This window comes from Meles meles, chromosome 4, assembly GCF_922984935.1.
Source record: "Meles meles chromosome 4, mMelMel3.1 paternal haplotype, whole genome shotgun sequence".
NCBI lineage: Eukaryota > Metazoa > Chordata > Mammalia > Carnivora > Mustelidae > Meles > Meles meles.
In genome coordinates, this window is record NC_060069.1 from 94,321,120 (window position 1) to 94,876,462 (window position 555,343).

The following is a 555,343-nucleotide window of genomic DNA, read 5'->3' on the forward strand; positions in this document are numbered from 1 at the left end:
CAGGATGGGGCTCAATGTGTAACTTAGCTCCATACATATTTACTTGGTGATGGTTTGAATATAGTTATCTTACTCAATTTACTTTCCTGAGTTAGTTCTAAGAAACAAAACACAGATTTGTATTAAAGTTTATCAAAAGCAGTAGACATTCACTTTACGGAACCAATGCAGTAAGACATTACTTTCAAATGTCTAATTACAAAGCTAAATACTAAGACCTCTTACTCTTGGAATGCTCTTGTTAGTTGGATCTCTGTTAATGGTGAATTTGGTTTTTTGTTAAAATAGACTTGTTACAAATTTTATAAAATTTTAATCTCCTTTCTTGCCTTAGGAAAAAGAATCTGCAGGACACACCTGTATCTGCTTTGATGACCCGGGACTCTGCAGTATCTCCAGGGCAGGATCTGGAGCGTCAAGAGCTTGCTGAGGATAGAGAATGAGCAGGAGGGTGAGTAGTAGATGCACGAACCCACGACTCAAGCCTGAGAGGATGTCTTGCTTCTTACTTACTGTGCAGGATAGGGCTAACGCTGTCTTGTAGTTGAGGATTACTGCTGGCTGGGTTCCAGTTAACCAACTACTTTTTGACTGGTGTTTTTGCAACTCTTGGCTCCTGTACTCAAGAGATAAAACTTTTAAAATGATTTCAGCCAGGTTTGTCACCAATGGCACAAGTGAGATTTCCTTATGCACACATAGATCCTTTTTATCCTTTCTTAAAATTTCATTTTATTATTATTTTTATTTTTGTATTTTATTATTATTATTTTTTAGTAAGCCCAATGCCCAACATGGAGCTTGAACTCATGACCCTGCGATCAAGGGTCACATGCCCTACCAGATGAGCCAGCAACGTGCCTCCCTTTTTTTTTCCTTTAAATATAATCACCTCAGGATTTCTAATTGTGCCCAAAATATTTTTTTGCACCCTTAGAATTTTCACTTTGGTTGTGGATTTGAGAAGTGCTAATTCTATAGTAAGGTGCTGGCTGGGCAGCCACTTGAACTGACAGCTACCATTTGTTTAAATCAGCTGCCGAAGGCTGTATTTCTCCTTCAGGTCTTGAAATAGCCAAGTGTCTACTTCACAAGGTATGTGTGAAGAACTAAAGCGTACAAGGACAGGAAAGTCTACAAGATGAATACAGATGATGTTCAGTTTCATATATAATGCAGTTGCCAAAATTGCATGTTTGGGGGGTATTTGAAAAGTTGCTGTCAAATGTGTAACTGATACTTTGAGCAACCAAAACAAGAACCCATACATAACAGTGTTTCTGCTTACATGGCTCTGGTTCTCAAACGTGCCACACATTACAAGTATCCGGGGAGCTTTTGAAAATCTAGATGCCCGGGCTGCATCCCAGATCAATTAAAATACGGGGGTAGGAGTCAGACATTGGTATTTTTAAAAGATCCCTAGGTGATTCTAAAGTTCAGCAAGTTTGGGAACCAATGGCATGTGGAAAAATACATGTAAGCAGACTCAACTTATAGAACACCTTAATTCACAGATCTCATGAATGTTTCCATTTAAAATGCTTCAATATTGTAATGGTAAATATTTCAAAAATATGAAAAAGACACTCTCAGTAAATTAAAAATTATTCTGTAATTTAAAATACTGCCAAAATATTACAATCCACTCCTTTTTAGGGGGGGAGAATATGAGGAACATTTATTTCCAGCTTCCAAATCCTTTATAAGTACAGAAGCAGAAGAAATACTGAAAGATGAAGGGGAAAAGGATATAAACAAAGAAAAACTAAAATAGTTATTTACCAAGAATTGCAAATGCTCATTTTCTGGGTATACCACAACGTTCCATTCTCTATTCCTAGGACTTTGTGTAATTTTCAGGGGCATGATGGTGGAGGGCTCATGCTTTTAGTTTATCAAAATAAACCTGAGTGTTCCTTTTCCCAGGCCTCGTGAAAACTGAGACTTTACTCATCTTTATGAAAAAAGGGAGAAAGAAGAAAGAAGTGGGGGGAAAGAGAGAGAGAGAGAGAAAGAAGGAGAGAAGGAGAGGAGAGGAGAAGATAGGAGAGAAGAGGAAGGGAAGGAGAGAGGGGAGAGCAGGGGAGAGGTGGGAAGGGAGGGGGAGGGGAGGGGAGAAAAATGTGTCCTAGCAGTGAGCTCACCTGTCCTTTGAACTGTTCTGTGGTTGAAATGCCCCTCCTGACTGATCAGTCCTCATTAACAGATTTTCATGTGTTAGGAACATTCGGGGGGATTATGTCAGCTGAGATTCCTGCTGCCCATCTGGTGGAGAGAACAACTTACAATAACAAACACACACCAGACTTGGATGAATTACCATCCCCACAATCTGTAGGCCTGTTGGGGTCATTCAATTCTTCAAACAGTCCCGTTTCTATAATCTCTTCCTGCCATGCTATAGGGACAGCACCTGTTGCAAATCTTTGGAAGAACTTCTTATCTTTATCATCAAATTCGATTCCCCGAACCTCAGAGAAATCTTCAATTTCATCGATGTCTTTGGCATAAACTACTGAAGGGTCTGGCACAAATGGGGGCTCAACTAGGCCAGCTTCCAGGCGAGCAAAATTGATGGTTTTGAAGAAAGGGTGTTGCTTGGGATCATCAGACATTTCTCTGTGAAGAAAGGACATGGTCAGCCAGAGACACAGTAACAAACCAAAACAGGAAATAGTCTAACAATACAAAGTGTCTAGCATTCTTTTCCTGTAATACATTTCATTTTAATTGCAAAGACAATATAATAACAAAGAATAATGTGGAAAAATAATAACATTATAAATCACCCAAAATTCCATCTTACACAGGTAGTAGAATTTTTCACTGTTTGCAGATAACCTTCATATATAAATTTAATTTTTGGAGTCACACAGTTGATATGACTTATTCTTAGTGTTTTACTGAAATACAAGCAAAATTCAGTGGGGCCAGGACCTGCTTGCCTGCAACTTCCAGTCATTGCATTTTGCTCTACTCTTCAGGGTCACATAGAACAAGGAAACATGTCTATTCCCACACAACCCCACTCACACCCTAAAAAACAGCACCCATACCACCTTGGTCTTCACGTGACATGATTTTTACCTACCTCCCCCAACTGCCACAACATTGTTAAAGAATTTTTTAAAATCCATTAGTAATATTTAGTAGCATGAATGAACATACATTCAATGCTCAAGACTATGGTTATTTGTTATCAAGCCCTCCTTCCTTGTGCTAGATATTATGCCAGTATTTGCCTTAGAATAAGGCGGAAGAATGTATGTTCCCAATTGTGCAACCTCTTGTATTAGTTATCTATTGCTTATCTATTAGTTACATATGCTGTATAACAAACTGCTCCAATATTCAGCGGCTTAAAACAATAAACATTTATTATCTCAGCTTCTGTGGGTCAAGAATCTAGAAAAGGCTTAACTGGGTGCCTCTGGCTCAGGGTCTTTCATGAGGTGGTTCATCAGCGCTGTGGTCTCATCTGAAGGTTCAACTGGGACTAGGGGAGGAAATCTGCTTCCAAGCTCACTCACATGGTTATTGGCAGGTCTCCATTGCTCACCATGTGAGCCTCTCCACAAAGCTACCTTTTAACTTTACACCTGGCTTTTATTTGGTTAAGTGCCTGACTCTTGATTTGGCATAGGTCATGATCTTGGTGTTGTGGAACTGAACCCCACCTTGAGCTCTGCACTCAGCAGGGAGTTTGCTTGAGAGTCTCTCTTTCTCCCCCTCTCTCTGCCCCTCCCCCTGTATATTCTCTCTCTCTCTCTAAAATAAATTTTAAAATCTAAATAAATAAATAGATAAATAAAAACCAGAAATGTCTTTCCTTAGGGAAAAATCAATTTCTGTCATAAATCAACCTCATAAAAATTAATCACATTCATAGGTTTCCTTTTACTTTTATTTCAGTTATCAAAAAGCTTTTAGGAAAAGGATTGAGGATTTCTCCCATATACCCGCTTACAGATTCCCTACTATGTCAGATAATTACTACAGCGGACTCTATCTAACAGGTTCTAAACACAATAATGACATTACTAATAACAATAGTGAGAATAACTGACATTTATCCAGAACCTATTCAGCTAACATAAAATTAAGCTCTGTGCTTGGGGCGCCTGGGTGGCTCAGTGGTTTAAGCCTCTGCCTTCGGCTCAGGTCATGATCTCAGGGTCCTGGGATCGAGCCCCGTATCGGGCTCTCTGCTCAGTGGGGAGCCTGTTTCTCCCTCTCTCTGCCTGCCTCTCTGCCTACTTGTGACCTCTCTCTGTGTCAAATAAAATAAATAAAATATTTAAAAAAAAAAAATTAAGCTCTGTGCTTATGTTATCACATTTAACCATCACAACAATGCCTGTCTGTCTTTTCATTGTATTTTTAACCTCTTTTAACCTCTTCATTTGGTTCTGCATTCATAAATAGCTGTGCATCTGAAAAAGTCAAACATAGGTGAGTTTTTCAAAGGAAAATTGTCATCAAATATTATTATGAAAAAGAGAAATCCAGCTGTAGGCATCTGATGTCCAGTCATTCCCTAGGTTCAGGCCTAGTCCCTTCCAGAAAGGCTGATGCAGGACTCCTTGGACTTATCTCATTATGACCCAAGTGAAAAACAGGTACGGAGAACTGTATCATGAGATACTACAAGGTGCCTCTTTTTTTCCCAAAGCCACCAAGCCTCCATTGGTTGAAAGGAAGGAAAATGCAGGCTTGCCATCTACTCAAATCTACTGACCAGTGTCTGTGTGGTTTAGATCCTGTAGAGTTTGAGCCTTGAGGGAGGGTTACTGAGATAGCTTCAAAGCTTCAAAGACGGATTTTTCCTCTTAAATTAGGTTTCTTGAGGTATAATTTACAGCAACATTTCACCATTTTAAGGTATCAGATTTTGGTAGTGGGGAGGGTAGCAGATAAAATTTAAATGTGGCAGAACAAGGATAGAAGGGTGCCTGGGTGGCTCAGTCCTGACTTTGGCTCAGGTCACGATCCTAGGGTCCTGGGATCAAGACCCATGTTGGGCTCTCTGCTCAACAGGTGCCTGCTTCTCCCTCTCCTCCCTGCTCTCTCTATTTCTGTCTCTCTCTCTCTCTCTCCAATAAATAAATAAATAAAATCTTTTTTAAAAAAGAATTTAAATGTGGCAGAACAAGGATCAAGCTAGAATTCCATCTATGTAAATCAGGAATGAATCCCAAGACTCTGTGTCTCAAAGAAATCAAAGGAGCTGGAATGGGACCAGGTGCCATGAGGAAGGAGCTTGTCCCACCCTTGATGGCCACCAGCAGGCATGAACTCACCATCCCACAGGTCAAGAAAGCACCTCAAAGTCACTCTGAACAGCTTTAACTTGGTTAAACAAAGAGTGCCCAGGGGCTTAGTGGCCTTGAAAACTCGCCGAGCCAGTCATGACAGGATGTTCTCAAGGAACACCTCAAGCCACAGGCCCAGATGGCTTTGGTTCACCCATCAGGGATGGCCACTTCAGCCTTTTTGGAACTAGTCACAAAGGAAAGGGAACAATAGGCCACTAAAGGTTTTCCTTATGTTCATTAGCACCCTGACTAGATGACCCTGGCTAGATGGGCGGGGCAGGCCCATCCTTTGTGCCCTTTCTCAAGTGTCTGTGGTTGCTGATGGTAACAACAAAACACTAGGCCTTCCAACCCCTATTCCTTTTATTTAGTGTCTGGACCACTGAAGATCTGATCACTTTATCTTTTGCACTACTGACTCTCACCTCAGTTCTGTACTTAGAAATAGGATGGATGTTATTTTACTCTTGGATCTTGCCCAAGCAGCTTCATGCAGGGATCTTTTGGCCCATCCTTAGGCAATGCACTTTGGAAAAATAGGAGAGGCTATTGGCGGAGGCAACATCTTTTGCACTAGCCAACCCGGCAGCTACGGGAAGACTTCTGCTGCTGATTGGAGAAGGTTCTATTTCGGAACATTTATAGGAGCTCTTGTGTTACTGAACCTTACATAGAGATTACAATGGATTTTCTTATAACAGTCAGTAAAGAAAAGATACCACCTGACCATACATGAAGACCACTCTGTGGGGTTTGGTCTGCCAAGGACAGTGCATATTGGTGTAAGATGATGTTTTGGAGAAGCACTTAAGTCAGAGACTCGCATGGTTCGTTGATCTTTTCTGCTGCATTGACGGACCAGAAGAAAACATACAAAATACTTAAGTGGTCTTCAGCTTGAATTTTATTAGAAAACATTGTAAACCCTATCTACAGCCCTTGTGAGATGCTCAGAAAAGCTTTCAACCTCTTTTTTTTTTTAAGCTTTCAGCTTCTATGCAAAACATAATTAATTCACAGACCTACGAAGACAAAGGAGGAGCTCCTTTCAGTGATGTCTAAAGAAGGAAAAGGGTTTTAAAATTTATTTCAAATGTTTGTGAATGCAAGAGGGAGGGCCCCGCCTGACCTCTCTGCTGTGTAATGTGTTGTGTAGGCATTTGCTTGCCTTTGAAGGACAGCACTAAATTAATCAAACATCATCTCATTTGAATTGAGAAAAATCATAGAGAGTTGAAATGAAAATGTTGGAAGGTTTTCTTTTTCACCAAACAGCTGGTTTTTATATGCCTTTTCTCTAATGTTGTAAACAGTTTTATTCAAAACAGCCACAACAACAGATGCTTTATAAAAAGGTTTTGCTTGATGGAGCAGCTTCAGGCAACGATCCAGTGCTTTAAGGTGGCATTTTCCTGAAGAAGTTTGTCAATACTTCATTTTATATACCCAAAGTGTGTTTATAGAGTATCAAGATAGATTTCTCAATCAAACACACCAAGCAGGCGGTGCTCCCTTCAGGGAGGTCATCTGAAGAGACGGTTGGCTTTCTTTGCTGCCTCCACCACTGTTGGTATGCCCTTGTAGATCCCCTGCACTTGAGAATCCGGATGGTAGAGATAGTCTGGAGTCACCATCTCCGGTTGTCCCCTCTTCCTTGGGCACCAGGAAGACAACACTGGCCAGACCCTTCGACCTTGCACAGGGCAAACCTGTGAGTGTAAGTGAGGCAGGAGTGAGTCACTCCCAGGCTGAGGCAGTAGAAAGCTCCCCTAGCTTGTCTCTGCTCTCTTCTCTGAGAGCCACGGGTTCCAGCTGAGCTGTGAGATGGATGCAGCCTGGCTCTCTGAGTCTCTGCTCCAAGGGAGGTACCCGAAGGGAGTGCTGCTGCACCTGTAACTCACTTTGTGAGAGGGAGAAAAAAAAATCCCCTTTGTTTCAAGCCACGGAGACTTTGGGATTTGCCTGTGATAGTGACATGGCCTATTCTGACCACATGAATCCAACAACAAGGGAATCTACACAGAAAAATCAGTTCCACGGTCTCCTTCACATAAATGTAGAGTTTCTGTCAAATTTCAAAATACTCATTTGTTAGTTTGGTATCTGTCATGCTTTGGAAGGAATTACAAATGGATTTTGTTTTTCTTTTTTAAAAAAAGAGGTCAAGAATTAAAAGCTAACCTCCATACTCAAATATTTTGAGTATTCTAGAACAAGCAACCTTGTTCTAAAGCCTTCATTGACAGCTGCTTGGAAGACTGTTGGGCAATCTTGTTGGACAGCTGCTTGGAAGATCTGGTCTGGGGTGATAGTAAAAATCAGTCATATTACTTCATGTTGTACCTTTCATATTAGTATATATTTTTAAATTTTGAAAATTCAGTCTAAGAATTAAAGACATTCGAGCTCAAAGTTCAGTCATGATATTATCTGGTATCTCTCTTAGAACAAGTTAGTAATAATTGCTACCACTTATTGAATGAGTTATAACACACATTGTATCTAACTTTATATATGTTATAGCTAAACCTTAAAGTATCCCACTATATTAGTCAGTGTACTCTAGAGAAATAGAATGAGCAGGAAGTTGAAAAGGTGCAGAATGTACCACAGTAACATAAAAGTCATTTTGAAGGCATTTGTGTCAACAGGTACAGGTTCTGAACTCCCCTCATCTGCCTAGAAGCAGAGACTCCCCCCAAAACTCAACTCATCAATCTTCTCTCTGGGAGTTTCAGAGCCAGGAGAGGTTGACTCTTATCACCAGTGACAGAAGTCTGTACCACACCTAAACAGATATTGTCACAAAATTATCATATCTCCCATCTCTTCTCCGAAGGACCCATTTATCTCTCCTTAGTCATTTGTTCTTCCGTAAGTGCCCTTCCCCCCAGCAATTCTTTTTTTTTTTAAGATATTTTATTTATTTGACAGAGAGAGATATCACAAGTAGACAGAGAGGCAGGCAGAGAGAGAGGAAGGGAAGCAGGCCCCCTGCTGAGCAGAGAGCCCAGTGCGGGGCTCCATCCCAGGACCCTGAGATCATGACCTGAGCCGAAGGCAGAGGCTTTAACATACTGAGCCACCCAGGCGCCACCCCCCCCCCCCAGCAATTCTAAGAAATTATTTGTTTTCCTGCAAGTACCCTTCACCTCCTCCCCTTCCCCTATTAAGACGGTCTATAATTCTAACTGATGATCCCAGTCACATTTTTCTGTGAAAGGGTCCATATACTCTTGTATATGTGCATAAATAAAAACCTGTCCTTTCTTGTACTAATCTGTGTTTTGTCAGTTTAGTTTGCAGGCCTCCAAACGTAAGAAGGTAGAGAAATTTTTTCTCCCTGACGGTATGTGTGCACGTATATGAGAGAGACACAGAGAGAGGGAGAGAGAGTAAGAGAGATATTTATTTTAAGGAATTGGCTTACACAGTTGTGGAGGTTTGGCAAGTCCAAATGCTGCAAGATAAGCTATCAAGATGGAGACCAGGGGAAGAGTTGCAGTTCAACTCCAAAGATGGTTTGCCAACAGAATTCCCTCTTCTCTCAGGAAGTCAGTTGTTTTCTGTGAAGGCCTTCAGCTGACTGGATGAGACCCATCCACATTACAAAGAAAAATCTCCTTTACTCAAAGCCTACTCATTTATATATTAAGCTTATCTAAAAAATACCTGCACAGAAACATCTAGAATAATTGATCAAATATCTGAGTATGGTGGCCTAGTCAAATTGTCATAAAATTAATCATTACAGCCATAACCACCCCATTTGAATACATGAGGATATTGAGAGTCTGAGAAAATAATTCAATTGTTTCAGTTAAAATGACCTACAGAGCTGGGATGAGAGTCTATGTCTCTGAATCTAAAGCCCTTGGTTTTTTCCTCTGTATAACAGTCACCCACTGCCAAGGGCCTTTTTCCAAGTCAGCTTTCACTTATTTTGTTTATTCTAAAATTAATCTTGATCTTATTATTCCCTGTAAGCAATGATACTCGACCTTCTTTAAAACTAACATCAACTGGGGACGCCTGGGTGGCTCAGTGGGTAAAAGCCTCTGCCTTTGGCTTGGGTCATAAAATCTTTTTTATTTTTTTTTAAAGATTTTATTTATTTATTTGACAGACAGAGATCACAAGTAGGCAGAGAGGCAGGCAGAGAGAGAGAGAGAGAGGAGGAAGCAGGCTCCTTGCTGAGCAGAGAGCCCGATGCGGGGCTTGATCCCAGGACCCTGGGATCATGACCTGAGCTGAAGGCAGAGGCTTTAACCCGCTGAGCCACCCAGGCAATCTGGGTCATAAAATCTTTAAAACGAATCAAAACAAAACAAACTAACAACAACTGTAACTTAACATACCTGGCAATATTATATGTACTCACTAAATATCTGTTGACCAGTTGATATCTTAGAGAGACATTTATTTTTTTTTAAGATTTTATTTATTTATTTGACAGAGAGAGAGAGATCACAAATAGGCAGAGAGGCAGGCGGAGAGAGAGGGGAAGCAGGCTTCCCGCTGAGCAGAGAGCCCGATACAGGGCTCAATCCCAGGACCCTGAGCTATGACCCGAGCCGAAGGCAGAGGCTCAACCCACTGAGCCACCAAGGCGCCCCTTAGAGAGACATATAAAAGGAGCAGAATTGGGGCACCTGGGTGGTTCAGTCATTGGGCAGCTGCCTTTGGTTCAGGTCATGATCCCAGGGTCCTGGGATCAGGCCCTGCATCGGGCTGTCTGCTCCCTGCTCCCTGCTCAACAGGACACCTGCTTTCTCCCTCTCCCACTCCCTCTGCTTGTGTTCCCTCTCTCGCTGTTTCTTCCTGTCAAATAAATAAATAAGATCTTTGCAAAAATAAAAAAGGGGGGGGGCAGAATTTCCCAGAGCTCTAACTACCAGTACTGATGGGTTTTGTTTGTTTTAAATATTTTATTTATTTATTTAATAAATAAGAGAGAGCACAAGCTGGGTGAGAGAAAAAGGGAGAGGCAGATATCCCCATTGAGCAGGGAGGCAGATGTGGGGTGTGAGGCTTGATCCCAGGACCATGGAATCATGACCTGAGCCACAGGCAAATGCTTAACCAACTGAGCCACCCAGGAGCCCCAGTACTGATGGTTTTAAGTTTTAATTTTGTTCATTTTGAATCATTTACTCATGATTCAAAATTAAAGAGATAATAGGATTATAGAGTGAAAATCATTTGTATCCCTGTCACCTGCCCCTAATTTTTTTTTGTTAGAGACAACCAATCACATACATTCTTTGTATACTCTGCCCAAAATAATCTATGCAACTATTTGAATTATAGATTTCTTTTCGCTTCTCTTCTCTCCTTTCCTTTCTTTTCCTTCTCTTCTTTCTTTTTTTTAAATGTATGCTGTTTTGCACCTTTTTTACTTTAAAATATATCTTAGAGATCGTTTCACATCAAGTGCTCACAGTGTTTGAAAGTGTCAGAAATACTTAACCATATAATAGGCAAATAATAATAGGAAAATAATAATACTTAACCCCAAGACTTCATCACTAATCCCAAGTATTTTCCAAATTCCTGTGGACAGTGCTGACATTGCTAATCACCTCCATTACACAGTAGTTTACCTGCTTCCTAAACGTTGCTCTGGTTTCTTAGCCAAGAAGAGTCTGCAAATATCTTTTGCTTCCTCTGTGAAGTTATCGTGTTGGAATCTGACCTCTTCTTTCAGGGTTCTTTGCTTTAAATCCTCTTTACTGACTTTTTCCTTGTAATCTTTGAATGGTGTTCGTCCAGCAACCATTTCATAAATACTGCATCCCATTGCAAACCAGTCCACAGGATAGGAATAACTCACTTTTTCCATTAGGATTTCAGGAGCCATATAACCATTGGTTCCAGCCTGTAGCCCCCCAAACAAGAAAGAAAACAAAACAAATACACTAAGGTGAGTGTAACAGATGCTGCTGATTGCCTATCCAATACCCATTCTCCTTTTCTTTCTTTGTTAAGGGAATCTAAGTATTTGGGGTGGCAGTGTTTCTAATCTGTTCTAGTTTCTGCTTTCCTAGCATCCTCTGGGAGAGCTGGGTAGGCCATATCATCCATTCTGGCCAATAAGACATAAAGATGATTTAGCTGGGGTGCATTATAAAAGGGACAGATGAGGGGTGCCTGGGTGGTTCAGACAATTAACTCTTGATCTCAGCAGAGGTCTTCTCAGGGTTGTGAGTCCATGCTAGGCATGAGCCTACTAAGTAAATTAATTAATTAATTAATTAATTAATTAATTAAAGGGACAGATGAGGCTGCCCTTGAAATGGGGAAGTCACTTAGCCCTTCGCTTCATCATTAAGATAAAAAGTTCAAGTGGATGCCTCTATGATTCCCCTAAGCTCTCTCTGCCTCTGCCACAGACAATAGAAAGTTAGATGCATGGTTTTTTAAAGGTTGAACACTTTCTTGTTAATATTGAATGTTCATACATATATATAAATTTTTTTTAAAGATTTAACTTATTTATTTATTTGACAGAGAGATCACAAGTAGGCAGAGAGGCAGAGAGAGAGAGGAGGAAGCAAACTCCCCGCTAAGCAGAGAGCCCCATGCGGGGGCTCGATCCCAGAACCCTGGAATCATGAACTGAGCCTAAGGCAGAGGCTTTAACCCACTGAGTCACCCAGGCACCCTTGAATGTTCATATATTATCTGGTCTGTGATTCCTACTCTATTTGCTATATAATGATATTAATATCACACATCTCTCCCTGTCCCTGCATTGAAAAATTAGCACAGTCATTTTAATCTAAAAAGTTCCACACATGAAATTTCATTTAACATGCATGACTATATTTTGTAGGTCCATTTCTACTGGATGACACATGCCAAATGACCACTGAGTTAAAAAAATATGTATTTATACATTTAACTTAAAATTTACCACCTTAATAATTTTTAAATGTACAGTTCAAGAGTCTTACGTTCATTCACATTGTGCAACCATAATCACTTTCCATCTCCAGAACTCTTTTCATCTTGCAAAAATGAAAGTCTATACTCATTAAACAACAACTCCCCATTGTCTCCACTCCCTAGGCCCTGGCAACCACCATTCTACTTTCTGTCTCTACTGATCTGACTACTCTAGTAGTCTATTCCTCATGTATGTGGAATCATGCAGCTATTGTCTTTTTGTGAATGTGTTATTTTAATATTCATTAATTCAACACATTAAAAAATTTTATTTATTTATTTATTTGAGAGAGAACAAGAGTACATGTGTGCACAAGGGGTGGGGGAAGAGGAAGAGGGTGGGGGAGAAGGAAAGAATCTCTAGCAGACTCCAGGTCCAGCAGAGTCCCACATGGGGCTTGATCACACAACCCCGAGACCTGAGCCAAAACCAAGAGTTGGACACTTAACTGACTGAACTACCAGGTACCCCCAATAAATATTTAGTGAATATCTATAACATACCTTATAATTATAGAAGATACATATATGCATACACACACACACATACACACACACACACACACTGTTTTCCAAAAACTAACTTGTTTTTGGTTAAAGTATAATGTATAACCTCTGTAGCAATTAAAAATTCAAATAACACCAGGGGTACCTGGGTGTATCAGATGGTTAAGTGTGTGCCTTTGGCTCAGGTAATGATACTGGGGTGCTGTGATTGAACCCTATGGCAGGCTCCCTGCTCAGCAGGGAGTCTGCTTCTCCCTGTGCCCCTTACCCCCCCTCATGCTTTCTCTCTCTTGCCCTCTCTCTCTCTCTCTCAAATAAACAAAATCTTTAAAGAAAAATTCAAAGAACACCTTACATGACAATAAGCTTCTATTAGTACATAAAAATGATCATATAAATTATTGGCAGAGTTGTGAGAAACAGATGTGCTCTGTAAATTGACCAAGACTTTTAGGAGAGCAGTAAGATATTGAGTCATAGAAGATAATATATATATCAATTTTTCCCCTGCTTCAACCAGGTTGCTCCATCTTGGGAATATATACCTCCAAATAATGCCTCATACAAAAGAAAAAGGAATCCATATTGAGATGTTCATAGTTCCATTCATTATTCATAATGGTCACAAGCTAGAAACCTCCAAATGCCCATAATAGAGTCCATTTTTTAAAAAGATTTTATTTATTTATTTGACAGACAGAGATCACAAATAGGCAGAGAGGCAGGCAAAGAGAGAGAGGAGGAAGCAGGTTCCCTGCTGAGCAGAGAGCCCTATGTGGAATCATGACCTGGAATCATGACCCTGGAATCATGACCTGAGCTGAAGACAGAGACTTTAACCCACTGAGCCACCCAGGTGCTCCTAGTCTATTGTTAATACCAACTTTTTATATATAATGGATTTCACACAGTGATTACAAACATACATTCCAGGACATCAAAAAAGGTTGGAAACTGTTTTCTTTCAGTTCTTTATTAGGTGATTTTTTTTTCTAATTGCTTAAGTATATGTTTTTATATGCACTATATATATATAAAATGCCCTAGGAATATTAAATTTCATGGATAATTTCTACGTGGGTAACAACAATGAAAGGCATATATGACCCAAGCACTGACGAGAAGTAATTGGCCTGCTCTGGAAGTGACTGGGTCTGACAGGCCAAGCATGAGTCAGCATGGCACTGCTGTTTTCATAGAAGCTGATATGTAATTTGGGTGATCATATGTTCCGGTTTGCCTGGGACAGTCCCAGTTTACATCTGTTGTCCTGGCATCCTGTCTAGTTTTGCATTTGTCCAGACAGAAGTGTCCTGTAGGCTCCTGAGACCCAGGATACTCAACTTGTATCCAAACTAGAAAATCACCTAAGGGCCTCACACGGTGCATGCCCAACAAAACAGTTGTCAAATAAACAACAGTGAAGATGGTAACTAGATGTTTTCTACTCACTATCCAACCAATATTTATTGAGCCATGCCCTAGAGTGAGTTCTAGGGATACCAAGACACATGATACCTGGCTGTTGCCCTTCAGGTTTTACAGGCTGGTGGAGACAGGTCAAAAGGTTAATTCAATAGAGTATGGTAAATGGCATAATGGGAGTATAAAACAAGCAAAGGGAGGACTGTGTGTGTGTGTGTGTGTGTGTGTGTGTGTGTGTGTGTGTGCTGGGGATACTTCACTGAAGAGTGACAGCTGAGCTGAACCATGAGGGACAACCCTGTCCCCCAGAGAAGGCTAGGAAGCTAATGAGCACCTGCAAAAGATGGAGCCAGAAATAATGTAGGTGCTCAGGGAGCTCTAAGGAATTTGGCATTTCTGGAACACAAGATCTGTGGGATGCAATCGTGGGAGGAGGGGAGACTAGAGGAAGAGATGTGGATGAGACTGAGAAACACTGTATGCCAAAGTAGCAAAAATCCACTCCCAGTCTCCCTTTTCCCTCTACCAGAGAGGTCAGAAGGCTGAGCACTCCCTCTCTCAGCTTCCTTTGTACCTAAGGTGACCACATGATACGAGCTTTATTTGAGAGGTGTGCAAAGCAAAGGGGCTGAGGGTTGGGGAAGAAGAAATACATAAAAGTATTGGGGTAGAAATACATAAAAGTATTGGGGTAGAAATACATAAAAGATACAAGACAGATTAGTGGATCAATAGAGGGATGGATAGATGGAGAGACATGTGATAAAGTGAATCTAATAAAATATTAATTATTTACAATGAATACTGTTTGACTGTAAAAAGGAATGAAGTCCTGATGCATGCTACAACATGGATGAACCCTGAAAACCTAATTCTAAGTGAAAGAAGCCAAACACAAAAGGCCACATATTGTGTTTCCATTTATATATAATGTCCAAAATAGGCAATTCCATAGAGCCAGAAAGTGGATTAGTGGTTGCTTAGGGCTGGGACAGGGGGACTGGGAGTGACTGCTAAAGGGTAGAGGGTTTCTTTTTGGGGTGAAGAAAAAGTTCTAAAATTGTGATAATGTTTGCTTTGCTCTATGAATATACTAACACCCATTGAATGGTATACTTTAAATGGGTCAATTTTATGGTATTTAAATTATATCTCAATAAAGCTGTTCAAAATATTCGTGATAAACAGGTAAGTCATGGGTATACAGGTGCTTGCTGTGAAATTCTTTCAACTCTCCTGTATGTTTGAAAGTCTCTATAATAGAATGCAGAGGGAAGGGGGTGCCTGGGTGCCTCATTCTGTTAAACATCTGCCTTTGGTTCAAGTCATGATCCCGGGGTCCTGGGATCCAGCCCTGCCTTGTGGGCTCCCTACTCAGTGGGGAGTCTGCTTTTCCCTCTCCCTCTGCCCCCTCCCCCCGCTCATGCTCTCCAGCGCTCTCTCTCAAATAAATACATAAAATCTTAAAAAAAAAAAAAAAAAAAAGAATGCAGAGGTAAAGAGGAGTGAGGGAGGGGGATGCAAAGCCAAGCATTACCAGGTAGCTGCTGGTCCATCAGGTACAAGAGAATCTTCTAGAAGGGTCATAAAGAGGATCTGCAAGGGACAGTGAAGAAGGGGGAAATCCATCTGCCCAGCTCCCTCCCATCTCCTATTTCCATTAGTCAAGGATTACAAAGCTAACTTGTCTGTATTTCCAGGTATCGTCCAGAACCTCAGCACTTGTTAGAAACCAGGACTCATGTTGCACAGTGTGATAGTTCCTCCAATTCTAAAAGAAGAGGCATAATTCGGCCTACAAGAGGAGCCAACAGGGTGCTCTCCAGGAGAGGGAGAAGAGGCAGAGCGGGACTCTCAGAGGTGTGTGATGTTTGTGGCTCAGTACACCTCTGATGAAATTTCTCAATGATGTACTTCGGTGTGGGGGTTTTTTCACTTCTGATGCTGGGTACTGGCTGGCCACTCAATCCAGGATCTAATGGCTGTCAGAATCGAGAAACTTTCCCAAATTGTTTCTTTGATCATTTTCTCCCTTCCATTTTCTTTCCTTTCTGTTTTTGGAAATCCTGAACATATCTCCTGTGCTTCTTATCTTTTGCTTCTATTTTCCATCTCTTTGGTTTTTTTCTAGGATTTCCTCCCCTTGACCCCAGGAGACTTCCTCTATTTTTTCCCCAACTCTTCTATTTTTTTTTTTAAAGTATTTTATTATGGGAAATTTCAAACATATACAAAAGAGAGACTAGAATAATAAACCCAGTATATGCTACACTCAGCTTCATCAATTATTAACAAATGGTCAGTCTTGTTTCATGTGTGTCCCCTACCCCCTCCCATGGTCCAGTGGTACATCATATCATTTGTATTTCACTATGAGTCTCTAAAAGATAAGGCCACTTAAAAGCAAACAAACAAAACCAAAGCATTAATTCTTTAATGTTATCAAATATCTGGACATGTTCTCACTTCTCCAGTTGTCCTATAAAATTGTCCTCTAAATAGTTTGCTTAAATTTGGATCTAAATAAAGTTTACACAGTGTCATAGTATGTCTCTTAAATCTCTGCAAATATATAAGTTCCTCATCTGCTTCCCGAGTCTGCTGGAAGATTTTGTTGGAAAAGCTGGTTAAATTCTAGAGTGCCCCAGGTCAGATTTTGCTGACTGCATCCCTGTGGTGTCATTTAACATTTTCCTCTATTCTTTGTATTTCCTGTGACTTAGTGACTTACTGAAATTTCACTTCTGTAAGATATCATTAACATAGAATAATGTGTACAGGTTGTAGATGTTCAGTTCAATACATTTTGATAATTGAATAGACCCACATAAATACCACCCAAACAAGATATAGAATATTTCATCCACCCAGAAAGTTCCCTTGTGTCTCCTTCTAGTCTATTCTCCTCCCCACTTTCTAGGCAGCCACTTTCTCATTTCTGTCACTATAGGTTAGTTTTTTCTGTTCTTGGATTTCACGTAAATGGAATTTATGGTAGATACTCTTTTGTGTCTGATTTCTTTTTTAACATGATGTTTTTGAGATTTATCCACGTTCTTCTGCAAATTTATTTGTGAATTTTTTATTTCCAAGCGTCCCTTTCTTCTCTTAATGTTCCTTGTTTTCTGGTATCTGTTATTTTTTTTTTAAAGATTTTATTTATTTGGGAGAAAGAGACAGAATGAGAAAGAGCATGAGAAGGAGGAGGGTCAGAGGGAGAAGAAGACTCTCCGCTGAGCAGGAAGCCTGAAGCGGGACTCCATCTTAGGACTCCAGGATCACGACCTGAGCTGAAGGCAGTCGCTTAACCAACTGAGCCATCCAGGAGCCCCCCCTCCCCCACCAGTATCTTTTCTTGCTTCATGGATGCAGTATCTCCTCTTAAATCTCATAAAATATTAATTATACATTTTTAAAAAAATATTCCCTTCTACCCACTGCATTGTTCCTACTTTCTGTAAGCTTCTTTCTTCTCTTTGCTTTTGCATAGTCTTTCATTTTGGAGGGTTCCTTCAAATAACAAGTGATCTTTCACTACTCGCATTTAAGAATGTAACACCAAAAAGCTGACAAGAAGCTTGTCAACTAATGGGCTTCACTGTAGGGTGATCTTGCCAAGCCATTTCAGTGGGGACCCCACCTGTGACTATCCACAGACCTTTTATGTTAGGCTACTCCATTTTCCAGAGAGAGATAGAGATGCTCCAATACCCCACTTGAGAGGGGTTGGCCTGCTTGGTCTCATTCTGGGAGCTAAGGTGGGGAGGGGACTGAAGTCTACACGTTCTACAACTCTCAGCTGGACTATATGTTCCTGGGTCCAGCTTCTCTCTTGTTCAATCTCTTCTGCTGCGGGAGGAGAAGCAGGAAGAAAGACTACAAACAACATCCAACTGCAGTTCAGATGGTGGTAATTGGTAAATCCTACTTAGCAACACTGATTGTGAGCTTGCTCTGTGTGTGGCACCCCTGCATTGAGCAGATTTCAGAGGCGAGTGACTTCAGTGGTTAAAATAGTTAATTGGGGGGCACCTGGGTGGCTCAGCGGGTTAAAGCCTCTGCCTTCAGCTCAGGTCATGATCCCAGGGTCCTGGGATCGAGCCCCGCATCGGGCTCTCTGCTTGGCTGGGAGCCTGCTTCCTCCTCTCTCTCTCTCTCTGCCTGCCGCTCTGCCTACTTGTAGTCTCTATCTGTCAAATAAATAAATCTTAAAAAAAAAAAATAGTTAATTGGGACACCAGTTAAACATCAGTTGCTCAGTAGAAGATATAGGGTGAGCGTGGAGAATATGACTTGTCCTCAACAAAGGATGTGAGACACAGGCTAGGGGGAAAATTGGAAACAATAATGTAAAATACTTATTCAGTGCTTATCACATGCTAAATATTTTCTTAATGGCTTTATGTAAATATCTTGTTTCATCTTTTGATAACTATGAGATAGAAACTATTTTATCTCCCATTTTACAGATTAGAAAACTGAACTACAGAGGGTTTAAATCTTGCCCAAGGTCACCCACACAAAACTCACACACAGCTCTGTACTTTAAACCTCTACATTATACTGCCTCTACAGAAATAGGTGATGTGGCTTTTTCTTACCCTTCCAAGTTCCCTCCAGTATTTCTTTTCTCTCTTTAGAGTCCTCTCCTTTGAGCTCCCCATCTACCAGGGACCAAGACCTCATCTTGGTCCATTCCTGCTTAAGCTGCTTCTCTTCCCCTTTTCCCAGCATCCTTTGCCTGTATCTCTGCTAATAAGTTGCTAGAAGGAGGGAACCAGATCCTGAGCCATGCTCCAGGACCACCCTGCTCCCTCCCCAGAGAAATAAACGAAGAATCAGCCTGCCATCTTTACAGCACTACAGCCTCTTGGTGTAATGGAAGGAGCACAAGACAGCACGCAGGGTAGCTTTAGATCCATTCCAAATAATTCTGAGGACTAAATTGACCTCTTGGCCCTAAAGACAGAAAATGTCAGTGATGGAATTTTGAAGGGCACCACCTCTTTAAGGAGTGGAGGTATTTCACAGAGGAGAATGGAATTAGAGGCACACGCCAGATTCTAAGCACCCAAATTCCATCGCAGCCTCCAGCTGAAAAAATTAATTGCCTGCCCTTTATGCCATTTGTCTTCTGCATGTGAACTGCCTCCTCAGAGTGGGGTGGGAGGAGAGAACGGGCCAAGCAGCATGGGGCAGGGTCCAACCACGCTGACCTCTCACAGCTCAGTTTAACTCCTGCAGTTACAAAGGGCCTCCACACATCCCTCTCTGTGTCATCAAAACAGTCACTTTCAGCCCTTGTGGCCAGAACTGCCATTGCCAGAGCTAGAGGGATCACCCAAGTGTCAGCAGCAACAAAACTCCTAGGGGACGTTTCTGTATGTTTTTTTGTTTTGTTTCCTTCATTTTGTTTTACTTTTGTTTTATAGTGCCTTTTGATGGACCCACATGGTCAATACCTTGTCAGGCAAAACAAGGTATACCCAGCATTGCTGGGCATCAAGCATCAGACCTCACAGGGTTTAGGAAGCCAGTAATAACACCTCCTTCCATATTGCCCCCCAGGGGGCAGCAAGAAGTCCATCTGCTATAGTCACCGCATGTGTATTGCTTAGGCCCATCAGGACAACAGGACACCTACAGGTGTTGAAACTCTGAGGAGGGTGAGCACCCTAGTGTGGGATCAGGATCAGAGCCAGCCTGTCTGGACCGGTGCAGACACCCCTTACATTGCTCTTGCTCTTGGATGCTGGCTTCCACGGACCCTGCAGCTGTTGTCACTCTTACCCCTAGGCCTACGGGAGCCAAGTGGCAAGGCCAGGCTGGGCAGATTCTACCTTCTGAACAGTCCCAGTGTGACTCTGGGCAGCAATGGATTGTGACCTTGGCAGTGCCGAGAACAGCGAGGGGCCTTTCCATGGGACTGAGAGGGCACAATTCACCTCTTAATAGTTTTATATATCCATGAAAAAGTGTGTGTGTGAATGCATGCATGTGTATGTTGCAGGTCCTTCAAGGTCAAGGTCGCCAGTAAGCCTCCAGCTCCCACTGAATCTGAAAAGGTGGCACGCTTAATCATTAGAAGAAATGCCAGCATCATGCTCCTGGTGTGTCCAGGCTGAGCTGTACTTGATGACCGGGTGGGGAGAAAGATGCCGAAAAGGAAGCTCTCTGTGTTTGTCCGTGCGGCCCAGCAAACTGGCCAGAGGAGCAAGAGACTGCCCGCGGATGCCTCTTCCCCCGAGTTCATCACAAACCAGATCCACTGGACAGTACAATCCAAACAGAAGAGGGAATCAGAATGTACATCTTTTGTTTGCCGTGGCAGGAGAACTGTTGAGCAGAGGAAAAAAACAAGCTGAGCTTAGCGCTATCAGCTGTTTCCTGGGGCTCACTCCTTCCTTCCTCCGAGGGGGGCCTGGCCGCTTTGTTCTTGTTCCCAGCTGCTCCTCTGCGCCTTTAAGCGGTGGCCTTTGCAGACCTCAGAGGAATGCGGCCTGAGACCCCAGGGGATTTAGCTCCGAGGCTCCGCCTGCGTGCTCAGCCCCAGGCTGCAGCCTCCAGCCTCCAGAGTGCCTGCTTATGCTCCTTGTCTGCTTTCTGCCGGCCACTTCCTAGGTGCAGTGGTAGCCTTGCCCCACGTAGCTTCCTGCCCTTTCTGACACCCCTGGGAGGACATCCATTTCAGAGAGACCCTGCAGGGGATCCAAAAGAGAGATTTCTGCAATCCTGCTTTCCACAGCCACGCAGCCTGATGTCGTTCTGCTGTGGCTCAGATCCCAGCTCTACCAATTACTAGTTGGTCACCCCCAGCCAGTTACTCAACCTCTCTGAGCCTCACAGCTCTGGCCCATAGGGCCAGGATAAGGATTAAAGCAATAAAACATACTGAGTACCTCCCAAGAGCCTGGCATACAGCCCATCCTTAACAGGCATTAGAGACATGGTCACCAAGCCTGGGTTCCCGTTATCCCAGGCAGGACAGCTACACAAGAAGAAAACCTCCAAAGCCTCTAAGATTCCATCAGACTGAAAGGCAGAGCTGGCGCATGGGCAGAGATCAATAGTTGTGATTCTTCCACTGGTGTGTGGTCTTTGGTAGTTTCATGTTCCCTGGAGGCATATTTTCATGGTGTCCCTAAGATGGGAGGAAGCAGGGCAACCGAGAGTGCTTGGCAGCCTAGAGGGGAGTGGCACGCTCCCAGCCCCCTGTACCCTGAAGTGCCCTGGGACCTGCTGGCTCCCTGTGCCTCTTCCGAACAAAGGACAGGTGCAAAGGCCACCTGAGCAGCTACAGTACCAACAGGGAGAAACAGTACAACAAAAGGGCTTGTGACTGAGGGGTCTGGTCCTTGGCTTCCTGGAATAATCAGAGCAGTCATTCCTTGAGTGCCTACCATAGGGCTGACCCTCTGCTAGGCCTTGATCTGCCCTGTCTCTTAATCTTCTCGTCAAGCCTGAGGGGCAGGCAGTATTAACCAGGCTCACTGAAGAGGCGTGAGTTGCCTGGGGTCAAGTGCAGGGCTAAGGCATGTTGGTGTCAATTAAAGGAAGGCACTCTGCATGGCTTGGTGTGTAGAGCAGGGGTTGGCCCTCAGCCCTCAGTGTCCCTATGGCCAGGCGTCCCATGGGAGGGGTCAGCCTGTGCATCTGTGCCCAGCAGCCCCAGGAAGTGGCAGAACCAGGACTGGTACACACACTTCTTCCCTCTGGTTGGGCCTGCCGACCATCTTTCATCAGATGCACTTGATCTGGGTGGATGCTCTGAGCTTCTAATATGTGTCCATGTCAACAATAATAATGCAACTTTTTGGTCCATTATCCTATCATCCTGCAGGAGAGTCCCCAACTGCTGGCCCTGGAGACCTCCTGGCTCTCTCTCCTCGCTGCTGTAATTCGCTGGACAGTGCAGCGCCAGGGTCCCGCAGGTCCCAGGCCCTCTGCTTCACTCCCTCCTGTTTGCCTACTGTTCACTGTCATCCAACTCCCTCCTCTTGAGTGTCCTTCCAAGGCTGTTTTGTCATTTTCCTGCCCGAAAGCCTTCAGTGGCTCCCCAACACCCCAGGTGCTGAATTCGAATGCCCTTGTCAGACTTCTCTAGCCTCCTAGGGACATCTGCTATGCTCTCCAGCTGTCCCCTTTGTCACCCCCGTCCCACCCTGTGACTCCACATTCTAAGCAGCAACAGAGTCACTTGGTTCTGTGCCTGAGCCCCAAGCCTCTTGTTCCAGGCTTTTAGCTAGGCTGAATTTTTCAGCTGTGACAGGATGGACATTGTGGGTTGGAGTTCCTTGTGGTGGCAGCTGTGCTGGGCACTGTAAGATGCTGGCGGCAGCCCTGGCCTCTACCCACTAGATGCCAGTAGCATTTCTCGCATCAGGACAACCAAAACATCTGCAGAGATTGCCAGAAGTCCCCTGGGGGCCAGAACTGCCTTCGGTTGAGGACCACGACCTATGCCGGCCCCTCTGCCTACCTGACTTCCTCCTTACCTGCCTAGCTTCTGTCCGCCTTGTATGTCTCAACTTGGTTGTCATTTCCTCCAGGAAGCCTTTCCTGACCCCATGATCCTATGTCAGGCTGGGCGCCCCTGCTGTGCACCCAAGGTGGACAGCTTTGGTCACATGTATTTTCACTGCCCTTTCACTCGTCAGTCTCTTCCCTGTCCTGGGGACCTTCTGAAGGCAAGCACTTTTGCACCTAGTTCCCTGTACTTGGGGTCCAAGTCCGTACCTGCGACCCCTAATACATCACCCCTGACGCCCCTCTTTGCCTCGCACCTCTCTCACTCCCTCACCCATCACTGAGGCCTATCCATGCTGAGATCTTCTCCCAGTTCGTCCATTGCACTCTCTCTCCACCACCTCCTCTGTGGTCTCAGCTGCTGCCTTCTCTCACCTGGATTACAAACGACCATAATCCACTTGAGATCCCCTCTGACCTCTCACTTCAGACACATTTTTTCAGAACAGAGTTCTAAGCACTCTGCCCCCTTGGCGAAATCCTTTCAAAGACTTTCTGATGCTCAAGGGGCGCATGGGTGGCTCAGTAAGTTAAAGCCTCTGCCTTCCGCTCACGTCATGATCTCAGGGTCCTGGGATCCAGCCCCGCATGGGGCTCTCTGCTCAGCAGGGAGCCTGCTTCCTCCCTCTATCTCTGCCTGCCTCTCTGTCTTGTGATCTCTCTTCCTCTGTGTCAAATAAATAAATAAAATCTTTAAAAAAAAAAAAAAGAGGACTTTCTGATGCTCTTAAGCAAAAAACTAAAGTTCTTAACATGGCCTGTAATGCCAGGTTTGGGGTGGCCCCTGCCACCTCTCCAGCTTCACTGGATCCAAGTTTCCTTTTGCTTTGTGCTTTTCCTTTCTTGGCTTCCCTTCATTTCCCCTAAATGCAACAGGTACTCTGCACTGGCTCTCCCACCTGGAGTGGAGACTGTCGTGCTCTGCCCAGATCCCCTCTGCAGGTGTGACCTACATCACTACCAGACCAGCCTCTGTGCAGCTGAACAATGCCCTGTGCTCAGTAGCAGCCCTATGGGGCATTCGATGCTGTGTGGAGGCTATCTTGACACATTTTTAAATTTGGATCTTGTCAGTTAAGTCCAGTGAGACCCTGGAGCATGCCCCTGGGGCGTGGGGCCTGGCTTATACACAGTCCTATCTCCAGCCACATTTCAGCTTCCTAGCCTGGGCTCCTGGCTTTCTTCTCCACTGTCTCTGCTCAGCAACTGTTGTGACCTTCTGCCCCTCTTCCCCACCCCCTGGGGCCTGGACTCAGGTGCAGGGTTGGACTCAGGGTTGGGGTCAATACCTGCTTCCTTGGGCCCACCTGTTGGGTGGGGCCCAGATGCCTGTGAGGGTCTTCCCCTGCTCCTATCTCTCTAAGCCTATGGGCATGTGACATTGAATATCAAAAACCACCAGACTTTCAACAAGATTAAGCATGGAAGAAATGAGAGAGCTTTTGGTTGGTCTTTGAATGAGTGTCCCCCATTTGCAATTCAGGAGGTGCCTGGAAATTTATGTAGCTAGCCCTGGCTGGGACCACTAACTACTGATGGCAAACAGCTGCACCTTACCCTGGGACCGTTTTCTGTCCCAGGCAACTGCCTAGCCTAAGCTGCCCCCTGCTAGCAGCCAGCCAAGGTCACTGACTGGCCCATGGGGGCATACAAAAACCTAACCTCTGATCCCTATTTGGGACAACTCTGAAGGGCCAGCCCAACTCAACAGCTTGTTGAAGGATTGACTGAGGTCTTGGTTCTACTTCATTGTGGATCAGCTTCTCCCTCTGCCCAGTCCTGCCTTCCTCATGCATAGATCTCCCGAGAAGGTACCCTAATAAGTCTTCCACATGGAAATGTGTCTTCAAGTCCATTGCCAGGGAAGCTAGCCTAAGACACTGCTCCAAGGACTTTGCTGATATCCCTCTGATATCAAGTTAGGTTGTATTTCCCTTATGGTTAACTCTTGGATCCTCACAGATTAAATCAAATCCTCATTGAAGAGCTCCGTACCACATCTTTACAGCATTTATCATAATTGAAACTTTATATTCCTGCAAGTGATTATTATGCTCTATCTTCCCCACTAGACTAAGTTCCATGAGGGCAGAAAATCACATCCATTTTTTGCTCATCGTTCAATCCTCTAGGTTTAGAGCAGTCCTGGCATATGGGAAATGCTCACTGAATACATGGTGAATGAAGGAGAGAGTGAACGAATGACTGCCTTTTGAATGAAGAGATATTAAAAACAATCCTAAGGCTTTAAGGAATATTTTTGAATGCCCTTAATAGTAATAAATGCTTTGAGAATGGATTTGAAGTTTTGGTAGTGGTCAAAAATTACGAGGAACTAAATTTAGTTAATGATAGTGGTTATAGTTTTGGTGGAGACCATGTGTGACCAAGAAGTATAACCAGAATTCCACTCTTATAAGGCTCTTCCACTGCTTCTCAGAAGTGAATTCTCAAAGAGAAAGAATTTTGGAGTAGAGTCATAATGATCATGAGATATGTAGGTGTGAATTTTGATGAAACACATTCTGAGATCTTTTAAAAATCACTTCTTCAGTGTGTGTCTAGCATCATGTTCAGGACAATAGAAGCTTCAGAATAAATGTGATGCCCAATCTCTGTCACCCGTCGTCCCTCTGAATATGAGGAGTTCGTCAGAAGCTTCAGAGCAGGACAAGGTTACCAAACGTGTCACGAGCTTTGGGCTCACGGTTCTAACTCATTCCCGTTCCTGACAAAAGAACATGTTTTAAGGATTCATGTTCCATAAAATCTGAAGGTCACTGTTCTCCACTTACAATGAGGAATTTGAAAGTCCCAGCATGAACACCACCACCCAATGTTCCTATTATATTTTCCTGGAGTCGCTAAAAAATGATGTGAATTAGTTTTATTGTATGCATGTAGATGTCAGCTGAGAACAGGCAGGAGTGCTTATCACATTTATTAAAAGTGAACACAGACAGTGGCTGGGACTATGTTTATTTATCTTGTGCCTATGTGTGGGAGGCTGGCTCTGTGTCATTAGTCACATCGTTCCCTGTGTAGGTGGGGGTGCTCCTTTTTGAAGTCTTAACTCTGTCAGAAGTTCAACTGAACTTGTGGTTGGTTTTCATATCAGCCCAGCCTGAGGAAGATATGCTAATGTCATCACATTACATCACATCTGAGCTCTACTAACAGAAGGCCTTTTTTTTTTTTTAAGATTTTATTTATTTATTTATTTGACAGAGAGAGAGAGAGATCACAAGGAGGCACAGAGGCAGGCAGAGAGAGAGAGGAGGAAACAGGCTCCCCACTGAGCAGAGAGCCCGATGCGGGGCTCAATCCCAGGACCCTGGGATCATGACCTAAGCCGAAGGCAGAGGCTTTAACCCACTGAGTCACCCAGGCGCTCCCAGAAAGGCCTTTTATAGCATTAAAAACCATAGGCCATGTCCTGCTTTCTGTGTGAATTTAACAAGGTAGAGTCAAAACTTTAAGTGCCCTTGAATCTGATGTACCTGCGTTCGTATCACATATTAGCACTGTGACTTTGAGTGGGTAACTTAACCTCTCTGAGTCTCAATTTCTCCATCTGTAAAATGGAGCTAATAATATTCCTACCTCATAGAATCCTCTTATAAAGGATCTAGATCTCATCATCTCTTGATAAGGGGTCAGAAAACTTTCAAACCTTTCAAGTCATGGAGATAACAGTTATTAGGCATACCTACTCTTTTTTGCCTAGCTGACATCCATTTCTTATTCTTTTCCATCCTGATTTTCCTCTGGAGAACACATTCTTCTGCTGTCAGTCCCTGAGATGTAGATGGGACAGACTGGCTGTCTCCCTGGCTCCTGGAAACAGCAGTGATCTCAACCTGGCCAGTGGAACTGGTTGTGGTTCGGCATGTGACTTGAGGTGTCCACTGAGTGTCTTCCCTGGGAAATGTGAAAGACCTGTTTGTAAGGAAGTGTTTTCTTTCCATGGGGTTGCTCAGTTGTAACATATGTATGGAGACGTTGGTGGCCTTTATGTGGGAATCACCTGAGTGAGAGTGAGGCTAACATTGAGGACAGCAGAGCAGGGAAACAGAGCGAGAGATTCTCAGGGAATCCACAGCTCAGGCACCTAGATTAAGCCAAGCCATGAGCTTCTTAGGTATGAAAATCATTAATTTCATTTCTTAAGTAACTTCATTTTGTCCCATAAGAACCCTGATAGTCTAGCAAATCATAGTAATTTATTCCATATGTTAATCTTTTGAATTTACAAGTCTTTTCTTCCAAATAATTCAAAGACTATCTCATAGACATAAAAAACTTAGAGATGAAGGAGGCCTAGAGGCCTACCTTGGATGGCAGACAGTAAGTCTGTGACCCAGCTGGCATAGGGCCCCAGGTTTTCCACCCCCCAGCCAGCACGCTTAAGCATCCCTGCCTCTCCCTGCCTGTGTCTGCCTCCATCTTTCTCACACCTGAGCAGATGTGTCTTTCTTCTCTGAGGTGCCTTCTCCTTCTGTCACCACATTCAAGGAGTGGTTCTGTGCTTTCCTTATTCCTTCCACTGAGGAAGATGTGTTTTAAGAGAAGGAAGTCCAGTGTGGGTTTTTTTTTTTTTTTTTTTTTTTTCTTTTCTTTCTAGGTGTGGGTCTTGATGGAGCCTAGGCCAGGGGGCCTGAACTGTGGACATAGGACTGTTCAGAGCCCAAGGCCTTTCCTCAACCCCTATCACCTCATGTGTTCATCCTTCCAGTAGCTGCTTATGGGTCCCGCACCCCCAGCCTCTTTCTCCTTTATGTTATCTTACACAGTGTCCAAATCATCTTCCAAAACAATTACTCTGGTCATGCCACTTTCTTGTTGAAAAACTGTCAATGACTCCCTATTGCCTATAGAGTTATGTCCAAAGTGCTTTACCTAGTGTTCCCCAAAAGCCTGAAAAGGTCTGTGCCCCTCCAACACAACCAACTCCTACCTAGGGAAGAATTAGTCACTTGGAAGAATCAAGTCCATTCTGAGTTCTGTTGGAAAGGAAAACATTGTCCCTCTCACAATGTCCAGCATCTTGCCTCTTTTGATTAATTCTGATGCTATCATATAAAATCATTCCCCCAGCTACCTTCCTTTATTAGTTCACAGTTCTGTAGGTCAAAATTTGGGCACGGCATGGCAAGGTTCTTTGGTTAGGATCTTACAAGACCCAAGTTAAGATATCCACGGGGCTGCATTCTTACCTGGAGCTCAGGATTCTCTTCCAAATTCACATGGCTATGGCACATGGAAAGGGCCAAAATCCCAGAGATACTGATCTTGTCATCCTGCAGCTGCTCAACTGATGCCAGCATCACAAATCTCCCCAGAACTTGTTACATAAGGAAAATAAACCCCTGTCTGGTTTAATCCACTGCTCTTTGGGTTTTCTATGATATGCTACTGAAATCAACCCTTAATTGATACAGCTCCCATGACTATGCCATTCCTACCACTCATCGTATTTCTTTAACCTCTTCAAGGTTCTTCTTCCACACCCCCTGCACATTGATATTCCCCAGCTTCCATTCCTGTCCTCCTCCCTCATTGTTCCCCACATGACTCAGTGGTGCCTGAAGCTTCCCAAGTCACAATGACTTCAAATCCCAATAACTAGCCCAGATATTCCTCCATAGCACCGGACCAATAGGTCTAAATGCCCAGGGAACATCTCTATGCGCCTGTCTCATATACAACACAATCATCGCTGAATTTGCTAGCTTTTCCACAGTTCTACTATTCCTTCCACTGGAGTGAGATTCCCTCTTTGTTCCTCACTTACATACCCAGCTAGTCTTGATGTCCTAGCAGGTCTCTTTCCAATGACACCAATCTCCTCCCACATCTTCAATCCCACTATTTTCTACAGGCACCCACCACCTCTTCCTGGGCCATTGCTTTAGCCTCTTAACCAGGTCCTCTGCCTCCCACCTACACCCCAAACTGGTCTTTTAAAAATGCAAATCTACTCATGTCATTCCCCTTCTTAAAAGCCTTCAGTGGCTCCTGGACCCCCACACGAAAACACTCCAATGACTTTGCGTGATCCAAGCCCTACACATCTTATCAGCACCCCTTAGGTTACAGCCACATAAAATCACCCGCACTTTCCTGAATTTGCCATGATTTTTCTCACTTCCTTGCCTGGTTATCCTCCCTGCCTTATAATTTTTGGAAACTGTACAAAAACAAAGTGTCAAGTGAATATTTAAGAGCCTGACTTGGGCCCTTGTCTTCCTGAGCTTTTTCCCATCTATGCGCACAGAAGCTCGGTGGTAAAGACCTGCCAGAATCCCAGAGGGTTTGCATTGTTCACTTAACAGAATTGCTTAATTAATCAAAGAATTCATACCCTTTTAATCAAAGAATTCTCTGCATACTCCTTTGTACCAATTTGATCAAAATAAATATCAGTTGCCTTTGTCCTCTTCTATACATTCTCATTCAAAATTTTACCTTTATCCAAAGTACCATCCCTCTGCACTCAGTGGGAAAGGCGATGTTTACTTTAATGTACTAAATTAGGGGTTTCTTCTCTTTCTTCTTCTTTTTCTTCTCTTATTAAAGTTTACCTGCCAGGATCCTGGAATTTTAAGACCCAGCCCCTAAAATTTTCCTGAGGGAGAAACCAAGGTTCTGTTGACTCAGGATCATGGCACTGGGGCGGTGGTTATTAGTGGAACATACTAGACACCCGGTATGGATTCAGCTCTTTCCATCTCACTGTGAAAGCACAGACCATCTCCAGCTCACAAAGAAGGCTCCCTGTGCTTGCCAGGAGAAGAGAGCAAAGTATCCCCCAAATAGCTAGTTAAGCTAATCCTCTTACATCACTCCACTTGAGGCAAGATGACAACATAAGGGCTTTAGGAAGAAGGAAATTAGAAGAATTATGCTCAAGGCTCTATTTGCCTGAGGAACAGATCAGCCCTCTCCTCTTCTCTCAGACTCTGTGCCCCACCCTTGGGATGGAGGAGAGCCACTCACCCTCTGTGTGACGGGCTTGCCATCCTGGATCTGCACAGCCAGCCCCAGGTCAGACAGCCTGCAGTTGCCGAGGTCGTCCAGAAGCACATTCTCTGGCTTCATGTCCCGGTAGACAATGCCGAGGGAATGGAGGTGCAGGATTCCGCAGGTCATCTGGGCCGAGTAGAAGACCACCCTGCTCATGGCCAGGCCCCGTGTGCCCACATTATAGATGTGGAACTTGAGGTCCCCCCCGTTCATCAGGCTCATGACCAGGCAGAGATGGGACTTGCTCTCAAATGCATAGGCCAGAGAGACGATGAAAGGGCTGCTGACTTTTTCTAAGATTTCCTTTTCTAAAAGAGCCATTTTCTCACCACTTTTCTTCTTTAGCCGCTTCTTGTCCAGTTTCTTGCAAGCATACATCTTACCAGTGTTTTTCACCTGGACAGCACATACCTTAAGGGGAGAAAGAAAGGGACCAGATGAGGTAGAGGTAGAAAGCACTGGGAAGGAAAGGGAGTGAAGTTGATTTGGGGTGTGGAAGGGCAGAAATCAGGTGAGGTGAAAAGATGGCAGGCTTCTGAGAAAAGAGAAGCTGTACGTAATAGGGGTTCTTCAAGAAAGAGCTGAGACCCCCATGAGGTACCACTACACCTCCCACTAGGTGGGCCATAATGAAAAATAAGGGGAAACAGCAAGTGCCAGCAAGGGTGTGGAAAAACTGGAACTCTCATGCTTCGCCGGTGGGAACCTAAAATGTGGAAGATTTTGGTGGTTCCTCTGGAAGTTACACATGGAATTGCCACATGACCCAGCAATTCCATTCCTGGGCATAGATACAAGAGCAATGAAAACAGGTCTTCAAATACACGTACTTGAACGTTCGTAGCAGCGCTGTTCACAATAGCCAAAAGGTGGAAACAACCCAAGTGTCCATCAACAGATGAATGAATAAGTGAAACATAGTATATCCACACAACAGAATATTCAGCTATAAAAAGAAATGAAGTACTGATATACTTATGTCGTGAATGAACCTCTGGACACTATGCTTAGTGAAAGAAGCCAGACACAGAAGGTCATGTGTGGTGTGACTCCATTTACACAAAACATCAGAGTCGGCAAAACCATGGAGACAGAAGACAGACAGGGATTGCCAGTGGCAGTGGGAGGGGTTGGGGAGTAACTGCTAACTGGTACAGGAGTGATGAAAATGTCTTGGAACTCCGTAGAGGTGATGGTTACACAGCATTAGTATGAATGTACTAAATGCCATTGAATTGTATATTTTTAAATGGTAGGTGGTTAATTTTGTTATGTGAATTTTACCTCAAAACATGTCTTCCTCAGCCTCACCTTGCTAGCACAGATACTAGAAAATGTTTTTCTACTTAAAAAAAAAAAAGAAAGGGCTGATCACAGCAGTGGTATATAGCTGATTCTAGACTTTACTTCAAGATAAGTGTTTTCTCAGATATCTGAAGTTTTTCTCAAATTACATCCATTACCACAATTTAAAGGGAAAGGGAGAGGTCCCGCTGTCTGTGTGTTGCTATCATTCTCCAAAGTGACTGGGCACTTCAGTGTGCTTCTAGTGTAGACCCCCTGGCAAAGATTCTTGGCCAACTCCACATTTTGTTTCTTTCCTATGCCACTCTCATTTTATTTCCTGTGGTGACCAGAAAAAAGATGTGAGAGTGAGCTAGGAATTCTCCATAAGTGGCACTGAAATTAGCTGTAAGTAAGTTCCCTTAAGATTTTTTTTTAAATTAAAGGCAAAACAAACCCCTTTTATGTGGTGTACTTCACCTTCCAGTCTGGCCATTCTGAGACACTTACCTCCCCAAATCCACCTTTCCCCAGGACTCGGAACTCCTCAAAGTACTTTTCTGACACCGGCTGCATCTCAAAGACTTTCCACTGCAGAAACTTGTCATAGAAGGGGCTGGCCAGGAAATCCTGGAAGGGCTGGTCCTGCAAGAAGGCCATGACCTCGGCCTTGGCCTGTGCTACCAGGGCTATCTGCTCTTCCTCAGCGGAGCCTGCTTGGCACTTGGTAGCCAGCGCTGGGCTGAGGAAGGGGTGTGGGTGCCCTGGAGCAGGGGCAGCCCCACAAGTGGCCAGCAGCCCCTGTAGCATGCTGCCCTTGACAGGGCCCTCTTCAGCCAGCTCCCAGCTCTGCACCTCCTCCAGGAAGGCCACAGCTTCTTGGTACCGGGGCACAGTGGCTAGGAAGTCCCGAAAGAGGCGACGGCCAATGGGTTGCTGCTCACACAGGCTGTTGAAGTCCTGGGGCAGGGACTGGCGGAGCTGGGTGCAGCTCTGCGGCCCGGGCAGCGCCAGACTCCGGCGCCGCCGCCGCAGCTCCCTGCTGTCTCCGTCTGAAGTCTTCCGGGCTTGCAGGTAGGCCGTGTTGGCGATCAGGTTGTCCAGGCCCCCCATGTCCACCATGACTAAACACAGGGTATGCTCCGGGCACAAGAAAAGGAGGGCTGGAAGGCGGTGGTGGGGACCCAGTCAGGTCTGGGGGCCAGCTGACTGGTTTCCTTGCCAGGTTCAGTAGCTTCAGAGGATTTACAGCGAGAGCCCTCTAGTCTGTGGGTGGTACTGGTGGAGGGAAGGAGGTTTCTCTAGTAAGAAGCTTTGCTGGCTATGTATAGCTGGACAGGAAAGGGCACACCACAGGTCATGCTCCTGTCCCCGAGAGGAAAGCAGCCTGACACACCTGTGGGGGCTACTTGTTCTTCATGGGGCCTTTTCCAGACGCCTCTGCTCCCTGAATAGGCAGCTACCACTCTCCAAAGGAAAGGAGTCCCCATCAGGTGGTCTGCTGTTTGTTGCTTACAGCATTATTTTGTTAAGCTGTTTCTAATTTAATATGTCTCCTGCCAGGCTCAAGCTATGCAAATGCTTAGCAGCGCCAAGCCAAGTCAGGAAGAGGAACGGTGAGAGAAGCAGAAGAGGTTTTCTTCCTTGTCTAGCAGCCTGACTCAGAGCAGGTTCCAGAGGGAGGGACACTCTGAAAGTTTGAGTCCTGAGACGTGTTCCCAGAGGCCCTCGGGGACTCACGTTGTGGCCCTCGAGTGGGTGGTGGCTTTCCCACAGCCACTTGCATGCTGAACAGCCTGCAGCGATTGTCCAGTTATGGCTTTCCTCGTTCCCAGGAGCCTGAGACCTCAAGTACTAGGCTAAGAGAAGAGGGGGCGGTCATCTTGACCCGAAACATCCCATGAAGTGACATAAGCAGAAAGAGAACACCACTTCACCACCCGTGGTTGCAACCGTCCTGAGGGCACAGTCTACAGAGCAGAATCTGAATGTGAAGGAGCCTCCTGCGCTGAGAGGCTGAGCCGGGGCAGTGCGCTTTCAGGCGTGGCCCCTCCACATCTTTGCCAACACCCCCTCACGAAGCCAGGAAGCTTCCCTTCACAGAGATCACTCAGAGCCGCCCCAGACCACGACCTCACAAAGAACAGAAATTGGTTTAGACAGAGATCAGGCTAAGAACCTCTGCTCCAAAAATAACACATGTGTCCTACAGGGAAAGAGTACTCACGCTTTTTCTTCACAAAGCAAGGCTAAGGCAGCTTAAAAACAAAGTCATTCAGTATTATGCCAGAGTTTAAAAGGGAAAAAGAGAGAGAGAAAGGAGGAGGGGGAAAAAAAGCCGGTCAGCCTTTTTCCAAACAAACAACCTCTAGCACACACTCTTGTCAAAACATCGTCATGACCGCCTCCGTCTGCCTGTCAGAGCCTGCCCACCGTTCCCCAGAGAAGATACACGCTTGGCCTCACGCTACCAAGAATTATGTAATGACCTCGTGGGTGCCCTTTGGCTTTGCACTGCTGAGCTGTAAGCCATCACCCCTATGGTAGAGTTGGATCAGCCACACCAGGGACCACGGCTCAGAAGAGGCCACACCATCGGCTTTGAAGCTCACACAAGAAATGTTGGTGCTTTTTTTTGTTCTTGGGGCCACATTTCTGAGTAGTGAAAAATCACTCTGATTTCGCTCTTCAGGAGGAAATGCGTTTTCCTGTGGTTTTTATGAATACAATGGCAATTTAACAGGGCAGAAGTTTGAGAAAATGGTAGAACTGTCATGACATGAATATTTAACCTTATGGGGGGGGGGATACTTTTTACTGACGAACGTGCATGCTATGAACTGCTTGATTCCACTTGGACTAATACTTTCCTTTATCTCTAGTCATCACTTCACCTAGCACTGTCCAATAGAAATATGCAAAATCACACATGGAATTTCAGGTCTTCTAGTAGCCACAATAAAAAAGGTAAAGAAAAAAATGAGTGAAACTAACTTAAAAACCATTTCTTATTTAGCACAGTATATGCAAAGTATCATTTCAACATGTAATTGATATAAAAGTTGTTAATAAGATATTTTACATCCCTTTTTTATGTCCTGAGTTTTTAAAATATGTTTGTATTTGACACTTAACTACATATACATCTCAATTCAAATTATCCACATTTCAAATGCTCAGCAAATGCTCAGCTTAGCTCATATGTGGCCCATGGCTACCTTATTGGTCAGCACAAAATTAACCCTTTCTTACTTAGTTTTGTCATTAAGAGAAATTTTCTTAGGTTTATTTATTTTCTAATCAGTAATCCCACAGACCATCTGTGTAAAAAAAAAAACAAAACACCTTCACTCTCGTATTCACTAAAAGTTATCTGACTGATGAGAACACAATTTAGATAATATTTGAACACCAAGTTTAGAAATTATATAATAACTACATGTTGCCTACTGACAATTTAAAACAGAGTATCATTATTTTTAAGTTTTACCCACCTGCACACACAAAAAAGAGGTCTGTTTAAAATGGAACACTTTGGGTGCCTGGGTGGCTCAGTGGGTTAAGCTTCTGCCTTCAGCTCAGGTCATGATCCCAGGGTCCTGGGATGTAGGCCCACATGGGGCTCTCTGCTCAGCAGGGTACCTGCTTTCCCTTCTCTCTGCCTACTTGTGATATCTCTCTCTCTGTCAAATAAATACATTTTTAAAAAATCTTAAAAAATTAAAAAATAAAATGGAACACTTTGTATGATTACTAACAATTAGGGTCTAGGGCTTTTCCCACCTTGATGAAACAGTAACTCCAGATCCAGTTAAAGAACAGCACTGTATCCTTAGCTTGAGAAGCAGAGCCAAGGGCTGGGTACATTCAGGATACCCTGTGCCAGTGGGGAAAAATACCAGAAAACCTGAATTGGAGATGTGACCCAAAGGTTACAAGCATTAATTCCAGCCCCCCCTGGGAGAGCTGAATCTCAGCTCTAGGGAGGCCTAGCTGTGTGATCTTCAGCAAGTTACTTAACCTTTCTGAGCTTTGGTCTCATTGTCTGAAAACAGAAATAATCAGTGTTGATTCTTAAGTAGGTTCTTTAGAAAATTAAATGCCAAATCTATCATCAAGACTTAATAAAAAATTATGCTTTTCTGATATGCAGAGAGGAGGTAAGAGGGACCTAAGCAATGTGGAAGAAGGTGGACTTCTGTGTGAAATGCTCACCTGGCATAGAGCAGCCAACTCAGGGTTTCATGTGATCTTGGGAGGTTGTGGGGTCTGGTGCAGCTGGAAGACAGAGAGAATAGATGTGTTAAGTAAGCGATAGCACAACTTCTAACGATAAACTAGTCCAACGAAATGATTTACAACATTGTGCCATAAAAACAGAGAGTAAACTCTGTCATGTGGAAAGAGGAGATATTTCATTAAAAAAAAAACAAAAAACTTTTATGGTGGGGAAACCAAGAATGTATTTTACTATCTTTTATGACTAATTTTGTCATAATAAAGAAAAAACAATGCTCTTTACCCACGTCTTCCATTACATTTTGCAGCATGTGGTTGAAAGCATTACTTCTGATATGTATGTTCTTCTTCTTCTTCTTTTTTTTTTTTTAAGACTTTATTTATTTGACAGAGAGAGAGAGCCAGAGAGCACAAGTCGGGGAATGGCAGAGGGAGAGGAGAGAATCAGGCTCTGCTCTGATCATCAGGACCTGAGCTGAAGGCAGATGTTTAACCATCTGAGCCATGCAGGCATCCCTGATATGTATGTTCTTAAATTTTAAAGTGCTCTGCTGTCATATGACATTTGAAACTCAAAGAACATTAAAAAATTAGGTTAAATTAGTGATATGGTAGGCTTGGTTTGTTTCTCTACAGATTTTTAACATTGAAAATACATCCTACGATAAGGAAAATAGTGAAGCAAGGTGTCTAGAGAGAACATGGCCCTCTTTTACAATCCACAGTTTTCTGCATGGCTCAATAGCACATGTATTGGAGGATGGAGAATTATGAAATAATATAACTTGACATGATGTGATCTCAGAAACAAGATACTTTGTATATTGAATGTAAGTTCTGAAGCAGACTAATAGGTTAGCATTAGGATATCCAAAAAAGCCAGATTATTCTTCAACTTCTAACATAAATCTTTCCATAGAAAAGATTTTGCTTTTTTCTTTTAATAGAAGCCCTCTACTGGAAGGAAAAGCAAAAGGGTCTTTATCCTTCCAACAAGAGCTAAGCACACTTTATATTTGAATGATCTGAAGAAGTCAAGGATATCTTATTGGTTAAAATTTGTTGAATACTAAACAGAGAACAGAGGGAGTTAGTAAATTGTAGACTACTGTTTCACTTACTGTTACAGAATTTTCTCACAAAAAATTAGTTTTCAAGCACATTGTCTTTTCTGTTGAAATACTGAATAGTAAGACCAATGAGTAGTCCTGCTGGATTTTCTTCAGCAGAGTTCTAGAGACATCTGAAGTTTTCTCAGTGAAATTAGAAAGGAGTGATATACAAGGTATTTTCAGAGAACTAAGTATAAAAATCATATAGGAAATAAAAATCACTATTTTATCACTGCATTTTAAGAGATATTTTTTCTCTGGAAAATCTCAAACATACACATAGGTACAGAGAATAGTAAAATGAACTTTCCCATTCTCATCACCCAATTTTATTATTGGCATTATTAGCGTTTTGCCAACTTTCTTTCACTCTCATCTAACATCCTCTTGTTTTGTTTGTTTTTATTTTTATTTTTTTTTAAGAGAGAGAGCATGAGAGCGGGTGAGGGGCAGAAGGAGCAGGAAAGAGAGAATCTTTTTTTTTTTTTTTTAAGATTCTATTTATTTATTTGACACACAGAGAGAGATCACAAGTAGACAAGAGGCAGGCAGAGAAAAGGGGAGGCAGGCTCCCTGCTGACCAGAGAGCCTGATGGGGGTGGTGGGGTGGGAGTATGGGGACGTGGGTGGTGTGTGGGGGGGTGGAGTGAGTGCTCTCTTCAGAACCCAACTCTGGTAGCCCTCTGACCTTGGACTTCCAACCTCCAGAATTGTGAGAAAGTAAATTTCTGTTGTTTATAAGCCACCCAATCTATGGTAGTTTGTTATGGCAGCCGGAGCAGGCTAATACAGCAAGGGAAGATGGGAGGTGAGCCCCGGGGGGATGCAGATCAGAAAAGGGCAAAGTCAGAGAGAGTTATCTGTGAACAAATAGGCTGGTGATCAGCATAACGATCTTGCCATTATCACCCTTAACACAACTACCAATATTTTTAAATATAATCTATTATCCAGAAAAAAACCTGTATGTGTTAAGCCTTGACATGTAGGGGTTTATTACCCAAACCAGTTTAGCTTATCCTAAAATTGTTTATGACTTAGGTATGTTACTACTTCTCCCTGGCCAAAGGCTATCTGAAAACACCCACACATGTATTCATTCATTCATTCAGAACACGGAGTGAGCATCTGCTGTGTATCAGAGAGCACAACCAGGTCCTACAGGTGCAGTGATGGATGAGAGCCCAGCCATTTGCCTTCTTTCTTCTCTTCAACATGTCTTTATTGGGATCAACCATGTGCCTGGCATTGTGCTGGAGCTTTGGCCACAGTGGGGAGTCAAAGCAGATGTGGTCACTGCCTTCATGGAACTTGTCATCTAGTGAGGAAGACAACATTAAATGTGTGATTCTCCACGTGTGTCAAGTGATCCATCAGGGTTTATGTGATACCATGACCATGCAAAACAGGGGAATTGGCCAGCCAGTTCAGAGGGCACTGAATGTTGTTCTGAAGGAAAGGGAGGGAGGGGAGGAGCATTTCCAGAAGCAGGAGCAGCCCATTCAATGTCAAAGACCAGTGGAGTGCCATGAACGAGACTGTAGGGACAGCTAGGAATCAAACCATCCTTTTAAGGATTTGGTCTCTGTCCTAAGAGCAAGGGGAGGCCCTCAGTGTGTTTAGCCACATAACATGGTTTATATTTCTGTGGATTCTCATGATCAAGGATGTTTGAACTCACTCCTGTGTTGTGCTGCATATTCTGGGGGTGGGGTGTTGCCAGGGAGAGATTGTTAGTGTAGTCTTGGTTAACTGGTTAAATGTGCTATTTTAATAAAATATTGAAACTCAAACAGATTTAGCAGTTTGGAGATCACTGGGGAGCTGGGCAAGAGCAGTTTCAATGGTGTGGTATGATGAAACCTTTATTAGCCAGCTCAGTAGAGAATGGAAGGCGGTAAATTGGAGGCAGCCAGTATAAGCTACTCTGCTGAGGAATTTTGCTCAAGGGTATGATCACTGGAGTCAGTGGCCAAGGTAGGGAGGGAAAGATCAGATCGCTGGAGGAGAAGAGGTCAGGGAATTTAGAAACAAGGGTATAAAGCATCATCCATGTGAAGATTAAAATCACCAAGAATTACCCAAAGGGAAGTGATGGACAAACTGACAAAGACTGGGGCTAGCATTTTCAAAGAACAAAGGAGAGTGACTGGGGCCTGGGGAAGACTATGATGAGTGGTGGTCTAATGACCTGAGAGTCAGAGCTGGGAGGGAAGCAGCAACAGAAAGAAATGAAGGTATCTTGCACCCTGCCAGCTTCAGTAATATGAGGGAGCAGGAAGACTGCAGAAGAAGCAGGGTCTTCAAGGGAGGGACAGGTTTCTTAGAAAGTGATGGATGAAACCAAGAGCTAGTTCTTTGGAAAGATAAACAAAAATAGGTAAACCTTTAGCCAGACTTAACAAGAAAAAAAAAAAGGAGAGAGAGGACCCATACACACAAAATCAGAAATGAAACAGAAGGAACAGCTGACACCACAAAAATACAAAGGTATAAGAGGCTACTATAAGAAAGTATATGCTAACAAACTGGACAAGAAGAAGAAACAGATAAACTTCTAGGAACACACAATCTTCCAAACCTGAATCAGGAAGAAAGAAAATCAGAACAGACCAACCAGTAATAACAAAATTGAATCAGTAATCAAAAAGTGGTCAACAGGGGCTCCTGGGTGGCTCAGTGGGTTAAGCCGCTGCCTTCGGCTCAGGATCGATCTCAGGGTCCTGGGATCGAGTCCCGCATTGGGCTCTCTGCTCAACAGCGAGCCTGCTTCCCTCTCTCTCTCTCTGCCTGCCTCTCTGTCTACTTGTGATCTCTCTCTGTCAAATAAATAAATAAAATCTTAAAAAAAAAAAAAAAAGTGGTCAACAAACAAAAGTCCAGAGCCAGATGGATTCACAGGTGAATTCAACCAAATATAAAAGAAGAGTCCATGCCTTTTCTCCTCAAGCTATTCAAAAAAATACAAGAGGAAGGAAAACTCCCAAATACATTCTAGTGAGGTCAGCATCACCCTGATACCCAAACCAGACAAATACACTAAAAAAAGAAAAGAAAATTATAAGCCAATATCCCTGATGAACATAGATGCAAAAATCCTCAAAATAGTAGCAAACCTCGTTTAACAATATATTGAAAAGATCATGCACCACCATCAAGTGGAATTTATTCTGGAGATGCAAGTACAGTTCAATAGTCACAAATCAATCAATGTGATATACCACATTATCAAAATGAAGGATAAAAATCATATGATTATCTCAATAGATGCAAAAAAGCATTTGAAGAAATTCAACATCGGTTCATGATAAAAACTCTCAACAGACTGGGTTTAGAGGGAATGAACCTCAACATAATAAAAGCAATATAAGAAACACACAGCTACATCAATGGCGAGAAATTGAGAGCTTTTCTTTTAAGATTGGGAACAAGACAAAGATTCCACTCTCCATATTTTCATTCAGGATAATACGTAAGGCCCTAGCCACAGCAATCAGACCAAAAAACAAAAAACAAAACAAAATAAAAAAAGGAATAAAAGGCATCCATATTGGCATATTGGTAACAAAGAAGTTAAACTGTCACTATTTGTAGATAACATGATAATATACATAGAAAACCCTCAAGATGCCACAAAGCAACTATGAGAACTCATAAATGAATTCAGCAAAGTAGTAGGTCACAAGAGTAATACACAGAGATCGGTTGTGCTTCTACACACTAATAGTGAAGTAGCAGAAAGAGAAATTAAGAAAATACTTCAATTAACAATTGCACCAAAAAGGATGAAATACCTAGGAATAAACTTAACCAAGGAGGTGAAAGACTGGTTTTCTGAAAACTATAAAATTTTGGTAAAAGAAATTGAAGACAGTACAAATGAATGGAAATATGTACCATGCTCATAGGTTGGAAGAATTAATATTGCTAAAATGCCTATAACTACCCAAAGCAACCCATAGATTCAGTGCAGTCCCTATCAAAATACCAAAAGCATTTTTTTTTCCAAAAGCATTCTTCACAAACTAGAACAAATAATAGCAAAATCTATATGGAAACACAAAAGACCATGAATAGCTAAAGCAATCTTGAGAAAGAACAAAGCTTGGAGATATCACAATGCTGGATTTCAAGGTATACTACAAAGCTGCAATTATTAAAACAGTATAGTGTTGGCACAAAAACAGACACACAGATTAATGGAATGGAATAGAGACCCCAGAAATGACCCCATGATCATATGGCCAATTAATCCTTGACAAAGGAGGCAAGAAAATACAATTAGGGGGGTATCTGTGTGGCTCAGTGGGTTGAGTGTCTGACTTCAGCTCAGGTCATGATCTTGGGGTCCTGAGATTGAGCCCCACATTGGGCTCCATGCTCAGCAGGGAGTCTACTTGTCCCTTTCCTGCTGCCCCTCCCCCAGCTCATGCTCTCTGTCTCAAATAAATATATATAAAAAAATTTTTTTTAAGAATATATAATTAGGAAAAGACAGTCTCTTCAATAAATGGTACTGGGAAAACTGAACAGCTACATGCCAAAGAATGAAACTGAAGCACTTTCTTATGTCATCCACAAAAATGAACTCAAGATGGATTACAGACCTAAATGTGAGATCTGAAATCATAAAACTCCTAGAAAAAAACACAGGCAGTAATTTCTTTGACATCAGTCATAGCAACATTTTTCTAGATATCCCTTCTTGGCAAGGGAAGCAAAAGCAAAAATGAACTACTGGGATGACATAGACCCTTGATTTATCAAGGGGTCTGCCTATACTCACTCACAAGACTTCAGTTCCAGGCTTTCTGTCCTCAAAAAAATTAAAAACAGAATTACCTTATGACAATTCCACGACTGGGTATTTACCCAAGGAAAATGAAAACACTAACTCAAAAAGATACATTCACCCCTATGTTTATTGCAGCATTACTTACAATAGCCAAGAGAGGGAAACAACTAAAGTGTCCATCAATAGGCAAACGGATAAAGATGTGGTATTTATATACAGTAGAATATTACTCACCACAAAAAGGAATGAGATCTTGCCACTTGTGACAACATGGGTGGACATAGAGAGTATTACCTTAGGTGAAATAAGTCACATAGAGAAGGACAAATACTATGTGATTTCACTTGTATGTGAAATTTAAAAAATAGAATGAACAAATAAACAAAGAAACAAAAGGCAGAAACAAACTCTTATAAATATAAAGAACAAAAAAGTGGTGGCCGGAGGGGACTGGGGTAGAACATTGGGTAAAATGGGTGAAGGGGTGTGGCAGATACAGGCTTCCAATTATCAAATCAATAAATCATGGGGATAAAAGGTATGGAATAAGGAATATAGTCCATGATATCATTGTTTGGTGACAATGTTATGGAACCTGGACTGGATCCTGGCAGAAGAACCAAGCGACACTCAGAGACTTTGGAGGATCGGAGGTTTATTTAACAACAGTAGGCTCAGACAAGATTATTCTCCAAAGATCTGAGCCCTGAGCACAAGCAGGGAGGGGAATTTACACCCATCTACTTCCACATACTTGATACTTTTGGTGTGCGCAGGAAACAGGGTAGGAAAGAAGAACCTGGAAAGGCTTTGGGACAGGGACTGGAATTCCCTTGCTGGTTTGGTCAGCCATCTTAGAGTACAGTTTTCCTTATCAACAGATGTTAGCTACACTTGTGAGCAGCGTAATGTAGAGACTTGTCAAATAACTAGGCTGTACACCTGACACTGACGTCATACTGTGTGTCAACTACACGTCAATTGAAAAAAAAAGTGAAAGTTTCAAAGATGAGGATGGAGGAAATTTTGTGGGGTAACTACCAGAAGGCAGAGAGGAAGTTCAGAATTTGGGAGGAGTCGGAGAGGAGTGAATAAAAGGAGACATAAAGAACTACTTGGGGTTAGATTTGAGAGAATGTGAGGTGACCTGGAAAGTATGGGTTTCTTATGTTTTCAGACTTAGCGAGGAATGAAGGGCTGGATGAGATTGATGGTTCAGCAACTCGACAGTGGTGGCCAGGCCCTGCCAGTTGAGGCAGGGAGTGGTGCTGGTCTGGATGCTGGAGCTGAGCCTACTAGACCTTCCTGACCGCTGAGTTGTGAGAGTACTTGGGCACCCTCCCACCTGGTCTATGTTCATGAAGCTTGCAGAGGGGAGGTCTGAGCTGAGCTGGAAGGATCTGGAGCATTTTTGTGGTTAGATTCAGGTTTGAGGTTGCACCAGGATTTCAAGGGTAACTCCTTTTACTTTGCATCCACACAGGACCTAACAGCAGGGCTGCAGTGGAGGTGGGAGGGCTCCAGCATTCCCTAAGCTTTATCAAGAGGTCTGTGTGTACCCACTCACAAGACCTCAGTTCCAGACCATCTGTCCGACAGAAACCCAGCACTACAGCTCAGGGCTGTCAAGTGGTTTTGAAAGCAGAAGGTATGGAAATGACCCTAGTCTATATCTTTTATGCTTAAGTTCTAAGCCTATTGTTAGAAAAATTCCGAGTTGGTGTTGTTCAGTGAGGTGTTTAGAGTTCAGTGAGGAATTGCAGGGTACACTAAAATTTCCATCTCATGACTCATGGCAGCTCTAAGACTTTGTACGCGTAAAACCCTGAAAAATATTTTAGAAGAGATCTGGGATGAATAAAACATTTTTCCTTTTTAAAAAATACCTCTTCCATTACTGATTTCTTCTGCATTTTGATAAACTTCTTGAAAATGAAACACTTCTAATGAACTCCAAGCTTTCTCAGATTACCTCCACAGGGGACCAGAACAAGATCAGAAACACAATTATTTTGATTTGAGTGCTTTCTTGAGGAGTTGAACAGTAAGACAAATGGAACAACCATTAATGCATTTTCTTCTATTTTCCATTTAGTGGCAAATATGAAAGGGTGTTGGTGTGGTCTCAAATAATAATATCCACCTGTCTTTTAAAAATATATACAGGTTTATTTTAATATGTATTATTGAATGAGTTTAATTTAATTACTGAATGAAATTAATTATATGAATAAAATATACAGATCAATGAGTTTTGACAAATGTATGCACTCATGTAACCATCACCCAAATCAATATATGCAATACTTCCATGGCCACTGAAAGCTTTCTTGTGCTCTTTTCCAGTCAATATCCCCAGTGAGAGGCAATCATTCTGATTTCTTTTTTTTTTTTTTTTAAAGATTTTATTTACTGGGGCGCCTAGGTGGCTCAGTGGGTTAAAGCCTCTACCTTTGGCTCAGGTCATGATCCCAGGGTCCTGCATTAGGCTCTCTGCTCAGCAGGGAGCCTGCTTCCTTTCCTCTCTCTGCCTGCCTCTCTGCCTATTTGTGATCTCTGTCAAATAAATAAATAAAATCTTAAAAAAAAAAAGATTTTATTTACTTACTTATTTGTCAAAGAGAGAGAGAGAGAGTGAGAGCACAAGCAGGCAGAGCAGCAGGCAGAGGCAGAGAGAGAAGCAGGCTCCCCGCTGAGCAAGGAGCCTGATGGAGGACTGCATCCCAGGACGCTGGAATCACGACCTGAGCCTAAGGCAGCTGCTTAACCAACTGAACCACACAGGTGTCTCCACTCTGATTTCTGTAGATTAATTTTGCCTGTTCTTGAACTTCATATAAACAGAATCGTACAGCTAAGTACTCTTTTGTGTCTGGATTCTTTCGTTCCACATAATGTTTTGAGACTCATTCATGTTGTTGCATGTATCAGTAGTTTTTTTTTTTTTTTTTTTTTTTACAGCTGAGTGGCATTCCATTCTATGAATATACCACTATTCTTCTGTTGATGGACATTTGGGTTATTTCCAGTTTGTGCTATTATACATTAAAAAAATGCAGCTTTGAATATTCATCTACATCTTTTTTTTTAAAAAAGATTTTATTTGTTTGTTTGATGGATGGAGATCACAAGTAGGCAGAGAGGCAGGCAGAGAGAGAGAGGAGGAAGCAGGCTCCCCACTGAGCAGAGAGGGCCTGATGCAGGGCTTGATGCCCAGACCCTGAGACCATGACCTGAGCCAAAGGCAGAGGCCTAGCCCACTGAGCCACCCAGGCGCCCCTCAGCTACATCTTTTTGTAGATATAAATTTTCACTGCTCTTGGGCAAATACCTAGAAACAAAATTGCTGAGTCATAGGGTAGCGGTAAAGTTCGATTTTTACGGCACTGCCTTACTGTTTGGCTGTTCACATCAGCAATGCATGAGAGTTCCAGGTCCTCCACATCCTCACCCAGACTTGAGGTTAACAGTCTTTTTAACCTGAGCTATTCCAGGGGTGTGTAGAGGTATTTTGTTGTAATTTTAACTTGCATTTCTTTTTTTTTTATTTTGGACAGAGAGAGATTACAAGTAGGCAGAGAGGCAGGCAGAGAGAGAGGGGGAAGCAGCTCCCTGCTGAGCAGAGAGCCCGATGTGGGACTCGATCCCAGGACCCTGAGATCATGACCTGGGCCGAAGGCAGCGGCTTAACCCACTGAGCCACCCAGGCGCCCTTAACTTGCATTTCTGATGAGAAACTTTAGGCTAGGCTCCTTCTCATGTTCTAACTGCCTATTTGTAGGTCTTCTTTTGCGAAGTATCTTTTCAATTCCTTTGCCCATTATCCAGCGCTTTAAGCTTTTGTTGAGAATATGGCCTCATCGGGCAGTTTATCTGTTCATGGCTCACGTTCTTTAGGAGAGAAGCTATACTCTGTGCAGACACTGACGCAGCAATGGCAGAAATCAGATAAGCTGGCTAAAAGCATGAAATCTGGATCTTTCCAAACAGTTTAAATTTCCCAGGAAAATTGTAGAAGCAATCATTTTACCTGTAAAAACCTCCATGTGGTATTTCAGTTCTGTTTCAGAACACCAAGAACAATTACTCACTCACTTCAGCATAAAATTAGGGTTGGGGGAAATATCTAAAGGTAGTGTCACAGTCTATATAACATCATTTTTTTTCCTTATGGAGTTATATCTTAAAACATAATTTTATTCAAGGACTATCCAAATTTGTGTCACCATGAACATATGCTAAAAGCTCATTGAAAAGTTTTGCTTTGGGGCGCCTGGGTAGCTCAGTGGGTTAGGCCCCTGCCTTCGGCTCAGGTCATGATCTCAGGGTCCTGGGATCGAGCCCCGCATTGGGTTCTCTGCTCAGTGGAGAGCCTGCTTCCCCCTCCCCACTCTCTGCCTGCCTCTCTACCTACTTGTGATCTCTGTCAAATAAATAAAATCTTTGAAAAAAAAAAAAGAAAAGAAAATGACACAAAGATGTTGTTTCGGAGATAAAATGACCTGTAAGATCGTTTCCAATTCTAAGAGTTTATGACAAGGAAGTACATATAGCAGCAACTCTCCACATATTAATTGCTGAGTAAGTCATTAATACTAATGGTAAACAATAATATACGTTGACTAATTTAACGCATATTCTCAATCACTACTCCACTTTTCTTCCCTTATTGTAAGGCTGGAAAGCCAGGAGTGCTGGGGTGGCTCAGGTGGTTAAATGTCCAACTCTTGATTTTTTGGCTCAGGTCTAGGTCTCAGGGTTGTGAGATCAAGCTCTGTGCTGGGTGTGGAGCCTGTTTAAGATTCTCTCTCTCTCCCTCTCCCCCCACCTTCAAAAAATTAAAAAATAAAATAAAAGCTGGAAAGCCAAATACTTCACCTCTTATTTCTTTTGCATCTAGAAGTGGCTCTGGGACATAATTCTGGCTGATGAAGTATAGACTAAAGACACCAGTGAGGGCACCCTTTCCCAAGCAAAAGTCAGTCTCACTAAAGAAAAAAAAAAAAATTCTTGGGGCGCCTGGGTGGCTCAGTGGATTAAGCCGCTGCCTTCGGCTCAGGTCATGATCTCAGGGTCCTGGGATCGAGCCCGGCATCGGGCTCTCTGCTCCGCGGGGAGCCTGCTTCCTCCTCTCTCTCTGCCTGCCTCTCTGCCTACTTGTGATCTCTCTCTCTGTCAAATAAATAAATAAAATCTTAAAAAAAAAAAAAAAGAAAGAAAAAAAAATTCTTAAGCCCTTCATTTTTCCCCAAGAAGGTGAAAATGCAACTCGAAAATACAGTAGCCATCTCGGGACCATGAGGGAGAGGGTATGAGAACAAAGCTTCATGCTGAAAAAGTTGAGACCAGAAAGAAGACAGTATTGCTCCTGAGGGCATTACTTATCACTGTATTAACCCTAATCTTCCTGTCCCTAGACTTCTTGTATGAAACAATAAACCGCTATCTGATTAAGCTAGTATAGTCTGGTCTTCTGATACTGGCAGAAAAATGTACCTGCCAGCTGATCCACTACTATTTAAAAGAAGGTATCATACCAAACATGGAATTACCCCTTTGTCTTATGCACCAATCTTATGCACATCTTCCTTTTGAGCCCAGCTTTTTTTTTTTTTTTTTTTTGAGCCCAGCTTTTTTAAGGATGTAATTGGTTTTCCTAGAACTCCAAGTATTGAAACATAGTTATACTTTTATTTAGGCAGAAGGGGCTTAACATTTTTTACCATATTATCTACTCTAGGAACCAAATTTAAAAAAAAATAGATAAATCTAGTAATACCTGTTCCAATATTATTTTAGCATTTATGAAAACATATACCAGACATTTTAATTTTTTTTATCAATGATCTCTTCATATGTGTCTATTCTTTGAAAACAAAGGTAAAGTCCCCTTTCAGTGTATGAAATATATATATACTATCATATATGATAGTAGTATGCTAGAACACCATGAAATGGTATAGAACACAATGCAATGGCTTGGCCAATAGGTGAAAACATAAAACATACAGCTCTAAAATACAAGTGTAAATGAAGAGGTCTGGGTGTAGCCTTATAGAACTACAAACATATATGTGGACAAACTTCAGAAAAGTAATCTTGGAAGAAAATATGATCAAATAGGTATTCTTTTAATACAGTATAAACCAGTGGTGAAGAACATGGACTCTAGTTTCCTAGAATCCTACTTTCATAACCTTATTTCCTAGTTTTATAACCTTAGGCAGATGCCTTAGCTCAGGCTGCCATAACAAAATGCTATCAATTGGATGGCTTAGACAACAGAAATTTAGGGGTGCCTGGGTGACTGAGTCAGTTAAGCCACCAACTCTTGATTTCAGCTCAGGTCATGATGTCAGGGTCAGGATCATTCCCCACTTCAGGCTCCAGGCTCAGCAAGGAGTCTGCTGGAGATTCACTCTCTCCCTCACCCTCTGCCCCTCCCCTGCTCTCTCTTTGTCTAAAATAAATAAATAAATAAATAAATAAATCTTAAAAATGAAAAACAACAACAGAAATTTATTTTCTCACAGTTCTGGGAACTGGAAAGTCTGCAATCAAGATGTCAGCAAGGTCAGTGACTGCTAAGGGGGGTCCCCTTGGATTGCAGATGGCCACTTTCATGTTGAGTTCTCACATGGCCTCTTCTCAATGCATGCTTGGGGGCGGGAAGGAGTTTCTCCCATTTCTTATAAGCTACTGATCCTATTGCATTATGGCGCCACCGTTATTTCCATTTAACCTTAATTACCTCCTAAAGCCTTACCTCCAAATACAATCACAGTGAAGGTAAGGGCTTCAACATAGGAATTTGGGGAAGGCGACACAATTCAGTCCCTAGCAGCAGGTTACTCAGAAACTGCCTCTGTCTCTTCAGCTGTAAAAGGAGTTGATAACAGAAAGGGGGTTTTGTTAAGATTAAATGAGTTAATACATGTAAAGCTCTTACAGGATAATTTGGTACCTAGAAAGTGTTATGTAAGTTTTATTATCATTACTGACCATATTTCAGCAAGTTTCTAACAGGGAATTCTAACTTCTCAAAAATATTATTAAAGTGTATATAAATTACTGTTAATCAGGGTTTCTCAACCTCAGTGCTACTGACATATTTGACTTGATAATTCTTTATTGTTGGGGGCTGTCATGTGCACTATAGGAAGTTCAGCAGCAACCATGGCCCCTACCCAATAGATCCCAGCACTCCGATGAGCTGTGACAACCACTAATGTCTCCAGACATTGCCCAACGTCCCCTGCAGGGCAAAACCATTACCTGGTTGAGAACCACTGCTATAAATCTATCCAGGATACAAAAGCAGCTACATATTAAGTCATTTTAACAATATAAGAAATTCTTACAAAATGTAAAGTACAGGAAGCTTTGTCAACAATCCTTTTTTAAAATGGAAGTGTTTCAATATAATTTTGGATCTTTTTATTTAGGTTAATTTTTTATCCCTAAGTGTAGTGAATTGACCAGTTAAAAGTGTGTAAGTCTCTTCGTCAAGGATAAGACTTAATTAGTAAAATAAGGTTCATGTTCAACATTCCAGTTTCCAAAGATAATCTTTAAAAGAGAGGTGGAAGGTCACCTTAATTTGCTATAAGTGAGGCCTCCATGATTCCCAAATTCTGGTAGAACAGTCCTTAAAAAACAGATGATCTATACCAGCACTGTCCAACAGAACTTTCTTCCACGATGGAAATGTCTTATTCTAGGATGACCAGTATGGAAGCCACTCTCCGCATGTGACTATTGAGCCCCTGTAATGTGGCTAATGTGACTAAGGGACTGAATTTTAAATTTTAGTTAATTAAAATTAAAATTTAAATAGCCACACGTGGCTAGTGGCCACATTATTGGATAGCACAGACCTACACCCTTCAAGAAAAGAAATTACTTTGAATGTTATTTTCTTCCTTAGGAGGCTTTTTGGTTGGTGAGCAGGCCCCCTTCTCCCCCTGTCCTACATAGAAGGTTACAAGCAGGCAAATATGAGAGTATGTAACTGAAGAGAGATGGAACTCAAGGCAAGGTAGGTAGGTGAGGAAGCGGAAGTGATGTGAACAACTTCCTTCAGGGGGACACATAGCATTTCTCTCCCTAGAAATGCTATGGTGCACATACATACCACATATTGTTAAATAGTGTATAAGTGGGTTTTCATAATCCAGACAAGAGATGGTCCTTGTAATCATATACTGTATATGCTGCAAGTGAATGTGGTTTGTCTCTTAGAAGGTTCATTACATTACACTTTAAAAATCTGTTGTGAATCTAGTTACTATTCCCTAACAGATCCTGCAGTCTCTGAAGATAGGAAACCTACTTGTTTTCAAATTCTTTCTACCATTAAGGCAAAGCCTCATATATAGGAGGCAAGCAGTGAACACTAATTTTTTAAAAGATTTTATTTATTTTTCAGAGAGAGAGAGAGCGCGGGAGCGCGCATGGCACACACAAGCAGGGGGAGTGGCAGGCAGAGGGAGGGAGAAGCAGACTCCCTGCTGAGCAGTGAGCCATACAAGGACCCTGGGATTCCCAGGACCCTGGGATCATGACCTGAGCCAAAGGCAGACACTTAACCAACTGACCCACCCAGGTGCCCTGAATTTCTATTATAAATATATAATTTCTATAAAGGTAGAAAAAGAGCAGGAGTTAGTTTAGCAGAAGTTATTTACAAGGAAGGTCTAAAAATCACCACTCAAGAGTTAGATGACAATTGTATTATTCACATCACACAAAGCTTGTTCTATACTATGGATTTTTTGGATTTATAAAGCACCCCCCCCAGGTGGTCTGGCAAGAATTCTGATTATTTTATTACATACAATTTTGGTACAAATAATTTAGTTGGACTTCTTATATAAATCCTAATAAATTTAGTTAGTAGGTAGCTCCTTAAAAGCTAGGATAAGGGGCGCCTGGGTTGCTCAATGGGTTAAAGCCTCTGCCTTCGGCTTGGGTCATGATCTCAGAGTCCTGGGATCAGCCCCGCATTGGGCTCTCTGCTCAGCAGGGAGCCTGCTTCCTTCTCTCTCTGCCTGCTTCTCTGTCTGCTTGTGATCTCCGTCTGTCAAATAAAATAAAATAAAAAATAAAAGCTAGGATAAAATGCAAATGCCATAGAACATTTCATCTGCACTGAAATAGTTCCAAAAGCTTTTAACTGAGATTTTCATCTGGGAGGTTTTTGTCTAACTCTCCTCCCTGTTTGGTTTACACACACACACACACACACACACACACACACACACACACACACACGGGCACGCGCACACTTCTTTGAAAACAACTGTGCGAGAGCTCATTGTTGCTGATGGGAATGTGCTTTTCAGATATGTTGGGTGGTTTTTAAAAAGTTGAAAACCATTCTCCTAAAAACTCATGTTGGCAGTTGTGCACAGGCTGTGGGTATACACAAACGTCCCAATTCCTACAAAAATCATCGCTGAAAACAAAACACCTTTCTCAAGGCCATTCTTGAAGGCAGAGATCAGCAGGGGCAATACTGATCTATAATAATGGCTCATAGTGATTGAGGGCTTTCTATGTTTCAGGCACTGTTCCAGGTATTAACATGTATTAATTCATTTACTCTTCATAGCAACTCTACAAGGTAGATAATATGGTTGTTCCTATTTTAGTTGAGGAGATAGGGACAGAGAGGTTAAGAACTTGGTGCAGGGTCACACAGGTAATAAACCATAGAGTCTAGATTCCAAGCCAGGTTGAGTGACTTCTAAATTGCAGTCTTTCTACTATTCTGTACCACAGTTATACTCACTCAGGGAAAGCTTGCTTGCAGCCACCTTAGGAAAAGCAGGTTCTGTTTCCATCACTGACTCAGCTTTATTGAGTGCAGAGAGACAAGAGAAAGCAGCAGGCTGATTGTAAAACCTGCTGCTGCTCTGAAAGGCTGTGAAGATGAAAACTGAGAGCTTAAAAAGTAAATTTTCTAAGGTATGTGGGTTTCCCACAAAATCAAGTGGTCAAAAAATGTACCCCCATATACTTATCTGCAACAGCCTGTAAAATATTTCTACTAAGATGGAAAACCTAAAATTAAAGTGAGAGCTCAATATTTACAAAATCTTTTCTTAATATAAAATCTAGAAATCATGTTGACCCCATGACTAGAAAAAAATGTGACAGGCAAGTCATTAAAGGCCTCACTAATAACTCTTTACAAAAGCTCATGGTGCAACAAATAACCTGTGTTAAATTAACTTTTTCTTATAAAATTTTTATTGAGAACAGTTAAGAGTGCTTTATCCCATAACTAAAAATACATTATTTTTTTTAAGTGCCACTTCTATCAGAGAAGCTTTCAAAATTGACTAAAATGAAGTAACAGTAGTACTAACTGTTCTCAGCGTTTTACATGTGTATGAATTCACTTGGTCTTCAAGTCTCAAGCAATCTAGGGAGGAAGGTATTATTGTTACCCGCTGTAGAGGAGAAAGAGGTAAGTGACTTGCTCAAGGGCAGCCAAGTGGAAGTGCTGGGATGCAAATTCAAGTATCCTGGCTGTAGAGTCAGCGCTCAGCCACTAAATGTAATATCAAAATGCAGAGAAGATACTTTTCCTATAAGACATTATTTTGTTGAACAAAACCTACCCGTGGCAGAAACAGAATGACATAAAAGGGCAAAAGAGGAACTTAAAGTATATTTGTACTTTAATTCTAATTTTCCTTGTTAATTTTTCCTTTAAATATATATATATATATTTTTTTTATTTATTTTTTTAAAAATATATATCTTTAAACTGGGCTTACTCAACTAAACATGTAAATTTTCTAATTTTCTTTTTAGAGCATTACCCTGAAAAGCTAGCCCTTGGGAGTAACTTCAAAAAGCAAAAAAGCTTGGGTGGCTCAGTCGGTTAAGTGTCTGCCTTTGGCTCAAATCATGATCTCAGGATCCTGGGACTGAGTCCCACATCAGGCTTCCTGCTCAGTGGGGAGCCTGCTTCTCCCTCTGCCTGCTTCTCCCCCTGCTTGTGTGTTCTCTCTCTGACAAATAAATGAATAAAATAAAAAAAATTTTTAAAAAAGCAAAAAAGCATTTTTTAAAAATAGTTACCTTTCTTATCAGATGTCTACTAAACTTCTAAAGGAACACTTAAACTTTTTTCTTATCCTAAAGACTTCTACATTAGCTTCAATTAAATAAAACAATTTTGAGCTTATTCTTTAGGTCTAGAAGACTACCAAGTGAATATTCACTAACCATGTCATTGAAATGTCCAACCATGCAACTAAAATGTAAATCAAAGGATTGTACATTGTTTTGTTTGGAGCTTTACTAAGCATGATCCACCATTTGGGTGGGAAAGTTCTTACCATTGGTGGAAATGCTCCCATGTTCCGAAGTCACAAGAGTTTGTGTTACTGCCGTCTATAGGTAGTGATCACAAACACATATCCACACATGCATCAACCTACTTCTTTATGCCTTCTGGTGTGATTATGCCCAAGCATTTAGATACTGAAATGCAAATGATTATAAATTACTTTCCTTTTATTTCCATTTGATATTGCAATTAAGTTATCTTATATTACATATTTAGATATTACAATTAAGTTATTATACATATTTTAATTATATGTGGAGACATTTATGAATTGCACTTCAGGATAGTAATGGGAACATATTGTATAAGAAGTAATGGGTTTGATGGCGTAAGATTTACTGATCTGGATGTCAGCTGTAATAGACAAATGCCCCTTTGCCTAGATGGAAAATTAAAGAGCTAAAGATGACAAATGTATTTCCAATATACTAGTAAAATAAAATTCCACATCGTTTAATCAAATGGAAAGAAAAATCTGTTCAATGCTTAACTTTTGCCTTTTTTATTAATTAATTTTTATTAATTAAATGTGATAGTGTGTTCTTTCTGCTGAAACAATACATACTAAACATTCTGATGGCTCTGCGGAGAGCTGACATCATCCCAGGATGGGTCTGATCAGTGCTGCTCTGTCCTAGCCCCTCCTCCTCTTCTACCCTCAGATGCTGATGCCTAGTAGAAACAAAGCTTTGTTAGGCTGTAGGCCTGTGGTTATGCTGTGTGGAAAATCTACTTATTACCATCATCCTTCACATTTCATTTATATACTGTCATGCCGACTAAAATAATTGACATTCTCACTATTTCTCTCTTCAATGAAAAGCCAAATATTTGGTTCACATTTTATGAATACATCCTTTTAAAAACATCAAAACAAAAAGCTACTCAATTTGCTCACTGTACAATGATAAACATTTGAGAGGTCAAACCTATTTGTGTATTGTAATTAATTTTTAAAAACCTATTGTTATTTAACATGCATGTACTACATAACCAGGATTATGAAAAAATGAAAGGAAATTCATTTCTAATCAATACACAAATGTTTCAGTATATTTTACAAAATCAACATTAGGAAAATTATTACATTATATAAGACCTAGAAAAGCATCTTCAATAACAGAACTTGAAATAAGTTCTGTTAAGTTCTGAAAGGACACATGCACGCACACATACACGCCGCATAACACACACACACACACACACACACACCCGCAAACCAGAAGTGTAAATGTAATCTTAAAGAAAAATGGAAAAAAATTATTTGGAAGTGTCATTAATTTTTTTTTAAGATTTTATTTATTTGATAGACAGATATCACAACTAGGCAGAGAGGCAGGAGGAAGCAGGCTCCCCGCCGAGCAGAGAGCCCGATGCTGGGCTCGATCCCAGGACCCTGAGACCATGACCTGAGCGGAAGGCAGAGGCTTAACCCACTGAGCTACCCTGGTGCCCCTGGAAGTGTCATTAATTTATAAAAAAGAAAAACAATCTGAATAAACTACAAAGATGGGAGCAACACTCTTTCCAGCTGCTACTCTAAGCTGAAACAAGGTGCCCCTAAAAATCCAAAAGACAGATTTTGGTTGGAATCTGTTAACATGTTACTAGGTCAGTTCTCTTGACATTTCAGCTCTCTTGACTTTCAAATAAGGACATCAATAACTTATAATTCAAAAGTGTGTTATAAATGCAACACAGTCAAATCCATTTAAAAAACTTAAAAGTGAGGCATGATGTCTAAATTATGCACACTAAAGGGAATTAAATATAAAATAATTTATACAAACTCCTTCATAATCACAATTTTTACTCCCTTTATAGTAATTTATTTGTTAAATATAGTTCTATTGATCTTACTGTAAATGCCCAACTCCCATGTAACTATCACACTAGTCTTGTTAGATTAGGCATACTGTTTGAACATAGTTGTGCCTATACAATTTTTGTAAAGAATTAACTATAGGTATTAACTATATAGATATTAACTATATATTATATTTATATATAACATATTATATAATATAGTTATATAACTATATAATATAGATATTAACTATAGATATCTGATTTCTCAATGTCTACTACATAGTAAAGGATGTCACTCTTCCCCATTCTTTGGTTCACAGGGCTTTCCTCAAGCTTTCCACCCATTCATCCTTCCCATGTTATTTTCTTCTAGAAATAGATATTATATTTCAGTGGCTTTCTCATCAATTTCTACTCAGTCACTCCACTATCCAACTCTTTACTGTCCTGTCTACAAATATACGTTTTCTGATTGCTGCACTGGGGACACAACATTTTCCAGTTGTAGCTCAAATATCTTCTTATAAAACAAAATTATCCTTCAAGGAGATTACTTTTCTGATTCTTTTATATACCTGAACAATGAGAACAGTGAGTTTAATGATGAATACATATGTCATATTACACTTACACATCCATATACACACTTGCGGTTAAAGTAAGCCAAATCTAAGGGGAGCCTGCTTCTCTCTCTCTCTCTCTCTCTGCCTGCCTCTCTATCTACTTGTGATCTCTCTCTGTCGAATAAATAAATAAAATCTTTAAAAAAAAAAAAGTTAAACAAATTTGAATCGAAATATGCTTTGTATTTTGGGGAGTGGGGCATTTGAAATGGAATCTTATTTTCCCATCGTGAACCAATATATTTATAACTGTAATAACTGGCTTCTGTGGAGATTTTTTTTTTTTAATTTCAGTCATTGCAAAAAGACTGAATCCAGTTAAGAAAAATGAATACTTGTTTTTTTTCTATATACAGAGAAAATAGTATGCTGGACTGTCTCCTTGGCAAACTACTACTATGGAAATGTAAGGCTGATCACTAAGCTATCTGTATTGGTGCTCAGTCATCTGTGAGAGAGTAATTTCTGAGCTGCTTGACTAGTACACATCCTAAATCCACAGAACATGTGCCTAAAACAGAATGGTTAATGTCAATGTAAGTTTACTAGGAGGAAACAGCATGATTAGTGACTTCCTCAGAGGGGAAAAAGAAAAAGTAGTATACAATGCCAATTTTAAAAATGCATTCAAGTTTTACTCCCTAAATGTATTCCTCATTTGAGATGCAATGTAACATCTTATTCAGTGTTTATTTTCTTAGCGTATGTCTCAACAATTAACTTGAGGCCATGAACCTTTGAAACAATACCAATGGCAAGAATACACCTATCAGCTTCATTGTTTCTCTAAGCAATAGGGCCTATCACAAGGAAAACCAGTACTATCTATCCGTCTATCTTTACTTGTAGTACATTGTACTATATATTACATATAATTTACTACCAGTAAAATGACAAATCTGTACTAGAAGTATAAAACCTATATTCTATGTATACACTACACTATACTGCAAACATTTTATGTGCTACTTACTCTAAATATTCTAAAGAGGAATGCAAGAAAACACACTTAACAAATTTTGCCCATCTTTCACATCCAGTAAATTATATGTCTTTAGGTAATATTTTCTAATCTTTTTTTTTTTTTTTTTGAAGATTTTATTTAGTTATTTGACAGAGAGGGGACTTCCTGCTGAGCAGGGAGCCCAATGCCAGGCTCAATCCCAGGACCCTGGGATCATGACCTGAGCCAAAGGCAAATGCTTAATGACTGAGCCATCCAGGTGCCCCACATTTTCTAATCTTTTATGATGCAATACTGTGTTTCTCCAGGTTGACTGCCATTTTTGCTTTATTTTCATTCTTCTCTTTGTGTTGATTCTTCAATTGAAAATCCCTGAAGAAGTCAGAGTATGTAGAATGTATTGTGATATACGATTTGGGACAGAGGTAGTGGCTTGAAATAACTCCATCTCTATAGGGGAATTTTCCCACTTTGTCATTCCTCTAGGTCTTTACCTCCATATTTATCCTCAAATCTGCTCAATTCTAAGGTTTCAGCAGATGTTCAATAGAGACACATTTACCATATGTAAACTCATATAATAACTTCTATAAAGTCTTTGCTAGTAATACTTGCAGCTCTCAGTTTTCTGTAAGATATGATGTTAATCACATGGTTTTCTTAAAAGAAAAAAAACCCAACCCAAATAATTTTTTAAATTAATATGTTATGCATCAATTTAATGTTTATTTAGGTTTACCTAAGGCAAAAAGAAAATCCATTTTGAAGATCTGAAGTGTAATAAAAGATCATAGATTGAAAAGCAACCAGCTCGAACTTCATTCTAATGTTCAGTTTTGTGTATATTAATATGTTGGGAAAGAGATTCTGGCATGCATATTCTATGATTTCTGGAGACCTCAAAAGGAGATGTTGAGGGGCGCCTGGGTGGCTCAGTGGTTTAAGCCGCTGCCTTCGGCTCAGGTCATGATCTCAGGGTCCTGGGATCGAGTCCCACGTCGGGCTCTCTGCTCTGAAGGGAGCCTGCTTCCCTCTCACTCTCTCTGCCTGCCTCTCTACTTGTGATCTCTCTCTGTCAAAATAAATAAATAAAATCTTTAAAAGAAAAAAAAAAAAGGAGATGTTGAAAGTGGGATTAAACTTCGGGATTTAATCTATAATGTGTTTGGAGTATGTTGCTTAAACTGTTTTCCCTGTATTTCTTTATCCCCCATCCTTCCTTACACAAGTCATTACATAAATGGTGTTCTATCCAGAATAGTCTAAGAACCCTTCATTTCCACGGAATTGATGTTTTAATCTTTCCAAAAGGACTCATCACTACTCACTGATATAGATAAGTGATTAAATAAATGGAGAAAAGATAAATATCCTATGCTGAAGAATTCCAAATAATGGAATACTCTATCCTTGAGAAGTAGAAGCCTAATTCCCACTCCCTAAGCATTATCTTCACTTAGTGACATTCTCCCTAAGAATGCCATATGGAAAAAGGGAAAGAGTAACTCTATAGAAAGAAGCCTGATTTGGGGTGCCTGGGTATCTAAGTCAGATAAGCATCTGACTCTTGGTTTTAGCTCATCATCATCTCAGAGACCTGAGATTGAGCCCAGTGTTGGGCTTGGTGCTTAGCATCCAGTCTGCTGGAGATTATCTCCCTCTCCCTCTGCTCCTCCCCTGCTTGCATGCTCTCTAAAATATAATCAGGGTGCCTGGATGGTGCAGTTGCCTTCAGCTCAGATCAGGGTCTCCGGGTCCTGGGATTGAGCCCCGATTGTGCTCCCTGCTCAGTGGGGAGTCTGTTTCTCTCTCTCCCTCTTTTGCCTCTCCCCACCGTGTATAAGATTATAAAAAATCTTATAAAAAGATTCGGATTGACAAACTGCAGAAATGGATGATAAAGTTTTTAAGATTTCAGTTTTTATTTGAAAGATTTTATTTATTTATTTGACCCAGAAAGAGAGATCACAAGTAGGCAGAGAGGCAGGCAGAGAGAGAGAGGGGAAAGCAGGCTCCCCCGTGCGCCGAGAGCCCGATGTAGGGCTCGATCTCATGACATCGAGATCATGACCCAGGCAGAAAGCAGAGGCTTAACCCACTGAGCCACCCAGGTACCCCAAGACTTTAGTTTTTAAAATTCATAGCTGTGGCCTTTATTATGGAAAAATTCAAAATAAACTTGTGGCACATTATCTGTTGCCAAATAACCTCCATTAAATGTGAGTAAGTTTGGGGCGCCTGGGTGGCTCAGTGGGTTAAGCCGCTGCCTTCGGCTCAGGTCATGATCTCAGGGTCCTGGGATCGAGTCCCACATCGGGCTCTCTGCTTGGCGGGGAGCCTGCTTCCCTCTCTGCCTAGTTGTGATTTCTCTCTGTCAAATAAATAAATAAAATCTTTAAAAAAAAATGTGAATAAGTTTAATAAAATTTAAGTATATCCTCACACTTAATTTTTCCAGGTAATAAACTTTAAGTTTTCTTTTTTACCAAATAAGAGTATATGAATATTTTTTCAAATTAAGTAAAATCATTCAGTTAACATAATAGTTTATTAACATGAAGTTTAAGGTTGTATGTAAAATTGTAATAATGACAATTCAAATTAAATAAACAGAATAAACCATTTATTAAAACATCATGTAATAAAATAAACTTTTTGATCCAATGCTACAGTGGTAAACATTTTCCCCTCATTAACATTCCACCCAAAACACAGTTTAATTACAACATAATCTGACCAGAACTCGAAAATACTTCTGTATTTTCTGTATTTGTCCAATGACTAAACAGTGAGGTGAATGTAGATTTAGGTTTTCTTGATGAGCCCAAGACAGAGGATGATAGCTTGAAAGACAACTGAAATTGCATATGCCCAAAGGTTAAATTTTATTTACCCTGTTCACTGGTCCAAACTTAAAATTTTCATTATATCAAATAAAGAGTTCATGAATCACCACCTTCCAGCCAAAAATAAATATCAGGGACAAACTGAGGATAAGAGTTGGGTTTTAAACTGCACTTTATTTGTTACTATAACATTGTCTTTTTTTTTTTTTTAACTGATCGACTATAAGCATGCAACAAGTTCTCTTCCGAATGGAACTGCTTCCACAGCCCCTTGGATATCAGTAAGTAAATTATGAAGTCATTCAATTTGTAGCTCTCTCCTCCTTTAAAGCACTTCTAAGCAGTGTGTGTGACACATACCACAGAGGTAGGAAAGACCATCTTTAATAAATTATCTTCTTAATTGTAGAGAATTTCTGAAAATGAAACTAACAAAATGCTGAACTATGCCTCTGTTGAGTACCAAAACACCGCAGAGCCATCTCCTCCTACTTGAAGAATTAGTTCCCTGGAGTGTCCTGGCCTTTGTAGGGCACTTGATAACAAGATCCACCAGGGCTCCAAACAAATGCACTAAGAAAGCCTTCCACCACTCTCATTTGCCGATTCTTTGGACCACCCAATCCTGCTGGCAGAGAGGGCAGCGATTGTTCTGTTTCACCCACAGGGACATGCAGCAGTTGTGAAAGGAATGATTACATTCTCCCCAGACCACTGAAAGGGGAAAAAAAAAAGATTATTTGACATTACATATTTTAAGTTAAATTACTGAACTCAAATCATAGGTTATTTTATATTATGACGAATAATCATGGTTCATTATCTCGAATCAAGATGGCTAATTGGTCAACATTTTTTCTATCTATAAAGAAATAAAAACGTACCTGTGTAAATTACACTTAAGTGAGATGAGGCACTGTGATTAGGGGACTTTCCATCATTGTTTAGAATCTGTGGGTGATGTGGTGGCCCCCAGCCCCTACACAGCTCCACATGCTGTCTTCCTGAAGTTAGGAGATTAAAGAACTTGAGCCTTCCTTAGATCCCAGAACTTCTCAGTCATACACTGACCTGGAAACCTTTTGAGTTTTACTTTATTAAGAAACAGCCTCCTGACTTTGATTTACCAAGATAATGAGTTTTAAATGTTTTCAGTTCATAGTAGTCTATTATAAATAGATGCCATGCTTCGAAACATTAGTTGTACATCTATTGAGTTATTTTCCAAAAGTAGTGATGAACTGTGTTAAGTCATCCATAAGCAGTGCAATTCCTGATGTGACAAATACATTAACTTTTTCAAAGTGGGTGGCTGGAAAGAGAGATAGGTCTCTTTGTGGTCAAAGAAAGGTGGCCTGAATCTCACAATTTCTGTTAATATTTTTTTAAACCAAGGGATGTCACCCATAATCTGAATTACAGTCTCAAATGTGGGTTTTATTTGTCATTTCCTTAACCTACATCGTAACAGAACAATGAAAGAAATAGGAAAAAAAGAAAGAAAAAACGTGAAAAAAACCCTACATCTTCTTATGAAAATTAGCTATAGGGAGTAGGAAACAAGGGGAAATCATTCTAAGTGTTTCAGGATGAAAAAACAGGATTTAATAAATACCACATAAATCATTATTAAGATGCTGTATGTAAACCACGCAAACACAAAGTACAAAGTTAACCTTTCATCTTCAGAAAAGCTTTTATATATAGCAATCTAGAAGTGATGACCTCAAGATCTAGGACATAAAAACTTTTGAACTGCTTAAAACGTTTAGCCTAAGACAACTTTTGTAGTCCCAGACTATTAACAAGATTTAATAGATTTCCATATATAAACTACATTGGAAAAAATCTTGAGACTTAAAATTTTTTCTGTTAGTTGAAAAGTTAAATATATCATAAGAGTACTGAAAACGGAAGTGCTTTATCAGAATAAAACCCTACCAAATCTGACCTATAATACAGTTAAATTTAAGATGTTTTGGCAAATTACTTACTTCATAATTTTCTTAATAGAAAAGAATGATTTCTTTTTAGAATATGAAATATTTATTACATCCACATCTAGAATATGTAATCCATTCTTAATTACAGGAAATAAAAGGACTTGTAGATTAATTCCATTAAGGCCTTTAGAGACACAACACATTTTATATTAATAATGGATCACTGCTTTACAGTTTATTTTTGTGTATTGATAAAGTCAATCTTAATTGCAAATTCAAACATCCCCACTGAGAGAAAACCTTCAGATGGAAAAGCAAGAGAATGAAATTACAACATACCAACACAATCCTCTTGTTTGTTTTCAGCTTGACATCTAAGACAGGCATCTAAAAATAAACAAATAGCAATTCTCATTCTGATGCTCAGAATGCAATTTTTAAAACCCAGACACTTCAAAGTCAAATAAAAGCCCAAAGGGTTAGAGATGGAGATAAGAGACCCATATTATTAATTTCTCATCTGAACATAACTGTTTAAAGATGAATAAAGTACAAGGCACTCTACTTATTTACTTATGACCAGGAGCAATTTCACAAGGGTTATAGACCCTCTATTTTCACAAGCTCTGATGAAAAGATGTCCACAAGATGCATGCAATCACTACAGAAAAATATACCATACTCCATTATATATCAGAAGTTCATATAGACTCACTGGGCATCATCATGGGTCATGCCCAACCTTAAGGGCAGTTTATTTTCAAGATACCATTTTAGGTAAGCCATGCATATATATTGGTATTTGCTTATACACACATAAAGAAACTCCAGAAGAATACCAAGTAACTAGTTATAAAGTCTACCAAGAGGGGATGGTGGGAAGGAGTTTTCATTGTATATTTTCTTAAAATTCTGAATCATGTGACTATATGATCTATACAAAAATTAAAATATTAATTTTTAAAGAACCTCTTAAATACTATGTTGTCTCTTTTTTTTTATCTTTTTAAAGAAAATGCTCCTTTGGGGCTCCTGGGTGGCTCAGCTGGTTAAGTGTCTGCCTTTGGCTCAGGTCATGATCCCAGGGTCCTGAGACATCAGGCACCCTGCTCGATGGGGAGCTTCCTTTTCCCTCTCTACCACTTGTGCTCTCCTGCTCTCTCTCTCTCAAATAAATAAATCTTTAAAAAAGGGAAAGAAAAAAGGGCGCCTGGGATGGAGCCCTGCATTGGGCTCTCTGCTTGGTGGGGAGCCTGCTTCCCTTCCTCTCTCTCTGCCTACTTGTGATTTCTGTCTGTCATATAAATAAAAAATAAATTCTTAAAAAAAAAAAAAAGGAAAGAAAAGGCAAAGGCAAAGCAAAAGAAAAGAAATCCTCCTTTTACAAATATGTCTGAGTCTAAAGCATTTATCCAACAATGGCAAAGTATTTTAATAATTTATTTGGGAGTAAATTCTAGGAATGGGAACCTAAAGGGTATACTAGAAGTTTTCCAAATTCACTCTACTACTATTTGCTTCATGAAGGAGATAACATAAAATATTGGGACACCCCCCAAAATGGATTCATTAACTAGCTGGAAGAGGAGTCCAAGACGGGTAAAAGGAAATTCAAACCAACAGAAAAAAAAAATTAGTTTTTAACATAAATTGGAGAAAAAGAATTCTGTAAAAATAGATACACAGTGGAGTTGAAGCCTGCTCCTCTTCTTACACTGGATTATGCTCAGGCGTTTGTTTGCTCCTCTCTGCATGCTCTTACCCTAAAAAAACACACCACCCTGGCCTCTTCGATGTGGATTAAAAACAACCACTGCCTCCTGAGGCTTTCTTCAATCCCAAAATTACTGAGTATCTACTCTGTATAAGGAGTTATGTACTGGGGACACCAAAATGACTGAGTCTGGGTCCCTGGTCTCACCAGGAAATGGGGAGGTAGGAAGGCAAACAACTAAATATCATAAGGAGCATGATGTAAGGGTGAAGACATGGCTCTGTTTCTGTATAATCATAGAATTATAGTCTGTGACCCCAACTACCTCTTTCACAAATTAGGAAAACAAGACTCCAAAAGGTATGTCAAATGTGCAAGTTAACATGGCTCTTTAGAACTCAACAGAACTAGCAAACCTATTTTCCTCTTCTTCAACACTTGGGTCACTGCCATCTGCCCCTGTCAGAATGAAGGGAGAGGAGTGGAAACCAAAGAACAGAATGTTAACCACATCAGAACAGGCTGACAGGCAAATCTTGGATCAAGAAGTTACAATAAATTATTTAGGTGTAAGAAATGAATTTGAAATGTTAAGGAAATAGAATTAAGTGGACTCCTTTGCACAACTGAGAAATCTCTGGATTACAATTTTTTTTTTAAAAGATTTTATTTATTTGACAGATAGAGATTACAAGTAGGCAGAGAGGCAGGCAGAGAGAGAAAGGAGGAAGCAGGCTCCCTGCCGAGCAGAGAGCCCGATGCGGGACTTGATCCCACGACCCTGAGATCATGACCTGAGCCAAAGGCAGAGGCTTAACCCACTGAGCCACCCAGGCGCCCCTGGATTACAATTTTGATTGTGCTTTTAGACTCATTATCAAAACCCAACCTAAATCTAAAAATTCCTAAATTTTTAGATAAAATTAAAAAAAATTCTTTTCATGATATTCATAAGATCTAAAACAACATTTTTAAGGAGTGCAATAACAGTAACATCTTTCAGAATGATGCCGCTAGGGTAAGCTTGGGAAGTCTGAAAAACAAACTTCCTTCTGCAGTCACCTGACCACTAAATGGATTTTAACACCTCATAAACAAAATACAGAGGTTTAGTCCAGAATACTTTCCTGAACTCAAAGGACAGCCATTGTAAATCTGCAAAAATAATCCACGGTAGCAGAATACTGGCTATAATTAGAATGTTAATATTAATGTGAACCATTTATAGCCATACTTTGACTTACTCTAAATATCCCAGTAAAGTTTATTTGTTGCAAGATTTCAACCATTACTCTGAATTCTGTATTTCTACTTACAAATATAAAACTTTTCTTCGGGGAAAAATATAAAACACACTCTCTCGAACACTCTTCTTTTTAAACTAAAGAAAATTTTGAGGATAAAATATTTAGTAAAGCTTGTCTTGCAAAAGAATAAAAGATTAAATTGTCTGGGTAAGTTAACAATGCCACACAAACTGGAAATTATGACTGTAGTTTGAATAAGGGGTGGGGAAAGGAGGCTTTACTGCAGGCCAGTAAACTAGGTACTTTTAAGTCATAATTTGAAAATAAGTGGATCATGTCTGAAATCAAGTTCTTTCAAAAGTAAGAAATAAATATTTTAATCCCATTTTTGTAAATCCTCTTTGAAACAAGATTTATGAATAAAAAACAAAAGAGTGTACTAAGAGAGTGTAAACTGAGAATCTCTGGATTCTGGTAGGTTTAAATTTCATCCCTTGAGATAGTGATTGTGTTTATTTTCTCCAATTCTCTCATTTTTCAGAGCAAAACACAGAATCTTCAAACTACAGAACCTCAGTTTTTTTTTCCACCTACCCCAAGAAACACTAAAATACTTTTAGTATTTTAAATGCTTTATTTAAAAATATAACTTGCATTTAGATAGCATCTCTTTTTCAAGGTGGTCTGAGATCTTAAAACAGAGAGCATATAAAATATAACAGGATGAAGCTGCTCTGCCAGGTTTCACTTGGTCCAGTATTTTGATCGGAAATATCACAGAAAGAAGTTAAGAATATTTGTACAAGAGGGTTCTCCACAAAGGCCTGACACAGAGCAAGTCAGATCTTCTTCAGGAAATGGCATCCTACGATAGGGAGGGGCCAGAAGGAGATGAAGTTTTATGTTTCTGAATAAAGGGCTTACATTCTTCAATTCCTGCGAACCTTAAATACTCCTGAACCACACCGAGTCCCCGTCCAGGCAAGGGAGTGCCATCTGACCCATCCTGAGGCATGCAGATTTAAAGAGACTGCGGAACATCAGGAGCTAATCCAAAAATGAATCGGCTAGAACACTTTTCTTCCCTTCGCCTCTCAGGAGCGGACTGAAGGGTGTCGTTTTCGTGGAGGACGACTCCGGAGCACCACTTCGGTGTGTGACCACAATCATTAAAGTGCCCTCCTTATTCTGGGCCTTTACTCTGACCCCCTCTGCGGTGTGGTTTTAGAGACGGAGCGGGCCACACCAACCCGAGTGGTTTCTCCTAGCTGCCAACAAATGACCCAGTTTTACTTCCTTGGCCACACCCATCACCACCTGAAATTACCTTAATTCCTGGGCTCACAATCCGTTTCTCTCGCTACAAGACCAGCTCCCGGCGGCGGCAGCAGCCCTCAGGCCGGCTGCAACACTGTTAGCCCCTGCACCCCCGCCCCCACTCCAGCCGACCCGAGTCTCTCGGAGCCCTCTTCCCCCGTCCCCCACTCCAAGTCGGCCCCGCGGAGGCCGGAGCGGGGCCCCGGCCTCGCGTGCAGCGCTTACCCATCACCTGGACCCTGCAGATGGCGCACGTATCGCACTCCACGTCCCAGCTCCACATAGCCACGGCATTCCACTTTTTGAGAGAGAACATCTTGTCGCCTCCCGACTTTGAGCCTGCGCTCCCAGAGTGAGAGGACAGGGCGCAGGGTTCCTCACCGTCTTCCACGTCGGCCATGGCGGCGACGCGAAGCCGGCAGCGGAGACGTTAAGTCGCGGGAGGCGGGCGGCTATGGCGGCTCCGTGGGGCCGCCCGGCGGGCCACAGCGCCGCCTGCAGGCCACGGGCCACCGCGGCGCCTACAACGGGGCCGCTCCGATTGGCTGGCGCAGCCCAGTGACGTCATTTGACGCTAGCGCCAGGCCGCTTGTCCACCCTGCACGCTCCTGCTCTTTGGGGCAGCCCTGAGGGCTGAAGGGCTTTAGGACGATTCCGGTGTGAAGCGTGGACGCTTCGCTGCACAGTGTTCCTCTCCCGCACCCGGGAGCGCTCTACGCAGGCACCAGGTGTCCTGCTGTGCGCTTTCAGGAAACTTACCACTCTCTCAAATTATCCTGTTACTAAAACTGCTCCCCCCCCCCCCCGCCCAAACTCCATCAGAGCAGGGACCGTGTCTATGCAAGATCCCCTGTCCTCCGTATCTAGGAAAGGTCTGAACTCCCAAGGTCTTCTGAGAAACCTGGTTCAGTGGTTCTCAAACTGCACTCCGTTAAACTTAAAAACAAGAGGATCTTCAAAAGTCTTTATGTAAGATGTAGATGTTTGCTTTTTAAGAAATTTACCTTGAAAGAAAGATCTAAATTTTAAAAGTAACAGTAATAAACTCATTACAAGTTATTAGAGCGATGGTGCCGCATATAATGTAGCTTCTGGAAAACTCCCCTGTACACTCCTAAAGAGTGAGAAGAGGGAAATAGCTCCGAATGTTGGCATGCAAATAGTTCTGACCTGTTGGTCCCCTGAAAGGATGCCGAGAACTCGGGCGCATGCTCTGAGAACCTCTGATGTAGTTTAACCACCTCCTTTTATATGTACGAGTAACACCGCTATTGTGTGACGGTGACAATTATGAAACCTGGGTTCTTCTATTGCTGGCCTGGGGTCATGTTCTTCTGTTTTCTCAAGCAAAGCAGACAACATCTTCATTTTTAAACGATAAGAAAGTTGAGGCACGGAATGCCTAAGGAGATGACTGATTACCACCACCACCTAGTGGTGGACACCTGTAGTGTCGGGTTTGGGATTCCAAGCCTCCCATCTTTTCTTCCTGGGCCTCTCAGCCTCTCTTCGTGTCCTCACGCCAGGCCTGGTGCTGGATGGAGACTAACCAAACTCAAACAGTTGGGCAGAGGACAAGCATGCATACAAATGTAAAAATAGAAATATGGACACAGGGTCACATTTGGCTAGATGCTATGTGCGCTGCTTGTTGAGTGGAATATTCAGTGATGTGAGGGACAGAGATATCCCTGAGGACTGATGCCATGAGGTAAAGCCTCACGGAAGAGACTCCTCATGGGAGGCCCTCAAGCCCAGGATATGAGTGAAGAGAGCACACCTGTCCAAGCTGTCAGCCAGAGCAGAGCAGCTGTACTGGTGGCGGATGTCAATCTCACCGCACTAACTCGAAGAGCCAGATAAAATTCCTATGGACAACCCCAGATGAACATGTTCTGTTCATATTAAACGACCACACATCTGACTATAGAGATGGTTCTAAATGCGAGATATCTAATAAAGAAGGAAGGCCGGAACCAGACAATGAGAAAATGCACTTCAAGTTGGGAACTGGCCAGTTTGAAAGAGAAAAGGAGAGAAAGTCAGATGAAAGGATGAAAGCCTAGAGAATGCCTCTTTCTTGTCACACTTCAACATCTCTGAAACTGGACAGAACTTCCCCTACCTGCTCCAGCTGGATTGCTCTCTGCACTTAGAGAAAACTTACTCATCTTCGTTCTTTGCCAATATATATTCTAATACTTCCAGGAAATCACGGCACTTACTGTGTTTCTTCCACTCTTTTGGCACTGGGGCACATAGCAAGGAAAAAGTGCTGCTACTGATGTTTATTGAGTGATTTCAAGTTTTTTAAATTGACAGCTCATAAATTATAAAAATGTTAAAATAGTAAAATGTGTATGCAATAAAAAAAAGCAAGTGTTGTTAATACTCTCAGAAGTTTCTACATATATACAAACAGACACATTACAACCATTAAATTTTTTTTTAATCATTAAAAATTTTAAAAAAGATTTTACTTTTAAGTAATCTCTACACCCAAGGTGGGGCTCCAACTTACAACCCTGAGATTAAGAGTCACAGGCTCTACTGACTGAGCCAGTCAGATGCCCCTAAAAATTTTTAATTGTGATAAAATATACATAATGAATTTGCCACCATTTTCAGTGAAGAGTTCAGTAGTATTAAGTATATTTATGTTGTTTTTGTTTTGTTTTGTTTTAAAGTGGGCTCCACACTCAGCATGGAGTTTGGACTCCATGGGGCTTGGACTCATGACACTGAGATCAAGACTTGAGCTGAGATCAAGAGTCAGATGCCTAACTAAGACACCCAGGTACCCCAGGACATTTACATTGTTATGCAAACACTTTCCAGAACTATTCCATTTTCCAAAACCAAAACTATACTTTCTATCTCCCCTTCTTTCCCAGCAACCAGCACTCTTTGTTTCTGAGTTTGATTACCATAGGTACCTCATATAAGTAGAATCATTCAGTATTTGTCTTTTTGTAACTGTTTTATTTCACTTTAGCACAGTGCCTTGGAGTTTCATCTGTGCTGCAGCATGTGTCAGAATTTCCTTCCTTTTTAAGGCCAAATAATACTGCACTGTGTGGATAGACCACACTTTGCTTATCCGTTCATCTGTCAGTGGACATCAGGGTTGCTTGTACCTTTTGAATAGTGTGAATAATGTTGCTGTGAACTTGAGTATACAAATATCTCTTCATAATCTTGCTTTCACTTTTTTGGGGTATATACTCAGAAATGGGATTGCTGGCTCTTTTTTTTTTAAGATTTTGTTTATTATTTATTTGACAGAGATCACAAGTAGGCAGAGAGGCAGGCAGAGAGAGAGAAAGGAGGAAGCAGGCTCCCCACTGAGCGGAGAGCCCGATGTGGGGCTTGATCCCAGGCCCCTGGGATCATGACCAGAGCCAAAGGCAGAGGCTTTAACCCACTGAGCCACCCAGGCGCCCCTCTCTTATTTTTTTTTTTAAAGATTTTGTTTATTTATTTGACAGACAGAGATCACAAGAGGCAGAGAGGCAGGCAGAGAGTGAGAGAGAGGAGGAAGCAGGCTCCCCGCTGAGCAGAGAGCCCGGGACGGGGCTTGATCCCAGGACCCTGAGATCATGACCTGAGCCGAAGGCAGAGGCTTAACCCACTGAGCCACCCACGTGCCCCTCCAGTGAAAACTCTTATTATAGAACAAGCAAGATCTTTCTACACATGTCCAGTTGGCCATGGAAACAGCATCCATAAAGATATAGAGCATCCATATTCAGTTTTTACCCTGTGAAATAATGAACACAAAATTCATAAATTATAAAAAGAAAAAAGGAAGTTCAACTTCATACAATAGAGAGTGAACATATATAAAGCACTACTATCGAATAGATCCCGCACGTTTCATAAATAGTTCAGGTAAATTCACCATTTCAAATCCACAATAAGCTAACAGGTACCAGGATTGTGGGGGGAGAGGAGGATGGGAAAGTTGAAGAGAGGAGACAAGGTTTGCACCAACCTTTGAGGGAACTATGTTTTTTCCTACTACTTGTCCTTTGATACAATCATCCATTAGGGTGGACTGATGGTTTGGGATACTATTACCTAGAACCAAAATTCTCATGATTTTATCAAGTGCAAAATCTGCTGGGGGTGGCACCTACCCCAATTTAGTGCCCAGGGTCCATCCACACACTCCCCTGGTGGCTGTAACTCACAGACACAGACATCCAAGAGCATACCTTTTTCTTCTTTTTACTGGTAATCCTAGATTTCCTGCTATTTTTCCAAATAGATCTGAAGGTATCAGAAGACATTTGAGGAGTGACTGTAATTTTTAAGATTGGGAGTTTACCTGAGAGGGGAAGAACATAGTAGTAAATCAGTAGGATATCTCACAACTCCATTTGATGGATTAGGTCTTAGCTTCTGAGAGGGGCATTCTCCCACATTCTTATTAACTGGGCAACTTCCCTCTCACCTAATACCTTTTGCCTATATCTTATTGACGTGAGTGATCCATAGCAATTTATTTCTATAATAACTTCTCATTCCAGCCCTTTCTTTCCCATTCCTAAAGTCACATGTTTACCTGGATAATTGTAGTAGTCTTCCAACTGATCTTCATAGCTTCAGACTTCCCCGCCCCCAAATCCATCCTGCAATCTACTTCCAGATTAATCATCTGAAAGTGAAACTCTTATCTTGTCATTCATCACCTCTAATACTTTATTGACTCTTCATCTTCACTGGACCTTTCTTGGTTTTACTTGTCCAGCTTGCATTTATTTTAGCTTCTTTCTGGAACAGAATCTTGAGTTTACTTTGGGGTTCCACTCCCCTGTGCTCCAGGGGTGGATGGGCACATAACCCGGATCTGGAGAATTAGTGGATTTACTCCCCTTGACACAGCGATTGGTTAACAGGTGTGCATGTGACTCATGATGGTCCTGTGAAATCAGGAGAAAGGCTCTTTCTTGAGATTAAACCGGTACCATGTAAATTTATGGCCTGTGCTGCCCAAAATGCCACTAAGTGGGAAGAACCTGCCTGAGAATAAAGTCAGCACAAGCAGAACTTCCAGGAGAGGAAGGTAGGTAGTGTTACTTGAACCCCTAAATCCCGCTAGACCTGTAGCTAGAACCACCCCTGGACTTTTATGGATCAACAGTTTGGTGTGCATGTACTTAGATCAGTTTGTGTTGGTCTTGTAGCACTTGAAACCAAGATTTCTCATTGATTTCCTATACAATCCAGCAATATTGTGGTTTCTAGGAAATATATATTTGGATTATTCAGATTTCCCATATATATTTGGTCTTTGTCCAGGGTTCCTGGCTCCCACACCTTTGGAATTTCCTGACCAATAAGAGAAATGGGAGCATCTTTTGGTCTCTTAGGTGTGTGTGGGGGATGGGTAAAATAGGTGATGGGGTTAGAGTATACTTACCACGATGAGCACTGAGTAATGTACAGTTGAGGATAATATAACACTCCATGTTAATTCCACTGGATTTTTTTAAAAAAGAAAACTTAAATATAATATTTGGTCCCTTGTTCTCAGTTCCTTAAAACGCCTTAGAGCGGTAAAGGTGAAATGGGTGCCTTGTAACTCATAACAATCCCCTTTCCACCACACCTGAGTTTATGTTAATGAGGAGACTTTTGTGCAGCACCTAAGGATGGGGCTGGTTGCCAGGGGAACCAACCACAGAGGGAAAATTAGAGCTTTCTCTAACCCTGATTCTCCGGGGAGGGGAAAGGGGCCGGGGGTTGAATCAATCACTAATGGCTAATGATTTAATCAACCACGCCTAAGTAATAAAGCCTCCATAAAAATCTGAAGGACAGGATTCTAAGAGCTTCCAGGTTGAGAAACCAGAATGCTTCCACGTGCCACCATGCTGGGCTCCAAACTCCATGAGGACAGAACTGCTTTGTTCAAGATCTCACCCTCTGTATCTCTTCATCTGGCTATTGATTTGTAACCTTTATGATAACCCAGTAATCATGAATAAACTGGTTTCCTGGGTCATATTAGCCGCTCTAGCCAATTAATCAAACCCAAGGAGGGGCTCATGAGAACCTCAGCTTTATGGCCAGTCAGTCAGAAGCCCAGGTAACAATATGGACTTGCTATTGATGTCCAACGTGGTGGTGGTAGGGAGGGGACAGTCTTGTGGGACTGAGCCCTTAACCTGTGGAATCTGATGCTAAGCTCCCAGTAGGTAGGGTCAGAATGGAGTTGAACTGTGGGCCACCCAGCTAGTATTTGGGAATTGCTTGGTGGTGTGTGGGAAACCTACTCCCACACATCAAAATTGGGATCAGAATAATAAGAATCAAATACCTAGCATGCCATTCACAGAGCCCGTGTCAACCCATCCTTCTGTTATTTCCCATGGCACTTGCCCTTCTCCACCTTCTTGTTTCTCATCTAGCCAGATGGCCGGGTCCTACTTGCAGAGCCCCAGGGGCCCCAGGCTGTAGTTTCTGGGGGTCAGGATACACCAGGAAGAAGCCAGAAGCAGGAAGGTAAGTAGGAAAGATGGTGGAGAGGAAAAATAACCTTAAAAATAGTACTGCATGTACTATAAATAAGTATTTAAAAATAGTACTGCCTGACCCTCCAGAGGGTCATGAAACATGAAAATGGTTGTAAGGATGTGGGAAAAAAATCAGGCTGGGCACAGTAAAGGGTAGTGGAGGGTGAGATGGATGAAAACGGTTAAGGGACCTGGAAATATAAGACCATACAGCTCATAATTTCAGGACTTAGAAAGGGCCAGAAACTGTGTCACTGAGGACTTGGGTGGTACATATGTGCCTGGATGATAAGCGCTATTTGGATGTTTTCCTCCGGTGAGCAGTACTTACTGGTACTTGGTGTGATCATTCTAGTCCATGGGTCATTCCTGTGGGTCATCACAAAAAAAGGTGTGGTTGTGGGGGGAACATTGCTCTGACACTTCAGGGTGGGGCCGGGCCATAATAAAATTTAAGGCAATAGTCTCCCAGGGCTGTGCCTAGATTGAGAAGCACTCATGTTTCCTGGGTCTAATTTTGCTCAGTGTCTTCCGTGATTCCTTATAGAGCAGAAGGTTATACAGATGCAGGTCTGCTAGGTGACTTGAGGGGCATGTGGAATGTCTAATAAAGACCCTGGTGTCTCACTTGGGCCACTCTGGAGGGGTCACTGGCTTCAGAGGCCTTTGACCAGGTCTGGTGTAGACCAGCTGACCTATTGATCATAATCTAAAGGAGCTTCAGCCAAATACTTGTAGTTCCCTGACTAATATCTTTTCTGAACTTATTTTCTAACAGAGCTCAGATTTTTCTTAGGGTAGCAATGTGCCAAGCTAAAAATGAGGGATGGGTATGTGACGTACTTCTGACCAGCTGGAAATAAGCATAAGTGTGCTGGGGGATTTCTGAGACTTCCTCATACAGGTACCAGTACTTTCTCCTTGTCCCTTCCTTCCTTCTGGTCTGGAATGAAGACGGGAGGCTTACGGTGAAGCAGCCACCTACAGCTATGAGGATATAAACCATCTGCTAAGGCTGATGGTGGAGAAAGAGAAAGGCATGATGCTGGGACGGGTCTAGGCCGGCTCAGTCCTCCGCTAGCTGATGAAGCCACTATATCTGGTCCTGTTCCACGTAGCCAAATATCACCTCTAACTGAGGCAGAATTCAATAGCAAATAGGAAGAAATCGTAGTCAGGGAGAAAAACAAAGCTCAGAGTGGAAAAAAAGAAGACAGGTTCAAATGTAGAGGAAGACAGGAGTTTCAATAAGAAAACAAGGCCCAAAGTCTTGACCACTGGGACAGTCAGGAGGGAGATGCTCAGGCTGTGAGGAGTGCTGGGTGTTGGACACCACCTGACAGGGGGCCAGTAGTGCAGTATGGGGGCCAGCTGGAGGTCTCAGAGGAGTCATGCGACAGCCACACCCGCAAAAGACAGTCATATTCCCTAACACCATACTTCTGGTCATCTTTTTCACTTCTTTATGAAACTCTAGCCATTCGTAAACATTCTATAGAGTACGTGAGGCCTCCAACTCCTTAGTGGAAGCTAAGGTGACTTAAGATAGTTTTAGATATTGGGTTCCCTGGGTGGCTCAGTTGGTTAAGCATCTGCCTTCAGCTCTGGTCATGACCTCAGGGTCCTGGGATCGAGCCCCAAGTCAGGCTCTGCACTCAGTGGGGAGTCTGCTTGTCCCTCTGCCCCTACCCAACTAGTGTGCACGCTCTCTCTCTCTCTCTCAAATAAATAAAATCTTTTTAAAAAGAGATGGTTTTAGATATTAACATGGAATTATATAACAATAAATCACAGGGTAGAAAGTGATCCAGTTTTCAATTCTCTAAAAATATAAACAAAGTAATGCATACTTATAGCTAAAAAATTAAATAGGGTTAAAAAGTTTATAATGAAAAGTGACAGACCCTTGCCTTTTGCCTCAACACTCCCAGTCTTCTTCTCCAGAGACAACCACTTCTAACTCACTCTTCTGTTTTTCATGAGATTTACTGCCTTATTTCAAACAAAGTGTTTTATATTATTGGTATTTCCAGTAAAAATTTTATTTATTTATTTTTAAGACTTTATTTATTTATTTGACAGAGAGAGAGACAGTGACAGAAGGAACACAGGAAGGGGGATTGGGAGAGGGAGAAGCAGGCTTCCCGCAAAGCAGGGCTTGATCCCAGGACTCTGGGATCATGACCTGAGCTGAAGGCAGACAGTTAACAACTGAGCCACCCAGGAGCCCCTCCAGTAAAAATTTTATATATTGACTGCTATCACTTCCTCTCTCCAAACCTCCCAATAGTGATATTTCACAATTTTTAGTTAAATCAGCACTTGGTGTATTGACTCATATAGTCATATACATTTTGTTCACAGTGTTTCCCTTTCTTATATAACTTTTTTTAAAGATTATTTTAAAGTAATCTTTACACCCAGCTTGAATGTACAACCCCAGGATCAGGAGTCGCACACTGTACTGACTGAGCCAGCCAAGTGCCCCACTTAAATGACTTTCTTCTGAGTTAATAATTATCTTTTTCCTTTGCACTGTTTTCTGTGTACCTATTCTAAGAATTTCCCCCAATTTCTTTTCTTTGCCAGACACCCATATTTCTTGCAAAATACTTAAGTATGTCCAATACTCTATTCAGTTTTTATTGCAGTGTCCTTCCTTTCTGAAGTGTTCTATTTTCTGGCTCCAATTTGGACTCATTCTGATCCTCAACCATCATCTGGGATTCCCTTTCCACTTTTCTGTATTGGTTCTCCTGATTTCAGGATTCTCCATTCTTCATCTTTGTGGTTTACTCTTACTTTGCTCACATGTGTTCTCTGGGAGCTTCCTAGGAAACAGGAGGCACACAGTTTGAGTTCTTTTTTTTTTTTTTTTTTTAAGATTTTATTTTATTTGACACAGAGAGAGAGATCACAAGTAGGCAGAGAGGCAGGCAGAGAGAGAGGAGGAAGCAGGCTCCCTGCGCAGCAGAGAGCCCGACGCGGGGCTCGATCCCAGAACCCTGAGATCATGACCTGAGCCGAAGGCAGCAGCCTAATCCACTGAGCCACCCAGGCGCCCCTGGCATCCTGGTGTTTTACAGATGCATTATCTTCTGTTTCCCTGGAGAAGTTGTAACTAATTTCTTTTCTTTCTTTCTTTTTTTTTTTAATTTTCTGTATTGTCTCTGTATCTTCAGAGTTCTCTTTGTCTCTGTGTTTCAGGCTTGGTTTCCTATGTTGAAGACTTGTGTGAATTGTCTGGAGATTCTCAGGTTTCTGTTCACAGTGAATGGCTAACGGGAAGCTCCTCTGTCTGAGCAGGGCTTGCTTCCCTGCTGGGCTTCTTTGAATGAAGAGGGCATGGCCAGGGGTCAGCATCTGTTGTTCCTTTCTCTGGGGCTATTCAATTTATCAAAGAATACCCCAGAGGCACCTGGGTGGCTCAGTCAGTTAAGCATAACTCTTTTTTTTTTTTAATTTATTTATTTTCAGCGTAACAGTACTCATTGTTTTTGCACCACACCCAGTGCTCCATGCAATACGTGCCCTCTCTATTACCCTCCACCTGGTTCCCCAGCCTCCCACCCCCCACCCCTTCAAAACCCTCAGGTTGTTTTTCAGAGTCCATAGTCTCTCATGGTTCATGTCCCCTTCCAATTTCCCACAACTCCCTTCTCCTCTCCATCTCCCCTTGTCCTCCATGTTCTTTGTTATGCTCCACAAATAAGTGAAACCATATGATACTTGACTCTCTCTGCTTGACTTATTTCGCTCAGCATAATCTCTTCCAGTCCCGTCCATGTTGCTACAAAAGTTGGGTATTCATCCTTTCTGATGGAGGCATAATACTCCATGGTGTATATGTACCACATCTTCCTTATCCATTCATCCGTTGAAGGGCATCTTGGTTCTTTCCACAGTTTGGCGACCGTGGCCATTGCTGCAATAAACATTGGGGTACATTGGGGTACAGATGGCCCTTCTTTTCACTACATCTGTATCTTTGGGGTGAATACCCAGCAGTGCAATTGCAGGGTCATAGGGAAGCTCTATTCTTAATTTCTTCAGGAATCTCCACACTGTTCTCCAGAGTGGCTGCACCAACTTGCATTCCCACCAACAGTGTAAGAGGGTTCCCCTTTCTCCACAACCTCTCCAACACACGCTGTTTCCTCTCTTGCTAATTTTGGCCATTCTAACTGGTGTAAGGTGATATCTCAATGAGGTTTTAATTTGAATCTCCCTGCATCTGACTGTTGATTTTGGCTCAGGTCATGATCTCAGGGCTGTGAGATCAAGTCCTGTGTCGGGCTCCGTGCTGGGCATGGAGCTGGCTTGGGATTCTCTCTCCCTCTCCCTCTGCCTGCCCCTCTCCATGCCTGCTCTCTTGTGAATGCTTCTCTCAAAGTAAATCAATTAATAAATAAAAAGAACACCCCAGTCTTCTATATGGCTATGAGCCTCCAGAAGCAGGGCAGACAAAGGTGGCTCAGGCAATGGTAAAGGCTGAGTCCCAAGTGTTCAGTGTGTAGAATTTTCCCTAATCCTCCTCTTTTTAGCTTATTCCACCCTCAGTCTCCGCCATGCTGTGTGTCCTGGGTCTGCTGAAAGGCTCTGTTTAATTTTTCCAGAGACAACGCCCTAACTGGTCTTCCTTCTTTTACCCTCTCCTCAAATCTGTTTTCAGCTTAGACCTGGAGTAATCCTGTTAAGATGTGGGTCAGATCTGGTCACTCCTCTCAAAATTCTCCAATGCTTTTCCATTTCAATAAAGTTAAAAACCAAGGTCCTCATAATTGCCTAGAAAGGCCCCCTGCCCTCCATGCTTGCTTCTTGGAAATTTGTCCTACAACCCTCCCATTCTTTTTCACTCCACTCCAGCCATACTGACTTCCATGCTGGCTTTAGAACACACCAGCTGGGGCGCCTGGATGGCTCAGTGGGTTAAGCCTCTGCCTTTGGCTCAGGTCATGTTCTCAGGGTCCTGGGATCAAGCCCCGCATCGGGTTCTCTGCTCGGCAGGGAGCCTGCTTCCTCCTCTCTCTCTCTCTCTCTCTGCCTGCCTCTCTGCCTCCTTGTGATCTCTCTCTGCCTTCCTCTCTGCCTCCTTGTGATCTCTCTCTGTCAAATAAATAAATAAAATCTTTACCAAAAAAATAGAACACAGCAGCTGTGTTCTGCCATAAACGTTTGTACCTGCTGCTCTGCTTACCTGGACTGCTCTTTTCCCAGGTATCCACGCAGCTTGCTCCCGCACACCTTCCCGTCTTTAAACATTTCTTCTTGATACAGTCTTCTCTGGCTACCCCAACTAAACTCCCCATCCCCTGACATACATGCTTTATCTCCTTTTCTTGCTTTATTTTTTCCCTTAAGTATGATCCCCAAATGATCTACAATAATACATATTTCACTTCTCTATATAGTTGGTTTACCGTCTGTCATCCACTAGGAAGTCAGATCCATGAAAGCAGGGAGTCACTGCTCAACTCAAACAAGGCCTGGCATTTGTGGGGTGTCCCGATTGGGTGCTCTGGTTGGGCGGAGGCTGGCAATATGGATGGTGAAAGAATTCACCGAAGGTAGAATAAAAGAGATAAAAGTTTACTGAATACACAGCAAGGGGGTGGCAGACAGGACAGCAAAGGACTGTCTGCTATGAGGCGGTGGTGAGGGGCCACCATTACAGGGCAGAGTGAGGAGGCAAGGAACTACGGAATCGTCCCTTTACTTAAATTTTAGGACCTGTGCCTGTTTGTAATTGGTCAGTTTGGGCCTATGGCTATTTCAAGCCAGGTCATTTAATGAGCCTATTTGCATTTGGCTCAGTGATTGCTGTGAGCTCCCTTTGCCTTGTTCTAAAGCATTTAATAAATTAATGTTGAAATAAATAAAAATGGATAAATGAATTGATCCTGAAGTCTTCTGTTGGTTTTTTCTTTTAAATTAGTAAAAGAGCAATCTTATAAAATGTAAACAGCAGTTTTTTCCTCTGCTAAACTTTTTTTTTTTTTTTTAATTGGTAACAAGTGAGGTTGCTTGGTGCTTGGTTGGCTCGGTCAGTTAAGCGTCTGCCTTTGGCTGAGGTCATGATCTCAGGGTCCTGGGATCGAGCCCCTCACTGAGCTCCCCGCTCAGCAGAGAACCTGCTTCTCCCTCTCCACCACATTCGTGCCCTCTCTTGCTACCTCTGTCGCTATCTCTTTTTCTCTCAGATAAATAAAATCTTTAAAAAAAAAAAGTGAGGTTGCTGATGTTTCTGAGAAAGCTTTCATTATGTGTGTGTGTGTTCCATCATTGAAGGTAGTTCATGTTGGGGCCGGACAGGAAGGGAAACTCTTCAAGATGGCGGATAACCCAAAATGGCCGAGGTTCCCGTCATCACCTCCTCTTGGGACGCCAATGGATCAATGACCTGCTGACAGCTCCACGCAGACACCTACACCTCTCCTTTTGGACTTCCCCAACTGAACCCAATACCCCTCAAACCCCAGAAAAGGAAGTAACTCTGACTGGTCGGATTACAATCCTTCCTTTGCATAGAGGAAGTAACTCTGACTGGTCAGATTACAATCCTTCCTTTGCATATGAGCCGACCAATAGGAAATAGTTCTGCTTTTCAACTTTATGTAAACCCCTGCCACCTTGTCTTGCACGCGACTTCCCCGACTCACTGCCCTCTTTTGAGTAGTGGAACCTCACCCGAGGGTGCCCACAATAAAGATCTGTTCTCGGACCCTCACTTGTCTTGGCGGTCTCATTTCCATTTAGTTACCGAGAAACCTGACAGTTCATTAAGAATTCCTTGGTAGGGGCGCCTGGGTGGCTCAGTGGTTTAAGCCTCTGCCTTCGGCTCAGGTCATGATCTCAGGGTCCTGGGACTGAGCCCCGCATCGGGCTCTCTGCTCAATGGGGAGCCTGTTTCTCCCTCTCTCTCTGCCTTCCTCTCTGCCTACTTGTGACCTCCCTCTCTGTCAAATAAATAAATAAATAAAATATTTTAAAAAAATAATAATTCCTTGGTAGACAAATAAATGTCTTTGGGCTGTTAATTTGGATTTCATGAAAGAAGTAGAATCAGGATTAGAAATTAGCTTGTTAACTGGCAAATTATAAGAACACATAAGCAATCAAAAGAAGAACATTAGTTCTATAATCACTGATATTACTAATTGCTTTTAATGTTTAAAAGGATGCCATTAAGGTTAAATGGCAAGAGATTTCCCTGTAGAATCCAATCAGCTAACCCCATTTTGAGGAGTCTTTCTTGGTATTCAAACTAATGATCTTAAGTGCTCCATCAGAAACATGCCATAATTATTTTGGTTCAAAACGTGGATACACTCGAGCTACTCATGATATATACTACCATATTTGGGGGGAAATGCTTTCTTGAACTATACATTGTTTTTTAATGCTTTTTAAATGAGAAGCTGTATTTTCAGGTGGGTATTTCATAATCATCTTCCCCATTCACATAAATTGAACCATTTACTAAGCAAGCCCCAAATAAATACTTGATGAGAACCATTTTCCATCAAATCGGCTGAGACTGTCCATCATTAGCACTCACTACAGTAATGACCGAAGATTGCCTGCAGCCATTAATAAAGTCTTCTATTACAGGGTATGGTGAGAAAGTGACCACTGTGCTAAGGAAAACCAAATGAAATCACTAACCTGCTTTCAGCCTATTGAGCTTAAAGTCTAATTTAAATTCATTTTAGAATTGATCCATTCCATTTTAGAAATTATTCTAATATTATTATTAAATTTATATAATTTATTATTATAAAATATAATATTATTCTAATGGAATTCTAAAATTCCATTGTAGAATTAAATCCATTTAGAATTACTGTTCTAAATGGAATTTAGAATGGAACAGTAATTCCATTGCATTTGAATTCAACTCAAGTGGACTAGAAGTAGATGTTCTGTTTCTCCAAAATAAAGGGATAGTTCAAAAATCTTGGGATCGTTTGGTTGGCTGTGAAGAAAGGATGATGCAGTGGTTTTAGTTTAAAAATGGCAATACAGTAGATAGTAATGTTATAATTCTCTTTAAAACTGCCAGTATTAGGGAGCGCCTGGGTGGCTCAGTGGGTTGAGGCCTCTGCCTTCAGCTCAGGTCATGATCCCAGAGTCCTGGGATCGAGCCCCGCATCGGGCTCTCTGCTCTGTGGAGAGCCTGCTTCCTCCTCTCTCTCTGCCTGCCTCTCTGCCTACTTGTGATCTCTGTCTGTCAAATAAATAAATAAAATCTTAAAAATATATACTTTAAAAAAAAAAAAAAAACTGCCAGTATTAGAGGCGCCTGGGGGCTCAGTGGGTTAAAGCCTCTGCCTTCCGCTCAGGTCATGATCCCAGGGTCCTGGGATTGAGCTCTGCATCTGGCTCTCTGCTCAGCAGGGAGCCTGCCTTCCTCTCTCTCTGCCTGCCTCTCTGCCCACTTGTGATCTCTGTCTGTCAAATAAATAAAATCTTAAAAAAAAAAACAAAACTGCCAGTGTTAGAAAAAAAAATGCAATCTAAAACTATGCCATGTCTCTAAGGTCATTTTATAGGTCATTTTATCAAAGAAATGATAAAGACCAATCCAATGCTTTTACTACTTAATTCTCTCCATGTAACTTGCCTGATAATGACAAAATTTCTTCCCTGCCTTTTTAAAAATTCACATTCAATTAATTAACATATAATGTATTACTGGTTTCAAGGGTACGGGTCTGTGATTTATCAGTCTTATATAAGTCTCTCCCCCATTTGTTTATTTATTTATTATTTTATTTATTTATTTGACAGAGAGAGAGAGAGAGATCACAAGTAGGCAGAGAGAGGGGGAAGCAGGCTCCCTGCTGAGCAGAGAACCCAATGTGGGACTCCATCCCAAGACCCTGAAAGACCATGACCTCAGCCAAAGGCAGAGGCTCAACCTACTGAACCACCCAGGTGACCCTGAACTTTATTGGAAATGCCGCTTCCTCATCTTCTATCAGCAATAAGAACGGCTATTGTTAATTCTGGTCATGCGTATTAATGAAAGCAGGAGGGCAGGGTTAGCCCATGTTAAATAAATAACTCATTCCATATGTGATTCTCTCATTTTCAAAGGATTACATGGTCATGAGAGACCATTCATACTCTTCTGATGTCAATCACAATTAAGCAATCTTTGATGGTCCAGCAAGCGAGTCAGAATCTTGTAAGGATGTTGCTTGAAATTTTCCAATTGCTGTCTGGAAAAATATCTGCAGGTTGGGTTGTAGGGGAGAATAGAGAATAGGAGAGGGTCCCTCAGATAATATTGCTTACAGCAGCCCGCCCCAATCTGTGTTTTCTCTTTCCACAGCTCCTGTTACCCATGGTCAGGAAGCAGATGGTCTTCCTTCTGCGGAATCATCAGAAGGTCAGTAGTAGCATAACGCCATGGTGTCAATCCCCTCCCTTCATTTCCTCATGCAGGTTATTCATCATCACAAGAAGAAGAGTGAATACAGTGCAGTAAGGTATTTTGAGAGAGAGACCACATTCACCAATTTTTATTATAGTATACTGTCATAAGTATTCTAAATTACTATTTATTATTGTTAATCTCTTACTGTGCCCATTTATAAGTTAAACTCTCATAAGTATGCTTGTATAGGAAAAAAAAACAGTATATGTAGGGTTTGGTCCTATCTGCAGTTTCAGGCATCCACAGAGGATCTTGGAACATGTCCCCCATGCATAAGGGGAGACAACTGTGCTTAGGTCAAAGACAACCTATGACATCAGAAAAGCTCTTGAACTCTGTGCAAATCATGGAGCAAATGGACATAAGGGTAGGTGGCTTATGACAGTGCTCCTGGTCATCACATAGCTCAGGACAGTTATTTGATGAAAAAAGTAGAGCAAGCTGTGAGCAATATAGCATTTAGGGGTGAGTAGACGTGGAAGGGAACACAAACCACACTCTACCTGTCTTTCTGGCTCTCAGCGCTTCAAGTATGTCAGCAGCAGCCATCTCTCCCAGGACATTGTTTCTGAGGTCAATTTCCCTTAAGTGAGCAGAGTATGTGATCAGGCTGGCCAAAGAAAATGACAAATCAAAATGGCATTTTGCCAAGCACAGTTACTCAAAGAAACTCAGTCCACTTACTTTGGAGTCTGATCTCTTTTTTTAGGTCCTCAACACTCTCCTTGATGCCCCCTTCCAACGATGATACGCTGACCCAATTTGAAACTGAATGCAGGCTTTTCCAATTTAATCTCTCTAGTTTGGACACCTCTCTTAAGTCAATTGGTGGGATAAAGACTTTAAGTTGCCTTACGGCTTCCATTCATGTATTTATTCAGAAGATAGGGTGTGGTTTTGCGCAGGGCTTCCCAGTCTTTGTGGATTTTGCACACCAATAAAATGTCAAAAAGCTTGGGGGGACTGGCCTGACAACTTTTAGTACATCAAACAAATAACAGTTCTCACCTAACAACACTTAAAAGAACAAATATTTTTACACAAAATTAGAAAGGGCATAGTCTCAGAATAAAGGATGGCTTTTAAAACTAAGTAAGCTTAGTTTTATGAAAAACGAGCCCTCCATTTATCTTTTTTTTTCCTAATCTCTTTGAGGATTATTGAAAATTCCTTCATGCTTTAGCACCGGCCTGCTAACTGGTCTTAGAGAATCTCTGGCATCATGAGGAGACATGGAATCAGGGTGAAAGCCTGGGCTCCTGGTCAGCTTCTACCATCTGTCAACCTTGTAATCATGGGCAGGCCATGTGCCCTCTTGGGTCCCATCTTCCTCATCTGTAACATTGGGCCCCAAACTGGCTCTTTTACATATTTCATAAGGTTTGTGGTAAAAACAGAATGAAACAATTCCTATGAAAGTATCTTGCAAAATGCAGTACCAGTGATGTTATTATATTGAGTGCACACTTACTAAATGCATATGATCTACCATTGCAGAGATTAAAGGAATTTGACACATTGCCTCTGCTCTAAAAGAAATTATCATATGACTTTCAACAAAACAATTTTGAGTTTACCATGCACTGGGAATGTGAAATTTCATTAAGATCAGTAGTAAATACAAGGTCATTCTCCCTGTACACACTGTCTATTGATTCAGCAGCTAGCATTCAAGGGTGGGGCTCAATGGTTCTGCCAGACTCTCCCTCTCAAAGGTCTTGCTCCGGAGGAAATAGCCTATCTAATCAGAACTTGCCTAGTTCGGCTTCCGGAACCCTCTGCCTGTGTCCCATTCCTTCAGATAAGACGGGTGAGAGCAGGAATGCTTCAGGAGGAAGCAGGGGTTCTAGTAGGAGAAGGGAGAGTATTGAAGAACAACTTCCCAACTCAACAATTCTACATCTGATTTTGGAGGCCATGGATTTAATCACTAGACCACACAGTTTCGCATGAGCTAGGGTTTGATGGAGCATTCACTGTGCATCAGATGTGATCAGGGTCACCCACATGTATAAGCACTTGTGCCCAGCACCAAGGGGGCCTCCAAAGGTGTGAGTGGGGCTGAAATCTGCCATGCTCTGTTTGCCAAGTTCTGGGACCTGAAGCATAGACTAGAAAGGGTTACTTCCTCTGACTCAATGGCCAGAGGTGGTGCCTCTTTTAATTTGTCTAGTTAGAGGGACTCTTTTTCTAATTTGTATAAAGGTGCTAGTTGGAGCCCTCTGCACTGTATAAAGCATGTTACACACCTGATCTAATTTAACCCTATAACATTCTTTTGATTATTATCCCCATTTTTGTAAATGAGGAAACTGAGTTATAGGGAAGTTACTATAAAAATATATATAGGTTAAAAGGATAGAAACATATACACCATGCTAATATTAATCCAAAGAAAGTTCAAGTAGCTATATTAATATTCATCAAAGTATATTTCAGAGATGGGAATATTACCAGAGATAAGAGAAAAATATTACTGGCAATTTCATAATGATAATAAGGGTCAATTCTTCAAGTGATTTAATCTTAAATGTTTTACACCTAACAACAGATCTTAAAAATATGTGAAGTAGGAGTGCCTGGGTGGCTTAGTTCATTAAGCATCTGCCTTCAGCTCAGGTCATGGTCCCGGGGTCCTGGGATCCAGCCCTGTGTTGGTCCCGCTGCTCAGCAGGGACTCTGCTTCTTCTTCTCCCTCTCCCTCTGTGTCCACTTGCTCTCTCTCTCAAATAAATTAATGAAATCTTTTTAAAAAAAAGTAAATCACTTAAAAAAAAAAAATATATATATATACATACAGCAAGGGACACCCAGGTAGCTCAGTCGGTTGAGTATCTGATCTTGATTTTGGTTCAGGTCATGATCTAGGGGTCTTGGGATCGAACCCCATGTTGGGTTCCACACTCAGGGAGTCTGCTTGAGATTCTCTCTATCCCTCTTCCCCTTCCCCAACTCTCTGTCTAAAAAATAAATAAAATAAATCTTTTAAAAAAATACATGAAGCAAAACTGATTAAACTGCAAGGAGATACAAAGTCACAATTATCCCTCTTTCAATAATTGATAGAGCAAGTAAACAGAAAATTTGTAAAGATATAGAAAACCATAACAATGCTGCCAACCAACTGGACCTAACTGACATTTCTTAACATTCTATCCAAATATAGCAGAATATACATTTTTTTTAAAAGAGTTTATTTATTTATTTGACAGACAGAGATCACAAGTAGGCAGAGAGGCAGGCAGAGAGAGAGGAGGAAGCAGGCTCCCTGCGGAGTAGAGAGCCCGATGCGGGGCTCGATCCCAGGACCCTGAGATCATGACCTGAGCTGAAGGCAGCGGCTTAATCCACTGAGCCACCCAGGCGCCCCCAGAATATACATTCTTCAAGAGCACGTGGAACATTTACCAAGATAGATCATAATCTGGGCCATAAAGCAAGTATATTCTCTAATCACAGCATAATTTCATTAGCAATCAACCAGAGAAAAATATGTGAAAAATTTACAAATATGTGGAAACTAAACAGAACTCTTCTAAATAACCCATAGGTCAAAGAAATCAAAAGGGAAATTAGAAAATAGTTTGAATTGAATAACAATAAAAATAAAACATATCATGGGACACCTAGGCGACTCAGTAGGTTAAGCAGCTGTCTTCAGGTCATGATCCCAGGGTCCTGGGATCAAGTACTGAATCCAGCTCCTTGCTCAGCAGGGAGCCTGCTTCTCCCTCTGCCTGCTGCTACCCCTGCTTGTGCTCTCTCTCTCTGACAAATAAATAAATAAAATTTTTAAAAAAACATACGACATAACAAAATTTGCAGGATGCAATGAAAAAGTGCTTAGTGTTACTATAACCATTTACACTAGAAAAACAAAAAGTTAAAATCAATAACTTAAGCTTCTACCTTAATAAACTAGAGAGAGAAGAGCATATTAAACCCAAGGTAAACAGAATAAAGGGAACAATAAAAATAAGGGTATAAATCAATGAAATAGAAAAAATTAAAACATTAGAGGTAACCAAAAGCAAGTTCTTTGAGAGGATCAATAAAATTGATAAAATTCTAACATATTGATTGGGAAAAAGGAGAGAAAACAAATTATTAATATTAAGCACAAAAAAGGAGACATCACTACAGATCCTTCAGATAGAAAAAGGATGAGAAGGAAATATTATGAACAACTCTAAGACAATAAATTTGAAAACTTAGCCAAAATGAACAAATTGCTTGAAAGATATAAACTACCAAAGCTTAACACCCCCTCCCAAAATAACCAGAATAGACTTCTATCTATTAAAGAAAGTGAATTTGTAGTTAAAAAATCTTCCCATAAAGAAAACTCCAGATCCAGGTGTGTTCGCTGGTGAATTCTAACAAATATTTAAAGGTAAAATAATGCCAATTCTATGCAAGTTCTTTCATAAAATAGAAAAGGAGGGAACACTTCCTACCTCATTCTGTAAGGCCCAAATCACCTTGATCCCAATACATTACAAGAAAAGAAAAGTAGGGACAAATATCCCTGATGAACACAGATGTGAAAACCCTTAACAAAATGTTAGCAATATACTAAAAGGATAATACAGCAGCAACGTACTAAATCTAGCTATATAGAAAAAGGGTAACAAAATGAAGTTTATCAATAGAACTATTATAAAAATAGCAGCCAAGCTATCCAAGTTGGAAATTCCCAACTTTCTGAAACAAATATATTAGAAAAAGAATCTTTTTCTTCTAAAATAATAAATAGCCATTTATTAAGCTCTCAACTCTTGAATCTGAGCTATGTTCTGTTGCCCTTGATTGCCCTGAGGTGCTCTCAGTACTGATGTCTAAGATGGAAAACCTGGAGTCCTCTACAGAGTAAGCTTTCCTACAGAGCTGCAAATGCTTACTTGTGGTTTGGCCACAAGTAACCCACCCTGGGTGTGGGATTCAGGAGAGCTGGACAAAGAGATGTCCAAGGTTGCAGCATAAATATGGCAAGGAAACATTTTGTTTTCCAGCAGCTTTTGAGAAAACTCTGTCTTTCTGCCTAAGTAGCTTGAAACAACTTTGTGATAAAAAACTAAACAGTGTTGACTCTTGAGTGGACTGCCTTTCTTCCTTAGGTCGCATAGCTGACTTCATAGAAGAAAAATCTGGAGGTCATAACTCCTGCCTTTCCTCAGTTGCCAGCTTCATTAAATGGGGCTTCTAGTAAGGTCTTTGGAGTCCCTCTGTGGCTCAAGTACAACTGTGTGCCATGCCATTTTTATGATCTCAGGCCTTCCCTTAAGATCACGTACCAAGATCACAGTGGGTCACTGCTTCCCTCTCGAAGTTAAAAACCTCACTTGGCACTGTTATTAAATTGCAGTTAAGTCATTTTCCCTACGATTCAACCCAAGCACCTAGTTTCAGAAGGCAAACAAATAAAACCTCTTTTTTACTCACCATGTTAAAATTTGAGTGAATTCCAACAAGCCATTTTCTCCTTCTTTTCCTCTTCTGTCTATGCCATTATCTGCCAGATACAACTTCACTAACCAAGGACCAGCTTCAGTCAAATCTTTAATTTTTTTTTTGATTCCTATAAGAAAATAATAGTTTTTATTATTTTTAGACAATATCTCCCCCATTTACCACCACCTAAGTTAATTTTATTTTTTAAGATTGTGCTTCTTTGACTTATGTGAGTAGATGCATTTCGCAATAAAGTGAAGGAAATACATACAATTTAAGGAGTCCTTTTAAAAAATACTTTATTCTTTAGAATAGCAAGCCCCAAATTGCTTTGTATGAAAGGAAATCTCACTTAAGATTTCGATTGTTGCCTTTGCTTTGGCTAAAGAAGAAAACAAATGTCTTTAGAAATTTCCCGGTAGAAGATAAATGAGCTGTCCACCAAACCTGGGGAAGTGATAGTCCTTATCCAGGATTCAGCTCTTTGAAAGGGTCTGCGAAGTTGCCACATTTTTTGAGCTCTGGAAGGGCAAATTTGAAAGACAAAGAACGAGCTTGCCTTTGTAGACTTCCCTACGGAGGTCAGTGGTCCTGGAGTGTGACTCACCCCGTTGGTCTATTCAGCTTTCATATAGCTCAGTGTCAGTGCTGCAGCATGGCATATGTACACATTTCATTTATACCAGCTCAAGTTCAGGAGTTTGGCAAAGAAAAAGACAGGAAGGGGATGGAAAAGGAGAAACAACCATGGACATAAAGGCCAGCTCATCCACTCAGTAGGTGTGAGATGACAGATATGAATCTGGTCCCAAAGCCAGATGGCTTCCCAAAGGCCTCCAAGTATTCAAAGTTAAATGCTTTGTATGCAATATAACCCCCTAAACCCTAGCTGACAACTTCATCTGGGGTGTAACTGACAAACAATGATCTGTTCCAAAGCTGCCAAGAAATTGCACGGGACTTAGAAACCAAATCCCTAAATGTTTATTGTGTGGGCAGTTTAAGGGATTGTGAAGAATCACTGAGCTATATGCTAGTTTTGCCTAAATAGGCTGATTGAGAACCTAATCCCAAGGGGTGTACAGAACTCTTTTGTACTTGAATTCATTCAGCATTCAACAAGTCTGTCTGAGCTCTGTTCTATGCCAGGTACTGTCCTAGGTACTGGGAACCCAACAGGGAACAGAAGAAACAAAACTGCCCTTCTGAAGCAGACATGAAGTGAAAGCTAACTAGCGTGTAGGAAGAGCAAGGAAGAGAGAAGTCAATGGTAACTAATGGTATAAGTTTTCAAGTCATGGAAGAGAGCTCACTTTTTAGGGAAAGGTGATAAATCTAGACTTTGGGCTATTCTAGTTTTCCAGTTGTCTTTTTTTTTTTTTTTTTAAGTATGCTTTAAAAAGAGATTCAATTCGTGTCTTTAGTTACAAATCTAATCTGCTGGATGGTTGAATAAAATAGACAGGACTTATTTTCCCTTTTTTTTTTTAAAGATTATTTATTTGTTTGACAGAGAGAGAGAGAGAGAGAGAGAGAGAACACAAGCAGAGGGAGCAGAAGAGGGAGAAGGGGGCTTCCCGTTGAGCAGGGAGCCCGATGTGGGGCTCAGTCCCAGAATCCTGGGATCATGACCTGAGCCGAAGGCAGACGTTTAACTGACTGAGCCAGCCAGGCACCCATGGGCTTATTTTCCTTCAAAACACATTAGGAGGGATGAAAACTAGCCCATCATTTAGTTTCACTGGGAATAAACCTAACTTGTCCAAATGTATTTGTCCTTACATCCAGGCGTGGGCATGATGGCAAAAGACAGCTGTTATGAATAATTTGACAGTGCTAATAGATAGAACAGTATCTGGCACATTATGGGTATTTAATGACTGTTGAACAAATGAATGAATCCGTGAGTAATCGAGTACAGAATTTTGTGGAAACTTTTATCTCACTGTTCATTGTTTTTCCATATACAGTGTACCTAACAATGCCTTGAGACCATTCGTGAACACGAATAGAATGTCTTTTCTATCTGCAAAATCTCTTTACAAATATAAATGCCTTTGAAAAGTTACTGCTCAGAATGATTAATGATGTGGATCTGATTGCACATGGCACTCATTTCCTTTTGTCCCCCTTTCTGCCAGAAAGCAAAGGTGATAGAACATGAGGCCAGTGGGGCCAAGGCCAAAGGCCAAATTCCCAGGCAGTGGCCAAGGTTTGCAAAGAGGACAGGGTTTTTGCCAGTCTACCCCTGCCACCCCACCAACTTAGCCCACACGGCACAAACATGTGCCATTGGAGACAAAGGGAGCTTGCGGGTCTGTGACTGACCTGGTACCACTTGCATCCCCACGGGGAGACACCACCCAAATCTGCCCCCAGTGGGTGGTTAAGTAAGGTTGCAACGTCATCTCTGCCCACGAAAAATAACCAGCTTGGAAAGTGCAAGTCCAAACCATCCTGCAGAATTCAGCAAGTCACAGCGCCCCGCTGGGCGCTAGGAAGACTGATGCTGCTTAGTACAGGGACTTCCTGCTTTGGACCTTCAGCCAAAATACAAACAGAACCAAATTCTTTTCTCTGAATGGAAAACAAATTTCTCAGAGTAAGGGTGAGTCCATGCTCGGGCCCTGGTAATACTCGACCCACCCCAGCTGTAGTCACACCAACCTATTTCTACCTAATCACATTTCTTCAAAACAAAAACAAGCTCACTGACAATGTCTACTTTTGTTTTTTTCTTTTAAGAGATGGGGAGAGACACAGGGGGAGAGGCAGAGAGAAGCTTAAGTGGTCTCCACACCCAGAGCCCAGCGTGTCGATCTATCTCACAACCCGGAGATCAGGTCCTGAGCCCAAATCAAGAGGCCTACGCTTAACTGACTGAGTCCCCCAGGCACCCCGACAGTGACTACTTTCACTTTACCCGCCTCTGTCTCCAAGGACTTTGTGGTGGCCTAGCAACACAAGTTGTGCCTAAGAGGCAAGATGGTGTAGAGAAAGCAGAATCTCTGGGTGTAAAACCTCTCTCTAAAAAATGCTGTTTGGTTCCCCAGAAAGTCATTGAACTTCTCTGAACCCAAACTTCCACAGTGCTGTAATAGAGAGCGTAAGACTCCTTTCCTAGATGCACTACGAAGATCCACCAGGAAGCGTGGTAAAATAATGGTTGTGGAGGAACTTAGTACACAATAAATATCATTGTCTATCTTCAGCTTCGTTTCTGGATATTGTAAGTCACTGAAACACTGGAATGAGAGCACGCTGGGAAAGAACCTGCTTGTGTAAGCTCTCTCCCCTTCAGCCACTGCCTCCCGAGGATCGGATACATGTTTCTGACAACTGTACACCTCCCACAGAAGCCACTCCACAGATCCATGGGGATTCGCCCAACCTTGTGTTTCTTCCCATTTTCTCTTTGATTCGTTGCCAAGATCCGCCAACGGTCCCTAACTTCAGGATCTTTCTTGCTACCCTCACTAAACTGGCTATCTGGACCTGTCAAATTTCCCTCCTTAAATATAGCTGGACTTGAACTATCTTTCTATCACTGCCCTCTGCATTCTGCCTTTTCTCTTCTCTTGTCTGAGCTACTGTAGTAGCCTCCACACGGGTCTCCCATCATCCAGATGTCCCTCTTGCTAAGACACATTCTGCAATGCTGTCCAAGGTTCTTTTCAAAAATCCCATTCTCATCATGTCACTGTCTTGCTTCAGAGGAATCATGGCTCCCACTTTGCGCACAGGTGAAAGCCTAACTCAACAGCATTCATGGGTTTGGGCCATGTGGGTCCCCTGGCCTTTTCAGGTACACCTCTGCCTCTCTCCCAGCGACCACTCTGCAGTGAATGTCAAACTCCCCCCCACTGAACACTCTGGGAACTTGCAGTCCCTAAGCCTTTGCTCATGTGTTCCCCTTTGCCTAGAAAGCCCTCCCTTTCTCAGCTGAGGAACCTCTTCTCAGTCCTTCCAGAGAGAGCTCTATTTCCTGTGTGGGCCAGCACTCAAAGTTCGAGTGTAAATTTTTGTGGAACCAAAGGTTCCCCTGGGGAGGCTCCTCCTCTTTTCCCTCACTTTCTGGCCTGTCCTGGGAACACAAAACAGGTGGGAATCACACATTCTGTTGGACATCAGCTTATTTTGCCTAAGGATTACTTAAATGTTCAACTGTGGTAGGACCTTCTTAATAAGGCTGGTTTTTATTTTTATTTATTTTTATTTTTTTAATTTTTTTTAAAAGATTTTATTTATTTATTTGATAGACAAAGATCACAAGTAGGCAGAGAAGCAGGCAGAGAGAGAGGGGGATGCAGGCTCCCCGCCAAGCAGAGAGCCTGATGCGGGGCTCGATCCCAGGACCCTGAGATCATGACCTGAGCCGAAGGCAGAGGCTTTAACCACTGAGCCACCCAGGTGCCCCATAAGGCTGGTTTTTAAAAAATCTTTATCAGGGCGCCTGGGTGGCTCAGTCGGTTAAGCATCTGCCTTCGGCTCGGGTCATGATCCCAGAGTCCTGGGATGGAGCCCTCCAGCTCTCTGCCCAGTGGGGAGTCTGCTTCTCCCTCTCCTTCCGCCCCTCCCCACTGCTCACGCTTGCACACATGCGCTCTCTCTCAAATAAATACTCAAAAATAAAAACATTTGTTCAAAATAGCTTCTTTCCATCAACAAGGAACATGTGTGATTTCCTGTATAATTACATTTATAAACATGTGTGATTTCCTGTATAATTACATTTATAAACCAGAACAGAAACTCTGTTAGCTTGATTGCAGGACTTAAGGAAGGGAAGTGTAATTAGCATTGGATGATTCACACCTTGGACCTTGGAACCTGTCCACAAAGGTTTCCACTGTTTGGCTATCACTCCAGGATAAAATTCCCAAGTAAAATACTCTCAGGATTATAATCGGTAACTTCCTGACTTGGAACTGATAAAGTTTTGAAGATTACATCTTGTCTTTTGAACTGGACCCTTGCATTCCTTAATGCCATAGTATTCCTATGGACCATGGCTATGTTATAAACAATTAATGCCTTATTTGGGAAAGTGAATTTGGCACTTGGGAGGCACTGGTACTGTAGCAAAGGTCTGATTTATCCCAGGCTTGTGGACTGACCATTTTATGGCTGCATCTTGTTCCCAGGGTATGTCTAAGTCACATACTGGCCCTCCCAGTCCTAAATCCTTGAGAATTAAGACAATCCTAGGAAGTATGGCATGGCGTTTGGGCTAGGAAACAGAGTAGGCCCAGCTGACAGGACATGTCTGAGTCCTTGCTGAATCCTTTGGGAACTTTTGGGGCCTAGAGGTGACATGGCAGGACTGGCTGAATGGGGCTCAAGGAAGCTATCTTCTCTGCAGATGACTATTCCTGACGACCTCTCAGTGACCTCCAGTGGCAAGCCATCTTCAGGCTCTTCATGGACCTGACAGGCTTGTGAACGGGCATAGGCCAGGCCAGACATCACTCTCTCGAGTGTTAATCACTCGCCAGGGCCAGGGTCGGTTCCCACAGACTGCTGGTGCAGAGCCGTGGGGCTCAGACATGGGTCAGACTGGATCTGGATGAGACAAAGAAGCTGGAGGCAGAAAGGGGCCTGGGCCCCCTCTGTTCTGTGGTCTCCCTGGCAGAGAAGAGGCATCTGGGAGCCTCACTCTGCCCTATGATTTTCTTCACTGAGTAAAATCAAACACGAGTAGGTAATCTGATTTTCTTTCAATACTTTTTTTTTAAAGATTTTATTTATTTATTTGACAGAGAGGGAAATCACAAGTAGGCAGAAAGGCAGGCAGAGAGAGGAGGAAGCAGGCTCCCTGCTGAGCAGAGAGCCCGATGCGGGGCTCAATCCCAGGACCCGGGATCATGACCTGAGCCGAAGGCAGAGGCTTTAACCCACTGAGCCACCCAGGCACCCTGTGATTTTCTTTCAATTCTAAAGCAGTGGTTCTCAAAGTGTGGACTCTGGGCTAATAGCATCAACATCCCTAGGAGACTTGATAGAAATGTAAGCTTTCCAGCCTCACTTCTGCTGACAGATCCAGCAGTCTGTGGTGCAGGGCCTAGTAGTCTGCATTGTAATAAGCCTTCTGGGTGTTTCTGCTGCTGCTCGGTCTGAGAACCACCCACCTCATGCATCTTCATGTTCAGTGCTGCTTGGAGGCAGGACAGCCTGGGACAAACAGATGTCTAAATCTGCAGGCATAGAGATGGAATATTTCTCCTCTTCTATCCATTTAAACTGGCTGCTAAATGTAAAATTGTCAGGTTCTTGTAATTATACATTTGAGGAGGAATAATAAAGGGTGTCAGGCTTCTGAATGGGGGTTTTGAATCATACAGTATAATGAGTTGAACTTTCCAAACATCAGGCCAAAGCCTCCTGTCCACAAAGGGACAAGCATAAAAATAGTTTGACTGTTTCCAATTGGGACCAAATGGAAACCATCTGGACTCCACCCCCAAGAGATTGATATGAATCAGCTCAATCTGACTATTTGAAACAAGTAGAACTCTTCTACCAAAGACCAGACTCACCCCACAACCAAACACCTTATGACGGTGAAAGTAATTATCTAGTATGGGAAGCTGGGTTTTTTTTTTTTTTTTTCATTTGTTTGTTTTACCTGATTTATGAATTCTGGAAAGCATGAAAATGGTCTGCTCTGACAATAAGCTATAAGATAAATGTGTATTAGATGCAGGCTTTTCCTATTGACTCCAAGCACAGGATCCTGGGGAGACAGACGACTTCAACGGATCCCCCTGTCTATTGGATTAAGTGCCAACTCTTGCCTGACTTGCAAAGTCTTCCTCAATGTGACCCACCCTTTTTGCCAGGCTTACCCTCCTACATCCTCTGGTTCCAGCTAAACTTTGTAGGCTTATGGGCTTGCATTGTTAAACCCTCTCTCCCCTCTTAAATCCTTCCATCTATAAGTCCTTTCTTTCCATACATCCATTTAAAGCTCATTCTAGTTCCATTCCCAGTTCCATCCCGGGGGTAAGAATGCCTTTCTCAGAATCTAGGGTCCATGTTTGGCCGTTGGCAGATGGTGCCTTGTGTGGCTATTTATTTTCCTAGGTGTGCTTCCTGTTTATAAACTACATTCTGGGCCCCCTTGTTATGAGTTCAGTCGTGTTCCCTCCCAAAATTCCTGTGCTGAAGTCCTGACTCTCACGCCCTCCGAATGTGACCTTATTTGGAAATAAGGTCATGGTACATGTGATTAGTTAAGATGAGGTCATACTGGATTAGACTAGGCCCCTGATCCAGTATGACTGATGTCCTTATAAAAAGGGCAAAATTGGACACAGACACACACAGGGAGAACGCCTGGGAACATGAAGGCAAAGGTCAGGGTGATGAATCTGTAAGCCAGGAAACACCAGATTGCCAGCAAACCACCAGAAGCTAGGAGAGAGGCAAGGAACAGACTGTCCCTCCGAACCTCCAGAAGGAACCAGCCCTGCCAACATCTTGATCTTGACTTCCAGGGTCCAGGACTATGACACAATGTATTTCTGTTGTTTAAGGTCAAAAGAGGCAAGTCTGATGATTTTGTGCCAGGGTTTAACAGCTGAAAGGTATTATTGTGACCTGGCCCTCAACATGGCTCTTATTTAAAAGCTGAAGGATGAACAGTTGTATTGTTCTCTTTTTGACTTTTCCCTCAACTACCTACCTTCCATGGGGGTTTAACTCCTCCAGGGCCTACACGGGGGCGTGGGAGTTTGGAGGTTTGGGGTGGGGGGTGGCACACACGTGGGGTCATTCATGACTACATTCAGACTCTGTCATTGCCTACTGAAGTTACACATGCATTCTGTGTTTTTATATGTATGAGAAGCGTTAGCTTCTTAAACATAAAGACTTTAGGGGCACCTGGATGGCTCCAGTGGGTTAAAGCTTCTGCCTTCGGCTCAGGTCATGATCCCAGGGTCCTGGGATCGAGCCCCTTATCAGGCTCTCTGCTCTGCAGGGAGCCTGCTTTCTCTTCTCTCTCTGCCTGCCTCTCTGCCTACTTGGGATCTCTGTCTGTCAAATAAATAAATAAAATCATTAAAAACAAAACATAAAGACTTTAAAGTATTACCCAATTTCTTTAGCCTTCTTTGTCATTCATTAATTTAAAACTTTTTTTTAAATCAGGGAGACTCAACAGATAGAAGTGTCCAGAGCTTTTCTCTAGCCTTGAGAAGCCTTGAAGCTCCCAGACAGATTTGGCCCTTTTGGGCTTCTTGCAATGTCAGGTTAACCACACAGAGGGACGCACACATTCAGCGTTTGTCCTAGTTAACCACTTGCTGTTAGGTCTAGATGCAGAGTCACAATTAGTGACCCAGCAGTCCTCGGCCCTCAGGTGTCATCTGGCCCATTATAAGGACTGTCCCTGGGACGGCCATCTGCCTTGGAGACACTGACCATCCTTAACCCCACAGGAATCCCTACCGACTCCTCTGAAAGGATTTTTGGTTGACAATATCCCCAAACCGTAACTGTCTAAAACCAATGATAACCTAAACTGGTTCTTCTTTTCCTTTTTTCCTCTTTTGGTAGATTTTCCAAAATCTGCTAGCACTATCCAGTGGAAAGACTGTATTGATTCCAGGCAACAGAGTCAGGCCTGATAAATTGTCTCCCTTTACATTTTCAGTTGGCTTTTTAGCTCACAGGAATCTGTATTTCTCTAATTCAGAGAGACAAGGTTAATTGAAGGGCAGGAAAAAGACCACACCACACGAAAACAGATTGAAATTGAGGAAGAAAAAGGCAAAGGGTAAAGAGCTACATCACGAGGGCCTCTTACCTTCCACACACAAGTTGTAGGGAAAAAAATAAATAAAATGGATTAAAACAAAACAACACCAATTTAGGTTAGCCTAAACCCTCTAAAGAGAGTTTGCCAAAGACTATGCTCATGACACAGCTAATGATCATCTAGTGCTCTATCTTTATAACCTCAGCACGTGACATCTGGAGTGAGATTTAGGGAGCTGTGAGTGAGAGTTCCTCAGTTTGCCGACTAGGATGCTGAGACATGGGCACAGCTTCTGACCACTTTGCTGTGAACCTTTAAGACTTGAAGGGCTTCTCAGGGCACCGGGCTGGCTCAGTCAGAGGAGCATGCAACTCTGGATCTCAGGGTCATGAGTTCGAGCCTCACGTTGGGGGTAGAGAGTAGGTACATAAATTAAAGATATATTATCTTTAATATATATAAATTTATTTTGACTGACGCCTGGGTGGCTCAGTTGGTTAAGTGGCTGCCTTCAGCTCGGGTCATGATCCCAGCGTCCTGGGATCGAGTCCCATATCGGGCTCCTTGCTCGGCAGGGAGCCTGCTTCTCCCTCTGCCTCTGCCTACTTGTGATCTTTCTCTCTCTGTCTCTCTCTCTCTGACAAATAAATAAATAAAATCTGCCTCTGACAGACTCTGTTTCTGATTCTGAGCAGTGAGGGTAGGAGAGAAGTCTCCAAACGGAATTTAGTAGGTCCAGCTGGCTCTTTAAAGCAGAGACATTCCCAAACCAGCCCACACCCCAGAATCGATTTTGGCTTGCTGAATGTGCCGAAGACAAATCCCCCTGGAATACGGCTAAGGTGCTCTGTGTTTGGTTTATAGGAAACCATAAGACACCGGGTCTTCTTTCTCTCCATAGGAGTTTTTCTGTTTGGGGTAGTTACTGTAGTAGCGGGAACTAACAGCCCATGAAAGGTGGAAGGGATTTACAGATGAAGGAAGACGAAGGGATAGTTGAAGCAACACCCACATACCTTTTTTCCTCCTCTCCTTCCCTGAAGTAGTTTTCTGTGTTAGAGTTCCAGGCGACTCTGTAATCTGGTTCAAAGCTGAACTGCCCCTCTGTTTGGCTGTGTGGAAAAGAAAAAGATGGGGGTGGGGGTGGGGAAAGCCTGTTCAAAGTTGTATGAATGGGTTTTTACGCATTTCACTCTTGATTATTTCCTTCAGTTTATGTACACTTGGACAGAGATGTTTCTCATAAGAGGATTATCCGACCGACCGATTGTCAAATCCCCTTCCGTTCAGTCCTGTCTTTTTCATGTTGTTCTCTCTTCAAAGGCTTAAGGAGAACATGCAACCAAGTAATCCCCAAGTTTCGTCCTAAAGGCCTCATGTAAATGCTCTGCATTCCACAGCTGCCCTCTATAAAAAGGCTTCAGATCTCTTGGATTTGTAAGAATGTAGCAGACACATTTTTGGCATATTTTTAAAAAATCTTAGTATGTTATTCTAGAGTCATTCTAGACCTTTCCTTTTCTTTCCTTTCTTGTGTGCCCCATATCCCAAGCAACAGGAAATGGGACAGATGTGGATCTTGACTTCCCCTGCCACTTGGGTAGACCCCTCTCACCTCCCACCATCTACCTCCCGCTGGATGACAAGAGCCTCCCAATGGGCCTCCCTGCCTGCCACCCCCACCCAGTCTGTTTGCTACACAGATCGAGGGGTCCTTCTCAAACCTAAATAAGTCCTAACTCCTGCTCCTTCATTGCTAACAAGCCCTAGAGCCCTTATCCCTATTAGCGCCCAGGTACCCTGCTGCAGCTTGTGGATAAGGCCTTGGGTCCTTGGTGCGGGCTGTTCCCTCTGCCTCGCGTGCTCTCCTCTGTTACAGTTCTGAGTGCTGAGAAATCTCGTTCATACAGATGGGGATAGAATAGGGTTGTCAAACTTGGCCCGCCTTGTCCCCCACATATACAGGACACCAAGCTGAATTTAAATATCAAGTAAACAAAGAATAATTAGTTAAGTATATCCCAAACACTGCATGAAACGTACTTATAATAATCATCTAAAATTCAAAACTCCTAGAAGGAGTTTTATCACAGTGGTATGATTAAATTCTTTGAATTCCTGTGTGATAGGCTAAAAATCACATTGTGGTGGGGTGCCTGGGTGGCTCAGTGGGTTAAGCCTTTGCCTTCAGCTCAGGTTATGATCCTAGGGTCCTGGGATTGAGTCCCGAGTCGGGCTCTCTGCTCATTGGGAAGCCTGCTTCTCCCCTCTCTCTCTGCCTGCCTCTCTGCCTACTTGTGATATCTGTCAAATAAATAAATAAAATCTTTAAAAAAAATTTTTTTTAAATCACACAGTGGCGGATCAAAATAAAAAAGATTTAGAAGGATCCATCAGTTGATAATTCAATTAAACCCTCTTTTAATTTTCTTAAAACCAAAAATCGGAAGCCCCATGATAGTTAAAAACTGGCATGTCACTGAGTCATCAGAGTCATTCCTTTTCTTTAACACTTCTACTAATATTTTGAATTGTCTCCATTTTTGTACCCGAGGGAAGACAATGTCTGCTCTGATACTGCATGTGAAAAGAAGCGTCCCTTTCTTTTGCAAAGTAGAATGATTGTGACCCAGGATATTAACCAGGAGTACTGGGTCCTTATGAAAGTTCAGAATCTGGACATTTCTTTAAAACAATCCACACCTCCTCGAACACATCCCCCTCCACCTCGGTTTTCACATACTCTGTGTCTTAGTGCTAGAACAGAATACCATAGGCGAGTTGGCTTCTGAACAACAAACATTCATTCCTCACAGCTCTAGGGAAGTTCGAGGATCTGGAGTGCAGTGAGAACCTCTTCCTGATTCACAACTGGCCATCTTCCTGTCATGACCTCACGTGGCAGAAAGGTTAGGGAGCTCTCTGGGCTCTCTTTTATGAGAGCACTAATCCTGTTGAGAAGAGCTCTGCCCTCGTCACCTAATGACTTCCAAAGGCCCCGCCTCCTAAACCATCACCTTGGGGATTAGAACTTCAACATATGAACTGGGGGCGGGACACAATATTCGGTCTCTAGTACCCCTGCTTCATGACAAGAGCTGCAAAGGACAGGGACCAGGCTTGGTCCTGGGGTCGGGCAGGCTGAGCACAGATTGGTGTGGATGGCGGGTCAAATTCCTCGGCGCAAGAGTCACATTTTGGGGATGGCGGGGCTGTTCAAGACTCACCTGTGACCAGAAGAGGGCTAGAAATATTCCATTATTATTATTATTATTATTATTTTGCCTCCTGTGCTTCTCTTTTTCATTTATGACTCTCCCCCTGGCTAAGAAGTGAAATCAAGATGGGAAAACGAAATGTGTCTGAGCAGAGGTCTATCCATCCAGCTCCGAAATACGAAGTACTTTTACGCTGGGCAGGTATGGACGTTACTGGTATGGACTACGTGTTTGTAGTCCCCAAACATCCCTATGTTGGGTCCCCAGTGTGGCCACAGTTAGAGATGGGGCCCCTAAAGAAGTTATGAAGGTTAAATGAGGTCATAAGGGTAGGACCCTGATCAGATAGGGTTAGTGCTCTAACTGGAGAGACGCTAGAAAGCTCTGCCCCGCTCGCCCTCTGCCGACACACATCTGGGAAAGGCCACGTGAACAGCACGAGGGCGCCCTCTGCAGGCCAGGGAGAGAGCTCTCACCAGGAACAGACGCCGCAGGCACCCTGATCTGGAGCTTGGGGCTCCCAAAACCGCGCAAAAATGAATCTGTTTAAGCCGCCCAGCCCGTGTTATTTTGTTACGGTAGCCAGCGCAGACGAATACAGTTACCCAAAAGGACGCAGAAGAGCTAAAATGTACCAGCTGACCTCCCTAAAAATCAAGGTTCGAGCGAATAAATAATGAGAGAACTTCACAGAGGTTCTGCCAACTGACCACTGACCACAGGGCCCAGCCTATCTGGGGCAGATTCCACCCTGTTCCGGGCTGTAGTAAAGGATGACAGGGCAGGCGCTCCCGGAGGTCAGCTCTGCCTCTCGCTTGTTTGGCTCTCTGGGAAAACAAATCCAGAACCCTTCAAATCAAGGCTTCATGCTCCTTTGGGCAGAAGCCCCCTAGATAGAACAACCAGGCTAGGAGACCTCCACGTTTCCTCCCCATGCCCTGTCCCTTCTTTGCCTTTCCAATCCCACACCTCACACCTGGGCCTGTCTGCCCCATACCAATCCCTTGAGACAGTGCTTTTATATTGCCAATTCTTTTTCTTTTTTTTTTTTTTTTTAAGATATATTTATTTGAGAAAGAGAGTATGTGTGTGTGCACACACATTCAATTGTTTTTCTTAAAAGACACAGATTTACTTGGTTATTTCAGTACTGAAATTACAAAATAGGACCTCATAAATAGGACCCTGGCGCCAGTCTTGTAAAAATAGCAGAGGGAAAGTCATATTTGGATGGCAAACATTGCTTTCCAGCTTCCTTTTGTGTATTTATTGGGTTGACTGAAATGTCAAATTAAACAAATAACCTATAGAATTCTGATACCAGGAAAGTTCCTGGAGGGAGGATAACTATTGTATTTATGAATCTCCCATAGTTCTAAGTTCTTTGTACTCACTTCCACAAAGTAGCCTTGACTTCAGCTCTTTTTTTTAATAGTGCAAGTCAGGGAATCCTTTTTTTTTTTTTTTAAGATTTTATTTATTCATTTGACAGAGAGAGAGATCACAAGTAGGCAGAGAGGCAGGCAGAGAGAGAGGAGGAAGCAGGCTCCCCACGGAGCAGAGAGCCCGATGCGGGGCTCGATCCCAGGACCCTGAGATCATGACCTGAGCTGAAGGCAGCGGCTTAATCCACTGAGCCACCCAGGCGCCCCAGGGAATCCTTTTAATTGAGATAAAATTAACATGTAACATTCTATTATTTTCAGGTATATGACATAATGACTTGATATTTGTATATATTGTGAAATGTTCACCACGGCTAGTTAACGCCTATCACAACACATGGTCACAAATTTTGTTTCTTATGATAAGACCTTTTAAGATCTACTGACTTGGCAACTTGTTCTTTTTAAGATTTTATTTTTTAAGTAATCCCTCCACCCAACGTAGGGCTCGAACTTACAACCCCTGAGATAAAGAGTCGCATGCTCCACCGACTGAGCCAGCCAGGCGTGCTAATGCAACTTCCAAATAGACAGCACAGTATATTTAACAGTGGTCCCCATGCTGCACATTAGCCTCGAGCTCTTTATTTTCATTTTTTTCCAGCAAGTAGACCGACTGTGTTCACCAACATGCCTCAAGTTTACTCTCCCGGAAAAAGGTTGTTATGATAATAATGACAGTAACGATGATAATTAGTGTCCCTCAAGTACTTACTGCATGCCAGGCTTCATGCTAGCCACATCACATTACACCACTTCCTCCTCACTGAACACTCTGAGGTAGTTATGTTTATTTCGTAGCTGAAGAAGCTAAAGTTAGATCAGTTTGATAATTTGCCCAAACTAATGCACAGCTGGGGTAGGATTTGAACCCAGACCTGATTCTAAGTCTGTGCTGTTAGCCACTTGCTAGTTTCTGTTAACAATGATTCAAAGTAGTCAGCTTTCAAATGGGTCATGAACATGTGTATTAGGGATGTATTAAAAGAAATGACCAGGCTTCTATAAGGGAGTAAGCACCTGTCCTGTATCTGTCCTCATCGGCCTGCTTCTTGGACGGACCGCCGTTCCGCTCCCTGGCAAATCGCAGGGTTCTGGTTTGGTTGCCCAAGAGAATGCTCCCCTTCTCTCCCCGGTGGCTATGTGATCAGTCCTGGCCAATTACACCTTAGCACACCCTGTGCTGTAGGGACTGCTCCGAGGTATGTATGTGACCCAGGGAGGGCCAGCGAGAGCTTCCCTGGGGGATGTGACCCACAGTCACTGGGAGACAGAGGCTCACACTTTCTGGCTGATAATAAGTCATGATGTTAGAGCCCTGGGACAGCTGGCAGATGTATCAACTGCTCTTTCCTGCCTAGAGAAAGGCTGATCACACTGGGATAGAAGGCCCACACTCGGAAGGGAGGTTGAGTCAAAAGCAGCAAACTTGGGGTCTCCTGATGACATCGTATGAGCCCCTCAGTTCAGCTATCTCTGAAGACAGCTGTGGACATCTCAGTTATGTGAGCCAATAAGCCCCTGTTTACCTTGAATTCTACCTGGGTGGCTCTCACTCTGAACCAAAGAGTTGTGATTAACATGTCATGCTAGTTCCCCACGGCAGCTAGAACAAATGACCATACACTTAAGTGGCTTAAAACAGTACAAGTCTATGACCTTACAGATCTGGAGGTCCCAAGTCCAACATGAGTCTCGCAGTCAAGGCCTTGGTGGACTGTGTGTCTTTTAGTGGCTCTGGGGAAGAATTCCTTGCCCTGCCCTTTCCACCTACACTCCTTGGCGGGCTGCTGGCCCCTTCCTCCCATCACTCCAGCCTTTCCTTCCACGGTCACATCTCTTGCAAAAGTCTCTTCGCAAAGACGCTGTGATGACACTGGACCCGCCCAGAGAATCCAGGGTAAACCCCCATCTCAAGGCCCTTAATGTTATCATATCTGCACGGTCCCTTCTGCCACGTGAGGTAACATAATCACCAGTTCCGAGGATTAGGACAAAGACATTGTTGGGGGCCCATTATTCTGCTCTCATTCAGACTCAGGAAGAAGAATTTCCACTGACCACTAGGAAGGTCCCTTTTTTTTTTAAAGATTTTATTTATTATTTGACAGAGATTACAAGTCGGCAGAGAGGCAGGCAGAGAAGCAGACTCCCTGCTGAGCAGAGAGCCTGACTTGGGGCTCGATCCCAGGACCCTGGGGTCATGACCTGAGCCGAAGGCAGAGGTTTTAACCCACTGAGCCACCCAGGAGCCCCTAGGAAGGTCACTTTTTTTTTTTTAAGATTTTATTTATTTATTTGACAGACAGAGATCACAAGTAGGCAGAGAGTGAGAGGGGAAGCGGGCTCCCCGCTGAGCAGAGAGCCCGATGTGGGGCTTGATCCCAGGACCCTGAGACCATGACCTGAGCTGAAGGCAGAGGCTTAACCCACTGAGCCACCCAGGTGCCCCAGGAAGGTCACTTTTAATTGCAAAGCAGTTTCCTTCTTTTAGGTAGGCCCAAAGAGTGGAGGGTCCAGGTCCCCAGCACTCACCCTGCAACTGATGAGGGCGACTCCCAGGGTCTGGTGGGGCTGTGGCCGGCTGCTCTCTCCCCTGCATCTCTGCATATTCTGAGATGGGTCTGAGGAGAGCCAGAGCTCCGGAACATTGTAAGAAATTGCCGTCGAGGTGCAGCTCACTGGGGAGGGGTGAAATACACTGGTCATTTGATGTTATTTTTACCTCTGCAAATGTGACTTTGAGGTCTTCACCTCATAAAATACTAGACCTAGTTATAAAATAGTAAATAATCATAATAGATAGTAGACCCCATTGTAAAAAACAGACCTAGGGACCATGTCAGAGGGCCCAAAACATGCTTATAGCACAATACCTTTGATTCTCAAGTGTAACTAAAGGATCTTTCTCTTATCATTAAGAAAAAGAAAACAAAAATAACTGGAGGGTAGAAAAAGAAGGCTACAAACATTGTGAGAAGAAGCTGGGGGGAATTGGTGGATTAGCGGATTTCGTAACCAAGCTGGTTAGGTAACTGAAGACAGAAGGTGGAAGGCGACAGGGGTGCGTCTCACCTGATGGCTGTCTGGTATATGATAGTACCCAGCCGGGGTCCGCTCTGTGGCCCCAGACCACAGTAGCGCAGACTGAGGGCTTGAAGCCTCTGGTTGTTCTCCAGGCCTGCGAAAAGACTCTCAACTTCTTCCTTTCCAAATCTAGAAAGAAATGATGGCAACAAATAAGTGACTTTTATAAAACCCATGTCACCTGTTGGGTAATTCATTTTAAGGGACTCCCTACGGCAGAACAGATTTTATTTTTTAAAGATTTTTATTTATTTGACAGACAGAGATCACAAGTAGGCAGAGAGGCAGGCAGAGAGATAGGAGGAAGCAGGCTCCCCGCTAAGCAGACAGCCCATGTGGGGCTCGATCCCAGGACCCTGAGATCATGACCTGAGCCAAAGGCAGAGGCTTAACCCACTGGGCCACCCAGCTGCCCCGGCAGAACAGATTTTATGGGATCTTTACTTTGGGTTTCCATGGCCGGGGCTAAGGGGGTGAGCTGGGTGACTGGGGGCAGGGGTAGCATGCATGTGGAGGAAGGGGAACCCAGAATCTGCTTCCCGGGGAAAGGGAGCAGGGCACGGTTTGAAGTACGCATTCAAGGGAGCAGATAGAGAGCGAGATCTGGATCCGGAAGACAGGAAAGATTGCCTCGCTGGCAGGGATGAAGGGGTCTGGGAAGACCCCAGCAGCAGGAGGCTGTGTAAGGAGAGAGCAGGGTCTGGGAAAATTCAATCTCTTGGCCCTCCTTCCTGGCCCTGTCCTGCCCCTCACCTTCTCACCTAGTCTTTCCACTTTGCAAAGAGCAGTCACAGGCATCACACCCACGCAGCCTCTGGGTACAGGCATTAGGTCAGGAAACTGAGCAACAATGAGGTAGAGGGACATCTTTGGCGCATTTGGAATGTCAGTGTCTGAACTTTCAAATGAGGTGCATCATATTAACAGAAATGACTTCTTCAATTTACTAGTTCATCCAACAAGTAGTTACAGAAGGCAGCCACTGTGGTGGGTGTGGGGAGGCAGCTGCATTTGAGAAAGAAGGGCATCCTGCCTGGTGGGCTGCAGAGGGAAGTCACCGGAGGCCAAGAACCTAGAGTTTCACTAGTGCTGAGGTCTCAGTGGTGATTCCCGGCCACCCAACCCTGACACTCACAGTGCCTCAGCAATAGCCAGATTTCAACTGACAATGAAAATAAGCTGTTTTGGGGTGCTGGGTGGCTCAGGGGGTTAGGCCTCTGCCTTCAGCTCAGGTCATGATCCCAGGGTCCTGAGATGGAGCCCCGCATCAGGCTCTGGGCTCAGCATGACGTCTGCTGGAGCCTCTCCCCCTCTCCTGCCCCTCCCAGATGAATAAAATAAGCTGTTTCCTAACATTGCGGATTCCTTTTTTCTCCCTTCTGTCTTCCTGTCAGTGCAGGTCTCTGGGTCCAGTGCAGGAGCTGGAGTCCAGAAGGGTCTCAGCAGGGGGGCTGGTTCTGCCCAGTGCAGTGTGGGAAGCTGGGAGACTCCCAGGCTGATCCTCAGTCACTACTGGGTATCCTCAGGACACTGGCCTTCTGCTGTCCTGTGTTAGGAAACCCTGACTGAGGCTCCCCCAAGCGTCTCAGAAACATGGAGAAACTCTAGAGATAGTCCCTCTCCTCAGTTTTTGTGGATAGACTTGTCACCACCAGGGCCCTAATCCCTAATCCCACATCACATAAACAGGTTGAAATTATTTAAGGAATGCACACTATAAGAGCCCCCAGCAATCTAGTACCACAGATCAGAAGTGGGCTCGGATTGAGGCAGCTGGATTCACATCCAGCCTCCATCCCTAATAGCTGAATGGCCTTGAACAAGCCAGTTAATCCCCCTGAGTCTTTCCTCATCTGTACAGGGTCAAGGGATAGAAATGGTACATACCTGTCATTATACATCCTACATTCATACGTAATGGTACATATCTCTCTGCTGTTGGGAGAGTCAATGACATAAACTGTGCACTGTGCTTGGCACCCAGTTAGCACTCGATAACAATTAGCTGGTATTATCATTATTATTATTATTACCCCCTGACCCTCCCCTGACAGCCTGCTGCTGCAGCAAATCACAAGACTGGGCTCTTTTCTTCCCTAGCCCCACACCTGTCCTCCCACCTCCACTCCTGGTGAATAATGGCCTGTCCTGAATGGGATCATGGTTCCCCTTATCCAAACCACCACTAAAATCTATATGGACATTTTTTGTGACACCAAGGCTTTCTTTCTTTCTTTCTTTTTTTTTTTTTTAAAGATTTTATTTTATTTATTTGTCAGACCGAGATCACAAGTAGGCAAAGAGGCAGGCAGAGAGAGAAGGGGGAAAGCAGGCTCCTAGCTGAGCAGAGAGTCGATGTGGGGCTCAATCCCAGGACCCTAGGATCATGACCTGAGCCAAAAGCAGAGGCTCAACCCACTGAGCCACCCAGGCGCCCCAACACCAAGGCTTTCTACCTTGCATTACATGTAACCTAGAGCATGTTCCACATAGTTCTCTCTACTATCCTGAGGACTTCCTTGCTCAGGGCCATTGCCTTATATGTATTTGTATCTTCCTTAGTGAAGAGCATAGTGTCTTGCACAAATAGGCCGTCAACAAATATTTGTTGACAGAACAAATGAATAAAAGGAAAGTAAGGAAGGAGGAAAGAGGGGTGGGAGGGAGAGGAGGAGGGAGAAAGGAAAAATGAATGAATAAAACCTCTTTTTGAGAACCCTGACATTTACTCAGGAACATTAGCTCTAAGGAGGTTTTGGAGTATCCCCTTCCAGCGATGACCAGATGAGGCACAAGGAACCAGGCCACTGCCCTGCCTTTGCCTCCCTCAGCCGAACAGCAGCAGAGGCCTGAAGGAAGCCCACATTCCAGCCTCACCTGCTGTAATCGAGGATGAGAGAACGCAGATGGCTGCATGGCAGAGCCCTCCCGAGTCTCCGGAGAGACCACAGATCCATCCTGCAGTCAGTGAGCTCCAGGCTGGTAAAGGGGCAGGCGGCACTCCCCTTCAACTCCAGAAGCGAAGCCTAGGAACGCGAGGTGAAACCGTGCTCACGCAAGGGAGACAACGTGCTCTCTGTGTTTTCATGTAACCCAAATGCCCATTATGTTCATTACCTCAACAGTTCGCCTTTAAGACAACTTTCTAATTCCCCCAAGGAGAAAGTGGCATGAAAATAAAATAACTGCCCTTTAAAAGGCAATGTGAAGAATTAAATGGGAAACACCAAGCTTTGTGATGAGATGAGATAAACTGCAGCTCATCTTTCTCTGTCATTGGGGGCTGAATTGTGTCCCCCCTCATTCATACGTTGAAGTCCTAACCCCCAGTACCTCAGAATGTGACTGTATTTGGAAACAGGGTCTTCAAAGAGCTACCTAAGTTAAAATAAGGTCTTCAGGGTAGGTCCTAACCCAGTAGGACTGGCTTTCTTATAAGAAGGAAATCTGACACAGATATGTACAGGGGGAAGACAACGTGGAGATACAGGGGAAAGGCAGCCATTTACAAGCCAATAAGAGCAGCCTCAGAAGTCACCAACCCCGCTGATACCTTGAGCTCAGACTTCCAGGCCTTCATAACTGTGAGGAAATGAGTTTCTGTTGTTTAAGCCGTGCAACCTGTGGTTATGGTAGCCCCAACAGACTAATACAGATGTTGCTATTCTAACCCACAGATTTGTCCTCCTAGGGTTCTGTCCTTTCAATAGGGAAGTACCGCCATGCCAACTTTGTATAACTAGGCAAAAATTATAATAGTTAGATTACCTCCTAAGTATTCATTGTTACTGGTATTAGGATTTAGAGGTTTCCTCAGAATTACACCAGGCAGGGGCGCCTAGGTGGCTTAGTTGGTTAAGTGTTGGACTCTTGATTTTAGCTCACATCATGGTCTCAGGGCCATGGTCTTGGGGTCCTGGGATGGAGCCCCATGTTGAACTCTGTGCTCAGCAGGAAGTCTGCTTCTTTCCTCCTCTCTCTGTCCCTTCCCGTGCTTAAACTCTCTCTCAATCTCTCTTAAAATAAAATCTTAAAAAAAAAAAAAAGAGCTAGACCATGGAAATTTAGCAACAAGGTGTTTCTCATGGTGAAGCCACGGGACTGGGGGCAACACATGAACATTTGGAACCATGTCAAGGTCTCTCAGTCTCCTAAACAGAGGGGCCTATGGCAAGGACATTTCTTGTCGTAACAAGGATCCCAGTGACAACTAAATCCCTACCTGACAGAGGGAGGTATTTAAAGCTACAAATCACAAAGGCCACCTTTTAGCAGTGAGGATCACCACAACCCAAGCATTTCTCAGTTCAGAATTTAAATCGGAAGGATTTAGGGTTTCCTGAGGCAATGACATGTTGGTCAGAGATAGGTTTCCAAATTATAGTTTGGCTGAGAATATAAGAGCCCTTGCAGCCTTAACTACAGAGCTGATGTTTGAGGCCTCTTTTATGAGAAAACACCTAGCTTAAGTGCTGGGTTGGATTTCACAAGCTGTGTTTCTGACAGAGGAGGCAGTGTGGGACGTCACTGTCTATGATAATGCTGGTCTGTGCAAAACAGGCTCTTGACCCAGGTCCCAACGGTCTCAGCCAGTGGTTTGCAGTATCACTCCTGGGGCACTAGGCCTGTGTGGGCAAGACCACAGCCATTGACCACAGAATTCCTCAACGGCCTCCAGGTGACCAAGAGGGCTACATTTTAAAGAACTGCTAAGGATCACTGATGACATGCACGGACAGCATTCTATGGCCTGCTTAAATGGACTGGGTCCCTGGACTGACACTTTCAATAAAAACAACTACAAATTCTGGTTATGCATTAAAGATACCTTTTTAAAATTTTATTTTGAATTGTGGTCAAATACACAGATAAAATTTACCATCTTAACCATTTTGGGGGTACAGTTCAGTGGCATTAAAGACATTCACACTGTTGTGGTACAACCCTCAACACCATCCATCTCCAGAACTTTTTTCATTTTGTAAAACTCAGACTCTGTACCCATTAAAAAATAAGTCCCATTCTCCCCTCCCCCACAACGTCTGGCAACCGCCATTTTATTTTCTTTCTCTATGAGTCTTAACTACTCTAGGTACTTCCTATAATACAATGATATAGTATTTGTCCTTTTGTGACTGACTTATCTTACTTAGCATAAGTTCCTCAAGGTTCCTACATGTAGCATGTGTCACAACTTCCTTCCTGTTAAAGGCTGAATAATACTCCATTGTATGTATATCCAACATTTTGTTTTCTACTCATCTGGTAATGGACATTTGGATTGCTTCCACCTTTGGCTATTGTGAATAATGCTACCATAAAGATGAGTGTACAAATATCTTTTTGGGATCTAGCTTTCAATTCTTTGGGGTAGATGTCCAGAAGCGGGAATTGCTGAATCATATGGTAATTCCATTTTTAATTTTTTAAGGAACTTCCATCCTGTTTTCCATAGTGGCTACAACAATTTATATTCCCACCAACAGTGCACAGGTTTTCCAATTTCTCCTTGTCCTGTCAACACATTATTTTTTATTTTTTTTATAATAGTAGCCATAATAGTTGACATGAGGTAGTATCTCATCGCAGTTTTGATTTGCATTTCCTAAAGATTAGTAATGTTGAATATCTTTTGTGTGTTTATGATTTATTTGTATCCCTTCTTTGGAGAATGTCTACTTATGTCCTTTGCCCATTTTAAAATAAGGTTGTTTGTTTTTTGTTGTTGTTGAATTGTAGGATAAAGAAATTATGGTAGGGGCGCCTGGGTGGCTCAGTGGATTAAGCCGCTGCCTTCGGCTCAGGTCATGATCTCAGGGTCCTGGGATCGAGCCCCGCATCGGGCTCTCTGCTCTGCAGGGAGACTGCTTCCTCCTCTCTCTCTGCCTGCCTCTCTGCCTACTTGTGATCTCTCTCTCTGTCAAATGAATAAATAAAATCTTAAAAAAAAAAAAAAGAAATTATGGTATATTCATATAGTAGAAAACGATATAGGGGCACCTGGGTGGCTCAGTCAGTTAAGCGTCTGACTCTTGATTTCAGCTCAGGTCATGATCTCAGGGTCATGGGATGGAACCATACACTGGGTTCCATGCTCAGTGCAGAGCCTGCTTGTCCCTCTCCTTCCCCCGCTTGTGCTCTCGATCCCTCTCTCAAATAAATAAATAAAATCTTTAAAAAAAACTATAAAGCAATGAAAATGCATCAACTATAGCTATGCAAAAGTAAAATATGATGACTCATAAAAACATAATGTTGTACAGGCAAAGAGAGACACAAAAGAATGCATACAGTATGTTGCATTTTATAAAGTAAAAAACAGGTAAAACTATAATGTTTGGTTATCAAATGTTTGATAATGTTTGATAACCAAACATTATAGTTTTACCCGTTTTTTTGTACTTTTACATAACTTTGAAATGTTTCATTAAAAGATACATTGTCTTTTTAAAAAAGAAAAGCTTAGAGCATATCAGTCAACAACCAAATGAACTATAGCTGGGATACGTGCTATTATGCTTATATTCAATTTTAAGTTTAATTGAAGGAATACCTCTAAAACGCATGACTCACCAGTCTGGCAATCTCTGGGTTGCTCAGTTGTAGGCTCCAGACACAGATCTCTTTCCCCAGCATATAACACTCATCTCGAATTGTCATGAGCAAAGGTTCTAAGGAAATGGGTAGGATGCTTGTTGGGGAATCTTCAGGTCTTACAAGCATAAACTGGAGTGTCAGAAAAAAAGTACAGGTGGGAATCATAAACAGATGTCCATGCATAGAGAAAGAGTGTTGTCATCAGACAGTATCAGAACATTTGAAAAGGCGATTAACTTTGGATCACACGTGCACTGGGTGGTAATTCAAAACAATCTTATGAATTTCTTGCCATATGCAAAAGCAATCTTACAGGGCACAGATTTTTCCATCAGGTTTCTACTCATTATTGGGTCAGAAATCAATGGAGTAGGTTGTAACCAGCTTTTTTCTCTCTTTCCTTAATGAAATAGAACAGAAGAGAAATTATCTGAGTGTATCCTATGCAGTAAAAAAATAATTATCTCATGAGACTCTTACTTTAGTGATGTTCAACATCAAAATGGAGACCCAACCAGAGCAACCCCCCCCCCAACATAAACAGCCCATATGGTCTTATGATTCACACCAGTATTTATACATCGGGTCCTGATGTTATTTGCATTTCTGATAGTGATTTTAATTTAAAATGTTTAGAAAGGGACTACAAATTTGAAACATTTAATTTAAAATGTTTGCTGAAGGGACTACAAATTTGAACAAGGTTTATGATTAGTCTTATCATTAAGTAGTAGAGGCTAATTATAAGATGTACAATAGAAAAAAAATAAAGTTGTAATTATTTTATCACAAAAAGATGGCTCTGAGAAGCTCTTGCCCTGGGATGAGCAGGGAGATGTATGGGGGAGTCCAGAGAAGCAACTAACTACAAGAGAAGGAATTAGAAAGACCTAGGAGGGCAGAGGGGACAGGAGACTAGGAGAGGAAGTCTCCTGTCCAAAGGGGTGAACGGGGAGAGGGAGGTGGCAGCTCCCTTGGTAATTGGAAGTTTGGCAAAAAGGGATGGTGTTTAGGGCAGTCTTTCAGAGGTTCTTTTTATGTGGTGTACAATGTAATCACCCTCCCATCCCCCAATAACCTTCAGGAAAAATATGGGTAGGATGGATCTGGGTCAAAGTCTCCTTAGAATAATGATTATTTTTCGGCACCCATCTCTGATTAATTTATTCTCTTGGTTAGCACTCAGCATTTTAGGACCTGGGCTGGCCACAGGAAAGCTGGAGAGCAGGCCAGTCTATCCTTGGGTTCCAGCACTATCCCCTCCCCTACCCCCGGACTAGCAAGTGCCCTTCCCAAGAGTAGACCATTTCATTTCAGGGCTGCCCTCTCTTCTTTCCCCCCTCCCAATTGACCCCTAGATTCAATCTCAGGAAAGATATGACACCTGATTTTTTTTTTTTTTTTTCTGAAATCCTGTACTTTGGGAGTTAGAATTATGTGTTTGCTAATCTCGCTCCAAGTGAGAGGGGAAGGATGGGTGAGTGCGGGGGTCTGGCCTGATGACAGGGACACCACTGTCAAGAGAAGCAACTATTCCCTTGGAGGGATCCCGTGGGGTGGTGGGAATGCTGGGCATGGATGTCCTGCCAGATGCCCAAAGTGGTCTTTTGTGCCGGACTTTCCAGAGGTAGAGTAGAAGGGGCTGGTTGGCCACTCCAGGTGTGGTGTAAGAAAGGGCAGGGCTGCTCAAAGGACTGGGGTGGGTAGATTCGAGGTAGAAGCAGGGAGGCAGAAGTGCTGAGCAGAGCCCCAGTGCCAGGGGCAGGCTTTGGACTTCAGGCAGGCAGGCAAGCGGGAACACAGAGCAATGACGGAGGACCCGTGCTCCTTGGAGCAAAACCCTAGTCAGTTCACTTCCCAGAGGAGTAAGCAAAGGAGGCCACACACTCACTTTCCTAAGAATCTGTTCGTTGTTGATGCTGGTTTTCAAGTCCTGTTTGATGGCTGGACACACAGATGTCTGCGTCTGGGCACAGTGCTTTTCATACGTTTTCAGGAACTTCCGAAGAATTAGAACGATGGGCAGGGGTGTTCCTTTAGTTTTTTGTTTTCCTTCCTTTTCCCTTGGCATTGTTTTACTGTGTTAGATTCTACCTGGATTCTGAAAATAGCACCTTGCCCTGAAACCCAATACACAGATGTCTTTTGAAGGAACAGATCACACATCCCCCACTAAAAATTGGCAAATATTGCTGACACCCTTCTCTGCTTAAAGTGCCTCAGGTATCTTAAAATGGGAGTAGGGAATCAAGATGGGTACCGTTGAGTAAAACTGTTCTATTTCCAATATCTATTTTCATGGACCCACGTTCTTTTATATTCTTTAAAATGGGGCAATAGGGGCACCTAGATGGTTCAGTCGTTAGGCATCTGCCTTTAGCTCAGGTCATGATTCCCAGGTCCTGGGATCGAGTTCCGCATTGGGTTCAGTGGGAAGCCTGTTTCTCTCTCTGCCACTCCCCCTGCTTGTTTTCTCTCTTGCTATGTCTCTCTCTGACAAATATATAAACAAAATCTTTCAAAAAATAAAATGGTGTGATACCCTTGGAACTCAGTTATAACATTAGTGGTGGGCACTAAATATTGCCAAGGACATATTGATTTTTAAATGGCATCGTTCTCTTTATAACATCATTCTTGCCAGGCAGCATATCCACAGTGGTTAAGAATGCGAGCTTCGAAGGGGAACAGACTCGGATTTTAGTCTTGTCTCCACCACTGGACTCACTGGGGTGGACTTAGGTATTCTATGAAGAGTTTTGAAGCCTCTATTTCTCCATCTCTAAAATAGATTATGGTTGTCACCAGGATGAAGGAAGGTAAATTTATAAAGCACAATAAAAATTATAAATTTTTAATTTATAAAAAATTTATAAAGCACATAAAAAATTTATTAGCACAATGCCTGGCACATAGTAAAAGTGCTCAATAAACTTTATTAGTACTATTGAAGTGATTCTTATTTTCCTGGCCACAGGAAGTCACCCAGCAGTATTGATCTGTCCCTTCAGTTATCCAGCCTTGAAAGGTTCCTCCATGTGATAATGTCACCAGCTAGATCTCTTCTTTCTGGAGTACCATTTTTTTTTTATTAGCATATAATGTATTACTTGCTTCAAGGGTACAGGTCTGTGAATCATCAGTCTTACACATTTCACAGCACTCACCATAGCACATACCCTCCCCAGTGTCCATCATCCAGCCACCTTATCTCTACTTCCTCACCGCCTCCCCCACCAGCAACCCTCAGTTTGTTTCCCGAGATTAAGAGTCTCTTATGGTTTGTCTCCCTCCCGATCCCATCTTGTTTCATTTTTTTCCTTCCCTACCCCCAGCCCCCACCCCCGCCCTGCCCCTCAAATTCCTGATATCAGGGAGATCACATGATAATTGTCTTTCTCTGATTGACTTATTTCACTTAGCATAATACCCTCTGGTTCCATCCACGTCATTGAAAATGGCAGATTTTGGTTTTTTGATGGCGGCATAGTATTCCATTGTGTATATATACCACACCTTCTTTATCCATTCATCTGTTGATGGACATCTAGGCTCCATAGTTTGGCTGTTGTGGACATTGCTGCTATAAACATTGGGGTGCACATGCCCCTTCAGATCACTACATTTGTATCTTTAGGGTACATACCTAGTAGTGTGATTGTTGGGTCATGAAACCTGAAACCACCCTCAGGTGACTGGCAATGGCCTTGACAACACCTCTCAGACCACCCAAACTGTTTGAACTAAACCTGACTCACTTCTGCTCAGATAGGGGGTAGTGACCTCTGGAATGACTGGCAATGACCTTTACCTCATTATAATACTAAAATCTCTACCCAAGGAAGGGCCTCAGCCTCATTTACACAACAAACAATGTATATATACATGTGTGTTTCCTTAATGTACATGTGGGACCTTATGCATGCCTCTATACATGATGACAAGGCCTCCCTATCTCAATATTCATCCTAACCCTAAACAAAAGGAACCCATCCCCACCTCCCCATCTTTCTGTCTCTCTTTCATCCAGTTTTGAAAGGGGGTTTTGAAAGATCACATTTACTGTGATCTCATTATTTGCTGCAAATAAAGTTTACTTTGTGGGACAACTCCACCTGGTGTATCTGTGACTCACTGAGGAGCTAGCAACTCCGAATTGGTTTGGTCACAGTAACTTAAGGAAATGGTTGGTTCTTTGGACTGGGTTTGTAGAGACAAAAGTTTATGGGAATTATTAAGAGGCCTTGTTTCAAAAAGAACCAGTTTGAATCCTGTGTCTGTCAATTATTAGTAGACTGACTGTGACTAGTCAACTTCATGTGCCTGAACCCTGTCTTCTTCCTCTGTAAAACTGGTGGGACTCTAATCTCTTTGGTATTTGTGGAGATTTAATGCAAATTAAATGTAAAGTTTTTTCCTCGGTACCAAGGGGATGTTGATGGGTGATGATGATGATACAGAACTATTATGAGGGGGTGCCTGGGTGGCTCAGTGGTTAAGCTTCTGCCTTCAGCTCAGGTCACGGTCTCAGGGTCCTGGGATGGAGCCCCGCATCAGGCTCTCTGCTCAGCGGGAAACCCGCTTCCCCCTCTCTTTCTGCCTGCCTCTCTGCCTACTTGTGATCTCTCTGTCGAATAAATCTTTAAATAAAATCTTTAAAAAAAAAAAAAAGAACTGTTATGAGGAATAAAGAATTAGTTCCTGGTGGATACTTGGAACAGAGCCTGGCACATAGTGATGGCTAAGGTGGGGACGCTGAGGCCTTGTGAGGGAAGTGATTTGCCTAAGGGCAAACACTGGTAACCAGAGCAGCTGGGAATCAAATTCAGGCAGCCTGGCTCCACAGCCCAAATTCTTAACTACTCTGACATACCACCTAGAAGGTACTGATAATGACTGTATGTTTTCAACTTCCTCCTAAATTCTTATGTTGAAGCCCAATCCCCAAGGTGATGGTATTTGTTTGACAGGGTCTTTGGGAGGTGAGCAGGGTTAGATGAGGTCATGAAGGCAGGTCTCCCACCATGGGATTAGCACCCTTGTAAGAAGAGACACAGAGTGGGGCACCGGGGTGGCTCAGTAGGTTGGGCAACCAACTCTTCATTTCACCTGGAGTCCTGATCTCAGGGTCATGAGATAGAGCTCCAAGCCGGGCTCCATGCTCAGCCTGGAGTTTGCTTGACATTCTCTTCCTCTAGCCCCACTCCCATACTCTTTCTCTCTAAATAAATAAATAAATAAATAAAATCTTTAAAAAAGAAGGAAAAGAAGAAGAGGAGACACCACAGAGCTTAGTTTGTCTCCCTTGAGATGGCTGCCACCTCCAAGCCAAGAGGAAAAGGCTCCAAACCTAGCTTCCCGGCACCTTGCTCTTGGATTTCCCTGTCTGCAGAAGTGTTAGGAAATGAATTTGTTGTTTAGGATACCAGTCTATGGTACTTTGTTAAGGCAGTCCAAGCTAAGGTTGGTACTATGTAACATCACTGTTACATATGAAGTATTTCTCACCAGCCTCTTCTGGCTATTTACAGGAGTACAAACTACACGCATAACATTCTGGAAGTACTCTATTAAGGCCTTCTTAAATCTCGAGCTTTTCCCTTGATATTTTATCACGAGCGTTTCTTCGTCATTTCCATGTGCAGTAACCCGTGGCCCAGGGTGACTAATGCGCATTTAGTGGCGGTGCCCCATCCTCTGCTAACTGGGACTCTCCGAGAGCTGGGGACGGTGAGGTGAGGGCTGCGGAGCAGAGAGTAGGGGGAGGAGGGCCCTGCCTTCTCCAGACGGAAGCGAGGCCGACTTGCCCCGGACCTGCTGCTCGCCCAGCTCCCCCTCGGAGTCCCGGGGGCTAGGGAGAGCTCGGGGCCTGCCGCTGCCCGCAGCAATTCACTACCTCCGGAGAGAATGCCGCCCACCCACGCCGCAACCTGGTCGCCGGCCCGCGCCGCACACTCACTCCGGCACCGGGTCCCGAGTCCCCGCGTCCCTCGCCGGCCCGCCTCCCGAGTGCGCCCTGCACCTAGGCGACGGCGCAGGGCGGGGCTGGAGAGGTCGGCCCGCGGGGAGGCGGAGTCGGAAGGGGGCGAGGCGGAGGCGGAGGCGGGAGGAGGAGGGGGATAGTAGAGGGATTGGGGGTGGCGGAGGCGGGAGGAGGAGGGGGACTGGGGGTGGCGGCGGGAAAGCCCTTCCAGGGTCCGGGAGGGTGGGCGTGGGCTCGGGCTCGGGTGTGGAGAGCACCTGGGGTCCTCGCCGCGTGGCGAGGTCGTCAAAGCCAGTGGCTCTGCGAGGGACGAGGTCTAGGAGGAGACAGAAGTGCCGGGCCCGTGGGCCTGGCCATCGGTGGGGCAGGGGCACGGGGGCAGAGGTCGCCTAAGGTAGCTGCGCGCCACTCCCGCCTGCAGAGGGCGATCCTGCTCCCGTGTCCCCACCCACTTTCCCAGGCCCGGGAGGCAGGGGGCGCGGGGATAAAGGGGGCAGCTCAGGGCAGGGCCTGGGTCGCAATTTGGCGAGGGGAGGAGGGGGTCGGGGTAGTATTGAGTGAGGAAGGACAGGCAAAAGCGGTTGCACCTTTGGAAATGGGTGGGGAAGGGAAAAGGATTTTAAGAAATTTGGCCGTTGTCAGTAGCTTTGGGGCTCGTAAATTTAAGGATTTGGGGACAGAATAAATGTTTATAGCAGCAATGGCCACGGTCGCCAAACTGTGGAAAGAACCAAGATGCCCTTCAACGGACGAATGGATAAGGAAGATGTGGTACATATGCACGATGGAGTATTATGCCTCCATCAGAAAGGATGAATACCCAACTTTTGTAGCAACATGGACAGGACTGGAAGTGTTTATGCTGAGTGAAATAAGTCAAGCAGAGAGAATCAAGTATCATATGGTTTCACTTATTTGTGGAGCATAACAAAGAACATGGAGGACAAGGGGAGATGGAGAGGAGAAGGGAGTTGAGGGAAATTGGAAGGGGAGATGAACCATGAGACACTATGGACTCTGAAAAACAACCTGAGGGTTTCGAAGGGGGGGGGGTTGGGGGGTGGGGGTGGGAGGTTGGGGAACCTGGTGGAGGGTAATAGAGAGGGCACGCACTGCATGGAGCACTGGGTGTGGTGCAAAAACAATGAATACTGTTATGCTGAAAATAAATTAAAAAAAAAAAAAAAGGATTTGGGGACAGAATAAAGGCCCCTAAAGAAATTCATGTTCTAGGGCCGCCTGGGTGGCTCAGTGGGTTAAGCTTCTGCCTTCGGCTCAGGTCATGATCTCAGGGTCCTGATCTCAGGGTCCTGGGATCAAGCCCCACATCGGGCTCTCTGCTCAGCAGGGAGCCTGCTTCCTCCTCCCTCTCTGCCTGCCTCTCTGCCTACTTGTGATCTTTCTCTGTCAAATAAATAAATAAATCTTATAAAGAAAGAAAGAAATCTATGTTCTAATGCTGGAACCGGTCAATGTGTTGCTTTTCACAGCAAAAGCGACTTTGTAGATGTGACTAAAGTTACATACCTTGCATCTACGAACATAAAGCCCAGAAAACTCACCACCCCCACCACGGTGGTCGGAGACATTGTTGGCTTTAAAGATGGAGAAAGGGGACCCTAGCCAAAGAATTCCCACAGACTCTAGAAGCAGACTAGGTGTGGAAATGTGTCCTCTCCAAATGTCCACAAAGGAACGCAGCTCTGCTGACACCGTGATTTTAGAACCCTGTGGGACTTCTGATCTCCAGAAGAGTCAAATAATAAATTATCAATCTCTTAGGGTATAATAGTCTTGCGCGCCTGGGTGGCTCTGCCTGTTAAGCCTCCCACTCTTGATTTCAGCTCAGATCATGGTCACTGGGCCTTGGGATGGAGCCCCTGCCTCCTCTCCTCACTCAGTGTGTGATCTTTGTGAGATTCTACTTCCCTACCACTCTGACCCTCCCCCCGCTGGCACGAGCGCCCTCTCTGGTGGTCTCTCTCAAAAGAAAGAAATAAAATCTCTTTTAAAAAGGACATAAAATAGGCTCTTCATGAATGTTTAAAGGAAGAATGAATTAAAAAAGAAATTGGATTAAATTAATTCACATTAAATTGCAAGTGGTAAATAGTCCATTCTCCTCCAGGGCTGTTTCCAAGCTTGTCTTTTAAACTCAAACGGCTCTGATGGAAAAAATTTGTGGCACAAAATGAATCCAGGAGGTAGGGAAGAGCAAGGAGGCCTCCTGCATTTGGTCAGACATGACTTTCTAGCCAGTGTGCCCCCATGAGCCTGCGCTCCTGGATTAGTCCTACTTTGTGCAGCCTCCTCCTCCTCTGCTGGGCTGGCGTTCCTAGGATGCAACCAGAGAGGGGCGGAGAAGGAGGAGAACTACAGAGGGAGGTGGGCAGCTGCGTGGCTCAGTCCTTAAGAGACTGTCTTTGGCTCAGGTCATGATCCCAGAACCCTGGGACAGAGCCCCACAGCAGGCACTCTGCTCAGCAGGAAGCCTGCTCTTCCCTCTCCCATCCCCCCTGCTTCTAGTCCCTTTTTTGCTGTCTCTCTGTCAAATAAATAAATAAAAATCTTAAAAAAAAAAAGTATAGAGGGGGTGTTAAGAGAATGCACTTATAGGTCACTGATAGGGACTCAAACACATGCTTAGGGAACTGAGAATGATGACAAAGGCCACTGCCCAGAGGACAGGGACAGAGTAAGGGTCAGAAACTAGATGGACCATCACGGATGAGACGAGAAATCCTTCCTCTGCAGAGTGGGACAGTTCAAGGAAGTAGAACACGAGGATTAGGTTCAGCTGCAAGTAACAGAAACCCATTAGCCCTGGTTAAAACAATATAGAAGTTCATTTCCCTTTCATGTAAATGAAATTCATGAATAAGCAGTCTGGGGTTGCTAGGGAAGCTTCAAGCTAGGGAACCCAAGCTCCTAATACTTTATTACTCTGCCATCCTCTGTGTGAGTTCCATCTCATGGCCCCAGATGGTTTCTGAGCTCCATTTTGTCTACATTCCAGAGGGAGAAGTGGGCACAGAAGTGCACGTTCTCTCCATGTAAGGACATTCCCCAAAAACCGCACGTGGCACTCGTGCTTAGATTCCACCGGCCAGACTCATGGACATGATCATATCTGGCTGCAAAAAAGAATGGGAAATAGAGTCTTTATTCCAGGCAGACATGTACACAGCTAGAAATGGGGGCTTCTGTTACTTACAGAAAAAGGAGAAGATGGACATTGGGAGGTAACAATCTGGACCAGCAGCCAGGATTACAGGGGTAAGGGGAGCAGTGGGTGGGATCTGCACCAGTTTGCAAGCACAGCCTGGGTTCCTCACACATGAGCATTTGTAAATCAGAGGCAGGCCGGGAACTCATTGCACCGTTGTTATAATTTTAGGTGTGACTCACATGGGCTGGTTAAACATGTGTTTTGGGTTCCGGCAAAGCTGGCCACGCTGCTGGCAGTCTTCCTACTATCCATTCTCCGCTTCTGCCTTGTTGATGTAACTCGATTTCAGCATGGCCACTGGCAAACCAGGTGAGGAAAAGAAGCTTCCCCAGGCTTCCTTGTGTATGAGGTGACCATGTGACATAGCACTGACAGGTGCCATAAGCAGAAGCCGATAGATGAGGCTGCTCAGAAGGCTATTTATTTATTTATTTATTTTTAATTTTTTTTTTTTAATTTGACAGAGAGAGGGATCACAGGTGGGCAGAGGGGCAGACAGAGTGGGGGTGGGGAAGCAGGCTTCCTGCAGAGCAGAGAGCCCGATGCGGGGCTCGATCCCGGGACCTTGAGATCTTGACCTGAGCTGAAGGCAGAGGCTTAACCCACTGAGCCACCCAGGTGTCCCAAAGCTCTTTATTTTTAAAGGTTTTGTTTTATTTATTTGAGAGAGAGAGAGAGAGTGAACAAGCTAGAGGAGAGACAGGGTAGGAGCAAGAGAGAAAGAGAGCACAACAGGGAGGAGTGGCAGAGGGAGAGGGAGAAGTAGGTTCCCCTCTGAGCAGGGAGCCCAGTGTGGAGCTCGATGTGGAGCTGGATCCCAGGACCCTGGGATCATGACCTGAGCTGAAGGCAGACGCTTAACTGACTGAGCCACCCAGGTGCCCCTCAGAAAGCTCTTTAAAAAGAGCTGGGTTTGGGGCACCTGTATGGCTCAGTTGGTTGAGTGACTGCCTTGGCTCAGTCATGATCCTGGACTTCCAGGATCGAGTCCCGCATCGGGTTCCCAGCTCCTTGGGCAGTCCGCTTCTCCCTCTGACCTCCTCCTCTCTCATGCTCTCTCTCACTCATTCTCTCTCAAATAAATAAATAAAATCTTAAAAAAAAAAAGGGCTGGGTTTTTGTCTTTTGTTCTTCCATTTGTCCTCTTTTGGGATAATACAGTCATTGCGCTGAAGAATTTGTCTTTTGTTCTTCCATTTGTCCTCTTTTGGGATAATACAGTCATTGCGCTGAAGTTGCTATCTGGTACATAATCACCAGACATCACAGTCTGGATGGCTGAGAAGATGGATGGAAGGAGTCGGGGTCTCGGAGAGCGTCGTGGAGCAGCTGACCCTGTTTGGGCTGCCCTCTGTGTGTTCTCATCACATAAGAAAAGCACTCTGATTTATTTAATGCCAAGCTGTTCTGATTTCTATTACCCACAGTAGAATAGAGGTTTATGGAATTGTGAACTCCTGGACTGATGCATCTTTTTTTTTTTTTTTTTTCAAGATTTGTTTATTTTAGAGAGCCAGAGAGCATGAGCAGGGGGAGGGGATCAGAGAGAGGGAGACAAGCAGACTCCCTGCTGAATGGGGAATCTGACTTGGAACTCGATCCCAGAACCCAGAGATCCACCTGAGCCGAAATCAAAAGTCAGACACTCAAACAGCTGAGCCACCCAACCATCCCGGGACGGACGCATCCTTAGAAACTGGACAGATACTCAGTTCCAAAGTTTAAGAAGCAGGCAGTGAACCGGCTTTACGTTTTTCATTGGGATTGTTTTATTTAGAATTTGTATTGCTGACCCCTCTCTGAAGCACACTGTAACTGCTGTGAAGAGAACAGAGGTTCTGGAGGTAAGAAAGAAAGACACAGTCTCTTTGGGGTTTTGAGGACGACTCTGGGTTTTGAACCAAAAATGTGAAAAACCAGCCCTGCTGGCAGCCAGATGGTGGTTTCCTAACTGCAGGTCATCGATGTTTAGACAAGCCTCCCCCGTCTCATGTGTTTGGAACAAGACAGACCTGGTTATTTCTGCAAACTCAAAAGTGATTAAATGACCCCCTCTTCTGATGAAAAGGAGTGACTTCTGCTCCTTCGCCAGTTGCACAGTTGCCCAAACTCCAATGCTTCCGCCCTCCAGATAAGATTAGATGTCCAATTACCAAACTGCTCCATTCTTCTTGACAGCATGCTCTCTAGGACTGCCTCCCCCATTCCTCGTGCCTGCAGGAGTCACCCAGCAGATGGCCCATCCTGTTAGAAGCCTCTTACATTCCCCCCGCCCCCGCCTGCCTCTCTGCCTACTTGTGATCTCCATCTGTCAAATAAATAAATAAAATCTTAAAAAAAAAAAAAAGAAGCCTCTTACAGCTCCCTCCTGAGTCTCTAGGGGCTTTCGCACCTGCTCTTAAGTCCATAAACCCAACATTTTTTTTTTCTTTACTGCAGGTGAGCTCCTAGCAATCTGTGGTGAGCAGCCTTTAGCGGAACACCCCAAAGCTGGAGAGCTTTTTTTTTTCCTAAAGATTTTATTTATTTATTTATTTGAGCGAATGAGAGAGATAGAGAGAGAGAGAGAGAGAGCATGAGAAGAGGGAGGGTCAGAGGGAGAAGCAGACTCCCTGCCAAGCAGGGAGCCTGATGTGGGACTCAGTCCTGGGACTCCAGGATCATGACCTGAGCCAAAGGCAGTCGCTTAACCAACTGAGCCACCCCCGATGCCCCCAAAGCTGGAGCTTTAAGTCCCTCCCATCTCTAGTGTTTCCAATAGAGGTTCAGGTGCAGACTGAGTCGGAATGGTTGTTAGTTCATTAACCTTGGCCTTCAGTAACTCCTCAATTTCTGTTGCTGTTTCCTCCAGCACTGCCTGGCAGAATAGGGGTTAAATGAATAAATAGAATCAGAAACTCTGGGGCTGGCCCCCACGACCTGTTTTAACAAGCTGTCTAAGTGATCCTGAGGCATGCTCAAGTTTAAGGTCCTTGGTTAAATGAATAAATAAAATCTTTAAAAATAAATAAGAAATTAATCAGGTGACACTTGACAGGCTTAATAAACAGAATTATTCTTACAGGAAAAGAATTTTAAAGGTATTGTTACAAAGTGGCTATAATAATTTTAAAGGCTTTCAAATACTGCTGGTTAATCTTAGTACATGTTTACTATAGCAAGTTTGAGAAGTACTTAAAAATTATAAAATAAAATTCACTTCTGATCACACCAGCCAGAGATGGTCGTATTTAATATCTCAGAGTGCAGTCTTGCAGACCCATTCAAACCCTGAACGTCCCTGCCTCACCTTAAGGACTTACTCAGTCTCCCTTAGATCTCATGTCCCACTGTGTGAAGTGGGTTCAACAACACCTTCTCACAAGGCTGTGTGAGCGCTAAATCAGGTAATGTTTGTGAAACACACAGCCTCATCATAACAGATGCTCACATTGTTGATTATGACCAATACCACCGTCACTACGAAGGAGATCCATTTCTTCTTTCCCCCTCCCTTTATACTCAAACGCACACACCAGTTGCCCTGGAATACTTTTCATCTTTCTGTTGGGGTCAACAGCTCACCACAAAAATCTGCATGTTTCTAACCCAGCCAGGAAGAGTAGGGACTCTAGCAGAAACGGGACCAGTTTCTCCAAGAAACTGAATTGCTGGCCCATTTTTTTTGAACTTTATTGATGTATTACATCATACATGATACATACATGGTATATGACATACATACATGATGTCATACAACAAACCGTACATCTGTACGTGTACCACTTGATGAATTTTAACTTGTGAAAAACCACTCATGAAACCACCGCCACACCCGCATTCTCTCGTGCCCTTGTGCCCCTTCCCTCCGGCCTCCTTACCCCCATGACCAGTCCTCTGTCACTATAGATTAGTTTGCTTTTTTGTTTTAGGACTTTATTTATTTGAGAGAAAGAGAGTGAGACGGCATAAACAGTGCGGAGAGGGAGAAGCAGACTTCCCAGTGAGCAGGGAGCCTGATGTGGGACTCAACCCCAGGATCCCAAGATCATGACCCGAGCTGAAGGCAGATGCTTAACCGACTGAGCCACCCAGGCGCCCCTGCTCTTCCTCTAGTTCTATACAAATGCATCACACAGCTCATATTCTTTCTGCCCTGCTTATTTCACGCAGAGCAGTTACATTGAAAGTCAGTCCTCCTGTTCCGTGTGGTAGTAGCTCATCTCTTTATCTGGCTGAGCCGTGAGCGCTCCGTTGTTTGGATAAACCATGTTTTTTTAAGCATTCACCTGTTAACAGACGTGCGGGTTGTTACCGTATTTGGGCTACTACAAGTAAAGCTGCTATGAGCCTTCCTCGCAAGTCTGCGTGTGCATATATGTTCTTGTTTCTTCCAATCCGATTTTAAAAATAAGTGTTCTCTCCAAACGCTGGTTGCATCCAGCCTCTTTCTCAAGAATGCAGAGTCAGGGGATGCACCTTGCTGTTGGGTCAGGCACTCTGGGTTGGGTTTTCAGTAGGGCTGTGCTTGCTCTATTGTCACAGGATACAAAGCACCGCTTTTCTTCTCACGTGAAGGGCAGGAGCCGTGGAGATCAGGCAGGTAGGAGTTTGAGGCAGGAGGTTTATGGTCCTACCGGTAAGCACCCCAGCAAGGGCCCGGCTCAATGATATCACACGCGGAGTCTGCAGCTGCACCTGGCTTCTTAGCTCCCCCATGCAGCTGAGAAGCAGGGGGAAGTGAGGCACGGAAGAGGCAATTTAATTTGGGATTGTCGGGCCAGGCGCCCTCCACTAGGACTGCTTTTCCTTTCCCACTGGTCTGACCTCACATTTTTTTTTTAAATTTTATTTATTTATTTGACAGAGAGAGATCACAAGTAGGCAGAGAGGCAGGCAGAGAGAGATGGGGAAGCAGGCTCCCCGCTGAGCAGACAGCCCGATGTGGGGCTCCATCCCAGGACCCTGAGATCATGACCTGAGCCGAAGGCAGAGGCTTTAACCTACTGAGCCACCCAGGGGCCCCTGACCTCGCATTTTATTGAGAAGCCAGATGCCTGAAGCGCTGTCACTTTAAACAAGGAAGGACACACTGAGGTCTCCTTGATTAAAAGGGACGGTCTCCATTATTTACCAGTTACCTCCTCGGAGCACTGCTGGCAGCTTCAGTGTTCTAGAATCCTGAACGAAATATTTCCAACGTCACTGTGCTTCATCCAAAAATAAATAAATATCAGCACCCCCGCAGATGTTTCCTTATTTGCTGAAGGAAAAAAGAAGATAAACACAGTTATTGTGACTCACAATATTTGTGTAAAAGACACCACAGTAGAGCCTTCCTAAGTACTCCCAAGGATAATATTTGGGAAACTTGAATTTTTTATCTTAGATGGCTCTGCACCACTTCGATGCAGCTCTGAGCCTTTCCCCCAATGTTAACACCTAGGGTAAGTCAGAAGGGCTTCGGCGGATGACCTGGTGCTTCCAGGAATCGCCTTCTCCACCCAGACATGGAGGCTAGTTTCCTCTTGTCAGCGGTGTCAGGGAGAACAGCCGCCTGCAGCCCCCGACACTCACCAATGGCTGAAGCAGGTGCTCTCCGGCTGGAGGGAGACTGTCAGAATCCCCCGGAGGACGCACCGACCAGACACCAGAGGGCCGGCCGCCTCCGAGCTGTGACTCGGTCAGGGCGGGGCCTCAGGATTTGGGTTTCTGTCCTGGGACCCCACTTTGAGAACCACTAGTCTAATGCTTCTCTTTCTCCTCAAACCCCCTAAAATGTTAATTCACAGCTGGGAACTGACTTGCAGCGGCCGGCCGGACAGGAGAACCTCCCTAGGGGGTTTGTGCTTAAATAGGGGGGATAAGTTGGGAGGGATAAGAAAGGCCCCTTTGGCGCCTGGGTGGCTCAGTGGTTTAAGCCGCTGCCTTCGGCTCAGGTCATGATCTCAGGGTCCTGGGATCGAGTCCCGCGTTGGGCTCTCTGCACTGAGGGGAGCCTGCTTCCCTCTCACTCTCTCTGCCTGCCTCTCTGCCTACTTGTGATCTCTCTCTGTCAAAATTAATAAATAAAATCTTTAAAAAAAAAAAAAAAAAGAAAGGCCCCTTTGCTGGTTCTCAGGCCTGCAGAAAGGGGAATTGTCTCAGGGGTCAAGGGTCTGCCTGTAGTTGACAACCTTATGGAAAGTACCCAGATTTGGTCACTCCGTGGAGATGACTCTGTTTGGAGAGATTTATCCTGAATTCTCTGTGACTGTCTGAAGTTCAGGGTGTCTGAGCCCAGACCTCGGGACTCAGCCAGAGAGAGGAAGGAGCCTGAGGCTTGAGCCTGGGAACTTAGTCCACCGTGGCTGCCTGAGAGGGTGTCCACAGGCCTGGAGAAAAGTGGCTATTGGGAACCAGTTCATGCTGGGGGAGCCTAGTCAGCCTGAGACCTGGGCCTGGAAGGGGGGCAAGCAGTCTGCTGGGTGGCCACCCCGAGCAGCTAAGCAGGCAGTGTGGGGGAAATGAGGGTGGAGATGGCTTCCCAGCTTGAGGGCAGGGGTGTCTCGAGCTGCACTCCAGCACAGTACACTGTCTGAGCCTAGCAAATGAGGCACAGTGCAGCTCCCGGGGCACTCACAGGACTGACCTAAGGGCTCTAGGCTCTGGTGCTGCCACCTTGGCCCACCTGATTCTCTGGGTTCTGGCCCCGGCCCCTGGCCACTGACATCTCACAGGCCATCCTTACCGTGGCTATCCTTCACAGTCCTCTTCCCACACCTACCTCAGTTATTGGCCCTTTTGGGCTTCAGAAGAGCACACTCCTGGATTGTCTGGTGTCAGACCACCCCAAGGGGCCTATCCTTGCCACTTCCAGTTTCTATATCCAGCTTCTTGGTCCTTGATGCCCACACTGGGCCCTTCCCATTTGGAGGCTGGTTTGTGAGCCTGGCTACGTCCTGTGATTCTGCTCCTTGCTTCTGGGTGTCAGCTGGAGCTTACTGGCACTCAGCCAGTCACTAGCTGGCTTTCCAGTTCTTTTTTTTTTTTTTTTTTAAGATTTTATTTATTTGAGAGAGAGAGAGAATGAGAGAGAGAGAGCAAACACTTCCATGTGCAGGGAAGCAGGAGGAGGGGCAGGAGGGGAGGGAGAGAGAGAGCGAGAAAGAATCTGGAGCAGACTCTGGGAGACTTGGGGCTCGATCTCAGGACCCTGAGACCAGGATCTGAGCTGAAACCAAAAGTTGGATGCTTGCCCTAAGAAGCCCCCCGGCGCCCCTGCTTCCAAGTTATTTTAAGCCTTGCCCTGGCTTCCACTGGCTGGGCTGATGAGTGGGACAGTCACTTGGCCTCTGGGCAGCACATTCTCCCTTCATGTCAGGTTCATTATAATAATTACGTAAGATTGCTCATAAAATGCATATCAATGCCCCCTCTCCCCGTCCCACAGAACTGTGGTCTACTTGGAGCCTCCTGTCTAGCAGCAGAACCTGGCCCTCGAGTTGGCAGTATGGAGTTTGGGCGATATGCTGGAAGGGAAGGTTTGTACTGAGGCAGCGCCAGGTGAGGCTAGAAGGGTGGCCTGGACTCTCTCCCCCTGGCTCATGAAAGTTCCAATGACATGGGAATTTGAAAGACTGTAGAAGATGCCCTGAAAAGGATTATTCTTAGAGGAAGCAGGTCTGAAGGAAGGAGAGTTTCTCTTTGGCTCTTCTGGGTACCTGCACAGGGAGGCCCCTCCCCAAGCCCATTCTGTCTCCTTACAATGACAAGTCAAGGGTTCCAGGGGAGAGGAGACTAAAGGACAAGCTCTTGCCCTATCTTCTACCTCATGGGGCTGGTTGAACTGGAACTGCAGGAAATTGCAAGAAAATTCAGTCTGGGTCTGAGAAAACACCCCTTGATCTATAATTGGAAACTTGAATCCCTCCCACGTTTGCAAGGATGGCTGAAAAAAAAAAAGTTAACTGAATCTTGGCACTTCTAGTTACTGCTATTTAAGACTTGCTGGGTATGTGACTTACTTCCATATTGAATTTTCATGGTCTGTTTGTAAAGGTTTTTGTGTATTTCTCAATATGTAGATAAAATACTTTCAAGCAGTGCTTAATTTTTTTTTTGTTTGTTTATTTACAGCATAACAGTGTTCATTGTTTTGGCATCACACCCAGTGCTCCATGCAGTACGTGCCATCCCTATTACCCACCACCTGGTTCCTCAACCTCCCCCCCCCCCCCCCCCCCCCGCCCCTTCAAAACCCTCTGGTTGTTTTTCAGAGTCCATGGTCTCTCATGGTTCATCTCCCCTTCCAATTTCCCTCAACTCCCTCTCCTCTCCATCTCCCCATGTCCTCCATGTTATTTGTTATGCTCCACAAATAAGTGAGACCATATGATACTTGACTCTCTCTGCTTGACTTATTTCACTCAGCATAATTTCTTCCAGTCCCGTCCATGTTGATACAAAAGTTGGGTATTCATCCTTTCTGATGGAGGCGAAATACTCCATTGTGTATATGTACCAATCTTCCTTATCCATTCATCTGTTGAAGGGCATCTTGGTTCTTTCCACAGTTTGGCGACCGTAGCCATTGCTGCAATAAACATTGGGGTACAGATGGCCCTTCTTTTCACTACATCTGTATCTTTGGGGTAAATAACCAGCAGTGCAATTGCAGGGTCATAGGGAAGCTCTATTCTTAATTTCTTGAGGCATCTCACACTGTTCTCCAAAGTGGCTGTATCAACTTGCACTCCCACCAACAGTGTAAGAGGGTTCCCCTTTCTCCACATCCTCTCCAACACATGTTGTTTCCTGTCTTGCTAATTTTGGCCATTCTAACTGGTGTCAGGTGGTATCTCAATGTGGTTTTAATTTGAATCTCCCTGATGGCTAGTGATGATGAACATTTTTTCATGTGTCTGATAGCCATTTGTATGTCTTCGTTGGAGAAGTGTCTGTTCATATCTTCTGCCCATTTTTTGATATGATTATCTGTTTTGTGTGTGTTGAGTTTGAGAAGTTCTTTATAGATCCTGGATATCAACCTTTTGTCTGTACTGTCATTTGCAAATATCTTCTCCCATTCCGTGGGTTGCCTCTTTGTTTTGTTGACTGTTTCCTTTGCTGTGCAGAAGCTTTTGATCTTGATGAAGTCCCAAAAGTTCATTTTTGCTTTTGTTTCCTTGGCCTTTGGAGACATATCTTGAAAGAAGTTGCTGTGGCTGATATCGAAGAGGTTACTGCCTATGTTCTCCTCTGGGATTCTGATAGATTCCTGTCTCACGTTGAGGTCTTTTATCCATTTCGAGTTTATCTTTGTGTACAGTGTAAGAGAATGGTCGAGTTTCATTCTTCTACATATCGCTGTCCAGTTTTCCCAGCACCATTTATTGAAGAGACTGTCTTTTTTCCATTGAATATTTTTTCCTGTTTTGTCGAAGATTATTTCACCTTAGAGTTGAGGGTCCATATCTGGGCTCTCCACTCTATTCCACTGGTCTATGTGTCTGTTTTTATGCCAGTACCACGCTGTCTTGGTGATCACAGCTTTGTAGTAAAGCTTGAAATCGGGTAACGTGATGCTGCCAGTTTTGTTTTTGTTTTTCAACATTTCCTTAGCAATTCGGGGTCTCTTCTGATTCCATACAAATTTTAGGATTATTTGCTCCAGCTCTTTGAAAAATACCAGTGGAATTTTGATCGGAATGGCATTAAAAGTATAGATTGCTCTAGGCAGTATAGACATTTTAACAATGTTTATTCTTCCAAACCAAGAGCATGGAACAGTCTTCCATCTTTTTGTGTCTTCTTCAATTTCTTTCATGAGTGTTCTGTAGTTCCTCGAGTACAGGTCCTTTACCTCTTTGGTTAGGTTTATTCCCAGGTATCTTACGGTTCTTGGTGCTATAGTAAATGGAATCGATTCTCTAATTTCCCTTTCTGTATTTTCATTGTTAGTGTATAAGAAAGCCACTGATTTCTGTACATTGACTTTGTATCCTGCCATGTTACTGAATTGCTGTATGAGTTCTAGTAGTTTGGGGGTGGAGTCTTTGGGGTTTTCCATATAAAGAATCATGTCATCCAAGCAGTGCTTAATTTATGCATTTCCATCGCTCTCTCTTTTTAAAGATTTTACTTATTTATTTGAGAGAGAGAGAGAGAGTGCGAGTGCACGCATAGGCCAGGGAGAAGATAGAGGGAGTGGGAGAAGCAGGCTTCTTGCTGAGCAGGGAGCCCAATGTGGGGCTTGAACCCAGGAACCTGAGATCATGACCTGAGCTGAAGGCAGACACTTAACCGACTGAGCCACCCAGGCAACTCTGTGTTCCTCTTAAACTGAGCAAGTCTTTTTATTTCCATATGCATTTAAGAAAAATAAAATGTTAATGTCAAATTCAAATGTTAAAATGGAAATTTCCATAGGGCCTTTAACTGTGACAGTGAATGATTTGCTTCATTTTCTTGTTACAATGACTTTGAAATTTAGCACTTTAGTTTCAGTTGTTCTTTGTTTTTTAAAGTAGGCTCCACACCCAGCATGGAGCCCAATGTGGAATTTGAACTCACAACCCGGAGGATCAGGGCCTGAGCTGAGAATAAGAATCCAATGCTCAACCAACTGAGCCACCCAGGCGCCCCCAGATATTTTCTTTTAAACCACCACCAAAAAGTGCCAGTTGAATTTCAAAATGATCATAACATTACTAAGGACTACAGGTTTTAACTTCCTCCTCCTTCCTTATAAATGATGGGTGGGGCAGGGGGAGGGCTTGCTGTAAGACATAAAGCCAGCCAGAGGGAAAAGGCCTGGATCTGTGCCTCATCTTCCTTGGTCACTGAAAGGGCTGATGATCAGCTAAAATGCTACCCTCTGTGACGTTAAAATGCAATTGTCAGTCCCTTTGGCTCCTTATTTGAATCCAAATAAAAATTACTGTCACAAGTCAGTGCAGCTTTGCTTTTTGAAGGCTGCCTTTTGTCTAAAAATTGCTAAAAGATAAACTGCAGCATATGAAAAATGTTGAGTTTATCAGAGCAAAAATCAGTTCCAATCAGACAGTGCCAAGCTGGAAGTGGGAGAGATATGGGAAGAAGCGGAAGAGAAGAAAGGACATTATTGACTGGTTTATGGCTTAAAGCCTAATGGCTGTCATTGCTGTCCTTAGGGTTTGCTTTTGTAACCTTGAGGCATTTATAGGCTTAGATTTTGGTTTGCTTAATAGGCAGCCATGATGTAGAGCCACCTCAGTCTAATGGTCTCTTTAATTAATTCAACGCTTAAGCAGAATTGGGTGCTGGGCTCTTTTCCTACACCAGGCTGTTTCATTTGTAAATCAGTGACTTGATTAATGACTGGGACTCTATTAATTCCTCCAAGGACGACAGCAAGAGGATTATAATGCAGTCTGTAGGGTCTGTCAATGCTGCTCGATTGGTCCATAGTCGTGGAGCCCTGGGGGAAAGCAAGGCACATTCTGTCAGGAAGATCCACTGAAGGAATCAAGTTATCTACACAAACTTTTGGGGAGGGGTGAGTGGGAGGGCCCCTGGGGGTTGTCTGCATATGGAACTTGTAGAAGGCTCTTCAGGTCACTCTGGTCCAGTCTCTAGCTTGACCACAACCTAAAGGTTTCATCTTAGGGCTCCCGTGTTTAGCAAAGTGCTTAGTGCATAGCAAGGGTCTAACACCTTGTTCTCAAAGACAAAAACTTAAACATTTTACATGTATAGGGGAACCAAATCTAAAGATGTTAGCTGACCAAGATCATAAAGGTAGTTTCTAGCTGAGTCGTGAATTCCAATTAACATCACTGCTCCTCCATCATTAGCCATCGTACGTCATTCATTCATGGAATGTGCATTAAGTCTCCTCATCTAAGGGCGAGGGGCTGTGGGGTACAATAAGCCCCTCTTCACTCTCAGGAAGAATCATTTACAATCTACCGAGGAAGATATGATAACTGTACAAAACTAGATACAATATATGCTAGTACTAAGTAATTTAAATGAATCTTTTCTAGGAGTCATTGCCATGGACACAGATAAAGCACAAACAAACCTCCTCTTACAGTCTATCGCTTCTCAGTAAATAACCAGTTGCTTAGGCTACTGAGCAACTGGATCTAGAAAGATCCATCTTTCTAGACTCCTTTCTTTCTCCCACGTTCCTGTGTCAACAAATCCTATTGATTTCATCTTCAGTTCTACCCAGATTCTAATCACTCCTCATATGCTCCGTGCTATCACCCTGGGGCCCAGCAGCCGTCATCCCTCACAGGATTAGGGTATTAGTTGACTGGCTTTCCCACTTCTTCCTAGGCCTCCCTTGAGATCTCTCTCAACTCGGCAGTCACGGCAACCACAGAAGGTCAGTGGGTCATGTCATTTCACTGCGCAGTACCCTCTGCCACCAGGCTCCTACCATTCCCCTCACACATTTTGCTGTGGCCACACTAAGGTCTTTGCTGCCTCTGAGCACACCCTGCATTTTATTTCTTCTGTCTGTGAGGATCTTTCTCCACACATCCATCGGACTCCCTTTCCTCACCTCCTCGCTCAAATCTCTCCTTCCTGGTGGAGGCCTGCCTTGATGACCTAATTTCCAAGTGCACCCCACACCTCGGGGCCCCATGTGTGGCACTCCCTGTCTCCTGTCCTGTTGTGCCCCATCATACTACCATCTGACAGCTTATACATATTCAGGCCTCCTTCTGCCTGTGGGTTGTTAAGCTCCAACGAAGCAGTGATTTTGGCAGTATCCTCACTCCCGACACATATTTTGATGGAGAATTTAGGACTGAGATTCAGGCTCAGGATTTGGGATTTAATACATCAGCCCCCATTCCAGTGTTTCTCCAACTTTAAAAACGTGATCCACATTAACACAAGTATCTCAGGCTCCATTTTGAAAAGGGCCTCCGGGTGAGAATCAGTCTTCTATGCATTTGTATCAGTAAGATTTTGTTGAGCTTTTTCTGTAGTTTGAATAATGAAAAGAGGTGTGTGTATTTTCCAGTGTAAAGTTTATGACATTGACTATGCCTTTTCAAATTATATACATTCCCTCCCCTGAGCCCTTTGTCTCCTTTGGGAGATTCTGATAGGCCTCTCTGCCTCATTTACCCCATCCTGCACTAAGAATCCACCTAAAATGATGGGTGGTTCTTGAACGGGCAGTGTGGTTTTTCAGTTCTCGGCTGAGAAATATGCTAAATTTGGAAAACAATGTTGTTCACTATAGGCAACACAATTCTTCCTTGATGACCAAAAACTTTATGTATTTGAGGACTAAACTCCATGTCAAAAAGCAGATTGACACAAGGAAAACACAAAGCTTCTGACAGTATGAAACAAAGAGAATTTGAAATACAAGGCAAAAAACAAAACAAATCTTCAAAGGACTGTCAACAGGTTATACCACCTCTGGCGCTAACATAAAATATAGGCATAAGCTTAAAATACGGTGCAAATGGTATCACGAAGCTAAGAAGTCAAATGGATGAAGAATGCAACTTTTGGCCACAGAAGATCGAATCTCAGGTAAGTATGCCTATGGGGAATCAAGGCCAACATCTCTGAACATTGGTGATTGAGGTTGAAGCATGTCCTGTCTACCCAAGAAAGGTTCTTCTCTGAAGTCCACGGACTTGGGAGTAGCTGTGTCAGCAATCAGAATCCAGCAGCGCTAGCTATGCCTTCTTACTCCAGTGTACACAAAAAGAGACTTTATTTGGCCTCAGGGGTCTCCTCTTTTGGAATCATGCAATTTGGAAGGGTGAAGTATGGCGCCCTCTCTCATTAAAGAACTAGCTCGTTTCCGTTATAGAATATACGGTAAAGTCTTTGAAGTTTCTGATGTTTTCTTTTTTTTATTTTTTTTTATTTTTTTAAAGATTTTATTTATTTATTTGACAGAGAGAGAGGTCACAAGTAGGCAGAGAGGCAGGTAGAGAGAGAGGAGGAAGCAGGCTCCCTGCAGAGCAGAGAGCCCGATGCGGGGCTCGATCCCAGGACCCTGAGATCACGACCCGAGCCGAAGGCAGCGGCTTAATCCACTGAGCCACCCAGGCGCCCCGATGTTTTCTTTTTTTTAAAGATTTTATTTATTTAACACAGAGAGAGATCATCACAAGTAGGCAGAGAGGCAGGTAGAGAGAGAGAGAGAGGTGGAAGTAGGCTCCCCGCTGAGCAGAAAGCCCGATGCAGGGCTCAGTCTCAGGACCCTGAAACCATGACCCGAGCAGAAGGCAGAGGCTTAACCCACTGAGCCACCCAGGCGCCCCTGACAAGTTTTCTTCTAATACATGAGCTAGTCTGAGTAGGATTCTGTTATTTTTATAAAAGTAGGGTCCCTAGATAATCAGAACTCAGTTCCTTCCTCTTTATCAACCTTAAACTCTTCTGGAGTTACAAGGGCTAAGTTTTATGGAGGTTTATTTAGAAATGCTAAGAGGGCTGCTGTGGCACTAATAGGGAAGTATTCTGGCTTCTCTCTTTGGGGGCACAGGTTACCCACTACTAAACTGGTCTTTGGTGCTGTTACTTTATATTCTCTAGACAATTCAGCAAAATGGCACAACATGATCAAATTCTAACACCCAGAAGGACTGCACTGATGGTCAAGCTACCGGGCAGGGTAATGTACAGGAGTCAATATAGGACCTGAGTAACCAGAAGCTCTGATGTCAACTGCTTTTGAGAAAAGGAGAAATGGGATTTTTCAAAAAGTCTAACATAGGCAGAAAAAGTCAGCTCTGAACTATTTACCGAGAGAGGGGTGGAATACATTCCCACAAGATGGCTGTTGGGAATGAAGGGATCCCACACAGTCCCTCCGTACTGTAGGTCCTCAAAACAAGTCTGTTGAATGAATGAGTAAGGACCACAGTCCATCAAAAATCAGCCAAGTTAAGTGCAAGAAAAGAATCCTGCACCCTTTTAAAACAGATGACTTTGTTCTTCTTTGTTATTGAGGACTTCTTGTTTGCTATTCCCTTCCTAACAAGCAAGGTACAATAATTTTAAGAATTCTTAAATCAGTAAGAAAGTAAGGTCTCACAGAGAATAGACAGGCTTCTTGTAATTTATTTGAGTTATTTCCAAGCGACAGTTACAAAAGTTTTTAATTTTTATAATACTCTTGATAAGAAAATAAAATTTAAATAAAAATACATTCTCAACAGTACAACATGGTTACACAAATTCACTACATTAAGTTTTGATAACTTACATATTCAAACTGGACACTGTAAAAATCAATATTTACTAGCAACATATTAATTTCTAAGTTAATAAAAATGGAAGCAGATAATATCAGTCAAGACAGGTAATTTAACTCTAGAATGAGTCCTGTATTTTTAGCATACTGTAAGGACACCAAAATGGCTTTTTGTAGCATTGTCATTACAGGATGTACCATTAGAACAAATTAAAGGTGCTCTTACTTTAAAAAAAAAAAAAGGAAAAAACCTATTTTCTAAAACCCGGCATGAAAGAGCCTTTCTGATAAATGAATAAAATTAGGTTTCAGAAACAAACAAAAGCCATTATCGTTCATCTTTTTTTTTAATAATAAGGAAAATTTAGTCTTGACATTTAACCATTCCCATGACATTATAAACATATTTCTTTGGCAAATAAAATCATTCAATTTGATAAATTATATTCCTGGGGGTAAAAAAAACTTTGCTATTGCCATCAGTTTATTAAATGAATATTTAAAAAAACAAACTTAAAAAACCCACAACAAATAGGAACAGATCACAACTGCAACTGATGGAAATGGCTAAACTAAGAACCACAACTGGCATTTAGGGAAAGAGTTTCTCCAAATCATCTTTTCTCTCCTTCTAGGCGTTTTCAGGTTTTTAGGGTGAAGTGAGCTGTCATGTATTTTCTTCAAGTGTGGAAAAGGCAGAGAAAGCAGATCTGGTAGCAAAGATCAAAGTACTCATAAGTAACAGCAGAGGAATTACATACACCCTTGGAAGCAAGTACCTAGGTTATCTTAGGGTCCTACTGACACGGTCTCTTATTTCAGTAGACTTTCAAAAAAAATTAATTTCACATTACCTCTTTTAAGTTGATTAATTCCAGTCAAACAGGCTGTTCAAAAGTGTCACGTGAATTCAAATTCAGAGTTATGTGTTCACACAGCCTTGGTCCCTTTGACAATGCCATGATCTTTAAAAGCAATCATGACTGGGGATTTGATATTAGAAATACTTAAAAAATATTTATTTTGCCTTGAAAAAGAGCAGAGGGCTAAAACAGCCACTAAAGAATAGCGAGCGGTACTTGGCAATGCTCACGTGTCCTTTTCAGGTAGGCATCTCAGAGATTCTTAAAAAAAAAAACTTTCAATCTGAATGAAATTCAGCAATGAGAAATTTATTGTTAAATTCTTTCACATTTATAAATCAGTGTAATTTATGAATTACATAAAATTTAATTACATAAAATTTAAAGGAGTCTTCCAAATTTGTCTTTAAGGTGGGCTAGGAAGAAACCTACCATAATGGAGACTTAGGACTGATTCTTAAATAAAACAGAATGATCTTCACAAGTCATTTAGAGAAATCCATTGCTCGGTTATAATCACTTACGGAACTTTGTGTGTCAATGAACTTTAAAAAAAATTCCCTAGTAACAATATAATTTAAAAACAATTACCAATAACATAATTGGCAAAGTGTATCCTGATATATAGCTTATGCTCAGGAAAACAAAAAAAGCACTACTAGCTAGACTTACATTAATAAGTCACAGTTTTAAACAGAAATATGTAAATACTCCAGGATTCAAAGTACCACATTTAGAAAATGTTTTAAATTTTAAAAGACAAAATAAGAGTACCACGTTTTTTAATACTGATGAAGCAATGTGTATCCCTCTTAACTTCAAGGAGGCAACTTGCTTCGACTGCTTATTTACAATTACGGTTTTTAGGATAAAAGTAAATTATTAGGGGAAAAGAGGATTCAAACAGTTGCTTGCCCAAACTCCATTTGGCTAGCAGGCAATAAGAAAACAGCAATGAAATATAAACATTTTCAAGAAAGCACTATTTCTAGACTTAAACACTGATCATTCAACTGATCATAAAGATTAGATACCACAGAGTATCTAAAGTATAATCTGGGGCAGCCCAGATTATTAAAGTGCGCCTAGTGACTGTTCTTGAGTTAGCTCTCACCCTCACACTAGGAGGAGGGCGTCCTTATGGTGACCCTTATAATAACATGGAATAACCGGTGAAGTCAAGTGATTTTCCCACCACCTTTTTTCACTGACTACTGTCTCTTCTTTTTCAGAAGAGATGTCCTTACAAGTCACGTTAACTCGAACTTTCAAATCAAGAAAATGAGTACCTGATATTTAAAACAATGAAAAAAAATTTAGTGGTCTCACTGTATTTTATCTGCCATCACTCATCCCAAATGTAAACAAGATGCACAAAACAGTACATGTTCCCTGATTCCTCCTGTCTGAGTTCTGTTTACATCTTTAAATAGGCAAAAGATCTACCAGCCTTCAAGAATGCTCTGGCAGTTTTCTAAAGTCCCTACTATAATCTGTAATGACTAACAGATGGAAGGAAAAATCTCTTTTTTTTTCCTTTTTGAAGAGGGAGGGTCTAGATGAACTAAATAGAAAGCTGTGAATTGTCATGGATTGGATTTTTTAGTAAAACGTAACACTGGCAGTATAGAGCAGGCACTAATGGTAGTGAGAAGTCCACAGAACATGGAGTGTTACAAGAAGAGATGGTTTCTTGCTATGGAGGAGTTCTCCTTTTGTTACAAAGGTTCTTTAGGAAGATTCTTTCTATTAAAAAGAAGCGGCAGACACATGGCTTTTGACATATAAGATACGAAGGGAATCTTGAGTTTCAAATTCTCTAGTAATGCATCAATAGCAGGATTCCCAAACAGTTACTTTCAATTATTAAATATTAAATACAATGTGAATACAGGTGACACTGAAGCCAATGTTCATTCTTAAATACCAGGAACAAAATAAACGATGAACTGACAAACTCCAACAAAAACAGTATTTTCCAGTTCCTCTAAACCAGTTGGTCACACTCTAAGATGTTTTTCCTACAATTGGATTTTCCCTAGAAAATAAAAGAAAACCATTTTTCAAAAGTTAGAATATATAACTTTTTTTTTTTTTTAAAGATTTATTTATTTGACAGATAGAGATTACAAGTAGGCAGAGTGGCAGGCAGAGAGAGAGAGAGAGGAGGAAGCAGGCTCCCAGCTAAGCAGAGAGCCCGATGCGGGGCTCGATCCCAGGACCCTGGGATCATGACCTGAGCTGAAGGCAGAGGCTTTAACCCGCTGAGCCACCCAGGTGCCCCATAGAATATATAACATTTTATTTAAAGATTTTATTTATTTGATAGACAAAGAAACAGCGAGAGAGGGAACACAAGCAGGGGGAGTGGGAGAGGGAGAAGCAGGCTTCCTGCTGAGCAAGGAGCCCGATGCGGGGCTCGATCCCAGGACCCTGGGATCACGACCTGAGCCGAAGACAGATGCCCAATGACTGAGCCACCCAGGCGCCCCAATATATAGCATTTTCAAAAAGTGACAAATTATCTTACAGTATCCATTAAGTATTTGTAATTTTCCCTTGATAATCTCTCATGTCAAGTCTTTTCTTTTTTTTAAAGCTTTTATCTATTTATTTGTCAGAGAGAGAGAGAGAGAACACGCGCATACAAGCAGGGAGCGGCAGGCAAAGGCAGAGGGAGCACCAGTCTCCCTGATGAGCAAGGAGCCTGATGTGGGACTCGATTCCAGGAACCTGGGATCATGACCTGAGCTGAAGGCAGATGCTTAACTGACTGAACCACCCAGGCATCTCTCTCAAAATCTTATTTCATTAATTCAACAAGTATTTATAGATCACCTATTAAATGTTGGGCACTATTTTAGGAGCTGTGGATATAGCAGTGAATAAAATAGATAAAACCTTTCTCTCATGGAGCTTACTTTCTGCTACAGGGAAAGTAAAACGAACAAGGAAACTACTTTGCACAAGAGACTGATTTAAAAAAAATTATTTATTTATTTACTTACTTACTTATGGTTGGGGAGAGAGAGGGAGAGGGAACACGAGCACCTATGTGTGCAGGGGGAGGGGCAAAAGAAGAGATGCAGACTCTGACTGAGTGGGGAGATGGAGGTGGGGGTCGATGCCACAATCCTGAGATCACAATTCAAGTGGAAATCAAGAGCTGGACACTCAACCTACTGAGCCACCTTGGCACCCTGAGAGACTGATATGTATGCATACATATATACACACACACACACACACACATATTTTAAAGATTTCATTTATTTGAGAGAGAAAGCAAGAGAGAAAAATACGAGTGGGGTGAAGGGCAGCGGGAGAAGCAGACTTCCCGCTGAGCAGGGAGCCCAAGGCAGGGCAGATCCCAGGGACTCCGGCACCATGACCTGAGCGAAAGACAGACACCCAATCGACTGAGGTGCCCCAAGACTGATACTTTTTAATAGAGAAAAATAAAGGTGGGAAAAGGCAGGGTGTGTGTGTCTGTCAGGGGCAGGGGACAGGTACTACTTAAGAAGAGTGGTCAAGCACTGGCTAGGACATCAAATGGAAATTTCTGGGGACTTCAAGAAACTGTATTAGCACTGTGGAAAAAGAACCAATTACACTACTGTAGAGACGGGATTCGGATGGTTAAACAATAAACTTTCTAATGTACTGAACCTTCTATCCAGGGAGAACTTGTATCTGTCAAATTGATTTTTATTGTTCATAAATCACGAATATAATTAATAATCACATTTTTAAAAGAGAGCAAGCGGGTGAGGGGCAAACGGTGAGGGGGGAGAGAGAATCCCAAGCAGGCTCCTCACCCAGAGCAGATCCTGGGTGAGTGGGTGGGGTTCAAGCTCATGACCCTGAGACCATGACCTGAGCTGAAACCAAGAGTCAGATGCTCAACAGACTGAGCCACCTAAGTAACCCAACGATCACATTATTTTAAGAACATTAAAACAGTGGGGCCAGGATTCAAAGCCCCCTCACTAATTAGCGATATGACCTTGCGCAAAGTACTTAACATCTCCAAGCCTCAGTTTCTCCAGCTGTAAAGTGGGAATATAACCATGTGGGGCTGATGTGAGGATGACTGAGACAGTATACACTGTGGTCTAAGAACCATCTTCTACCTATTGACCTCGTGCAAACGGAACTCTGATCCTAGTGCTGATACTGTGTAGCCCTATGTTCCAGGGAAAGCTGGGGGTACTTTAGATAAGGTTCTTTTCTCTTAGAAGGAAATAACATCTTTCTGCCTCTGGATACTACTATGCAAAAATCGTGAACTGTTTCAGCTCATCCATGACCACGAAGGGACAAACCTGAGGACGACAGCAATCACCTTGTTGAGGATGGGTAAGTGTCTAGATGGTCCATGATAACAATACTGAGTTGCTGGTCTAACCAACTAGAGAAGTTAGGACTTAATTTGGATATTAAGAAATGTCCTCTTGTGGGGTGCCTCAGTGGCTCAGTTGGTTAAGGGTCTACCTTTGGCTTGGGTCATGATCTCAGGGTCCTGGGATTGAGCCCTGCTTCACGCTCTTCAGACTCAATGAGGAGTCTGCTTCTCCCTCTCCCTCTGCCCTTCCCCCCAGCTCATGCTCTTTCTCTCTCTCAAATAATAAATAAAATCTTAAAAAAATTAAAATAAAATTTTTCCTATTGGTTAAGCCACCTCAGTGGAGATTCTAAATACACTCTACAGAATATGATGTAAAACAGGTGGTGGACTAAGCTCCTGACGAAGTGTTAGATGCTCCTGCTGTCATCCCCTGGAACAGTCACCTACATCTGAGATGGATCCAAAGAACCAACTAGCATTCGACTTGTACAACTGACTAGCACTTCTGGCATTTTCATGGCTAATTCTTTTTCAGTACTTAGTATATAAAAGATAGTGTGGAAGATATTAAGTTGGAAGAGGAAGGATAAAAACAAAACAAAAATCACCGTGTGAATGGCCAGGGGAGCTTCTGCGTAAGAGAAAGGTTTTGAGCTGGGTCTTGAAAGACGAAGGTAAGCAGGAACCTGCCTGTCAGGTTTGAGTAAAGAGTAGTAGCTGGAATCTCAAACAATGTTTAAAAACATGTTTAAAGTATCTTAAAAATACTTACTTGCTCCCATATTTTGCACTACTTGATCTTTTCTTCCTATACTTTTCATGAGGTTCATCTAGCTTCTCTATGATACTTTTTATTTGCTGAATTGTCTTAAAGCTTGTTACGGAATCCTCGATTACAAAGTTAGAATAATCATCAGGCTCTTTCTGTGGTCCTTGGTAGACTGCTATAGTTCCACAAGCCTCTAAAAGGAGCAGTACAATCTCTGATCAGAAAACTAAATTCCATAAACGTAACTTTTAGTAAAATAAGAACTATTTGAGTGTCTCAAGCTAGGAAGACTTCCCCCTAGTAATGCACACATAACCCACATACTTTCATTTCATTAATTATGAACACATTTATGCAAAAACAGTATGTTCTTGAGTATCTATGAAAAACGCCCCTTTGGGAGTTTATCAATGTCCACATAAGTAACATTTTAGTAAAACTATGCAATTACTTCAGGAATTGGTAATGAAGGATCATGGCTATATAAAAATATTCTAATTGTATATTTACCTTCCATTTTCTGTAGCTTAAGTAAACTGAGGGTAAATAGGGAATAAATTCTTTCTGTTTCTCTGTCTTCATCAATATCTATTTGGATGTCTGCAGGGACCCCTCTATGGTAAAAATGAAATTAAAGACATTGAAACATTTCATTTTGTTAACATGCCAAAAACTTTTGATGACTTGAGATTAAAAAACAAAACCTCAGAACTTTGCAGAAGGAAACTCAGATATCTAGTCTCATTTGTCAATTTAATAAAATGGGACCTCTTAGAGAGGTCATTATGGAACTCTAATCCAAAATCCAATCTAAGAGAAATAATTTTCAAACACCTATGCTTCATCACAAAAGCAATACATTTCTTCTTAAGTGCATAAGGGTACAATGGCTTTTCCAAACAATTAGTAAGAAAATGTGAAGTCTTTCCTTGCTCAGGCTTGTGCATCTACTTTGATGGTGCTCCCTACCAACCCCACTATTTTTAAAAATTTTTTTATTAACATATAATGTATTATTAGCCCCAGGGGTACAGGTCTGTGAATCACCAGGTTTACACACTTCACAGCACTCACCATAGCACATACCCTCCCCAATGTCCATAACCCCACCACCCTCTCCCACCCCTCTTCCCCCAGCAACCCTCAGTTTGTTTTGTGAGATTAAGAGTCTCTTATGCCAACCCCACTTTTTTTGACTTGTGTCAACCACTATTTATTTGAAAACAATTTCATCACTCCAAGAAGAAACCTGGTACCCATTAGCACTCCCCAAACCACCCTCCCTCCAGGCCGTCACAACCACTAATCTACTGTCTATAAATTTACCTATTCTGATATACTTTATATCAAAGTCATCATATAGTGTATGGCCTCTGTTTCTGACTTCTTTCACCTACCATGTTTTCAGGGTCTACCCATGTTGCAGCATGTATCAATACTTTATTCCATTTTATGGCTCATAATATTCCATTCTATTGATATACCACACTTAAAACACTGCTTTTTTTAATCAGAAAGAAACTTACGCAGTACATGGCTTGCAGCCAAGGGCGTTTTCACTAGTCTCCAGACAGCAGAGCCAGTTTCCGTTGAGATATGCAGAGGGATGATAAAAGCTGAGCCTGTTCTGATTGCATCGGCTCACCCTGCAGAGTACGTCTATCCATTCATTAGCTTCTACACAATTATTTGCCTGGACATAGAGTGGTTTCTCCATATGTATTACTTGGAACATCTTCATAGGCAATTAAGATAAAAAGTTAGAAAGAGAGTCTAAAAAACCAACACAGTACAAACAGAAAAAGGTATATAAGAGAAATATAGTTTGCTTGGCTAGGTAACTGCAGCTCTGGTATCTTACAAATTGTTATTTTTCAAGTAAATTAGTTCCAAGGACAACCTGAGTCACATGGTACTAAGCAGTACAACAGAATGTAATTTTTAGAAGTCACACGTGTCCAAAGAATGGACTATCATATAAATAGGAATAAAGGGAGGGAACTGTGGATGGAGGAAAAGTATGAGTAAGGGCAAAGCAGTTGGAGAATACAGAGAAATGGGAAATCACCCTGATTGGTTTGAATATACAGTACATAAGATTGCACAGATTGGCTAGGACTATAATATTATTAAAGACTTGAAAGGTCAGATTAGAGAAGTACTGAGAAAAGTACCTTTAACTTAATAGGCTAGGCAGACTATATAAAGCATCAACAACAATGGACTTTTTTATTTATATAAAAAAATTTTAAAACATTTTATTTTCTTTCCTTTTTTAAAAAATTTTTTTAATTTTTATTTTTTAAAAGATTTTATTTATTTATTTGACAGACAGAGATCACAAGTAGGCAGCGAGGCAGGCAGAGAGAGAAGGGGGATGCAGGCTCCCTGCTGAGCAGAGAGCCCGATGCGGGGCTCAATCCCAGGACCCTGAGATCATGACCTGAGCTGAAGGCAGAGGCTTTAACCCACTGAGCCACCCAGGCACCCCCTTTTTTTTTTTTTAAAAGATTTTATTTATTTATTTGACAGACAGAGATCACAAGTAGGCAGAGAGGCAGACAGATAGAGAGAGAGAGGAGGAAGCAGGCTCCCTGCTGAGCAGAGAGCCCGATGTGGGGCTTGATCCCAGGACCCTGGAATCATGACGCAAGCCGAAGACAGAGGCTTTAACCCACTGAGCCGCCCAGTCGCCCCTAAAACATTTTCTTTAAAAAATTTTTAAATTGAGGGGCACCTGGGTGGCTCAGTGGTTTAAGCCGCTGCCTTCGGCTCAGGTCATAATCTCAGGGTCCTGGGATCGAGTCCCTCATTGGGCTCTCTGCTCGGCAGGGAGCCTGCTTCCCTCTCACTCTCTCTGCCTACTTGTGATCTCTCTCTGTCAAATAAATAAATAAAACCTTTAAAAAAAATTTTTTTTTTAATTGAGTATAGAGGACACACAATGTTACATTAGTTTCAGGAAAAATAATGGACAATTTTAAGACAATTCTAGCCAACAATTAATTAAAATATTAATGATTAATGGCAAATACAAAACCTTGAACATTTTCAATCAAGGAATATGTGTAATTTAAAAAGCTTTAAATGTTATTCATGTAACTCACATTTTTCTTGTTGAAAGAGCTCTCTTCCAGTTTTTCTACAGCAAGGATGTTTTTCACTGGAATTGTGTAAATTGCATCTTTGCCTAAATAATAAAAGAAGTAGAACAAAATTAAAATGATTTCTATAAGAATTATAAAGCAAGGTTAATTATAAAGTAAAGGTTAATTCTGTAAGGTTTAAGCCATCCTCTTCACAGCAAGAATATAAGTAGCCTAAAGATTTCCAAAAGATATACATGGAAATATTCTTTTAAGGAACTGATGAATTTTGCTTGTTTTTTATGTTACTTTCTCTTCACCATTTTCAATATAAAATTTAAAACATTTTTAAGGAAAAATGTGAGAATAAATTTGATCTTGATGTAGAAAATTAAAATGTTGTATTTTGTAACAATTATACGGGAACTGAAAAAATAATATACTTAGTAGCAGAGGCCTGGTCAATACTTGCCCAGATATGAAATTTTCTTTCAGGGAGTTCTCTCACATAACGGGTGAATCAGACTGCTAAGCAGATTTTCTGTTTTAACAGTCTAATACTTAAATGACTGACCCGAAAACAATGATTCTAAATTGAAAAATTGTTTATTACTATCATATACTAGCTGGTCAGATGACTAGAAGTACCGAATTTATTCTTAAGAAATCTAGGGAACAAGAGTAAAAATTTTATTTGGTAAAGTGAATCCTTTACACCTAATTTACAAATATAGAAATTTGAGTTTGCCTTTTAAAGGAGCTCCATTATAATATGGCATGATGATATGATGCATTTCGATTTACAATGTACCTGAGAATATACTGTATCTCATATAGTCATAGAAACTAAAAGCAAATATAATTATGGCTTTTCCTTGTCATTTTGTAATGTTCTTAGAAAAATTGAAGCTTTGCTTTAATTCTCCCAGCGTTTAATGACCTGTATACTGAAGTGCTGCAGGTTAAGAACTTTACATTCATACTGGTCCATGGGTTCATATACAGCTTTCTGGTCAAGGAAAAATTACTTGATTAAGAAATGTTTTGGGTCTTGAACAGAGAGGTTAACCTAAAATATCTATTAAGTCCAGCTGCTGGTATAAAATCTAAAATTTGTGTAATTCAAGCAGATGTGACGTACAATTCTTTAGAAAAAATTAAGTGACTTAATTCAACTATCATACATTTAATGTCTAGTATATACCAGAGAGTCTTCTAACCACCTGGGATACAGCAGTAAACAGAAAATATAAGGCCCCTAAGGAAGTCTGCATTTAGGTCTGGAAAGACTTACAAAAGACAAGTATTAGGTAGAGATAAATGCTATAATGAAAATAACCCAAGGTGATATAAATAGAAAGTAGCTGGGAAGTTACTTTAAATTGGATGGTTAGGGAAAACTCTTCTCAGGAAACAACATATAAATCCAACAAATACAAATCCCAAGTGAATGAGAAAATAAGAAAAGACTATCAGCAGTCTCCTGGAGGCAGACAAGATCAAATTGGCAGCGGGGGAGGGAGAGGAGAGTAAACTGAAGGAAGCCACAGCCCAAATTACATGTAGGAAAAGACATCTGCAGAAGTGGGAGTAGTTAGAAGAGCGCTTCAAGCCAGAGTCACTGGACACAGAAAGCTGGGTATTGGGGACACAAGGACACACACACTCAGACATATATCAGGATGATTAACAGGTAAGCTGCATCTGGAAGAGCTCCTCCCCCTCCCTCAGCTTGTACTAAGCAGCAGTCGACAGAGGTTTATATCCCAGGCTAAGCAGTAACATTCCTACTGGGGTTGCAGAACAGTGCCATGTCACAGGTAGTGGGAGGAAGGAAAACAGCCACACCAGAAGAAAAGCAGCAGCCTTGCCCCTCAGCAGCTTGTCCTGTACCTCCCTCACAATCACTGGCAGTGAGCTACTGAACACTCAAGCAGTGAACAGACTGTAAAAACACAAAGATGAACAAATCACCAAAAAGATCACCAAATGATGAGGGAAATCAGCACCCTGAAAGAGGGACACAGATAAAACAAAGAGAATAGCATCTGAGGAAATGAGGGATACAATAAAGTACCTCTGGGTACTGGTCTACATGGAGTAGCACCACAGAGATTCCAGAGAATTTGGTAATTTTGCAGGAAGTTTCTATCTTTCGATTTGTTTAATACACAATCACATACCCTAGAACTACTATACTTGTTCATTCTGGGCAAATTATAACATAGCATATGTAGAGAAAGTATCCTGCTCCCAGGCACATGTCAACAGAGTTAACTTCACAGTTACTAGTGGTAACTGAAACGAATTACAAGGTGATTACTAAAATAGAAGACTTTACTGATGACTCTCCAAAAATACCATAAAAAAGGAGAAAGAAACAAAAAGGACAAAGAAACAAAGTTTAAAAAGTTAAGAGCCATGATGGATGGATGTTTAAGTTTCAATACCTAATAAGAATTCCAGAAACAGAACAGAGTGTTCAGGAGGAAATTACCCATGAAAATGTCCCAGAGATTAAAAAAAAAAAATCTCTAGCCTGAAAGAATCCAAGAAGTGCTGAGCAGCATTGAAGGAAAAAGTCCGTAATCTCATACTGGGCAGTAAAATATTAGAACTTAAAGGCTAAAGAAATTCCTAAGAGTTACTGGGGAGAAGAATCAAGATACAATCAGCCTGACATCAAAATTTTCACCATCAACAATGGAAATCAGCAAACCCTGGAGCAGTATCTTCAAAGTTCTCAGGGAAAGTGATTTTAAATCCAGTCTATCATTCAAGAATAAGGGTAAAATAGACTTTTTAAAAAAATGTGCATGGATTCAGAAAATTAATCAGCCATAAGCCTACTGAAATAATTCTTTGAGGAAGCACTCTTGCAAAATAAATAATAAATGCAGGAAAAGGCAAATATGTAAGAAATAGCGCTGGGCAAAGAAATCAGCAAAACTGACAAAATGGATAGAAAATTATGAAAGTATAATGTAAAAAAGGCAAAAGAAAAAGAGAACGTAGTCTTACAGAGCCACATGACTTCATTAGGGAGATGCCTGGGAAAATAACAAATTGAAAGCATCCTATTATTCTTGTCCTAATTGAATGGGGACTTTGATTAACTGCAGACATATTAAGATAAACATCTAAGTTTAAATTCATCTGTTAACGATTTTAGAGTAGTATTAGGTTGCCCCAAATTCTCTCATTAAAGGCAGGGTGGTGGAGGGGGAGAGAAAATATGCAATCAAGGGCTTAATTATTCCAGTAAAAAGCCAGGAAAAGAAAAATAAACCTAATAAACAAAAAAGCTTAGTAAACAGAAAACACAAAACAAAGCAGTTATCATAGTATCACAATAAATGTAAGTGCATTAAATTTCCCTTTAAGATGAATGAAACCCAGGGGCGCCTGGGTGGCTCAGTGGGTTAAAGCCTCTGCCTTCGGCTCAGGTCATGATCCCAGGGTCCTGGGATCGAGCCCGCATCGGGCTCTCTGCTTGGCAGGGAGCCTGCTTCCTCCTCTCTCTCTCTCTGCCTGCCTCTCTGCCTACTTGTAATCTCTGTCTGTCAACTAAATAAATCTTAAAAAAAAAAAAAAAAGAAAAGAAAAGAAAAGATGAATGAAACCCAGTTTCAGTTAAAATTTCTATTATCTCTTCAAAAAGTTAAACCTAGAGTTACCATAGGACTCATCAATTCCATCCCTAGGCATATATACCCAAAAGAACAAAAAAACCATTTTTGTACAAAACTTGTACAGGAATGATCACAGCAAAATTACTCGTAATAGGAAAAAACTGGAGACAATCTGTCCAACTTTTGAATGGAAACAAGATTTCGCTTATATCCATACAACAGAATATTATTCAGCCATAAAAGGAATCAAGTGCTGACTCATGCTGTATCATGGATGAGCATGGAAGACATGCTAAGAGAAAGAAGCCACTCCTAAAAGGTTATATATTTTGTAAGTCCATTTATAGGAAATGCCCAGCATAGGCAAATCCATAGACATAGAAAGTAAACAGACAGTTGTTAGGAGCTAGGAGAATGGAAGTATGCAGAATGACTGCTAATGGGCAAAGGGTTTCTTTCTGGGGCGAGAAAATGTCCTGAACTAGTGATCTTACAACTCTGTGAATATAATAGAAAGTTTTCTGGGATTTGAAGTAGGATTGTCTTAAAATGAAGATAAACTTGAGAAGTAAGTCTGAGAAGTGACTTCCTAAAAAATACTGAATTTTTAAATCCACAAACATGATGTCACCTTTTTTCTCTTTTTTTAAGATTTTATTTATTTATTTGACAGATGGAGATCACAAGTAGGCAAAGAAGCAGGCAGAGAGAGGAGGAAGCAGGCTCCCTGCTGAGCAGAGAGCCTGATGCGGGACTTGATCCCAGGACCCGGGATCATGACCTGAGCTGAAGGCAGAGGCTTTAACCCACTGAGCCACACAGGAGCCCCTGATGTATGCCTTTTATGTCTTCTTTATTTTATCTTAGCAATGTTCCATAGTTTTCAGTGCAGAAGTCTTGTACACTTCTCTGGTTAAATTTATTCCTAATTATTTTTTTGGGGTGGGGAGGTGCACTGCTACTGTAAATGGTATTTTAAAAATTTCATTTTCTAACCACTTCCTTCCAGTTTATAGAAATATGGTTGATTTGTATATATGAATCATGTATCCCACAGCCTTACTAAATTCATTTATTGGTTCAAGTACTTGTTTTGAAGATTCCTTAGGATATTCTATGTATGCCTTTTCTTTCCCTTCTTTCTGTTTTTGGCCTTATTACATTTTAACTTCCAGGACAATGCTGAGTGGAAATGATAAAAGTAGATGATCTTTGCTTTGCTCATATCTTGGATATGATTTTTTTTTTTAATTTTAATTTTTTATTTATTTGACTGAGAGAGAGATCATAGGTAGGCAGAGAGGCAGGCAGAGAGGAGGAAGTAGGCTCCCTGCTGAGCAGAGAGCCCAATGTGGAGCTCAAACCCAGGACCCTGAGATCATGACCTGAGCCAAAGGCAGAGGCTTAACCCACTGAGCTACCCCAGATATGATGCTCTCTTTACTGTATTTATTGATATGGCTATGTTTAAGCTATCATTTTCCTGTTTCTTGTTTCTTTTTGTTTCCTACTTATTGCAACTGATTTTTGCTTCTCTGTTCTTCCTCTCCTGCCCTATTTACTTTTTGTGTAAGGGAGAGGGGATGTGCTATACTTTTTTCTAAAAATGTTTTTGTTCTAGCGATTATAGTATACAGCCCTAACTCATTATGGTCTAATTATTGTGTCACTTTGCAAATAATTTACTCCATTCCTTTCCTTGGTGCTGTTGTCCTTTTACATCTAGATTTGTTACTAATTGTGTAATTCAATGTTACAAATTTTGCTTACTAAACAGCTGCTTTTTAAGGAAAATGAGAGAAAAAACATTCTTACATTTACCTACATATTTACCATTTCCACTGTTCTTCATTCCTTCCTGTAGATCTAAGTTTCCATCTGGTGTTATTTCACTTCAGCCTGAAGAATTTCCTTTAGCATTCCTACAGTGCAAACCTGTTTGCAATGGAGTCTCCCAGCTTTCCTTTACCTAAAGGATATTTTCATTTTTAGGGGGAATTTTCACTAGAATTCTTTTTTTTTTTTTTTTTTTTTTTTCTTTCAGCACTTTAAAGAGGTCATTCCATTGTCTTTTGGCTTTGGTTGCTTCTTATGAGAAGTTAGCTGTCAAATGTATTGTTGTTCTCCTGTATGCAATTTGTCCTCTGTTCTGCTTTTGAGATTTTCTGTATCTCTCTGGTTTAATTACTGAATATCTAAGTGTGATTTTAATTGTATTTCTCACACTTGGAGGTCAATGACCGTCTTAGATCTATAAAATAATGCTTTTCACCACATTTGAGGCCATTATTTCTTTAAGTATTTTTTCTGCTCTACTCTTTCTCTACTTTCCTTCTGACACCAACCATGCACATGTTAGACTGTCTGATATTGTTCCAAAAGCCACTGAGTTTCTATTGTTTTTTCCTTTTTCTTTTTTTTCTCTCCCAGTCTTTTTTCTCTGTGTTTCCAGACTGGATAATTTCTACTAATCTACCTTCAAGTTCCCTGAACTTCTCTTTAATATTTCAATTGAAATACTGCACTTCTAGATTTCCATTTGAATCCTTTCAATAGTTTCTAATGTTTCTTTTACTGAAATCCTTCTTTACTCATGACTGTTTTCAACATTAAGTGCCCGAAGTACTTGTAATACCTTTAAAATTTATGTCTGCAATTCCAACATGAAAATCACATAGGCGTCTACTACTGACTACTTTTTCTCTTAACTATGTGTCCTATTTTATTGTTTCTGCTCAAACTTGTTAATGTTTCACTGTATACTGGACATAATGAATGACATTATGTAGAGACTGGATTCAGTTACCTGACCTTAAACAGTTATATTAATTGATCACTCTGAGACCTGGCTTATACTTTATTCTTAATCTTAGAACAGCCTTTACTGCTGAGCCACTGCCTTTTTGCTATTTCAATGAAAATCCCAGGGTGTTCATTAAGCCCTTCTAAAATTCCAAAATGTTTCTCCTGGGGAGAAAAGAAACTGAAATTTCTGTTCACCATTTTAAATCCTTCCTGTTACTGCTTTTCAGCAGCTTCTTTGAAATTCCCTTGCATAAGCAGTTGAAGAGTCAGCCAAAGATTTCTGGGGAGTTCATATACAGACTGGAAGGCTCATCCTCTTTTTCCTCAATTTCCACCTCCTCTGGCAGCCTTGAACTATATCTTCTAACACCTCAAGCCAGTAAAACTGTGGCTTCCTATTTGAATTTCAGCCATCTCACACTGTACAGGCTAAGAGTGCCTCAGAGAGAGAAAAGGTATACAGTAATATATTCCAACATGTTTCCCATTTTTGAGGGTCAAATCCTTCAGAGTTGTCTTATATATTCTTTCAAGTTAACTGTTTTCTATGAAAGAATTAGCTTAATACCGACAAACTTCATTTTATTGTGTGTTGCTTTACTGCACTTCACAGATACTGTGGTTTTTATAAATTGAAGGTCTGTGGCAATCCTGCATCAAACAAGTCTACTGGTACCATTTTTCCAACAGCATTTGCTCTTTTCGTGTCTGTGTCACATTTTGGTAATTCTAATATTTCAAACTTTCCCAGTATTATTATATTTGTTATGGTGATCAGTGATCTTTTATATTACTATTGTAATTCTTCTAGGGTGCCTTGGACTATGCCCATATAAGACAGCAAACCTAACTGATAAATGTTATGTGTGTTCTGAATGTTCCACCAACCAGCCATTCTCCCATGTGTCTCCCTACTCCTTGGCCCTCCCTGTTCTGAGATACAATACTGTAATCAGGCTAATTAATAACCCTACAATGGCCTTTAAGTGTTCAAGTCAAAGGGAGAGTTGTACATCTCACTTTAAATCAAAGGCTAGAAATTACTAAGCTTAGTGAGGAAGGAATGTTGAAAGCCAAGACAGGCCGAAAGCTAGGCGGCATAAGAAAAGTTTGAAGCTAGCAGAAAAAGAAGGAAAGAAGCTGTCTCCATAACACCAAAGTACAGAGTGAAGCAGCAAGTGCTGATGTAGAAGCTGCAGCAAGTTATTCAGAAGATCTAGCTAAGATAATTGATAAAGGTGGCAAGACTAAACAACAGATATTCCATGTACATTGCAAGAAGATGTCATCTAGGACTTTCACAGCTAGAGAGAAGTCAACACCTGGCTTCAAGGCTTCAAAGCCTCAAAGGACAGGCTCTCTTGTTAGGAACAAATGTAGCTGACTTTAAATTGAAGCCAATACTTATTTACCATTCTAAAAATCCCAGGGCCCTTAAAAATTATGCTGAATCTACTCTGCCTGTGCTCTCTAACTGGAACAAAGCCTGGATGACAGCACATCTGTTTACAACATAGTATAGCATATATTTCAGACTTACTGCTCAGGAAAAGACATTCCTTTCAAAATATTAATGCTCCTAACAATGCACCTGGTCACCCAAGTGCTCTGCTGAGGATATACAATGAGATTAATTTCATGCCTGCTAATACAACTCCATTCTGTAGCCTATGGATCAAGGAGTAATTCTGACTTTTAAGTCTTAATACTTAACATTTGTTAAGGCTATGGCTGCCACAGATGGTAGTTCCTCTGATGGATCTGAGCAACATAAATTGTAACCTTCTGGAAAGGATTTACCATTCTAGATGCCATTAAGGACAATTGTGATTTGTAAGAAGAGGTCAAATATTAACATTAACAGGAGTTTGGACGAAAGTTGATTCCAGCTCTCACTGATAACTTTGAAAGGTTTAAGACCTCAGTGCAAGAAGTAACTGCAGATGTGCTGGAAGGAAAACGAGAACTAGAGTTAGAAGTGGAGCCTGAAGATGTGATTGACCTGCTGTAATTTCAAGATAAAACTTCAATGGATGAGGAGTCTTATTACGGATGAGCAAAGAAAGTAGCTTCTTGAAATGGAATCTATTCCTGTGAAGACGCTGTGAAGACTGGTGAAATGATAAACCAAGACTTAGAATATTATCTAAACTTAATTGATAAAGCAATGGAAGAGTTTGAGAGGAATGACTCTAATTTTGAAAGAAGTTCTATTGTCTGTAAAATGCTATCAAAGAGCATCACATGCTCTTGAAAAATCATTCATGAAAGAAGAGTCAATTGATGTGGCAAATTTCATAGTTGTCTTATTTTATGAAATTGCCACAGCTACCCAACCTTCAGCAATCACCACCCTGAGTAGCCAGCAGCCAAACAACAAGTCAAGACCCTCCACCAGCAAAAAGATTACAACTTGCTGATAATTAAGAAGATGGTTTGCATTTTTTTAAGCAATAAAGTATTTTAAATTAAGGTATGTACATTGTCTTTTTTAGACATAATGCTATTGCACACTTAATAGATAGCAGTAGAGCATAAAGAGAACTTTTATACACACCAGGAAGCCAAAAAATTCATTTGATTCACCTTACTGTTAATTAGCTTTATTGCTCTGGTCTGGAACCAAACCCACCAAATCTCTGGGTTATGGCTATACAAGTTCCTTCACTATAGAGAACGCATGGGTCTGTTTTTCAAAAAGGCAACTTCACCCTTGTAGTTGTGTAAGCTCAAATCCTTGGAGTTACCCTTGCCTTGCCTTTCTCACTCTTGGTATTTGATCCTTTAGCAAAACACGTGAGTACTAGCTTTAAAAAAGATCCAGAATGTGAAGGGTGCCTCTTGATTCAGAATACTAGTGTCCAATAAGAGGCAGAGCAAAAGACCCAATGGTTTAGAGACATTTATAGAAAATCTGGGAGAAAGTCACATAGCAAATGTAGCAAGAGATTTAACTAGGAGTCTTGGCTATCCAGAAACAGCAAGGAAATAGGAAGTAAGCAAAACATTTGCTTGAACAATCAGAGAATCCAAAGCCCATGCATTTCCTCCATAGAGAAAAGTCCTTTAGTCTTCCATAAGAGCATCTTAATGCACAATTTTAACAAACACAATACCTGTATCCTCACTCACAGTATATTTTAGTAAAAAATTGAGCTGGGTGATGAAGGTGGGTGTGAGATGTTACATTATGGTTCACTGACAGCACAAGAAATTTAAAGTAACAGTCTGAATATAAAGGGATAGAGAAAAACTGTATAAAGCAAACACAGGAACATAAAAGCACAGCAGTCCAAGGCATTTATTTAGCTGGGGAGTAAACAGCTGCATAGACCCATAAGCAGCCCTGAAAACACCACTAAACCAAAGCACAACATAATAAATAATATTATCAATGACAACCCCAAGTCATCTAGAAAATGGTAACTTACGTTCAATGAATTCTTTTTTAGAAGGCGGGGAAGCATGTAACACATTTTGGAAAAATCCATCAAAATAGTTAAAACAAAAACCATGGATGCTTAAAACTGTAGGCTTTGATAAGTAATCCTGAAACTTCATATAATAGAGCTTATTCCTCCAATGTCATTCCAGTAGGTTAAATTCCTTAAGGCCTGAAAACAATGTAATTTCTAATGTGCCTATTTTATACTTAGAGCAGCCTAATCACTCTATAGAATTTTATACTCATAAGATCACTAGCTAAAACAGGTTCTTAAAAACCGCAGATGAACTTTGGATCTACAAACTCACTGAAATTATATGCAAAATTTTGTGTCTAGTTTGTATTTACACTTTTCTGGAGGAAAAAGGCCAGAGCTATCATCTGATTCTTAATGTTCTAAGCCAAAAAAGACTTTAGAATACTAGTTTTGATTAGAAAATACTTTAAATAAGGAAAAAACAGCTCATTTATTCATGGAGAATGACTAACTTATATTTTATTTCAAGGTACTATTAATGCAAACATAATTAGCATATTATGACAGCTACTTTTTTAAAGCTGCTGTATATGTGAAAGCATTTATATAGTATTCAATATAAGCTATGACTTCTAAAATACTCAAAATATACTTAGCTTAAAAAATGCTTGCCTGGAAGGTGAAGTATGTAGCTTATTGTTCTTTTGTCATCTGACTACATAATAAGTTATCTGGGTGCCTAAAAATAAAATAACTTTGATTTCTTGTATCTTACTAATACATTTGGCTATATGTAGTCATTTTGGTAGAGCCATAATAAGGAATTATGAAACAATTTTTCTTCTCACTCTACTCTTCAAAAAACTCCACTGAAACATTCTACTTAGTTGAATCTACATTCTCTTGAAAGCACCCAATGGCTGGTGTTTGCTATCATTTCAGAATTTATAGCAGAAGCTCTCTTTAGCAGATCTTTACCTAACAGAGCTAATGGATTAACTGAGGCTCTTCATGTACACTGTAAAACATAACAAATGATGCTCATGGGATGCTGAATGCTTGTGGTTACTAGGCTTCTATCTCTTAAGCCTGCCTCCTCCTGTTTCTGTTGGCTAGGCTTGTTTTGTTTACCAACTCCACTGGGTTTGTTCCCAAACCTATTTATGCAATTTTTCCATGTTATAGTAACTTATTTAAATATATGTAAAGTGACAAAATAAATGCCCCCTATTAAGAGGTTTACTATTTATCTGAAAATCAGGTGAGTGTTTTGAGAAGCTTCAAAAAAGGAGATCCATACCCATATAAATAAAGCTGATTTATATGGAGGTGAGACACTAAAAGATTAGGGATGACTATCATGAAATCTAGTTGGATTCTGTACTGGAATTGCTTTTCAAGTATTTAAGTTCTAGATTCACTTTGGAGAAATCAACCAGAAAATTGATGCATTATGGGTATATTTGCACAAGAAAGACAAAGGGTAATCCAATCTATAGATCCATACTCAAAGAAAAGATGTTGATTCTCTCTCAAAAGATTTAGTAAATAAATATATAAATATTTAAGATATGTATGTACCTTTTTGTCTGTTTTTAAATGATTTTTGCTTTAAGGGAACATCTTTGTGTCCTGGATCATTGTGAATAAAAGGGATTCTACTAAATGTGATTCATGATTTAGTTATTATGTTCTTGTTAAGATACCAGAAGGAGCTAATGGCCTTCTGTGGATCATGCTTTACCCCAAAGGAATAAACTTAAAATATGGGCATTTTAAGCAGCGTGTTGGTCCACTGAGGGACAAACTGTGCCTTTCTAAATCCCTCAAATCACACTGTAGGAAGATGGCTTTCTTCATCCGTACAACCCACTGTGCTTTCTCAGGAGGCAAATCATTAAAATTTCCATCTTGAAGACAGCTGGGCCAACAGTCTAGAATGAATCTGATAACTATATAGGAATCAAAATCTATAGTATGACTATGGGAATTTTTAGCTGATGCTATCCAGCAAATCACTGAAATACTCTAATTTATTAGATACTGATTCGTACCAATTTGGCTCTGAGAATTAAAAGAAACTTCCAAGTTCTAGGTAACTGGAATTTACCAAGATTTTTTTTAGAAAACAGAGCACGTGCAAGGGAAAAAAATGGAATTTACACGGTGTCGCCTGCCAGGTATTTACTGCCTCCTTAATGTGTGTGCATCACTGTGAGAAACTATACACCGCAGTAATTATTAGTGAAAAGCTTGGCCAGAGTTATATTAAGCAGCAAAAAAAAAAAAAAAAAAAAAAAAAAAAAAAAGCTATCTTCACCGAAAACAAGGAAAAAGCCCCAAAATAAAGCATAAACACAACTACCTGGCTGTTTGTGGTAGGTGAGCTCTCTGCTTGTTAAGCAGAACCACCGTTTCTTGAAATTCTTTTTCCCAATCCGAGTTCTTCCCTGAGCTCTTTTATACATCTCACTGCCAAAACAATAGATAGGAAAATTTAGTTACAAATATTAAAATAGTTCGTCCACAACAAAAACTGTTCTTTGACATGAAAGGCCATGTAGATCACATTAAGTATATGAAAATGTCTTTGTTATCTATAACTTCTGTATTTATTTTGGTCATGCTAAGGGAATAAAGTCTTAATTTAATACTTATAATTGTGCTATTCAGAACTGAAAGGACCAAACTTTAACTAAAGTTCTTTAACTTCCAATGATAACACTGCTTCAAGACTGAAGAGTGCTATTACTTTTTCAAATTACTCTAATATCCATAATCTCATTATAGTTACAAAACTACTCTGGGACTGCATGAACAAGGAATCATTTCCATGTGGCATAAAGTTCATATGACAGTGTGACCTACCTAATGGATGTTACTTAAGCAGTTCTAATACAGAACAAAACCCAGATTTCCTCACTTCAAGACCCATGCTTTTTGTTCTCACATAACATCTATACTGACATAACTTTAATCTCTGAATTCATTAAATTACCCTTCTTTCAGGTGCACAGGCTCACTCGTACCACTGGATTCTTTAGTTTCAGTAGATGAAATTTCATCCAAGAACTAAATAGAGAAATGAGCAAAAATTACACTTTGTGATAACATACATCAAAAATTCAGTTTATCTTCAATATAATATTATATAATGATATATATATTATATAATGATAATATTATAAAGTTCTTTAAGGAACACATATAATTATAACTTATAAAGCAAAACACATATTTAATTGTAGAGGAAGTCCTAAGTTACACACTGGATAGGTATTCTAAAAAGTTTATTCTCAAGTCACTTAAAACCCAGAATATGTTTCCCTAAAAAATCTACAGTCCTTAAACTACCATTCTGAAATCTATAAAGTTCTGAATAAAAAGAGTTGTTTTGCTTTTTGATTTACAGTAAACTCATCTGGGGGCACAACTTAATCTGAACTATCAATGGCTATCTATAGTCTGTATTTATCTTACTTAGTGTGAATATTTATACATTGTACTCTATGTGTTTGATTATGGTGTGTTACCTCGGGCCCCATGGGGGTGCAATAGGTATACAGCACAGACCTATTATCTTTTAAAACTGAAAAACTGAATTCTGAAATATTTCTGGTCCCAAGATTTTAGATAAAGGACTGTGAACCTATATTATATGTCAAGATCACCAAATTATGGCTCAGTGGCCAAATTCAACCTGCAGCCTGCTTTTTTTGTAAGACCTATGAGTTAAGAACAGTTTTTATATTTTTAAAGGGCTGCAAGAACAAAAACAAAGAAGAATATGGGACAGACCCCTTATATGGCCAGGAAAGCCTAAAATATTTACTCATTGGCCTTTTACAGAAAAGATTTTGCTGAATTCTATTATGTATAACTGACTACGGCCCTGAGATATAGTATTTCATGATTATGACTGAAATGTAATTGGATTCTCTGGAAGAACGTGGAAATCTAATCACCATTTATAAACTTCCTAGGGAGAATGGGAAGGTGGTGGCTCAAGAAAATTTGGGGTAGCCATCTCTAGCAATGGCAAGCCACTCCTGTGAAGAGCAGTTAGCTTCATGAACATGCTACCTTGACTGGTCAAGAGCTTGCTTCCTGGTACATGGCTGTCTCTTCACAGGAAAGAGAAATTAGTATTTCAAGGAACAATTCTTGTTCTTAGGAATTCTATTTTGTCCCATAAATGAACTGCCTCTTTGTCTAGCTCTTGCTTTTTCCTTTATACTTTTCTATGTTGTCCCACTTGGGACTAAGAAAAAAAAAAGTACATTCAAATAGCGATGACACTGAGGCACAAAGGCACAAGTACCTAATCTAAAGTAGAATTCATGTAGAGTCATATTCTCTCAAGACTGGCTTAAGACTGCCCACTAGAAGCCACACTAAGAATTTTTTCCAATGTTTACTTCTAGCACATAAGAAAGAAATCTTGGTAAGTGAAGGAGCAAGAACAGAGTTTCTTTTGCATTATATTATATGTGGTGATACAGAACAGGTATATAAGGGAACTAAATGGGGCGCCTGGGTGGCTCAGTGTGTTAAAGCCTCTGCCTTCGGCTGAGGTCATGATCTCAGGGTCCTAGGATCAAGCCCCACATCGGGCTCTCTACTCGCAGGGAGCGGGCTTCCTCCTCTCTCTCTCTGCCTGTCTCTCTGCCTACTTGTGATCTCTGTCAAATAAATAAATAAAATCTTTAAAAAAAAATAAAGGGAAAGAAAACATAAAAATTAAGATGAACTATATGGAGGGTGAATATAGGTCCCAATTTGCTCAGGGTCATCCCTGTCTATAGCTGTGGTCCCAACATTATCAATAGTACTCATTTTCACTCTTTAAAGTACCCAGGTTTGGACACTAAATTATATGGTCACTCTGTTAATAGAGCTATCCATATTGCCCTTCCTAAACTCTGTGGGAACAGTACACCAATACAAAATGAGAAACTGGGATTCATAGGCTTTTGCAATTTCTAGCAATGTACATACCCAGACTTAGCTAGCAAATAATAAAGAAAACTCTCAGATTAGGACAAAATACCCTATCCTAGTTTAGGAGTCTAGATCCACATCTAAAACAAGAAATGTACTATGGTGATAGCCCATGAGAATGTGAGTAGGTGACACAGGACAGAACAGGAATAGGCTCAACTCCTGGCACGCTTAAGTATTTTCTTCACTGACATTATCAACTCTACACATTCTGATAGGAAAAAAAAAATCAGCTGCTACCATAGCCTAGGTCATAAAAAATGGCAAAGCAACCCTAAAACAAAAGACAGTACATTATAATCTTGCCAATGAAAGTCTGCCTACACTGTCCCACAAATGTTTCAACAATGTCCTACAAATAAAAGGGCAGCTTTTCCTTTGCCTATTCTTTTTAAAGTCTTTCTCCTCAAAAGCCTTTAGTAGTTGCCTAAAAAGATTTTAGTTGAACTTGCACTATTCTAGATGAAAAATATTCCAACTGGCTTTTTAAAAAAAATCACCCTTTTTCATTTACTGAATCCCTGTAAGAATTCTAAGCACACACACAAGAAGTACAGATACAGACTTCAATAAAAATATACTCTTGGCAGTTAACTGTGAATCAATCAAGATACAGAAATTGAGTAAAATCTTTAAAATTTGGCCTTGCTAACTTTGATTCATTAAATCAGAATCAGAAAAAATACAATAAGTATTTCTTCAAGTTAAATTTAGGTGTACTTCAAAGTAACTTTATGAATTTTAGCATTTTATAATAAAACTACATTTTGTTTAGAATGATTCAGAATTAAAGACACAAGAAATTAAAGATCTTTTCAAAACATTCCTGATTCCTAAGTACAGCAATTTTTGTATGTTATAGGCCTTGTGTTAGGTTATTATATACTGTGGTCTTTTGTGCATTTACAATACATTTTAATTTACAGTAACTTTCCTCAAGTTACTACTACAGCTTATATTGTTTATAAACTATTCAATAATTCATGTATTTTTTTTTACTATGACAAATACCCACTATGTATCAGGCACCATTCTAAGACTTTACCCTCCTTAGACCAGAGGTTCTTAATCAGAACAATTTTATTCCTCAGGGAACACCTGGCAGTGTTTACATACATTTTTGGTTATCAAAACTTGAGGCATCCTACTGGCATCTAATTGGTAGAGGCCAAGGATGCTGCTAAACACCCTATAATGTACAAGGATAATTTCTGATTGTGAGGGGCTGCAATCAAAAATTATCTGACCCAATTGTCCATACTGCTGCTGTTAAGAAACCCTTACTCTAGCTATTTGTCACTTGTGTTACTAAGACAATGGCAAACAGCAGCTGTTGTTGAACATCTAAGTATTTCCACAGCTAAAAATCCCACAGCTTTGTATGGTAGAAGAAAGGAAGAAAAAGACAGCCTCTTTGTATCTGATGTACAGTTTAAACATTACTTTTTTTAAATTGGGGCTTGACTTCTAGGAGTAACATGAAATGCTAACATTTCCCCAATGCTATATGATAAGAAATGTTAATCTTCCAGAGTAAAACAATCATACCTTTTTAACTGCTACTATATATCCTTCTTCTTGAAACATTTTGAAAAATTCACACATGAATGTCTCTTTGAAACTTGACTAGGAAAAAAACACACACACAGAGAATTTATATATGTTAAATAGAGAACTAAGACTATAATGAACTGCATTTCTAAGCTGAGGATTAAGGCCTTAAAGGATTCAGTCATATATTTCAAGAGAATTATAGGGTTTGGAGTAGGATTTCTTTCAACAACTGTTAGATGATTATGGCAGATTCATAAACAGTTCTTAGATCTGTTCACCAGACTCTCTTCTCTGCTTAGTTTATTTTTTTTTACAAATTTAAATGCTTGCTAATTCATTTTTTATTTTGATATAAATAATAATCACACTTCATGTTAGTATAAATTACATTTTTAAATAAAAGTAACATTTTCCAAAACAAAAAAATTAAAAGATTGACTATATTTTATGCAAATATCTTCAGTTATGTATTAGTTCAAATAAAACTTCATTAACAGGTAACTAAGAGACAACAGCTATCTAAAAGATGACTATTGCATATGCATATGCATATTTTTGGTTTTGCTTTGTTTTTAATTTGGAAGGGAATAAGTGAGAGAGAAGGGATCCTAAGGTATAACAAGATTTAGAAGTGTGAATACAAAGCAAAAGATATAAAGACTTACCTTGCTTTTGGACAGACTCCCCCAGCTTCCCAAAGTTTGAATGGTTTTTGAGATGAGGGTTAATGTTCTAACTGTTTGTGGATCCTAAAGAATGTAAAAAAGACAAAATTTCTGTTAAATTTTTAAGAAACAGAATTTGTGTAAGATGTAGAAGAGAGTGAATAGGCTACATTACTTTAATACAGTGATTCAAAAATGTTCATTCAAACTCTAGTTTACAATGGGCAGAACTCACCAGACTAAGGAATTTAAGAGACTTAGAGAAGCCAGAAGTCACTTATAATTCCTCCCAAAATAACTGTATTCAACAATGTGTTACTTCTGAAAGCCGTACTTTAATTGATACTACATATGTTTGTTTTGTACTGTATGGCAGTTTGGATTACCTAACAAACTATATTCACTTTTGAAACGTCAATCACATCTACCTCTTCTACCTTGTAACTTAAAATGGCAGTTTCCAAATTTTCTGTACTCAATCCACCTCTAACCCTATTCAATAACTGATACAGCTTGTACAATCAATTATTTTCATCCTGGAAGCAAAGACCTAACTAAACTTAAGAAATGAGAAGTTACCTGGTTCGTGTAGGATCTTAGCAGAAGGTAATTATTTGGGATTGTTATCCAAGGTATTTTTTGGGCTTGCCTACCAAAAAATCTAAATATAAATAAAATGGACTAAGCAGTTCCCCTGATGAGTCTTTGCTCCCCCCCCCTTTTTAAATTGAAGTATAATTTACATATAATGAAATAAACAGATTTTAAATGTACATATCCCAATGAGTTTCCACCAATCCATATATCTGTATAACCAATTCTATCACATATAGAAATTCTATATTTATTTTTATTTATATTTATTTTATTTTGGAGATTCAAATAAACAGTATCTTCCACCGAAACACAGACTTAAGAAACTTTAGATACAGAAATTGCTTTAGTTTAGTTTTTGGTTACATTCCTTAATATTTTAGTATTCCTTAATATTTTAGTAACCCCACACTGAAAATGACAGTGAATGTGAAGGAGAAGAGATGACCAGGATATAAGGCAATCTGGGAAAAAAGGAATATCGGGGATATGATCATTATATTTATGAAATAATTACACACCTTAATTAAATTTATTCAGAAATATTTTAGCTAGAACATCCAGAATTCCATCATATGTATAAAAGATCCCTACAGGGGCACTTGGGTGTCTCAGTGGGTTAAGCCTCTGCCTTTGGCTCAGGTCATGATCTCAGGGTCCTGGGATGGAGCCCTGCATCAGGCTCTCTGCAGGCTCTCTTCTCGGCAGGGAGCCTGCTTCCCCTCCTCTTTCTGCCCGCTGCTCTGCCTACTTGTGATCTCTCTCCCTCTGTCAAATAAATAAATAAAATCTAAAAAAAAAAAAAAAAAAAAAATCCCTACAATTCTCTGCCTTTGAGGCACACCAAGATTCTTAACAATGGCTAATAAAATGTATTTGAACTGAATTTCACCAAGACTTCCCTGTTCAAATTTGGTTTTAAGATCACTGTTTTAGGTTATGATTTCCCTGAACTAAAAAGAGCAAAGCGTATTTTATACAACTACTGCACTTCAGACATTTGTTTACATCAACACAGCCCTCACTACTATGTGACAATCGTATCATTTAGCTACTACTGATTCCCTGGTGTACTCCACATACAAGCTGTTCTAAATTCTTCCCCTGCTACCATCTGCCATTATAATTTTTTATGGCTATCCAGTACCTTAGACATCTGGTACCTAGCACACAGCCTGACACAGGCATCTAGTAGATCCAGATGGAATCACTACTATTTGACTACTTTTGATCTACAAACATAAAACAACTTCACACTGTTCACCATATCTTAAAGAAGGAATTACTTTTTTCCTCAAGTTTACACCCATCATTTTTTCTTTTCAAACAATCTAAATCCTCCAGGATACTGATCTGGTTATTAGCAAGCTCTCTTCTCTCTTCAATTTCTCCCTTTCTGTTGGTTTCTTCTCTTCTTCTTAAACTACATATCAATTTTCCCATTTTGGAGAAGGCTCATCATTTGACCAGCTCCCTCTCTGAGCTACTATCTTTCACTTACCAAACATTCACCGAGTGTCTACTTATCCTAGAATTGTGTATTGTGCTTGGGATTCGCAAACTTGAAAAAGATTCAACCCTTGCTCTTGGGTATTGACACTCCACATTCAGAGACTGTAAACAGATGATTATAGAACAGTATGACAAATGTCAAGACACAGAAAGCCACAGGATGCTACAGGTATACATAAGAGAGGAACCTAACCCAGACTAGACATTAGAGAAGTATGCCTTGACCGAGTCCTGAAGGAACACTATCAATGAGAGAATGAGGGGTATGATGAGAAAAATGGTTCAATCCTTTTTTCTTCCCCACCGTGAAACTTCTCAAAAGAGTAGTGTACCGGGGTGCCTGGGTGGCTCCGTGGGTTGAGCTTCTGCCTTTGGCTCAGGTCATGATCTCAGGGTCCTGGGATCAAGCCCTATATCGGGCTCTCTGCTCAGCAGGGAGCCTACTTCTCACGCTCTCTGCCTGCCTCTCTGCCTGCTTGTGATCTCTCTCTGTCAAATAAATAAATAAAATCTTAAAAAAAAAAAGAGTAGTCTACCATGTCAATGTTAACATAACCCATATTTTAAAAATCGGCATTTTAAAAAGATTATTCACTCATGTGTGTACGTACACACATGTATTTGTTTGAATTTACCTACGTCTTTTATTAGCAACAGGGCAAGCTCAATTTTGATATATTTCCTGGGTAAAAACTACATTTACCTATTTATTTTTTAATCTTCTGCAATCTGATTTTCTTGTGCTCTACTAAAACTGGTTTCTCAAAATTCAAAGAATGTCTAAATGTAACATCCAATTACTCAGTTCTTCTCAGAAACCACCCTACCTTTCAATACTGGTCTTGATAATCCCATTACTCCCAGGTTCCTGGGATTACTCCATGCTCTCAATTTCCATAGTATGCCTTAACTTGGTAAAAATCAGTTTTAGATGATGTATCTCATATATGTCCTATTTTCCCAATTAGAATGAAAGTTCTTGAAAAGGGGGGTAAGTTTACACTTAAAAGCAAACAATAAGGTTATATGACACAGTATAAACTAGTCCTTCTAGCATACTGATTGGAAAAGTGACGTAAAATACGAAGTCTGTAGCTAGAAGGACTTTATTGCAACATGTTATGGAAATCTACAAATCCAAGTCTGAATACAAGGCAGGGTCACAAGCTCAGGGGTAGGAGTTCTGTTTATATCTAGAATGCTGTTACTAAGCTTTTCAGACCCAGAATTCTGCACAGCTTCAGTAACACAGCCATAAGAAAGGAGAGTCCTGTGATCAAAAGGACACTGGCCCACTCTCTGCTGCAGCTATTCACAGACAGTCCTTTGGCAAGAAAGGATATGTTGCTGCAAAAGTAGCATGGTTCTATACAGTTCTCAAAGTGAAATGAGTGGGCAATGTCATGCAGCCGTGAAGAGAAGTGGCCTTCAAAGTCCAGTTTAACTCCAAAACCCATGTGTCCTCTCTACCCTATATAAGTTTCCTAAGGGCAGAGGCAGTGTCTTCCTCATCACTGCATTTCTAGCACTGAGCACAGTGATGAAATATTACAGATGTCTGAACACTTTACTGCCCAAGAGGCCGGAAAGAACAGGGGTGAGCTCAAAGATTGAGAAGACTGAAGGAGACAGCATTCCAGTTTAACCAGTTCAAACTGAGTGAGATCAAATCATATTTGACCAGTTGTGAGACCACAGAGAAACTGCTGAATTGTGATATTCTTATCTGCAAATGGGGATGATAACAGAATACCTCACAGGGAGGACCAAGTAAGTTAAAACACATAAAGATACTTAGAATAAGGCCTACTACAAAGCCCTAAGTAAATGCTGGCTATTATTATTATTATGTGTCACATCAATCAGCAAGGAAAGCAATTAGATAAGATTATAAAATATTTGGAACATAAAAGGTTAAAGAATCAGCAAAAATACTCCATATTAGGAGGAAAGAAAGAGCAAAAAAAGGAGTTTTAAAATGTTAAGAAACATGTACATCTATGCAGTAGATTCAGATATAAACAATTAAATAGGACTCCAGAACATTTTTAAAGTTTTAAATCTCTTATATTTATAACATCAGGTGAATAAAAAGTAAAAAATGTGGAGATACCAAATTATGTTCCAATCAAAGTTTCTAGACCTTTCAGAAATGAGCCTCTTCAAACTTCTGTGAGATATAAAAATACCTGTGAGATTAAACTAAACCTGTAACTCATGAAAAAACAAAAACAAAAACAACTCTAGTATTATGGAAATTTACAAACACACACATTGTGGAGGGTAAATACAATGGATCCTCTTTGTACCTACCATCAAGCTTCAACAACTATCAACATCTTATTACTCTTGCACAGTATCTTTTAACAGCAACAAAAACTGGAATTTTCAGCCTTCTCTGAAAGACTGAAATAGCCAAGGAAAATGCCCAGTAAATTTAAGTACCAGTTATAAGAAAACAGCTAAGTGAAACTGGCTTGTTATATTCTTTTTAAAATTTTAATAAAAATAAATAAAAATGGAATAAAGCTTTGAGAAGAACAACACTTACTGGATGATGAGGTCGCAAATGAAAAGTATGAGGTGATACTACGGCTACAGCAAAGAAACGAAGAAATACAAAGCTGCTCACTGCAGAATACTGAACATGAGGGTCATCTGCAGGAAAAAAATGGTGAAATGTCATGCATAAAAACACTGAATTAAAAAACAAAGATGACAAAATAAAAAATACTGAAAAACATGTAAACTAAATAGGAGATCAATATAATTTGTCTAGTGGAGACTGAGCTGATGAAATGATAGTAATGATTATGACTAAATTAAAGGAAAAAAATCCTATGACTAAAAAAAAATCTGAAAGGAATAAAAAAATTTTTTTAAAAAGAAAGGCAAAAAAGCTACCAGGTTTTCAGAAATATCTTAGTTAGGAAAAAGAACTCTTTCCTCATCTGCAAGAAGAGACTCCTGAAATTTCAACAAAAATAAAGTAGTATCTAGCACTACCTAGTGGTGATACTGAATCCTTTAAGATCAGGATAGGTTATTTTCAGTTTTACAATAGTGCTTCAATTTTCCCCTCTTGATAATATCAAAGACAATGCAATAAAAACAACTGACAGGAATCTTTCCTTTAAAAAAGTGATCAATATTCCACATAAAAATGAAGATGAACTGAAGACAACTTGCGGTTTTTGTCATTCACCTACTGCTTTTGTTTCAAAGTGGAGTCAATACTTAACATCAGAGGACAGAGAAGGAGGCAGTGAAGGGGGAAAAATGTCTGGGTTTGGTTTGAGTTTTAACTCTTATAAAAGTCACTCAATGAGCAAGCCATTTAACTTGTAGTTCTTCAATAATACTTGCTGCCCACTGTCTCCTCCCTACTCTCCATTTGTCTTCCCACGGTAACAGAAATGAGAAAGCATGAAAATATTTTACGACAACAAAACTATCACTACTGTAGTCCACTTAAGATATGAAAATATATTCATATTTAATCCAACAAAAAAGTAAAAGAGACACACTTGCTTTTATAAAAAGGCATAAAAAGTACTTTAGATAATTTCTATAAACAGAATTAAAAATATATTTTAAGGCCAAGATCACTGGGTAGTACAGAGTCCAATGACTAGCAATATGGTTTGGAAGAGGCCAAACCCAGATTGGAGACCCTTCTTGTCTGCTGGCCATGTCTTGGACCTCGAGCAAGTTACATAACATTTCTAAACCTCAGTTTCATTATTTACCTAAGGGGAGCAGTACCTCGCACCTCATGAGGTGGTGTGAGCATTAGAGTAGGAGTAGGAGATAATGCAGGCTAGCACTGTGTGTTCACTCACTATAATACTCAATGTGCTTGTCATGATTTAACTCACTATTTAAAAACATAACTTCAGTGTTATATTAACATCTCTGCTCCCTTTACTTGTGTTGTAAAGACTACAGTTAGGGCGCCTGGGTGGCTCAGTGGGCTGGGCCTCTGACTTCAGCTCAGGTCATGATCTTAGGGTCCTGGGATTGAGCCCTGCATTAGGCTCTCTGCTCAGTGGGGAGCCTGCTTTCCCCCTTCTCTCTGCCTGCCTCTCTGTCTACTTGCAATCTCTCTCTCTCTGTCAAATAAAGTATTTAAAAAATAAAAAACGACTAGATTTAGTATACTTATTTGAAGTTGACTGTTTATGTCTTAAGTAGAATTAGCAAAGGCATCTAGGTCTGAATTTATACACGTTAGTTAGACAACTCAGCCCTATGACTTTAGCACTGGGTAAATTTAGTCGAGGGGCTGATAAAAGCACACACCATGCGTCACACTTAGAAGAACAAAATAAATTCTTCAGATGGTTACAGAAGTACACTTACAGTCTCACACATATGGGTAAGACTAATAATTTAAGTAGTAACCTTACTTCCTCCCCTTTCCCCTTATTACAATAGGCACATCTGGAAAGAGAGTTATAGCAAGTTTATTTACTTATCAGAGATGCATGTAATTAGAATAATTCCAAATATTGATAATCAGAGATAGCAACTCTTATTTTTATGTTTCTAAACAAAGCCTTGACACAGCTATTTTACCAAATTAAAGCATGTATTGACAGATATATGTCCTCAAACTTCTATGTCTATTGCAACAGAGATGTTTCTAATGTCTCCAACCATGTCTGTAAAAATGTCCTTAGCATTAGCATTCTCAAACTGTCAAATCCAGTCAGCTGTATTGAACTAAAAGTTCTCATTATTTAAATGAAGTGAAAAAGGTAAAAAAGTGTTATTACATTTAACAATCTCATAAGTACCTAGTATGTTTACCTTTCTTAAAATTAATGGTGATTTTTTTTATTTGCTCTTTGTAGATTGTCATTACACTGAAATAAACAATGTGTGTTTTGAGATAGTAAGGAAATTAAATGAGATGTTTCATAAAAAAAGCTGTAACTATTTTGCAAAGAAGACTGTACCTATAAACTTTAAACATTTCATATAAGCCAAATCCAGAGTAAATCTATAAAAAAAAATCAAATACAGAAAAAGAAATGGCATGTTTTAGTAAAACAAGGCACTTACTAGGAAATCTCTGAGTAGCCATTTGCCTTAGAGAATAAAAGGTATCACACATTACAGTGGGGCAGCTCATACTTGATTTTACAATTGTACTGAATAACTTGTCTACATAGTAGCGCAGATTCTCCTGTAGGATTTAACAAGGTAAACATCAGGATTTTAACTCTTACACATTTTCCATAGCCTTTATGGAAAACAATGCAGTGAAAATGAGAGTAGGCAGTTACTATCCAGTATACTAAAGCTCTGCTTCCCTTCTCTAAATTCACTCAGTTAAAGGACAATTTATATCTTGATCTTGTTTAACAAATTCGAATGAGATTAGCTAAATATTAACTGGTGAATGTATGGAATAAATTTCACAAGAAGCAACAGAGAATAAAATGATCTAAAAGGGAAATCAGGGAAATAACTCAGACATGCAGGCACACGGACACTGTGGCAATTTCACTCAGTGCAATGAAAACCTGTGACTCTACAACAGTCACTGTTTTCCCAGACACGACTAAAATGTTGGTTGACCAAGTCATTGTGCCACTTAGCCTGGTCAGTTTGACTCCAAAGGAATGGCTAGAATGGAGGCTGCAACTAGATACAGCCTTATTCCATTATTGTTACTAGAGCCAAAGAGAGATAATCAAGAATAAAAATAAAGTGAAACCCCATGATGAAATAACAACATTCTAAAAACTAGACACAGGAAATGCTAATAGTATAAGCATTAAGTAAAGAATAAAAAGCACTACATCCTAACATATAGTATTATGGAAGATTATGTTTGGCAGAAAGCCCATTTTAATGCAGTTATAAAGAGAACAAGGACTTACCTTATTATTTTCTACATTATCTCCCTCTTTCAATTTAATAGGATCGATTTCACAGGATTTTGAGGATTCACATATCTGGAAGACAGATTAATTTATCATTTAATGTTCTTTCATAAATAATTTGGCAAAATGAAAATAACTATTTTCCTGATAATTATAAAAATTAAAACCGTAACAAAGTTTATATCCCCAATCCAGAGATAATATATACAATACTGCAAAAGAACTGTCAAAATTCATTTCTCATATATTTGAAACTCTAGCTAAAACTGAAATCCAGTAACAACAATAAAAAAAAAAGAAATCAGTAAACCCCCCCCCCAATTATGTAGATTATACTACACGTGCCCTTTTAGTAAAAATCCACTGATGGAAAGGTACTTCTGAAGGGCTCAGCCTTATTCTTTCAGTAATACATGAACAGGTGTATCATCCCTATCACTAGGTCACTTGATGAAAAAGAGGCTCTATCATGAGGCCACAGAAACTTTAATTATCAGAGGTACAGCCCGTACCTCATCTAGAATAGGTTTTAATGTGACTTTCAGGTAGTGCCCTCCCACTATTTTCATCATCTCATCCAGACATCGGGTAGCCAAGGAATTTCCTCTAAAAATTGTGTTTGCATCTCTGAAATACAAACAGAAATAAGGTGAAACCAAGAGCAGTAAACAGACGCTGTGAAATCCGTAACATGAGATATATGACTTTGGCTATATATACAATTTTAGTAATTTTTACCATCCATTTATTTTTTACTTTTTTTTAAAGATTTTATTTATTTGACAGACAGAGATCACAAGTAGGCTGAGAGGCAGGCAGAGAGAGAGAGGCGAAAGCAGGCTCCCCGCTGAGCAGAGAAGCTGATGCGGGGCTCGATCCCAGGACCCTGGGATCATGACCTGAGCCGAAGGCAGAGGCTTTAACCCACTGAGCCACCCAGGAGCCCCTTTATCATCCATTTAAAAAGCTTGCTGCCAAGATGTAAGACGAAGAAGACATACAGATGACCAACAGACACATGAAAAAATGCTCAACATCACTCGGCATCAGGGAAATACAAATCAAAACCACCACAAGATACCACCCCACACCAGTCAGAATGGCTAAAATTAACAACTCAAGAAACAACAGATGTCGGGGAGGATGCAGAGAAAGGGAAACCCTCTTACACTGTTGGTGGGAATGCAAGCTGGTATAGGCACTCTGGAAAGCAGTATGGAGGTTCCTCAAAAAGTTGAAAATAGTGCTACCCTATGACCCAGCAATTACACTACTGGGTATTTATTCCAAAGACATAAATGTAGTGAAAAGGAGCATGTGCACCCCAATGTTTACAGCAGCAATGTCCACAATAGCCAAACTATGGGAAGACCTCAGATGTCCATCAACAGATGCATGTATAAAGAAGATGTGGTGTGTGTATAAACACACACACACACACACACACACACACACACACACACACACACACGGAAATACTACTCAGTTATCAAAAAGAATGAAATCTTGCCATCTGCAATGACATGAATGGAACCAGAGGGTTTTATGCTAAGCAAAATAAGAGAAAGCCAATTACCATTATGACTGCATTCATTTGTAGAATTTAGTAAACAAAACAGAGGATAAGAGGGGAAGAGAGGGGGAAAAAAGGGCAAAATCAGAGAGGAAAACAAACCATAAGAGACTCTTAATCATAGGCAACAAACTGAGGGTTGCTGGAGGGGAGGGAGTGGGGAGAATGGGGTAACTGGGTGATGGACATTAAAGAGGGCGCATGATGTAATGAGCACTGGTATTATGTAAGACTGATGAATCACTGACCTCTATCTCTGAAACCAATAATACATTATATGTTAATTAAATGAATTTAAATTAAAGAAAAAAAAAACTTGCTGCCATTAGGCTTTTCAAACTTACCAAAACTATTTACCCAAAATAGTAAGTTAAAAAAAAAAAAAAAAGCAAACGATACTAATGAACTACAAAAGTAGAATGTTTGTGTGTGCATGAAGCAGTGCTATGACAGGACTGGAAAGCCACCTGACTGCTTTTCATGCTATCACATATATGTATATAGGGGTGATACATAATGGGTAAGGAAAAAAACGCAACCCAACTTCTGACCTAGTACTTAATCTGTGACACGTGAATCATTACAAGCAGCACCAAAGATGAGTAACAGGAAATTTTGACACTGAATAAAAAAACCCTTCATTAACTGTTAATGTTGCTGTTGGTGGATACTGTTTGCTAACTTAAAGAACTGCCTTTTATCTCTTGCTAAACAGTTCTTTTCAAAATCCTATTCAGTAAGGCTGGTCAACACAAAAGAAGTGAAATTACAAAAACAATTTGGCAAACTAAATTCCAATCTCAACACACATAATTAACATTTTAATGTAACTCTTACTGTGTATCCTTCAAGTCTAATTCAGCCACTGCAGTGGCAAAAGGAACAAGTTTATCATGGTGCAGCAGCAGTCGTACAAGGGGCAAAACAGCATCATTTTTATCTCGACAAATTTCACCCAAAATGTAAGCAGCTGAGGCAGATATCGGCTAGAATATAGAAAGGCAAAAAATAAGCACAAAATCAAGGAAATATGACCAAATGTTCAATCACTAGCCTGTATAAGTAATTCAAGCATATTTATTGACTATTACTGTTGTATAGAACAATATTTAATTTTTTAAAACTTTTCTCAGAGATGAAAATTTCAAGCATGTCCTGGAATCACAGTACTGTGGTCCAGATAAATTTTACACACACACACACACACAACCACCCCATTTTAATAAAACTTGATACTCTGAAATATTTTCTACATCATTTACAGAATTATTTTAGCCATTTCATATTAAATCATACCCTTAAGATTTTTAAGTACCTGAACATCTGGTGATTTTAGCAGCAACGTTTTCAAAGGACCATAGTACTCTGATGGAAGCACATAGTCTTCTGTATAACATATATTTAATCGAAGAGACCCCAGATCATCAGTTTTAGATGACTTATTTCCATTGTCTCTTGGTTGTAGCAAGTACCTAAAGTAAAAATACAACTGACTACATGAGATGATAATGAGCATCCAAGTCGGTGAGGTAAATAAACAGTTAAGCTGCAAGAAAAAAAACAACCCAAACCAAAAAAGTCAACTTAGTATTTAAGGTCAGGACACTTTATAAGTAGCCAACCATCAATCTTCAGAGGCTTAATATCAATTATATATTGAACTAGAAAGCTATAAACAGACTTTTATCTGGGAAGCAAAAAGTAAAAATTAAAGTAAACTAAAAATAAAAAAATAAGATCTCAAAAGGGCTGAATGAGTTTGATTAGTTTGCAGATTTAGGAAAAGATAGTAAAAGTAAAACATTTAAAATCCAATGTATAATCAAAAATAACATCTCACTAAATTTAAGAAACACATATTTAGCTGAAATAGATAAGACATACCACAAGAAGGCATAAGTGATCTTATTTTAAAGTAAATCTTACATATGTAAAAATCTGAAGTTACTTTTTAAAAAAGTTAGTGATTGAAGGTTTATAAATAGATTTTTGTATTAAAGGAGAAACAATGTATCTATACTCAAAATATTTTTATTTGCAAAAATCAGATTTATATGAAATTTTTTTAGGCAAATAGAAGGCATAAAATATATGTACAAACAAAGATAGCTTTAAAATTTTCCAAGAAAAATGTTTAGAAATCAAGAGGAGTTTGTAGGACCAAAATCAGAAATCTCAGTTATTTTTAAAGAATTTTTATCATGAAAATTTAATAACACATACAAAAGTAAAGAGGACAGTACATCTTTCGAACCCCCATGCACCTATCACCTAGCTTTAGGAATCATCAACTCAAGGCTAATCTTGTTTAAACTATATCTCTACTCACTCCTCCCATCCCGTTCCTGCATATTTTAAAGCAATTTCCAGGTATCTTATAATTTTACCTACATATATTTCAATATATATAACTATAATTACATAATAACTTTTAAAAATATCATTATCCAGTCCGTATTCAAACTCTCCCAAACTTTATCATGAATACTTTTCTACAATTTGTTCATATCCAAGGTCTATAGATTTTAACTGGTTGATACTTAAGTTTCTTTTAACCTACAGATTCTATTCCCTAAGAAATCAGGTAGCTGGAATTGAATTTTCTACATCTGGGATTATGCTAAATCTATCTTTATCTCCATGACGTCACTTAGCATGTTCTTTGTCCTCTCTGTACTTTCTGTATATTGGCAGTTAGATCTAGAGGCTTGGTTAGATTCAGATTTGATATGCTGGTAAGAACGTTTCACAGATAGTCTTGTGTAGCACCACAAAGAGGCACTAATGTCTGTTTCTCTTTTTGTGATATTAGCAGTCACTGATAAGCACCACCTAGAGTCATTAACTTTCACAGGTTATAAAAAGATAGGTTTTTTTTTTTTTTTTGAAGACTTTATTTTTTGTCAGGGAGAGAGAGTACATGTAGGGTGAACGGGAGGCAGAGGGAGAAGCAGACTCTCTGCTGAGCAAGGAGCCCAATACGGGACGCGATCCCAGGACTCTGGGATCATGACCTGAGCCACCGAGGCATCCCAAAATGATAGTTTTAGAATTCTATCATTCCTCCTTTACTACCTGGAATACTTTTTATAAAGTAGTGTCATTAGTGTTGATATTTACATTTGATATTTATCACCTATGGCCTCTCCATTACACTACTTTAAAAATGGAAGGTAGGGGGGATTTAATGGAATATTTATTAGTTTTGAGAAAGATATAATTAAAGACATAAAAGGGAACTAGATAATGAACCAAGCAAAATTTAAAAAGATGAGGGGATGACAACAATGGGAGAAGAAATTATATCACTATCTACGAAAGCAGAATCTCTATCTTGCAACACCAGCCTTCAGAATTTTTTTTTTTTAAGATTTTATTTATTTATTTGACAGAGATCCCAAGCAGGCAGAGAGGCAGGCAGAGAAACAGAGGGAAGCAGGCTCCCTGCTGACCAGAGAGCCTGGTGTGGGGCTTGATCCCAGGACTCTGAGATCATGACCTGAGCCGTAGGCAAAGGCTTATTAACCCACTGAGCCACCCAGGCGCCTCCAGCCTTCAGAATTTCTATTCTCTGATTTGAGAAATAATCTTTTAAAGATTTGCCTGAGGAAATAACTGCATATAAGCCTACTAGCAAAGGTGACCCAGAAGTACCTTTAAGGGAAAAGTCTAGTTCGTTGATCACCAAACATCCAGAAAAGGACATTACTTTGGTCAAGTTCCACATCCAGTAAATGTTTTGTAGACATGCAAATTCAGATACCTAGTTTTATCTAAAAGTAAACCTAACTGCAACGACTGAGCATAGAGACTGGTATCTTTAAAGCAGAAAGTCAATTTCTAAATTTATGAAAAGAAATACAACAGCCAAGCAGTTAAAGTACCTGGACTTTTTTTGTGACCAACACATTTTATTATGCAAACAAATGTTCATTCACAAAAGTGAATTCATCTATTTTCCTTGCTGCAAGTAATACACTTTTTTTTTTAACCTTTTAATACAATTCTTTCATCTGTTTGATTAATACATTTTTTTACGTACTGGTAAGTTATTTGGAAAGCCGTATTATCAGAGGGACTGTAGTGAGATAGAGATATAACACAGAGACTGAGGTGGTCTTAATTCTCAGCTAAGATAACAGTTTTACTAAAGAAGTAGTCATGCTTCTAGAGCAGAATCTCCTTCCCTCTTGATTGTATTTAAATGGGTAGTACCTACCCACGTTTGCCTCTCTAGGATTCTCTCTTATTGTTCCAATATTCCTCTTCCATTTTAACTAGTGTTTTTCATATATAGCATATAAAAATAGAAATACCTGTATTATAGTTACAACTTGGTTCTGGCTCCCTAAGATGCACTTACCCATCTTAAATCTTAAACAGTGTCCCCATATTCTACTCAGATTTATAGATTTTGTTTTGGTTTGTTCATAGGAATTTTACTCAGTAGGCAACTTTAATTCCCTTATCTCCAAATTACTGGAGGAAGGAGTATGCCTTGTCCTTCTGTTACTCTCACAAATTACAAATTACCAGCAAAATAGATCTATAATCCTAACATGGGAGTTCTGTGCAGAGGAATTAGGGCAATGCTACACCAGTTACTAATTATTATGTATCACTCCTTTAGAATGCCCAGGAGCCTCAGAAGGCCTCACTTCTGCCTCGTTTTTTAAGCTTGTTTCCTTGGGTTTCTTTGGAAGGGTAAGAAATCCTTCTGGGCACAGGATCTCATCTGTGTCTACTTGAAAAAACATAAAATTTCAAAATACCCTCAATCTACATTGCCCCTTCAGCTTTTAACAATATTTTATAAAGCAAGGGGCACTCAAATCTTTGATTTCAGCTTAAAACAGAGAATATTTTTGAGGGTTTTTAAAAAACATTTTTAATGTATTTATTTGAGAACGAGAGCACGTGTGCACAAGTGGGCAGGATGGGCAAAGGGACAGGGAGAGAAAAGGAATCTTAAACAGACTTCACACTGAATACAGAATCCAACACGGGATCATCTCACAACCCTGAGATCATGACCTGAGCAAAAATCAGGAGTTGGACCCTTAACTGACTAAGCCATCCAAGCACCCCGGAACATTTTTGAGTTTTAAACATATAAAAAATATTTATGGGACAGCTGGTGGCTCAGTTGGTCAACTGCCTGCCTTCAGCTCAGATTAGGATCCCAGGGTCCTGGGAACTGGGATCGAGTCCCATTTCAGGCTCCCTGGTCAGCAGGGAGTTTGCTTCTCCCTCTGTCCCTTCCCCCCACTTGTGCTCTGTCTCTCTCAAGTAAGTAAACAAAATCTTTAAAAAATAAATGTATGTTGAGGTACAATTTATTATAGTAATTGGTTAAGAATATAAACTTTGAAGTCAGAGTATTTGGTCCAAATCTCAGCTGTATGACCCTGGGCAAACCACTTAATCTCTTTGCGCTTATTTCCTTACCTTATTATTACTCTATATAAGGGGTAATAATAGTATCTGAGTTAATCCTTACAACAACTCTAAGGAGGTTATATAAGTAAAGCACTTAGAAGAGTGCCAGGTATACAGTAAACACTATACAGCTGTTATTTAGGTAAGATGTATATATAACTGTTACCACTTAAATATAGAAATAACTATAAGTAAATGTACTTATTAATGTAACTACATAAACATGATTTGTTATTTTATAACATTATTTTAAAAGGCTGTTTAAACCCTGAAGGATCCCCTGTGGACTAAGTAATCTGTATGAATTAGAGGTAAAGAGTAAACTCTCGAGATTTGTTAAATGAGGATACATGGCCATGTATACAAGGTCAAGTGATTTAAAAGAAAAAATCAAATCAAATATATTTTCTTCAGTTTTTGAGTAAAGCATTTTAGTTTGAAAGAATAAGAAAAAGGAAATAGAGAAATTATTAACTGAAAGTGGAATTCCGTTGCTCTACATATATTTTTAAATTCACAATTGGAGAGGCATAAAAGTAAGCCTGATGCTCTCAAGATTCAGCTGTTGTGACAGCTCCTTAATAGAAAATTTAAAAAAAAATCTAGCATTTGAAAATTTTAACCACAAGGTCAGTATAACTGAAGTTAAAGTAGGCAGGTAAAAACTACAATTACTTGTTCATAATGCTGAAAGCAAGCATAATGAAGTAATGTTCAGAAGCTGGAAAGTAACTGTTCAGAGGCAGCTCTACTCACACTTGAATGCTGTTTCTGGTTCTATAAAGGTAAGCATTATCAATGGATTTTTATTAAGATAGGAGATTAAAGATAGGTGGCAAAATTAGCAAACTACACAACCAACTCATCTCAAGTAAAATATTAATCTACTTTTAAATATACATAAAGTGCTTATGCTTAAAACCCCAATCATTTGTTTCATCTACTATGTGAATCTACTGTCTTTTTTTTTTTTTTTTAAAGATTTTATTTATTTGTCAGAGAGAGAGCGCACGCACATGTGCACAAGCAGGGAGAGCGGCAGGCAGAGGGAGAAGTAGACTCTGTTGAGCAAGCAGCCTGATGTAGGACTCAATTCCAATCCCAGGACCCTGAGATCATGACCTGAGCTGAAGGCAGAGGCTTTAACCCGCTGAGCCACCCAGGCAGGCACCCCTCTACTGTCTTTTCTTAATGTCCACTTTTACATGTTGAATATTTGGGGGAAAATTGTGCCAATTTGTATAATCACATAAAGGTTTTGCGCACATTAAGATACTGATGGGAACTGGTGAAATAAGATTGAACTAGACTGCCTGTGAGATTCTCGAACGTTGTAAACAATGGAACACGGGTATGACAACAAAGGATGCAGAAATTCTGTATGGAGGAATGGTGGAGGAATGGTGATGACAGTAGCAATCACTGTAATGATGAGAGCCATGAGCTATATCCATGGTCACTGCATTTGCAGCTTGTCTCATTGATGAGGATGAATGCATTTCATCCCCTAACAACTCTGGGAGGCAGGTACATTTGTACTGCTTCCATTCTATAGCCAGAGAAAGGCAAAGCCAAGGGGTAGAGTAACGTGTCCAAGGTCACACAGGTAGTTATGGCAAAGGTTAAGATTTGAACCGAGGCAATTTGGTTCCAGACTCCATACTCTTAACCACTACCAAGGTTCCACAAATATTTACCGAAGTTCTACTACACTAGTGAGAAAAGCAAGGCACAGAACAGGATACAGTATGTGCCCATTTGTGTAAAGAAGGGAAAAAGATATATACATATTTGACTACATTCCATAAAATATTTCCAGAAAGTCAAAACACTGTCTGCCTCAGAAGAGGGAAAATGATTAGCTGAGGGACTAGGACAAGACACAGATTTTTATCTTTTGAACTGTGAACCATGTGGGTATATTATTAAGAAAATCATATAAAATTCTACTATCTATAAGGTTAAAGTTAAAATGAGTGACTATTAACACTAACAAGCTACTCCTAACATCTGACAGAAGTTTCATAATAAAGAACATATGTCATTGCTAAGGAACTGAAAAGCCAAGAAAAGAAAGGGGGAATGACTGGATCATGTTGTAATCTGAGAAAAAAATTAAATTGGAACCATTAAAACCCGTTTTCAGGAAAAGACTATAATAGACAAATACTAATTGAAATCACGTGAAAAAGGAAAGCAAATTGAAACTTTTCAAACAACAGGATTACATTACTGATAATTATTCTGTTTCCTACTACCAAGATTAGAAAGAATATGCCTGAAATTCTGAAGGTAAAGAAAGCTTTTCCTGTGCTTTCATGCAATTACCATCGATCCCACAAGGGGATGCTACAGCTCTACAAATGACGAAGGAGCCCAAGAATTTAATTTCTGACTTAAAAGAAAATAGCATTCACATTTGTATACTTCCTTCTACCTATGGAAGTATAAATGAATTAGGAGATGTTTCTATTCCATGTTCTATAAATTTTTCTTGAAGATTTATTTATTTGAGAACGAGAGATACAAGTAGGCAGAGAGGCAGGCAGAGAGAGTGAGAGGGAAGCAGGCTCCCTGCCCAGCAGAGAGCCCGATGCGGGACTCGATCCCAGGACCCTGAGATCATGACCTGAGCCGAAGGCAGCGGCCTAAACCACTGAGCCACCCAGGCGCAAGAGACAGCAAAGGAGAGTGAGTGAGCGAGTGAGAACCAGCAGGGTGAAGTGCAGAAGGAGAGAGGGTGGCCGAGGGAGAAGCTGGCTTCCCGCTGGGCTGGTACCCGGAATTTAGGGCTCAATCCCAGGACCCTGGGATCATGACCTGAGGTGAAGGCAGACACTTAATTGACTGAGCAAAGTGCCCAAGGGAGGCTCTTTTAAAGACAAATGAGATTGATGCCCACAGTAAGAAACCTCTAAATACTTAATTCCGGGGCACCTGGGTGGCTCAGTGGGTTAAAGCCTCTGCCTTCGGCTCAGGTCATGATCCCAGGGCCCTGGGACCGAGCCCTGCATGGGGCTGTCTGCTCAGCAGGGAGCCTGCTTCCCCCCCACCCCCCGCCTGCCTCTCTGCCTACTTGTGATCTCTGTCAAATAAAAAAATAAAATCTTAAAAAAAAATAAAATAAACACTTAATTCCAACAATTCCAACTCCTCTTCTAGGCACTGAAACTGAGTTCTAAATAGTGGGCCTTAGAGGCAAAGAGAAAGGCCTGTTTATTTATGCTCAGTGGAAACCCAAGTCTAGCATGAGGGCTGCCGGGCAACCTACTGGAAGGGGCAGGACAGGCGTGCTTGTAAGTGTTCTCAGCAGAAAAAAATGATAGTTCTGCATCAATTCTGCTAAGGAAAATAACACCAGTTTAATGTATGAATAGTATGTTTTATCTTCCATCAGTTTAATGTCACTGTTAAAGACATGAAAAGGTAAAATAATAAAGTAACTATTACTGAGCCACCAGAGCACCTCAAGAAAGTATTGACTGAATCAGCTCAACATCTGAAACCTAGATACACATTCATTTACTCAGGAGTGGGAGTGGGGGTAGAATCTCAAGCAGACTCCCAGCTGAGCACAGAGCCCAATGTGGGGCTTGATTTCACAGCCCTGAGATCAAGACCTCAGCTGAAATCATGAGCTGGATGGATGCTCAACCAATTGAGCCACCAAGGCACCCTGACCCTAGACATTTAAAATAACATCAGGGCCATTCACAGTGCATTTCAGTGGGGTGTGGTAAAGGAAAAATCACTGGTTAGAGCCCATTAACAGTTGATTTCCTATCATAAATCCTCTGTAAACATCCACAGTTCCTATCACCATTAATAAGGCTTCTGGACTGCAGATGCTGATGTGACCAAGCATCTTCTCACATGGGCAACTCCTACATAATGTTTTAAATGATTTTCATTTTCTCCTTAGAGTTAAGATGTCATTTTTGAACAGAACAATATTCCTAGATAATTCAGTTCTTACATCTCAGTACTAGAGATCAAGTCATAAAACTATGAATGTACTTCTATTTCTGCAAAAATAAATTAATAACCAAATCAATTAAAGTTAATGACTACTGGCTTATTCTATCTCAAATTTTAAAAATATGCATATAGTAAGCATTTATTTGCTTGTCCATTTTATTAAAGAGGATGACCTACTGTGGAGTTCAATAGAATGTTTGTCTTCTTACCAGGCTTGATGAGAGGAATCATTTCTTAACACGTTCACAGGAACCTTAATCTCACCCAGGAAAATATCTTGGACCAGGTTTCCATTATTCCACAAGTCGATTCTGAAAATTTAAAACTGGCTTTATTTTTTGCAAACAATGTTTAAGAGCACACACGCCAACAGGTAGCTTCAAATCACTTTGACTGCATTATGGCATTAATTTTACATGCTTAAAAGTAAGAGATGTTAGCGTTGTCATATACCTCACTAACTAAACTAAGAAAAGAAAATACCGCAGTAGCTTTTATTTTATAAGCACAGAGTGTAACTATTTTAAATAGTCTAAAAGAAACCACTTAAGTTTCTTAGTTTCAAAGTCTTGGCTTTATTTTAACCTGTAGCAGTAAGAACTGGAGTTACCTTGTTGAATTTGAGAAAAGAAACCAACACAAGACTATAGTTTCTTTCTCAATTAGAGACAGTTAATATGTAAAGATAGGTGATTTAAAAAAAATACATTACCTGGTCATTCCAAACATGTGACTAATACACCCTTTAGATGAACACACTGTTAACACCACACCTGTACATGCACTTACAGAACTTTTCCCTCCCAAACAGCAGAGATTTAAGACCTAAATAGCACAAACTTCAAACACATGCACCTGTTGAATTATCTTACAAGACTTCTTACCTCACTGAAATTTCTGTTAGACAGCAGATATGTTAAGAAGAATAAAAAAATTATTTCTAAATTGGCTAATATATAATTACTTTTCTATATATGCTTTGCATCCATTATGTTAGATTAAGAAATTTAACGAGCAATTAAATTTGTGAAAATTAAAAATATAATTAAATAGGTGAAAATCAGGTCATCTTTGGTATTAAATAAACACACCTTAACTACTTCTGCAAAGAAAACAGATTTTGAAAAGATAGTATGAATTTAAATTAGATGCCTGTTCCTCTAAGTTTCATCAACCATCTTGTTAAAGAGAAGTCTATTAAGCTTGGTTCACCTGTTTTCTTTTTACGATTTTTCTATTTTGGATTTAGGATTTTCTTTTGGCACCAAAAAAGCAGATCTTTAAAACTCTAAGACAAATACCTAATTTCTAGCTTTTCAATGTCCTCCTCTTCTACCTGGAACTGAGACTTTCTTGTGTAACTACTGGATCTGGTTACCTGTGAACAAAATATTTTAGTTTACAAAAAAATTTTTAAATATTTTTTCCTACATGAACTTAAAAAACTATCATTCCTAAAATGTTCAATTGTGTTTATTATAAACAGAGGAAAACACCTAGGTAATAGTTCCCCCAAAGCTAAAGATAAAAACGGCTATGGAAGTAGAAGGGAGGTAAGAATAAGGCAGTACAAAAACACCAAAGGCAATTTTGCCTCCATGCCCTTCCTTATCAACTCAATCTACAGCAACACTAGGTTCTCTGACTCATATGTAATCTCTTAGTGGCTCAAAGAGTAAAAGCTTTCTATTTTGGTGAAGTTGCACATGCGAAGAACTGTTTGAAGACTTTCCTACATTTCTCAAGATATCAATTCTATCCTTACACTTCCTTCTCACATTTTTACCAAAAATACCAAGGCAATGGCAGGGACTTCCTCTGCTACCATCCACCTGAGTATGTTCATTCTCACACGGTCCTTCTACTTGATGAGTTTTCTCATTTATTCTGAACAAGAGATGAGATGATCCTCCTCTCCTCCAAGACTATTCCACCCATGCATGACATACAGTAAGCATGCAGTAAACATTTGATCTATTCCCGGGTTTCGGCACCAAAAAAACAAAACAAAACAAAACAAGAACAACAACAAAAAAAACAAAAAACATTTGATCTATTTTAATTATAGCTTTTTACCAGCTTATTCACCTCACTCAAGTCTAAGAAAAATTCTATACTTAAATTATGGTCTTTCTATTTATCTCCTTCCTTTCACAGACAAGTATCTCAAAACTGTAATCCATTCTTGCAGCCGCCACTTCCTCACACCCAGTCACTACAGTAACTCCTTATAATCTGGTTTCCTCACAGATCACCCTCCCCAAACTTCTCTCTTAGTCACCAGGTCTGATGGTGAGTCCTTAGTTCTCATCTTCCCTGACCCCAGAACAAGTGAGTACAACCATACCTCCTTTCCCAGAAACACTGTTTTGAATTTACCCAGGCACTACCCAGGCAACCTCCTGTTCTCTGCTTCTTCCTGTGGGACCTCTTCTTCTTCAGAACCTATAAATACTGGTTTTCTCCACAGTTTTAACTTTTACGTTGCTCTAAGAGCTGCAAAGGGCTATACAGTTTACAAAGTGCTTTCACATCCATTATCTTCTTTGTTCATCCGAATGCTGTTTTGAAGCAGGCAGGGCTAGATTTATTATCCTCATCTTGAAAATGAGGAAGTTAAAGGACAGAAATGAAGAGACATGCTCAAAGCTGAATACTTAATAAGTGGCAGAACTGAGCTTCCTCACTTTTCTCCTATATTGTATGCCTCGATTCCCCTGGCTTCCCTGACTCTCTGGCAAGCAAATCTTGAGTGCTTACCTACAGCCATCACCCATCTTATGTTTGTCATGAACTCCCTACTGAGGGGTTTTCACGTCAGACCTCAAGTTCATTATGTCCCCAACTGAACCACTTCTGCTTTCCTTAACTTTTCCCTTATTCCAGATTTGAAACCATGAGGACATCTGACTTTTCCCTTTGTCTTTTCTTCTATAATCAATTTGTTATCCTCCCCTTTACAGCTTCTTTCTCATCTGTCACTTCCCATGTTACTCTCTTGGATTAGGAGCCCCTCCACCTTCCTTTAAAAAAAACCCAAAAAACAAACAATGACAAAACACCTAAACTATGAGTCTCTTGATTTCTGTTCTTTCTCAGCTACTGGCCTACAGATCACGGTTAATTCTTCCCCAAACACTGCATTACTCTTACCACTTCCAGGCTCAAAAACAATCAACAGCTACTCTGTAAGCACGTCAGTCCCAGGTAGTCAAGGCCTTTCATAGTTGGTCCTAGTCTAGCTTTTAAGCTTTGCTCCAATTATTCTCTTATAGAACCCTTCCAGTTAAATCACTATTTGCTATTCTTTGGATGTTACTTACTGCTTTTCTGTCTCTTTGTCTATGCTCAAAATGTTCTTTCTCTCTAATACTCCTTCTCCCTAACTTAACTGAGCTGGAAAACTCATCTGACCTTCCCTGTATCTACTGCATTTTGCTGCTGTGTGTATGCATGTATATGTGTGCTTTGCATCTCTTGCTTTAGCTCGAGGACAGAGATTGAATCTTATCTTTATAATCTGCTCAACAAAGGGCTTTTTGAATAAATACTTTAAGGCTTTATTTGTACACCTGAATAATAGCAAGCAGGTCAGACCTTGCCTTTCAAAAGGCCATCTGTTGCTCCAAGTTGCCCCATGTTTTCTGCAGGATAGATTTAATAGCCACTGATAAATATATAACCACCAAAGTCCTTAGCCAGGAAATGGAAAAGTCTCACACTGGTACTTTTTCTTTTGTCTTTCTTTCTCCCTTGCCTCCACCTCCACAATTCTTCCTACTTCAATTTTGGTATTTTCCTCAACCTATATTTCTTTATATAGTAATCAGGCATGGCTAGATGCGCTCTCACTCCTCTCCACTTGGAATTATCAAGAAAAACACACATACAAAAGAGGAAAAAGCACACAATGGAACTTTCCCCCAAATCTTCCTATATGCTAACTAATCTCACTTGCAACATGTTCTAAGGTTAGAACACAATCTTTTAGGAATCAGAGGTCTTTTTCTTCCCTGTAGTTTTCAAATAATATGAAAAAGGTTTTCTTTAACAAATGCTCCACAGTAAAGAACTCCAAAGCACTATATTTTGGGGCAACTTCAAGGCAGCTGAAGATCTCTATGAAAATAAGCATTTGTCTATAGAGGCAATTAGCTAAAAAGAACTTAATAATCAGGCTTTAATCTTATAGCACTTTATGGTCTCAAAGCATTCTCACATTTGGGTCTCCTAAAAACTCTGTCAGGTAGGGTAGCTAGCTAGTGTTTTCTCTTACAAAATTATCTTTTTACAAGATAAACCTCACATTTAGTGATTTATTCCACATCAACTGGGACAAGAACTCCAACCAAATAATGTCATACTTACTTTACTAGTGATTTTCAAACAGTAGTACTCAGTATAAGAGTCCAGTGGCCACCGTGTGTCAGGTGGGGGGCTGATAAGGTGAGAGGGTGTGTGAAGGAGGGTGTGGTAACAGGGATGACTAGAGAGTAGGTGAAGCCCTAGTCCTTCCTATCCCCAAATCAGTTGTAGTTCTGCCTTTATTTGTTTTATATACTGGTCCTCTACCACATTACATCATGGTTCTACTGTTTTTGGAATAGAAATGCTTAGCTGCATTAGTTGATTAAATGATTACTATGGCTACAGTTCAAAAAAAGAAGTAAACTAGCATTCATTACTAAATATTCAGTGTCAACATTTATATAAAATAAAAAGTTACCTCAAAATAAAAGATTTCATTAAACTGCGGATTGCTTGTTTTCTTCTTTACTTTTGTCTTCTTTTGGTCATTCCTGTTCCAATGTGGTAGAGTTTTACCTTGTAGAACTTAATAGTACACAATTATAAAACACGCTATTTCCAACCAGGAGCCTGACCTCCCTTTAGATGTTAAGATGACTCAGGGAAAACTATAGTTTTAAATATTACTTGGGGAAAAAAATCTGATATGTCTCTAAAGACCCAAATCAAGAAAATACAAGTTTGTATATGCGACATATGACAAGATTGTATTTTCTCTCTATGGCTACACTAGGCTGACTATCAAGCTTATTTTACATACACAAGCTTATTTTATATCAGAATTCTAAAAGGAAGACAGTGAGATTCAGAATACCTTTATCTATGCTGAAAAATACCTGAGGAACACAAAAAGCATTCTTAACTAAATTTATTTCTTGGGCTTACAATTTGGCTTTTTAAAAAAACTTTTTCTTGTGAAATAATTAGAGAAGGTTGCAAAGAAATGTACACGGAAATCCCATGCAGTCTTTCCCCAGCCTCTCCCAATTTTAACATCTTATGTGATGATAGTACATTATCAATACCAATAATGACTCTTAAAACCAAATTCACATGCCAAATGGTTTCCACTTGTATGTTACTAAATGATTACACTAAAGAATTTGTCTTTAGCTACAGATTATAAACAAAAAAATAGCTCAACTAGGTTAAACATTTTTAACATCCAGAACTAATCCCTCTGATAACATGAATGTTAAAGGACTGAGTATCTGCTTTCAACTTTAGAACCATCTATAGTGCTAACAGTGCAATACTGTTTGAGCACACAGTAAGTACTGGCATTGCACTAGGTACTTTATATACATATATTAATACATTTTTAAAAAGTGACTTACTGGTGATTTTCTAAAAAATAAAAATACTTCTATTGTACACCTGAAACTAATGTAACACTGTATGCTGACTAGTCTGGAATTAAGAAAAATTAATAAAAATAAATAAATAAAAAGAATACCTAGAGAGCCTGAAGTTGGGGAGAAGGGGTATGTGTCTGTGTATGTATGTATGAGTTTGGTATAAAGCAAATATTTGCTCTTTGTTTCCTGATTTTAAACCTTCAAAGTTGTAGGCAAATTTCAGACTAGTCAGGCTCTGAAAGAAATCATAATGAAGTTATAAAATACAAAATATATAAATTGCTATAGGTTTTTCCATAAATCATTAGAAATAATTTAAATCAATGATATGGTGCACTTTACCATGTTCTGGTACTTCAGCAGGCTGTCTACAGCTTGGAATTCTCTCTGTAGAGCACAGATGCCATGAGCAGAAAAGGTATTTTTAGTTCCTAGCAGCTTTCCAGATAAAAATATGGAAACTGCCTTGCGATTCTGAGCTAGCATTTCTTAAAACAGGATTTTACCCATCTAAAATCTAAGACATTTGAAGGTAGGAAGGCCAATGATGAGTGAGGAAGGTCAAATTTATGTTTTAAAGAACATTTTAACTACTATAAAACTAACATTGCTTCCCACAGTCTAAGAGTCCAGCACATCTGAAATGGCACCATTTTCTTTCTACAAGAACAGGACTTGGTTGTTTGCCAATGTATAACAGAACTCACTAAAAATGTTTCTTTCAAAGCATTCATTAACTTTGTGTCATAAATAGCCATTTAGCATTTATTCTTAAAAATCTTAATCTTGTAATTCTTAAGTCACATTTTAAAACATAAAAATCTAATAATAATTTGCTCTCCTACTCTGAATTCCTAACTCCAGGTTACAAATAGAAGCCAACCACTGATCATTTCAATGTAATGAAGCATCTACTGTTGAAGAAGGAAATCATTTGTTAAGTCCGTATACATACTAAGTTTTCAGGTCCAGAGATGTTTACATTTCTGGATTAAAATCAGTGTACTTATGGAAAATAAAGGCATGTTTGAAATTATTGTGTTTAGAGTTAAAAAAAATCTAATAATAATTCAATAAACACTACCTACCAATGACATGGATGGGGTTAGAGACTACTAAGTGAAATAAGTCAGTCAGAGAAAGACAAATACCGTATGATTTCACTTATATGTGGAATTTCAGAAACAAATGAGCACAGGGGATAAAAAAAAAAGAGAGGCAAATCAAGAAACACTGACTCTTAACTATAGAGAACAAACTAATGATTACCAGCAGGGAGGTGAGTGGGGGCATGGGAGAAATGGGGGAATGAGAGAAATAGGGGATGGGGATTAAGGAGTGCACATGTGATGAGCACTGGGTGTTGTATGGAAATGTTGGATCACTATATTGTACACCTGAAACTAATATTAAAGTGGAATTTAAATAAATTTAATAAAATTTAAATAAAAACTTATAAAACAAAACAAAACATTACCTAGAAGGGCCCACTAGAGAAACTGTTGCATAAGGGTCACAGCTTTGTCCATTTATGAGAGGCAACCCATGGCATGCCATGATGCTAAGAAAGAAAAAAAGAAAATTAACATATATTCAAGTTAAACAACATAAAGCATGATTTTAAAATATAAATTAATATAATCAAAGGGTTAAAATTGTTTTCCACAAGTGTGCAGATGTATGCCTATATGCCACACCTACCCCAAATGCATCTATCTATATTGTGCACTTTATCTACTTATGCTGTATTTCTGAAATATGACTTAAACTAGACTGCCACGATCAGTACTGGCTCTACCAAATAATACGTAGCACACATTCCCCAGTAAATATCCAGCAAGGTACATTCTGTGGTTTGATAATATATTAAAACTGCCGTGGCTTCTAAACAGGAAAAGAATGTGGTGTGAACCTTAAAGGAGAAACTACAAACCAAGCTAGATCTATGGCATCACATCCTCTGCCAAAGCATGAATGAGAAACAAGGAAACGACTGTGGTTTTCACTTAAAATCTGATTCATAAATAGAGGGCAAGCCTCCCACAATTCTGTAGCCTTTTATTTTGAGTCTCAGTAACAGCTCCTGTATCATTCTACAAGAAATGTTTCAGAACTTAAAAACCACGGTCTTCTAATCCGCTCTATGGGTAAAGTCCCTGATATTTACAGAGGACATAGAATTTAACTTAACAGTCGGCTCCTCACATTTTCTCACTCAATATTGAGTTCACATATTTAGTTTAACATGTAAGGGTCTGCCTTTCCTAATGTCTAAGAGAAACTCATGAGAGTTACTGGAGAGTATTCTTTGTTGAAATACATGGGCTATTAAGCAACATCCTTATTTCTCTCCACAACCCACAGATCATATATGTGGGTGAAGTGCATATGCTGTGCTGCCAAGCAAAGAAAGAAATGATAACATGACTCATTTCTATTAAACTGGGTATCAAAAATCAAATTTAAGAAGCTTCTGAAACTAATCAAAGAAAGCACAGGCCAAGATAATAATTCTGGTTATTAAAATGTTAGGCTCAGGTACAGTCAAATTTTCCAACTACATACTGTTTGAAACTTACAATCCTCGGGCTAAATCTCAAAATGATACTTGGTTTTTTACACAGCATTTGTAGTTTACAATGTATTTTCACAAAATGTATCTAACTCCTACAACTGCCTTTGAGAAAAAACACCTTAAAGAAGAAAGTAAGGGCCAAAAAGATTATGTAACACAGGAACAAAAAAAGGCTAAAGGTAATACAACTTGTACAAAGTGGGCCAAGACCCAACTTCTACTTTCTTAACTATTTCTGAAGTCCAGTGTCTTTCTACATTCCCTATTGCACCTGATTTATTGTATTACTCTCCTTGTAATACCAAATTTATCTCATGTATATACTAATTAAGAAATCTTATAGAAAGCCACTATGATTTTACGAGTTATTAAAAAACCTGAGAAAAATGCACTTCATTATACAAAGATTTCTATAAGAATATTCCACAAAGCAAAACAATGATGCCCATAAGCCAGAAGTATCAATCTATAGAAATCATCAGAAGTGGTCTTAATTTTTAAATGTAAGACAGTTTTAAAATTGTTTTCTGACAGGGGCGCCTGGGTGGCTCAGTGGGTTAAAGCCTCTGCCTTCAGTTCAGGTCATGATCCCAGAGTCCTGGGATCGAGCCCCGCATCAGGCTCTCTGCTCAGCGGGGAGCCTGCTTCCCTTCCCCCCCTTTCTGTCTCTGCCTGCCTCTCTGCCTACTTGTGATCTCTCTCTGTGTCAAATAAATAAACAAAATTTAAAAAAAAAAGGGGGGGTGCCTGGGTGGCTCAGTGGGTTGAGCCACTGCCTTCAGCTTAGGTCATGATCTCAGGTCCTGGGATCAAGTCCTACATTGGGCTTTCTACTCAGCCGGGAGCCTGCTTCCCTCTCTCTCTCTCTCTCTCTGCCTACTTGTGATCTCTCTCTCTCTCTGTCAAATAAATAAATAAATAATCTTTTTAAAAAAAAAGTTAAAAAAAAGGGGGGGCTGGATGGCTCAGTGGGTTAAAGTCTTTGCCTTCGGCTCAGGTCATGATCTCAAGGTCCTGGGATAGAGCCCCACATCGGGCTCTCTGCTCTCCCCCCTCCCCTCTCTGCCTGCCTCTCTGCCTACTTGTGATCTCTCTCTCTCTCTCTGTCTGTCAAATAAATAAAATCTTTAAAAAAATTGCTTTCTGACAAACTTAAGATTATTAAATACGAATTATGTTATTTACTGCATGTCATGAAATATTTTTCTAATTACCTAGATTAAACTATTCTTCTAATCAGTGAATCAAGCAAATTCATACCATAAACCATGGATGAGCAGAAAAGAAATGTTGAAAATGAGCTTAGTATACCAAATCATCTTACATTTTGTTTAACTATGACATTTGATATTAATACATTTTCTAGAAATTGCAAAGGAAAATAAATTTAGTCCAAACTTGTTTAAAATACAGAATGACCTGAATCTCTTCCTTGAGGTTTGTTTTTACACTAGAAGACAAGTGTTAATGTCTATGTACAGCTAAGATGGAATAAGAGGGAACAGAATTACTTCCCTGCCTAAAATAACTGGGGAAAAAAAAAAGAACAAAAACTGGCAGTGCAATACACTGATCTCTAAGGGCAGAAGAAATGAAGTAAGCCCCTAATTGTCCCACTATACTGCTAGAGGGAGAATTGTTAGTTGGGAACTAGAGTTCCAAAGGCAGAGTACCAGAGAAAAGAAGAGCTGCACAAAAAGAAACGTCCAGAGAGCTACAAGAATCCCTCTGGAGTCATTAGCAGAGTGTTGATAAGCATGTGTATGTAAGGAAACTGAGGCTAGAGAAAGAATCATCTGAAAAGAGCAGAAGGCCTTCAGCTTGGCTTGTGATCCTGAGGTCCTGGGATCAAGCCCTGCATTGGGCTTCCTGCTCAGTGGGGAGTCTGCTTCTCCCTCTCCCCCCACTTATGCTCTCTTGCTTCTCTCCCTCTCAAATAAATAAATAAAATCTTAAAAAAAAAAAAAAAGGCAGAGGGAACAATTCTTGAAGCCCACAAATGGCTAGCACAAGATCCTACCAGCCATATTATGAAACCTGGTAATTTACAGATGCTGCCTCAGGATGGAGAAAACATTAAGTCCCTAGACTAAAAGCTGTTCTTATTCCATCCATCAAAGTTTAAAAGCAAACCACAAAAGAATGAAACTGTTTCCAAGTTAATTAACTGGGTCCTCAAGTATACTGATAAAAATATAAAAATATCCAGAAACTTCGTAATGCCTAGAATCAAACAGAAAATAACCAGGAACACAAAGAATCAAAAAAATATGAATCATAATGATATCTCAAGAAAAAATAAAAATCTCAAATAAACAAACAACCTAATCTTACACATAAATGAGCTAGAAAAAGCAGCACACCAAAACTCAAGAAACCAGTAAGAGGAAGGAAATAAAGATGAGAGGAGAAATAAATGAAATAGAAACTTAAAAAATAAAACATATCAATGAAACCAGGAGCTGGTTCTTTGAAAATATCAACAAAATTGATAAACCTTTAGCTAGACTCCCCAGAGGGGGAGAGGGGGAAACAGAGCAAGAGAGGCCTCAAAAACAAAATCAGAAGCGAAAGAAGAGAAATAACAACCGACACCACAGAAATAAAAAAGATTGTAAGAGAACAGTATGAAAAATTGTGTGCTGGACAACCAAGAACAGACAAATTCCTAGAAATATACAAGTTTCCAAAACTGAATCAGGAAAAAATGGAAAATGTGAACAGATAATTACCAGCAATGAAATTGAATCAGTAATCAAAACCTTCCCAACAAATAAAAGTCCAGGACCAGACGGTGTCACTTGTGAATTCTATCAAACATTTAAAGATGAGTTAATATCTATCCTTTTTAAACTATTCCAAAAAATACAAAAGACAGGAAGGCTTCTAAATTCATTCTACCCTGATACCAACACCAGATAGAGACACTACAAAAAAAGGGAACTACAAGTTAAAATTTCTGATGAAAGTGGATGCAGAAATACTCAACAAAAAATTAGCAAATCAAATCCAGTAATATATTTTAAAAAATCATTCATTGTGATCAAGTGGGATTTATTCCAAGAATGCAAGGGTGGTTCAATATTCACAAATCAATCTATTCGATATATCACATCAACAAGAGAAAGGATGAAAACCACATGGTCATTTCAACAGATACAGAAAAAGCACTGGACAAAGGAGGACATCCATTCATGATAAAAACCCTCATTAAAATAAGTTTAGAGGGAACATACCTCAACATAATAAATGCCTTCTATGAAAAACCCACAGCTAACAACATCCTTAATGGGAAAAAAACAAGAGTTTTCCCTGTAAGATCAGAAATAAAACAAAAATGTCCAGTCTCATCACTTTTATTCAACACAGTACTGGAAGTCCTAGCCACAGCAATCAGGAAACAAAAAGAAATAAAAGACATCCAAATGGTAAGGAAGAAGTAAAACTCATTATTTGCAGATGACACACTACTGTATAGAGAAAACCCTAAAAACTCCACCAAAAAACTAGAACTCCTAAATGATTTCAGTAAGGTTTCACAATACAAAATCAATATACATAAATTCATTGCATTTCTATACATGAATTAAATAGAATAAAGAGAAATTAAGAAAAAAATCCCATTTATAATTGTGCCAAAAATAATAAAATACCTAGTAATAAACATAGCCAAAGCGGTGGAAGATCTGTACTCTGTTAAGTATAATACACTGATGAAAGAAAGTGAAGATGACAGAAACACATGGAAAGATATTTCATGCTCATGAATTGGGAGAACAAATATTGCTAAAATCCATACTACCCAAAGCAATGTACACATTTAATGCAATCCCTTTCAAAACAACAGCAGCCTTGTTCACAGAACTAGAATATACAATCCTAAAATTTGTATGGAACCACAAAAGACTCTGAATAGCCAAAACAATCTTTTTTTAAAAAATCCACATATAATGCATTATTTGCCCCAGGGGTACAGGTCTGTGAATCATCAGGCTTACACATTACACTTTAAAAAAAATATATTTTATTTATTTGACAGAGAGAAAGATCACAAGTAGGCAGGGAGGCAGGCAGAAAGAGAGAGGGGGCAAGCAGGCATCCTGCTGAGCTGACAGCCCTATGTGGGGCTCGATCCCAGGACCCTGAGATAATGATCTGAGCCAACGGCAGAGGCTTAACCCACTGAACCACCGAGGGGCCCCTAGTCAAATCTATCTTGAAAACAAAGTACTGAAATTGCAATCCCAGATTTCAAGATACACTACGTATCCATAGTAATCAAAACAGTAGGGTACTGGCACAAAAAACGTCATACAGATCAATGGAACAGAACAGAGAGCCCAGAAATAAACCCATGATTATATGATTAATCTTTGACAAAGGAAGCAAGGATGTGAAATGGGAATAAGACAGTCTCCTCAACAAATGATGTTGAGAAAACTGGATAGCTACATGCCAAAGAATGAAACTGGACCACTTTTTCTTATACCATAAAAAAAAAATCTCAAAATGGATTAAGAATCTAAATGTGACACCTGAGGCCATAAAAATTCTAGAAGAGAGCATAGGCAGTAATTTCTCTGACACTGGCTGCAGCAACATTTTTCTAGATAAGTCTCCTCAGGTAAGGGAAACAAAAGCAAAAAGTAAAATATTAGGACTGTATCAAAATAAAAAGCACAGCGAAGGAAGGAACCAACAAACCTAAAAGACAACCTACTGCACAGGAGAAGATATTTGCAAATGATATGTCCAATAAAGGGTTAGGATCCAAAATACATAAAGAATTTATACAACTCAACACCCAAAGAACAAGTAATCGAACTTAAAAATGGTCAGAAGACATGCACAGACATTTCTCCAAAGAAGACATGCAGACGGCCAACAGACACATGAGAAGATGCTTAAAATTACTCATCAAGGAAATACAAATGAAAACCACACTGAGATACCACCTCACATTAGTCAGAATGGCTAGTATAAAAAACAAGAAGCACTAACAAGGATGTGGAGAAAAAGGAACCCTCCTGTACTGTTAGTGAGAATGCAAACTGGTGTAGCCACCGGGAAAAATAGGATGGAGCTTCCTCAAAAATACAAAAATAGAATTACCATGTGATTCAGTAATTCTACTACTAGACATTTACCCAAAGAATATGAAAACACTAATTTGAAAAGATATATGCACTCCTTATGTTTACTGCAGTTTTTTAAAAAAGATTTTATTTATTTGACAGAGATAGAGACACAGAAAGAGAGGGAACACAAGCAGGGGGAGTGGGAGAAGGAGAAGCAGGCTTTCTGCTGAGCAAGGAGCTCATTGCAGGGCTCGATCCCAGAACCCTGGGATCATCACCTGAGCCAAAGGCAGACACTTAACAACTAAGCCACCCAGGCACCCCTGTTTACTGCAGTATTATTTACAATAACCAAATTATGGAAGCAACCCATGTGTCCATTAATAGATGGATGGACAAAGAGGTAGTATGTACATACAGAATATTACTAATCCATAAGAAAGTATGAAATCTTGCCATTTGCAACAACATGGATGGATCCATTTAGAGGATATTATGCTAAGGAAGAAGTCAGTGAAAGACAAATACCATATGATTTCACTCACATTAGGAATTTAAGAAACAAAAACAAAGAATAAAAAAAAAACAGACTCTTAACTAGACAACAAACTGATGGTTACCAGAGGGGAGGTGGGCGGGGGGATGGGTGAAACAGGTAAAGGGGATTAAGAGTACACTTATCATGATAGGCAATGAACAATGTACAGAATTGATGAATCACTGTATTGTATACCTGAAACCAATATAACACTGTGTTAATTATGCAAGAATTAAAAATAACAGATTTTAAAATCTATACTCATATGTTCGTGTATTCATGTTCACAAATTGTGTATTTCTATAGAGATACAGAAAACATTAAATTTGGAACTTCTGGAGATGAAAAACACATAAGACATGAAAAAACACATCGAATGGGATTAACAAAAGATTTGATATGGCAGAAGAAACGATAAACATAAAGACAGAGCAATAAACATGTATGTAAATGGCTAAACACACCAATTAAAAAGCAGAGGTTCTGGTTAAAAGAATGGAAAAATACATACTAATACCAATCAAAAGAAAGCTGATTCTATGGATAACAACCCAAATGCTCATCCATAAGGTCTGGTTGAATAACTCATAGTAAATCTAAATGGTGGAATTCTATGTAATTGTGAAAAAGAGTAAGGTAAATCTCTATTCTCTAATTACTCTGATATGGAGGGTAGATGGCTGGGAATGAATGTGATACCTCTCCAAACATACTTCAACTGAGTTCTGACTGTGGAAACATAAGAAACTTGTATATTTCAAAAGTAAAATTAAACTTAAGCAATCCTTAAAAATAAAAAAGAGTTCTGAGAAACCAATAAAAGAATTACTTTGAGAGACAAGAGCATACTATTTGACTTTGCATCCTTAGAACAAATACAGTAAGACCTTTTAAACTTCATTCAGTAACCACCATGCCAGTGGTAATACTGGCATTATTATTTCAAATCTGTATGCTATATTTTACAAGATAATGATAATAATTATGTTAATGTTGTCAAGGATCAAGATTTCTAATATAAGAGGAAAGAGATACAGTATAAAATCAAAGTTAGACTAAAAATCTTGTAATATTAAATTTAAATTAGAAACATGAAAGAAGGAAGGAAAGAAAGAAACAGAATAGTCAAAAGGAAGAAAGAAAAAAAAAGCAAGCAAGCGAGCCTGCCAGTCAGAGAGGCTATATTAATATCAAACAAAGTAGATTTCACAACAAAGAATATTTCCAGGGACAAAGAGGATCATTTTATAATACTGGAGAATTCAATTTATTAAGAAGTTATAACAATCCTAAATGTTAAGCTCAAAACATTAGAGCTACAAAACAAATGAAGCAAAACCTCATAGAACTCAAGAAGAAACAGACAAATTCACAAATAGAGATAACAACACTCCTCTCAATAACTGATAAAGCAAGAATGAAAGTTAAATAAGACTGTCAACCAACCTGATATAATTAACATTTATTCAAAATACTCTATCTAGGGACACCTGGGCGGTTCAGTTGGTTAAGTGTCTACCTTTGGCTCAGGTCATGACCGCTGGGTCCTGGGATAGAGCCCCATATCGGGCTCCTTGCTCTATGGGGAATCTGCTTCTCCTTCTCCTTCTGCCCCTGCTGATGTGCTCACTCTCTCTCTCTCTCTCTCTTAAATAAATAAATTAATTAATTAATTAAAAAAAAGCTTTTAAAAAAATACTTTCTCTACCTAAAGAAGAGAACAAACACACTTCAAATGCACACAGAACATGTACCAAGATTAAATAACACTTTGTGGCCAAAAAACAAGTCTCGGCAAAGACCATAGAAAATATGCGGACAACAGAATTAAATTAGAAATCAACAGCAAGAAGATATTAGGAAAATTCTCAAATACTTGGAAGCAAAATAACTACATATATATACTCATTCCATGGGTTGAAGAACAGAAGAGAAGAAAAGCTATAAAATATTTTGAATTACATTAAAATGAAAACCCAGCAAATCAAAATTGGAAGGATGCAGTTAAAGCAGGACTCAGAAGAAAATGGATAGCAGTAAAAACCTGTATTAAGAAAGAAGAAAGGTTTTTCAGTCACTGTCTTTAGCCTAGTTTCACAAGAAACTTAGAAAAGCAAATTAAACCTAAAGTAAACAAAAATAGAATAGGAATCAATGAAATCAAAAGCTATTTCTTTAAGAAGGTCATTAAAATTGATAAACTTTAGCTAGACTGAATAGGAAAAATAGAGTACAGACACACATTACCAACATTAGGAATGAGTGATATGACACCACTACAAAGTCTACAGATATTAAAAGAATAAAAAGGAGTAACTTGAAGAACTTTATACCAAATACCTGGACAATTCAGATTAAATGGTCAAATTTCTTAAAAGATACAAATTACCAAAAATCATTTTTTAAAAAATCTAAATAGTTACGTATCTACTTAAAAAACTAAATTCCTGGTTAAAGACCTTCCCACCAAAAGACAAAAACACTTCAGGCCCAGAAGACTTTGCTGGTGAATTCTTATACTATTCATGTAAAAAACAAGTTATATTAATTATACACAACCCCAGAAAACCGGGGGGTGGGGGGGAGCGGGAATCAGAATACTTCCCAATTCATTCAATGAAGCCATTATTCCCAATTCCAAAACCAGACAGAGACACTACAAGAAAACTACAGACCAACATCCTCCATAAACACAGATACATAAAAACCTTAATAAAATTTCAGCAAATCAAAGCCAACAACATATAACAATGATAAAATTACATGACCAAGTGGAGGTTGGTTTAACTTCAAAATTCAATCAACAAAATTCACCATATTAACAGATGAAAACAGAAAAGGGGTAAGATAATGTGAATACACATTCTTGATACAAACATTCTCAGCAAACCAGGAACAGAAGGGAACTTTCTCAACCTGATAAACAACAGCTAACATCACACTTAATGGTAAAAAAACTGAATGCTTTCCCCCTAAAATAAGGAATAAGACAAAGACGTTTGTTCTCACACCTTCTATTGAACATAGTACTAGAGGTTCTAGCCTGTGCGATCAGGCAAGAAACAGAAATAAGAGGTATCCAGACTAAAAAGAAAGAAGTAAAACTGTCTATTCAGATGACAAAATCACCTACAGAAAATGGAATCTATAAACAAACTAGCAGAACAAATCAGTGAATGTAACAAGGTTGAAGAATACAAACAATTTTTAAAAAAAATTTCTATATACCAGCAACAAACAACCATATAATCAATTTGTTTTTTTCTCTCTTCACCCACCCCTCCCCACCAGTTTTTTTCTCTCAGTCTGTTTCTCTAATATAAAAAGCGCTGCCTGGACTTCATGCCACCCAGTACCTATTTAATTTTTCTGTTTCTCTTTCCAAAATTTTTTAAAAGATTTTATTTGTTTATTTGACAGAGATCACAAGTAGGCAGAGAGGCAGGCAGAGAGAGAGAGGGGGAAGCGGGCTCCCTGCTGAGCAGAGAGCCCAATGCTGGGCTTGATCCCAGGACCCTGAGAATATGACCTGAGCCAAAGGCAGAGGCTTAACCCACTGAGCTACCCAGGCACCCCATGTCTTTCCAAATGTTTTCACCTCCCTTTCACTCCTTACCATACTGAAATCTACTTTTTCTATGTTCATCATTCTATGGAAACGCTCCTCATTAAACTCTCTTTGTTAAACTCCTCCTAAGTGTCAAATGCTATCCTTATTTTCAGGGCTCTTCCCACTAGCTTTCTTGGTTGCATTCAATTCTTCCGACCACTCCCTCCTTCCTTAAAGACATCTTCTTTCTTCGCTTCCTTGGCCTACACTCTACTAATTTTCGTCATATCTCTTGTCTCCCTCATGTTTTCCTCTCCCGCTATTCTACTTGTACTGCTGGATCTGTTCTCAGTCAGCTGGTCTCTTTGCACTATATAACCTCCCTCTAAGGCTGTTTTTATCACATCTATTCTTATGGCTATAACTACCATCAACTTTGTATTTCTATTTGAGTTCTCACCACACAGTTTAAGATTTTTATGTCCAAATGCCTGATGGAAATCTCTACCCAGATGTTCAAGAGCAGCTAAAACTCAACTCACTACCATCTCTTATTAAAGAAGCTCCTCCTCTAGAATTTTCTCTTTGTTGTAAACACCACCACCCACCCAGCAACACAGTCTGGAAATCTAGGAGCCACACTTAGATTCATTACTACTTCTTCTTCACTTTCTATATCTACTCAGTAAGTTTTAGTGATTCTACTCTTTAAATATTTCTTCACTTATCCTCTCATTTCTGTAACAACTCTTTGGGTCAGAATCCATCATCTCTTACTTGGATCACCCTAACACTCTTCAAATTCACCTCCCAGTTTCTACACTTAACTGCTGTCACAAATCTGATCTAAAATGCAAATTTGTCCATATTACTCTACTGTCTAAAATCTTTCAAGAGTTCCATGTGCTCTTGTAAGCTTTGTAAGTTCATTTGGTACATAAGAGACTCCAAGATCTGGCTTCAGTCTATCTCACTAGTATCTCACCCATCTTTGAGCTTCATATGCTCAGCAACATCAGACTGTTTTTAATTATTCTCTCTCCCTCTTTCACCATGTTTCTTCTTCCATACTTTTGCCTGTATTGTATTTTCTTTCTGGAAAAAAATCTCTTTTTATTTTATCTTCTAGGCAAGCTACTTTCTATTCATACTTTAAGAAGACAAATGTTAGCTTCTTCATTTAGTTGTTTCAAAGAATTATTTAGCACCTATTAGTGCCAGGCTCTGGGGGTGATGAGGTAAATAAGACAAGTATGTTCCTACTCTCATCGAGCTTAGAGTCTACTTGAAACAACAGATGACAAGCAATGAAAAAAATAGTAATTACAAATAGTGGCAAGGTGCTATGAAGAAAATAGAATAGGGTGCCCTTTTTTAAAACAAGTGATATTTAAGCTAAAACTTCAAGGATGAGAAGGAACAAGCTAGAAGAAGAATACCCATGCCAGGCAAAAAGCACAGCAGATCTGGATCTCTGAACAGGAAGAGTATGTCACATTTGAGGAATTGAGAGAAGGCCGGTGAACATATGAACAAGAGGAAGCATACCACAAGATGAAATCTGAGACAGGCAGCACCAGAACATGGGTGACCTTATGGGCCAAGTTAAAGGGCTTGTCTTATTCTAAATGCAATAGGAATCACTAAGTGTTTCAGCAGGGGAATGACATGACCTAATTTAAGTTTTAAAAGACTGCTCTAGGTTGCTATGGAGAGAAAGGACTGCAGAGTAGAAGGCCAGCTAAGACTATTGAAATAATCAAGGTAACAAATGGTTGCTGGTTTGAAGAGATGTCATTAGATATTAAAAATTAGAAAATCCAAGAAATATTTCATATAATCATTAAGAAAGGGATCCAATGTGTGGGGGCAGAGAGGAGATAAGATTTTAAATGATTCTCAGATTTCTGGCTTGGGTAATTAGGTCCATGGTGGTTCCAACTGCTAAGGCTACGGGGAGAAGCTGTACAGATATGACAGTCAATGCTTCAGTTTCAGATGTGTTAAATTTGCAATGTTGTGAGACATCAAAGCAGAACTGCCAAAAAAGACAGGTGGATGTATGAGTGCAGGGTTCAGAAAAAGATCTGAGTTAAACGCACAGGTATAGACAATTTTTTTAACTTCTTATTTTGTAATAATTTCTGACTTTCAAAAACTTGCAAAATTAACATTTTGTTTAACCAGAGTAAAACTACAGAAACAGGAAAACAACACTGATACAATGTTAATGATAATATGAATCTTCTGGACTTTACTCAAATTTTGCCAATGTCCTTTTCTCTGGTCCAGGATGCAATAAAGGATCTCACACTGCATTCAGCTGTCATGTCCTCCTAGTCTCTTTCATCCTAAAACACTTCCTTAGTTTTTCTTCTTTGTCCCATGATCTTGTCAGTACTAGACATTTCTTTTGTAGAATACTCCTTCATTTGAATTTGATGTTTCCTCATGATGAGACTGAAGTTATGCATATTGGTGTCCTTCTCAATGCATCATACTAGGAGGCTGGATGTCTCATTAACAGAGATATTAACTTGGGTCACACAGGTAAGTTGATATCTATCAGACATCTATGGGGAGATTCTTTGAGACTCTGCAAATATGCTGTTTGTCTTCATATTTATGCCCACTTATTTAGCATCCAAAGATGCAATATACTGTAGTATGCCAATGTTGACTTTTATTTCCATGATCTGTCCTACATTCATTAATTATAATTCTACTAAAGAAAAAGTAATCCTTTCTCTCCAATGTGTTTATTTATTTATATATCAGCATTGGCTCATGGATATTTTATTCTATAGCACTGCCTCATGGATTTCTTCTGTAATTTTCATTATTTATTATAATGCTCAAATTGTCCCAGTTTAGTTACTTGGAGGTCTTTCAAGCTGGCTTCAATGTCTTTTCTACATGCCATTATTATCATCATCATTATTATTATTAGCACTTTCTTACTTTCTGACTGTACAGATGCTCTGAGCTCATCTTGTATTTTTCCATGTTCAAGTCCTGAATCAGCCAATGCTTAAAAAAATTCAGGTTCTTTTTACTGGAATAGCTCTAATATTGTAGCCATTTGCCAATATGTGGCTATTTAAATTTATATTAATTAAAACAGACAAAATTAAAAATTCCATTCTTCAGTTGCCCAAAAAATGCAGTTTAAGTTTTCAATAGCCACATATGAATAGTGGCTACCATACTGGACAGTTAAGTTATAAAATATTTTCATCATCACAAAAAGATCCACTGGACTTACTGCCTGGAAAATGATATTTAAAAACCCAGGTAAAGGGTGCCTGGGTGGCTCAGTGGGTTAAAGCCTCTGCCGTCGGCTCAGGTATGATCTCAGGGTCCTGAGATCAAGTACCGCATCAGGATCTCTGCTCAACGAGGAGCCTGCTTCCTTCTCTCTCTCTGTCTGCCTCTCTGCCTACATGCAAACTCTCTCTCTGTCAAATAAATAAATAAAATCTTAAAAAAAATAAAAATAAAAACCAAGGTAGGGATGCTATGTTCACTGCTACTGGGCTGACATTGCTTCTACGCCTTCTGTGTGAAAAGAGCTAGCCCCCACACACACACAAACAACTCTGTATCTATCAGACAATTTTACTTTGAGAAATCTGCCTTCAAAGGAGAACAGAGAAATGGGGATGGTAGCTGGGAGAGTCAGGTGGAGATGAGGTCCGGGGAGGCATGCCTTTTAAGATAGGAGATCCTAGCACATGTCTTACATGTTGATGAGAACAATCGAAAAGAGAAGGTGAAGTTGATGAAACAGAAGAAGGAATAACTGAAGGAGAAAAGTCCTTGGGTGGGGGAAACAGAAGGAATCCAGAACTCAGATAGAAGAATTCACTCTCAGTAAGAAAGAGGGCATCTCCTCTACTATAACATAAGGACAAAAAGATGGATGCCCATACTGGTTTGCAGATTTAGAATCAGGAAAATGTGACCAATTTATAGTCTAAAGTGATGGAGGATCTCATAGGTGTTACTAGAGAAGCACAGTAAAATTCCAGGGAAGTTTTAGGTACCCATGCCAGGTCTGTGATCATAAATTTAAAATCAGTCTGTGTGATATTCTACATCAATAATTGGTTATAGACTGAATGCAAAGGAAGAGACTGAGTTCCTTCATACTAGGATTGTTCCAGATAAATAAGACAGATAAAGAAAAGAACAAGGAAGTTAGGGAACCTGTAAGAAAAAAAATAATTATAGTGATAGATAATGGAAAACAACCTAGAGGGAAGTGAAAAATAAAAGCAGGTAAGAATGTGGTAAAGATCGATGGGACAGAAGTCTTACTGAAATTTAAGAAATGCTGCAGTGGGGAGCTTCTAGGTCTGGAAGATAGTAGTAACTGCTGGGATATGAACCTTCCCACACATTACCCCCCAACTATAAGTTTAGCAAACGACACAAAGAAAACAACACATAAAACTACACCTGCAGGGGCGCCTGGGTGGCTCAGTGGGTTAAGCCTCTGCCTACGGCTCAGGTCATGATCTCAGGGTCCTAGGATCGAGCCCCGCATCGGGCTCTCTGCTCAACGGGGAGCCGGCTTCCCTCTGTCTCTCTGCCTGCCTCTCTGCCTACTTGTGATCTCTGTCAAATAAATAAATAAAATCTTTAAAAAAAAACAACTACACCTGCAGCACTACTAAAGAACAGAGAATACCATGGACTTCAAAATACTTCTAAAAGTTGAGAAATCAAAAATAAATTCCACAAAATTGCTACTGGAGCTCTGCTACTACAGACCAGTAAGTATGGATCGTGGAGCTTTAAGTGGAAAAGGAAGGAAGGAAAGAATACAGACCACCATACGCCCATAAAAAGACCTACTTGTGAACATTTATAGCAGCTTTATTTATAACAGCCTCAAACTGGAAACAATTCACATATCCATCAACTGGTGAATAGGTAAACAAATGGAGTACTACTTGTGAAGAAAAAAACTGGTTTCCAGGTCCAAGTTGAGATGGAATAGATGCATGCCTTTCTAGTCCTCCCATTAGGCATAGCTAAAAATCTTGTGCATTAAATATGTAACAAACATAAGAAAACTCTGAGGAATGAAGAGAAGCAAACCAATTAGAGATCTTGGAACCCAAGGGAAGACATGGGGGTGAATTCCCTGGGCTTCTTTTTGTACTTTATATTATCTTAGACTGCTTGCAAGAAGCCACCAACCTGGAAGACCACCAGTGGGGATGGACAAAAAAATGCCCTAAGAAAAAGCCAGCTCTCTCTAGCCAAAGGACTAGGAACTGGGCAGCTTATCAAGAGAGAAACCATTTTTAAACAATAAAAAACCACTTACTCTAATCAAACACCATTAGAAACACTGTGGCTCCACCCAAACCCCCATCAACAAGGACCAAATGCTGAGGAGAGAGCCTAGACTTGTATCTTTAACAAGCGCTAATGGGCCCTTTCCCCCAGTGGTGTCAGCAGAGACCACCTGAGGAATCTGGATTTTCATCCTCACCTGGTAGCAATGATGCACTCCTCTCCCTTCATGCCGGGGTGATGTCAGAGAAGGCTTAATAGGAAGACAAGACCTTCACCACCTACGGGGTAACTACTAAATCCTCTCAACCATCATGTCAGTGGAGGCCACAATGGAGCAGTAATGAGGCCCTCCTCCTCACCCCAGGCAGAGTGGCCACATGAAAGGACTAAGGGGAGCCTAAACTACCACTCCCATTCAGCAATAATAAGGAACACTTCTCAGTCCTCCCCCAGGGGTATCAGTGGAAGCTGAGTCAGGAACCTGGATTTTTTTTTTTAAGATTTTATTTATTTGACAGACAGAAATCACAAGTAGTCAGGGAGAGAGAATGGTGGGAAGGCAGGCTCCCTGATGAGCAGAGAACCCGATGTGGGGCTCGATCCCAGGACCCTGAGATCACGACCCGAGCTGAAGGCAGAGGCTTGAACCCACTGAACCACCCAGGCGCCCTAGGAACCTGGATTTCTATCTGCACCTAACAGTAATGAATAGGCATTCCTCTCCATTTATTAGGAGAGTATCAAGGAGTTTGGCTAAAACAGAACACTTAAATAAGATCCAGAGTCTCATAACATAATACCCAAAATGCCCAGAGTAAAACTGAAAACCACTCATCATACCAAAATACTAATCTTCAACTTTAAATGATTCAATGAGCATTTACAAACACATCTGAAATAAATGAAAAAAAAAAAAGTATCAGAAAAAAAAGACAGTCATCAAAGATATAAAAGATATGAAGAAGAACTAAATGGAAATTCTGACATTTAAAACCAAAATAACAAACTTGATAGATGGGCTCAACAGTAGAATGGAGGGGAAGAGGAAATATCAGTGAGCCTAAAAGACAGAACAACAGAATTACCCAACATGAAAAGAGAAAACAGACTGGAGAAGAAAAAAAAAAAAAAGAACAGAGCCTCAGGGACCTGTGGGACTATAATAGAAGATCTAACATTAATGCCATTTAAATCTCAAGAGGAGAGGATAAAGATGGCAGAGCCGATAAAATATCAGAAGAAATAATGGCCAAAAATACCCCAAATTTGGCAAAAGACAAACATACAGATTCAAGAAGCTGATCAAACATCAAACATGATAAACCCAAAGAAATCTATGCCAAAATACCTTACAGTCCAACAGAAACACATAGAAGACCAAAGACAAAGACAAACTCTTGAAAGCAGCCAGGGAGAAAAAGCATATTACCTGCATAGGAAAACTACAGTGAATTAAAAAACCATAAAGACCAGAAGGAAGTAACCTATTTTTCATGTGCTGAAAAAAAAGGAGCTGTCAATAAAGAATTCTGTATCCACTGAAAATATCCTTCAGGAATAAAGAAATCAAGATATTCTAAAATGTCTTGGAAAAGGAAAACTTGAAAAAGGAAAATTAAAAGAGTATGTATGTCACTTATAGACCTACCCTAAAAGAACTACTGGTAAAAGGAGATTCTTTAAACATAAAGACAGTGATAAAAGAAGGAATCCGAAAATAACAGGAAGCAAAAAAAGAATATGGAAAGAGAAAAATATGGGTAAATACAATGAACTTATTAGTTTTCCCTTCTTTTCTGATTTTTTAAAATTGTGTTAGATTGCTGAAGCAAAAATTTTAACACTGATGTGGATCTCAATGTACAAAGGGAAAATATGTAAGACAATTGTATTACAAAAGGTAGAGGGTAAAGGGATTTAAAAGAAGGTAAGGTTTCTACACTTTATTCTAACCAGTAAAATGGCAATACCAATAGACTATAATAGTTACACATGTACAATGCAATACCTAAAACACCAAGAAATCATACCTAGAAAAACTATACAAAGAGATATACTACAGATAGAAAAACAGTACAGAAAAATCTCAATGGAATTCTAAAAATATATTCAGGGAACCCAGAGGAAAAAGAAAACGGGAAAAAAGTAGAGAACAGGGGCGCCTGGGTGGCCCAATGGGTTAAAGCCTCTGCCTTCTGCTCAGGTCATGATCCCAGGGTCTTGGGATCGAGCCCCACATCGGGCTCTCTGCTCAGCTGGGAGTCTGCATCCCCTCCCCTCTCTGCCTACTTGTAATCTCTGTCTGTCAAATAAATAAAATCTTAAAAAAAAAAAAAAGTACAGAACAGAAAACAGACCAAAAAATGCCAGATTTAAGCTTAACACGTCTGTAATTACATTAAAAGTAAATGCTATAAATTCACTAAATAAAAGAGATTGGCAGAGTGGATTTTAAAAAGTGACACCCGACTATATTCTATCTGTAAGAAATCACACACGACTGGATGGATCTGATTGAAAAAAGCCTATCTCAAAAGGTCATATATGATAAGACTCCATTTACATAATGTTCTTGAAATGACAAAATTATAGATCTGGAAACAGATCAGAGGTTGCCAAAGGTTACAGATGGTATTGGGGGAAGGAGTGGGTGTGAATATAATAGTACCACAGCATAAGGGAGATCTTTATGGTGACAGAACAGTTCTGTATCTTAATTGTGGCAGTTACCACAATCTACAAATATGATAAAAGACATACAATATGTTGCACACTGCACAATGTCAATTTCCTGGTTTTTATATTTTATTATAGTTATATAAGATGTAACCACTGAGGTATACTGAGTGAAAAGTACACAGGACCCCTCCCTATTTTGCAATTCCTATGATTATCTCAGAAGAAAAAGTTAAAAAAAAATCAAACTGTCAGAGTTCAAATCCAGATTCTATTACTTCCTGTATGAATTTGGGCTTCTACGCATTGTTTTGTCATATAACAGTGTCTATACCAAGTTATGACAAGAAGTAATGCCTTAAAAAAGGTAACTATGGATACGTGCAGCAATGCAGATGAATCTCAAAAGCATTACTGTAAGTGAAAGAAGCCATCTGCAAAAGCCTACATATTAAATGAATCTGTTCATATTACATTTTGGAAAAGGCAAAACTATAGGGCTAAAATCAGGTCATGGTTTCCTGGTGCTGAGTGTAGGGAGAGAGGACTATACATATCTCTGATTAATGTCTTCTAGTAGAGTTTTGACTTCTGAAGTCATGCTAATATTCTACATATTAAAAAAATAAAAGTAAGTAACAAGGATGGGAGGGAGGAACCAATTTTTTAAAAAAGCTGGTAAGGGAGCAGAAGACATACTGATGCAGATCGTGGATTGAGAAGGCTCCTGTTTGGTTTCTGTTCCCTCCTTTCCAGGCAGTGTGGCCTGGGGCTACTCCCCTCCCCAACCTTTCAGAGACCTTGTCTGAGGTTTAAACCCCATTAAACTGACTGCAAACAGACCAAACAAACCAACTATTTCAAATGTTATCATATAACCAAAGTGAGCAAGGAGGGAGTGGTGGAAGGGACTAATTCAAACACTTTCACTATATGCTCTCGGTTTGGGGGAAAAATACTACAAACAAATCTTGAGCTGTTTTTAGTAAGTAAACCCAAACAGAGAAACATTAAAAAAAACCCACAAAACTGGCCATATTCTTCAAAAATCTCAATAACATGAAACATAAAGAAAAGCTAAAAATTATTACTAGTTAAGATTAAAGAGACATATAAACTAAATGTAATACAATCTTAGACTGGATCCTTTCGGGGCACCTGGGTGGCTCAGTGGGTTAAAGCCTCTGCCTTCAGCTCAGGTCATGGTCTCAGGGTCCTGGGATGGAGCCCCGCATTGGGCTCTCTGCTTGTCAGGGAGCCTGACAGTTGAGAAAAGTAAATATAATAACTGTAGATTAAAGTATTAGAATATAAAAATTATACATTATACTTTTAGTGTAAAGATGTTAAGGTTCCTGAATTTGAGAACTGTACTAGAGTTATTTAAAAGAATATCCTTATTCTTAGGAAATACACTAATACATTAATAAGGATCACGTTGCATATATGCAACCTTTTTAAACAGAGTTCTAAAAAAAGTAGTATTAGATATATAATAAATATAAATAAGTTAAGAAAGGGGAAGAAAGAAGGAGAGGAGGAGAGAGAGAGAGGGAAAATGCCTCAAAGGAGCTGGGGTGTTCATAATAAGGATAAGAAATTAGAGACTGGAGCAGCAATAGGAGAGGAACACTTACCCCACCCTAAGGTAAGTGGGCACGCCTCTAACTGAGAAGGCAGTAGAGGAAACAGTAACTCAGGGGATATTTAGATCATCAGTTAAGACAAAGAAAAAGCGTTCAGAAGTCAGGGACATCCAGTAGTTTGCTGATAACACAAGAAAAGTCTGGATGGAAGAGAAAAGCAGAGGATTTGGCTTGGAAATCTGTACTTCCAGAGAAGTTAGAAGATTAAAGTCTGAGACACAAAAAATGACTTGAGGGCAAAAGAGGTATTTTAAAGTAGGTAAGAATCGGTACTGGTACATCTCAAGGTAGCCATTTAGTTTCAGTCTCAGGGTTCCCAATGTTCAGCTCTGGGATTAAAATTTCAGTATCTCTAGAGGCCCACAACCAGGAAGGCTTTCCAACTCCATTCTGCCAGGGCATAAGCTATGCTTACCCAGGATTCTGTAACAGCTTACTGCCTATCTCTATCATTTAACCCACATTCAATACATGAAGTTGAACGAATTAATGACCTATCACAACCTGAGTAGATATGAGAAGACAAACTGGAAATCAACTTAATAAAGGAATGACACAGCAAAATTTCATTTCTCAAAAAAAGTTTCTGAAGTATATAAAACAAGGTGTTGTCTTAAGATTCAAAGAATACATGATGGAGAATTATTTCCAACTGATTTTGGTAAAAGAAATATGCTTACTGTACAACAAGCTGCTGGCACACAGTTCCATTCTCTGTTATCAGTTCATTCAGTTTTAATTCAAGGTGAACTTTACCCTAAAATGAGAAAAAAAACGGTCTATTTTACTGACCAAATATTAAAGGTAAGTGCTTTTTCCAATGGTACCAATAATTTCTAGTTGCTCACTAATTAAATTTTAGTGATCCCTAGCACATGGCTTTGCCCACATAAAGTACCTGTTAAATGACTAATAACCAACAATGTAGATCTAGAAGTCAAATGCTTATATCAGACATGGTACTCCAATCAAAGAATTTAAAGCCCAGTTCAAAGAGTATTTATGAATTTCAATTACCATGGATTAAAAAAAAAAGACAGTACTTATGTTTCAGGAAGATTTAGCATATTATAAAATGTACAATGTTTTTTCCAGAAAAGATAAACCATCAATAAGAACAGAGGCAGTATCATTAAAGGTCAGGAGAAATACAATTCTAAAACAATAAAACTGGGTTAAAGCTAGTAAGATTTAATTTGTCAACAGTTTTCTGAAAATTAAAGATTTATGGAATATCTATAATATTTTAGCAGGCACTGTAGGACTGGCTAGGAATCAACAGATATATAAGACACAATCACTCCTTATAAGAAGTTCACAGTCTAGTTCAGGAGACAATAAATAAAGATAACAATATATAACCAAAAGCATTACTGAAAAAATGGGATACTGAAAATAAGTGCTTTCTTCAATAACTATTAATAAATGGATTTTTTAAAAATTCAACAGCATAAATTTTTTTTTAAGATTTTATTTATTTATTTGACAGAGATCACAAGTAGGCAAAGAGGCAGGCAGAGAGAGTCAGGGAAGCAGGCTCCCCGCTGAGCAGAGAGCCCAATGCAGGGCTCGCTTGATCCCAGGACCCTGGACCTGAGCTGAAGGCAGCAGGGCTTTAACCCACTGAGCCACCCAGGTGCCCCTCAATAGTGTAAATTTAAAGTAAACTATAAACTCATGAAACAAAGGTTTAGGAACAATATAATATAGAGCTTGGTGTTTCCACCCAGCCACTGGCAATGAGCAATTCTAAACTGGTTATGAGCAATTCCAAAGTGGTTAAGATCAGTCCTGGATTACCTCCACCCAGCTAACAAGACAAATTGCCACAGCAGAGATTTCAGGGCTGTGATGTCTAGGGGCTGATGACGTAAGTAATTTCATCAGAGGTAAGAAAGTTCATTATCAAGTTACTGTTCCTCTTTGGAACAATCCCTTTTAGACATTCTTTCACAGGCATCTACCTTGAATCAGCCTCACTATTTTATGGGGTTTTGCTCCATGAGAGTGAATCTGAGGTCCACTAACTACAAAGCTCAGGGTTAGATGGATACTAAGTGATGAGCAATAAACACTGACTGATGGATCTCAATGCAAAAGTCTGCATAAGAAAGCTAAGCTCTAAAGAAACAAAGGCAACAGTAGGAGCAAAACTGGCAATTAGGTGGAACTGGAACTAAATTAAGCAAATTTTCCACTAAAAATCCAGGCATTTATATCTATTTATAAAATTTATGAAATAGGTCTTTCATTAATCCTGCTTTAAAACTCACTACCCCTGGGGCACCAGGGTGGCTCAGTGGGTTAAACCTCTGCCTTCAGCTCAGGTCATGGTCTCAGAGTCCTGGGATGGAGCCCCGCATCGGCTCTCTGCTCAGCTGGGAGCCTGCTTCCCCCTCTCCCTCTGCCTGCCTCTCTGGCTACTTGTGATCTCTGTCAAATAAATAACTAAAATCTTAAAAAAAAAAAAAATACTCACTACCTCTACTATTTAAGAGTGACCCAGAAGAGGTCCATGATATGTAGTAATTTTTAATATTTCTCAACTAGATTTTTGAATCATCTATGCTGTCAGGCCAGCATATATGTCACTTGCCTAGTGAATGAGCCTAGCCAACTGCATCAACATTTGACTCTCAAAGCAGTTTTACTATTTTAACATGTATGCATTTTATGGTAGAAACTGGTATGGTATAGTATTGGTATGGTAGGAATTTTAATGCTAACAGGCATTCCCAACTGTCTCTCAGGAAATGTCTAGGATCTACTCTATTTCTAAAACAACAGAAACTGTTAAAACAGAGTAGAAGTATAATAATTTCATTCACAACTATCATAGCACTGTATCAAGCAAAGTCTAGAAATTAAAAAAAAAAAAAAAAAGGTATCTACTTAATGGGATTCTACCAGGAATCATTATCACTGAGTCACAGCCTACCTACTATGTTCATTATTCCTATTGGCTGTTAAAAAGACCTTTCCTTTGATATTAGTCAACAATAACGTGACTGTGTATTTAACTGGGTCAAGAAAAGAGTGGAGACAGGACACAAGACATTTATTATTAGGGTGGGACACTAAAATTAAAAAGCACTACGAACTAAATCAAGGAAATTATAATTTCTAAACTGTATAACACTACCTCACCGTATACTTTAAACATGGGAATATATACATGATACTTAGTAAAAGTAGTAAGATACAAATCAGGTTGTATAACAGAATGTTAATTTGTAAAAATAAAATGTACTACATATATTACTATATAAATTTACTATAAGGTCATCTACTAAAATATTGATAGAAGTTACCTTCGGTTGGTAGGATTTCAGAATTTTTTGCTCACCTACATTTTTAAAATTTCTACTACCAATGTGTCCTGGTTTTTAGCAAAGAAAAAAAAACTTTAAAAAATTATTTAAAGCTACTTCTTAGTGTTAGAAGCCCAAATCTATTAACATTTTAGGAAAAAATATTTAGAATTCCTTAATACATTCACACAAAAGTTTAGTTTCATTTTTCTGGGGGTGGTTTTCGTTTTTTGGAGAGGGCAGTTTTGAGCTCAGCAAAACATTCCCTAGTCTCCTCTGAAGCCAGGTGATAGTGACCAGGGACAGTCATATGATATAATTCTGGCCAATGAGATATAAGTAGAAGTTGCTGGTGGGGCATCTGAAGAAGCTTGTTGCCTGAGACTCCCTAACTTCAGCAGTGGCTTGAGAGGCTGAAGAGCTTAACTAAAACAGTCTACAGTCTAATGATGCTGGGATATAAAAATTGGAGTCCGGGGCCCACCAAGGTAGAGTGCCACTGGCAAAAAGGCAGGCTTTCTGCTGCAATCTCTGAAAGACTATGCCTAAAGAGTAAGGGTGAACAACACTGACCAGCCTTTACAAAGACCAAAACCTGGCCTAAAATCAGCTGAATCTCTAACTAGATTGAGGTGATCACCTGTGGATAGTAAGTTACTCTTCTCTGAAGGAAAAAAAAGACCTTATCATCCACAGCTTCAATTATCTCTAAAATATTTCATATTTTTAAATGGCTAGCATTCCATCAAAAATTATGAAGCATGCCATACAAGACCATACACCAAAAAACAAAAATGAAAACAAAAACCAACAAAAAGCAGAAGGTGCAGATGCTGGAGTTAACTGACAAGAGGTAGTTAAAATAGATGCTTACATTTTTTTAAGGTAGACAATAAAATGAAAAACCCAGCAAAAAATCTGATGAAGTGTATAGAATGAAAAGTTTAGAACTGGACAACAAAATAACCAAAATGAAGATGTATTTAACAATGAATGAGCCATAGCCAAAACAAGAATTGGTGAAATCGGAGATTAGTCAGAGCAAATATCCACAAAGAAGCACAGACAGGAAGAGAGCATAAGAGACATAAGAAACATAGGAAAATGGTCTATTATTCATGTAACAGGAGTCTCAGAAAAAATAGGGAAGCAAAAAAAAAAAAAAAAGAAAGAAAGAATTCCCAGAATTTTCCAAAACCAAAGAAAGACATCAAGGTAGAGACTTAAGAGCCCCTAGGAACACCCACAGGGAAAAACATTAAGAAAACCATATGTAGGCAGAGCATAGTGAAACTAGTAAAAGCAAAAGATCAAAAGAAAATCTTAAAAGCAACTAGAGAAAAAGGAGACATTAGCTGTAACAAAGCAACTACAAGATTCTGACAAGAACTATGTTTGATGATAAACATGCAATGTGATTTGGTCCACAACTGCTTTCTTTTTTTAAATTAACATACAATGTATTGTTTGTTTTGGGGTACAGGTCTGTGAATCATCAGTTTTACACAATTCACAGCACTCACCACAGCACCATACCCTCCGCAATGTCCATCACCCCACAACTGCTTTCTTATTATCCAATCTCCTAAGGGAGGTTCAATGATAAAAACAGTGTGGCTTTCATATATGTCAGGAAATACTGGAAGACCAAATACTTGGCACTGTATTCTATATGTTTTATTTAAAGTAAGCCAAATTTTGGGGAACTATTATACTACATGCCTTTTATAGCAATGACTACATTAGGTTGATACATGCAATTATATCACATTAATTTGTACTAGACAACATATTTAGGAACTTATATTACTTGGGTACTGTCTGAAGGTTTCATAATATGCGAGCTTTACTTCAACTTTTATAAAAGTTCACACAGAAAAATCTGTGATCATTTTAATGGTACCATATAGAAGATATCATATGTATTTCTGCATACAGTTTGGGAAACTCAGGTGTATTATAGGTATCTGGGCAAAACCCAATGCACATACTTCGGTCTAGGCTTTTTTTTTTTAAGTTTTTATCACAAAACACTGAATTATAACAACCATTCCACATAAAAGAACTCAGTATTATTTCGACTGGTGAGAAGTTTTCTTCATTTGAGGGAGGGAAAAATCCCAGCTTCGTAATTTCCACATATTTACATATATAGTAATTAACTAGAAGATCATTTTGGACACAACTGACTAGCAGATGAAAAACAAAATAAAGGATTTACTTAATCTCTCTTATTTATGGACGGATCTGGTTTTCCTCTGTGAAGGCTTATTTATTACAATCTAGAATGGCTCCTTTGTTATTTCATGTTTACAAATTTACAAATGAAGTTTCTTCATGAAACAATGAATTACACCTTTACATTCATTATATTTTAATCAGGCATGTTAAAAAAGAACAGATATATGTATTATTAGGTATAATCACTGCACATGTTATTTTTAACACTTGTTTAAATAGGCAGGGGAGAGGACATACTAAAAAAAAACAATAACCATAAAACAATAACTTACGGCATGATCCAGAAGTTCAAGATAAACTTGTTGGTAACGAAGTAATTCGAAGACATGACTGCTAGCATATCTAGATTTACTGCTTGTACAAGTTGTGTGAGACATACAGCCCTAATAACAGTACCAACTCTCCATATAAGAGATATGGTTTAATCAGTCTTATGTGAAGGCATGCTCTTTATCACAGTATCTAAGAACTAAAGAAAGGAAAAATATTTCAAGTTTGTTTTGAGTTCCAGCACTACATAGCTAACAGCATGGTTGCAGATCACTGAAGCCAAAAGAGGATGTATAAATAGAGGCACCAACACAATCCAAATTAACTTCATTTGTGTGGCAAAGAATAGTAGAAAGAACACCAAGTGAAGTAGGACGGTAACCACAACCAGAAATTAAGGAAAAGACTGCTTCAAAAGGAATGGTCAACATTATGAAAAGCTACTGAAAGATCATATATGAGGAGGACTGAAAAATGTCCACCAGACTTATTGACACAATGTCATGGGTAACATTAGTGAGAGCCCTTTGTGCTCTCCCTCTGGCTCATTGTGGGGTATGAAGGCAGATCAGAGTGGGTTCAGAAGAGAATGTTTCAATCCACAGGGAATAACTACAAAACAAAAACAGAAAAAGAAGTGTAGGAAAATGCACTCATGAAATATTAATAATGTCTTGAATGTCTGAAAAGAAAACTGAAAATAACTGACATTATTAACAGCAATAATAAAGGATCTGGGAAACAGTCCAAGTTAAGAGGTTTAGTGTTCTTTGTAACTTTCAACTGTTTTGGTATAAGACCCATTTTTTCCTACTATTGGGATCTTTTCAATTCAAGGCTAAATTACATTTCTGCATGTTACTTCCCTACAACTTCAGAACTGAAGGGAATCCTATACACTGAAGTTCTCACTTGAAAGATGAAAAGCCTCAGACAACAACAGGTTAGCAACTGTTTTGGATACAAATGACAATTAGTAGTAGAGCTAGGAAATGAAACATCTTCTTTCCTTCTGAAGTAGATATGCCAATCATTTCCTCTACTTAAACCCCTTTCTTAGGGATCATGCCTCCCAAAGCCCCAGAACGGACTGCACTACAGTGACTTTACCCACCCCCTCCAATCATACCAATTAGAATGCAGCAGACATCTGACCCTAGTTGGGTCAAATTCTCTAAATTGTGGCAGAAAACTAAATTAGAAAGTGAGGGGCTGTATGGTCATGTAAACGCAAAGACTGAAGTGGGCATTTTTTTTTAGCTGTCAACAAGAGATTAGAGAGAAGCAGAAGTGAGAAAGATGAAATCTGATCAGATGTACAAAAATACAAGGGAATCTCATCATTAATGTTTTTCCCCTTTCATTTTGCAAAATGAATAATATTAAAATGACAGGGCAAGACAGAAAATATTAACTATTCATTTTACAAAATGAGAGAGAAAGGAAAAAACACTATTTAAACAGTGAGCACTTCTACTCAATAAGCACAGTGAGCAAACAAGTGGGGAAAAAATCAATCAGGGGATCTCAGTTCCTGGGTGCCCCTTGCAGTATCTAAGGCTGCACTGAGTGGAAGTCCACAGTGTAAAAAAACAATATATATTTTTTATTTGGTCCCAAATGCAAGTCAACTATTTTATGTAGTGATCAAGCAGAAACAAACCAACCACCCAATATTTCAGGATACTTTAAACATTTTTGACTCTGTGAACTCTATCTCGTTTATTGTTGTAAGAACCTGACCTCCACTTCAGAGGCAGCTCCTCAGTAAATGTCAGCTCTCACTGACCATACTGAAGTTCTTGCAATTATATCCCAACATAAAGTTCCCTAGGAACTTTCAAATGCCCCTCCCTTTTTCTTGGAGCTAATTTGAGTAGGCTTCTGTTCCTTATACTCCACGTGTCCCCTCCTAATAATATGCTGAAGCCTTTTCACGACCAAAACTCCAAGAGTGAAAAGCAGTAAAGCACTGTGGTTAGGAATTTTAGACTCAGACTAGATCACTATTAAAACCACAGCTCCATCACCTTAAAAGTTCTGATTTTGGAGGTGTCATTTAACCTCTTTCAATCCATTTTCTGTATTTATAAAATAGGGTAATGCTACCTACACCTCATAATGCTTTTCTGAAGATTAAATGAAAAAACTTACATTAAGTACGTAATACTGTGTTTCATATATACCGTTTAATCACTAATAGTAATTACTAGGTGGAATTTCTACTGAACTCAATCCTTTCCATAGCTTTCTATTATGGCTCCACCAACTGCTATTCTTTCCATATTTTTGTAAAATTTTATAAACTTTATCCAAGTGAACAAATTTATTAACAAAGTAGGATGTGTATGAATCACAGGCTGCTGCTTCTACCTTTTCTAGGCTCACAAAGTTAATGTAGTATTTCTAGATCAGTTTTGCGGCCAAACAACATTTCCAGTAGTACCATATTAACCCGAAAGGTGTTCTGTATCCCTCCCACCCACTAAAGTACTCGTCCTCCTAAAATGTATTTTTAAAGAATTCGATCTTACTAATTATCATTTAAGCAAAAGGACCTGTAAAGGTTAATAACTCATGGTCACCAAAATCACTTATAACAAATAAAAAATGCTGACATTATCTCTACAATCAAATGTTATTTCCAGAATTTTTATGTTTCAAAGATGAGCTTTACATACATCACTAAGTAAAAGCTTATTATCCAATACTAATCTCTAATACCATCTCCAAGAATTACACAGAATATTCTAGAGAGATTTCTACTTTTTGAGAGTTGGGGGCCTTAAATCTTTTAGCAAGTTTATGTTTATATATATATTTTTTTAATATTTTATTTATTTGACAGAGAGAAATCACAACTAGGCAGAGAGGCAGGCAGAGAGAGAGGAGGAAGCAGGCTCCCCGCGGAGCAGATAGCCCGATGCAGAGAGCCCGATGTGGGGCTCGATCCCAGGACCCTGGGATCATGACCTGAGCCGGAGGCAGAGGCTTTAACCCACTGAGCCACCCAGGTGCCCCTATGTTTATATTTTTATTGGAACTTCAATAACTACATCTTAAAATAATCCTCAAATTTCACTTTATACCAAATTCTCAAAGCCTTTTCTTATTTTGCTTTTTTTTTGGTTTTTTTAAGATTTTATTTATTTATTTGACAAACAGACACAGCAAAAGAGGGAACACGAGCAGGGACAGTGGGAGAGGGAGAAGCTGGCCACCTGCTGCACAGGGAGCCCGATGTGGGGCTGAGATCCCAGGACTCTGGAATCATGACCTGAGCTGAAGGCAGATGCCCAATGATTGAGTCACCCAGGCACCCCCTTATCTTGCTTTCTGTTAAAATAATTAAAAAGGAAAACTGATACTTTAAAACTTTCCTATCTGCCCTTGGGTCAAGTTATATTATGGAAATGGAAAGGACCACCTGAGCGACTGCCAGTAGACAGGTATTTTCCATTTGTGTAGCAACTGACAGCTTTCACAACACCGTTAAAGACATTTCACTTAATTCTCTCAATCGTACAAGTCAACGTTGCAACTTTTATTTCCATTCTATAGAACTAAAATTCAAGGTCAGTGAAGTAACCACATATGAAAATTAGGACCTAAATTTTCTGACTTCTTGGGTAAAAGCTTTTCCATTTTGTCAAACTGCCTCTCACCTGGGTCGTACACAATAGTGGCTAAGTGCAATCTGAATTTCAGTTATTGCCAAATGGGAAGAAAAGAGCATTACAATGAGGTCGAGTGAACAAAACAGTAAAAGTTTCAATTGTATTTTGTACTTAAGAAGGAGTTTTATATACAAATACTTAAGTTTTGAGAATTTAATCAAAGAGAATGCTTGAGAGGTTATGAGGACACAGAGACACAGGCACTTTATTTGCAAATATCTGTGGGTGTATATGCAGCACTTTTTTCTTGTCTTAAACTTCTGTTTGAGTCACAGTGGCAAATTATAACTTCTTTGAGAGGAAGAATTCTGCTTGCAGTATGTCATCCTCAGGTTTCATAATCCTTACCATATTTTATAAATAAACAGTTACCAAAAAAAAAGGATTCCCTTTAGGGGCGCCTGGGTGGCTCAGTGGGTTAAAGCCTCTGCCTTCAGCTCAGGTCAGGATCCCAGGGTCCTGGGATCAAGCCCGGCATCGGGCTCTCTGCTCAGCAAGGAGCCTGCCTCCCTCTCTCTCGCTCTCTCTGCCTGCCTCTGCCCACTTGTGATTTCCGCCTGTCAAATAAATAAATAAAATCCTAGGAAAAAAAAGAAAAAGGATTCCTTTTAGATAGAAATAACAATTTCTAAGAGCAACTCAAGACTTTTCAAAAACAAACAGAAAGTTAAGCTACTTGGCTAAACATACAACTTTATGCACATATAGATCTGTAAGACCTCTTATTTTGGCAAGAGAAAAGAAGAGCTTTAAAAAGAGTAATGACACCTTTTCAAATAAAAAGAAAGGTGAAGAACAGGAAGAGCGGGTGTGGGAATGAAAGGCTCTGCAAGGTGGGCTCAGGCATGGTTTGAATGAATAACATTATCCCAAGACTAATTTATTAAAAGAGTAAACAGAGCATCCTCGTTAGAAGAGATGAAATCACAGACTTCTAGGACTCTCCTAAGTCAGAACTAATAAAACACATTTTTTCTCTTAAAAAATTTTCCCATCTTAAAAAAAATTAATAATCTGTTGCGGTGACTCAAACAAAAGAACTACAACAGGAAATGTCCCCCCAGTATAACCTCCCCAAACTCAAACACCCACCCACAATGTGCATTGTTTTTGAATTCATGTGCCAAGGCATTTCTTTCCAGTTACATTTTACCTAAAGGTCTATAATATTTGGTCCCAGAATTTAAAATAATGTCTGGGGCGCCTGGGTGGCTCAGTGGGTTAAGCCGCTGTCTTCGGCTCAGGTCATGATCTCAGGGTCCTGGGATCGAGTCCCACATAGGGCTCTCTGCTCGGCGGCGAGCCTGCTTCCCTCTCTCTCTCTCTGCCTGCCTCTCTATCTACTTGTGGTCTCTCTCTGTCAAATAAATAAATAAATAAAATCTTAAAAAAAAAAAAAACAAAATAAAATAAAATAATGTCTGACAAGCACTGTCTACAGAAACTAGTATAGTTTGTTTTCCACTTACTTTCTGTATGCTGACAGTCTCTCACATCAGCTAAGCCTTAATATTTACCTGAACCTCCGAATTGGAATCGACAGGCTGTAGTGAAAACCAGGTTTCTTTGCCACTGTGGTTACACAAATCTTCTTTTTTGATGGCTACTTTTCCTACAGGGAAAAAAACATAATGGAAACATATTTTATATCACCATTAGCACTATAATGTATAATACTCTACAGAAAATATTTTAAAATAATTTGTACCTATTGATACAAAAAAAATCCATTTTTATGAAGTATTTTTTTTCCTCATTAAACTTCTGTTTTAATGGGTCTCAAAACTCTGTGACAGATTTTTGGTCAAGGTGTTTTTTATATTCTAAGGAATGAAAAAGTGCTTCATTTCCCCCTATCCATTGGCAGATGCTTTTCTGGGTCACTGTGAATCAGGGGATTAGACAAAAACTTAGTTATATTTACATGCAACTGCATTTTTGAGTACTTACTCAGATTCATATTCTCACCCAGATTACATTCCATGTAAAAAGCAATATACAATGATAGTGCAAACTAATCCTCCCAACCAGTTAACACTATGAATAAACTGTATATTTAGGGAGACATATCTCCATTTAATAAGAGGTCATAAGGGGCGCCTGGGTGGCTCAGTGGGTTAAAGCCTCTGCCTTCGGCTCAGGTCATGATCCCAGGGCCCTGGGACCAAGCCCTGCATGGGGCTGTCTGCTCAGCGAGAAGCCTGCTTCCCTCTCTCTCTGCCTGCCTCTCTGCCTACTTGTGATCTCCGTCTGTCAAATAAATAAATAAAATCTTAAAAAAAAAAAAAAAGAGTTCATAAGTTTCAATTAAAAGAAAAACAGTATCATACACCACTAACAATACTGAAAACTGACTTGAAAATTATGGAAGATTAAAGCAGTAATTTTTAAATCTGCTTTTATCAAAACACTATCAGCACTGCTTATGCTGCTTCAATGTATACACACACACACACACACACACACACACACAAGATCAGAGCAGCTCCCTAAAGAGTTTCCACCTCTCAGAGAAAGATACAGTACAATGAACAAAGTTGTATGAGAGGAAGAAACAGAAATATTCTTATTATAATGAAGTATTTGCCAAGTTGGTACAAAGCATTTCCTTCCTCAATTCAAATTTTAAGAAACAGACATAGATTTTGCATATGACTGACAATTTATTTCAAGATTCTACACAAAAGCTTCAACAAAAGATGTATATCAAAGTCAAAGTATGCTTTCTTCTATAGAATAAGAATTTTTGCTTTAAGGGCCCTAATTATACTTCACTTCCTTTCTCTTCTATCTTGGTCCTTTAGTTCCACATTTGAAAACTTTTAGGACAGTAAAAAATTTCCTGTAAGATACACCAACTTTTTGTGTATCAAGTGGAAAGGAAAGATAGGACAAGAAAACAAACCCAGAAAAACCTTTAAAATTCTATTTTGGAATTAGGTAGTGGTGATGGTTCCACAAATCTGTGAATATATACAATGTGTGCATTGTATGTTAAGAGAGTGAGTTTTATGACATTTGAATTACACCTCAGTAAAAAATTGTTGTTAAAAAAATTTAACCACATTAGAATTTTGATAAGCTTATCTTTCTTTTCATGACCCGGAACTCAAACTACAAACATTATCTATATACATGTAATTTTAAGGAAAACATTAAAATACACAGCTACAAATATTTTCTTTAGAGGGGCAACTGTATTAATATACAACCCAAAAGAGAACAACTGAAAAATCATCAACTAGACCTAGTAACACATAAAGCTTAAAACACGTAAAATTTTTAAAATTAATAAGCTGGCCTCACAGTAAGCACAAATCTTTCCAACTTCCTTTAAAATATAATGGATGAAATCTAATGTAAAGACCAAAATCTTCTTGTGAATATATGGAATTATAATTCATTAAAATTTTGTTAAGAAACGCATCATGAAAATAATATACTTCAGCCTTTGTTTGGTTAAATTTAAGATACAAAATGATGGGAAAACAGAAATTCTTCCAGGACCAAATATAGACTAAAAGCCAAGTACAGGATTTAGGTACTAACTGTAACACCCAAATATTCTTTATACTGTTGAAGAAGTTTAGGTTAAGAGTCAAATTGTACAAATCTTTTGATACATTTTACCTACAGATTTTATCAAATCCCTGACAAATCAATACAATACCAGGAATGGCTTAGAATATAGAATATGACAAAGTATTAAAATCTCATATCACAATGGATAATGATTAATATAATTCCTTCAAGCAGTTCCATTTACCACTGATTCCACTCCAGGTATAAACATTAAGGCAATGTATAACAGTTTGATACATATATACGCACACACGTACCTACAGAAATAGATCTATAAATCCCATAGCTGAAGTTCTTGCATTTCAAGAACAACTCATTTCCCCCTTTAAGAATCTTGGTATCTATGCATCGTTTGTGTTCTCTCCCCGGAAAAATGCACAGATGTTATCTGGCATATAATTTTAAGAGTTTACTCACCATCCAGAAACTAACTGGCAGATTCCTGGTTAAGAGCCCTATCCTACAATTTTCAGGACTTTTAGATTTATACATAATTTATGAATATATATGCAAATATACATGTCTGTATATGTGTTGATATTTATAAGTATCACCAAAGCAACTCCCACCTTAAAAAACAGGGTTTTTTAAAAAGTTTATTTGGGGGGGCGCCTGGGTGGCTCAGTGGGTTAAGCCTCTGCCTTCGGCTCAGGTGATGATCTCAGAGTCCTGGGACTGAGCCCCACATTGGGCTCTCTGCTCAGCAGAGAGCCTGCTTCTCCCCTTCTCTCTGCTAGCCTCTCTGTGATTCTCTGTCAAATAAATAATTAAAATCTTAAAAAAAAAAAAGAAAGTTTAGGGGTGCCTGGGTGGCTCAGTGGGTTAGCCTCTGCCTTCGGCTCAGGTCATGATCTCAGGGTTCTGGGATCGAGCCCCACATTGGGCTCTCTGCTCAGCCTCCCCCTCTCTCTGCCCGCTTCTCTGCCCGCTTGTGATCTCTCTCTGTCAAATAAATAAAAATCTTTAAAAAAATTAAATTAAATTAAATTAAATTAAAAAGTTTATTTAGAAGTTTACTGGTTTGATTGATTCATTTACTCATTTAACAACTAATCACAATGACACAGTGCTTTAAATGTTGATGTGATTTCCAGACTCCCCTAACCAAAGTATACTTCACCAGTCATGCCTCTAAAACCTAGATTAGGAATCTATCTATTCCATTTATGACTCACAACTCATATCACTGGATATACATCTTCTCTGTCATAGATGCCTTTCCCAGAAGAGAATCCTCTCTTAGTTCATGGGCAAAAATCCCCAGAAGCCAAGTACCTTCTTGCTCCTATTTCAGATCTCATGCATCCATGGTACTCGCTATCATGAAAGAGTTGAATGGTTCTTGTCTTCTCAGAGGGAAACCCTTCTCTGATTAGTTGCATAATTTTGTGCCTCTAATGGTCCCAAAGATAGTTTAGTGTTTACTATTTTGAACAAAGTTAAATCATTATTTAGTGGCTATGAAATCAACCACTAAAAACAAACAAACAAAAACAAAAAAACAAACACAACAGCAGCAACAAAACCTCCCAGGAACAAACTACCCAACAATTTAAAGGTACTCTTTCAATTCCCCACTGTCCTGACAAACTCACAGACAGCAAGAGCTTAGACGGAACATAAATACATACACATACACACACCAGATGCTGTATTGGTTCCTTAAAATAAGACATGGAGAGGAAACACCATAAGAAATGAAGGAACTGGGGGCTCAGAAACCATCTCTGTTGGTCTCTAAGTAAAAAAAAAAAAAAAGTATTCTCAGCTTTCCAGCATCACTTTTAAGCAGAAATTTTTTTGCCATCTGTAAAAGCTGTGTTATATTTGGGTCCCATTTTTAGACACAACATATCCTTGGAAATTTCATCCTGATACAGATCACCAAATGGCAAATCTTGACAGCCCTGTTCCTATGTGGACATTAGTAGAAATGGCTGAAAGAGCAGATAAAAGCAGTGACATCTGTGACTGCCTATACAGGATGAAAAAGGACCAGAAGACAAAGTCTGGCAGATAGTCAACAACAGCAGTTCAGTCAACAGCAAAACTCTGATGACTTAGTTCACAGAGTTTAGGTAGATACCTTTTGTTCTCTGTGGTAGCAGTCCAGTATATCAATGGTCTCCAATAAATCATACTTCCTTGGTCTATGCCACTGTGTGGTCCTCTCTACCACAGACTCCGGATTTGACCATGTCATTTGCTTTTGCCAAATGGGACATCAGCAAATGTGATGCAAGCAGAATCTTAATAAACACCTGTGCAGTAGGGTTCAGGCTCTTCAAACACCAATATCTTATGGAAAGGAAGACCCAGATAATAGCCAGCACCAGCCATGAGACACAGGAGGCAGGCCATTCAGTCTAGTCAATCTCCCAGATAACTGTACATCGGTGACCCCGGTGAGACCAGGAGAGCTCAGCCCAACGTGACAACCCTCAGGATCATGGCCAAATAAATGGCTGATGTATTAAGCCACCAAATACTGGAATGGTCTGTTATGTAGCAATAGATAATTGATACTGACCCCTTGCAAACGGATATGAAAGTGTAGTAGTCGTAGGCAATTTTTAAACAGTAAGTTTGACTTCAGAGCTAAATGCCAGCAAAATTACAAATTAGGGAGTTGGAAAAGACCTGCGCAATCTTAAACTCAGCTTTATTTTATAGATAAACCAGGCCTAAGAAGGTAAAGTTATGTGTTTAAGGTCACACAGCTAGTAAATGACAGAGTCATGAATGGAATTCAGGTCTGATACCCCAGTGAAATTCTCTTATACTGTTATGAACCAAGGGTAAAGAAAAAAGTTGCCAAAGTTTACTAAGATAACCACAGTTTAGTTGTCTGAGAGAGTGTGTCTCTCTTAAACTAAAATACCTAGAAAATACACATAAGGTAAAACGTATGTTTTAATTTTCACAGTATTAGTCTCACTGGAAATGGAAATACATTCCTTTTTTTTTTTTTTTAAAGATTTTATTTATTTATTTGACAGAGAGAGATCACAAGTAGGCAGAGAGGCATGCAGAGACAGAGAGAGAGAGGGAAGCAGGCTCCCTGCTGAGCAGAGAGCCCGATGCGGGACTCAATCCCAGGACCCCGAGATCATGACCTGAGCCGAAGGCAGCGGCTTAAACCACTGAGCCACCCAGACGCCCTGGAAATACATTCCTATATAAAGTTTTTCTCTTCTCTTTTTCTTGCAAGAGAAGACACTATACCTTAGGACAATTTGTCATTCAGTATTTTTGCAACTTCCTATCTTTTTTTTTTTTTTAAGATTTTATTTATTTATTTGACAGAGAAAAAGAGATCACAAGTAGGAAGAGAGGCAGGCAGGGGAGGAGGGGGGAAGCAGGCTCCCTGCTGAGCAGAGAGCCTGATGCAGGGCTCAATCCCAGGACCCTGGGACCATGACCTGAGCCGAAAGCAGAGGCTTAACCCACTGAGCCACACAGGTGCCCCATTTCCTATCTTTTTATTGCATAGTTCCCAGGTCTCAAGTTTTTAACTGATCTATTTAATCGGGTTTTTGCACTAACTACCTGGCATATGAAGATGCCTCATATAAAATATTATGCCCCATATTGTTATTACTTCTAGGAAGGGGAGGGAGTCAACAGTCAAAATTACTTAGGATTATCTGTAATACCACAACAAAAAGAAAAAAATTCATATATTACTTATTCAATTAAAAATTAAAAACAAGGGGCGCCTGGGTGGCTCAGTGGGTTAAAGCCTCTGCCTTCAGCTCAGGTCATGATCCCAGGGTCCTGGGATCGAGCCCCACGTCAGGCTCTCTGCTCAGCGGCGAGCCTGCTCTCTCTGCCTACTTGTGACCTCTCTCTCTCTGTGAAATAAAAAATCTTAAAAAAAAAAAATTAAAGACAAGCTCTTAAAACTATATATTTTGGGGGCACCTGGGTGGCTCAGTGGGTTAAGCCTCTGCCTTTGACTCAGGTGATGATCTCAGGGTCCTGGGATCGAGCCCCGCATTGGGCTCTCTGCTCAGCAGGGAGTCTGCTTCCCCCTCTCTCTCTTGTGATCTCTGTCAAATAAATAAATAAAATCTTCAAAAAAACTACATATTTTTTTATTTTATTTCATTTTTTTCAGTGTTTCAAGATTCATTGTTTACACACCACACCACTGCTCCATGCAATACATGCCCTCCTCAATACCCACCACCAGGCTCACCCATTCCCCCACCCCCCTTCCTTCCAAAACCCTCAGTTTGTTTCTCAGAGTTCAGTCTCTCATGGTTTGCCTCCCCCTCTGATTTATCCCAATTCACTTTTCCTTTCCTTCTCCTAACGTCCTCCATGTTATTCCTTATGTTCCACACGTAAGTGAAACCATATGATAACTGACTTTCTCTGCTTATTTCACTCAGCATAATCTCCTCCAGTCCCATCCATGCTGATGGATATTCATCCTTTCTGATGGCTCCGTAATATTCCATTGTATATATGGACCAGATCTTCTTTATCCATTCATCTTTTGAAGGGCATCTTGGTTCTCTGCAGTTTGGTGATTGTGGACATTGCTGCTATGAACACTGGGGTACATATGGCCCTTCTTTTCACTACATCTATAGCTTTGGGGTAAATACCCAGTAGTGCAACTGCAGGGTCATAGGGTAGCTCTATCTTTAATCTTTTAAGGAATCTCCACACTGTTTTCCAAAGTGGCTGCACCAAGCTGCATTCCCACAACAGTGTAAGAGGGTTCCCTTTCTCCACATCCTCTCCAACACTTGTTGTTTCCTGTCCTGTTAATTTTGGCCATTGTAACTGGTATAAGGTGGTATCTCAATGTGGTTTTGATTTAAATTTCCCTGATGGCTAATGATGATGAACATTTAAAACTATATTTGACCAGCACACATTCTCAGATCTTCTTAAGTTTGAAAGATGTTCTCTCAAGTTCAAATTTCACTTTCAGAAAATGATACGGCACTGTTTAATCTACAATTTGGCAACTAAGACTTAAAAATAATTGACTGAACCCAATTTTCAATAGCTCAGTTTTTTTTTAAAAAAAGCAACAACCCAACTTTATGAGTTAATGACAAAAGAAAATGTTAAATTACAAAAACATAAAAATTCATAAATGATAACAAGTCAGGAAATGACAGATGCTGGCAAGGATGCAGAGAAAGGGGAACCCTACTACACTGTTGGTGGGAATGCAAGCTGGTGCAACCACTCTGGAAAACAGCATGGAGGTTCCTCAAAAGTTGAAAATAGAACTACCCTATGACCCAGCAATTGCACTACTGGGTATTTACCCTAAAGATACAAACGTAGTGATCCGAAGGGGCACGTGCACCCGAATGTTTATAGCAGCAATGTCTACAATAGCCAAACTATGGAAAGAACCTAGATGTCCATCAACAGATGAATGGATAAAGAAGATGTGGTATATATACACAATGGAATACTATGCAGCCATCAAAAGAAATGAAATCTTGCCATTTGCGACAACGTGGATGGAACTAGAGGGTATCATGCTTAGTGAAATAAGTCAATCGGAGAAAGACAACTATCATATGAATCGCCCTGATATGAGGAAGTGGAGATGCACCATGGGGGGTTAGGGGGATAGGAGAAGAATAAATGAAACAAGATGGGATTGGGAGGGAGACAAACCATAAGTGACTCTTAATCTCACAAAACAAACTGCGGGTTGCTGGGGGGAGGGGGGTTGGGAGAGGGGGAGTGGAGTTATGGACATTGGCGAGGGTATGTGCTATGGTGAGTGCTGTGAAGTGTGTAAACCTGGCGATTCACAGACCTATACCCCTGGGGATAAAAATACATTATATGTTTATTAAAAAAATAAGAAATAAATTAAAAATTTAAAAAAAATTCATAAATGAAAACCGTTTTTCAACTTTAAAGGGTACGTACAAATTGAGTTTACTTTGAGTTTCCCATGTGTAAAAGGGGAAAAAAGCTGCTATTAAATGTAGATATTTTCTCTCTTAATGAAAGTAAACTTATTTCCAAACAAAAGTTCTCACACCAAATTATGGCTTTCTGCTACCACTCCACAAAAAACAGATTTTTACTTAGAGGCTCAGTCAGTTAAGCAGTTGCCTTCAGCTCAGGTCAACAGGGAATCTGCTTCTCTTTCTGCCTCTGCTCCTTTCCCCCACCTCCCAACTTGTGCTCTCTTTATCTCTCTCAAGTAATAAATATAATATTTTAAAAAAAGAATTGATTCTTACTTAAAATTTTTTTTATTTAAAGTATGACTGACTTTTACTTTAAAAACCAAAAGCAAAACACAGGGAAATTTTTGGAAATCAAAACAATAAATCTCAACAAAAGGCCTTTTCAACAAATACCGCATTGATGACTATAACATGATAGGCAAACAATGAAAATTACAAAACATTTTCTTAAGAAGACATGATATCAGAGATACACACTCTCAAGGGTCGCTCATAATCACCAAGAGCCTTTATCCAATACTTATCCTGCTCTATCTCTCTCTAGCTATTGACATTAAAAAAATCTCCTGGCCTTCTGAGATCTGAATCTCTCCTCCCTTCCTACCCTCCTAATAAACTTTATCAGCCTTCACTGAAGCCTCATTTTCCTGGCATTTTCCTTATCTGCTCCCAGGGCAATTTCATTCATTCCAGCAGAGGTTTCAAGTATCGCTTAATGCTGACGACTCTCAAATTCACCTCTCCTGCTCTTCTCTCTAAGCCTCAGATTTGTATTTCCAACAGTCAACCAACGTGTCCACCAAGATGTTCCCCAGGTAATACAAGTTTGACTTGTTTGAAATCAAAGTCATCCTCTCCTCTTCTCACCCCCCACTCAAAGCTGAATGGTCCTGTGTTGTTGTTTTTTTTATCCCAGTTAATGACAGCCATAGAAACAAAACTATTTTTAACTCTTTCCTTTCTCCCATCCCCTTCTCCCCTTATAGTCCCTAAGGCATACCTGCAGCTCCTCCACTGAAGTACATTCCTTCATTTGCATTCAAACTGCTATTGCCCTTTGTATCTCATTTGATAATATCCTCCCTGACTCTAATCTCTCTAAACCATAAACTACAGATTACATACTTAAAGTGTGTGTATAAATAAGTTAAAAGAATATATATAGTTATATATAATTACAAATATATACATTTTACATACATAATCTACAGACACTGAGTTTGGACTTTGGCAGTTACCACTGTATGACACAGAAGTTGTTAAACCACGAAAGTATTCACGTATATATAGTTACATATAATTTTTAAGAGGTTTCTCATTCTTAAAAGGCTCAGCACTACTGTCCTTAGACAACCTTTAGGGTTCATCACAAATTGTCTCCAGTTTATATTCCCTGCTTCAGTTCTACTGCCCTCTTCCTAAGTAATATATATTCCAACAGATACACCACGAACATTTTTCTCCTCTAATTCTGCTAATCCCTTTTACCTGGAAATTTCTTCCTTTTCCTAAGTATAAGGAGTCTGTTAATCCTCCACCAAACAAGATTACCTGTTCTCTGTGCTCCCAAGTACTGTTCAGACCTCCAGCACAGATCCAATTATAACAAATTAGAATTACAGTACAAGCATGCCTCTTTGATAGCCTGGGAATAACATGAGTCTTATTCATTTTAGTATTCCCATCCTTTATATGCCACAAAGAAGTATTTGTAAATGGCTGTTTAATTGACTTGAGGATGGGGCCTCAGGGGTGATTCATAATTGAAGGTTTTCTAAAGAGACAAGAGTCTGCATATAAATAAAACGTCAAAAGAAGAAATACAACTAGGAAAATACAAAGTTATTAAATTGTATCTTCCTTGGCTTTCAACAAGTTGAATAAGCAATCAAAAGAGTCAAAATTGACAGAGAGGCAGATAAAGATTCAACACTACCAAAAATGCCTTTTGTGACAAAGAAAAAATACTTGTTATGTATACAGCTGAAAAAAGTTAACATATTTAACAAGTATGCAATACAACAAAATCCACCCAAATGAAAAATGGACATAAGAATGAAAAATTAGTTCATAGAAGAAAAATGTAAAAGACTAATAAACATATGAAAAATTCCTCAAGTTCACTGATAATCAGAAAAAGACAAGTTAAAAAATACTATTTTTCACCTATCAAATTGCAAAAAAATTTTTTCAATGCTAATATCCAAGAATAACTAGGGTATGGCAAAAAAATTTTTTCAATGCTAATATCCAAGAATAACTAGGGTATGGCAAAATGGTTATGCCCTTGTCATGTCTGGGGGAATTTAAATTAGTAAAGTATTTCTGGGGGCCAACGTAAAAAATAGAGAAGAAATGTTAAAAATTATTCATACCCTTTAACTCAGTATTTTTACTTCTGGAATTTATTCTAAGAAAAAGAGACATGCAAAAGTGTATGCAAGAAGGATGTTCATAGCAACACCATTAAGAGTACCAAAAATCTCAAAACATAACTGTTCACCAACGAAGAAGTAGCTCAAATAATACATTTCTTTTCAAAGGCTATTATTTAACAAATATTTTTGAAAAATACTATGACAGGGGAATAGGATCATAGATGAAAAAAAGGGAAAAGACTGAATAGTACAATGTAATAATACAAATGCATAAAGAATGGAAAGAAATACATAAATTATTAACTGTAGTTATTTCTGTGCACAGTCACTACTAGTCACTAAGAACTTCTAACAGTTTTAGAATTAAAAAAATATATACTGTTTTTAAAGGTTATTTGATTTCCTCTAAAATGATTTGGACAGGGGCGCCTGGGTGGCTCAGTGGGTTAAAGCATATGCCTTCCACTCAGGTCAGGATCCCAGGGTTCTGGGATTGAGCCCCGCATCCAGGCTCTCTGCTCAGCAGGGAGCCTGCTTCCCCTGCCCCTCTGCTTCCCTCTCTGCCTGCTTGTGATCTCTGTCTGTCAAATAAACAAATAAAATCTTTAAAAAATAAAATAAAATAAAATGATTCTGATAAACTTCAAAAAAGGCCTGTCAGAAAAATGTATAAGCAAGATTTTGATGATTTAAAAAGAAAGAAGCAGTAAGCAGGAGAAGGAAACAAACTACTTTTTTTTTTTTTTAAAGAATTTATTTATTTATTTGACAGAGAGAGAGATCACAAGTAGGCAGAGAGGCAGGCAGAGAGAGAGGGGGAAGCAGGCTCCCCACTGAGCAGAGAGCCCGATGCGGGGCTCGATCCCAGGACCCTGAGATCATGACCTGAGCTGAAGGAAGAGGCTTAACCACTGAGCCACCCAGGCGCCCCGGAAACAAACTACTTCTTAAGGAGTTCAGGAGCAAAAGCCGAAACAAATTAGGTGGTAGTTAATAGGACAAACTCAAATAAAGCTTAATCATTTAAACTGTGGAAGACCTAAGTATATTTCAAATCAGAAGAGAGAGAGAGATGACAAAATTCATGATACTAAAAAGTGAGAGGATAAGGCAAGTAAATTATAGACCTCTACCACATTTTATTAAAATCTAGACACTAGAGCAAAGACCATGAATGTGACACATACATGTCCATTTCCCTTTGTTCTACTACATGCCCACAGATCACACCCCAGCCTTCGACAATTATTTAAGAGACAGAGTTAATGGTCACCAACACAGCCAGAGAGAAAAACACATGTCTAGATTAAAACGATTTATTATTTCGATCAGAAAACCTTGAAAAATAAATGTTCTTTGGGGGATCAAACACTGTGATCTTTGGTAAAAGCACTCTTTGAAGCATTCAGCAAATACTTATCAAACATCTATTAAATGTACGGCACTCTGTGAGCGATAATCTCTACCTTCATAAATACCATGTTCAACTAGAGAGTCCAGATATTAAATAACAAACTGATGAACGAGTGTAAAGAGTACTATGGAAAATGCCCCATCAGGTATTTTGGAAACATATGAATATGACACCATGATGGGGGGCTGGGAGAGATCAGTCAAGACACTTCCAAAGTGTTACTGCATCTGAGCATACAAATTAAAAATAAGATTCACAAATGAACTTGAAGACTAGAGAAAAGGATTAGAAATGTTGAGCATGTACTATTCTGTTTTCAACATTTTATACTTAGTGAAAGAATGAATATAAACACCAATGCTGTGATTAAAGATAATTATGAATAGTACATACCTATACGAAGATCTCTTTGTAAAACATTCTTATCGTAAACATAGAAAGACAAATACTGGAAAGTTCTTGGAATCTCAAAATAAAATTCTTCACTGAAAAATGGGCTAGAGAGAAAAGAAGAAAGCTCATTAAATTTAAATCTGACAGTTTCTTCATATAGTATTTTCAATTAAATAAGTCACAGACTAAAACACCATAGGGAAAAGTTTCAAAAGCTACACAATTATTCCCTAGGCTGTTTCAACTAAATCCTGTATAAACTAAGGTGAACTCTGAGAGGACCTCAACTGCCAAGTAAAGCTCTGAACAGTTTTTCAGGAGTCCTAAGTACAGAAGACCCAGTTATTACCTGGGGTCATATTCACCTAAAGTGGACACAAATGAGAGCTCAGGACAGTGTCATTCAAACCATCATCATCTCAGAAATATGTATAGCTACATTAATCACAATAATACATAACACAAATGGGTAATGTTACATAAAGCATTATTTTAAAATATTTTTAAGAAATTAAGACAGGTCTTAAAAAACAGGTTTTTAAAAAATCAACTTTATTAAGGCATAAAATATATGTAATAAATAATAAAACTAGTTTAAATGTAATAATAAAATCTAGTTTAAATGACTGGGGTGCCTGGGTGGCTCACTCAGTTGAGCATCAGTCTTGGTTGATGCTCACATCATGATCTCCAGGTCATGAGATCAGCCTGCATCAGGCTCAGGAACTGGATGTGGAGCCTACTTGAGAATCTCTCTGCCTGTGACTCTCCCCTTGCTTACTCATGTGTGTGCTCTCTAAAATAAATAAATAAAATCATTAAAAAAATGAAGTACAGAGTTTAACGATTTGATAAATTTATAAGCCTGTGTTGCTTCTATCCCAATCAAGATATAGTAACATTTCTATCTCCCCATAAAGTTCCCTTATAATACTCTGCAGTTACCCTGCCATGCCCACAACAGCTAACTAGTGATCTCATTTCTACTATATAGATCTGTTAAATAGTAAGTACTCTTGTGCCTAGCTTCTTTACTCAGCTTAACAACCATGAGACTTTTCCACTTTGTTGTGTATATAAATAGTTCATTTGTTTTAATTGCTGCATAACATTCCATTCATGAATATTCTATAATCTCTTCTTCTAGTAGTCATGTTTCTGGTCTGGGGTATTAAATATAAAGCTGCTATAAATATGTTTATACAAGGCTTTTTCTGAATGTATGTTTTCAATTCTTTTGGGTAGGTAACTAAAACAGTGGAATTGCTAAGTTAAAAGGTAGCCTGGGTGGCTCAGGCGACAGTGTCAGGCAACACTGGTTCAGTGTCTGCCTTCAGCTCGGTCACAATCCCAGAGTCCCAGGTCGGGCTCCCTGCTCAGCAGAGCCTGCTTCTCCCTCTGCTGCCCCTACCCCTCACCCTGCTAGTGCTCTTTCTCTCGCTCTCTCAAATAAATAACATCTTTAAAAAGAAAAGGTAGGTGAATTTTTAATTTATAAGAAACTGTCGAACTGTTTTCCAACATTTGTACACCAAACAAATGTGTACCGTTTATGCTTTTACCAGCAGTGCAGGAGAGCTCCAGTTATTCCATATCATCGTCAACTTGTGCTACTGAAAGTCTTTAAAATTAGCCATTTTACTGAATGTGATATAAATTTTTACATCTGTATAATCTCTACTCCAATCAAGATACAGAACATTTCTATCTCCCCAGACAGTTCCCTTGTGAAATCACCTCCATACTGTCACGGGAACCAGTGATCTGATTTCGGTCACGACACATTATGTTCAAGAATCTATAATGACAGAAATGATTTTAAACTGCATTTCCTTGATGACTAATGAAGATGAATATTTTTTCATGTGCTTGCTGGTCATTTGTATATATATTCTTTTGGGAAATATCTGTTCATTTTTCCTGCCACTTTTTAAAATTGGCTATCTTTCTTATTGGTTTTATTTTTGTTTTTAAATAAATTCTAGATGCAAGTCCTTTGTCAGAATATTTTCTCCTAGCTATGTCTTGCTGTTTCCATTTTCTTGACAGTGTCTGTTGAAGAGCAAAAGACTCTGATTTTGACGAAATCCAGTTTATCAATTTTCCTCTTTTATGACTAGTGATTTTTACATCCAGAGTAAGAAATCCTTGCCTATGCCCAAGTTAAGATTTCTTCCTATGAAACAAGTCATTTTTAGATTTTAAGAATATATTTTGATGTTTAGATTCTATGAAGACATGAATCTCTAAAGTGCTAGTAAATATCTTTTGTTAACAGCACCTTTTTGCTGAGAATGTTTAAAGAACTAAAGGATACTTTGAAAATGCCACCATAAAATGCAGTCTCTTTAGGATGTCTTGACTTAAAAACAAGCTGAAATGCAAGAAAAATATCCTTACAGAAGTTATTTCTAATCTTGTCCAGAAAACAGTTGACTGAGCTTTTAGCTGTTTCTAATGCCTAGTCAACTCTTGTTAATGTATTTTTTACTTCAAATGTAATCAAAATAAACTTTGAAAAGCTGGTCAGTCAATGGAGCACTTGGGTTAAGCATCCCACAACTCTCAGTTTTGGCTCAGGTCACGATCTAGGGTCAAAGGATAGAGCCCAAGCACAGGGCTCCAGGCTCCATGATCAGCACATAATCTATTCCAGATTCTCTCCCCAACTCTCTCCCCATGTGCACTTTAGCAAATAAATAAATAAAACCTTAAAAAAAAAGTTGGTCTATCAAAATAACCAGAGTCCCCTAATTAATCTCAACATAAAAATTGACACACAAACAATGATTAAGCAAAGACATGGCATGTTTAAGTATTTTTCTCCTTTGCATCATTTTATAAACAATTAGAAAATGGAGAATTTCCTTTATACATCACATGTACATATTCACATATTATTATTTATTTATTTTAACTTATTTATTTGAGGGGGGGAGCAGAGGGAGAGGGAAAGATGGTGTTAAGCAGACTCCATGCTGAGCATGGAGCCGGCCACTGGGCTTCATCTCACCACTCTAAGACCACAACCTGAGCCAAAACCAAGAGTCTGACACCTAACTGACTGCCACTCAGATATGCCTCAAATATTATTTTATTTTATTTATTTATTTGACAGACAGAGATCACAAGTAGGCAGAGAGGCAGGCAGAGAGAGAGTGGGGGAAGCAGGCTCCCCTCTGAGCAGAAAGCCCAACACAGGGCTCGATCCCAGAACCCCGGGACCACAATCTGAGCCGAAGGCAGAGGCTTTAACCCATTGAGCTACCCAGGCGCCCCTCAAATACTATTTTAAAAACAGATTCTAAAACCAAGTGAGAACACTACAGAATTATTCACTAAGTCATCTGGATCACTACATCACCACAATGTCGACAACCTATTCCCCCACAACTGGGTGCCCACATCTTTAATTAATTAATTAATTAATTAACTAATCAACCTACGGAAGAAAACTTTTCAGTAGACTGGTAAGGAGCAATGACAAGACCTACACAGCTTTAAAAACAACATTCTATTGCTATCACTGACATATGATCATGCATATGACTCCTAAGGAAATTCCTGGCATGGGGAAGAAAAGCACTGGGCATAAGCAGTATTACTGTTCCTCAGTTTGTTTATATACCACTCAGTTTTTAAAGGATTTGAGGTAAAAATTCAAAGCTATAGATTCTATATGTTACCCTTCCTTACCCGTTATGAAAACTCTATATCCGGACTACCTATAAAAACTGTAATATCCAGAACCCATAAAGACCTAAATGGTATCTACTGACTCTTGACTTGACAGCTTATCACATTAAAGGAAGAAAACACTGACATGAAAGCCAGATTAGCAAGGCATACTCTTTCACCTTATTCTGCAAGGAAAAGTGCTAGGGGAAATCTAGAATCCAAGAAGCACCTATCTAACTATAACCTAAGATAACCATGGTTAATCTTAAAATATCTTCCAAGTTGCTAAGTATCTAAAAAAGTAACTTAAGATGGGTAAGAATTATTATTTTCACCATCTTTTCCCAACACAAATATCTAGAAAAGCAAGGGTTTAAAAAAGAAAAAGCTAATTTTAGTCACTAATTTACAAAGCTACATATTAGAAACTACCACATGTATTCAATTTATGGACAATTACTAGCTTTATATATCACTGATTTTTGTGTGATATGGTATCAGTGTACACTGAGTAACAAATTGAGATTGAGACAGTTTCAGGTTCCAATCTGTTTTGCTCCTAACTTCCTATATTATATGCACAAATTATTCAGCCTTTTGGTGACTCAGTTTCATCATGTATAACATATAAATAACAACAGAATTCTAAAAAACAGGGACAGGTGATTTAACTAAAGATGTGAAATGTACTACTTCAAATTTTGGGGGGCTATTAAAGTATTTTCAGCTTTACACCATGTCTTTCCTTGAAGAACACTATAGACATTCAAAATTACAAACACTGACAATAAAGACACAAAGGGAAAAGCTCCAGAGGGGAAGGAAAGGGGGAAGTATAATGAAAAAAGATTATGAGAAAAAGAGCATCAAAAAATAAATTCCCAAAATGCAATTTAAAGGAGTCAAGACACTCAGTACTTTATCCACATGTTCATTCCAACAACTCCCCACTCCCTTGTTTTGAGTCTTATCTCTGACCAAGACCACATCCTGCCAGCACAGCTCTGTGCTAGAATTATGTCCACAAACACTATTACAGGGCAGAGGTGGCACACTCCAATTTTATGAATTAGAATTTACTAGGATATTGAGTGCTATTACACTTTCAAAAGATGAGAAATTTTCCCAAGAATCCATTCCCTTACAATGCCCTACTTCAGTGATTTGTATAACTTTAAGAAATAATTTATTCTCAAGAGAAATAAAACAATGATGTACTCTGAGAAAAGTTCAAATGAATAGGCAAAATTTAGCCTAGAGAACAAACTGAGGTATATGATAGTTGTTTCCCAAAACTTGAACGATGTCATGTCAAATACGGTTTGAGGTATTCTCCAGAAATCCAAGAGATAGAATTAGCAACAATTAAAAAGAAGGTATATTTTGAGGCAATGAAAGGCCACATGAAAGCAAGCACTGCATCTATCTTGCTCTCATGGATGTATGAATAAAAAGCACCCAACAAGCTCTTGGCATATAGAAGGTTCTCCGTTTTATAGATATTGAATAAATGTAAGAACTGTCTTAAGAGTTAGAATAGTTTTGTTTTTTTTTTAAAGATTTTATTTATTTATTTGACAGACAGAGAGGCAGGCAGAGAGAGAGGAAGGGAAGCAGGCTCCCTGCTGAGCAGAGAGCCTGATGTGAGGCTTGATCCCAGGACCCTGAAATCATGACCCAAGCCGAAGGCAGAGGCTTAACCCACTGAGCCACCCAGGCACCTCAAGAGTCAGAATGGTTCTAAGACCACATAGGATGCTCAGGAGGCAATGAACTCTGGTCACTGGAATGAACGTTATTAAGCAAATGTCAGATGACTGCTTGTCAACAGTAACTGTCAGAAGGAACTAAGTGTAAGACAGTTGATTAGTCCAGCTCAATAAACATTAAGGCTCCTTCAAACACTGAGATTCTGTAATTCTAAAAACAAATCCAGAATGGAAAAGAAAAGTTTCAGGTAAAAAAGGTCTTTTTTTTTCTTTTTAAAAACATTAATTTTATTTTTAATATTTTATTTATTTATTTGACAGGCAGAGATCACAAGTAGGCAGAAAGGCAGGCAGAGAGAGAGAGGTGGAAGGAGGCTCCCTGCTGAGCAGAGAGCCCAATGTGGCATTTGACAGAACCCTGGGATCATGATCTGAGCTGAAGGCAGAGGCTTTAACCCACTGAGTCACCCAGGCACTCCATTCTATTTTATTTTAAAGTAAGCTCCATTCCTAGTGGGGTCTGAACTCTCTATCCCAAGATCAAGAGTCACATGCTCTACTGACTGAGCCAGCCAAGTGCCCCTAGGCACTTAAAAAAAATTTTTTTTATTAACACATAATGCATTATTTGTTTCAGGGGTACAGGTCTGTGAATTATCATTCTTACACAATTCACAGCACTCACCATAGCACATACCCTCCCATCATCCAGCCATCCCATCCCTCCTAGCCCCCTTCCCTCCAGCAGTCTCAGTTTGTTTCCTGACATTAAGAGTCTCTTACGGTTTGTCTCCCTCCCCAGTCCCATTTTATTTTTCCCTCCCTACCCTCCAAAGCCCCCCGTCCCCCCTCTCAAATTCCTCGTATCAGTGAGATCATATGATAATTCTCTTTCTCTGACTTATTTCACTAAGCATGATACCCTCTAGTTCCATCCACGTTGCTGCAAATGGCAAGATTTCATATTTTTGATGGCTGCATAGTATTCCATTAAATACACACACATCTTCTTTACCCATTCATCTGTTGATGGACATCTAGGCTCTTTCCAGAGTTTGGCTACTGTGGACATTGCTGCTATAAACATTAGGGTACATGTGCCCCTTTCGGATCACTACATTTATATCTCTAGGGTAAATACCCATTAATGCAATTGCTGGGTCACAGGGTAGCTTATTTTCAACTTTTTGAGGAAACTACATATTGTTTTCCTGAATGGCTGCACCAGCCTGCATTGCCCCAACAGTGTAGGAGGACAGTCTGGAAAATGTATAAAATTTATTAATCAATACATATCTATGAAAGATAATTTATCAATTTTTTACAAACCTTAAAGACTTTTCTACAACCTGGGTACGATAAACTTCTTCCTGATCCAAATTTATGGTGCAGAAACAATCTCTCATTTTGTTGGGTCCAAGATATGGCAATAAATTTTTTGCTTCACCTGTTGACAGAAAAATTGAAATTGGTGTTAAGTACCACCAAAAGCTTCATGCTAAACCTTATACAGGATGAATTCAATCCAAAAGAACATGGAAGATACAGTACACACACACACACACACACACACACACACACAAACCCCAGTGATTATAGAGACAAAAGGTGATAAACTTGGTCCAGTGAGACTGAGAGCTGTGTGTAAAGGGGAGTGTGAGGTCATATTATATCATGGTTTCCCTGCTTCGAGAAAGGGCAATGCCCCACGTTGTGCTCTCCAGCCCAATCACCAGCCACCTCAAGGACTTGACTCCACAATTAATCCCTTTCCTTTATCATCATTAATTTTCCTCACTAGTGGATCACTCCCAGCAGCACATAAATTAGCTTTCGCTATTTCCCAATTTAAAAAAAAAGCACAGAAAGAAAAAAACTCCCTTGACTCCTCCTCCCTTGTGGCATCATTCCATTTCTAGACTCCCTTTTATAGCCAATCTTCTGAAAAGCAATCATTTCTAGACACACTGTCTCTAATTTCTCACCTTCCATCCATTCTTCAACCCTCTCCCCAGTCAGCTTCTAACTATAAAGACACAGCAAATGCTCTAGCGAGGGATGCCAACGCTTTCCATGTTGCCAAATCCAGTGACCATTTCTCTGTCCTCATCATACCTGATCTGGAGGCCCTATTTAAGTAAAAGTGAACACTAACATCCCTCCTTCAAAATGCCCTTTTCTTGGCTCCCACAATACAGTATTTCTGGCATTCCTCCGATATCCCTGGCCCTCTGCCTACTTCTTTCCCTCCTCACCTCTAAATGTTGCAATGCTTCACAGCTCGGTTCTGGACCATCTTCTTCTCTTCTTTCCCTGTGCAAACTCCTTCAGTATGGTGTTAATGCTGATGCCTCTTAGGTCTGCACTTCCAGGCCTAATCTCTTCTCCTCAACACTAGACATGAATATTCAACTACCTCCTTGGATATCCAGTAGGCATCTCAAATTTAACAAGTCCTAGACAAACCATCTGATTTCCTCCCCTAAAACATGTTTTTCCCCCAGTCTACCATTATCTTCCTCTCTTTTTCTTATCATCCTCCCCAAACCTCCCCCCATCCAGTAAATCCAGCAAAACTCCAAAATATATCCCAAATCCAACCACTTCTCCTTGCCTTCACTGGTATCCCCCTATAACCCACTCTCCACCAGAGTGACCATTTAACATATTCTTCAGGGCATTCAGTCCCCTGCTCCAAAACCATTCCATTTCACTTAGAATATAATCCCATTTCTAAATTCCTGTTTTCATGGTCTACAATGCTCCACTGTCCTCTCCTCTCTAACCTGTTTTCTTCCCACTCTCCTCAGTGTTCACCCTTTTTCCATTCATCACCATGCCAAGTTCATTCAAGCTTAGGGCGTCTGCTTGAAATGCTCTACCCTACAACTTGACATGGCTGGTTCTGCTTACCACAGGTCTCAGCTTAAGTGTCACTTCCTCAGAGAAACCTTCCCTGATTATTCTGTCTCAAGCACATATTCCTGCTGCCATACTCTATTTCTCTGTTTTCTTGATAGCATTTATAACTATACAAAACTAGTAATTTCTGCATATTATTTTCTGCATCTCTCATTCTTGAGGTCTGAGAACTTGTTAATCACCAAAATCTGAAATCGTGACTGTCATACAATAGGCACTTGAGAAATATTTCTTGAATGACCATTAAGGAAGCTAGTAAGTCTAGTTTTGAAGTTCTTATGAGATGCTCATGGGCCAAAAGCACACAGAAACATGTGTGCTGAATTCAGACTCCAGTGTACTCAATTAGGAAAGCAAGGCAGTTGGCATAAGCATTGCCCTAAGAAATGAAACTAACATTCCTCCTTTACCTCTATTACTAAGTGGCTAAATGGCTTCAGACAAATCACTTAAGCACAGCTTTCCTGAGGACAATTTGGGCTAGATAAACTTGGGTCTCTGTCTGCTTATCAACTTTAAAACGAAAGGCCATTTAAACCAATGTATTTTAACAAAGCTTAACGGAAACTTAAGAAGCACCTATGAAAAACTCAATAAACCATTTTTTATTACAATGAGAAAGTCAGTGAAAGATAAGACACTAAGTTTGTCATTGAGAGATTTTTTTAAAAATCAAGATACCACTTAAAAAGAATAAACATACTATATTCAACTCAAGTCAAAATCAGGAATCTTTCAAATGATTAAAAAATTGACAATATGGGTTGGCCTTTACAAATAAACCAGTTTCCAAACAGGAAAAATTAATATTTATTTGAATTTATATCCATCATTCTCCTCTTCCTAAAAGACTACATGTCCCTCCTTTTATCCAAATCTGATTCCCTCGCTCTCATTCCACAACACTATTCACCAACTCAGTTTTCATTACTCTCAACCTTCTTCTCCTTTAAGTCTTTTTTCTTTGATGTCTCTTCTCTATATAATCCAAAGTGTTGTTTTTTTTTTAAACCCCAAATCCCACTAGATCACCATAAAGGGCCTAGAATGTAAACAAATTAAGAATTAAATCATAATAAACATGCTCTATATCTAATGGGGGAATTTGGAACACTAAATCACTGCCCTTGAACAGCTTCCCATTTCATTCACATTAAGTGCAGCATGAGAAAACCACATTGTATAAATGTATACCTATCCTACCACCCACCTTTTTAAGGGGGATATAACAGGGATTATTTTGTGTGAAGAACCCAATGAACCTGCCATTATCAGATATTTACTTAGAATAAGTAAAAACGTAACGTCTACATAATATACGAAACACACTCAACATTATCTCCTGTAAAAGTTTTCATCATCTGTACTCATTGAATACCTGTCACTAAGCTATGTTTAAATAAACTACACTGAAGGTGAATTCATCTAATCAATGCCCAGGTCACTAATCATACAAATATGCTAATAAAGTCAGCTACCAACACTTTAAACTACAGTAATTAACTAGCACTTTATAAAAAACATAAATCAAAATAGTTAACTGCCACTCAATACAAAAATAATTGAAAGTGAAATAATGAACAGTTAGAGAATAAAAAATGGTGCACCCATTATATCTCTAAACAGAGATTATCTTAATAGTGCACACTTTACATCAAGCTACACAGAGACAAAAGTGAGGAACTTTGAAAGGCTGTACTTGTCTCATATGTGGTATTTGCATAGGGCCTCCCCTATGTTCTAATGGAAGGAAGGGACGGAAGGAGGAAGGAAGGAAATACCACTACTGCTCCTTGAAAACTTATTCTATAACCTCTGCTCCAATCCTTTCCTTCCTACTCACAGCCTGAAACTACAATTCGGCATCTGATTCTAGTTCTTTACTAGAACCTTCAAGAACACTAAAAATTTTTTTTTAGTATTTTATTTATTTGAGAGAGAGAGCACACATGCAAGCAGGGGGAGGGACAAAGGGAGAGAGAATCTCAAGCACTCTGTGCTGAACGTGGAGCCTGATGCCGGGCTGGATACCACCACCCCAAGGTCATGACCTGAGCCAAAACAAAGAATTGGACGCTTAACTGACTGAGCCACCTAGGCTCCCCTAGAATGATAACAATATTAAGTACCACCAAATCAAAGACTGCTATCAGTTCCTACCTTATTTGACCGTGCCTCAGTGTTTGAGAACACCAACCTTTCCTCAGTTTAAATGACTCATTCTAACGGTTTTGTTATTCCCTTTTTCGGACTTTTCATCTGCTACCAGCACTTTAAATGTGAAGAAATTTGGCATCCAAAGACCACTATATTCATCACATAGGTGGAGCACAAATTTTAGACATTTTTAAATGTCATTATAAACAATAAAAATATAGTGAAAAACAAGTACTTAAAGGTTTCTCCACAATATTTGACAGTATTATTTGTAATCTTCCTCAATTTATCTATACAGACCATTTGATAATGGCTAGCCTTAAGGAGAATCAGGATCTGTATCTGTGGTAGATATGGTCGATCAGTGGTCATCATCCATTTCAATATGCTTTGGTATATGACTTCCTGTACCACAGAAACTAGAAAGCTAAAAACTACATTCCCCAGTCTTTCTTGTAGTTAGGGTTGTGGATATGATTTAAATTCCACCAGTCAGATGTACTCGCTAGAAATCCGGAGAGCAGAAGAGAAGGGAGGTTGTATTGAAGCTGCTGCTACTATTAAGTACTGCCACGGAGATGGACAAGTTTTGTTCAGTAGCGTTTTCTTAAGTCCTTCTATCCAGTCATAGGTTTCATGGATATCAAGAAGAAGGGCACAAGGCATCCATTCTGTCATACAGGTTATGGAAGGTGTGGCTTGGCTCTAGAGGCAGCAATAGTGACGACATCTTACTGATGAAGATGGCTGCTTGCTGATGGCTGTTTCCTAATAGCGGCAGGTTCCTGATCATAGCAGAGGTGGCAAGGTTCTCAGACAAGCAGCTAAAACTTACAGCTTTCCAATTCTGCAGGTACCTTTCTGGTCCTAAAAGAGATAGTAACTCCCTTGGTAGCTCAGCTGCAATGTACCTTTAAAATTTCACTCATGAAAGTTCACATTAGAATCTGTTTCTTCAGTAAGAATTTCTAAAAATTCTATAGACCACTTTAAAAAAAAACTTTTTAAAAAAATTTTTTATTTATTTGACAGAGATAGAGAGAAAGAGCACAAGCAGGGGAAGCAGCAGGCAGAAGGACAGGTAGAAACAGGCTTCCCACTGAGCAAGAAGCCCAATGTGGGGCTCGATCCCAGGACCTGGGGATCATGACCTGAGCTGAAGGCAGACGCTTAACTGATTGAGCCAATCTGGCGACCCCCTCCCCAACCCTTCAAAAAACTTTTTTAAAGCCTGGCTGGCTCAGTGGGTTAAAGCCTCTGCCTTCGGCTCAGGTCATGATATTGGGGTCCTGGGATCGAGCCCCGCACCAGGCTCTGCTCAGGAGGGAGCCTGCCTCCCTTCCTCTCTCTCTGCCTGCCTCTCTGCCTACTTGTGACCTCTGTCAAGTGAATAAAAATTAAAAATAATAATAATAATAATAAAAATAATAATAATTTAAAAAAGCAGGTTCCATGCCCAGTGTGGAGCCCAACATGGGGCTTGAACTCACAAACCTGAGATCAAGACCTGAGCTGAGATCAAGAGTTGAATGGTTAACCACCTGAGCCACCGAGGCACCCCTAAAATCTTTTACTAAATCTCTTTCTGCTTGAACTAGCTACAGTTGATTCGGTAACCTAATCCTGACTGGTTTGTTTTCTTACCCTTTATCTCTAACAAATTAGAAAATCCCATCTCACATTACTGGTCATCAGAGTTTGGTAAATCTTTCAGCTACATGTGCCAATCTGGATCAAACATGGACTCAGAAATTATAAAGCAATGCCTCATAGAAAACTACCTTTAGGGCGCCTGGGTGGCTCAGTGGTTTAAGCCGCTGCCTTCGGCTCAGGTCATGATCTCAGGGTCCTGGGATCGAGTCCCACGTCGGGCTCTCAGAGCCTGCTTCCCTCTCACTCTCTCTGCCTGCCTCTCTGCCTACTTGTGGTCTCTCTCTGTCAAAATTAATAAATAAAATCTTAAAAAAAAAAAAACTACCTTTATTGTTCCATTAGATGAACTGAATAGCACAACACACTCACAAAGTGAATGCTTTGATTTGGGAAATGGAGACAAACGGATCTTAACTCTCTGTATTGTATCTGCCTCTGAAAACATTTCATCATTTCCTACTGCAGTATTTGGATGTGTTTTTTAAAAACATGCTCAATAATACAGTACCACATTCATGAATTTGAGAGTGCCAAATTCTCAATATTGACACCATGTAGCCCATGCTGGGTACCTCCATCTCATCCTTAAATTTACACAACAGATCTTGACCCTAAAGCAGTAAGATTATTAAGTATTCAAGACATTCAATATATTGCTAAGATACAATACTAGAGCAAGACAACTGAAATAATGGAAATGAAAAAAGGAAGTATTTTAAGTTTATCCCTCATTTTAAGAGTTCTGTGCATGCCAGTACTACAATATGCAAAGGCAGATATTTGTCCTGCAAAGATAGCTGCTGTGTTGGCCCTACAGCAAACGGTACAAATCTGATTATATTTATAACTGTCACTATTTCCTTTAACAATGAATCAAGATCAGGAGGTATATTATTGACAAAACAACTGCTCCTTACTGAAGAAAGGAGGCTGGCCTTCAAACACAATTATCTTTTACACTGTAACAACACCATTTCTTATTGAAATTATAACTGATAAACTAATCATCCACCGGGTATTTCTTCTCCCTCACAGATGTACTGCAAACATGCCAAGAACTGAACTTTCACACTACACATTAGTGGTTTTGTCCAACCATAAAATAAAATAGCCTCTTGCCCATTCACATGAAGTAACTGTTTCTCTGCATCAGATGCACCTTGCAACACCACATATATGCTAAATAAAATGCTGAGTTTAGCTTTGATCCCCATCCTTCACACTGTTGGCACTTACCTTTTTAACATGTAAACATATATTCCCCCTTTCTCAAAAGTCTTCAATAACTCCATACTACCTATCTCACGGGATAAAGATCTAAAGACCCTTCATGGTTTGGTACTGTCTACTACATGTTTGGCCTCATCTGCTTATTTAATCTTTACCCCCACAAGTTATGCTCCAACAGTACTATACTTTTGGTTCCTTGAACACTGTGTTCTCTCATGCCTCTGTACATCTGCAGTGCTATTTTCATTGTACGAAACGCTCTTACCTGTTTTTTTTTTCCTCCAAAAAGCTCTGCTTAAAGGCATTTTTGTAGATCTACCCTCAACTCGTAGGTAGTCATGTCACTCTTTGTTCCCTATTGCATCTTACGTGTACTTTGACTATAAAGATCATATGGTATTGCACTTATTGCATTTCATTCAACAAATAAAATTAAGTGCCTACAACATGCCAGGCACAGCTTTAAATGCAAGAGATATAACAATGAATAAAAGTAGGTCTCTGCCCACATGGACCTGTTATACAATCTAGACAGGGGAGACAAACATCATAAACTCTTCAGCAAGTATGTAATATTTATTGCCTTGGAAGAAAACAAAGTAGGGTAAGAGAGTTAGGGAGTGCCAGATTCAAAGGGTAAAGAAAAGGCCGTCAGCAATGTTATTTTATACAGGGAATCAAGGAAGACCTTTCTGTTAAGATATTTGAGCAGATACCTGAAAGATGTCAATGAGAGAATGAGCCATGCAGATAGATATCTGGGGAAAAAAGGGAACAGGCAGAACGAATAAAACATACAAAGGCACTAGAAAGGACAAATGACACTGAAGAAATAGCAAGGAGGCCAGAATGGCTGTAAAACAATAGTGGGAAGAGGTAGGAAACAGTAAAAGATGAGGTAGGGCTGAGGAAGGAAGCACGTTAAATAGGAAAATCTTGAGTGTTTCTGAGTGACATGGAAAGCTACTGAAAGATTTTAAGCAGAAGAATGGCATGATCTAACTTTTGTTTTAGAAGAATCACTGCAGAGGGGGAAGGGTGGAAGCAGGAAAGTAGGCAGAAAACTACTATAGTGACCTTGGTTGGAGATAACTTAGAGCAAGGGAGCAATCCTGGCATGAAGAGAAGTGGTGAACTGGGCATATTTTTGAAGATGGAGCCAACAGGATTTCTGATATTCTGGATGTGGGTATGATGAAAAATGGGGTTAAGGAAGACTTCTTAGAGTTTCAGCCTATACAGATGTCATTTCCAGAAGGAGGAGTCTCCTGCTGGGAGAGGGAGAGCAAGAGTTTGTATTAGGCATCCTAAGTCTGAGATGCTGATTACACATCCAAGTGCAGATGTCAAGAGGACAAAGAAGTCCTAGCTGGAGTAAAATTAGAGAATCATCAGCAAGTGCATACTATTTATAAAACCACCAGACTATACAAGATCAAAAAGAGAGTAAATATGGATAAGAGAGAAAAGAGATTTAAAGTCAGCCTTAAAGTTCTCCAACTATTTTGAGTTAGCAGAGATGAGAAGGATCCAGCAAAGGAGGCTGCTATACTTTCCTCCACTGAATTACAAACTTCTTCAGGGAAGGCACCAGTTCTTAGCACGCTTAGCTTATAATAGACAATGAAGTATCTACTGAATAAGTTTGAGCGTGTACGTGTGTGGAATTTTAGCATGGACAAAAAGGAAGTTCTAATATCACATCACAAATTATAAACCGGCATATATATTTTTTCCACTTGATGTAAATTGATCTACGTCAACTGCACCAAAGGTTAAAAAAAAGTTTCCTATATATAGTTATCAAGAGCACTAACTGTAAGAATCTTTAGTGTTAACAGAAATATCATACTGAAAACAAACCAATCCTGAAATTCACACATTCAAATATTTACTGAGTACCTATACTAAGATACCAGACAGAACAGTGAGAAAAATAGACAACGCTGCTGCGTTCTCAGCAAGCCAACACAAATGGACAATAAATGAGTAAAGATGTTATGTTAGCAATTGTTTGCCAGGAAGGAATCACCACAGAAATGGGGGTGGGGGAATGAAGCCCAGAAGGTTCCACTGAGAAAGTAACTTCTACACAAATATCTGAAGTAAGAGGAAGAAAAGTAAGTGTTTTAGAGAAAACAGAGCTTTCAGTCATTGGCCAAAAGTAAACAATTTAAACCAAGGAGATAAACACCACTGGGAATCAAAACTGATAAGATAACGTAGATTAACAAAAAAAACAAAGATGGCCAACTCTCTGTTTACAAGATCAATGGTTCTATGCAAAGGTCACTAGACAGTATACAGATCCTACCATACAAATTTTACTTAGGACTAGAATTCCAAATACCAGGCTGGGGGTAGAGATTCTGGTGCATATGCTTCTAGACATGTATGTGAGTTTGCACATATGTGCTTATATGTATGTTGGGGGTGGCGGTGCATTTATACTGATAAGTTCGGACGTGTGTTTGTGTGTGTCCCAGAGGAGGCCAATGCTCAGATAAGAAAAGAAGACAAATATTTATGAAGTAGTCAAGACAGTGCTAAATATCTTCTCATATATCTTATTCAATGTGTACAATGACCTTTAGAAGCATTACTGTTACCTTTTATAAATTAAAAAAAAAAGTTACATGGCTATTAAGGTGATTTAATAGAAATAAAATTCCAAAGCCTAGTCTTTCCTTTTCACTTTTTTTTTTTTTTTTTTTAAATTTGACAGACAGAGATCACAAGTAGGCAGAGAGGCAGGCAGAGAGAGGGGGAAGCAGGCTCCCTGCTGAGTAGAGATTCCCGATGTGGGGCTCGATCCTAGGACCCTGAGATCATGACCCAAGCCGAAGGCAGAGGCTTAACTCACTGAGCCACCCAGGTGCCCCTCCTTTTCACTTTTAATGTCTTTCTGAATATAACAGTGCTTAGAGGAACAGACACCTATTCCTTTCTGAAATTATCCTAATGTGCCCTGAAGGCCAAATATATTTCAAAGAATACAAAGTTAAGAACCAAGACAGATCTTAGTGGGACTAACCCCTAAGAAAAACTGCAAACCAGGGTCCTAAATGAGATGATCCTAAGATAAAGATTATTTGGGGTGAGAATAAAGCTGACTCATAATAGCTATCATTTACTGAATAAATATATACATTATATATGACAGATGTTTTTTAAGGGCCTTCATACACATTATTTCACGATCTTCAAAGTGACTTCCTCCGAGTGATTTTTTTTTTCAACATATAGAAATTGGGGGTAGAATTATGACATTCCAGGAGTAAGACACAATGCAAGCAAGTTCTGAAGGTGGGAAAAGCGGAGCACCTCCAAGGAGGCAGTGAATAGTAAAAAGTGACTAAAGCATAAAGGGAGATAAAAGGGGAATAAGAAGAGATAAGACTACTGTAAAGAAAGGGAGGAATTGGGGCACCTGGGTGGCTCAGTGGGTTAAAGCCCCTGCCTCCAGCTCAGGTCATGATCCCAGTGTCCTGGGATCGAGCCCCACATCGGGCTCTCTGCTCTGCGGTGAGCCTGCTTCCCCCTCTCTCTCCACCTGCCTCTCTGCCTACTTGTGATCTCTGTCAAATAAATAAATAAAATCTTAAAAAAAAAAAAAAGGGTGGAATCAACAGAATCTAAAATGCCAAGCTAAAAAGTTTTAACTTTCTTCAGTAGGCACAAGGGTCACTAAAAGTTTCTATGTGGTTGGATCCATGCTTCAGAGATATAGGACCTAAACTAAGGTACTGAAGAGCAATGGGAGGAAAAGAAAGCTGGAAGAAATACTACAGAGATAGAATTGACAGAATTTGCCCTGAGTGCCTCAGGATATGATGTTCTAAACAGCAACAGCAAGCTGAACAAGGATTAGAACTTCTGATGGGGAAATGAAAAAAATACGCAAACTTTACCATTTATATTCATAACAAAAAAAATGAAGGAAAATGAATCCAAAATACACTTGAAAATGTATAGTCTCACTGTTGACAAATTTAGTATAAAATTAAAATGTGCTATGCTAGGGGCGCTTGGGTGGTTCAGTCGGTTGGGCATCTGCCTCCTGCTCAGGTTATGATCTCAGGGTCCTGGGATAGAGCCCCGCATCGGGCTCCCTGCTCAGCGTGAGGCTTGCAGCTCCCTTTCCTGCTCCCCCTGCTTGTGTTCCCTCTCTCTCTGTGTCTCTCTCTTTCAAATAAATAAAAAAAAATTTTTTAATGTGTTATGCTATGTAATTATGCCTAATAAGATAATCCTGTATGTTAACATATTGTAAGGTCTTTCAAATTTTCTTACAAAGTTCAGTTTTTATTTCTGCAAGAATATAAAAGGTGCAGGTAATTAAATTGTTCATCAACAAAACTATGGAAGTATACTTTACCCAGTACCACTACTACTTATGTTACAGCCCATACATAACAGTACCACCGCCATGCAGTACACTAAGTCATCCAATTGTTTCACAAGCCCTTTGAAAGATTAGAAAGACTGTAATTCCCAACTTACAGAAGAGGTAACTGAGGCTCAGAGAGGTTAGGTGATTACTAGAAAAGTTGCAGAAAAAAAAAACTTTCAACATGTTACATTACCATTTAGCATTCATTTGATTTCTATACATCTAATCAATACTTTGTATAGGATAAAGAAATCTTACATGAGAAGAACTGCCATAATCACATCTGACCTTCCCAAGAGTCTCCTCACCCTCTTCAAAGTATGTCAGATTGCCCTACGTGTATGGTAACAAAAAGTGGGGAAGGTGCCTAAAAACTGCTGAGGAGAAAAAAGTTATGAAGCTGCTATTTCCCTCCTTAGCTGTCACCTTGAAAGTACCACTGAGAAGTTATAAATTTGTGATATTATTCAGGCACAGGATGAGAAATGGTACCAACAGGCAATGGTGACTGCTGGACTATCTCCTACTCAGTACGGGAGGGCTTTTCAAGGCATAAATTAACTCAGATAACTAGACTGTCAGCAATTTTTCTCACTCCCAGTAAATGATAAATTATCTTTAAAATATACATATAACCTGAGATCTTTAATCTCATTCAACTGATAAATCATAAAAAATCGACACACTGTATAATCCGTAACAGAAACCTGGTTCTGCTTAACAACAGGCACTATAATATTAACATGGAACCTGGAAGGTTAAAGAAATCAGGAATAATAGTTTCAGTAACACTGAACTCCTATTCCATCGTAAAAATAAAGCACTGTGTAATCATCAACATGCCTAAAGCAAGGTAATGCCACTAGCAAGCACCTGATTGGGCAAAGGGCTCCAGGAATTCCTCAGAGTTTAGAGGGTTAGCATAGATGCTGTGAGCAAAGAACTTGCTTCATGGCTATAAAACATCAACAATATATAAGTACAATTCTTTTTTTTCTTTTTAAGACTATTTTATTTATTTTAGAGACAGAGAGAGAAAGGTGGGGTAGAGGGGCAGAGGGAGAGAATCCCAAGCAGACTCCCTGTTGAGCACGGAGCCCAATGCAGAGCTGGATCCCATGATCCTGAGATCATGACCTGAGCCGAAATCAAGAACTGGACACTCAAATGACTGAGCCACCCAGGCGATCCTATAAGTACAATTCTTGAGAAAGCATACAAAGTTAAACTCCAGGGCAACTCCTCAAAAATGCCCTAATAGGTAAGATGCAACTCCTCAGTGGAAAAGTCTACAGAATATAATCAGGAGCCTCTTGCTTTACACAAGTCATATGCACGATAATTATCATAAATCATACAGTTATCTATATTGCTATCATATTAATCACCTCTCACTGAAGTTTAGTCAAGAACAAGAAGTTAGGAAACTGCTGTACATAAAAAGGCAAGTTTCGCAAGGTATTGCCAGGAAGTGTCCATGGGTTATACAGATACGTCACCAAGTTGCGGGCAGGATCTTCCTGTGGTTTGTCTTGCCCACTTCAGGTTTCACTTTTGAACGTGTGCTGATTCCTAAGCTCCCTACAGCCCCTTTCTCAAGCAGCAAACCAAATTTCGAAGCACATGTGGTAGGAATCTCTCCTGATAGGCCAATGGTTCCTACAGCTACATGAAACTTAGCAAGTCTCCGAAGCTGACCAACAGAACCCAGTATGGCAAGCAAATGAAAAGCCAGGTGGTGGTAAGACTAAAGGCAAATGGATAGGACACATATGGGACATGGTGGCTCCCTCTGATAATGGCATCCTGGGAGCCCAAATGCAAAACAGGACTCACTATGATCCAGTAATAAAAAAAAAAAAAAAAAAAGTAGCACCCAGATACAAATAAGTTGTACCTACAAATGTGCATGTACAAGTATATGCACGTTATGTGTTCCAGGAGAACCATTTACAAGCACAGACAAAAGCACGTGAGCATAGTCAGGCGGACAGAAAAGTAACATTTTTTGTAAATCACCTAAATAGTATCAAAGGTAAAATTTCATAGCATCCCAACATTCTAATTTTATTGAATATCCATAACATTAGACCATAACCAATTTAGGGATAATTACCAACTTTCTGACAACAGAAATACACTCATCAGTTCTTTTGAATATACCATCTGACAGGTAATCTGGTAGACAAACAGACAGTGACCTCAGTAACCTTCTGAAAACCTGGCTCTGCCTTTTTAAACCCTGAGCAAAAAAACCTTTTTGTTGGCATCCAATCTTTTTCATGAATTTAGATTAAATGAAATAATTTGCAAAGTATGACACAGTACTTGCAAAAAGGAAATATATTCCAAAAAAATTAGTTCACTTCCCCTATCCACTAAGAATATTTTATTATAAAATTGTTCAAATTCAGGGACGCCTGGGTGGCTCAGTCGGTTAAGCCGCTGCCTTCTGCTCGGGTCATGATCCCAAGGTCCTGGGATGGAGTCCCACATCAGGCTCCTTGCTCAGCGGGGAGCCTGCTTCTCTCTCTGCCTCTGCCTGCCACTCTGCCTGCTTGTACTCTCTCTCTCTCTCTGGCAAATATATAAATAAAGTCTTTAAAAAATACATAAATAAAAATAAAATTGTTCAAATTCAAAACTAAGAGGTTCTGTACCAAACACACAAATGTTATATTTTAAAGGATCAAAATTATTCTTTTTACCTCATTCCTCTGAAACAAAACATTGAATTTTTTTAAAAGTCACTTTTCGAATACAAACAATAGGTGAAAATAGGCAAAGTATATGGGATTTCACTATATTGCCCCTACACATTTTTGCCAGAAATTCTATAAAAATAAAAGGTTGCCAAAAAAAAGACAAAAAGTTGACTTTACTTTCAGGGACATTCAAAATGTTACCAAGCCTAACATTTGGATACCCTTATTTTTGTAGACAAGAATAATTTTCAACAGTAGAGCAAGAGAACTTGGACTAAAATTGTATTAAATTCTTTTATATGAAGTCATTTTTCATAACATAGTAATACACAAATACTCTATAGAAAATTAAGCCATTATAAGCAAAGCTGATTCACTTTGTCCACCACTGAGGTAACCAATGTTTTATCTCCTCTCAAACATCTTTCTGTGCGTTCTCCCAAATACACATAAAAAAGATAAAACAGGTACCATTCTAAGGACTTTCTCCTTTTACTCAATGATACATCTTGACATTCTTTCCTTTCATACTCTGGAAACACCTCATTCTTTTTCACTGCTATGGCACATTTATATTAACATAATACTTAGCCATTTCCCTACAATGCACACTTAAGTTGTCTCTAATTGTTTCACCAACAAGGCAACATTATAAACCTTTATATATACCTCTTTTGCAAATGTCCAAGTGTTTCTGTAGGGTAGACATGCACTAGAAACGCATGGGGAATAAACATTTAGATTTTTTAACAGATCTTGCCAAAATGCTCTCCAAAACTGCTTTACACATTTAAGTCCACAGTAACAGAGCAAAGTTACATATAACCCTAAACACCCACCAAATACTGAAACTAACAAGCTTTTCTCTTTTCACAAACTGACAGCTTTTAAAAATTTGCATTTCCCTGGGGCGCCTGGGTGGCTCAGTGGGTTAAGCCGCTGCCTTCAGCTCGGGTCATGATCTCAGGGTCCTGGGATCGAGTCCCGCATCGGGCTCTCTGCTCAGCGGAGAGCCTGCTTCCCTTCCTCTCTCTCTGCCTGCCTCTCTTGTGATTTCTCTCTGTCAAATAAATAAAATAAAAACAAAATCTTTAAAAAAAAAAAAAATTTGCATTTCCCTGATTAGTTTTTATTAAATCTGACCAGTATTTTCTCATGTTTACTGGCCTTTTTTTTAATCTCTTTCTGTGAAATGTCTGTTCATGTATTTTATTTTCCTAATGCCCTTTTTCCTTTTAAAAATCTTCATGAACTTTTTATATATTCTGGACAGTAACAAATACAGAGGCAGTATAGCATATAGATTAGGAGCAACAGGATGGACCCTAGAGCCAGTCTGCTCAGTTTGAATTACAGCTCCACCACTCACTAGCTGTCTGATCTTGGTCAAGTTACTTAGTTTAGCTATCTTGTGCCTCAGTTCCCCCACCTGTAAAATGTGGATAATAAATGTTATAGAGTTACCATAAGGATTACATTACTTAATTTGCCAGGGCGCCTGGGTGACTCAGTTGGCTAAGCATCTGCCTTTGGCTCAGGTCATGATCCCAGCCCCACATCAGCCTCCCTGCTCAGCAAGGAGTCTAATTCTCCCTCACCCTCTCCCTCTGCCTCTCTCCAGGTCTTGTGCTCTCTCTCTCTCACTCTTTCACTCTCAAATAAATAAAATCTTTTAAAATAAATAATTTAATATGCTTAAAGGGCTTTAAAACAGTACCTAACACAGAATATGTGTCATGCCAGTGTTTTATTTTTGTCAACAGGATTTACTGTAAATATCCTCTCACAATCTACTATTTGTCTCTTAACCTCTGTTTATAAATCTTCACTTATCTTTCCTCAAAAAGTTCTTTTTCCATCACTCTTCTAACATCAGAAATTATATAAGCAGATGAAACCAACAAACTGACTACCCTCACTGGATCTCACAACCAACTTCTCAAGAATAAATGCAGACATCAGCCAAAGCATCTAAATTTTTAAACATCTTTCTACTAAAAAAATAACTAGCTTCCTTACTGCATAAAGCATTCCCATAAATCACTAAGAAGACTGAAGGATCAAACAGAAAAAAAAGAAAAAAAGGACAAACAAAATAAACAAGTTCACCCAAAAAAATGGAAATAAAGATGGCTCTTAAATAAAGATGGCACCTGGGTGACTCAGTGGGTTAAGCCTCTGCCTTTGGCTCAGGTCATGATCTCAGGGTCCTGGGATCCAGCCCTGCATAGAGCTCTCTGCTCAGCAGGGAACCTGCTTCCTGCTTCCTCCCTTTCTGCCTACTTGTGATCCCCCTCTCTCTCTGTCAAATAAATGAATAAAATCTTTAAAAAAAATTTTTTTAAATAATAAGAAGAGATCCTCAAACTCATTTAGAAGAAGTGCAAATTAAAACTACAAATCAGAAGTTCCTTTGCATCGGACCAGTAAAGATCAAGACATTTTAAAATACACACTATGTGAGCAAAGAAAGAATCATTCATTCATTGCTAGTGGGAGCAAAAATTGCTACAGTTTCTGTAGAAAGCAATTTGGCAGTGTCTTTCCAAAATAAAAATACACATACCAATTCATCAATTTAACATTGAGGAATTTATCCTACGGACAGACACATACACTCATATAAAAAATGACATAACAGGGGGTGCCTGAGTGGCTCAGTCATTAAGCATCTGCCTTTGGCTCAGGTCACGGTCCCAGGGTCCTGGGATCAAACCCTGCATCGGGCTCCCTGCGTGACGGAAAGCCTACTTCTCCCTCTCCCATTCCTCCTGCTCGTGTTCCCTCTCTTGCTGTGCCTCTCTCTGTCAAATAAATAAAATAAAATCTTTTTTTAAAATGACATAACAACAAGGTTATTTACTGCAGTACTGTTTGTAATAGCAAAAACTGCAAATACCTACATGTCCATCAATAGGGGACTGGTCAAATAAACTGTGGTATATCCAGATGATGCAATATTAAACCAACTGTTAAAAAAAGGGGAAGGCAGCTCCCCATATAGACAGATATCACAAATATTCAAGCTACTATCACTAAGTATAAAAAAAAAAAGGATGCAAACAATGTATATATTTTGCTACAATTTACAGTTGGTGAGAGAAACTGATACATTTATGTTTGTAAATGCTTAAATAATTTCTGTAAGCATACATAAGAAACTAGTACTGCTTGCATGTGGAAAGGGAATAGCTAGGGCAACAGAAACAAGAAAACTTAATTTTAAATGTATACTCCTCAGCACCTTTTCACAGTTTTGTACCAGGTATTATATTCCAGGTATTTGTATTATCTAATCAAACAAATAAATAAATCTTTTTTAAAAATAAATTAATTAAAACCTCCCTGTGATCACACCACACTTTCTGCTGGTACTCTTTAAATGGTCACAGGGGCTCCTGGGTGGCTCACTTGGGTGTCTGACTCTTGATTTCAGCTCAGGTCATAATTTCAGGGTGTGAGATTGAGCCCCGCATGACACCTGCTTAAAATTCTCTTTCCCCCTCTTTCTCTCTACCCCCATCCCTCCCCCCTCCAATGCTCACACACCCTCTTTTTCTCTCTCTCTCTCTCTCATGAATGAATGAATAAATAAGTGAATAAATAAATAAATAAAATGGTCATACACAGCAGGTTGCTAAATTACTCAAGTAGTTGTGGCCAGTCAAAGCGTCCATTATCACTCCCTATGGAACATTTCAAACCCAGAGATGTCCAAGTACCATCAGAGAAATTCTGATTCAGTAGGTAGTAAAGCCTGGGCACCAGAATTTTTTAAGTTCATGGGTGACACTGATAGGCAGCCAGGACTGAAAACAACTGAGTTACAGCATGAATTACACAAACAGGTAAACAACGAGGCTCAATCTCCATTTAGGTCACAAGCACAGTTTCATCACTAATCCTAACCACTTCACAAAGTCCTTAAAAAGGAACACCTAGGTGGCTCAGTTGGTTAAGTGTCTGCCTCCGGCTCAGGTCATGATCACCGGGTCCCGGGATTCAGTCCTGTATGGGACTCCTTGCTGAGCAGGGAGCTTGCTTCTCCCTCTGCCTGCTCTCTCTTTCTCTCTCTGACAAATAAATAAATAAAATCTTTTTAAAAAAAGGGGGGTGGAATAGATGAGGGGTGCCTCGGTGGCTCAGTCAATTAAGTGTCTGCCTTCGGCCCAGGTCATGATCTCAGGTCCTAGGATTGAGCCCCATAAAGGTCTCCTTGCTCAGCAAGGAGCCTGCTTTTCCCTCTCCCTCTGCCTGCTGCTCCCCCTGCTTGTGCTCTCTAATTCTGTCAAATAACTAAAATCTTTAAAAAAAAAAAGGGGGGGGGAACAAATGAGAGTGTGTAGATAGCAGAGTGCAACTGTATTACTACTTCTGGATATATTACTACAGAGGCAATACAATTGCTTCATATATTAAATGCAGTACATCTGCAATATTCATACTAATGACGAATTCATTCTACCTAGCATTTCAGAAAGAACTTTGATAGTAATGGATTAGTGCTCCACAGGCAGAGGCATTAACTGTGTAACACTTCAAATAGCCAAGAGTCAAGTTCTTTGTTTGTAAAATGAGGGGATGCAATTTGTTCCCCACTTTCCAGCTCTAAACCTCAGTAATTCTCTAAAGCCAATCATTATTTAGTATAGACTTTAGGATAAACTAGTAAGGGCTTTTTCATCCTATTCACAGTCCAGAGAGCTAATGCCCTAACAGACACTAGATATTATGTAAAGCTGAATAAATAGTCACAGAAAAAAATTTAAGATTCAAACAACCTTCATTACTAAGTCTCACAAAAATATTTCAAACAGTGCATCTTATACAAAACAGGCATATGAAAAACATTTAAGCATTAAAACAAAAACATCTCATGTAATGTTTTAAAGCAAATGGTTCAATTTAAAAAGCAACTAAGACTTAGTGCTAGAATGGATGTTAAAGACCACTCTCATTTTACAAGTGAAAAAAGAGGGAGTCAGCAAAGCTGATGAATTTGCCCAAACTCATTCTGTCATTAATGATATTCCTAGCACCAAGTTCACAATAACAAATTTGTCAACTATTGTTCATTGATGTTTGCATGTACACTGGTAAAACGTTATAAAGCATATTATTTTAGCTACTAATTTTTGATGATTGAAATAACATACAAAACTAAAGACAAACCATAAAAATTTCTTAATATACATGACATGTCTTAATTTACATTGATGACTACACAACAAAACTATTAGCAGCTCTTAAAAGAGAATAGAACTTTATTAGTAAATAAAACATGTAATCTGATATTATTGTCAAATAATTTCATAATGCACATTAAAAAGGAAACAGGATAGGTATTTAAGATTAAAGAATAAAATGATAATTTTATTTCAGCTACATTAGTTCCACAGTCTCTTAGAAGTTATTCAAAGAGTTAAAGAAAAAAAAAACCTCTATGAACTTATTGAGGTTTACCTCCTGTCTTCCTCAGAGAAATGATTAGTACACTGCTCTGTGAACTTTTACAAAGAACCCTTTTCTCTCATTTCTATCCATCTCAAAGATGGATTCTTCTTCAATCCTAAATAACTCATCATCTCATTTCAAATTTTTGAGAATGAACTCTTAGCATGAACAAACCTTTTAGCATCCTTCCCTCTATTAATTTATTAAGTAACATCTAATTTCAAATGTCTGATAGTAATAAATTCTTAGCATGAATAAACTTTTTAATCTCTCCCTCTCAATTCTATTGCATAATCAATAAAATGTCTTGATTTATACCTTACTACCAAAAAATTCAAACCCTTCATGACAGACAAAAACACTTACTGTATCAGGTATGATTATGAGATTTTTCTTTTCCATGCTCAGGAACAATTAGTAACAATATTCATGGAGTACAGTCAGGTAACAATATTCAAATCTCCTAATAATAAACATTCACAGCATTTAAAAAATTTAATCCTTTTCCTAATGAGGCAACTTTGGCATCAGTTCAAACATAAGCTCAATTGGCACTGTGATTTTGAAAAGAATGAACTTCCTGTCACAAACCCATGTAGTTTTCTTTCAACAATACTATTATCTTCTAGTTTATCTGTAAAATTTACAAAACAGTTTCACATCTATTATTTCAAATCCTCCTCAGGATAACATAGTGAGAAATAGGGCATTTTCTAAAGGCCTATTATGTCCCAAGCATTATGCTGACAATGGGATAGTTAAAAAAAAAATGAATTCCACCCTGGAAGAGCTTGCAGTCTAATGGGAGAAAATAAATGAACAATTTCTATAAAATGTGCTAGAGTAAGGACAAGGAATTATAACTCCCCAGCGGTACGAGGGCCTGGGCCTAACACTTTCTCTCCAGCGATGGGGATGGTGATGCCCTGCCCCAGAGGCGGCTTTGATCAGGAGATCACATGCAGCAGGCTTTTCAAGGATGTGTAGGAGTTCCTGACATAAGTACGGGGTGGAGGAAAGGAGAAAGACACTTCCAGGCAGCAGGCGGACATGTACAAAATGGCTAGTGATGAAGCATTACTCCCATTTTAAAGATGAGGAAGATAGGGGCACCTGGGTGGCTCAGTGGGTTAAAGCCTCTGCCTTCAGCTCAGGTCATGATCCCAGGTTCCTGGGATTGAGCCCCACATCGGGCTCTCTGCTCCGCAGGGAGCCGGCTTCCCCCTCTTTCTCTCCGTCTGCCTCTCTGCCTACTTGCGATCTCTGTCAAATAAATAAATAAAATCTTAAAAAAAAAAAAGATGAGGAAGATAAGCTCAAAAGGTAAGTGAGCAATCTAAAATCACATGAATAATAACAATGTATGAAACAGAATACAATCCTTCTGATTTTAATCAGCTTTGTACACCAGAAAATGCCAGTAAGCATTGACAAGAACATCAGATAAAGATTAATTTTTATCTCCTATTTATTCCTTCCCAAGAGATTGTCCATGTCTAACCAAGATCCTCGGCGGAAAGGGAGAAATGACTGGAGAAGTGGATTTATTTAATTCTCAAATCAATTCTGTGAGATAAGTAATTTTATTATACCCATTATACACACAAAAATATAGAGGTACAGGGGTGCAGGGGTGGCTCAGTTAAGCATCTGATTCTTGGTTTCAGAACATGCACACTCTCTCTAAAATAAATAAATAAAATCTTAAAAAAAAAAGGATACAGAGGCACAAAAAGGTTAACAATTGGGAATTAAGAGAAGATTCAAATCCAGGTGACTAACCTGACCAAGCTTCTAAACTCAAGCACTTAACCAGACCCCACAGATCCTACTTTGCCTAAGAGCTCTACATCATTTGGTCTAGAGATACCAAGGAGACCAAGTGAGTTCTGGGTCACATCATGATGCCACAGGTCTCACACTGTACTACACATCTCAGTACTCACATAAATCCTCAGATTTGGCTCCCTTACCAATCTGAGGAGACCAATCCTTAGATTCTGGTCTCCCTTGAGTAGGTAAACCCACGAAGAAGGTGGCGTGGGCTCTTTCAGCAACATTCTTACATTCTGATTACCAGGTGATTTAATTAGATGAAAGCAAACTTAACAAAAAGTGGTAACCAAAAAGACATAAAATAACAACACGAAGCTTGAAAAGTACAAAGAAGAAAACTCCAATCCCTCTCTCTAGCTTGGGAGGTGGGCAATGCAAAAGTGCTTCGGGTACATGTAAGCATACCTGCCACTCACTGCATGCAGCTCACACTAAAGGATGGAGGCTGTAGTACCTTAACTTTGTTTATCAAGGGCTCATATGACAACTCCGGGACTTCAACAACCATATCTGCATCTTGAGTATCAGGGAAGCTGATCATTTGGAATGACCATGGTTTCCGAGGGCACCAAAACAACCTCTGGGAATTGAGGATCAGCACAGAAGACAAAATACTATCAGCAACACTGAATTTGCTAATGTTAGTTGACTGACCACAAAATGGGTTTCCAATCTGTCAATCTGGTTATTTCACCTTGTGAAGGATATGAGAAAATACTGGAATGAAACCCCTAAAGAAGACTGTAGACTATTATCTCTACAACTTTAAAGATATACAAATCTAATCCATCCTCACTTTTTGTGGTAGCATCTGGAGTTTCCTTTGAGGCTCACTTTGAATCCTACTGAACTCTAACTCTCCAGATTAGAGGCTCTCAAACAGCAGTCTGAAATCTGCCAGCACATCTCCAGCCTAGTGGGTACTACCAGGCTTTCCTCTTGAGGTCTCCCAATATGGTGAAAAGGAAAGCTGACGTGGTTACCCACACCCTCAAGCTGCTTAGTATCTTCATTGTCAGGATCAGCACCATCCCCTATCTGTGACTTTAGCACCTGCTGATGACTCCTCCAGCCCCCACCCTGTAAAACCCATATGTCAGTTTCAGGGAAACAGAAAACAGCATCTCTTCACAGGGTTCTGAAGATCAACCAACTGTGGATTATACCAGCTAAAAGAAGGGCAAAGAAATGGAGATGGAGGTGGGGAGAAGCTTCATATATAAGTATCCTAATACATTTTTTCCAAAAAGCAGATATTCAGTGACCTGAGCTATAAGCCAAGCAATTCCAAAAGCAAGAAATGAACTGAAATAACAAATAGGACACCTCAACTATGGTTAAAGTGGTAATACCATTCCCAGCAACTGGATGATCAATCCCCAAATCTGGGTAGTGGGGTTTTTCTAAAGCACAGAGACAAAGCTGTGTTTCTGTACTTGTACGTCTGAGTTTCACTCACAGTGGTATCTCCTATGTGATATCTCTGCAATGGAGCAGATGAAGATGCAGGTCAGCTAAATCCTTCTGGAAACAGCCCAACCCTAACTCTCAACTCCAAGATTTGTGTATGTAGTTCCATGGTATAACCTGCGGCTCTATAAACCAGAGGCTCCAGTGGATAGTGCCTAATATCAAGTGACAGTAAAATGAAAAAGTGGTAAAATTTGGAAAATTTTACATTTTCACCATTTACAATTTTCCCAAATGTTAAATAAGATATATATAAATATTAAATATAAGACTTAATCTGAATTTTGAAAAGATTTTATAGCCTAGAAAGTAATTTTAATATAGGGAAATAGATATAGACAAGATCTATTTCTCTGATGTCATCTTCCAGGTTGTGAGAACTGTACTCAAGATCTCAAGTTGCCTAGGACTACTTCTGGGAACAAGAAGATGAGAAAATTTAACATGCCTGCCTCTGAGATTTAATAAAATCTCAGTACTTAAAGAGGGGAGCAACTTGAAAAGAGAAGAGGGGGAGAATCCAAGCTCAATTAATAATATCATTATTCAGGAAGAGGAAAATTTTACATCCTGTGCAACAAAGTATTGTTAGCCATTTTATTGCACTTCGATTTTCTTCTTATGAAGTAAAAAAGTACTCCTCTTACTAAGGGTTACTTGTCGGAAAGATGAAGCATATTTCCATTCTGAGATACTGAATAAAGAAAAAAAAAGGTGATTTTTGACAAAAACAAAAATTAGTTTTATTAACGTGTGTTGGAGAGGATGTGGAGAAAGGGGAACCCTCTTACACTGTTGGTGGGAATGCAAGTTAGTGCAGCCACTTTGGAGAACAGTGTGGAGATTCCTGAAGAAATTAAGAATAAAGCTTCCCTATGACCCTGCAATTGCACTGCTGGGTATTTACCCCAAAGATACAGATGTAGTGAAAAGAAGGGCCATCTGTACCCCAATGTTTATTGCAGCAATGGCTACGGTCACCAAACTGTGGAAAGAACCAAGATGCCCTTCAACGGATGAATGGATAAGGAAGATGTGGTCCATATACACGATGGAGTATTATGCCTCCATCAGAAAGGATGAATACCCAACTTTTGTAGCAACATGGACGGGACTGGAAGTGATTATGCTGAGTGAAATAAGTCAAGCAGAGAGAGTCAAGTATCATATGGTCTCACTTATTTGTGGAGCATAACAAATAACATGGAGGACATGCGGAGATGGAGAGGAGAGGGAGTTGAGGGAAACTGGAAGGGGAGATGAACCATGAGAGACTATGGACTCTGAAAAACAACCAGAGGGTTTTGAAGGGGCGGGGGAGGTTGAGGAACAAGGTGGTGGGTAATAGGGAGGGCACGTACTGCATGGAGCACTGAGTGTGATGCCAAAACAATGAACACTGTTATGCTATAAATAAACAACAACAAAAAAAATTAGTTTTATGAATGTATCTTACAAGTAGCAAAAAAAAAAAAAAAGAAAAAGAAAAAGAAAAATGAAAAGGCGTTTCCCCTGAATAAACTACTGCAAAAAATTTTAACTCTGACGCTCAGAGTCACTTTATAAAAACAAATACCCAAATGACTGAATTAAAATGGTCTACTGTAACGCTGGGAGCTTCTGAGCAAAAATTCTATATTAAGTCAACTAATATGGCTCGCTCACAAAAGTAACAATTAAATGCACGAGAAAGAAAGGAATTAAGTGGGTTAAATGCGGGCTGGATGACTGTGTTTTGAGACCTGCTCACAGGAAGCCACTACATCCTGTCTTAAGTCCCTGTCAGTCACATTGTCTCTCAATCCAAGTCCCCGCCGCAGCGAGGTGGGGCGAATACAGGTGTCCGGCGCCGAGCCCCTCCCAGCGCGCTCACTCGCGAACACACGGAGCTCCGGTCGCCAGAGTCCCAGGACGGCCTGTTCCCTCCAGCTCAGGGCGCCTTTTTCAACCTCGAACAGGCTCGTGAGCCCAGGAAGCAGGCAGCCCCCTCCCCTCCAGCCAGCCCCACTTCCCCGCCCTCCTCCTCCTCCTCCTGCTCCGGCCGCGCCTCCCGTAATTACCGCTCCGCTCCCACCTCGGGGCCGCTCCCCGGCGCCCGTACCGCCCGCAGGCCTTCGTCCCAGGACTGCCGGAAACTCCCCACGCCCCCGGCTCACGCCCCCGGCCCCCGCCCCCGGCTGGGGCGTCCCCATGTCCAGGCCGCGCCCCAAAGCCGAGCCCCTCAGGCCGGCGCTGCTCCGGGCGCCCCCGGGGCCCCCCTCCACGCAAATTCCCGGCTTTCCACTCCCTCCGGACAAGAGCAGCCCCAGCCCACGCCGCCCCGTCGAGGCGACGCCTCCCCCAACACACCCCCCTTCCAACCTCACCCGTGCCGACCCTCCCCGCGCGCCTCGCCGGCTCGGGTACGGGCCCCGGCCCCCGTCTGCCCAGGTCCCCTCTCCGCCCCGCCATCCGAGTCCGGCTCGGCGCCGCCACCCCCGCGCGCTCGCCGCCCCCTCAGCCCCGCGGCGGCCCCCGCCGGCCGCCGGGTGGGTCCTCTCAGCCCGGTCCCGGCTTACAGATCTTGCCCCGCAGGCTCTGCAGCACTCGGACTTCTCGACTGTCCTCGTCCCCGGCCTCGGGCTCAGCCGTCGCAATCGCCGCCGGCGCCTCGGAAGAAGCCGCCGCAGCAGCAGGCGCCGCCGCCGCCATGGTGCCGCCCGGCCCGTGCCGCAGCCCCGCCGCCTGCGTAGCCCGCGAGGCGGAGCCCAGCCGCGGCCTAGGCTGGGGCGAGCCGCGCGCCTGGCCCCGCCCCCGGTCCGCAGCCTAGCTCGCCCCGCCCCGCCCCTGTCCCGCCCCCGCCCCACCCGGGTCCCTGCAGTCGCCGCCCGCCCCCCACCCCCACCTTCAGCCTCCCTGAACCGGGGCCGCCCGGGCGCGAACCCAAGTGCTGGCTTTCCTGCTCTTTGCCCCATAAAAGCCCAGGCGCTAGCCAAGTGCGGCTCTAAGTTGTGGCTCAGAGCAGCCCTGAAACCCCATGAGGGAAAACCCCAGCCCTCTCGAGATCCCCAAATCCTTCTGGGAATTAGGCTCCGCACCACAAGCGGACTGCCATAGTTTCTAACGCTCGAGGGAACTCCCTGTGGAAAGATAACAGAGTGGAATTTGACAGTTGAGAGCGCCTCAAAACTACCTTATTCAAAAAGAACCAAGAGGTGTACTAGAGATTTCCCTAATAACATCCGCGTGCTCCCTACCCGAAAGCCACACCGCCACACACACACAAATCTTCGCTTTTGAGTACAAAAGCTGGTTCAAAAAAAGGATACTAGCCCCCAATTACAACAGGAGAGCAGCATGGGAGATCCTCCCACGGAAGAATTCTGAAGCTCTAACCACCACTTGTGTGTTTTGGAAACAGAAAGAGCATAGAAGGATTGGGTCCCATCCCTTCCCGCGCCCCCATCAGTGGGCTTGCTAAAAAGTTGATTGACACTGGGACATTCGTAAACCTTTGACTAGCTGTTAGCTTTATTTCAAGGGAACTCTTTACAGTGAGTAAACTGCATGAATAATACCCTGGTATGAGATGAGGAAGATGATTTCCTGGTCTCGAGGTTGTTAACTGCACTGCCGTAAGAGGAAAGAAACTGTGACTTAATAGGGCAGGGTAGTTGTTTTCCCGGGCAACAATAGGCAACAATAGGAATCATTCCGTCTGTCAACAAATATTTTTTGAGGGTCAGACTTAATGATAGCCTCAGAGAGAGCTCCAGCCCTCCAGCGGCTCAGTCTGGGAGAGATACAGGAAAAGGACAAAGGCACTAGAGAAAAGCCCTAAGATGAGGAAACTGGAGAGACTGGAAAGGCCTTCCTGGGAAATGCACTGAGGAGTGACCTGAAGGTCAGCGGGGAGAGGCACAAATGTGCCAAGGAGGAGAAGTCACTTGTGCAAAGGAAGGGCAACCAGAAAGAATGGCCTTAGTCTGTGTCTGTCGCTGAGGAGTGACACTGCTCTTTCCATGCGTGCTGTGGGGGCCCTCTTGGTGACGATTACATTTGTTGGGGAAAGTGAACCTATCTCCTCTTATTTGGATGTTTTGCTGTCATGCCGAACAAGAAGTCCCCAACTGAACTCCCTGTCTTCCTTTGCAAATCTGAGTGCATAGCCCTGGTCTGTTATCTGGGCTAGACTCTGACTTTTTTTTTCATCCCTTGTCCTTATACTGTTCTCAGCTGCTGCATAATTCTGATTCTGCCAAAATCGCTTCTCTTTCTTCTTTCCATTCCATTCCCTGTCATTGTACTTGTTAAATCCATCCTTACTTGAGTAGTGTCAACATGTGGGTTGTTTGTTTTAAAAAAGGCATGAGCTTATGAAGCACACAGACTTGCACTGGAGCCTAGTTCTACCACTCTAAAGTGTGTGGCATTGGGCAAATTCTTCAACCTTTCTGAACCTGCTTCTTAACAATAGAATGGAAATGTTATACTTCTTCCTTCTTCAAAGGTTTAGTATCAGGATGAAATAATTACTGAGAGTATGTGTATGAAGTGTCTGGTAGAATCCTGGTAGAATCCTGGGCACGTAGTAGGATTAACACAGTAAATGTCAGTCAACTCATGCTCTGGACTGGAACTCTTTTTTTTTTTTTTTCTTTTTTAAAAAGATTTTATTTCTTTATTTGACAGACATAGCAAGAGAGAGAACACACAAGCTGGAGTGTGTGGGAGAGGGAGAAATAGGCTTCCCGCTGAGCAGGGAGCCTGATGTGGAGCTTGATCCCAGGACCCAAGGATCATGACCTGAGCCCAAGACAAACGGCTTAACTACTGAGCCACCCAGCTGCCCCTGGACTGGAACTCTTATAATAGATCTCTCCTCTCTCTCATTCCTCCTACACATGCCACTTAAATTAATCTTCCTAAAGCAAAAATTGGAGTTTGTCACCTTGGCCTGCTCAAAAAAACTTCAATGGCTTCATTGATCCCTTCAGCTAGCAAGCAAGCTACACTATATGTCTCAAAGAGTGCTATAAACAACCAGAAAATAAAGCTCAGATTGCTCAGGCAAGAGCTCAGGGTTGAGACTGGGCCCAGCCTACCTAACCCCTTGTAAGTCCCAGCCACACTGAGCCACTTTACCCACTAGCCCTTTAGGAGTGACCTTCTTCCTGCCCTTCCAAATGCTGCCTCATTCATGTGTCTCTTTCTCTCACAGACAGAGATTCTTATTTGTACCTTTTTGTGGCATTGATCATTTTCTGCATAGTATTATGTATCTGTGTACTTGTTTATCTCTTCTCCGAAATTCATTTCTAACTCCCACAATAAATATCTGTTCAATGAATGGATTGAATCATATTAGTCCATTTACTTTCTCCAATCGGCAGACTTGAAGCTTTCCTGTTTTGAAAATTCTATTTTCTATCACTCAGTCTCTTACCGGTCCAAATGATTAAAATTGGAATGGGAAACTTTAGTAGGAGCCTCTAATTTGAAGTTAAAAGCTGGCATTTAAAGATTTGTTCCTTTCTTTAAAATATCAATATCCAAGGGATGCCTAGTGGCTCAATTGGTTAGGCGTCTGCCTTCAGTTCAGGGCATGATTCCAGGGTCCTAAAATGGAACCCCACACCGGGCTCCTTGCTCAGCAGGGAGTCTGCTTCTCCCTCTACCTGCTGCTCCCTCTGCTTGTGCTTTCCCTCTCCTCTCCTCTCCTCTCTCTCTGTCAAATAAATAAATAAAATCTTTAAAAAATATATCAATATCCAAAAACTAAAATAAAATATCAGTATCCATACCAGAGTCTCATTTCCTTTCTTTTTCATTAGCTAAATCCCAAGTCCATAATTCCATTACTAAATTGTTAATAAAGGTATGAAGGCAATTTTAAATGAAAAAACACTCCTCCTACAGTCTTTTTTCCCCAGTCTTCCTGTGGTAGGTTTCAGAATTATCATATTGTTTCACTAAGACCCAGAAACTCCATTTTTCCTCCATCCAAAATCATTCCTAATTATTCTAATTCTGAATAAACATTTAAGGATGTTACTATTCCTTTACTGATACTGGCCTGCTCTGCAGAATCAGTGTTTCCTTAATGTAAAATATTCAGGAAATAACGTTTTGTAAAAACCAATAAAATTTACGCACAGTAGAATTACAAGAAGTCCGTCCCATCTCCCTCCCTTTATTGCCCTTACACTGTGTTTTAAATTCATCTAGAGTTCCTCTCATTTCTTCATTATGTTTTGCAACTGGAACAATATTGCATCATACACAGACTTGCACTTCACTTCCTTCCTCAAATTATTAATGAATGTGTTTAAAGGCCATCACTCCTATCTCTACCCCCCTCCATTCTGACAAGCAACCATTCACTACTCTGTCTTTTCCTATTTCTTCACCAGCTTTTAACCCATTGTCATTTTCACCCATAAGCTGGCTTGCTTCATGGTGGCTGAGGTAGGGAAACTGCCTTGCCTCCTAATAAGACTGTCCTGCTTCTAGAAACTAATTTCAGAACTTGTCAGTTACACAGCATTGTTTTGAATCAGCGTGCACCAGCCTATAACATGGCAATGTGAAGGGTTATCTCCTGATCCTGAGTTACTAATTGCCTTCTTTCTGGCGAGTCAGGGAGAAATATGCTTACTTTAAAATATTTAAATGTAGATCATTTTCATAGGTCTGTACACTCATGAAGCATAACTATTTCTGGTGGACGGGTGGGAAAGGAAGTCTTTTTGTCATTAAGAACTTGATTTCTTCATTCCTTTTAGAGTACTGCTTGTATATTATGCTTTCTGCACTTGACTGCATTGTACAAGCAGCCCCTAAATCCAATTCATACTTTTCTTTTGGATAAAGTTGGAGTAGATGAAGGTGAGGCGAGAAGTTAAATATATAGGGTATTTTGCAAAATATTCAAAGTTAACATTTTACCTAAGACCAAACAGGGCTATAACAAGGATGTGTCCAAAAATATGGACAAGACTTTATCTTAAAGCTTCCAGCTCTTGCACTAAAAATATTTTCACATTTGCTTAGCTCTGGAGGAGGACACTATAGGTCTGAATTTTGGAACATGGGATAGTCTATGCCTTTAGGCCAGTCTGACTTCAGACTCTTGGCCTCCCTCCTTTTGAACTTGATGGCATATCCACTTCACTTTCACTGTACTTTTCTTGTCAATTTAAACTCATGAATCAATAGATCTGAGAAGAACATTGGAAAAGTTGGGCAATCATGTACTTGTTTCATGGGCTACTCTGTGCTTGAGAAATGTCTATACTTGTGTGGGCAGATCTGTCATTTCTCTGTGGACTCTGGAGACATGCTCCAGCCAGTTGGTAAAAACCAAGACAGAGGACCTGAGGTCATGGCGCTGCTGCTTTTCATGCCCTGAAGATGTAGCTATGGTCTCCTAAGGCTAAGAACTCTCTCTCCCTCTCCTGGCGAGCACACAGTGGTCAGTGAAGGAGGCTGGTGCTGTACACCCATGTGGCTGTACTTATGGCAAGTTGGAGACTGATGTCAACTTTCAGTCCCCTCCCAGGGACCATGGGAGCCCAGAGGGGTGGTGGTTGGGTAGATGATGCTTCCGTGTTCTTTTAAATTCTGAGGAAGAAGAAAGGAAATCAGATGGAACTAGCAAGGAGTTGACTACAGGGCTGGTCCAAAGCCCCTTCTTGAAGCAAAGCTCAGGCTGGGGAAACATCAATAAAAAGAGAGATGCGACAAGGCATGCCCAAGGGGACCTTCTCTGAAAAGTATCTCCCCATCCCCAACAAAACACAGGAACTAATATTGCCATGTGCCAGGCTCCCCATGTAGCTTGATATTTTTGTTTATGGGTGTTTTTATTGTTATTACTATTTTATTCAATAATGTCTCTAAGCTCAGAAAGGTTGAAAGACCTCTGCAGGTCAGCCAGCTAGTAAATAAGATATTGGGGATTTGAACTGACGCGGTCTGATAGCACAGTAACAGCCTTTCCCAGAAGACTTTTCTTCTAGCTTCTTCATGTGATAGACCAGAGTGGGGAGATGTTTTGTAAAACCAGCCCCCAGAAGGGGTCTCCCAGACCCTTACAGATCCTGCAGGGGGATCTGAGCTCCCATATTAGAGTGTGAGGAGGCACCTACAGTACTGTCCTGTCATACCAGGGAAGGAAGAAGGGAGGGGCTAACCCTGCATGAGGAAGAAATGGGCCTTAAAAGGGACCAGCTGAGGGAGGTCTTCAGCTCTTGGAAGGGAGTGGTCCAGAGACCCTCTCTGACTTCCTGAAGGGAGGATAGTCTAGGAGCATGAGGCACACAGGGATGATAAGTTGATGAGGTTAGAACCCTGAGACTGGCACAGAAGGGCATCATGACTGCAGACAGCAAGGGAAGAATGCTCCCTCCAGGAGGGCTCTATGTCTGGGGGACTCATCCCCAGGGCTCAGGAAACCTCAGAAGATGAATGATGGGCTGTTCCTGGGGAAGGCAGAATGATGGCCTGCCTAGTGTATGCCTCCCGGGGAAGGGGGTGGGCAGGTGAGGCCTACAAAGGCACCAAGGAAGGAGAGTCAATGTTAGGCTGCTTGAAGGTGAAAGAGGTAAACTGACCAAGAGCTCCATCTCAAGGAATGGAGGAGGAAACCCTAACCCTATTCAATAAAAAAATACACTGAATCCCAATAACCACAAATACCTACATCTAATTCGTCAAGTCCAAAAATGCATTGTTTCAAAAACCTTTTTCTTTAAATATAATTTTAAGCTATATATCCCTTTTCCCAAGTCTCCAAATGTTAACATTTAAAAATATTTGCTCTTTTGCTTTGCCATCCTCCCCCCCCCATAGAGAATATGTGACCCCTTCCCCTAAATACTTCAGTGTGTATTTCCCTGAAACAAGAGTTCTTTACAAGAACTAGCACAGTTTTCAAACTTGGGAAATTAACACCGACGCCGTATATTAGCTCATCTATATCCTTTATTTGAATCTCACCAAGTGTCCTGGTAATGATCTTTATTGCATTTAGTGTTTGTGAGCTTTTACTTTCCTTTAATCTGGGACCGTTCTTCAGTTTTTCCTTGTCTTTCACAAGCTTGGTATTGTGGAGCACTGCAGGTCAGTTATATGGCAGAATGTCCCTCAATCTGTATCCTGCATTTTGGGCAGGAATAACCATATAAATAAAACTCAGTTCTTCTCAGTACATCTTATCAGGAAGCTCATGGCGACCACCTATCCCATTACTGGTGATGTTAACTTTGATTCCTTGGTTAGCATGGTATCTGTCAGATTTGTCCCTGGTAAAGTCACTATGTTCCCGTATCATTAATAAGTATCTTGTGGAGTGATAATTAAGATTTTTGTAAAAGTGAACTTATTTTTCTGCCCACATGCGTTCCTCCCTCCGTATTTCACCTGGTTGAGTTGTACCTTCACCTATCCCAAGTGCCCAAGCCAGAAACTGGCCAGTCATTTCACTTTCCTCTTCCTCCTTGTCTTTCATGTTCAATAACTAAGTCCTGTAGATTCTGCCCCTTTAATGTCTTTCAGATTGATCTTTTTCCCCATGTCCACTGCCTCTCTTAGCTTCTCATCATCTTTCCCTTGAGTTACTAAGACACACCTAAGTAGGCGGTCTACTTCCCGACTATTCCTCTCCCCACTACTCCCCACTTTGCCACCAGGGTTCTTTCAAGAATGCAAATCAGGGGGCGCCTGGGTGGCTCAGTGGGTTAAAGCCTCTGCCTTTGGCTCAGGTCATGATCCCAGGGTTCTGGAATCAAGCCCCGCCCCAGGGTCCTGGGATCAAGCCCCCCCCCCCCCCCCGCATCGGGCTCTCTGCTCAGCAGGGAGCCTGCTTCCTCCTCTCTCTCTCTCTCTGCCTACTTGCGATCTCTGTCAAAAAAATAAATAAAATCTTTAAAAAAAATGCAAATCAGCATTTTCTTACCTAAAAACCTTTAATGGAGTGGAGATTTTCTGGCCTTGACGGCGACCACATGAGACATGTGCTACGATTCTGTGGGTAGCTTGAGCTGCCATAACAAAATACCACAAGCTGGCTGGCTTAAACAACAGACATGTATTTTCTCACAGTTCTGGAGGCTAGAAGTCTCAAGTTTCTGGTCAATTCAGTTTCTTGCAAGAGCTCCCTTCCTGGCTTTCAGATGGTTCTTCTTGCTATGCCCTCACATGGCTTTTCTTTGATGTGTTCACGTGGAGAGAGAGATGAACTCTCTGGTATTTCTTCTTACAATGATCGGGGGCCTCACTCTTATGATCTCATTTAACCTTAATTATTTCCTTTAAGGCCCTGTCTCCAAGTATAGCCATGATGGGGCTTTAGGGCTTCAAGATAAGAATTGGGGGTGGGGGCACAGACATTCAGTCCATAACAAGCTCCTACAGCTCCCTTTCTCGTACCCATGGCACACGCTGTGAGTCCATCACAGCACTCTTTTCTACTGAATTTGAATGAGCCTCATAACAATGTGTCCAGTTTTCTCAAGGTCAAAGTCTCTCTGGAAACAGGGATGCGTACGTGTGACACAGTTTCCCCCAGGGAGCTACAGCCAAGAGAGACTTAAATTTGGAGGAGAGAAATAGGAAGAAGACACCGCTGGTGAAGGCAGCAAGGCACAGCAGAAAGATCTCAGGCATTAGAGGTAAAGGCCCGGGCCACCGTATCCTGTGTAAACTGCAGCATGTGTGTGTGTGTGTTGACCAGATGTGTAATTTGGGTGTTGTTCTTGGATCAAAAATGTTCCAGCTTGACTCTTTGACCCTTCAAGAGATTCTAACTTGCTCAGTACCTTTAATGCATTTCTTTGCTGCTTAAACTAGCTAGGATGCATTCTGTCTTTTCAACAACAGGGGCAACAGATATATTCTTGCACTTCATGTTCTGATGTGCTGAACTCTTTGTGGTTCCCTAAATTTGCCAGGTGGTTCTCCCCAGATCTAGAGTACTCTCTGACTTTTCCCTTTGCCTAAGGTTCCCTCCGCACCTTATCCCCCATCAAACCAGTTAGGAGCTTTGGGCTGCAAGTAACAGAAAAATTGTCAGAAAATGACTTAAACCATTACAGTTTATTTTGTCTATAAGAAGGAAGTTCTTATAGGTTTTAAAAAATCAAACATAGAATTACTATATGATCCAGCAATTCTGATTCTAGATATGTACTCCAAAAGAACAGAAAGCAGGGTCTTTTGAAAATTTCTTTAATATATAACGTATTATTTGTTTCAGGGGTACAGGTCTGTGATTCATCAGTCTTACACAATTCACAGCACTCACCATAGCACATATCCTCCCCAGTGTCCATCATCCAGCCACTCCATCCCTCCCATCCCCCTCCATTCCAGCAACCTTCAGTTTGGCTTGTCACCCTCTCTGGTTTCATCTTGTTTCATTTTCCCCTCCATTCCCTAATGATCCTCTTCTTGTTTCTCAAATTCCTCATATCAGTGAGATCATATGATGATTGTCTTTCTCTGATTAACTTACTTCACTTAGCATAATAGCCTTTTGTTCCATCCATGTCATTGCAAATGCCAAGATTTCATTTTTTGATGGCTGAGTAGTATTCCATTGTATATATATACCACATCTTCTTTATCCATTCGCCTATTCTTTCCATAGTTTGGCTATTGTGGACATTGCTGCTATAAACATTTGGGTGCACATGCCCCTTCAGATCACTACATTCATATCTTTAGGGTAAATACCCAGTAGTGCGATTGCTGTGTCATAGGGTAGCTCTATTTTCAACTTTTTGAGGAAATTCCATACTGTTTTCCAGATTGAAAGCAGGGTCTTTTTTTTTTTTCTTTTTGAAAGCAGGGTCTTGAAGAGAATTGTATACCCATGTTCATAGTAGCATTATTCATAATAGTCAAAATATGGAAGAAATCCAAGTGTCTATTACAGATGAATGGATAAGCAAAATGTGGTATACACATATAGTGGAATATTATTCAGCCTTAAAAAGGAAGGTAATTCTTTTTTTTTTTTTAAGATTTTATTTATTTATTTGAGAAACAGAGCTTGTGAGTAGGGGGAGGGGCAGGGGAACAGGCAGAGAGAAAGAATCTCAGGCAGACTGCCCACTGACCATGGAGCTCGATGCACAGCTCAAGCTCATGACTTTGAGATCAAGAACTTTGAGACAAAATCAAGAGTCAGAAACTTAACTGACTGAGCCACCCAGGTACCCCCCAAAAAAGGGAAGGCAATTCTGACCAATGGTACACCATGGCTGGACCTTGAGGGTATTATCCTTTGTGAAATAAGCCAGTCACAAAATGATAGATACCATATGCTTCTACTTTTATGAGGTGCCTAGAGAGCCTAAGATTCTTATAGACTGGACAATATTTTGTTTTCAACTGTGCACTACACAGAACATAGAAGGCACTAACTGAATGTTTGATGAATGATGACTGAATGAATGAACAAATGAGCAAATGGATGAGATGGCCTATTCAAAGAAGCTGCTAACAAATGAACTCAGAATTCTGAATCTAAAACCCACAAGGGAAACCAGAGCGGACCACATAACCATACTGGGCTGAGCCCCGGCTTTGCAGAAAGCTTAGGTGCAGAGAAAAGGCACCATCTCAGAAGCCAGATGAGGAAGGAGAAAGGGAAGGAGGCAGGGCCTGGGGGTTTGCAATCCTCTCCCTGGGCTGGGGCTGTGTATGTCACAAGCAGCTCATTTTTGGCAGAGATAGCCAGGAGAGCAGAAGTTCATGGGTTGGGAACTGTTGTCTAGTAGTGGGCTAGACTGAAACATCTTGAATTTTTGGTGGGTTATTGTAGAAGCAACAAAATTTTGATTTCAAAGTCCCAAGTTGTTTTCATTTTTGCTATTATGATCTAATCTCCAGGCAGGCATATCAGTCTATAGCTACACATGAAGTCCTATTAACATCATTAACTCAAAGTTCTTGATCTTGCGTCCACCTTCCATTTGCCCAAGTAATTCAACTTCTCCCTAATTATTTATTTCCAAGAGCGCCCAAGGGGTCAGTGAGACTCACCATTAGTAGAGTGGAGGTTGCTGGGTTTGTTATGTTTTTCCTTTCCTGCCCTAACTTCCTTTTGTCACTGTGTCTACCCAGGAAGTAGCTTGAGAGACTTTCGCCACTTTATGGTGCCTGCTGTGCAATGTTAAGGCCCAAGCCAAGAACATTGTCCATCAGAGCTCCCAAAATGCTTCCAGTGTCCCTGTAGCTGGTAAGAATGGCCACCTCCCCAGCTAGGACCTGAAGTAACATTGCTTGGGTTCTGAATCTTTCTTTCTTTTTTTTAAGATTTTATTTATTTATTTGACAGAGAGACACAGCAAGAGAGGGAACACAAGCAAGGGAGTGGGAGAGAGAGAAGCAGGCTTCCCAAGGAGCAGGGAGGCCAATGCAGGACTCTATCCCAGGACTCTGGGATCATGACTTTAGCTGAAGACTAAAGACATTTAACCGACTGAGCAACCCAGGCACCCTTGGATTCAGAATCTCTCATAAAATCAATTCTTTTTTTTTTTTTTTAAGATTTATTTATTTATTTTTTGACAGAGATCACACGTAGGCAGAGAGAGAGGAGGAAGCAGGCTCCCCACTGAGCCAAGAGCCCAATGAGGGGCTCGATCCCAGGACCCTGGGATCATGACCTGAGCCGAAGGCAGAGGCTTTAACCCAGGCGCCCCACTTGTAAAATCAATTCTTAGCTCTGGTTCTCATCACTTTCCATTGGGCTTCCAACTGGTCTAAAATGCTAGTTGGAAACAAGAAGAGAGTTTTATATTATGGTTAACTCAATGGATATAAAGTCAGTAAAGCTATGTATTGCCTTTCTGGCCACCCTGGCAGTTAGGGGTTGGTTACATGACCAGTAAGACATGAGAGGGTGTCCTCTTTGTGCTTCCAGAGGCTTTTGCTTTTCTTGGTAGAAGGATAAATGAGCCTGTTGCCACACCTCCTCCTTGTGGCTCTCTGCCTTCTTTTTTCATTGAACATGGACACAATGCCCGGAAATGCAGCCGCTGTCCTGTGACTATGACAAAAAGACCGAGAGAATTCTTATCCCTGAAATCTTTGAGCCTCTCCACCAGCTTTGAACTGCATTCCTCCAGGCTCCTTGTAAAAGAAAAAAAAATGGTCACCTATTTTTTAAGGTACCATTTGTCAGTTAGTGAAGCCAAAGGCATGATCTTAGCTGTGACAAGTCTGACTTTTGCACATTATGCGCTCATAATATGAAACCATCTCTTATAGTCCAACTTATTCACTCATAAATCACCTGATGGACACTGCTCATCACTTGTCGGCCCTACATGCCATTTGCTGCCACCAGAGGAAGGAGTCGGGTCTCCACCAAAGTGGTGGGGTTGTTTAAAGACAGTTACTTTAGGTGGTATTTTTATTGGACCAGGCCTGGGGCAATCTCCATCTGGCACTGTGTCCTATCTCTGAGTTTTTCTTCTTCTTCTTCTTCTTTTTTTTTTTTTAAAGATTTTATTTATTTATTTGACACAGAGAGACAGAGTACAAGCAGGGGGAGCAGCAGGCAGACGGAGAGGGAGAAGCAGGCTCTCTGGTGAGCAGGGAGCCTGATGCAGGGCTCAATCCCAGGACCCTAGGATCATGTGCCAAGTCAAAGGCAGCCGATTAACTGACTGAACCACCCAGGTGCCCCTAATTTTATGTATTTTATATTGAGAATAAAAACATGTATTAAGGCTTTTCATGAATTTTGTAGAAACCTCCAAATATTCAACTTTATTTTTCCATAGGGTCTGGAGTTCTTCAATAGGAATTCTCTTAACTTACAGGTTTTTAGGAAACCCAAATCTAAGATTTGGCTAAGATTACTGTATGTATTCAGTGCTGTTCAAGAATTAATATCACAAACTTAAAAAAATGTTTAAAATGGCAAAAAGAATTCATATCTGTGAAGAGTAGATGTTGGGAAAAAACTGCCCCTTCCTCCATCTTTCTGCATCAGGTTTTCTCACCTGTGGTACTGTTGACATTTTGGCTGGGGCCATTCTTCACCATCGGGGACTGTCCTGTGCATTGTAGGATGTTTGGCATCATGTCTGGCTAACTGCATCCCCAGTTGTGATCATCAAAGATGTCTCCAGACTTTGCTGAATGGCATCTGGGCGGCACCATCTGCCCAGGTGAGAACCCCCGCTCTGTACGACTACACTGCTGTCCGATGGCAGGCTCACATGTCTGTAAGCTTGTCAAAACTGCCCGCCATGTGGATCAGACTCTGAAGGGATGGGGCTCAAACAGAGCAAATCCTGAGAGGAATTCCACTTTTAATCTCAAGGAATATGAAAAAGATCCAAGGATGCAGTCCAGAGCAGCTCTTACCAAAACCCCTTTACTCTTCTCTAATATCCAACCATTCCATTCCTCACCCTTTTTCTCCCGAATAGTGCGCTCTCCCACCCTCCCCTTCTCTCTCTCCATCTCCCTCTCCTGCACGATGCATCCGAACACTTCCACGCTCCCCCACTCTCCATGGCCTCTTGCAAGAGGAGTTTGCCTTTTATTTTTCCTCCTTGCAATCTACCCGTGTGGCTAATACCACTTCTATTCTCCCTTCCATCCCCCTGATTCTGCAGTGAAAGTCCCAAAGATCTGGTCTGGACCCTCCAAGCTCTTCTCCACAGTTGGGTGTGGGTGGATGGGAGGAACTGAGCAGCGAAGCAGCACCAAATTTAGCAACGGGGAGGAGGACGGGAAAAGCTGGCAACACTCATATGTGTGAAGGGTTGCAGATTTTTTCACCCTCCTCACAAATGTGCAAAGAAGATGCAGCATTTTCATTTCTCTAAAATAGTTCTTGTCTTCCTTATGAGCCTGCAACCACTGAAGAGAGAGAAGAACCTTCTGGCACACAATTAAACAGACATTTTAGGTAAATGGTCCTTCTCTTGACGTAAAACATGCTTAGTCTCTTTGGTATCTGCATCCTTCTTTACTGGCTTTTCAAGACGATGTCTGGATTTTTGGTGGAGTTGTGGCTAATAGACCTTGCAGGGACAGAGAAAAGATGGGATCCTCAGTCCTATGACTCAGTCTCTGCTCTGGCTGCTGCTGCGGACCCCACATCCTCCATCTGGCTCCTGCCTAGGGTGTCCACCCCCAGTCTTACCGCTGATTCACCTTTTCCTTGGCCTCTGTGTGGAGGCTTATTGTCTCTCAACTCAGCGACTTTCCAGGCTTCTTCTCTGGAGCAGATGGGAACTCCTTGGTCCAATTTATGCCATACTGGTCCCGGAGACACCCCAGGAAATTATATTCTACTTCACTCCCTGCCGAATCATGCTATTGTGCTGAGGTAAACCTTGAGCTAGCCACTCCCAGGGTGGTGCCAGCCAACCCGCAAGGCCAGGCCCTCCCAGAGTTCCAAAGATGAAGTCTTCAAAAACCCCCCACCTTTCCTCCACCTACTTCACAAACCTTGCCTTGGGTGGAATCAAGAGAAGGGAGATTAGGCTCACCTTTGAGGCCTTGGCAAACACCCCCCCTCCCTTTTTTCCTAGACAGTCCCCTAGAACTGATAGGGTGGGTGTTTCTCTTTCTCTTCCTGTTTACTCCAGGACTTCCCTCATAAAACTCTATGATCAGGTTGGCTTTTGATATGGTAACAAGAGAGAAAAGAGAATCTATTCTACATTTTTTCTCTTTAACAAAGTCTAGCTTTTAAGATCACAAAAATCTCAAAAATCTTATTTGGAAGCTGATACTTACCTTTTCCTTTCTTTTTCTCTTTTTCTTTCCATTCCTCCTGCAACATTCCTAAACCTCCCTAAGGCAACTGGAAACCTCTGGAAGTATGGAGGTGGAGGGAGGTCAACAGAAGGAAATACAAGAGAAAGCAGCATATTTAGGTACTTCAAAACTCTATTAGTACCATTATATACATTGATAATTTTTCCTACCACGTGTCATGTTCTAATGTGGTCGTTCCATTGAAGCCTACAAGGCTGAGACCGCAGCCCTGTGGGTAGACCGCGTCTGTCCAGTGAATGGCCAGAAGAAGACCTAGGTCCTCAGACAGGAAACCAGAATTCTGAGGGCAAATCTTAACAGAGAGGAGAAAGGGCCCTTTGCTATCTGCGGTGTCTCTTGGCCTGAACTCACAGGGCCCTCAGGCCTAGGACAGTCCTCCCATTTTCTCTCATATGGAGTCAGGCCAGGCCTTGCAAAGGGAGACTTCTTTGTAAGGTTGTGTTTCTCCGACTCTACAAGTCGAAAGATAATAAAATAGAATAAAATAAAAATAAAATTAAAAACGATAATAAAATAAAAAAATAATAAAATGTTTTTAATGTGAGGACCAATGTTATCGGCTTTTTATTTTGCCTAACAAAATATTAGGAATAAGTCACTTTTTATATCATCAATGTTCATTTTTTAATTTTAATTTTTTTAAGGATTTTATTTATTTGACAGAGAGAGAGAGACAGTGAGAGAGGGAACACAAGCAGGGGAGTGGAAGAGGGCAAAGGAGGCTTCCTGCTAAACAAGGAGCCTGATGCGAGGCCTGAACCCAGGACCTCGGGATCATGACCTGAGATAAAAGCAGATGCTTAATTACTGAGCCACCCAGGCACCACATCAATGTTTTTTTTTGTTTTGTTTTGTTTTTGTTTGTTTGTTTTTTAAAAAGGTCTTTAATACCTAAAAAGTTGGTGATTTTATTTTAAGGAAGGCATCATTTATTGACAAGAATGGAAGCCACTTCAGCTGCCTGGAATGGCATGGAGGAAAAGTGTGGAACAGGCAGGAAAGAGAGATATGCAATGTCTAATCCAGGGGTGGTAGTTATACTTCTTTGCGCACTGGATTTGTACCGAGACCAGTGGGGAGTGAGACTTAAAGGAATTTACAGCATGTCATGGGGATCCTTGCAGAGTGAGAAAGACTCATGTCAGCTTTGAGAGAGCTTGAGTTTCTGGCTGCTTCATGAGAAGGGAACTGCCATCAAGAAAACCATATTTGGGAAACTGAAGTTATAGGTTATAAGCAGCCTCTGATGAAAATTGCTGCATTTTGAGGGAGAGGGGCTAGACGACAGAAAGAGATTTTGGAGAGAAAGGTTGGAACCCATCCTATACTCTGGCTTATGTGTAACATTTCATGGGAGTGTAATGGGGCGCCTTTACTCTGTCTGTTGGTTATTGTGTCTGTTGGTTACCACAGCAAGGTTGATTTTCAGAGGGTCACAGATATGCCCCATGACTTAACAGATATGCACAGGGTAGCTTTCTCACGTTTTAGTCTGTACAGAACTTAGTTCCTATTGATGCACTCTTTCTGCCTTGATTCACCTTGTCCTAACATCCGTATCTTTATATGGCTTGTACTTTTCCTTTGGATCACTCTGTAAGAAATTATTTCATTAATGTCAGCATTTCAGTAATGTTTGTTTGTCCGCGAGACCATAATGCCCAAAAGAAGAGGGTCCACGTATCTCCTTCCTATTATATCTCTAGCGCCGAACCTGGGGCCCAACCTATCAGAGGCACCCAGTAAATAATTACTGAGTAAATGAGTGAATGAGTACATGAATTTACCTCTAGGAAGAATGATTAGAATCATCCTCGTCAAGTACACTTTACTAAGTGCCTCTTTGTGTGGGCTCCTGGGTTCTGTTTTTTGAGGGTGAGGTTCTCGAAGGCCACAATCAAACACAGCCGAGGACTGGATCCCGTGATCTCAGCTCCAGGAAGTGGTCTAGGCGGTTGGGGCGGCTTTCTTTCCCTAGCTCGCGGTCCCGAGGCAGAACGCTGGTGCAGCGCCACCTGTTGGGGGAACACAGAACATCCAGCTTTTACCCAAGGACGCTCTTTTCAAGTAAACATCTGGTCATCCTATTTAGCTTGGGCTGATCCCGGATCCTTTCAGGCATTTTAGATTTTTTGCCCTTTAAAATTTGACTTCATTTCATCAGCCAAACTTATTGTTTTCTTACCTCTTCTCTCTTAAATAGTAGCTGTGTTTAATCCTGTCTACACTTCAGATAAAGAAATCTTCTGTAATAAACTGTAGTCAAATATTTATTACACAAGTGCAGTCGGGGAATGGAGCAATTAATAAAACCCTGTACGCTATGCATGAGTCACTCACAGACACAAATATTTGTGATAGAAAATACATTAGACAGTGATGGTGTGGCAACACTTTCATTGATAGATTACTGGACAGAAACTTTAAGAACACGCAATACCTCAGTCATTATTGTAAACATCTGTTATTATGCTGGAAAAGAATGACATAATGGTTAACAGGATCCTGGCCAAAGATATTACCAATTATGCTTCATAAGGACACATAGTTTTAAACACTGCATGTCAAATGCATATGCACACCTTGGCCTCTTTGTCCATTTTAGGAGAAATGCTTATTGACTCAAATGATGTTGAATACCCATGGTCTCTTGTCAGTGACTTTATTTTGCCAGTTTTAAAGTGGAGTTGTCAGCTTGTGTCGTTCTAGTTGTGGACAGATTCCCAAACTCTTTTTTTAAAGTTCTGTGTTTTGGTATTTGATAGTTTGTCTTTTCTTTCCTTTCCTGTCTCCTGGTTCTATAACAGAAATGGAACCTCTATATGATCCTTTTATTTGGAGAGATGGGAAGGGGAGCATGTTTTCTTCTTGTTGATTCTGGAAATATTTACATACAACAGATCTGTGCCATTGGGTGTCTATATGTGAAGTTATTTCCACAGTGTGTGTTTGTGTGTGTGTGTGTGTGTGTGTGTGTGTGTGTGTTGGCTCATCTGTAGTATTTTCATCACATAGAAATTGTCAATATTTATGGATCCATCCTCAATCTCATTCTTTGTGATAATTGTCATCATTTTGGGGCTGAAATATCTTTTCTGTTTAAATATCAGATAAAGGTACAATTTGTTTTTATTTTGTTTGTCTAATTTTATTTTTTCCATTGTACTCTTTAATACAATTGAAATTTACTTTAGCATATGGTTGGAACCAAACTTCACATTTCCCCCAGACAGGCAATAATCTCAATACCATTTGTTTAATAGACCATTTACTTTTCATTGGTTTGTTTTCCTTCTTTTGTTGTAAACTACATAATCTTATATGTAATTACCAATTTTATGACTTTCATTTCTGTTCCCTTTTTTATTTTTAAATTTATTTTCTTTGAGAGAGAGAAAGAGCGAGAGAGCATGCACACAGTGGGGAGGGGCAGAGAGAGAGGGAGAAAGAATCTTAAGCAGACTCCACATTCAGTGTGGAGCCCAACACAAGGCTTGATTTCACAACCCTGAGATCATAATCTGAGTCAAAATCAAGAGTGGTGTGCCCAACTGACTGAGCCATCCACGCACCCTACATTTCTGTTCCTTTAAACAGCCTATCAATTACTATGCCAATACCACACATATTTGGCCACAATAACTATTTAATAAATTTTAGTATCGGGGCGCCTGGGTGGCTCAGTGGTTTAGGCCACTGCCTTCGGCTCAGGTCATGATTTCAGGGTCCTGGGATCGAGTCCCGCATCGGGCTCTCTGCTCGGCGGGGAGCCTGCTTCCCTCTCACTCTCTCTGCTTGCCTCTCTGCCTACTTGTGATCTCTCTCTGTCATATAAATAAATAAAATCTTTAAAAAAAAATTTTAGTATCTTAGACTCCCTCATTACTATTCTCTTTGAAATTTTTCTTACCTATTCCTCTTTGTTTTTTCTTCCAGATGAACTGTTAGAATCATCTAGCCATTTCTCAAAATGAATAGAATTTTGATTTACCCCCTTATATCTTACTCAACAAGTATTTATTAAGAATTGATAAAGAGGTGGGGCACCTGGGTGTCTCAGTTGATTAAGTGGCTGCCTTTGGGTCAGGTCATGATCCCAGGGTCCTGGGATTGAGCCCTGCATCGGGCTCCCTTCTTCTCCTTCTCCCTGCCGTTCTGCCTGCCTGTGATCTCTATCTCTCTGTCAGATAAATAAATAAAATCTTTAAAAATAAATAAATTTCTCCCCTTTAAAAAAAAGAATTGATATAGAGGAGGTAATCAATGTTGACCAAATAACAACAGCAGTAAGATTTATAAGTCTGTATCCTTATATTGCAAAGCACTTTACATGTTCTAAAGGGCATCTCCTGTAATACTGTTCATCAAGAAGTTTCAAAATACTTGAAAACAAGACAATTAAGGCAGGTACTAGAGAGGGGAATAAAATCTCTTCAATGTAAACCAGGAGGAGAACAGGTTGGTTGAGTATAAATAGGATTCAGAATCTCTTTAATTCAAATCACAAAATTCAAAGTTATGTCAGAGATTAAGACAGAAATTGGGGAAAGGAATTCATAGACTTAAACAGTCGCATACTCTAAAAGGAGACTTAGAGTTTTAACAGGTGCTGAGTCAGCATCTCAGTGGAGAGCATCTCAGGTCCTGGGTTCATCATCTCATTTGGGACTGCAGCTCTGCAATTCTGGCTGGATAAACTGCCTGTGCAGGAAGATAGAGAGAACTTTGGGCATGATTAAACCACCAACAGTTCATACTACTGGACACTAGAATTAAATATAAGTGGTTGTATAGGGCATCTGGGAGGCTCAGTCAGTTAAGCATCTGGCTTTGGCTCAGGTCATGAACTTGGGGTCCTGGGATCAAGTCCTGCATTGGACTCCCTGCTCAGCAAGGAGTCTGCTTCTCCCTCTCCCTCTGAGTTCTCCCTCCCTTTCTTTCAAATAAATAAATAAAATCTTAAAGAAAATATAAGTTGTATAATCATCATTATAGTATATGTTTGTTATTTATTCTATTGGATAAATTAAAAGATTTTAATTAGAAACTCAAATAATATAATTAAGTTTGTAAACAGAATTTGAAAGTTAAGTGAATTTAATTTACTACATCAGTAAATTTTATTTAATGTATTTACTACTTTTTGGTGGATTTAGCAAGGTTTTTTTCTAGCAAATATCTTTTTATTCATTTTTTAAAGCTTTATTTTAATTCCAATTAATTAACATACAGTGTTATTTCAGTTTCAGGTGAACAATGTAGTGATTCAACACTTCCATACCTCACCCGCTGATTACAACTGCATTCCCTAACCCCTGTCACCTGTTTCACCTATCCCCCCACCCCACCAACCTCTCTCTGGTAACCATCAGTTTGTTCTCCACTCCATAATTGAGTCTGTTTCTTAATTTCTCTCTTTTTCCCCCTTTGCTCATTTGTTTTGTTTCTTAACTTCCACATGTGAATGAAATTAAATGGTATTTGCCTTTCTCTGACTTATTTTGCTTAGCAAAATACTCTCTAGCTCCACCCATGTCATTGCAAATGGCAAGATTTCATTCTTTTTCATGGCTGAATAATGTTCCATTGTATATATCTCCCACATCATCTTTATCCAGTCATCAACTGATGGACACTCGAAATTATTCCATATCTTGGGTACTGTAAATCATGCTGCTATAAACACAGGGGGACTTGTATCCCTTTGAATTAGTATTTTTATATTCTTCAGGTGATTATCCAGTAGTGCAATTGCATAAGGTAGTTCTATTTTTAACTTTTTGGGGAACCTCCATACTGTTGTCCAGAGTGGCTGTACCAGTTTGCATTCCCATCAACAGTTCATGAGTGTTCCTTTTTCTCCACAACCTCACCAACACCCATTGTGTCTTGTGTTGTTGATGTTAGCCATTCTGATAGGTGTGAGGTGATATCTCCTTGTAGTTTTTTTTTTTTTAAATCTCCTTGTAGTTTTTTTTTTTTTTAAGATTTTATTTATTTATTTGACAGAGAGAAATCACAAGAGAGGCAGGCAGAGAGAGAGGAAGGGAAGCAGGCTCTCCGCTGAGCAGAGAGTCCGATGTGGGACTCGATTCCAGGACCCTGAGATCATGACCTGAGCCGAAGGCAGCGGCTTAACCCACTGAGCCACCCAGGCACCCCAAATCTCCTTGTAGTTTTGATTTGCATTTCTCTGATGGTAAGTGATGATGAACATCTTTTCATGTATCCGTTGGCCATCTGTATGTCTTCTTTGAGGAAATGTCTGTTCATGTCTTCTACCCATTTTTTAATGGGTTACTTGTTTGGGGGGTATTGAGTTGTATGAGTTCTTTACATATTTTGGATACTAACCCTTTGTCTGATATATCATTTGTAAATATCTTTTCCCATTCTGTAGGTTGCCTTTCAGTTTTGATTATTGTTTGGATTTAGCAAGATTTTGGTTGTTGAATTTTTTAAAAAGATTTATTTATTTGAGAGAGAGAAAGAGGAGTGTTTAGGGGGGAGGGGCAGAGTGAGAGGGAGAGAGAGAGAATCTTAAACAGACTACACGCTAAGCACAGAGCCTGATGTGGGGCTCGATCTCACAATCCTGAGATCAAGACCTGAGCCAAAACCAAGAGTCAGATTCTTAACTGACTGAGCCACCCAGGTGACCCTTGTTTGTTGAATTTATAACTGTTTTATGGGATAACTGAAATGCCTGAGAGGATCTGACATTAAATTTGTAAATGTTGCTTTAAATATTTAAGGGTATTTAGTCAGGTCAATTTATATAGTCACTTGACAGAGGAATATAAACTTTTAAATTTGGAAGTTAACAGAACATTAGTTCAAGGATGAGAGAAAATGATTATTCCTATTTTTATACTTTTGAACATATATATTTATGAATAAAACAACTGTGTTTATAAGTGACTTTAAGTTGACATTTTTCTAACTTAAACTTAAATGAAGGGGGACCTGGATGGCTTAGTCATTAAGCATCTGCCTTTGACTCAGGTCATGATCCCGGGATCAAGCCCCGCATCAGGCTCCCTGCTTGGCAGGAAGCCTGCTTCTCCCTCACCCACTCCCCGTGATTGTATTATATTCCCTCTCTCTCTGTCTCTCTCTTTCTTTCTTTCTTTTTTTTTTTAAATATTTTATTTATTTAACAGAGAGAAATCACAACTAGGCAGAGAGGCAGGCAGAGAGAGAGGAGGAAGCAGGCTCCCTGCAGAGCAGAGAGCCCAACGTGGGGCTCGATCCCAGGACCCTGAGATCATGACCTGAGCCGAAGGCAGTGGCTTAATCCACTGAGCCACCCAGGCGCCCCTCTCTGTCTCTCTCTATCAAAATAAATAAATAAAATATTAAAAAAAAAACCCACACACAACAAGATGGGATCAGGAGGAAGACAAACCATAAGAGACTCGTAATCTCACAAAACAAACTGAGGGTTGCCCCGGGGGAAGGGGGTAGGGAAAGGGTGGTTGTGTTATGGACATTGGGGAGGGTATGTGCTGTGGTGAGTGCTGTGAAGTGTGTAAGTCTGACGATTCACAGACCTGTACCCCTGGGGCTAATAATACATTATATCTTAATTAAAAAAAACCCAAATGAACTGAATATTGATTCAGACACTGTGTGTCTATCTTTCTGTGTCCAAAATCTACTTTGGACCTTAAAACTCAATCGGTAGTAAGACACCCAATTCATCTAGGTTTTCTGGGGACTACTTTGGTTTCAAAACTGGGGGCCTTGGCAAACTGGGGCAGGAAGTCTCCATTATTGGCAGATAATCCTCTAGCCTTTGCAACAGCCCCGTGGCGACCTGGTATGAAATCTGTGTGCAGGATTATCATTCCCATAACCAGAGGCAGCAGCAGGGCTCAGAGAAGTTATTCACGGCTTGGCCATGATCATTATTTGGATGAAATTTATTCCCCTTTCTTACATCCTTTATCTACTTAATGTGATTGGTTGATTTATTTCTGAGGTCTTTCCTCCCTTCCCAGTAGAGAACTTGGTTTCTTCTTTCTAGAATGAATGAGTTTTATTTTCACCCAGAGGAGCCACAATCTAGCATTAACTTCAGCAGTAATCCCTACAAATTCCTTTGTAGAGACATTCAGGGAGGTTGATTTAGCCTTTGCAAGATGGGTAGGAATTAAAGTTATAAAGATGTTCAGGGCATGGATTACTGAGCATTTAAAAATAATTTTACTGATTACTTAAAATGTGTTACTACTTATAATTAACTTTTTAGTAACAGTTTTATTGGGATATAATTCACATATCATACAACTCACTTAAAGTGTGTCATTCAATGTTTTTTAGTGTCACAGTTCTACAGCCACTATCACCATCAATTTTATACTGTTTTCTTTAACCCAAAAGGAAACTTCATACCTGTTAGGAGTCACTCTCCATTTCCTCCCAAGCAGCCCTAACCAATCACTAATCTACTTTCTATTCTTAAAGATTTACCACCCCAATGTCTATAGCAGCAATGTCCACAATGGCCAAACTATGGAAAGAGCCTAGGTGTTCATCAGCAGATGAATAGATAAAGAGGATATGGTACACACACACACACACACACACACACACACAGGAATACTATGCAGCCACCAAAAAGTGAAATCTTGCCATTTGCAATGATGTGGATGGAACTAGAGGCTATTATGCTAAGCGAAATAAGTCAATCAAAGGAAGACAATTATATGATCTCACTGATATGAGGAATTTGAAAATCAAGAAGAGGATCATAGAGGAAGGGAAGGGAAAATGAAACAAGATGAAACCAGAGAGGGAGACAAACCATAAGAGACTCTCAATCTCGGGAAACAAACTGAGTGTTGCTGGAGGGGAGGGGAGGGTGGGAGGGATAGGGTGGCTGGGTGATGGACGTTGGGAAGGGTATGTGCTATGATGAGTGCTGTGAATTGTGTAAGACTGATGAATCACAGACCTGTACTCCTGAAACAAGTAATACATTATATGTTAATAAAAACAAGATTTGCCCACTCCAGACACTGTATATAAATGTCATCGCGCAATATGTGATCTTCTGTGTCTGATTTCTTTCACCTGACATAGTGATTTCAAGGTTCATCCCTGTGCTAGTATGCATCCTTACTTCATTCGTATGGCTGAACAATATTCTGCAGTGTGGTTACCCCACATTTTATTTATCCTTTCATCAGTTGGTGGGCATTTGGGTTGTTTCTACTTTTTGGAGTACAAGAGTGTGTGGAGACAAACACTTTCATTTCTCTCGAGTAGATACCTAGGAGTGGAATTGCTGGGTTCCATAGTAAATCTATGTTTAATCTTTTGAGGAACTGCCAGACTTTCCAAAAAGGTTGCATCATTCTACACTCCCACCAGCGGGGCATATTTCTACACTGATGAAGTTGAGTCCAATTTCTCTACATGCTCCCTTACCTTATTATTATCTGTTTTTTTTGATTATAGCCATTCTAGTGGATATGAAATGGTATCATTGTGGTTTTGATTTACATTTCCCTGATGATTAGTGGTGTTGAGCATCTTTTCATGGGCTTGTTAGCCATTTGCATCCTTTCTTTGGAAAAATGTCTCCACCGATCATTTGCCCACTTAAAAGTTGGGTTATGTGTCTTTTTATTGAGTTGGAATTGTACTTTATATATTCTAGATATGTCCTATATATCAGATGTATGATTTTAAATATTTTGCACCATTCTGAGGATTCTCTTTTCATCTTCTTTGTAATGTCCTTTGAAGTGCGAGATTTTTCATTTTGATGATGTCCAATGTACCTATTTTTTGTTGTTGCTTTTGCTTTTGGTGTCATATTTAAGATATATTTCACTTTTAAAAGTTATCGTGGTATGAAAATATTATTCCTTATGTGATAAAATTAATGTCATTTGCATACATATTTATGTTATATATTTATATTAGAAAATATTTTATGACTTTATAAGATATTTTATATATTTTGTATATGTACACAACAAGTAAAATATCTTCAGTTTATTTGTACATACTTAGTGACTAGAAATCCAGAAAACAAGGCATGACTAGATTCAAATGCTGTTGAAGAAGAGAGGCACTTTTTTTCTTTCTTTTTTTCACTTAACTAGATTACTAATAATGTACTACTAATAAATGGTAATTATTATAAAAGGGTATGGTTAAGGAACAGCCAAATGGAAGAGATACTTAGGGCCAGGTACAGAGAAAAGGACATGAAGTTTGCATGCCCTCATTGGGCACGCACCATCCCCCCAGCACATCTGTGTTTGCCAACCTGGGCACTCTCCAAATTCTGTGCTTTGGGTGTTTGTTTGTTAAAGAGGTATTTTCTATCTGGGGCAATTGCTTTAAAAGTCGGAGGAGGTGGGATGGGATTCAAGGTTGGATTTTATCCATGTGAATGGCAACCCTGTTTTAACAAGCACATTCAATTGGGGAAACCTTTTATGAGCATCTGTGACATGAATATAATTTTCACTTGGAAGAGGGTTAAGCCCAGAAAGCATCATGAAGAAGTTTTCTGAAATTAAGGCAGGGGTGGGGTGAAGGGTGGTGGAGAAATTCATAGTTCTACTCACAAGTACCATAGAACAGATCTGATGAATTCTTTAAAACCAGAGTCAGTAAGACATTTGTTTTTCTTAGGATTGGACACTAGATGTCTCAGTTACATTGAGTCTGCAATGAGAAAAGAGGAATTTATAAAAAAGTTTGGCATAGAAGCGTGAACTATGTAATCTTGTATATGACGGAGTTTTTTATTTGGGACACTGGAATTTAATTTCAATTAAACTTCTTTGAAACCAGGTTACAGACAGTTATTACCTTTGAGATTCTTAACTAAGAACTCATTAAAATATCAGTAATATCCTGTAATTTCCTGGATGAGGAAATTAAAAGAAAGATATTTAGAGATTTGTTAAGAGACTCAGACAAAAGTGGAATGAGAAATCAGGGAAGAACCAGAAATTACCAGCTCCCTCTACGTCCTTCAGAAAGCAGCTTTTTCCACTGAGTAATTTACAAAAAGATTTTTGTTATTAGGAAAAAAGAAAGTGTTCTAGATGAGACAGACACACTTAATGGATGTATAATATGGAGAGAGAAGCATTGGATTAGGAGCCCAAAGATACGATTTTTTAATAGTGAAATCATAGGCTTTTAGGTTCCAAGATGCCATTTGAATTCCTTCCATCAGGGCCTTGTTTTCCTCCAGCCTCTAGGGGGAGTTCAACATTCTTTCCTGGAAGAACTCAAGAACCAATGGAATTCTCAAGGCCAATATACAACAAGTCTGTTTTGTAACGACAAGTAAAATAAACGTATATCCATCAAACTATAAAAATGTTTGTCGGGGGCGCCTGGGTGGCTCAGTGGGTTAAAGCCTCTGCCTTCAGCTCAGGTCATGATCCCAGGGTCCTGGGATCGAGCCCCACATCAGGCTCTCTGCTCCGCAGGGAGCCTGCTTCCTCCTCTCTCTCTGCCTGCCTCTCTGCCTAGTTGTGATTTCTCTCTGTCAAACAACAACAACAAAAAAAAATGTTTGTCTACGTGTCTCTGAAATGATCTTGAGTGCCTCTAGTGGAACACATATCATGTTCTTGGGGGAAGTATTGTAGGCAACAGAGGACACAAGAAGAAAGGATGAGAGAGACAGCAGAACACTGAAGAAGGTAGAAAAGAGGCCAAGAGAGCCCATGACGGTGATAATGATGCAGCATACACCAGTGGGTCCCATGCACTCCTCCCAAACCTGGGAGAGAGGGAAAAGAGTGGCACTGTGTGGATTCAGGGTGATCCCTGGCGGTGAATTCATCACAAAAGTTACAACTCACTCTCTGGACCTCTGGTCCTTCCACTTCTCTCCTACTCATGCACACACACCAATCCTGATCTCTCTAACACTCGCACGCACGTGCACACACACATACACACTGCATTCCAGGGTAGCTGTGGTCCTTCCTGCACAACTGCACAGAAAGGGTGGGAATAAAAGGCTAGTTGTTAGTCCATGAGCCTCTTAGGTACCTCGTTTTTGGTACTTCCTGGGAAATCACCCCTTGCCCTCAACCTCTGGCCCTTCTAGGGTCATTGTCCACCCCCACAGGCCTCCATCACAGGGCCATTTATCCAGGCTCGTGTGGGTGTGCTCTTGAGGTGGAGCTAGCGAGGGAAATGGAAGGGTACTCAGTTCTGGTCCCAGACTGCTGAGTTTCACTAAGAAGGAACAAGTGATGACTGTTCTGCTAGGCCACACAATGAGCTGCTTTCTCCTAGAGCCCTGACCTTTACCCAGGAAGAGGCCGACACACTTATCAAGTCTCTACATTAGCTGGAGAGAATCTGTGGTAAACAGAGCAAGAAGGCCTTCATTGTCACCAACAGCCTCGAGAAGCCAGTAGAGCTTTTCATGCAGAGCCCTTGGTTGCCTGGTCAGTGGCTATCATCCAATTTTACTGTGGAAGTGGATTATTTAAAGTTAAAAAATAATTTACTTAGTTGAATTCGGATTGGCCTGGATGATCGCCAATGACTGCCAATGGGGCCATATGCTATAGAAAATGTGCTGGTTGCTCACTCACAATCACGTCTTCTTCTTCCATGCTCAAAGAGCCCTGACTTTGCACAGTTAAAATCGGTGACCACGAATCCATCCCAGAGGATAACCGTTATCGCAATCATGCCTTTCCTCCTTGCCAGGGATTGGTCTGGAGACCTGTGGACTGTGGGCTGCTGAGAGGTAGAGAGAACGTGCTACCAGGCTGCCCTTTCTTCCTGCTTTCAGATTTGTGTGACGGCCTGCTGCTCTGGCCATCTTCTGTGAGTGTCGGTATCATAAGTGGTTGACAGATATGAATAAAGGCCTAAGTCCTTGTTGATAGAACTGAGCTTTGCAACTGCCCACTTTGGGACATCTTGTTAAGTTGGTTTTTCTATGGATTTCTGTCCAAAGTATCTTAACTGATATACATGGTTTTTCCCCAGCCGAGCTAACATTATCAGGCATAACACAAGCCCTTCAGCAAACAATTTATAAATGCTCTGGTTTCCTTATGGCTTAAAGCAAGATGCTGGACTCCAGAGGATTTCCAAGCAGTTTGATCGCGAGTTACACTATAGTGAAACTGGAAATTGATTTGAGCAATACGCATCAGGCTGGATGGCTAGGGAATCCTCTTTCTTGTCAAGACAACAGCCTCAGAACCAGCTTTCTTCTTTGTTTAGTTCTTTTTGTTTCCCTGAAGGATTTGGAATGGAGATCCATCCAACCATCCAGTAAATACCTCTTAATCCCTTGCCATGTGCTCATTCACTGGTGCGGCCGTGATGGCTTCCCTGACTCCCCTCAGCCAGGTAGTGTGTTCCCTATGATGACAGTTCCCACAGCCAGACTGTAGGCTGTGGACACTTTGGTCAATAGCCTCCTGCTCCCAAGCTGGGCTCTGCTGGAGGCAGTGTCAGAGGCACTCCTGGGGAAACAGCCATGATCTGGGGCCAATCATGCAGAGCCATGGCATTAGGTGTGTGGGAAAAAAGTGCAGTGAAACAGGGACATAGGCACTATTTCATGACAACATCCAGAACGGGAGTCATTGGCTTGTAAGAAATCTCTGAGAATTGCTGCCTCATAACAGTCACCTGACAGATGAGGACACGGACCCAAAGAGAACAGATCACTTGTTTTCCATATTCTAAAGCCATCAAGCTGTACACTTAAGATTTGTGCACTGTACTTCAGGTATGTTTAGCCTCAGCGGAAAACCAACAAACCAACCAACCAAACAAAAAACACCAAAAAGGAACAAAAGCAGAAATGACCCTAGATAATTCTTTTTAAAGTTTACTTATTTAAGTAATCTCTGCCCCGAAAGTGCGGCTCAAACTGATGATCCAGAGCAGCAACGTCTTCTGATGGAGCCAGGCAGCCCCCTCACCTCTGCCGACTCTAGATACTATTTTACTATCACTTAAAGAAAGGAGTAAAGGCAGAACTTTGCATAAAGGGAAAACCAGAAATACTTTACACCTGTAAATTAGTAATTATGGGAACAGTCCAACTAGTTTCTCATCTCTCCCCGATAGAAGCTCTTCTAAACCTAGAGTTGAAGTTTTAACTTTAGTGTCAACGAGATGCTTCGAATGTGTGTTGTAGGCAATATGTGATAGGAATGCTGGCATCACTGTGTTGATATTAGAGTTCAGATTCATTCTTTGAAGTTGTTGGCTCCCACTTTGGGGTCAGGAATGTTCACAAAGATTCAGAATGGTCTGGATGTTTGTAAAGGACAAGCCCCACCCGACTTTTTAAAAAAAATTTTAAAATTCAATTAATTCATATAGAATGTCTTATTGGTTTCAGCCATACAGGTCTGTGATTCATCAGTTTTATATAACACCTGGTGCTCATTACATCACAGGCCTTCCTCAATGTCCATCACCCAGTTACCCCATCCTTACAACAACCCTGTTTGTTTTCTGTGATTGAGAGTCTCTTATGATTTGTCTCCCTCTCTGGTTTCATCTTGTTTTATTTTTCCCTCTCTTCCCCTATGATCCTCTGTTTTGTTTCTTAAATTCCACATATCAGTGAGCTCATATAACTTTCTCTGATTTATTTCGCTTAGCATAATACCCTCTAGTTCTGTCCATGTCATTGCAAATGGCAAGATATCTTTTTCGTTTTTCTTTTCTTTCTTTCTTTTCTTTTTGATGGCTGTGTAATATTTTCAGGGCATCTTGTCTTGGCCAACTGGGTTTACCTCAACCTCAATACAAGGTCAAACTCAATACAAAGAATCCTAGGGGTATCAGATGTCAGTGGTGGCTCAAAGAACGCTTACCTCATCTCTCCCACCCCAGGAGGCACAGCAGTGCAGTTCCAATGAGCACAAGGGGGAATTTGTTGGCTTGCAGAAAACCCAGGAGTAAAATTAACTTCAGGTATGTCTGGACTCAGGGCTCAAACAATGCCATCAGCACTCAATTTCCCTCCACCTCAACGTTCTTCCAGTGTATCAGTTACAAACTCAGGAGCTCCAAGGTGGCTCCACAAAGCTCAGGTCTTCCCTCCTGCTGACAGGAAGAACGCAGTATAAGTATGCCTAGCTGGCTCAGTCAGTTGAGTGTCTGCCCTAGCTCTGGCTCCCTGCTCGCTCGGGGGTCTGCTTCTGTCTCTTTTTCCCTTTGCCCCTCCTGCACTGCTCATTCTCCCTCTCTCTAAAATACATACATACATACATACATGCATGCATGCATGCATACATACATACATACATACATACACACACACATACATACATACATACATACATACATACATACAATCTTGATGGGGGGGGGTCCTGGCACAGAGCCCCAACTCGTCTCCATGCCCCACAGGGAGTCTGCTTTTCTCTCTCTCCCTCACCCTCCCTGCTCTCTATCTCACAGAAATGAATTAATTAAAAATAAGTAAATAAATACAATCTTAAAAAAAAAAGAAGGCAGCAGTATTTCCGCACTACCTTTTCAGGTACCTACCCAAGTAGGTACGCACCCAAGTAGAACCCGGCAGGAAATATGCCTCTCTCAGAGCATGCCCAGGAGTCTGAAGTCTCATTGGCTCTGAGTGGGTCACATGCACATTGCAGAACCAGTCACTGTGATTGCAGACCTGCAACTGATTGGCTGAGGCCTAGGTCACATGCTTCTTCCTCGGAACTCTTCCCAGACAAGTGGGCAGCTTCTTTCCCTTCATTAGGAGTTTGCAGCTGCAACCATTCCCCTGTACCTCTTTCTGATTTTCCAGGGCCATTATGTATCTGTCCCCCGGTGCTGTGAGGTGCAATCACCTGGCTGCCTGGGTGGGGAACCGGCTACACACCCCAATGGCCTGATAAGTTGGTCTTCTCACTCCGTCTTTGAGGCTGGGAGCATCTTAGCCCCCACCAGTATATATGAGGTGGGCGCTGTCATACGGCAATGCAGTGGTTTAGGGGTCCTACTTCTCTCTCCCCTATCCTATGATGCAGTCCTTCCCCTCCACCCTTAATGGACAGATGACCGCTCGTAGCATCTCTTGCCACTACGGAATGCTGGCAAGTTGGTCGGATGGATGCAGCTCTTGGCAGCGGTGAGCTCTGGGCCCATAGGTGGCTCCTAAATCCTTCTCATTCTTTGCAGGCAGTCCACAGGCACTTTCTCTTTTCACCCTTCTCGCGGGGTCGCACTACTCCTTGCCATGCCGGAGCACCTATCCCTGCATTATCGGGGGCTTTCCACGTTACCTCAGGCGTGTGTGTGTGTGTGTGTGTTTATGTGTGGCGGGGTCACCTCCCAGTACTCCAGGCAAGAAGCAGAGATAACTAGTGTGTGGAATGAGCTACACCTGGTGAGGTACACTCCAAGGCTGTAGCAGAACCCGATGTTCTGTGTCTCAGATTATTGCCCGTCTTACTCCGAGAATTACCTTAATATCAAACTGAAGACTCTCACAGGTTAGGGATGTGAAAGGGTAGGTACTACTGAGGAAAACTGTGGATAGCATGCACACACTTTGTTATTGCAATACTGACGGTTATTTCCTTCAATAGGCTAAGCAGGGGGCAAGTTAACGGACAGGAGCAAGAAGAGGGGTGGGACGGGCTTTCCTGACTGGGCTGCTGCTAAATCCCAAGCTGGAGCGTCAGTGACCTCTGCTGGTAAGATTTTTCCCTCTCTGCGGTGCAAAGGTTGGCGTCCCCTCCTCCACCGTGGGTTCCAGTCCAGTTCAGTGTTCTTGAGAGAGAAGCCAGGAGATTGCTGCTTGTCCAGGGGAGGGAAGACTGGGTTTTCATACTAAAACTTCTACCAGGGGGTTGGAGGTTACAGCAGGAGTGATGTGGGGATAGAGCCCACCCTGGCCTCCATCCTCTTTCTCTCTAACACTGACAGCTTGTTTACGTTACTCGCTTTCCAGATATAAACAGGTTTTCTTTCCTTCTTTTTTTTTTTAACACATCATTTTCCCAAAAGAATGAATTAAAAAACAAGTTTTGCATAAACAAGTTTATAACGTGTCTTAAGAACATGTTTGCAAATTGGCAGCCTGAGGTGAAAGCACTGTCAAAACAAGTTGACTTTTTTTTCCCTTAGATTTTTATTTATTTATTTGTCAGAAAGAGAGCGAGTGCTCAAGTAGGCAGAGTGGCAGGTAGAGATAGAGGGAGAACCAGGCTCAGAGACCAATGTGGGACTAGATCCCAGGACCTTGGGATCATGACGCAAGCCAAAGGCAGTTGCTGAACTGACTGAACCACCAAGGCATCCCCAAAACAACTTCACTTTTTAATGTGTAGTGTGTGTTGGGGGTGGAGGGGGACTGAGACATCCTTTACAAATACCTACCCAAATCAGATCCTTTATGCCGCCACGTGCCATGACACCCACATGTCATACATGTGAAATGCTGCCTCAAAGCCAGGAGACCTTTTTACAACCATCTAGGTACGTCTGTCATGGGAGATTTGGGATAGCAAAGTTTGGAAGCCGTCATGACAGGTTTCGAGGCTCCTGCTGAAGCCGTTACTGACAAAGCAGCTCTAGTCCCTGTGGGACCACGTGGTGGGCACTGGAGGACCTCTCCCACACCACCCTGCCTCCTCCAAAAGTCCGCTCTGCCCTCAGGCTGAGGCTTCTGCAGCCATCTCCCAACAGGACTGGGTCCCTTTAACCAGAGTTAATTGGATCTGGACTAAACTGACCAAGGGGAACCAATGTCTTCAATAGGGGGTGGGGGAAGGCAGGAATCAGATATCCTTTTCCAGAAATTGGCAATTAGCACCCAGGGATGGCAGTTGGTGTCTGAGGGACACTGCCAGTAAGGTCCTGTGGGACCGGCCAGCATCATGCTTGCAGCCAGGGAGAAGGAGAGATGGCGGGGAGTACAGAGAGAAGGAAGAAAGGCGGCATGAAGGGGCTTCATTGTTCCAACTGTCATCCACCCATTTTAGGTTCTTCTCTTGTTTCCTTCCCATATCCCATTTTTGTCTAACTGACAAAAGACCCTGAAGATAGAAGCATTTCTGCTTAGTTTGCATTTAATACAGAGCAAAATGATTCTCGTGGCTTTTGCTTGCGAAAGCTCAGAATTTGAGTTATGTTCATCCAAACTACTAGGAACCTCAGAACAGAGTGAGGCTTCTGTTCATTGGATTTTCCAGATGAGAAATAAGCAGAAAGCTCTTTCCCTGTTTGTTTGCATCTTTGTTATAAAAATTAGCCTAAAATGCATGAACAAAGAGAAGATTGGAAACAAATGTCTATGAGTAGAATAGTGGTTAGAGACTCATACAATGGAGTGCTATCCAGGCATTAAAAGAACAGGATAGATGGATCCATATGTCCCCCTCCCCCGAAGCCTCTCCATGATATATTGTTAAACTAAATAAAGTACTGAATGCTATGTGTACTGTGCTCTCATTTGTGCAAAAAATGAAGGAAATAAAAATATGTAAGTTCATATTTTATATACATAGCTAATATACAAATTATACATATATACTTGGATATGCATGGGATGTCTGTGGAGGACTACCCAGGACTGGGAACAGTGCATGCCTCCAGGGAGAAAACCTGGGGTCAGAGTGGGAGGGAAACTTATTTTTCTCTGTGTACCCTTTCATTCTATTTGGAAAAAAAAAAAAGTTCTTTTACCATGGGCATGTACTAGTTCTTTCAATACATACATAATGCATAAGCACATACAAATGCATTAGTCTGCTGTCCCCTTTTATGAAGTACCAAGCAGTCATTTGTGTTAACCAGGAGAGTTCCTGGAAATTGGAGTAGAAAGGTCCTCAAAAATGTCCACACTGCCGGGCTCACCGATTCTTGTGTGTTTGCATTCATCTGTAAAAGTCGGTGAAGGATCCAATGTAAGTGGTGGATTGAAGGCTCGATGTCCCTGGAGCAACATGAGTGAGGGGGGGAAGGGAAATGGGCAGGGGGTAGTTGGAGGGGCAGGCAGTCACTGTGCAAGCTGGAGGATCTGTCAGTAAACTGGGTCTTCATTTCCTATGTAGGTTCTCATCACTCTGTGCAGTCAAGTCCTTGGGCTTGCGCCTTTCTGCCTCTCTCAAACGGTGAAAACGATACCTTCTTTCCTGGTTCTTGTTCGGAAGAAAGCATTGGGCATGGTGTCTGGCTCAGTTAATTTTGGCTGAATGCCATGTGTTTTGTGGTCATTTTGAATGACTTTTCTTCAGCATGTCCTGGGAGGAGCTGTATAACCTACATTAGTAGAGATTATGTGTGTCAGCAATGATGTTGGATGTTCTGGGTTTGAATTCAGACTCTGCTGTTTGGAGGAGGTTATTACTAGATGTATCTCTCTTTTCTTTGAAGATTTTACAGGCAGTGGGGGTTTTATTCCACCCAGCATAGACATCTTTGTCATCAACTGGAGAGAACCAGTCTGAGACAGAAGCCAGTGGAGAATAAAGCAGAACAGAGAGAAAAGGAAGAGAGAGAAGGAGCAGGAAAGGAAAGAGATAATTTTTCCTGAGCCCTTACATCCAGCTTTGCTTAAGGCCAACTGTTCTGTCCATGGCAGTTGAGAAGGTCCTGGCTGTTTCCTTGTTCTTGTGCTGAGATGTAGAAATACAGTAGACTAGTACCAGGGCACATGTTTCCCACCCCCAGCCACCCCCAACCTGATCCGTCCATCTGAAGGTAGGACTGAAGAAAGGCAGTGAGAGGAGATTTCTAAAAGAAATTCAAGTGTTTCCCCCATCAAAATAGAAAAGGACTCAGCAGGGAAAACCAGAGCTATTCACAATAGTTAGCAGGAAAGATGGGGGTTGGTGGGGGACCCCGGGACAGACCGTCACTTATTTTCAAGGTGGACGCTATAAATGTCTTACAGGGCAAATGCCCTGTGTGGGCAGCTAGATGCTCCCTCAAAGAGTAGAGGGAGTTTCTGTGAAATAATTAAAGCCTTTTAGTAGGACTCTGGGGATTGGACCCCACGGTTGTCCCCTCCATTCTCTCAACCCAGACTTGCACAGCCTGGACAGCTTCCTGTGAGGCCTAGATGGTTCCTCACTGCTCAGGAGGAGGTGGTAGAAAGCTGATAATCCTACAAGTTGTTTCAAACTAAAACTGGCCACTTCTACTTCTGTTGTGGCTGCTGATGCCCCTTCCCGTTCTGGAGAACCTCTTCCCCATCAGGGTGACCAGTCATCCCAGTTTCCCCAACACTGGCCCAGTTTGAGCACTGAAAGTCCCACATCTTGGGAAAACCCTCCTTCCCAGACACACTGGGATGGTTCATCACCCTGGAAGAGAGAATCACTACTCTCAGAAGATGACTCATGTTTGGGACCGCTGTGCTGGTGCTGGAAGCGTAGCTAAATAAGTAAGATCTGGACTCTTGGAGGAGCTTGCCGTCCGAGAGCAGATGTGGGATTGGAAAAGGGTGTTGCCAGAGAGCTGTGGGGGAATGAGGCGAAGGCAAGCCGGCGTGTGAGGGTCTGTTTCACAAAACATCTCCGGGAAGAAACTTTAGAAGAGGCTTTGGAACCACACACTGAGACACCGTCACGTCTGGATGGGGGCGGAGCGGGGGGATGGACATTTCAAAACTGCCCAGGAGCAGGAACTCAGACATAGTGTGATGAAAAACCAGACACTCTGGGGAGTGGTGCCAGCCCCCCAAACTTTTACAGGGTCGAAGGCAAGTGTTCAGATGAAGGGCTATGCAGTTGACCCTTGAGCAATGCGGGGATTAAGGTGCTGAGCCCCCGCCCTGTTAAAAATCTGCATATAACTTGACTCCCCAGAAGCTTAGCCACTAAGAGCCTATGTTGACCAGAAGCGTGACCAACAACAGAAAGTCGATTAACACGTATGTTGTGCATGTATTATATACTGTGTTCTTATAACAGAGTAAGGTAGAAAAATGTTAAGAAAACCGTAAGGAAGAGAAAATATACTCACAATACTATCCTGTATTTATTTTTAAATATCTGCATATAAGTGGACCCACATAGTTGTGCTGTTCAAGGGTCTAAACAAAGTTAGAAATCAGGTGAATAGCTCTTAGTTAGCTATTAGAATAGCTTAGAATAGCTCTATTCTCTTTCTTCGGTAGACACACCTTCATAAACATCTGGGAGGCCAGATTTGGATGGAGAATTTTCAGGCTGGACTGCTCCAGACTAGGGGGGAGGGTGGGGGCGGAGCACGACAGCACAAGAAGATCTGGGCCCAGGTCCTCCCCTCATTCCTTCTTACTCTCCACCCTGCTCCCTCCCCTACTGCTGGGGGCCTCAGGCACACACCGTGCATCACAAACTCTGTCCATGTCCCCTAAACCCCTGCTCCCTGCCTGTCCCTGGGACCAAGGGGACTGACACTGGCAGGGAAGAGGCCTGAGCAGACCCTGCAAGTGGGCCGAGAATTCTCTGGGTGGTCCTGAGTATTAGAGTGGCACAGACTCTGGGTGGGGATGGCACTGTTGGCCTTGCAGACTCAGCCTTGGGGTGGGATTTGGGGGGAGCCTCGGCAGGAGGGCCAGCAGGGGGGTCCTTCTTGCTTAGGTGTGGGGATGCTGTTGACTGGCGAGGAGCTCCCAGTGGCTGGAATATTGCCACGGTCAATATGAACCATAGCGGAGGAGGCGGGTTCCCATCACGGTGACAAAAATAGCGGTCTTGAAATTCTCTTTAGGAAGAGAAACGTCAGAAATGATGGGGTCTGACCTGGGAAATGGCCCGCTGCTCTTTCCACTAACCACATTTACCCACACAGTGAGCGGGTTCCCGTCGATGGGTGGGACCTGGCCTTTTAGCCCAGCAAAACCGAGAAGCTAGAAATTAACAGTCCCAGAGTTACACAGGGTCTCCGGTGGCCAGATTTGGGGAGAGAAACTGGCCACTCGGAGGTGAGTCAGCTTCTCTGTGGCAATACCCCAGTGATCCTGTGAAAGGAGTAAACTTTTTGAATTGGAGATGTCATTTCCTTTAGATGTCCTTCCTAATGGAAGATGTTCTCCCATTAGCGGGGCCATGATGTGTCAAAGTTAGCAATGACCTGGACTTTCGGGGCTATGACATGATACATCAAGGGGCACAGAAAGAGCCTGGAGATCCTTCCCCAGGCCAGTCTATACCTCAGATTCTAACTCAATGGTCCCAGGCATAGGTTCCCCCCATATCTGACCCCTTGGAGGAGCTGGCTGAAAGTTTCAGATTTTGATTACTTATAAGAAAAGAAAAACAACAAGGAAACCCTCATCCCTGCCACACTTATATTTCTATTCTTTCATGATTGGGTAAAGGCAAGTAGATACATAAAGTCTTCGATTTGTCTTAGGCCGCACAAGACCCCCAACATAAAAAGAGCCTTGTGTAGATAGTCCTTGAAATTTGACTCAGTGTGTACCCACCTCATTTATTTCAAGTATTTTTAGAATTTCTTCCTCTCTCCAGCTCCTTCAGGACTTGCTCCAGAAATGCTCTGGTTCTACCATAAATAAAACTGTGTTCCTAACCACCACAGATCTGCCCTGAGAGGATGTGCTGTACAACTGGGGTTCTGTCCCTTCTGCCTCTCTTAGCAGAATCTGGAACTCAACTCAGCTGTCTGGGAAGAGCTCTGCTTCTCCGCCTCCCAGCTGTCTAAACTTGGGTAAGTCTTCTGACTCTCCTGTGCCTGGAGGTGCCTGCTACCGCCCCTCCCCCGCACTGAGAAGTGTAGTCCATTCCTCCATCCCTGAATCTCGGCTGAGCTAGGCTGCCTGGATGCCCAGTGTGGTCAAGGCTTTAGATGACACCACCCAGTTGCCATCTGTCTACACCTGCATGGGAGGCACGCTCAACAGATCCCACTCAAACCCCAAAACCACATGAGATAATAATACTGGTACACGGCTGTTTTGAGCCGCTAAGTTTTGTGGCACTCTACAGCCAGAGATAACCACATTAAGTATTGATGGGGATGATCATATCGATGTCTGTCTCACAGCACTGACACGAGGATTAAGTGAGTTAATATTCATTAGATGCTGAGAACAGGGCGTGGTAATACAGACCGCCCCCTCGGAGATATCATGGGTTTGGTTCCAGACCACCACAATAGAGCGAATATCACAATAAAACAGGTCAAATTGATGCTTTGGTTTTTCAGTGTGTGTAAAAGTATGTTTACACTAGAGTGGAGTCTAAGTGTGCAATAGTGTTATGTCTAAAAAACCAATGTACATACCTTCCTTAAAAAATACTTCATTGCCAAAACACGCCAACCTTCAGCTGAGCTTTCAGCGAGTTATAATGACTGATCACCAGTGACCATAACAAATAATGAGGAAGTTTAAAATATTGCAAGAATTACCAAAACGTGCCATAGAGATACGAGTAGATTTGCTCAATGCAGGGTTGCCACAAACCTTCAATTCATAATAAAAAAAAAAAAGAAAAAGAAAATGCAGTATCTGCAAAGCACAATAAAGAGAGTCTCAATAGCACGAGGTCTGCCTCTACTAACTGCCACGAGAGGACACACTGACCAAAATAAAGGATGACCTAGGGCATTCTGAGGGTGTTAGAGTCTCAAGCTAATAAATGCTAATTTTTAGGAAAGCCCAACAGTTGTCCTTGTTCCGGTCCCCCTTCTCCCAGAGTACCCCTTAGCCAATGTGGAGTCCGTGGGCAGTGGTCAAACACGGGTCCTGAGAACTGACCAGTGTTGGTCCAGTCTCTGAGCCCCTTGGCTTCTCCATGCTCTGTGTCCACAGCTTTTAGATGAAGCAGCCAGTAGTCACTGCCACCACAACACGACAATGGTGAGGGACAAATAGGAAAGTAGTTGTGAAAGAGCTTTGAAGGCCTCCTCCATTTGTGTGTGTCCCGGACACTGAAGTCTGTATTTCCTTAAATTAAACCCAGGCTTTATAGTTGTTGGCTCTAACCAAGTCTCTTGCCGATACCCTCTGCCCCCTTGCCTCCTCATCCTTTGTTGTCTCCCATATGGTGGACCTGGTCTCCAAACCTTAGGTTCTACTTCCTACCTTTTTCTTTCTTCTCTCCTTTATAGCTAAGCAGCTTCTTCTTCTTCTTTTTAAATTTATTTGAGAGACAGAAAGAACCCAAGCAGGGGAAGGGGCAGACTGGGAGGGAGAGGGACAAGCAGACTCCCTGCTTAGCGGGGAGCCTGACTCAGGGCCAACCCCAGGACCCCGAGACCAGGACCCGAGCCCAAGTCGGATGCTTAACTGACTGAGCCACCCAGGCGCCCCCTTCATAGCCAAGCTTCTTGAAGCCAGAATCCACGCTCAATGTCTCCCCCTGCACTCCTGCCTCTGAAGCCCAGCTTGCACTGACCACCATACGGAAACCACTCTTGCCAAGATCCCCCAGGTGAGCCACCGGGTCAGGCTCATGCTAGCTCTCATGAGATGACCGGATGTCTCCCTTCCCAACATCATGTTCAGTGACATCACACTGGTTGCTTAAAATCATCCGTGGCCAGTCTTTACACGACAGACGTTGGCAAGCCCTGAGAATCCATCTTTCCCTCTCTCCAGGGCTATGGTCACATCACTGCCAGTGATCTTCTAGTTGCTGGGTGCAAAAGGGCACTTTCCGGATTTTCTGTACTTGGCTTTATCTTCGCTTGACACCATTAGTCATTCTCTCCTTTCTGAGAGGTTCTCCATCTCTGGGCCCCTAGCTGCCGCTCCCCCAATTTTCCTCCCACTTCTCCATCTCTTCTCCGTGCCAGAAACTTGCAGGCTTTTATTTAAATTCATCTTTCCAATATTCGTGTTCTCTGTGTCTTCTTTTGCTATACAAGCTTCATCCTGCTTTCCCATAGTTTCGACAAATCTGAAACCAGAAGGTTATCCTTGGTCCCTCCGTGGCCTTCACTTCCCCATATCCATCCAACATCAATTGCTGCTGATTTTATCTCCTCTAAATAGCTCTCCTTCTCTTCCCTCTTCTCTCATCTTCCTTGTCAGTACACAATCCACACCACTGTCCTCTCCAGCCTGGACCACTGCAGTAGCTTCTTCTCTGCTCTATTTCCAGCCACTACTGTCCTCTGCTTTGTTCTCTACATTTCAGCCACAGTGACTTTTCACAGTGCAAAACTGTTTAAAACACTTCTTGTCCCAACGATTCAGTGGCTTTTGTTGCTCTTAGTAGAAGATCCCAATCCTGGGGACCCTGCAGGGTCTGGCTTTCAGCCTCCAGCCTCATCTCAGACCCCATCTCTCTTGCACACTGGCCCCTGCTGGCTTTCAGTGTGCTGTGTTCCTCTAGAAGTAGACTTTTGTACATGCTGTTCCCTCTACCCAGAAACTCGCTCCTCTTTCGATTCTTATCCCTCGTTCAGATCTCACTCAAAAGGCCCTTCCTCAAGGAACTCCCCGACTAGCAGCTTTTCTTGGTAGCACTTAGGCAGGTGTAATGGCTTTGTTTTTCATGTTCCCCACTAGACCACAAGCTCCAGGGACAATCTTTTGCCTGCTCTTGCATTCCCAGTACCTAGCTCAGATAGGTTTTGAAGGAATGAAGCGTCCTTTCCAGCATCATGCCTGAAGTCATTCTCCTTTTGCAAACTGTCGGCGCACATATCTAGTCTTCTGCTGGTGACTCCATTCGTCCAGTTGCTCAGGCCCAAGACTTGGAATCATCTTTGACACCTCCATTTTTCTCCGCCCGGGGCCTAAACCACCCACAAATCCCCTCAGATCTACCTTCAAACTACGTCAGTATGTCAGTCAGACGGTACATGCTTCCCGATGGAAGAACATGACCCAACTTGGGAAGCTGCCTTGCTGATTCCCAGTCCGTGAGAAACTGTTCAGGACAAACAATATAATTTCTTCAAAAATACATTGCAAGGGGGGAAACAAAGAGAGTCTCTACACAGACCTTCAGTCTCTTCACTGTGCTGCAGTGAGAGTCATCCTTAAAAACATTAGATCATTTCCTGTCTGTTGAGGCCCTCCCACGGCCTCTCATGTTGCTTCTGGGACCTAACTCTGACCTTCCCCCCCCAGCACACTGAGCTGTCCTCTGCTCCCCCATCACCGGTGTCAGAAGTACAAATTGTCTGGCAAGGCCCATAAGGCCCTGGTAATGTGTCTGTCCTCTGCATGCCTCTCCTGGCTCACCACCCAAACCCCAGGTTTGCATAGCAATCTGCCCTCACCTGTGCTCCTTTGTTTTAGCCACTCTTACCAGGGCCTGCCCATCCGGAGATGCCCAGGCTCCCTCCACCCTAGTTCCGAGCCATCTCTCTCATGACCCAACACAATCCAATCTGCTTCTGAGCTCCCAGGAGCTCAAGGGTTTGTTTTGTAATCCATGCTTGCCTCATTCAGTCTCCTTCCCTAGATCCAGCTTCTTGAAGGCACAGGCTACTTCTTAGATGTCTATAGTCCTGGCCACAGCACCTGAGACTCAATATTAAACATATTTTGAATGAATGAATGAAAATTCTACATAAATTAGCATTGTGACATCTTTTAAATCTCTGTATACCAAAGTTTCCTGTAACAGGAATAACATCCTTACCCATAATTGCATAGAAGTTATAGCTTTTTTTTTTTAAAGATTTTATTTATTTATTTATTTGACAGAAGGAGAGATAGCAAGAGGGGGAACACAAGCAAGGGGAGTGTGAGAGGGAGAAGCAGGCTTCCCGCTGAGCAGGGAGCCTGAGGCCTGGCTCGATCCCAGGACCTGGGACCACAACCCGAGCCGAAGGCAGACGCTTAATGGCTGAGCCACCCAGGTGCCCCAAAGTTACAGCTTTTTAAATTACTGGGGGAAAAAATTGCTTTTGACTCCTCAGCAAAATGTTCTTTAAAAAAAAAAAGATTTAGTTTTTGAGAGAGAGAGAGAGAGAGAGAGAGAGAGAGAGCACGAGCATTGGGTGTGGAAGAGGGAGAGGGAGAAGAAGTTTCCCTGCTGAGTGGGGAGAACGGACAATATGAGGCTCGATCCCAGGACCCTGAGATCATGATCTGAGCTGACGTCAGACGCTTAACTGACGGAGCCACCCAGGCACACCCCACCCCAGCAAAAGATTTTAAATAAAAAGAACCGAGGTCTTTGATGTCAAGAATGAAATAGTAACTTTAAAAATCTTTAAAAGCGTAACCATATTCCTGTTATCACCAATTCTTCCATTAGTTGTCTAAATTTGGAGAGTTTCATTTTTAAAATTGTACGCCACGCCAACTTGCCTGTCCACTGACCACCGTACTTGAAGAATCAGCATCAAGGGGTGCATACTGGGGGATGGAGAAGGGAGATTAATAGCCCACCAGGATTTGGGGAAGAGGAAGGTGACAAGTTCTCACAGATGGAGGAAACTGTCTCTGCAAAGAGAACCCGACAGAGACAGAAGGCGTGGAACCAAATCAACCAATAGGTAATGAGAAAAGAGGAAGGTGAGCAACAGGAATAAAAAGACCCAAAGTAATTGATACAATATGTACAAATAGGATTGCTTTGCATGATTTGGTTTGATGCTTTTAATCCAGTTACTTTCTCAAAATGTTACAAATTCTTTCAATATTGAATCTGTTTGTTTCGCTAGATCAATGATGTTAGTTTCAACAGACAGGAGTTATGGGATTTTTGGTCTGGAATTGGTTTGGATTACCCTTCAAGTACAAAATTGATGTTACTGGCCAGCTGTGAGGGCTGGAAATATGAATTCTTTCCCCTGTGTTGGTGATGGGTGGCAGCCCCCAGCACTCCCTTTCACGTTATCTACTGTGACTAACTGCAGGCATCTGAAGATAATGAGTGAAGGTTAGGAATATAGTCTGTGATGATGGAACACACTTTTTTCTTTGTGTGAGAAAGTACTAGCTTATAACAGCGTTAAATGATAATTTTACTCCATATTCTTGAAAAAAAGTGCGCAGATTTTTAAAAAATGATTTTGTAGGGCAGTATCCCAACATCAAGGGGGAAAGCCAAACACCCAAAGTGTTGAGGCATGAGTACAGAAAGCAGCGGTGTGCCAGGGAGAGCTGAGGCCAGTACAGCCCTGAACACCGTCAACAGAACAGCTGCCGTCCTAGAGCTGCGGGTATTCCTCGGGCCTCTCTTCCTCACTCCTCGGGCCTCTCTTCCTCACTCCTCGTTCAGCTTCCAGGAAGATTTTACTCTTAAGGTGTTGAAAAGAAAAAGAAACATGGGCCCTGGAGTCAGGAAGCCCTACGTTGGAATCCTGGCTCTGTCTGGCTGTGGGATCTTCTCCAAGTCACTATAAAATGTGGATAGTGAGGTCTATTTCCCAGCCTTGTCAGGAAAGACCTGAATGAAATGGCCCATGGCAAGAATGGTGCCTAACACCTGGTACTGAGTGGGATTTGTCCCCTGGGAATGAGTGGAGTAGAAAACATTTCCAGAGCTCTCAGATTCCCCATGACAAGGTCAGGCCTATCCAAAGCAGTGAATGATAAGACTTCCATCTCTCTTATTCTTCCCTTTTTTTTCTTTTAATGTATATTCCATTTGGGTCCTAAGCATGTAAGTAGGTATCACGGAATGCGAACAAGTAAGGAAACAGAAGTATATTAAGTGAATGATATGTGAAACAATGCTGGGACTCACAAAGAGGAAACTGCTGCTTGGCTACACAAAAGAAGTAACATTAAAACATTTAAGAGACTTAACATAGGAATAAGCTATTTTAATCAAGCAAAACCAAATTTGTATTCATTATTTCTAAAAATAAAATTAGACTTTTCCAACCCTTAACATCTGCATTTAATAATATCTTCTAGCCAAAATACAGATGCTAAAACAGCAAATCACAATATATCTTGTACAGCATACAGTATGTTCACTGTTTACACCTACTTTAATTCTAGTTGGTCGTTATGTACTCAATGCATACTGAAACATCACTCAGGATAAAGTTTTCACAATTAACAAAAAAAAATGTGACAAGGCTGTCTTAAAACGGCTCTGCTATAAATTGTATAGAATATACAGAATTACAAAGTCAAGTATTTTTTTTATCAAAATATACACCCCTCCCTGAAACTAACACAAGCTATCAACATTTTGAACGAATAATACAATTATAGAAAATATTTGCAAAATTATTTTTTTCATGTATAAATATTCTGCCATATTTACTTTGGTCTAGAATTATCAGCATACAAGTCCACTTAGAAAATTTCCACATGTAAGGGCTGGGAGACATCACTACATATAATAATTTTATATTTAGAGTTACCCCAAATTAAAATGACTGAAATACACAGTAATTCTCTTTGATTAATAATCTTAATTGGGATAAAACAAGTTAGTAGATCACAGAATTGCCTATTCAATATTCTAATTATCAATTCAGAAATGATTTCATAAGCCCTTTGTGACTATCTCTTCTAACAAAACCCAAATGAATAGTGCAGGTATACATATATACAATGTATAAAATAAAGTTGAATTTGCTTGCATTTTCCCATTTCCTCTATTACATAATACTGTATGTAAGTGAAAGCAGATGAACAAAAGATAAATGCAGATGCAGTACTGGGGTTACTTAACAGCAAAATACTACTACTGTATAAAAAGGTCAGCTCTGATCACGTCTTTCTCTGGGTGTTTAAACACTTTCTTACCCACCCAAATCCACGTTAAGTCTTCTTCGTGGAGGTATCACAATACTTGGAGAGAGGAACTGGAGTCCTTTGAACTACATCTTCGTAATGGTGACCTTGAAACCTTGGATAACCTTGGGCTTCCATCTATCAAATCCCATGAACATGAATGGCTGTAGGTCGCCCTTAAGCCAGGTTCCGGATTCTGCTCACACTGATGATCAAAGGGTAGGAATGTTTTCTCTCTCCCTCCTATCCTGGCAGTTTAAACGTAAGAACGATGAGTTCCAGCTTCCTAGAACCTAGTCTACATGACGGAATACCCTACAGGGCAACTGGACTTTGAGGGCAATGCTAACGGTGTGGGGCAGCATAAAAGAAGATGAAAAAACTTAAGTGGGTTTTTAGCAAGGGAGCTGGATGTCTGCAAACACGAAGACAAGGCATCCGGCTTTGGGGATATGTTTCTGAGTCATATAAATAAGTGACGGAATCTTATCACTCCGCATTCTATCTCCCCACCCTCACCCCCAAAAAGCAAAGCTACCCTTTGAGGCAAGGAAGGTCATCGCTTCCTCTCGCCCACTCAAGTCGTTAATGGGTGAGGTGGAGGTGTCTTCCTGATGTCCTTTTGTTTTATACTAGTGTACACTTGTGGGCTGCAAGATCTCCAAGAAAGCTAACGACTATAGGGATTAGGCTTTCTGTCGCTTTCAAGTGCCTGGGAACTCACGGTCATGCTCATGCTTTGCACTAAATCTCCTGGACACTCCTTCGGCGGAACAGGGTGTGTCAGGTTTTACTTAAACCCTTGAGACTGATGAGGTCTGTCTGAAAAAGACCTCCCCATCCAAGGCCTTGCGATGGATGGAAGACTGCAGGGAGTTTCAGAAGAATTTGACCCTTCTTTATTTTCTGAGGTGAGGCCACTGCAAAGTAATATACAGCACAGGTAATCACAGAAGAGTTCTGGGAGGGCTCTCCCCCGCAGATAAGGCATGACCTATATTTTCTGCGTCTGGAGGAGACCAGTTCTGGTAATAGCTCAGCCATAACTTCAAGGGAACGGCATTCCATCTAAAAGCATACAATATGCTCTTAAATCAGATTCAAGATGCTTATTCTACTGATTTTTCCATCAGTTCCTCATTATTTGCAGATCTATTGCTTGTCATTAGAATTCTCTACAGGGGACATGGACAGTTAAAAGTCATAGTGATTTATATATGCACTTTACAAAGTTTGTGTTGCAGAAAAGTAGTTCTACATAATGAACGTCCTACTTAGGTTACTCAATTTCACACATATTTTCAGCTATAATAGTAAATATTTCATATATATTCACTAATTTAAACAATTTTTAAAAGCACAAAAGCTGGATGGGAAAAATTACTATAATAGCTCATTTATCTTCTAACATATTTATGAAGATGACGTTTTCATGATATCTGACCCTCATTTTCTCCAGTGACTAAAGAGAGCTTAGCAGCCAGTTGCTATCAGCGCTTACTAGAATGTTGTAAATTAGGCTAACATTAGACTCTTTCCACCCCCCCAACTGGCAGAAATACCACAGCTAAGAACTTCATAAACTTCCAAAAGATACTTGGGATACTGGAGGACTCAGCTATTTCATTTTTGTGCACTTTGCATGAAGTTAATGCTAAAACCCAAAGTAGATATTAGGATCCTTTTTCTGGAATTTTCACAAATGAGATTTTCTTTTTTACGTTTCACTCCTTCATGACTGTTGTGTGAACAAAACTCAACTTAACAAAAAAACCCCACCAACAACAGAAGAAAACAGCTAACTAAAAACGAAACAAAAACAAAACCCCAAAACAACAAAGCCACCAAATTATATCTTTGAAGACTTTTCTAAGTATTGCCACTCAAAGGACATTTTCAACAATGGTTTGTACGTTATCCTTTTGGTCACTATCTTCTGAGTCATGGACATGTGGGTTCTCCAGGGGGTCTGAGTTCTCCTGACACATGTCACCTTCCACTTTCTCCCGCTGACTTGGACTTTTGAACAAGTGTTTCTTCTGGTGCATTCCAAGGGCAGCAGCTGTTTTGCAAATTTTGGGGCACTGGAAGCAGGCGTAGCCCTTCCCATCATGCTCCCAAATGTGCCTCTGCTCATGATTCCTTTTTGTGGAAAGGTACAAAAAGCTCTGGAAGCAGAACTGACAGTGGTAGCGCTTCTCGCCCGTGTGGATCCTTTCGTGGATCTTGAGGGTCTCGTTGAGCGTGAATGCCTTGTTGCAGTACTGACAGATGAACTCCTTCACGCCCAGGTGGATGCGCTCATGTTTCTGCAAGTTGCCCTGCACCGAGAAGCACCGCCCGCACGTCTTGCACTGGTACGGCTTCTCTCCGGTGTGACACCTCATGTGCATCTTGAGGGTGGACGGGCTCTGGAACTGCTTGGCGCAGAACTCGCAGGCGTAAGGCCGAGCAGTGAGGTGCCGGTGGGGCCTCCCTTGGTTCCCGGCCCCCGAGGCTTTGTCCCCATCACAGAGCTCACACTGCAACTTGGGCATCTCCTTGGTTTCTTCCTCCTCAAAGGCCTTCTCCTGAGGAGCCTTCCCCACGGCACAGTCCAGTTCTGCCGGGTATCTGCATTTAGCACTTGGGCTCCTGTTTTCGTGTTCTTTCTTCCAGTTGACCTTCCTCATCTTCCTCAGCTGTCTGGATTTCTTCTTGGGTTTGTAGTTGTAGTAAGGACGCCAGGGCTTGTCAGTGGAATCCTGGTCACTGGCGTCGTCAAACATCTCGTTCATCTCCATACACTCGGACTGGCAGAGCCCGAGGGGGCTGTCTCTGTTGGTTTCTGGGTCACTCTCTGGCGGCAACGCCTCCTCCTCCATCTGGTACTTGGGTCTTCTTCCTCTTTTGTAGAACAGCTTGGATCCGAGGATGTGCCTTTTCACGATGGCCTCGTTTCCGATCTTCACTGTGATCTGGCAAAGGGGCGCGACGTTGCTGTTTGTGGAGGTTCCGGGCAGAGCGGGCTTGGCAATGTAGGTTTCAATTTTACTGGTTTCCTTCGTATTTGCAGTTTTGCTCACCGACCCTCCAGGATCAGCCCCATACTTGGACTCCTCTGCTACTTCTGCCTTGTTACCAGGCACGGTTTTCTTTTTCTCCTTGATGCTCTTGGGTCGGCTGACCGTTCTACTCACTTTGTCGGGCTCAGGTTTGCCGTCGTCTTTCAGGGGCTGGCTGACAGGCGGCTCAGAGGGGACGCGGGGGTTGCTGCTGGGCATGGCGGCCACAGCGTTGCTGTGCATTATCACCGACGAGAACTGGCTACTGTGCACGATGACTGAGGGTGCTGAGCCACCGTAGCTGATCACAGAGGCTGCGTTCTCGCTGCTGTTACTCAAAGATGGGACAGGTACGTCCCCTGCTGGGGCGTGAGAGCTGCCAGCGTTCTCAGCAGAAGAGACGGACACCTCGGCAGAATAAAAGTTACTATCGAGGTCGACTTTCAGCGATTCCTCTCCCCATTTGGTCCCCTCTGTGTTCTGTATGTTGGCAGAGGTGGGTACCTCCTGACATACAGACGTTTCCAAGGGGATGGCTGGACTGTTGGTCAGGGTGTTGACGCGGTCCTGGAAATTCAGTGTTGGTAACTCAGAGCCGTGTGGATTCTGAATAACATAGGGGCCAGAAGCAGACTCATTAATTTGACTGTTTTCTCGGGCAGTTTCATAGGAAGAATTTCGGTAGCTTTTGTAAGGAGCCCTCTTGCATTTCATGGGCAGTAGCCTGTAAAGTTTATATGGATAGACACTAGGCTTCAGGCCTCCATTGGCTGTTTTTTTACTGATGGAAAGTCTATGATCTATGGCATGGAAAGACTTCTGGTGGTTCTTGAGAATATAGTAGGTCATGAAAGTTTCGAGGCAGAAAATGCACTGATAGCGCCTTTCTCCCGTGTGCCAAATTTCATGTCTTGTCCTGTACTCGGCCAACGCAAACACTTTGTTGCAGTAATGGCAGGGATAGGTTCTTCTCCATGAGTGAACGTTTGCATGCCTTCGGAGGCTGGACAACGTCACATAACTCCGTTTGCACACAACACAGCTGTAGAGCATCTGCCCATTCACAAATTTAACCATGTGGTCCGTCTCTGGCAAGGTGCCGCCGGTACTGGAAAATTCACCGATCCTGTTTTCAGACAACAGAGGTTCTGGCCCGGTGAATGAACTTCCATTCTGTCCAATGGTGGGGTAGTTTTCCAGAAAGCGCTGGTTTCCTCCAGGAATCGGCATGTGGCTGGAGCGCATACAGATCTGCTCGTGCCGGTCGAGCCTGTTCAGAGTGCTGAACTGCTTGTTGCAGTCCTTGCACACCAGCGGCTCCTGGGTTGGCTTGTGAAGCTGCATGTGGGCACTGAGCAGGGCGCTACTGTCAAAGGATTTGGAACAACAGCTACAATTGTACACGAGAGGGGGGACCTCTGCCGCGGGCGGCCCAGGAACCTCCGAGGATTTATTTTCATCTTCCTTGGAAAAACGGGTATCTCCTTCATTGCTGGGAGATTTTGAACAAGGCAGGATGGCAGCCAGCTGTGGACTTCTCTCCTGACGAACCTCTAAGCTGGTTACTGGAGGGGGTGGCATGTTGTCTGCAGCTGGGTCACAGTCCTGGGGTACGGAGATGGTCTTTGGCTTTCGGCACGTTTTCGGTTTTGCTGCAAGAGCTTCACAATTTTCTTTACCTGTCTTACCAGGGGAACTACTGTCGTGTTCACGGACAGGTTGATTTCTGTAGGCCTCGGCCATGGAAGAAACGGCATACGAGTGCTCTGCAAGGGTGCGGACGGGCTCTGCCTCGTGACACACGTCAGTCCTCTCCAGGCAGAGGCTCGTGGTTCTCATGGAGTCAGAGACCTTTTTGAAACTTGCCCGCAAGTCCAGTGGAGAAAACATGTTATTACTATTTTCTGTCTCGATGATGGAAAATGCATTAGTGATCCTCGGCCCATTGGTGATGGCAGGCTCTTCATGCCTCTTGTCATTTTTTTCTTCTTTAACCACTCCCTTTTCAGTAATGCAGAATACATAGGGACCAGGGGAATTTGAGAAGTTGCGATCAGTAAGATCTTCCAGGAAGGATATTCCCAGCTTTTTTCCTGCAGCTGCAAGATCAGTGACTGTTTCCTGTCTCTTGACGACAACCGTGGAGCTGTAGATATAATTAAGGATTTCTGTAAACACTTCAGCTTTGAGATCATCCAGCTCCAAGACATGACTGGAAATACAGATCGTATGGCTCCAAAAGATATTTTTGAAGTACAGGCTTGAAGCAGCTAGGACATTGCTGTGGGCTTTAAATTTGGTGTCTTCCACAATAATAGTGACATCACATAAAATGCCCCGAATGCGCTGTTCATTTAAGATGGAGAGCACTGTGTCACTGTGCAAGTCGTCCTTGAGGTCCCTGGAAAGGGACATGACTGTCATCTGAAACAAGAGAGGAGAGATGTTCAGAGACCCTTCCACCACAAGTAGTTTCTTTCTTTCTTTTTTTTTTTTTTTAAAGTAAGCTCTATGCCCAACGTGGGGCTAGAACTCATGACCCTGAGATCAAGAGTTGCATGCTCTACCGATTGAGCCAGCTAGGCACCCCAACAAGTAGTTTTTTTATTTCTAGATAATTTTCAATGCTTTTGAAATTCTTTAAATACAGGTTTTTATCTCATTCTGGTGTTACTTGCAAGACTTGGAGTCAACATTAGAAGCTAAATCTCGATCTCGCCCCAGCCTGTTTCTCATACCATTGCTAATAGTTGTTATAGTTGGAAATCCTCCCAGAACTCTTTCTCCAAAGCTGTAGTTATATATACATGTCCAAATTTGGGAGGGGGAGGGTTTCTCCCCTCAATGTTTAGGGTCTCGCTATCACTCAAGGCTGCTGCATTAAATTCTTAGAGCTGAGCAATGCCACGGTCCTGCCACAACCTCCCATTTTCACAGATAACCCTGATGATATGACCCAAACATGATTTATGAAGGAGAAAGAAAATGTATTTTTTTAAGAAGCCCTCCCTCAGTAAGCAGTACCTGATATAAAGGTCCTGCCTGCTCAGAGAAGAACTGGAGAAGCCATTCCGAATCTGTGGCTCTGAAAGGTCTCTGGATAGAAAGCCTCTGTCTGCATGACCAAGTCTGACCACCAGGAGTGCCCTGTCTCTCTGTGCTACAGGCTCTTCTCTCATTCTTTCTCGGATTTCCCTTTCAGGATTGCCAAAGGAGATTAGGGTTTTGAGAAACAACTCTGTGAGGTATTGAAGGCACACACAAAAAGAAATAACACACAAAACCAGGAGAGTATGTCTCTGAGTCTAGTGCTATCTCACTGTGGTTTTGATGTGCAGACATCTCTACAAGATCTTGATTTCAATTCTTTTGAATATATACCCAGAAGTGAGACTGCTAGATCATACAGTAGTTGGTTTTAATTTCTTGAGGAATCTCCATACTGTTTTCCATAACTGTACCAGTGCACTTTCCCACCAACAGTGCACATGGGCTCCCTTTTCTGCAACCCTTCATAAACACTTGTTATCTCTTATCTTTTTGATTTTAGCTATTCTAATAGGTGTGAGATGGTTATCTCATTGTTGTTTTGACTTACATTTCCCTGATGATGAGTAATGTTGAGCATCTTTTCCTATGTCTGTTGGCTACCTTGTATGTCTTCTTTGGAAAAATATCTATTCAGGTCCTCTGCCCATTTGTTAATTGGATTATTTGTGGGTTTTGGGTGTTGAGTTGTATAAATTATTTATATATTTTGGATATTAACCCCTTATCGGATATATCATTTGCAAATATCTTCTTCCATTTGGTAGGCTACCTTTTTGTTTTGTTGACAGTTTCCTTTGCTGTATGAAAGCTTTTTATTTTTGTGAGTCCCAATAGTTGATTTGCCTAAGGCATATCTAGAAAAATGTTTCTATGGCTGATGTCAGAGAAATTATTTCCTGTGCTCTCTTCTAGGATTTTTATGGTTTCAGGTCTCACATTTAGGTCTTTAATTCATCTTGAGTTTATTTCTGTGTATGGTATAAAAAAGTGGTCCTGCTTCATTGTTTTGCATGTAGCTGTCCAGTTGTCCCACCATCAGTAATTCCACTACTGGGTATTTACCCAAAGAAAATGAAAACACTAATTTGGAAAGATATATGCACCCCTATGTTTATGGCAGCACCATTTACAACACCCAAGATATGGAAGCAGCCCACATGTCCACTGACAGACAACTGGATAAAACAGATGTGATACACACATACACAGACACCCCCACACAGGAATATTACTCAGCCATAAAAAAGAATGTTGCCACTGCAATCACATCGATGGACTGAAAGGGTATGGTGCTAAGTGAAATAAGGCAGAGAAAACAAATGCCATATGATTTTACTCACATGTGGAATTTAAGAAATAAAACAAGTGAACAAAGGGGGAAAAAAAAAAGACAAAAACCAGATGCTTAAGTACTGAGAACAAACTGATGGTTACCAGAGGGAAGGTGGGTGGGAGGAGGGATGAGCTAGATAAAGGGGATCAAGCACATATTTATTGTGGGGAGGACTGAGCAATGTATTTAACTGTTCAATCATTATATGCCAGAAACCAATATAACACTGTATATTAATTATATTTCAATAAAAAATACTGAGTCTAGTCACATGTTCTTAAATTAGCACAATTTAAAGGCACAGTGGCTCTTGTTCTGTTCAAGGATCTTATCTCTGTTTTTCCCAGAGCCTAATTCTTATTATTCTTTCTGTATATTTTATACCATAAGCCTGGGATGCCCAGAGCCTACCAACTAATATTTTAGAGGGATAGAATATTAAGATTATAAAAATATAGTTATATATATAACTATAAATATATATTTATATATAATATCAATATTATATAAGAAATACATGGTATGTAGGGACTAAGACACAAAAATTAAAACTTAACCTTAATGAGTGCACTACGTTCAATGTATTTTGTCCTCTTCCACTGTCTCTCATTTAAAAAATGTTAATGACAACTCACTAAACTAATTTCACTATACACTAACAGATCACTCCCGCAGCTAAAACCAAAAATCTCCCTCTGGTCTAAAGGCCATACTGAGCAGCTATTCATCCAGCCTCTCTCTCTTGTCAAGTGATGTCGGGAAAGCAGCAGAGCTTGAAGATACCTCTTTGGCTCCCAGCGGCAAGGTCTTCCGAGCACGGGAGTCCTACCTTTAACCCATGACATTCATTCAGTTGCGGAGATCAGATGGCCACAGGATGAATTTCTTTTTACCCTTTTCTAAAGCTATTATAATTGTGCCCATTATGTTATTTAGTATCCTTTATACTTTAGGATCCATTTGATTAATTCTTTGATCTCATCTAGCCACAGGAAAAACTACATTACTACTAACAAATTCTTCTGTTCCCAAGACAAAGAAGCTTCGAACTAACTCTCAACATCACTGGCTGTAGCCATTGTTACTCTGGGTTTCTGGTGTGACTACTGTCTCATTTTCTTTATGAAACATTACCTCTTCTACTCTTATTTACCCTGCCATTAGTTGTAATAGTCTATGAATCTTTCCTAGAAGTGTGAAGGAGTTATGTCTAGGAATAAAAAGGAATTAAATGAATTGGAATCTACAGCTTCCTCTACACCCCTGAACAGATAGTGGGACTCTGTCCTTCACTGGTTATAGATCAATGACATATTTAGCTGATGCCTCTTTTGCCCCCTTGGGGTCTCTGCTCTGGGCCCCTGTAGAATCTACTTTTTCTCCTAACTAATTTATTCTCATCTGTCTGGCTTTTCTGAAGCCCGTACATTATTTCCATTCTTTACCCAGCTGACTGGGTAGTTTCAGATCTGGCAAAAGACATACTATGGTTTTAAATGGTGGTTTCCATCTTGGCGTAGTTCCATGCTGACATCTATTTTGTCCTTCCACCTCAAAACTACTGCTTCTTCCAAAACACTCCAGTTCACAGCACTCTGAAACTCCCACGAGGCCCCACCTCCACGTGGGGAACAGTATTTCACATCAGGCTAATACTCCGAGGTGCTCCAAGATAAGCCCCACCCACTTCTCTAGGACGGCGTGATTCTTCGCTTAGAATGTTCGGTTAGGAGGGTTAGTAAAAGGCTAACTGTAAACATTTAAGAATATCTTAATCACACTCACAGAATAACACATAGAAAAGGAAGTATCATTTTATATGTCATTAGAACACCCTCCTAACTTTGGAATATCCAAGTATGACGCTGTTCAAAAGGCGGACTATCTACCACTGTGTGGCAGGAATCCTTTTAAAAGCGTAGTGACTATGTAGCACTTCGATGTGCCTTCTTGTCACATACATAAAAACTTCATTCTTGTGTCCATTCTACCCAGCACATATGTTAATGCCTAACACGGTCAGACACAGGGCTCAGAGCTGGAGAAACTGAAGCATGTGAGACAGACAAGTCTCTGTCCTCAAGGAGCTCAGAGTCAAGGAGAAAAAAGAGAACTGTCAACTAATAACTGGATAGGCCTTATACTAAAGGTATGTACCAAGTATTAAACGATGAAGTGCCAACTTATTATTTATAGGGGCCCTGGAAAGCTTGACATCAATCAATAAGTAAAACAGCGGTGTGGGGAAGGCATTCTAAGCAGAAGGAACACCGTGGGCAAAGCAAACGCAAAATGATAAAAGGGTGGACTGCACTCGGGGACTGGGAAGTGGGTCTGTGTGATGGTAGGAGAGGGTGTGCACACTGCTCTGTCCTCGGTGTTCTAAGCAGTGCCAGGCATCAGTACCTTGATGCTCAATGACAGGGGCCAGGGAAGGAAGGGTCAGACCAGATCCTAAAGGCTCTAAAGTACTCCTAACAGTAAATTTTATATTGCAGGTAAGAGGGAACCACTGAAAGTCATAACGAGATTTGAGCTGGAACAAACAAACACACACCCGATCGCTCAGACTGCAGTGTGCTGATCAGAGTGAGGGGCCAGCTGGCCATCCATGGTCCAGCCGAGAAGCTGCCCATCTGCCCAGATGGAGCGTGGGGTGGTGGCACGTACATGGCCCCACCCCAGCTAAGTGGGATGGGGGGAGCTGGTATCTGAACTCAAAATAGGCTTTCATTTCCTCTACCAATATCTATGGAACAACTGTTAAGTACAAGGCATCAGGCTAAATGTTACAGGTAGACAAGAATTCCTTCTTCCTTTGAACAGATGCTTCCTGAACACCTACTCTGTGCTTTGAGACAGTAGTTCCCAACCCTGGCTATGCATCGAAATCACCTGGGAAGCTTTAGAATAGTACAGGTTTATAGATTTCCCTCTCCCCTGCTCCCAAAGAAATTCTGGTTTAGAACAGCCAGGCCCAGACCCTGGAATCCATATTTATATTTATATTTATTTAGTAAATAAAGAATATATTCATGTGATATCAAATTCAAAAGACACAAGTTTCCCACCTTGTCTCAGAGGCTCTTCAAAGTAGGTTTTTGCTTTGTTTTGTTTTGAAGCAGGCTCTACACCCAGCATGGAGCCCAACACAGGGCTTAAACTCACCAATCTGAGATTAAGACCTGAGCTGAGATCAGGAGTCAGACACTTAATCAACTGAGCTGCCCAGGTGCCTCGAGTAGTTTTTATTAACCAGCTAGAACCAGGCCCAGGTGGCGGACAATAAAACCCCACTGCCATAAAAGAAATAAAAATCCTGCCTTCAAAGTTTTGTGGTATAGCAAGGGAAGTAAGATGTGTTTATGAAACGCCACATAACACAGACACACAATGCGTGTGTGGGATCATGCAGACAGGCAGGCAGGTGAAGAGAATACAGGGGGAGTTCTGGGGAGCAGCCTGGGAGTGGGGGTGACGGAAGGCATAGGGAGGAGCTCGGCAAAGCTCTTTAGGAGGAAGTGCAATTTACTGGATCTTGAGGGTAGAATTTAGCTCTGCAGATAGAAACAAAAGGGGGAAAGAGAATTTCACTCAGAAGGAGGCACAGAGTTTCATGCCTTCAAGAACTTTATAATCCAAGAGTCACTGTAAGAGTTTAAAACAGAGTCCCGGGGCGCTTGGGTGGTTCAGTGGGTTAAGTCTCTGCCTTTGGCTCAGGTCATGATCTTATGGTCCTGGGATTGAGCCCTGCATCGGGCTCCCTGCTCAGTGGGGAACCTGTTTCCCTCTTTCTACCTGTCTCTCTGCCTACTTGTGATCTCTCTGTCAAATAAATAAATAAAATCTTTAAAAAAAAATAAATAAAGAGTCCCGATCTGCAAATGCAGACTGGAGAAGCAGTGGAAGTTGCTGAAGATGCACGTTGACATCTTTCAGACTCTAGGACCCAGTTCTCCAGGCGACCTGAGCCGGCCATGTGAACTGTCTCCCCAACCATAGTCACCTGATCATCTCAGAAGCTGGTACAGCTGGAAGCCACATCCTATGTGTCCAAAGGGCAATTGAGAAATGAGTCTGAAGTCTGCAGACCAGAGGACTGCAGGCAAATCTGGTTCCCACAGGTTTTGTCTGACCAACCTGGTCTTTGGCACCGTGTTTCTGAAAAACCGGGCTAATGTTGAAAAGAGTAAGATTTAACATAAAATCAATGTATCTTTTCTTGAACAGTAAGAGTGGGAAACAATGGTTGTTGCCTGCCTGGCCAGAAGGAGGGGTGCCTGGTAGCTGTTTCCCCTCATCACGGTCACCAGTAGTCACATGCTGCTGGCCCAGGCGTTTACCGCCAAGTGGCTTCTCTCTGCCACATGACCAGCTTGGCCCCTTTAGCTGGTTTCCTCTGTTGCGACTGATTAAGAACAGCATGTGAAATAACATTAGACCCACAGATCTTATCAGACATACTTACTTTAAAGATATCTCCAAAATTAAAATTAAGACTTATAAATGAGCTTTTGTGTGTTGGGAGGCAGTCAGCCTCAGCAAAAATAGTATTCTTGACTTTAAAAAGTTAAAGCGACCTCCTCTACTATATTTCGTTACAGAGAGTAACTTAATACTGAAGCTTTAGGAGTTTTTGCCAATGGAAAGCCCATGAAAGAACCTCAGAAAAATAAATATAAAATGGGAGGATGAGATTTAATTCACATGTAACTTTCTAAAGCAAGTTTCATGCAATAAACTCATTATTCTCAGTAATACCACCACGATGGAATAGATAAGCATGAAAAAGGCGAATAAAAATGTTACAGATGCAAAAATTTTGGTGGGCCTACATTTCCTTTAAAATAATTTGTAGTTAGATAATTGTGGTTGCCTGACTTATGTTACTATTTCCTGAGTTTGTATTTCAGCTATAAATAGCCTTTAACATATACCTTCTAACTACATCAATACACAGATGCATGTACTCACATGTATGTACAAATAAATGTGTGACTTTATAAATACATGAGCATATGCTATATAAAAATGTTTACATAGTCATACATTTAATGATAAAGAAATATATATATATATGTAAAAATACAGGGTGAACACATAATTCAGCATCTAAAACAGGACACTTAGAGAGAAAAGGGATGCAATTAACGACCATGCCAGAGAAACAGGTACATACTGGTTCAGTTTAAGGGGAAACAGAATGAATGGTCATCCTCTATTTATATATATACACACAGACATATAGATATTTATATATAAATCTGTATATATACATGTACAAAGTATAAATCTCTAGTATAAAATCCCGTATTATAGTTTTAAGTACATATGTGTATATTTACATAAAATGTATTTTAAAAGTAAGTAAAGTGCTTTTAAGAATTTTGTAACTATATGATAAACTCTTTATATAAATGCCATTGGGAAAGTCATATATTTAGTTAATTCATATATTTAGGATCTTCTGCTGCTTTTGTCTCCTGCCATACTCCAACCTTCCCTAATAAACACACAAACATTTAATGCAAAGGTACTTTGCATTAATAAGATACTTTTGACGATTAAATTACCTTTTCTTCACCAGCTTTTAGAATGAACTAGCTTTAAAAAAATAAAATAGGGGAGCCTGGTGGTGCAGTCGGTTAAGCATCCAACTCTTCGTTCTGGCTTAGGTGCTAATCTCAGGGTCGTGAGATGAGCCCTTAGTCAGGCTCTGTGCTCAGTGCGGAGTCTGTTTTGATTTCTCTCCCTCTCCCTCTGCCCTTCCTCCCTGCACTCTCACTCTTTCTCTCTCTAAAATAAATAAATAAATCTTTAAAAAATAAGTCTATGCTCATGGTGAAATATTCGAACAGTACAGAAGTGTATTAAGGTACAAAGCGGAATCCCCTCCTCCATCCTAGTCTCCCCTCCCCCACACCACTGTACCCACTAACACGCACAGCGTGCATACTCCCTACCATGGATAACTTTTTCCTAACTTTGGAAGATTTTGTAAATTACATCTGTATAAAGGCTCTAGGAGAAAAATTGTATTTCCTCTTGAGTTTCTTCTAACCTAACCTCTATCTCCTCTGCTTGGCAATTCCTTAACCTTACTTATCTGGGCGGGGTCCGTCCTCTGAATTTCTGGATTTGGGCTCCTACCTTTATTATAACGTGTTATAACATTATGTAGCGTTATGCATTGTTCACGTTTCTACCCTTCCCTGCTTGCTCCTCGAATGCGGGGTCAATCTAACCCATCTTTGTTCTCCTGACATTATGGGATACAGTATACTGTTGATGTTGACAGGGAGTGAGAGGAACTGCCCCCTCAGACCCTGGGCAGCAAATGGCTTAAATTATACATTGTGCTTAGAAAAGTTCCTGATTCAAAGCTTTAAAAATGAGAGACAGATGAACCCAAGTTCTACTCTACAGAGAGTAAAATTAACAAAGTTAAGTCTCTGCCTTTGGCTCAGGTCATGGTCTCACGGTCCTGGGACTGAGCCCTGCAATAGGCTCCCTGCTCAGCGGGGAGCCTGCTTCCCTCTCTCTGCCTGTCTTTCTGCTTTTCTTTTATTAGAAAAATAAAATGAATTCCTGTTAATTTTTTCCCCTAGTTCCCTTCTATGCTGGCAGTTCTCAAAGCATTTCATGGACCGTGAGTCTCAAAAGACCCTTTCGTCAGGCTCATGAGGGCAAAACAATTTTCATACTAACAAGAAGATGTCATTTGCCTTTCGTCCCCCACCACGCTAACGTGTGCATCAACTGTGCAAAAGCAACAAGGGGTAAAAGACCCGATGCTGCAGCAAACAGTGAGCCAGTGATACCCCGATGAAAAAGTAAGAATTATTAGTTTTACTAGATCTTTTGACTATTGGATATACACCTTTTTACTATTCTGTGTGATAAAATGGGAGGCACACACAAAACACTAGCAGTGCATACTGACAAAACAATGACTGCCTTAAGGAAAAGCACTTGGGTGGTTCTTGGAGTTGTGAGTTAAATCAGCCAACTTTTGTTCATGGAACATCATTTTTATGCAAAAAAATGACTGACAAACTATGGTTATTTGGATGTGGACATCTGGGCAAACACACTTGAAAAATGAACTAAGTGCGCCTCTCATTTCTTTTCTTTTTTCTTTTTTTAAAGATTTTTTTTATTTTACAGAGAGAGAGAAAAAGTGTGAGCAGGGGGAGGGGCTAAAGGAGAGGGAGAGACAGAATCTCAAGTAGACTCCCTGCTGTACATGCAACACGGGGCTCAATCCCATGACCCTGAGATCATGACCTTCGCTGAAATCAAGAGTCAGATGCTAAACCAATGAGCCACCCAGGTGCTCCTCAAGGAAGTAGTCATTTTATTGCCAGTAATAAAAATTCAACTTTTAGGGAAATTACTGTTTTGGAAAACTTGGTATTTAACATAAAGTTTGGTATCCACCACCATGAGCTCTATGCTTCTCAATACATAATAATTTTTCTAATGAGATTAGTGATAATGTTAAAGAATATGATTTTTGGATAGCATGCAATGAGTCTGGAAGACCGGTACAGTTCAGGGAACTAATATTTTCTAAATAACCAATGCATATTTAAAAAAAACCACGCACGGGCTAAAAGGTGAAAGAAACATCAGTAGATTCAAATGAGACACAGTATGGAAAGTTCATTGCTATGGTTTCAAGTCCCATGTTGTGACTAATCTTTAAAAAACCACCTACCTGTCAAGTTTTGATGTAGTATTAAAGAATATCCACAAGTAACTGAAAAAGCAATTAGATAACTTCTCCCCTTTCCAACTACCTGTTTGTATGAGGCCAGGTTTTCTTCAACTACAACAAACTTGCCCCTGAATTCAAAGCTGACAGGAAAATCTAGCTATCTTTCTATCAAGCTAAACATTATGTATTTGCCACTGTTCTCATTATATTTTTTGCTTTAGAAGACAGTTATTTTTTAAAATAAGTTTTTATCATGTAACTAGGTTTACTGTAGTCATTTTTCACGAGTTAATTGTTTAAGTTCTCCTTTTAAATTCTGAATATGGCAAATACTGATAGATTTCTAACTCTGATAAGCAAAAGCTCTTTGGGTCCTCAATGATTTACAAGAGTGTAAGGGGGTCCTGGCACCAAGAAGTTTGAGAAATGCTGTCCTTTTTTTTTTTTTTTTAAAGATTTCATTTGTCAGAGAGACAGAGTGTACAAGCAGGCATAGTGGCAGGCAGAGGCAGAGGGAAAAGCAGGCTCCCCACTTAGCAAGGAGCCTGATGCAGGATTTGATCCCACCTGAGCCAAAGGCAGCAGCTTAACAGACTGTGAGCCACCCAGGCATCCCAAGAAACGCTGTTCTAACTTACAAGAAAACGTTCAAAATGATTGTTAAAGGTATTATTAAAAATTTTTTTTTACTCAAAATAAATCAGATATAGGCTTAAAAGAACTAGGGACACAGAAGATGAAAATATGGTAAAATATGAAGCAGAAATCCCCAGGAGAAGGAGAGGCCAAGGGACAGAGAAACATGGACATACCCACAGTCACACAGATACACATTCTATAGCTATCTTTAATAGCCCAAGCCTGACGTGGTTACTAACCATCTCTGGAGTCTGAGCATGGTTGAAAAATCAGGGGGACCAACAGTCCCTCCACACTCTCCATACTCAGGAGAAAATCGTTCCTTGATTTGCAGGACCTCTGCCCCTCTTCTGTTTGAACAATCTAGCACTGCTTGTATTCCTGCCTTCCAGATCTCAAGGGTTAGCTTGGTCCCAGTATTCTGTGTGCTCATATGAGTCTATCCATTCATCTATCAGATTAGTTCCCTCCCCATCAGATCCCGGAGACCGCTTTTAGGCACCAGTCCACTCACTCTGCAAATGAACTTGAAAAAAGGGAAATAATTCTTAGCAATGACCTGAGCAACTAACTCCCTGTATTTCCAGCATAATTAAATCTTCCCTCCCCAAACAGTCAAGGCAACTTTACTGAAATACACAGAAGTCAAAAAACTTAAAGTGAGAGTTTCCATATAAATTTTAACTCTCACAGTGCAAAGAAAAAAAATCTTGGAAAACTTCTTTAAGTTATTAATCAACAACCTATCTATCATGTAGAACTTTATAGGGCTTGCTAATAAAACTTGGTGTACATTTATTAGTACACCTCTAAGACCCGACAGAGAGTGAAGTAATGCTACCTTGAGTAAGGCCACTCTCCTGGGCCAGACTGAGGCCCGTTCTTCTAAATCTACTTCTGATCAGAGGCATAGGCCAAGCGCCCTCTTGTAGTCCATCCGCTACTTAATTCTTAACGTTCGTAACAACAAAACTGAATCAACAGAGCAACTTTCGCTTCTCTCTACTGCCATCTTCTTCTATAAAAAGAAACTTCGAAATAAAACCCAACTAAAAAAGAACACACTATATTAGGATATTGACCTGGAATCCTGCAAAAGTCAAACGCACAGTCCATTTTGGGGCGTGTGGGGCCCATATCGAAGCAGAAGCTGCGAGTCCCAGCAGAAAGCGTGCCGACAGAGCACACAGCTTCAGCAATCCTGCTGCCCCATCCCACCTGCATCTTTGCAGCACACTTTCTCGGAGTCATGTTGGGTGACTACGTCAGACCTCCTCACATGACAAGGTGTCAGAAATACACACATCGGATCTCAAACACAGATTACACAACAGAAGCCCTTTGTAGAGTATGGTTGTGTCTAGGAAAAGGAAAATCCTCTTGATTTCTCTTCTAAATGCAGTCCGAAGGGGGTAGAGAAGAGCTGCATTTATCAGACTCAGATGCACTGAAACTCTCAGCTTGGAGAAGGCACCGTAAGGCAATGGAAGTTTGCGTCTTCAGTGGGAATGCAAGCCGTTCAAAAGGCTGACCTCAGAAAGCTGCCAGGGTGTATTTGACAGAAGGAGGTTGGCTTGAACAACCTTACTTGAATATACTACTTTGAAAAGGTAAACATTTGGGCTCTAGACTTGTAGTTGCATGCATATTGATTGTAAGAACGAGTATTATCACATTCATGAGTGATGTAATGGGCTCAGTTAAATATTTCAAGCTGCTTGTTTGGAAAGATGAAAGGGGGAAAAGGTCCTTGGCTTCTCTCTCTCTTTTTCAAACACAACAGTGTTTCAGGGTAGCCCAAGTACCTTAGGTTCATCTCAGGATCGAGCTTGCCCACATACCTGCTTGCTTAAGAAACCCGGCCAACAGGCTCGAGTGTTTATCTCTGAAGCCCTCCAGTGCTGTGTTCGTTCCTCATCTCAGCCAAGCTCCACTGACACTCAGAGTTCCTGGCATGGAAGGCATTTTTAATCTGAATGCTGGGGGGGAGGGGACCTGAGTTACCAAAATGACCAGGGACAGGGTTCCTGTCCTCTGAAACATCTCAGTTTGGGGTGAGCTTATCAAGAGTTGCTTTCAAAAACCAAATACCATTTTCTTGTGAGCCTAAAGGGCCAACTGATGTAATGGCCCTGTTCCTCTCAGTGGATTGCTTCCTCTTGGAAAGGGCAGAGGGAAGAACAGTCAGATAGTCTGGCTACTGAACAAGAATGGCTCTCCAGCCAGTCAGAAGGATGGGCCACCCTGAAACGGACGGAACACCAACCGCGGCTTTGGCCTTAAACTATCTAAACTTACCTCCCCATGGCACCCTCCCTCTCTAGGCCCTGCTCCCTCTGCACCCCAGCTTTCTGAGGACTACCACATGACAAGGAATCACAGTTTACACTGGTTCTGTCTGGATGAGCCAGGAACTGGGCAGGGAGGAGTGAGGGGCACAGCACACACAGTGCAAAGAACAGCGCTTGGCACACAGTGGGGTTCAGTGAGAGCAGGCTGGCACCTGCTGGAGGACTGACCGTGTCCTGCTCAGCTGGTGGCTTTGGCGAGAACTGCTTATGTAGTCCATGCTTCATGCGGTACATGGGACGATCTTTTAAAAACACAAATGAGATCAAGCCAGTCCCTGCTTAAAACCCTTCACTGGCTTTGCCCTGAAGTCAGCACAAAATCCAGACCCTTCACTGTGGCCTGTGAGACCCTGTGAGGTGTGGTCCACGGGTCCTCTCCACTCTCTCTCGACTTGCCCACTCCCTTTTATTCCACTCTCTGTGCTCAGCACATAGGTCTCCCTTTGCTTACTCCACCTGCCTAGTGTCTTCCGGCCCTGGGGTCTTTACACACACCGATCCCCGCACTGGCGGTGGCTGGCTCACTCTCCTGCTCCAGGCCCAGCTCAAAGGTCATCCTGGAAGGACCACCCCCTCTGTCTTTGATCCTACTTTCACTTGCCCTCACCATGCCTGGTTTTCCTTCATACTACCTATCACAACCTGCCATTACCACGTGTTTGTGCCTGTTCACTGTCCACTCTGCCCACCAGGAGGTAAGCTCCAGGAGGGAAAGGAGCTCGTCTACCCTGTTCACTGCTACAGGACACAGCACATGGTAGGCACTTGGCAAATTTTTGCTGAATGACTAGTGCTGTGGCCATGCACAAAAAACACAAATGAGGCTTACCCTGATTCAAAGAGCAAGCTGCCCCTCTCCCCTGCACTCCCCGTGCCCTGCACCCTGCTCTGCTTTATTCTTTTCCATAGTACCCACAGCATTCCAATATACTACACAATTTACTCCTTTATTGCTTACTGTCCATCTGCCTGCTCCAACTGAAGTCTCACAAGGGCAGTCATCTTTCATACTCTTCCCTTCCCTGATGTAGCTATAGCACCTAGAAGAGAGCCTGACACACAGTAGGTCCTCGATAAATACTCATTTACTAAATACACACTCCATCCTGTAAATAGATACATGTTTCTAATCAATATTAGACATGGTAGGTAGATATGGGCTTCATACATATTGCCATTACAATTTGCAGCTGTTTGAATCTCCCCAATCAATTTAGAATAAAATTGCTTTTATCTGATGCACTTCCAGTTGTGAAGCACTTCACATATTAATTCTTTTAATTCTTTTAATCCCTTTCACCATCCTGTGCACATAAAATGGGGATAGTACCATATCCTCACAGGGTTAAGGGAATGAACAGAGCCTCTGCTGGGTATATGGAAGTTGGTATTACTGGGTCTGCATCCCGACAAGTGCCACCTTACAGGACAGCTATAACTGCTGACGGCGGCACATGCCCGTGACTGGGCACATAGCCCAGTCCCCCGCACTCCGCGGCCTCACGGGCATGTGCATGCACAGCAGGAGGGAAGACAGAGCGGGTGACCTGATCTAGCCACTCAGAACTGCCCTGCATGGAGTCCAAACAGCAGGCTTATTGTGGAGGGTCACCCCTGCAGAAGCCCACAGCAGGAACAGACCCAGGCTAAGATTAAAGAGCTAGACCGCTGGGGGCAGCCACCCTAGGTCAGCAGAATGTGTCTGAGTGGTCCTTGGGGAAGGGCCGCAGAGGCTGGCAGTGAAGGCAAGCAGACCCCTTGCCCCAGGCAGCTGGTCCCTGGGCAACATGAACACTGCTAAGGACTGGGCTTCGGGCCTGGACTCTTCAAGGCCAGCCGGGTTGACGGTGGTGGTGCAGGAGGCGCTCTCTAGGTGTCCCCTAAACACACACACCACAGTCAGCCACAGTGTCTGCTCCACCCCCACCCAGAACTGACTAAACACCTAACACCCACGTTGGCACTTCAAAATTTTAGTATTAAAACAACTGATTTTTAAAGTCTATTACCAATGCAATTCAGTCTAAGCACTCAGAACACAAAAACCAAGGATTTCTTAATCTCAAGTGCATGCATCAGGAAAAAGCGTTTTCCTTCACCTCCCCTCCCCCCACGAGTATTCAGATTTACCCTCTCTGGGGATGACGCAGGCTTCAGGGGTCAGGAAGCTCATGCGGGAGCCCTATCCATCAGGGTACGGCATGAGAGTAATGAGTATGAAGCCTCAGGAGGCACTACGGAAAGATCTCCAGGGGAGGGCCAACTTTGGGTGTGAGCTTTCTCCATGACAGATGGCAGTCTCCCCACAAACACAGAATGGAGACATGGCCAGTGAGCCTCATTAAAACCTAAGTCCAAATTCCAGTAACTTCACCAAGGCTTATAAAGTCCTCTGCGACTTAACCCCATTTCCTGACACTCTAATCTGCATCAGCCTTCCTTCTGTTCCTTGAATATGCCTAGGATCTTCCTATCTCTGGGCTTCTGGACATGCTGCTCCTGCATCCCAGAATGCCCTGCTAGCCCAGGAAGCAGCCTACCCTTACCTCCATCCAACAATCCTTTCCTCCTCAATTAGGTTCATCTGTCATATATTCTCAGCATACTTTTCTTTCGTAGTACTCATGATTGTAATTAAGTATTGACAAATGGGTGCCTTTACCACAAGAATATAAACTCTGTAAGGGCTAAGACTGTTTCACCAGTATCTCTAGCTCCCAGCACTCTACCTGACACATAACAGGTGCTAATAAACCTTTATTAAATGAATGCAAAAACAAAAAGCACCCAAACACCAAGTCCTCTACAGCCCACAATACCAGGCACTGTTACCAAGCTTTCTGGATCCAGCATTAGGTCAATGCAAACTGCCCTATTTGTCACCTATGCTTTGTTGAACATAAAAAAGCCAGGAGGCTGTTCTAACATGGTATAAGGAAGGACACACACACACACACACACACACACACACACACACACTGAGGGCCATCTACTTTCCACAGAGTTGTCACTGCTCAAACAAGTTAAAACATTGAAACACAGCTTCGAAACACTGAAGAATGGCTTACTATTACTGCTTTGGCTCAAAGGAAGGAAAAGGGCAATACTTTAGGCTCTACTGGTATGCTTTGTTCTGTTTAGGACAACAGGGTCCCAAATGGAGTCACTTATGCTAAGCTCCATGTCCTCAAACTAAAACTTAACTTAGTTTGGCTCTCCCAGAAATGGAATCTTAAACCAATCAGGAATCAACCGATCAGCATTAAGTAAGTAATCTGCCCCATGATGCCCTGCTGTCCCATATAAGGGAAGTAACCTCGCAATAACCAATCTGCCTTTTTGCCCAGTATAACTTCCTTATTTTGCTCCAGTCTGCCTATAAAATCTTTTGCCTTGCATAGCTCTTTGGTGCTCCTTTTTATCTGCTACATTGGAGGCCGCCCAATTCACAAATCACTGAATAAAGCCAATAAAATCTTTAAAATGTACTCAGATGAATTTTGTTCTTAAATAGTTTAAACTCCAGGGATTTGGCCTTTGTCCCTTGAGTACTTGGACTAAATTGGAAACAAACTTTTAAAATAACTTTTAAAAAAGTACTAAAACTTCCAAAGTAGTCGACATGTGGCTGTGTAATATAAAAAAAACAAAAACAAAAACTGTGCACATGCACTGGCCCATGACTTCTAACTATGCTATGAAGAACCCAGTCACTGCTGACTCCTGCTTGCTTTAGAGCCCCCCTTGGGCTGCCTTCCCCAAATGAATACCACCACAAATGAATCAATGTCCCTGATAAGACTTGCTCATCAGACAGGAAGAAATCACGTCATAGGCCAGCCACATCCGGGTACCCAGTACCATTCTACGCATTGTGAATACACTATCCCTATTAAGTTCACAGCAACCAGATTTTGCAAATGAGAAAACCGAGACACAGAGAGACCTCGTAACTTGATGGGGGTCATTTAACTAGTGGGCAGCAGAGCTGGGATTCAGAGCCAGGCAGTATGATGCAAACACCAGACTCTCCATTTCAGGTTCAGGCGCACCAGGAAGTAAAGAACTCAGCTTTTCCACCTTTTTCTTGGTATCAAAGGCTCATCTGCTCCTGACCCCAGCCTACTTACCAGAGTGGGATGCATCACCAATGGTCGGCTGGACCTGAGGAGGGCTGCCATACGCAGGGCACAGGTTAGGGCCTGCAATGTGCTGTGAGGAAGGGGAGGCTGAGAGCCAGCTCGTGCTGTGCTCTGTGTGGCCAGGCAGGTGCACTGGGGAGGGCTGCATCCTCCTGCCAGATGGAGGGGGCTGTGTCTTTAAAACACACAAAGATGCCATATGGGCCACCAGGTGGCCTTGTGGTGAATATTTTAGGGAAATTCAGAATTCTCCATAACATTCTACTTTTAATTTGTTTTCCTAAAAAAAAAAAAAAAAACCTCTAAAGTAATATATGGTGCTCATAAAGATTTTATTTTTAAGTAATGTCTACATCCAATGTGGGGCTCGAACTTACAACCCTGAGATCAAGAGTTGCATACTCTACCCAATAAGCCAGCCAGGTGGCCCAATATTAGTAGTTTTTGATCCATTTCTTTTTCAAGATCATATTTATCAAGTGCCTACCACTCCCCAGTTACTGTGTACAACACGGGTTGCCATAAGAGGTGGGTATTGAAAGGGCAAGCGAGTGGAGAGATTACATAAAGCTCCTGAATCAGGAGAATGGAGAGACCCCAAAGCACTGTGTTAGTCCAGTCATGAAACGGAGCTCTACTAAGGGACGATTCAGGATAAGGCAGCCTGGCCACGTCCAGTCTGGGACCGTGGCTGAGAGTCTGAACTTTGGTGTCAGGGGGACCTGGCTCTGTCACGTTCTGGCTGTGACCTTGGGCACGTTTCTTAAGCTCTTTGCACTTCAACCTCTTCATCTGTAAAACGGAGTTAAAAATAGAATCTACCAGGCTTAACATGAGGATTAAATGGTAATACCTATAAGATGCTTGGCATAGTATCTGGCACAAAGCTTACTAAAATTAATTATTATTAATGTTATTATCACCAATTAATAATTAGTTGTACATGTCAGTAAGAACAAATATTGTAAGCCTTGGCCTCAAGCCCCAAGTATAGGAAATGTGAAATTCCTCAGTGGCAGGGACAAATGTTCTAGTTCACTGTGTGCCCAGAGGTCCCCACACCCTTCCCAGTGCTTACTATCCAGAGAGGCTCAGCAGTTGGTCATTCTTCCCCAATGCAGATGGCAGTTACATCTGAGCCTTAGCTCCGATATGGGCATTTAGTTACAAGTATTGTCTAAATTCCTTCTTTTTTAGTTGCATTGGTTGTTAGCAGTCTTCTTAGCAGGTGGGAAAAAAGGTATCAAAAATTAAAAAAAAAAAAATCCCGTCAACTTGGGGCACCTGTGTGGCTCAGTCTGTTGAGTGGCTGCCATCATCTCAGGTTGTAGTCCTGGGATCGAGCCCCACAACGGGCTCCCTGCTCAGCGGGGAGCCTGCTTCTCCTCCTGGCCCCCTGCTCATGCTCTCTTTCTCTCTCAAATAAATAAATAAATCATTTAAAAAAATCATTCACTTAGGTATCTGTTAGCAATTCTGGTAAAAGGCTTGATAGGAAGGAGACCAAAATAATGTTTAAGACATATACCAAATCATCCATAAAGTTCCATGGTATGTACTTATCCTCTTAAATCAGATCACTCAAATTATGCTATATAAGGCAAAGCCAGGGTACGGTCAGTTTATTGGGTTACATGTATTAGGCAGGAACATTCTTTTACCTTCATAAAAAAGCCTCTCCTGGGGTGCCTGGGTGGATCGTCAGTTAAGTGTCTGACTCTTGGTTTCGGCTCACCTCATGATCTCAGAGTCGTGAGATAGAGCCCCACATTGATTGCGTGTGGAGCCTGTTTAAGATTCTCTCTCTCCTTCTTCCCCTATCCCACTCCCTCTTCTCTAAAATAAATAAATAAGGAAACAAGTAAAAAAAAAAAAAAAAAAGCTTCCACTGTGCTCTGCTTCTTCACCTCTCCTGTAGACAGACTCCAGGCAGACCATGTTTGCTCCTCTCCCCATGTACCATGGAACTTTTAGAGGGCAATATCTTGGGACCTCCTCCTTCTTTCTTTAAACTAGGAATCTAGTAACTGCTTCCATTATTTGGCTGTTAAAAAAAAGGCGGGGGGAATCTAGTAACATGTCAGTTTGGTTATGATTTATTTTAGAGAACATTTTGGTTTTTTGATTTTAGAATTTTTTTATGTCTCAGTTTGATGGATTCATTAGGTTGTGGTTTATTCAGAAAAAAAGTAAAAATTTGGGTTAATTTGGGGCTTAACATGTTTATGTGCTTATTTGGGATTCTGGTCCAATCTTCCACTGAAGTCCTTGAAGAAAATTTTTGACAACTGTCCCATGTAATCAATATAGAAGTTCTAAGCCCTCCTTCTCCTGTACCACTGGGCTGTACTTTTCTGTCTATACAGTTTTATCTTTAGACTCAGAGGGTAAAGCAGGGCCTCTGTGTATACACTCCTGGGTTTAAATTCCAGTTTTGCCACTTACTAGCTGTATGAACTTGGACAAGTTAATTAACACCTCCACACCCGTTTTATTTTTTAAAGATTTATTTATCTACCTGAGAGAGAGGGAGAGAGAGAATCCTCAGGCAGACTCCCCTACAGGGCTTGATCCTAGGACCCCAACTCCAGGATCACAACCTGAGCCAAAATCAAGAGTTGGATGCTTAACTAACTGTGCCACCCAGGCACCCCAAAACCTGTGTTTTTTTTTTTTAATCTACAAAATGGATATAATAGTGCAACTTAGTTCTTAATAGGATTAGATAAGACAACATTGATAAAATGTAGTATCTCATTCTATTGCTCTTTTCACCCTAATTTTCCATGAAAATTCCAGGAAACAATACTTACAACTCTTTTCTTTAGCCCATCTCATTTTGATAATGGCAACCAATTTACTGCTTGTCGGTTGAGAGGCTGTTGGAATCAAGGGACATTTTGTACAGAGAGGTTTCTTTGAAGCTGAATGGAAAGAGGGGTGGCCTGGAGAGTCTCAGGCTTCACGGGTTTCCAGTGAGCCTGAGCAAGACTAGTTCTGACAGGCTCGGCAGCTGGGAGTCAGGCTGACCCCAAAGAAAAGATGTTAACTAAAAAATACTCATGGAAGGTAAGTACAAATACAAATATTTAGCAAAATAAGGGACCGTGGGTAATACAGTAATAGTTCCTACATGAAAGTCTTGGGAGGATACGTTGACCTAGGTACATAATGCAACTGCGGGAACAAACATTTACTTTGAAAGAGTAAGTACATGCATCACGATGTTAACATCATGATACATAAAGCCACATACAAAATTAGTGACTGTTGTTTTTGAGGGATGGGGTCCTACACACCCATTAAAGATAGCATCACCCCCCTCCCAACCTTACAGCAAAGAATAAGAGAAGAGGCGAGTGGCTTCTCTGGGTCCACACGTTGCTCCTTTCACTCTGGGTAAAGGCACTGAGCAAGACAGCTCTCAGACCGTCATCCGAACCCCCAATTAGACTATTACGCAGTTTCTTCACACACAGAAATGGTAAAAACGTCCAAGTGGCCAGCCTCACCAGTGTTCATGGACAGAGTTAGGGCAGGTAAAGCATTTTACAACCTGACCACTCTGTTCTCTCCACAGCTTCATTCTGTTCCCTCCTCACCTCACCAGGAAGGGGGCCTTGAAGCACTACGAAGAAGTCATGCCCCGAGCAGCAGTCAATACCAGCAGGAAGGAGAGGAGGCAGGCAGCCGGTGTTCTGCCCCAGAAGAGCTGAGACTGGATGAGGGAGGAAGGGGACGGGAGGCCGTGAAGGAAGGAGCCTGGGGCTCCCTCCCTAGGCGGCTTCTGTACCGATGTCCTTCCTAGTGAACATGACTCCTGGGACAGTCTGGCTGCTGTGTCACTGAGCCTGCCCACGCTGCTCTTCCAGGTTTCAGGGGCTTAGTAACAGGATGATGGTCATAAAAGCAAGTTCCCTAAGGCAGTTCCTAGCTCCAAGATCAGGCATACCCTGTTAAAAACAGAATTCCCGAAACGGAGTTCAAACCTGCTTTGAGGTTCTTTTACATATTTGATGACCACAGCCCATCCCCAGTCCAGAGAGCTGCGTCCACAAGATGGTGCTGAGTCCACACCGAGAAATGCTCTTGTGTCCTGGGTAGCTGGTAATCCAGTCCCCCAGAGCTTTCTGAAAATGGGCAGATGAGTAGGACCGGCTCCAAAATAAATAGGCATCGAGTGTTCTAGGTAACAAAAGGCAGAGAGAGTCTCCTTCTTAGTGGACGCTGCACTCTAAGTCATTCTTAATTTGCCACTAACGGCTTCTGGAGATTCTTCAGATCGGAGGTGGAGAGGGCTCCACCCAGCACAGGCATTTCCTCCTCAGAGCAGTCCTCACTGGTAGCAAAGAAGGGGCCCTTAACTGTGGTCTCTGCCCCACGACAGCCCTTTGAAGCTTTACTCTGCACGGCCCCCTCCCTGGGCTAAACATCTCAAATTCCTTCTGCTATTCCACAGCAAAGAGGGTTTTGTATACAAAAGGAGCATTAGATTTGGTCCAAGCCTCTCATTCTGGATGTGAGAAAAGTGAGGCACGGAGAAGTTAAGTTAAATGGCTCGCCTAAGAGCTCATGGTTTGACCAAACCTGGTTGCTAGACTTCTGGTTCCACATGTTTCACTATACCATGCTCAAAAGGCAGACACTGGGGCCTGCTTACTAACAGCATGACCACAGAAAGGACCTGAACTCCCCGAGCCTCGGTCTCCTCCTCTATAAAATGGAGAGAATACTACACACCTCATAGGGTATGGGAGGATTAAATGAGAGTATCTGAGCACTCGGCAAGTGCAAATATGAAGCAAATAATAAGTGCTCGATAACTGGTTTTATTTAGGTTATACAGGTTTCTTTTTTTGGCATGGGGTTCTCCTTTTTTCCCTTGTTTTCTTCCTCCTCGGCTTCCAAACTTCCAAGCCTGAATTTTTTAGCTGAAGCTCAAAAATTCACTCATTTATTTTAACTAAATTTAATCACCTTCATTTTGTTCAACATCTCCAGTGTGTTGGGATATTTTTAGAATGTCACTTTTGTCTTATAATAGATCTACCAATTTCTTTTACGTGTCACACATATTCACGCTCCAGAAACTTAACAGGTTAATTCAAGATGGCGATGTCTGTGACAAAAGGGCAGAACTGTTTTCTGTGCCCACCTCCAGAAAGTGGCAGAATGTGGCTATTCTTCTCAGACACACACACCCAACCCGCACAGATCATATTTCAAGATCAGGACTTAGAAAATATTTTTCAATCTATCAGAATAAAAAAGATAAAGCCTTGGTTTCATTTTTGAGGAGGAAGGAGGTTGAATCTAAACGATGAGGAAGTGACTCTGTAAAGAACAGCTCTGGCTGTGTTAATGCATTAATGTGTTCAGAATCAAGACACTGAGACCTCACGGTAGGTGAGCTCTTGTGCTGAGATCCAGAAGACTTCTGAGCTGCAGAAAAGAAAAGTTTTACTTGAAAGAACAAGATGTCAAGCTCTGTGGAGTTGAACTGTGGTCCCCGGGCTGGCCCTTGGTTTCAGGTGAACCAATGCAAACCCTGAGCAGTTGTATTCTCTCGGCTCTGTTGTGTCAATAAGCACAAGACCTTAATTTTCTAACCACTCGTCTCCACTCCCACATCCTCCCTAACTAGCTCATGCCATTTGTGTTTCTGGGGCTCAAGATGCAGCATCCCCGTACTCTGCCCCACTGGGAAACCAGATAACCCGCAACTGTTTCAGGGCCCATATTCACTAACCCAGCAAAATACCACCTTTCCCCATCCTGACACTTCTCAAAGGGCAACCTTCTGGACCGAAACATGTGACAAGGCCGAGGACATCCAGCCTTACTTCTGTTTAGCTCCCAACCATTTACAAATCACTTTCATACAAACCATTTCATTTTCTTTCTCACAGTATCCTTCTGGCTGTGAGATAATATTTCCATTTCAAAGATGAAGATACTGAGGCTCGGAAAAATTAAGCCAAAATCCTAATACCACATATCATGTAATTGGCAAGGCTGGGTTTTCAACCCTGATCTTGTGACTGTGGGTCACAAACTCCTTCTAGCATACTTAAAAGGAAGACTGTATTTATGTGATTCCAAATGTCAGTAAACATAGATCACCATCTCACCCTTTGAGTGATGTGTTTATTGGCTGTGTTTGTTTTATGCCAAATTCAGTCCCAAATGTGTATGTGTCGCTCCAAAGACTACTTAGCAAGAGCTGTTCTGACCAACAGAACCAGTTTTTCTTGACCAGCCGACACACCATTAACACTGCTGGCGAGGTGATCATCCATGCACTCCAATGTGTTCTCTGCCATCTTGCACTACCCAATCACACAGCATTTTAATTCATTCTGTAAAATGGGAATGATGTCAGAGATGATTACTGGGTTAGTTAAATGAAGCAATGAGTACGGAGACAGTGGCTAGCAAGTATTCAGTTAGTGGCATTCCACACAGCTACCACGACTATTACAACTTCATTACATTCATTACAGCCAAGTAGAGTTTTGTATTTTTAACAAGTGTTAGATGAGGTATAAGGCAGCACGGGCCCAATTATCCAGAAAAGCAGAAACACTATTTTATCCCCTTGGCCTTGTTTAATCCTTTATTTCTTCCTCATTGAGCAACCTCCTGGCGCCCACAGTCTAATGGAAGAGACAGACATGCAGACAAACAGCTCTCTGTGATGATCACAGTGCTCCAGCAAGTATGCCCAGGACTCTGGAAGACACAGCTTAAACGGAGTTTGAGGAAGGAGAGTCAGGGGGAGAGAGGTGGAACCAAGTCTTCAAAGACAGGGAGCATTTCTTTGGAATCCAAGAGAGAAAAACTTCTAATCCAGGCAGAGGTCTAAGCAAAGGCAAGCTGGTGTGAGACCAAACGACACCCTGAGGGACTGGCAAAGAGGTGGGGATGGCTGTTGCACAGACCGTGGGGAGGGCCTGACGGAGATGCAGAGGAAGAGACTGGCAGGAACCAAGCTGTCAAGAGTTTTGAATGTTACCAAGACTTTGGATTTTATCCTCTGGTCCAGAAGTTCTCAACCCTAAACTGCACACTGGAATCACCCATGGGAACTGGAGAAAGAACCAACATTAGGCTCCAACCGGAGATTCTGATTTGTTTGGTCTTGTGTGAATACTGGGTATGGTGATTTAAAAACAAAAAAACAAAAACAAAACTCTCCAGATGATCTAATGAGTAGCCTGGACACTGGTGAGTCATTTAAAAGATTTTAAGCAGGAATCATTTGGCAAGTTTGCAAACAGATCATTCTGGGAACCATTTGGTGAGAAGGATGTCTGGAGGGAGTCTAGTGAGAAGTGAAGGAGAAGGTGGGGAATGAACACGGGAGAAAGAGTTGAGAGCTCTCTGGATGGAAGAACCAACTCACTGGAAATCAGGAGAGAGGGAAGAATGAAGGTTGACAGCCCAGTTCCATTACCTGATGTCCCACTGGCAGGTAGGGAACCGGATCAAAGAGCTGGTTTGGGAGGAGGATAATGAAGTCTGTGCTCCCTGAGGAGCCGGTGGGAAATGCAGGTGGTGCCCTCAATCAACAGGCATCCCAAACAGACCTTGCTGCTGAAAGGAAGCTGGGCTGAAGATACAGATGTGCACTGCACAGACACACAGGACGTGGTCGAGAACACAAGCAGGGGAAGGATCCAAGGAAGGCAGAGTGGACGGACAGAAGGAGCTGCAGGAATACCACTACCGAGGGGTAAAAGATATATTGGAATCACCTGGAGGCCCTTATTAAAACTAGTTTCTGGATGCCACCCCACACTGACAGAATCTGAATAGCCAGGGGTCAAGCCCCAGAAATCAATTTTTAACGAGTTCCTAGGCATTTCTGAATCCAGACTAGAAAAGGACATTATTATCAGCTTCCCAATAATGCTGTAACAGGTTACCACAAATGTGGTGACTTAACAACATCAGAAATGTATTCTCTCACATTTCTGGAGGCTGGAAGTTTGCAATCAAGATGTCATCAGGGACGTGTTCTTGCTGAAGACTCTAGAGGAGTCTTCCCTGCCTTTTCCAGCTTCTGGTGATTCTAGGCAGTCATTGATTGGTTTGGTCACTCCAATCTCTGCCTACATCTTCACAGGGCCTTCTCCTCCTTCTGTGTTGCTCCTCTGCGTGTTTACAAGGCCCCCTGTCTTTGGATTTAGGGCCCATCCCATAATCCAGGATGAATTCATCTCAAGATCCTTAACTAACGTGTATCTGCACAGACAGCTTTTTCCAAGTAAGGTCATATTCACAGCATCGCGATATGAAAGTACCTCTTGGGGGCCACCACTCAACTTACTATAGACACCATGGCAACAACTCTGGATAAGTGGGAGAGAGAACTGAGATCCAGAGCTCCAAGCTAAGTTCCCTGACAGTGGCAGGAAGAGGATGGAGTAAAGAGGAAGAGAGAGGGCTGGTGTGGGGACTAAGATCTACAGCTGCACCTCCAAGTCTTATGCTGCCCAAGGGACCCCGGGTCACTCAGTATGCAGGGCACAACGCCATCTGAAAGCACCATGCAGACTGGAAAAAATCACCCCAATCACAAATTAACAAAGACCATGGTGAAAGCTTTGAAAGGCTGAAAAGGCTTTCCATTAACTCACTTTCTAAACTAATTTGATACGAAGTTAGGATTTCATCTCTAAGATATTGTGGCCATTTTGTCCCCACCACCCTAGTAGCTCCCAGTCCAGACAAGTCACCAAGGCAGCACTGGTTACTGGGATTGGTTATTTCTATCCTTCAGAATGTTTCCGTAGGAGCAGGCAAAACTCTCAGTCACCAAAGTAAAGGAGGTTTAGTTATACCTCCCTTCTCATGCCTCCCAGAGTCCCCCAGTCCTTGCTGAGAGCCCAGCCCTCCTTGTTGTCACACTGCTACATGTTCCAGCACTACAGTCCTAGGTTACAATGACATGTGTTGCTTCCCTGACACGTGAAGGTTTTCTGGCCTCTTACCACAGGAATTTCCCTTCTTGGCAACATGGTTTGCATGACCTAAAAGCCGTGGGGGGTGGGGAAGGTGGAAAGGAACAAGGTGCTACGTTCAGGTTAAAGTCACAGCCAGGGGACACTAGCCTCCAGAATCAGATTCCTAGTGTGGTCAAAACCACCCCATCACACATCCCGATGGTGTGATGTAAAAGGTACATCTCCCAGCCCCTACCCTCTTAGACGTCCCGAAGTATCTCCTGGCTAGCAAACCTGTAAGGACCAGTCTCTCTGCAAGTCTGTCCCTGTGCTTCACCACACCACCTAGAGCAGCGTTCCCCATGCACTAATGTGCACGAGTCAGCTGGGCAGCTCGCAAGGCACACTTTCTGACGCAGTGAGTCATGTTGGTGTGATCCGTCTTCCTTTACATCAGGGTGGAGACAGCTGATGTATGTGGCTGAGTTGAAGGGTTAAGGAAACCAAGTCCCCTTACCTACTGGTGAAATGATAATAACTATAACGGTGAGGATGATAATGCCAATGACAATAAGAGCTAATATTTACTGAGCACATTCTACAAGTGAGGCCCTGTGCTAAAGTGCTTTATTGACACTAAGACTCAGCTCCAAGAGTCCTAAAGAAAACAGGTATGGTACAAAGAACCTGAGAAAAAAGGCAAGGCGTTGTAAATTCCAGAGTGTGCAGAAGGTCAGTCAAGTGTCAACAGAGACAGAGGCCAGTTCTCACACTGTGCCCATCTGGGATTAGTTAAGAAATGGCTAACTGCTTGATATTTCAGAAAGCATCTTTGGGCTGAGCCAGTCACACCAGAGACTAGATATATGGCAAAATGCCTGCTGTCCTTCACTGTCACCCCATGGCCCAGTGCCAGCCAGATTAGCCTCTGCAGTCTTCACTCGGTTCCACTACCTTGGGGGTACTATGTCTAAACAGGGAGGGGCTTCCTTTGGTGGATTCTGCCTGTTCTAGCCTGAGATGGGCACATGGAGCACTGAGCAGCTTAATCAAGGCTGCTGTGTCTGATGCCTCTCCAGATGTCCTTCAGATGTCCTTGGACATACAAGCTGTGTTTTGCAGCTGATTCTACTGACATGTCGCTTGGCCTGTATGACATAGATACAGTTTATCTCCAAAGTGGCTCCCTTATTTGCTGTGACATGGAGAAGGTTCAAGGGCCATGACTTTTCCTTGGGATGGATCTTGGAGAACTTCAAGCCCAACACTCTGCAGGAAAAGACTGGGCAGGCTGCCACCAAGGAAATGCACACTGGTGGGCTGAGTCAGACAGTGTGGCTCTCTGACTGGCACACAGGCAGTCCAAGGCCGGATTCAGCCTGCAGAGATGTTTCATCTGGCCTGATAGTAGTTTAAAAAAATGTCATGCCGGGGCGCCTGGGTGGCTCAGTGGGTTAAGCCACTGCCTTCGGCTCAGGTCATGATCTCGGGGTCCTGGGATCGAGTCCCACATCGGGCTCTCAGCTCAGCAGGGAGCCTGCTTCCCTCTCTCTCTCTCTCTGCCTGCCTCTCTACTTGTGATCTCTGTCAAATAAATAAATAAAATCCTTAAAAAAAAAAAAGTCATGCCACCATTTTGCCATTCCATCTTCTTATACCCAGCCCACATTGAACATTCACATTCTCTTCCTGCCCCTCTATGTACCTTTAGGCCCTAATCTACAATAATGTAAGTATAAACCACTTCTAAGTTTTATTTTGCCTACAACATCTCTGTCTCTGTACAGTGATTCATTGTCCTCCTAAAATTTATGTAATGAGGTATCAGTATTCAAGCTTCCCAAACTACTGAAGTATTTCCATCTTAATGAGGGACAGGTGGTGAGAAGCCATGACAAGGAATATATTTGGGTCACAGAATATTTCTTCAGGATTCCTCCAGTTTGTTCATGCCCATGTGGAACATTTCTTAATATATGAATCCTAGGGGGAAGAGCGGCAGAGAGCAAACTCTTCACTTTGCTCCAAAAGTCGCTTTAACCCTAAGGTCAGCTTGAGCTCCACGAAATCAGATTCATACTCTTGGGAGGCACCCAGCTTTCCTTGTCCAAAGAGGCTCTGTGCTCATCGTTAGCAGATGATGTGGTGAGGGACATAATCACTGCTGAGAACCCATAGGCCTTCACAGGTAGCTCCTTACTGGGTCAGAGTATTTTGGACAATACCACGCTTCACCACTGTGTCACACAAGTAACAATTCCAAAAACTAGACCACAGAAATGCATCCTGGACAACTAGCAGTCTGAGCTTCAAACAATGGGATCAACACAATAAAGCACATGCCCCTAGATCACAAGTGTCTCTAGGGAATCTTTGCGAACTGCTCGGGAGAACAATGGTGGTCAAGCCGAGGAAGCAGCTTCTGCTCTAGAGACCCTGGACTGGGGGTGGGGATGCAGAGCTGATCCTTTTGGTCTTGGGTGCTGGTCCGGGGCCTCTCGGAGAAAAGCTGCTGATGCTTTTGCCCTGTTCTGCCCCACTTCCTCCCCACTGTCAATAAACAGCCCATGGTTCCCAGTGTTTCCCCCCCTGGTAAGGTGCCAAGGCACAGAGATCATGTTCACAGACCCGAACTCTCATATATTCGAGGCCACATACATACATTTCTTGCACACACATTTCCTCCTGCCGTGTTTTCCATCATTTCCTCCCCACCCCCCCATTTTTCCAGTTTGAAGCCACTGCTGGCAACACGGCAATCTCTGAAGTGAAGCCAGGCATGGCAGCACAGATCCCCGAGGCAGCCTGGGATTGCAAAACAGTCACCTCCTCCCAGGGTCCAGGAGACACAGGTGACTGGCAGAGCCATCAGGCAAGCCCATGGGGCGGCTGGACGAACAGCTAGAGGCACAAGAGCTTCTGCGCTGTGGAAATGCTGCAAAAACCCTGGCCCTTCACACAGACGGACACACAGCGCTTTAGACAAAAGAAAGTGCTTGGGGAAATCTGGTTGGGGGAAAAGGCAGAAAGAGGGAAGACAAGGAAAGGAACTGAGTCTCAGGGAGCTTCTTCCAATTTCACTCCAAAAGACATGACACTGACGCCGAAGGAAGGTTTCTGGCAGGGGTCAGGTATCCAAACAGTTACCCTACTCACCTGTTAGGCTGAAAGTATCTGGGGGGCGTGCGGGGGGTAGGGGGGAGACCGGGAGCAATCGCAGCAATAAATAAGCTGTCTACACTAAAAAAAAAAAAAAAAAAAAATAGTGAAAATCCCCCAAACAAACCCAAAGCCACTGCGGATAAAAACCCATAGTAGGCTGTTTAAAAAATTATGCTTTTAAATATACAGATCTAAAAAAAGTCTGAAGAACAGGCTGCCCTGAGAACAGCTCGCGTTTCTGCTTGTGCTTTCATTTTAGAAAACAAATGCTCAGAGACTCCACAGTGGGAGGAGCTTCTCACAGGGATTCAAACTCACAGAAAATGGCCACCGGGTTTAGAAGCCTGAACACAACAAACAGGACACTCTAGGGACCTTCTGGGACTACATGACACTTACCTTCCACAACAGTAGCTGTCTAGAGGCAGATACAACCTTTTTTTCTGACCAGTAACATAAATCAAGGCCTCCAAAGGATTTGTTTGCTGAACACCACAATGACTAATCATCCGACGTTTTTTTTTTTATCCTCCCTAAGCAAGGGAACCTCATGGGGCAAAGAAATAGGTCATCTTTAATGTAAGGTAGCATTGAGGATTGGAGGTAAGACTCCCATCTAAACTTCATTAAAAAAAAAAGTCTCAAAAAAAGTGTTTCCTAAAATAGAGACGCACAAATCACCTTATCAGAAACTCATAACAATAAATAGAAGAGAAAGTCTTAAAATAGATGATTCAAAAGTGACAAAAAGTTCTTGAGTGATTTCCTGAAATGTCAAAACCAAAACCAAATATGAACAATGTTAAATATACAACAAAACAGGGTAAGAAACTCACCCTGAAGCGCACATTCGTTTAGGAAAACGTGTGTTTCCCAGGAGATCAATGGTGCTTCCGTGCACAAAGGCAACTTATAGTGCAGTAGCTAAAGAAACTCCAGAACTGCTAGACCGTGGCAGGACAAAATTTAAAGGTCAGATTCTTTTTTAAACCCTATTTAGCACAGCACTCAGGGTAGGCCAGTTCTCTAACGTCTGAGTAAAATCCTCTTTGGGGCTTCATGTCCCTGCTGCTTACTCTTTATCTATCCTAGTGTCTTCTGCTTCCTCAGGGTGGGGCTCCCTGAAAGCACAAGTGGAACTCCCCCTTAGTCCAAAGGAAGGGTGGAACACGCTGCACCAGGCACGGGTCTGCAGCAGGCACCCGGGAGGCACGTATGGCTTTGGCTCCCATGAGACAGTCAGCTGCTTCCACCCACCAGCATAAAGACAGCAGGGAACCTTGAGAAGCCTTGCTCTCAGAGCTTGTGTCAGGGGCTTTGAGACCAGAATAAGCCGGTAGAAGCAGGGACAGACCAGAATGCTGAGTAGATGTTGTTTTTTCTTTTCTTTTCCTTCTTTCTTTTAAGATTTATTTTAGTGAAAGAGAGAGAGAGAGAGAACATGAGCAGGGGGAGGGGCAGAGGGAGAGAGAGAATCCCAAGCACACTCCCATCCAGGGCTTGATCCCACCACCCTACGATCGCGATGTCGAGACCATGACCTGAGCCAAAATAAAAAATCGGATGGCCTAACCAGTTGAGCCACCCAGGGGCCCCTGCTGAGTAGACTTTTAAAAAGGAAATCCTCCTCTTTGGGTCTAGAAGGGAATCAACCTTCTAAGAGAGCTAATCAGAAATCTCTAAGCCTATGTGAACATGTATACAAGTTTGGGGAGACTGCAATTCCAGATGTGGTGGGTCTCTCTTGCCTGGCAAAGTAATAAATTCGGTTTTGTTTTTACTGAATTGGTGGTCTTATTATCTAATCGTAATCAACTCTACAAATAATCAGAAGTTGTTCTAACACATGAACAGGAAAAGTAACACAAACAAAATGGGGCCTAGAAACAATATCCAACTCACAAAGCAGGAAGGAAGTGACAGCTCATATCTATCTCACCTTGCACAAAGCCTGCCTTCATGGATTGCTTTAATAACCCCAGGATGTTCCTCCAGGATTTAAACAGCCACTGGATTTCTCATGAAAATGCAGCCTGGGATGAACACACGGCATAAAGTGGCCAGCAAAAACACATGCATACCAGTGGCCAGTGTGAGCTGGGTCTCCTTCTCTATGTTCTTCAGAAAAATATTTAATTCCTCTCAAAACTAAATTATTTTATAGCTTAGAAATTTGCATTGAAATAAGAGAAAAAGGTGCTTTATTTAAAAAACAGGAAACGCCTCCTGCCTCTCCCAGTTTAAAAAGACCTTTTCTTGACTGTTTTATTTTATTTTATACATTTTTAAAGATTTTATTTATTTATTTATTTGACCCAGAGAGAGAAAGAGAGGGAGGGAGATTACAAGCAGGGGAAGCAACAGGCAGAGGGAGAGGGAGAAGCATGTTTCTAAGGAGCCTGATGCAGGACTCTGTCCCAGGACCCTGGCCAGGGTCATGACCTAAGCCAAAGGCTGATGCTTAACTGACTGAGCCACCCAGATGGCCTTCCTGACTACTTTCATTGATGAGAATCCAAATGGTCAGCAGGATGGAATTTTTGCATCACGGTGTCCAACTGTATACTAGATGTCCAGCTGCCATTCTGGTCCACTCTCTCTAACAGAACAGCCTCCACCCCTCTTTAAGCTTTGCTTGCTGCCTGCCATCTTCTGCTCTCCTGATCACCTGCCTTAAGACAGGACTCGCCTGCTTCTGTAGACAGTGTACCAGAATGGGCATTAGACACTACTTTTAAATTAGACACTACAGGTTTGCTACTACCTGTGTGATATTGAGTAAATCCTATGATGTCTCCTTATCTAGAATGTGAGGAGCTGGTTTGGGCTAGATTATTTCTACGGTACTTTCTAGCCACAAAATTTGAAAACCATGATTCCCTCCCTCCCATTCTGCTATCTTTTGATTGATTGCCAGCCAGTCTCAATCTTTTGGTAAGAATCCTAATTTCTTCCAAAACAAATAATCTCTCACCCTTAAATTCACACACTTTCCTCAAGAGTATATAAGGTAAAAGCAGAACCCAAAGACTGGCTGGTATTAGTCTATCTATGAGAAGAGTTGGAGGGTACTCTGAAATCAGGACCCCTGGCTGACCTCAAGCATGGAGTTAACTCTCATCCCACCTTCCCACCTGCTTGTTCCAGCACCTCTGCTTTTCTGCTGGAGAGGGAACAGAATTATTGCATCTTAGAGCTAGAAGAAACCTTGGTTACAGACGAGGAAACCAAGCCAGCAAAGTTACATGACTTTCCTTCCCAAGGTCGCCCAGTGGGTCGTGGGCACAAGTCCCAGGCCTCCTGGTTGATCTGGTCTCTCAGACCATGCTATTTTGTATCTCTTCCCTCAAACTCTCTCTGCAGGGCTCTTGGCTTTTTCCCTCTCCCCACTGCAGCCTTCCTCAAGGCCGCAGAGGGTCATCAACAAACACTTGCTGAGCACCTCCTGGCAATCCCCCAAGGAACGGTTCTAAACTTTCAACTGGCACAATAACTCCAGGAACACTGAGCTCTGTACAGGGACAGTAACAGCTTCGACAAGACACAAATTGATGGGTTTCACCAGTGTAGAAATTCACTGGTGTTTTCACTTTAAAAGGAAAGCTTGCAGCAACATGTGGACAGTACATAAGGACAGGTCAGGGAGATCGGGAAGCCCCATGAGTTGGGGGTCCTGATCTGGTACCCGGCACATAGCTGATATTCGCTGAACAATTTTGGGAAGTTTGCACATTAGCTTTGCTCCACCTGCTTTTTGTCAAAAATTCTGAGGTTACAGAGATATCAGGGACAAGGCTCTCTGAGTCTCTAAGCTAAAATCAGGAATAGGGATCTATTTCATATTCTCTATATGTGACTGGGGAAACAACATGGGGTATGGAGAGAAGAGGCTGGACTTTGTAGTCAGACCCTAGCATATGAAAACCTCATCGGCTGCATTACTGAGCCTCTGAGCCTCAATTTCCATCACACCAAGTTATTCTGACATTCTCATAAGATGGCTGAAATAATGCACATAAGGCATAGAATTTACTTCATGAAAAGTTGCTCTGTCCTCTCCCCTTGGGCATGATGGGAGTAGACAGAAATTCTTATTTCTCGGAAGGCTCCAGGCCACTGGCATCCTCCAAAAGAAGCAAACCATCAATGGAATGCCAACAATGTTATAAAAGGACTCGGTATAATTTAAAAAATATATTCCCGTTATCTGATTTTTAAATTTCGTACAGGGAATATAAAGCACAATTCAATAAGAACAAGTCAAATACGTTTTATATTCTCCATACACAGCTTAAATATCAAGGACATACATGATGTCTCAATCCTTTCCTGTGAACAAGCAAGGAAGAGGACTTAGCACTAGGAGAATAGGGTCAATTATCTTCTCATCTACGAAATGAGGTTGGGACAGATGAGCAATGTGGGCAGGCCTAAAAATTCTACCATGCCAAGATGCAGACAGGCAGAGAAACGTAATCAAGTAGCAGAGATGTCTACCAACCAGAGGACATTGAGTCAGAAAACTGTGTCCAGATATACTTCAATGGCATCACGGAGCAATGCTGCTGCCATTAATGTATTATTTGTCGCAACACTTAAAGTTACATTGTTTTGCAAACTCTGGGCAGAGGGACAATGTGTCCCCATAGATCCTACAGGAAGAGAAGCTGATCTGGGGGCTGCACGTCACCTGGTATTGCTGTGGGCGCGCTGCAGCCGGAGACGGTGGGGGGTGAGAATCCCGGCATGCCTCCACTGCCTGGGGCTCAGCTGTTTTTATCTCATTACAGATACAATCCACAAACATTAACGATACAAATATAAAACACTGGGGCACAGACCGCTCTCTGATAGAAACTGGATTTATAATCAGCATATCGAGGCTCAGGTTTGCCCCTTCCTCTGCTTCCTAGAAACTGGTACTTGTTAATCCTCATCTTGAACTGCCTTTTTCAAAGGAAGATTCCCAGGCCCTCCTCCAAACCTACATCCCCAGAATCTCTGGATTTCGGGCCTTTTCATAAGGCCTGCTTTAATAAGTTCCCCAGGTGGATTCTTATCCAGATTAAGTTGCCAGTCAGTTGAATTATCACGGGATAGATTAGCTACAGTGGGAGGAATGCTCTTTCTTTGATAAAATCAACACATTAAAATGAGTCATAAAGATAAAGCTTTGTGTATCGATGCATATTACACAGAAATTTACATACTGATACAAAGTTGTAAAGGGAAGGGAATCAACATTTACTAACTTCCTACTATGGTACAGATCCTGACGAAATTATATATTACTTAATCTTCAAAATAACCTTATTTGAGTTATAGACGGGAAAAGTTAGGCTTAGAGAGAGAGTAACTTTTCTGAAGTCACAAGCCTGGAAAATGGCCCAGTGAGGTTGTGAAACTAGATTTATCTGACCCCAGTCTTCTCATTCCATTGTATTAAGCTCATATGTCCATGAAAACACACACACACATGCACACACACTCTTCCTCCCTTTCTCTCTCACACATACATATATCATATCATAGCCATTTAGTAAAAGACATAGGAATTAAATTACTTTTAGCAAACCTCTCGCATCAACAGAAATGTAGTTTTTAAAGGACTATCAACAGATATTCTTAGGTCCATCTGCTCATAACAGAATTAAGTGCACGACTACTATGGAAACCACATTTAACAGCTGGAATTTTAGTAATCAGAAGTGTTTTGGGGGGCTAGCTAGGGTCAAATTTAACAGTGATTCTTGATTTGTGCAAGCCACAAATTCTTGGAAATGAAACCATTTAATATTCACTGTACAAGTCATATTACCACAAAAAGAAAAGCGCCAATAACCATGATCTAGCCCTTGTCAATTCAATGGCATCCTCAGCCCAGCCCCCACCCCCACCCCGAGTCTGACACTTCTGGCTCCCTCCACTGGGAAACCCCTTCTGCTGGCTGCTGGAGTCCTGCTCTCTTGAAGTTCTTCCTTGCTCTCTTGTCAGATTTCTCTCTAGGTGCTCCCTAGGTCCTTCCTTCTCTTTAAAGATTTTTTTTTTTTTTTTTTTTTTTTAAATTTGACAGAGAGAGATCACAAGTAGGCAGAGAGGCAGGCAGAGAGAGGGGAAGGAAGCAGGCTCCCTGCTGAGCAGAGAGCCGGATGATGCCGATGCGGGGCTGGATCCCAGGATCCTGAGATCATGACCTGAGCCGAAGGCAATGGCTTAACCACTGAGCCACCCAGGCGCCCCGGTCCTTCCTTCTCTTAAGGCTCCATCCACAACCTGTGCCTCCCCGTACTCTCTCTCTAGAAAATCTTTTCTCCCCCCTCTTGACTTTTTCTTGTATCCTAGTGACTCCTGAGCTAGCTCTGGCCTTCCTCTGCGGCACAAAGCCCCTTGAGGGCTGTCACCACCTCAAACTCAGCACCTCTTAAGTGCAGCTCCTTACCCACCTCTGAAGTGTCCTTCACTGGCAGCACTACTGTGGAAGCTCTGGGCAGCCTTAGCTATTCCTTCTCCGCTGAGATGTGAGACTGTGTTCTTTCCTTTGCATTTGTTCCTTTCCCATTTCACTGCTATCACCCATTTCAGGCCTTGTCCTCCCACACTCCCACCTTTCCCTGATGGACTGTGGGAGCCTTCTAACTAGTCTCCCTGTCTCTGTTTTCCGCCCTGCCTTTCCTCCCGATCGATCTTCCCATGAGCTACTCACAAGACCGTGCCCCTGATGCATAGCTGTGACTCCCCCCTGCTCAAATATATTCAATGATTTCTATTGGTTTAATGCATTCCTATTTCCCAGCTGGACATACAAGACCATTATTGTTTACCACTGAATGTCCTCAGTTTTATTTCCCACTTGATACCTATGTCGGCAAGTTCTAATTCATTGGACTCACTACCTTTCCCTGAATGTGGTCCCTGCTCTCTTGTTCTCCTGCTATTCTTCCTATCTGAAATGTCTTCTCTCCATCTCTCCCTCTTTTAAAAGATTTACTAATCTTGTTTAAAGACTTTTTTATTTGAGAGTGAGAGAGAGTGTGAGGGCATGCATGAGCAGGAATGGAAGGCTGGAGAGGAGGGGCAGAGGAAGAGGGAGAAGATGACTCCCTGCTAACCAGGGGCCCAGATGCTGGGGCTTGATCCCAGGGCCCTGAGATCATGACCTGAGCCAAAGGCACACACTTAACCCACTGAGTCACCCAGATGCCCCTATTTATTTACTTTAAAGCGGGGTGTGGACAGAGGTAGAGGAGAGACAGAGAATCTCGAGCAGATTCCATGCTGAGCACAGAGCCTGACGTGGAGCTTGATCTCACAATCCTGAGATTATGTCCTGGGGCTCAATCTCATGACCCTGAGATCATGACCTAACCCAAAATCAAGAGTTGGATGCTTAACTGATCTACCCAGGAGCCCCTTCTCCCTATCTCTTTTATGGAAACTCTACATCCTTCAAGGACTTGCTTATTAAATGCCTTTTCTCAAGAAAGAATCCCTTGACTCCTAGAGGTAAAAGAGACCTCTTCCTTTTTACTACCTTTTTAAGCATTTACCACACAGTATTCTGCATATGTTATTTCCTCATCTACGTAACAGGGTCTGAGAGGGAAGGAACCAGATCTTTTTGCTGCTAAATTCTCTGCTTTCTCTAGCACAGTGACGTACTCATGTAGGCACTCAATAAATATTTGCTGTATAACATTTATAGAACTCCTAGAAGTTTACAGAGCACATTCACATTCAACTTCTCACTTGTTCTCTTTGGAGTTAAGTTTATTACCAGCAGCATTCAAGACTTACAAACTGATACCTGTTGCTTAATGCAATTATTGCAGCTATCACTAACTCTGTACTCTGTAAATTAAAATATCTCTTAAATTGCTTTACCTTTGAACGCTTCTAGTCCTGGGTAGCCTACCAAGCTAGAAGAGAGCATTTCAAGTTAAAGAAAGCCCCCTTGCCAAACTGCTTTATGTCTATTGGTTAAGCATATAGATAAAAGACCTTTATATGCAGGTGACAGTAATGGCAAAATAAAAATTTAAAAGAGAAGAAATTCTTTTCTTTTTTCAGGGGGAAGGTGGGGCAGAGGGAAGAGAGAAAGAGGGAGAACTCACAACCCTGAGATCAACCTAAGTGAAAACTAAGAGTTGGATGCCTAACTGACTGAGCCACCCCGGTGCCCCAAGAAGAAATTCCTTTCTTAAGATTTCAAGATTTTAAAAAGATCTATATATCCTTTATGGGTCAATCGTGAACTTCCTTGCAGCTGATATTCTAGTATGTTAACAGCAGCAAATCTCTAACAGTTGGACAAATAATTCCTTGCTAAGAGACTGAACATGATTAATATCATGATTGTAAAAAGACAGTATGTTTGATCTTGAATATCCAAGTGCCTTGTAGGAGTTTCATATACATTGGTTGAGTGAACAAATCCATGAATTAATTCAGAGAAGACATCACTATTGTTTATAAGTTGAAAATATCAGTTTTAGTAGTTGGATGGAAGTATAGGTTAAATTTGAAAAGAAAAAAAAAAAGAAAGAAAAATCACATTGAAAGGCAAGAACTGTGACATGTCAGCTACTCAGGTCTCTTCCTGTAACAGATCCCACGCTGACTGCTGGAGAGGCAGGTGAAGGGGGAACATCAGGCACTGCCCAGCTGACTGCCTTTTCGAGTTTAGGCTGCAAACTCTGAGAGGGCCAGCATTTTGCCTTGAACTTTGTTGTCCTAGCTTTGTGCTTCGCATATGCAATGTGCACCACACATACAGTATGAGATATAAAGCTCTCCATGACCTGTCTGCAAGCTCACATTTTAATCCTTCACATCTGTTCTTCTTTACCTTGTAGGGGTATTGTGAGGAGTAAATAAAAAAAAAAAAAATAGAGCATTTTGCTGAGCTATCAGTTCTTGTCTATATAAACTGCAAGTGTCCTGAGGTGGGGATGGGGGGCTCTTCACATGTGTACTCTCAGGGCCTAGTGTGGTGCTCCCCCTCCAGCAGCCACAGCTGGCTACATGACTGAGCAGCAGATATGTGGGTGTAGTCCTGCCTCGGCCCCAGCCTACTGGGTCAGCCTGCAGAGCCATCTAACTAGCCCCAATGGTGTCTGTGGTCCTTCCAGTCTGGACAAGCTAGAGATCTATGAAGAGATTTACAGACGATCTATGAAGAGATTTACAGTCACTGGCGTAACTGGAATGAGAAGCCAGTTGTCCTGAAGCCCTGTTTCACTTGGTTCCCCCCTTCATCACAGGGGCCTTCTGTCTACTTAATAAATAGTTCATTTAAATGTCATGGTCACTTTGTAATCCCCCAATCTGGTGGATCACTGGCACAAATCATATGCCCCTTGGGAGTCCTTCAGTCCCTCAGAAAAACCGTTTTTTATTTCATACAGACTAAGGAGAGACACAAATTCAGTTACCTCAGTTAGACCACACCAGCACTAACAGTTTCTTGTGCTTTGGAAAAAATCACTTGGCAATTTTTGGTTCTGAGTCCTCCATCTTCTCCACATCAAGATCTGAAAAAGAAAAAAAGAAAGAAGGGAAGAAAAAGCACAGTGTCCCATGACTGGCTGTCAGGATTTGATGTTTCAGCAATAACAGTAACTGCAATTAGCATGTGTCCTCAACACCTACTCTAAGTCAAGTACTGAGCAAAAATACTGACATATGAGACCTCATATAGTCTTCATAATACCCCTCATGCAGGAGACATTCCCCATTTTACAGCTACACAAAAAGAGGCTCCAAAAGGTCACGGAACCCACTCAAGGTCACACAGGTAGTTTATGTTAGATTTGAGACTGAAACCCAGGTTCAGCTGACTGCAAAGCTTGGGTTATTAACCCGGAACAAGTGTTTTAAAAACTGTCTGGCAGTGACCTACCGTTTTAAAAAATTAAATTATATAAACAAACCCCAAAGTTTCAAAACAACATTTACTCTTACTATATGCAACACGCCCTGATATTATCCATTCTTTTCTATATCGGATTATGTATTTTATATCTTTTTTAAAAAATTCTGTAGTAACCCACTAAACCCATTCCACAATTTTCTAATGGGTCCCTACTCTTGTTGGAAAAACACTACACTTACCTGTAGTACCTCACCAGAAGCTTCTCTGAACCCACGGACTAAATCCTCCTATGCTTTTTACTCTTGCGAACCTGACGGGAGTAGCTGAGCTTCGTAATTGGGAGAAAAGTGTTTCGACTTTAAAATATGTATAAGGCACCATAACATATATCATCAATAATGGATCCTTAAAAGGAATATTCAATTAGGGCCAAAGTCCAGAAAGGAATTGGTCACTTACCTACAGCGGAGCAGGCCTTAGAAAGTGGAATCGCGGACATACTAAAATCTCGGGTGATTTATTATACACCCTGCAAAGAAGTCGCTTCCAGCGGGCGGTTGTGTTGTACCAACAGAACAGACCTAACTACTTGCAGAAGTAAGAGGCTGAGATTGCAAACCCCTGGGGGCAGGGCCCTGCCTCTGCACGTCCCATTCAATTCCAGGGGCTTGGTATTGAACCAAGATCATCAGGTTCCCACTGGGTCGGGTCTGGGGTCCGAGTCGCAGGCCGGAGGAGGGGGGTTGCGACTGTCAGCGCAGTTCCTGAGCCTGTGGGACCTGAGCCCTAAGGTCTCCAGCCCTTGGGTGCGCATTTCTCCCCCGCGCCCCCCACCCTCTAGCGCAGTCGCGCAGTTGGGCCACGAGATGCGGCGCCACCTGCCTGGTCTGTAACTGACCCCTTTCCCCACCCCTGAGGCGCAGGCCCCCGGCTCCGGGCACCTGCGGCCGCTGGGTCCCTGCAGCAGCTCGGCTTCCCAGCGCCCGCGGAGCTCCCAGCTCTGCGCCAGCCGTTGCCAGCCAGGTTTCGGGGCTCCCTCCTGGGAAGAGGAGGGGTCAGGCTGGTCGCGCCCGGGGCCCCGCGCCCGCAGGCCGCACCTCGCCCACCCAGACCCGCACACAAACCCTGCGAATGGCACTTACAGGGCTCGACTGCTCCAGCGCGAGCGCGCTCCCCCGGGGGTCCATGGCTCTTCCGGACCCGCGAGTCCGGCCGCTGCGCCACACAGCACCGCCCAGAAAATGGACGCCGGCGGCTCGGCTCTGCCGGCCCGGCCCGCCCCCGGCGCAGGGCAGCGGACTCGGCGGGTCTAAGAAGAGGTCGGCCCGACCCTCAGCCCGCGGGCCCAGGCGCCCGGGGAACTGCCGCGCAGAGGACGAGGCCGCGGGAGGGCAGCGGCGGGACCCGGACCGGGGGCGGGAGACGCACGACGGCCGCGCGAGGCCCAGACCGTACCTGGTGCGAAGGCGGCGTGGGGGCTGGGGGTTGGAAGCTACGACGGCCCCGCGGGGGCCCCACACTCCACCAAAGGGGCAGTGGCCTCCTTCCCTAGGGACAACGCAGCTAGGAGCCTGCCCCAAGGACAACTGGTTTGGGGGCCAGCGGCCACCGTCACTATCAGAACAAGGCCTGGGGCGGCAGAAGGGCCCCTGGATTCCAGATCCAGACCTCAGAGGGCATCCAAGCCCTGCACATTTCAGAGAGGCAGGATTCGGAGAAAGTCAAGTGCTCTTTTAACGTAATCAAATTCTCAGGACTAGCGTGTCACCTGTGTTCTCCCATGGCTGTCAGGGCAGGCCTAGATCGATTTTCCCAAAGTGGTATAAAAAAGCATTTCACGCAAAATGACCCAGTCGTCTTCTTCAAATAAAGGGCGCTGACTGCGTGCTAGGATCTTTCTTCCAAGAGCCAGGGACTGCTCATTGAAAAAGTATTTACTGAGGCCTGCCACAAGCTTGCCTTGTGGAGCTATTGGCCTCAGCAGTAACATGCAGGTGTTGTTTGTTTTTTGTTTGTTTTTTTACAAAACCGTCAATATTCCCTGCATTTTGGTAGTATGAGTCTAACTGTAAAACTTTCTTGAGCAAAGATTTACTCCCGGGTTACAACTTAAAAGGATAAAAAGCCTGTTATCCGGTTTTTAGTTAGGAATACAAATATTTGCAATTCTGCATCTCCATTCCCAACCATATTTTAAGAACCCAATCATCTTGAAGACTAAAGTAGATTGCAATATCAAATATACAACTAGCAAAACATTTGAAATAAGGGGGAAATACATTGACTTAAAGTCAAAGAATTATGTAATTTAAAAAATAAAGACAGGGTTTTAAAGCCTGGCGGTTTGGGCAACATGCACACACATGTACACTAGCAGTTCCCAACCTTCTCTAAGCCAAGCACCCTCTAGTCTTTCTCAGTAGGCTACCTGTTTAGAAAGATCTAGTCCACTAAATTGTGTTTATTAACTAATGATTCATCTTCCTACTTAAAAAACAACCTTGCAATGTTTTTGTGTAAGTAACCGCCAATCAGAGCTTCTACAAAACCTGAGCCAATCCATGTCAATCCTAGATTCCAGCCTAAAGAAGCCTGTGGTCTGATTGCAAGTGTAAGCGTTTCCGTTAAGGCTTTTGGAAGCCCTGAAAAATGTCTGAAGACCTCGGAGAAAACCGGGACACACAAATTGGGACCCATGGGTTGGAAAGTGCCAATGTGCTTCCCTAACACTGGAAGGTGGGAGAGGTAGTAGAGCAAGGGAGTTTGGTGTTTGGATTCTGCGTGGCTGGGTTTAAAGCCCAGCTTTGTCACTTACAGAGCCACTTGCTATGTAATTTTAGGCAAGTTACTTAACTTCCCTGAGCCTCAGCTCCCTCGTCCATAAAATAAGGCTTATTTTAATATCACCCTTACCTTGTAGGGCTAATAATTAAATAGGATGACATACAAAGTACCCACCAAAGTGCCTGGCACATGGTGAGCACTCTGCAAGTGAGCACTGTTGTGGCCGCTAGTGGAAGGCGATTATTCAGAGCTGTATGTTCCTACCATCCACGCAGTAAGAACCATAGCCTCAAAGGCAAAGCAACCTTTATACCCTAGAAATTTTCCATGAGTAAGCTGCCAGGGTCACATGGCGAGTGACATAAAGGGATTTAAACACAGGTCTGTCTCCACAGTCCAGTTTCTGTGTTGCTAACATGTTCCAGGTGGTACCTTGATCAGACGCTGTCAACAGCTTGTTATGGGTGAAATCGGCTCTGGCTTCCCTAAGAGGCTTAGCAAGTGAATGGCTCCTTACATCCACTTGGGAATTCACAAACAGTGGCATTTCTTTCTCATTAGAGCCAAATGTTTCTCCAGAAGTGAGGAGATTTCCCCAAATTGTTATTAATAACTAAAATATCATGGCAACAGTTTGAAACACCCCAGCCGAAAACTTACATAATCAGCCTGTCCTTCAAAATTTTCCACCCTTCCTCATAACCAGTCTTAGATTCTCTCTCTTAATCATTCTTCTGAGTGTGGGAAACTATCTGGAAATTTCCAGGAACATCCCAACTTATCATAATTTTATGCTTTTCTGTAAAGGTTTATTCTTTCCAAAACAACTAAGTGGGATTTATTTTTCTATATTTTTATACCTTTTAGTTCAATATATTTCCAAATCAGAAAAAAACAAAAAATCCTATGACTTTTGAGATCCTTTCCTCTGAAATATCCACCAGCTGTTCCATATCTCCAGAATGGGGCTCCCGGTCCTTTCCTAGTGGCCTTTCCCAGGAGGTTCTCCTTTTTTTACCTCATTTCCTTTAATTCCCACTTGATTACTGCTAGGCTACAACTACATGCTTGCACTTTCTGATTAAGGACTGTTGGTAATGTAACATTTGCTGCCCCCCCCTTTAAGGTTTCAATATAATCATAATGTATAAAAAGACTAAAGCCTGTCTCTTTAAAACCCACTTCCTTCCTTAGTTTCCCACCATGGGTTAGGAATCTATAACTCATTCTGTCTCCCATGTATGCAGCACTCTGTTAATTTGTTGTTTTACTTCTCTCCCTCGTCCTGGGCACTCACCAAATTTCTATCATTTGGCCTCCCTTTATGTGGCTGTTTATCTCTTTCCCTTGAGCGTTTTAAGAAAGTCTGTGTCTGAATCCTCTCTACTCTCCACCACATTCCTGAAAGGCCTCTTGTGATGGTGCATTGAGAAGTCTTACCAAAGCCCCCCAAAAGGCAGAGTTTAGAACAGGGGCTCTAAGGTTCCTGGGAGTCAGGCAGGAAGTTGTGTGAACTAGGGTCTGCAGGATAATGCGAATCCCACCTAAGTGGGAACAGGTGTGGTCACTACCCAGGCCCAGATCAACCCTTGCCAATGGGCGTGGGTGGGGGGAGGCCAGATCTGCAGAATTTTCCAATGAAGCCAAAATTAGGATTTTTATGTAAAGTCTATGAAATGTTGACTATGTACACAAACGAAAAAAAAACAAAGGCATCAGAATCTGATCAAGTCTCTAACTGTAACTACCAATTTATAGGAAATCTCTGTGACAGAAGAACATGTAAAACAGCACCCATGAGTGTAATCAATCAGATTTCAGACGGTAGGAAACCCTACAGGTCAAACAGTTTCTTCAAACAAATTTTTTTATAGCAATAGTAAGGATGAAAGAAAGAGGGAAGAAAACCAATAAATTAAATGACATTTAAGGGAATATCAATTGTACTATAAGGACCTTATTTGGAATTGTGCTTTGAACAATTAAATTGATTTTATTTAAATGACATAATTGGACAAATTAGGCCAAATTAGAAAATGCTGACTATGATATTTGATGTTATTAAAGATTTGTTGGCAATGATAATGATACTGTGGTTACTTTTCTTAGAAAAATCACATTTTTAAAAATGTATTTTTTTAGTAACTCACATTTTTAAAACATTTTATTTAGAAATATTTCGAACTTATAGATGAATTTCAAGAATAGTACCAAAAAAACGCCTACATACATTCTACTCATATCTATCTACCTATTTTTTCCTGAACGATTTTTAAGTTGCAGACATCATTCTCTTTTACCCCTAAATAGTTCAGCATTTATTTGCTAAGCAAAACGGCTTTCTCTCCGTATACTTGTCTTTCAGAGAATCACATTAAAAAACTCAGAGATAAAATGATATGATATCTGGGCTTTACTTCAAAATAATACAGGAGAGGATTTACATAAAACTAAGTTGGCCAGCCATTGAGAATTAGAGAAGTTGGGTGATGGCTGAATGGGGGTTCATTAAACTAGCCTTTCCATATTTTGTACAGGTTCAAGATTTTCATAATAGAGTTTTATTTTTATTTTACTTTTTTCCTAATAAAATTTTTAAAAGATTATGTAATTAAAGGCTTTAAAATGATATGCTATTAAAGGAATATGAGAAAGATACAAAATTGTCTACAAAATATTATCTCAAGGGGTGCCTGGGTGACTCAGTCGGTTAAGCATCTGCCTTCCACTCAGTTCATGATCCTGGGGTCCTGGGATCCAGCCCTACATTGGGGTCCAGCCCTACATTGGGCTCCCTGCTCAGTGGGGAGCCTGCTTCTCCTTCTCCATCTGCCTGCCACCCGCCCTGCTTGTGCTCTCTCTCTTTAAAATATTTTTAAAAAATATTATATCAAGTATTTTTAAAAAATCACCATGCATAGATAAAAGATTGAAAGCATACATGCCCAAATAGTAACATTCCAAATTATTTCACAGTAAGTATATATTACTTTTACAATGAGAATTATAAGTATAATGAGAAGAATTTACAATTAGAAGCACTTGGAAATTAGAAAAAAGCCTTTGCAACAGATTCAATTAAAATCATTGCTAACAAATAAAACATACATGTAGGCTGGACTGAACAGCAGGCCCCGGCTTGCTGATTTTTTGGCTTCAAAAATGGGTCCACAGACTGGCCTGTGGATCAAATTTGACCCACCTCCTGTTTTTGTGTAGCCTGCAAGCTGAGAATGGTTCTTACAATTTTAAATGATTGGAAAAAAAGTTCAAAAGAGAGTAGTATTTCATGATGATTATATGAAACTCAACTTTCAGTGTCCACAAGTTAGGCTGTGTTAGGACACAGCCACCATCATTAATTTCTGTATCTATGATAGTACAGTTATATTATTATTATTATTATACTGAATATTACATATTATTAAAATTTAAATTTTGTCAATAAAAAGCTTATGGAAATTTGTTTTCTCAGTTGCTATATAAATATTTATATAATATCCCAAGTTGTGCCTCAATCCACAAAACCTAAAATATGTTCCATCTGACTCTTTACAAAGAAAGTGTGCAAACTCCTGGTTGAGGACTGGGTGTCCCCTGTGACCTCAAAGCAGCTTATTATAGACACTGCACTGGACTAGGAGTCAAGGATGGCTCTTAAGGCTCCACGTGACCTGGAGAAGTCACAACTTCTTTGGGCCACAGTTCCTGCAATGACAAAATAAAGTGTGTCTAATGTCCACACGGCAACTGAAGTCTGTGATTTACATTTCTGAGAGAGCTCCACAAGCAGTACAGGGTAAGGATAACACTAAGGACTGGCATGCCAGCCTGTGTGGTCCCCCTGAAGATCAAGGAATTCTTTTTTTCTTCCAGATTTTATTTATTTATTTGAGAGAGAGAACACAAGCTGGTAGGGGGGTGTGGAGGAGGAAGAAACAGACTCCCCGCTGAGCAGGGAGCCAGGATGTGGGCTTGATCCCAGGACTCTGGGATCAGAATCCCAGCTGAAGACAGACCCCAGGCGCGCAATCAAGGAATTCAATGAGAATAACCTTTGGCACTCAGAGAAGGTCTGGATAGGCTGGTGAAGATCAAGGAACAGGCCTTGGGAACTCGAGAAAGCAGAGCCTGCTGTGGGCAACATGACGTTGGGAGAGAGTTCCTAAAATCTGCAGCTTCAAATTGGGTATTTTGGGTTTATTTCTAGTCTTTGCTTTGTAGAAGGCCGCGGCACATGTAAAAAGTCTGCTTGTTTAATTCAAAGTTTAATCCAGAGCGATGTCGGTGGGTGGTGAGGTCTCTCTGTCATCCTCAGATATAGAATAGGAGCCTTGGGCTGGGGACTTCATAAGATTCTGGGATAAATTACCCTCAAGGACATCAGTTTGTAGGCTCTTTGTAACAGCCAACACGGGACAATTCAGCAGCAAGACCAACATCACTACCGAAGCCAGACAGAACATCATGGCAGCAGTCCCTACGCAGCAGGCCTGCCGCCTGCATTTAGGGAATTTCCCAAGACTAATTTTTCTAGTTGCACCCCCTCCCCACCCTTTCTCAGTTGTACCCTGAACCCTCCTCCCTTCAGGGTATACACAGCAGCATCTCCTTTTGTTCACCAGCCGCCTCCTGACTGCTCCCTTTGTTTCCTCTTATTTTCTACGCCCTCCCTGTACCCTCCTGCAGCCCTCTCAGTCTGCCGTCACCTCTGTCTCCCCATTTCGCCTCCTAGATGACCATCCCCTTCTATTCCACATCGTTTCCTCAATAGCCGGCAGTTTCTAGAAAATCCTCCAGTGATGTAGCTTCTCCCTTTCCCTACTAAAGTTCTGCTCTTCCCTTCCACAGCTCGAGAAAAGGGTTGGGGAGAATTACAAGGGCACTGCCCTTCTGGGATTTAACCACATTCTCAGCTGGTGGCTTTTGTTTTCTGTCTCACTGGCTTGTAAGGCCCTCGGGGCAGGCACTCCGCTCGTCATGCTTGTCGCTGGGGAAGATGGGCAGGACTGTTAGGCCTTAATTAGAGCAGGGCCTCAGATCGGGTAGATTTTAGCAGGCAAAATGAAAAAGGAATTTCAAAATGTCCATTTGGCAGCAATGACCACAGGGGAAGGAAGAGGTTTACTGTATTATGTAAAGAAAATCATGAAAGCTCCCACAGCTTTTCGCGAACACAGAAATAATATTTACACTGGCTTAAAAAAAAAAAAAAAAAAAACAAAAAACAGAACCGGAAGACAAGCTCCCTCTGCAGGCCAAATGTAGTGAGTGCAGACCCAAGTGCTAGTCTTGAACCCTGAGCAGGAATAGCGGCAGAAGCAAGGGAAGAATTAAGGGATAAGATGCCAAATGAGTTATCAGACGAAAAGAACAATTTTCTGGTCAGTGAGACTTTGAGGCCACAGCAGAGCCACACTGGGATCACCTAAGAGAGACATGAGCTTTGGCAACTGGCCTTTAATATACCTGCTGCACACCAAGTCTTCTGCAGGACAGCCCACAGGAAGCCCCCCTCCCCCACTGTCAGCCAAGGAAGGTAAAAAGGCAGAAGCATCTTGCCTGCATCAAAAATTCAAATTTTTATATTCAAGGGCTTCTCAACTTAACATCTGCTCATGAATGCAAAAGGGTGGCAGCCGTTACTGAAGTCACCTGGCAAATGCAGGCAGACCAGCTTGGAGTAGGGCAGCCAGACATACGGTGGCTTATTAGGAGCCAAGACATCTTGGGAAGGTGATGAGGATAAGACATGGAGTCCCAGGAAGAACCACCCTTGCCATCAGCTGAAATGCCCCCACACTGAAGGCTGGCCTCCAAGGCGACAGTATAAAAGGCCCCTAGGAGAACAGCATGCCATTCCTTTCTGTCTGGAACAGAGAGGACACACAATTGTGCCTGTCCATACAATGCTCTAGCCTTGTGTAGGAACCTGGCTGAAGTTTCGAAGGGTGTTTCATGTCATATTCCATTTCGCCTGGGCTGGAATGGCATCTGTCACACAGTAGTTGCTCCACAAGCGATGCCCAAAGAAGTGAGCTGAAAAATTGAAGCCTATTCTTCCACTGGTGGGCAAGACTGCTACAAAAGGGCTAGAACGTGCTTCATGCAGGGGAACGGTTCATAAGTTAGTCAAAACTAAAGTGTGAGGGGTCAACAAGGCCACCTCTAACTTGTGATAAGCAAAACCCACTAAATTACGAATTTTATTTATTTAATATTTATTTATTTGAGAGAGAGTGCGCACAAGTGGCGGGAGGGGCAGAGGGAGTGGGAGGAGCAGGACTCCAGGATCGCAACAAGAGGCAACAGCAGATGCTCAACAGACTGAGCCACCCAGGTGACCCTAAATTATGAACTGGTTTTAGAAGATGCTTCTGACATATTCTGAAAGCTTCATAGGATCTTATCATTTCTTTCTTTCTTTTTTTAAGATTTATTTATTTGAGAGAGAGTGAATGAGTGAAAGGGGCAAAGGTAGAGGGACAGAGAGTCTTAAGCAGACTATGCACTGAGGGGCCCAATGCAGGGGTCAGTCTCAGGACCCTGAGATCACAACTAGAGTTGGACACTTAACCAACATCACCACCCAGGCGCCGCAAGGGTCTTACAGTCTCTAACTTATGTAGCAAACCTATTCCCTTGTACTCAGAGCTTTGTCAGCAGACTAACCTAAAACGCATAAAAGAGATCTGGTTCTTTAAAAGAATTTCTTTGGTATTATTTGCTCAAATAGAGAAATACCACTCCAAGTATTAAGGTCTTTAGAAAGCCGCTGTCAGGCAAAGAAATCTGTAGAGCTGAAGAGTTTTAGGTGTGAGAGGACAGAGAAAATTTACTGGCAAGATGGGACAGACCCTTCCACCATTTGCTTTTGGAAAAAAATTAAAGGAAATGGTCATCTCAATGTGTGGCCATGAGTTTACTTTCTGGAGTTCTTAGGAAAAACAAATCTCTGAGAATCCTTTTCCGTATAGATTTCTGGGGTTAGTGCTACACCTATGCCAGCATTTTGTTCACACCACTGCACCTTCTTAGGTGGCTTCAGTGTGGGACTGGGTCAAAGGCAGTGGCATCTCCGGCACTGCGTCCTGGGAATTTGACCAAAACCAGCCACCGGCCAGGCCCACCCTTGTCACTACAGGGGAAGCTGACCTAGGAAAGGCTTTACTGGCGAAGCCATCAGACCTGGCCCCGTTACAATGGCGGTTACGCAAAGAGAGGAGTTGGCAGTCTGAGCATGCGCACTCCTCTGCCTCGTGATGATCCCCGCAGAACCCCACCTGGCTGGCGGCATCTTACCAGGCAGGTCTCTGCTTTTAAATGCCAGCTCCTCGGGAAGGCCAGTCATTCTACGGTGGTCTTCCTCCTCCCAACATATCGTCCTTGCCTTTTAACATTTTATTTTAATTTTCTTCTTTGCACTTGTCTTCTTTAATCGTTTACATAAATATTTTTTGAGGTCCCCCAGCCCCACCACTCCACTACACTGGAGGCAGGTCTCTGAGATGCAGGCCCTGATCTCTCCTGCTCTTTACTCTATTCCCAGCCTTTGGAATATGCCTGGCATATAGAAGGTGCTCAATAGATGTGTCGAATGTTTAATTACCAAAGAAACTGTTAAGAACAGAATTTCCCCTGGAAGGGAGCTGTTAGAATCAACCACGTGGTTCCAGGAACTCAGAAGCTTAGCAGGATTTGGTATTAAAGATAAAGGTGCTAGATCTTTTTATTGATCCTTCTTTCCCTGCCAGTCAGCTCTAAAACAGGGTCTGGCTACCAGCCTCTCTAGGGGGACCCACGGAAATGAATGAAGTAGATCAATCTAACTGTAGTGGCAAGAGATGCAATATCGGTATTCTCACTGAGTTAAGGTTCAGAAAAAAATTTCCTATTCTCCAAAGAAAAAGAGTTAAGAACTGCCGACTATAAATCATTCAAGTAGAAAACCACAGATTTGCTCATTTTGTTTTGGTGAGAACAAAGCAGTTGTTTGCACATTCTTTCTATCACACCTGCTCTGGCCTGCCCAGTATAACCACCTTAGCCAAAAAAGCGTAAATGGGTTAAGCACAGCCTTTTAAACAATGAAAAGGGGGGGGGGGGTAGGTGCCATCTCTGCGATCATCAGGAAGTGTTTTGGGCTAGATTAGGAAATCCGATAATAACTGTAAATGGGTACGTTTGGAAAAGCTTTGTGCCTTGTAAATATTTCTGTGAAATATGAAGGCAAAGCATTAAGGCGAAACACAATAAAGTAATAAATAATAATTATTCTTGCATTCATTGGTCTATTTATTAGAATGACAATGCTACAGTACACTTCCCAACGGTCTAATTTGGCTTTCAACCTCCTTGAATTGTGTGTAAAATTCTTTTAGGCAGATAAGAGTACCATAAATGAATAATGCCACAAAAAAATCATTAGGTATGAAAATCTACGAGATGACGCAACCATGCTTGAGTTAACAATAAAAGGTTCAACATTTTATAAAGAAGAAACACACCGTTGAATCTACTGGGCATTCATTTTTGTGGTAAAACAGTCCCATTGCATCCATCTAATCTCATGATTAAGATTCAAACAGGTTCAAAATGATTGATTTGTACTGGCCTATCAAAGCAGAAGACGTTGTAGTTGTAATCTTTCTGAATAGCAATAGTGTTTTAATCACAAATGCCTGGCTCATTATTTGCTCAAGAGTGAATGACAATTAGCTTGATCCCCTGCAACTGTTAATGCTACTGATACTGAAATAAACAGGCAAGACTGAATCAGGTTTCCGACATTTCCCTTCGGTTTAAGATCTTCTGATTGATGCTACATTCAGAATGTTCTTAGTCATTTTTAGTCACAAACAAGAAGGAAAATGGCCCCCGAACAGCCCAAAAAAAAAAAAAAAAAAAAAAAAGGTGTTGCAGGAGGGATATTTCATGGCAAGCCCAAGGAATGAAATCACTATGAGATGAATCACGTTCTAATATCATTGAGCCAGAGAAGACTCCAAACAAAATATTCACGTTGGCCTTCAAACAACACAACAACAGCAGCAACAAACCTTTAGCCCCGAAGAGGTTTGACTTTGCACATGGTGCTTTGGAATATTAGACCAACTGCTAGACTAAAGCAGCTATTTACACAGATGGTCCTGAGTCTCGATGTTCTTCACATCGGAGCAAACCTCATAGAGGTTTCAGGTTTGCCAGTATCTTCCTCCGAACATATCTACAAAGACGTTCCCACAAAGGCTCCATGTGTACTTCTCATTGGGGGGGGGGGGGCTTGGGCTTGGGTCCTTCTCTACCGAGAGCTCTGAGGTTACCCATGGGGGAATCGGGGAAAACAAGAGCACAAGCATTTTCTGATTCTGAGAATTTCTGAGATGCCTTTTGTTTCACTGGCGCTGGTGAACCAGTGATAATGAAACTACACGTCTGTACACAAACCTTGACCAGCATTCTGGAGCACGTTACAAAGAAAACCTTAATTTTGAAAGTACTGAGCACAAAGGAGGAAGCAAAAATCTCTCCCTATAAAGTGAGCAAGCTTTCTCTATAAAGTGTAGAAATATGGCTTAATTTTTAAGGCTTGAAGACCGCCTTTAAAAACATCTAAAACCAGTCCAGACTCTCTATGACAGGGAAAAAGAACTGGACAATTGTCATTAACCATTTGTTTCTCTTTTTAAGACAATCTTTTGCATATCTGTTATATTGCATTTTTAAACAAGATTTGGTTACCAAGGAAACAGGTTCTGGCCCAGTGTTAATTTGAAACTAAAATATATTTCGGAAGTTAAGCTCAAAGGAAAGAGCCCATGAAATTATTTTGAAAAGTGCCAGAATTTGGTCCTTACAGAGCCACAGCTGTATGGTCTGCAATGAACCATTCTAGGGACTCTTTCTCATTCAGTAAAGCTCTTTATCTTCTAACAGGGCCATCTACATTTAATACTCCCCCCTTCAAAAATTGTAACTCCTCATCTCTCTGAATAATAGATACACAAGTAGCATATTTATTCTTGTATATTATCTAAAATTGATTTTGGAAGCATGTAAGTTTTTATTTTCATCTTTCATATAACACGTTTAAAGACCGCTTCTTAAAATTTAAATATTTTAAATGTTTCTTATTAAGCTTGTTTGCGCTCTTTGAAATTATCTCAAGAAACCCATTTATTTTTAGTTTTAAGCTAAAATGGAGCTGAATCAACAGACTTTTCAAAAAAATTCTTTTGTTGTCTAATGGCGCCACACCTATCATATAGATGATTTTTTAAAAAGGAATCATCTCACTTTTATGGCAGAATCATTTTGTGAGTTTATCAAAGCTATATATTTATGCAGTATCTGAATAGGAAAGCCCATCCAATTTAATACCCTCCCTCCAAAAAATTACAGCTGTCTTATTTAATGTTTGTTCCAAAAGTCATATTTTAATCCATCTCAAATTCTTGCTGCATGGCTCAAAAAAATCTAGAAAACATGCAAATTTCGACCTACCTGTATGTATCACTTAATGCAGTGCTAGCATGACAAGACACTCAGCCATTTTTATGTAAAGCGATGGAGACCAACTGATTTCTCCGTCTTCTTGCTCACAAGTTTTAGATGCAATTGTCACACACACACAAAAAATCATACGCAGAACAGCTTGAATGTACTGTGATCACGAGAACTGAATTTATCAACAGGAAAACAGGATTGAAAAAAAGAAGTTTCTCATCCAAGGTTTCTCTGAGGCTGCAACCAAGGAGGTGGTGTGCTGAATTTTTTTTCCCTTCCTCCTCTGAGAGTTCAAAGCCCGGAGCTGACCACTGCAAAGGCCACTGTCACATTTGCTGAAAATCAAACCACTGATACCAGCACTGAAAATACAAATTTGAGAACCAAGTTGTCTGCACACCATGGAGTGCATAAGAGTTAAAAATAGATTCCACCTTGCCTCCTACCTGCATAATAAATATGTAAGTTTCAAGTGTTTAATTTGATATTCACATTAATTAACAATACAACATACATTATTTAAAAGACAGCAAATGCAAGAAGAAAGGAGAGACACCATCTGGTAGCAGAGTTTTGTTGTTGTTTTTGTTTTTAGGGTTTTTTTTTTTTTTTGGCTTTGTTTAAAAAAAAAAAAAAGGTAAAATCCTATTTTGAACGTGATGAAAAGCAAACATCCAGAGGCAAATGAATCGGAACTGAAAGGTGATGTTGAAATATCTAAGGCTGTAATGAGGCAAAAACAAGTCTTCGCTACCAGATGATATGGCATACCGAGCATTTACATACTCACATCTGAAATACTAGGCAACGTGTAATGAATTCTATACACAGCATGCACACACAGCAAAAGCACGGCTAATCCTGCCTGCCATCTTAGGCTCGCAGAAGCAAGATACGCACTGCATGCAGCACACGAGCACTGGGGAAGGAGGAGGCAAGGGACAGCTCACCTTAAATGCAGTATCTGATTAATGTTGTAAGTGACATTGCATATCAGCCTCAGAGTCTTGGTTCAACTGGGTAGGAGGGAACAAAGAAAAATGTCATCAACTGGTGATGCAAGATGAGCCCAATCACTAAACACTGTTTAGCAAACTCCAAATTCTGCAACCAGACAGTAGAAGGCATTTCATACACTTGAGCAGAGCTGCTGCACAATGAATGTGTCCTTTTGCTTCTGAGAATCAAACAGTCCTTTTGCTAACGAAGAAAATAAGCTGGAATGAATACTGTCATATCTTCTTCTTGAAGAAAGCTTTCAATACAGTATGTATCTGGTTGGGGATGCATTTTATAGACTATTAATATCATAGAATTGCTAACAGCAACAACAAAAAAACAAAATAAAAAACTGTTATGCTATTGCAAAGTAAAAAATAATGTTATATAGGGTATAGCTCTTCTAGATTATTTTTCAGATCCTAAGTGATGCCGCCGGCAGGCTTGTAGAAGAATGCATGATCGGGCTGTCTGTATCCGTGCTATAACCTCTAACCACAAGCCGTGTAAATGTATCCTGCTAAATGTATCTGCAGTACAGAATGGCAGACACCTCCTCAGTTTCAATTGCATTAGGATGTGAACGAATTTGCTTGAACTTAGAAGCAAATAAAATCAGTGCAGAAAAATAAATTGAAGCTAAATTCCTTTGGATGTAGAGCTGACCACCGTGAATGAGAAAAGCTATCCTTAGGATACTGACCTAAATAATGTTAAGACTTGCAGCAGCATACTTACCGCGCTTGCTCAGAACATAGAACATGCAAAATGATTTTTCTCCTCCCTCCCTCTCCAAAAGCTAAATTGTAAAGTAACAAGGCATTAACAGGAATATCAGAAGGCTGTACGTATATGCATAGTACATACTATGAGAGAAGAAATGGTGTTGTGCTAAAACGCAATGTTTCTTTGTTTTACTTGGAGGCTTATCTTAGCAGTGCTTGCACGATGACATTGACATCATGGAGGTCAGGGCTGACACTGGGGTGCCATCCGTTTTATAAGTGAAATGTTTTCCGAAAATTAAATTTCATCTACTCAAACACCAAATTTCATGTCTTCTTCAATACCACCTCCCTACCCCCGCTGCTTAAGATTGATGAGATCTAGTTTGGCTCTGTGTAATAAATTGGAATTGCCTTCTGTAGAGAGTCCAATACATAATTGTAGGAATTAATTTTTGTAAACAAAAACCCTCAAGAATTCTTATGCATCCCCTTTCAATAATTCCTATCAACACACACACACACACACACACACATGCACGCACGCACACACAATTGAAGCTCAAATTGCAATGAAATGTTTAACATGTGGAACAAAAAAATGTGGAAAGAGCTGCTTATTCAGGATTTTGAAGAAATGCCTACTAAGCAAATACTGTTTTTGCTACAAACCAGTGTCACCATGTCCCTGAAGAGAGGAAAACAGGATAGCTTGCTAGAAAAATTTCCTCCAGAAACTGCCGGCAGGTAAAAAGCAGAAAAGCATTTCATTTACCATGCTGTATAAAACAAAAAGTCTTTTATTTTTAAGGAAATAGAGCAGATTCTTTTCCACTTTCTTCAGCTACAAAGAAACCATACCCACCCCCACCCTTAGATCTTGGATATAAGCCAACATTTTTATAAAATGCTTATGAGCCTGATTTTAAGTATATATCTACGTTTTTCTTCTTATCTCTCCAAAAGTCTTTAATTGCCTTGTTGTATCACTGAATATACTAATGTTAATTCATTTTAACACGTACAAAACGAATTAATATTTTCTGAGGTTGTTAGCTTCCCAGCGCCTCGATCTTCTGTAAGGACTGGCTAAAAATAGCCAGGTTAGCAAAAATATTCAATTTCCCCAGGATTTTTTTAAAGGAGAAAATGTATTCAGACATCTTAACTTAGGTACTAGGTTTCACAACCAAATCTTTTGTTTCTAGCTTTCATTCTATCTCCTTTCCCAGAACCCAAGTGATTTCAGCTCGATGTGTGGAAAGCACCAGCCCACTTCTATACCGTGTACTTAGTCTCTGGGTTGGGTTGTCCAGATGGTCAGTCATACCTGAACCACACCGAATCCTCTTCTCTTTGGAGCACATCTCTTCCCCACAACTACTCCAGAAATAAACGTGGCTCTAACGGAAACAGTAGCTCCTGGTTTAACACCAGTGGTGGAACCATCTTCCCCACCCCCACAACATTGCTCTATGAGCTCTGGTTAGCACTGACAGCAACAGAAAATTAGAATGGAGTGTCCTTAGGCTAATTCCTCCTTTTTACCATGGGGGTCAAAAATTAGAGAGACTATCAGGCTGAGTTACAAGGTACCAATTTAATATATGGTCATCTATAAAGCAGGGTCTTTAGAGTGGGGTCAGAGGAGGTTGAAGTGAACACTGAGGCATTTGATGATATTAGTGTCTGTTCAGATATTCCCCAGGAAAAACATTTGACAATCATGTGAAGATACTCACAAAATATTATCATGCAGGCTAAATATACACGATATGGAATCAACACTGACCACATAGAACTAAGTCGCTGCCTCCTCTGCCTGGGATAATAAATGACAGTGACAAGGACAGTAAGCCATATCAGGCACTCATGAGATGAGTGAATGGTGTCATGTCCTCACAAGGACAGGGTGGTGAATGTGGTCAGGTCCCCTCCTGACACTCTTAAACCTGATGCAGGGCAAGCGGTTTCCAAAGCTCCCAGTGGAGGTTTGACTCTCTGTCAAAATGAGCCGAAGAGCCACGTATTGGTTTATTTTGTGATGTTCTAAAAATGCCCAGTGAGCAAATTTGGCCCATTTACCAAACCTGCTTGTGTTAAACAAATTTGAACTGCCGTTGAAAGCATTCAGATAGATGAGCTTGTTTAGGCAGACATTCTCCACTAGTAAATCCTGTTTTGCACTTAAACACACACACACACACACACACACACACACACACACACACACACACCACCACCACCACCACCACCACCACCACCACCACGCCATGCTCATGTCTGAATTACTTAGGCTTTGTCACAACTGCAAGTGACAAGGGTATGCATTTGCTTATGATTTTTAAAAAAATCGTGTGCTACTCATCAACCTCCTCAGGGCATTATACGCAAACATTAATTTAAAAGACAAATCCCTTTTTCAGGATAAAAATTGCAACCTGTTACTGCCACTTTGAGGAGTCAAGTATAAGGAATCTTAAATAATCTGGCAGGAGGAAGCTAGCGAAGGACAGGACGGACAGGACAGGACCGAGGTAGCAGTGAGGGGTGTGTCTTTCACTTTGATTAACGCTCCTCCTTGCTCACAGTCTTCTTGTTCTGCCGTCTGAGCTCATTTTATTTTCAGTCCTGTGGGTTAAAGTTAAATTGTATGGCTTATGCAAAGTACATAATTCAAGTATGAACAAAGCTTGGCTCTGTATATTTAAAAAAAAGAGTAAAGTCAGGGCACTGAGTCCCAGAGGAATCCTTGGTTTATAAACATTTGGACTGGTTTGCACATTTCTTTACTCCATTCACTGCATTAAAAATTACAGCTGGTTTCCATTTACACCTAATATGGACATTCTACAGTTGGGCATAAATTTGTTATCAGGTTAGGCCATTCTAATCTAAATTTTTACAAATGAAAAGTTCAGCAAATGTAACATTTTTGTTTAAGTTCTTAGAATTAGGGATGCCTGGGTGGCTCAGATGGTTAAGTACCTGCCTTCAGCCCAGGTCTTGATCTCAGGGTCCTGGGATAGAACCCCACATAGGGCTCCCTGCTCAGCAGGGATCCTGCTTCCCCACCCTCTCTCTGTCCGCCTCTGCCTATTTGTGATCTCTCTCTCTCTCTGTCAAATAAATGAGTAAAATCTTTAAATTCTTAGAATTAAGAAATTTGGAAAATTTTACGAAGTTATTACATCTCTCTATAATGAATGTATTTAGCCCTGGAAACAATGTGGTGACTTAATTTATCAATGACTAAAAATGGCTTTGGCTGATATTTTAACTTAAATTTTTTGGAAAGTCCAATGCTATTTCAAACATCTATATCTTGCCTAGAGAGCTAGGTGGGAACTTCTGCTTTCTACCTTGATCAGAGCTAGGTCTATAACAGCTACCATTTATTGAGAACCTACTACATACTCAATATTTTGGCTATATTATATTATTTAATTCCATCCTAATAACACTTCAAGGTGAGCATTAGTTATCCACTTTGAGTGAGGAAATAATTGGGATTTCTGGTCACATAGTACATGGTAGAGTTAGGATTCAAACCTAAGTCTGACCAATTCAAAAGTCTAGATATTTCCACCAATCCTCAAAGGATAAAACCTCTTTCATCCACATTCTGCTCTGATGTAGGAATCTTCTTCTCGTGCAAAATCCTGCTAGAGGGGATTCCTCTCCTTGAAGCCAGGCCTAACTGGGTTTACATGAACCAGCCTTAACCTCCCAGGCTCTGAGCATTGTGGGTATCTAGGATGCCACCAACTGGAGACAGGCTGGATCAGCAGGTGCAAAAGATAAAAAAAGAGGAGGAGTCCATTGGACCATGTTGAAAAGTTAAGAGTAGAAAGTAGACTAACAACTTGGATCAAAGATTTCTTGTAATTTGGAAATATTTTATGAGGTGAAAGAAGTAGAAAAGCTTACATTTCCATCGGAGCAAAATGGAAAAGCTTACATTTTACCAGGTGTGTTTTCCTGGTACAGATGAGGAAGCTGGGGCTGAGAGGGATCTGGTCATTTGCCCAAGATCACACATTTAATAAGTGAATTTGTCCATGTGCTCTATTATATCTTGTTCCTTTTTATATCTAATATATTCACAATTTGTGAGTATATTTGTTATCAGGTTATTAGATTATGCTAATCTAAATTGTCAGTTAAAGAAAAATCAGTCTAACAATCAAGACTGATCTGGTTTCCATTCACAAATAACGCTTTTGGCCTGAATAGATAAACTAAGTTGGTATTATGAGTTCCTTCTCCAACATATATATTAAAAACCGACTTTTCAAAAGCCTAGCGTTTGCATAAGAGATTTTTCCTCAACCATGGGTAGTGTTTCAAATGTACCATTTTAATGATTAACTCACTCTGTTAGCATCTATACATTTTTCTCCTAATATCCCTTCCAGCTCTGAACAGTCTGTGATTCTAAAAAATCCAGCCTAGCTTGCTTTTTAGGTTGGTTTGGCCAAGAGCTGGACTCCAAGTGTTCTGCCTCCTGGTTACACGGCCAGCTGACTATCTAGCTCATTGGCAGTAATTTTATATGCCAACCAGATGGCTCTCAAACGGGGCTTTCTAATCAGCTCCACTCTTCCTGGGAATACGAGAGGAGGATTAGGTTGCTTGGTGTTCATGAGGCAGTAGAGTGAACGGTTGATGGACGGACAGCACTAAGGAATGTGAACTCTGGGAAGCCTCCAATTCTTAGACATGAGCTGTCTCATTTCTATCCATTCACATCTGTGTAAGAATGGGAAAGGACTGTATTCCTGATGGCAAGGATGAGGCTACAAACCCTGGGGACCACACTGAGGTTACCGTCCAGGAAAGAGCTGGAGGGAGAAAGGAAATGTGAACCATGAGGTTTTTCAACAGAGAAAAGGTGGTAAGTGACTTAGGGCTGCAAGGGAGACTCTGGTGGACCACGTTCTGCCCCACTGTAATCCTACTAGGACTCTCCTCTGGGAATATCCTCCACACGTCTCACCACCATTTTGATATCACTGCTTCGACTTTAACAACAGAATCGTTTCTGATTTTATTTATCAGTGCGTTTGTAATATAGCACCAAGAAAGCCCTATTGAGCACATGGAGATCTAGAGCATTCCTCCATCCCTAGTCACACATTCATTTGGGGCCACAATTGCTTGCTACTTCTCAAGTGGAGAGCAAGTAGGACAACAAGGTTTTACTATATCCTGCATTGGCAAAACACGTATTCAACAAGATGGCTGAGTTTCTTCTTTCTAGAGAGATTGGGAAGTAGGGTGAAGACGGAGGGTGGGATGTGGATTAAAGTGGAGGAGGAAGAATTCTTACAGATTGGTAAAAGCTTCCCCATGTGAGAACAGAATCCTTTCCTGATACCCTTTCATCCTGGGCAGCAAATACTGCAAGGCTCAACCTGGAACAAAATCACTGGCTTTCTCTTTTACTGGATAAGTGACACAGCTCAGAGAGGCTATGACAGCTATGACTGTGGACCTCAGCTCACCAGAGCAGTTTAACAAACCTCAGTGAATCTTCACTTCCTTCGGACCCAAGACAAAAGCAGAATGCATCGCATCTCTGGCTTGCTTCCTGCAAGATCTTTCCCAGCACCTAGAGCACCATCTGGTGCAGTAAAGAGGGCTCTTTTGGGTCTACTCACCAACCAACACCAAACTGGGAGTCCGTTTTCTGTTCCCCCTACTACCAAGGGAATCTTTAGCTTTGTCTCACAACGCCACTTCCTAAAATAGGAGAACTTGCTCCATGAACTAAGGGATGGACCTGGGGCCTGAAAATACCCATGGAAATCTTTCAAGTACTTAATCAATTGTTTATGGAGGGGAAGCTGTCTGGCAAGCAGACTACAGGCTTTGTTTAAATCTGTCCCTCCTACAACAGGGAAAGGGGAAACAGGGATAAGAGTGGTCTGACAGCAACACCACTGCCTCCAAAATGGGCCTCAACATTGCCAAAGCACGTTTCATTGAACTATAGGATGGGGAGGTACTTTGCAGGATGCCACCTCAACACTTTCTTGGGGGTGAAGAGAATCAGGTTTAAAGACAATATTATATCTGAAGACCTCAAGCAACCAGGATAAAAGTCCTAGTCCTTATTTCTAGTATTCTGCTCTTTGTAATGCAATGGACTGGCTCAATCAATAAAAAAAATTCTAGGATTTCATGTAAATAGGTACTTAATAAATGGTTATAGAATAAGCAAATTAATGAATAGATACCAGGAACAGGGCTCATAACTTGTTTCTCAGTTTCTCTCAGAAGAAAATATTATAGTACGCTTTAAATTTTTTAAGGTCAACTCAATACAATTTTAAGCAAAAGAGTAAATATTGGCCAACATATCACCTGAGACCAAGGGTCACTTATGTATCAGAGGAGGAGGCTTGATTGCTATTTAAGTCAATCAGATTAAGTTTAGACAGCTGAAGTCGTCTTTATCCTATTTGGTTTGCAAAAAGAAATCTCATGAGTTAGCATGAACAGCTAAAAATAAGTTGCAGGTTTCATTTTCCGTTGTTCAGTATGGTTTTGAAACCAAAAGGTGCAAAGCTAGGAGATTCACCAACGCCTACCGAAGATCAACACTTCAAACTGTCACCTTTCTAGCACTTTGTCTTGATCTATAGACCCCTGCCAGGCCCAAGAATGGTGCACCTATGTCCTTTCTCACTGTGGTCCCTTGAGATGAGCCCCCGTTAAAAACACATGGCAGGAAACTGGGGGCTGAGGCCAGTCCTGAGGGATAGTGGCTTATGTGTGAGTGTCTTGTCATATCCGGACAGGATGCCACGTAATCGGCCCCGTATGCTCAGCTTCCATCTTCGGTGATGCTGGGGACCTCTCCCGTAAAGCAAGGGAGTAAATAATGCTAGAATTTCATGAAGACGGGGCCCCTAAGGTCATGAGCATGGAGGACCCCCTGACCTAAATGCCCATGGCCTTGTGCAGTTCCATACTGCAAACCCAAGCGGCTCACCGTAAATTTAATTTCAAAACCATCCTTCCCACTGCCTAATCCGGCAAAAAGGTGTTCGACAGAGGTGTAAACACTTCAAAGGGAAGGCAAACTTCTCCCATGGCAGCATTCAGCTGTGGCACAAGGCTCAGGAGAGCAGTGCGGCTGTAAGCAACCCCTCAGCTGAATGAGATCGAAAAGGGGCAAGGAAGGGTTAATCTCCTTCTATTAGAGGAGGGGCCATTTGGCAAAGGTGAAGAGAGTAATCTGTATGAAGAGCAGAGAAGACAAAGAGCCATTCCAGAAAAGAAATCACTGCGTAGGGGAGAGAAGGATGATTTGTCCTAGATTTTCACCATGAGACCATTTCTTAGATCTCTGAGTCTTTACCTTGCTTTGAAGTTACAAGTCTCAGGAAGGAGAAAGAGGGCATATTCACAGTTAGTACTGGAATACTTGAGCTTTGATTCCATCTGAGATGGGCTGTCTCTGAGAAGCAGAGGTCAAGGCCGTAGAAGCCTACTCATAAATTAGAAAAGTGGCAAAATAAACAATAGATGTTGCTCATAAAAGAGAGACCAGTGGCTAAATCCCCCTTTCTTGGGGGTTAGGGAACCCCCCCTTTTTTAAACTTAAAAAAGTTTTTAGAAGTTGTTTTTAATGACAATTTTGGAAACAGTTTAAGAGTCACAAAAAGTTGCAAAAATATGATAGTAACTATGTAACTTCATCCAGCTCCCCCTAATGAGAATATCTTAAACTAGTCTATATAGTACCTTGTCTAAAGTGAGACACTGACATTGGTGCAATATTATTAATTCAGATGTGGACCTTATTTGAGTTTCACTTGTTTTTACCTGCTCTGTGTGTGTGTGTGTGTGTGTGTGCAGTTCTATGAAATCTTATCACATGCATAGATTGGAGCAGCCATCAACACAATCAAGATCGAGAACTATGCCATCACTACACAGAAATCTTATGCTAACCTTCTTGAGTCACATCTTCCTCCGGCACTAACTTCTGGGACTGATCTATTCTCAATCACTATAGTTTTGGTCTTTGAGAATGTCATAAGTGAAATCATATAGTATGTAACCCTTTGAGACTGGCTTTCTTTCCCCCAGCATAATGCCCTTAGATCCATTCAAGTTGTATGTAAAGAATATGTACCCTTCTATTGCTGAGTAGAATTCCATGGTACGGGTGTACCATGGTTTTGTTATCCAGTCTCCCCATGAGGGACATCTGGCTGGTTTCCTGGTTTAAGCTATTAGAAATAAAGCTACTATGAATATTGATATACAGCCTCTTGTATAAGCATAAGTTTTCATTTCTCTTATGTAAACACCCAGGAGTGGGACTGTATGGTAAATGCATGTCACACTCTTTTCCTGAATGCCTGCACCATTTCTGTTCCCACCAGCGGTGCAGAAACAATCCAATTTCTCCAAATCCTGGCCAGCATATGGGAACATCAGTATTTGTCATTTTAGCCATTCTGATGGATGTTTAGGGATTTCTTTTGCTGGTCCAGTCAAGATGGCAGTCAAGTTGGGGGGCGGCTTCAGAGTTTGGGTGTTGAGGCTTCAGAGATCTCTCACTGTTCCAGGTTTCCTAATACTTGTCTACTTGTCTGAAAATACTTGTCTGGCATTTCAGTGGTGGAAAATGGGGCTCTTCCTATTGGGTGAGCCTTTAGGTTGGTCTAGTTGCTCCTGACTAGACTAGTGGGACATCACCATCTGGGGATGCTGGGGTTCTTTGAGGCAGTACATCTTGGCCCAACAGGAAGACTTGGTACCAACATCACTCTCCCAAGAAATGAAATGAAAGCCATGATATGACAGCCATGAAGGAGAGAGACAGAATTTGCCTGGGCTAGGGTTGTCTAGCAGCTTTGGCCAGAGGATGTGTGAATGCTTTTTATTCCTAAGTTAGCTACTCATTAGCAAGGTGTGTGGGGAGTGGACATGGAGTCAGTATAGACAGGGAAGGATGGGATCACCAGTGGCAGGGTGTCAGATCACAGGCCCCACTGAACGCTTTCTGCCCTTGGACTTCCTACTCTGTGTATCACCTATGTTTCAAGAGCAGCACGTGGACATCTTGTCTGGATGTCACAGAACTCCAGCATCTACCTCCTGAGGGTTAATCTGGAGGCACTGCTGTCACCACCACATCGACCTTCCTGGCCGAGGGATCCAAGTCTTGCCACTAATTAGAACTCTAAGTATCAGGAGGTGCCTCGGCCAAGGAATTTGTAAAGGACGCCAGGGAGATGGGCTTTGCATAGAGCCAACATCATAGTGCTGACTTGAACTGCCCCATCCATATATGGGAAGTCACCTTCCATCTGTTGTACCACTCATTAAAGGAAGGTTGTGGAGCTTCCCAGAATCCATACTCATCCTGACCCTGGCTCTATGAGTTTGGACCAGAAGGCCAAAAATCAGGAGAGCAGTGATCTTATGTGGGAACAGCCAAGAGATAATGAAGACTCTGCCCAGAAGCAGTGAAGCTTAGTGATCACAGGCAAATTCCCGGGCACCCAAGTATGAATAATGGGTGCAGCGGAGGTGTTCCTTCAGGGGCTGGCTCTTGCCCTTCACCTGGTGCAGTCACAAGAGGGAGATGTGGGCTTGGGCACGGAGGAATCCAAATGGTGATTTCTAGAGCCTGCCCATGAACTAGGGACCATCAGAAGCTGAGCAGTTTGTGAAGGCTGAACTTGGAAGCAAATGATGTAAGGGAGGCCCTCAGAAGCTGGGCTGGTGCAATGAGGAAAGGCAGCCATATGTCATCAGGGGACACATAGGTGTAGTCGGATCGGCTCGTGCAGTTATGCACACAAGATGGAAGGTCAGACTTCCTCTTAGAAGGCGATCAAAGAAAACTAAATTTGGTTGTTGTTTGTTTACTATGTTCTCTGTTGTAACAGAATTTTCCCAGTTTCCCAATTGCAGGGTCCTCTCCTTGGATCTACTAACCCCTCCTTCGGCCAGATGCTCCTACTTACCTGCTGTCAGAAGGCAGCCCAATGCACAGAACCTCTAGATTTAAAGAGGCAGGTGCAGCTCAGGGCAGGTACCTCCTCAGGCTATGAAGTTACATAATGAGACTCCATCCTGGAGGCTGAATCTTGCAGCTCCCCCTCAAGATCTGGCTTTGTCTTTTTTTTCCAGGTCATGCCAGCCTTGGCCAAAATCTGATCACAATGTGGGTCTCTGTTCTCCTGCCTTCTGACTCTGGACCCCCTCCCCCTACTCTGCTCTTATGCCTGGATCTGTGTGGCTACACTGTGTCCTCCTCTGTCCAGCATTAGTGTTCCCACCTCAGGGTTTAGGGCACATGGTGATCTGGTTTTGTCAGGCAACCAGGGTGGGCACATGGCCCCTGCTGGGGTCTGGGCTGCCCACACATGTCCTGAGATATGGCCCTGCTTCTGAGAAGGCAGATAAAAGTTTCCCGGCTGAGGCTGAGCCTCACCTAAGGAGTCTGTCTTCTCGCTGGTGCCTTGTCTCTGCTGCCACAAGGTTGGGTGGCTCTGGGCCCTTTGTCTATCCAAGTTCTAGTTTTACTTCTGCCACTAAATCTCTGAGTACCACCTGGAAGTAAATGAACCATTCTGGGTCTCAGTTGTTTCATATTTACAGTAAGGGTTCCTGATTCCTTAGCTGACAATCTTTCAACTATACCATACCACAATTAAGGAAAAATCTAAAATTCGGAGATCAAATAAAAGCCTTTCATTTAAATTCTGGGTTAGCTATACTATCTCAGGGTTCCCAGTTTGTGGAAATGAGTATTTATTGAATTGAATGCAGCGTATCCATAGTTCTCTGGCTTTAACGTGCGTAAGGATTAGGAGGGTATGTTAAAAAGCATACTCTTAGGCTCCCTCCTCAGAGCTTCTGATGCCACTGGGGTCTAGAAGCATGAGTTTTAAAATGAGAAACTGAAGGGGACTTAGATTTTGAAATAGACACTGGTGTCTTTCTGGAGGCTAATTTACCAGTGTGCATTAGGAACCTCAAACCAAGTCATTTGACCTACTGATTTAATTCTAGGAATTTCCCCTAAGATGTGCACAAAGGTTTATCTACAAGAATGTTTACAGACTGATAGCAGCAGAGCACTGCAGACAATCGAAATGCCCATCCAAAAAAAAAATGGCTAAATTAAGACAGATCAGTGCAATGGAAACGCAGCCATTAAAAATCAAATTTTCATAGGCCATTTAGTGACTTGGAAAATGTTTACAACATAATTGTAAGTAGGATGAGAAAAAGCATATAAAATACCAAAATACAATGTCAAATAATTCATGTGTGTGTGTATGTTTGTGTGTGTGTATATATATGTGTATATATATATATATGTATAAATATATATATATATATATATATATACCAAAAAAATTGGAAATAAATGGATCAAAATGTTAATACAGAATTGTTGCTTGGTTGTTGGATTATAGGAGACTGTTGTTTTCTCCTTGATATTTTTCTGTATTTTCCAGATTTTGTACAGTAGGTAGTTAGGACTCTTTATATCTGAAACACAATGATAAATATTTTAAAAGAAACAAAAAAGAAATTTGCCTCATGTAGAGTGAAAGGGAGGGAAGAGTGGCATCTTAGGAGGAGTATGGTTCAGACTCAGTCTGGTACCTGGGGTGAATTTTAAGCTACATTCTCTTTTGTGAAATACCTTGGTATAGTTGATGCCAAGGAATTTGGGTCAGTGAGAAAGTCCTTTCACTAGATACTACCTTCCCACTACATCCAAAACTAACAGACTACAGGATCTGGGACACAGAGGGGAGCTCACAGTTGAAAGGATGCCTTCTTTCCTGCTCTTTGGTTGAACTCATGCTTGTTGACTCTGTGTGTAATCCCCTGCCCCATAACACCAAGCAGACGGCTGCCCTCAGGATTAGGGGCTTTTGGGCAGGCAATGGACTCCACTCTCATTTGGGAGACACTACCCAAGCACAATGCTTCTGTGGACTGGTTTCAAGGCCTCCTTTGGCCAATGCAGTGGGAGCCCCCTATAATGCCAGGAAACACTGTTTTTGCTTTTGGATTTTTGGATTTTTTTTTTTTTTTTTTTTTTTTTTTTTTGGCAGAGAGATGCCTCAAATCCATCCTCTCTCAGACTTCAGTGACTGCCATTCCCCCCATCCCCCGGGGTCAAACCTCTCTCAGAATAAGATTACAATCCTCTCAGTTAGGCTTCTGGCCTACAGTCAAACCTTTCAAATTACCTTGAAAATTTTATACCACATGCTGTGGCTAGTTAGGGAATGGTACTAAGGATCTCAGAGGAAAGTCAATTTAGAAAGACAAAAAAAACTGGGGTGCCTGGGTAGTTCAGTGGGGTAGGTGGCTGCCTTCAGCTCAAGTCATGATCCCAGGGTCCTGGGATCGAGTCCCAAGTCAGGTTCCCTGGAGTCAGGCTCCCTCTCCCCTGCTGTGCTCTCCCTGCTTTGCTCTCTTACACTTGCATTCTCTCTCTCTCTCTCAAATAAATAAATAAAATCTTTAAAAAAGAGAGAGAGACAAGACATTTAATGATGATGAGACTTAAACTATTAATACCACTAACAAAAGCTAAAACACCAATGCTGACTCTAATTATAATTATTTTCATCAACACATTGACTTGCCATACATTGTTCTAAGTTGCCCAAACCATTTCACATATAATACTTTATTTATCCTGACAGAATCTCAGTTTTACATCCTTTAAAAATACCATTTTGGAGGCGGGAGGAAGCTTTCAAATTCTGATGAAAAGCAGAGGCTTCTTGAGTTAAAAACAAAACCATGAAGTCTTCAAGTGTGGTGTTTTCCAGCTTCGTTCTTGACAAGAAATCGGGGGATTTCAGCAAGAGAAATTACAAGGCCCTATTACCATGAATTCTTTGCTTTGATGAATATGACGTGGCCTTGTTGCAAAACCCTCTAAAGGGAGTAAGAGAACATTCATAAATGCTGACCCAGGGTAAGAAGGGGGCTTGTACTTCTGTACTATGAAAAGAGTAAAATTCCTGGGATGAAAAACAACCAACAGGTCTAGGCACTGCCTTCGTCAGCCTACTGGGCTCAGTTCATGTCTGCATGTCACAGATAACAAGTCCAGTCTAAGCTCTTTAGGTGACCTAAGCTCCCAAAAGGCTATGGTGCCCCAAATTTTAACTATACCCCTCACACGGAATTTAAAAATTTTTAAATCATAAAATATAAGCTTAAAGTTAAGGAAGCTCCAGAAAAGTCAAATTTTCCCCATGATGTCTACTTTGACACTTTATTGAAAATGTTGAAGACCAAAATATTTACAAAGTGTATACTTGTTACCTCTCCCTTGTTGGTGTGTCTGTGAAGTCATCCAGCATGCTGTACCAACCCTGTGGAGAAATCGGGCTGACATACTGAAATTCTGATTTGGCGATTCCACATCCCTCCTTGCCATGCTATCAACGTAGCTAGCCATCAGAAATCAGGAGGCTGATGCCAGCCTACCGCCTCCACACACATATTCATATGTCAATTTCCTGCATACTTAGTGCTTTGAGGAGTCATTATCACATGGTAGTTGAAATTAACAAACTGTAACTACTGAGTCTCCCAAGAGAATGGACCCCACCACCTTTCCTCCTCGACTGTGGCCTTTGGCCTTGCCCTTCCTGGCAGACTCTGTTAGACTGGGACATTGGGCAACAGATTGTCCCCACTTGGCTCTAGCTTTTGAAAACTAGCACTTGTCAACTTACTCTTCTGGCTGCACCCTCCTAAGCAGGCTCTGTATTCCCCCATTCAACTTGATCCTCTCTTTAGCTTCCTCTACTGGCTCTTGGTTCCCTAGACTCTTCCAGGACCAACCAAGTCACAGCCAATGAACTGGAAGAGATTAAAGCATTTTTGCAACCAATCAACTTATTTTATCCCACTACTCCTTAGACCACTCCTGATGTGAGGGCCCTGGGCAGAGGCAAGGCAGCAGTAACAGGAGACTAGGCCAGGCACCAGGCTCCGGGAGAGCCTGAAAGGCTGTGTCATATTGGCCAGTAGCTGGCCTTCCCACACAATGGACAATGTGTGTTCTCCAGGGTGTGGGTGTGGGTGCCAGATTCAATCAGAAACCAGTGTCTAGCCAGATATCAACAATAAGACCAGAGAACTAGCTCAGGCAAAGACTGTAGACCACTTTCGTATACATGCTGCTGAAGCAAGCACATGTAGTCCATCTTTACTGGAGGTTTTTATGATGCCTTAGGGGCATCATAACGCACCCAACATATGGTTTATGGTATTTACCAGCAGGGGAATTCTGCGCTAAGACCAACAATGGCAAAAAGGCTACATAAAGTATAAAATTAGTTCAGAGTTCTCCAAACAGGGGTTATGGCCTTACTACTCATTATTTCAGTATATGTTTTGAAACTTTTCTTGAGAAGAAAAAGCTAGAATTATGTATCAAAGCCTTATAGTTGCACTAATATCTCCAGCCTGAGCCTTTTTAATCTACTTTTAAATGTTTCTCTAATAACTTGGTGTGAAGATCCCATCTTAGTCAGGGATTCCACCTCCCCCACTCCACCCAACACTCACAATATTAAAAACCATCCCAAACCTGGAGTAGATCAGGCAGGGTAGCTTCTGAAAGCTCCCAGGAGCAGACAGAATCATGAGCTAAAGAAACCATGAGATTTCCAATAGGCTACCAGAACTCAAAGTTGGGGGGACAGAATTCTGTTGGGCAATTCCAACTAGGATGACTAGACCCCAAACCAGGAAACAAAACCAAAATGTTCCCAGACCAAGAGGACCCTGGAGGGGAAAATAAGGGGAGGGATATCCTTCTTCATATACCAGCTACTGGCAGCATGGTAGTGCTCATATAAAGGTTCAGGGTTGGAAAGAACAGCAGGGTCTTGAAAAATCTCATTCACTGCTCCTTACCGATACGGCTGGATGTTTCTGAAGAGAGTTGGTCAGGGAATACTAAATATATGATTAAATTTTTGCTTCTCTCATTGATTCATTCTGCCCTCTTACCCTTGAGCATCTTTCAGTTCTTTATCATGCTGTGCCAGAGAGGACTACCTCATACCCAGAAACTCCCCAGAGCCATTACTGGGAAGTGGCTGCCTCCCCAGGGACTACATTTCCCAGAATGCTTTGCAGTTAGACACGGTCATGTGACTGAGTTTTAGTCAAGCTAACGTCAGTACAAGTGTTGTACATCCCTTCTAGGCATGGCCTGTGATAACCTTCCATGTGCAATTTTCACACCATTCTTCTCTTCCACTGGGGAGTGGAGCAGTCCCGGTGACCTTGAAAACCACACGCTGCAGAAGCTGGAACCTCTCTCAATCTGTAACTTTGAAGGAATGTATGAGAGTTGCCCCACTACACCCTGTTACATAAGCAAGAAACAAATTTCTGTTGTGTTTGAGCCATAATACATTTTTCAGTCCGTTACGGCAATTAGCTTATCCTAACTCTTACATGTCCTTTTGGATACCACTGCTTTTCATGTGTGCAGAAGTTCCCATGCCTTCTACCCCTCCTTAAATTTTACTGTAAACCAAGAGAATAGAACTTGTAAACTTAAATTTAAGCAGCCGTTAGGGGCGAATGACACTCACCAAATCAGTGGTCACAGCATTCAGATTCTTAAAGCCAGAAGAGTAGAAATTCAGCAGAGTCTCACTTCAAGACAACCTGATATATTAAAATAGAACAAAAAATAAATGTAAGATGTACAAACACATTAGAATTACAAAACAAATATATGGTTACTTTCTAAATTGTGTTGTTAGGTTACAACGGAATTTGCCTCTGTTTTCCAGTAAATGACAAACTTCCCTATTGTCTTTAAAATAAGATTTATTTCTTCACTACATCCCCCTCCAATCATTATAAAATAGAATTTATAAAGAACGATTCTACTCCTCTAAGTAAGCTCTACAAGGGGAGGCGCTGACTCAGGGGATGACACTGGAAACTAGGAACACTGGGTATGATTTCTCACCTACGGGCTCTGCAGTTCTTAGGTACACATTTTAACTTTTCTCTCAGGAACTTAACTTCCCTAGTTAGGAACTCTCAGAGCTTGTAAAATTACAGGCTATGTGAAGACTTAAGTTTTTTAGGTGATGTTAAAACAGACATCAGAGGTACATTATATCCGTCTTTGTGTTTACTATCATTCCAGATGCAATGGCACAAGTAGGAATTAAAATAAGCTCTCTATGAACACAATGATGAAACAATGGAAGAGCATGCAGATGACAATCAGAGCAACCAGAAACACGCTCTGGAAAGGTGGCAGGTTGCGGATGTTTTCTTACCAGGGCTGCCATCTTTTACCAGGTTAAGTACAAAAATACTATTTGACAGCATAGGACACGTATTTGACTAGAACAGGGTTTCTTTTTGTGTCTGATTACCCAGTTTAAGATCCAGGAAGCAAACAGTTCAGAACTCTGAACAAACATTCTGGCAGTCCAAAACAGAGTACTAGGGCGGGAGGAGGAAGAGGAGACAAAACGAGAGGGTTGACCGGGGAAAGCACGACTTGGGCCATTTTCCCCAGGGTTTCAGCCTATACATATGTGTACACACACACACACATAGAGAGAGATTTTATTATTATTATTATTATTTTGAGAGGAAATGCACTCTTGTCTCGTCCTGTGAGAAGAGAGAGATCAGATAAAATACCTTTGGTGCTGTCTTTGGAAGGTCTCCCAAATGCACCCCACTCCCTCCCGCTGGGCTGGAGCCTGCCAAGCCACAGGTGTCAGGAAACAAGATGGCGCCCCACAGCATAGGGCGCTGAGTGAGGGGGGCAAGGGGTGGGCCTTCACTTACTCAGAGACGCTGGCTCCTCCGAAACCCAGACGTTGCCAGCTCCCTGGGCTCAGGAGTTACAACCGCTTTCTTGCTCTGGGTTCTTCACTTCTTGTTGAGATCAGCTCCACATATTTTTCTGATGATGTCACCCATTCTGACTTCCTACATTTTGAAAGTTGATCTACAAGCAAAACCTTCCATGAGGCTAAAAAAAAAAAAAAAAAGAAGAAGAAAAGAAAGGTGTGCTGTGGGGAGATGGAGAGGAGGAGGAGAGAAGCAGTTGCCTCCTTATTTTGAGATTTGCTGCAGCTGCGAGTGCCACTCCCCAGCCAGTTTCCTGGCTGCAGAGGGAGGCCAGTGGCCGGGCGTGGGTGACGTCAGGGCCAGGCCTGAGTCATCGCCAGCGGCCTGGCTGCCCTGCCACTCGGAAGGGGACAAAAGGAACCTTTGATGTCCAGAGGCCCTCCTCTCAGCACACTCGCCTGTACGGAGCAGCAAGCCAGGAGAACATTCCTGCTGTCTCCCCACCCCCAGCCGCCCTTCCTACTTCCGGAACAGTCCCAGGCAGATTCAGCAAGGCCTCCCCAAGGGACATCACCCTCCTGCATAGCAGAGGCCTGGCCACTCTCTGTCAAAGAGAGAAGCAGAAGAGGGTGTTTCTCTGGGGATTTCTCACCTCTCCCTCTGGAGTCCCCCTTTTTCTTTGTGGTGCTGCCTTAACCAGGGAGGAGAGGTGGTATTAAAAGTCACGTGGAAAGGCAGAAGGTGCTCTCGCCACATTCCCAGGGCAATGCCCAGTGGTCAGTGCCTTTGTGTAGTGGCTCTGGGCCTCAGCTTCTAGCTCTCTGGGTACCTGCGTGAGCCTGTACCTCCCGGATTTAAGAGGGCACCACTCTTTGAGAAGGGTATTTATATCTTTGGGCCAGCATGGGACTCAGTAAATGTGTGATGAATGAACGTACTTCGATATATTTAGATGATAATTTTAAAATAAAATAGTAGAAAACATATACTGAATACTTGCGGTGAATGAGCTTTTGTGCTAAGTGCTTTGCAAAGAGTATTTCATTTATCATTATGATCATGACAAAGTTATGAGGTTAGGTACTATTAATGTTTTCAGTTCTATAGATAAGAAAATGGACGCTCAGAGAGATGAAGACATTTCTCTAAAGTTTCACAGCTGGTTAATGGCAGAGCCTGGATTGTTTGATATCAGATCCTGTGTTCTGAATCACCATGGTCAGTGGCTAGGGTGAATGAGTGAATGATGAGCAAGGGCAGCCTGGTTCAGATGAGCAAAGATAATGGTAACGATGGGGCTAGAAACCAATTGCACAAGGAAGGAATAGAACAATTATGGATGATCTGTCTAGAGTAGTGGGCCTCATGTCCTCTTGATGGGTCAACACAAGGTCTGAGTCTTGGGAGGACACCCAGAGGGGTCAGAAGGGCACATTCATGGTCAGGTCCAAGTGGGGAGAAAAGCTGGGATGGGAAGACAAAGCAAGAGGGGTCTGGTAGGGTGTGGTGGATGCAGGCTGTGAGAGAACAGTGGACAGAGTACCTCAGAGGGCACGAGGCTCAGACTTATCTTTGTTGGCCCCCCTGGACTCATGGGCAATCAAGGTGGGGGGTGGTCAGTGCAGCTAAAGGCCCAAGTCTGGGACAGGCAAGAAGAGACTACAGGGAAGAAAGACAAGATAGCTCTCAAAGACCCCAAGAGTTAGAGAAGGAGCTAGAACAATGGTGTGTTTCAAGGGCTGGGAGGAGCTGGAGGTGACAGGAAGAGCGCTGACGTGCTGGTGGGAGTCACTGCCCTTAGCACTGCCCTATCAGTCATCGCTGCCTTTCCAGGGCAGAGTGAGAGGCTTGTCAGTGGCTGTGTTCAAGCCAAGATGAGGACAGCTGGAAAGAGAACATCTCCTTCTGGGGGTATCTGGGCCCAGGATAAAGATGACCTTGGAGGTAACTTCTCCTTCTGGGGTTTATGATTTCATGGTTTGTACTTTTCCATGATTCTCCTAAAGTAAATGTCTCATTCCAAGAGGAAGACAAATGCCAGGAATTTCCAGCCCCTTGCGGAAGTGGGGAGGGAGTCGTCTCTGGCCTCCTCACTAATGCCACTCCACAGTTGTCCTTCCACTGTGGTCATGACATTCTGGGCTCAGGAGATCAGTGCCTCTGATAGCTGGGGACATGGTGTAGTTACCTTGTTCCTGGGAGCTCTGCCAGTTGCCACTCTGAGGAATTACACTTGTGTTGTGGGGGTCTGACTCCCCAGGCAGGTGGAATGAGCAAAGGTGAATTTCAGAAGAGAGAAAGCCACATGCTTTTAATTAAAGGAGCAGCAACTACTGATTAGGGTCACTGTCAACGTCCACACACAGCCTGACCTTGAGTTGAGGAAAGCGCTTTAAGTTCCAGGCATTTTTGGCAGAAGGCTTGTTTATTCTTTCCTTGTCTCTTTGTAGAAAATGCCTCTGGGCACCTCCCCATGCTGCTTTCCCAAAGGCTTGGTGGCCTTGCTTGCTTCATGTACACAGGTAGTTATTTCTCTAATAAGACGAAGAGAGGCTGATTGTTTTTTCAGTCTACCTTGTGGGACCAGGATAATGTGAAGAGAAAAGGAAAGGAAAGAAGGGGGAAATGATGAGTAAGCTTAAGTGAGATGCACAGCCTATACTGTGGGGTTTTTTTTTTTTTTTTTTTTTACATTTTTAAAATTTATTTGAGAGAGAGAGAGACAGACAGCAACAAAGGGAATACAAGCAGGGAGAATGGGAGAAGGAGAAGGAGGCTTCCTGGTGAGCAGGGAGCCCAATGAGAGACTTGATTCCATGACCCCGGGATCATGACCAAAGCCAAAGGCAGACACTCAACGACTGAGCCACCCAGGTGCCCTGCACTGTATGTTCTGAGGTTGCTTCTAATAGGATAAAATCATAATTGGGCGAAACATCTACTGGGCAACACAGAGAAGTAAATACAGTCATAAACCTAACCTCTACCCCATCTAGAGAATCCTTTGTTACAACAAATGAGGCTATAGACTCGTACTTAAAAAAATCAATAAATTAGGGGCACCTGGGTGGCTCAGTGGGTTAAAGCCCCTGCCTTCGGCTCAGGTCAGGATCCCAGGGTTCTGGGATCGAGCCCCGCATCAGGCTCTCTGCTCAGCAGGGAGCCTGCTTCTTCCTCTCTCTCTGCCTGCCTCTCTGCCTGCTTGTGATCTTTGTCTGTCAAATAAATAAATAAAATCTTTTAAAAAAATCAATAAATTAAACCTTTACAGGTTCTAGGAAGTCCTTGAAAGACTGGTCTATACTTGCTGCCTCCAATTTCTCTCATCTCAATCACTTATTAAAATATAATTTACATACCCAAAGGTTAACCCACTTAAAGAGTACAAGGCAATGGATTTCAGTATATTTACAGAAATGTGAGACCTGTAATAGAATTTTAGAAGCTTTCTTTTACCCCAAAAAGAAACTATGTGCCCATTAGTAGTCACTCCTCACTTGTGCACTGCCCCTCCCCCGTGCACTGCCCCTCCCCCCAGTGCTAGGCAAACATTAATCTCTCCGTCTCCACAGATTTGTATCTTCTGGCCATTTCCTATAAATGGGATCACATGATATATGGCCTTTGTATCTGTCTTCTTTCACTTAGCGTAATATTTTCAAAGTTTATCCATATTGTAGAATCTATCTGTACTCCATCCCTTTTTTTAAGTTCATTTATTTTATTATTTTTAATTTTTTTTAGTAAGCTCTATGCCCAGCATGGGGCTTGAGCCCACAATCTGGAGATCCAGAGTAACATGCTTCACCAACTGAGGCAGCCAGCCACCCCTGTACTTCATTCCTTTTTATGCCCAAATACTATTCCATCATATGGATGTAAACATTTTGTTTATCCACTTGCCATTTTTGACTGTGATGAGCTATATTGCCATGAACAGTCTAGTACACGTGTTTGTGTAGACATGTTTTTGTGTCTCTTCGGTAGCTACCAAGGAATGGAACTACTGGGTTGTGTCATAAGGTGACTCTAGGTTTAACATTTTAGTGTATGAGCTGCCAAAGCAAGCTCTCTTTACCATTTTGAGGAGCTGTCAAACTGTTTTCCACCATTTTATATTCCCACCAGGGACATGTGGTTTCTCCACATGTTCACAACACTCTACTTGACTATCTTTTTGAATCTAGCCATCAGAGTGGGTGCTTTCTCATCTTGCTTTAGATTTGCCTCTCTGTAGTGACTAATGATGTTGAGCATGATTCCATGAACTTACTGGTCATTTGTATGTCTTCTTGGGAGAATTGTTTGTTCAAATCCTTTTTCCATTTTTAAATTGGATTATTTGGGGTACCTGGGTGGCTCAGTGGTCAGCTTCTTCAGCTCAGGTCATGGTCTCAGGGTCCTGGGATCGAGCCCCGCATCGGGCTCTCTGCTTGGTGGGGAGCCTGCTTCCCCCTTCTCTCTCTGCCTGCTTCTCTGCCTACTTGTGACCTTTGTCTGTCAAATAAATAAATAAAATCTTAAAAAAAATAAATTGGATTATTTGTTTTATATACATTCTGCATATAAATCCTTTATCAGACATATGTTTTACAAATACTATTGCCTTGTCTGTGGGTTGCCATTTCACGTTCTTCATGATATTCTTTGAAGAAGAAAGGTTTTTGATGTTGATGAAGTCCAGTTTATCAATCTTCTCTTACATCACTGTGCTGTGTGTATCATATCTGAGAAACTATTGTCTAACCCAAGGTCATAAAGATTTGTTCCTTAGTTTTCTTCTAATAGATTTATAGTTTTAGTTCTTACATTTAGGTCTATGATCCACTTTAAGTTCATTTTTATGGTGTAAGGTAGGAATCCACAGTCATTCTTTTCATGAGGATATCCAGAACCATTTGTTGAAAAGCCTACTCTCACAAGAACTCTGGACATCTAAAATTATTCTAAAATCAAAAGCTTATTTTAAAAAATAGTCCATTCTTCCCCCCATTGAATTGTCTTGGCCCCTTTGTCAAAAATCAACTGACTATAAATATTTGTTTGTTTCTGGACTCTTAATTCTGTTCTGTGGATCTAGATGTCTGTTCTTACGCCAGCACCACAATGTTTTGATTACTACAGCTTTGACCATGTGCTTTTTCAAGATTGTTTTGGCCATTCTGGATCCCTTGCATTCTTTTTTTTTTTTTTTTAATTTTTAAAGATTCTATTTATTTGATATAGAGAGAGAGTGAGAGAGAAAGCACGAGCCAGGGGATGGAAGGAGAGAGAGAAGCAGGTTCCCCACTGAGGGGGAACTCCAGCTGGGTTTGATCCCAGGAGCCTGGGATCATGACCTTACCCACCCATGTGTCCCTGGATCCCTTGTATTTCTATCTGATTTCTAGGATTCTCTTCTCAATTTCTGCAAAAAAAAAAAAAAAAAAAAAAAAAAAAATCTAGCTGGGATTTTAACAGAGATTGAATTCTACCTCTAGACCAATTAGGGGAGTATTCCCATTTTCACAATATTAAGTCTTCTGATCTGTGAAACTGGGGAAATCTTTCCATAAATTTAGATCTTTAATTTCTTTCAACAATGTTTTATCATTTTTGGTGTATAAGTCTTAAATTTCTTTTCCTAAACGTTATCCTATTTTATTCTTAATCAATATTACTTATATTGGAAATAATCTTTTTTTTTTTAAAAGATTTTATTTATTTATTTGACAGACAGAGATCACAAGTAGGCAGAGGGTCAGGTAGAGAGAGACAGGGGGAAGCAGGCTCCCTGCCGAGCAAAGAGCCCGATGTGGGGCTCCATCCCAGAACCCTGGGATCATGACCTGAGCCAAAGGCAGAGGCTTTAACCCACTGAGCCACCCAGGCGCCCCTTGGAAATAATCTTTATTCATGGACTTGTTAAGAGCTTGTACTTTGGATGTTGAAAGACCTAAGTATCAGTCCTGGCTCCATACTTTTTTTTTTTTTTTAAGATTTTATTTATTTATCTGACACAGAGAGAGAGAGAGAAGAGAGAGAGAGAGAGAGAGAGATATCACAAGTAGGCAGAGAGGGAGGGGAAAGCAGGTTCCCTGCTGAGCAGACAGCCGCTAGGGAGGGCTTGATCTCAAGACCCGGAGATCATGACCAGAGCTGAAGGCAGAGACTTAACCCACTGAACCACCCAGGCGCCCCATCCTGGCTCCATTCTTTATCAGCCTATGATTTGAAGGTTACTTAGCCTGTATCAGCCTTTTTTTTTTTTTATCTGAAAAAAAAAAGTTAATAATGACACCACCTGCTGGGTTTGTTATGCAGATTAAATACGATAATGCTTATGCAAACCTACTGAGACTATGACCCACATGAGCCTTTCTCAGGGTGATATTACAATCTAAGAAACCCAGTCCAGTCACCAAAAAGTAATTTCAAATTAACTCATCTTCAATACTTGCATTTCTTAAGCTCCATACAGAGCTTCCTACAATCTTTCTTAACATCCTTTCTCCTGTCCTGTCCAAACCCCTTATGCCTCCACAGATTTCACCTCTTTCTTTGTCCCAAGCTCCCTAGAAAGTTTTCTCTCCCACTCTAACCAATCTAATTCTTCTACTTCTGTCCTGTTCTGATAAGTGAGGGGGAGAAACTGGACAGGCAGAGTCAGAATTCTTTTTAGTGTGCGGAAAGAAAAGAAAACCAGGGAGTTCTCAGACTTCACCACCACTCACATGAAAGGCTTAGTGCAATGTCTGATATATAAGAGCTCAATAAACACTGGGCTTTTATTTTTAATTTTTAAAAATATTTTATTTATTTGAGAGAGTGCGTGCGCGAGAGAACATGAGTTGGGTGGAGGAGCAGAGGGAGAAGCAGATTTCCCGCTGACGCTGAATAGGGAGCCCCACATGGGGCTCAACCCCAGGACCACGGGATCAGGACCTGAGCCAAAGGCAGAGGCTTAACCAACTGAACCACCTAGGAGCCCCTGGGTTTTTGTTTTTGGTGGTGGCTACATTATGCCCATCTATACTTTATATTAATGGAGTGGGGTTTAGATCATGACCTCTGAGAATGCTGCTCAGTGGTCCATCCTCACTCATTTAGATGAATTTGGGATTACTGCTTTTCTTTCTTCTCCCAAATCATTCCTCAAATAATCAGCCCCTAGAAAACTGTAAAAAATTTATGGTTGAGGCTCCCTGCGTAATGTTTGAAGGTCATATCTCCTGTTTCCTCAGCCTAGCACCAGGACACTATCATCCCATAAAAATCTTTAGAACAGTGTTTTTAAAACTGCAGGTCAGTACCCACCATTATTGGGTCAGAAGTGGCATTAGTTTCAAGTGACAAAATAAAACAGAACAGAACAATTCAAGTACAAGATTTTGTTTCAGTTTTATGCTTGTGAGCTGGGTCTCTCTGTGAAACCTATTTGTTACTGTGGTTCAGAGTTAAAAAAAAAAGTTTAAAAAAACAGTGTTGGAGTGGATCATTCACTTTTGTTAAGCGGTTTAAGGAACTCATAAGAGCATAAAGGACCACCCCTCCAAGTGGCCTGTCCATTTTGATAGGCATCAAAACCTTGAGTACCAAGGATGAAGTTCCACCAGTAATGAAGGATTTGGGGGCATTGAGGTCTTTTTCTATAATTGATAACACTTGGTGGAGGTTTATTTCTGTTACCTCTGTGGAGCTACCCCTACCCCATTCCCCCATGCACTGTCCCCCCTGCTCTCTTAGTCATCACCTCCTCGTGCTCTTCTAATACCTGCGAATCCACACCCTGAACTTGTACAGGGTTTTCTCTTTTTAAAAACTCTTTCACACACACCATCTCCTTTGATTCTCACAGCTATCCCATGAAGTTGACAGGTCAGATCCAAACCCTTGCTTTACCATTTAACTCCATGTGTGATCTTAACCTCTCAGCTTAGCTGTTATGTATTACCAGAAAGGTTAAGTGACTTGGACAACATCACACAGCCTGGAAGTTGCAGGACCAGGAAGAGAACTAAATCTTCCCCTCCTAGCCTGGTTGTTTCATGGGCTCTCCTCACAGAGACACATAACTTTTTTTTAGTAGTAATATTCACCTGACGGCCTTATAAAGAATGTTTAAAAAGCAAAGAACACTCTGCTCTCTTCCACCGTATCTGAAACCACTGATTTTATGGCGCAAAGCACAAGACAAACAGCTCTATGTGCCTCGTGGATAAGGGCTATCACTCTCAACATCAAAGACTATCTATTAAAGGCCGGGCGCTCTGAATCCAAGACAACAAAGTCCACAAGGAGAGGAAACAAACTTCCCCGAGTGCTGTGTTTTGTCCTTAGTGTTGCAAAGTGTCCCCTCTAGTGGCTCTGGAGGAAAACAGCTTCTGGGAAACATTGGTAGATTCAAGACTGATGAAATCAGACAATGTCAGAGCTTCGATGGAACTTAGAGAACACTTGGTTCAAGGTGTGTCCCATTGCTAATGAGAAATTGAGAGCTAGAGCAGTGGTTCTCAACCAGGGGAAATTCTGCCCCCAGGCAACCTTTGTCAACTTCGGTGGACATTTCTGGCTATCATTTGACTGCTGGGGCATGCTACTATCATCAGTAGGTAAGAGCCAGGGATGCTGCCAAACATCCTACAATAGGCAAGACAACCCCTCAGAACTGAGGAAGCAGCCTCAATGTCCCCAAGTCCTTCACTGCTGATGGAACTTCATCCCTGGGACTTAAGGGTTCCATCCTTATCTGAATGGACAGACCACCTGGAGGGTGGTTACCGTTAAGCTCTTATGAGTTATTTAAACACCTTAATTATCCGGCTTCAAATGTCAATAATGCTCAGGTGGATTGGAAGAAGGGTGTGTGATCTCCCAAGGACCTGCAGCCTTCCTCCTCTCCCCAAGCTTTATTGAGATGTAACTGACACATAACCAAGGGCTTGTAGCTTATTCATAGCTTTTGGCTTGGACTACGTGCTCTTTTTTTTATTTCTTTTAGAATGCTTTTATTAGAATTGTGAAAAAGTCAAATGTAATACATGCTCATAATTGAAAGTAATATGATAAAAGCCTTAAAAGACTTTCCATCACTCCTTCCCATAATCAGTACTAACAGCCTTGGTGGTTTATTAGGCAGGACTATATTAAAACCCAAATTTAGATGATTTTTGACTTACTATTTCCTATGGTTAGTTAAACTTAAGATGTTCATCCACTTCTCCATGTGCACACTAAGACAAGCAACAATCAACAGATGAGGTTTCTTTTGACTTTGCTTATTATACAAAAGTTGGACTACCATATATTACTTTATAACTTGCTTTTTAAATTTAATAAATTGTTATTATCTCTTCAGATCCAAAAAAGAATGTCTCATGTGTTTACAAAAGTTTGGAACGATCAGTACTGTGGGCTCCAAGGAGCTAATATGGTCTATGAAGGACATTAAAAGACACTGAATCATGGGGCATGTGTCTTTAAAAGGCGAAAGATTTATACGATCTGAAGAGAAACCAGAGTATGGGCATGTGTCTTTAATATCTCTCTGACACTTGATATTTCACTCTTTCATAGAGAGCCGGGCTCAGGATTAGAATCCTCAGTAGGCCACGCTATCTAACAAGGAATGAATAACATCCTTTTATTGTCTTTGTATTTATTCTTACACGTTCTAGGCATAGCAAGTAATACTGGTTTTCTGTTGACTCTGGTGCTATGAAACTTCATGACAAATATACATGGATGGACTAACTGATTTTATGTGCCAACTTGACTGGCTCATGGGGTACCCAGATATTTGGCTAAATATTATTTCTGGGTGTACCTGTGAGAACATTTCTGGATGAGACCAGCATTTGAGTCTGTAGACTGAGTAAAGCTGATGTCGTCCCCAGTGTGGCTAAGCCTAATACTATCTGCTGTGGGCTTAGATAGAACAAAAAGGTGGAGGCAGGGGGCATCTGGCCTCACTCTGCCTGACGGATGAGCTGGGTCATTGGCATTCTCCTACCATGAGACTGAGACACCATGGTCTCTCCTGATTCTCAGGTCTACACCACAGGCTCTCCTGAGTCTACAGCTTGCAGGTGACACAGCAGGTGACTGCACAGCCTCCAGTCATGGAAGCCAACTCCTCTTAATAAATATTCTCTCTCCCTCTGTGTATCCTATGAATTTATGTGCATATGTGTCCTATTAATGTATACATAATGTAAATATGTATCCTAGTTTTCTGTTTCCTTCCTGGAGCCAATTCAAATAAAATGTTTTAATGGTATAAGATTGGCAGAAGCTTGGGTAAGAGTGATCTAATTCATTCTTGGTACGGCCCATCATATGTTGTTCAATCATTCCATTCTGATGGACAAAGTTTTTTCCAGGTGTTTGTTTGTTTTGCCGTTAGAGCATATTGTAATAAATACTCCTATTCTTATCCTTTCATACTTTTATTTCTATAAAATAAATTGTCTAAGGTGAAATTATCACTTCAATTTTTATTTTACATTTTAATAGATATTTTCAAATCATTTTCAAAAAAGCTGAAGCAAGTCATACTCCAATAATTGATATGCAAGACTAAACATTCTCCCACATCTTTGTCATCACTGGATATTTTCACTTTTTTTTTTTTTGGAAAAGCAGTAGAGTATATTATATATATTAATTATTTTTTGTTTAGTTTTTATTTAAATTGAGTTAATATACAGTGTAATATGGGTTTCATGTGTACAATTTAGTGATGGTGCTCATCACATCAACTTTTGCTTTAATTTGCATTTCCCTGACTTTAAGAATAGTGGTTAAGAGCATAAATGGGTGAATTGTATGGTGTGTGAATTATATCCCAATAAAACTGTTACTAAAAAGTTAATTACAAGTAGTAACACATTTTAAATAATCAGCAAAATGGTTTTAAAAATGCACATTAATCCACACCCTGAACATCTTTATAACCTTAATTTCTACCCATCTTGCAAAGGCTAATCAACTTCCCTGAATGTCTCTAAGAAGGAATTTGTAGGGATTATTGCTGAAGTTAATCCTAGATTGTGGCTCCTCTGGGTGAAAATAAAACTCATTCATTCTAGATAGAAGAAACCAAGTTCTCTACTGGGGAGGGAGGAAAGACCTCAAAAATAAATCAACCAATCACATTAAGTAGAAAAGGGATGTGAGAAAGATGAATAAATTATAATCCAAATAATGGCCTTGGCCAAGCCATGTTAACTTCTCTGAGTACTGCTGCTGCCTCTGGTTACAGGAATGATAACCCTGCACACAGATTTCATACCAGCTTGCCATGGGGCTGATGCAAAGGCCAGAGGATTATCTGCCAATAATGGTGACTTCCTGCCTCAGTTTGCCAAGCCCCCCATATCTGAAACGAAAGTAGTCCCCAGAGAACCTAGATGAGTTGGGTATCTTACTACCAACTGAGTTTTAGGGTCCAAAGTAGATTTTGGAGCACAGAAAGAAATACACACAGTAACATGTGACTGTATCAATATTCAGTTCATTTATGTTTAAGTTAGAAAAATGTAAGCTTATAGTCACCCATAAACATAGTTGCCTTATTCATAAATATATATGCTCAAAAGTATAAAAATAAGAATTACTTTCTCTCATCATTGAACTAGTGTTCCATTAACTTATAAATTTAAAAGATTATAGTCCTCTAACAAATAACTATCTATATAAACTGAACTAAGTAAATACCCTTAAACATTTAAAACAACATTTACAAATTTAATGTCAAATACTTTCAGGCATTTCAGTTACCTCATAAAACAGTTATAAATTTAAGAAACAAAATTGCTAAATCCATACAATCAACAGAACTAAAAGGCAAAGGGCAAATATCCAAAATATATAAAGAACTTTTACAATTCAATACCCTAAAAACAAATAATCCAATTTAAAAATGGGCAGAAGACATGAACAGACATTTTTCCAAAGAAGACATCCAGATGACCAACGGACACATGAAAAGAGGTTCATCATCACTTACCATCAGGGAAATGCAAATCAAAACTACAATTACATACAACCTCACATGTCAGAATGGCTAAAATCAACAACACAAGAAACAAAAGGTGTTGGTTAGGTTGTGGAGAAAAAGGAATACTCATGAACTGTTGGTGGGAATGCAAACTGGTACAGCCACTCTGGAAAACAGTATGGAAGTTCCTCCAAAAGTTAAAGATAGACTACCCTATGAAACAGCAATTGCACTACTGGGTATTTACTGAAAGAATACAAAAACACTAATTCAATGGGATATAGGCACCCCTATGTTTATAGAAGCATTATTTACAATAGCCCAGATATGGAAGCATTCCAAGTGTCCATCAATTGATGACTCGATAAAGATGATGTGGTAGACAACTTCAATGGAATATTATTCAGCATAAAAAAGAATGAAATCTTGCCATCTGCAACAACATGGTTGGAGCTAGAGAGTATAATGGTAAGCAAAATTAAGTCAGTCAAAGAGAGACAAATACCATATGGGTTCACTCAAAGGCAGAATTTAAGAAACAAAACAAAGAATCAAAGGGGAAAAGAGAGGAAGAGAGAGACAAACCAAAAAAACACTTTTTAAAAAAAGATTATTTATTTATTTATTTATTTATTTGGCAGAGAGAGAGCTCACAAGTAGGCAGAGCAGCAGGCAGAGGTGGGGGCGGGGTATGTTGGGGAGGGGAGCAGACTCCCTGCTGAGCAGAGAGCCCGATGCGGGCTTGATCCCAGACCCTGAGACCACAACCCAAGCCGAAAGCAGAGGCTTGACCACTGAGCCACCCAGGTGCCCCCAAAAAACTCTTAATTAAGAACAAACTGATGGTTACCAGAGGATAGGGTGGCGGGGGGATGGGTAAAATAGGTGATGGGGATTAAGGCACGCACTTACCATGATGAACACTGGGTGATATATGGAAGTGCTGAATCACTATATTGTACACCTCTAACTAATATAATACTGTATGTTAACTAACTGGAATTAAAATAAAATTTTTGACTTCTTTTCAAAATAATACACACACACAAAGATACTATGTTCCTGTTATTTAAGCTGTTTATGGTTTAGTGTTTTCTTACCTGCACCCAAAAGCTTGCTTATTGAGCACTCATATGACTCCATAATAGCAACTTACAGTTATGGCCTCCCAATAGCTCTCCCAGCCCCCTTCCACCATCCTGTATCCAGAATATTCTTCCTAAAGAAACACTTGGATTAGAGAATTCTGTCACTCAAACCACTACAAACAGAAGAAGGTAGTTACAAAAGACCACATATTACATGATTCCGTTTATATGAAATGTCCAGAACAGGGAAGGACAGAAAATAGATTCGTGGCTTTAGGCTTGGGACAAAGATGAGTTAGGGGGTGAAAGATAAAGGTTTCTTTTTGAAGAGCCCAGATGTCCACTGACAGATGAATACATAGAGAAGATGTGGTTATACATATATATACATGGACTATTACCCACCATCAGAAAAAAGATATCTTACCATTTGCAACAACGTGGGTAGAACCAGAGGGGATTATACTAAGCAAAATAAGTCAGAGAAAGACAAATACCATACGATTTCATTCTTATGTGGAATTTAAGAAACAAAACATATGGGGCGCCTGGGTGGCTCCGTTGGTTGGGCGACTGCCTTGGGCTCGGGTCGTGGTCCCAGGGTCCTGGGTTGGAGCCCCACATCGGGCTCCCTGCTCTGTGGGGAGCCTGCTTATCCCTCTCCCTCTGCTGCTCTGCCTGCTTGTGTTCTGTCAAATAAATAAATAAAAATCTTAAAAAAAAAGAAAAAAGAAACAAAACACATGAACAGAGGGGAAGTGAGGGGAAAATAAAATAAGACAAAAGCAGAGAAGGAGACAAACCATAAGACTCTTAACTATAGGAAACAAACAGGGTTGCTGGAGGGGAAGGGGTGAAGAGATGGGGTAACCGGGGGATAGACATGAAGGGTCAGGGCATGTGATGGAATGAGTACTGGGTGTTATATGCAACTGATGAATCACACTAAACTCTACCTCTGAAACTAATAATACCCTATATGTTAATTAACTGAATGTAAACAAAATTTTTAAAAAAGGTTTCTTTTTGAGGTGATGATCATGTTCTAAAACTGACTGTGGTGGTGGTTGCACTTATCTGGGAATATACTAAAAACCACTGAATTGGGGCGCCTGGGTGGCTCAGTAGGTTAAAGCCTCTGCTTTCGACTCAGGTCATGATCCCAGGGTCCTGGGATCGAGCCCCGCATCAGGCTCTCTGCTCAGCGTGGAGCCTGCTTCTCCCTCTCTCTCTCTGCCTGCTTCTCTGCCTACTTGTGATCTCTCTGTCAAATAAATAAATAAAATCTTTAAAAAAAAAATAAAAACCACTGAATTGTGCACTTTAAATAGGTAAATTGTATGGTATATGAATTATATCTCAATAAAGCTGCTAAAGGAATACAGCCTTTAGAGGAACCTGAGTGGCTCAGTTGGCTAAGTACCTGACTCTTGGTTTCGGCTCACAATCTCTTGGGTCATAAGATGGAGTCCTGCAAAAGCCTCCCAGCCCAGCAGGGAGTCTACTTGAGAGATTCTCTCCCTCTGCCCCTCCCCCAGGCATATGCCCCCTCCCAAATAAATCAATCTTAAAAAAAATACAGCCTTCAGTGGGGATTTCGTTACCTAGAAAATAAAGCATGGAGCACCTGGTTGGCTCATTCAGTTAAGCATCTGACTTTGACTCAGGTCATAATCTCATGGTCCTGGGATCAAGCCCTGCATCAGCTCCATGCTCAGCGAGGAGTCTGCTTCTCTCTCTCTCTCTCTCTCCCCTCTGCCCCTCCTCCTGTCGTGCTCTCTCTCTCTCAAATAAATAAATAAAATCTAAAAAAGAAGAAGAAAGGAAAGCATAAATTCATTACCTTGGCATCCAATTCTTTCTATTCTCCAGCCTCAAATGACCATCTAATTTAACCCTTGGCTACTTCTCTATATAGCAGCCAATCAGATAGCTCACGAGTGGTTCCAGAAACACAGCCTGTGCTTCCCTGTTTCATTACCCTTGCTCTTGTGTTCCCTTGGACTAGAATGACCTCTTTGACCAGCATGGTCTCCCAAAATTTGATCTGCCTTCAAGGCCCAGTTCAAATGTTCTCCCCAGTCTTCCCAAGCAGAAACACCCCTTGCTCCTCTGGATTCATAGAATTTACGTATATTCTACAGTGTTTGCCTTGTCCTCTTTCCCAGGCTTGTGTTTATACGCCCTGATTGGCTATACTAGCTGCAGTTTCCAGATCAAAAGCTGGATGGTAACTATGTGTCAGAAAGGAAGAATATTGCAAATATGGACCATCTTAGAAATTATGGATTATATGGTTGCCATAACAGTTTTCCCACTAGAAGGGATGTTTTTTTCCTCCTTTACAGAGTTTTTAGCACTGTCTCTCAGATGGATGAAGGAACTTAGCCTCCCTTTCTCTCCCGGATGCACAGAAAATGCAGTTAGGTGGTTTTAATGCATTATATGCCAAATAAGTAAAAGCTAGACTGATGATATAGAAACATTTTTAAAGCCTATAAAAGTACCAGGAGAAAATAAGAGAGGATATTTTTATAATCTTGTGATAGAGAAAACTCTCATACATAAATCACAAAATCCAAGACGCCATTGAGAAAATCAATAATGAAATTTCCCTACCTAAAAACTTAAGTCTTCTGTATAAGACACCATAAACAAGGTTAACGGACAAAAAACAGAATTTGAGAAAATATTTTTATGAGATGTAATAGTTAAAGGATGAATATCAGCACTAACTGAACAAACAACACATTTTCAAAAGGCCAAAGGGCACCTGGGTGGCTCAGTTGGTTGAGCGTCTGCCTTCGGCTCAGGTCATGATCCCAAGGTCCTGGGATTGAGCTCTGAATGGGCTCCCTGCTCAGTTGGGAGTCTGCTTCTCCCTCTCCCTCTACTGTTCTCCCTGCTTCTGCTCTCTCACTCTCTCTGTCAAATAAATAAAATCTTGAAACAAAGAAAGAAAGAAGGAAAGGAAGAAAGAAAGAAAGGAAGAAAGGAAAGAATAAAGAAAGAAAAAGGCCAAAGCATATGAACAAGTAATATGTACAGAAAAAGTCGAAATGACAATACATGAAAGATGTTCAACATCACTAAGCACCAGGGAAATAGGGAATAATATACAACAAGGGTCAATTGCCTCTCAGATCCACAAACGTGGAAAAGATTAAGACAATCCTTTATCATCAAGTGTATAGGGAAAAGATCAGACATGAATAGGAGTGTTGCATACATACCATAATGTATGTAATTTTGAAAGAGCAATTTGGTAGATTCTAGTTATTTTCTGCAACAAACAGGTATTAAAGTCATAATTCCCAAGCAAACTTGTCAAAAGCCATTCTTGATGAGTAATGAGGGAAATCTCAAATTCTCACTTTACTAGTTTCCCCATTCTAGGCAGCTTATACAGAACCACGCTTTTAAAGATAATTTTTGGGTTGCTTTCAATACTAAATAAGGAAGCCTGGCAGTGCTGATCATCCTTAAAAACCCTACTCTAACTCTTTAAGTGAGAATTTATTTTTAAAAATTCTCCGTATTTGCCTGGACTGATATTAGCCATGTTACCTGGCTACTTCTTCACATGGTGCATGTCCGACTGACTGATGCCGGGTGCAGTGGTGGGGGGCTACTTTGTCCTGATTTCCCCTCCCTTGGCTTTCCTTGATCAACACTCAATTGTTTTGGCTTGTCGGCTGTTTGGCTAAGCTTTAATAGAGTCTTGGTATAAAGTTTTGGTATAAAGTTTTATCAGTCTTCACAGTCATCCAAATACCCAGACTTCCCGGAGCCTGGCATATTCCCTTAGCCCACTGTCCTTCCCATAGGCCATAACAGCCTTATGATGCCTTGGTATGCGTTAGGATAATGTGTCTCCTCAGGTGTGGCTCCAGGCCAGGCTGCACCGCTCTAGGAGGGGAGTGCAGGTGTCCTTCAGGCCTGCCACCCCCGGGCCACTACTAGCAGTCCTGCTCCTCACACAAGTCTTCGTCCAACTGTTGCCTGGGAAATCTTTGCACACTGCCATTTCCTCATTTCAAATGGTCACAGGACGCAGCAGCACCTGCTCCTGTTAATGCGGCAGACACGTGGCTCAGGTTTCTTCTGGCTTCTCCTCCTAAGTGGCCCTTTGAGATTTCATCAGGTGTCCAGATCTCGTTTGTTAATGCTTTTAGCCACCCCACCCCCACAGCCACCGCACACACCCTACCAGGTCCTTGTTCTGCAGAGGAAACAGAGAGTGGCGGAACAGTTAATTGGTGTCTTATCCTTTTTACTACTGTGGCCTTATCAGCGAAAGAGAAAGATAAGGTGATTTTCTTCTTGGCGTTGAGTTTTCAGTTCTGAGCTTCCCCTCCTCAGAGGAAAAGAAACAGCCTTTGTGCTTCACAGGCTAAAACAGAGACGTTTCTAGGCCCCAGGATAAAGCTTTTTTCACTCAGATTTTTGTTTGGAAGCCAGACTTAAGAATTATTCAGGATCAAAGGAGGGAAGTGTGGGCCAGCTCCCCTCAGGGGTGGCTCCCTAAGAGGGGGAAGCATGCGTGTGCATGCGTGCATGTGTCGAGGTAGTGAGTACAGGTTTCCAGTGTGGCAGGGTCTGTGTCCCACACCCCTGCAGGAACTTAGGTGGGAGGCTACTTAAAAGCCTGTGGAGGTTGGACACTTAGCACTTCTGGTTTAGAGCCTGGGTGAGGACCTCTGTGGACAAATTGTAGCCATTGGAGATAGACACAGCACCAAGGAGCCTCTCCATGGTCTTCTCAGCATCCTCCTGGACTAGCCCAAGGGGTAGCAGAAAGAACAGTAAAAACCGAGGCACCCATCATGGTCTACAAATCAGGATACCCCACTTCCCTGGGCTTGTGAAGGCCTAGAGGACAGAAACAGAGACTCAGTGATTATGCTATTAGACTCTTCCCCAACTGCAGAGAGTGAGGAATGGGAAGCCAAGTTTAATTTGGTTTTAGGGAAATATAGAAATGTGGCCTTCCTGCGCTGAATATTATGCAGAAATTCTTACTATTGCCAACATTTTCGTCTATACTGTAATCTATGGAATTCCCCCCTGGAAAGAGAAGGTCTCCTGCATTTTGAGTAGTTTCCTTAACTCTTTCCTTTCACCATAATCTTCACCTATTAGAAATTCTCTCTTGTCTAAACAACATGTATAGTATAGTTCAGAACATGCATTTATTAACTCAGTGGAAACATGAGTTCTTAGGATCCTCCCAAGTGCTCAAGTCCCCATAAAAAAAAAAAAAAAAAGATAGAAACAGATTCTTCAAGAGAATCATGAAAATGAGGCCTGGAATTGGGGCCCACCAGCCTAGATCTGGATCTTGATTACTTGAAAATTCTGGTGCCCAAGAGGAATCCACTGGGGAGCAACTGGGTGAACGACAAGTAGACAAATGGATTTAGTTCTTTTGACTCAGAGTTTTACAGTAACACCCCACTGTGCAAAAAGGCAATGTGTGTTTGGCACTCGGGAAATACAGAGAAGTACAAGATACAGGTCCTTCCAGGAGGGCAGCACCAGCTCACAGGAGAGAGAAGATAATGGGCCATGAAATATATGATGAGCTGGGTAAATGGACATGCTGAGCCCAGAGAGAAATTGAAGAAGCTGGCTGAGGACCATGTTCTGCAAGAGCACACTTGCAGGAGGGATGACTGGAGGATCCCCAGAGACAAAGGCCAGAGTACAGGAGAGCTGGCAGGAAATTGCCCCAGATGATGGTGAGTCACATGATACCTGGGAGCAACCTCATTGCACTCACTGCCTGATTTTGCCATATACATTCATTCCTTCACTTATTCACTCAATTTTTTCATGCATTCAAGTATTTATATCTGCTATGGCTCTATGGATGGTACAGATTTCAATGATGCATGACATGATCTCTATAATCCAGTGGGAGAGAAAAACATTCACATGAATGATGGCAGTTCAGAGCTGTTCTTCTCTCCCTCCCCCACCAATTCTCCTTCCCAGCATCCCCTCCCTCTGGAAAACTAAAATATCTGTTGTATTGGTAGCTGATTAGCTCTCAATTTTCCCCCATGAGTTCCAATGTTAACTTTTGCTTTTTGTTTAATAATAAGAGTGAAGACATTCCTTAAGAAGTTTCTAGAATTCTTTAATTTTCCCTTCTTCCTAAGGGGTGTGAATTGGAGGAAGTTTCTTTGGTTTGTCTGAGCTGAGGTAATGGATACAAATGGAACAGGCTGGAGAAAGGGAGTCACCCTTAGGGGAAAGGGACCAGGCTTCCTGAAAGAAGGGAGGATTAGAGTTGGGTTGAGGGGTGAAAGAATGCTTTAGAGAGAATGAGAAGAGGAGGGAGGCTGGAGGAACAGAGATAGTGAGGATTGAGATTGGTGGGGACAGAAGAGAGAGGGTCTGAGCACCCATTTGCGCAGATGGATATGGGAGACTGTTGCCTATCTGGAGGAAGTCTTGCTGTGTTATGCAGTAAACCCCTTGATTATGGCCTGCACGAGGCTACTTTTCAAGGCTTTTGGGTAGGGCTGGAGATGTTAGTAGTGCAAACCATGCTAAGACTGAAGGTAGCTTAGTCTTACTTGGGGGTGTTCCTGCTGCTTCCAATTTTGCAGTCAGGTCAGACTTCTCTGTCTTTGCATATTTGATAGCTGAGCTCATTGGCCTGTGAGCCTGTAATAGGTATTTTATATTATATATTCATATTATATTTCATTATATTTTTATATATTTTATATTTTTATATATTAATATATAAATATAGATATATGCTTATATATAAATATATATGTTATATATATTTATATATTATACAAATATAGATATATGCTTATATATCTATATTTATGTATATTTATAAATATATTATTATATATCAAATATTAAATCATAATATAAATTACATGTAACTTAATTTATATATCTATATTGTATATTTCATAATTTATATGCAATTATATATAATAAACAATTCAATAAATCATATGCGATATAAATATATATTTAATATATTTAATATATTAAATGTTATATATTTATATATTATATCTAAATATGTTAACGTTTAAATATGTATTTAAATATATATTTATGAATATATAAAATAAAAATATATGAATATATAAAATATATAAATAGGTCTTATATATTTAAATATTTATATATTTTATATATAACAGGATTTTTATGGGTGCTGCATGGCCTTACATTCTTCTCTACTCTCTCTTACACATGTATACTGTTGACTCCACCATTTTCTTGGCTGCTCCTTTGGCCCAGTCTAGCTAGCCCTCTCCTGATGGAATGCTTCTTCAATTCTTGCCTTCTTTCACATCTCTCTTTAAACTTGAAGCTCTTCCACTGACTGTCTCATCTATATATCTCCACTTTAAACATACTCTGAATCCTAGGATTCTATGAAATTATGATTCTGAGAATTCAAATTATCACCGATTCATTCATAGTCTATGCGACACCTTAAGGAGAGAAATATATATAATTGTATCCCCCCAAAGGAGGCATGGTGCTGGATTTCAGTTCCTCAAGATAACCACACAGCTCCCTCCATCATTCCATTCAGGTCTTGGATAGAATAGCAACACTCCTGCTCACTCCCTAGCTCCTTTTTCCTGCTTTACTTTTCTTTATCACCTGGTATTATATATTTATTTATTAAATTGCTGAATATCTGTCTGCTGTCCTAGAACTTAAGCTCTATGAAAGAAAGGACCTTGCTTGAACTTCCAGACCCGAAACTGTGCCTTGCATTAATACTCATTTGGTAAACGGATTCCAGATAGATATCAGGTACTCAGGCAATGTGAAAATGAGTTTCAGAATCAGAAGTGCATATCTAAATATAACCTCATAAAACAAGGGTTTAACTTTGTTTGCGTTGAAATTTTGAGCAACCTGAGTTTCAAAAACTATCTTTGCTTTCTCTTCCATGGGAAGTTATAAAACACCTTCAAAAAATATAGGCTTAACTCATGTAAATAATAAATCATTAGAAGGAAAAGATTATCATTAATATTTTCAATTTATAATATTGAATCTAAGAGAAGGAAAAGGGAAAAATTAATGGTATACATTTTGATATACTAATGAGAATAATTATAATTTTTTTTGTAAGACAATTTTTGTTTTGCTATGCTGGACTTGGGTTACATATTTAAATTGGCATTTGAAAGGAATTATGTCATATGCCTTTTCAAAAATATTATGAATTGTATATCAGAAGAATTCGTGAAACATGTAAGCAAAGATTTTCTACTTATAAAGTATAAAGCAAGCAACTGGTTAATTGACTCCCAACTCAAATAATGGCAAGGCTACCTCTCCAGGAGTCCTCAGTAGCCCCTCTCTGAGTCCTAAGCACAGCCTCCCTGACTTGGAGGTAATACAACCCTGACTTGTAAGATTGTCTTTCATCTGTTTTTTAATATAATTTTGCAACCCATGTTTATAATTTTTAAAGCTCTGTCAACATAATCATGTGCATCATTAAGAAAAAAATAAATAAAGTGATGGTTTCCTGTCTTCCCCAGAACCACTCTGCAGAGGCAACCATTTCTCGTCTTTCATGACATTTCTTCTGGTAGTCCAGAAGTCCAAAACTGTGGTAGCTCCACAGTTTTGAGCAATATGCTCATATTATGATTGCATGATGTATCCACATTTTTTTAAAAAAATCATTTATTTATATATACAGAGACAGTGTGCATGTGAGCAAGGGAAGGGGCAGAGGGAAGGAATCTTAAGCAGACTTCCTGCTAAGCAGGGGAGTCAGGCAGTGGGCTTGACCTCAGGACCCTGGGATCTTGACCTGAGGTGAAATCAGGAGTCAGATGCTCAACTGACTGAGCTACCCAGGCACCCCATGATGTATCCATTTTAAGAGGGTGAGAGAAGAAGAGAGAAATGAGTTTACCAACAGAGCAAACACTTGAATTATACCTGACTTGTCATTAGTGACACTGGAGGCTAAAAAGCATTGGAGTGATTTTTCAACATCCCAAGGGAAAAAAACAACGATGTTTAATGTAAAAATCTACTACTAGTCAAGGTATCAATTACATGTGAAAATTAAAGGAAGGATGAAAAATATTTATCACTCATACATCCTTTTTAAAAAAGTTACCTGAGGAGGTACCTCAGTGAACTAAGGGAGTAAGGCCATAAAAGAATGAAATGTGGGGCCCAGGCAGCAATCTAAGCCAGTGAAAAGACTGAGGGATTCCTGTGCAGGAGCTGTGGAGGTCTCAGCAATCTCAGGGACAAAGAAGCAGATATGATAGAATCCATGATTAGATAAGGAGATTAGACAGACTTGAGGATAAAATAATGGCAAAGATTCTCAGAAAGGCAAATACAAACTTGAGGGAGGAAAACCCCAAAAAGCCATAATAGAAAAGAAAGGCAACCAGAGTGATCAATTGTCCTACAGCAAACAATATTTTCATAGTCATAATAATGTAAACTGGTTGCTCATTTCAACATCTTAGACTAAGACTATTAAGAGAGCATGGAAGACTTAGTTTGGTCATAGAACACATGACAAATGTCATAGAGAACATTTTCTGTATCCTCAATATACAAATTTAATGATTATATGTCTAGGAGACTTATGTCCTTCACCTATGGGAAATGTCTTATAGTTCCCATTATCTATATTTTTTCTTCTGGTAACTTAAATTAATCAGATGTGGGATATCCTAGATTAGCCCTCTGTGATTCTTTTTTTTTTCTCTTATGATTTCTATCTCTTTGTCCTTTCTCTGGGATCTATCTTTGAATTTATATTGCAATGCTTCTATTGAATTTTTTATTTTTTACAGATGTATTTTTAAAAAGATTTTTAAAACTTTTGAGAGGGGCGCCTGGGTGGCTCAGTGGGTTAAAGCCTCTGCCTTCAGCTCAGGTCATGATCCCAGGGTCCTGGGATCGAGCCCCACATCGGGGTCTCTGCTCAGAGGGGAGCCTGCTTCCCCCTCCCTCTTTGCCTGCCTCTCTGCCCACGTGTGATCTCTGTCAAATAAATAAATAAAATCTATTAAAAAATTTTATTAGAGAGGGAGAGGGAGAGAGCACAAGCATGGGGGGGGAAAGAGGAGGGCCAGAGGGAGAGCAGAAGCAAACTCTCTGCTGAGCAGGGAGCCCACGGGTGTAGGCTGATCCCGTGACCCCAGGATCATGACCTGAGCCAAAGGCAGACACTTAACTGAGCCACCCAGGCGCCCCTTACGAATTTTTTTTAAATATTTTATTTATTTGTTTGTCAGAGAGAGAGAGAGCATGCACACAAGCAGGCAGAGTGGCAGGCAGAGGCGGAGAGAAAAGTGGACTCCCTGCCAAGCAAGGAGCCTGATGTGGGACTTGATCCCAGGACTCTGGGATCATGACCTGAGCTGAAGGCAGTGGCTTAACTGACTGAACTATCCAGGTGTCCCTACAAATGTATTTTTAATTTCCAGAGGCTATTCATACTTCTCTGATTATTCCTCTATCATTGCATCCTGTTCTCTTATGATGCGGTGTCTTCTCGAACACCTCTGAGAATATTAATTGGAGGTTTCCTTCCTCCCTTCTGTTTCCTATTTTTACTCTTTTCTCTGGTAACATTTTTAAAAAAGATTTTATCTGTTTGACAGAGAGAGAGAGAGAGAGAGAGAGAGAGAGAAACCTCACATAGGCAGGGGGGCAGGAGGCAAAGGGAGAGGGAGAAGCAGACTCCCTGCTGAGCAGAGCTCCAACAAAGGGCTCCATCCCAGGACCCTAGGATCATGACCTGAGCAGAAGGCTGCCGCTCAACTGACTAAGTCATTCAGGCATCCCTCCTCTGGTCATTCTTGTGTTTATTTGTATCTATCTTTCATGCTGTGATCTTTCTTCAAATATCTGGTCATCCTCAGTTGTCTTTACTTCAGAAAGAGACAATAAGATGTTACTTCGTGTACTTTTTGTTTTTTTCACCCAGGTGGGGTTTATTGAGTCTTCACCTTGTGATGATTTAGTTTTGCCAGCTGTGTGATCTTAGGCAAGTTATCTAACCACTCTGTGCTTTGGTTTCTTCCTAGAGTTGTAAGCATTAAATCAATTAATAGATAACGTAATCATTATAGTGCTATGTAACTATTTGCTACTTGTATAACTTTTACTATGATTACTTGGGAGAAACCTAGGTATTTGGCTAGGGAACTCCTAAATACCAACAGATCAGGGACTTATCTGTGGGGCCATTACATTTTGTACAGAAGAGAATATTATTGTTTTTTTATTAGGAGTAGGGTGCTGCAGGGGGGAGAGGCCAACTGCTTCTTTGTACTATTTTATCCATTACCACAATTTCAGCCCATCACTCACTCACTTGAGTTGCCTAGTGCCCCAGGTTCTGCTCTGCAAAACATTTCCTTCTTGGTTCTATCCTCCTCCAACCTCCACTCATGCACCCTTCTGCCACCACTCTTCCATCCACTGATTATCCTCAGGAAAAATCTTTGAAATCTGTTATCTACTGAGAGTCCCTCTGCCATTACTGGGTATTTATCTCTTTTTAAATATCTTTTTTTTCATTTTGGTGGGGTCTTGGTGACAATAAAATCAAGCATGCCTAATCTGCCATCTTTAAATCAGACATTCATAAATTCTCTTGACAGATACAGTGCCAGGTTCCATGTTTAAAATCCTTGGATTTTTATGCACTTTTCTTACACTTGTAGGGCCATTTAAACTTGGGGGAGATGAGGAAGGAAGGGAAGAAAGGAAGTGGTAACCAAAGTGACTTCATTTAGTTGGCGTCCCTTAGAAGACAGTCTACTAATGGGTTCCTCTCCTGGAATGATCCAGTGGATCTGAATTTGCAGTCAGCAGGAGAGAGGGTTTTAGGCAAAGTTTCAGGAAAGATATCACAAGTAATAATAAAAATAAATCACTTAAAAAGAGTGAGATATAAATTGCTTCTAGGTTCCAAAGTTATTAGGAGCACTTCTTTTACTGTAACTACTACCAGATCATTCCTTCATGATGCTATTGCTGGAAGTCAGTATGTATATTAGCTCAAGAAGATTTGGGGCTATTTCTGCAAAATGCAGTAGTAATTCTATTATGAATAACATAATAATGGCATATGATTCACTATTTTCATTACATTTATCATAAGTGGATATTGAGTAAATTTAGGCCATCACTTTGAAGCTCAAGTTGGCAGAATTCACAATCATTTGTGAAATCTAAGCATTTTAAAATTTTACTTTTAAGCAATAATAACTTCAATAGGTTATGGACTACCCTTCAAACAAATAATTAAAGAAATAATATATGGGTAACCACAACCCTAATTAAGGAAGTTACTAATAGCTAATCCATGTTAAAGGAAAATGTGTTTTAACCATGACATCTGTTATTAGTTAGGGTCTAACCAGAACAACAGAAACCATTATACAGATTTATAACAGAGGAAGTTTAATGCAAAGAATTGGTTATACAAGTTGATGAATGACATGAGAAATTTAAGTTTGTGACGGTGGGAAGTCACTCACAACCCTGAGCTGGAGGGACAATCAGAGGTAATGGTATTACCAGAGGCCAGGTGTTGGGATCACCAAAGCAGCTGGAACCACAGCAGGCCCTTTATACCATCCAATGGCAGAAGGCTTTGAAAGAAACATCCTTGTCTTTCCCTTCCTTCCACCTGAGGGCTTCTCACAGGCTGAGCCCAGCTGGAACCCAAGTGACTAGGCAGTTGGGGAAACCTGTCTGCAGTGGTCAGTCCCCTGAGACAAAGAGCAGAGCAGGTGAAAGTGAAGAATGGGTCTGAAAATAAATGGGTGCATGACCTATACAACATATACATAGTATAATAGACCATATAGACATTCCTTAGTTTAAATATATGACAAGTACTGGTGTACAATATATGTATGTATAACTCTGTAGTTATATCTGTACTTGGATTAAATTGGAACCATAGTCTTGGCCAATTGAGCTCAGAATATCTAAATGGATTAAAATCAGGTTCAAATGAGCCATAAAGAATTACAAACATAGGGGCGCCTGGGTGGCTCAGTGGATTAAGCTGCTGCCTTCGGCTCAGGTCATGATCTCAGGGTCCTGGGATCGAGCCCCGCGTCGGGCTCTCTGCTCCGCAGGGAGCCTGCTTCCTCCTCTCTCTCTGCCTGCCTCTCTGCCTACTTGTGATCTCTCTCTCTGTCAAATAAATAAAATAAAATCTTTAAAAAAAAAAAAGAATTACAAACATAGCTGTCAATTAAATGAGGCTTCTTGGGGGCACCTGGTTCACTCAGTTGGTAGAGCAGCATGTGATTCTTGATCTTGGGGATGTGAGTTCAAGCCCCATCTTGGGTGGATAGATTACTTAAAAAAAAAAAAAAGAGTAAATGATGCTTTTTATTTTTTAAATTAGGAAACACATCAACCACCCACCTTTGGACATGCAAACCATTTCCCTCCTTTCATTTTCCATCTACTACTAACGCTAGGAGCATACAGTCTGAGAGGCACCACAGTTCCCATGATGGCACGAATGACGTGCGACCTGCTCATGCAGAACTCACAGGCTGTGTGGTTTTTTGAACCAAGGACACCCAAGTTTAAGATTCTTTGGTAAATTTCACAGGACTATCAAAGAAAGATATTCTGAAATGTAGGCTTTACAAATAATGAAGGACAGTTCTTTGATTCTTCCTTTATAAAAGCTAGCAGTGGAAGTGCCACGCTGGCTGTTTTCCCACACTAATTTCCTGCTGGCAGATGGCAGAATAAAACATTCACATGAGACAGTGCCTTCTTTCAGAGACTCAGATCCACAGAGTACATGGAGAAGAAGGCTTGGGTCTTGGTCGCCTTCCGATGTGAGCATTAAGCTATAAATAAAAACCTCGGAGGGTGTAAGAGATGCCTTCGGCTCGTACCAATGCTGGCTCCAAGGACTGGGCTGAGCTGAGCCTGGCTGGACACTGACTCATTTGCCATTTACCCTGAATGTCAGTGTTTCTTCCTAACCCTCCTCTGCTCCCTCAGTCAGAATGTAAGCCAGGAGGAAATAAAAATATTAAGACTATAGACTGCGCTGCCTTTTCCATTCTAACCTTTTGTTGTAATGGAAGAATGGCTTGGACAAACAAAAGGGAACTGCACAATTAGTTCTAAATAATTATAATAAAAGCGGGTGGAAGGGAGAAGAGTAGAAAGAGCAGAATAAAGGGTGAGGAGCTAAGGAAGGCACTTCCCCAGTTAATGGAAACATTTATTCAAAGCTGCTCCCCTCACTGCCACCTTAGCTTCAGGTTATTCACAAAGAAAGTCTCCTGGTAACTGGTTATCAGCCCTGGCTAATTACTGGGGGCATGAAGCCACCTAAATCAGATTCTCTGGGGTGAGACCCAGGTGTCAATATTTTTAAGATCTTTGTTTCCAATGTGCAGCCAGAATGGAGAACCTTAGAGGTATGCCCCATCTTGGGCAGCATTTGGCCATAGGTGAACAGCAGGAGTTTTGGAGGTGACTAGAAAGGAATCATAGTCACTACTTAGAGCAGTGGCTCCCAGCTGGGGGCTGTTCCAGGAAATTTCTTCTCACTGAGCAGCTCAGTAATCCAGAAACTGCCACTCCCAGGCCCTCCTGAGGACTGACATTGCCTTCTACTCACATGCTCTGAGCAGAAGTTCCCAGTGGGGGTAATCTTGTCTCCTGGGTGGCCTTTGGGAACTCCATGGGGGTGTTTGCAGATGCCACACTGATTAATAGGTTACCACTTGGGTGGAAACTAGGTTATTGGAATGGGTGAGGGAGGCAAAGGGAAGGAAACTAAACTAACATTGGAAACCTCCCGTGTAGTAGGCACTCCGATGGGCTCTTGGGAGGGATGCGGGCCCCCCGCCTTCCCCACCCCCAACACAAGCACATGCACACACTCACCCACGAACTACAGCCTTATACAGCTTTTCTGAGTTTAGGGAGAAGAAATGTACCAGTGCAAGGAAGCTACGAGATAGAACCCAGGGATAACATGGGAGAATACTCTCCTTGCCTAATAAAGCCTGGATAATTAGCTCACACAAAATAGGGTCAAAGTTGAGTCAACAGAAGCACTATGAATCTCAAATGCAGACAGATGGGTTTGGGAAAGGAAAAACCTATCCTCATAGCGCGAGGTCTGCTTGGCTTTAGAACTTACAGGACAGAAAGTGCAGCAGCATGAGTGGAACCCCACCATTCTTTAATGCTCATATCCCTGTGTCCCTCATGGGGCAGAGTTCACCTTTCCCAGCATGAGCCCATACCAGCTGTCCAGGCCCATGTGTTCATCTGCAAGCACTGTGGCTATTCCACACCTGTGTCCCGAGGACTGACCCCGGTCAGCCCCGACCATCCCTCCCAAAGCCTTTTTTTTTTTTTTTAAATGTTGTGGCATCCCAGGAACACTGCATCTTCTCTTCCCACAGAAACCACCAGAGCTTCTTCCCAGGACAGACATCTTCCCATGGTGCCTCATCTTTTCAACCCGCCAGAACATAGTCTCACCCAGCTTCCTTCTTTTGCCCACTTCCCAGCCTGACCTCCTACACTCTGGATATTATGCCCACTTCTCACAGCTATTTTTTCTAGGGTCACCAGGGCTCTCCTAACTGCCTATTCTGGTGGCCTCTTCTCAGGTTTTGTTTGTTTGTTGAATAGATTTTAGATTTTCTGAAGTTTTCAAACACAGAAGTAGAATAGTGTAACAAATACACCCATTTCTTTGATTTAGCCATTATCAACATTTTGCCATAACTGTTTCCTTTTGTTGAGTTATTATATCATAAATTACAGATATTCTGACATTTCACTCTAAAATAATTCAGTATGCATTTCTAAAAAATAAGAACATTTTTCCACATGACCATAGGATCCTATCACACCTAATATAGTTCCGTAACATACATTTTCCACATTCCAATTTCCTCACCTGTTCTACAAGTGTCTTAACAGCTAGTGCATTCAGACCAAGCTGCAATCATGAAAGTCCACTGTGTATGGCATTGTGTCTTGGTTTTCACCAGTGACCTACCTTACTGTAGCATTTGCTTCCACTAAGCAGTTCCTTCTGGGAGGTCCTCCTTCGGTTTTCATAACATCAACTCTCTTTTCACTGCCTATTCTTGGCCATCTGTTTTCATCTCAGACCCTTCCTTTGCCACTTATCTTTTCAGTATTGGTGCTTCACGGAACTCTGTCCTTGGCTATCCATTCTCACCTTACACTTACTTCCCCGGCAATTCTCCTGAACCACAGTCCACTGAATGGCTATACCACATTTTGTTTATTCATTTACAAATTTATGGACTTTTGGGTTGTTCCCATTTTGGGGCTATTATGAATAATGCTGCTGTGAATAGTGTTTGTATATGATCATTTGTATCTGTACACACATTTTTTGTGTGGGCATATATTTTACTTTCTCTTGGGAATATACCTGGGTATGAGATTGCTAGGTCATATGGTAATCTTACATTTAACAGTTTGGGAAGCTGCCAAATGTTTTCCAAGGTGTCGTTACTGTTTTACAGTCCTACTAGCAACATATAAGGGTTCTAATTTCTCTACATCCTTGTCAACACCTGTTAGTGTCTTTTTAAAAAAGTTTTATTTGTTTGTTTGTTTGAGAGAGACAGCGCAGGAGTGGCAGGGAGGGGCAGAAGGAGAAGGAGAAGCAGACTCCTTGCTGAGCAGGGAGCAGAGGTGAAGTTCTATTGTAGGGCTCCAACCCAGGACCCCAAGATCAGAGATCACGAGTTGAAGGCAGACACTCAACTGACTGAGCAAGCCAGGCACCCCTATTGTCTGTCTTTTTGATTATAGTCATCTTAGAATGTGTGAAGTGATAGCTCATTTTGGTTTTGATTTGCATTTCCCTAATGGTTAGTGATTTGAGCATCTTTTAATGGGCTTCTCAGACACTTGTACTTTTTTGGGGGGGGGGGAATGTTTATAGAGTTGTTTTTTTTTTTGCCAATTTTTAAATTGGGTCACTTGTCTTTTTTATTTTTGAGTTGTAAGAATTTTTATATATTCTAGAAACAAGTCCCTTAGCAGAGAGATGATTTGCAAACATCCTGTGGGTTGTTTCAGGATGCTTTTTATAAAAATCTCATAGGAGAGGGGTATGGATGTGTGTACATGTGCGTGTGTGTGTTTCTTGAGGTTTAGGACAGTGCTTAGTCTCCAGCCCAGTATATATTCAATAAATACTTATTGAATTCAGTTGAATTCTTCATAGGTTTTCTGGCAAAGTCTTTGACCATCTGTTTTACTCTCCCCTCAACTTGAACTTTCACTCTTAGAGTGTAAGAAAATGCAAATAAAAATGAAGAATATGCACAATTTGGACTGGACATCCAGTCCAAAATGTAAAAAATCTAAAATGTAAGTGGTTTTTAAACAACATATTTTAACAAATCATTTAATCTCTCTGTTTCCTCAGCTGCAAATTGGATGATTACATGATCATCTCAATGCTTGCTTCTACTTTAACACTAAATGTATTTAATAATAATAAGCCAAGACCATTCCTGGTGGCATGCTGGACTCAGATCAAGTCATTTGGAATAATCACTGTGTCTGTCTTGTCTCTGCTATATTACAAGCACAGAGTACTGTGACCTACACATAGCAGGTAACAAATTGAGTGAATAATCCCTGCTAAGCCTACACCTCTCCAAATACACTGGTGACTCCCACATTTGCATCTCTAGCCTGGACTCTTTCCCTGATGGATCCCTTTGCTCATTCAATACTTACATCTGCAGGGCTAACAGAAATCACAATTGTAATGTATCAAAAATAGAACACGTGATTCTCCACACCTCCTTAAACTTGCTCTCTGACTCCCCACCCAAACTTGGGCCTTTTTTTTTTTTTTCCTTCATGCCCAGCAAGAAGGCCACTGCGGGGCTTGAACTCAAGACCCTGAGATCAAGACTAACAGACTTACAGACTTACCCACCTAGGTGCCCCCACTGGGCTAATTTCAGTAAATGGCACCAAAGAGATGCTCAGGCAAAATGATTAGTAGTCATTCTTAACTGCTCTTCTTCCTTAAAAGTTATTCAATTTGTCAAAAAGCCTTATCAGTTCTACCTTCAAAACATATTCCAAATCCAATGTCTTCATACCCTCTCCATAGGTTACCACTCTGACCCAAGCCACTATCTTCTCTCCCCTGCATTCCTACAGCAGCCTCCTAACTGATGTCCTGGAATCTACTTTACCCATCCTAAACTGCTTTCTTCATGCAAGGGGGCCAGGATGATTCTCAAAAAACTGAAGCCTGATCATACCACTCTCCTGTTCAGAACTTTCTAAAGAACCTCCAACCATACTCAGAATCAATTCAATATCCCACCAATGACCTACAAAGCTCAGGTGATCAGGGCTTGGCTTCCTCTCTGGTCTTACATTCTCTTTTTCTCTCTGTTTTGCTAACTCCAGTTTGACCTTATGTTCGTTGAACATGGCCAGCATGCTCTACCTCAGGGCATTTGCACATACTGCTCTTTGCCTGCAACACTGGTTCACCTGAGATTTCAACACAGCTTACTCTCTTGCTTCATTTAGGTCTCTGAATGTCACCACCTCAGGGAGGCTTACCCAATCATCTTTCTAAAGAAGCCCCCTTTCAACTTATCGTCCCTTTATTCTGCTTTATGTTCATTCATGGTGTTTAACATTTCCTAAATTAGAGTCTGTATTTGTTTACTTCTTGTTTCCCCCACTAGAATGCAAGCTCTATGAGGGCAGACATCTCACCTTAATTTATTGCTTTGTTTATTGCTGCATCCCTAGTGCTGGGTACCATTTCCAGCACATTATAAACATTCAGTAGATGCTGTGGAATGAATAAATAAGGTGATGATATCATATTTCTCATCTGAGAGCAAGCCCTGGGTTTGTGCTTTGGCTATGCAACTTAATAACTCAACAGCCTTGGGCCAATCATTGGATCTCTCTAGGTCTTGGTTCCCTCATCTATAAAAATGAGCTATTAATACCCACTGTGAAGGAGGCTTAGAGATGAAAGTGTCTGGTTCAAGCGCTCACTTCATAGACCTGTCATTACCCATAAAAACAAACACCCCTCTTCATGCATGACTTGGTTGAGGGACAAAGGAGATCATCAAACCTGCTCTCCTAGAACCAGAGTTTACTGACGGAAAACTGCACACTTGGGGCTGAGGAAGAAAATGAATTCATTTCAATGCGGAAGACTCAGAGAGCTGGGTTTATACACCAGCCAGAATAGCTGGGCTTAGATACACGGCTTCCAAATTGAAGTCAAGGAGCTGCTTTGTTCTGCGGACAGCAGCAGGGTTGGAGGCGATGATTCAAAATGAACTCAGCTTTTGTCTCATCTGGTCCTGTGACCAGACCGCAGGCCACGCCCCATCCAGGGTAGTGATTTCCTCTGCAGCCCTCTGTGAAGAGGCCCTTCGACAGGGTGAAATGCCATGCAGCCAAGGCAGAGGACGAGGCACTGCTACGTGTCCTGACATGCAACGGTCTTTAACACGTGAAAATCTCCAGTTGCAGATAAAATATCGCGCACAAACACGCACCAAGAACACTCCACTCTACATGTATACAGGTTTCTACAGCAGTACACAAACATAGAAAGGCGTCTGGAAGGATGGAAACCATATACGTTGTGCTCGTTTCTTCCGAGAGGTGGGATGCTGGCTGAAATTGGAAGTAGGCGTCAAAGGAGACCAGCTTCATCCAGAATCTATTTTTATGAAGAGAATGTATTATTTCTGCTGCTGAAAATTAATTTTTAAAGCTACCCAAACAAGATGATGCTAAAACACACATTTAAGTAAAATGAAGGAGTTCACTTTGCCCTAACTAGCAGTTCTCGAATGAGACAGTCACCCCCAGCAGGTGCTTGGTGGCACTTTTTTGGTTGTCAAAAGACTCCAGTGCTATTGACATTTATTTCCCCAGGGACGAGGGATTTTTTTTTTTTTTTTTTTTAAAGATTTTATTTATTTATTTGACAGAGAGAGATCACAAGTAGACAGAGAGGCAGGCAGAGAGAGAGAGGGGGAAGCAGGCTCCCCGCTGAGCAGAGAGCCCGATGCGGGACTCGATCCCAGGACCCTGAGATCATGACCTGAGCCGAAGGCAGCGGCTTAACCCACTGAACCACCCAGGCGCCCGGGACGAGGGATTTAACTGCCGGTGTGTGTGACAGAGTCCCACGGCATAACACAATATCCCAGCCCAGATACCAACAGCAGTCCTAGTGAAAAACACTACCCAAAAGCTGGGGTTTGTTGTACTTATGAATTCATCTGTGACCTCCTACCAAGAATTTTCTGTCTTTGGGGGCACATGGTGGCTCAGGCAGTTAAGCAGCTACCTTCGGCTCAGGTCATGATTTGGGCCCTGCATCGGCGTTCTCCCTCTCAAATAAATAAATAAATAAATAAAATCTTTTTTAAAAAAGGAAATTTTCAGGGCACCTGGGTGGCTCAGTGGGTTAAGCTTCTGCCTTCGGCTCAGGTCATGATCCCAGGGTCCTGGGATTGAGCCCCGCCTCGGGCTCTCTGCTCCGCGGGGAGCCTGCTTCCTCCTCTCTGCCTGCTTCTCTGCTTATTTGTGATCTTTGTCTGTCGAATAAATAAATAAAATCTTTTAAAAAAAAGAGAGAATTTTCTGTCTTTGATTTGAGGCTACTGAGATGCCCAGCCCATGTTCCATCTGGATATATAGGACAGTAAATTTTATAATCAATGGTCAAGCAAAGTAAGTTGAAAGCATGCCAGTCGCTGTGTCTGGGAAGCACAAGGGGGTTGGTCTTTATACCTCCCATCTAGAGTATGTGAATATTTCTGAGAATAAGGGTTGTCCAGGAACCAGGCACTTTGTACTTTGTACTAAGATTTCAGACAAACGTCCCATTGGTCAGCAGTAAGGCAAGGGCAGAGAGCCCTTATGGGCAAGTTGGGAAGGCCCCTTTACCCATGATTCCCACACAAGACGGTATGCTTTCAGACCATCTGCCTGTGGGAAGCAGCTTCCAGCCTACAGAACAGTGACGGAATGGTGATGATAGGCAAAACAGAAAGTGCTATCATTTCCCCCATCAATTCCATACTCTTGGACATTATTGTGATGCATGCATTCAACAAATACTTATGGAGCAACCACTATGTGTCAAGACTGTGCTTGGTGCTGAGATGTACAGAGAAGGAGACAGGTGGGAAAGATGTAATAAACAGATCCACATCAATCAGATTTTTTTTTAAAAGATTCTATTCATTTATTTGACAGACAGAGAGAGATCACAAGTAGGCAGAGAGGCAGGCGGAGAGAGAGGAGGAAGCAGGTTTCCTGCTGAGCAGAGAGCCCGATGCAGGGCTCGATCCAAGCACCTCTGGGATCATGGCCTGAGCCAAAGGCAGAGGCTTTAACCCACTGAGCCACCCAGGTGCCCCAATCTGACCATTTTAAATAGTGTTAACTGTTGGGATGGAACATGAGGAATGCGGTTGATAGTTACTAGGAGCAGGGTCAACATAACGAGGGACAGGAGGCGGGCTGGGGGAAGAGGATGGGGATGGTTCTAGGGGCCACCGTGGAAGGCCTGCACCTGTGTAGCTGTTCCCGTCTCTTCCACCCCAGCCAGGGCAACATGCCCTCGGGGATAGCAGGGATAGCAGATGTGCTCCAGGTCCCGTGGGTCGTCGGAGCTCCTGAGCAGATAAAATTATCACAAGTAACATTCATGCTGCTGTTGATTTTGTTTTCCAGCTGTCTCCACCCAAGATTTCACCTGTATCTGCGGAAGCTGATTTCATGTGTTTCAGAGGTGTAGGGGTACACTGGTGGATCACTGGAATGTGCTTTCAAAGTTCTTGTTGCTTAAAAACACTTGCTTGGCACTCACGTTTTGTCAGGCACTGCTGTAAGCACTTTGCAAATGTTAAGTCATTTTGTCCTTACAGGAAACCTACATGCCAAGTGCTGAGGTATTACTATCCTCTGTTTACTCACGAGGACACGGGACTGTTCTCCAGTCACTGCCCTTCCCCATCGGTGCAGTGTGGTCTCACCTGCTGGAAACATCAGCATCGGATGGGGATAAGGCAGCAGCCATGGGGTCAGAAAGGCAGACTTTTGACAGCCCACTGGCTACTGAATCAGACTCTGTTCTCTCCAGGTGATTCTTATGGATGGCCAAGTTCAAAACCACTGATCCAGTCCATTTTTTTCATTTTTAGGGAAATGATCTAAGGATGAGACTTCCTGATTAGCTAATGCTTCAAAATCAGATGAGTGTTCATTTTTACGCACCCTTTTCCCTCCTCAGTTAAAGTTCATTTCTCAGGTAGGGGAACCAAGCACAACAGGGTTAGAATCAACTAGTAAACAACATGAAAGCAGGACATAGTATGTGCAAAGGGCTGGGTTTGGTGGTGCTGGAGGGGTTGGGGAAAGTAGACCAGAGAAGCCGCAAACTACAAGACATTGTCCCTGCCTGGAGGAGCACCTTATCCCCATGTGGAGAAAAGATACATAAATATCAAAAATGTCAAAAAAGATACACAAATGTTTGGGCAGTCAGAGGTACTGTATTTTTACAGTGACATCTTATCCCACAAACAACTGAAGAGTCATCAATTCAACTATACATCTCTGAGAGAAAGTAAAGAAGCAAGAGAGAGGGAAGGGAGGGAGGGAGAGGATGAGAGAGAGAGAGAGATTGAGGAAGGAAGGAAGGAAGGGAGGAAGGAAAGGGGGAGGAGAAGAAAGGGGCAGGACAGGGAGAAGATTTAATGTTATAGGGTATTCCCCCCACATTCCTCCAATGAGATGTCTCAGAGGGAACCTGCATTTCCCTGGGAGTCCTCAGCTACCATGGGCTTTTCTAGTTGAGAATGGATCTAATATTTAAAGATTTTTCATAAAGCATAGCCCCTAAATACCAGCCAACCACATCACCTGCTTCTCAGCCAAGAAACGCAGTCCGCTCCCGTGCTAGAGGGAAAACTGACTTTGTAGGGCTTACTGAGAGACATAGGTGTCCCATACTTTATTGGGTGATTTAAAGGATATTCAAGAGACATTTTTTATTAAATATATTTTCATCTTTGTGCTGACTTCAAACACTACCCTCTACTTAAGAGGTAACTGGACTGTGTGTGAAGGCCTCATATTTTCTGACTTTCTCTGTTGTCAAAACTGAGAAAGAAACTGGCCAACCAGACCCCATCTGAGGCTGCCAAGTCCACACTGAGGGATGGAGATGAGGTTGCCACCTCCAGAGGAAGCAAGAGCATCACAGTCTCTGATGGCATCTGTCATTGAGAATTCCTGCCCACATTGTCACTGGGTTTGCACAGTAGAAACATGTGCTCACAGCCCCCACAAAGTAAAGTGTCAGGTGTATCTGTGTCCATGAGAGGGTGCAAGGGGGGGGGGTCACCGCAAGCCCAGTTCCTCTTTCCCCACCCACACGTTTCTTGTCCTGGAAAGACGAGGCCCTCGTACTTGGCCTTTTGCAGCCAGCCTCTCCTGTTGGTGCTGCTTGACCCTGCTGTGACCTCTGCACTGATCAGGCAGAGTGGACCACTCAGCACAGGCTGGACCCAGTCACCTCCAGGGTCTCCCTCTTCTAAACACAATCCGAGGGGTGCCCAGTCTGTGGTCAGGTGGTAGCAGTCTCTAGTACCAGAAGGATCTGTAGATTTGGGGCTGGTAGCCATCTCAAGCACACAGGAACAGGCAAGAAACACAGGGACAAGGTGGTCTGAAGTGAGCAACCAACCAGGTGAGCAATCTCCCCCTTCAGGCTTTCTGTGCCTGGCTGCACCTGACATACCGTCCTAGGGGTCCTTTGCCTAGGCCTTTACTACACCCCATCCCCCTTTTATTGAGCTGGTGGGCCTTGGGTTGTCTTCTGCGTACAAACAAAGCTTTGCCGGCCTGGGCTTTATACTGTCCTCCTGGGTCTCTGAAGGCCTCCCTAGAGCAGATAGGTCTTCTACCCACTTCGATACCTCACTGGAGAGCTTCAATCACTTGTGACATTCTGTGATCCTCAAAATGCAAACTTCTAGAATTTAGATGGTCTTGGCAAGCTCATTTGTCTAATTAAATCCCTTTCTGTAGGATGGACTTTTTTTTCTTGGTACTATGTAAAATGCCCGTTCTTTGGGCCAAATTCTTCCTTTTCTAATCGTTTCTCAGGGCTACCAGCACCCTTTCCAATGGTGAGCATGAACTTCCCCAATTGTTTAGCACATTAGGAAAAGATGTTAACAGTAAGCCCCATGGCTTTCAACTTTTTAGCACTGGGTTTTTTCCTTTTTCAAATTAATGTTATTTGAGTGCTCACTTCGGCAGCACATATACAAATTAATGTAACTTGAAGCAATAGAGAAGAGATACAACCCCGGCTGCCTCTGGGTTACTTCTCTCTGTACCCTTCCCCGACTCCTAGCTGCAGGCTCCTGCAGAACCTGAGGGCTCTGGGAACAAACTTTCAGTGCACTGCTCAGGGTGGCTGATTGTTCATCCTTATCTTGGGCAAACATTGAGGAGCACCCATTACATAGTAGAGACATCCTAGGGCCTGTCCCAGGGTCTGGAAATGTCCTGGAAATACAGTGGCGTGAAAGATACATCCCCAACAAAAAGGAGAAACCAGGCAAATAAGATGCCAAAAACCTTCAAATAGAGTATGTGCCAAGTACAAGGGTGTCACCAGTACAATTAGGACTGGAGAAGAGGTCAGGGCTAGAACAGTGGGGGGCAGGCCCCTCAGAGCAGCAGAGGGCCTTCAGCAGGATTTTGAGAGATTTACGTAAGAAGAGAATGTAAAATTTGAGGGGTGGGGGGGCAGGGTACATCCAGACTAGGGGAGAAGCACAAACAAGGGTGGAAGTGTCTGTCATAGGAAGTGGTTAGCTGAAGAATTCGGTTGGATGACAGGGCGTTCCCAGTGGGAAGAAGGGAAGGGGCCAGAATTTGAATAACAGGCTAGGAAAATTCAACTCATTTTGGAGACCATCAAGAGGCCTGAGTGATTCAATTTAGAATTAAAAAAAACATTAGGAAAAAGAAAAACAAGATAAGAGCAGAAATCAGACGTCAAGCAGCTCAGAGGCGGTGTCTGACACAGGTCTGCAGGAAAGACAAAGGGTCAGCGAAGGGAACCGCGATGACACATTTCCCTACCACTTAACCTCCCCCCCGCAACCCCTGCAAAAGGGTCAGAAGTCTTTGAGACCAGTAAAGGCAAGCTGCATTATCTTCTACTTATTCATCAGGCATCAAGAAGCACTTGACTCATTTGAAGTCATCCCCCTGAGGACTCTGGGGGTCCTGATTCATCGGCCTTCCCAGAAGAATCCTCTCCAGCAAGAACGCATGATCACAAGACACTTGCTCAGTGGCTGGTGAAAGCAGTCTACAATTAGCTCAGGGCTTCTCTGGCCTTTCTCCTGCCTGAATCCAGGGAAGGGAAAAACCCCAAGTTACTCCCAGCCTCAGCTTACCACAGCACATTTACCAAAGGAATGTGGAGACGCATCGCCTGAGAGGGAGACCGCTCCAAAATCATTACGGGGCAACACACACACACACACACACACACACACACACACAGGCATACACGGTCATCCTTAGAGAAGGTGTGAATATCAAAGAAGGTGTGAATGCAGTCACTCCTGGAGAAGATGGGTAAAGGTGAGGGTTGTACTTGGTCTGCCCTGAAGGAAGGCCTAATACTACAAACTTCCATGGGGAAGACAGTATAAAGATAGTCCCTCACCAGACATTGACTGATGGTGACCTCTCTGGGCTAACCAGGTGTCTCTGTCTCTGTCTGCTACATAATAAAGAATTCAGGGACAGGGGAAGGGCATGTTATGGGAGGGAAACAGGCCACATAGAGTCTGAGTGTCTTCCTCAAGGGCCCTTGACAAGGCAGTGTGTGGCTCCCCCGGTCATCCAGAGGCGGTGTTCTGTCCAACAGTTCCGTGGGATGGATGAGAATGACATCATCAGAAAAGGGGACAGAGAGAAAGGAGGACAGCCACTGTCAGTGGAGGATTTCTGGGAGGTTGTGCTTAATCTCTGGGGTGGGGTGGGGGTGTTCCTGAGGTTCTGGGGGTTGAGTGGAAGAAGGGGCACCCAGGGTAGCCTTCTAGTCAGGAAACTCTGTCAGCCGCAGTTCAGCTAGTGACTTGCCACTGATGGGAAGGCCAGACCTCCCTGAGGTGACCAGCTGCCGTCAACCCTGGACATGTCCACATATGTGGAGGGGACTCACACTAACTTCCCAGTGACTGTACTGTCCCCTCTTTTGCAATAAACAGGCCATCTCCCCTTTACTGATTGTCTCTTCCAACTAGTTTTCTAAAATTTGTAAATAGAATAACATGTACCTGATTTTTAAAAATTCAAACAGTAGCAAAGGCTGTCCAATAAAAAAAAAAAGCAGGGGCACCTGGGTGGCTCAGTGGGTTAAAGCCTCTGCCTTTGGCTCAGGTCATGATCTCAGGGTCCTGGGATCGAGCCCCGCATCGGGCTCTCTGCTCCGCAGGGAGCCTGCTTCCTCCTCTCTCTCTGCCTGCCTCTCTGCCTAGTTGTGATTTCTCTCTGTCAAATAAATAAAATATAAAAAAAAAAAAAGCAGCAGAGGTTTAAGTATAACTTTCTTGCACTTGACCCATCAGTGTAAAGCAGCTTCGTGTGGCTTCCATTTCTGTAGGCAAGGAAATTAACCCACTCTGTGTGTTGTTCTGCTTCTACTCTCATCTGTCCCATCCCTAATGCCTGGCCCCTTCCTGTTGTGGTTACATGGCACCAAGGTTCATAACTTTTATGTTTTGTTCCAGAAACAGAATTGTTAGTACTTCATCTAGAGCTTGGTTCTTAAAATTAAAAACAAAGAACCAGCATTTATCATATTCTAGTTGTGCGATTACTGTCCTGTCCAGAGGCAAGCAGAGACCCAAAGAGAAGAATACGTGGAGATTTGCCTAAACTCGTGCTGCTCAAAGGAAAATGAAGTGAACTAAGCTGGGAGGAGGACTTGGGAAAGGGAAGGAGGTATTAAAGTTATTTCTCCTCAGCATAATGAAGGCATTTCTCTGACTCCTATTGTTGGGTTGAAGGAGGGGAGGAACAAAATCAGGGGCCTTGTATTCATCTGTATTTTTTGAATACCAATTATGTGTTAGATACTATGCTAAGCACTTAAGATGTATATAAAAGCATTTCTCCGCCTTCAAAGAGTTCCAAGGGAGAGGCAGGAAATCAAAGACAGACTAAAGGCTCCAAGGCAGGGTTTTGTTCACTGCTGTAGTTTTAGTAGTTTAGTACTTAGATAAGCCAATTACTGAATGAATGACTGGGTGCAATGCCTGAGTTCAGCACAGTGGAGGCAGTGTGGGTTGGGGGAAGGAAAAGGGACGGGGAGGAGCGCCTATAGGACCATGGAAGGAGCCCTGGAGGATGCCTCGTGCTTGAAGACTCAGAGGACTTTTCCAAAGAGAGCTTGAGTTGAATAGTAAAGTGGGAAGAGGATATGGGAAGAAACTGGGGAGAGGGGATCCCCAGTAGTATGGCAGAACCAGGAGGTGAGCTTGGGAAGTGGCAGATGTGGTGAAATGACAGGAGGACCCAATCTACAAGGACTTGTGTGCTGGGCTGACTGCCTGGGCTTTATTCCGGGGCGCTGGGGATTCTGGGAGGGCTGTCAGCAGGGCAGCAGCCCCGTCAGCTCTGTGATTTAGAGATACCTCTGTGTGGGCAGGGACAGGGGTGGATGGGGCTGCAGATGCGAGTTCAGCCAGGGGACAGGCTGTCTCTGGCATACAGCCGTTGAGAAGCTGGACCAAGGCTCTGAGGTTGGAGGAAAGGGCTCAGCTCAGAGAAACATTAAGGAAGTAGCAACTGGTCAGTTTAGAAACTGAAGGGCTTTGTGGGAGAGCTCAGACAGAGTGAGCTCCTGCTGTGAGTCGCTGATGGGGTGGTGGCATCATCTGCAAAAAGGAGGATTAAAAGAGGGGCTCAGCAATTTCTAGGAGCGCTACAGACTGCTGTGTGTTGTGCATGTGGGACATCTAAGTGGGGATGTCCTTAGACAGGTGGATCTACTTATACATCAGAGAATTATTGGCAAGTAAGTGGTATATAAAGCGAAGGACAGAGAAACGTAGGATACTACATACATGGAAGTGTATGAGAAACGCCACCTTTAAGGACGAACAGACCCAGAGAAGTCCCTTAAGGAGACTGGGAGGAGAGAAGGTATCCCTCTTCCAGTATAGGGTCGTGTGTGAATAAATAAAAGGAAGGAATGAAGTCTGTATATTAAATTATTTATCCCTGCTTTTCCTTCTTGAAGTAACTTAAGCACTAGCCTGTACATTAAGAATCTGTCCCCATCACCTGGGTGGCTCAGTGGGTTAAGCTGCTGCCTTCGGCTCAGGTCATGATCTCAGGGTTCTGGGATCGAGTCCCGCGTTGGGCTCTCTGCTCAGCAGGGAGCCTGCTTCCCTCTCTCTCTCTCTCTGCCTGCCTCTCTATCTACTTGTGATCTCTCTCTGTCAAATAAATAAAATCTTTAAAAAAAAAAAATCTGTCCCCATTAATTTTAGAGCAAGAACCGCCAGAAGCACAGCCTAACTCTGGATGTGATTAGAAAGTTTCCCTAGGACTTTCAAGAAAACTGTAAGTCATGAAGAGTCTCAGTAGTTTTCCAAAGAGTAGTTTCTTTGGAAGTTAGTTTTGTTTTGTTTGTTTTGCTTTTTTAATTTAAATTCAATTAGCCAACATATAGATCCTTAGTTTCAGATGCAGAGTTCATAATTCATCAGTTGCATATAACCCCCCCTCTTTTAAAAGATTGTATATATTTCTTTGACAGAGAGACACAGCAAGAGAGGCAGCACAAGCAGGGGGAGTGGGAGAGCGAGAAGCAGGCTTCCTGCTGAGCAGAGAGCTTGATGTGGGGCTCAATCCCAGGACCCAGAGATCATAACCTGAGCCAAACGCAGACACTTAACGACTGAGCCACACAGGTGCCCCAAAACTTCTTTTTTTTTTTTTTAATAAACTTTTCATTTTAGTTTTAGGTTTGGAGGAAAGTTGAGAAGATAGTAGAGAGAATTCTCATATACCCAACACTCAACTTTCCCTTATTGGTAACGCCTTACATTAGTGTGGTTTGCTTGCCCTAACTAGTGAATCAATACTGATACTGTTTTTAACTAAAGTCCATACTCGGATTTCTTTGGTTTTTAAGTAACGTCCCTTTGTTGTTGCTGTTCTAGGAAAGTATCCAGGATTAGCACATTACACTTAGTTGTCATGTCTCCTGAGGTTCCCCTGGGTTGTAATAGTCTCTTACACTTTTCTTGTTTTTGAGGACTTTGATAGTTTTGAGGAATATTGGTCAATTATTTATAGAATTGCTCTCAATGTGGGTTTGTCTGATGTTTTTCTCACGATTAAACTGGGGTTATAGGGACACCTGGGTGGCTCAGTTGTTGAGTATCTGCCTTTGGCTCAGGTCATGATACAGGGTCCTGGGATCGAGTCCCTCGTTGGGCTCCCTGCTAAATGGAAAGCCTGCTTCTCACCCTCCCACTCCCCCTGCTTGTGTTCCCTTTCTTGCTGTGTCTCTCTCTGTAAAACAAATAAATAAAATCTTTAAAAATAAAAAAAATAAACTGGGGTTATATGTTTTGGGGAGGAAGACAACAGAGGTAAAGTGCCATTTTCATCACATCATATCAAGGTACATACTCGACGTGAGCTATCACTGTTGACGCTGACTTGCTCACCTGGCCCAGGTTGTGTTTTTCAGGTTCTTCCTCTGTAAAGTTAGTCCTTGCCTCCCTAACAAACTGTACTCTTTGGAAGGAAGTCAATATGTGTATCCTACACTTAAGGGTGGGAAAATTATGATCCCCCTTCTTGAAAGGAGCAGGCAGTTAACTTTTTAAATTCTTATCTTGCCTTTTCATTTGAAGGAAATTTCTCTCCAGCTTCCTTTTCTGCCTTTCAGATACTTTTTTTTTTTTAAGATTTTATTTACTTATTTGAGAGAGAAAAAGAGCGCATACAAGTGGGGTGAAGGGGAGAGAGAGAAGCAGAGTCCCCACCCAACAGGGAGCCCAATGGAGGACTTGATCCTGGGACCCTGGGATCATGACCTGAGCTGAAGGCAGAGGCTTAATTAACACTGCACCTCTCCCCTCACCCCCGACTGAGCCACCCAGGCATCCTCAGATGCTCTTTTAAGAACACATAGACCTGGGGCACTTGGATGGCTCAGTGGGTTAAAGCCTCTGCCTTAGGCTCAGGTCATGATCTCAGGATCCTGGGATCTCAGGGTCCTGGGATCGAGCCCCGCACTGGGATCCCTGCTCAGCGGGGCACCTGCTTCCTCCTCTCTGTCTCTGCCTGCCTCTCTGCCTACCTGTGATCTCTGTCTGTCAAATAAATAAATAAAATCTTTAAAAAAAAAAAAAGAACACATAGACCTCTCAAACCACGGAGCCTGACTTTAAAGGGACCTTTTATGGGATTTAACATTTCTTAATGTATCTAAACACAATGCAATCTCAAAATACCACGTGGCCAGATTTTATTTTATTTTTTAAGATTTATTTATTTCCTTTGGGGGAGGGCAGGGAGGAGCAGAGAGTGAGGGAGACAGAAAATCTCAAGCAGTTTCCCCACTAAATGCAGAACTCAGAGGGGTGTGACTCAGGGCTCCATTCCACAACCCTGAGATCCTAACCTGAGCCAAATCAAGAGTCAGACACTCAACCAACTGAGACCCCCAGGAACCCACACGTGACCAGATTTTAAAACGCAAGTAGTGACTCCCCTCCAGGTAGGCATTGGTTTACTACTGCCTCTGGCATGATGATTCCCTTTGAAGCAAGCCCAGAATGATGTCTCATACAGGGCTCATCCCTTGTCCACCCTGCTGGTGTTCTGCATGAGGCTGCCTTAACTTAAAAGTCAGGAATGAGTGAAAACCCCTCAACAAGAGAGAAGAATCAGAAAGGAAGTACTTGAGAGGACTGATGATGTCCTTGTATTGTACAGATAAATAATCTCCTACTTTGCTACAATAACAGCATCTCTTCTATAAACCAAGAATATCATGGCAGAGACACACAACACAATCAGAGATTGCATCCCTACAAAAAAGGCGAAGAATTTCACACCAAGGAAAGATTATTTAAAGACATAGCGAAACTCCACCAAGAATAATATAACGTGAATTAGGAAACGTGGCACATGTATCTCAGCATAATAAATTTTTATAACTTAATAAAAAGTTATTGAGCTCTGGTAAGATAAGGCCCAACCCTGCTGCTTTGGTTTTCTCCAGTGGCTGTGTCCTGCTGCCCCCTTGGGGCCTCACCACAGCGTAAGGAAGAGCAAGGAAGTGACACAAATTGTTTTTCTCGCACTCTTTTTTCTGTCCTTATTGCCTGGACTTTGAAGTTCAGTGTCATGTAAATATTAACTCACTTCTTAAATAAAGTCTCAAAGAACAAACTGTAATCTGAGCATATGATTTACGCCAACATTTTCCCATGAGTTCTAAGGATTCGGATTTCTTCCCTACCAATAGGTCTCTATTTCACAGAATTAGTTTGAAAATAGTCTTAACTTATCATCACTGTTATTATTATTATGATTATGTGACTGAAGTATTTTCCAAAGAATGCCTGAGATGATTTTAGGTGGGAACATCCACTATGTTTCCTTTTAAATATATTTAAGTTAAAAAAACTAATTTGAGGGTGCCTGGGTGGCTCAGTGGGTTGAGCTTCTCTGCCTTTGGCTCAGATCATGATCCCAGGGTTGTGGGATGGAGCCCAGCATTGGGATCCCTGCTCAGTGGAGAGCCTGCTTCCCTCCCTCCTCTGCCTGCCTCTGCCTACTTGTGATCTCTCTCCCTCTCTCTGTCAAATAAATAAATTAAATTTAAAAAAAAAGCAACTAATTTGACTTGGGTCACCTGGCTGGTTCAGTCAGTGGAGCATGTGACTCTTGGTTTTGGGGTTGTGAGTTTCAGCCTCACACTGGGTATAGAAATTACTTAAAACTAAAATCTTAAAAAACAAATCCTAATTTGACTTAAAGAAAAAACATATCAGTAGCAGTACACTTGGTAAAAGGTAGAGCAAAAATGATCACTGACTGAAGTTTGGGACTTACTGAACTCTTACTAATCAGTTTCGCAGGGGAAATTTATTGCATGTGTAAAGACTGGATCATATTATTATAACTTTGGGAGCAACCAACAGCATTAAGATGGTGGGTTTGATTTCTTTTTTTTTAAATTTCTTGTTTTTGCTAGTCATGTTACCCATAGTTTTCTTTTCTAATGCAATTGTGTTGATCACAATGGTATAAGTTATTCCCGGGAAACCTTCAAACCAAATTAGACACCTCACTGACACAATCTTTGCAGAGGTGGTCAAGAGAAAGTTTCTCTAAATTTGTCTTAGAGATGTTTTTAGATTTTCTTCCAGGTTATATTTTATTTTCTCCAAATTAAAATAATATAAATTACAGTGGCTTTTTCTAATATTGAGAGCTTTAATGTATATTACTATTTGAATTGCTGAAGAAATAGTCCCTTACTTATGAGATTTTGATTTTATAAAAATTCCATGTTTTAATTACCCCCCTCTCCCCCGGCCATGGTGTGTTCTTCTGCAGGGTACGTATCATGTAGAGTTGTCTTGCTGGACCTGAACTGTGTAGCCAGTATGAGCTCAATCAAATAAAGACTGATACTTTAAAAAAAAAAAAAAATGCCAATTTCCTTAATCTCTTTTTTTTCCTCCTGCAGTGATATGTTTCTCCTTGACACATAATTAAATGCTTTTGAGCGTTTGCTGAATTACTGCGTGGTTAAGCCCCCTCAACGGCAGGAAGCTTAGATATTTGTAAATTTCCTCAGCACACCATTTCTCATTAGTTAACCTTTTCTAAATAGTAAGCCAACCACTTGTAGTCAATTCTATCACTCCATGATTAGCCTGCATTTATCCATACATAACGTTCTTGGTTGTTTTTATTTGTTTTGAGGATTGGCATAGACAGAACAAATGGCTGTTACATTACAGAGTTTTGAATTAATCCTAAACTATGATCACTGCTGTTATCTTTATGCTTAAGCTCCAAAGAATACGTTTGTTGTTATTCTGGCTGTTAATATTACTTTACCTTTATAAATACATCCCTCATTTTGCAAAATGACTTAATTTGTTTTATTGATTCTAGGTATCAGTGGTAGTGTACCTAATAAGCTTTGGAAACACAACTGTTATCACATTATTTCTGAATAATACATTAACATTCGTTCCATTTGTGCCCATTCTCCAATCCCTTCTTTCTCTCTTTCCCTCCTTCCCTCCTACTGTCCTTTCCTTTTGCACCAAACATTTATTGAACATCTACATATCAGGCACTATGCTAGATGTTGGGGAGTCAATGATGGATGAAATCTTGGTTCCCCATGAAGCTTATTCTATCAATTTAAAATCTTTTCTTCCTGTTTATTCCAAAGATTACATGGGAAAAATACACTTACGAAATTCATGGGAAAGCGAGCAGACACGGACGGCTTTCACTGAACTGGAAAAAAAGCACGTCACTCACCTTTAGCTGCTGCAGGTATCTTCCTTTCCTGTGGGCTCTGGCTATATCAGCAATCCTTCTTTTCCCCAAGAACTGGCTCTCGGGAGGGCATTCTTCCTCCTCTAGCAAAAATAACTCTGGGTGGGAATATTAGGATGGACACCAGTTGAACGAGGCCCAGAGCAGCTGGAGAGTCCTCCCAGAAGACTCAGATGCCCATGCTCGTTTGGTGTGGTGGCTTGAGGCCTCTGGTAGAGAGCTCCTGTAGGAAACCACAAATGCACAGGAAATTGAGGAAAATCAGATAAAGACAAACCATTAAATGACATATGTACAGAGAGGAAACAGTTAAGAATTAACCCAAATTAATTTAAGGCTATAAGAACAAGTGGTGCAACGGTTTAGTTAATCAGTAGCTAGTTTCCAAAGCTAGGGCATTTGAGCCAAATGACTAAGGACCTTCAGAACTATAAGGGGCAGGTGGTTGGAGAAATGGATCTATCACAGAGAGAGTCACCGACAGCTGTGGAAAGTAGAAGTAGGCACTGCATAGTGAACCAACGTAGGTTCATACATACATCCATCTACCTACATGACACATGTATTGATCCATTCAGCAAATGCTTGTCGGGTGCCACGTCCTAGGGATCGTGTTGAGGATAGAGCAGTAAGCATGCCCTCAGGGACCTTAATATTCAGAAGCATGCACAAGGCACACTGAACAACAAACTGGAATTTAGGTAAGGAATATATAAAGAAAAGACAATGTTAAAACTTGAGTCTGCTGAGTTTAGCTAGTTTCTTTGGAATATCAGGGCCCAAAGAACTTTCCACTGGAAAAAGCTGTCACCTACTCCCTCACCCTTCTCCTAATCTGAGATTGTCTCCCTGTCTTTTCATTTTTTTAGCTTACAAAGCAACATCATGTCACCATCTACATCTTTAGGATAAGGCCCATCTATATTCAGACCTCTAGTCCTGCTCTAGTAGGAAACATAACCTACTAGATACTATTTACATACTTGGTTATGTAACCCTTGGTTACTTGTTTGGTACTTGGTTAAGTATCAGCTTCTTGAATTTCTGATTTCTTCCCTGTTTTTGACTTCTAAAAATTGAATTCAAGTTCCTGGACTTCCCAGACTCAGTATTTATCTAATGTCCTCTGTTTAACTCTGTTTAAATGCCCATCAATCTACATGACCTTACTCAAATCCTTACCCCAGCCATGAAGAACTGGAGCGTGGAGTATGACAGTCTGGTCAGAGTGCCAGGGAATACAGTGGACAGAGGTGAACAACCCCAAAAGTGAGGTGGGTTAAATGTCTGGAGACCAAGTCAGGAGATGTAGTCCACAAGGATCGTAGTCTACCAGGGACGTGTTTCTTCTAGTAGACTCTCCCAGAGGTAATTCAACCCATGTTGTGGTTTGCAGATAGTTTAGTGGTAAGAATAAGGGGTCTTGTTGTAACTAAAATCAGGAAAAAGACCATTTGTAAATTCAAATGAGACAGAAGGGTATAGGGTAGAAGGGTGACTATCCCCCCTGCTTTTTTTTAGGTAGGCTCAACCCTGGGCATGAAGCCCAACACGGGGGTTGAAGCACAGAACCACCAGCTTCATACAGCAAAAAGTGCAGTCCTTCCGCCCATGGGTCCTGTCCCCATGCTACTTAAATAAACTTACTAAGGCCTCAAAAATTCTTCCTTGACCATTGCACTCTACAACCCCGTAACATTTTTAGTGGCCTGTACGGGGATTACAGGGTGAATCCAAGAGCTTTTGTGCAATTTGTTGAGTCTCTTTTTATTTCTCCAGCCTCTACTTCTTACTTGTTCTTTTCTGGAGATGTCCCGAATAGTATGACCCTTTCGAAAGTGTCTTCCCTGAGTGCTCGGGAGAGCACCTCCTGGTGGTGGCTATACCACAGGAAGGGATGGACTCCTGCTGCCTCACTAGATACTACTACTTTGGCTATAACAACACTGGGCTCAGAAATCAGACTCTCCTTATTTTTCCTGTTCTTTTAATGCATATATTCTTGTCAGGCACAGGACGACCACATAAGCTGTTTGGACAGCCATCAATCTCAAGACTCCCATGTAAAGTTTCTTCCTAAATAACCCAGTGTGATCCCTTGATTAGCATAAAATCCAAGATACATCTGATGCCATGCTTCCTGAAAGGGACTAGTTGGAACTAGTATCCAGTTGGGGAACTCACCCAACAGAGGATCCCCTGGGGCTGGCTGGATCATGGATAAAGCTCCCAAGAAAGTTGTCCGGATTAGAGAGGAGTTTGTTTTCTTCTGTCTCTCATTTTATCCTTATCCAAGGGCTGTTTGGCGTTCTTAGTCCTGGTCCTGGATTAAAAGTACTTCCAGCTTAGCTATATGATACTTAATACAATATAAAATAGCTGCCCCTTCCTAACAAAGGCCAGGACCTCTACCCCATCCATTCATTCCAGACCTAGGCTTACAAAGGGTATTATTATTGGTTGCCAAATACATTGACTCCCTCAAAATGGAAAGAGGAAACCTCAATCTCTGTGGTGTTTCAGTCCATTTACCAGCAACCCCTATAGCCTGGAATGCAATGGGGAAGTGAAGGGAGATCTGCACCTCTTCTCAGGTACTACAAAGGTATAAGAGGGCTAAGAAAGAGGGACACCTCCCACCACTCTGTACCCCAGGAACCTTTGGCAATATTCTTAATGATACTCCATTTGGCAGTGGAGGGAGATTTTGGCAATGAACTCTTAGTTAATGTACGCTCCTCATTTTGTAGGGATTAACTATGAAATCAACTTCCTCAGTTCCAAAGGATTGTCCTCTGGGCTGTCTCATAGCACACTGGAATCAATTTGGACAATAGGATTTAAAGAAGAAGTGCTTCCTGTTTTTCTATAATAATGCCTAGCCTCAATATTCTCTGGAGGATGATGAAAAATGGCCCATTAATGGGTCCTTAAGCTTCAATACTATTATTAGTTAGACCTTTTTTGCAGGTGTCAGGGAAAATGGACCAAAGTGCCCTACATCCAGGCCTTTATGGCACTGAGTCAGGATCTTAATCTAAGAGAGACTTGTTGATATGTCTGACAAGATTCCATGCCCCCCCCTTTAGATTTTTCATGCCCTGATTGTGTAAATAGACCACGCCAATCAAACAAACCAACTGAGTCAAACAAGAAAATCAATCAGCAGAAGAAAAAGTCAAAATAAGCCTGCAGGCATGCCCAGGTCCCCTAGTAACTCCCCCTCCATATAAACCTTTGGCGCTTTCTGCTCCTAACCCAGTGGGACATACTAGAAGCAGAACATCATACCTACTGAACACTCAGACTAAGGCAGGACTGTATCCACTTTGGGAAGCAGCAAATGGGGAAATGGGCACAATTAAGGTACGTATCCCATTTTCCATGTCAGATCTGGCTCAAATAAAAACAATAACTAGTATGACACTCAGAGGATCCATCCAACTTCATAGATGGATTTCACCAGGTGTCTCTAATGTTTGATTTAACTCTAATGTTTGATTTATCCTGCCGGGTTAAATCAAACATTATTACATGTTTATTACATGTATTACATTATATGTATTACATGTATTACATGTATTACAAATATTACATTATTGTAACACATTGTTGTGCCCCAGAAGAAAAGGCCTGATTTGGACTGGGGCACAGGAATGTGCAGATGAGCTGGCAACTAGGGATAGAAATCATTATCCAGTAGGAGGAGATGCTGTTCCGAATGCCGAGCCTCACTGGAACTCCCAACAGGACAGACCTGGCAGGGAAAGATGGGACCATATGGTCACCTGTTTTTGGGAGGAATGAAAAGAGGATTTTCTAAACCTGTCAATTTTGATAAAATTAAGGAAGTGACTCAGGAAAATGTTGAAACCCTAGCTTTATTTCAGGGGCATTTAATAGAAGCAATATATAAATATACAAATATAGACCCAACCACACCAGAAGGGATGCTACCCTGAACATACATTTTATGAACCAGTCAGCACCAGACATTCACTGTAAACTGGAAAAGATGGCCTTAGGCCCTCAAACTCCAAACCAATGGCTGCTGCAAGTGGCTCCTGGCGTTTTTAATAACAGAGATATGGCTCTAAAACAGGAGAAGGACTGCAGGGCAAAACACAGGCAGAACGCAGGCTCAAATACTGGCTGCTGTAACTGCAGATCCCCTATAAGGCCGGGCTAACCAGGGGCAGCCAAAGAAGCTGGTATCAGATGGAAGTTCAGGTAAGACCCCATGTTATAGGTGTGGCCAAACTGGACACTGGAGTAAAGAATGTCTGAATAAATGCTCTCAACCAGGGATTCTGGCCTGCAAGGCAGAGGGACACTGGAAAAGAGACAGTCCTGGTCTCCAGAGAGAGAGAGAGAAAGACAGGAACACATTTCCCAACCCAAGAGCAACAACTTGAAGAGATGGCATGATAGGGCTGAGGCTGGTCTGGCTCTGCTGAACGTCAAGATGGCCAAGCCTCAGATGTGGGAGGTAAATTCGTTGATTTTCTTATTGATATGGGAGCCACTTACTCTGTCCTTGTTCAGCACTCCAGCCTGACCTGTCTTTCTAAAATTATTGGAATAGAAGCAGAACCTAAATTGTGTTTACAAACATCTCCTTTAACTTGCCAACATGAAAACCAATTAATTACCCACTCTTTTCTAGCTCTCTGTTCCTGTCCCACTCCCCTACTGGAAAAGGACTTCATGTTTAAGTTGGGAAGCCAGTTCAAACTAACTGGACAAGAGGATGGTCTTTTCTCCCTGAAGGTCAAAGAAAAACCAGGCATTCATCCTTGAATTCTCCCTAACGTTTTAGGAACAAGTAGATGCATAAGCTTGGAAATGTGTATCCCAGAGAAGGCAATACCGGTCCATCCCATCAAAATAGGCCTAAAGGATCTTGCTACTATTCTACATAAAAAAACAATACCCTCTTAACACAAAAGCCAGGACTGGACTCCTCCCTTGGATAAGCCAAATCCTTATACTATACTGACTCCAGTTCTGGGCAATACAGAAAGGTTTACAGTGCCTTCTTTTGTATCCTCTTAAGCAAAGAGGCCCAGCCTCTATGTGCCTTGGAACGGACTCCACTAGGAGAACATCAAGCATTCCAGCTTACATAGACTGTTCCCCCACAGGGATTTAGAGATAGTCCCCATTTGTTTGGCAATGCACTCAGTAGAGAACTTAGAGCTCTCACAAGTCTCAGGGGACAACAGCACAATATGTCGATGATATTTTAATATGTAGCCTCATGAAACAGGCCTCAGACTATAATTTTATTGTATTAAACAGAGGATACTGAGTGTCATCCAAAAAGGCTCAAATTTCCAAATAGAAGGTACAATACTTAGAATATGAATTAACTCCTGGACATCGTTCCCTGTCGATTGAGAGAAAAAGAGCAATAACAGAATGGGACCTCCTGCCATAAAGAACCAACTCTGAACCTTATGAAAGGCTGCATTTTGCTGCCTACGGATTCCAGGGTTCTGAGTCTTAGCCACTAGGGGGCCAATGAAGAGCCTTTAAAATGGACAAAGAACAAGAGGCCTTTTAACAACTAAAAACGAAACTATTCTCAGCCAGGCTCTGGCTCTACGGAACTAGAAAAGCCATTTACCCTATTCCAGGCAGGAAAAGCAGGACCAACCTCTAGGAGTACGAACACAAAAACTAGGGCATGAGTTGAGACCTGTAGGATGTTTTTCCAAAGCCACAGACAGGGTAGCACAAAGATGGCCAGCATGCCTCTGAGCAGCAGTACTAGTAGAAGCATCTAGACTTTCAATGGGAGAGCCACTGACAGGGATGACTCATCAGGTTCAAGGAGTTTTAGAAAGTAAAAGACCTCATGGATGACAGGGGGACGAATGACTAAATATCAAGCTCTACTTTTAGACTCCAGCAATACTGTTCTCCAAACTTGTCAAACCCTAAACCTGGCATACCTCATGCCTGGACCAGACCATGCTACCATTGTTTGTGAACATGGCTGTAAAGAGGTAATAGAATTAGTATATTCCAGCTATCTGGATCTGAGAGATCAAGTCATAGACAATGCCACCAATAGCTGGTTTACAGATAGTAGTAGGTTTTTTTTTGTTTTTGTTTTTAAGATTCTATTTATTTATTTGACAGTGAGATCACAAGTAGGCAGAGAGGCAGGCAGAGAGGGGGGGAAGCAGGCTCCCTGCTGAGCAGAGAGACTGATGAGGGGCTTGATCCTAGGACCCTGAGATCATGACCTGAGCTGAAGGCAGAGGCTTAACCCACTGAGCCACCCAGGCGCCCCAGATGGTAGTAATTTTATAGAAGGAGAGGAAAGGCTGGCTATGCAATTATTAGTTTAATGAAAACTACTGAAGCCACCTCATTACTGACCAATACTTCAGCTCCAAAGGCAAAACTGATAGCTCTCACTCAAGATCTTTGCTTAGAGAAAGGCCCGAGAGTCAGTATAAATACAGATACAAAATATGCCTTCCTTGTTCCTCACACACATGGTGCCACCTGGAAGAAGAGGATATTAACCAGTCATAATTCCTCTATTAAATATGGACCCAGAATTGTAACTCTATCACAGGCGTTCATCTCTCTGAAGAAGTTGCTGTGATCCATCTTGGAGGACATCACAAGGGAAAAAAATTAGAACCTAAAGGAAATAATTTAGACGATGGGGCAGCAAAACTGTCTGCTCCTAGCTGAGTCTTATACCAGTGCTTAAATCCCTTAAGCACTGTTGTTCCCACTTTTACTATGGAGGAGAACAATGGGGCACTTGGGGAAGGATATACTAAAAATGCCAAGGGATGGTATGAAAATGATAATGGAGAAATCTTTGGCCCTAAGGAAAAACAAAAGAAATTAGCAACAGGCCTGCACCAGGCTACTCATATGGGAAGAGAAACTTTACGGAATTTCACCAAACCCTTATTTGATGGAATAGGAATTAGAGCCATCTTACAAAAGGCACATAAATCTTGTGCAATACACGCCCGGGTTAACCCTGAAGATGCACTCTGACCATCCCCTCTTTTAACACCTGTCCAAAGATGAGGAACATATCCTGGGGAAGGCTGGCAAATTGATTTCACACAAATGCACCTTACAAGGATATAAATATTTATTCATCTGGATAGTTACTTCTACTGGATGGGTGGAAGCCTTCCCATGTAAGACAGAAAAGGCTACTGAAGTAACAAAGACTTTATTAAGGGAAATCATCCCTGGGTGTGGGTTCCTTCAATCTCTTCAAAGTGATAATGGCTCCTCCTTTACAGTGCAAATAACTCAACAGGCAGCCCAAACCCTTAAAATTAAATATTAAAAATTAAATAATAAAAATTAAATATATCCAGCCTGACATCTTCAATCATCAGGCAAAATTGAAAAGACTAATCATAATTTTTTTTTAAAGGTTTATTTATTTTAGAGAGAGAGTGAGCAGGGGCAGGGCAGAAGGAGACAGAGGAGAAGGAGAGAAGCAGACTCCCCACCGAACGTAGAGCCTGAAGTACGTCTCCATCTCATGACCCTGAGATCATGACCTGAGCCAAAATCAAGAATCGGAGGCTTAACCGACTACACCACCCAGGTGCCCAAGGCTAACCATAATTTAAAAAGACCTCTCACTAAGATAAGCATAGAAACACAAGAAAACTGAGTAACTTTTTACCAATAGGTGTCTTAAGCATAAGAAACACCCCACAGGAAAGATTAGGGGTAAACCCTTTTGAAATAATATATGGTAGGCCCTTCCTTAACTATTAACCTTGAACGCAGATTATAATAATCTGTTACATTTTTCATTAGAAACTGGATTAATCTATAAAACTCTTAACAAATATGCCAATAAGGTACTGCCAAAACTGGACCCAAAGGAAATTCAAAATCCTTTGCAAGTAAACCCCAGAAAACTAGTCTATTTAAAATATTGGAAGGCAAACAATTCAGGAAAACTAATTCCTAAATGGAAAGGACCTTACAGGATCATATTAAGCACTCCACTATGGCAAATCTACAAGGTCACTTGACATGGAATTAAATTTATATCCCCTTCAACAAGGATGAAAATGAACTGGACAATGTGTCCTCATATTCCTGTGACCAGCAAAAGAGCTCAAATTCCTCTTCAAACAAGGAGATAAGAAAAAACAAAGGTCTTTTTTCTTTTACTTGCTATCTCCACACCATAACCGAGTGGTGAGTATTTTCTACAATGGGTACAATGTTGGGCTGAGCTACAAAACCAATCTTCATGTTGGATTTGTGGCTTATGGTCCATATCAAGCACTTCAGGCCTCTGTTGGTGGGTTTTTCCATTACAAAGTACAGATTGGCATTATTTGCATCAATACATAGCCAATGTGATACACCCCAATACCAGCACATATAGGGATATTTCTATTACTGAAAAGGATGTTTCTTCCCGGCCTATGGTAAATGTTACATGTGACTCTCCAGGCCATAAGAGGCCTCTCTCTTATCCTCAAACTACCAAAATTTTAACTGAATATGTGAATCTACAGATTGGGGCTTACAACAACGAATTCCCCAACTACTAGTCCTTCCTATTGATAAACTGGGAAGGATTATATCAAATAGGGAATGAATATATGTGGCTTATTCCCATAGTAGGACAACTAAGCCAGAAGGCCCTTCCATGCTGGGAACAAAAAGAACCATATCCTTGATTTATGCCCAATGGTACTCACTAAATCACATGGCTCTTCCCAGAAGCCTGAGACCATACCATTACTTTTAGGCAACTGGTTTGCTACTGACTAGACAAGGTGACCAGGCTTCACACAGCTAGCACCTAATGAAACACAATGGTTATGTTGGCCAAATTTGAGGCCATGGCTTCCGCCATGCTGGACTGGAAGATGTACTGTAGGTTATGCCCAAATGCATGGGCATTGCACTACAAGTATCACAAGTTCAGCTAATCTTCCATAACTACAACAATGATGGACAAGATCTGTGTTCCATTGGCATGACCATTTGATGTTTACTGTTCTTCCATCAGTAGGTTTAGAAGATGTCCTATAGCACATGGAGGCCCCTGATATATCCACAATTAAGGCCTTAAATGACTCTTGAAATAGGATTATGGTATTAAACACTGAAATAACTCAAGTGTGTAAAGCAGTTCTACAAAACAGAATAGCATTAGATGTTGTAACAGCAGCACAAGGAGGGACATGTGCCATGATTAAAGTGGAATGTTGCTCTGCATTCAAGATTATGACCAAAATGTAACAAGATTACTTACTGATATGAATAATCAAATTGGTGCTCTTAAAGACCCTACATTGCCATTTAAGGACTGGCTACATTCCCGGTCAGGAGGGGGACTATGACTCACATTAAAGGGTCTTCTCATTGCTTTTCTTATTTTCATTATAATAATCCTAATGTGTTTTGTCACTTTGTTCTCTATTGTTGAAATATATGCAAGCAATTCCTGACTCCTTCACCCAGCTGGCAGATGATCCATACAACTTGAAACAAATATTTCCCAATATCCTCTGGGGACTCTATAGCAATGGCCTTCCACAGCAGTTACTTGTAGGGACAGATAGTTAGCAATTCTGGTCCATAGGTAGGAAGTTGTCTTGAAGAAGTCACAGAAGATGAGGCCTTCACCCTTCAACAACCCTAAAGATTTAAGGACGGAACGTTGGTCAGGGGTGAAATGATAAGGGATAAAAACAGAAAAACATTCACTTTTGGCTCAAAAGGCTGGCCTATATCCTGCATCCTTCCAATTAAGGGTCACATATGTGCTGGTTGCTACATTCTTAAAAGGTCTCATGACTACCTGTATATCTCACTGACTGTTAATATCGAACTGAAAGATAAGCACCAGAGAAATCTTGCAAAAGGTAGTTTTACGAGCAGAAATTCGAAGAAAACATTTATATCTAATACTCCCTGCACCCCCACCCCCAGCACTAAGCATACAAACAGCAGCTTCATACAGCAAAAAATGAAGTCCTTTTTCCCCATGGGTCCCGTCCCTACGTTACTTAAATAAAATTACTAAGTTGCACCATACAAAGTTTCAAGAATTCTTTCTTGACCCTTGTGTTTGAAGATCCCATTAACACACCTAGGAACTTTTAAGGCCCTGCAAAAGCAAGCTCCACATTTCCAGAACAAAAAGTAAATAGGTGTGTGGGAGTGCAGCAAGGAATTCTTTCATATTCAAAGGAACTGCTTCCAAATAACTCCCAGTAATAGTTAACTGGAGGACTTGAATTAATTTTTATTTTCCGAGGCCATTGAAGGACCCTGTATTAGTTTTCTAGGGATGGCATGACAAAAAACCACGACAAGGTTGTCCAAACAACAAGTGTTCATTTTCTCACAGTTCTGGAGGATGTTAATCCAGGATCAAGAAACCAGCAAGGGTTGGTGTCCTCTGAGGCCTGTCTCCTTGATTTGCAGGTAGCTGCCCTCCTGTGGTATCCTTACATGGCATTCTCTCTGTGTGTGCAAATCCCTGGTGGGTTTTTGTGTGTGTGTCCAAATTTACTATTCATATAAGGAGAGCAGTCAGATTGGATTAGGGTCCACCTAAAATGGTCTCATTTTAATTTAAACACCTCTTTAAAGGCCCTATCTCCAAATACAGTCATATTTAAGTATGACTTTTTAGGGACAAAAATCAGCCCTTGACAGCCCTCTCCCTTTGTCGATTCTTGCTGTCTGGATGCCCTGTGATTCACTGTGTGGAAAACAGCATGAACCACAGAGAGAGCCAGTGACCACAAGGTCCTCTACTTCCTCAAAGAACGCTTGCCTCAAACCAAAAGAGAAGTGGAAGAGTCTTGGGATCTGTACCCCTTTATGGATACTTGCCCTCTATTAGAGACCCATCGTTCACGCACTCCCAGGATTTGGGGGATTTCCCTGAACTTTCAGGGGTGACTAAGTTTCTACTTGAAGCAGCTGAAATATCTATTTTGTACCTGAGGATCACTCGAGAAAAGAACACGCCACTCAACATCAGAGGTTTCAGATGAGAGGAAGTTAAAGTACTCTGCAAGGCACAGTTAGTAGCACTCCGAAAGTCAGTGTTTCCTGTTTGCTAGCAAACCTCATTCTTCCACAGGGGCCTTTTTCCAAGTTAGTAAGTGTTGTAATGCCAGTAGCTGGGGTCAACTCATTGAAGGGCAGGTGTTTCCATTTTACTTTCCTAATCCCTGCCTGTCCCTCACATAAATTTCTTCGTTTCTAATCCCTCTTAATCCTCCTCCTGCCATTTGTTCTCACTTCCTCCCCCATCCTTTCAAATGCCTCAGTTCCTCCAAACCTTGGTCCCTTCCTCTATCAATCCCAGTCCTTCTACATCACTCCCCACTCTACAAATCCCTCCCTTCACAGCCCAGTCATTTACCCTCTCCTTTTACGCCAGTTACGCCAGCTCTGTTCATTAGGCCTAGTCCTCTAGCTCCTCCCACTCCGCCTAGCCCCTCCTCCTGCCCCACCCCCATCTGCTCCGCCCCACCTCTGAGGGAATGCGGACATTTTAATAGTAATAAACAGCTCAGTTGCCTACGGAAAAACAGTGTAAGAATTTACTCACGTCAGTGTTGAATTCTATGAACGGGCTTTATGTCAGAAACCCTATGACTCTTTTTAACTATTTGATAGCCTTTTTTGGTGAAAATAAACATCTTACTGCTGTTTTATCTTGTATTTTGATTACTAGTAAATCTTAAAGCTGTTTTTTTGTGGTTAAGTGTATTTCTGATTCTGTGAATTGCCTTTTCTTATCTTTGTCCGTTTTTCAATCGAGGTGCCTTTGTCTTACTGATTTATATTTGGATTATTAGTCTTTTATGTATCTCACGAATATTTTCTCTTTGCTGTCCCTCGTCTTCTGACTAACGGGGCTGAGACGAACCGCATATTCCTTAAAATGCTGTTACGTAGATACAACGGGATACTGACCAACTAAGATTTTGCAGAAATGGCCAACGTTGTTAACAGAATTCCATCCAGTCCGAATTCCCAGCGGCAGACAGGCACTGCAGGGAACAGGGAGTATCCGGGGCTGCATAGCTGTGGGCGTCTAGCTTCAGAAACGCCCAGAGGTGGGCACCGAGTGTGGAGCCGCTACAGGCCCGCTAAGCCCAAACAGGCCAGGAAAGCGCCCTGCGGAGACCGGCGGGCAGAAGGACCGCAACACTGCAGGGAGAAGCGCGGCAAGGCTGTGGCCAGGTCCTTTTCCCCCAAAGTCCCGGATTCTCCGACTCAAGAACGACCTCTGGAGGTAAATACTCTACGAAATTCCGCTCCATTCTACCCATTCCGAAACCATCTCCACAGCCTGGCTCGCCCCTCCCTTTTCGCTTTCGAGAAGACTCGCAGTTCCGGGGCGGGGACCCCACGGGCCTTTCTGGAAAATGAAGCCTCTCAGAAGGATTCTGGGAATCGTAGTTCCAACCCTCACTTTGCGCACGCGCACTTCTGTTTTCACCTTGCGGTTCCTGGTTTGCCCCCGCGGTTAAGAGACGAGCACGCGTATGTTGCGCAGGCCTTCGAACTGAGTTCTCTTCGGCTTCTTGTCCCATGGGGTCCTGGGTTAGAACGGGCTTGGGTCTTCCGTCAGTTTTAATTGCAAACTGTAATTGGGCAATTACAGCGGTTTGTGAGACTCTCCAAGATGCTAGATGCATTAGGGCCTGGAGGAAGAGGCATCAGAGCCAAAACCTTGGGGTGTGATTAGGCTCTGGCCTCGAGAGCCCAGAGACCCCAATGATCACGGCAACGACCTTGAAAGGACCTTTGAGTTACTGAGGAGATGGTGTCGTCCTCTGACAGTCTATAGGTGTTCTCCCTTTCAGGCAGCTGAGCGCTGCTGCGTCCCTTATTTTATTTACGTCACTTGTGGCTGTGGTTGGTGCATCGCGGACCAAGCTAGGTCCAGGGAGATGTGATAAGAGCTCTTGGTGGAGGACGCCTGGTGGCTCAGTTGGTTAAGTGTCTGCCTTCTGCTCAGGTCATGATCCCAGGGTCCTGGGATCAGTCTCATATCCCGTTCCTTGCTCAGCAGGGAGGCTGCTGCTTCTGCCTGCCACTCCCCTTGCTTGTGCTCTCTCTGTGACAAACAAGTAAATAATCTTTTTTTTTTTTTTTTTTTTTTTTTAAAGCTCGTGGTGGCAGTGGCAGTGTGGACTGAAGTGGATGATGAGGGTTCAGGGTGAGGGAGGAATTGAGGATTCCCAGATTTCTGGTGTGGACTGCTGTCATGTTCTGGTGTGGATCTCGCTTTGTGAAGTTCTTACTCCTAATCTGTTGCAACTCCAAAAAAACACTCAAGGAGTCCTCAACTGAGCACATGTGCAAATTTATTCTCAAAACAATTCAGATGCATGCTTTGACCCAAGGGACATTCATTCACATACTCACACAGCTCTGTTATACCCACCCTTGTGAGCACACTTGATGTGAAAATACACACAACTATATAGCTACCCATGATCATATATACTCATATATACTATATGCCCCAGACAAGGGCCCTGGTAAATGCCGAAGATGCCGTGCCATCTTGGGCTATGTGTGGCCTCCAGACCAAAAGGACACACATTGATTCTTGTGCTTCTCCGGAAACTTCACACACAGCTCTGTCTTTATCCTTCCTACTTTGTCATGTCCATTATGCCTCTGACTTTTCCTACTTATCTTCCTGCCACCCTGGCCTGATAGGAAGTATAAATGGAGTTTGAATTCAGGTAAGGGTTTTGCTTATCTGAATGTTTGCTGAAGCTTTTCCCAGAGCAGTAATTCTGAACATGTCTGTGTGTACTGGACTGTTAAGAATCCAATGAAATCTGTGAGCTCTCTTCTCAGATAAACACAGCTGTATATCCATACTATTTTGAGAACAAAATTGAGACCCATCTATTAATCCCTGGTTAAGAACCTCATTAGAGGTAGATCAGAAGGTCATTTTTCCTCTCTGTAGTTTTCAAGCGGTGCTAGAGGGGGAGAAAAGTAGGACCCCAAACCCCTAGAGGAGTCAGGGTATGAGGAAGGGGCAGCCTCTCTTTCCATCTTTCTGTTACCCTTAGTTATGGAGTTACACTGTCAGTCTGGAAGTTCTCTGCTGGGCTGTCATCCAGCTGGTTAGTGGAAGAGTCAGCAGGCAGCTAGTTCAAGCCTATCAGATGTTTAGTTACTTAGTGTTAGTAGGTCATTTTAAAAGCCAGTAGGTCAGTCAAATGATTTGTGGTTTAGAAATTTAATCAGCCAACCGACCAGTCATTTAGGGGTAATTTTTCAGATGGACAGTAGTCCATCAGGATCCATCAGTTGAAGGTCGATTTAATGATCAGCCCATTCATCAGGGAGCCAGTTGTTGAGAATGCCGAACAGCTGGGTCGCCAGTGGGACAAAAGGGCAGCTGGGGTGAAACCATCTGGATGCAAAGTGTGTTTCTATTTGCTACATCCTGATGGTGACAGTACAGTAACACACACACCCCTGTGTTTGCCATTTTGCTTTGCATGGTTTCAGCTACCTGTGGTTGTGGTCTGTGGTTGGGAAGCATATGATCCGTCCTCTGGGTTATCATCAGGAGGTCAGTAGTAGCCTGGCACTACATCACAGTGCCTACATCGTTCACTCACTTCATCTCATCATGTCGGCATTTTATGATCTCACATCATCATAAGGAGGAGGGTGAGTGCAGTACAAGAAGATATTTTGAGGGAAAAAGAGGTGAGGGAGAGAGACCTCATTCATAGAACTTTTATTACAGTATATTGTCATAATTGTTCCATTTCATCATTAATATTGTTAATTCTTACTGTGCCTAATTTATAAATTAAACTTTGCCATAGGTTCCTATGTATAGGAAAAAACATCGTCTATGTAATGTTCGGTACTACCTGCAGTTTGAGGCGTGCACTGGGGGGTCTTGGAATGTTCCCTCAAGGATAAGTTTGGACTCCTGTATAGGCAAGCGGAGAGAAGAGTTGACTCCGAGGCCACCAGAGGGAGCTTTACGTCTCTGGGAAGGAGGCCTCCTCTGGTGTGGGGAGCTGGGAAAGAAAAAGCTGTAGGACAAGGGCCAGGCTGAGTTGCCAGTAGAGGGCAGTGTGGTTCCCCAGTCACAGCCACACTGGACCCCCTTCAGAGCTTGTGGGAGCTCAATCTCTGGCCAGCAGGCTCCTGAAAGGATTTCTTCCCCAGGAAATGCTCAACCAAGATATGCTTGACTCCTGAGCTAAGAGGAAGCCGGACAGCTGCTGACTAGGAGGACTTGCCAATCCCAGGCCCTGCTGCCAGGAGCACACCAGCCATGGGGGAGGAGGGAGAATGGAGGAGAAGCCCCTTACCCCTCTCTCTCCCAGAGCACAGAGGGGAGCAACTCCCCAAAGCTGAGGGCAGGATCTGTCTTCTGTCCAGGTGCATTTCACTTCCTGGGCTGCTGCTTCAGCTTCTCTAGGGGCCCAGGAGGGGCTAGGCCAATGGACCTAAGCCAGTGACTGCCATTTCTTTGCTGGTCTCCCTGGCAGCAGCTGCTTCTGCAATGGCCAGTAACTAAGACACAAAGATGGAGGTTAGATATAGACGATGAAGGCGATGTGGGGAAAGGATGAGCTATGAGCTTGATTTCCCCTTGGGAATGGCTGAGATGTTTATATAAAGTGTCAAGATATGGCCCTGGGCACCAAGGCAGGGCTCAGAAGATTGGAGTTCTTTTCTCCCCCAAAGGGAAGTGCATGGGCCCAGGTAGTTGTGTCTCCTGGTTATGCGTGGAGCATGAGGTTATGCCCTGAGATGGGCTTCCTGGCTTAATGGGCAAGGGCATAGTCTGGCTGCAGCTGGTTTGCTTGTCAGAGCAGTTAAAAGAAAGAATAACTCGGGGACAGTAGTGACGGTAGAGGTGTCCCACGTGCCTGGTGCTTTATGTATGCTCTCCCAGGAGGTGTCATCCCCACTTTACAGATGGGGGATCTGAGGTCTCACAGCTGAGAAGTGGTGTAGAACTGCTTTTGAACTCCGTCTGTGTGGCTCTAAGTCTCTTTCCCTTTCTGGGAAACCCAACTCCAGATACTACTGGGGAAGGAGAAGAAAGTGAAAGACTGAGAGGTTGCTAGGTCCTGAGGAAGATTTGTTGGGGATGGGGATGGGCTCTGGACAGAAGAGGACTGTCCCCTTAGAGATTCTGCAAACCTGGCCACCCACGTAGTGACATTAAAACCCTTTCCTCTCTCCCAGGCACACACAAAATGTGTCAACAACGGCAGTCTGGGCACAACCGCTTCGGCCTTGCAAGTAACAAAGCTGGAGAGGTAAGTGGGAATCAGACCATGAAGGGCCTGGTGAGTCACCTTAAGGAGCTTGGATTTCATCTAGAAAGTAGAGGAGGACCAAGGGGTTTTAACAAGGAGGGGCATGGTTTGATCTGTGCAGTCCAGACGTCAGAGAAGAATCCTGAGTAAGGAGTTAGTGTGTGAGTAAGCACTCACACATACTTTATGTTGGACCGGGGGGGAATGTTTACTATGATGGTGTCGTGATGATGAGCAAGGGCTTGGGAGTCGGCTGCTTTGACTCCCACTTCTGCCACTGCCCTGCTGTGGGGCCTTGGTGGGGGTCCTCTCCTCTTGGTTTCTTTCTCCATCAGAAAAATGGGAGACAGTAAGGATGACTTCCAAGCCACAGTATGGTTTTGAGGCTGAAACAAGGTTTTGCTTCTAAAGCACAGCGAAGTGCCCAAGACGCTGAGGCCTATTAGGTCCGTGGTCAAAGGAATAAGACTGATACAAAGCGAAGGTCAAGCAAAGCTTTATTTCGCGCCAAGCATCGAGAATCAAACCGACCATTCGGGGCCGCCTCTTACAGAGAGAGCGACCACCCCCAGTGTCACAGACTAGCTTTTGTAGAGCAAAGGCCATGTGGTTGAGCCTGGCCACACACAGGTGGCCAATTAGATTGTAACACACAGAGAAAGCTGCACAGTCATGCTAGGTCCCACACGGGTGGCCAATTGAATTACAATTCACCCCATAGTAGCTATTTGAACTAGCCCATCACCTTGGTCAGAATTGGCGCCCAAAAGGGCCCAAAAGGCGGGGCCCACACTCCTTGGTAGCTAGGGAGTCAGAATGCGCGCCCCACTGATTGGATGTCTCCACCTGGCCAGACTCATCCCTGCATTTGGGCTCTGTTGTCTCCACCTGACCTGACCCGCCCTTGTATTTGGGCTCTGTTATCAGGGACTGGCCAACCACATTCTGCTGGTTTCCCAGACTTGCTTTTAAGTAAGTTCCCTGGGGTGGGGGGTGCGGGGTCAGTTTAAGTTTTACTGCATAAACAATAAAATCACTGTTTAACCGGATGGCATCGCTCTGGCTAAATAGGCCCTTACAAGGCCCCTTACAAGCCCCCCCCCCCCATGAATGCTGACTCACCCTCACATCAATCGCATCCTCTGCTCCACTCCCAGTCCTCTCGGCCTCATGTCTTTGTGGGCCACTGTTGCAGTGACTGGGCCTGGGACCTAACAGGATCTCATTCTCTTGCTTTCCGCCCCGGGGGTTCTCGGATGCCAGAGAGCCCAGGTGAGCCCTCTGCCCTGATGCATGTCTAGCCCAGTGTGTGGGGTAGAGAGCAGAGGATGGGAGTGAGGGATAAATGTTCCTCCTTCCCCAGTCTTCCTCCAGGTGAACGATTCAGGTGTGTCTCCGGTTTCTTAGGCAGTCCCGACCTAGAGAAACCAGTCACCATATCAGCTGAGTATGCAGCTTCCCTGTAGCTTTCCCTCTCCCCTTTGTCCCTTTCCCTGTCTTCGCTTCTGCTCCTTGGGACCACATTCCCTAATAAACATCTACAATTAAGATTTTGTTCTCAGGCGGCTTTCAGAACCCAGGCTAAAACAACCCACTGTAAGGTGATCCTACTTCCTTGGAAATGTTGCATTAGAAAAAAGTGGGAAGAGGGGTACCTGGGTGGCTCAGTTGGTTAAGCATCTGCCTTCAGCTCAGGTCATGATCTCAAGGTCCTGGGATTGAATCACAGTTTGGGTCCCTGCTCAGTGAGGAGTCTGCTTCTCCCTTTCCCTCTTCCCTCCTTCCTGCTGATGCACGCTCTCTCTCAAATACAGTCTTTTTTAAAAATGGGAAGAGAAAGGAAAGGAGCTAGAAACATGAATGTAGCAGAGATCATTCCCTGGGCTAGGGTCCACTCTGCTATACCCCCGGTTTCAGGTTCTGCTAATTTGCCCTTTTCTTTTTAAACTCATTGAGTTGTTGTTTTTAAAGATTTTTATTTACTTATTTAAACAAGCAGGCAGAGTGGTAGGCAGAGGCAGAGAGAGAAGCAGGGTCCACGCTGAGCAAGGAGCCCAATGTGGGACTTGATCCCAGGACCCTGGGATCATGACCTGAACCAAAGGCAGCGGTTTAACCAACTGAGCCACCCGGGTGTCCCTGCTAATTTGCTTTTATGAGGGTGGTGGAGTAAGGGGGCAGAGGAAGCGGTGGGCCAGGGGAGCTGGAAGGACTTTGTAGTCTGGGATGAGCCATGTTCCAGCCCTGGATCTGCCACCTCCTACTGACTGTGGGATCCTGGGCAGATGTCCACCTCTGAGCCTCAGTCTCCTCAATCTCCTCACCTACACAGTGAAGATAAAAAATGCTTACACATCTTGTAAGACATAAAGGCTAGGTCAGTTGAGTGCTTATTTAGCCCAGTGTCCAGCCCCTGGTGTGTGTTTAGTAAATGGGAAATCTTGGTATAACAGCTCTCTGTAATCAGTTTTGGGCTGTTCAGGATCAAGTTTCTCCTACTGCTTCTTGTGCGCTTGCTTAACTTCCACAATAAAATAAGCCCCTCAAAGGCAGTGATAGAAGAAATTTGTAATCAATAGATATGTTATCCCTTTCAAGTAAATGACACTAGTTGTTCTGCCCTGACTCGCAGAGGTCTCGGGCCCTAGGATTTGCTTGCCCTCTGCTGAAAGTTGGTTCCCAGGAGCAGACTCAGATAGGGATGGGTGTGGGAAGTGTACCAGGGAATGTTCTTGGGGCCGACTCTGCTGAGGAATGGAAGACAGCAGGGGAGGCAGAAGTGCGCTGTGCTGACCCTGTGGGGAACACTGAAGTTGGAGTGGCCCTTCAGGGTTCTCCCTGGGCCTGATTGGAGACAGCAATGTGCCCAACAAAAATACTTTCCTAGATTCCTTTGCAATGGAGGTGGGCCAAAGGACCCTGTCCTGGCCAGTAAGATGTAAGCAGCAGTCTGGTTTCCTGATGAAATGGTAAGGCCACTGGAGAAAATGAAAGGCTTAGTTTGCTTAACTACTGTATTCAGGTTTCTGTTGCATGGAACCCCAGAGTCCTAAATAGTTCTGAGAGCCACCGTCAAGTCCTGCTTAAGAACATGGACAGTAGCTTGGAGTCCCACCCCTGGCGCACACTCGCCAGGCACGGGAAACCTTGGTTGAGTCACTCCGTCAGACTTAACTTGTCTCTCAGAATTGGGAATGGTGGTACTCCCTAAAACACGTCTCATGTCACACCACGCAACCAGCCCATCCTAGTGTGCCTGGATCTTGCTCGGTTTTAGCAAGGAGAGTCCCACATGCTGAGACACTCGTCAGTCCCAGGCAAACAGCTGGCCTCCCTATTAAAAACACAGCCCCAAACTACCCTATCTCCTTTACAGATACCAGACTGGGTCCTGAAGGCTGAAAACGATGTTTCATGCTATCTCCTAATGGCTGAATATAGCATCACAGCCAAAATTAGTTTTACATTATATAAGTGGTTTTTTCTTAACAAAAACAGCAACCACAGATGGTCAGAGGCACCTTTGGAATAGTCTCCTGTTCATTTAGATTTAAATTTATAACAGTTGTAACCCCACTATGTTTTAGTACTCCTTGACATTCATCAGCAAATATGGTATCTTCTAGGGTGGTTGGGAAGATTAAATTAGTCTAAGAAAAGCCCCGGTGGGTCACACAGCACACACACTGTCAAATTCACGGGGGTCGTAGACACTTGGGTTTGCTAGCCTCTAGGCTTTGAGTTTTCCTTTGGAAAACCCACCCCCACCCCAACTTCAGTCTCTTTCCTCATTTGTATGAGGGGTAATAGGAACTTCTCCAGAGGGTTGTTGGGACTGATAAAGAAATGCTTGTGGGGTCCCTCAAGGGAAGCATGGAGCCCACAGCAGTGCTGTTATTACTCAGTTATTCAGAAGCCAGGCCTCAGGCCGCCCCCATGCTGAGTGGCTCTGCAGCTCTGGGTGGAGCCAAGCTGACCCTCCAGGACCACCCGCTGCTCCTCAAGGCCAGGCTCAGCTGGCAGATGGGCTGCAGAGGCCAGGAAAGCCTGAGCAGACTCTAGGCATTCAGTGGGTTCCTCTTAAGCAGAAGCTGTTATTATTCATGAGACGGTCACAGGACAGACAGTATACAGGGGTGCAAGCCTAGCATTTAGTCCAGTGGCCTTGGGCAATGGTGGCTAAGTGGCGCAGGGGCCAGAAGTCTGGCCACCGTCCAAGCCAGAACTGCACCATAAACCCTGGCTGTTCTTGGCTTTTGACTTGCGCAACGTTTAAACACACTGGGCTACACCCACACTAGCTGGGCTGCTGCATGGGTTCAGGCTTCCTGAAGGTTCACAGAGATGGAAGCACGCATCCCCGCTTCTCCTGTCTCAGTCCAGGGGTCCTAGAGAGAGGAATCAGTCACATCTTTCCAAAGCCCAATTCTGCTGTGGCTTCAAAGACCTTCAAGTAGGCTTAATAGCAGTATAGAGTTCTTCAATTGTTTATAAGTGAAAGTGGAGAAATAATACTCCAGTATATTAATAATTATCTATAATTATCTAAAAAGGGTTAACTACTCAGTTGGGCTATAAAATAACACATATAGCTACTAGCTTCTGCTCATTCTGTGTACCTCAAAAGCATGTGGCCCCATTCTAGTACGTTGGTTTTAAGTTTCAGTTTCACTCATTTTTTTTTTTTTTTAAGATTTTATTTATTTGACAGACAGAGATCACAAGTAGGCAGAGAGGCAGGCAGAGAGAGTGAGAGGGAAGCAGGCTCCCTTCAGAGCAGAGAGCCGGACGTGGGACTCGATCCCAGGACCCTGAGATCATGACCCGAGCCGAAGGCAGTGGCTTAAACCACTGAGCCACCCAGGCGCCCCAGTTTCACTCATTTTTAATGCTATTTAAAGATTTATTTATTTGAGAGAAAGGGAGAGAGCCTTAAGCAGACTCCACCCTAAGCTTGGAGCTTGATGCCGAACTCAGTCTCACATCTGCGTGGAAAATTTCTGGAGGAATATCTGTCAAACATCCCACAGTGTTGTCTCTGGAGGTGGGAATAGAAAAGAACTTCACTTTTGAAGTTGTTTTCAGTATAGTCTGATTGTTTTCCAGTGTGCGTGTATTAATTTTAATCATAAAAACAAGAAAGCTGAATGTGCACACGTACACGCCCACACCTGCCATTTAACTAAGCCATCAAGACCACTGTCCAGAAACCAAGAACTAGATGCATTAATCTCAGCTCAGTGATCTGCATTTGTTTATGGAGCAAGATGTCTTGGAACTTAATACTGAGGAAGATATGTAAATGATGTGCACACCTGAGGTCTTGGGAGGCAAAACCTTTAGCTATGCTTTTAATATCCAACATACTTACCTTTACCAATAGCTGTTTCAAACTGATTCTTCTTCTTTTTTTTTTTAAGATTTTATTTATTTATTTGACAGACAGAGATCACAAGCACGCAGAGAGACAGGCAGAGAGAGGGGGAAGCCGACTCCCTGCTGAGCAGAGAGCCAGATGCGGGGTTCGATCCTGGGATCCTGGGATCATGACCTGAGCTGAGAGCAGAGGTTTTAACCCACTGAGCCACCCAGGCGCCCCCAAACTGATTCTTTTTAAAGATTTATTTGAGAGACAGCGAGTGAGAGGGGTCCTCCTCCCACAAGAGTGGGGGGTGGGGTAGGGACAGAGGATGGTGGGGGTGGGGGAGAGAATCTCAAGCAGACTCCCTGCTGAACCCAGGGCCTGAGAGCTTGATATGCATGGCAGGGCTCCATCTCACAACTCTGAGATCATGACCTGGGCCAAAACCAAGAAGCAGATGCTTAACTGACTGAGCCACCCAGGTGCCCCTCAATCTGATTTTTAAAATATCTTCTGATCTACTTTTAGTTTTACATCTTCAAGCTGTGTTTAGCAGTTCTAATTCGGATAGACTGTGAGTGGGAGCAAAAAACAAGTTTTAACTACTCAAGAGACAACACGTGATTTTCAGCAATAAAAGGAGGAGTTAGGATAGATTTTAAACCACGCCAAGGCCACTATCTGTGCACGGCTTCCCAGCCCATGGAGCCCGGATGCTGCTGCAGAGCAGGAAGCCCTGGCCCTCCAGGCCCAGCACTGCTGTCCCTTTCCTCCATCTCTGGTGGGCCAGCATGGCCTGGCCTCCCCTTTCCACGTACGCCGGGGAGTTCTTTAATTTAAACATTTTTACTTACACTAAATAAATAAATAAGTTTCTAAAATTTGGGAACATACTTGACAAGAACTAGAATGCCTTGTAGGTACAAACCATGACTTATATATACGAGTATTCTTCAAAAATTTATTTATAGAAACAGACGTATCCAAAGGCAATATTAGACAAAAACAAAGAGGAAAGTGTGGAATGCCAAAGACACTTCAGAATCTCACTTGCACTTTACATTTCTTCACATGGAACTAGCACCATTTTAGTTCAGAAACCACAGATTTAATTACAATTGCTTCTAATATATAAAATATCTTAGAAAGATTATTTAGCTATCTATAACAAAGTTCTCCCAAAAGCTTATTTAAAAATCAATTAGAATTTACCACTTCAAATTGATGCAGACAGTTAAAAATTGATCCAGTTCTACAGCTTGTCAAAGGGAATGAGCCATAATTAGTTTTATTGGAAGAAAGTGCCTGAATTCAGTTTCTGGCTTCCTTCTAACCACCAAGCACGTATGGTAAATTGAATTTTACCAGGACTAAGAGCACATCTAAAACCGGTCTTAGAAAATAGTTCCCTAGACTATAAAAATACTAAATGGAATACAAAAATTTCAGCCTATACAGCAAATAGACTATAGCAGACAGATATTTAAAACACCTACCATAATCATCGTGAACATCATGTATTATTCTAATAATTTTTCTAGGATTCATTCTGATTTGATGTTTATTTCCCCTCAAGTTTTGTTATCACACCAGCTACAGAGCAAATTCGGTGTTTCTCGCAGAAGTTCCTGGAGGCACCACTGGATAATTTTTTGTACTCAACTGGTTCTCAAAGTGCTGGAAGTGCAAATGTAGCAGAGCCTGTGTTCTGAGATTAGGGGTCAGCAAACTCGGGCTGTGAATATAGCCACACTCGTTTGTTTCCATGCTGTCTATGGTTGCTTTCATATCACACGACTGTATGTGGCCTCTGGGGCCCCAGAGTCCACAGTCTTTACTATCTGGCCCTGTACGGGAAAAATGTACCAACCCCTATTTATAGGTAAATCACTTCGGGAATGGTTTTGCTGAACAGGGACAAGGCAAAACCACCCCAGATGAAGAAAATTTTGGTTGAGGTTTGCTGGTTCCATCGTATGCTACCCCTGCAGATCGAAATACTACACATATGGATTGGCAGCTCTGGGTATTGACATACCCTGTGGCATCATGAGCAAAGTCAGGCTACGACGGAAGTACCTTCCTCTTTCTATGAACTGGCCGTGATGTACCAAGTAACCCACGAACCCGATTATAGCAATGTGCTTCCCGTTCCACCCAATCATCCACATGGCTCAAACATGATTCCTAGCCTTTATAAATCAATAGTCTTATACCCTTGACAATGGACAGATCTAGAAGTGGACCCTTCCCATCCCTCTGTATTGGCATAGATTCTATCAGCCCTGCACTGCCTCCCTTCTAGAATCCTTCCTTGTGACATGCATCGTAATAATTAGTACTACCGCTACTCCCCAGGGCCACAAACATGTCCCGCTTGACAAAGCGGACTAAGTTTTCGAGGGGGCACATGGGCTTGGAGGAGTGCTTGTGGTGGTCCTGGCAAAAAGAGGTGTGGAATGTGACATCGACGCCATTGTAAAGAATCCGGACAGAATGCTCACTTGGCTTTTCTCGGTCTTGCCAGAGCTCCAAGATCAACCTGGCTGCAAACCTTGGGAATCTGGCTTCCATCAGGCCCAGGGCGCTAAGAACTGGTGACAGAGTGACATCATGAGCAGAGTAGAGGGCAAAGACCTCCTCTCTCCTGCCCTCCGCGGCACGCTGCATCCGGTTGACAGTCTGGTTCAGGATGGGGTGGGCGCCCAGTAGTGCGTAACCCAAATAGAGCTTCTTCTCCCGCCTCTCTCTCTCATCCTCTATCTGATGCGTCTTGATCACCTTGAAGTGCTCCATGTTGATACAGCCGTTCCTCGTGCATGGGAAGCTGACATTGTGGCAGAAGCGGCAAAGCATGGAGTCTATGGGGTTGGCAGCACGAAGCTGCTTGGTGGGGACGTCCACGATCCTGGCCATGTCCTCGTAGGTCCTCTCCAGCTGGCTGTTTTTCAGACGTAAGAGGTACTGCCTACGCTGCTCCTTTTCTAGGTACTGGTTTCTCATGGGGCAATAGCAGTTTCCGGAGCAGAACAGAGCGCTTGGCTGGTGCCTGAAGTGAATCTTCTTCCAGTCAAAATCTGGGAGAAAGCCATAAAGCAAGGCCAGCCCACTTTGTAGGGTCCGGCTTTTCCCAGTGGTCTCCAAGTAGAGGTGGTCTGCGGACCAGTCACTCGGCAGGAGTTTGTGTTTCTTTAGATAGATGTCCCTCAGCAGCTGGCCATTCTGCAAATGCTGCACAACTCCTGAAACATAGGGACACAAACTGTCCTCACTACCAGCTCAGCAGAAGGAGCAGCAAAGGGAGACCGAGTCAGGCGCCGACTCTGCAGTGCTTTCCATTAGTGTGTGGGAATATAATCAAAACCAGCAAGGTGGAAGCTACAGGAATGGGTTTGTGTGAACTCACGAGGGGAGCCGCTTGGGATTATCCAGGAAGGGATGAGCAGAGGGGAGCACCAGGACCATCTGCTCAATCCATCCCTCTCTGGGAGGAGGCATTGTGACTGGGGGGCCTCAGAGGGCAGCTGTCGAGCTTCCTGGCAGATGTCAAGGCTGTAACTGGCATGGGCTTAAGAAGAGCTTTCTCCCTCCTCCCCAGGGTCACAGTATTCTTTCGTGTGCAGGGAGGGCCCATGGAAATCAGACAGGTAAAGAGAAAAAGGTGCTGCTGGCTGCTTAGTCCTCTCACTGTTGGAGGTTCTCTCCTTTGCCTCATTCTCTGTACTCTCCCAAGTGAAGGCTTGCTGCTAACCTTCTAGGTACATTCTGCCTAAGCCTCCTGGGGCATTACCTACTGCTCATCAAGGACATTCTGTCTATGGAGATATGGAATGCTCTTTCAGACTCCTGGATAAGTATTTGGGAAAAACAAAGTGCAGAACAGTACATTTATTATACTCCTTTTAAATAAAAATGAGGGAGGGGCGCCTGGGTGGCTCAGTGGGTTAAGCCTCTGCCTTCAGCTCAGGTCCTGATCCCAGGGTCCTGGGATCGAGCCCCACATCGGGCTCTCTGCTCCGCAGGGAGCCTGCTTCCCCCCTCTCTCTCTGCCTGCCTCTCTGCCTACTTGTGATCTCTCTCTGTCAAATAAATAAATAAATAATTAAAAAAAATTAAAAAAAAAAAGAAAATTTTTTAAAAATGAGGGGGGAAAAAAGAATGTGTATTTGCAATTGTTTGTGTTTTACATAAAGAAACTTGGGAAGGATGCATAAGAAACCGGTATCACCTGGGGAGATAGGGGTACAGAAATGGGTAAATAGAACAAGGATAGGAACAAGAATTTTAAATGTACCTGCCAACTAAAAGTTTAAAAGATTTAGTCTTTTTTTTTTTTTTTCAACAAGTGGGTGGTCACCTAAGATGGTAACCTATTTTTTTTTTTGAAGATTTATTTATTTGACAGATAGAAATTACAAGTAGGCAGAGAGGCAGGCAGAGAGAGAGAGGAGGAAGCAGGCTCCCTGCTGAGCAGAGAGCCCGATGTGGGGCTCGATCCCAGGACGCTGGGATCATGACCTGAGCCAAAGGCAGAGGCTTTAACCCACTGAGCCACCCAGGCGCCCCCCCCCCTTTTTAAAAGATTTTATTTATTTATTTGACAGACAGAGATCACAGGTAGGCAGAGAGGCAGCCAGAGAGAGAGGAGGGGAAGCAGACTCCCCGCTGAGCAGAGAGCCCGATGAGGGGCTCGATCCCAGGACCCTGGGACCATGACCTGGGCCGAGGGCGGAGGCTTTAACCCACTGAGCCACCCAGGTGCCCCTAAAAGTTTTAGTCTTGAACTGCCCCAGTATGGTAACAAATTATCTTGGAAAAAACAAAAACAAAAACAAAAACCAAGAAACAAAAGAAAAGCCTTATCTTCAAGTAGGAGAAGACAATCCCAGATGAAAGCAAGCTTACCCTCCAGGCAGCAGGATGTAGGGGGATGGAATACCAGTAACAGGTCTGCATTCTCTGAGGGTCAACCACACACAGCCCCCACCCCGACCAGGTCATGACCAATGTTGCTTATTCAGATGCCCAAATTGTGTGAAAACCTGAGACAACTTGAGGCTGAGATGTGTGAGACAGAAGGAATGGCACTGGCCCAGGAAGGGGAACAACTCAGGAAAACATTACAAAGGACGTCTGCGTCCCATTCCGAAGGAAGTATATCGAGCACAGAATTCCCTCAGAGATCTGGGCTGACACAGGTCTTACACATTTCCAAAATGGTTTGCAAAAAGAGACAAAACATGATGACAAACATCAAGAATCTGTGTCTGGCCCCGGTTGGCCTCTGGGCCCGCCTTTTATCCCCAGGTTGCGTATCTTAGGGTTGAGTGCTTCCCATGTCCAGACCTTTTTCCATTCAACCTCATAAAAACCCAATAAAGTAGGCATATTATTATTTCCCCCATTTTCTTTATTTTACAGCCAAGGAAACCGAGGCCCTGAGCCAATCACTGTTAAGAGGTCACAGAGCTGGCACTCAGCCCCATGTGGGCCCAACCTTGCCCTCCTAGTCCCTGCTCGTAGCACCCCCCCCCCCACCCCCCCACCGTCTTTTCAGGCAGAAATACGAAGTTCTAGCCATTTAGGGCCTCTTCATGTCTCCAAACCCAGCCTGCATCGTTATGACCTTGGTCATGCCCTTCACCCTTCTCAGCCTAGAGAAATCCTCACCCAGTGCCTGGCTCCAATATGGCCTGCTCTGTACCCTTCCTTCTTCCTCCCCCAGGTCAGACCAAGAATTCCTTCCAGTTCCCGTTCCACGGGCTCTCCAGGACTTGAGCTGCGATTGCCGAGCCCAGTACATGCTAGCACCATGCCAGGCACTTGACACACACTCATCTCACTCACCACCGGCCCTGGGGGAAAGGGGCATCTGCAGTCCATCCCGTGGGCCCCTTCTACTCCCCAGCCCGGGTTTCTTCCGCAGGCTGCAGTAGCACCGTGAGTTGCTTCTGCCTCCATGCCCGCTGTCCCGCAGCAGCTGCGTGCGGGCTCCTTTAGGACAAGGCGGGGAGCATCTGTTCATCCCGCCACTCCCCGCCCCTCTACACTCAGCAGCTGCCAAAGCATCTTGAATAAGAGTAGGCACTAATGATCAGGCCTCCATAGTTACTGTGGGGCGCCAAAAGTGTTTGAGTTATAAATGGTTATTCTAACAGCTATGCATTTTTAATGAAATTTAAAACAGAAGATAAAAGTAAGCATTAAAAGAGAATTAGGGAACAGGAGCAAACAGTAGCGTGAAAATGATTTCTTGAGTAATGATGATTTAGAAAATGATGTAGATAATAGATGACTGAGAACAAAGGTAGGAATGAATGAGCGTCTCTAAATGTGTGAGGGCCAGCTCCCCCCAACTCTTCTCGGGAAACAGCCCCTGGATCGAGGGGCTGGGTAGGCCCCCACTGCTCAGTGCACAGTCCCCATGACCTCTGAGCCAGCTGATGGACACTGACCCCTAAAGGACCCTGTCAGATTTTCTTTCTCTCACTCTCAATAATTTGGACTTGCTGTTCATCTCTAGGTGAGGCTAGGACGGTCCCTATGTAGAGAGACACAAAGCAAAACTACAGGGCTGGGACAGACAGATTTCTTATTCCTGGTTCCAATCTCTGGAGGCCTGGTCATATTCTTGCCTTCAGAGTCTGGAGTCACCCTGAATCCATATAATAAATGTCCCTCTTTTGCTGGAGTTGGTTTCTGTCACTTGCCACCAGAGGGTCTAACCAATGGTTCTCAACGAGCGTGGCTCTGCTGTCAGGGAGGGTTTGGGGGTTGAGTTGTCACAATAATACAGGGAGGAACATTCTGAACACCTACTGGGTGGGGGCCACGGGGCTAGACAGTCTCGCCAAAGAACTGTTCTCTGACCCACGTAGCTTTTGACGGTACTACAAGATATGACCACATGTGAAAAACCTGTTTAAATACTTTAGCCTAGAACCTGCGTCATAAATACAAAATCATTTTTGCACATCATTAATGTCCACTGATTTTTTTTCCAGAAATACAAGAGAAATTAAGGGACATCTGTATTTTATTTTGATCAGAACTTGTCAAAAAAATCATGTCCCCAAATGTGGTGTTAGAGTCCCCAGTATAATATCCCTTGGTCTGCATTTGTAATAGTCACAGATGCCAATCTACATTTAAGCATAAATAACCCACTGTGTCATTTTGTTTCCTAGTGAGAGTGTGCTCAAACTTCTATACTGAGACACACAGCATTATTTAATAAATTCATTTCCTTTTGTTTCTCCTTTATATCATAGTTAGGGTACCTGATACAACTGCTCTTCTTTACAATTTTGTATCTAGAAAGGTTCTAATTATATTTGATTTTCACTTCAGGGGAGTTAAGGGAGCACCACAAGATACTTGTTACAGAACGGGGGAGGTTGGTCTGGTTGGATGCGAACTCACTGTTTTAAACTACTGCAGACCTTGAGCACATGGAACTGATAATCAAAAGCTTTTGACAAAACTCCTTATTCAAGGCTAGTCTTCCAGAGCCTTCAGTTCAGCCCACTCTGTCACCATATTCTCCCCAATAATAATGGCTTCTAAAACATGGCAAAACTCTGCAGGGTCAACTACAGGACACAGACCTCCCTTCCACTGGAGCTGAGGTCCCACGGTACTGGTGGGACGAGGAAACAACATGGCCAATAGGTCCTCCCGATTCTCCCAAAAAGACTGGTGACCACACAAAGGTCCTTTGAGGTCCCAGACTGAAGTAGGAAGAAGCTAAGACCTACTGGGGGCCTCCCAGGTCCTTCTCTTCCTAACGGAGGTAGCCCCACGGTTAACTTGCCAACCTGCCCTGACAAGGAACTGGCTGTGTGAGGGTATGAGCAGGGCTGCAGAGGGAAAGCTGGGCTTCTGAGAGGGACACACTCAACCCAACTCTGTGCTCACTAGGGATCCACCCCACACATTTGCTTCTGAGATCTTGCACACGAAAACTTATCAGGTCATTTTCTTTGGAGTTTCTAAGAACATGGGATTGGTTATATCAATTATAGTCCAGCAATAGTGGGATAATTAATAGGTAGACCCCAGAAATGATGCTGTTAACCAATGTTTATCAATAGGGGAAGATGATCACAATGTACTGTTTAATGAAAAAGTGGTTATCAAAGAGTGTGCTTAGTAAGATGCTACTGTGTGTGCATGTGTGCTCATAAGTGAAAAAGGATGACTAATTTCTTCAGTGGATTGGGATTATGGGTACTTTAAACTCTTCTTCCTTTTGCTCAACTGTCTTTCCTCATTTGTCTTCCCTGGTCATATACTGCTCTTGCACTAAGGCAAAGGGTTATTTTTAATTTTTAGAAATTGGAGGTTTACTTAGATACCTTGGTGGATACTCAGGTGCCTGACTCTGGCCTGAGGTGCCAGTCCTCAGTTGTCCCTGTAAGCCCACAGCGCCTTGCCCAGGAGCATTCGCTCCAATGTATGCCACACAGAGGAGGGGGCAGGAGACGGGGTGAGCCGAGGCTGTCACACGTACCTGTCTGAGTGAGCTCTCCCATCTCACACAGTGGGTGATTGGGGTAAAGAGGCAGGGAGTGTAAGGGGCTTTCGAAAGAGGCTCCAGATCCTTTCGACATGTGACTAACGAAAGCTTCCAGTTTCGGGTGATATGGTTTCCTAAAGAGAGAACACAGAAAATCATTGGTCACTGCGCTTCCAAACAGCCCACAAGGGTTTCCACTTCAGCCAGCAGAAACCCTGCTCATCCATAATAACAGGTCCTGGCCCAAGTCACTTTGATTTTTTTTTTTTTTTAAGATTTTATTTATTTTTTTTGAGAAAGAGCATGCACAGGAGCAGGGGGAGGGACAGAGGGAGAGGAAGGAGAGCAGCAGATCCCCTGCTGAGCACAGAGCCTGCCAGGCCAGCGCCACCAGGCTGGATCTCAGGACCCTGAGGTCATGACCTGAGCCAAAATTAAGAGTTTGAAGCTTAACTGACTGACCCACCCAGGTGCAATCTTGGCACAATCACTTTTTTTTTTTTTTTTAAAGACCTTATTTATTTGTGAGAGAGAGAGAGTGCGCAAGTGAGCACACAAGCTGGGGGAGTGGCAGGCAGAAGGAAAGGGAGAAGCAGGCTTCCCAATGAGCAGGGAGCCTGATGTGGGACTCGATCCTGGGACTATGACCTGAGCCGAAGGCAGACACTTAACCAACTGAGCCACTCAGGAGCCCTTGGCTCAATAATTTTGAAATTCCAGTATCATTACTGCCTGACCCTGACATTCCATGGGGCCAACATGGGCCTCTAACCTCTGCTGCAGCATCCATCATCCTGGGCGCTGGGGGAGTCAGCTTTGCCCTCCACCTCCCACATCCCCAACCTGCACCCCTCCTGTTTTTCCCTCCTCGGGAGTCTACCCACTGCCCCCAGACAGTCACGCCTAGGCCGGAAGTCCTCCTTGATTTCTCCCTCCCCTGCTCCCACGCATGCCATCTGCCACCCAATCCTGCAGCTGTGTCCTCCTGGGGCTTCTCTGCCCCTCTCTCCTGCACCCCTGCAGTCACTGCCTGGGTTCTGGCGCAGGCAGCTTTGGTCTGGAAGGCGTGGGCTCCTTTTTGGCCTACCTGTGGCCTAATCTTGCCTTCTCCACAGCCCGAGATCTACCTAAAAGCCAGGCCGGCTCTCCCTGCTCCTGTGCACCGACCCCTGACCCCAGGACCTGTGTGTGGCCTAGAACTCTGTCCTGGCCCCACCTCACTTTGAGGCTAGGACCCCCCCCACCCTCTCCATCCTAATGTAAGCTCTGGTCCCACATAACCAAGTGCCTCCCGTCCCCCCAAAACACCTTGTTCTTTATTGTGTCCGAGACTTTCCCCACGTTGCCCCTTGCTCCTAGCAAACCTACCTCAGACTTCATCCTCAGGAATTTTTAACTCACCTCTGAGAATCTCCTTTGAAGAAAACTAGCTGACTATGAACCAAGATCTCTACAGCTTTCTACAGTTCACTCTGCATTTTGCACATACAGTATCTCATTTTATGTGGGGTGGTAACAAAGATGTAACAAAGATGTAAAAAACCATCTTTTTTTTTTTAATAATACCTGACATATTTCTGCCATGAAGTACATGGGGTAAATCAAGATTTAATTTATCTTTCTGGTGGCTAATATACACTTTCCCTGAATAATGAAATGAACTAAAGATACGCACACATTTTCTCCAAATAATGAGATGACCTATGAATATACACACCTTTTCTTTGAATAATGAAATGACCCATGATGAATGTATACACATTCTCCAGCTGAAGGGAAATGAAGTTCCCAGGTAAGCTAAATTAGCATGAAAGGAAGCAAGGACTAATTGTTCTAATGGCAGACCTCTCCTGTTTGAAAGCCCGGTTAACTCTGGCTGCTAAAATGCTCTATCTTTCCCAAACATAAAGCTAAAAAAGAGCCCATCTTTAAAAAAATGTTTTAAAATTAGAGAATGCTTACCCTGACACAGTGTAGTCTAATCATCCTGGATTGCTGCAGGGCACTGTGTCTCTCCATAAAAACAGAGGGTTTGTTATTATTCCTGGGGCTAAATCACATAAATATTTGCAAACTGGGGAATAAGAGTTCCAGACTGACAATGAGGCTGCCAATATGAATCCATGTTAACAAAGCTATCTATCAACAGGAGTCAAATGTTCTGCTCCAGGCCATTATTTCAGGTTGGTGATTTTTGAGGCTCTGAGAAGGCTTTGCTGCCAATTTCAGGAATGAAATTTCACTACAGGAAGTGTTTGCTGAGCTATTGCAGCTTTTCGGGGCATCTGACTGCTTAATGATATGCTAACATCTAACAGTATATATGACAATTTGGTTTTGGTCTGGAAAGATGGTGATTCATGGAAGAAAAACTTCACTTACAGGAAAGAGCAAATGGTTGGATCTTTTTAACAAGAAGAGGTCGAGGTAACCTGAGTCCCTGGGCCTGTCCTGGATCGAAATGACCAGGTCCTACCTACCGAGTCCTCAGCTCCACCCCCCAGCCAAGAGGGTACTGGGCACAAAGGCAGATAATCCAAAAACACGTGTGAATGAATTCGACTGGGAAGTACCCCATCCTAAGATGCTTCACGAAAAGGCCAAGCGTCCCATAGCAGTGAATATGGCAAGATCCTATCCTGGTTTATTAGAATATTCATATTTCGATGGAAATATGAACAAAACTGCTAATTGTGACAAAGACTTTCTTTAAGTAAACTATAGTTAGGCTCCTCTGAACCCTCTTTCCAACTAGGCTTCAACCTTTGGACTTTCATATTCTTTGGACTTGTGCACTCGGTTTTAGCAAAAATCCTGCTAAGTGGGAGTTAGCCAGAATCTCCCGCTCTTGGTATTTGATCAACTTCCTCATCTAAAAAAAAATTCCTCATCCCTCAGGTGGTGGTATCTGCTCACCCTGGTCTGCCTTTAGCAATCTCCTTACCCCTGAGGTCTCCTCTCCGTCATTTTCCATCCACTGACCTCTACCCTGCTCCTTGGCTATAAATTCCCACTGCCCATGTTGTATTTGGAATTGAGCCCAGTTCTACACGCAGATCTCTTTTCCCCTACTGCATTAGTTCCTGAATACAATCTGTTTTGACTGCTACTAACTACTGTCCAGCTCTGGTTTTTCTTTAACAGTTGGATGCTAAAATCTGTTCTCCTCTGGGGTGCCCGGGTGGTTCAGTTGGTTAAGCATGTGACCCTTGATTTTGGCTCAGGTCGTGATCTCAGGGTCCTGAGATGGAGCCCCATGTTGGGCTGCGTGCTCAGTGGGAAATCTGCTGGAGATTCTCTTCCTCTCCCCTCTGCCCTGCCTCCACTTGTGTGTGCTTTCCCTCTCTTTCAAATAAATAAATCTTTAAAAAAGAATCTATTCTCTTCTTCTTGGGAAATGGGTTAGATCCCATTTCTGAGGCCCTACATGGTATTCACTAATAGAATGGAAGGATGTATCCCTCTACTGGGTTTAGGATTTCAGATCATGGGGTGCCCCATGCATTCTTTTCCTTCCTAGTGCCTACTAGGTAGACATAGCAGCATCAGGTTCAGTCATGTAGACATCCCTAGGGCATGATGGGAGCCATGACCTGGAAGGGACCTGGGGCCCAAAATGACCAAGTGGAGCCACTTCATATGACCTGGATCACTCATCTCAGACCCTCACACAAGGCAAAGATAAACTCTGTTATTTGAGGCAATGTATTCTTCAGTCTCTTTGTTACCAGACTAGCCTTAGTCTGACCAACACAGAAATGATCATATCTGTCATGATGAATTTTTTTTTTAGGAAAATCTCTGGTAATTGCAGCCCCACTGGAAATCTACTTGCCTACTGAAAATCAAAAGAATTAAAGGTGCTACTATCTTTTTTTTTTTTTTTAAAGATTTTAATTATTTGACACACAGAGAGAGATCACAAGGAGACAGAGAGGCAGGCAGAGAGAGAGAGAGGGAAGCAGGCTCCCCACTGAGCAGAGCGCCTGATGCGGGGCTCGATCCCAGGACCCTGAGATCATGACCTGAGCCGAAGGCAGCGGCCCAACCCACTGAGCCACCCAGCCGCCCACAATTCACTTCCAGAGTTCTTATTTACATTTTTGTATACATTGTTTACATCCCTCTGTGCCACAAAGCTTGACACAGAACCCCGAGGCTAATCTATACAGTCATGAGAAAATTTACTTTGCTTTACTATAATCGGAGCAATTATTGAGTCCTGCCAGAACATTAAAACAGAGAAGAGGTATAATACCAGTGATACTCTTATCAGAAGACACAATTCAAAAAAGCTTACATGGAAACTGGAATGAGTTCATACCATAGATTTTTACAATTTATGCAAAAGAATTTACTTTATATTATTAATGAAATGAAATTCTAAGAAGATCAGTTCAATACACCTTTCTTGGTCGTTGGCTTTCTGGACCTCTGTGTACTACCTGAGGTGATTAATTGCCCCTCATCCTTTCTTAAAACTTTTTCCTTTCTTAACTCTCCTAACATCGCCTCCTGTTTGCAAAGTCACTGTGTCTCCTCCTGGGATCCTCTTTTCTCTTTGTGCTGCGTTCTAGATTGGTGCTTGCCAGGACCCTGTTTTTAGCCTTCCCTTGCTCCATAGGCTCTGTGATACCAGTCACCCATGGCGTCAGCTGCATGGACATGTGACCTCTCAAATGAACCCCTATCTCCCAGCAGGACAATGTACCTGAGCCCCACACTCACTTGCTCCTACTACTTTCTAGAAATTGTCACTTGAATGTCTGATGACAGCTTATAATCAGCACTGAGACCTGTCCTCCTACCTTCCCTCCTCTTCCTCCCTTCTTCTGCACTTTCTATCCCAGGGAGGGGTGCCCCCGCCAGCCAGACACCCACTCAGAAATCAGGGCACCATCCTGTCTCTGTCTCACCCCCATCCAACCTGTCAGCAGGTACTAAAAACCCCACCCAGTGACCTTCTCACAGATCCAAGCCTGCTCTCCAACTCCACTGCCACTCCGAGTTTCAGCCTCTATCGTTTATTCATTCATCAACTATTTAATCGTGGCCCTCCCACGTGCCAGGTACTGTCTTAAAGCACTTGGGGTACAGCAGCATTACACTGCCCTCAGGGAGCTTACATTCTAGCCTGGGGAACAGACAACGTACAATGAACACTAGAAAGTGTGTGTGTGCGCATGTGCATGCGTATGTGTGCATGCTTGCACGCTAGATGGTCACAGAGGCTGGGAAGCATTGACCTGTCTCTTCAGACGAAGATCAGGGAAAGGGGGTCCCAGAGACTTGGGTGGACAAAGTGTCTGGTAATTTAAGTGAGGCGTTCTGAGCAGTCTCACTGAGAAGGTGACATTTAAGCAAAGGCTCGAAGGCAGTGAGAGAACCTGCCGGCCATAAAGCTGCCGGGGAAGAGCTGTCTGCAGAGAGGACACAAGTCAGTGGGAAGCAGAGCCAGGGACAGTGTGGCTGAGGAGGAGTGAGTGAGGGAGAGGAGAGCACCCCAGGGGAGGATAAAGGCAAGGCAAGGGGGAGGAGAGAGAGCACAGGAGGCCTTGTACATCAAGGACTTGGGCTGGTAGTCTGCGGGAGTCTTTCTTCTAGATCACTATTCCCACATGAACGGTAAACATCGCCTCCAGCCTCTAACCCATCCCTCCCATCATTGTGGCAGCGAGAGATCTTCCTAATTTCATCCCCTCTGCTTCCCAACTCCCTCGCCGGCTTCAGGCCTGGCACCCACACTCCTTAGCTGGGCATTCAAAGCATCCGATGGCCTAGGCCCTCCCCACCTCTCCACTCATGGTCTAGCCTGTGCGCTGACCTGTCCACCTCCCCCAACCTTTGCAGGTTTCAGCAACCTTTGTAGGTTTCAGCACCCAGGTGCCATTTATCATCAGCTGTCACCTGACATGTTCCTGCACACCCTTTAGGTCCCTCTGTCTTGGTGGCCTTACCTATACTGCCATCCCACCTCTCCCTCGGCCCCAGGCTGAGTCAAGCTGCCCTCTCATGGTTCATGCCCCCAAATACGGTTCCCAAACTACTCACACTTCTACTCTTTCTAATTCTTTTACTTCTTCTCTAAGACTGCTGCTACCACCATCAGTACGGGCCACCAGATCTGTCTGTCAGAGGGAATGGGCCCCCTGGGGGCAGGAACAGCTGCTGCTGCTTCTTTTCTTTTTTTTTTAAGATTTTTTTTTTTTTTAACAGACAGAGATCAGAAGCAGGCAAAGAGGCAGGCAGAGAGAGAGAGAGAGAGCGAGAAGCAGGCCCCTGCTGAGCGGAGAGCCCGACACGGGCCTCGATCCCAGGACCCTGAGATCATGACCTGAGCCAAAGGCGGAGGCTTAGCCCACTGCGCCACCCAGGCACCCAGGAACAGCCTCTCTTGTATGACTCTTTAGCCTCCTGCTCTCCCACTTCCTCCTCCCATCTGGTTACATACTGGTCTTACTGTTCTCATACAGAGCAGCTCTCCAGCCCCAGGATCTTTGCACTTGCTGTTCCCTCTATCTGGAACACTCTTCCACCAGATCTGTACAGGGCAGGCTCCTTCATTTTTTTTTTTTTTTTTAAAGATTTTTTAATTTGACAGTGAGAGAGAGGGATCACAAGTAGGCAGAGAGGCAGGCAGAGAGGGTGGGGGGCGGGGGAGCAGGCTCCCCACTGAACAGAGAGCCTGACACGGGGCTCGATCCCAGGACCCTGAGATTATGACCCAAGCTGAAGGCAGAGGCTTAACCCACTGAGCCACCCAGGTGCCCCGAGGCTCTTTCATTTTATTTAGGTGCCAGCCCACATCCCATCTCCTGGTATGTGGGCCCACCACATGTCACAATACCTGATGCATGATAGGTGTTTGAAAATAAAACGTATTGAATAAATATGGACTGAAGTGAATATTCTTTTCTTCCTTGGATGTAGAAAAGAATATCTAATTCATATCCGTGAATGCAAATTTTATTTTTTACATTTAATAAACACGGTGTATCTACGGCTAATAAGCTTACTGCTGGCTAAACGCCGTTCTAGGAGAGTGAAAATCGCACCTTTGTCATGAGGCACAGGGCATTCAAAGTCTTTCCACTGCAAAGACTTGGGAGAGCCATGGAACGTGTCACCGTGAAGGGAAACACCAGGGCCACCAACCTGCATGGACGTCAGCTCCTACGTTCTCAACTCACTGAAACCCTGCCTACTGGCTCAGATACACCCTCTCACTAGACTAGAGCAGCAGACACACTCTAGGACTCATGGTCTTTTAGAGGTCATAAAAATTAATGATTAGCAAAGCTGAACTAGGACCTGGGAAGGCAGCAGGCGCGGCTGGTGACCAAGACCCCACAGTCCCAGGGGATTCAGGAGCCCAAAGTGGGGCCACATCCTGAGAGTCCTGCTCACTCTAAGTGCACATTTTTAAGGACAGGTCAACTTCATGCTTTTAAAGATGGACTAAAGAACAGTAATTAATTAAACAAGCATACTCTTTCCTCTTTCCACTGAGGTCTTCAAGCAGTTCCTAAAGACACAGAATGTGCAGTAAAATAAAGTAGGTCAAAAGATCAAGGCCAGGGAAAATGAGTGCAGAGGCAGCCAGAGCAGCTGGTCCCCCCCCAGGAACTGTCTCTCTCAAATGGGAACTCCAAAAACGGCCATGTCAGGGGATCCTGCCGTGGCTGTGACGGAATGAGGGGCCCTGGGACCTGGCCTCATGACCGCGACCTTGCAGGGGAGGAAGGAGGCCCGGCCCAGCAAGCCTGCAGGCCACTGTAGGAAATGAAACAGCATCATGAGTCCACCTCTCAGGATGACCAGCTCAGTGCTTCGGTCCTTCCCCTTAGACTTCACAAGGCTGTGATCAGGGATGGACTACTTTCCCCACATTCCAGGATGGAGAACTGAGGCTCACAAAGGTGAAGGGATTTGCCCTCTATCAGAAATGTTACAAGGGCCTCAGAGGGTTCCATAGCAGAGGCTGAAATCTATCATGAGGCACCTGATTGGTCATTTTGACTCATGATTTTTACAAAGGTCCTGAATTCACTCTGCAACCAAGCTAGCCCAACAACAACAACAACAACTGCCCAGGCTCGGGCAGGGCACCAGTCATAAAGGAGCAAGACGCAATGCCCTCGAGGAGCCTCGTGGTATGGGAAGGGTAGAAGCGATCATGCTAGAAGACACACTGCAAAGAACGGAAGTGCACGGGGGAGGCCCTGCATGCTGGCAGGCAGCCGTCCCCAATGGGCGCCTTCTCTAGGAACAGGGTAACCTCCAGAGCCTCGAGGTGCTCAGGGACACGACTGGTCTGAGGACAGACCCCCGGTCGGAACCAAGCCACCAGAATTCTCACATCTGGGAATGGGAAGCCCAGTGAGAGAAAGGGGAGAGAAGCCACGAGTCGCCAGGGCTAACACATGGTACTGTCCACAGAGTCCTTGAGGCTGCCCTGAGTCTGGCCAACCGAGAGGCCTTTTGGCCTATCCATTCCTGGGCAGTTCAAAGGGCAGATACCCATGGTCTGTGCCGGCGGAGCAAAGCCACTTCTCTGAGCTGCCCTCCCTGCACCCCACCCCATGTCTTCCTGCCATCCCAGACACTCCAGACCATCCCCCATCCAGCCACCAGAGGATTAATCCCCAGCACAGCAAGGGGCCTCTATCCTTGCTCTAATCCTAAAGCCAGTTCAGGACTGGTCATTAAACATTTTGTTCTGAGATCCTTGCCGTAATCCCCCTTATTAGTGGCAGTGCCCGATACAACCAGAGAAGCCATCCTTACACACCAGGAGAGGTTCCCCGAGGCAGCAGTGTCTCAGGGGAGCGTCTGAGGAGCTGTAGGAGTGGGTTACATGGGGACTGGGCGAGCAAGCTAAACAGCAGGGGCAAAGGCCTGACGGGGTGGGCGGCTGACAAGAGGGACCAGAGCAGGAGTAGAAGGTCCCAGCAGGAAGGCAGGCACAGGAGGCTAGAGGCCAGAGGAATAAAGCCAGTGTCTGTGTGGCCTTCAACCCAGAGGCTTTTCTGACCCATGGGACACTGGGACATGTACCCAGGCTTCCTAAACATAGACAGGACACAAGTACCCAGACTGCGAGCTCTGTGACCTCCAGCAGGAAAGGAGCACAGGAAAGCCTACATTCAGACACTAGTTCAGGATGTGTTTCTATCCAAGGGTTCACTTTCTCTTCTCCATAATCCTGGATGGTGAGAAGCCTAGAGATGCTAAGAGTCACTCTGAGACCCCTTCCCTGGGGTTCACACCGCCATCCACTAGAAGGAACAGGCCTTGGCAACAGGAAGGCAACCCACGGTTCCCCTAGACCAGCCCTGCCCGGGGCAGGCTGGCATCCAGAAGCATTCCATCTGCATGACATCTTCCTTACTGAGCACTCCCCTCCGTCTCCTCCGCTCATTCAGTCTGCCCTGTGAGGGGTGTTAGGGGCCCCCAGACACGGCGCTGAGGCTTGGACCGTCATTTCAGTGCCAACCCTGCCTCTCGTTTTAGAACTGTACCTTTTCCATATGCAATCTGTTGAGTTATTTTTCATCCTAAGGTCTCTCAACCAAGAACGTGCTATTCCTATCCCCATGAAAAATGAAAAGGTGGAATTCCATGTATATGGCCCTGCAGCTGGTGTGCATGCTCTCCTCTATCATTTCACTCCCTCCTGACCCAGCACCAGTCCACGGCAGCATCTGCATGGCAGAGATGAGGGGGGAGGCCCAGAGACTAAGGGACCTCCCTGCTGCCCCAAACCCCACAGCTGCCCCAGGGTCTGAGGACATCTGGCCCAGTGTTCACTGCACTGTGTCCCAGTTCTTTCTCAAACTGTAGAACACAGGAGGGGACAGGAGACCTCACGCTGGCCTGGACCCAAATCTCACTTTCTCTGCTGTGTGGCCTTACACAGCTGTCCTTGCTTCTCTGGGCCTCCTCTTTCTCCACTGGGAAATGACAATTAACACACAGGATTGTTCTGAAGATCAGGCTCCCGGCAAACAGGATGTGCTCGACAAGTGTGGCTCAGTCCCCTTTTCTGTTATTCTTCAGCCAGTGTTTTGACTGGGACAGAGAAAACAGATTCTTAAAAACAGCATGTGGAAAAAGTGCAATTTACCTGTTGGCCACCAGAGTGCAGTCAATTTCTGGTCGCTTGGTTTTGGGAATGACATACAGTGGGTACCTGTCCCCATGTCGAATGAACACATGCACCGAGACCAGCTTAAAATGATGTGGGGCGTGACCTGTAGGAGAGGAGCGGATTGCTTGGTTAGCATTCAGGAGGTATGGACCCTGTCCACTCCGCAGAAGAGCACGGATGAGCGTGGCAGGAGGGTGCCATGGAGGGCAGTGCTCACAAGGCAGGTGGAGGAATGGAGACAGGGCCGTCAGGTCTTAGACACCCCCACCCCCAAAGTAACAGGGAGGCTCTGGGAGTGTAGCTGGGAGCTGGCGGCCAGTGAAATGGGGTCCCAATGATTCATGCAGCCCCTCTCACATCCACAGCCTGGGAGAGGCCTAAGAAGGGCTGGAAACAATGACTTCTGCTTTGAAGCTCCATGAAACAGGGGCTCCTAACTGGCTCAGTCGACAGCATGCAACTCTTAATCTCAGGGTTGTGAGTTCAAGCCCCACATTGGGTGTGGAGCCTACTTAAACAAATAAAATAAAGCTCCATAAAACAAATCAGGGCACAATTTGATAAAAATACTCAATATCATTCTTTGATACATTTTCCAAAAAACAGAAGTCGACACAGAAATCCCATTTTCCTACACCTTTACTGAAAGATACCAACAGAGCAGCCCGCATCCTGTAGATGCCCAAAGCCCTGAGAAAGTTTACTGGAAAGGGAGGTAGACAGGGGTGACGCCCTAGAGTCCATAAAGCCTGCCTTTCCATCTCTGGTATCTCAACAGAAACCATGATGGCGAATGTGTGCAGAGGGTCTCTCGTGAGCCACGTGTTATTCAGAGTGGTTACAGAAGCCTCCGGGCAGCCCTGTGAGTAGGGACTGCTACTTATGCCTATTTCACAGATGAGGAAGCTGGGAACTCATTCAAGGGCGCAGCCTAGTGGCGGCTACAGGATGTGAGCCCAGGCCACCTGCTCCTTCCAACCACGCTGTGCTGCTTGAAGAACTACTAGTCCCCAGAGGGGTGAGGGTCCAGGTGCCACACTGGGCTGCGCAGGCAGGCCTACCTTCCATGCTGCGCTCAGCCACGCTGGGAATGTTGCAGTACAAGAGAGCTTCGTAAATGGGGTCCGTCACGGGGGGCTCAGTCACCGGCTCAGGCATGACTCTCTTTCGACTCTTGCTACTCACTCCATTTTTAGCTGTGGACACTGGGGTCAGGTGGACTGCAAGGGAAGCAAAGCAGGTCAGGACACGTGCAGTCACGGCGGGGGGGGGGGGGTACCAGGCCAGCCCCAGGGGCCCAGAGCACGGCTGGATTTTCACTGAGTAATTCTTCCCCTCCCTCAGCACTGGGGTGGACTTCAGTCCAGCCAGAGGTCAGCTTCTTATCAGGAACTGTTTCTTGAGCCCCCACGTTGCCCTGTCTCTTTCTCAAGACCATTACCTCCTCCCGACCAGTAATGAGCTGTGCAAAGGCAGGTGGGCCACCCCAGAGAAAGAGGCTTTGCTCCGATGATAAAGGAAGAACTTCGTGCAGCCTGGTTACCTTAGTCTTAACACCCTTTGAATTCTAGTAAATACCAGAAGAAAACCCATCACCTCTTGAGTGCCTAGGACGTGCCAGATGTGCTGACAGATCTCATTTGGTATCACTGGCTTTGTACCTTGAGGTCCCCAGGGGCCCGATGACAGGCATCACTCAGTCCTCACAAGACCACGTTACAGAGGAGGGAGCCTGGTGCTAAGTGGGAAGTTGAGGCAGCTGCCCAAGGTGGAGGTGGTAGATGGAGCCCCATGCCACGCTCATTCCTCTGCCTCCAGGCCAGGTTTTCCCCACCAGTCTTCCGGATGTCATGTGTGGGCCCTGCAGTCTATCTGTATCTAGCACCCCTCTTTTTGTGGGTGAACCGCTCCTTCCGCATGTCCCTGCCCCCAGTTGGGGGTGAACATGTGACCAAGTCAATGAGGACAGTGATGGGGCAATTAGTCTCTTTTTGCTTGACAGAGGCACTGTGCACACACTAGAAAAGGGTCTCTTTTGTATGCTGAAATCTAGGAATAGAAACCCAGGGCTGCCCCAGCTACCTGTCCCTCCTCAGAGAGCCTCTGTCTGCAGTGGGAGAAAATGATGCTGAGTAGAGACAAGGCAGACCAAGACATGCAGAGACTTAATCAGAGAGAGAGCGAGCTGAGGACATCTATTCTTGGAGACCTTGGGTTCAGATGTGGTTGAAGCCAGACCTCTCTTAGATGTCCCAGTTATATACATCGTACATAACCCTTGTTGCTTAAGCTAGTTTGAATTGGGCTTTAGTTACTTTCAACCAAATGAGTCCTGACTAATAGACTTTATCAATTACTTATAAGCAGATGTAAGTCCATCTTCTAGGTCTATGGTCCCCAACTTTTCCATGTATGGGGGACCTCTTTGCAGCATCACAGATTTTCTGGAACTCTCTACACAATGATAGTTGTATTTTTAGTATCCACCAGCTGAGGAAATGTACAGAAATAGTTGTGCCCATGTATCACTTCATTTCTAAAAGATTTATTAATCACCAGACTATACATACATACATTTGAACAACAGCTAAAACAGGGCCCAACCACCAGTTTAAATCCATTTAAATTCCCTAATTCCTTCTACAGATTTTTCCAAATAAGTACTTAAGACTTCTCTTGGGCAAACAGATGTCATAAAAAAAGGTAAAAGACAAACAATCCACTCACTGAAAGGAAAATATTTGCAACCTACATAACAGACAAATTATTAATATCCAAAATACATATGGGATCCTACAACTAAAAAATCGACAGGGGATATGAGCAGGCTGATTACAGAAAAACAAATGCCAGTGGCAATGAACATACAAAAAGATATCCAACATTATTCATACTTAAATGCAGTCTCTGATCCCACCTGTCAGACTAGAATATCATGGGTTTTTTTTGTTTTTTTTTTTTAAATTAGGTGTTTTTTTTTTTTTTAAGATTTTATTTGCTTATTTGACAGACAGAGATCACAAGTAGGCAGAGAGGCAGGCAGAGAGAGAGGGGAAAGCAGGCTCCCCGCTGAGCAGAGAGCCCAATGTGGGGCTCGATCCCAGGACCCTGAGATCATGACCTGAGCCGAAGGCAGAGGCCAAACCCACTGAGCCACCCAGGCGCCCCAGAATATCATGTTTTAATAATAATAACAGTACTGACAAGGGTGTGAAAACCCACTTCCACACCACAGGTAAGAGTGGAAATAGAAACCGTCCGTAAATATTTGGCAGTATCTATTAAATGTTATAGTGCCTTATCCCTGATCCCATTCTCCACATTTTGGAATTTACTCATCGGACATCAATCCCAATCACAAAGCTGTGTGGCCAAGGAGATTCTCTGTAGGGCTGTTTGTAATAACGGAAAAAGGGCAACGACTAAATATCCCTTGTTAACAGAACAGAACGTTACATCCATATTGGGAATATTCTGCTACAGTTAAAGAGAATGGAAAAGAATCAAAGATAAATGAAACGAGGTGAAAATGCCAAGTTACTGGATAAGGAAAAAAAACTATAAATATACGAATATATAGGCATCAGTTTATTATGTAAGTGCATAGAAAAATGTCTATAAGGACATCCATTATAATGCAGCAGTGGTTTCCTTTGGGGAATGGGTGGAACAGGGTATGAACAAGTATTTTTATTGTTTTTCCCCTAAATATCTATATTGTTTTACAGATCTACATACGTACACATTTACAGTAAGCACGTGTTACATACCTCCTCTACATACAGACATAAACGTGTCTTTCCATAATGTCTAGATACACTTCTCTTATCAGCACATTTTCATTCCTTACTTGTATTAAAACAGCCATCACAGAGCTATAGAACTGGTCCTTCACCAATTCAAATTAGTCTTTCGGTTGGCCCTACAGCCACTTTCTTCCCAGCAGCTGGAAATGGCCAGAACTGCTAAAACACAAGCTCAGGTGTCCAGAGGTAATTTACCAATGTGGGATTTGGGCCAGAGCAAGGGAAGGAGAAAAGTATATGGCCCAGCAATTCTGGCTGTGTAGTAACCCTCAGTCTTAAACTCTGCTCTTTCATGAAATGGTACCAGATTCTGGCCCCTTGGCCATGCCTGTGGGCACATTTCCTTTGAGTCTGGGCCAGGCAGAGGTGAAGCTAAGGACACATGAATCTATGAGTGACGCAGGAACATAGGGGCATAAGTTTGCAAGCTTACCCGTAAGCACATGGGGTAAGGCCTATGGGGGCCACCACTTGGGAACTGCTAGACTGAATGTGTCCCCCTAAAATTCACATGTTGAACCCCTAAACCCCAATGTGATAGTATTGGGAGGGGAGGCCTTTGGAAGATGATTAGGTCAAATGGGATTAGCATCCCCATAACTGAGACCCCAAAGAGTAACCCCTCTGCCTGGCCCTCTACCATCTGAATTTACAGAGAAAAGATGCCTTCTGAGAAGCGGGTCTTCACAGACACTGAATCTGCAAGTGCTTGGATCCTGGACTTCCCAGTCTTCAGAACGGAAAAAAATAAATTTCTGTTGTTTATAAGCTACTCCATTAATGGTATTTTTATTAAGCTGCCCAGTAGAATAGGAAGGAACGATGGTGGTTGTGCGACCCAAGGAAGCAGTGGTTTGAAAGACACAGAGACTGGATGATAATCAGAGGCCTTCGGTCCAGAAAGATTTCATCTACTACTTCCCCGGCATCTGGGCCTATCGGCCTCACCCATGCTACTGAGATCACCCCATGCCGTTTGCACCCTCCTGAGTCACCAGAACACAGGGTGCGTCCATACAGGGCCCTTCAATGGGCCCTCCAGATGCTAGACATTTGGGGGAGCTTCTGATGCACAGAAGCCAGGGGGCGAGACGTCTCCCCCAGATCCACCCTCCGACCTCCTCACCCCCAACTTAGTTCTCACTGTCCTGAACTGCTCGGAGCTACCCCCACTGCCACACGGTATTTCTCCCCCACACCCCTCCTTCTGTGTTTAACTACCCTCATTCCACCACTGTTCCCCAAATCTGGCCAACTCCATTATGATCCTGGCGTTACTCCTCTGGGAAGCCCACTCCAACATCCCTCTTCCATTGCCCCCCCCCCCCCCGACTCCTGGTCCTTGCTGCCATCTTGGCTCACAACACAGTACCCATAAACAGGGTTGTCCACAGTTGGTCAACAGGCCACCCCAAACATCCAGGGAGTCTGGGCTGTATCTTTTTCATCTTTATATTCCCTGTCCAACCAGCACAAGGCAGGTACCCTACATGGCTTGTTGAACTGGAGGCCCACTCTGAGCCAGGTGCTGGGCTCCATGCTTTTGAGGAAGTGTTTCACTGGACAGAGAAAAGACGGGCAAGGGCCTGGGTAAGGAGCAGATTGTTTCTTAATAGCACAGGCCCCTGGGCCATAAGACCCTGTGTGGCCTTGGGCCTCAGGCCACCTCAGTTACTTGGACAGGCTCAGTGACCCACAGGATCAGCAGGCCCTACATACATACACATTTACAGTAAGCACGTGTTACATACCTCCTCTACATACAGACATAAACGTGTCTTTCCATAACGTCTAGATACACTTTTCTTATCAGCACATTTTCATTCCTGACTTGTATTAAAACAGCCATCACAGAGCCTACAGCCAGGTGTCTGCTACAAGCTCATTACCAGGGAGGCTCTGACTTGCACACGACAAGTTAGAGTCCCTCTGCTAGGTGTGGGCTCCAAGCCCATGCCCTTGGTCTCTAGCTCATCTCCCCGTATCAAGGCTCTGGTCAAGGACAGACGACAAACATCTACCTGCACACCTGCCTTTCCTCCACTAGCTTTAGCCTGCATGCAAGTCCTTCACAGATGCCTCAAATCTGACTTGCCTGAACATTGTGGGGCTCCTATTCCGGGGTCAGATCACCACCCCTCCCTTCCTTCTCTGGAGGGGTACTCCCTGCCCCCGCCCCATGCCAACACTGTGGCCGGGTGGGGGGCTGCCATGCTGCTCCTCTAAGATCCCGCCCATGCCTTACTGACTGACAGGGACCCGAGTCTAGCCACTTGTGCCAACGAGGGCCCTTTCGAGGAAAGAAAGATTTCCCCATGTAGAAGCAGCAATTTCATAAGAAGTGAGGTGGCCTCCTGCCATCCCTACCCGAGGCTATAGGCCACTTCCTACTGTCCCTGGGCCTATGTGGTTCAGTTGTCAGCTCCTCCTCTCCTTACACTGATATCCTGGCAGATCCAAATCAGGTGTTGGGGATCCACAGGTGTGCTGGTGAAGGCAAACACGACAGGCAAAAGTGCTGGCTCCGCTGCCTGAGTCACGTCACTGACCAGGCCAGCAAGACCCTCATGGGGCCAAAGGCATGGCCCCACCATTTGCCTTTTATGTTCCTCACTCCAGGGCCTACCTCACCCTCAGGGCTGGGCTGGTAATCTTCCCAGCGGACGGTAGTCACCTCTTGGGACTTGTCATTTCTGGGGCCACTAAAGTCTGTCCTCGGTGATGTGCGCTGCCATGGCTGTCCATGGTTCTGAATGCAGGGACGTGGTAGGGAGCTGCGGGCTACTGAGTCACAAAGGTTCGAGCCCTGACTTTGTTATTTCCCAGCTGCATGACCTTGGGAAAATCCTCCTGCCTCACTATACCTCATGCCCTTCCCCCATAAAATGAAGATGATGGCATCTCCACCAGAGTGGGGTCGTGGATGGCCCAAGATGTCCCCTGTGGGACACTGAGCTGTGCCTGCTGTGTAGTAAGAGATGAAGAAGTGCTATTTGCATGGGGCGCCTGGGTGGCTCAGTGGGTTAAGCCTCTGCCTTCGGCTCAGGTCATGATCTCAGGGTCCTGGGATCGAGCCCCACATCGGACTCTCTGCTCAGCAGGGAGCCTGCTTCCTCCTCTCTCTCTGCCTGCCTCTCTGCCTACTTGTGATCTCTCTCTGTCAAATAAATAAATAAAATCTTAAAAAAGAAAAAAGAAGAAGTGCTATTTGCACGTCTGTCCCCTTGAAGTGATTATTCTGGCTACTTCCAGGCTCTCAGAAGGTGCTCCCTTCAACTCGGGATCTGGAAGGGATACTGCCCCTCTGTGTGCACACCTTTCACAGAAACACAATGAACCAGTCTCCTGTCCCCTCCTGGACACCCAATTTTAGCAGCTTTTCTGACTTCTTTAAATACATCCAGCTTATCTAAGATGGCACCTTTTTTTTTTTAAGCTCCACGCCCAGTGAGGGCTCGATCTCACGACCCTGATATCAAGAGTCACATGCTCTACTGACTGAGCCCACCAGATGCCCCCAAGATGCCACCTTTTTATAAGCTAAAATACCCCTAGTTCTAGTATCCCCCAATAATCCAAAGGCTCTTGAATTCTGTCTCCTTCACTGGCCTGCCAAAGAATAATGATTTGCTCTACAGGCAGTTCCCACAATTCCCTCAGTGCCCCTCCATCCACCGAGTTGTCTTAAAGGTCCATTGTGCCTCTGCCCTGCACTGAATATAAAAATGTCTGTGAGTAATTCTCAAATATAAACCAGATGGAGACCCATTCTGTTATTTGCCTTTGGCCATTTGCTTTTAGAGGCAGGAGTAGAAATCATGCCTAGGGGTGCAAGGTGGAAATCAAGTCCACATTTGCATACTTTGAGAAACTTGGTTTTACAAGGGCAAGATTGATCAAACAGCTGAATCTACCCTTTCTGAACCATCCACTTTGGGCCACAAAACAATACCAACCTTTCCTGTTCTCCTTGTTCTCAACTATTCTTCATTCCTTATTCTTGCTGTCTCACGGTGAACCACTGTTAGGTAAGAGTCTTGTTAGTGCTTTTGGTGCCAGTTATAAGCCTGGTCCCATTTAGGAAGCCAGCAAACCACAGGAGGTATGGTTCATGGGGTTGGGACTCAGCACACAGAACAGGCTGGAGGTTTTGCCCTGGGCTGTTCCCAAGCTCTTATCTCCCCTGCGCCTGACCCTCCCTCTGACGTCAGCCACTGAGCCATCAGTGCGAGGACTGCCAGAGCACAGGGCCAGGGTTCCCACGGTGGCCTGAGCTTGAGCTCAGCTGTGGCCTCCCAGAGGGGACAGGAAACCTCTGTCTTCTTAAGCAACTGATAACTGGCCTGGCCCAAACAGAGTCCTTTGGATTAGATGACAGAAGTCCCAAGGACTCCAAATCATTACAGAAACTAGAAATCAGAGAGAAATCCAAGGACAGGCCCCCAGAAAGAATTGAGAGAACCTCAGCCATCCTTAACCACGTAGAGAACCTTAACCACTTGAAAGAACCTTAGCCATCCTTAACTCATAGCCTGAATCCCCCCTGCCTCCCCTTTGGGAATCTGACAGAAGTTACTGCTCCTCAACCCTGAAAAAGGGCTGCACACACAAGCTTCTGAATTTGCATTCTGAGGGTTCACAGGAACAACCCAGTGTGCCTGGAAATAGGTTTCTGATTTTGACACCCTTGATAGATTTTTTTTTCCCCAAAATGAAAAGGGAGCTTTATAACTCACATAAACATGTGTTCATCCTAAAATAGTCATTCAACACTAAGGTATAAAAAGAAGTGAAAATCACCCATAATCTTATCACCCTGAACAACCCACAGCCTATATTTTAGTGCATACGTATGGCTGGATGTCCTGCCCGAGGTGTCTGTGCTTCTGTCCCTGCTCTGAGGAGAGTCACTAAGGCCCAAGAGCATCATTTCCCTTCCCCTCAAGAAACAAGTAAGTTGGGGCGCCTGGGTGGCTCAGTGGGTTAAAGCCTCTGCCTTCGGCTCAGGTCATGATCCCAGGGTCCTAGGATCGAGCCCCACGTCCGGCTCTCTGCTCCGCAGGGAGCCTGCTTCCTCCTCTCTCTCTGCCTGCCTCTCTGCCTAGTTGTGATTTCTCTCTGTCAAATAAATAAAGTATTAAAAAAAAAAAAAAAAGAAACAAGTAAGTTTTCCAGGTCTCAAAAGCCTCTCTTTTGGGAGCACTAAACCCCACGGAGCCACCAAACCAACTGCCCAGGAAGGCGGCTGGTCATCTGCCTTCTGTGGAAAGGATCACAGGAAGAGACAGCCAGGAATGAGGGTGCGCTTTCGGGAAGCCCCCCGGCACTGAAAGACAATGCTGAGGGAGGGGCACTCACCCTCAGGTGCCTGGAAGGACCGGCCAGCCCACCTTCTGGTGGATGCCTAGGATGGGGGAGAGGCAGAGCTCTGGCTGGCTTCCAGGTTCCCCAGAGGACACGCCCGGGGAGTGGGGTTCCACCCCTTAGATGACACAGGAAAGCCAGCGAGGGAGGCAGGCAGGGGCATGATGTGATGCTGTGGCCCAAGCCCGACAGGTCAGAGGGGCCATGGGTTGTGGTGACTCCTGGTCCCTTCTGACCGGAGGCAGCCTGACTCTGCGGGGCGCATGAGGCATTGGCTATAGACAGTGAAGACAGTCGCAGGGCTCTCTCTGGGTGTAGCCAGGCTCCCTCAGATTCCAGATTCAGATTCTGCCCTCCAGACCTCATTCCTGGTAGTTTCAGGAACCCGGGGGCCACCCTCCCTCAGGGCGGAGCCGCTCCCAAGACCAGGGGCTCCGCCTCTGATTACCACTGACCTCAGGTCAAGGTGGACTTTCTCAGGTTTTTTGTTTTTTTTGTTTTTTAATGTCATCTGGCTTGGAGCAGGTGTTGCCAAGACAACTGGTGGGGGGGCGGCCCAAGTTGCAGTTGGAGCAAATTCCCTCCACCTGGGCAAACTCCCACTGTGTCTTTGGCTCCCCTCCACAGTGGTTAATCCAATGTAAACATCCTCCCGCCTTCTCTCCTATTTTGTCCCTCTCCTCACACAGTCTTGGCATATGCAGATGCTCTCCCTGAGTTCACTGGCTACTTTTACTAACATTCTGTTTTACTAAGTAGCCCCATAGTCTCTTCTCTAAAATGGGAGGTTTCCTTCTTGCCAATACTGCTGACATACACACGAGTATTCCCATGTAAAATACCATATGTACTTTTAGTTCCTCTATTATGGACAACGTGAATACAGATAGGTCTGTGTAATCAGAGCATAGTGGCTGCAAGAGGACTTACTGTTGGACGCTCCAGCTGCCTTCCCCCCTTTTGCCTCTTGTAAGCAATGCTGCACTAAATACCTTTAAACATACATTTCTATCCTCTTCGGAAAAATTCCCTAAGATCAGAAACTGGGAAGGAAGGAAAGAAGGAGGGACGGAGAGAGAGGGGAAGGGGAAAGAGAGAGAGGAGAGAAACAATGTCCTCCCCACCCCCAAGGGATACTAGAAAAGTCCATTTTTAGCTCATGGAAGGGCCTGCTACATGATACTCTCCCCCCCACACACAATGTAATTAAAAACATAAACTTAAGACATAGGATGAAAGCTGATCTGTCACACTTAATTTTGACACCTACAGAATTTTCTCACTCACAGATATTTATTTAACTCTATGGGGCAGTTGGACAGGAAGGATTCAGAGAAAAAGCAAAATTAAAACTCTCAGAAATCAGGGGTGCCTGCGTGGTTCAGCTGTTAAGTATCTGCCTTCGGCTCAGGTCATGATCCCAGGGTCCTGGGATCGAGCCCCACACTGGGCTACCTGCTCAGTGGGGAGCCTGCTTCCTCCTCTCTCTCTCTGCCTGCCTTTCTGCCTACTTGTGATCTCTCTCTCAAATAAATAAAATCTTTAAAAAAAAAAAAAAAATCTTAAAAAACCTCTCAGAAATCAAACAGAAAATAAACCTCCAAGAAAATAATTGAAATAAAAACAAAATACTAAATGTAAAACTTAAGTGATAACGATGAGATTAGGATATTATATACAGAACTTCTTAGGTTAAAAATGCAAGCCATCATATTTAATTCCTCATTTTTTAAAAAGATTTTATTTATTTATTTATTTAGCCAGAGAGGGAACACAAGCAGGGGGAGTGGGATAGGGACAAGCAGGCTCCCTGCTGAGCCCAGAGCCCGATGTGGGACTCAGTCCTAGGACCCTGGGATCATGACCTGGGCTGAAAGCAGCCGCTTAAGGACTGAGCCATCCAGGTGCCCTAATTCCTCATTCTTTCTGACTCCAATTCACCAAAATAAAATCCCAGGAGGAATCTTACCATGGCTTTTAAAATAGAGTACTCAGAGATGCCTGGGTAGCTCAGTCAGTTGGGCATCTGACTCTTGGTTTCAGCTCATGTCATGATCTCGGGGTCCTGAGATAGAGCCCCGCTTCATTGCGTTGGGCTCTGTGCTCAGCAGGGAGTCTGCTTGAGTTTCTCTCTCCCTCTGCCCCTCTCCCTGCTTGTGCACTGTTTCTCTCTCTAAAATAAATAAACGTTTTAAAAACAAATAATAGAGTACACAGTACTCAAGTCCCTTGGCATTCTAAGAGCTGCATCCTCAAACCTTTGCCATGAAAACATTAAAATCTTTGTGAATCCCCAGTTCACACATACTCTTGGGGTACCTGCTTTTCTCCATAAAATAGACACAGAATGAAGAGCAGGAGTGACAAAGCATCGTGGCTGGCTGCCAGGGCCAGGCCTGCCCAGCAGCCAGGAGCCCACTCCCGGCTGTTAGTATTCAAATTTGTGCCTCAACAAAATCCCTGGCGCCACCTACCATGGAGTTAGGGCGCCTGCAGAGAGTGGGAGTCATCAATGCCAATAGCCAACTATGGAGAGCAGGCTGAAGCCAAGGTCTGAACGACCACAGCGAATGCGACAACACCCAGGCATCTTTCAGGGGCTCCTCACTCTCTTTCTCAGAGGCGATTTTCTTCTAATTTACAAGCTGTTCTAACAAAGCTTGGTTATGCTCTTTCTCAGAGGACAAGGGATCCAAAGCAGCATATAAAGGGGGGGGGCTGTGGGGGCTGCAGGAAAATGCTAGCTCTGTGGGAAGAGAGATACCAGGGAAACTACTAAACACACACACACACCACTCATACACCACTCACACGTACCACATACACACCACTCACATACTCCATTCACATGCACCACACCTATCACATACACACACTGCCACTCATACACACTAAACACACCCACCACTCACATACGTACAATTCACACACACTACGGTGGTTCAGCTGGGGTGCCTATTGAACATACACACACACCACACCACACCCATACTAACTTTCACACACTAATTTGGCTCAGATGCGTACCTACTGAACACACACGGCACTCACACACGTACACACACCACAGCCACAACACCACCACTCACACCACATAAACACAACGCACACACAGGCTGGTTTGGCTGGGGTTCCTACTGAACACACTCACAGACACACATACAGAGAGCTGATTAACCTGAGGCTCCTCGAGGGCCTACCTGTTTCCCTCGCCTTTGGGGCCCCACCTCTCTGCTGCCATTCTGCCTCCTTCATGGCCTCCCTTCCTTGGTCTGCCCAGATCTCATCCTCCCCTTGTCCTCTTCTTCCTCCGACCTGTACCAGGGGCACAGACTCCCAAGGTGACAGGGTTCAGCAAGCAGAGACCACGGAGAAAGGAAGAGCTTGCACTCCCCTCAACAGGGGTGGCCAGAACCCAGCTGCTGGCTTCAGACACTGTCCCTGAAGGGATCATGGGTCTTGGCATGCTGGACAGTCTGGTTTTTGTTTTGTTCTTTTCAAGAGGGGCTTGAAGTTTACATGAAACTACCTAAGTTCCAAAACACTGGTAAATAAATACAAAAACGTGAAAACACTGGTTGGGCCAAATAAAACCATTGGTCTGCAGTGGCTTCCACATGCTGCTGGGAGACCTGGTCTCCCCAGGTCATGGCTTCAGGAAGAGTGAACACGAAGTCCTCCAGCAGGGTCTCTCTTGGGCTCAGATCCTGAAACCACTTTCCAGCACGACCCGGTACTGAGACAGCCCTCAGATACCTCATCGACACCTCCAACCCCCTGTCCTGCTCCACACCTGGCTTGTCCACGTGCTGGGGCCTTATCCAGACCCAGGGAGCCGTCAACCCCACACGGTTACCTCCCAGGCCATGTTCTGGGCATTTCCTTTAGCCTTTGGTGTATTTCACCCTGGTGGAAATGAGACGTTTATGTGAATGAGGCATCTGCTGAACTACCCACGCCAGACTCCTGTGTGTCATGGTGAGGTCTTCCCCTCCTCTTTTCACCCCGGCCCACTCTACCACCCAGTTGGCTCAGAGTCCCACAGCATCCCCTGCCACTTTGGCTGCACAGATCCTTCTTCCAGGGCCAATACCTTCAAGGTGCCTCCTCAGCCTTTTATGGAGGGAAACCTGCCTGAGTTGCCACTCAGCTTCACCCTCCCAGCAGCCTCTGAACAGGGAGTGCCCAGGATTTGTGCTTATTAGACTCGTCCAGGGAGCATGTCAAAAGTGCACATTTCTGGGTCCCCACGCCTGCCAAAATTCTGGTTATGTAGGGAGGGGCACAAAATGAGCTCTTTTTTGGTTGTGGAGCAGGCATTCTTTACAAGTTTTCAGAACCACTTTCCTCAAGGTGCTCAGGAGACCACACGTGGCAGACATTGTCCTGGTCTATGGTCCTTCCAAGCCATCAGTCTTCTGGTGTGTTCCCTGCTTCCAGGGGCTCCCCATAGCCTTCAGGATATAATGTATAGATGGAGGTGGCCCCAGCATTTGTCCACCTTAATAGCTACGCGCAGGCGACTACCAGGGTCCTACTCTCTTTCACTCTGTCTCTGCACACCCACGTCATTCTGCAGGAATGCCTCTCCCACTTTCCTTCATGGCCAACTCCTACTCACCCCTCAAGGACGAAGCTGAGATGTTACCACTGCTGGGGAGTCTTCCGTAAATTCTCAGACTAGATTATCTTCTTGTCCTCTCTCCTCCCATATCACCCTGCTGTAAAGGATCCCTAAAGTATTTTAGTTAACAAACACACCTACAGAGATCACTACGTGCCAAACATTGTTCTGCGTGTCTTGAAGTAGGAGCTCACCAAATCCTTTACTAAACTTTACTTGTGAAATAGGGACTATCGTCATCCCCATTCTACAGATGAGTAAACTGAGGTAGGGAGAGGGTGAGGCCTCTCACATGGGTGAGGCCACCTAGCTGCTAAGTGGCAGGACAAGGATTCAATCTAGGCAGTCTGGGTTTTCCTTAGAGCCAAGTTCTCCACCCCCCCACCCCCACCTTACATGCTATCCCCTCTTACCTGACCTAGCACATCACACACTGTATTCCAAGTGTCTGCTCATGATTTTCCTCCAGTAAGATAGACAGCTCCTGTGGTCTTTGAGGGGTTAAACTCCCAGCCCAGGACCTAACCTATGATGGAAACTCGGGGAACATTTACTGAAGGACGAAGCTGTACATACTCACGGCACTGGGTCAACAAGAAAAGGTAAAATTCCTAAAACCTCAGACTTTGAAGAGACTTCAAATGGAATCAGGCCCGAGGACCTGCCTAAAAGTCTCCCCTTCACAGAGCAACGTTCCCGAGTTTGCATGCCATGATTTCCACCTCTGCACAACACTGACTTTTAGGATGCTCCACCTTATGCTTTACTGGAATGTGTCCCCACAGTCACCTGGGCCACAGAGAACAAGTCTGACCCCTGCAGAAAGGGCTCTTCAGATACTGAAGACAACCCTGGTTTTCACTGCTGGAGGGTAACCTTCCCTCTTCCGCCTGGGGATCTGAACCCCCGTCCATCTTTGGTATTTTCCTCAGAAGCTGCTCTGGTCAACTGGGGCCCTGCCCAGGAATATCACCCCCAGATACAGAGCCACATGCACAGTATAGACTGACCACTTTCATGGCCAATGAACTCTGATCAGATATAAATAAAAGGATGATATATTTCAGAAACCTCCCTGACAAGTGGCTGAAGGAACACAAGCCTCAGCAGCCTTCGGGACCCCAAGAGCCCTGGTTTCTGAGGACGGTAGCTGGTGATGGCATCTGTGCTGTTGCTTACAAGGTTTACACGGACTGTATTTCCACAAGCCAAGGGGTTTCCCACAAGGTTCCTGTTCTCACACCAACGCTAGAGCAGCCACAGCTCGTTCCACTTTATAGAAGAAGAAACAGAGAGGTCTGGCTTGCCCAAGGGCACACAGCTGGCAAGTGGCAGAGCAGCATTCACACCCAGGGCTGTCATTCCAGAGCCTGTGTGCTCCTGAGCGCCGCCATTTTGGGAATGCCGGTTGGAACATGGTGAAAGGAGCACAAAATACGAATTAAGGAAAGGCTGGATTGAAGGAGCAAAACGGGCAATTACAAAAAACAGAAAAAGCAGAACGACAACTAATCCAGTCTTCACATACTGGTGGTCTTTGTCCTGTTGCCCTAAAGCAGTCCCTTAATCTGAGAAGTAATTTTTACACGCATACACATTTTAACTAGAATAACTAAAGATAGCCATGTCTTACTTGTTCCCTTCTACAATCTGAACACCAGGTATTTCAGCGTTTCTCTATTTCCAAACTCAAAAATATGCAGGACTTAAAAATACAAAATGAATGATTTTCATTAAAGGCTGTTAGCTTAGAGCAAGTCATTAGTACCATTTAAAATAAACATATTTTGAGAAACTATGAACTGTATCTTAACCTTTTTTATATCCTTTCCCTCCACCTCCACCCTGACACTGTAGAAAAATGCCCGACACACATATGCACTTAATAAATATATATGGGTTCACAGACCCACTTTCTGTACCAAGAAGAAATGCTTCTTTAAACAACCTGGTTTTTAAATTGTAAGCCGGGTCATAACTTTCTCATACTCAAAACATCAGAAAAAGTCAACAGGACAAAATAAAATATATGATCGTTGCAGAAAGCAAATAGAACTATACCGGTTTACTTAAAGCCTGAGAAAAACCAAGTTATATTGGATCGCCTCACGTATATTACCTGAAGTAATTACATGTGCTAATCTGGTATTTATTCAAAAATTAGTCAAAAGAAATGATGAAAAAAAAGTCCATATATTTTAGGGTAAGAATGAAAACACAAATGTTAGTTAAACGTATACTTTCTTATTACCAATTAGTGCAGTGCCCTACACTGTAATAACCAGCAAGCCACAATGCAATTAAATAAATAAAGCAATCAAACTCCACATCTACAGAAATGGGTAAGTTCCAAAGTTACAGTTTACCTAGAAGCAGAAGAGCAGTAAGGACATCCATATCTTAATAGCTTTCCGAACTCCAACGTATCCAAGAATAAAGAGCTCCAACCCAGGCAGGCTAATTTACCCTGCAAAATTTTCCTTAAAAAAAAGTATGGCTGAAAATTGGCTCTTCTAAAACAGAAGGTACTTTCAGAGGAGTTATATAAGCAAAACACACTGGCCAATTCAGTGACGTGGAAACCACCTCATGCAAGAGAAACGCAGCAAACACAAGTAACCCACATTCACGTCTCAGATCCTGTCAGCTTCACAGAAGAAAAAAACCAAGGTTGACTGTAACCTCCGACCTCCCCAGCCAAAGGATGGAAAATTTTTAATGAAAAGTTATGAGCTATTAAACTACCGAAAGTCCTAACACACTTTTTGGAAAGGATTCGTATTTTATGGTTCATTAACCATCTGGAGTATCTTTAAATTTCCTGTGCCCACCTACTCTTGACCTAGTTTCCTATTCTAGAGGGATAAAATGAGTATTTTTAATTGTCTTTCGTATTAGAAACAGCCTTTCATGGGTACCAGACGTGTGCACGGAGTATGTCATAAACTGGAGGTGTACCAGGCGAAACGTGCTCAAAGCCTCCTCTCTTCAAACCACTTATTCCGAAAGCCAAGTCTTTCCCACATTCCTCAGCGCTCACAGAACCTCCCACTTGCCGAGCCACCTGCCCTTCTTTCCATCACTCAAACTGCGACAGAAGTGCCACCTCCTCACAGAGCTGTTTTATGCAGTGACGGGTGCCAACTGTGTACCTCCCATCCATCAGGGTGTGGTGGTAAAATGGAGGGAAGGCAGGTGACAGCAAAGCCAAAGTTCCCAGTGTCGTACAGATACTCTCGACTTCGGGGATATGGCACCGGAAGGAGAAGGAATTTGGGTCAGCCTGCTTTTCACAACAGGTGGAGATTCATTCATTCATTTAACAAACAGTCATGAAACCCCTACTGTGTGGTAGGCAGTGCAGTTCCCGGGACAGGGAGGGAAACAGAACATGGTCCCTGCTCTCGGAGAACAGTGTGATGGGAGGAAGAGACACGAGAACTGAACATTACAATACTACATGGTTAGTGTGAAGAGGGGAACGGGTTTAGGGCATTCTGGAAGTACAACAAAGAAGCACCAGATCTGGCTGAAGGGTAGGGAGTTCTGGAAGGTTCCTAGAGGAGAAGACTAAGTGACTCACGTGGAGGAAAGGATGGGAGGGACATGAGGAGGATGGCGCTCTAGGCAGAGGGGCCGGTGGGATCTAGGCACAGAGAAGAGGGTAAATGTGTAGAGAACGCCAAGCAATTTAGCGTGAGACAGGGACCACTGGAGGATAGAGAGCCTCCCCCCGGACACCATGGGCCACCCCTGTAAGGTCACAGCCAAGGAGCTGCCGGGGCCAGATCTGTGTTTGAGGACGGCCACTCTTGGGGGCGCAGTGGGGCATGCAGCTCGGGGACCAAACCTGAACACAGGCGCCAAGTGGAGGACAAAGTGCTGGGCGGTGAGATCTGTGGACTGGCTTCATCGGCCTGCCCTTGCCTCACCACACAAGAAAGCCTGTGCATGGTCCCCACTGCCCAGGAAACAGAGTTTGGTACCTAGTCCCCCTACCCTCCCAACGACCGCAGCCCCATAGCTCACTGAACAGAAAACAGACACCAATCCTCAAAGAACGACCAGCAGGCTGAACACCCCAGCTCCTGCTGGGCCGCTCGGTGTCTCCGCCTGGGGAATCCAAGAATCTGGGAATAACTAGGCCAGTGAGGAATCTCTGAGGAAGCCAGAAACGTTTCAGGAGGTCTGGTGAGCACTCTTGTTCTTTATGGCCGAAAAAGACACTCAGCACAAAGCTCAGCGGTTTTAGGATCTGTGCGTACAACCGTCCACTCTCAGTACCAATAATAAAAAGACTCAGTTGTTTTAAAACTGCCTTGTTCATTCGAGAAACAAAGGCTTTGGGGCCTGCTTGTTTCCTCCCCACAAGGGCCCTCTCTTTCAGAAGGAAGGCTCCCCACCACAGCGGCGCCAGGCGACACTCACAGAACTGCAGGCTGAGGCTCACGAAGGCCAGCACGGCAGCCAGGGCCAGCAGCAGCAAGAAGCGACTGCGGAAAAGCATTATTACTTGCTCTATTTTCTCTTCATGGTTTCACCTCCGAACAGGAACACGTCCTGTGAACAAAACAGAGGCAATAAACATGTGTTCCGAGGTGGAAAACTGAGTTTGTCAACTGAAAATAATCCAATTAGCCTGGTCCTCCAGCAGGGGAGCGTGTATCCTGGTCGCAGAACAATTGTGGGTTATGGCATTGCCCAAATGAGAACGTTCCCTTCAACTTAAGAGGAGGAGACCGGTTCCTGAATGCTTCGTTTATCTGACATCCACACAGAAAGAGACTTCCCAGCAGGACCTTTCCAAAGAAAAATGTAAGGAGCTTCATCCAGTGCCAGACAATGAAGTCTTTACAGACCAGCTCGTGCTCAGCCCATTCTGACAAGCAACTTCGTCACCTTCACCGTTTTCTGGTGAATATTTTGCGGATACAATTCTGGTCTATTAGAAATGTTCATCATTCACCTGAATGCCAATCCCTGCCACGTGTCCCACAGCCATGCCTTTCGGGATGGCTGGAGTATGCCAGGGGATCTGTCTCTAACTCAGTGGCCCCATCTGCTAACTGAAGACCTTCTCCCATCTGCACTGGTGACCCTATTTCTGCTGTGTCCACCGCTCCTCCTCTCACCATTCTCATTTCCTTTCACCATGTTAGAGCTGAGCAGAAGGACTTTCAGAAATGCTGAACGAGGCCCTTCCGTGAGAAAACTGAATGGATTCTCGACGGTGTAACCTATCAGCCAAGTTTCTCTCCTGGTTCTCTCTGGGGCTTGAAACAGAACTTGAAGACCACACTCTCCTCAGAAAAGGTCCAACCTGTTACAGTATGAGGACAACAATAATTTCAGACCTGATTTTAGTAGTGGCATCTCTTCCTCCCTCAAATACAATCACCTTTAGAGCCCCAACAGATACAATCAGACAAAAGCTCATTTGCTCACATGGTGAGGGACGGAGCTGCCCAAATTCGTGAATACATATACCAGAGGCTGTTGTGGGGGGCACCTGGGTGGCTCCGTGGGGTAAGTGCCTGGCCCTTGATTTCGCCTCAGGTCATGATCTTAGCGTTGTGAGATCGAGTTCCACTGTAGGCTCTGAGCTCAGCGTGGAGTCCGCTTGGTATTCTCTCTCCTTTCCGTCTGCCCCTTCCCCCCTTGTGTGTGCACATGCACTCTCTCAAATAAGTAAATAAATAAATCTTTAAGAGCTCTTGAATTGTGCACTTTGAGTGAATTGGATGGTATGAGAATTCTATCTTATATCATCTTTTTTTTTTTAAGCCTATCTATATGGAATGAAGCAGGACCCAGAGCCTTAGAGTCCCTTGTTTCCCAGCCCTTAACCCCAGAAGGACCCTGCAAGGGAGTTTGAGAAGCATTCCTTTAAAGGGATTTGTCAGACTGTCTACAAATAAAGAACATTTGCTGAAAGACTAACAAAAGTGTATTTGTACCTCACAATGGCACCTGTACACTGGCCACCAGTGTCTGTCAACAAACAGATCCCAAATTCACACCTTCAAAAATACTCACTGCTTCTGTCCCTTCGGTCACCACCCCTAAGCAAGGACCAGTGCCTTAGTGTCCCAAGATGGCCTGTGACTTCTCCTGTGGACACCCTCCTTGCCCTGGGGAGGGCACTTGCTAGCCTGGCAAGCTCTCTAGCATCCTGACCACCCTGGCTGGCCCTATATCCCTCCCAGGACTTCATGTATTTGGGATCCCAAAAAAATGTTTTGTTTCCAAAATTCAAATTCCTCATAAGCTCCAGTTGAAAGTGTTTGAAAAGACACACACAGATCTGAAAGCAGATCAGCAGACTCTGTGCTTGGTGAGAGACAATGGCTTCTACACTGAACCCCCAAGGAGGCTGAGGTCACAGTTTGAGACAGAGCATGGGTCCACCAGACAGTGGCACTGTAGGTCACCCCTTCTGTGCTAACAATGAAGGTGAACCCTTGATGCTGATAAACCCGATCCCAGATATAAAATGCTAAACCTGGGTGGCTCTGGGCCACCCTGACCTTAGGGGTGTCCTTGGTAATGCTCATCTGATGGTTCAACAGTAAACCTCCCCATAGGGACCAAACAACCTAAGTAAAATCCAGGTCACAGTTGCTTTCTTTTCTTTTCCTTCTTTCTTCCCTTTTCTTTCAGATTTTATTCATTTATTTGAGAGAGAGAGAGAGAGAAAGAACAGGACCTCGGAGGAGAGGCAGAAGCAGGACCCACTGAGCAGGGAGCCTGACAAGGGGCTCCATCCCAGGACCCTGGGATCATGAACTGAGCCGAAGGCAGATGCTTAACCAACTAAGCCACCCAGGCATCCCGGAGTCACAGTTTCTGTCCTCTACCCTAGACAGCCTCTACTGCCTGGCTCAGCTCCCCAGGGGATGAGCATGGAAGGCAACAATATTCACTTGTGAACACTGGCCACAGTGCTTTCAAAACATACCCAACTTGGGCAGAGTAATAATGCTCAGCTACCCCCGCACCTCCCATTGGCAGCTTTCTACATTTGCTCTGCTTCTCCAGGAAACAGGAACTTCTAACTGCTCAAAACCATCATTCCCAAGGTTTCCATTCACAGAGCGCAGTGTAAACCAGCCCCCATGCGGGGTCCTTGACACAACCTCTTTCACGCTCTGCAGGGCAAACATGTGCGTCTCTAATATGCAGGCAGAAAACCAAAACTCAAGAGCACAGGTTATGAAGTCATGGTGACAAGATAGAAAACAAGATCTCTGTGCCTCTACAGTTGGTTTTTCCATGTTGTGGTGGTGTCTCCCTGACAGGTCTGCACGCTGACTCTAGCTCCAAGCTGTGGATCAACACAGAACAAGTTAGCTCTTGGTATGTGCCAGTTTCTTAGGTACAAGAAGATAGCTGACAGCTCCTCGTTAGATAGCCTGTGGGTTTCAGAAGCCTCTCATTACCTAGGTCATTCTTGATTGAATTTATTCTACTTTATCAACGACCTCCTTACTGAGTGGGGTGTGTGGGTAGAGACTGGATCACAGAATGGAGAGGAGGTTCAGAGGATATGTCTCCTTTGGGGTATCTCTCTCTCTTTCTTAAAAATTTTATTTATTTGACAGAGAGAGAAAGCACAAGCAGGAAGAGTGACAGAAGGAGAGGGAGAAGTAGGCTCCCTGCTGAGCAAAGAGCCCAGGACGGGGCTCGATCCCAGGACCCTGGGATCATGCTCTCAGCTGAAGGCAGATGCTTACCCAACTGAGCCACCCAGGTGTCCCTCCTTTGGGGTATCTCTGTACTCCAGACGAAAAAAAGTGCTGGGGTTTTTCTTTATGCCTTCCTCACCTTTCTGTCACCATGCCACCATCTGAGGCTGCCATCTTTTCCTTTATCACGAATATTTTCCAGTGTTCCTGCCTGGGAGATGGCTTTTTGGGTCTTTGAGAACTCTTCTGTTAGGAGGGCTCTGCAGTCCTTGCTACCTGAAGATGCTTTCTTGCGGACCACATCGGCAGCATGGTGGGGAAAAGACAGGAGCAGCCCTATGGAAGCAGACAGACCTAGGCCAGAACATTGAGCTCAGTAACACAGGTCAAGTTCCTTAACCTCTTGGAGACTCAGTTTCCTCATTTGTGAATTGGAGCTAATCACCATAGGATGTTGTGAGGGCTAAAAGTCTATGTACCATCCCCAGCATATGACAGGCATTCCAAAGACAACGGTTGTTACTAGCATTGTTCCCTCCTCATCTTCTTTCAGGTCTCTTTGCCGCTTCTTCCCTCCTCCTGGGGGACAGGAAGAGTTAGTTTCTTCACCTGTTTGTGGGTTTCTCCAGGTAGGCAAATACTGAAGATTCACATGTTATTGCTCACCTCTCCCTCTCCAGCTCAAGTGCTGTCTTCAGCCTCTGTCCCCCTCAGTGCATGGGAAACAATCTTGCTGCCTCTGGGAAGTCACCCACCTCTGACTTCTAAGCCCAGCGGTGTCTTTTGCTTCAGTATGTCAGAGACCAGACCTGCCATTTGGTTGCTCTGTGTTTGGTTGTGGGAGGTGAGGATCTTTCTTCTCGTCTGGCTCTTCAACTACTTCCTGCCTCCAGCCTCTTGGGGGATTATCCACCACACTTACTCGCAGGGGAGGCCACCAGAACGACGACCAAGTTCTCTGCCTATGGTTTTAGCCGACACTGCCTTTTTACACAAGGATGAACCACAAGACTGTTTGTCTTCTGTGGGGGTGGAAACAACTACTACTTACTGAGTTAGACTTCAGGATTATAGCATGGCGGATCTGTAGTCTTTCTGTATCCAGAGCCTGAGTAGTTTCCTCCACATGGACTCTAAGTTTGGACAAGGTATTGACTTTGTCTTATGGGGACAACAGTTAGCTGAGCAGAGGCTTGAAAAATACTTATGCATTGGGGCCTGTCCTCCTTTGCTGCTTCTGGGACACTGAGACCACCATGGGAAGACACCCAAGCTAGCTGGCGAAGGATGGGAGACCACACGGAGCCAAAGCAAGAAGCCCCTGCTGAGGCTCTCTTTGGCCAGTCTGCCCATCACCATACGTGTGAGCAAGGCCATCCCAGACCGTTCCAGCCTGGCCACGCCACCAGCAGATGGGGACCAGGAAAGTCAGCCCAGACTTAAAAGAACTGTGTGGCCAACCCACAGATCACAAGCAAGTATAATGGTTGCTGTTTTAAGCCAATAAGTTTTAGGAGCTTGCCACAAAACGAAAGCTAACTGATATAGCAAAGAGGAAGTGGCTTACATCTTTACTAGGAATTCCTAAGTCAGGGTCTGGAGCTCCATACCACCCTCTGCAGAAAGCACAGGCAAAGCTCTACTTTTCTACGTTCTTAATAAGCTGAGTGCTTTTTCGGAAAGGAGGTATATTTAGCTCCAGATTTAAAATACTGGGGATGTGTTGGGTTAACCAGATGGTGGGGACCGTGTGCCTGCCTGACTGCTTCTAGTTTTTGGGCTACTGACATCTCTACACGTCTGTAGCTTTTCATCTCACATGGGCTTCAATCTGGGAACACCCAACCTTTTCCCCTTAATACTCTCAGGATTTCTGCACCCTCCCCTTTCTGGCCCTGCTTTGGTACCACCAAACACCAAATGGCAGGGATGTGGTCAGAGTCTCATTATTTCCACTTGTGCTAGGGATGGACCTGGTGTGATCACAGCCCCGGAGCTGTGCTCACAGCCTGGAGTGGGTGGTGACCTCAGGCCCCAGGAAACACACACACACGCTTTTTTCTGGAGCCTATTTTCCTAGAAAACTTGTAAAGGAAGGTCATGCTTTGTTCTTAAATTTTTTTCCTTAATGGCTAAATAAACATGGTATTTAAAATACACATGGATTTGAAGACATTTGTGTTTGCAGCTGGAGCTAGGATCCCAATGGGTGTGTGTGAGCACCCAAGAGTAGGTCCCACGGTGGGACATGGGGTGCACGGGTCAGAGAAAAGATGTCTTCAGCAGAGACACCTCCTCACTGCGAGAGATGGAGAGGAGCCCTGACATGGTGACAAAGAGGCAGCTCCAGAGGCCGACAGATCTGGGCCAGTTCCCTGCGCTGCTGCTTAGTTTCTGTGTGCCCCTCTGACAACTAACTAACTTCATTAGTTATTAGTTCATGTCTGAGCCCAGGGTCTTGATCTTTAAACTGGGAATCAGCGTATGAGAGAGCAGGAAGGCAGGGGAGAGCACCACAGAGGCAGCGGGCATGCACTGTGCTTGTCCAGCTCTGGAGGAATCAGCACCATCATCTAAACACAGAGGCTTGCCCTTTCCCCCAGGCTACTGCTTCTTCCCCAGACTGTGGTTCCTCTTCCAAATCCTGGCCACTGGCCATGTCTCTACTTGCCAGCCCCAGCCGTTGGGGCAGGGAGCCACGTTTGCAGCTTCATTCCTTCCTTCCCTGGCATGGCAAGTCTTCCCTTGGCTGACTCATCTGTGGTGGCCCCAGCCACCGCGACAGGTTTTTCCAGGCTGGAACATCTGTGTCAGCTTCTGTCAGGCCCCATCCTAAGAAGATGAGGATTACCAGCCAATGGGCTCTGTCTCTGTGGCCCAAGCTCTGGCCTATTCTCCAGAGTCCAATCTCGTGCAGCACTCAAGAAGTCATGTAGTTGTGGGTTCCCTCCAGGGATCTTCCTGCAAATTCCTTCCATGGGGGCTCTGTGCGCACGCTCCTGGAGTCTACCACGCTCCTCCGGACACTCTATCACACTTGTCCAAGTCATGCCGAGTGACAGCCAGAGACCCAAGGTCTCTGGGTCCACAGTAGAAGTCCCAGAGCCTGCTCCCTCACAGCCCAGAAAATAATGTGTGTGGGAAGTCACCGCGGCAGCCACTGGATGAGAGGCTGGGACTATGACCTACTTCAGCATGGCACTCACATCTCCTTGTCCTCTGACATCTCTCAAGACCCACCACCTTCCAAGGAAAAGGCGTTCTAGACACAATATGGCATCACGACCCAATCCAACTCCTATAAATACAACTGTAGAAACAACTGTTTTATGTTCCAGGCTGAACTGGTAGTCATCAGATGTCTACTGGGCACAGCCTTAGTCCCAGAGCTAAACCCACACAGTAAAAATATCTTAAATCCAGAAATAGAATTATTACTCCGAATTCCTGATGAAACAGGAAAAAATAAAACAAACAGAAAATCCAGCCAACTTTAACTTTACAGTAGATTTGAGTGGTGAAAGGAAATATTTTAGAATACAATTTTGATAAAGGACTAGTTGATAGGTTCTTCCCATTATGGGAAGTATACCGTTTCTGAATTAAGAGAAAAAGGGAACATGTTAAAGGTGTTTTTACAAACGACATTCTACCCCCAGAGAGTTCCAAAAGCCCAAGGCCTGGCCTGATTTTTACCTCGTAAGAGTGGGAAATGCCATGTCTAATGACTCTGGTCTCAGTGTCTCCTTCAAAGTGTACAGAATTTAGGGTTCTAAACATGACCACAACTGCTTGGAAGAAAAATATGTATTTAATTATCTCTTACTTGTGTAGTTAAAATGCCATTACCAGGAATAGAAAGATGTTATTAAAGAAAACACTTTAGATGTATTCTATACTTTGATTTTTTGGGTCTTAATCACCTTGGCCTAAGTAAATATGTTATTACAATTTAAAAAAAACCCCAAGGCTATAATTGTGAACTAAGTATATATGGGAGAATGACACAAGATCTAGGAAATGCTTTAAAATATTCAGTGCGGGGGGGGCATTAATAAATTGAGAGTGGCAAAAGGCTGACAGCTGCTGGCAAAACTGACAACTGGTTGATGGATTCTTGAGGATGTATTGTATGATCCTCTCTGCTCTCATGAATGTTTGAAAGTAAAAGTTAAAAAAAATAAAGAAAGGACACTCACAGTCTGGTCAGTGGGACCACGAGTAAAAAGACCATTACACCACATGAAAGCAGTGCCACGAGGCACAAGCAGGAGCGGGAAGGGGAGGAGACCCACCTAGGCCCAGAGAGGGAGGGTAGCTCTCTTGAAGAGGCTCAGCTAGAGCTCAGCCTTGAAGAGCAGACTGGAGCTGGTGTATTTATAATTGCATTTTAGGAAAACAGAATGAACCAAAGAGACAGCATCAGGAGCCACAGAAGAGAAGTAGGCTGCTGTGCCTGGGGAAAAGCTAGCTACCCAGGCGCAAGGGCCTCACTCCCCCTGCCCGGGCCTATCACCAAGCGCACCAGACAATAAATGCACTGATGCCTACTCCCTCCCTGGAGCCCCCTCTGGGCACAGAGCCATTGACTTCCAGGTTGGAGCAGGAGGATGTCATCCCAGGATCCCTGCCACCAATCAGTGCCAGCTTAAGGGAAAAGCCGACTTCCTAGAAATGACCCTCATTTTCTGGAGCAAGGGTTCTGTATCTTCCCAGTCCCAGCCTCTTTTGGGAGGACAGGAGTAGGCCAGAGGCCTCTGTGTTCCTCGCACAGGGGCAACAGCTTAAAGGATGCCTATAGAGTACGTGGTGTGTCTCCCCTTGAACATTCCGTACGTTGCCCCACGGCTGACCCTCCCCAGGCTCCTTTCTCACCAGGGTACTCTCTCCTAAAGAACAGCCTGTCTTCTCCCCTGGGGTAGTGAAAGGTGATGTAACCCATGACAACTTCCTGCCTAGATGTGCCAGAAGTGGCAGTAGCCATCTCCTGGCTCTGGGGTAATGGTGTCGGGGGCCATCCAATGCTACAGATCGATCCCCAAACTGGCCCTGGATAAAGGCTAGCATCAAGCCCAAAGCTCTTTGGCCCTCCCTGCAAGGTTTGCTATGATCAGGCCACACCGCACAAATCCCACATCATGTCCCAGCCCTTCCCACAACACGCAGTTAAGCATGTGGGCTCAGGGATCAGTTGGCTGGGGCTCAAGCCTTTCTTAAACCCTTACGGAGCCACAGTTTCCCCATCTATGAAATGGGAACATCCCCAGGCTCCACGTCACATGTTGGGTTGGGGTTAGTGAGGTTAGCAGGTGTACGGGACCCAGCACAGTACCTGGCTCCGAAAAGCCAAGTAAGTCAGCAGTGACTTACTTTTTAGTCACTGGTTACTTTTAAGTCTCATGGTTTTAATACTCACGACGCACATGAGGTACTGACCCTGCTTCCCCTTCATCTCTATCCCCACTCTAGAAGCAGCATGCCTGCGGGACCCTGCCAGAGAAGGTCAGAGTTGGGAGAGGTTTTAAATATCCACCTGATTCAAGTCTTTTGGTTGACCAGAAGAGAGGCCAGAGCAGGTGGGAACTGGCCAAGGCTTCAGGCTGCTCCGTAAGACTGGCTCTTGTGACTCAAATCCTTGCTTCACAATCAGAGAGGCACCCAGCATGCTCTCTTTGTTGCGTGCCGCCTCTCTCCTGTAGTGGACACACTATGTGGCAAATATCTCTGCCTCCCGGTGTCTATTTGCCCTTTTCCCTCCTAAGGGAATCCTCTAGGTTTTGGCTGGATACACGGCCACCCAGCTAGAGAGGATATTCTCCAGAATCCCTTGCAACCAGCTGTTGCCATATGATCGAATCTGGGCCAATGAGTTGTGATTAGAAGTATTAGAAGCAATTCTGGGTCAAAAGGAGGCTGTTTGCCCCATCTCATCTTCCCCCTTTGCCATCTCCCATGCTCTAAATCGCTGGTGGGGAGCTAAGCCAGCTTTCTTGACACCCATGGAGACAACATCCTAGTGCATATCAGAGAAGAACCCTGGATGGCCTCATGGGGCAAACTACCCATTTCCTTGACTGTCTACCAGCCCAAACTGTTTTGGGAGAGAAAAAACAATCTCACAACTGGGGCGCGCCTGGGTGGCTCAGTGGGTTAAAGCCTCTGCCTTCGGCTCAGGTCATGATCCCAGGGTCCTGGGATCGAGCCCCACATCGGGCTCTCTGCTCCGCAGGGAGCCTGCTTCCTCCTCTCTCTCTGCCTGCCTCTCTGCCTAGTTGTGATTTCTCTCTGTCAAATAAATAAAATATTAAAAAAAAAAAAGCAAAAAAACAATCTCACAACCTTTTAAAATCATTGTTATTTCACTTCTGTTAAAGCAGTCAAACCCATATCCTAACTAGAACCTGCCATGAGCACTAGATGACATCAGTCCTCTTCATGGCGGCTGCCTCTGTAGGCAGTGATGAATAAACATAAGCCAATTCATGACAAACTGCACTAGGCAGAAAAATCTCATCACATATTCTAAAATGTCACTCTTAGATATGATAAAGATGAGTCACGGTTGTGATAACCTTAGTTCTTTTTGAGCTTTATATTTTATTTTATCTTAAATTATTTATTCATCTATGAAGATGGCTTGGCTGCAGGTAACAGAAAACCCTCTTGAACACAAAGAGACTCAGTCATATTCTCATATGAGTCAGAGTGTGAGGAAGGGCGGCTCCAAGGTTAGTTAATTCAGGGCCCCAGAAGCATCATCAGGAAGCCAGCACCTTTCCATCTCTAGACTCTGCCATCCTTGTCCCATCCCTAGGATGACTTCCCCTCAGGGATTTAAGATGGTGGCCACGCTCTCGGGCATCACGTCACCTTGGGCAATCTGCAGATGGGAAAAGGACAATTCTGCGCGTGCTTACTGGCAGCAAGGAAGGCTTTCCCAGAAACCCCCCAGCAGACCTCCCCTAATGGCTAACTGGCAGGACGGTGTCACGAGCCCGTGCTCAAACTCATCGCCAGCACAGGGAATGGGCCACCACGATGGAGTGAAACCAACTGGGGCTCACCTCCTTCCTGGCAGAGGCCCATGGAGGAAGGGAGACGGTGGAGGCCTGCACAGAATCAGAGTTCTGTTACAAACAAGGGAGTGAGGGGGTGTCTGCAATAACCCACAACTGGAGAAGATTTGACAACACACACGATTATTCTAAAGAATAATGACAGTACCAGCACTTTTCAGATCTAGCAATCAAAGCACATACAGTCCTAATCCTATGTTTAAGAAACACCAGTGTTGGTTCACTCAGGTATAATTCCGCAGTGACAAACAGCAGAGCAGCACCCTCACGTGGCATGTGTCCTACCAACAAGACTGTTTGTTCCATATTTTATGTGTTTAAATATGCAACATGAATTATTTACCTACCATTTCTTTCCAGAAAGGATCTAAGCAGGTAATCTACAGATTTAGTACTGTTTATCCCTGAAATATTAAAGATCCCACCCCCCCACTTCTGAACTCTACTTTCCTGCCACTCTCTCCTTTGAGGTTTCTTTTCCCCAGTTCTACGAAGGATAAACTTGTCAAGGGGTCTGATCACTTCTCAGGACCGGAAAAGACTGAAATAACTAATTCGTCAAGTCAGGATCTTCAATCTTACGTACTTCTTAGTGGTCTCTTTCCGACACTGTGGGAGAGGCCTGGATTCCATTCAGCTTCACCACTTTGCTCCTTCTTAAAGTTGCAGCAGTAGCGACATCTGAAATTGGCATATTCTGACTTAGAATGTCAAGAGCAGCTGTAAGTACCTCAACAAAAAAAAGGGAGAACATACAGTTGGCACGATTTACTCATCACAAAGCCACTTAAAAAATACAGCTGATTCTTTTTTTTTAAAGATTTTATTTATTTATTTGATAGAGATCACAAGTAGGCAGAGAGGCAGGCAGAGAGAGAGAGGAACAGAAGTAGACTCCCCGATGAGCACAGAGCCTGATGCGGGGCTCCATCCCAGGACCTGGGAATTATGACCTGAGCTGAAGGCAGAAGCTTTAACTCACTGAGCCATGCAGGCACCCCAAAATATAGCTGATTTATTTATTTTGCAAGCAAACTGTCAATTAAAAGTCTGTTACAGGGGTGCCTGGGTGGCTCAGTCAGTTAAGCCTCTGCCTTCGGCTCAGGTCATGATCCCAGGGTTCTGGGACTGAGCCCCTTATCAGGCTCCCTGCTCAGTGGGGTAGTCTGCTTCTCTCCCTCTGCCCCTCCCCCTGCTCGTTCTAATAAATAAACAAAATCTTTATAAAACAGACAAACAAAAAGCCAGATACATTTCCTTTTTTAAAAGATTTTATTTGAAGGACACCTGGGTGGATCAGTTATTAAGTGTCTGCCTTCAGCTCAGGTCATGATTCCAGGGTCCTGGGATTGAACCCCACATCGGCTTCCCTGCTTGGTGGGCCTGTTTCTCCTTCTCCCTGTGCCTGCTGCTCCCCCTGCTGTGCTCTCTCTCTCTCTGTGCATCAAATAAATAAAATCTTTAAACAAACAAACAAACAAACAAAAACTTCCTTTAAAAGTTTGTTACAGTGTCAAGGAAAGCACAAAACATTCAACGGGCAAGGCTGTAAAATGAGAAATACATATGTACAATAAAGGTTTGCATGGTAAAAGCCAAATTTTATAAACAAAAAATAAAAAGAGTTTCGGAGGGCCTGCAAATCCCAGCAATGTCAATCAGGCCCCCAGGAGTGCAGTTTGCCACGGCCCCCTTCGCTTTCTGAAAGCTGTGTTTTCCAGGTTAACAATACTACACAGAAATGGGGTTTTGTTCTGGATAGACACGTGAATGGGGGCACTGTGGGGGACTGACGTGTGGGTGACCCCTAGAAGCCCTCCATGTACCTGAAATCCAAGGATTCTCTGGTTCAAGCTCTCAAAACTTTTGGGGGGGGGTGTTCCTTTGCACTTGCACTTGCAAACTCTACAAAAACAGAGCTAAGAGCACTGTCACACAGAATCAGGCATTTAGCTTGGGAAGGAATCTGAATTGCTATTAGTCTAAACTCCCTTCTATCAAAGCAGGGACTAACACTGTTCTAAGCTCCAAAACTTTGATTCAGCTTAGGTTAAAGCTGTATTAAATATATGCCTCAAAGTCAATGGTATTCATCATACACAACGGTGAAAAGCTGAGAGCTTTTCCTCTTAGACCAGAACAAGACAAGGATGCCCACTTTCACTTTTATTCAATATAGTACTAGAAACCCTACCCACAGCAATTAGGTAAGATAATGAAATGAATGATATCCAAATGAGAATGCAACAAGTAACACTGCCTCTATTTGCAGGGATAACAACCTAACCACCAAAAAGCTGTCAGACCTAATAAATGAATTGAATAAAATTGCAGGATACAAAATCTATATATGTAAGAAAATCAGTTGCATTCCTATATACTAACAACAAATTCTCAGAAAGAGAAATTAAGAAAACAATCCCATTTATAATTTCATCAAAAAGAATAAAATACCCAAAATATATAAAGAATTCATACAACTCGACAGCAAAAACAAACAAACAAAAACAAATCCAATTTGTTAAAAAAAAATTGTGCTGAGGAACTGCGTAAACATTTTTCCAAAGAAGATGTACAAATGGCCAACGGGTACATAAAGATGTTCAACATTACTGATTTCCAGAGAAATAAAAAATACAATTCAAAAACACAATGAGATATTACTTCACATCTATTAGAACGGCTATCATGAAGACAATGGCTATATTACAAGAGATAGCAAGTGTTGGTGAGAATATAGAGAAGAGGAACGCTTGTGTACTGTTGGAGGGAATGCAAACTGGTACAGCCACTGTGGAAAACTGTATGGAGGTCCCTCAAAAAATTAAAAATAGAACTACTCTATGATCCAGTAATCCCACTTCTGGGTATAGTCTGGAGGAAACAAGAACAGTATCTTGAAGAGATATCTGTACCCCACGTTCATGACAGCATTATTTATAATACCTAAAGCATGGAAACAACTTAAGTGTCCATCGACAGATAAACAGATAAAGAAGGTGTGGAATATATATATAATAGGATATTATTCAGTCATTTAAAAAAGAAGGAAATCCTATCACTTGCAACAACATGGATGCACCTTGAAGGCATTACACTAAGTGAAACAAGTTAGGGAAAAACAAATAATGTATGATCTCACTTATATGTGGCATCTAAAAAAGCCAAACTCATAGAAACAGAGAAGAGTCTGGCGGCTGTCAGAGGCAGGGGTGGGGATTAGGGGAAATCGGTGAAGGTGGTCAAAAGGTATGAACTTCTGGTTACAAAATTAATAAGTCCTGGGGATGTAATGGATAGCACAATGACCATAGTTAACAATATTCTATTGTATATTTGAAAGGTGCTGAGAGAGTAAATCTGGAGTGGTCCCTGGGTTGGCTTAGTCAGTTCACTATCTGCCGTCAGCTCAGGTCATGATCCTAGTGTCCTAGGATCAAGCCCCACATTGGGCTCCCTATTCAGTGGGCAGTCTGCTTCTCCCTCTCTCTCTGCTGCTCCCTTTTGCTTGTTTGTTATAAGCTCTCTCTCTTTCTGTGTCAAAAAAATACATAAAATCTTAAAAAAAAAAAGAAGTTAATCTTGAAAGTTCTCATCACAAGAAAAAATATTGTAAGCGTGTAAGGAGATGGATGTTAACCAAACTTGTGGTGATCATTTCATAATACAGACATATACCAAATCTTTACGTTGCACGCCTTAGTTCAGTGCTCTATGTCAATTATATCTCAATAAAACTGGAAAGGAAAGAAAATGGAATATAACTTGATGTCAAGGAAACAAAAATGTGCAGTGTTAATAAAATAATCCAAAGGAAAAAAAAGCCCATGTGGGAGGGGCATACCACAGAAGACTGAGTTTCCAGCAGCCTGGGTCCCCAAATCTCTATATGGAGCAGAGGTCCCACCTCTTTCATGAACCCCCACCTCAATACCACTGTTGTGGAGCCAAGCTGGACTGCTTTTACATAGGAAAATAATCTATTGTGCCAAGCCATTGCAATTTAGGAATGTGTTATAGCAGCTTAACATAAATCCTAATGCTTCTCTGTATATACAGGCTTTTGATAAGTATTAAACAAAATAATATATATAAAACACCCAAGTCATAATAGCTCAAAAATGCTTAATTTCTTTTTGCTTTGGAGCAAGAGTTTTCTAGAAATATTCATATGCACAGATTGGGGCTAGCCCCATAAACTTATTACCAAGCAACATTTTCAGGAGAGTTCTGTCATTTGCATCTTTAAATCACTCTGTCTTTGGGAATATGGTACTTACCTTGAAACCTAACTTGAAGCTGAGAGAGGCAGAGACCTTGAAACAAAGATGTCACTTGGTAGATGGTAGGCCCTTTCAAGTCTTCCAGAGGGGGGGCATGCTTACCTGTAAACCACTAGGTATTCTTAAAACAAAAATAAAAACAAAGCAAAAAAAAAAAAAAACAAGGTCAGTGGTACTTAACGAGAAACGTTGGGGAAGAAGCTGTTTACACCCGTGCTTCTGAGAATGCCAAGCACTGGGGTGGCCACAGTCTTTGTTTACACATCAGTTTCCACAAACTTAAGCTAAATGAACGAATACTTATTCTGTATTGTCCTCCTAAAATTGAGTTTCTAACTTGAGTTTCTGAGTATGTCTACTACAAAGAGCAAAGAGCTATCCTGTAATAGTCATCTTCCAAGGCTTCCTGGTTATCCACTGGCCACTACTCATCGGTGATTGTCGCACTATCAGTTGGGTGTTACGGGACGTCACGATGGTAGGAACATTTGCTGCAGACGGTAGTTTCGCTGACAGTGTTGTGGGCCCTGTTAGCTACAGAAGTTCGGCTCTGCCCACCAACTCTGTGATAACTAACCCCAGACTGCCGAATCACTGACGTTATTATAACGTGTTTAACCATATCAAGACTGATGCTTCCTCTTTTGAAATTAGCAACAAACCTGAAAGTCTTCTATAAGCAAAAGAAATCATTCTAACTGGTTACTTTAAAAACATGGTGTGGGGCGCCTGGGTGGCTCAGTGGGTTGAGCCGCTGCCTTCAGCTCAGGTCATGATCTCGGGGTCCTGGGATCGAGTCCCGCATCGGGCTCTCTGCTCAGCAGGGGGCCTGCTTCCCTCTCTCTCTCTGCCTGCTCTCTGCCTACTTGTGATCTCTTTCTGTCAAGTAAATAAATAAAATCTTTAAAAAAAAAAAAAAAAACATGGTGCAAAAATCTTCTTCTTCCCAGAGGTCTGCCATCTTCTTTTCACTGAGGTATAATTTACATATAACACTGTATTAGTTTCAGACATAAGACGTAATGATTTGGTATTTGTACATATAACAAAAGGATCACCACAATAAGTCTAGTTAACGTTCCTCACCATAGTTAATTAACATTCATCACCACACATAGTTACAATTATTTTCTTCTATGAGAACTTTTAAGACCCACTCTAAGCATCTCCATGACTTAATGATTTTATAACCATAAGTTTGTACCTTCTGACTCCCTTCACCCCTTTTGCCCATCCCCACCTGGCAACCATTTATCTGTTTTTCCATATCTATGATCTCATTTTTTTTCTTTTAAGATTCTACATATAAGTGAGATCATAGTGTCTTCTATAATCTTCTTCTAATAATATTCTATAATCTCCCTAGCAGGTGGTGATCAAAACTTTGGGCCTTTAGCCATTTCCTCTAATGCCCTTAGGGGGCTAACCAAAACCTGCCCGTGGCCTACAAGGCCCCAGTGTTAGTCCAGGTGCACCTCAGCCCCACACTATTGCCCTCCAGTCATCCTAGCCATCTTTTAGCCCCACAAAAGAGCCTTGCTCTGGGGCCTTGGTGTCTGTGTCTGGGTCCAATTACCCAATTAGGAGGTGAGTCAGCTTGGCAAATGCTTGGAGTGCCAGTCCACGAGGGGCACCAACACCCCTCCCTGCAAGAGAGAGCCAGAGATAGATAAAACTATACCTTTCTGGAGCTATTTGGGGCAGAGGAGGAAGGTGGGACCCCCAAGGGGCATGCTGGAGCTAGGATGCAAGCCATAAGACTATCTCTTCTGGAGGACTCTGGTGAGCTCAGGCACGCAGGTACGTTTAAAGCCAAGGATGAAGGCCATCTGGGTGACCCACTGGTTAAGTGTCTGGCTCTTGGTCATGATCTCAGGGTTGTGAGCTCAAGCCCTGTGTCAGGCTCCCTACTTAGCATGGAGTCTGCTTGAAGATTCTCTTTTTCTTCCCCTCCTCACACATGTGTGTGTGTGTACTTTCTCTCTCTCTCTTTCAAATAAATGAATAAATCTTTTTTTTTTTAAAGATTTTATTTATTTATTTGACAGACAGAGATCACAAGTAGGCAGAGAAGCAGGCAGAGAGGGGTGGGGGAAGCAGGCTTCCTTCTGAGCAGAGAGCCCGATGTGGGGCTCGATCCCAGGACCCTGGGATCATGACCTGAGTTGAAGGCAGAGGCTTTAATCCATTGAGCCACTCAGGCACCCCTAAATAAATACATCTTAAAAAAGAAAAAAAAAAAAGCCAAGTGTGAAAAGCTAGGGAGAGCAGAGCATGAGGGTGTAGTGGTTCTAGAGCACATCTACAAATCTTCTGTCCCATCTCCCATCAAGAGGGAGTTCGGGGTCCCCTGAGTAGGCCTCACGACTACCTTAATAGAATGGGACAGAAATGATGCTGTGTGATCTCAGAGACCAGGTTGGAAGAGTCCATGAGATTCTACCTGGCTCGGTCTTTCTTAGGTCACTTGCTTTGGAGCCCTGAAGCGATCACACTAGAAATCCCGCATGAGTGGCCACCCAGAGACAGGGATGCTCAAGCAGCCCCAACTGTCCAAGGCTTCCCAGCCCAGGCTTCAGATGCGTGAATGAGGGAACACTTGGGTGATTCTAGACTGGCCAGTGCCTGAATAACTCTGTGGGACCCAAGTGATAAATACGAGCAGGCCCTGTCCACCTCCAGATCACAAGGATAACAGTAAAATGACGGCGGTTTTAAGTCACCAAGTTCGGGAATAACTTGTTACACAGCAGTAGTGATGAGGCTTGAGACTTTGTCAGTCTTGCTCCTAACTCTTCTGTCCTCAGTACCAAGAACAGTACTTGGCCCAGACCAGGTGATCAGTCAAGATTTGTTGGATGACTGAATGAATGGACAGATGAATGCATGAATGAATAGGGGAGAGGCTCACCACACCCACCAGCAATTCATCCTTTCTGCCTTCCCCCAGCGGGCACATTGCCAGCCCTCTTCTGCCCCAGGGGAAACAGAGGCAGAAGAAAAATTATTAAATTTCCTTACTACTTACAGCCCACTGACAAGTCCTTGAAACAGGCAGAGTGACGTTCTTCTAGGGACTCAATTGCGTTGATGTTGACACTTTGCTAAGGGCAACAGGCAATCCTAACCCACCATCTCTCCCCTCCCCCCACTGCCCCAGGATTCTGTAAGCCCACTTTAACATATAAAAATTCTTTCGGAATCTTCATCTCTATTCCCCAAGATACATGTTGGCAACCACGCCCCAAGCATATGACCTCCTAAGGTCCTGGAAACCTTGCCTCCAAATTCCTTTGAGATTTATGCTATCCCTAAACCCCTCCCAACTTGAAAGTATATAATGGGCTACTCCTCATGACCCAAGTGCTGCTCTTTCTGCCACATGTCCTGTCCCTGTGCTTTAATAAAATCACCTTTTTGCACCAAAGATGTCTCAAGAATTCTTTCTTGGCCATCGGCTTTGAACCCTAATGTTCTTTCCTACACCACCTCCACCCTTCCCACCTAGCTAACTCATGACTGGCCCTCAGATCCCAGCTCCAAGATCATTTTCTCAGGGAGCTGCCCTTGAACTCCTGTCTAGATCAGATCCTGTCTGACACTCTCAAGTCACCCTGTCCTCCTTCATGACACATCTTAGGGCTATCCTTACATAATCAAACAATCACGCTGAAATTCTGGCTGTCTCCTGTGGCTGACTGTAAGCAACAGGGTCTGTTCACAAGCCTGTCTCTAGTGCTGGACAAAGCCTGGCCCAGAGCTGGCTGACTAGGTATCAGAAATTTTCTGAAGACTGGTAGGGTACAGCTCAGCTGTTTTTATTCACGAGACTTCTGACACCAAATGTGTAGTGTTTTTTCCTCAAGCCAACCAGTTTTTCAACTCTGTGGACACCGGCTGGGTTTCCTACAATTCAATTCAATTTCAGCACTGACTACTCTGAGTTAGTATCAGACTAACACAGGCATAAGGGCTCAGTCCCAAAGACTGCCCCCACTTGAGTTGTCAGTTACAAGCACCAGGTCCCCAAATTACCCACTTTTGTCAGACCTGGCTACAAAGACGGCGGAGGGGGGGGGACAGGGGGGCTGTTCCTCGAAAAACTCTTACCCCTTTCTGCTTTGATAATCTGCTCCAACAGCTCATAAAACTGGAAAACACTGTACTTGGCTGTTACTGTAGATTTATTATAAAGGCTAAAACTCAGGAACAACCCAATGGAAGGAAGGCATAGGGCAAGGGCACAGGGTTCCCATGGTCTCTCCAGGCATGTTGCCTTCCTAGCACCCTGACGTGCTGCCAGTCTGAAAGCCCTCTGAACCTGAACTCCTGTTGTTTAGAGCCTTTTTTTTTTTTTTTTTTAAGGTTCCAGACTGAGTCACAATTGACCCTTGGTGACTGATCTCAACCTCTGGCCTCTCTCCCCTCCCTGGAGGTCAGAGGGTGGGGCTGAGAGTCCAACCCTCCAATGGTGCTTCGGCCTTTCAGGCAACCAGCAGCCATCCAGAAGCCACTTACCCCCCCACCCCACAGTCATTACCATATAAAAGACGTTCTTAGCACTCTGGAGATTCCCAGGGTGTTAGGAGCTGTGTACCAGGACCTGGGGAAAAGCAACTGAAAATTTATTTTTTATGATACTCTCCTCTTTTTAGGTGGTGCTTATTTTCACTCTTCTCATTAATATTGCCTAGAATTGGCCTCTAACTGCTAGCCTCCCCTCTACCGGGCTGTCCAAACCCACTCACACCCTGGTCATGCTCACCACACACACTCCAGGAAACCAGTGTAAGTTGAACATTTTCTTCAGGTTTACTGGGCAGTCAGGGGAAGAGGTGGAACCTGAAGCCAACTCTCCAGACTCCCAGTTCCACATGGTGTCCTTCACACCATACCGCCTCCTGGATATTCTCCCAGCTGTGGAAAACTCTGGGAGAATCATAACCCGTCCCTCCAAACAACGACAAACAAGCCCGTGCACTTTCCACAAGGGAACACATGAAACAGGCAAAGCTTCCTCATATTTAACATACAGACTTCAGTGTCTCTACAGAACAAGAGCTCACGCTGATATTTACCTCGGCAACTCCTCAAACAGCTAAGGGATGAGCTCCTGAGCAAACATCTAATTCGGATTTTAATTTGGTTCTTCTATTGGACAGACCGCTGCACAAGGTGTTGATTCTGCTTTCTTTTCTTTTCCATTACTTGTCATTCCCCAGGTCACTGGAGATTAAGGACATAAATAAATGAAGATAAAGAATATTTCAGGTGGGGCACCTGGGTGCCTCAGTTGGTTAAGCATCTGTTTTTGGCTCAGGTCATGATCCTGGAGTCCAGGGATCAAGTCCCGCATTCCCCCATATTGGGCTCCTTGCTCAACGGGGAATCCGCTTCTCCTTCTACCCCTCACCCCACTCGTGCTCTCTCTCAAATAAATAAGTAAAATGTTAAAAAAAAAAAAAAAAGAATACTCCAGGTGATCTGCAATAGTTCAGTAAGATAGAACTCCTGAAACTGAGCTTTTGAAGACAATGCAATGACCCAGAAAAGAACATGTGAACATTTTAATGTGACTTAATGTGAAAAACTAAAAAAAGATACAAAGCCATGCATTGCATGACTCTAAAATTTTATTTAAATGTGTGTATATATATATATATATGCTTGGAAAAGCTGGATGGAAAGAAATACAAATTTAAAAATGACATGGCATGTCTCACCATTTAGATTAGCAAAAAAAAATTAATTAACTAATACTCTTTACTCCGGGAATTTGTATTCTGGGTCTCTATTCTCAAAACACGCTTGTTCATGGGTGCAAAGCGGCAACAGGAATAAATACAAATATCTGAAAACCAAAATGTTCGCCCATAAGGCAATGGTTGGAAAATTACAGTTTTTCATACAATGGAACATGATTCTGCCTTTAAAAAGGAAAAGGGGTGGGCGCCTGGGTGGCTCAGTGTTAGGTTAAGGCCTCTGCCTTCTGCTCAGGTCATGATCTCAGGGTCCTCTGACAGAGTCCCGCATGGCATCGGGCTCTCTGCTCAGCAGGAAGCCTGCTTCCTCCTCTCTCTCTCTCTGCCTGCTGCTCTGCCTACTTGTGATCTGTCTGTCAAATAAATAAGTAAAATCGTTTAAAAAATAATAATAAAATAAAATAAAAAGGAAGAGGGGGACACTTGGCTGGCTCAGTCAGGAGAGCATGTGAATTTTGATCTCAGGGTTGTTAGTTTGAGCCCCACATTGGGTATAAAGATTGCTTAAAAATAGAACATTAAAGAAAAAAAAAAAAACAAGGAAAAGAAAAAAGAAAGGAAGGGAGGAAGGAAGAGAAAGGTAGACAGGCTTAGCTGTGGATGTGGACCAACCTCCAGATTCTACAAGTTAAAAATGAACGAGACAGCGTGTGAGTGGCGACGTCACAGATCCAGTGCGTATCTGCTGTGTAGGTATCTCACGTAGGTAAGACATCTACACAGTTCAGCATATACAAGAAAATCTGAAGAGAACATGTAAACTCACAGAATAAGCTCTGGAAGGAGACAGCCTCTGTTGAGAGCCACATGGAGTCTCTCATATCAAGCAGTGATGCAAGAAGGTAAGGAGATACCCCTGGGACTCATGTCAGCTGACACGCCAGAACCAATCACTGGCAGAACCAGAGGGGGTTCTGCAGAGACCCAAAACTGATTAAACCCCTTTAGAAAGGGGAGGATTTGGCAGCAAACTGTCAGACTTCAGACACAACCCTTCGATGTCTGACCACTTAAAAAAGGCAACTGCTGAGAAGGCTCTGCTGGATGGATCTCTAAACAGACCCCAGATCCTTCACTGCTCGGACGTCAGAAGCAGCGAGTGCTGAGTGCTGAGGGCTGAGCTGGGCCAGCCCTGGGCCTTATCTCAGCGGTGCGCCCCCAGACTGACTTCATGGTTGGTTCCTTACGTCCTGTACCCTTCTGTTAGCTTGTTCGCTGTGTGGCGTGTCTTCTGTCCTGCCTTGTGTGCTGTGTAGGAAGCCAGTTTAATCACACGGGGACCCGCAACAGAGTCTGGAATCGTGAACCTGTGATTTGTGATTTAACCTTCCTTTATCACTGAATACAGCAGACACTGTGGAAAGACACAACTCATGTGTGCGCCTTCACTGTGTGCTCATGACAGCCTCCAGATTAACAGTGGTCATCTCAACTGCGGACTTTTCAAAATTTACTCATACATTTAATGCTTTGTTTTTACAATGTATTGTGTACAAATAACAACAAAGATTAATAATGACAGCAGGAAATGTAATGTTGTTAAGTCAAAAAAGCAAGCTATAGGGGTGCCTAGGTGGCTCAGTGGGTTGAGCCTCTGCCTTCAACTCAGGTCATAATCTCAGGGTCCTGGGATGGAGCTCCCTGTCAGGCTCTCTGCTCAGTGGGGAGCCTGCTTCCTCCCCCCACCCCCCCCCCACCCCGCCTGCCTCTGCCTACTTGTGATCTCTCTCTTTCTGTCAAATAAATAAAGTGTTAAAAAAAAAAAATTATAAAGCAAGCTACAGCAGCTTTTTACAGATTTTTACAAAGACAGCAGCTACAGTTTGAGCTCAATTATGTTATAAACAATATATATTACAAAACTGGACTGAGTGGTTTGAAACAGGGCTGGAAGTGGGACTTTTTACTGTTACACTCTTTAGAATTTTGAACCTATCGCTATTTTTAAAAATCACTAAAAGAGACAATTTTTAAAGGAACGCCAGAAAGAGAAAAATAGACCCTTAATGTTATGAGTGGTTATGGCTGGGATTACAAGTAATCTTTTCTTTGAAACAAACTGTAAGGATGAAAGAACAGTTTACAATTCTTTAAGTAGGTGGTGAGATCCTGCAAGACTTCTCTCATTTATAGTTTTCTGTATTTTCCAAACTTTCTTAAACATTTGCTACTTTCAAAATCAGAAAAAAAGGAAGCTGCAGAACTTATTTATTTTTTAGGGGCACCTGGGTAGCTCAGCCTTCAGCTCGGGTCATGGTCTCAGGGTCCTGGGATTGAGCCCTGCATTGGGCTCTCTGCTCAGCGGCCAGCCTGCTCCACTTCCCACCCTCCCCGCCCCCCACCTGCGGCTCTGCCTACTTGTGATCTCTCTCTCTCTGCCAAATAAATAAAATCTTTTAAAAAATAATAATAACAAATTATTATTATTATTTTTTAAAGATTTTATTTATTTGACAGAATAATGAGAGAGAGGCAGGCACGGGGTTGGGGGGGAAGCAGGTTCCCCATGAAGCAGAGAGCCCAATGCGGGGCTCGATCCCAGGACCTCAGGATCATGACCCGAGCCAAAAGCAGAGGCTTTAACCCACTGAGCCACCCAGGCACCCCCACAAATTATTTTTTAAACAACATAGTTGAGAGGCGCCTGGGTGGCTCAGTGGGTTAAAGCCTCTGCCTTCAGCTCAGGTCATGATCCCGGAGTCCTGGGATCGAGCCCCACATCGGGCTCTCTGCTCCGCGGGGAGCCTGCTTCCTCCTCTCTCTCTGCCTACTTGTGATCTCTGTCTGTCAAATAAATAAATAAAAATTAAAAATAAATAAATAAATAAATAAACAACATAATTGATGGGGCGCCCGGGTGGCTCAGTCAGCTAAGTGTCTGCCTTCGGCTCAGGTCATGATCTCAGTCTTGGGATCTGGACACCCCCCTGGTTGGGCTCCCTGCTCAGCAGGGAGTCTGCTTCTCCTTCTACCCCTGCCCCTCTCCAGCTTCGTGCTCTCCATCTTGCATGGCAGGCCCGCTTGTACATTCTCTCTCAAATAAATAAAATCTTTAAAAACAAAAAACAAAAAAGCAAAACAAAACAAAAAACCCAACAGTGCAGTTAAGCAAGAAGTCACAAGACTTCTTGGGTATGTAATAAGTTATAAAGAGACCAGTGGTTTTGAAAGAGCACCTCCTTTCAAAACTAATGCAACACTAAACCTGATGTGTAAGAAGATAAAATCAGAGTTCATCAGGAGGGGCGGGGTGTCCCACTCAGCAGAAGCCCCATCTCAAGCCCAGAAACCAGGACTCCGGGAAGGCCATTAGGAAACACACTATATAGACAGATGGAGGCTGCAGGAGCCCGGGAAGAGGGCAGGGTGCTAGCTGGTCATTGGGGGGCTTCAAGGAAGAGGCGGAAACTGCTAAAGCTACAAGGGCAGGATGGACGTCCGTGGGCATGCGTGATGTGAGCTGGCATTTCAGAGAGGATAAACCATGGACACAGTGGTACCCGGGCGGAGGCAGAGTACACACCTCTCTCCACTGCTGACTGGTGACAGGTTTTATGCAGTCACTCATCAGGGAAGAGGGTGGAGAGTGATTGGGGCCAGACTAGGCTCTGGTAGGAGGAAGGAGCCACAGAAGGTTCCTGAATACATGCATGACAGGATGAAGGCATCAACCCAAAAACATCACTCTTGAGTGGCTGACAGATACACTCCTGCATATTCATCCCACCCTCGAGTTTACAGCAAGGCCCTGACAGCCAAGAAGGCAGACAACCTTGTGGGCCTTGGCATTTGGGGGCTCGCGGCTCATTGCCATACAAATGCTAGCTTTTGCCAAGCTTCTGCTGCATTTGGTCAGAATGTCAGCCAGACAGGCTGTGGGCCCTCCTCCAGGGTTATCCTGGAAGCCACCCACATTTCAATGGCAAGGGGCTGGGACCCCGAAGTCACAGCTCATGCTGCCTTCCGGGGACTGAGATCCAGGCCTTTTCTTCCACCACTTACCAGCAGCGGCACCTGAGGCAGCTTACTTCATCTCTCTGAGCCGGTTTCCTCACCTGTGAACGGTGATTCGATCATTCATTCAACAAATGTTTCCTGAGCATCTGCTATACGCCAAGCACAGTTCTTGAAGCTTGGGATCAGCAGTGACCAAATCAGTCCAAAATTCTTCCCTCGTGGTTTATATATAACATATATAAATAATCGTGGAGATTATTTTCTTGTGGAATGTAAAATTACCTATTTCATGAGGGTTGTGGAAAGGATTAGGTACTCCCTGGAAAGCATTTAAGGTATTAAGGATTCTGTATCTAATTCCAAAGTGTGTATGGGTTTTTGCCCCACACCACCCAGCAGTTCTCCGACAGTGACTGGCTGTCCTAGATCAACTCAATCCCACCCCACCTAGCTGGAGATAGCATCAGATTCCACAGGTTAAGGGCTCAGTCCCACAAAACTGCCCCCCCCCGCCCCACCAGCCCCCACCACTTCAGAGGCCAACTGCAAATCCAGCTTGTCACCTGTGCTTCTGACCAATTGGGCGGACTGGAGGTTCCAACGACCCCTGCCTTGGGTTCGATTAATTTGCTAGGGTGGCCCGCGGAACTCAGAGAAACATTTGACTCACTAGATCAGGAATACCCAGATGCTAGAGGTGTGCATGGCAAGACATGCATGTGGGAAAGGTCACCTAGCTTTCATGTCCTCTCCCAGGGTGCCAGTTCGCCCTGGAAACTCTTAGAACCCATCCTTTTGTGTTTTCATGGAGGCTTCATTACATAGGCATGACTGAATTGTTGGCCACTGACAACTGATTTGACCTCCAATCCTCCTCTGGTCCAGGAAGGTCTTGGGTGGGGACTGAGAGTTCCAACCTGCTAAAGGCCAACCAGCCCCTACCCTTAGGTTACCTGGGGGCTTTCAAAAACATCACCTTGTTAGCATAACAAAAGACACCTTTGGTCCAACTGCAGGAAACTCTAAAGGTTTAAGGGGCCCTGTGTCAGAAACAGGGATAAACACATCTCTATTTCTTATTATAAATCACATCACAGGTTGTAAGGATCCTACTTTTTCCATTTTGTTATTATGCACATTCCCTGCAGCCCTTAGCACCAAGAAGGCACTCAATAAACACCAGGGCACTCACTGGTCTGAGTTTCCTTCTATGGATTGACATTTCCTTTCCCAGAGACAAGGAGAAAAGGGCCATTCATTCAGCCCTGGGTCCATTCAGCCCTGGACTTTGACGAGCATGAAGGTTCCTCTCTGCATCTCACCCCCCAGCACTGTCAATTCCACCTTAACAAAGATGGCTGGGTATGGAGAAAGAAGGAAACCACCCTGGGGCCATTCGTCTCCATGAAGGCAGCTGACAGCTCTGCTAAACCCTGGCACAGCCCTCATCTCCTCAGGGAGCTGAGCACACCCGTTGGCCATGAGCGGGCCCCTTCCCAGGCAATGCTCACATCTTCCTTGCCTGCACGGAAACCCCTCGTGGACTGCATGACAGCACGTCACGGGCCCATAGAGATGACCTGGCCCCTCCCAACAGGCCAGCCCACAGCAAGGCCAAACCTCACTTGGTGGGTTTCAGTCTGCCCTCGAGGCTGGAAACAGGCACAACCAGGCCAGGTTCTGAGCCAGGTGGCCAGAAGTATTGGTCTGAGTTGAAAGGAGTGGAAAAAAATTGTAAACCAACTTTAGAACCTCATCCTCGGAGATCTAAGAAAGGGCTTCATCAAAGACCTAGCTGGCACACATCTTGATATGTAATGACAGTTTCAACTTTCCCCACCAACTACATGCTGGTGATCTGTGCCAGCCTCTGTCTTTATAGCCTGAGTAATTCCCGGGCAAAGGACCAGACAAGAATCGGAAACAAAGGGATGGGGCAGAAGAGGGGATGGTATAAGTAATGGGCCCATATCCTACTCAACCTCCAATAGCAAACCCTGCAGGGCAGAGGCTGGGACAGTGGCCAGGCCCTCCTCAGATTCCTACCCACCCTCCCCATAGCCTCATCCCTTCCAACCGCCCAGATCCCGAGCTCCCCTGGGAGTAGGACCGTATCTCCTTTGTTCACCACTGTATTAAATGAGCAAATGATCACACTGCCCTATCCCAAGTGTGGCACACTGGACCTACTCACCGGTCCCTCTGAAGCCCCATATGCCCCCTCTCATAACTCAGTGTCTATGCCCATTTCATTCTTTCTGCCCAGGTACCTTCTTGACCTGCTTAATTCCTGCTCATCCTTTTTGTTTTGCTTTTTTAAAAATTTTATTTATCTGAGAGAGGGAGACAGAGAGCAGAAGCAGGGGAGAAGCAGGCTCCCTGCTATGCAGGGAGCCTGATGAGGGACTTGATCCCAGGATGCTGGGATCATGACCTGAGTCAAAGGTAGACACCACCTGAGTCCCCCAGGCATCCCATCTCCTGCTCATCCTTAAATTCAGCTCAAAAGCCAGCTCCTCCGGGAAGCTCTCCCTGACCCCAGCGCTAGGTGAGCCCCCCCCCCCCCGCCCCATATTGGTCAACCAGAGCTTTCTCATAGTACTCATTGACACATAGGCTCATGTCAGCTTCCCTGCCTATCTACTTCCAAGGCTAGGTGGACACAGAGCTGAGTAAATAGCAGGTGCTCAGCCGGCAGTAAGTTTATGTGGGAAGAAAGGAAGGGAGGGAGGAAAGAAGGGAGTCAAGAAAGATGTTTTGGAAGGAGAGGCACCTGTCAGAGAAACCTACAACAAACCAAACAAGAACGCTAAAACCCGTTAGATCAACGGATCATTCATTAATGTTGATGGAGAAAAAAAGAGAAGGAAGTGGTTGGGAAAATACATCTCAGATCACTGGAGTGGGAAGCAGAGGTCTTTCTCTCCTGCATCCTCTCCCTCCCCTCCCTTGTGGGGGCTGAAGTTTGGAAGGCTAGGTGAGTGGGGGTGCTTGAAAGGTTCATAGGCCAGGAGCTCTCAGAGGCTCAGAGCTCCTCTGGCCTAGGGGTGCTGAGGGCCATTTCTTCTGGGGGTAATCTTCAACTGCTGAGGGGGGATCAATTATGGCTCATTCCTATAAAGCTGCTAAGAACATGCCCTGAGTCAAGAAAGAGGGATAATGAGGACCTGCTACTGCCCTGTTGGCCCAGTTCCCAAAGGTAGGAACAGAAGCAGGGATTTAAGACAGATGATCCAGAAAGAAAGGACTATTTTTGGCTGGAGCCTTCTTAGCACAGTATTTCCTTGTAAGACAGACACCCCCAGTTGTCCCACAATATTCATTCCTTCTTCCTTCCTAGGAGAGCTCTAATTTTGGAGGGGTGTGGGGAGGGGGACAGTGTGGCAGAAATTGCCAGCTAATCGTGAAACCTAACGCCTCTTCCTGGACCAAGTTCCCCAGCCTCTCTTGCAGGAGGTGTGGCCATGTATCTAAGCATACGCCACCCTGCCACCCCCAAGGAAAATCAGTGGAATTAATTCACCACCTCCAAGCCTGGCCCATAAAATTCTCCCACACACCATCATCCATCCTCCTTTCCCTTGATTAATGTAAGCAAGCATGGCCATCTTAAGATCCTGGGTCCTGGGGCACCTGGGTGGCTCAGTGGGTTAAGCTGCTGCCTTCGGCTCAGGTCATGATCTCAGGGTCCTGGGATCGAGCCCCACATCCGGCTCTCTGCTCAGCAGGGAGCTCTCTGCTCTCTCTGCCTGCCTCTCTGCCTACTTGTGATCTCTCTCTCTGTCAAATAAATAAATAAAATCTTTAAAAAAAAAAAAAAGATCCTGGGTCCCTTCGTCACCTCTCGGAGAATTAGGAACAGCCATTTTGGATTTTGTGTGAGCGAAAAGTAAATGTCTGCCCTGTTTGGGTCATTAAGCCTATCTGGGTTGTTCGTTTAGCAGTGAGCCCACGTAACTCTTCTTGTCAGGATTGTGCCCTGCCAGATGGCCCTTTAAACTGGGAGTGGTCTGCTGGGCGTTTTGGGGAAAACGTCTGCTTTCCTGGGGCACCTGGGTAACTCAGTCGGTTAAGCGTCTGCCTTCAGCTCAGGTCATGATCCCAGGGTCCTGGGATCGAGCCTCACATCGGGGTCTCTGCTTGTGGGAAGCCTGCTTCTCCCTCTCCTCCCCACTCTGCTCTCTCTCTCTCAGATAAGTGAAAAAAATCTTAAAAAAAAAAAAAAGAAAGAAAAAAAAGAAAAGAAAATGTCTGCTTTCCTGATAAAAGGTACCCATGCTGCTGGCACCTCCTTCCTGACGCAGTCATCTTGCCACCATCAAGGAGAGGCCAAGAAAAGAACAGAAGTATCAGTCCAGACAGACATCAGCTGCTGAAACTAATGCTAGCAACCACCTACCTTCAGACATCTTGTTACAGGAGAAAAAGGAATCATTATTTGCTCAAGCCACTGAAGTAGGGCTTTCTGCTACTTGTAGTCAAAAGCCCAACTGACTGCTTTGCAACCAACCAGGCATTCATTCACCCCGCCTTTACCGACGTATATTTCTTGCCAGTCCTTGTGCTAAGCGGTGAAGAGTCAGAGACAAGCTGTATGAGGCTACTGGGCCTCCAGGAGCCCCCAGGCAAGCCGGGGAGACAGGCCCATGAGCAGCCAATCCGCATGTAGCAGGCACAGATGCTATCATGGCACACAGTGTCCCAGAGGAGTGTGAGCATGGAGTGGTGGGGGCACACGGGGGCAAGGAGTTCCCAACTCCCTTTCTGGCCTTCAGCACACAGAGGAAACACTCAAGCTCAAAGGGAAGTAAAAAGAATGAGCTAGGCTCAGCCAAGCCAACTGCAATTACTTACTGTATGTTGAGTGGTTAAACACCATCAATTAATGCAGCTGTTCCAAGATAATCAGCACTCATTAAAGCAAGATGCACAAGAGGAGAAAATAAAAAATCATATGCCACTAACTTAGAGAAGCTGTAAATGAGACGAACCAAGAACAAGGCAGCCTTGCCAACATCTTCCTGCTTGCTGGTGTTAGTCATCTCTGGAAATACACCTTCTTTCTCAAAAAAGACACAGTAATTTTTCACCTTGAAGACAGAGCCAAAACAAAATCAACTGTCTGTGCCATGACCTTCGACCGGAAATGTCCAAGCTTTGATTTCCAGGTCTGCGTTTCCATTAGGAACTGAGATGGAGACAGACAAATTGGCGACAAGATGACCTGATCTGGGAAATCAAGAGGCACCCATGACCAGAAAACTTAGAGCACTCTAACTTTGTTCTGCCTACATACAAATAAATGGTTTTTTAAAAAAGGAATGATATTATTTGCCATGTCTTTATCTTCCAAGCATGGGGCAAGTATTTAAAAAAAAAAAACAACAGCAGAACCTCATTTGCTTCAAATTCCAATAGTTTAAAAATGAATAAAAATAAGCAGGCTCATCATTAAGAGAGCTATCAGGTTTCCAGTCTGCCTGCCAACTTATTAATAGAAGTGCTCCAGCCTAGAGCCAAGGGCATACCAATCACACTTAAACAGGGCAGAGAGGCGCTCATGTTCCTAAGGCAGCAACAGTCCCAGGCTCTCTCATCCACGGCCCATGGCTAGAGCCCTCGCTAGGCCTTGATGGCAGGGGCTGGTCGGCAGGCTTCCAGTGGGAGTTTCTTTGGAAGGCACACAGAGCAAGGGAGGACCTCCCTTCTCCAGGGCCAGTTATTAAACGCAAGCTTATCAACACAGTTTCCCAGAGATCTTCCATATGCAGATGGTTCTGGCTAAGGAAGACACAGGAAGCACAGGAGTCTGGTCTTCTGCCTCCGGCAGGTACTCACCGTTGGGAGCAGCTGTGCCAGTCCTCAGAGAACTGGGTCCCTTATGGTATTATAGGCTTCCAGGGCTGCTGAAAGACCAGTCCAAAGCAGTGGTCAGGGCCGTGTGCTGTCCACCGGGACTAGGACCACTGCTGGCAAAGCAGGTGCGCAAACACTGAGTTTATGGTCTCCTATCACACTTCCCACTAACAACCAGAGGCCAAGTGTTACGGTGAAAACATTAACAACCAGCGGGTGTCGGACACAGACCGATCTTTCGATTGCTTACCCGAAACAGCCGGCAAGGCCAAGTCACACCAGTGTGTACCTGCTGAAGGTCATCAGCTCCTCCTCCTGCCGTGGTCAACCCTTTACAGGCGCACCCTAGGCTCTCATGACCACATAGGTGGCCAAGAGCCAGGTGAATGCCTGGGAAACATCTCAACTACCCTTCATGTCCTTCGCTGTGAACTTAAGCATGGTGTCCTCTGTTCCAGAGGGACAGAGACTACATGTGTCTTATCCATTCTCCTATCTATCAATTCAGTGCAGCTGGTTGGAACCAAAACCCTATTTTTAAGGAATGAATGAATAGTAGTAACAGCTAACATTTTTAAAGCACACCATGTGCTAGGGCACCGTTTGAAGTCTTCATCATGGTATTGCACTTCAGCCTTACCATAACAGCATCTCAATTTTCATCATCATCATCATCATCTCAATTTTACAGATGAAGAAACTGAGGCACAGAGAGGTTAAGTAACTAGCCCAAGTGTACAGGACCAGTAATGGCAGAGCCAGGATTCAAAGCCAGCGTGGCTTCAGAGCTTCTTCACTACTGTACTATGCTGAATATACAAACTCAGGTACTCTACTATTAGAAAGTCATCGGCAGAGAAACTCTGAAACTCACAAACCCTGAAAAATCCTTCCAGGTGGTTTCTGGTGGTGCTAATCATAGTTTTTGTGACCTGCAGAACATTTTAAAGAAGGCCTATTTTACCCCTAAGCAAGAGACTACCTATAATTTTCAAATAACTATGTAGCCACATTTGGTTATCAAGCAGCTGTAGCAGGAATATCGAGGTTTACACAGTATTTCCCTGCTCAAGAGTTCTGAGTTCTAGAAGCCTTTGAAACCCCCCAGTGTTCCCCTGTTCCCACGATCCCAAACATGCTGGAAGGACTGAACGAGATCATGGACTCAGTTGCCCATTTATATAGTAAAGTAGTACTGCACAAGCCTAATGTATGATCATATTAATATATTTCAACAAAATGAAAGATTAAAATTTCTAAACTCGTCAGTCACTACTCACCAAAATTCTTACTTTATTTTATTTATTTGACAGACAGAGATCACAAGTAGGCAGGGAGGCAGGCAGAGAGAGAGGGAAAGCAGGCTCCCTGCCAAGCAGAGAGCCTGATGCGGTGCTCGTTCCCAGGACCCTGGGATCATGACCTGAGCCAAAGGCAGAGGCTTTAACCACTGAGCCACCCAGGCACCCAATACTCACCAACATTCTATACTTGCCTACATACTTCTGTGGATGTTCCAATTTATATCTCTGCACATTTCAGTAACAATGTTCAAAACCCAATTTATTTTTTTGTGAGACTACGTCCCTGCATTATTATTTTTGAGCTTCCAGACATTTCTACGATAATAACATTCTTCCACCTTAATCCATCTGCTTCTTTCACTTGAGAACCATAGAGTTAACAAGGCAGTAAATGTTCTATTCTAACTTCAGATTCTTCTGTATTAGTTGACAATATTGGCAAACAAGAGCTTCATTGTATAATTTAAAAGCTCAAAAGATACGGCGTATCTCTGAAGGCCTAATGTTGGGTATTGCATCCAAGAATGAGGTGGGTCTAGGAAAGTAAGCTGTGGTTTTGTTAGTTGGGAAGACACATGTCTCCTTCTAATTGAGGGGTAGGGCAGATAGTATTCAAACTATTTGTAAATTCAGTATAAATTATGACTCTAACCACAAATAAGCAGAGAGAAAGGGGCAGGCGGGGGAGAATGTCAAACCAGGTGCATTAATTTTCATCTTAGTTTGTTTTTTAAAGGTCTGGTTTCAATGCTGTGGATTACAGCTCTAAGGAAGTCGATTATACACAGAGGCACAATGTGGTAAGCGCATGATGAAGGCTAGCCCATAGTATGGAAACATGAATGTATGTGTACGTTGGGGAAGTGACTGGGCAAACAGAAACAGAATTTTCAAGTTCCTACAGATGTCTGAGTTCCCCCAATTCTCTCCCACCCCACGGGACCAGCACAGAGGCAGCTGCACTGTTGTGTGTGGTGCAGAAGGATGAGACTGGGGACAAGGGATTGGACAGAGGAGGGAGGGGCAGAGGAAGGGAGGGAGGGTACATGGATGACCCAGCCTAGAGCACACAGTCAAGGCTGCCTCCTGGGTGCAGGAGCTATTCCACGAGGCCCCTCTAAGTCCATTTTTCAATCACTTTATCTTTTTAATCATTTATCTTCTTCCCTGCACCTAGGACTATTCCTCCCTTCGTTACTGATGGAGCGGTTCCTTTCCAAAAAACAGGGGTTTGTCCAACCGAGGCCCAAGAACATTCAGAGCAGCCTCTTGGTTCTGGGGGGCTAGCAGGCTGGAAGTCGAACCCTGACCCTCCTGCCTTTCGAACTCAGTGCAGATTCTGCGATTCATTTCCTGGTTCCCAGGTACCTCCTCATGGCTGGCCTGCAGGATCTGCAAGGTGAAGGGGCTTCAGCAGGCCCTAACCCATCTGCCAGGCTGCCCAGCAGGTTCAAGGAGCGTCCCTGGAAGACTGCTTCTGTCAAAAGGCTCACCATCCTACCAGAAGGTAGCTGTTGCCTCTTCTTCACCCCTAACTGTGGGTGCACAGACTCTGCTAGCTGCTTCTCCTTTTCCACTCCCCTGTGCTCTCCCCTCAGCATCTCAGGTGTGAGGTGACTCCCCAGGGCCAGATCCCAGACCAACGTCACTCAAGCCATTTCCAAAGGAGCGCAACTCTCCCTCAAAAACTTGTAAGAGCTCCAGACTCTTCCACTTTGCTAAACCCAGCTCTCAGCTGTTCTTCAGGGCCTTCTAGAAACCAGAACAGTGAGCCCAGCAAACCATATTTCAGGTTACCGTTGGGGCTAGACTTCCTGTCTCAGTGACTCTGCTTCTAATGGTAATCCCTATACCAGAATGTGGGCACATGTCCTTATCCACCAACCAGAAGCCTTGATGCAGGGCAAACCCTGGGGCTGAAGTCTACCCCTTCTGTTTTTCCAGGACCCTGGATAGTCTCCCCTCCTTTTCCCTACCCACCTTGAGATAGCAGGCACCACCACCCCTCCCAGTTTCTCCTTCTCTGTCTCATTCACAAACTGCAGGCATTAATTAAACCTCTTCGAGAAAACAGATTTTCACCAGCTGCAGGAATTCTGGGTAAGAGCCAGATCCAGAGACAGAGACAGTCTGTGTAAGAAAGATAAGCCCATGACAACCCTGAACCTGTGGGCACTGCAGGGAATTCCCACATCCAGATAACATTCTAAATGCCAGCCCTTCCCAGATTCCTGGAAAAAAACAGCCCAGGGCACGGCTCCCTCAGCCTCTGGCTGTATTCTCCAGCGCTAGCCTTTGACAGGGGCAGAAAATCCGGTCTTTGCTTGGTCTATCAGTGGGTCATAGCCACCTCCAACAGACAACCATCCTCATAAAACAGCAGCCTCCCTCCCCCACTGCAGAGCTGCAAACCATACTGCCAGAAATGTGTAAGAAGCCCCACTGACCGCTCTCCGTGGGGAAGTTATTTGGAGCGGCCAGCAACCTCCAGACTGAAGATGGTGGCATCTAAAGTAGCCAGCAGGGCTCCGCCAATGGCACTCGGTCTCCCTGAGTGCCTCTTCCCATCACAGAAAGGGATGAGGGACGCCTGAGGTGGGGCGGGGGGCTGCAGCCACAGCTCAGGGCCCTATAGGTTAAGCCACACAGGACTCATTCCCTCAGCCAAAAGCCTTAGCTCCTCGGAGTGCCCGTCACTTCATCACCCCAGTTCTATGGTAAGGACAACCGATTTCCTTCATGGAAATTCTGGAATCCCCACGGAGGTCAGAGACACAGCTATCAGAACCTGACCCATAAACTGAGCTCTCTGCTCCAAATAAACATGAAAATGAGTTTCTCTCAAAAAAAAAAAAAAAAAAAAAAAAGAGTTTGCCTCCAGTGATATGTACTTTTAAAAAAATTGATGAATTTAAGGATAATATTTTGAAAACTGCAGCACAATGGAAAACATAAGTTATGGACTCAGACTGGATTGAAGAGGGGGATCCATTTCTTTCCTGGATAAACATTGAGGACCTCTCACTTAGAGGGTGCCAGGCTGTGTGCTGACAGAGATGAACCTACCCTGAAGGCCCTCCAGGCTGGCGGGGCATCTGACAGCAAACAACTCACCATCCAGCGGTACGGTGGGGACTGAGCAGACACTCACAGCATTCTGTGGACACTCAGAGGGAGCCCACTGAGCCCCTGTGTGACCTTGGGCTAATTACTCATTAATTCATTCTTCAATGCTGAAAGAATACTGAACTAATTACCATTCGGGCCAATCAACAGGAAAAAAAAAAAAATACGGATCCCCCAGTTACACAAATGTTCAGAGGGTTGTGCTTCAAAGGCCGAGTGGCCCATCCTGTCCCCAGTGCCCCAAAGCATCCTCTCCAAGCAGGAGCGAGGGTGGGCTGGCCAGCTGCTAATCCCTCAAAGAGAAGTCTCCCCTAGATGTCTTTTCTCTGAAATAGACAATTAATTTAAGCCAAGACTTAATGAAAGCCAGGAGAAGGGACGGGGCAGATCCAGGCACTGGCTTCTAGGCTATAACGGATACATCTCCACCTCTCTCGAGGGAACATGAGGCTTTTCAAACCATCTGCTTTCAACTCTCTTCCCACAGATGTCCAGACTGAGTACCAGCACCTCTAAGGATAAGGAGTTGCTGCCAAGCCCCGTTGGCAGTCACGTCACGTTTGTAAGGCTGGGCTGGGCACGGTCTGCTTTACACTCGGGTTCAGCCAGGAGCCCTCCGCAAATACCAACAAATGTCCCCAAGTTGTGAAGCCCTCTTGGGGGCCCCGGGGCCATCCACCGGGCGTTTCCCCATTCGCGCGGATCTAACCCCACATCTTTCCTGATTTTCACTTTTTGAAAGCCTACAAAGCATACTAGCCTTCCCAGGAAGGCACTAGCCACCCAGGCGGTGAGAGCCTCGCAGAGCGCCCCGCGGAGCGGGAAAATATGGCTCCACATCTTCCTCCCCGCTAATCCACAGGTACCACTTGAAACCAGGCTGCTGCCACAAAGAAAGCCACCAGCTCTAAGCCAATTCCATTTCTACGTGTGACAAAGCTGGCTTCTTCAGAACGTCGCGAAAGACGAGCAAAAGCAACGCCGTGGGGTCTGAGTCACGCAGTCCCAACCCGAACACCCAGGCATGACCGCCCGCGCACGCACTGGCCCCTGGGCTGGGTCCCCGCACCCCCGCAGGCGCGCGGCGCAGGCAGCTGCGGGGGAAACCAGTCCCACCCCCAAGAAAGGCCGCGAAGTTGCCGCCGCCTTCTCACCTGGAGACCCGCAGGTTCAGAAGTGCCGCGGGGTCCCAGATCTTGGGAGCCCGAGTTCGGGGTGGAATTGGGCGCAGGGGTGCGGGCGCCGGGCGGGAGCGAGTGGCAGGGGCGGGGACGCGGTGGAGGGCGGCGCAGGAGAGGAGCGGGGCTGGAGGAGGAGAAGCTCTAGGCAGCGGGGTTGGGGGAGGCGCCCGCCGGGAGGTAGGGGCGCAGGAGAGGGCGCCGGAATCGTCGGCAGAGTTGGAGGGTGCTGAGGCTTGGGGACAGGGGGCGGCGGAGCGGAGGGCTGGGTGGCTTGGGGAGAAAGCGCAAGTCGGGGGGCTGGGGTTTTGGGGTTTGGGGAGGGAGCGAGAACGGAGGGAGGGAACTCAGGCGCGGGCTTCAAACCCGGGGTTCGGAAGCCCGCCCCAGCACACCTCTCCCACCGGAGACTCTCGTCCCGGCCTCGGAGCGTTCCCAGGATCCCCTCGGGCTTTCAATCCCGGACCCCAGGACGCCTGTCCGCCTCGCGCCTCCACACCGCTCGGCCGCAACGGCAACCAGCCCCATCCCGGCCCGCTCCCACTCACCGTGCATAGTCCCGGCCCGGCTCCCGCCCCGGCTCCGCCGCTACGCCCCGGGTCCAGCGCTGACCGCCTGCTCCGCCGGGGGCGGGGGGGAAGCGAGGGGGGCGAGGGGAGGCGAGGGCGGCGCGCACCCACCGCCTGGCCGCACTGCATGCCGCAGCGCCCCCTGCTGGCCCCGCCCCGCGCCGGGCTCGTCCCGCCCCGCGCCCGGCGCCCTCGAGCTCCGCCCCGGAGGCGGCGGTGCGGGGCGGTCCGGCCCAGGAGAAGGGCGCGGGAGGGTTTGCGGTGAGGACGCTGGCCTGGGGAGGCCAAACAGTCCCCAGAGGCGGGACAGCCCGCAGAGTTCCCAGCGTGCCTAAGCCACGGTCACGGGCATCCTGAGGGCACGGGGACCGCGGCCACAGGCGGTCAGGGTTGCCGCGCGCCTCACAAAGCCGGACTCGGGATCAGGGACTACGCAGATGCACGTCCCGGCCGGGGTACACGGACCCTGCTCGGACCCCGGGTCCCACTGAGGGTGCCTTTGGGCGGTGTGCCCGGCCAGGCGCCGCCCAGATCCCCGTGCTGGGATGGGCACGCGTGTTTGGGGTCCTCCACCGCGGGCTAATGCTGACGCGTGGCCCCAAACTGTCACTATTCTTGCCACCGTGCCCCCGTCCCCGTTCAGCCTTCCTCACGTTTCTCTTCCGGCACCGACCACATCCGGCTCTGTGCACTGACCGTAGACCTGCGGCTGGTGGGTGTGGTGATGGCCCGCAGGCGCCCTGGGCAGGTCACAGGCCCCCAGGCTTCACCCTCACCTCTGCCCCGTCCAGTCCCGGGACTTCTGAGGAGCCGGCCCCAGAGGAGTCAGCCAGCACTTGAAGTGGATTTGTGTTGTGCTGTTGGACAGCCGCGTGGTGTGCGGTTGAACTTGATTTGACACCGCATTTGTGGGTCATTTCTTTCCAATGTTGGGCTCCAGCTGGGGGAATTCCTACATGATTTCTCTGTGGGAGATGATCTCACCAACTATGACTGTCGGGCTTTTGGTGTCAGTGACCCCTATGTGCCCTAGCATACTGGCCTTGAACAAAATAGACACTGTGTTGGGCGCCTGGGTGGCTCAGTGGGTTAAGCCGCTGCCTTCGGCTCAGGTCATGATCTCAGGGTCCTGGGATTGAGCCCCACATCGGACTCTCTGCTCAGCAGGGAGCCTGCTTCCCTTCCTCTCTCTCTGCCTGCCTCTCTTCCTACTTGTGACCTCTCTCTGTCAAAAAAAAAAAAAAAAAAAAAAAAATAGACACTGTGTTTAGCTATGACTTACCTTCAAGAAGCATGTTCTGGAGAAGCCCATCACTTGGCCTCGTCTTTCTCTCGTGTATTAATGGCTCCTACACTATATTACACCCAGATATTTTACCCATGTTTCTGCCGGCTCTCTAGTTTTCTGCTTAGAACTTCCTCCACCAAAGTTGTCTGCTCCCAGCTCCCAAACCCATCTACCCCCCCAGCCACTTTGGATGCCTTCTTCCCCTGAAGGCTCAAGGTGCCTCAAACCCTGGTAGACTGCTCTTCTCACTGCATTCCTGTGATGTGATGCCCTGCCCTCCTGAGCTCCTTCCTGCCCTGACACACAACCCCTTCCAGTCATGAAGCCGGACCCTGTGTCTCTCACTACAAAATATTTTCACTGTGCCTGTAGCATCACCCCTGACTCTCATCTGGTTCTGAGTCTACCCAACCCACCCAGGCCTCCTCCTTCTGACTGTCTTTTCACTGATTCCTGGCTCCACCCCTCTGCTGGTCCTGCCTCCCTCTAACTTACAGGGGTTCAGCACTTTCTGCTGTGAATGACAGAAGGTGCAATTACTACTTCCTTAAACAAACAAAAACCAAAACTATTGGTTGACTTATACAAATGAAAATCCCAGGCACGTCTGTTCAGATCTGGATTTAGTTCCAGAGACTGAAGATTGTCGAGATTCTCCATCTCTCAGCTTTGCTTCCTTCAGTGTGACACTCTAGCAGATCCAGGCTGATAACCTCATAGCAGTAAGTCCAGTGGAGAAATAGCTTCTCCTTGTCAACCATTCTACCCGACCTTGGGCCTGACTGTCCTCAGCAGGAGTGGGTTACCTGTCTGTCCTGTTCTCTCAGCCACTGTTACCTCAGGGTAGATTGGTTTCTTCTCTCTCTGAGCGGCCTTCTCATCCCCCACAGGGAACATGTGGGTGCTCCTGGATCCCTTCCTTGTCACAGGGGGACTAAAGGTCACTCAGCGGCCCCATCGGGAGCCATTTCTCATGAAATATGCCACACCACCACTTCACTTGGCGGCAGTCCTCCTGTGTTGGCACATGACCTTCTGTGGCAGAGTCCCAGACAGGAAGTGGGCACAGACTTTCTGCTCTCAGCTTTCTCTCCAACCTGCTGGGACTTCTGTTGTTGTACTATCCCCCCTCCTAGGTCAAGACTTGGGACAGAGGTGGTGTCAGGCCCCTCAGGGAACTTGGGTGTCATGCTATCCCTAGACTCATCCTCTCCTATCTCTTTCCTCTTGTTGCCTATTCCCTGAGAGCTTCTATGCTGTCTTCCATTCAAGAAGTGGTATCCCCTTACTCCTCTCTGTGGACTTTAGTTCTGAGAGGTACCTGGATTTTTTTTCAGGTACATTGTCCAGAAAATTCCCTACATCCCCCCAAAAATGAGAATTGGTTTTTCTGTCCCCTGCAAGCAAGAGAGTCCTGAGTAGGACCGGCCCACAGCCCAGTGCCTGGCACATTGCTTCCTACAAAATCGGAACTATCATCATTGTTATTCATCAGATGGAGGAGCAAGTGATGCCCACCGACGACAGAGAAACAGAGCAGAAATGAAAATGTGCCATGCCATCGGCTCCCAGCCTTGGGCTCCTCTTCTTTTCGCAGCCTGTTCCTTTGTCCTCTCCACACACATCTTGGCCCCCCAGGGAAACTATCAAAATTCAGTGAAAGCAGAACCCATCCGTCTTATAAAAAACGGTCCCAGGCTCGCCCAAGTTATGAATATTCTGCTAGGCAGCTGCCATTTGCTGAATGAATATTCTGCTGACATTTGCTGCCATTTCACACAAGCAGTCCCTGCCTAGACCAAGAGCAGCTAGGAGCAGGTGCCCATCTTCAATTCAGTTTCAATCCATTAAGCAAAAATTGAACAAATATTTATCCAGCCTTCTTTGTCGTGCCCTGTAGACTCAGAGGAACAAAGGGCTATTGCTTCACCCTTAAGGGAACTTCACTACAGGGGAAGAAGACAAGCAGTCTAGGACAGAAACTGAGGAAACATAACAATACTGGAGAAGCTTCTAGAGGAGGGGGTGGGGCAGTTTATTTGCATCAGACTCTAAGTTCCAAAGGTCTGCTGCCTGCAATCCTGCCTTACAACAGAATTATTTATCCACACAAAATATTTCTCTTGTGCCCACCACATACATAGGTTACAAATATTATCTTTAAATTCCATTTACCGTGGGTTTTGGTCCTCTGATTATTAGAGGACTGCCCATTCACTGTAGAAACTTGGAAAAATACACAGTACACAAAAATAAACATGCAAATAAAAATTCTCCATCATAAATTTCTGTCGATTCATATGGTACAGAATATCAAACTAAGCTCTCAAGAGAGATCCGTCCACCTCACTGCTGAAGACACGGCCTCAGGACATAAAAGTCTTACAAAAGGCTAAAAGTCATTTCAGAGGTTCTCGCAAAAATGTGTACTCTAACACTTGCGTATTTAGAAAAAATGCGATGAGAGCCTCTCAGCTTCAGGGTGGTCTGTTCTCTATTATTTATGTATGCGTGATTCATTTTACCAGCTGTAATGCCTTCTCACTGCCTCAGGCTTATTCTTTAAGCCCCTTCCCCTCCTGAGAGCAACTCGGGAGGGCAAATTCATTTTACCATCCATCAGGATGAAATTTAATTAGAAAGGCAAATCTGGAAGAACAGAACACAAAATAACCACGTTAAATAAAAATAAAAGATGGCTCTGAACCTGACCTAGAGCCAAAAAGGATCACAAAGAACTGAAGTAATTTGCTGAATCATAGATCTAAATATTCATTTTCATCCTCTAAACTCGGAGCTCAACTGAAATATGTTTCTAAGAAAAAGAAACAAACGAGCACTAGATGAACTCACTAATATCATTTAGAAATCATAAAGGGACAACAAAGATTCTGGAAATCTATTTCATCCACAGTACCTAGCACATACTTTATAAAAATTGGATTAATGGATGAATGGATCAAGGGTCCCTCCCTCTCAGTTAGAAGCCAATCAGAAAAGGGACAAGAAAAAATGAGAACCCAAAAAATGAGCTCCCATGGAGCTTTCTGCAGTCTCATGGGATTCATGTTCATGAACGTAACCCCAGACTTCCAGTTAGGACCCAAAACAGAAAAGATAGAAGCTCAAAGAGAACAGCTTTAAAATGCAGAAAGAGGGTTGCCTGGGTGGCTCAGTCTATTCACTGAAGCTTGGTTTTGTCTTAGGGTTGTGATCTCGGAGTTGTGGGACTGAGTCTTCTGGCAGGCTCTGTGTTCAGATGGAGATTCTTTTTTTTTTTTTTTTTAATATTTTATTTATTTAACAGAGAGAGAGCACAACTAGGCAGAGAGGCAGGCAGAGACAGAGGAGGAAGCAGGCTCCCCGCGGAGCAGAGAGCCCGACGTGGGGCTCGATCCCAGGACCCTGAGATCATGACCTGAGCCAAAGGCAGTGGCTTAATCCACTGAGCCACCCAGGTGCCCCTCAGATGGAGATTCTCTCCCTCTCCCTCCTCTTCTGCTTACCATCCTCTCCTGCCCACTGCCACTCTCTCTCTTGCTCAAATTAAAAAAAAAAAAAAAAAAAAAAAAGCCAAAAGAAAGTCATTGCCAATGCAGAATTCTGTGCTAGAGAAAACAGGGGACAGAAAACAGTCAGTTTGTCCAAAATCAATCAGAGAAAAGGGGAGATCTGGGGCATCCTGAACATTTCAGGGTCCTTTTCACTGAACTAAGGGGATTTCTTTACTTCGTATATATGTTTTAAACCACCGAATGAAAAGAAAATGAAACATTTCAGTACTATCCAGAGAGGAGCTGAACAAATTTATCTTCTAATCACTTTGAATTTTTTTTTTTTGGAAATTGCATTCCAAAGCCAGCTGGAGTCAACCATGCTCTCGATGTGCTCAGGTTACTTATATTTTTTAACACTGGCTGAGTTGACTTGGATTGTGAGATCCTCTGCCTCCAGCCCAGATCTTTCTGTTGAGCAACAGACAACAATATCTACTTACCTGCTCAGTGATTCCACCTGAACCTCCACGAGCTCCACGATGTGAAACTGAACACTTTATCTGATGTCCATCCTAGTGTTTCCTATCGTATGGAGCAGCACATCAGACACTTTCCCTAATCTGGAAACTAGAGACTGGGAGACGTCCTCTCTCCCTCATCCCTTACATCTACCTTTCCCAACTCCTGCTAATCACACCCTGTTTAAATATTCCCCCAATTTGCCCACTTTGGTTCTCCCTATCACTACCATACCCCAAACCACAGATCTGCTTGCTGTCACTAGAGAGTACTTTGCATTTTCTGGAATTTTATATAAATGAAATCACACAGAATGCATGCTTTTTGTTTTGTTACTGGCTTTTTTCACTTACTTAACATAATTATTTTGACATTCATCCATGCTAATAATGAGTGTACTAAAAATTCATTCTTTTTCTTGTTGAGTATTGTTCCATTTTAAAGATACACCACAATTTGTTTATCAATTCACCTGTTCATGGACATTTGGGTTGTTCCCAGTTTGGGCTGTTACAAAGATACCTGCTATAAACATTTGTGTACAAGTATTGGTACTTGCATTAGTGAGATCACGTTCTCATTGCTTTTAGGTAACTACATATGGCCTGGCTGGGTCATATGGTCGGCATATGTAGACCTTTTTTTTTTTTTTAAATTTTATTTATTTATTTGAGAGAGAGAGATCACAAGTAGGCAGAGAGGCAGGCAGAAGAGGGGGAAGCAGGCCCCCTGCTGAGCAGAGAGCCGGATGCGGGGCTCGATCCCAGGACCCTGAGATCATGACCTGGGCCGAAGGCAGAGGTTTAACCCACTGAGCCACCGAGGGGCCCTCCCCCTTTTTTTAAAATTAATCTCTGCAACCATCGTGGGGCTCGAACTGACAACCCCGAGATCAAAAGCCTCATGCTCTGCTGACTGAGCTAGCCAGGCTCCCCCTATGTTTAACCTTTTAGGAAGCTGCCAAATTGTTTTCTAGGGTGCTTATATCATATTACATTATCTCCAGTAGTGTATGACAATTCCTCTTGCTCTGTATCCTTACCCACACTTGATACATACAGTCAGTACTTCAAATTTTAGCCATCTTGGTGGGTGTGTAGAGTATCTTACTGGAGTTTACGTTTGCATATCACCTCTGTTTAATGATGTTGAGCATCTTTTCATGTGCTTATCTGCCATCTGTATGTCTTCCTTGGCGAAGTGTCTGTTCAAACTTTTTAACCATTTTTTTGTCTTCTTATTGAGTCATGAGTATTTTTTATATATTTTAGAAACAAGTCTTGTCAGACATACATTTTACAAATAATTTCTCCCAGCCTTTTTGCATTTTTATTCTCATAACCATATTTTTGAAGAGCAAAAAATTTTAATTTTGATGAAGCTTAATTTGTTGATTTTTTGGTGTTTTCTTTAAGAAATCTTTGTCAGGGCACCTGGGTGGCTCAGTGGGTTAAGCCTTTGCTTTTGGCCCAGGTCATGGTCTCAGGGTCCTGGAATGGAGCCCCGCATTGGACTCTGCTCAGCAGGGAGCCTGCTTCCCCCTCTCTCTCTGCCTGCCTCTCTGCCTGCTTGTGATCTCTCACCCTCTGTCAAATAAATAAATAAAATAAAAAATTTTTTAAAAAAAGAAATCTTTGTCAAACCCAATGCCAATTAGGATTTTCTCCTACCTTCAGAAGTTTTAGCTCTCACATTTAGGTCTATGATCCAATTCAAGTTAATTTTAGAGAGAGTGAGAGGTCAGGGTGGAGGTTCAAGTTTTTGCATATGATTTCTAATTGTTTTGTCATCATGTGTAAACATTATCCTTTCCCTATTGATTTGCCTGAGCACCTTTGTTGAAATCAATTGCTTTATTCATGTTTGTCTATTTGTGACCTCTCTACTCTGTTCCATTAATCTCTGTATCTCTCTTCATGGCCACTCTCTCTTCAAGTACCACATGGTCTTGATTATAGTAGCTTTGTAATAAGTTGTAATACCAGATAGCACAATCCTCTGATTTTGTTCCTCTTTTTCAGAATTGTTTTGTTTTAGGTCTTTTCCATTTCCACATAAATTTTAGACTCAGCTTGTGAATTTCTATAAAACACTTGCTGTGAATTTGATTGGGATTGCATCAGATCTATAAATCACTTTGAGGAGGTTAGTGAACTTAACAATAGTAAGTCTTTTGAAACATGTACGCCATATAGGTCTACTGCAACTTTCTGTTGCAATGTTTTGTTGTTTTCATTGTACAGGTGTTGCACACTTTTTGTTGAATTTACCCCCAATAGTTCCATATTTTTGATGCTGTTTTAATGGTGTTGTTTCTAAAATGTCCAGTTGTTCATTGACAGTAGGTATAAAGACAATTGATTTTTGTATATTGTTCTTGTATTCTGCAAACTTACTAATCTCTTTTATTCTAGCAACTTTTGGGAGATCCCTTTAAAATTTTCTATGGAAATGATTATATCATGTATGGATAGAGTTCTTCTTCTTTTTCTTCTTTTAAAGATTTTATTTATTTGACAGAGAGAGACAGTGGGAGAGGAAACACAATCAGGGGAAAGCTGGAGAGTGAGAAGCAGAGGGAAGCAGGTTCCCTTCTGAGCAGGGAGCCTGACAGGATCCTGGGATCATGACCTGAGCTGAAGGCAGAGGCTTAACGACTGAGCCACCCAGGCACCCCTAGAGTTCTTCTTCTGTCCCAACTGGATGCCTTTTATCTCTTGTTCTTACTGTATCAGTTTAAACTTCTAGTAAAATGCTAAACAAGAGTGGGGAGAATGTTTATGATTTTAAAGTATCTTTGAGTCTTTCACCATTGAGTATGATGTTAGCTGTGGGCTTTTCATAGGTCCCTTTTATCAGAGTGAAGATGCTCCTTTCTATTTCTAATTTGCTGAGTTTTCATCGATAATGATGTTGGATTCTGTCTGATGCTTTTTTTTTCTAATTAACATATATTATTTGTTTCAGGGGTGCAGGTCTGTGAATCATCAGGCTTACACTTTTGCAGCACTCACCATAGCACATACCCTCCCCAATATCCATAACCCAACCACCCTATCCCTACCTCCCCACCACCAGCAACCCTCATTTTGTTTTGTGAGATTAAGAGTCTCTTATGGTTTGTCTCCTTCCCATCCCATCTTGTTCATTTTTGTTCTTTTTTCTTTTTTTTAAATTCCCTACTGTCAGATGCTTTTTATCCATCTACTGAGAAGACCAAACAATTTTTTCTCTTATCTCTGTTAACATGGTATATTATACTCACTTTTTAAAAATGTTAAGCCAGCCTTGGATTCCTAGAATAAATTCCACTTGGTCATGATACGTTCTCCTTTTAACACACTGTTGTATTTGATTTGCTAAAATTTTGTTTCAAATGTTTGCATCTATGTTCACAATGATATTAATGTATAGTTTTCTTGTAAAGTAATTTTCTGTTTCTGGTGTCAGGGCTGGCTTCATTGAATGAGTTAGGAAGTATCTATTCCTATTTTAGTTTCTCAAAAATTTTGTGTAGAACAGGTGTTATTCCTTCCTTAAATATTTGGTAGATATTGCCATGAAAGCCATCTAGATCTGGAGTCTCCTTTATAGGAATTTTTAAACCATGAATTTTATTTCATAAATGGATGTGACTGCCCAAAATATCTATTTCTTTTCCAGTAAGATTTGGTAATTTGTGTCTTTTTTTTTTTAAAAAGATTTTTATTTATTTATTTGGCAGAGAGAGATATCACAAGTAGGTAGAGAGGCAGGCAGAGAGAGAGGGGGAAGCAGGCTTCCCGCTGAGCAGAGAGCCCGATGCGGGCCTCCATCCCAGGACCTTGAGACCATGACCTGAGCCAAAAGCAGAGGCTTAACCCACTGAGGCACCCAGGCACCCTGGTAATTTGTGTCTTTGAAATAATTTGTCAATTTCATCTAAGTTGTCAAACATATTAGCATAAACTTGTTCACAATATTCCCTTATCTTTATAATATCTATAGAATCTGTAGTGATTTCCCCTCTTTCATTTCTGTTGTTGGTAGTCTGGGTATTTTATGTGTCTCTTCTTTCTGCTAGAGTTTATAAATTTTACTGAGCATCTCAAAAATGAGCTTTTGATTTCATTGGTTTTCTCTGTTGGTTTTTTGTTTTCTATTTCATCCATTTCTGCTCTTATATTTATTATTTACTTTCCCCCTTTTCCCTCTGATTACTTGAGGTAAAATTTTAGGTCATTGATTTCAGACCTTCCTTATTTTCTAATACAGGCTTTTAGTGTTACATAAATTTCCTTTTTAATCATTGCTTTAACTGCATCTCACAAATTCTGATACATTGTTTTCATTTACATTCAGTTCAAAATATTTTCCGATTGCTCTTTGAGCTGTGAGTTATTTAATAGTCTGTTTAGCTTATGAATATGTGGGGATTTTCCAGGTATATTTCTGTTACAGATTTTTAATTTTATTCCTCTGTGGTCAAAGAACATGCTTTGTATGATTTGATTGTTTTAAAATTTATTGGGACTTATTTATGGCCCACAATATAGTTTAACACTAACAGTTCTGAAACAGAATGTACATTCTGCTGTTGTTGTGTAGAGTGTCGTATAGATACGAATTAAATCAAGCTGGTTGATAGTGTTTTTTGACTTTTCCTATCCTCACCGATTTTCTCTTTGTTCCATCAATTATTGAATGCTTCCATATTTGTTTATTTCTCCTTTCAGTTCTATTAACTTTTGTTTCATGTATTTTTTTAAGATTTTATTTATTTATTTGACAGACAGAGATCACAAGTAGGCAGAGAGGCAGGCAGAGAGAGAGGAGGAAGCAGGCTCCCTGCAGAGCAGAGAGCCCGATGTGGGGCTCGATCTCAAGACCCTGGGGTCATGACCTGAGCCGAAGGCAGAGGCTTTAACCCACTGCGCCACCCAGGTGCCCGTTTCATGTATTTTTAAGTTGTTACTAGATGCCTACATGTTTTGGTCTATTATGTGTAACTAATAGGTTGTCCCTTTATCACTGTGAAAAGACCTTTTCTATCCCTTCAAATATTCTTTGATCTGAAATATACTGAGTATATTAATACAGCCACTGCAGCTTTCTTTTGGTTAGAAAAGAAAGTATGTATTTTGGTACATCCCTTTCTATCCCTTTTCTTTCAATCTATTGATGTCTTTATATTTAAAGTAGTTTTTTGGTAAGCATCATAAAGTTGTATGTTGCTTTTTTTAAAGATGTTATCTTATTTATTTGAGAGAGTGTGTGTGTGTGAGAGAGAGAGAGAGAGAGCACAAGCAGGGAGGAAGTGCAGAGGGAGAGGGAGAAGCAGACTCCCCTGCTGAGCAGGGAGCTCTACTTGAGGCTCCATGCCTGGACCCTGAGATCATGACCTGAGCTGAAGACAGACGCTTAACTGACTGAGCCACTCAGGTGTCCCTGTATGTTGCCTTTTTATCCAGTCTGACAATCTGCCTTTTATTTGAAGTGTTTAAGCTATTTTTGTTCAAAAAGATTAATAATTTCGTTGGGTTTGACGCTACCATTTTACTATTTGCTTTTTATTTGTCCCATTCTGCTTTTTGTTTGTTCGTTTTGCTAACTGAGTACAGAGGTGCTCCCTCACTGCACAGAGCCCCCAACATATTCTCACACATTCTATAGGGAGCAAGAAGCCAAATAATCCTGACTTGTCCCTCTTCTGCTCCCTTCTCCCTATCCATCAGACCTGGCTTCAATACCCTATCCCATTCCTTTGGACACTTCCTGGGTTGCAAAATGATCCAAAGCAGAAAAGTTGAGTTGAGCCATAGGTTGGGGTGGAGAGGGAAGCAGGCCTGGGACAACTGGGGTGCTCTCTGTTGTCCTGGAGAACCACAGGTGTACCCAGCCCAGTCCGTTTGAAAAAATGACAGACCAGCATAATGGCAGCATGGAGAGTGGGCAAAGAATGGAGTGGTTACAAGAAGGCTCCAAATCTTGTTCATTCATTTACTAAGTGCTAGGATATGCCCTGCACCCAGTGCATCACTCAAGCAAGACAACACTGAATCTTCACTACTTGAGCAGTTTCAAAAGCCTGTCTGGGGACCTGTATTGTCCAACAAGCAACAGAGCACGATGTGATCACTTTGGGTTCTGAAGGAAGAAACGCAATCCTATTTCATGTAAGGGACAAAAGTAATGGCTAGAGAGGTCCAGTGATGTGCCCAAGGTGACCCAAGAATCTGGTGTTTGAGTTTGTATAAAATTAAGGCCCAGTGTTAGTTTTCATCCACTGTCTCAGGGCTCTCATCCATCCAACTGTACCCCACAGACCAAGAAAGCCCTCACAGGTCAGAACTATCCAGGGTGCACATCGTGACACCACAGTTCTTCACCAGGGCCCTATGTGCAGATCACAGGTCCTTGAGCAGGGTCTGTATTCCCCAGAGTTCCCCCACATGGCTCCTGCTGCCTCGAGGGTCTGGAACTTGTCACGCGGCAGACATGTCAGCTGGTCAGACAGCAATGTCTCTGAATCCTCCAGAGTGCCTTGCACAGGCCTGGTGATCGATAAATGTCTGCTGATCAAGTCTCTGTTAATGAATGGCGACGACTTCATCAGTGAATATTGATGGCTTTGAGACTCCTGCTCACTCTGGACAATAAGCCAGGGCTTTTGCCAAAGGAGACAGAAAAGAATTCCCAATAAGCTGGATGTATTCCAGTCCCCTACATGGACAAATCTGTAATCAATTCAGGGGAAGCAGGGCTCTCTCTGTTGTCATGGTGACTCTTTTAAAAAAATCTTCTTTAACAGCATCCCAGACATCAAGACTCTGAAGTAATGGCCCTTTTAAAATGGAATCATATTAATAATATCTACCTGACGGAACAATGTATTTCTTTCTTTCTCTTTATTAGATGCATTATTAACTTGGCTAGCAGCAAGACCTCATAAATGCAAAGTGCCCATTCAAGAACACCAATTCCAGCTTGTCATACATAAGGATGCAACTCACCTATTCCAGAGATCCTCCTGGAGAAGGAATGAGCTCTGTGAATGCTTATCTTCAGACTGTAGATTCTTGAAGGGTCTGAATTGTGTGTGGGTCTCTTCCCTTGGGCAAGTCCTCAAAACCTGGGGCACTTAACGCAGATAGACAGACCAGGCTGGTCACAGAACATCGGAGGGAGGTTGGGAAAAGAATAGGTACATTTCAAAGAAGTTCTACATTGTGCAAGAAATAAATTGCAAGAATCTTGAATCTAACAGCTTTCCTTCCCCAGTGTCAACTTTGGACATTGGATTAAAAATATTTAGTGTTGGGGCGCCTGGGTGGCTCAGTGGGTTGAAGCCTCTGCCTTCAGCTCGGGTCATGATCCCAGGGTCCTGGGATCAAGCCCCACATCGGGCTCTCTGCTCAGCAGAGAGCCTGCTTCCCCTCCTTCTCTCGCTGCCTGCCTCTCTGCCTGCTTGTGATCTCTATCTGTCAAATAAATAAATAAAAATCTTAAAAAAAAAAAAATTTAGTGTTGGGGCGCCTGGGTGGCTCAGCGGGTTAAAGCCTCTGCCTTCGGCTCAGGTTGTGATCCCAGGGTCCTGGGATCGAGCCCCACGTCAGGCTCTCTGCTCGGCTCTCTCTGCCTGCCTCTCTGCCTACCTGTGATCTCTGTCAAATAAATAAATAAAATTAAAAAAAATATTTAGTGTTTATTGAGCAAGTAATAATCGCTTCTCGGTCTTTCGGCTAAGATCAAGTGTATTGAGCAAGGAATAAGGCAGATAGACTCTAAAATAGCCTCCAGGGATCTCCACCTCTTGGTATTCAAATCCTTGTGTAACCCCCTCACTTTCAATATGAGCATGACCTTCGAGCTTCTTTTAGCCAATATGGCAAAGGTGGTAAGATGACCCCCCTGTGATTACATTACATAGAATGTAATTTGTTTTGTTTTAACGGACTCTCTCCCTTGCTGGTTTTGATGAAGCAAGGCACCATATGGTGGGCTAAGTTATGGAGAGACCCTCTGGCAGACAACTGAAGGCGGACTCTAGCCAACCGCCGGAAAGGAACTGAGACCATAAGTCCAACAACCTCAAGGAACTGAATTCTCCCAACAACCGTATGAGTTTTGAGGTAGATTCTTTCCCGGTCAGATCTTCAGGTAAGACTCCAACCCTAGCCAACTCCTTAACTGCAGCGTCATAAGAAATCCTGAAACAGAGGACTCCGCTAAGCCATGCCCAGATTCTTGATTCACACAAACTCTGAGATGACAACTGAGTGTTGTTTTAAGTCACTACCTTTGTGTTTACAGCAATCGTTACCTAATAAAATCACCTGCTAATATTCTTTTTCTTCTTGTTTCTTCTGATTTCTTTTTTTAAAATTTAAATTCAATTAATTAACTATAATGTATTATTAGTTTCAGAGACAGAGTTCAGTGATTCATCGGTTGTATATAACACCCAGTTCTCATTACATCAAGTGCCGTCCATAATGCCCATCACCCAGTTAGCCTATCCCCCCACCCATATCCCCTCCAGCAACCCTCAGTTTGTTTCCTATTGTTAAGAATCTCTTACAGTGGAATGCCTGGGTGGCTCAGTGGTCTGGGCCTCTGCCTTCAGCTCAGGTCATGGTCTCAGGGGCCTGGGATTGAGCCCCGTGTCAGGCTCTCTGCTCAGCAGGGAGCCTGGTTTCCCCCCGCCCCTCTGCCTGTTGTGATCTCTTCTCTGTCTGTCAAATAAATAAATAATAGAAAATCTTAAAAAAAAAATCTCTTACAGTTTGTCTCTCTCTCTGATTTTGTCTTATTTTACTTTTCCCTCCATTCCCCTATTATCCTGTTTTGTTTCTTAAATTTCACATATTAGTGAAATCATGTAGTTGTCTTTCTCTGATTGACTTATGTAGCTTACCATATACCCTCCATTGAAAATGGTAAGATTTCATTTTTGATGACTGAGTAATATTCCATTGTGTATATATACACCACATCTTCTTTATCCATTCATCTGTTGATGGACATCTGGGCTCTTTCCATAGTTTGGCTATTGTGGACATTGCTGCTATAAACATTGGCGTGCATGTGCCCCTTCGGATCACTGTATCCTTTGGTAAATACCTAGTAGTGTGATTGATGGGTCATAGGGTAGCTCCATTTTTAATTTTTTGAGGAACCTCCATACTGTTTTCCAGAGTGACTGCACCAGCTTGCATTCCCACCAGCAGTATAGGAGGGGTCTCCTTTCTTTGCATCCTCGCCAATATCTGTTGTTTCCTGACTTGTTAACTTTAGCTGTTCTGACTGAACACCTACTAATGTTCTCAGTACCATGCAGACACATGGCAGACAACTTCCTGCCTTTGTGGATATTTCCTCCCAGTTGAGGAGAGAGAAAACAAACAAATAAATAAATCATTGCCATGGAGAAAAAGAAATCAGGGCAAGGGAATAGAACAGGAGGTGGACGGTATTTTAAAAGATTTTTTTTTTTTTTTTGAGTAATCTCTACACCCAGTGTGAGGTTCAAACTCACAACTTCGAGATCAAGAGCCATTCACACCATGGCCTGAGCCTCCATGGATGGTATTTTAGATAGGGTTGGTGAGGAAACTTCTCTGTGCTGAGGAAACATATGTACAGAGAATGGAAGAAGTGGGAATATCTGAAGATCAGTCTAGGCAGAGGGAATGGCAAATCCAAAGGTCCTGGGGCGGGATCAGGTTTCTCACGTTGAATCGTGACATGCTCTGACCTATGAGAGTCTCTGGAAGGATGATCCTTTTCTAATACAGTATGAATTGGCTGAAGCCACACTGAGCCTGGAAAGTCACAAAGAGCCTCTCACCTACTTTTTCAGGGATTCTCTCAGAAAGTCTGTGAAGTAGTTGGGACAAGTACAAGAAGTTCCTCCCCAGCTTTGCATCCCTCTAGCTGAAAATGCTAGTCTCTGTGGTTGGACTTCTGGGTCCTTTTTGCACACTCAGGAGCCATTATAATGGAAGCAGGACAAAGAGTGAGTCACTCCAGTCATGACTTAGGGACCCTAGCTCGTAATGTGAGAAAGTCTTTGAATATTTGCATGGAGATGACAAATATGCATGGAATTTGCAGTGAGGCAAGTGGACACACAGGAATCCTCCCACCCCCACTTTTTATTCATTCATTTATTTGTTTGTTTTTTAAATTTTAGAGAAGGAAGATCCTGAAAATATTTTTTGTGAATTAATTATATAGAGCACATTATTACTTATCTAAATGTATTTTTTAAAAGATTTTATTTATTTGACAGACAGAGAGAGAGAGACAGCAAGAAAGGGAATACAAGCAGAGGGAGTGGGAGAGGGAGAAGCAGGCTTCCTGCTGAGCAGGGAGCCCAATGCAGGGCTCGATCTCAGGACCCCAGGATTATGACCTGAGCCAAAGGCTGATGCTTAACGACTGAGCCACCCAAGCACCGCCTAAAATGTCTTAAATGCCATTACGACGGTAGTTTGGTGTTTTTTTTTTTTTTAATGGTACTCTATGTATTGTGTTTTTGTAGAGGCCACTTAGATACAATAGAAGTTTTATATATTCACATATATTAATCCCTCAGTCTTATTTTCTGGTAAGGTTTGAGTCCACATGTACAACATTTTTGTTAAGCAAACATAAGCCTCGAGTTTGAAAGAGAAATCTGTATGACTATCCCTGAAATTGGAGAGATTAAGTAAACGACCTCTGTGTTTCCTTAGAAGGGTCCTGGTGGTGTGGGCCCTGGGAGAGGGGGAGTGCAGCAAACCTAATGATATTGGGAAACAGGTGACTGAAACCTTACCCTACTCTCCATTCATCCACTCATCCACCCACCCATTCATTTCCCTATCCACCCACACATCCATTCAACAAATACTTCTTGAGCACCTGATGGAGCCAAGCATTGCAATAGAAAAGTTGAGATCAGGCAGCCAAGGCCACTGTCCTCATATAGTTTAATCTTCATTCTCCACACGAAGTTGGGTACCATCCCTAAATTACAATCTCCTCCACTACCCTGAGCTCTCATTTCTGCAGTCACACATCTCACACTGGCTGGGGGATGTCCGATACATGTTGCTTCGCAGGCTTACAGAAGCAGAACCCAAGAGATTCCCTCAAAGCACTCTCTGAGACGGATGTGGTCAGAGTAGACAATCAGAGATCTCAAAATCTGGTGCAAAGTTCTTCTGGTACCTAATTCATAGGAAGCTCTTCTAGGTTGTAATACTAACAGCACAAAGCCTTCTGAAATAAATATTCAAATCTGTTGAATACTATCACAGGCTGGCAGGATTGAGGAATATGTTATTTTTAAAAAGTACGTGTTTCTTTTTCTTGTTTTAAGATTTTATTTATTCATTTGAGAAATAGCAAATGAGAGCGAGCACAAGCAGGGGGAGTGGCAGACAGAGGGAGATGCAGGCTCCCCACTGAGCAGGGAGCCCGATGTGGGGCTTGATCCCAGGACCCCGGGATCATGACCTGAGCCAAAGGTAGATGCTTAATTGACTGAGCTACTCAGGTGCCCCAAAGAGGTATGTGTTTCTTTCTAGATCCTGCTCCTCTGTTCCCTCTGTCCTAAAATTTTGATGTGTTCCCCCTGTCCTAAAATTTTGATGTGTTCCCCAAGGTTAACTTCTTTGCCCTCTGCTTTATGTACCTTGAGTGAGTTCAAATATTTCTTTTTTACCGAATCTGAATCCTGGTCAAGTAAGGTTTCCTAAGCCCATGACTTGTGTGTCTATTTTCCTGCTGGACTCACATATCCCAAGGGGCACAGATACTCAGTCTGTCCTAAACCAGATTTGAAGGCAAGTACAATAGCAAGGCCTCCGGACTTTAGGATCTGATGAATGAAACCTGCAGGGGATGTCTCCTGGGCTAAGCAGAGTAGGACAGAGAGGCTACCCCTAATTCAGGAACATGAACCCCCCTCAAGAAACATACATACACCTGGGTGGCTCAGTGGGTTAAGCCTCTGCCTTCAGCTCAGGTCATGATTCCAGGGTCCTGGGATCAAGCCCCGCATCAGGCTCTCTGCTCAGTGGGGAGCCTGCTTCCTCCTCTCTCTCTTTCTGCCTGCCTCTCTGCCTACTTGTGATCTCTGTCTGTCAAATAAATAAATAAGTAAAATAAAAATAAAAAGCCTGTGTCTTGGGGGTGCCTGGGTGGTTCAGTCAGTTAAGCATCTAAACCTTGATTTCAGCTTGGGTCATGGTCTTAGAGTCATGGAATCAAGCCCCGCATTGGGCTCTGAGCTCGGCATGGAGTCTACATGTCCCTCTCCCTGTGTTCCTCCTCCTCGACTCATGTTTTCTCTCTAAAATAAATAAATGAATAAAATCTTTGAAAAAAAAAATCTGATTCTAGGGTCAGACCCCAAAGATTGTCTCCCAGATGTTCTGGGCTGGAGCTAGGGAGTTTTTTCATTTGTTTGTTTTGGTTTTTTTCACATGTGCCCCGGATTCCCAGGTAATTCTGATGCTCACCAGGTCTAAGGTTGGAGCTGCACCAAGTCCTGCTGCCTCTTGGATCTAGGAACTGCTGCTAACCACCATGTACCGCCCCCCTGCTCCCCGAAGTAGGGAGGAGGGACTACTGGATGAGGCAGCTGCAGCCCTGCACAGGGGTCTAGCCGAGCATGAAAGAATTGCACTCTGCTGAAGGCCCAGCAGAGCCTGCTGAAGAGCGCTGGTGCCAGGAGACAGCTGTTCCCGCCTAATAATACCAGTTTCAGGGACCGTTGCTTTGAATTCTTTGTGCATTTGACCAATCTAATTGTTCTTGCCATTCACCTTGCACAGAGATGCCAAGTTTGTGCCTATGTCAGTCTGTATTCGAATATCTTCATGGGCTCCTCCCATTCCACAGGGTCCTTGTGAAGCTCCTGGCCCCATTGCGGTCTGGCCTGACTTCTTGCTTCTGCTTCCCTCTGGTTGGTGTTCTTCACAAAGGCCCTTTGCTGTGCTTCTCCTTTCTCCCTTTCCCTGATCTAGAACCAGCATCCCCTTCCCCAAACTCTTCCTTACTCTCCAGATCCTACCCTATCCTTTCCTCCAGGGAGCCCTCCTTGATTGGCCTGGGCCACCGTCATTCCTGGTCCCACTAGAACTTCCCTGTTGTTCATGTCTTCATGCTGCTTTGTGCTGTGACCTCCACACATTCTGCAGCCTAAGGACACAGCACAGGTTGCTTCTCAAGGTCATCGGCTGGGTCTTGAATGTCTTCTTGACTCCGCATCCGTACTCCTGAGTCATGGCCCCAGCCCTGCGTTGTCCTAGCAATTCCCTTTGCCCTTTCCTCCCTGCCCTCAGAGCTGATCTGCCTTATGACCCTTTACTCTGCTGAGAAACCAATGATCCAGTTTGTAATAATCTAATGATGTGATTTAATTTTTCATTTTGTTAGGAGAGGAGCTACATTTTATGCAGCATTGTCCCTGGCTAGGTGTTTTACCCCGGTTATCTCATTTACTACAAAAACTCTTTGAGGTAGGTGCATTAGCTGTTTTACCAATACGGAAACAAACGTGCCGGGAAGTTAAGCGATATGCTCAAGATCGCGCAGTGGGAGTGAGGTCCAGCCCAGGCGTTTTCAATCATTTCCTCAGCTCCTGGTAGCCCTTTCTTGCTCTGCAGTGTTAACAATAGTCACTAGATGGTGTCGCGAGGCTGCCGCGAGCCGGGCTCCCCGGAAGGACTCAGCGGGAGGCCGAGGTTGTGGTGCCCACCTTCACCACCAGGGGGCAGGCGGGGGAAAGAAATGGCGCCTGGGGCCGCTCAAGAGGCGCGTTGCTCTAAATGGCTAGGGAGCCCCGTTACCTTAGGGCTGGGGAAGGCCACCGTAGGGCACTGATTACTTTAGTTCTGCTAAACATTACAAGTTCCAAAATGCGTTATTGAAATCTTCCTTACAGGTTTCAAAGCACCCTAGCCTAAGCAGAACTTTAATCTTTTTTGTTCACTGGAAGTCATCAGCATGACGGATAGAATGAACAGCATCCCCTCCGCAGCCCCTCTGTTGCTCGGGGCTTGAGCAACAAAGAGAATCACCACCAAGTACCTCGTGTTTGCGGATGCTTTACATGCTTTATCGCATTTGATCACGTCTTCGAGAGGTTCTGAGAAGGGAAGTGACTTGCTCAAGTTTACAAGACTGCAATCCCAATCAAACCACCTTCAAAGTTTCACAGCCTCTCTGAGCCTCAGTAGCCTCATCTGCTAAATGGACATAATGATAACAAGACCTATGCCAGTGTTGAATAGGGTCATGCCCATGGAGTGGCACAGGTCTGAGCACTCAAGTGGGTGAAGTAAAAGATGCTACGGTGGTACCTGAGGTCTGTCACAGAGCAAAGTCTAAAATGAGCCCCAAGGGCAGTCTCCCCTTGCAGCACCAGCTTATACATTCTGGTGGTGGGTATTTTCATATTTGACGTACATGGAAAGATTGAGACCCCCCCAAAGGGGAAGAGAGTTAGCTGAACTTTCCCAACTGGCTGGTGTTCATTGCTTTTCACTGATGCACATACTTGACAAACATTTATTGAATAGTTACTGTGTATCAGGATTCTGTCAGGCACAGGAAAACAGGGATGACTCAGATATTTCCCCCATATCTCAGTTGTTCACAGTCCAGGGAAAGCATGATTGCTCCAATCAGGACCGTGTTGTCATTCCTCACTGCCTTACGTGATGTCACCTCACCCGTATATCACTCATAGACCCACCTACCAGCTCCCCCATTCATCTACTCATCCATTCAACCAACCACCCACCTATCTACCCACATATTCATCCCCTCATTCATCCACCCACTGTCCACTCATCCATCCATCATCCACGCATCCACCCACCCACTCATCAGCACATCCATTTAACCAGTTGTTTAGATCATCTTTCCTCTGTGTGGAGTCTCTTCCCTGTCCGCCCACGGCCATTCACATTCTCTCTATCATAGCGCCTATTGCTCTGGATGTAATGGTCTCTTCTCTTACCTGTATGTCCTTCTCAATGGTGAGCACTGAGAACAGGAAACTGGAGTGTAGAGACTCAGCAAATGCTCGTTGAATAAAGCAGTGGTGCCCAAAGTGGGAACTGGTCACTTCAGGGTTTATGCAAGACAATCCCACCGGAATGCAGCCTCCTATAATTTTAGAATTTCCATTTGTGGGGTGCCTGAGGGGCTCAGTCAGTTAAGCATCTGCCCTTGGCTCAGTCATGATCCAGGGTCCCGGGATCAAGCTCCACATCGGGCTCCTTGCACAGTGGGGAGTCTGCTTCCCCCAACTCCCGCCTCCTGTTCCCCCAGCTTGTGGTCTCTCTTTTTGTGTCATATAAATAAATAAAATCTTGAAAAAGGAACGTCTACTTACATTTATTTTTAAATTAAATAAAAATGGAATTAATTACCTCTAGCTGGATCCTGATGCAGCTGATGTATTATACAATTGAGTGTTGCTCCCGATTGTGTCGAGTGACAAAAATTTTGAGTTAGTTGGTATTTAATCTCATCCACTGAATTTAAGCTCAAATTGCAAAGCTGGGTATTATAGTTAGCAAAACAAGGGGGTAAAACAAGAAAGAACACATGGGATCTAGGACCCAGGGGATCTCACAGCACAGCCAGGTGGAGAAGGTCTAGAATGGTTGAGGGGCAGCAGGTCCAGAAAACAGGCAGGTCCAATGAAACTGAAGGCTGAATGACTCAGAGGAAAACGACTTGTTAGCAGGCCTGATGTTTAGCCAAGATGTGCCACTGAAGTACTTCTTAAGTGCTTATTAAATAGTAGCTAACTTGAGCCACACTCTTTCCACCGCCCAGTCGGATCCTCTGGACCTCATCATGGCCCAGACCTTTAGGAGTTGATGCCTGGCACAACAGAGGACTTCTAGTACCTGCCCTGTGCTTTGATGGCTTTGTCCATTTTGATTGCTCTCTGCTATGAATCATCCCCACATATTGAATTAAATTAGGTTGGTTTTTGATTAAATATTTTTAGTATAATTCTCTGCTTATTAGACTATCTGATATGGTCAAAAGTTTGAAAGAAAACTAGGATATGATATAAGCAAATGGGACAAAGAAAAGAAAGGCAAACAGAAACTCCTGAACAAACAAAAGACTTCCAAGAAAGACAGGGTGCTTATAGTATGTTATCATAATTGGCTGAGCAACCATCAATATTTGCCTAGTAATAATCATGTAAACACTGTTGCCTGATTTTCAATTTTTAGATTCAGCCTGTAAACAAAGAATAGGAAATCTTATTTGTAGTTGTGAAATAGAATACCAGTCCTGAAAACATACAGTGAAGCTGACCAGTGTTAGAAGGAAGGAATAAATTAATATCTTCAGATGACTAACAGAGAATCAGAATACACTGGGGAGGGCTGATGGGCCTACGAGTAGACATAAAAAGTAGTATTTATATTTACAAAGACATCCAAATGAGGGATGCATATGATTATCTAAATTCAGGTTAATTAGGAAGGTAACAGATAATGTCTAAAATGGATAAGTCTAGAAAGTATGTTAAAGTCATACTGTCTTGAAGAGGCTTGGAAAGAGTAAGCTCATGTCTCCCATGTTTACAACTAGCTATCACTCACATCTGGGTAAATAAACTGGAAAGCAATCTGAAGACTGGCAGACAAACTCCACAATTAAATGTAGAGAAGAGAATCAAACTGTCTGAAGATGTGAAAAGAATGCCCAAAAGTACTTGGCAGAGTTCAGAATGGTCCCACTGGGAACAGCTGGGAAGGGTGGCTGGACCTTCCCTTCCAAGCTCTTCTGTGCTCCTTGACGTTTTATCAACCACGTGCATCTGCTAAAAACTTAAAGCCAACGAAAGGAGTTTTCTCATGATTAAAACGGAGGAGGTGGGAACTTCTAGAAAGCTGTTCCCTGAGTGGCGATTCTTGAAATTAAAAATGTATTGACAGACATGCTTTGCTTAGAAATTTGCTGTGATGCGGACTCTCTAAAAAACCTCCCTTTCTCGAGAGAAAAATGAAACAAGACAAAACCAGAGAGGGAGACAAATCATAAGAGACTCAATCTCAGGAAGCAAACTAAGGTTTGCTGGAGCTGAGGGCAGTGGGAGGGATGAGGTGGCTGGATGATGGACACTGGGGAGGGTATGTTCTATGGTGAGTGCTGTGAGTGGTGTAGGACTGGCGATTCACAGATCTGTACCCCCAAAACAAATAATATATTATATGTTAATTAAAAACAAAAACAAAAAGGAAAACCTCCCCTCTCTCCCGTGTTGGATCTCATCAGGTGAGGTCTGAGAGAGGCGACCAGGTGGGGCCCCAACGCTGGAAGTTTGCTGCTGAGCTTAGAAGGGATTGAGGGTCCTTCTCTGGATGGGACATGTGTGCTGTCTGTGGGTGGCAGGGCAGGGACCAGACCACAGCCCAGACAGCAGGAGCTCAGCACTCCAGGGGCCCCACAGCTCCTGCACAGCCCTAGTTGGGTTGTAGGGCTGGGAAACCCCAGGGCAGGGTCATACTCGCTCCCTGAGTAGGAACCCAGGGCTACTTGCATGCTTGACCAGATGCTCCTAGCCCCTGGGCCATTCCACAAGGCTAGCACCCCTCCCTGAGGATGGATGGAGGTAGCAGTTGGCAGGCAGACACTCACACAGGTGGGACAAAGGCAGTCCATCTGTTGCGGGGAGGGCAGGCCCCAGGAAGAGAAGCCGGATCCTTTTTGCCTCCCCTCTGCCCTGATCGGTAGAGCTGAAGATACCAGTGGGCAGGGCCCCCTCCTTCCCCACCTCTTACTCCCATTTCTGCCCAGAGCAACCCCACGTAGATCCCTAGATTCCTCCCACCTTGGGCAGAGCGCCTAATTCCAAAATAGTACACTACTCGTCCTTAGTCAGACCCAGAGTCTCAAGGTCCTGCTCCTCCCTGACCTGCAGCCTTGCCGCTCAGAGGCTGGTTCTTGGGCCAGAAGCTCAGGCATTGACAAGGAGCTTATTGGAAACGCTGAATCTTGGGTTCCTGCTTCAGAAGCTGCATTTTTAAGGAAACACCCAAGAGGGGGTGCCTCGGTGACTAAGTGAGTTGAGGCTCTGACTCTTGGTTTCATAATTCATAATCAGGTCATAATCTCATCTGTGGCTAGATCAAGGCTGGAGTCAGGCTCTGCACTCAGCGGGGTGTCTGTTGAGGACTCTCTCCCTCTGCAATGCCCCACAAGCGCTGGCTCTCTTGCTTCCTCTAAGATAAATACATCTTAAAAAAGAAAAAAGACAACCCCAAGTGACTCATATGAATATTAACATAGAGAAGTAGTGAGTTAGAATACACTATCTGATCATACAACTGATCTGATTACTACGCGCTAACATTTAAAAATATCCTTCCTGCGACATAGGCTGCGGGCTAAGACTTTGCATGTCTTGTCTTATCTAACTACCTTTGACAAGGTAGGGACTTTATTGAGCCCATTTTACAGATGAAGAAACTAAAGTTCAGAGAGCTCAATCAACTTGCCTAAGATTACTGGGATCCACCTGGGATTTGAAGCCAGGCAATCTGACTCCAGAAAATTCTTAGGTTTTAAGACTGAGGTTAACAATGATGTTATCCATCTGGGGAGGGTTTGTTCTTATTCTAAAAGATCTTAGAAAAACATTCAAGCAGGAGAAGTTATCTGGGAGCTGGGAAGAGCTGAGGACAGGGTGGGAGGGGATATGGATTCAAGAACCACTATTTAAGTGGGTGACTTTGAGCACGTCATATAGCTGCATCTGTGGAATGAGAATAGTAATGATGATTTCTGCTACGAAGGGTTAGCTAATTATCCTGTGAGAAGGTATGTGCATCCTTTTACTAACAGTGAGCTTTGAATGTTATTTGCTCTCCCTGTTTGAGGCCAGTACCAAACCGGGAGGTGACCCTCCGAGAGTTCAGGGCCCTGGGGGCGGGGGCAACTGACCTATCTTGGGTGATTTACAACAATACAGCATGTCTGTTACTCCAGGGAAGCCTGGGGGCTATGGGAGCCACAGGAGAGATGTACAATCCCCTCTGTGCGAAAGGAAATATTTCCCTAGAGGAGGCCACCCCTGGGTTGAGTGCTGAGGAAGTTAGGCCGGTGGATGAGAGTGATCTAGATGAAAGGAGTGGCATAACACCAAGGCTGGAACGGCAATTGGTACACAACACCATCCAGCAGCCAGAGGGCAAGAGGCCTGGGGAAGGCAGTCATAACACAGAGCAGGGCAGGCGAAGGCCTGGGCATAGGTCAGAGAGCAATGGCAACATTTACCTGCCACTCCCTAGCGGATTGCTCCAGGCCTTCGCCCACCACCTGCTTCCCCTGACTTTCCATTGTCTCTCTTGGCTTCCAGGCTCTTTCTGACTATGGCTTTTACTGTCTTCACTGACACACAATTGCTCTCTCCAATTGCAAACCCAATTTTTTGGCTAACACCTCAGACCTCCACAATTCTTCCCAGCCTCCTCCTCAGATCTAACCCAGGTCTTAGCATCATGGTACCCCTCCTGCACCCACTAGTGAACATATGGGTTTTGTGCCTCTGCCTCTGGGCAGACACAGCCCTGTGGGGTGGGGGTGGGGGCGTCACAGATAAGCAAGCAGAGTGCTGACTGGGGTTCAGCTTCACTCAACCCCTCAGGTGCCTTTGTGCAGTGCTCAACCTGAACAACCATACTGGATGATCCTGATGCTTAAGAACCTTCCCTGTTCTCTGCTCAGGCTGGGGGCATCTTGGGTGCAAAGACACTGTCATACTCATCTTTGACACCCAGTGTCCAGGAACAGGGCTTGCCACTCAGGAGGATGAATGGTTGGACCTCACACTCAGGTCCTCCAGCTCAACTGTCAGGGTTAGGGAAAAGAGATGCACTGCATAGCTTGGCTGGTGGGGTAAAGCTAAACTTGTTTCAGCCTCTAGCTCTCTCCTATTTGGACTCAGAGCTACTTGACTATGCCATTTCTGATCTCCAGTGGGACCTAATCTTGGCAAAGTACCTGAGGCCATAGGTAGGAGTGGGGCCTTCTAGGCCCTTCTACCAAAGGAAGATCTGTTCCCCGCAGCCAAGGAGGGATAAGGGACAGACAGGGCCGTCAGAGAGTGATAGCCAAGGTGGGGGAGATATTAGATCCATCAAGAGAACAAATAATGAATAATTCAAGCCTGCAGATCATTTCAGAGCCAGACCCTGTGTTCAGGCTTCACAGACTCCACCAGTGAACATGTCCACTGAACTCTTGCCTGGGGCCCCTGGGAGTCTGGGGTGAGCCTGAGCCGCCTGCTACAAGCTCGAGGGCTCTTTGAAATTACCTGTTCGTCTTAAAAATTCATGAGAATTTTGCATGCTACTCCTGGGCTTGTTTTAATGTACCATCGTGTGTGAAATTATTTTCTGTGAGTAAAACAGAAGCCGCAGAGAGATGTCTGAGTTTCCCCGTGACTTCGCATTCTGTTGGTGCCATCTTGGTCTTGGTGAGGAGACAGCTGTTCTGTAGTTTTTCCTGCCCTGCCTCCATCCCTTTCTGCTGCCAGTGGCTTAGTTTCTGTTGGGGGACCCATTCCCCTCATGCTCCCTCTACAGTCAGACTCTGCCCTCTATCACAGGGGTGGACCCAAAACTTAGGTTACATTCTTCTGACCTGCAGTGATTGCTTTGGGAGTGGATGTGTGGCCAATAGTGAACCAATGAGCATCACCCTGGGGGTTTTGGGTGCTGCTATTGGGACAGAGAAGGCCTATTTCGGCTGGGATGGCTAAGTTGCTGGGAGAAAGCCTGGAAGCTTCAAGGCCACTTAGTAGAGGAAAGCTGCCTAGGAATGAACCAACCCAAAGGGAAGCAGAGCTGAAACATGGAAAGAGCCCAAGTCCCAGTGGGGTGTGTAAGTTCCTGGATCTAGCTATACCTGAAGCCGTGTAATTTTTTGGTGAAACTGGTTTGCATCAGGTTTTTTTTTTTCACTTGTAACTGAAAGAGTTCTGACTAATTTAACCAGTGGGAACATGCTCCAGTTTAGAGGCCAGGCTTATTGGAAAGAATTTCAGAACTTTGGCATGGAAGCAAGAAGACTGGATTTGGATCCTAACTTTCCCACAAACTTGCTATGTGATTTTAAGGGTTGAATTAGGTCATCTCCAGGGGTTCTTCCAACTCTAAGATCTTCTGCCTAAAAAATCTTGTAGAGATTTAATGAAAGGCAAGTTTACCATGGACTTGGGGCGGGATTCATGGGCTGCATATCTGGAGATTCTGACTCTGTGTCTGGGTGGGGCTTACACGTCTGTATTTTTAATGTGATGTCCGGGTGGTTTTGTTACACAGCCAGGTTTGGAAACCACTTAGACTTCCGAATTCTTTTTCCTGAGGCAGCCATTTAAAGATTTGCCCAAAAAGGATTCATCGAGCACCTACTATGTGCCAGTGGCCCCTTCTTCTGACAATGGCCTTCTTGTTGGGCAGGGAGGGTGACCTCGCTCCTCACGCCGACTTTCTGTAAAATCCCAAAGCTGGCTCTGAGAAGGAACATACGTTACTGGCAACACACTTCCTCCAGTCATTCAATTGCTTCATAAATAGCATTTAAAACTTTTATTGATGAATAAGTTATTCACTGTCCAGTTCGTTCATTTATAAACAGCAAGTAGGTGAACGTGTACATTTATGTGGCTGTTGCTGTTGACGTCTCATTTAAAAACTTAACAAGACCAGGCCATGGCAACCGTAACTCCCACATTACTAGAATTCAAATGGCTTATTATCAAGATAAACATTTATTATATTAAGGTATGCAATATTAGTGTCATATTTTATACATGGTTACTTGTAGCATAGTTCAGCTCGGGGCCAACACCATATTGAATTATTTAAAGCCATCTCTCCCTGGGTTATTAAAAAGTTCAGTAAAATATATATTAGTGTATAAAATTTTAATGCATCATTCACATTGCAGTGTTTGCAAGCTCTTGGCCTTTAGAAGAGGAAGCCAGGGGAACCGAGCTCCAAACAGACTGTGCCTTTGAGAAGGTGCCTGCCGTGAAAACAAACACAGCTTGCACTTTGTCTCGGCAATGACTTCCAACCACGCCAGGCTCTCTTATACGAGCTCTGGCAAGGAAGCCAGAATAAGGTGACCGCCACCAATCACGGCTCTGGGAGGGCTTTATGTCCTTATCTGCAGTGATTTGTGACCCTTTTGGCTTAAATACAGAGAGGGTGGCCCCTTATTCTCTCTGCTCCATGTGACCCCTAGTAACGCCTGGGTCGCTCGGGTGGGCGATGAAGCAGGCGTTCCCCACACTGCAGTCCACCCATTTCCTGAGAGTGGATTCTGTGTCCCTGTGCCACACCTTCCCTCCTGGCAGGAGCAGGTGGGGCTGGAGTACTTGGTTTTTAAAAAACTCAGTCCAGGCCGAGAGGCCCTGTCAAATGTCAAATGTCAATCCTCTTGGCCCAGATCCCCCCCATATCAGAGCGGGAGGCTCTGCTGACCAATGTCTCATCACACCAAGGTCAGACTGTATGAACTTCAGCTTGAACAAATCAGTGCAGGCCTCTGAGCCCCAATTTCCCCAATAGACACCCATGTCTGTGAGCATGACACATGACCCAAACCAGGTGCGTTCCCATCCTTGAATGCTGATTTTCTTCTCCTGAGATCTGGGTTGTCAGTACCTTCTAATCTTTCTTCTTTCTCCACCTCAACTCCATGGCTATGGATCAGGCTGGGCACAGTGTTCAGTATGTGATTGTTCTGCGGCAGGAAAATGGATGGCAGCATTCATTTCTCATATTCTCTTTGTTGTAGGAGACTCTCCCAAGGAAGAAGAGGTCATTTTTCTCTCTTCTCTTGCCTCTCTTTTAACAGGTAAGGGCAGACTGGGTCTGGACTCCTTTGCCTCTGGAGATGTTGAGAGCTTTTGGGTTCTAGAGCCCAGAACAGAAGCTACCAAGAGCCTCAGGCTGGGGTCCCTGGAAGCAATCCCCGAGATGAGGATTTGCAAGCATTCTGGGAGGTGATCCCAGGAGTCACAGGTAGGGGAGTAGAGGGAAAGGGAACGGAAGTTGATGTGCTGATGAGCACTTGGGCTCCATTCTACTTGGACATCTGGGGGATTATGGGAAACAGAGATGTGTGCTGTCCCACCCTAGGGTCCAGAGCTGGCATATTTATCCCCAGAGTCCTATTCATCCCCGGTTAAATTTGCTCCCAGGGCACTAGCTTTTGGGTACTTCTGGCCTTCACCCTGGGCCAGGCATCCTCCTGAAGCTGGAGAAGTCCTCGAGCAGAATGTCAGGGGCCTGCAGGAAGACGCTGTTGGCTTCCCCAGAAAGGTGAGCTTGGGGTGAGGAGCAGGGTAGCTCCATCTGACACCTCGAAGAAAGCTCCTCCACACTGAGGGCAGTAAGCTTGGTTCTCCCTGAGGGGAAGGAATGGAGGCTAGGGCCTGGGGTTTCGGGTGACTTCTGGGGATGGAGGGGAAGAAGGTGAGTCCATGCAAGATAAGAATGACACCTCACTTTCACATCAGGACCTCCGAGAGATGGCACACAGATGGCCAGTCCTGGATTCTAAGGGGGTATGACTCTGGGGAAAAGCAGCAAACAAACTCTGTGCCCAAGCTGGAGAGGAGGTAACACCATCCTTTTTAAACGGGCAGCTTGGGGGGCGCCTGAGTGGCTCAGTTGGTTGAGTATCCAGCTTTTGGTTTTGGCTCAGGTCCTGTTCTTGTGGCTCCTGAGATCGAGCCCCGCCTCCGGGTTCATGCTCAGCAGGAGTCTACTTGGAAAATCTCTCCCTCTGCCCCTTCCCCTGCTCTCCCACTCTCTCTCTCTCTCTCTCTCTCTCAAATAAATAAATAACTCTTTAAAAACAAACAAACAAATAAAAAAGTGGGCAACATGGGTGATGAGAATCTTGTTGGTGATTGTGATGGCTTGAAGACCAAAGATACTTCCTCAGGTTTTCAGGACTCTGCAAGTTCCACCAGCTCCTCGGGTGACCCTGGGGAGGAGAGAGGGTCCCAGTAATGGGTTCTATTGAGCATCTCACTGTCCTGGTAAGTGGGGGCTGAGATTCCAATGGAACTTGAATGAGGAAAAGAGAAGTAATATGAAGCTTCTTGCTCTTGAGTGTTGTGGAGCAAATGCAAACCTATTTCAGGGTTGCAGTGAATAAAGTTTTAAAATCAGATGGGAGAGAAGCCAGAACCATGGGGCCCTGATCCCAAGGACGAGCAGCTATAGTAAAGGGTGTGTGTCCTGTCTAGGCACATGAAAGGAAGCCGTCCCCTCTGCAGCAAGTGGACTAGCATCCCGCGGCTAGAACACAGAGCAAAGTGGTTTTTAAGTGACAGAGACCAAAAAAAACAAAAAAAACAAAAACAAAAAAACTTGCCTCTTTCGCCTTAAAGACTCATGAAGTAGGTGAGGTCATGGAGAAGATGAAGAATAAGGCTTAGATCTTGGGACAAAGTCTAGACCCTCAGGGAACTTTAAAACACAGAGCAGGACATCCTATTTCCCTAAGGGCAGCCTGTCACTTTGAGAGATGGCCCAGGCTTAAGGAAGCTGGGAGGAATTCACAAAATTGACAAAGGCTAGCGTGTTCCTTGAGGAATGCAAAGTTTACGGTCTCCTGGCCTGATGGAAGGACATTCCCGGCCTTCACAAACCCATCGCAGCCAGCAGAGCCACAGGGAAGGGCAGACCAGTGGGCCCCGGGCACCAATCTATAGAGATATCCTTCCACAGCCGTGCTAAGATGTCCGTGGAATAATTGAAAACATGATACCAGTAACTCAGATGTCCCCGCTTGATAAGATATACTGTGGTCCAGCTTTTGTTGAGGCCCACAGTGTCCTGGAGGGGAAATTAAAAATACGCAAGGAGTGCACCTTCCTACTACATGTGGAACAATTACTGTGAAAATATCAAAGCAGCCCCTACTTGTCAGCCTGTCGGAGACGCGCACGTGTCCCAGGCCAGCCCGGAGATAGTAATTCCAGCCCCTGGATGAGGGAGGTGTCTCTCTGGAAGCAGGCTCTGGAAGGCACCCATGTTTCTAGCAGAGGCACGGCAGAGCAGAGCACACCTCTAGCAGCAGGTGGGACCTGCTGGGGGAGGCTGGGGGTGCCCCAGCAGTTCTGTGTGGCTGGAAAGACAAGTTGGAAGTTTCAGGATATGAAGTTGGACCTAAAACAAAGGTCCAATCACAGTGGGCCCTGCAGTATGAGAACCATATACTATCTTTGGGATGCTTTTCAAAAATTAAATGTTTAATTTTGAGGTAATTATCTATTTGTATGCAGTTGTGACAGATAATACAGGGCGGTGCTGCGTACCTTTATCCAGTTTCCCCCAATGGTAATGTTTGTAAAACTATAGTACAACATCACAAACTGTTTAGAGACACTAAGACAGTGAAGCTCAGAGCATCCCCATCACCACGAGGGGCCCCGATACTGCCTTTTTGAGCTAGGTCTGGTTCCCTTCCACGTACTGTCTCTTTCACTTCTGACAACCATTAGTCTGTTCTCCATTTCTATAATTCTGCCATTTTGAGAATGTTCCACAGATGAAGTCAGACAGTGTGTGACTTTGGGATTGGCTCTTTGCGCTCAGCACCATTCTCTCGAGATTCATCCTGGTCATCACACGTAGCCACCATTCATCCTAATTTCTTGCTGCATAGTATTCCTTTGTGTGGGGGAGCCAGATTGTTCAGCCGTTCATCTGTTGAAGGACATCTGGATTGTTTCCAAGTTTGGACTGTTATGACCACAGCAGCCATAAATACTCGTGTATGTGGACAGGAGTCTTTATTTCTCTGGAATCTATACCCAGAGATGCAACTACCAAATCTTATGGACGTTGCATGTCTAGTGTTTGGAGAAACTGCCTAAACTGTGTCCCAGAGTTCAAGGAACTCTGTGCTATTTTACATTCCCAATAGCGCATGAGTGATCCAGACCTTCAGCACCCTCACAGTATTTGGTATTGTCCTTACTATTTTTTTTTTTTGATTGAGAAATAGTTGGCATATAGCATTGTGTAAGTCTAAGGTGTAAAACCCATTGATTTGGTACATTTATATTGTACTATGATTGCCACTGTAGTGTTAGCTAACACCTCTATGAGGTCACATAATTATCATTTCTTCTAGTAGTGATAATTGAGTGAACAATTAAGATGAGATTTAGGTGAATGAATGGGCAGGGTCAAACTCAGAGGAGGGACCCCTTTAAGTGGAAGGTGTGGGGGTTTCTAAAACTCAAAGAACCACAGGATGTCAGGGTAGGAAGAGGCCTCAAAAATTGTTGAGTCCAACCTTCTTGATATGTGGGTGAGTATACTGGGGCACAGGGATGTGCTTCATCAACAGATTCTTTAAAAAAAAAAAAAAGATTATTTACTTACTTATTGGAGAGAGAGAAACAGAGAGAGAGAGAGAGCACGCATGAGTCAGGGGAGGAGCAGAAGGAGAGGGAGAAGCAGACTCCCCGCTGAGCAGGGAGCCTGATGCGGAGCTCGATACCAGGACCCCAAGATCATGACCTGAGTGGAAGGAAAGTAAATGTTTAATGGACTGAGGCAGCCAGGTGCCTCTCACCAGCAGATTCTTTATCACAAATGATGGAAAATTTCTGTGGATAGTTGAGAAATCTGTTAGTGCTTTATAACTTTAATCCAAATTCAGGCCACTGGGGATCTTGTTAAAATACACGCTGTCTCAATAAGGTGAGGGTAAGGCCCAAGAGTCTGCATTTTTACTAAGTTCCCAAGTGATGCCCGTCTGCTGGTCTATGGATCACACAGAGAGGAGCAAAACTTAGAAAATGTTTAATGGCTCACAGAATTTCCAGGGGAACCAGAAAACCAGGCAAGGTGGCATCATGGTCAAGTGGAATCACCCTGGGGAGCAGACACAGGAGCTATGGGGAGCCTGCTGGGAATGCTGGTGCTGAGCCCTGCACTCTGCCCCCAGTCTCCTGTTGCTGCTATGAACTTCAGTTTCACAGTCTGGCATGGGGTATCTGACCGGCGGAGTGAGAATCAGGCTGGTCCCTTGTTTCAAAGGAAGCTGGGAAGGAGAGCTTCCCTAGCTCTTCTAGTCACACATGGAGGATCTCCTAAACTCAGCTCAAAGGGGCTGCCTGGCCAGAAAGAATGACATCTCCCTCTTGGATGTAAAGT

General features: G+C 42.6%; 6 protein-coding genes and 2 long non-coding RNA genes across 38 annotated transcripts; all 8 read right to left on the reverse strand.

Moving 5' to 3' along the window:
* Positions 1-1,693: 1,693 nt before the first annotated feature.
* GRK7 (G protein-coupled receptor kinase 7) lies at positions 1,694-33,211 on the reverse strand. The gene is made up of 4 exons (XM_046001551.1): positions 31,545-33,211; positions 29,724-30,161; positions 10,922-11,196; positions 1,694-2,622 (listed from the first exon to the last, which is right to left on the reverse strand). Exons 1-4 carry the CDS (start codon positions 32,154-32,156, stop codon positions 2,286-2,288), a joined length of 1,662 nt encoding a protein of 553 aa, XP_045857507.1. The 5' UTR covers positions 32,157-33,211; the 3' UTR covers positions 1,694-2,285.
* Positions 33,212-34,807: 1,596 nt separating this feature from the next.
* Positions 34,808-48,035, reverse strand: LOC123939737. The gene is made up of 3 exons (XR_006817962.1): positions 47,947-48,035; positions 35,250-35,312; positions 34,808-34,911 (listed from the first exon to the last, which is right to left on the reverse strand). It is a non-coding gene; the product is annotated as an uncharacterized LOC123939737 (long non-coding RNA).
* A 10,512-nt stretch (positions 48,036-58,547) lies between these two features.
* Positions 58,548-65,518, reverse strand: RNF7 (ring finger protein 7). 3 transcript variants are annotated; one of them, XM_046003840.1, is made up of 4 exons: positions 65,234-65,517; positions 61,070-61,117; positions 59,672-59,791; positions 58,548-59,501 (listed from the first exon to the last, which is right to left on the reverse strand). In XM_046003840.1, the coding sequence occupies exons 1-4, from the start codon at positions 65,406-65,408 to the stop codon at positions 59,383-59,385; spliced, it is 462 nt and encodes a 153-aa protein (XP_045859796.1). In that variant the 5' UTR covers positions 65,409-65,517; the 3' UTR covers positions 58,548-59,382. The 3 variants fall into 3 exon arrangements, with proteins under 3 accessions (XP_045859796.1, XP_045859798.1, XP_045859797.1); XM_046003842.1 differs by lacking the exon at positions 59,672-59,791 and having other exon boundaries at positions 65,241-65,518; XM_046003841.1 differs by lacking the exon at positions 59,672-59,791 and having other exon boundaries at positions 65,234-65,501.
* Positions 65,519-68,541: 3,023 nt separating this feature from the next.
* On the reverse strand, positions 68,542-115,563 carry LOC123939609. Of its 9 annotated transcripts, none has more exons than XM_046001331.1 (11): positions 115,490-115,563; positions 111,422-111,650; positions 109,507-109,659; positions 105,811-105,959; positions 102,922-103,062; positions 102,382-102,527; positions 96,200-96,295; positions 86,414-86,549; positions 81,475-81,554; positions 69,226-69,338; positions 68,542-68,768 (listed from the first exon to the last, which is right to left on the reverse strand). In XM_046001331.1, exons 2-11 carry the CDS (start codon positions 111,599-111,601, stop codon positions 68,757-68,759), a joined length of 1,206 nt encoding a protein of 401 aa, XP_045857287.1. In that variant the 5' UTR covers positions 111,602-111,650; positions 115,490-115,563; the 3' UTR covers positions 68,542-68,756. The 9 variants fall into 9 exon arrangements, 8 of the variants coding, with proteins under 8 accessions (XP_045857287.1, XP_045857284.1, XP_045857288.1 ...); XM_046001328.1 differs by having other exon boundaries at positions 81,475-81,581; XR_006817940.1 differs by lacking the exon at positions 81,475-81,554 and having other exon boundaries at positions 68,744-68,768.
* A 19,514-nt stretch (positions 115,564-135,077) lies between these two features.
* RASA2 (RAS p21 protein activator 2) lies at positions 135,078-261,252 on the reverse strand. Of its 6 annotated transcripts, none has more exons than XM_046002268.1 (25): positions 261,095-261,252; positions 236,046-236,163; positions 229,330-229,433; positions 217,117-217,211; positions 206,781-206,857; positions 186,205-186,288; positions 183,788-183,860; positions 180,363-180,439; positions 179,271-179,372; positions 170,960-171,116; positions 170,482-170,630; positions 168,584-168,698; positions 168,069-168,143; positions 167,245-167,368; positions 164,729-164,835; positions 160,072-160,155; positions 159,401-159,478; positions 155,850-155,923; positions 155,217-155,323; positions 152,861-152,872; positions 143,014-143,096; positions 141,433-141,641; positions 140,417-140,520; positions 139,910-140,099; positions 135,078-136,827 (listed from the first exon to the last, which is right to left on the reverse strand). In XM_046002268.1, exons 1-25 carry the CDS (start codon positions 261,225-261,227, stop codon positions 136,797-136,799), a joined length of 2,562 nt encoding a protein of 853 aa, XP_045858224.1. In that variant the 5' UTR covers positions 261,228-261,252; the 3' UTR covers positions 135,078-136,796. The 6 variants fall into 6 exon arrangements, with proteins under 6 accessions (XP_045858224.1, XP_045858223.1, XP_045858227.1 ...); XM_046002267.1 differs by having other exon boundaries at positions 155,214-155,323; XM_046002271.1 differs by lacking the exon at positions 152,861-152,872.
* A 14,035-nt stretch (positions 261,253-275,287) lies between these two features.
* LOC123940824 lies at positions 275,288-290,407 on the reverse strand. The gene is made up of 3 exons (XR_006818094.1): positions 290,183-290,407; positions 277,118-277,345; positions 275,288-275,365 (listed from the first exon to the last, which is right to left on the reverse strand). It is a non-coding gene; the product is annotated as an uncharacterized LOC123940824 (long non-coding RNA).
* A 13,591-nt stretch (positions 290,408-303,998) lies between these two features.
* Positions 303,999-440,176, reverse strand: ZBTB38 (zinc finger and BTB domain containing 38). Of its 10 annotated transcripts, XM_046004020.1 has the most exons (8): positions 439,856-440,176; positions 427,868-428,108; positions 381,083-381,269; positions 379,855-379,930; positions 363,449-363,514; positions 348,769-348,867; positions 339,332-339,415; positions 303,999-310,415 (listed from the first exon to the last, which is right to left on the reverse strand). In XM_046004020.1, the coding sequence occupies exon 8, from the start codon at positions 310,413-310,415 to the stop codon at positions 306,831-306,833; it is 3,585 nt and encodes a 1,194-aa protein (XP_045859976.1). In that variant the 5' UTR covers positions 339,332-339,415; positions 348,769-348,867; positions 363,449-363,514; positions 379,855-379,930; positions 381,083-381,269; positions 427,868-428,108; positions 439,856-440,176; the 3' UTR covers positions 303,999-306,830. The 10 variants fall into 10 exon arrangements, with proteins under 10 accessions (XP_045859976.1, XP_045859970.1, XP_045859974.1 ...); XM_046004014.1 differs by lacking the exon at positions 339,332-339,415 and having other exon boundaries at positions 439,856-440,175; XM_046004018.1 differs by lacking the exons at positions 339,332-339,415; positions 427,868-428,108; positions 439,856-440,176 and adding an exon at positions 383,277-383,400.
* Positions 440,177-450,470: 10,294 nt separating this feature from the next.
* PXYLP1 (2-phosphoxylose phosphatase 1) lies at positions 450,471-523,092 on the reverse strand. 7 transcript variants are annotated; one of them, XM_046004029.1, is made up of 8 exons: positions 522,810-523,089; positions 501,076-501,199; positions 497,382-497,515; positions 486,463-486,594; positions 469,302-469,460; positions 468,217-468,343; positions 458,085-458,224; positions 450,474-452,814 (listed from the first exon to the last, which is right to left on the reverse strand). In XM_046004029.1, the coding sequence occupies exons 4-8, from the start codon at positions 486,539-486,541 to the stop codon at positions 451,874-451,876; spliced, it is 1,446 nt and encodes a 481-aa protein (XP_045859985.1). In that variant the 5' UTR covers positions 486,542-486,594; positions 497,382-497,515; positions 501,076-501,199; positions 522,810-523,089; the 3' UTR covers positions 450,474-451,873. The 7 variants fall into 7 exon arrangements, with proteins under 7 accessions (XP_045859982.1, XP_045859988.1, XP_045859985.1 ...); XM_046004027.1 differs by having other exon boundaries at positions 497,382-497,525; XM_046004028.1 differs by lacking the exon at positions 522,810-523,089 and adding an exon at positions 522,238-522,316 and having other exon boundaries at positions 497,382-497,525.
* Between the last annotated feature and the right edge of the window lie 32,251 nt (positions 523,093-555,343).

Excerpts from the sequence above, each read along its gene's own strand:
- GRK7 (XM_046001551.1), bottom strand. The coding sequence starts at position 32,156 with ATGGTGGACATGGGGGGCCTGGACAACCTGATCGCCAACACGGCCTAC. Across the intron at positions 30,162-31,544 it reads GGAAAGGTGGATTTGGGGAG|GTATGTGCTGTCCAGGTGAA; the intron begins GTAAGTGTCTCA and ends TCTCCCCTTAAG. Across the intron at positions 2,623-10,921 it reads GAGCAACGTTTAGGAAGCAG|AGAAATGTCTGATGATCCCA; the intron begins GTAAACTACTGT and ends CTTTCTTCACAG.
- RNF7 (XM_046003840.1), bottom strand. The coding sequence starts at position 65,408 with ATGGCCGACGTGGAAGACGGTGAGGAACCCTGCGCCCTGTCCTCTCAC. Across the intron at positions 61,118-65,233 it reads CTGCAGGGTCCAGGTGATGG|ATGCCTGTCTTAGATGTCAA; the intron begins GTAAGCGCTGCA and ends GTTTATTTTTAG. Across the intron at positions 59,502-59,671 it reads CTTAAGTGTAATTTACACAG|TGGTCTGGGGAGAATGTAAT; the intron begins GTACGTTTTTAT and ends TTCCCCTTTCAG.
- LOC123939609 (XM_046001328.1), bottom strand. The coding sequence starts at position 111,601 with ATGCCAAGGGAAAAGGAAGGAAAACAAAAAACTAAAGGAACACCCCTG. Across the intron at positions 105,960-109,506 it reads ACCCAGAGATTGCCAGACTG|GCTTCGCTTCTGGAGTTGAA; the intron begins GTGAGTCATGCG and ends TCGCGTTCCTAG. Across the intron at positions 102,528-102,921 it reads ATATACCAGACAGCCATCAG|TGAGCTGCACCTCGACGGCA; the intron begins GTGAGACGCACC and ends ACCCCTCCCCAG.
- RASA2 (XM_046002267.1), bottom strand. The coding sequence starts at position 261,227 with ATGGCGGCGGCGGCGCCTGCTGCTGCGGCGGCTTCTTCCGAGGCGCCG. Across the intron at positions 206,858-217,116 it reads ATTCCAATTCGGAGGTTCAG|GGTAAAGTTCACCTTGAATT; the intron begins GTAAATATTAAG and ends TTCTCATTTTAG. Across the intron at positions 171,117-179,270 it reads GATTCCTCTCATCAAGCCTG|GTACTTGCTACAACCAAGAG; the intron begins GTAAGAAGACAA and ends TTTTTACTTTAG.
- ZBTB38 (XM_046004020.1), bottom strand. The coding sequence starts at position 310,415 with ATGACAGTCATGTCCCTTTCCAGGGACCTCAAGGACGACTTGCACAGT.
- PXYLP1 (XM_046004026.1), bottom strand. Across the intron at positions 469,461-497,381 it reads CGGAAAGAGACCACTAAGAA|TCCACCTGACCCCAGTGTCC; the intron begins GTACGTAAGATT and ends CTTCCCTTGCAG. Across the intron at positions 452,815-458,084 it reads GGGAGAGCTCACTCAGACAG|GAGTTGTGCAGCATTTGCAG; the intron begins GTACGTGTGACA and ends CCTATGTTTCAG.